We start from the raw sequence: 576,716 nt of genomic DNA on the forward strand, positions 1-576,716 counted from the left end.
GTCACTAAGCACATTCATCATCTTCCACACTGGCCCTTCCCCCTTGAAAACCGCTCATGCCATTCAAACACACGTGCGTGAGACAAAGTTTCATCTCCATAACCCTCGGTTAACATTTGAAATGTTTCCTCCGTGGTTTCAGGTTTCACAAGAAACTTGATGTTGATTCTCTGTTTGGTTTTTCCTTAGAAAATTTTTCAAGCTAGTCTCGTTTGTCGTCACACTACGTATTATGTACACTTTAAAACATGCTACCATATTTAACAAAAAAAATCGTTTCAGAAATTTTAATTTTTACAAAACATTTAATTAATATCTAATGAAAAAATTTCCGTTTAATTTCTTAATATAAGCTATTTGCATATTTTGATATAATTTTGATATTAGAAAATTTATGAAGGGTTTCTTCTGAGGAGTTAAAATTTTTGAATTATGAAAATTTTCAATGACCCCTTCTAGAAATCTTTTTTTAGTTCTGGTAGCATTTGGTACAATCTAACACCTGTATGCATCAGTAATACTTCAATTTTTATCTCACATATAAATGTTGGGTTTCCTTTGCGTTTTTAGCAGGGTCTTAGAATAGAGCACTATAACCCACTTCAGGCAGGGTTTTAGCTAGTGTCACTTTTTTTCCTTTGGAGTTTATGCACTGGCTTTCCTGTTGCTTTGCGCTGGAGATTGAGATAAAGCGCATAAACTTGTAGAGATATTAGGATTTTTTTGAAAGCCAGAGAAATGAAAAATTAGCAAACACCTTCGCGGGGAATCGAACCTCGGGCCTCTGGAATACCGGCCCAGCGTGCAGAACCACTACACCACGAAGGCACACTAGGAGAGCGGGAGGAATACCATATAAACTCATTTTTGCATTTGGAGAACCTTGCTCTGTAGATGAGGGGGCTGAGTTTGAATTGCACCGCTCATATGGCCTCCTCTTTGGCCAGGACTGTTAGCACGTTCTTCGGTCGCGCTCGCGGCGCTTCGTTTGAGGTGGGCTTTAAGAGGTTATCACATATGACTACAGTCCCTACTAGACGGGACTTTTTAAAGAAACGAAATTCTGGTAGCACTGGTTTAAACGGGAGGATTCCTAGAAAAAAGAGCCTTGCTGGAAGCGAAGCCCCGCGTAGCTACGTAATCGATGTTACCGCTACTCGGGATTGTTTCAAACCTCATCGAAAATGTCTCAGCTGGATCTCTATCCCGGATAGAGACAACCAATCGGACGAAAGTTCTGCTTCTGAAGGTTCACGTGATCCCAATCTGAGGGACAATTGATTACAGTTTGGCATTCCAGTCTTTGTAGTAAGTGAAAATGGTAACCTAGCTACGTGAGTCTCCTGGAACTATACGGGTTCTAAGAATTATCCCTTTCGACGTCAAGTCCGGCGTAGCCGAAATATAATGTGACAGCCCACTGGGCGAGATCTTGGCTCCGTTAGACAGAATTTTTCGGAACGGTCGGTGGACTCCCTGCGTTTTTGAAAATTTTTCTCGGTCAAGCTTATTAAAAAACGGTTTGCGGCAATACATTCCTCGAAAACTTTGCTATCATTTAAAAGACATTTTCTGATTTTCAGTGTTGTTTGAAAAGATCTCGCTGCTAATGTTTAAGGGGACTCATACACCTTAAAACCCATAAGATGTTCGAATAGGTGACTGTTGCAAGAATTGGGATAACTTATTTATTTTAAAAGCAATTACTACCAACTTTTTACAGCTGACTACATAATATAGCTGCTTTCTGAAATAGTAATCAGAACGTTTGTGTTGCCACAAATATTTTTATAATTTAATCACCTTTGTGACAACATTTTTCGCCATGTTTCCAACTTGCGCGCACAGTTTAAAACATTCTGTTTCATAATTTAATTCCATATTTAATATATAGCTTTTATAACATTTGGAAACTACTGTGAACCTAAAATTCTAAAAATTTCATGTTAAATTTTTGTTTTATTTTGAGTTAAGTTTATAAAATGTATTTTATTAAAAATGTTTTAATGTTTTCGTCCATAAAATTTTTCAATATTAAAATATTCATTAGATTGTTGGTTCAGTTAGAAAGTAGTGCCCATATAAAGAATTCCATCAAATTTCATGTATGTACCAGTAGCCATTTTTAAGATATCATGCGCGCAAGATGGAAAGATGGCGAAATATTTTGTCACAAAGAGGATTAAATTACAAAAATATTTGTGGCAACACAAACGTTCTGGTTACTATTTTCCAAAGCAGCTATATTATGCAGTCAGATGTAAAAAGTTGGAAGTAATTGCTTTTAAAATAAATAAAATATCCCAATTCTTGCAACAGTCACATATTCGAAGATCATAAGGAGTTTAAGGTGTATGAGTCCCCTTAACACATGTCAACTTTGGTCGAAGTTATCTCCGGATCTACAGACATAATTGAGTAACGCATCTACAAACATAATTGAGTAACCGGAATGTTTTTCACGAGGAGACCTTTCATTTGCCTAAGTACGAGACTCTATCAATAATAGAATAGGAGTATGTTTTTTCGGTTTTTTTCTCAATATTGATTGGCAAGGCTCAATCTCACGGCAGCTGTGATACATATTAAAAGATCAAAATGTACAAAATTTGCGCTTAAGACAAACTATTATTACAAAATTGAATTTTTTTTGACCCTGTGGTTATTTGAACATGAGTTACCCCTCCTCATGTAAAACCCATGTAAATTTTGGTATGAGATATCACAGGGTCTATTGCACCTACGAATATAATTGAAAAACCGAAATTTTCTACTCGAGGATACCTTTAATGTGCCGCAAGAACAATCATTTTATCTTAATTAATTTAGAAGTCAAACAACAAAAATCAGAGTTATGTTTTCAAATTTTCACGGGATTAATTTCGGTGGTTTTACTGAAGCAACATTCTCAACTGCAAAAGCCCAAACGAACGAAATAAGATTCATTTGCGCTTTTGCAGCTGAGGTTGATGATTCGGTAAAACCTTTGAAACTAGTCGTGTGAAAATTTTAAAACATAACGGATTTTTGTTGTTTGACTTCGAAATTAATACTTGTTCAGGCCTGTTATTCTATCTACAATAATCATTCTATCTACAATAGGACGGAAGTTCCTTTCTTTTTTATTCTTGATTAATAATCGAAAATGTCTAGGCAACTGTCATACTTATTAAAAAACGAAAATACGCAAAATATTGTACTTAGACGAACTAGCATTTAACCCTTTCGGTACATAAAATATACCCGGTTTTTTGTCAATTTTTTAACCTCCTCAAAATGCTAATTTTTCTACACTAAAAGCTATAATCGTCAGTTTCTAGTGTTTCCTTTCGATTCTAAATGGCAGCACCACCCTATGAATGCTCAATATTTTGAAGTTATGAAAGTAATATACCTCGTTCCAAGGTATAATGTTTGAAGATTCATAAATTCTATTGGAGGGGAAGAAAAAATTCAAAAGCTGCAACATATGACGTACACATGCTGAATCTTATAGCCTTACTTCATTTCAGTCAGAAGTGATAATTAACAAAAGATTATTTATACGATTTTAAAACCGGCTGGGGGTACCACGCAAGTGGATAGCAGAACCAGTCTTCTCCTTTTCTACTTTGTGAGATGACAGAATTTCTTTAGATTATAACAGTTTATGATGTAATAATTTTTTGTGATTAATTTATTTAATGTTCAAGATTCAACATTATGTTCATAAAAGGACGGAGAGTTTACTGACCCTGCGCTAGGACTGAATACAAGTATATTAGTTTCTTTTTATTCTTTGTTTAATCTATTCGAGTTTCATTCGTCTCTGTTTAGCAAAAATTTTAATTTCAGCACTTCACCCTTTCCAAAGAGAATGACTCATCGATTTCAAAATTGTCCTCTGGGGTCAAAACTTTATACAATTGTAGTTGTTAAATGGGGCATGTTAGCCCCGAAAGACACCCATTGCTTCGTGTTTCCCAAAATCCTAGAATGCAGGGAAAATGAAAAGAGGTGATTGACAACTAATTTCTCATTTTGGGTTCACGCCTTCTTCCCTCTGTGTGATAAGATCACACAAAAGGAAAGCTCACTTAAAAATACGGGAAATTGAAATGCACTTAAGGTCCATCTCTTAATGTAATCACAAAAACTGCTGTTTTGAAAGCATGCTTTTATTCTTTAGGGTATGGTCTTTGTTAATTTCAGATGAAAGACTAGCGAACGCAAGAGAAATTTGCCCTCTGGGTTAGGATACAAACAGGTTGTTTTCGAAATAAATTTTCACAGTTGGTGAAAGGAGCGAAAATATTTCTAAGGCCCGTTTTAGATGCAAACCAAAATTTATCCAAAAGTTGAAAAGGAGCTCCCAGGAGGCCAAAGCGGTTGAAAATCGAAAGAAGAGCTTTGAGCTATGTCAGATAATAAAATTGTTTAACGGCGCTTCTTTCTGAACAAAAAGATACATTATAACTTATATTTACAAAAAATAAAAAGGGACCCTTAAGCTTCGTTCAGACGAGGGCTTAAAGGGAATAAGTAGTTAAAGCCGAGCTCCGTTGCCAAGGCAACCAGTCTGTGCAACGTCAGAAAATCTGGTTTAGGGCTCGTGGCATAGGGTTTAAAGTTTTCAACTTTACGCAGTGTTTGGGATAAGCGTCAACCAATCAGAGCGAAGCTAAAACGAAGCGGCGTTCTACAGAAGATTTCGCTATCACAAAACAAGCAGAGCGAACGCGGGAAATCAATCGAGCAGGAGAACAGCGCGGGAATGTTGTAGACACATCCACGCATGCGCAAATTTAGCTTCTCTCATTGGCCACGGCTTACACCCCGTTCTCGCAAGTGTGAACGGAATTCCCGTATTTTATGCCCTTATGACTACGACTCTATGCCCTTTACGCCGCCGTCTGAACGCAGCCTTACGGTCCTCGATAATCTAAAGTATGTGTGTGTGGGGGGGAAAGGCAATTCTTGGTATCATAGCATGAAGCATGATCTTTTTTACATATTATCTAAAACATAAAATATAACTCCAAAAATGCAAGATACTTTCTCATGTGAGTCATTAGTGTTTCATTTTTAAAATTTTTTTTTTTTTATATTTCAGCTGAGTTACATCTCCCTGTAATATTATACTAGTTCAGTTACAGCATGATACGGTTTAGTACTAGAAACTTTCTACTCGAGAAGACGTTTCATTTGCAGCAAGAACGATCATTCTATCTATAACAGAACGGAAGTTACTTATTTTCTTGTTTTTTCCTCGATTAAGGATCGATAATGTCTCAACAACTGTAATACGTAATAAAAAATGAAAATATACAAAATGCTGGGCTTGCGACGGACTAATTGAAAACAATTTTTTGTCTCTACCTAAAATAGAACCGAAATTCCGTTTGGGTATCACCTTTGGATCGTGCCAAAATCTCCTCCACAATCACCAGCAGACTTAGGCAATCACTAAAGAAGATTCATACTGTGTTGTAGAGTGCATCTTTTCCTTAAAAATATGAGTTTGAAGGTTATTTTCCCTTCCCGATTTGTTGCGTTATAGTGAAAATAATAGCTACGGGAAAAAGGACGAGTTGTTTAATTTTTTTCCTCACTCCATTTCCGTTTAGGTTTTCCCATTCCTCACTAAATCAAAAGTTACATATTTTTCCATTAGTCAATATGCTTCTATATATTACATATGCGTATTCAAATATAACTTTAAAGAATTATTTTTCTTTTCTTTTACACAATAATGAATTAAAAATGACTTGTGTTCTGAGTAATTAAATTTGAAATATAGATTGCCTGATCTAAATCAACTTTCAGGTGCACGTGAAAAAAATCTGACAAAGCATGCAGATGATTTGAGATACAACCTTAAATCACGTGTTCCTTCATGGTCTTAATGAAATTTTGCCAGCAGTTTCTAATCAACAGCTTTTCCTGTTTAATTTTTTCAGAGTACAATATCACAATTTATCATAATTTATCTTTTATTTAAAATACGGTGGCAAACAAAGGGAATTTTGCTGTACAAAAATTTAAATTATAATAGTTCCTTATTTTCCATAATATTTAATTTTACTCATCCAACTGTCTCGCTGACTGATGACTAACAGAAACTGACAGATAGAAGAAGAACGGTTAATTGAGTTTCTACTCGGTTACCGCATAATTCCTGTTACTACAATATTACGTTGCAACATTAGTTTTTAAAAATCAAAATATTATTATTTCTTGCCGTACACATGCGTTGATTACCAGGGATCCGATTACGTAAGTAGATGTAAAGGCTTCCTTTATTTCGCCGTGAACATTTAATCAGACGATTTATTCGATAAGAGTAGTGCTTTCTGCATTGGCAGCCTAGTGCACGGTTCTACCCGAAATCCTAAAAAAAAAAAAAAAAAAAGATGTCACGAGAGCTTTAATTTGTTCATAACAAGGAACAATCTTACATTTATGGGAACCTTTAAATAGACTTAAATATCTCCAATTTCTATGAACATTTATGTAACATTAGATAGAATTTGAAAATTAATGTATATGAATACGGTGATCACACTTTTTCAGAAATAACATATTTTAGTGCTGCCATCTAGTGGACATTATAGAAATTATTTAAAATACCACTGAAAAAATTCTTTCAAAATTGAAATGTTCGTATTTTAATACATCGAAGCGGTTAAGAGTTTCTCTTTGTTTAATTTTAATTCACACGTATTCATAGACATCATAAAAAGTAGGCTGCAATGTTCGCATATCTTTTTTAGTACAGAAAAATAAGTTATTTCTGAAAAAGTGTCATCAACGTATCCCTATATAATAATTTCAAATTCTACCTGATATTCCATAAATCTTCATAGAACTTGCAGACATTTTATTCTGTTTTATACAACGTATTTTAAATTCACGTGAAAGGCAGTCAAAATTATTTATTTGCAAAAGTCACGGTAGATTGTAAGAATATACACTCGGCTTTTGCATTCGAATTGACTCCAAAATTCGCTTACAGTCAGGTTTAGAATTCGGATTGATTTTGACTAACTGAAAATTACAGATTAAATATTGAATTTTCTCTAATAATTAAGACACAATAACACGCCCAATAAATACTAATTCAGAAGTCAAACAACAAAAATCATTTATTTTTGCAAAATTATATTTACAAATGTATTATTATATTTACAAATGTATATTATATGTATTATTATATTTACAAAATTTTCACAGGACTAGTTTCGATGGTTTTACCGAACCAACATCCTCAGCTGCAAAACCGCAAAAATTTAAAAATTCAGCCGCAAACCATTTTTGCGGAATGCAAACCGCATTCTCAGCCGCAAACCGTTTTTGCAGTTGAGGATGGTGGTTCGGTAAAACCATCGAAACTAGTCCTGTGAAAATTTTGTAAATATAACGCTGATTTTTGTTGCTTGACTTCTGAATTAGTTTTCTCTAATAATTAATTATTCTCTAATAATTAAAATTATTTTGTGCCAAATATGTAGAAGTATCAAATCGGTGCAAGGCTAATGATGATTGTTGACACAATTTTGAAAACATTTAAACACACGTTTTAGCACTAACTATTTTTAAATTATAATTTTTTGGTATGGCTAAAAATCTGATGAAAAGGTAAGTGGCAAAGAAGAAAATTAATTAACTATATTTATTACGTTTCTACTTATTTATGCATGTCATGTATGACTTGACATGCTCTGATTCCAGTGCAAAAATTAGTTCAGGGTTTCTAGTGCGAAAATTAATTTAGAAGAGAAGACGTTTTAAACAGATTTAGTTGTATGTAAGAAAATGAAATACAGCTTGTCATGAGGGTAGCTTATGCTATTGTGAAATAATAGCAGACTTGCTGTTCCTGTCTTAGAAGACCTGCATGTTACACGCAAAGTACGTTAAGATTTGAATATATATCTATATGCATATATAGTTAGTATGTTTGCAGAATATCCTAATATGGGCAATGGTAAATGGAGACGGAATGCTCCTAGTTGCTCCATAGAAATATATAATGAAATAAAAAATAATTAAGGTACATTTAAATATAAATAAAATGTTAGCTTTAAATACATGTTAAGCCCATAGATGGCGCCACTATTACGCAGCCTTATAATTATCTGAGAAGTCAAAGAAATGACAATAAATAATCTGTTTTGTTAAATTAGTTTGTTTTTTTAATCCTATGAATAAATTTTAGAATTAATGAAATTACTTTAATCAAAAGGCCACATGGTTATATTTTGGTTAACTAAACCATATAGTTGTGAAAGTTTAACTAGTTAGACTATTATAAATATTTTTTAACTATTAATTTTTTATTTAGGCAAATATTTCTTGAGAATAAAATTAATTCAATAGAATATATATTTGAACTCATCTCAAATAACAATTTTTGGTTTTTGTTGATTAAAGTTAAAAAAAGTCGTGTCAGGAAAAAAAGTTTCTTTTCCATGAATGAAATTTTCCAGTTTTTGTTAAACTAGATTTATAGGCTTACGTAGAGGGTACAAAAGAAGTTCAAGTAAAAGATACCAAAGTTATGTCATATATTCTTGAAGGGGCAAGCGAAATTATTTTCAATGATATAAAAGATTTAACAAATTGATGTAATGTATGCAAGATAAGAGTAATAATGTATGCAAGATATTAAAAGAACCAATGTTTATTTAATTTGATGTAAAAGTAAATATTAAAATTGCAAGTGTTGGTTGATTTGTGCCTCCATATTGTGCTCCTGTGCGAACTAATACCCGCCGAGTGTTGATAACGTAAACAGGGTAATTTACATAATATATGTGAATGGGAAAAGTGAGTTTGTAAATTTTAAGTAGCTATTAGACAACTTTAAATTTGATACTTTTATTACTTATGCCATTTTGTTCCACTTAGAACTTAACTTGGCTGTTTGAAAGGAAATTTATACACAAAATTACTCACGAGAAAAAGCGCGACATCTGAACGACCCGTGTAATGTCCGCACCTTCATTTTAGTAAAAAAAAGTGCGGACATTACGTGAGCGTATATGGTAAGTAAAATTAATGAATTTATAAGGTATTTCTCCCGCCTTCCTAACGTGCTTTCGTGGTGTAGTGATTCTGCACGCTGGGGCAGAGGTCCGTGGTTCGATTCCCGGCGAAGGCGATTGCGCATTTTTCATCTCTCCTCCGGCTTTCTAAAAATACATAATGTCTCTTCAGCTGCGCCCGAACTAAAAGGGTGATTGATGATGACTCTCCACACACAGGATTTGGCGATTGGATCCCTTGAAACCCCAGTCGCTCTTTAAAAAGGGAAGTATATAAGATATTTCTCCCGCCTTCGTGATGTAGTGATTTTGTACTCTGGACCGGTATTCCAGAGGTCCATGGTTCGATTCCCGGCGAAGGCGGTTGCTATTTTTCATCTTTCCTGCTTCCCAAATTATACCTAATGAACTGTACAGTGGCCCCCGAACTAAAAGGGTTGTGGATGATGACTCTCCACACCGAGGGTTTGGCGAATGGGTCCCCTAAAAACCCCCAGTCGCCCTTTAAAAGGGGGAGTATAAGGTATTTCTCCCGCTTTCCTAGCGAGCCTTAGTGGTTTTGCACTCTGGGCCGGTATTCCAGAGGTCTGTGGTTCGATTCCCGACGAAGGATTTTTCATCTCTCGGGCTTCCAAAAATATCCTAATGTCTCTACAAATTATACTTACTATTTAACCATTACTTACGTATGTCTTGTACGACTTGGCATGCTGTGCAAAAATTAATTCAGAAGGAAAGGCATTTTAAGCAGATTTATGTTGCATGTAAGAGAAGTCAAATACATCTGGTCATGACTGCATCTAATGCTAGTGTGAAATAACAGCAGACTTGCTGTTCCTGACTAAATGCATGGGAGGTAGATGAAAAATTGCTCGCATTAGTGAACTATCGTGTAGTTTGCCATAAACGAATGTCGTAGCCTTCCATCCATTGCTTCTTTAAAAACACCATTTTGCATGAAAACAAAATTGTCAAATAATAGACGATAATTTACACTTTCAAAAATAGTTGCAGTTAAAAACAAATTCGAAGCAGGCGATTATTTTTTATAGCAAAGCAAAGTCTTTTAAAAATATGCGAATAGCCTATGTACAATACAGATCAGGATCAGCTCTTAGGTGAAAAGAAGACAAGTAAAAATGAAATCTGTACGAAATTTGAAATATTTCTTGGCCATCATACGTTAAAAATTTAAACTTGCTGAATTCTTCTAGTAATATCTTTGCATATAATTTGCCACTGATCTGCTATGAGTAGATGAGTATGCGTATTTAGAACAAGTTGTTATTTAGAGCTGGCATGTGTATGTTTTTTTAGAGAAATTTCAAAGGTTCAAAAATATATACTTACTATACAGAAGAAAAGTTAGTGTAGAGGAAAAGGATTAACTTCGAAATGGAGGGGGGGGGCGTCTCTTGCAAGAAACTGACATCGGATAGCTGAGAAATGAAATTCATTGGCCCCGGTCAAATAAACATAATAACGTTTTCTTTTAATTTGTGATTTATTCATTCATCCTTTATATGTTGTCATTTAGGTATTTTTGTAAAAATCGCACAAGTAGTTTTTAAAAAATTAGCTCTCAAAATTTTAGCTCCTCCATGTTAATTGAATTTGGTATATATTTATTAATCTCTCTTTTTTAATTAAGCTTATTTGATTTTTCCTTTCACATTTCGAAATTCAGGTTCATTCCAAATAAAATTCACGCATTTTTCATGATTTATTTTAAAAATTTGTATTTTTAAATAATTTTTATAAATTAAAAAAAATTGTATCGTAATCTATAAAATCTGTATCATCTTAAAGTAGACGTATTTCTAAGCATACCTGCAAAATATTGCAGTTTTTTATTCAAAATTTCCGAAGCTATACGTGAATTTATATATTAGCGCGTTTTGAAATTTGGCATATTTGCTGAAAGCGATAAAACATCAAATGTGGTTTAGACACTTTGCTAAAATTATTTGAAAGAAGGAACGATGCAACTTTTTTTTCGGCTCATGCACAATGTAAAAAGGTTGGAACGAGGTGTCTTTTTTCCCCGCTCCGGCATAATGGAAGGGAAAGGAAAATTGGTTGCCATATATTAAGAAATTCGCCAAAAGAATTATTCTTGGCGCAAACTGAAAAAAAAATGCGCCAAGATAAATTTTTGAATTTCTCCGTAAATTTCGCACCAAATTTTACAAAATTTAATATCTAAGCATAATTTGAGTCGTAGAATCGAAATATGGAAAAAAATTGGTATGTTATTTCAGGAAAAGTCCAATTTTGTGTCAAAATACCTATGTTAGAACAGTTTCTATATATATATAAATCTAATATATTCTAAAATCTAATATCCTCAGTCACGCTTTCGAGACATGAAAAACGCAATTTAAATTTTGTCAATCGGCCCAGTAGAACGGGAGATATAAAACTGTCCTTTTTTTTTTTTTTTTTTTTTTTTTTTTTTTTGCGCAGTGTACCTATCCTTATGTATCGATTAAGGGTATAGTGGACGACAAATTTACCAAAAATTGACCAAAAATTGGGAAATAAAAATTTCATATGATAATATTCTACGGTTTTAACTCTATCGTCTACAAAAAACCGCTTGTGTGTAAAATTATTTTAAAAGAAGTTATAAGCATTTGAATACGCTTGTTTACCTTTTTTGTGACATTTAAAGGGACATTTAAATGCCAATAAAAAGGTAAACAAACATTTGAGAAACATTATTTTAATTTCCGCCACAATATCTTTTACTGTTAGTAAGATATAAATGTGTAATATTATGAAGACTGCAATTTATGCGAGTTTGTTTCACGAATGACTTAACCAGACATTACAAATATTCAACAGATGTCATATCATTAAAAAAATTTTTTTATGTAGCATTGCTAAAAATATGAAACCTAAATCTCAGTCAGTGATGACAAATTACTGTTGACAATCTCAGCAAATCAACAGTAAATCAGCCAGGAATCAGCTTTTAGCATGATGCATATCTGGAAAATATAAAACACTAACGAGAGTTCACATAGCGCCATTTGGAAGAACTTGCTCGAAGGAAACATTTGTATTGAAAACAGACTCGAAATAGCTGTTATACAGCAATTAGGGACTTCAGTTTTGAGTGTTTAAATACTTTAGGTATGGAACGGAAAAATATAAATTCATGTTCAATATCTATTGGACAGAGACAAGATAAACGTCGTATGCATCAAAGCAAAAAGCGGGGTTTGACTGGATACGAGAAAAGAAGAATTACAAAACAAAACAAAACAAAAACAAAAACAAAAAAAAAAAAAAAAAAAAAAAAAACTGTGTAAAGTAGGTAAACATAATGAAAATGTAAATAAAGAAATGGGAAACATATGGTGCTGGACTTTTTAAAGTGATTCTAATTTTTTTAAAAAATTACTTAGTTGAATTTTCTGAGAGTCTTCGAGAAAATTTCTAAAATAACATTAAGTATTTCTTATCATTCAACGATTTTATTAGTAGAAAATTATTTATGCATACGTAAAACAGTGTTAAAATATTTTTTTATTAAATAAAATCATATATTAGAACATACTGAGAAGTAAATATTATAGGTAAGCGTAAAAATATTCTTAAAATGTATTTCTCTCATAATGAAATTTTTGCGATTATTACATCTTCAAAATGCTCCATGCGCTGTTCAAAATTGAGTGTAATTTAGATTCCCATTTATACATTTAACAAAACTTTGTATGCATTTTTGAATGCGAATTCATTAAGAGAATAAAAGTCCAATTAAAGTGTATTAAAGTGGGAAGTTATGTCCAAAATTTAAGTATATATGAAAGAAATATTAATTAAAAACTAACATTTTATGCAATTCACTAATTGATACTAAGTTGTGTTTGCAATGCATTTTCAACAAAAATAAAGCAAAATTAACAAGAAAGAGAAAAAAATTAAATCGCATACAACATTTTGAAAAAATTAAAAAAATTCAAAATTTGAAAAAAAAATTAAATTGCAAGATATTTGATATAATTATAGTAAAATATACATGCATGCAAAGTTTCATAACTCTATGACAATAATTAAAAAGTATTTAAACGTCCACTGTCCCCTTAATGAATTAATTTTGCATTAGATTTACATATTGCGTATTAATTATGTATTTTACTTGATGTTTAGGTTAAGTATAAACTTATTCCAACGTTCATGCTAATTACTTAAATCAAATTTTGCAAGTTTTATTTTGTTTATTACGTTATTTTCAGTTTTGTAATATTCAGTCGAATCTTACTTAATTAATCAAATAATCTTACCTTCTTCATTTAATTTTGCTAAAACTTAAGCTTGAGTAATACTTAAATTATTAATGATATATTCACGTGTTCTGTCATTACAATAAATAAATAAATGAACACAAAATATTTGACAAAGGTTTATTTATCCATAATTGAGAATCGTCACAAAGTACATATTTTATAATTACAGATAAGAATAACATACATTTCATTCAGAAGGTACTGATACGAAAAATTAATGAGGTGATTTCTGCTTTTTTTGTTCTAAGACTAGCACTATAATTCACTTTTCATGACTAGTTTCAAAAACGACACTTTTCAATAATACCTACAGAAACTAGAACACAGATTTGTTGCAACTGAATTATGTTTTCGATGACTAGATTCACATCTTAAAATATGAGTTCTATAATACATTCAGAACTTCCTGTCCAGTAGGCTTATTGGACTCTCGTGAGTCAATAATCATATCTGCTTGACATTGTTGAGCAGAAAATAATTATTAGTATACATTATAAAAAATTTGCTTCACTTCTGTTGATTATGGTAAAAATCCAAACAGTGTCCAAATTTCTGAAATGATTTGCAGAAATTTCTCATACTTTATATCAGTATAGATCAGGAAATAAAACTGTGGCATTACATTGAATATTACACAAAATTTATGTATAATAGAATTTGAGAATAAATTAATATAAAATTCTGAAGAATAAAGATGAAGATTGATGATGTCATGAACATGTTCTTAAATCTCAGAACATATTTCTGCCATTGTTCAGGAAGGGAACAGAACGATGACTAGGTAAACAAAAGATCTCAAGACGGTAAATGAATATCGCTATTAATTAAATGATAATCTCAGGTAATTCTTCTCTACATTTCGTAATGATTTACCATTTTGCATGGTTGATGATAATTCCAGTAAGTCGTCAAGCAATATCCATAGCAGCAAGATATATTTATGGAATTATTTGGAAGAAGTTTCTGTTTTAAATTATTAGCAATGGTTTGCGCTTTCTCAAAGAGTTTTGAGTAAGAACCTTTTTTTTTTCTGATTTGCAATGGATTTCGGAGATAAACTGAGAGGAATTATTTAGCAGAGATTCACTTTTAACATTTGTTTGACTTTCTTGTATTATACATTAGATGAAATATAACAAAGGGTTAATCTGTATGAATAATCGTACGATTATATTTGTTCAGAATACAACATTGCATAATCGATATGAAAATTGCAATCGTAAAAAATAAGAGTAATAATTGAAAATACACTTTTTGGGGAAAACAACAAAAGCACTTCTAAATAATGCAGTCTTTCATGTTAATCTTTTCGTAATGTCGAAGTGCTGCATTTTCAAAGATAAAAATTTGAGTCGGTTTTTCCATTTATTATCTTTTAAAAAGAACTACAAAAGAAAAAAAAAATTGAAAACTCATTTTACACTATCAAGAAAGGTAGAATATTTTCACAAACCGGTTGAAGCAATCTTAATCTCAGTGCAACTGCTTCAATCAGTGAATCCCGCCACGTATACATACGGCGGTCTACTACGTGTGTGGTATTGATGCAATCATTCCCACCGAATTCACACACTCTATAGTGATGGAGAAATCCCATGTCTGGTGGAATGTTCATCATAGTTTTCCCAGCGATAAATTCCCAAACAAAATGGTTACCCATTTCCACGACGCGCTCTGGAAGAACGATACATTTAGAGCGCTGCTTATGAGCATGGAACTTGGATTTCCTGATGGTCTTTTGCAATGTAAGCAATTTGTAAGGCAGGCTTGATGATGAAGTATCGTTGGGCCATTGCAGATAGAAGAAAGCATTCTGGAATGAATAAGCGCCAGTCCTTTCCTGGTTTTTCTTATTCAAATGTTCCAGCATTACCGTTAGAGAGGAATTCTTGTGCGGAATAATGTATTCATCTAAATCGATCATTAGAACATAACGGAATCTGTACATAGTTCGATACAGACAGTCATTGAGGGCTGCGAAAAGTCCCTCGGTGCGTATCTCTTTCTGAGATACGATATCAAGTTGCCATGGAAGCACAGTGACGACACCTTCGATCTCATACTTTTTCAAAATGCACTCTACCTCTGCACCTATTGTGTGATTGTAGAGTACGAAATGATTGACTCCTAGAATTCTGTTAAGTTCAATAAATTCGATCAAGTTTTTGACTTTATTGTATTCGTAATGCAATGGTTTAATGCACACTGCTATGCCTTCTGGTTTCGTGTACAGTTTCTTATTGTCATGAACGACAAGCTTGTTGGACACCGTATTGTCTCCTTGTCGGATGATAGATACATGGTTAGGTACGGGAACATTAACTTGTTTGAGAGGACATAAAATAAAATAAGCACTGTACTTCAGATTCCAATTCTCTCTAATGAGCCGATTGATTCCTGCAATTGTGTAAGGTTCTCTGCCATCTTTGTAAGAGAACTGGCAGAGCACCTTATCCGCCAGTCGTGTGCGAGCAGCTGCGATTACACGAACCCATTTAGTTCGTCTTTCGTCATAAAAGGCTGAATATACGAAAAACTTATCTTTAGTGTTCGGTACTAATTGCCAACGATCTTCGCTGATGATTGAGTTCGACAAAGCAAATAACTGGTGCCTCTGACGAGTTTCGTTAGAAGATGAAGCGTCGTCTTCTTTTACTCGCGCTAGTTCTCTGGCCACCCGTGAAGATATGGGGTCCATAAACTCATCCGGCATTTGCGAGGCATCTTTGCCGAAAGAGAACATAGATATGAATTTTTCATCTTGCCAACGCTGTTCTTCCACATAAAAGACTTCAGTCACTAGCATGCAAGCAAAGACGCCGAAAAATATGACCACAATAAAACAGGATTTTGCTCGACGCTCACTCGCTCTTTTCAGAACAGCCATTCTGGCCGATCGACTGGCCGAGCGCTTTTTCTTCATCATCAACCGTTACCACCTCCTCGGTGGACTGTCTTTTGTCCTCCTAGGATCGTCATGTTCATTTCAGCTTTCCATATCTACAAAAGAAAGATACAAAATGAATATTCGAATGACATTATATCTGATATAAAATAAGCTGCTTTGAATAATTAAGAATGGTATAGTTAATTTTTTGATGATTTTTAACTTATAGATTATTTGTGAGACATTAGACATTGTAGAATTTATACTGACATAAAATTCAAGAATGAAATAAGAAATAGTTTTCCATTACATTTATAAAGTATATTATTTATTACTCTGAATTTAAATAAGTCTTTCTCCTTTTTCTTTATTCACATTTTTGAAGATTTGGAGGCAATTTAAGTAGAGATAGAAGTTAGCATATATGCAGTTTTTGTTGCTATTTAATCTCGACAGAGCGAGAAAGGTAGGAAAACAATAAAACTACACAACAAGAAACTATACAATTAGAAGTTGCTACACTAGAATGAAAGCGAATAGAAGAATGTTATTTATTGCAGGTATACAGTATAATGGAAGAAAGACATGATTAAATTTACAGATGATTTGGGATACACAGTGTGCAGAATTCAGACACAGAGCTGCCAACGTCGGCAGCAACAACGGCTGGCCATCGAGTCGAACTGACCTTCGATGACCTTGTGGCTTTATGCCAGAGTTCACTGATCGAAGTGACTGTCGTTTGGTGCCAGTCTCTCGTCAACCCATGGCCAGATGTTCTCAATGCGGAGATATCCGAAGGACGTGCTGGCCAGGGCAACAGACTCTATATCGAGGACGATCAGGACAGCACGGGCAACATGCGGTTGTATTTTGTTGAAAGATGGTGCCTCTCGGACCTCGAAGATAGGACAGAGCCGCTACAATGAACGCCGTGCTGACAGGCCGCAAACATCGTCGCATTACCCTTATGGCCACATCCTACACAAAGCCAAGTTTGACTCATAGTACGTGGAGAAGCTGCATAAGTGATGAGGTTGCACCACCCCTCAAGGCCAAGCAGGCAACATGTCTGTCCTCTGAAATTTCATGCGCTACTTAAAAAGCCGATATGATTAATATTATTTAAATTAACCATGTTTTTATGAGTTGCATCTTTATTATAACATTTCCTTTTCGTTTTATCATTAGAAAACAAATCAGCTAGCTAGTATTTAAATTGAGGTTTTTGGATTGTAAGGCAGAGCGTGCTTCTGGTCTGCGCGCGCACGCTGCATTAATTCCTGATCCGATAATTTGCAATTATTATTTGACTTTGTGTTATCACTGCCGACATTTGAATTTGTTACGCCAACAGCGTTACTAAGCCAGCTTAGATTAAGATTTAATTTGCGTAGACTTTGCTTACTAGGGTACGTTTCAAATTAAATTTGGCTGTCGTTTACTTGCATCACCACAAGCTGTATTGGATTTATTAACACAAGCATGTGCACTTATGTTCTAAGTTCTGTTTTGGTTGAAAACGAACAAGTTGCAATTTTTTTGGAAGGAAAGGAAAAAAGTCGCACATCTTTCTTTCAATAGTAAACCAGGCAGAAAAATTGTCCGAAACAGTTGTACGTGTGAAACAAACGCCGTGTGATATGGGCCTTAGGGATTTGGGCTAATTACCTTTTACCAGATCAACGAAAACCTCATAAGCATATATAAAGGAATATAGAGTTTTTGACTGAGAGTTGGAAAGTGCTCCTCTATGTTGTTGGGTTCTACGGGCACGTGGATTTGGAGAAATTGATGATATCACTTGATGAAAAACCAAAACGCAATTTATTCGTCAGTATTACACAGGACAGTTCCAAAGATACGTTTACAGTCTTCGAAAAACTATGCTGAAGACGCTGGAACAATCAGCAACACAGCCTTCAGGCTGTAACGGTAAAGGCAGCTTCACGGTAAAGCACTTAATTACAGCTCCTGACTTGGTCAATCGTTGTCAAGCTAATTTTTGAACTCAGGACACTACACTCATAGGACAGTAGCGGTGTATATGGCTTTAACCCTTTCCGTCCCTATTTATTTGTTTGTTCCAACTGACTTGACTTTTTATGTAGTCTTGGTAATTATCACAAAGAATGAAAAATATAATTTTAAAATAGGGAGATTACAGGAACCTGGGATAACTACGTCCCACTGGGTGGTAATGGTGGGACATATGTGTTCCATTAGGCATGGACGCTTATAAATGTAAATAACTCTGTGAAGCATGAGGCCACTCCAAATATTTGGGAAGCCGAAAGTCCTCTCAAGAGGTTGGTGGTAGGGGAGGATGGATGGGAGACCCTCGGACCCGTCCTCCTGGGGTATGGTCACTTTACTTAACATGTTCCGCCAAACTAAGTTAATGGCACTAAAGGGTTAGGAAGTCATCGTAGTTATTGATAGCAATCTGACGGTTAGGCCACCTTTCTACATTTTACATTAATCTTTAGTTTCTTGGATATAATCATTTTCATTCACTTGCTTCATTATCTCTAAGATGCCCTTGTTGCAGTAATAGTCCGTGAACAGTCTATTCACAGGATATGTGATGTAGTCGGAAGGAAAGAACTGTTGTCGAAGGTGCTCTGTCAGAGGGCAGGAGAGCAGGTAATAAAGTGCGTCGCGTCTTCCCCGCGAAAACCATAAGGCCAGTTGTCATCCCGTCTGAGGAATCGTCTGTAATACGGTGGGAATTTCGCGTGGTTAGTACATGCCTGGAGGTAAAGTCGTTTGCATTTGAGCCTCTCGAGAGTAGGTATTGGGAAGATGTTGTAAGTAAATCTTCCTGTCTCTTCTTCCTGCCATCGTGATGACCATGTCTCTTGGAATGTTGTCTTGAGGAGCCTTTTTGCAGCTTCTGCGGAAAGCAGAACTTCCTTGACAATTTCCGGTTTAGAGCTGCAGTCTTAGCTAGTTCATCCGCTCGTTCGTTGTCTTTCTGCCCAGTGTGTCCTTTTATCCGGTTGATCTATAAAGGGACGGAGGAGCTTAACGTCAGGAGGATCTCTCTAAGTGCTGCCGTGTGGCTCTCTCTCGAAAATGAGGTGCGAAACTGAGCTAAAGTCGGGCTGTCACCTATACGGTGCTCAAGGCTCTTGCCAGTGACAGTCGCACTTGACTCCTTACCATGATGAATGTCGTGGCTTGTACTGACCATTATTAGACAAGCAAGATTGGTAACAACAACAACATCCCTCTAGATAAAATTATATTAGTAATGATTTGCGTTTGCAGTTTTAATTAAGATGAGGTGGTAATCTAAAACCCGAATCTTAGATATAGTTTTGTATTTAATAATCGGCGCCACCACTAAATGCTGGCACTTCGCTCCGGAATCTATCCCAGACAAACGGGCTGCCTGCATGGATGGTTTTCGTGGCTTTTCCCATGTATAACGTGAATATGAATTAGTTTCCAAGTCCTCCAAGAAGGTATCTTTGCGCGTAAGCCCTTGAATTCACATACTCATGTATTCTGACCGTATTCATGAAACTTAAATCTAATTTAAAATTTAATATTGATAAGATTTGTTTACAGAATTTAGTTCTTCAATCTTCTGTACTAAATAAAACCATAGGCTATCCGAATAATAGAAATGCTCCGATTACTGGGTTCTCACTGCTTTGCAAGTTAAATATGTAAGTACGGTAAGGCTAGTAAAGAAACCACTTTTGCATATACCGTATTTTATTTCAACAAGGATTATATATTAAAAGAATAAAATGCCATTTTATTTACGCAGGAACTTTTTTATGGGGCAAATTAAATGTTTTTATTTATTTATAATTATTTTTATTATTCGTTACTAAAACGCACAACTCCCATTGTGCAGGAGCGAAAAAAAAAGACACTTTGTTCCTACCTTTTCACATTGTTGGATGAGTGGAAGAAAATCGCATCGTTCCTACTTTAAAATAATTTTAACTAAGTGTCTAAACCACATCTGATGTTATTATCTGTTATTTCAATTAAAATGAAAAAAAAAATCATTTTTCATTTGTAAAGGCCCTAAATCTAAACGCATAAATATATGTATGCTAAATTAAAAGTATAAAAATAATTTTTGTTCTAAAACAAAATGCATACTTTATTCCTGTTCATCTACATTTATATTGAAGTATTATATCTTTACTGACATCAAATAACATCCTTACAATAAAATACCTTGTTGTTTTGTAATTAAGTTAAAAAGAATACTGAAAATGCTGATTACGTTAAAAATAAATATTTTTACTTGATTATAAAGAACGATAAGCGATGCGTACACTTAAGAGTTCCAGATAATTGCAGCCGGTATAATTATGTTCTAATTTTTAAAAAGTAATTTTATTTAATATTTATAGATTAAGCGTTTCAAGAATGTACACTGAAATTTCAGTCGTATTTTTTAAAATAAGATTATTTTTTGTTAACTTGTTAGTAAGAACATGTTTTGAAAATTTTAAACATGATATGCTTGCCTTGGAAATTTGCAGACAAATAAAATGAATGTAACAGTATTTGTTACAATTTATTTCAATACTTATACGAAGAATGAAATTTCAATCGCATTTTTTAAAATAAGATTATGTTTTTTTAACTGTTATTATGTTAGTAAGAACATTTTCTGAAGATGTTAAACATGATATGCTTGTCCTGGACGTTTGCAGACAAATATAATGATTATAAGAGTATTTGTTACCATTTATTTCAATACTTACACATAGAATGAAATTTCAATCGTATTTTTTAAAATAAGATTATGTTCTTTTAACTGTTATTATGTTAGTAAGAACATTTTCTGAAGATGTTAAACATGATATGCTTGTCCTGGAAGTTTGCAGACAAATATAATGATTATAAGAGTATTTGTTACCATTTATTTCAATACTTACCCATAGAATGAAATTTCAATCGTATTTTTTAAAATAAGATTATTTTTTGCTAACTGCTTAGTAATAACATTTTCTGAAGACGTTAAACATAATATGCTAGTCCTGTAAAATTGCAGTTAAATATAATGAATGTAACAATATTTATTAAAATGTATTTCAATACGCAGAAGGAAAATTCCGAGAACTTCATCTTTTCTCGTAATATAGATTTATTAATTTAATAGATAAGTTTAAATTGAAAACGATATTTTGAATAACCAAAATCTAAAAAGAGTCATCTGTAAATACTTTGTAAAATATTATCTACGAAATATTGAGTGTATTAATACTAAGAGTATACAAAATAACCTAGGGTTTCATTATAATTAGTTATTGCTAGGGCATATATTTCCAGACAGAATATAGTACATGGCTTCAAGAAAAATTCATAATTTAAGCATCAATTAGTCCTGGGTAGTTTTAATCAGTGCCTGGATCAAACCAGACACTAATTAAAACACAAGTTATTAATAAAAAGCTGGTGTCAAAACTTTATGCATTAATAAGAGGACTTCTTTGCATTAAACACCAAGAGTAAAATCTGAGACCGCGATTAGAAGTTTTATAGTAAATGTTAGGTGAACTACAATACTGACTTAAGGAATATAACAATAACAACCTTAAAGACTCAAGTGACTAATATTTTGGAAACTAAGTTCGGTAATTAATTTAACAGCTTAACTGTTAAATACATCCACAAGCGATGGAAGATTAAACCATTTTAAAATCACCGACCAGTGACCGAGTGGATAAAATTACTGAACACTGATATTTCAACACGTGTTCGCATCCCGACGAACGGGCTGGCTGCATGGGAGTTTTCGTAATTTTCCTTATATGGAACGGGAATAAGAGTTAGTTTCCCTGTAATGATTTATTTATTTTTAACTAGTCAGTTATTTATGATGAGGACCTTTACTGTCATTTTCACTTTCTGTTTTCCTGCCAGAATGCAAATTTTAGTTTGCGCGTATTCAAATGAGGCAGAAAGAGATACTATTTAAAGAAAGGTTTTAGATTGTTTAAATCAGAGCGTGAGCCGCCTTCTGTAAGCGTGGAAATTCTGTCTGCGGCATTGCATTATTCTCGTCATAGGTTTGTCACGTGGGTATTAGGTTTGTGTCAACTTATTCTAGGTTATTCGTTCTATGTAACATTTGGCTACTTAAAATTGAACTTAATTTTAATTCGAATCCGTTACTTTTAAGTTTCGCCATAAATTCTGGCTGGTCTTATAAGCATATAAAGTGCCTTCTGTTTAATTTTGAGTGTAAATAAAAGGGTCTTTTATATTCTTCTTACATCTTCTCTCTTTTTGTACTGAACATAGCAATAAATCGCTTAAATTTCAGCTTGAGTTTCAAATTAGTTTATGTTTCCAAAGAAACCGAGACTCAAAATTCCTTAAAAAGTTCTCTATGAAAGCATCCCTTACCTTAGGGAAACAGATTGTGTTTTGCAGTAATCACGTAATACAATCCATTTTGAAATTAAAGAAGTTTAAATGGATTGAAAACCACGAACTAAGTTTTAATAAATTGAAAAAAAACAGAGTTTGAGAAAGATGAATTGAAATTAATGTTTTTGAAGCCTGGATTCTTCTCTGGATATATTTTATAAAAGAAATGTAAAAGAATATACAACAAAACTTGCAATAACTTTAAAAGCAGCCTCCGTTTGTCTTCTTGAATAATAGCGAAATAATATCAACATCATTCATTTCCTCATTTGTTCTCAGCAAATGGAAAGTACGCAAATTTTGGATTTAAGAATGCAATTTATTTCAGTCTTTTGGCTTTTTTTACTTTCATAAATAGCATTTAAAAGCCATAATTTGAAAAAAATTGTTTTCAGTATTCACTGCTTAGGTAAATTATCGTTTTTTGTTGGCACTCCCTACTTCATCCTGGCAACTGTTAGGCAATGTTTTGGTCGCCCCTCCTCGTCTGAGAGGTTTAAGCATCTTTTTGTTGTCGATATCATTTTTTGTTTCTAAAAACGATAAAAGTTAAATCAACAAAGTTTAAATTCTTTCTGATACACGATGTTTACAATAAAAAATAATTTGACATAATTATAAATTAAATAGTGAGAGAAAATTAAAAAAAAAAAACATTCAAATGAGTGAGTTCTGTAGATGTTACTTAGACTACCACACTTCTTAAATGTATTTCAAAATAAGTAAATTTATAAGATATTTCTCCCGCATTCTTAGCATGCCTTCGTAGTGTAGTGGTCTGAAAGCTGCGTGCGTATTCCAGAGGTCGGTGGTTCGATTCCCGCCGCAGGCGTTACTAATTTTTCATCTCACCTGCTTCCAAAAAATCCCAATGTTTCTACAGTGGCGCCCGAACTAAAAAGGTGGATGATGATGATTCTCCATACTCAGGATTTTGCGACTGGGGTCCCATAAAACACCTTGTCGTCCTTTAAAAGTGGGAGTACACAAGGTATATCTCCCGCCTTCTTAGTATGCCTTCGTAGTGTAGTGGTCTGCACGCTGGGGGCGTATTCTAGAGGTCCGTGGTTCGATTCCCGGTGAGGGCGTTGCTCATTTTTCATCACTCCGGCTTTAAAAATAACCTAATAACTCTACAAGTTCTTTAAAGTAAAGTTCGAAGTTTTTGAAATTTGGAACATTAGAGATACCGTTTTAACTATACACGCTCTTAGCGTTAAAAAATTTAAAGCCACACGCAACATATATCTTCACTGCAAAATTTCTGGGAAGATTCTAACCCTCTCTGCGTTATGGATGTACAGAAGGGTTGCTTTCTTATTCATTACAAATGAACACTTCTGGCAAATTAAATCACAAGATCGATTGGAAGAGAAATAAATGTGTCAATATAAAATTTAAAACTAGGCACTTCTGAATAAAGCTCCATCGATTTTAAAAGGCAATCAGAGAAAGTTTTTTTCCCTTTAAATGCAAATCATACTTAATCCGACAGCAGTTAAAAATGCAGAAAAGAGAAGGTAATTTTACTACAATTAACAGAAAAATAATATTAACAATTTACCTTTATTTGCAAGCAATTTAATCTGACGAATAAGTTCTTTTGGTTACATAAATTAAATCTGAATTCAAAGAGAAAGAATACATTGTAACTGGAATAGAAAGAATACACTGTAAACAGAAGCATAAATATAGCCAGAAAAGGAAAAAAAAAAGTTATAAATGTCATTCTGTTTTATTTAAAGCAACCAAGGTGTTAACTTGGTCCTCACTTTTTGTCCGAATTATTCCTCAAATAAAAATATGTTGCCACCAAATATTATTGCCATGCATTATTGTTAAAGAAATAATGTAATGGATATAAAAAAAAATGTATGACAACAATTAACACTTTGTCAGGAGTTCTAAAGATATACTGTTTGAAAAATATTTTGTGATTTTGTTGTTGAATTTTTTGTGGCTAGTGTGAAGAAAGTAATGTTTAATAAATATTAATAATAAAAAGACAAAAAAGTTCAGTAAGTCATCTTATTTATAAATTGAGCCGCCCAACCCGTATAGTGGTTAGCGCCGCTGACTGCCGGGCCGATGAGCCCGGTTTCGAATCCCGGAAAAGGCATGGAAGTTTGTAAATGTATAGTATCCGTGCGGCATGGGGACACTCTAAATATGCGGCAAGCCGAAAGTAATCTCGAGAGGCAGCGGTAGGGAAAGAGGGGTGGGAGACCCTGGGATCCGCCCCCGGGGTGCTCTCCAACAAAAAATTATCTGTTACCACTGCTGTTATTCCCAGCATTTTTCTTTCTTATAATTTATATAGAGAGCTTTATTTTACTTTGTGATAATATCTTATCACCATTCTGCAATAAATAAACTTAATTTTTTTTAGAAAGGGCCCAAAGTTTATCTGTAGTCTGGTCTGGAGAAAGATGCAATTCGCTAAGCTTATTCAGCTTATTCAAATACATCATGTTACATACACAAAAACTGAAAATATGTAATTGAATGTTGTCTAAAACAGGATCACCAACCAGCGGCCCACGGACCACTGGTGGTCCGTGATAACTTTCTGCAGGGCTGCAGAAAAATTGGGATATTATTTATATTTTTATGAAGAATCAGTTTAAAAAATGACAAGTAACAAAACCTATTATGGAATATGGATTATACTTTTTTTTAAATTTTAGCTACTACTTTTAGCGAAATTCCTTCTAAATTTAGTGACTTTTTAGCTACTTTTGCAGGTGTATCTAGCGAAATTTCAAAGTGAGAGCTGGCATTCATGGATATGCTGCCGTTACCAATATTAGCGCGAACTGGAATCCTTTTTCCTTTTGAATTACAAACATGTGCTATTGCAGTTGGTAATAACACAGTTTTTCTCCATGTCAATAGGCAATTTGATGGATTTTTATGAGAACCATCTGCATTCTTGTTTATAATTGCATCACTGGAATTTTCCGTTTTTGTCTAACTGTTGATCGATGGTGCCATTGCTGAGTAAGCGATGATTATTATGTTTACGATAATTAAAAATTGGCGGCATAAAACTATCAGTTTATTGATATCGCTTTGCTTTTGCCGAATTGTTCTTTCTTTTCGCGAAGTTCATTTTCAGTGATATGGAAATGTGCTTTCTGTACAAGAAGGCAAGAATTTTGTACTTTTTATGTAATTTTTCAACGTGAACGAAATATGTATAGTTTGCTGATTATTATTGTATAAAAAAAACTTCCGTATCGCATGTTAAATTATTGTCAGTATATTGAAAACTTTTCGATTTGTAAATTAAATCGAATAATTTTGAAAATATTTCCTCTAAATTTATACTAGTGGGTGAGTGTGTATATACAAAGACTTGAAATTTTATTTTATACTTTTTGTGTGCTGTATGTGAAAATAATTTTCTTAGTTATAAGTAAAAAAAAAATACACTATCGTTTAATTGCTTTAATTTAAAAATAATAACGCTACACTTGAAAAATGTATCCTAAAACAATTAGCGTATTAGAAAAGATTAAATGAAAAATTATATTATTTATATTTATTGATTATAACGTTTTTCAGGACTTAAAGCTATTAAAAATTTTACGGAAGAAGTAACCAAATTCTTTCTTGATCCCTCAGAATTTTGAAGTTTTCTATGTCAAATTCCGAATATGGCTTCTGAAATTTGTTTAATATTATTACAAAATCAATATATTAAAAAAAGAAAACCTGAACCTTTTAAATTACGTCCAAAGGGGCGTTCTTTTTAACATTTTGTGTGTTACCTTTATTTATTAAATATCACGTTCTTCGCACTTAAACCATAAAATTCAGTTCAAGAGCAATATCGCAAAATAGTTTTAAATTGAGCCCATCTTTAGAATTTCTGACACATAGCCTCACGCGCTGGAGACAAAAATGTTTTTTCTGTACAACGTTGCCGTTGGTTGCTTTGAAATCCCCAAGTTTGTTAATCAAAAATTCGTTACAAATATGAAATCGATAATAAGCAAATTCCAAATTTCAAATTTGGGCTTCCAGATGACCATATTCGCAGTAGGATTACGTCATTCAAAATTGGATGGCTCTAGGTACCGGTCTTTTATCACAATGCGAGAAACATACATACATATATGCAGATTCTTCATTATTTAATTTATTCAAATATAATACAGGGCGAGAATATTGGGTGGCAACAGTATGAAAAGTGAAATGGACATTCAGGGTGATTCGACGCAAAATCGCAAACTAAAACAATATTCCCTCGGGGACAAAGCCCCTTTGGATTAATAAATTCGAAAAATATATAATACTCCAAAAATTATTTTGTATGTCTTTATAAATTCCAGGTCATGATTTGGATAGGGAAGGATTTCATAAGCATTTATCAGATGCTTGTGGATATTTATTCTCTGATAAAAAAGTACCCATAAACAAAATGTGAATGATACATAAATTAAGCTTAGGTATTCTAATGTCAGACGTGTTTGATAACTATTCAAAAGAGTAAAAAATAAATGGGTTACATTTTCCACAGCATTTTAGCCTCGCCCACAGTTTAAGGTCAAAGTTGATGTATATTTTCAAACGTCAGTAGCAACTTCCGTTAGTCGTAAACTTCCTCTTCCGCTGTCAGAAATATTTTACGTGAAAAAGTTGTAGTTTCCTAAAACTTTTATTAGAAAAAAAGAGAACAAATATGGAAGAAAGTTAACAGTTCTTTTTCTTTTTTTTTTTAAGTGACTAGGAGCTGTTAATAAAGGAGGCTCTGCTGCCAAATCTGTTAAGCTAAATTTATTTCTTACTTCACTTGTTCTTTTTTCCTTTAAAATAACCTAGATGCCATCTCGATATTAAAATGGAATATTCTAGATATTAAAAAACTCCTTTGGTTACTGTTCCTTTTTTTGTTACTTCATTATATTTATTATTTCTTTTGCGCATGAATTTTACACATGCAAATAAATTTTATTTATTAAATAAAATAAGCAAGAAATGTAAACAATGTTTCTTTAATTGAAATCAGGCATTTTGTACTGTAAATTCTTATTATGAACGAGAAAGGAAAAAATATATCCGGTTTTTATTTACGGTTTCTGTGATGTGTGAAATCAATGAAACTAACAGATTCGATAATTGATTTGTAAACATTACAGAAGCTTTTTGGACAAAACTCTTACCCGTATCTAGCAGAAGGCTGTGTAAACAGATTGGCGAGAACTTTTGAACACGCACAACATTAACAACATATCGACACCTGCAGCATTTAGTAACTATACTGTCAAAACAAATACCCCAAAACCAAAGCCTCGTCGCAATTTCCCAAAACCAATCACCATGATCTGTTGCTGCTGCTCTTCTCACTTATGCTGACACCACGCCGAAAATACCAAGATAGATCAAAATTAATTTTGTTTTTATTTCATTTTTTATAAAGCAGTATTTACACTTGAAATTTAACATTATTAGTCCAAAAGGGCAATTTGCCCAGAAGGAGTATTAATTTTGTTATTGCATTTTGCATTGATTCACTATAAGCGTTGTTTTACTTTTCAAATTGTTGCCACCAAATATTATCGTCCTGTATTATATTTAAAGAAATTAAATAATGAAGAAACAGCATGAAATTCTCGCATTGTGATAAAACAACGGTGCCTAGAGCCATCCAATTTTGAATAACGTAATCCTCGTGCGAATATGGGCGTCTGGAAGCCCAAATTTGAAATTTGGAATTTGTTTTGTTATATATTTTCTATTTTGTAAAACTTTAACGAATTTTTGATCAACAAACTCAAGGAGTTGAAAGCGAGAAATCGCAAAATCGTACAGAAAAACATTTTTATGTCCAGCGCGCGAGACTGTATCGGAGATTATAAAGATATGCTATGCAAACCACTTATACCACGAAAGTATTCATGGAGGGACACGATAATGCTTTACATTGTCTTGCTTTACATTAGAGAGAAACTAAGGCGAGGCCTAATAGCAGGTGGCTAAATAAAAGGTGATGAAAAATTACCCTCTCATATTTTTACTCTAGCGTAACTGTAGACATTGAAACAGTAAAGAACCATTAGTTTTTGTTAGCAGGCAACATAAAAAATCGTCCTCGCCAAGTGTAAAAGGGTAGCCCTGCTTTTACTACCCTTTTTTATTTAACAGAGTCGGAGTCATGGAATTGGGGAGATTTTGTGGTAAAAGGAGTCGGAGCTGGAGACGCTAAAAAATAGGTCGACTCTAAATCCAGTTTTTGTGGGAAGTTTAAATTATGAATTGAAAAAAATTATGACAAGTCATACTCAGCTTGTCATAATTTTTTTCAATTCATTTAAATTTCCTTTCAGAGTCATTATTTTTATTTATGAATGGTATACATTAATAAATAGTTATTTTCTTTTTTATTGACATATAAATAAATAAATATAAGGTAGGAGGATGGATGTGATATTTGCCATTAGTGGTTAAACTGATTCATTTAGTTACAAATCTCACTGGTAAATTTAGGTAAGCAGCAATAGCAGCAAGAACCCCCAAAATTGTTGCCATTCTTAGGTGTGTATGTGTATGTGTGTATTTAATTATGGCAAAGCACACTAGGGCTATCTGCCTAAGGGGAGGGATGCCTTCGTGGAGGACTTTCTAAGGGAAACTGGCTCGTATATACGTTACACATGGGGAAAACCACGAAAACACTCATGCAGCCAGCCCGTTCGCGGGATTCGAAACTCGGACCGAACTACCAGTGTTCAGCGACTTTACCGCTCGGCCGCTGGTGGGCGCCATTCTTAGGAAGCGAGCAGGAAAAGGAGGAGTTGTACACATTTATCTTATCTACAGTAGATGCTGCTTAATGCAATGGCAGTTAATGTTATTCAGATATTGTTATCGAACTGTTCCTGCCCGTTTTTATAGGAAAACATGGAAAATACATAATTTAATGTGATTAACAAATCGGTTAATATTATCAGAGCATTGTAAAATAATGTTTTTAAACTGAAAAGTCCTAGATAAAAGATAAAATCACTAAATAAGGTCAAAATAAATTATCAAGCAACGCGATGAGGAAGTACATATTTGATGATAAAGAGGTTTTTAGAATTAAGAATTTTTTTAAAAAATTTGGATAGCCCTAATGTTTTACAAACAGAAAGACTGTGGAATGATCTTGCAGAATTGGAAACTGTTCTTTCTACACCGTATATAGCCACAAAAAGGCTGCAATATGAAGAATTGACAGGAGGCAAGAATGGGATGTTTGTTCTTTTTGAAATGGAGGGTTTATTGCCGAAGAAATCATTTCTTCAATGAAGAAAAGAGAAACTAGTTTGCTAGACAGTGAGATCTTGTTGGGTTCAACATATGTAGATCCGAAACACCGAATTTTCTTGAAAGACGAACAAATGAATAAGGCAAAGAAAACCACCTATAATCGTTCATTAAGAATGAAATTATTCTCAGATCAATTGGAGAATTCGAATCAGGAGAGTCAAACTGCAGACATTGCAACTGAATCTCTATCATCCTCTTCCAGTGATGAATTAGATTTTGAGAAATATTTTTGGATAATATTGAAAAGGCTAAGACAAAGCGAATGAAAATAAAGAACCGAGAGCCTTTAGATATAAAAATGAAAAAACACAAACAAGATTTCTACACGGCCTTTGAAGAATTAGAGATATATGATTGCGCTTGCAAGACACCGCTTTTAGAACTTACAAAAATCTATCCCGAGAAGTTAAAAGTAGTTAGCCCTAACAGTAACAGCTCTTCCTCCTACTCAAGTGAGTGTGGAAAGACTCTTCTCGGCTCTGAAGTTTATCAAATCGTATCTATCACCCTCCATCAAAGAAGATCTTGCCGAAGCTATACTGTTTCTTAGAAATAACCAATGCCAGTTTTTCCATTTCATAATAAATGCTAATTAATATCAATAATTTGCTATGCCATCCATTTTTTCCTGTATCATCTATTAGTTCTTTTATATTAAAAAATAAGCCGTAATCCATGTGTATATGCTTACACACACACACAGGTGTATTATATGAGGGAGTAGGAGTCGAGACGGAGTCAGAGTTTTTAAAATTCAGGAGTCTGAGTCGGTCATTTTCCCAACCGACTCCACAGTCCTGAATAAAAGTGTTATCACCAAACTTTAAACCACAAAGCTTGATGACTACTTATGCTCTACTACTTGCTTGTTGTGGCAACTTAAGCATCAACAGCAAGCTGGGGGAATGAGATAATCGTTTCCAACATAAATGCATTTAGATTAATTCACATTTTTTTATTTCCCTGCAAGTCAAGAAAGTATTGTAATCACGAAAAATTTCGGGTATCATATTTTAAGGAAAATATACATTTCAACTGCTCTAGAAACCATTCGAACGATGGTTTTGCACGACGTCTGTTCGTACCGATAGAAATGCAGGACTGTTTTTACCAAAAAAAAAAAAAAAATTGTAAAATGGATTTAAAATGAAGTCAGTAGTGATTTTTCCTTGACGTCTCTATCTCGCATATCTCAATAACGAGTAGCCGTGAAACGTTGAAATTTTGTATATGGGACTGCTGTAACATGTAGTTATGCACCTCCCTTTTCCATCGCAATCGGATAAACAAACAATTCTCCCTCTCTTACTTGGCTCGGTTACTTTTTTACTCTTATATGTTGGTAAACTGTGCACTTTTTGTTTTATGAGTGATTGAATTATGTGGTGTTTATGTTCTGGTTAAGGTGTTTATGTCTTTAGTTAATCTGCATGCAATAGTTATAGAATTGTCAACAATTTAAGTGGTGAGTTAAGCCTAACGAAAGGCCATTTGTTTACATTTGAAACTCAGTAGAATAGTGAATTCAGTTTCTGCACCTTCAGTGTCTTATTGCCTAGTGAGACCAAAAATAAACTTTCAGTTTTGTGCACCGAAAAATGTGCCTTCTTTCCCGCTCGCCGAATTGCTTGGTTTTGCGTAGAAATTCTAATTTTAATTGTAAAATTTTAACTGTATTTTGTGTTTTATATATTTCTGTACTATAATTTTAATGAGGATGTTTTGAGATTTTATGTATTTTTGCCTTGTCGCGATTTAGAACTAAATTAAAATCAAATGAGAAACATATCTCTAATGAAATTCAAGGAAATAAGTTTGAATGAAACGCAGTAAAAATGTGTATAGTTTAATAGGCCGTACAAGGAAGTCATGTGGTGTCCGCATCAGATTTTTATTCTTAAAAGATGTAATTAATGTAAAAAGTTCTAACAACCTTCTAATACTCCAATGTGCAAAGAAATGTGCTGTATAACCACTAGTGCGCATGAGATGTAAACACATCCATCAGTGCCGGCTAAAAAAAAATCGAACTATAATATCCATGAAAAATAATGTGCCGGAAATCCAGTAGCTACGCTCCATATACCTCGACGCTTTGAAAGCCGTTTATTGTCAATCGCACAAATAACGACGGGACGAAATAAGAAACGTGCCCTCTCGAGTAAGGCAACACGAAAAACATTAAATTGTCTGTCATACCTATTTTTTTTCAAAGAAAGAAAAGAAAGTGCTTTTCAAGACGCATCGCATTTCCAATAACTTCCATAATCTCACACGGCTCTCTCTCCCTTTTTTATTTTGTGCGTTTACGTAAAAATATCAATTTCTTCAATTTTGCAGCGACATCAAAATGAATACGTATGAGCACAAAATTATGCTGCTTAGCTACAGAATAGAGCTGTAGCTGGATCTTCAGATTTCTTTATTTATTTGAACGTAGCTTTCGTATTTTGTAGCGAGAAAAAGGAAACAATTTTAAAAAACGACGTTAATTAGTTGTATACGTAACAATAAGGTTACCACATTACGAGATCGTTAAGCTAGGTAGTTTCGAAGCGGGAGAGATGAAAAACCAGCAACGCCTTCGCCGGGAATCGAACCACAGACCTTTGCAATACGCACTCAGCTTGCTAACTACAACACTACGAAGGTATGCTAAGAAGGCGGGAGAAATACCTTATAAAGGGACTTTTATACCCCCTTTTACCCAGTCGCCAAATCCTGAGTGTGGAGAAGCATCATCCACCACCGGTTTTCGGTGGGGAACCAGTGTAGAGACATTAGGTATTTTGTGGAAGCAGGAGTCATGAAAAATGAGCAACGCTTTCGCCGAGATTCGAACCACGGGCCTCTCGAATATGCTCGAATATCTTCGTGGTGTAGTGGTATGCAAACCACTACACCACGAAGGCACTCTAAGAAGGCGTGGAGAAATACCTTATATACTCTCCCTTTTTAAAAAGCGACAGAGTATTAGGGGGCCCAATCGCCACTTATTTCGAAGCAGGAGAGATGAAAAATGAGCAACGCTTTCGCCGGAAATCAAACCACGGACCTCTGGAATACAAGACCAGTGTGCTGACCACTACACTACAAAGGCATGCTAAGAAGGCGGGAGAAATACATTATATACTCTACCCTTTTAAAGGGCGACGGGGGATTAGAAGACCCAATCGCCAAATCCTGCCGCCTTTTTTTTCTCTTTTATATATATATATAGTTCAGGCGCCGCTATATAGATATTACATTATTTTGTTCCACCAGCGGCCGAGCGGTAAAGTCGCTGAACACTGGTAGTTTGGTCCGAGGTTCGAATATCGCGAACGGGCTGGCTGCATGGGTGTTTTCGTGGTTTTCCTCATGTGTAAACTGTATACGAGCCAGTTTTTCTTAGAAAGTCCTCCACGAAGGCATCCCTCCCCTTAGGCAGATAGCCCTAGTGTGCTTTGCCATAATTAAATACACCAACATTATTACATTATTTTGAAGCAGAAGACTTGAAAAATGAGCAGTGCCCTCGCCTGGAATCGAACCATGGACCTCTCGAATACGCGCAGAGCGTGCTAATTACTACACTACGAAGGCATGCTCAGAAGGCGGGAGAAATACCTTATAGTATCATATCAACAATTCATTGCATTTAATTTTGAAGTTTTCTCTGCTTTATCAAATTGACAAAACTATTGACTTTATAAGGTACTTCTCCCGCCTTTTTAGCATGCCTTCGTGGTGTAGAGGTCAGCACGCTCGACGCGTATTCGAGAGGTCCGGGGTTCGAGTCCCGGCGAGGGCACTGCCCATTCTTCATCTCTTCAGCATAAAAAATAACCCGATGTCTCTACAGTGGTACCCGAACTAAAAAAGGGGGTGGGTGATGATTCTCCACCACTCAGATTTGGAGATTGGCTCCCCTAATCCCCAGTCGTCGTTTAAAAGGGGCAGTATATACGGTATTTCTCCCACCTTCTTAGCATGCCTTCGTGGTGTAGCGGTCATCACGCTCGACGCGTATTCGAGAAGTCCTTAGTTCAAGTCTCGGCGAGGGCATTCCTCTGATCGCTTCCGCATCAAAAATAACCTAATGACTTTACAACTTATTTCCTAGAATAAATAATTCCGCCAGACGCCCAGACGGTATAGTGGTGTTAGGAGAGTCTGACTGCGATACCGAAAGGCCCGGGCTGGAATCACGCAGAAGGCAGGGATGTAAAATTGTCCGTCCTTTCATAGGGAGGTAACGGTGGCCGCTTATTAGGTGCCTTTACAATAAAATGGCCACCACTTCTGACCTTAGCAGTGGCCAATGCCGTTATAGGCAAGTGCCCGTCATTGGAAAAAAAAAAAATCTTATTTCTAACTGACTAATAGAAAACAAGCAAAACTAATACGCCAAGCACATAATTTTACAAATTATTTAATAACTATATGGATAACTGTCCGCACCTTTTACAGCACGAACGACGTCGAAATTCTGCAGAAGGTAACATTACCTCTAAACTCGATGCCCTTTTATCTTATTATTTAAACGATAGATGACTACAATTTAATGACATCATCCATATGGCAAACGTTAAACATCCTCTAAGAAAGCAATTACCGAGCGTCCCCAATTGAGTACTAGAAGTTGATGATTTCATATGCAATTTGTTATCTGAGGAATTTTCTTCGATAATCGCGAAGTGACTGGCAATGCATGGTATAGATTTCTGTTTTAATCACAAATAACTGAGCCCAAGGTCTCGAAGTAATTCCATAGCCCGCCAAGGCACTGCGAACGAAACCAATCAATCTTATCCTTACATCGGACTCTCGAGAAATGTTCTTTTTCCTTTAGAGCTGTGATCCTTGAAAGGGAAGAAATATATATATATTAAATTTGGAAATATGTCCTCTTGTATCGATCATTACATAAAGGAAGACAGTGTCACCCAAAATTAATTCGATTATGGAATGAAACTGAAGAACTTTCCTGAAAAAGAATTTGAAGACGTCAGAAAATCGTTAATTGGAAAGCATATTTTTCAGATTCACGTGGCTTACTCCATAATGTAATGAAAGTTTTTATTAATATTCCCAAGAATGGTTAAGAAAAGCACACGCTTCGACTAAATGAGTTTTGCAAACCCTTCTGCAGAGTTAACTGAATACTTCTCGCGAGACGACGAAAATTTTGACGAGATATTTGACTTTGGGAAGTTTAACGGTGGGTTAAACTTACAACGTAATTTCCTTTTTTCATCTTTTTACTGGAAATAACCAAAGATTTCTTTAAATCCTTAATATCCTTAATGACCTTTTATATGTTCCCGAAAGAGCTCGATTTTGTGATTCTTTTGATGTTTAAACATAAACAGCGAAACATTTTCATCAATCCGTGAACTTATTTAAAAAAAATCTGACGTGGACAAAACATTGACTTCCTTATATGGCCTATTAAATTATACATATTTTTTGCTGCATTTCACTTAAACGTATTTCCTCGAATTTCATTAGAGATACATTTCTCATTCAATTAATTCAGTTCTCACTTCACGGCAAAGCAAAAATACATAAAAACTCAAAACATCATCGTTAAAAATTGTAAAATGCAGAAAAGAATAAAGCACCAAATACAGTTAAAACCCTTAAAAAACAATTTTTATGTACAGCTAAAATGAGAGTTTCTACGCAAAAGCAAGCAATTCAACCAGCGGGCAGGAAAACGGATTTTTCGGTGCACAAAACTGAAAGTTTAAGTTTCGTCCAACTCGGCAAAAAGACACTGAAAGTTTAAGTTTCGTCCAACTCGACAAAAAGACACTGAAAGTGCAGAAACTGAATTAACTATTCCCGCTAAGTTTAAAATATATACAAATATGGCTGCTTCATTAGGCTTAGTCGCCCTTAACTCTCCGAGAATTACGGGTTTAGTTCTGAAATTTCGAAGTTCCTCAAAATCTCATAAATAAGTGGTATTTTAAGTGAGTGGTATAAATAAGTGGTATTACCAAGTGATAGAGACATTTTTTAATTAAAAAACTTAAAAAATGACTCTCTCACTTTGCCCCTTGATTCCCTTTCTTCCAATATACATCCAAACCGAAATCGGATGCATTAAAAGCTAGCAGAAATTTCTATCTGTAATGAACAAAGGAGTCAGCCTTCCATACGGAATTTTCCGGCCATAACTCTGACTTTTAAATTGTTGATAATTCTACAACTACTACATGCAGAATAACTAAAGGCATAACATTCTTAATCGGAACATAAGAACAATATAGTTCAATCAGTTTTAAAGCAAAAAGTGCACAATTTACCAGCATATATGAATTAAAAAAATTAGTTCAGCGAGATAAGTAGCAGAGTAGATATATCTATCTCTCTCTATATATACGTTTATATACTTTCAGTGCGACTCATTTTAACCAAAAAGGCAGGTGCACAAGTACATGTTATAGCAGACCTGTATACAAAATTTCAACGTTCTGAGGCTACTCGTTTTTGAGTTATGCGAAATACATACATACGTACGTACAGACGTCACGAAAAAAATCCCCATTTGAAATCCAATTTACAATCCTTTTTGGATAAAACAGTTCTTTAATTTGTTTGTATGTACAGATTGCAAAACATCCTTCAAATGGTTTCGAGAGCGGTTGAAATGGATATTTTCATTGAAATATGATACCCGAACTTTTTCGCGATTACAATACTTTCTTTACTTCCCACAAGGAAGTAAAAAGAACAGCGAAGTTTAGCGTGATGCACTAGAGAGCAATTTTATGTTGAACTACTACAAGACTTGTAACAGAGAATTAAAAGTATTGTACTGTTTAGCTATAGGATGTGCTCATAATCTAACAAATGATAAATATAAAATGAACCTTTATTTTTAAAGCACTGAAATATTAACATCAGTGTTTCTTACAAATCCAGAAAGTAATACGGTAGAGTTTCATTTATAAAAGTCTCTTGCTCTTCCTTCTGGAGCACGGGAATTTAAACTTGTAAACTTATTTACGTAGTTATAAATGTGGACTATAAATTCATTTATCGAGAGCAAAATTCGCGGTTGCGGTAAAAATCTCCAAATCTGGCGAAGGTTTCGCAGCTTGCGATTTACATTATCTATTTCAAGACATTTTAGACGTTCAGAATTAAAATAACATTTTCAAAGTGAAAAAGGCACATCCCATAATCGAAAGTTATGCGGAAAACAAGTACATACCTTTTAAAGTAATACTTAGATGTGCCATAAAGGTTTACTTTTACGTGGATGATGTTTTCATACATTAAAATGCGGACATGCACATTTTCTTCTTTGATGCTCTTTTTATTTTTCCTATAAACAAGTTCTTAAAATTAAGTCGTCATTGACGTTGCTTTTCAAGGTTGCAAAACAACAGAAAAGGATTTCTTGTACTTCAAGAAATCGACCCGCCTAGGTATACCGGAAGTCCAGGAAGCTTTTACGGGCTCGAAATGTTTTTACAGTCACTTTACAGGAACGAAATTAAAATTTTTATTAGCACGACTCTTTTTGCGATTGAAAATTGACATAACATTCGACGGGAAGAAGTCGCCAAATTAGTAATTCATCGATCACAAGGCTCTCAATCACTAAAACCATCTGAATTTTTGGGTGCCTGCGACTGGAAATATTGGATAATTCAAAATTATGGCTTGGATTTTGCAGGAGATTTAATTTGCAGTTTACGTTTTGCAAAAATTCTAATGGCTGGCAGTATTAAAATCTGTTAAATATAAAAATATCTTAATCTATAAAGGACATTTGAAAGAAGGGTTGGGAAGAAATATCAGAAAAATCCTTTAAAATTCACGAAAATATTATTCCACAGGAATTCGAAGCCATGATATCGCAAAGATTCGCGCCATAGTAAAATTATTTTTCTGCTTACTCTTGGCATCTTGCAAGAGAACGTCGTATGTTCTGTTGTTGTTGTTGCTAATGAAGCAGCAGACGCTCTTGCCAAGAAGGCTGCCCAAAATGAGGAAACGGAGCAGATTCAGGTGCCCCTTCCCCGGTCATGCCTAAAGAGGCAAATAGAGGAGTCCGTCATTGGAAACTGGCAAAATGAATGGGACCAAATCCCGCAAGGCCGCAGAGCATATGAGTTCCTGCCCAAGGTAGAAGTGGAACGGCTCATCTCAGCGCCCTACCTCACGCGATATATAACAGGCCACGGCCCCATTCCGACGTACTTTGCAGAAAGGGGTCTAGCAACAACTGATATGTGTGTTTGTGACAACGTGGGCTCACCAGACCATTATGTCACGGAGTGCCCCTTAACAGCAGAATGGCACATCAAATTCCCAACCACCAATGTTCTGCCTTTCAAACGCCTTCTCGTAAAACATCGAGGCACGCGGCAAAAGCTTAAAAGCATAATGGACAAACTAGAAAAAATGGGCATAGACCTCTGCAGGCCGGAATAGGGCACATGCAATAAACACAATTGGCATAAAAGCGTCTTACAACTGTGAAGTCTCTAGATGGTTGCAGGGCCAGGGTAATACCCGAGTAGTCATAGAAAGCCGTCCGGGTGCCCTGTCCTGCTGTCACCTGTCACCTGTTGTTGTTGCTGTTGTGAATAACTATGTGTAATATTTATCAGAATTACTAGAAGTAGTATCGACAGTACTGATCCTGGAATTAGTATTGTAATGCGTCTGAACATGAGTGAAGAGCACTATTAGTATAGTCCCCGAACCGACTATATCCATTTAAGCGCTTGAGAAGACACTGTAAATTACCGTTTAACTTTATGTAATAGTACTGGCAGTACCGATTCTGAAATTAAACGTGTCTCAATATGCATGATTCATAACATAACTCATCATTCATATAACTTTCGAACTGTGTGTGCCATACTGTTGGAACTCTGACTGTGGGCATTCAATTACATATTGAGAGAACACTTGTAAATGAGCGCATATTTTAATGTGTAATATTTTTCAGTATTATTAGTGTTTTTACTGGTGGTGCTATTCTTATTATGTGAGTACGATATTACTAGCTTATAGTTTATTGTACTGAGTAACACTGCGTGCGTAATATCAAGAGTAAGTACTATGTGCACTATCAGGAGCACTATGGAGGATTTCAGCACACAAATGTGTGCACAGCACAGTTAGAATTGTAATATATAGGAATTGCATAATTAGTAGTGTAATGTATTGTATAATTGAGTATCGTAATACTTATTGTAATATTTTGTTAACAGCATTATTGCTGACAAAGAAAATAGACTGCAATGTCTGTAGCGATGCGTGTAAATGGAAATATAAGTTTCCCCCTTTTATTAGTATTACTATTGTTTGCATCTTATAATATTATTAAAGCAATTAGGAGTACTGTTATTGGCAGTGTTACTGGCCTTACATTTATTGTACTGAGCAGTACTGCGTGCACACTTTCAGGAGTACTACGGAGGAGTGTTGCACATATGCGCACTGCAAAATTAGTTTTGTATATATAATTAGTAATGAAATGTTTTGTCTAAATCATTATCGTAATATCTAGTGTAATATATTGTATGCAGCATTATTGCTGACAGTCAAATAGTGTACATGGTAGTATGTATTAATGGAAAAATAAGTGGAAACTGTGTCTTACCTCTTATTAGCATTACTATTGTTTGCATCTTAAAGTATAATTAGAGCCTTTTTATTAGCATTATTATTGGTCATAAAATTGTAGTGAGCTTCACTGCGTGTGCACTTTCAGGAGTACTACGTGCACTATCAGGGATACAATGGGGCAGTGTTGCATAATGGGTGCACTGCATAATTAGTATTGTAATGTATAATAATTGTATAGTTGGTAATGTTTCTATTATTCATCGTAAAGTATATGTGTAAGTCTGTAAAGTCTATGTGTGTATTGCATAATTAGTATTGTAATGTATTGAAACTGCATAATTAGTATTGTAATGTATAATTGGTAATGTATGAATTGTATAAATCAGTATCGTAATACACTCATGTCCATAAATTAAGTATAATTCGGAGTCACGCGGAAATCGAACTCTAAAATAAATATATCACCTGTAAAATCACTACACACACCTTCAAGAATCATATGCAAATTTCAGGAAGTAACCAGATGACACCGATGGTACGTCACAATGACGAGAGTTTAAGAGATATATAAGGAATACAGGCAAATATACGAGGGCCATCCAGGAAGTAGATTACGTTTCCGTCTGTGTCCGCTAGGGGCGGGGCTAGCGCGGCCATCTTGGGGTCAGAGCGTTGCGCAGCTCAGTCTGCATCTAGCCGTGCTAGTGAGAGGTTCGTGCTGTGCTCCGTTCAGATACTGTGACGGTTTGAAATGTCTGCGTTAATTGAAAATCCTGCGAGGTGCGCTCAGTAATAAGGTTTCTGACTGCAAAAAACTGTAAACCGATAGAAATCTATCGGCAGCTTCGTGAAGTGTATGGGGACAACATTATCACTGAAGGTGGAGTGCGTCAGTGGGTCATAAGATTTCAAAATGGCCGAACCAATGTTCACGACGAAGATCGAAGTGGGAGACCCAGCATAGTGACCGCCGAACTTCTCGAAAAAGTCGATGCTAAAGTCCGTGAAAATCGAAATTTCACAATAACGGAATTTTCTTTGAGTTTTCCACAAATTTCGCGAAGTTTGTTGCACGAAATCATCAGCGAAAAGCTTGGTTACCACAAGTTTTGTGCAAGATGGATTCCAAAAATCTTGACAGAGGACCACAAAAATCAGCGAATGGCTGCAGCGTTGAACTTTTTGGACGCTTACCATAAGGATGGTGACTCTTTACTCGATCGCATCGTTACTGGTGACGAAACATGGGTGAAACATGTGAACTGTGAAACGAAATTGCAATCAATGCAGTGGGGGCACACAAGTTCTCCCCAAGAAATGCATGCAAACAATGTCGGCAAGGAAGATGATGGCGACTGTTTTTTGGGACAGAAAAGGTGTAATTTTGGTGGACTTCCTGGAAAGAGGCACTACAATAAACTCTCAAAGGTATTGCCAAACTCTCCAAAAACTCAGAAGAGGAATTCAAAACAAGCGCAGAGGAATGTTGAGCTCTAAGATCTTGTTGATTCACGACAACGCCCGGCCCCACACGGCAAATGTCACTCGTAAAGTTCTTGAATCTTTTAAGTGGGAGTTGTTTCCTCATCCGCCGTACAGTCCCGACCTGGCACCGAGCGACTTCCACCTATTCCCAGCAATGAAGAAGTGGCTGGCTATGCAGCGTTTTGATGACGACGCACAGCTGCAAGAAGAGGTAACGAAGTGGTTGAAGGCGCAGGCGGCCGAATTTTTCGACGAAGGAATTTCCAAGCTCGTACATCGCTACGATAAATGCCTTAATTTGTATGGTGACTATGTAGAAAAGTAGTATTTGAGTGTGGCTTTCATCTGTATATAATAAAATTTGTTTCCTATACTTTGTTTATTTTTTTATTCCAAAACGTAATCTACTTTCTGGATAGCCCTCGTATAAGGAATACAGGCAAAGAAGTAAAATTGTTCGCAGGCGCTTTATAAGCATTTCAGTGCAATAACCGAATAGTTATGACACAAAGGACGCATTTGGATGATTTTTTACGTGGTAGAAGTATCGGCCGTCTGGAAGGTGGGCGTACCCAACTGGAAGTATCAGACGAACTTGGAATTGCCCAGAGTGTCATCTCCAGGCTTTGGTAACGATTCCAAGATGATGGTAATGTGAGTAGACGTTACAGCACAGGTCGCCCCAGAGTTACAACGCCGAATGAGGACCGGTATTTGGCAGTTACTGCCAAAAGAAACAGGCGGAGCCTAGCCTCAGACCTGTCTCGTCAGCTCTCTTCAGCCACTGGTACGACAATTTCAAGGCAGACCGTGTACAGACGCTTAGGGCAGATTGGTCTATATGCTCGTAGACCTGTCAGATGCGTTCCACTTACTGCAACTCACTGTCGCCTGCGGTTAGCCTGGAGTAGAGAGCATGCATTGTGGACAGTGCAACAGTGGAGTTGTGTGATGTTTTCCGACGAGTCCAGGTTTAGCTTGCAGTCTGATTCTCGTCGGACGTTCATATGGAGAGCTCCAGGTACCCGTTACCACCAAGAAAACATCATTGAGCGACACCGTTACGGTGGTGCAGGAGTGCTCGTTTGGAGTGGAATTATTCTGGGTTCCAGAACTGACCTGCATGTTCAAATTGGAACCATGACAAGCCAAATCTATCGGGACGTCATTCTGGAAGAACATGTATGTTTGTTTCGGGGCGCCATGGACGGACAATTTGTGTTTGTGGATGACAACGCCCGTCCTCATCGTGCAAACATTGTAAGCGAATGTCTTCAATCGGAGGATATCACCCGTATGAACTGGCCAGCATTCCGGACTTGAATCCAGTAGAGCACGTGTGGGACATGCTTGGCCGACGAGTTGCAGCCCGTCAACCTCCTCCTACATGTCTACCGGAGCTTCGGAGAGCATTGCTTTTTGAGTGGTGTAATATCCCCCAAGATCAGATCGATAATTTGATACTCAGCATGCCTAGGCGTTGTACGGACTGTATTGCATCGTCTGGGAGACATACAATGTATTAACAATCATACCAACCATGTAATATTGGTTTTTTGTAAATAAGTGTTTTTTGTAATTTGCTCCAGGGAGAAAAATTAGCTAATTTTTTTTAATAATATCAAACATATAGCATCTTTTTTTGCTCTTTACCTTTTGTTTAATAAATAAGCTTTACAAATAAGTCAAATTTGTTTTGCTTCTAACTCTTCCTTTGCCTGATTTGGCATTATCTTTAATTTATGGTTATCAGTGTATATAGTGCACTGTATGTAACGTATTGTAAAAGTAGCATGTTACAAAAGCCCCTGTATGGCCATGTACTTATATTTTTCTCAGATATCAACAAACACTGGGACCCGGGCAGTTGGACGGCAGCGAACCCCATCGGCGGCTCTGGATAATGGCGAACGTTGTGCTGTACTGATTAACCATTAAGGTAAAGGGACAATGCCTACGTCCTCCGTCAGTTATCACTTATCACTTGTCTGATATGCGACCAAACCCATAAAAATCATCGAGGAAAAAGAGGCAAGATTTCGCCTGTCGTTGGAAAAAGTCTTAAGCACTATACAGAAGACAATACGACTTTGATCAGTTCCGCCACCAATTTTAAAGGAGAGCATCCCGGAAACCCCATGCCGCACAGACACTATACATTTACAAACATCGATGCCATTTCTGGGAATCGAGCCGGGCCATTAGGTGCGACAGTCGGATTCACGTACTATGTTCTAAGAATGATAATCTGCATAGATATAGGGTGACTCTATAATATTGTGGTGGCATTAATGTACACTGCGGGAAAAAAAGGGCAGTTCTATATCTCCCGTTCTACTGAGCCGATTGACGAAATTCAAATTGCGTTTATCATGTCTCGAGAGCGAGACTTAAGATATATATTAGATTTATATACAGCATTGTTCCAATATAGGTATTTTGACAAAAAATAGGATGTTTTATGAAATGACATGCCAATTCTTTTTCCATATGTCAATTCTACATTTCAAATTATGCCTATATGTTAAATATTTTAAAATTTAGTGCGAAATTTAAGGAGAAATTGAAAAATTTATCTTGGCGCATTTTTTCCAGTTTGCGCCAAGAATAATTTATTTGGCGAAATTTTTAATTTATAGAGACCTATTTTCCTTTCCTTTTTTTCATTGTATACGAGCGGGAAAAAGTCATCGTTCATACTTTAAAATAATTTTAAAAAACTGCGTAAACCACATTTGACGTTATTATCGCATATAACAAATATGCCAAATTTCAAAATGCACCAATATGTAAATTCACGTATATGCAAAGAAAAATTTGAAGAAAAAACAGATTTTTTTGCAGGTATGCTTTGAAATACATCTACTTTAAGATGACGGTAAAAATTTTATAGGTTATAATTAAAAATGTTTTCGAAAAATTTATAAAAATTATTTAAAAATAGAAATTTAAAAAATAAATTATAAAAAACGTGCCAATTATACTTGGATTAAGCCTAAATTTCGAATTCTGGAAGAAGGAATCAAGTAAATTTAATAAAGAAAGAGATATTAATAAATATATATCAAATTCAATTAACACTGAGGGGCTAAAATTTGGAGAGCTCATATTTTAAAAACTACTGGTGCGATTTTTACAAAACTTAACATTTTGGAATAATTTGATTCATAGAATCGAAATATGTATAAACATTGGCGTGTTATTTCAGAAAAAGTCCGATTTTGGGTCAAAATACCTATATTAGAACAACGCTGTATATAAGTCTAGTACATAACCTAAGTACGAGAGATATGAAAAAAGCAAGTTGAATTTCGTGAATCGGTCCAGTAGAACGGGAGATATAGAACTGTTTCACTTTTTTTAGCAGTGTGCATTCAGCAAAAGTATTTAAAATGTATCAGCTTACCATTTTGTTCTTTATGCTTACATTGTGCACAGTTTATGTAGTCTTGTTGACTACTGTCGACATGTTGTAAGCACTGAATGATCTCCTTTCTTGGTTTTATAGTTAGGTTTAGTAGAGTCTTCTCAAATACTTCACAGATCGTGTTAAATAAATAAAGTTAGTTGATGGATACCTATTATGTACAAATGTTTAAAGAAAATGTTCATAATATTTGTTTAGAAACATTCTTGGCAGGTATACGGAAAAGTTTCACATTAGTAACTGAATAAGCGTTCTCGCATGTTTTAAAAAAGTCTAAAATCAAGAATTTTCAGTGGATGAAAACGCATAAACAAAAACTTTTAAGGCAAATGTTCACATTATTTACTTAATAGAATACTCCATTACAAATTTTGCTCTTGGGCAAGGCTAAAAAGGCAAAAGAAAAAAGAAAATGGTTCGATTTACTTGGTAAATGACACTAGTTAGGGAGAGAACAGTTTCTTCGTCGGCTCCGACAATTAATAGCTTAGAGGGAAAAAAACTTCTTCTTTATTTGGCTCTTTATTTTTTATTTCCCTTCTTTTCTTCCCTCATTATATTACACAGATACTTTAGCAGAGCAGACAACGGATGATGATATGATATGGCGAAATGACCCCCCAAGAGAATTTTCTGTACCTAGGGAGGATGCAATAACTAACATGTGAGGCAATTCTACACGCTTATCCTTCGAAAGAACTGGAAGCCTTAATTAAATGCATTGTTCCATCGCGAGGTTTTGATGTTCTGGAAGGAACAAGTCGCAGTGGGACTCAACCTTAGATTAAAGGGACGTCTGTGGAAAACTTATACATCACGAAGACATTTTTTTCCTTCGTCCTTTGAAGAATTACCTTTGAAGCTGGTAAGTCGTAGATTGAGATGCTGTTTGGCTCCTTGAACCGGATATTAGAAACTGTTTGAAATTTTTTTTTTACGTGTATGTTGTAAAGATTTTGGACTGTGTGCTTCTAAGTTACAGTTGAATGTGAAGAATCTTAAGAACTAGTAAGCGAATAATTGCTTGAGTTCATCAGACAGTAAATTAACTTGGAAAGGGTTAAAAGACCCTTTATCATTCAAATAAGATTTAACAGAACTCCGCCTGGGAGTTGCACAGTAAAGCCGACACTCGGACTTGAACTTAGGAGATTAAGAATTAAAATAAACTAATCCTAACTGAAGAGATATAGCTGAAGCTATCAAACTTCTAACCGAGTTGGCCCCTTAACGCCCATTGACTGCGAAGCTATCGAGGGCCTAAAGTACGGCCGAGCGTAATAATAGCTTAAGAGAAACTAGCCTAAAAAGGCGGACGCGTGCTAATCAGAATTTCTGGTTCTCTCTGACTAAGGCAGTAGAACTTCGCGGTTAAATACCGCTCTTCCTTAATTTACATTCAGACGTGATTCTAAAACTACTTTCTGGCCGGAAGTAGTAAGTTGAAATTAAGAAGCGAAGTTTAACTCGAAATTTAACTGTTAATAAAACTAACATAATCCTTACAATGTATCTTACAATGTATACAGCTAAATCTTATGCAGTATGATATAATATTTGAATGTATTTGTTATGCATAAAGTATGAGGTAGAATTAATTATAGAAACATATTTCTATAGCTTATGAAAAGCTTCCTTAAACGTGTTCAAGAGACACCTCATGCACTGGAAGTTTATGCCCCAATGTATTTTGGATAAATGTCATAACAGTTGCTTTTTGGTCCGTCAAAAGTTAAAAATGCTTACGTATACAGCGACAAATGAAATTCTGATGCACTGAAGACCCAAGAGGCTTAAAATTCAGCTCGAAATCTAATTAAAAAGACTTTCTATAAATTTACAGGTTGCCGAGCTAAAAAAAGTATTTGATCTGCCAGAATTTTATTACATTCAGCCGTTTGACAAACAATACTCTGGCTAAATATTATGCAACTGTGTAGAGACATTAGGTTATTTCGGAACAGGAGAGATGAAAAATGAGCAATGCCCTCTCCGGTACTCAAACCACGGACCTCTTGAATACACGCCGAGTGTGCTGACCACTACACCACGAAGGCATGAAAAGAGGGCGAGAAAATACCTTATAACTTTAACACGAAATGTTTATTTGTATCGAAATAATAACATTTTAATAAATTTTTACACCTTTTGAAAATAGTCCGTTCAAAAAATATTACTTAAAAATACGTGATTCGTATGATGATAATTAAATCGTGCCTTTGTACAACCTTAAATGAAATTAACATGTAATCGCTATGATAGGCATGTGAACGTTTAAAAAGCTTGGTGACGCAGAACTGCTACAGCTTTACAGCTCTTGCGTGACTTTTATGCTGAAATTGGAAACCGAGTTTCACGTCTCCGGTTGCCTGAAGGCTTCATGAGATGAGAAAGGAATGCATGACAGAAAACTCACTGTTTGTGTGCCACTTACTGCAAGACACGAGACTGCAAGACTTCTGTCTCTTGCAGTATTACTGCAAGACAAGAGCGCTTTTAGCAGGTGAAGGCAAGGTGCGCCTTGGACAAGATTTCAGTTGAGTACTGCGTTTTTTACAGATGTGTCGAGAATCATCCTAGACACTGAATCTCGGGGTACCTCTAACCGGAGAGAGGCTGGAACACGATACCATCCCTCCCTCAGCAGGGAAAAGGATCATTTCGGTGATGGAGGTGTGATGGTTTGGGAAGGCATTAAGTTGGACAGTCGTACAGTCCTGCACGTGGTTTGATAAAAGCTCCCTGACTGCTATGAGACACATAAAGGAGATCTCAGAGACACGTGTTATACTTTTAAGGGGTGCACTTGGTGCCTGGGCTTCTGTTAATGGACGACAACGCTCGTCCACACAGTGGCTCAGCTGGTCGATGATTACCTGGAAAGAAGACGTTCGCCGCATGGACTGGCTAGGACTGGACAGCCAGATATCCTGACCTTACCCAATGCAGCATATCTGGGACTCTTTTGGGAGGGAAATTTGATCTCACATATTGCTGAAGCAATATGTGAGATCCGTGAAAACGTTATTGCTCCAGCACTTCACAGAGAAACGTGTTATTAGTCGCTGCTTTCCTAATACATGGCCACCATGTTCGTCGGATCTAACTCCGTATGATTTCTGGTTATGAAGCTGTTTAAAAAGTCTGGTGTATCGTGAAGGTGTTGCGACGTTGAATGACTTAAAGAACTTCATAACGCTTCGTATGCGAAGCTCACAACTGATAAGTTACGATCTTATCAGTTGTGAGCTGTTGTGAGCTGTTGTCAATGTGCTGTTGAGCACACTGTCCATCGACTTGAAAGTTTGCAGGTGAAGGAGGATGGTCACGTGGAGCATCTTTCCCTACATCATCCTGTACACTATTAACAACTGTTTCTCTTGAGCAATTTCGTTCTAATCTGTTCTCGTTTCGGCAAACTAAACTGTGTTTGTTTCTTCCTTACCTTAATGTCGTTCGATGACAAGATGATCAGAAACTAGTCAATAAGCGTTATTATTGTTTCTGTATTCCGTTTTTGTCGATTATTGTGTTAAATTTCATGTTTTTACCGAAACGGTGCCCTCTGGTGGACATTTTGGAATTAAAATGTTTTTCCGATATTCCGTGAGCGCATCTCGTGTATAGCCCACATACAAAATTTCGTTGTATTCCGTTCCCCCGTTTGCGCTGTAGGATGCCGTTTATAGGGTAAGTTTAATTATAACCACCCGGTATTTAAATAATACATTAATAAATCCCATCTTCAAATTCTCGTTATGTAAACGTTTATAAGTCAAAATGTCATGTCAAAATGTTTATGAGAAAAAAATTGCTACAATACAATAAGTCGAACATGGCAATATTCAAAATAAATGACAGTTATTTCATTAGAACAAAGTCAGAGATAAGGAATTTTATCGATTAACGCCGATAAATTCCACAGCTTCCTTTTATTGACATTATGAATATCAAAAGTCACTGAAGCATGAACATACCTATTCAAAACCGACACGCTACAGCAATTTTAAATATGGAGCTAATAAGGTGTAAACATGTTCCGAAATAACTGAATACAAGCTTCATAAAATGTTCTGCCCAGGTTATGCAAAATATGTTATCAATTTTTCTTTTTATTATTTAGTATAAGCACAGAGATAATTTTTATTGGAGTTCATTTCTCTAAAAAGCCAGCTTTAAAAGATTTGAAAATTCATCATTTAAACGGCTTGCCGCTTAAGGAATACATTATTTTTACTTCCTTGCACGAAGTAAAGGACGTATTGTAATCGCTCAAAATTTTGGATATCATATTTTAACGAAAATATCCATTTTGACAGCTCTCGAATCCATCTGAAAGAGCTATTTGCGTGACATCTGTACGAATAGACACCATAGAGAACTCCTTTTTCCAAACGGATTATAAAGTGGAATGAGAAGAGATTTTTCTGTACGTACGTTCGTAAGTACGTGCGTATATATGTATCTCTATAACTCAAAAACGAGTAGCCGTAGAACGCTGAAATTTTGTTTATGGAATTGCTATAACATCTAGTTGTGATAATCACTTTTGCGTTGCAATCGGCGGCGCCAAATGTATATAAATATGTATACATACATTATATATATATAATATATATAAATATGTATACATACATTATATATCTATATATATAATATATATAAATATGTATACATACATTATATATCTATATCTATATCTATATCTATATATATATATATACAATATTCTATTCTGTTACCCAGCTCGGTGAGCTCAGGTTTGTATTCTGATATGTTGGCAAATTATGCAGTTTTTGCTTTAAAAATGATTAAATTATGCTCTTCTAAAGTTCCAGTTAATTGTTTTATGCCTTTAGTTAATCTGCGTGCAATAGCTGCCCGAATTATCAACAATTTAATAGTTTAAGTGGAGCTAGGCGTAACAAAGCAACCATTTGTTTACATTTGAAATTCTTAGAACAGTGAATTAAGCCGATTGGTGCAGCAGTTTCAGTGTCTTTTTGCCCAGTGGGACCAAAAGTTAATTTTCAGTTTTGTGCACCTAAAATTTTGTCTTCCTGCCCGCAGGTCGAACTGCCTGTTTCTGCGTAGAAACTCCAATTTTAATTGTAAAAATTATTTTTTTAACTGTTTTCAACTTATTTAGGGTTTTATGTTATTCTGTGTTTTACAGTTTTTAATGAAGTTATTTTGAGTATGCATTTTTCCATTACTGCAAAGTGAGAACTGAATTGGTTGAAGGAAAAATATATCTCGAATGAAATTCGAGAAAATGGCGTTTCAATGAAATGCAGCAAAAATGTGTATGGTTTAATAGGCCGTACAAGGAAGCCGTGTGATGCCCAAATCAGATGTTTAATTTTTTATACTAGTTTAGCATTTCCAAATTTGCTTCACAATACGTTCACTACCAGAAAATTGATCAATCATATCTATCAGAATATTGTAAATTCTGATAGTTGTCACTTCTATAGTCTTTTAAGACCATAGAATTGACAACAGCTATCTTTCAGTTATTTTTCAAAATATAATAATACATTGATTTATATCATTAAACCAAACTAAGAAATTTAAGAATAATATATGAATTTCTTAATAATTTTGTGTCTAATTTATGTAACTTACAATAAATAAGTATACTTAACTGAAAATATTCATGAGTATAATTTCAGAGTTTTGTCACACATATATACACATAAAAGGGGAAAAAAATAAAATAAATTCAGACTTTGACGCATGTCCTAAAGGCGTTTGTTAAGGTTTTTAGCACTCTTGCTTATATCGCAGTTTACCAGACTGCTGCTGCACTTTCTCCTGCTAACTCACAGTTTTATTATTAAGCATCACACATTTTTTTTTTCTTTTCTCAGTTTATCATACCCATGTTCAGCTTTCTTAGTAAGCAAGCTTTTAAAACGTTTTCTGAATTTTTATTATTAACTTTTTGTGTATTTACTTTATTTATTAAATATCACGTTCTTGGTGCTTACGCCACGGTTCTGTGGTAAAATCACAAAATATTTAAAAACAGCATACCTTTAGAATGTCCGATAGACAGACTCGCGCGGTGGAGATAAAAACGTTCCATTCCGTACAGTGTTGCCACTGCTTGCTTTCAGATCTTTGAGTTTGTTAATAAAAAATTCTTTAAAGTTTTACAAAATATGAAAGAAAAATTTCCAAATTGCAAATTTGGCATTGTAGGTGCACATGTTCGGGTGAGGGACTACGTTATTCAAAATTTGATGACTTTATTTACCTTAGTTTTTCATAATGAAATATACATACCTACATATAGAATCTTCATTATTTAATTTTTAAAAAAATAATCCAAGGCGATAATGTTTGGTGGCAATAATTCGAAAAGTGATACAGCTGTTTATAATGGAAGACGAAAAATTACCTTTGGAGATCAATAGATCATCTGGGGTCCCTTTGCCACTAAAAAGTATCTAAAAGCAAAAAATAATGCGTTCTCAATATTAACAAGTTCTTCGTTTGTTTTGTTTCAGATACAGCCCATATTACTAAAACCCTTATCAAAGTACTTGGCAGCTTATAAAAAACCTTCCAACAACACTCACAAATAAAGCTTTCAACTGAAAGTTTAACCTTATCTCGGATGGTAAAAAGTGGTATAAAAGTGGTATACGGGTTACATGCATCCCATTGACGCTAATGGTCGTCCCTGTTCTACACGATAATCTGCTAATAGCAATTCAGTAACTTCAGAACAAAAGATATTCTTATCTTGTTTTCACGCTCTTCTTCCTCCGAGAAAAATAGACGGCAAATAACAAAATAAACTATGTTTTCTCTAACCAACTTAAGGGGCATTATAGCATTACTGTACCACCATTGGTGTTTTTCTAGTTATTCATGCCTATACTAAATGAAGACACTTTATACACCGAACAAATGTTCTTAGCACCACCGTTAGAATAAAAAAAGGAACGTTTAAGCAAGAAATGATCGTCTTTTCTTTCTTGGATGTTTCGTCCCTTCTCTGAAGACTACCACATTTTAATTTTTTTCGGCTCTAAGACTTTCTTTCTTTTTTTCTAAGATGATCAAACTAAGACAATATATTATTCTGTGGAGCTAGGGGATAGTTATAACAGTTTTTGGATCACTGTTTAAAGGTTGAAGTGTATTTATGATTCTTTCATTAGAAAAGCTATTTTCTGTAGCATACTAATTCTTTCGTCATACGCACAAAACAAACATTCTGGAAATTTGTTGAATTAAGCACAAGAAATATTTTAACAAACCTATAGCCCAGTTACAATTTGCCCAGAACATGGAGGCAAGTAGTAACAATAAAAACGACAATATATATATAAAAAAAACCACAGTAAAAAGTAACAAAAATAAAATCTAAAAAGCTTTAGATTTTAAATTACGTCCAACGGGGCTTTGTCCCTGAAGGACTAGTCTTTTCATTTTGCAATTTTGCGTTGGAAACTTAAAAAGGTGTATCACTTTTCAAACAGTTGCCACCAAGTATTATCACCCTGTATTATATTTGAAGAAATTAAATAATGAAGAATCAGCATAAATGTATGTATGTTTCTCGCACTGCGATAAAACAACGGTACCTAGAGCCATCCAATTTTGAGTGGCGTAATCCTACTAAGAATAATAGGCATCAGGAAGCCCAAATTTGAAATTTGGAATTTCGTTTTTGATCGATTTCATATTTTGTAAAACTTTCACGAATTTTTGATTAACAAACTCCACGATTTAAAAGCGAGCAATGGCAACACTATACGGGGGAAAATAAACCTTTTTATCTCCCGCGCGCTGAACTGTGTATTGGAAATTCTAAAGCTCATTTTAAAATTATTTTGCAATATTCCTGTTGAACTGAATTTTATGGGTTAAGTGCAAAGAACATGATATTTAATAAATAAAGGTAACACACAAAACGTTAAAAAACGCGCTTTTGGACGTAATTTAAAATATGAAACCTTTCAGATTCTTTTAACGTTTTGTGTGTTGCCTTTACTTATTAAATATCATGTTCTACGTACTGAAACCATAAAATTCAGTTCAACAGCAATATCGCAAAATAATTTTAAAATGAGCCTATCTTTAGAATTTAGGATACATAATCTCGCGCGCTGGAGATAAAAATGCTTTATTTTCCGTAAAGTGTTGCCATTGCTCGCTTTGAAATCGTTGAGTTTGTAAATCAAAATTTCGTTATATATTAAATTCGTTATAAATTTTGTTACAAAATATGAAATCGATAACAAAACAAATTTCAAATTCAAATTAGGGTTTCCACATACCCAAAGATTATTCAAATTTTGATGGCTCTAGGTACCGTTGTTTCATCACAGTGCGAGAAACATATATAGATTCATGCCAATTCTTCATTGTTTAATTTCTTTAAATATAACACAAGGCGATCATATTGGGTGGCAACAATTTGAAGGGAAACAACGCTTTTAATGAATCAACCCAAAATGCCCAAACGAAATTAATAGTACATCAGGGCCATATCCCTCTTTGAACTAAAAAATAATTCCTCTTAGTTATCAAGCGCGAATGTTTAAAAAAATGTATTTACAAGAAAGGTAAAATGGAGGGATAGGGAAATCATTCTCTTATCATGTTTTTTTTGCGCGAAGGGGATTTTTTTTACTTCCTTGTACGAAGTAAAAAGGAAGTATTGTAATCGCGAAAAGCTTCAGGCAGCATATTTCAACGAAAATATCCACTTTGACCGCTTTCGAATGCAATTTAACGATGTTTTTGCGTGATATCTGTACGTAACTGCTTTAAAATAAATTCTGAAGAGAATTTTTCGTGGCGTCTATACGAACGTATGTACGTACGTGCGTACGTACGTACGTATCTCGCCTAACTCAAAAACGAGTAGTCTCAGAACGTTGAAATTTTGTATATAGGACTGCTATAACATGTAGATGTGCACCTCGTATTTTGGTTGCAACCAAACGTATATAAATATATTTATATATATATTACTCGGCTCAGTGATCTCAGTTTCTTTACTCTTATATGTTTGTAAATTGTACATTTTTTGCTTTAAAAACGATTAAATTATATTGTTTTTATCTTCCGGTTAAGAGTTTTCTGCCTTTAGTAAATCTGTATGCAATATTTTTAGAATTATCAACAATTTAAATGTTGTTTAAGTGCCGCTAAGCCTATTTTGATGGCGGCCATTGCTTGTTTACATTTGAAACAGCTGAGTAGTGAATTTGTTGCCAATCTAGAGAAACGTAGCTTCGCAACAACAAAGATAAACGCCTTCATTTATTATTGCGATTTAAATCATGGTTAATCCTTTCTGGAATTTTTTCGAGGAAATAAGAGTTTAAGATTTACTTAATTTTTAATAATTTAATTTTTAATAATTAGTAATCTTTAGTAGAGATATTTTGAGTTTTTATGTATTTTTGCTTTGTCGCGAAGTGAGAACTGAATTAATTGAATGAGAAATACTCAATCGTCTGTGAAAAACTGTTTCTTTTTTATTTTATACATCATTCTAGCTTTATTATAGTACTTGAATAGAACAACGATTAGATAATTCTTTAAATGATATAAATTTTGTGGTTTCTGAGTTATAATATGAACCATATATAATACTGTTAAGTGAACCTAGCGCCAGAGTGTCGATATGGTAAACAAATAGAATGAATTTTAAAGAATGCACTTATTCTATCGTGGTTTATGCGCTGTCGGTAGATATAATTAAATCCAATAAGTTTAAACAAAATGCGTATAATTTAATATTCCGTACAAGGAAGTCATGTGGTGTATACATCAGATTTTTTTATTATAGTACTTTTAGCCTCGGGATCTTAAAGATATGAAAAGGCACCTTCGTTAAATTTACAAAATATTAATAGTTCGAATTAATTAAAACAGTTTAAACAAGCAAAAAAAAAAAAAAAAAAAAAAAAAAAAAAAAAAAAAAAATGACTTATCGGGGAATTAGTTAAGTGATATAAATATTTAACTTAGCTTGTAAAGAGAAAGGGCGTTAGAAGACATTTTATTACAAAGGAATTAAGTTAAATACCGTTAAAAAGTAAGGTTTTACTGAAGAAAGTAGAAGTGGACTGATTGTATAATTTACTCGAATAATTTGAACTTAATCCTAGTACAAATAGATAATCAAGTTAATCCATTTACAGAATAAGGGAAACAATTTCAATCTACTGCTTGTCTTGTAAATTTACCATTTTATGTCATTCGGATTTAATTTATAGAAAGGAGAATTGAACAATATTTATCAAATAAGTCTGATACAAAATTACTTAGATTAGCTTAGTGAGAATGAGCAGTGGGAATAATGAGGCCGAATTAAAATAACTCTATCTGCCAAGATAACAATGGAGAATGGAATTACGATTTGTTCCACTCTCTGCACCGAACAGCTGGTTTTGAAAATTTAAATAACCTTACGAAAGAGTTATTTATCAGAGGATGAAATCTTTAGGACGGAAACTTTTCCAATCAAATTATGCGCATTAATTTAAAACAAAGCTTTGTGTCATCTTATTGTTATTAGTTATGTTTCAATTGTAAAGTTTAAAATACGACATTACGATGGATGAAGACATGACGAAGTTAGTAAATATAAATATCTTTTATTGCAATGAATTCTCAATGTACCAAACCAGAAAAGACTTTGTCTAATTTTAAATCTCACTGCAATAAGTATTGTACTTTTCCGGTTCACAAGAAAGTAATTTCGGATTTTTAGTGTGAAATAAAACACATTTTTTTGCCAAATAAATGAATGAATATTAATGCCAAATAAAAGAATGAATATTAATCGATCAAATATCTTCCATTCTGTTCAATGACTTTTTGCCATCTTTCTGGTCACTCCATGATTCCGCGCTTATAGAACTTCTGGTCTTCATCAGCAAAAAACTCAACGAAGTGCGATTTGAGGTCTTCATTGTTACTGTTACTGAAATCCTTACCATTTAAGGAGTATCGTAAACTTTGAAATAAATGATAATCCGATGGTGCAAGGTCAGGGTTATATGAAGGATGCGACATCACTCCAATAATGTCACAGGTGTATAAGATAAGAACTTGGAAGAGCACCGCCCTCCTGACACAACTGTCTTATGGCAAACAGGTGTATAAGGTATTCCTTCCCGCCTTCTTGGCATGCCTTCATGGTGTGGTGATCTGCACACTAGGCGTGTATTCCAGAGGTCCGCGGTTCGATTCCCGGCGAGGGCGTTTGCTCATTTTTCATCTCTCCTGCTTTCAAAAAATACCTAATGTCTCTACAGTGGCGCCCGAACTAAAAGGGTGGTGGATGATGAATCTCTACACCCAGGATTTTGCGATTGGATTCCGTAAAAACCCCAGTCTCCCTTTAACAGGGGGTATATAAGGTAAGCGATAAGTGACGGAGGACGTGGGCACTGTCCCTTTACCATTTGGGTTAATCAGTACAGCACCACGTCCACCTTTATCTTACATTTCATATTACATTGTATATTACGATACATGATTTACACATTGCACTATATACTACATATCAAATTAATACCTTACCCTAGCATTACATTAACTGCACATCAACTCCCTTCTGAACTTCCACCAAATTTGCAACTTCTGAACTCCCACCAAATTTGCAACAAGTTTGCTGATGCAAGTTTGCTTTCGATACGACCTGTGCCTATATATAATGCTTCAACTATGATTCTTTTCGAGTTATGTTATTGTAGACGATCCGTGTTTCAACACCGGTGATAATTTGTTTCAAAAAAGGGTCGATTGTATTACGTTTGAAATGCATATTGCAGTTATCTATTGTGTTAATTGAATTTCTTTCTATTTGTGCGGAACCCAAATATTGAGTCTCTTAACGAGTCAAAACATGTTTAGTGATTTTCAGTTGTTGTGCGTGATATATTTAACCTTTTTGCAAACTCTCGCACACTCATGTGGCGATTCGATTCAATTATGACTTTGATTTTGTCATCATCAACATCAGAAGGTTTGTCAGCTTTAACCCTTTGCGGCACAGTGTGTCCGGTCTGGACACAACTAAAAATTTCCTTCTGTACGCACAAAAAAATTGAATTAAAAAGGATTTATAAGTTATTATAGGTTACTCTGGAACCTTCTTCATTTATAGTAGATGGCAGCTCAACACAAACCACTCCATATATTTTAGTCATGTTCAGTTTTTTAAAACACTCATTTTTCAAATCTTCCAGATTTCTTTAGGGTATAAAAGGAATTGCTTGAAAAGATATCTCTATGTCATTTTTTGGCTGTATGCTAATCTCCTTATTCTATTGATTCTATTTATTATTGAGCATAATTTTAGAATTTCCGATACACAGTTTCGCGTGCTGGAGATAAAAATGTTTTTCCTGTACAACGTTGCCATTGCAGATGCGAGAAACATACATACGTGCATGCAGATTCTTCATTATTTAATTTCTTTAAATATATTACAGGGCTGTAATATTTGGTGGCTACAATTTGAAAAGTGAAACAACTCATATCGTGAACTGACGCAAAATGTCAAAAGACAATTAATTGTCCATCTAGGCAAATTGCCCTTTAGGACTGATGATGAAAATAGCTTATCAGGCTTAATCAAAATAACTTAATTATTCTCAGGCTTTGTCCCATTTGAAGCATTTTCATATTTTGTTCATTGTCAGTTTAAGTAAGTAAATTAATAGTTTATTAAAACATGTAGCGACAATAGGTATTTTTTGGAAGCAGGCAAGATGAAAAATGAGCAATCGCCTTCGTCGGGAGTCGAACCACGGACCTCTGGAATACCGGCCCAGCGTGCAGAACCACTCCACCACGTAGCCACGCTAGAAAGGCAGGAGAAATACCTTATAAACATATAACGTGTTTAATAAATAATTTTTTTGAAATAAATGCCACTTTGAAAAGTTAATATTTAGCTGTCACTACGCTGGAATTAAAAAATCTGATGTGTACACCACATGACTTCCTTGTACGGAATATTAAATTATACGCATATTTTCTTGCATTTCATTTAAACTTATTGGATTGAAGTAAATCTACTTCGCCGACAGCGCATACACTACAATAGAATAAATGCATTCTTTAAAATTCACTCTAGTACTTGTTTATCATAGCGACACTCTGGCGCTAGATTCATTTAACCGTATTATATTTCGTTCATATTATAGCTCATAATGCACAAAATTTATATCATTTAGAGAACAGAATTATCTAATCGTTGACACATGTTCTATTCAAATACTATAATAAATCTACAACGATGTATAAAAGAAATTAAGCAAACAAAACAAAAAAGAAACAGTTTTTCACAGACGATTGTGTATTTCTCATTCAATTAATTCAGTTCTCACTTCGCGACAAGGCAAAAATACATATAAACTCAAAATATCTATATTAAAAATTATGAAGTAAATCTTAAACACTTATTTCCTCGAAAAAATTCCAGAAAGGATTAAGCATGATTTAATTGGCAATAATAAATGAAGGCGTTATCTTTGTTGTTGCGAAGCTAAGTTTCTCTAGATTGGCAACAAATCTACTAGTCTGCTACTTCAAATGTAAACAATCAATGGCCGCCGTCAAAAAAAAAAAAGCTTAGCGGCACTTAAACAACTTTAAAATTGTTGATAATTCTAAAAATATTTCACACAGATTTACTAAAGGCATAAAAACCTTAACCGGAAGATTAAAACAGCATAATTCAATCATTTTTAAAGTGGAAAATATACAATTTAAAAACATATAAGAGTAAAGAAACTGAGATCACTGAGCCGGGTAACAGAGTGGATATATATATATAAATATATTTATATATGTTTGGTGCGACCGATTGCAACCGAAATACGAGTTGCACATCTACATGTTATTGCAGTCCTATGTACAAAATTTCAACGTTCTGAGGCTACTCGTTTTTGAGTTATGCGAGATACGTACGTACGTACATACGTTCGTACAGACGCCACGAAAAATTCTCTTCAGAATTCATTTTAAAGCAGTTTTATAATTTTTTTGGAGGAAACGAGTCTTTTATTCTGTCCCTACGTACAGATATCACGCAAAAACATCGTTAAATTGCATTCGATAGCGGTCAAAATGGATATTTTCGTTGAAATATGCTGCCTGAAACTTTTCGCGATTACAATACTTCCTTTTTACTTCGTACAAGGAAGTGAAAATGTAAGCAACAAAAATTTCCTGCAGGTCTTTAGATTTCAGACAGAAAATAAATAATATTTATCAAATAATTTTGAATTAATAATATCTTTCAAATAAGTAAAATATAAATTCTTCTTTCCCTTTGCTTCATTATTATTAGTGCTTACGTATAGGTTTTGATAAATATTCGGTAAATTTAAAATTTACTGATGTATTCCGTTGTATTAAAACAAATTCTGAAGCTTTCAGATGTTATATTATGCCGGCGTTTAGTTCATGGGAGATTCAAAACGGGATTAGAAAAATGATACAGACATTCAGAATTATACTACGCAAAATACCGTTAGACATTGTATCGTCTCATAAGAAATAGATAATAAAGAAAATTCCAAATTTGGGCTTCCAGGTGTCCATATTCGAGTGGAGGACTACGTTATTCAAAATTCATATCTCTAGGTATCGTTGAGTTTTCACAAAGCGAAAAACATACGTACATTCACGCATATTGTTCATTATTTAATTTCTTTAAATATAATACAGAGCTCTAATATTTGATAGCAGCAATTTGAAAAATGATTCAAACTTTTAGAATGAACCAAGGTAAAATGCCAAAATGAAATTAATAGCCCTTCCCATGCCCATTTGGGATAAAAATTTCATTTTACGAAAAGAAATTTCCGTCCATCAACTGGTTTCAGATCAGGCGTTCCGCCCGCATGCAGTTTGAGATCACTGCTCTAAATGATGTTTCATTCATAAAAGAACACAATATACTTCGTAATAAATTTGAAATATGGAATCCATTATTATCTACTACAGCCTAACAACAAGATAAGATATTACTAAATGACATGAAACCAGATTTCTATAAGGATCACTATTATATACCATCCGCAATATCTTTTAACCAATTTTCGTTTAAATTCACAAAAAAGAATGATAAAAGAATAGAAAATAATATCCATTCGAAGAGACTTTGCTCAGACGAAATAGAGACTTATATAAGAAATTTAATTAACGATGGATTTGTTAAATAGAAAGATATCAAGCTGAATTTTGTATGAAATTTATTTCTGTGATTTTACCTGCGAAATTGATTTAAGAACCTCTCACTTTCTTCATGCCATTCGGGTACTCTCTAAGGAGATAGATAGAACTATTTTATAATAGTAATTCTAGTACACTGTCCTGTTTCCATCGCCAGTGAATCATCCCTTTTCTTCTTAGTCAATCCTGACCATTTCGCCATTTTGAAAAATCTAGTTTTGTTTTATTGTTTTTCGACAAATAGTCAGATTCACAATGTATTACGAGTTCTTCAAAAACAAACGACGATATTCTCAAATCGCGTAGAAAAATAAGGAATACAAAGCAACACGAAGACAAAATAACTGCTGTTAGAGACAGAACATCGACGTCAAAATTATTCTAATTGAAAATAGAGCCATATGAGCCCGGAATTGGTGGCGATATAAAGTGCAGACATGCTAATAAATCGAGCATCTCTAAAAGAATTAATGAGATACTGTTATGTTTTTATAGGAACTTATTTTTATTTCCTGTTAAATACAACATCCATTTGTATTATTCGTTTTAAAACATCATTTATGATAATTGTTTTTATGACTATGGCTAAAAGAATACTTGTAAAAATAGAAGCGGCAATGGACTTTGAACAACGCTCAGATAACATAAATTTACGAAAGTTAGAGAAAAACTTAAACAAGATTTGGGGGTATTTAATATTTTAATTTAATAGCTAAAAATTACTTTGATTCTTTGCATACCACTTATTTTTCACTTGCGTACCACCATTTGAGAATCGCTGCAGTATAGAATTGAGTCGTTGGCCAAAGACTTTTATCAACTGATTTTGCTGTTTATAGATTTAGTTGAAAAATATTCGAAATAGAGATACATATCACAACCCGCATTTAAGTTAGCTCTCATGTTACCAATGCAATGTTGAAAGAGAATTATGCAAATATGACGTAAATGTAAATGGAAAGGAGAAAAAGTGTGGCTTGAAACAAAAAGGAGATCTAATGGACGAAGAAGGTAAAGGCAAAGCCTTTCAAATAATATGTGCGGAGAAATAAATGACAACATCAGGCAGAGTTCTACCAAAAGAAGGAAAGAGTTCTGGAAGATGTGCCAAAAATAAAGAGCGGGTGACGGATGGGCCCGGAAAAATATAACAAATTCAGTGAAATCTGTTGGGAGAAAAGAAGACAACTAAGAATAGGGAAATAATGTTTTAAAAATGAGGCTACTAGCATAGAATAAAAAATAAAATAACATGTTTACGGAGAAAAGAAATTGCTTCCTCAGCCGTCAAAATCCGCGGTGGTGAGAAACAAAATGTTTATTTAAAACGAATTTGAAATCTTGGTATTTCCTCCACCTTGCAGTAAAAAAAAATGGTTTTGAAAAACATTTAATGGTATTTTCAGCAGGCGTAAAATAGCTAAAAATAAACAAAACTAAACAATTATCGATGCAAATTTTCTAAAGTGTAGGAAGTAATGACTGTAATCAAATCCTGGACCATTAATAACTTCTAAAATATTGCTTAAAGTTCTTCTTAAGAAACTTGAAGAAGGTTTACGAGAATAACGAAATATCTTTTGATTTTAATTCGTGTGGTTGGTCATCTATATTACCTATATACCTCGTATTTATTTCATCTCATACACTATTTATAAATTTTCTATTTAATCCATACTTCGTGTATTGATAAATGTTTAACTTTTCAATTTGTTTTTCATGGATTATTTTTCGTACTGCGAATTTTTTAAAAATTAATGCTATAAAAATAGAAATACTAGGTAACTTTTGGTTTTGGAATGTAAAACTATATCCTTGGTATAGAGAATTTTAGTGTTCAAATATGTTTTGGAAATAGCTATTGATTTAAGGTAACCTGCGCATCAAGAGTTGACAAAACAGAAAATTGTTTTAAAAATAGGCTTTTAAATATTTCTTACATATAAATTTCCAGGCCTTTTAAAAACTATTCTTTAAATGGCAGTTAGATAATCCATTAAAATTAATTTCACACATTAAATAATCCGAAAAGTTTTTCCTATATATTAAGGGAAAAAAATAAAATAAAATAATAAAAAAAAGTATTGGGACAGTTCTATATCTCCTGTTCTATTGGGCCAATTGACGAAATTCAAACTGCGGTTTTCATGCCTCGAAAGCTCGACTTAGGATATATATTAGATTTATATATAACATTGTTCTAACATCGGTATTTTCATACAAAATCGGACTTTTTATGAAATGAAGTGCCAATGTTTTCCATATTCCGAATCTACCACTCAAATTATGCCCAAATACTAAATTTTGTAAAATCTAGTGCGACATTTACAGAGAAATTCAAATATTTATCTTGGCGTATTTTTTTTTCAGTTTGCGCCAAAAATAATTTACTTGACGAACTTCTTAATTTATAGCAACCCATTTTCCTTTTCTTTTCTTCACTGTACACGAGCGGGAAAATGTCATCGTTCCTACTTTCAAATAATTTTAACAAAGTGCGTAAACCCCACTTGGCGTTATTATCGCTTATAGAAATATGCCAAATTTCAAAACGTGCTAACATGTAAGTTCACAAATATCCTAGGAAACTCTGAACAAAAACTCTAATCTTTTGCAGATGTTTCTAGAAATACATCTACTTTAGGATGGTGTTAAAATTTTTATAGGTTATAATACTAAAAGTTTTTCGAAAAATTTATAAAAAATATTTAAAAATGCAAATTTTAAAAATAAATCATGAAAAAGGGCGAATGTTATTTGGAATGGCATAATTTGAGTCGTAGACTCGAAATGTGGAAAAAAAATTGGCATATCATTTCAGAAAAAAACCGATTTTGTCTCAAAATACCTTATTAGAACAACGCCTTATATAAATCTAATACATATCACAAGTCGCGCTTTGGAGACACGAAAAACGCAAGTAGAATGGCGCAGTAGAACGGGAGATACAGAACTTTTTTTTCTTTTGCAAAGGGTACATTTGAAAGGCATTTAGTGTACCCATGCTTATCAATAAAGCATATCATGCTTATCAATATCTACGTTGTGATATTGATTGACGTTGTGAAAATGGATTCTAATATGGGGTACGGTTCCTTCTCACAGCCAAAAAGGTCGCGCAGCGCAACGGCATACTGGACAGGAGGCAGTTGAGGAGACCTTCTGGCAATCGATCCTACTCCTGCAGCAGGGCAGTTTTCAATTCCGGGACGGCTCTCGGACAGGATTGGAGAGATGAAATTGCCTTTCCAAGAGAGTCGCAGACATGCTTTATAGGATTAAGGTCAGAAGATCTGGCTGGTTAATCCATGCGGCGAATATCCCTACTTTTCAGGTAATCGTCAACCAACTGAGTCCTATGTGGACGGGCGTTGTCGTCCATTAAGGGATCGTTCCCACTGGGATATACTATATGAGCTAACGGGAACAACTAACGTAGCCGACCCACCTCCAAAACCTGTAGTTTTTCCCACAGAGCAGCAAGTTGAAAAATCTGAAAGCGGAGCTAATCGGCACACGGAACTGACTCTGTTAGCTAAGATAAATCCCAGTGGGAAAGGCCCTTAGCAGAAACTGCGTCACTGAAGTCGTATAGGGCTCCTCTTTAAACCTCATAGCAGTCAGGAAGGCTTTGTTAAACATGTGCAGAGGTGTGCTGCCATCCAACATAATGCCTACCCGAATCATTACACCTCCAGCCCAGTAGTGATTCTTTTCCACGATGAGAGAGGGATGGTATCGCGTTCTAGGCTCTCTCTAGCAACAGGTATGCCGAGAATCAGTGTCCAGGCTGAATTTCGACACATCTGTAAAATGCGTGGTGCTCCACTGAAGTCTGCTTTAAGGCGCATGTTGTTTGCATCACTAAACGCGCCCTATTGTATGCCCTAGCGAGCGGGACACTAACAGCGGGTTTTCTGACATACAGCTCTATTTTATGAAGAATTCGGGCAACTGTAGACCGTGAAGTTGTGAAGCTGTAAAAGTCCTGTGTCGCCGCCCTGAAAATGCCAAAAAACTATCCTCATTCGTCGTTGTGGGTCTCGGTCGACCTTGTCGAGGTCCACTCGATATGAATGCACTGTCCTGAAACTGTTTTCAGAAACTGCACTGGGTGTTACGTTGAGCTCTCAAACCACCTGCGCATCTGATTGGCTATCTCTAATCTGCCGACAATACTCCATATCATTCCGTCATCCATACGATCGTGGCTATTCATTTTGCCTGCTACCTTTTTGAATATCTTCATAATTGTTCGGCTGTATAATTAGTACCTTTGATCCAATAAGCTTCGGAAAAATAGACATAATTTGTAGATTTTCATACATTTGCATACGAGAATAAAATGATAATATTTAATGATAACATACTATTTAAATTTAAACTTTTTTTTAGTTCAAAGGGAAAATTTGGCCAAAAGGAGAAATAATTTCGTTTTGGCATTTTGAATCGATTCACTACAGGCGTTGTTTCACATTTCAAGTTGTTGCCGCCCAATATTATCACCCTGTATTATATTTAAAGAAATTAAACAATGAAGAATCTGTATAAATATATGTATATTTCTCGCATTGCGAAAAAACAACGGTACCTAGTACCATTCAATTTTGAATAACGTAATCCTCCTGCGAATATAGGCATCTGGACGCCAAAATTTGAAATTTATTTTATTATCAATTTCCTATTTTGTAAAACTTTAACGAATTTTTGATTAACAATCTCAAGCATTTCAAAGCGAGCTATGACAACGTTGTACAAGAAAATCATTTTTATCTCCAGCTTGCGAGACTGTGTATCGGAAATTCTAAAGATATGCTCATTTTTAAAATTATTTTGCAATATTGATGTTGAACTGAATTATATGGTTTAAGTGCAAAGAACATGAATTTTAATAAATAAAGGTAACACACTAAATGTTATAAACCGCCCTTTTGAACGTAATTTAAGAATTTTTTATATACTATATAATTAATTTTAACTCATATGAGGAAATTTATTCAAAAAATATATAAGCTGTTTTATAAAGAAAGAAATTTTCTGTGATACATGTTAAGAACCCCATCCATTGTTGGTAATAATAAAAGAACTAGGTTTTTCATTTGTAGCCTACCTTTTTTTATAATTCTATTGCGTTAAGCATTACTTATTACGTTAGCAATACCCATTATTTCCACGCATTTTATCTCAAAAGAAAGAGAAAAGATTTTGTTTCTTGAGTTTCTGCATAATTTGTTTCTCTTACTGGAAAATCTTTTACTACTTTCCCGTAAGATTCTTATTACTAAAGTAAAGTGTTATTCAGTACTTTCTGTTTTCCACTATAACACTTCTCACTCATCATTTGGAGTATATTTTAAACATGTCAAAGGTTAGTATTTTACGCTCTCCACAAGCAACTCATGAATATTACATGTTTATAAAATCAAAGAGCTATGCTAGTTTCTCTTTCTTCCTTATCATTAAACATTTAGATCATATTTTAAGTAGCACTCTTTTGTGAAACTTACTCTATTAAGTTTAATTACTTTATGCTAAGTCTTAATTCGAGTCCAAATACGCTGTCACCAAGAAACAAACACGATATAGAAGGAATCATTAAAAAATAATGCAGAAAACTTCGCAAGTCTTCGGTTGAACAGTTGCTTTTGCCGCTGCTTTCTTAGTTTCATTCTTGTGAAAACACTAAATAGAAGAACTACTGTCTTAAAGCAAATTTAACTTTGAATGACATACAACTGCATTTACTTAAAGTTCTCCTTCAAGGTTCTTGGTTCCAGCAAGTGTCTCTAACTTTGTTGCTTCAATCATCATTTTTAGATTAAGAACAACATTCCATACGACAGCGATCGTAAACCCTTAGAACTTCATGGACCACTAGATATATAATTTTATGTTTGGCGGAACACTAATATGAATTTAAAAAAAGGTAAATATATTTATACTGTAATAATCAGAAAATTACACATATTTTGCTTCCATTGAAAAACTACATGAAAAGTACAAAATCTTACCTTCTTGTACAGAAAGCTTCTCAATGCCATATAACTTAACTTAAAAGGAACTTCACGAAAAGCAAGAACAAACAGACAAAAGCAAAGCAATATCAATAAACTGATAGTGTTATGCCACCAGTATTTAATTATTGTAAACATAATAATCATTGCTTACTCAGTAATGGCGCCATCGATCAACAGTTAGTCAAAACAAAAACGGAAAATTCCAGTGATGCAATTATAAACAAGAATGCAGATGGTTCTCATAAAATCCATCAAGATCCTAATGACAGGGAGAAAAACTGTGTTATTAACGACCCCAATAGCTTATGTTTGTAAATCAAAAGGAAGGAGAATTCCATTTCACGCTATTATTGATAACAGCAGCCTATCTATGGATGCCAACTCTCACTTTCAAATATCGCTCGATACACCTGCAAAAGTAGCTAAAAAGTCGCTAAATTCAGAGGGAATTTCGCTAAAAGTAGTAGCTAAAATTTAAAAAAAAAAAGTATAACATATATTTCACAATAGATTTTGTTACTCGTCATTTTTAAAACTGAATCTTCATATAAATAATGTTACAATTTTTCTGCGGACCATCAAAAAGTTTTACGGACCACCAGTTGGCGACCGCTGCTATAGGACACAACTTTAGAGGTAGTTGCATTCTTAGGATGCTTTTGGAGATGTTGTCTGTCCTAGTCGCAAACCAACGTCACATATGAAATATGAAAATATGTAAAACTATTATTAAATTCAGTGTTTGTAAAAATTTCTATGAGTCTAATTGCATTTAATTTAATTTAACTATCACAGAAATGTTATTGAATAAATTTCAGCTACTTTTTTAATTTAAGTTTGTTAAATATTTTTCCTAATGAAAATTCGCTGATGGACAAGTAGACATGCATATTGCTCTCAAGTTTAATTTACAATCTCAGATAAACGTTCAATATGTGTACAAAGTATGACTCGAGTGTCTAAAATTCAATCTTTTTTGTCAATTTACCAGTGGAAACATATGCCATCAAGTAAAAATCCTGCTGATCTAATATCTCGTGGTGTTGATCCCTCTGACCTCAAGTATCTGAACCTTTCGTGGTCAGGTCCATTGTATTGTTGCTGAAAACACCTCAGATGGTTCCAGTACAAAGTAAATGGACTCGACCGCTAAAGATCTATATTTGACTCGGTGGGTTTTGCGGTAATAAAATGATACAATCTAATTCATATTTATTAAAATCCACTGATGAGTTCAGGACACTCAAGAAGTTTATAGAGAAGCTGCAGGAAATGAGAATAGTTTACAGAGAAGCTGCATACTGTAGGAAAACTTTGAATCTTATTATGATGTTTACCTTTTCTGAACGATTTTCTTAGTTTTAAATGATCACACAGTAAGACGAAGAAAACTCTAATTAAAATTTAATCATTTGAAAAATGTTTAAATTACGAAGGTAGTCATCAAATTTTTCAAATGATACGATCAAAATGATATTCGTACTTTAAAAGATGAAGAAATTTAAATGATTTAAGTTTAATTATTTGAATAATTTTATATAATGTGTAAAAAAAGCGCATTTTAAATATAACGCGTCGCCTTAGAAAATGTCTTCTGCGAAAGCATTCTAGATGGCTTTTCACAGAATGTTTGTTATATTTCTCAAATTATGAGATTTCTCATTGGACTGCACTCACGTTTAAATATAATCCCTATAAAAGTCATTATTTTGTGAAGTTTGAGCAAAAAATGAAACTTTTAGACCGAAATTAACAAAAACATCAACCATCACAGACAAGAAAATAAATGATGATAAAAACATGTTGACTTTCACTACTAATATGTTGTAGAGCCATTAGGTCATTTCGAAGTAGGAAAGATGAGAAATGAGCAAACGCCTTCACCGGGAATCGAACCACGCACGGAACTCTAGACGCGCGCACAGCGTGCAGACCACCACACCAGAAGGCAGAAGAAATACCTTATATACTTCCTCTTTTAAAGGGCGACTAGGGTTTTTAGAGGACCCAATCGCCAAATCCTGGATGTGGAGAGTTTGTAGAGACATTACGTTAATTGGAAGCAGGAATGATGAAAAATATGCAACGCCTTCGCCGGGAATCGAACCACAGACATCTGGAATACGCGGCCAGCGTACAGACCACCACACCACGAAGGCATGCCAAGAAGGCGGGAGAAATACCTTATAATATGGCCAAATATGTAAGTCCACACTCAAAAGTTAAAAAATATACATACACTACTGCAGATAAAACGATATAATTTAAATTCTATAAGGCTAATTTTTTAACTCCTATTCCGCATCATGCATACTAATGTGCAAATCATGTATGCAAAATTTCAAGTGATTGTATACGGAATTTTTAGAGTTATTATGGTTGCTGTGAACATAAATCATAAAAAAAAAAAAAAAAAAAAAAAAAAAAAAATCAGAAAGCGTATTTAACGTTTTCAGATTAACATTACGTCACATATTCACAGCTAGTCACATTGCCAAACGAAAATGAGAAAATGCATAAAAAATACTTTGCCAAAATCTCGAGACACAAAGAAATGCTTAAAATCATTCAGTTAAAAAATAGCATAAGAAAACGTGAAAATTGTATTTTTAATTTACTTTTAAACTTTGATTTCCGGTGTGGCAGACAATAACTTCCGGTTTGTCGTTTCTCAGAAAAAGTGGTGTATTTCTGTTTCTAATCAACATATCAAAGACGAAAAAGTTGTATTCGATTGCTAAGAATGTGGCATTTAAAAATGTCAAATGAAATAAACAAATTGAGAATTTTTTACCCCAAATCGGCCTTTTGAAAGAGGTCGGTCGCCCGAGTCCAGTTTATGGATTTTTTAATAGCTAAAATGAACTTTTTAGTTTACTCAGTAGAAGTGAAAAATTGGACCAGTGATGAAAGTTTAATCAGTTCATTCCAAAATGCTTCAAGTATTTCTGAATTAATTGATTACAATTTAATGATAAGCATGTAAGTAATATATCGATCTATGTAAAAATTGAATGCTTTTTTTGTTTCTCTTTTATATAAATTTAGAGTTTAATTCTGACCTGTATGAAACGTGCCATACTCGACCTTCAAAACAAGAGGATGGTCATTGCCTACATAAGATTTTTTATAAATCAATTTATGGGGTCTGCACTCTTTATACACATATATTTTATACTAATTTAACGAACTTTTGATTGAAAACCCAGAGATTTCAAAGATTTGCGTTGAGTCTGCAAAGCGTAAGATATAGATATATATATATATATTTCGAACTTAATCAGGCCCACCAGCGGCCGAGTGGTAAAGTCGCTGAACACTGGTAGTTCGGTCCGAGGTTCGAATCCCGCGAACGGGCTGGCTGCATGGGCGGTTTCGTGGTTTTCCCCATGTGTAACGTGTATACTAGCCAGTTTTCCTTAGAAAGTCCTCCACGAAGGCATCCCTCCCCTTAGGCAGATAGCCCTAGTGTGCTTTGCCATAATTCAATAAACCAAACCAAATTTTATCAGAAAATTCGGCAATGTAAAAACATTGTGTTGCCACTCGACAAAACGCTATGATATTAATTTGTCTCGAATTTAATAAAGGAACTGGGTTGTTTAAGAGACGTTGTTGCCGCTGCTTAAATTAAAAATATTTTTAAATGCGTTCAGGAAAGCGTAAAATATTTAAGTTTCACGCATTAATACGCATGCATTATCATGCGCGTTACATGCAATTTCTTTGCTTTTTGAAAGTGAATTTGTAACAGTAGTCACAAAGCATTATTTTCGCTGTGAAATCAATTATGTCACCAACACGAATATCGATTGCTCAATCTACACCTCAAGCACAAAAAAAAAAAAAAAAAAAAAAAAAAAAAAAAAAAAAAAAAGAATCATCATGAGCTTTAAACCAACAATGGGAAGCAGGACTGAGTAACGTTCGAGTCCCCACTGATAAAGCCGATTCGTATGAAACAAACGAACAACGAAAAACAAGACTGGAAACCGTTCGAGTATGCACTGCTCGATCCAGAAGAACACTGCACGCTGCTTTAAATCTTAGTGCATTCCATTATGATGTTAATTATGATTACGGTCTTCATTTAAAAGTGCAAAAGCGAAATTGCCAGAATTAAATTCATCACTTGAACAATGATCAACGTTGATTTCAGGTGACACAAGCTAACCGAAACATGCAAAATACGCGCAGAGATAAAATTTTATAACATAATTAAAACACAAACATTTTCTTTCCTTTAAGTAGCATTGCAACGCATGCCAGGTAACAGCTAGTACATTATGTTGTCAGCTAAATGTGTAATACATATTTTATGTATGTCTGTTAAATTAGAATAAAATTCAGCATGATGCGGGTTATGTTAAATGCTAACATATCCTTCATAATAAACACTGATTTGATTGAACCGCAAAATTATCATTGTTACTCCAAAGGAGCTTTGTCCCAGAGGGACTATTGTTTCCTCCTGGCGATTTTGCGTTGAATCACTGAATGTCCGTTTCACTTTTTAAACCGTTGCCACCAAATATTACCGCCCTGTATTATATTTGAAGAAATTAAAAAATGAAGAATCTGCATCAATGTATGCATGTTTCGCGCATTGTGATAAAACAACGGTACCTAGAGCCCTCCAATTTTGAACGACGTAATCCTACTGCTAATATGGGCATCTGGAAGCTCGAATTTAAAATTTGGAATTTGGTTTATTATCGACTTCATATTTTGTAACACTTCAACGAATTTTTGATTAAAAAACTAAACGATTTCAAAGCGAGAGATCGTTACGTTGTGCAGAAAAAAATTTTTTATCTCCAGCGCGTGAGCGTGTATATCGGAAATACTTAAGATAGGCTCAATTAAAAATTTTTTTGCGAGATTGCTCTTGAACTGAATTTTACGGTTTACGTGCGAAGAACATGATATTTAATAAGTAAAGGTAACACACAGAACGTTATAAAACGCCCCTTTAGACTTAATTTAAAATCTGAAATGTTTCAGATTTTCCTTTTTTATTTAATTTAAAAATAGAATAACTAATCGGTATTTCAAATCTTTCTGTCAGAATTAATTAGAAAGCATAGAGAAGAACATATTCTAATTACACATAAACTCAAATTAGATGCTTTATATAATTCCAAAAGCAATATAATTGGACGTAATTTACTTACGTTTGATATTAAACCTCTTTGAAGAAAAGAAAAGCAAAAAGAAACGGCTTTTCGAGTTCGTTTTATAATTTGATTATATTAAATCAATAGCAATAGCGATAAAACGAAATCCTTTTGATACGCTCCCTCCCACACATAAATATCTGAAATGAAAACTTTTTTTTGCAAGCGAAATTCTCAGACGAAACCCAATTTAGACGAATTATAAGAATTGTGAACTATTACAGAATAACTGAATGGCAAGTTTATTTAAAGAAAGGAGCACTGAAAAAAAAATACTTCTTTGAATACTTTGAATGAAAGGAAAATGTATTAGAATAAAAAAAGTTGTTTTAATAAAATCTGAAACTTCGCATTAGACAAACTGTGGAATTTTCTAGTGATGTTTTTCCATTAGATAATCAGATTCAAATGAAACGTCAGACTTGAAGTCCCAGTCTAAAGGGAAATTATGCGAAAGTTATCATTTTAAAAATAAAACTGGATATTTGTAACACATAAATCATTTTCCTTCCAGATTTTTACGCAAAAAATGCTTTTACTTTTTATAAAATGTTGAAAATAATTAATTTCAAGTTGCTGAACGAAAAATCGTTTTTGTTTTATTATGTAGTACTTGCAAGTAAGAAATCTTGGAAAGCAAAAACTAGAAAATGAGCTTCAAAATCAATTTAGACGGTTCTAAAACTAATATACATAAAACATAATTATTAGCCCCAAAGGGAAACATTAGACCAGAATGGGATATTAGTCTTGAAATGGTATTTTGCGTCGAAATACTTAAATACGTTGTATCAATTTTCGGATTGTTGCTACCAAATATTCTGGCCTACATTAATTATTAAATAATGAAGAAACTCTGCATGTTTCTCACACTGTGAAAAAACAACGGTAACTAGAGCTAACGGTAACATCAAATTCCGAATAACATAGTCCTACATCCGAACATGGGCCCTCCATCCGAAGCCCGAATTTTGAATTTATTTTATTATCTGTTTCATATTTTGTAAAACTTTAACGAATTTTTTATTAACAACTTCAACGATTTCAAAGCGAGCAATGGCAACACTGTACGGATTCAAACTTCTTTATCTCCAACGCGAGACTGTCTATAGGAAATTGTAACGATATGCTGTTTTTGAATATTTTGCGATTTTGCCGTTGAAACGAATTTTATGTGGTGTAAGCGCCAAGAGCGGGATATTTAATAAATAAAGTAAACACATAAAACTTTAAAAAGAAGAAAAAAAAAAAAAAAGGTTAGTAGGAATGAGTGTAACAGCAGACTAGTAAACTAAGAGCATAAGAAAACTTAACCAACTCTTTTGGGTGATCGATAAAATCTGAAACCTTACAGAATCTGAGACCCTTTTTTTTGTTACTAATTTGAAATCCATTGTTGTACGAAGACTGTTTCTTAATAATATGATGTCTTATTATGAGTCGCATTAATGTAGTAATAGTGTAAATGCATAAACATATTATAAGGTATCTCTACCGCTTTCCTAGCGTGCCTTTGTGGTGTAGTGGTTCTGCACACTGGGCCGGTATCCAGAGGTCCGTGGTTCGATTCCCGGCGAAGGCGATTAGTCATTTTTCATCTCTTCTGCTTCCAAAAAATCCTAATGTCTCTACAGTGGCGCCCGAACTAAAAGGGTGTTGGATGAGGATTCTCCACACCCAGGATTAGGCGATTGGGTCCCCGAAAAACCCCAGTCGCCGTTTAAAAAGGGGAGTATATAAGCAATCTCTCCCGCTTTCCTAGCGTGCCTTCGTGGTGTAATGGTTCTGCACGCTGGGCCGGTATTCCAGAGGTCCGTGGTTCGATTCCCGGCGAAGGCGGTTGCTAATTTTTCAATTAGCAACTGCAATCGCCGGAAAGAAAATGCACCCGAAAGCGTTTGCAATTTCTCTCCGGCTTTTCCAATTAACCTAATGTCTATTACTTTGGAATATTTTTATTATTAATTAATATTCTTATTATAAGTGACTAAACTTCCGATAAGTTTAGCAAAATTCTCAAATATTCAGCCAAACTCAAAGCGAAATTCTAAACATGGGTATACAAGACTATCATCAGAAACCTAAAGGACTATTAAAACATTTTATTTATTAGAGAAAAGAGTTTGGACATTTTTACTCGATTTATCAGGCGAAATAAATGCAGAAAATAATCTTTAACTTTTAAATAAATATTTAGTTTCAGTCGTAAGAAGCTTAAGAATAAAAAGTCCCTTAAAGTTTTTTTTTTTCAATCGAGTTCTAAGCCCCAAATTAATTATAATAAAAAAAATAAAAGAAAGGAAAGTAAATTAACAAAAGTTTTAAGATGATTAATGGATGCAAACATTAAGCAAAAAAAAAAAAAGGAATTATAGTCGTGATTTTATGTTATTTCGAAATAAAACCTCATGCTGCTTTTATCTGTTCACCGCTTCGTGTTTGATAAAAATTGGTTAATTTTTTGGAAAGCGAATATTTTTTGAAGATAAAGTTCTTTACTTTTCATAGAAATTTTCCAAATGACTTATCTTTTATTCTTTTAAAATTAAAAAATCATCATGGGGATTTTTTTACTACCTACAGCGAGTTAAAGGTAACAGTAAAATGAATGAAAAAGTAAGAAAATGAATTGAGATCAAAGACAGTTTGTGTAAATATTTAAGAAATCGTATCTCGCTGTCACCATTCAAAAATACACATCTACATAACTTTCTTTTATGTCGTTAAAATTAAAATGTCTTTTAAAAGAGAATTTCTACCTATTTCTCTAAACATGGCCTTGTAATATGTAAAATTTAAACAGTATTTTAATTGCACCGAAATGGGAGTAAATATTGATATGGAAAAAGATAGAAAATTTTAAAAGACTAAAAAAATATATAAATAAGAATCGGTATTATAAATAAGAAAAGTGCAAAATTAAAATTTGAACAAATTTATTCAGAAATAATATGAGATATTCGACAGCGATTTTTAGAAAATATAACATTATGCTTTAGGTCATATGACTTTTGAGTCAAATGTGAATTTTTATGTATTGATGAGCATTGGGGGGTCAAATGCACTCCGTTCTATTTCACAGATTAATTTATGTATGGATTTTAAAACAGAATTGATTTGTAACTAAAGATAGAGAAATTGTTATTTTTAAATAAAACAAGTAATATAAATTTTTTATTTAAAGTCAATTCCTATTTAGGTCAACAAAGAAAAATTTTAAAAATAAAATTAAAAAAATTAAAAATGCAAATAAAAATTTTAAAAATTACAAATTTTTAATATGTGAAAGAACTATATTAACATTAAGTGTCATCCATCATAAGTTAAAAAAATGTATTTGAACTTGAGTGGATGAATAAAAAGTATTTTATTAAAGACTTAAAATTAATTAATTAATAGTTAATTAAAATTTTATTTATTTAATAATTAATTAAAATTTTAATTAAAAATTAAGTTTTTTCATTTATTTAATTAATAATTAATAATATTAATGCTGAATTAATAATAATTAATTAATAATATTAATGCTGAATAATTATTAATAATTAATAATTAATAATAATAATTAATTAAAATTTTAATTAAAAATTAAGTTTTTTCATTTATTTAATTAATAATTAATTAAATAATTAATTAATAATTAATTAAATAAAAACATTTTTAAAGTCAATTCCTCCTTAGGTCAACTAAGAAAAATTTTAAAAGTAAAAAAAAAAAAAAAAAAAAAAAAAAAATTTACAAAAAAAAAATTTACAAAAAAAAATTTAAAAAATACATGGCATAGCAGATAAGTGCATCTAACTGAGAGGACAGATACCTTCGTGGAGGTCTTTCTAAAAGAAACTGACTTATGATCGCATTAATATAGGGAATCAACGAAAACAACCATGTAGCCAGTCCGTAAAATACTGGGATCGAACTCCCAGTATTCAGAGGTCTTAACGAAATCGTGCGGATGTTCTTTTCTCGTGGAGGAAAGACGATTCGCACGATAGTTTAAGCGATATGCTTAGCCACACGAAAGCGGCGCTCGTCGATATGCATTTTATGTACAGGGCTATGAACAGAAACGGAGCAACCGCTCAGAGAAGGTCCACTCTTTGGCAGTCATTCTTATGATCAGCTGCTCGAGTTTTAACGAGGCCCCACTAATGACAGAGTGGTTAAGACCTCTGGATACTGGGTGTTCGACCCGGGTGCGATCCCAGGCGGAACGCACTGGCTATATGGTTGTTTTCTTTGCTTCCCCATATTAATGCGATCATAAGCCAGTTTCTTTTAGAAAGACCTCCAAAAGGTTTCTGTCCTATTAGTCGAATGCACTTGTGTGCTATGCCATATTCAAATAATCGTTTAGCGGTATCCACATTAGTAAAATGCATGCCTGAGAGTTCCGTGTTTGTGTAGGGAATAAATTACTGCGGAGATTTCCACGATTATTCTATTGGTGTAAATTTCCACGATTTATACCAATAGAACAATTTTTACCTGTCACTCAGTAGCGCCCATTTTTACTTCCTCGTTCTGTGTTAAGCAAATGGTTTTAAATTAAAAAGGAAGTATTGTAATCACGAAAAATTATGGGTGCCCTGTTTCAATGAAAATATCCATTTTGACCGCTATCGAATGCAATTTAAAAATATTTTTGCGTGACATCTGTACCTAAGAACAGACTCATTTCCCCAAACGAATTATACAACTGATTTAAAATGGTTCAGAAGAGATTTGTTTCGTGGCGTCCGTCCGTCCGTATGTATGTATATTTCTCGCATAACTAAAAAAAAAAAAAAAAAAAAACGAGTACCTCAGAACGTTGAAATTTTGTATATAGGACTGCTATAAAACGTAGTTGCGTACCACCCATTTTGGTTGCAATAGACAGCACCAAAAATATATAGACATATATGTATGTCTATATATTTACTCAGTCTGTTACTCGGCTCAGTGAGCTCAGTTGTTTTAATCTTACAAGTTGGTAAATTGAACATTTTTTGCTTTAAAAATGATTGAATTATGTTGTTCTTATCTTCTGGTTAAGATTTTTATGCCTTTAGTTAATCTGCATTCAATAGCTGTAGAAATATCGACAATTTAAAAGTTGTTAAATTGAGGCTAAGTCTAATACTTTTTTACCGTAGCAGCCATATTTGCTTACATTTGAATCTCAGCAGAATAGTGAATTCAGTTTCTGCACCTTTAGTGTCATTCTGCCGAGTGGGACCAAAATTAAAATTTCATTTTTGTGCACTGAAAAATATGCCTTTTTGCTTGCTGGACGAATTGTTGGTGTTTTCGGTAGAAACTCTTATTTTAATTGTAAAATTGTTTTAACTGTATTTGGTGTTTTATTTTTTTTTCTAACATTTTTCAATTTTTAATGAAGATATTTTGAGATTTTATCTCTTTTTGCTTTGCCGCGAACGAACTGAGAACAAACAGAATTAATTAAATGAGAAATATATCTCTAATGAAATTCAAAGAAATAAGTTTAAATGAAATGCAACAAAAAGTGCGTATAATTTAATATTCCGTACAAGGAAATCATGTGGTGTACACATGAGACTTTTACTCATCATTTCTGCACACACATTCAATTACAAAATCGGCTTTTTCCAATTCTCTCTATCTGCCTTCTTTACAGAAAGGAATATGTTACAGATAAGCAAGAAATATATCAAAAATATTTAAACGAATATTACGAAAGTAAAGAAGATAGGAACATTCTTGATTATGTTATTAAAGTTTGCTAAATATTTTAATGTAATACCTCTTACGTATATGAAAATGAAAAGAAATGCACATAAAAATATACACGAGAAAGGAAAAGGGTCCTTAAATAAAACACTGAATTTGAAATGGAACTTCAGTGACTGAAATATATGACTTTTAAATTTCTCAGCCCCCTTTGTGCGTGTTTTGGCTATTAACAAATAATCTTCAGTGAAAAAAATTCGTGAAAGGCAAATAGAAATGTGCTGAATTTAATTTGAATAATAAGCCGCTCGAATCTAATTTAGAATAATGTTCCGCTGACTAAAATACGACGCTTTATTACAAAGTTTGAAACAAATTTTTTTGACATTTATCGCTTAGTTCTGAATTCTGTTTCATTCTACAGAGCAAGGAAAAATGTTTCGTATAAAAAATTAGATTCTGCAGTGAACAGAATTTTCTAGGTCAGTCTATAGACATGTCCGACGTCGTAGTAACAAAAGTCGAGTCATTAATAAACATGCAGCCTCAACCACTGGTGAAAGAACTAAAATGGCGAATAGCTGCAGTTAGAAAACCGGAATTTATTCCTTTCGCCGGCGTTGGAAAATGTTTTAGGGTTATAAATATGCGCCTGGAAGTAGCAAAAAGAAGTACAAAAAAGGCGAAAATTTCTGACGTAGAACTAAACCTCCGACATGATGGCATTTGGCCAAGCTTCTTCACAATGGACTGATGCCCTTTTCTGTATTGCACAAGATATTTTTCTTGAACACCACATAAAATCTGTCTAAGAAAACTGTCTAGGAAGCATTCATGAAAGCTGAGTAAAAAAGCAAACAAGGAGGTTAATTCACTCCATTAAAGCTTACCATTTTAGACACACTTCGTTACAGGCGCTTGAAAATGTGTTCTGTCATTAGTCATATGAGCCAGAGTTTGCTAATGATAAGCTTGAAGAAGGCGTTCTTTCAGCGTTTGAATATGTGAACGATGCTTTCGCGAAAAGAAAAAAGTAACTTTTGTAATGCTGATAGAAAATGAAAAAAAATTAAACCGCGAATCAAAGCCGGTACATTGTATCGAAATTACTACACGAAATGTCATAAACTGCCAGACAGTAATTACTGATTATTATAAAAATTATTATAAATAAACTTTCTTAAGGACAAAATTAGATTACTGACCCGTGTGACTGTGAAAAAGTTATATTAATTATACAAAAACGTTTTACAAAATATGAAATCGAAAATAAAACAAATTCCAAGTTTCAAATTTGGGCTTTCAGATGCCCATATACGCAGTAGGATTACGTCATTCAAAATTGGATGGCTCTAGGTACCGTTGTTTTATCACAAGGCGAGAAATATGCATACATATATGCAGATCCTTCATTATTTAATTTATTCAAATATAATGCAGGACTCTAACATTTTGTGGCAAGAGTTTGAACTTCCAAAGGGGCTTTTGTTAACATTTTGTGTATTACGTTTATTTATTAAAGATCATGTTCTGTGCTCTCAAACCATAAAGTTCACTTCAACAGCAATATCTAAAATAATTTTAAAATGAGCATATCCTTTAGAATTTCGGATACAAAGTCTCACTCGCGCTGCAGATAAAAATGTTTTTTGTTTTCGTACAGTGTTGCCATTGCTCGTTTTAGAATCCTTAAGTTTGTTAATCAAGAATTCATTCAAGTGTTAAAAATATGAAATTGATAATAAAAAAACTTCAAATTCAAATTAGGTCTTCTATATGTCGATATTCTATGGAAGATTGCGTTATTCAAATTTTGATGGCTCTAGGTACCGTTGTTTTATCCCAGTGCGAGAAACATACATACATGTATACAGATTCTTCATTATTTAATTTCTTCAAATATAAGACAGGGCGATAATATATAGTGGCAACGAATTGAAATGTCATACCGACTTTTAAAGTTTTCGACGCAAAATGCTAAAACGAATTTAATAGTCCTTTAGGGCAAATTGCCCCTTTGGACTAAAAAGACCATCTTGAATGTTTTGCATTTGTTAAATGACGGGACAAAACAGATTATAACTGGCAGAACGTAACATTCTAGATTACAATCGAAACAAATTCTGTCCTAAGCAAATGGTTTTCTCGCGCCAGAAATATAAAGTAATCTTCGGTTGTATCTTAGAGACAGGCATTATTTCGAATTTTTTACTTCAAGGCCATTTTAACGCCTTTAATCGTTTTTCTTAGTAGTCCATTAATTAGCTTCGTTTTGTAAATATCGGTGGAAGAGTTCTGATTGGCGGAAACGTATCTTTTTGTCTTTAGGATTTAATCCATTGCATCATTAGGATACGAAAATACTCTCAGAAGTTTACTTTGCGAAATTGAGTTCAAGGAGGATTCGTAAGATTGGGATACTCTCAATTAATTGCGATATTAGAAAATATTTATTTATATTTATGATAAGAGTAAAAATGTTTGAATTTTCAGAATTTTTGAAAATTTTATATCGTTAAATAAGACAACGCTTTCCTGTCTCATATTGCATGTAAGGTTTTATTTCATAATACGTGCTTTTTCTGGGTGGGAGATGTTGAAATGAACATCAAGAGTGGCCTATAACATTATTTATTTTATCATTGAGGAATAATGCAAGTTCTGATTTGTGTTTAATAATCTCGATTTGAGTCAGATTACTGATAGTGCACTCACAAAAGCACCGCTTTTTTTATATTCACTGTAAGTTTACGCTAGTGAAACCTATGAAAAGAATCTCTTTAAAAAACCGGTTTATTATAAAATACTGTTACGAATTTTGTTCATATGTAAATGATTTTAGTGAAATTACATGTGATATTGCAGTATTTGTTTTGTATAATGTAACATAAATATATAAAGAAGCGAAGCGTTGGCCGGAAAAGTAAGAACAGCAAGGACAAGTCTATTTAACACTGAGTAAATAGCTATGTCGCTAAATTGGCGAGACATCGCCAAGATGGCGCGGTCCAACCTCCTGGCAAGCCCAAGCTCGCCCTATGGCTTTTCTAGACCGGCCACGAAAGAAAACATTGCACAATACAACATGAATAAATCTCCAGCAGCAGCTATATTGGGTGATCTTTGTTATTGGTCTATTACAATTGCGATCAGGGTTTTATTAATTCTCTCCATGATCTCTTTTGCTATGTTTGTTTGCTTCATTTCCAGTGTAAACCAGGTTTTTAAAGTCCATCTTGCTATTTTTAAGGTTCTTTTGTTAATTTACATTCTTCCACATAGTGCCTGTTATTTCACAGCTTTCCGCATAGCAAACAGTTTGCGTTTTCTTGAATTTTAAATCTGTTGAGGTAAGGCGGGAATCTACCGTGACCTGAAAGGATCTGACAAAGGTTTTTATCGGTTACAGTTTTCATTCTTTTGGAGACTTCAATGTTTTCTAAGTAGTCCTTTCTACGGTCTGAATCTCTCCATTTTTTCCCCATTCTTTATATACGTTTAGATCCATTTACCTTATTGCTTTCCGTTGAGATCCCCGATAATCTATTCTTTCTATATCTACGACGGTTTAGGCGACTAATTTGTGTCGCCGAACTTGGCGAGGAATCGTCGCCAGACTTGGCGACCAGTTGGCAACATTTTGGTCCGATCCATGTATAACTGTAATTGGTGTTGTGGTTGAAGAAATGCAATTAATTTAGATATGTAACTGTAACGGTATCTGGCCTTAGATATAACTTTATATGCTTTTTAGTAATTTCAAGAAATGGAGGTTATTAAAGATTTCTATACATAGACTATATAAGACCGGAGACAATATCTGCTCTCAGTTGTTTTTAGTTCAGAATTGAATTCGGAATATCCGTGAATACTTCGTCTTTTAGATGCGTTTCGCATTGCGTTGTGTTTAACGTTCTTACTAATTTGTAGTGTAACTATTGTGCTCTGTGATACTGAGAAGAGCTGTACGAGTATTTTTGTGAAACGTTCCACGACTATACAGGGTTTTTGGTAAAATAAGTGTTTTCAAGCTATCATCGTTTCCGTCTGCATTTAGTCCATAACGAACACCTACGCACGCAACAATACTTTATTTTCAAAACTTTTCTTTGGGGAAAAAACTATTTGTATTTCCATCAGTTCTGTTTAGAATTACGAACAATATTACGAACCGCCATTTTGCAGTTATTCGTGATGGTAATTAACTAAGACAAGGAATTCCCCCTCCTACTCAGTCAAAACAAACACCGTAATTTAATTTCAGTCCTTTTCCACCTACGCTGGTATTTGTGTGAAAAGGTGGCTTTTCAGAAGTCATTCATTTAGCCTCGCATATTTATTCAACCCCGCAGTTTCGGAACGTGTGCAAATGTGATTCCTTATTAAAGCTGATTTCATCTACGTGTAAGCGAAACGTGAAATTAATCATATTTAAGACGTACATTTAAAACCAGGTCTCCACGAATGTAAGTTTAATTCAGATTACAAGTTTAACAAAATGTAAAATAATTATTTTATTAAACGCAGTATGAAATAATTAGTGAATACTCCCTAAGTTAAAAACCAATACGTTTAATTCAAATTGTTTCCACAAAGTACACAGAGTATCTTTTTGGGGTATAGCAAGATACGTATATTTCTGTAATAACTGTTTAAAACATTAATGTTTCGCTTCTGAATGAAATCCAAGTAGAAAATATTTCAAATTATTTAAGAGGTATTTTAAGGAAACCTTCAGGAATTAGGAAAACACGCCATAGTTTTATTGATTGCTGCATATTCTAAGAGATATCCCTGTTCTCAGTAGCGAATCTTAATCACATGTTGACAATGTTTGTTAAAAATCTTACTTTGAGATTTTTTTCCCCCTGTTGTTCGAAATTTTAGCATTATTATCCGTAAGTTTTCGAATTAATACCAATTTTTAATATCCTTCACTTTACAAATATACAGTACAAAATCCGTAATCTGGACTCGTCGGGACTTCGGCGATTACGGATTAGGGTTTTTTCCGGATTATAGATCATAAATTTAAATCTGGTAAGATGGCATGCAGAAATTATACAGTTAAAATATGAAACCGTAATTTATGAAATAAACAGCAATTATGATCTAAAGGATATCAAATTTTACAAAAAAAGCTTAACATTTATTTGTTTACTTTATTAAAAATTTCTTTTAATGCGCGCATGCGTAAAGCATACATTACGCGAGTAATGTAAGGGCATTCGTTACGCGCATGCGTAAAGGTTGTGGCTTCGATTATAGATTGTGGATTATAGATTATTCCGGATAATGGACGTCCGGATTACGGACTTTGTTCTGTATTTTATTTGAAACTGTTAAAAAACAAGCAAAATTATAATTGTTTTCAATAGCAGTTGACAGCAATAAGCGCATTCTTTACGCGTATGCGTAAAGTTTGTGGCTTTGTGGTCCGGATTACAGATTATTCCGGACAATGGACGTCCGGATTACGGACTTTGTACTGTATTTTATTTGAAACTGTTAAAAAACAAGCAAAATTATAATTGTTTTCAACAGCAGTTGACAGCAATAAGCGCATTCTTTACGCGCATGCGTAAAGTTTGTGGCTTTGTGGTCCGGATTACAGATTAATCCGGACGATGGACGTCCGGATTACGGACTTTGTACTGTATTTTATTCGAAACTGTTAAAAAACAAGCAAAATTTTAATTGTTTTTAATAGCAGTTGACAGGAATCAATAAATGAAGATTATGTTTTGAGCCGCCCAGACGGTATAGTGGTTAAGCGAGACGACTGCGATACCGAAGGGCCCGGGTTCGAATCCCGAAGATGTCTTTGCGGCATGCGGGTAGTCCAAATATGTAGAGAGTCGAAAGTCCTCTCGAAAGTTTAGTGGTCGGGCGAGAGGTGTAGGAAACTGTCGAACTCGTCAACCCGGGGTGTTTTCCATCAAAACTGGGGGCGGAACTGAGCGAAGTTGTACTGTGACCTATATGGTGCTTAAGGCTCTTGCCAACGACAGGCGCAGTTTTGCTCTTCTTGCCACAATGAATTTCGGGGCCTTGTTCTGATGTTACCAGGCAAGTGAGATAGGCCACAAACAACAACATTGTTTCTTGATTAATTAATAAGTTTTGTGAAATATCATTATGATGATATAGAGGAATGCAATGTAAACGAACTGTAATAAAAGAAAACAGACTTTTGAACTGGAACAGAATAGAAATTACCATGTTAAACGGAAAAATGGAATAGTCTTGTTGTTTTTCTGTATAACTGTGAAACTCCAAATTACTGCCACGAACGTTTCCGGAGATATTCTTTAGAGTTTATGGAAATATTTGTTCAGTTGACAGCTTTTATGTACACTGCTTAAATGTAATTATTTTAAGCAATATACGTTAATGTTTCAGGTTGACTTCCAAAATGTTTCGGATCCGCTGCAATTTTTCTGATTGATTTTCGAAATATGGCGTTATATTGGCAAAAATGCATGTTTCTAATGCTTTGTGTGTGCTCTCCCGAATTATTGTATTAGAAATACCTCCTTTTACAGTTTTCGTTGTTATAATTTCTGGGCTCTATTTATAGCTTGTTATACTATAAATAAATAGAAATGGAATTTTTTTCCTGAGTAGGAAGTTAATAAGACTTAATACACAAAAAACTTTATTTATTGTTTTTGCAAACAGCAGTAAAATGCATATTTGCATGAAATATATAAGTCTGTTTGTGAATAGGTTCATAAGAATGTAACATGTAAGTAAGCTTGTGTTGCCAAAAAATATATTTATCTTAATTTAAAATATCAAGAAAATAGGATTGACCCTTGTTTTCGGAAAACAGGAATAAATTTTAAAATAGGCTAAATGAAAACGCAGTTAACTACTTTGCTTCCGCTTTTTATATTTTTTGCGGAAAGATCATTGGCTCTCCAAATAACTTAATGAGGCTGTAAACTTTTTTAAAGCAGATTAGCTGAGGCTGAAGAATATTATTTTCAGTTACGCATCTGAAGTATGTTTTGGAGCAATTTTATAACTTTTATTTAATATGCGAGGATGGCTGGAAATATTCGCAAATCTTTTTCTTACAAAAACTGGGATGGTTATTTTTCTTCCACAGTCGATTGAACCACAAGAAGACAGTCAATCAAACTAAATAAAATATACTGGGAATTTTTTTATGTATTTTTCTAAGCATAATACCAATTTAATTAATTGGAGGGGAAAAGGTAATATATCTTACTTAGAAATTTGGTATTAAATATAAATACATTTGATAAAACTCACTGCCATATTAAAAAGCCTTCTCGTTCTTAAAGTACTTTGCCTTGACTAATAGTTCTCAACGTTTTTTGCATCATGCAGTTTTAAAGTGGAAAAAGTACAGATTTATTAAAAGTTATTAAAGTTATTATATAACGTAGGTTAGGTTATTGGAATGTAGCAAAGCATACGCTATCTGTCTAAGGGAAGGGATGCTTCCTTGGAGGACGCTCTTTGAAACTAGTTCTATTTCGTTTTCACATTGCATATAGAGAAAATCACGAGGCAGCTTTTACGTCTGAATTCGAATGAAAGTCAAACTACCAGTATTAGGCGGTCTTAACCACTCGGAAATCGGTGAGGCTATTAAAAATTGCAATATGACTTTCATAATATGTTTGTAAAGTTGCGCGCTTCCAACTTGCACGCAACAAAGTGGTGACTGCAGAAAACTGGAAATTAGACAGAGTCTTGAGAAGGGTTTAAGTCCCTTTTTATTCAACTTTAGAAATTACAATTGCGTGCTCTTGACGCTCACAAACTACGCCGACCCGGCGGTAAAATAAAAATAAGAAACTACAAAGATAATAACGAGTGACTAACTACGAGGCTCTCTAAACGTAACTAACCTCACCGCGTTTTACAATACCGCTGATAATTCAGCAAACTCTGAATATTACGTTGAAAGATTAACAAATTGCCGAGGCAAGCACACAGGCCGAAACGCGTGGTTCTTCAATTTCTGACTAACTACCTCCGCGCTCGTGAAGTAAGAAAAGCACACTTCGAACTCGTTTCCTTTCTATTTAACTCAGAATACTTCTGCTGATAATTTGAATCCTTGCGCGTTCTACTAAAATTTACACACTCTGGCATTGGCAGTTCCAGGGGAAAGTAAGGCTTGACAGGAAAGATAGTTTAAACTTAAAATAAATGTTAGTTAAAATAAATATAAACCCTACATGTTAAACTAAGTTTGAAAACAACCCAAACCCATTATTTGACAAGTCGATTGGTTTGAAAACGGACTAATGGTATACATAAAAACAGTCGTTTGTGTCAAAATTAAACGAGTGAATCTTCACATGAATTTTCACTTGACTGAAAATCCTTCTCGGAATCATTTGGTAAGAAAACAACAATTTTAATACTCAAATTATGATGATAGATTCGGATTTTTTAAGAAATCTAACGAAATTTTAGAAATTAATTAAAAAATGCAAAACCGAATGCAAAAATGAGCTAGAAACTAATTTTTTTTTTAAATCACAGGCTACAGCCAGATTAGGCTTTGGCGACTAGTAAGGCCAGAAGCGGTGGTTATTTTATTATGGAGGCACCTAATAGGTAGCCATCGTTGCCTCCTACGAACGGACAGACAATTTACATCCATGCCTTCTCCGGGATTCAAACTCGAGCCCTTCATTACGGCAGTCAAAGAGTCATTAACCACTTTCACGTCTGGGTGGGAAGATAAGAAATGTGTCTAGTCAGATATTTGGAAGCTGCATAGGAATTGGTGTGGGACATTCTGAATTTAATGGTTATAAAATAAATACATATAAATACATCTATACTATTATCTGCTTCCTGACAAGCAAAATAAACCACTAAAATGTAGAAAGAAATAGTTTAAATCTGGCTGAAATAATGGCAGATAGTGAAAACAACAAAACGAATTAGCTGAATAATAATGCAGGTCATTTCCATCCATTCCCTAAAACTATTTAAAAGTTGTAATGCAAGCCATAATTATACATTACCAGTGCATATTTGGCAAACATTTCCTCTTGAGAATGCGCTGGGGTAATAGCCTCAAAACAATTAAACTTAGCATAATTATTCTTTTGGAACTTAGGTCAAAACCTCATATTTGGAAATGATCCAAACAGTTTTATGCAAATTCTTGAAATCGCTCCAAATAATAATGTACGTTTTTACGTACAAAATTCAAATTATGTTGAGAACGGAATTACGATATCCGTATTATATTTAATTCGTGCGAGATAAATGACAAGCAGCGAGGAAGACAAAAGAGGAATCGATTGACCTAGCTAACGTTTGGATGCGAGTAATTAACCAATTACGTAATAAGCTACATTCTAATTTCAGTCAAGCGGATACATTTTGACAGCTGACAACAGATTTCGCCAAGTTTCGCAACTATGGAGGAAATCAATAAAACAATTACTTCCACGTTGGCTCACAAAGGAGCAACGATTGAATTATCTACAAATAATTTAGTTTTCTTTTAAATATGCTAAACCTCCAGTTTTGGGATTTCTCAGTGGCAAAGAGCTATCTGCAAGTCGCAATTGTAAACTTTATGCAATTTTTTTATCCAATAGCGGACATCTGCCTATTCAGCAATGGCCACGTCTAAGGCCATAAATGGTGGCCATTTCAATTATGGAGGCATCTAATAGGCAGCCACTGTGGCCTCCCATGAAGGGACGGACAGTTACAACCATGCCTTCTCCGGGGATCGAAGCCCAGCTCTTTGATACCACAGTAGGCTTGCCCTAACAACTGTATCATCCGGGCGGCTAGACAAAATTTAAATATTTCAAAGATGTTAATTTAAAAACAGATTTCAAGAATTTTTCTTTACAAGCTCTAATTACAGTCTAATTATAGCTATTATAGTTGAATCATTAGTAATGTAACGTATTGTAAAAGTAGCATGTTACAAAAGCCCAAAGTAGTTACAAAGTAGCATGTTATAAAAACTTTTATCTTTTTTGATGAAATCACATCATTTTGAATAGTTTCATTCTTTTAGAAATGTGGTTTAGACAATAGTTCTCATTCAATGTTTTGTATACTGGACTTCTGACAGTTGAAAATATGGAGATAAAATAATATTAGTTATACATGCAACGCGCACATCGCAATCCTCTTATTCTGACGCGCATGTGTCTCGCGAGGCACACCAAAAACGAATTTCCTCTTTTCCTCCCTCTCTGTCTTTATTAACTAATGGCAAAGAGGTTTGCACATTTTAAATTATGTCATCCACAAAGTACAATTTTGATTGTCTATTGCTTCCTGATGATAGTTTCATTCTTTCGGAAATGTGATTTTGGCACCAGTTCTTCATTGATTGCTTTGGATACTGGACTGCTGACGGTTTTTTCTTGAAAATATGAGATTTATTTCTCATTTAATAGAAATTTGTTTATATTGTGTTTTAATTATATATAATTTTAATTATATAAAACGTTTTGCATGATTTGTTTTAGGAAGCAAAGTTCTTAACTTCCTTTAAACCATTTGAATTCTTAAGATCTTGCAACCGGAAGTTGACTAATTTATTTATTAGGATGATTAATATTTGTGTTAAGAGATATTCATTATTTCACTGCAATGTTTTTATGTATAATACATTTTTATTGAAATTTCTGTTTTTCCTTTTTTGTTATTGTTTGTTTGTTATTCTGCAGAGTAAAATTCTGTCCAGTTTGTAAATTTAATGCTTGGTGTTCTCTTTAAGCATTTTTTGGTACATTTAAAAGCCAGACGAAGGCTGACCGCGTAGCTGCTAGTTTTATATACACTGTATTCGCTAGACACTTCGTCTGGGAATATGTTGACGCTTTAAGGTAAGGTATGTTCTCTCTTCTTTCAGGATGCCTTCCTAGTGTAACGGCAACACACTCGGCGATCACTCGAGATGCCCAGGCTTCGAATCCCGGTGAGGATACTGCTCACATTTCATCTCTCCCGCTTCAAAATAACCTAATGTCTCTACAGTGGTGCCACGAATAAAAAACAAAGGTGGTGGACAATAATTCGTCACCACCAGGTTTTCTTGGTCACGACTGGGTCCATCAAGAAACCTAGTCTTTTTTTTTATCTATTGGGTCCCCTTTTAAAAGGCTACTGGGGATTAGGCGATTGGTCTCCAGTCGCCTTTTAAAAGGGGAAGTATGTAAGGTATTTTATTCCTCCTTCCAGCATGCTTTCGTTACGTAACAGTAGCTTGCTCGGTGCATATTTAAAAGGTCCAGGTTTGAGTTTCGGAGAGGGCATTGCACATTTTTCACGGCTCCTTTATCAACAAAAATTAAACGGCTCTACAACCTACCGTTTGAAGTTTTATTAAGTTATTCGTGAAATCGTTTTAGGTTTATGGAATTCATCTTTCATTTACGCAATTTAGGGGAGAAAAGTCTCCGTAAGCCAAGCAGCAAATTCAAAAGATACCACTATCCAAGTTGTTTCCAAAAATCTCCTAAAATCTGGATTATTTAGCACAGGCTTGAAAGCAGTGTTGCTACATATAATACAGGCTTTTAAAAATTGCTGCTATATGCCTACATGCATTTCAACTGAAATTTAATCCCCTACATCAAAACAACTCTAAACCAGTCATTATAACACTAAACATGTTGGTTTGTAGAAAACCATCAGTGAAGAGATATATGCCATAATATATATCTAATATATGCCATTTAGCACCAGAATGGTATTTGAAGATAAGTGAGAAGCATATAGTGCTGTTTATCCTATATCATTAAAGGGAAAGTCCTATACGTAAAACAAACGCTAGAATGAAATTAAATTTGCTTTTAAGTTAATCAAATGTAAGTACATTGTTTAAAAGACCACTGCTTTAATATTTGTAAATAAAATAAGAATAATGCAAATGCGATATGCACGAAACAATAAATAATATAATTATATGCATGTAAATGTAAAAAAATGCGAAACAAAGCTGAATAATTTAGCACATGATAACGCAAGATGGGAGAACTCCTAAAAAGGAAAATCATACAAATTAGGTAAAGAATAATTGGAAAAAGTCTTTTTTTCTCTTTTTATTAGTGTAGTAACAGAAACAGCTAATTAATTAAAGGTATCAAAGGAAGAAAAATTTTACAAATTGTAAAGTCATGTGGAATCTAGGGAATTAAAATCTACAGAATCATTTAGATTTTTGAAATCAGAAGAACTGAATAAATCCGGAAAACTTTCGCTGGGATTCGAACTCCGGTCCTCCCGAATACGTGTCGAGCGTGCTTCCTGTTAGAACATGCAGCCAAGCGAAAAAGAAATAGAAAATACCTTATGTATCGTCTCTTTTAAAGGACGACCGTGGATTAGGCTACCCAATCTGCAAATCCTGGTGAACCATCGTCACCACCAATTTAGGCGCCACTGGTAGAATCATTTAGAGTTTTCGAAGTCAGGAAGCTGAAGAAATACGAAGTCCCCTTACCCGGGTTTGAACTCTGGATCTCCTGAATATGCGGCAGACGGGCTTCCCGTTACACCATCAAAGCACGTGGAAAGGAGGGGGAGCTTATAAAGTCACACTGTAGAGTCATTAGGACTTTTTTGGTTGAAGGAGATTTGAAAAATGAGCAATGCCCTCTCCAGGTTTCGAACCTGGACTTCTCGAACACGTGGCGAGTGTGCTACCGTTACACCAGAAGGCATGCTGGAAGGAGGGAGAAATTGCGTTATAAATTCCCCCCTTTTAAAGGGTGACTGGGGATTAGGGGACCTAGTTGCCAAATCCTGGTATAGGGCAGTTTCGGCCGCCAGTGTAGTTCGGGCGCCAGTGTAGAGTTATTAGGATTTTTGTTGTTACAGGAGACAGGAAAAATAAGCAATGCTTTCGCCGGAATCGAACCTGGAACTCTCGAAAATGCGCCGAGTGTGCTACTATTACATCACGAAGGCATGCAGAAAGGATGATATACAAAAGAAGAATGTAATATGCATAAAACCTTGCCAGCTCTTCAAAATTGAAGCATAATATAAAACAAAAGAACAAAACATGCGCAAGTATAACTAAAATATTTGACAGTTCTTAGAGTATAGCAAATGAACTTTTTAGATCCACTAAGCCTAGATAACATTTTTAAGAGTTATCAAACTATAATAAATTATTAAAAGGTTATTGTTTTTAGAAGCTATCAGTTACCTAATTCAGCACAATATAAATAAGAACGTATGTTTTCGACAAGCAATTCAAAGCTATCAAAACCTTGGATATTATGAATTTAATGCGAAATTGCAGCAACACGTAATCCACCACCACAGCAGACAGATTATGTAATTATTTGTAATAATTTTTAGTAGCTGGAAGAGTGGGAAAACTAGCCTAGCTTGGCTTTCATATATTATGATCAGGACTAATTTTTAAATTAACTAATTAAACCACACCATCTCTGCATAACTGAAAATTCCTTTGTAGATAATAGTTTCAAAGAACACGAGAAAATTGTGTTCGTTTCTAAAATCACAATTTATTCGCTGCATAGTGAATCATATCCAGGTTCTATTCGCAAACCCTTTCTATTTCCTATTTATTTTACATACGTTTATCTGAGCAAATAAAATGAAAGAAATTGGGAGGAGAATAAAATAAATTAACTAGGGAAATAATAAATGTTTATGAAACAACAAGGTAAGGATAAATAAAGGCAAAAAGATAAAGCACAGAGATATGCTTGTACATTTTTAAACACAAAGCAAAAACTATTCATATAAACATTGAGAAGGAAGTTTTATGAAGCAAGAATATAATAAATGAAGGCTAATAAATTAGAAATAAGTTTAAGGTATAAACATAAATATGTGACAAATAACTGAACTGGTTACTTTAACTCGCTCAACGTTTTAGTGACTGACAGACAGAGAAATACAGATGATGTAAGAAATATATTAAAAAGGTAAGTAGAAGGTTTCGAAACAACTAGCTGTATCTGCATTTAAAAGGAAAATAATCACGAACGCTATTTTATTTTTTTATTCTCTGAGGAAAACGAAATTTAGATAAAAATCAAAATCTGTTTAACACTTTCCGGGAAAGAATTCAAATTTTCAGTTAAATAGCTGTAAGCGGAACGAAAGCTTCAAGGCAGTCGGTCCCTTTTGCTAATAAAAAACGCATACACAAACACGCAAATAGAAACACACACGCATATAGGGAAAAATATTATTTATAATATTTAGCTGTCATAATCAATATGTAAATTATGTGTTTAATATAAAATTAGTGAATAATTTTATCTAACATTAAAAATTAGACAAATATCTTGCAAATTCATTCAAAAATCCTGAGAAATATAATGGAGAACTTGAACGCTAATATAACACAAAAGACCTCTTAGATTTGGAATGTGTTACATGCTCTAACTTTAAAATATTCTTTGTTTTATAACTGTAGTGAGTTGTTCTTTTGTTTATGTTGCGCTTTTGTTCCGTGACACTGAAAGAACTAAACACACGTGGGTGAAAATGTATCCAGAACACCAAAGAGGGCACAATTTGCCCGTAATTGAGGACTGTAAAGTTTGTTTCTTTGCAAGGATGGTATACGTGCAGCGAAACTAACATTCCCAACCTTAAAGCGTTAATGTGAGTATTAAAAATTGCTAATAATATTTTAATATGCTCTTTTTCTACCCAGAATCTTTAAGAACTTCAAGCTAATATTTGTAAGTTACGAAAAAAATTAAAAATATTTAAGGCCTAAATATGTTTTTTTATCTAAAAACTCGGGCTTCAACAACTGAGAAATACTTTAGAATAGTGAGAAATACTTAAACCCCAAAACTGTGTTTCCGGATTTTCAGAGAATTTGGATGAATTTACGACATCAACTTCTTGTAGAATTTTTGAGATTTTTGAAACTCTACCTCGCTTATGAATGTTATATACTTACGAATAGCGTACTTATGAATGATATTCTGCATGCCTTCGTGGTGTAACAGTAGCAAATTCAGCGCGTATTCGAGAGGTTCAGATTCGAGTCCAGGCGAGAGCATTGTACATTTTTCTTGTCTTCTGCTTGAAGATAACAGTGGCGCCTGAACTAAAAGGTGGAGGATGATGACTTTTCACCGCCAGGATTGGGACTCCTAATCCCCAATCGCCCTTTAAAAGAGGGAGTATTTAAGGTATTCCCTCCTTTCTGCACGCCTTCGTGGTGTAACGAACGGTAGCAAACTCGGCGTGCATTCGAGAGGTCCAGATTCGAGTTCCAGCGAGGGCACTGTACATTGTTCACGTATTTACCGCGGTGAAAAAAACCACTAACTGCTCAACACACTTTAACGAACAAGAATATACTAAAAGTATAGAAGAACAGAAAAGAGGTATTCTTCCTTTGATTAACATATTAGCTATTTTTTTACTTCCTTCTACAAAGTAAACGAAGTATTGTAATCGCGAAGAATTTTGGGTATAGTATTTCAACGAAAATATCCATTTTGATCGCTCTCAATTCCATTTGAACGAAGGTTTAACGTTACATCTGTACGTACGGACAGAGTAATGGACTTTCGTTTCCAAAGCGGATTGTGAAATGGATTCAAAATAGATTCAGAAGGGTTTTTTGCTTCGTGACGTCTGTACGTACGTGCGTATGTATTTACTATGTATCTGGCGTAACTCAAAAGCGAGTAGTTTCAGAACATTGAAATTTTGCTTATGGAGCTGCTGTAACATGTAGATGGGCATCTACCGTTTTGGTTGTAATCGGCTGCACCAAAGTTATATAAATATATGTATATTCATATATATGTAATAATAAAATTCCATAGTCAAGAATAAACTTAAAATTCTAACTGTATGTTCTTTTCATTTTGAATGGCGACGTTCTCTTATTTGAAATTACGTGGAATTAAACCCACAGCCCCGTAGTCAAGTTGTTTTTCCCGCCTTTTCTACACGTACAGTTATTCTGGAAATATTTAAAGCGAACTGGAATGGCTGACGAGGCTGACGTCATTTCTTGGAAGCTCCGCCTTTCCAGAGGCTATAAAAGGACTCGCAAAGGAATATCGGGGTCTTTTCTTTAATGTAACGATGCAGTAAACGTAATACAAAACGTTATTAGTAGTTCTTTTTTATTTACTCCGGAGATCTTAATTTTTGTAACTGCTATTTACTCCTGAAATATAATAAATGGATCCTGTTTTTTAAACAAACTTATCGTCTGATAATTTTTACTACTACATCTATGATTCTTCACCAATCTATTTTTTCGGACAAAAGCTGGTACATCATATATATATATATATATATATATATATATCAGACGATAAGTTTAAAAAAAACAGGATCCATTTATTATTATTCAGGAGAAATAGCAGTTACAAATCAGATATCCGGAGTAAATAAAAATAATTACTAATAACTTTTTGTATGAAGTTTACTGCATCGTGACATTTAAGAAAAAAGCCCCGATATTCTTTTGCGAGTCCTTTCATAGCCTCTGGAAAGGCGGAGCTTCCAAGAAATGACGTCAGCCTCGTCAGCCAATCTAGTTCGCTTTAAATATTTCCAGAACATTCTATAACTGTACGTGTAGAAAAGGCGGGAAAAACAACTTGACTACGGGGCTGTGGATTTAATTCCACGTACTTTCAAATAAGAGAACGTCGCCATTAAAAAATAAAAAGAACATATAGTTAGAATTTTAAGTGTATTCTTGACTATGGAATTTTATTATTACATATATATATATATAATCCCTCGGTTACCCGGCTAGGTAAATTAAGTTTTTGAACTCTTATATCTTAGTAAACTCTGTATTTTTTGCTTTAAAAGTGATTGTATTATTATTCTTATGTTACAGTTAAGGATTTTATACCTTTAGTTAATTTGCATGCAATAGTTGTAGTATTATAAACAATTAAGTTTCACTAAGCCTAAAGACGTCGCCATTTGTTTACCTTTGAAACTTAGCAGCATAATGAATTAAATCAGTTTATGCACCAACTTCAGTGTCTTTTTGCCGAGTGGGGCCAAAAGTTTTGTACACCGAAAAATCTGTCTTTCGGCCTAATTTTAATTAATATGAACTCTAATTTTAATTGTTTTTTTAACGGTTTTACCTCTGTTTGATGTTTTTTGTATTTTACAATTTTTAATGAAGATGTTTTGAGTTTTTATGTATTATTTCTTGCCGCGAAGTGTGAACGGAATTGATTGAATTAGAAGTATATCTCGAATGAAATTCGGGTAAATAAGTTTAAATGAATTGCGGCAAAAAATGTGCATAGTTTAATAGGCCGTGCAAGGAAGTCATGTGGTCATCATCATCAGGTTTTGTTTCTTGCAAGACTGAAATATCATCTTTTTGAGAACAATAATTGTGCTTAACACAGATTTAAGAAAATAAATTGCTTTGAGTACTTTCTTTCATGAAATCTTTTCTAAGTTATGATAGTTATGGTATGATATTTTTACATAATGTTTTAAATTTTTTCATTATAATTAAATTACACAATTTTAGAATTAAATATATTTAGCATAAGCTTACAAATTTAAGCATATTTGATGCTGAAAAATAATTATTGAATGATTTTCCCAAATAATTTCTCCTCAGACTGTTTGTTAGTTTGTTATTATTTAAGTTCCAAAAGTAAGCCTTCATTTGATTTAGGTTTTATACAAAGCGGCGATAAAATTTCCATCCTTTTATGCAAAGAAACATCTGTGCGCATCTAAAGATCCCAACATGGTTACAGAGTAAATTTCTTAATTTTCGCACTGAAGAATATTTCAAAACACTTTGCCTATATCTGTTAAAATTGGTTTCATATATTACAAAGAAGACATCAATTTAAAAATATATTAAGAATTTTCGCATTTTTTCGCAAATAACTCTCATATCTAATAAAATATGATAATCAAAGGAATTACGACATTTACAAAGTTTTCGGAACAATATTATTATTCCGCTCGCAGAAGATACCAACATGTGCTGCGTCATATAATTCTAGTATGTGAAAAATGATCGTCAGTTACGAGTTATCAAAATATCCAGCTTCCTGAAAGGAATATCTGTTTCGACATTAAGCAAAAGTCTGCTGCGTAATCATTGGACAATTACCAGACAAAATTGAAAAGTCAAAAGCAGTTTAAGGTTATAAAAGCTGGCTGAAATAATCAGTCAGCATAGAATTTCATTTCAGGACGAGTCGTTAGTTCCTTTAGCTTTCTAATGAAAGAGTCATTCATTCTTTTAAAATATTACTAGATGTCTGATATCTTCGAAATTCTACGAGACACATTTACAAGCACATACATCATAGCGCAAGTTAACAATGAAACGAATAAAGTTACTTTTGGACAATGTAAATATCATTTATATTGCTATTTAAAGCTTTGTATTGAATATTAGGCCTTTTTAAGTGACGCATCAATATGGAATAGATATTTTGCAAGTACGATAATTTTTAACTGTTTATTCGTCAATCTAATTTTCCCTAGCTACTCTGATTTTGGCTGCGGCTTTACTCTATTCGTATAACATATGGTGGCAGCTTTACATACTAACGTTTTAGATACATTACGTTATTTTGAAGCAGGAAACGTGAAAAATGTGCAGTGTCCTCGCCGGGACTCGAACCACGAACCTCTCGAAAATGCGCCGAGTGTGCTCACCAGTACACCACGAAGGCATGCTAAGAAGGCGGGAGAAATACCTTATACAGAGGCTGTTCACAAATTTTTTAGACGAAGTATATTGTATTCACAAAACTAAATTACATAAAATTCTTGCGTTTTAAATGTTCTGTTTTACATCCCTTATTCTGAACTATCTTTCGACACTGCAATTTCCAGGATAATAATGCCTTACGACATTTACAGTGTGTGAAGTGGCAGAACAGGTATTCTATCCCATTCCTCCCGAACAGCTTTCCAGAGTCCCGTTAGGGTTTTGGGACAACGTTTGGATAATGCAGTTTTTAAAAGTCCGAAAGCACAAAAAGCCATAGGTGACACATCGGGAGATTTAGTAGGTATATCAGTGAATGGCCTTGATACCAGTTTTTTGTTCCATTTCTTTTAGGAAATTTACAGTGGATTGCGATGTGTGACTGCTAGCTTTGTCATCGCTTTACCCACAGATGGTGAGACACCATCTATGTGTAAAGCGATGGTATTTCATTCCGAACAATTGACGATAAAATATGTTCCTGATAATATTTGGAGTTAATCTTGACACTTTTTTTGCACTCTCTTTATTTTTAACTTGCCATTATAAGAAAAACCGGCAACAATCATGAATCCCTTAGAAAACTTTCTTTCGATTCTTTGAAGCGTGTAATTAATTTTTTCTCCCCTTTTATTATAATAAATGGCTCTTTTTTGGTTACAATCATTTAAATACACCCATGCTTGATCTATTGTGACAATTGGTTTCCATTTTTCTTTGGATAAGTGTTTCTCATATAGAATTCTGCAGCGTGTCCCGCGTTGAGCGATATGCTTTGGAAGAAGACGATGTACGTTGCATTTTTTCGCTTTCTTAAGATTTAAATCAACGTTTATCATTTTGTTTACAGTGGCCACCGAGCATTTTAATTATTTTGAAACTGTTCTTTGACTAGGGGGATTTTCTTTTAACATTAAACAACGTACCTTTGCAATAGTCGAAGATGTCCGTTTTTTCCTTGGATACTTGTTTGGAATTTTTGTCCCACTTGAGGCTCCAATTTGACGTTTTGTTTCCTGTCTTGTTGATGATATTACCTATCGACGGTTTTGATATCACAAAACCGTGACTCTTGCATAGTTTTTGGATAGCGGAGTATGCACATTTCTCTTCGGAAAGAGCGTAAATGTAGACTTCGAATCACTGCTTTGTTAAATTCGGCCTTTTGAATAAAAACAAAACTTTCAAGCCACAGAAGATAATTTTAACTTTTAAAAACATAGTACAATTGCAATTACTTCTTTTGAAGCAAACGAAGTTTTATTACCGCTTACCAAAATCGTCTAAAAAATAGGCGAACAGCTTCTATATACTTCCCCGCTTTAAAAGGACGACTGGAGATTAGAGGACCCAATTGCCATATCCCGGTGGTGGAGAATTATCCTCCACCACATGTGTTAGTTCGGGCGCCACTGTAGAGACATTAGATTATTTTGAAGCATGAGACGTGAAAAATGCGCAATGCCCTCTCTGGGACTCATACCACGGACCTCTCGACGAGTGTGCTCACCATTACACCACGAAGGAGGAATACTTTACAATGTTACACTATATGTATAATGAGTACGTACGGAGATTGTACACCATATATTATACATGCGAATAAAATTCACACATTCGCGCGTACACAACGTACTCTTTATGTATGATGCATATGCACGAATATGATGAAGTTATAAGTTATTTCTCGCTATCTTTCTTTCTCGCTTTTCTTCGTAGTGTAGTGGTCAGCACGTTCGCTGCGTATTCGAGAGGTCCGTGGTTCTAGTCCTGGAGAAGGCATTGCTCATTTTTCATCTCTCCTGCTTTAAAAAAATACCTCATGTCTCTACAGTGGCGCCCGAACTAAAAAGGTGCTGGATGATGATTCTCCCCACCAGGATTTGGCGATTGGGCTCCCTAATCCCCAGTCGCCCTTTAAAATGGGGAGTAAATAAGGTATTTTTCCAGCCTTCTTAGCATGCCTTCGTAGTGTAGTGGTCAGCACGCTCGGCGCGTATTCGAGAGCCCCCGTGGTTCGTTCGGGTCCCGATGAAAGCGTTGTTAATTTTTCATCTCTCCTGCTTCGAAATAACGTAACGTCTCTACAAAGTAAAAAACTTTGAAATGTTGTTAGTGTAAACTTTCTTTTTACATAATGATTGTAAGGTTACATAATAATTTAACATAAAAATTGTAAGGTTACATAATTTACATAATAATTTAACATAACGATTTTAAGCTTCTTATGTTAATCAACCAGTTATTAGAATAAAGAGGCGTTAGCCAAGAAAGGCTATTAGTTTCGAAATTGGACTTTGCGTCGAAACACGAAAAAGCGTTGAATCACTTTCCAGATTGTTGCCACCCAATATATGATCACGAAACAATGATGTCCCAAATATATTATGCAATAGGATTTTATGATTTATAACAGAAAAAAAAATTATAGAGGACAGACATACAAATCTTATAACATTTTGTTGTCCTCTTCCTTTTATTGTGATGTTTCTTCAACATTTGATGTTTTCAGTTTGCGGTGCATTTAATCTTTTTTGCTGTCAAAATGTGCCTTCTTTTCGTTTTTTGAATTGGCCTTAAGCCAGAGACGATAGGTCACGCAAGTCTGGGTGGTCACATCAATTTATTTATAGCAGTTATTTTAATATTTATTTAGTATATATCAATGCAAAAGGAAAATTTGGTGCAGGGTCTCATCTTATAAATAATTCTATTTGATTTGGTCATATTAGACGATTTATTTGAGTTTACTTGCCATATAATCTGATATCCAAATACCCTTGTATAGAACAGATTTCTAGGTGAAAAATACTATATCAGGCAATATATTTACTTATAACAGAACTCAGATGAAACCAGGAATTCTAAGGAATGACAATTTAAAATATTCAATTATTATAAGACTTATTAAAACTTCTCCATTTATTTTTCTGCAAAATAAATCTTTCTGCATGAATCAACTAAAAAAAGAGCGAAGACGTGATTTTCAGTACGAATTCCAGTGAAGATGGGAAAATATTACTGTTAGATAGCGTGGTAAACGATACCAATGTATATAATATATTCTAATATACCAATGTTTCTAATATTCAATTCTCACTTTGCGTCATTATATAAAAAAGTATCCCCATTATAGTAAAAATGTTTATGAAAATTACAATTAAACATATTAATATGATATAAATAAAATATATAGCATATTACATTAGTTAAAGATGCCAGTGAGATAATATAAATATGTACTATTAAGGAATACATATTTTGTTTATACAATTCAGTCAATTAAGCAATGCACAGTTTTAACTTCGGAGATAAATGAAAGAATTAAAGAAATATGGAGATAAATTAAAGAATTAAAGAAATATGGAGATAAATTAAAGAATTAAAGAAATATGGAGATAAATTGAAGAATTAAAGAAATATGGAGATAAATTAAAGAATTAAAGAAATATGGAATGGCAATGTTCAAAGCAAAGAAGATGATAAAGAAAGGATGCTATTCTAAAATTTGACAGCTTTCATTAGTGAATGCGAAAGAGAAACGCTCTGGTAGTTTAATATAACATGATGATTCAGAAATACAGTCAGAACCATAGACTTTCCTATAATTAAAAATTTGATGCAGATATCACATGACTTCATTGTACGGCCTATTAAATTGTATATATTGTTTTCTTAACTTTTCTTCTATTCGTTTAAATTTCTTTTCTATTCATTTAAACTTACTTCCTCGAATTTTATTAAAGATATATTTCTCACTCAATTAATTCAGTTCTCACTTTTCGGTAAAATCAAGGTAATGCAAAGTGCGCAAAAACAAGCAATTCGTTTAGAAGGAAGAAGAAGGCAGATTCGGTGCACAAAACTAGAAAGTTTACTTTCGGACCCAGTCGGCAGAAAGACACTGAAGTTCGTGGAAAATCTGACTTAATTCAGTATTCTACTAAGAGCTTCAAATGTAAGCAAATGGTGGTTTAGTTAGGCATAGTAGCCCTTAAACAATTTTTAAATTGTTGATAATTCTACAACTATTGCATGCAGATTAACTAAAGGCATAAAAACCTTATCCTGAACATAAGAACAACATAATTCAATCACTTGTAAAGCAAAAAATGCCGAAGTTACCAATATATACAAAACACTGACCTCACCGAGCCAGGTAACAGAGTGGGTATACATATATAAATATATGTGATGTATCAGTTTTTGTCCAGAATATATAGATCGTTGAAGAAATATAGATGTAGTCGTAGCTTAAATTATCAGACGATAAGTTTAAAAAACAGGATCCATTTATTATTATTCAGGAGAAATAGCAGTTACAAAATCAGATATCCGGAGTAAATAAAAAGAATTACTAATAACTTTTTGTATGAAGTTTACTGCATCGTTGCATTAAAAAAAAGCCCCCGATATTCTTTTGCGAGTTCTTTTATAGTCTCTGGAAAGGCGGAGCTTCCAAGAAATGACGTCAGCCTCGTCAGCCAATCCAGTTCGCTTTAAATATTTCGAGAACATTCTATAACTGTACGTGTAGAAAAGGCGGGAAAAACAACTTGACTAAGGGGCTGTGGATTTAATTCCACGTACTTTCAAATAAGAGAACATCGCCATTAAAAATGAAAAGAACATACAGTTAGAATTTTAAGTGCATTCTTGACTATGGAATTTTATTATTACATATATATATATATATATATATATATACTTCTGGTGCAGTCGATTGCAGTCAAAAACGGAGGTGAATAACTACATGTATAAGGTATGTATCCCACCTTCTTAGCGAGGCTTTGTGGTGTAGTGGTCTGCACGCTCAGCGTGTAATTGAAAGGTTCGCGGTTCGATTCCCGGCGAAGGCATTGCATATTTTTCATCTTGCTTGCTTACAAGATACCTTAAACGTTCTGAGGCTACCCCTTTTTGAGTTATGCGAGATAAATAGTACATACGTACCACTATACGTACCTAAACACTAGTTACGTTAGTAGTACGTTAGGAAATTACGAAAAAATCTCTTCTGAATCTATTTTAAATCCATTTTGTAATCCGTTTTGGGCAAAAGCATTCATTATTCTGTTCGTACGTACAGATGTCACTCAAACACATTGTTGAAATGGAATGGAGAGCGGTGATATTTCCGTTAAATTATGATACCCGAAATTTTTGCGGTTACAATAGCTTCATTACTTCGTACAAGGAAGTAAAAAAGATACTTCTTTAAACAAACGCATTAAATAAGTCTTACTCGCTATTTATCTCTGTTAGATCTTTAATAACCAGGTGGGCTTGCCTGAATGAAACGTTCCAGAGAATGTTAAGAATCAAAAAGAAAGAGTGTTGAGAACACGCTTGTGTAAACTGCGTTTTCAGAATTTGGTACTTAGAAATATATTACACAAATTAAATCTTTCTGAATAATGCCGTTTCAGAATCTGCCCAGATTAAGATGCATGCTGTAATCAGCACTTAAAAGGAAAAAACGCGTTATTTTATAATGCAATTACTGAAACTTTTACATTCTTTACAATCTTAGTCAAAATGAAGTAAACGCAGACGACCATAAGCAGAAACGTTCTGAATTTTTAAAATCTTTTAATTATATCTCTAAACAAAATTCCACGCTAGTTAAGAAACTAATTACAAAGAAAATAAAGTCTTAGAGTCTTCAGAAAATTTTCGTTTCGTTTTTGTGTAACCAGCGACTATGGGAAGGAAAAGAATTTATTTAGTGCATTTTTCCTACATCCTCTCTTCGTAATTACTCATTAACTATTAGTTGGCATTGACGACATGGAACACCTGTTCTTAACTTCAGATTTTTTAATATTTTAATTGCATGACATTAGACTTTTTTGTCGATTTCATGATTTTTTTAAAATCCGTACAAAATTACAGAAGATTTTCTTCATAATGAGATAAAACACTTTTTTAAAATTTTAATTTAAATAATTTATTTTTTAATGTTCTAATAACATGCTAATTTATACCCAATAGTTTCAAAAGCTGTGAAGGTAAAAATTTCGGGAACTGTGAAAATTCTAAAATAGATATTAATGGCAGATTGTTTCAGTCTATAACCCATTACCAATATACCGTTACCAGCAAAAAATCACAAAAAGATTAATTTGCAGTTTATGCTGCTAGCTTTAAAAAAACCTAGTCTTTTTAGATCCAGGATGGAGATGCGTTTTCCGTATCAGAAAGAATTCTTGTGATTGAACATTACTTCGCAAGGTATTCTTATGAAAAAAGGTGTAAGGATTTTATTTTAATTAATAAATCATTACGATTTAAATCTTTATTATAACTGCTTTTTTCTGTAGTGCCCCCAACATTCAGATTTGTTTGTTGCTTATGCTCACTTGTCTGACGTAGTCAGCCCAAGCCGACAAAATTTCTCGTGGCAAGGAGCATAAGATTACGCCTGTCGTTGGCAACAGCTTTGAGCACCTAACAGGTGACAGTGCGATTTGGCTCAGTTCCGCCCCCCCCCAATTTTGATGAAGAGCACTCCGGGGAAGACGGGTCCGAAGGTCTTCCACCAAACCACATGTGACATGTGAGAACTTTCGGCTCGCAGCATACTTAGAGTGCCGCCATGCTGTCCCGACACTATAGATTTACAAACATCCATGACTTCGCCGGTATTCGAACCCGAGGCCCGCAGTCAGCGACGTTACCCACTATATCATTTGGGCGGAAAGTATATAAGTTGAGGGTTTTGGATGTTTTAGTATCAGAGCTTATGGCAACCCTCATGCCTCAAGGCACTTCATTATTATATGCCTTCTCCGAGAAACCTGGTCCTTCTCTACCGCCGTACATCTCCCCTAACTACTACACCAACTGGGCGGCCCCACCAAGCATTGGTATTATTATTACATATCGAGTTGACTTTAATGGAAAAATCCTTTAAAGCTTTAGGGGTGTTGGAACCCCAAAATCTTCAAAAAATTGTGATTTCGAATTTTTGCATTTTCAAATTCTGTACACTTTTATCTTTCTAAAAATACCATTCTTTATTCTCTATAAATATTAGAACTGTAAAAAAATCTAGTTTTAATTTGTCGTCTGCTGCTTTGATGAATGAGGATTTTTACATAAAAACGCGTTTTTCTCCAAACGTGATTTTTTTATACTCGATGTACCTTTTCTCAGGAACTACTGCTCACAGGTATCTAAACTTTTTATGGCTTATTTATTAGGCTCCCTAATATTTACTGAAATAAGTTTTTTGTAATAAACTTAGAAAAAAAAATTTAAAAAATTTTTTGTGTGAGAAAAGTGCTAAATTATGCCTAACAAAATATTCTATAATTTACTCTAAAATTCAAAATGTTTCAAAAGCTCGTTTCAGTATAATCAGATAAGTATACTTTAATTGCAGAAAAAATTTCAAGCTTGTATCTACAGCAGATTTTGAAGAAAGGTACATCGAAAATGGCGAATTTAACATTGTCGGTATAGGGATTTCTGATACCCCTTTAGGCACTGAGTTGGCTGCTTTTTTAGTACTTCCAGAACTCCTTACTTAAACTACCTGTAGCAAAGATCAAAGTAGGAGTTATTGCAAGACTTCTAGATAGTGTTCTCAAACGCTGATCATAGAGTAGAAGTTGTAGAGGCATTAGGTTAATTGGAAAAGTCGGAGAGATGAAAAATGAGCAACCGCCTTCGCCGGGAATCGAACCACGGACCTCTGGAATACCGGCCCAGCGTGTAGAACCATTACACCACGAAGGCACGCTAGGAAAGTGGGAGAAATACCTTATAAAATAATTCCTCAAAAACTAAGACAACAAAGAGGCTTGGAATAATTTTAGTCCTATGATTAAGGAACTCTCAGTGGGGTTCGCTAGATCAAAAACCGAAGTGTAAAAGCTAGGCAGGAATTGCTGGAAATTACGATAAATGTTCACATTCTTTATTATGTTCATTTGATAACTTTTAAGATATCTGTTTATTTTAATTAACCAGTTTACTATCAGTTATCTTTACTATCAGTTCTTTCTTTCCGTTTCCCTGCCAAAATGTAAATTTTAACATACGCGTATTAAAATGATGTAGAAAGTGATAGTATTTAAAGGGAGGATTTAGATTGCTTAGACAGAGCGTGTTCCGCCTGCTGAAGGTCTCGTTACTATTGGCATTCTACGACAACAGTCTCCTTTCGGCTTTGCTTTATTTTTGCCAATAGAGTTAGTCACGGCGGTATAGGTTTGAACCAAGTTGCGCGTTTATCATTTCTATGTAGCCTTCAGCTATGTTAAGATTTATCTTAGTTTAATTTGAGATTCCTTATTTTTGAGTTACGGTGCTGGCTGGTTTTGTGAGAATGAGAAGTTGAGCTATTTGAGATCTGAATGAAAGGGTTTTTATACCCCTTCTTACATTCTGCTGTTTATCTTGACGCAGCGATAAATTCCTTATGTCTTCACAAGAGTCTTGATTTAGTGGATGGTATCCAACAGAATGAGTCTACAATTTTAAGAAAACGTAGAAGGGTATTAAGAAGAGTAAGATGAGAATTACTACTAAAAGGCTTTTTCTTTGATAAGTAATCCTGTAATGTACGAATATAACTGAAGGCTAATACTCGTACTTGAAAGAATAAGAGTAAAATTTCAAAACATTCTACGAAAACCTACCCATTTAAAACCAAAGAACACTCTTAATCAGAAAATCTTCCAGAGAATCTTATTTGTGCTACGTGACTCACATTAAGTGTTAATTGTATACATAATCTTTCGTAGAAATATTATATTTTATTGTGGCAAAAAAAATAAGGAAATACCCAAAAAACTACGAGTATTTGCAGCATTGCTCTGGGTACAAGGGCAAAACTTTGGCGGAATAATAATCGTTTAGTCTAATTTCGGGATTAACTTAGAAATTACGGTGTCGGCCTCAAACTAAGAAAAGTGTAACTTATTACGTATTGCATTTAACAGAGATTTTCAATAATTGAATAGTCTGGTATCTAGTTTAAATATAGAAATACAAAACAAAGAAATAGAAATATAAAATAAAGAAAACAGAAGTAAAAAAATAAAGAAACAGAAAATAGAAAATAAAGAAATAGAAATATAAAATAAAAAACAGAAGTAAAAAAATAAAGAAACAGAAAATAGAAAATAAAGAAATAGAAATAGAAAAAAGGAATAGAAGTAAAAAAAAATAAAGACATAGAAATACTCGTATAAAATAAAGTAATAAAACAACGAAACAGACGTAAAAAATAAAGAAATGGAAATAGAAAACAAAGAAATAGAAATAGAAAATAAAGAAACAGAAGGTAAAATAATAAAGGAATAGAAATAGAAAATAAAGAAACAGAAGAAAAAAATAAAGAAACAGAAAATAGAAAATAAAGAAATAGAAATAGAAAAAAAGGAATAGAAGTAAAAAAAATAAAGTCATAAAAATATAAAGTAAAGACGTAAAAACAACGAAAACATCAACGAAAAAACAACTAAATAGAAAATAAAGAAATAGAAATATAAAACAACGAAACAGACGTAAAAAATAAAGAAATGGAAATAGAAAACAAAGAAATAGAAATAGAAAATAAAGAAACAGAAGTAAAATAATAAAGGAATAGAAATAGAAAATAAAGAAAGAGAAGAAAAAAATAAAGAAACAGAAAATAGAAAACAAAGAAATAGAAATAGAAAATAAAGAAAACAGAAGTAGAAAATAAAGAAATAGAAATATAAAATAAAGAAACAGAAGTAAAAAAATAAAGAAACAGAAAATAGAAAATAAAGAAATGGAAATAGAAAACAAAGAAATAGAAATAGAAAACAAAGAAACAGAAGGTAAAACAATAAAAGAATAGAAATAGAAAATAAAGAAACAGAAGAAAAAAATAAACAGAAATAAAGGCATAGAAATATAAAGAAGCAAAAAACAACGAAATAGAAAATAAAGAAATATAAATATAAAATAACGAAACAGACGTAAAAAAATAAAGAAATAGAAATACAAAATAAAGAAATAGAAATTTAAAATAAACAAGCAGAAATAAAAAATAAAGAAATAGAAATATAAAATAACGAAACAGACGTAAAAAATAAAGAAATAGAAATATAAAATAAAGAAATAGAAATGTAAAATAAACAAGCAGAAATAAAAAATAAAGAAATAGAAATACAAAATAAAGAAGAGGAAAGAAAGTAATAGAAATAGAAAATAAAGAAATAGAAATAAGGAAAACAGGAAATAAATAAATAGAATTTGAAAATCGGAAAAGTATTATAAATATCGAAAATATAGAAATAAAAATCTTGCCACGAAAAGAGGCTTTGCTCGAAAATCTATATTCTAAGGGACTGAATTTGAGTTTCGGTACTTCGAAATTTAGAATTTGACTGGTTTGTAATGAAGAATTCAGCTATATACAATTAAAGTTTACTAAGTTTATAATAAAGATTTTAATACATATACAATGGCAAATTCAGTTTCCTAGGAAATATCCTGTGAGAAAGTAGATAAGAAAATGTTTGGTCAAGATCTTATTACTCTATTCTACCTCAAAAACAAACTGAATGAAATCAACAGATATATATATATATATATATATATATATATATATATATATCTGTTACTTCGATTCTTATATTCTTATCTTCGATTCTTATCTACTTCGATTCTTATATATATATATATATATATATATATATATATATATAAGAATCGAAATAGTAGCCAGATTGAGGGGCTTTTAATTTAATAGGAGAAGGGCTCCCAAAAATAGGAAGGCCAGTCTTAGATAATGATTAATCGAGCTCTCAAGACACAGCGCGGAAACAAAGATTACGGGAATTATTTGTTTGGCAAGATGAGTGATTGTTTCCAATAACTAATTCTGCGTAAATACTACCATAATGTTAGAAAATTTATATTAATCTGAGCTGCATACGCGTCCTATCTTATTACGGAAGTATATCAACTTAACCATTATACTCTTGAATACTTTGGGGTTTCATTATCGAAAAAGTTGGATAATAGATACTGCAAGGAATATTGAACGATCTATCTATATGAAGCTCCTTCTTTTATAATAAAGGTGGAAGATTTCTGGACTGAGGAAAAATATCTAATGTGATCAATACGTACCTTTGAGTAATTAGTAAGTAGTACTAGCAAATGGAAAAGTTTTACCTGACCCGAATTCGAAAGTATTGTTATCTATGGGATAAATTTTAATCTTAATCCAAATGAAAACTTATTCCTTTCAATTTATATATTTCTGCGAAGACCGAAAAAGCACGCAATTATGTTAAGAAAATTTAATTTCATACGAATATCTTCAATGTGAGAATCGAAGCCGTAGAAATGCGTATGCACTAAACAACTTTTTTTTTATTTTAAAAATTCTATTGAATTATTTTCCTATTTTATTTCATAATATGTTCATTTCATTAAATTTGATATTACAGCATTAATCTTCTATGTGGCCTCACAAACTTCCATGTCTCGTAGTAGTCTTTGGAGAAATCAATAAGTTACCTTTCCCAACAAATTGTAAATTTTGACATTGCTGCCAGTATTCGAAGAGAAGTTTTTTAATTGTTTTTGAAAATGACACGCTAGATTTATTAACAACACTAATCTCTAGTTCGTTTTTTTGTTAGTATATGCATTTGATGTAATTTATAATGAATTAACTAATCATTTTTTATCAATATTTATACCTATAGTGTAGTTCATAATAGAGTTCCTAATACTCAGTTTTCTGCGGAATGATTAAATTTTCAGTTTACGATATCTAGAGTTCGTTTAACGCAATTCAGAGTACAGAATGTGACTAATGTTAATAGATTGTCTACAAGAAGAGGAAGTTACAGGTTTCGCTAGTATGAAAATAAAAGCAATATTAACAGCATTATTTAAAAAAAACATTTTTATCTCCAGTGAGATTATCTGTCGGAAATTCTAAAGATACTCTCCTTTTAAATTATTTTGTGATATTTCTGTTGAATTGAAATTTATGGTTTAGGTGCGAAGGACATGATGTTTAATAAAAGAAAAAGTATGAAAGCTTTTCATATTTTATATTGCGACAAAAGGGACGTTTTCTTAACGTTTTGTGTGTCACCTTTATTTATTAAATATCATGTTCTTCTCACTTAAACCATAAAATTAAATTCAAAAGTAATATCACAGAATATTTAAAAGAGCATATCTTTAGAATTTCCGATACATAGTGTCGCGCGCTGGAGATAAAAATGGTTTCTTTCCGCACAGTGTTGCTATTGCTCGCTTTGAAATTGTTGAGTTCCTTAATCAGAAACTTATAAATGCTTTATAAAATATGAAATAGATAAGAAAACAAATTCCAAATTTAGGCTTTCAGATGCTCATATTCAGGCGGAGACTTACGTTACATACCGTTGTTTTTTTCACACTGCGAGAAATACACATGCATTTATGCAGATTCTTAATTATTTAATTTCTTTAAATATAATATAGGGCTGTAATATTTGGTGACAACAATTTCAAAAGAGCCATTTATACTGAATCAACGCAGAATACCAAAACAAAATTAGTAGCCGTTAAAATAAATAAAATAATAATTTAATAGGCCTTTGGGCTAACAATGTTTTCTAATTTAGATCAAAATTAAGTCAGGCACATACTCATTGAGAATTCCTGGGCGGAACCCAAGAAAGTTATGCATGATGATCATCTGATAACTCAGAAGTAGCCCTAGATACACAAGACCAGTGTTACACATTCAATGAAAAGATAGTGAAATAGCCAAATAGCCAAGGCTCTTATACGAATTGATTTCGAACACATCGGAGGTGTATTCAGCTATTTTTCTCATGTAAGTAGTTCTAATTTCATTGTTTCATTGTTACTTCAGTAACAAATAAACTAAATATTTCTAATCCGCAAAAATAATTTCAAATTTTACACTAATTCCTTCATAATTAAGAATATTTATTATCTTCATCATCTTCACACATATGCAAAAAGTTATATTCATGACAGAATGTTCACTGGATCTAATTTATAAAGAAAAGAATAGACTGATGTCATTTTCTATAGTGTCGGTGTGGCATCGGGGTAGTCTAAATTTGCGGGGAGCCGAAAGTCCTCTCGAGAGGTTAGAGGTAGGAGAAGAGGTGTGGGAGACCTTCAGATCCGTCCAACTTGGGTGCAGTCTCTCCAAATTGGGGGCGGAACTGAAGTAAAGTCTGGTTGTCTGCTATATGGTGTTCAAGACTCTTGCTTTTTATTCTTTGCCACGATGAATGTCGTGGGCTTAAGTTGACCATTATCAGATAAGTGAGACTGATAACAACATGAACTTCTCTCGGGTATCCTCTTATCATCATAGTCAATATGGCATACAGATAAATTTTCAGATCTTCGTTCCTTTCCGTTTCCCCCGTTAAATAATACAGATTCATACAAGATAAGTCATACAAGATGTGTTTGTCTTGTATGACAAGTTAAGTACTTTAAGGTTGATATCACACGTCAGTTTGTTTCGAAAGAACGGCCAATCACCATAGATCGCTTTGGGGTTAACACGAGGAAAGTGGTTCCTCATTACAAACAAGCTGATAGCTGATTGGTTGAAAACGAACAATTTGCAATTTTTTTCGAAAGGAAGGAAAAAGTCGCACGTCTTTCTTTCAATAGTAAACCAGGCAGAAAAATTGTCTGAAACAGTTGTTGGCTAATCTTTGGAATATGGTAACAGGTAGTTTGGCGACATTTTGGTAAGGCGATGAAGGTTACTAGCTAGGACTTTAGCAGTGTACATGGATAAAGTCAAAAATGTGCGCAATGTCATTTTTGTGCAATTCTGAGATTTTTTTTTTAAGTGAAAATAGGTCGACGTGTACATGGATACCGTGTATGTGCAATTCTTAAAAACGCGGCAAGCAGTTTGCGATTCTGCACTTTCTCCCAATTTCGCACCTAATCTTCGTTATGATTAAGCACTTTTGTTCCATAAAAGTTCTAGCATAAGCGTAATTCGGCTAGCACATTGTTGGAAAAAAAAATGTTGAGTAAAAAAAAAAAAAAAAAGAAGCCTTTACTTCGTGAAAACAAAATGGCGTCCAAACAAAAACTAGCAGGTTGCTGTAGCAGGGTTGGTCGCTAAATTTTCGCCAAAAAATCGCCAAGTTACCATAATCCAAAGATTAACCCAGTTGTTCGTGTGAAACAAACGCTGTGTGATATGGGCCCGCACAAGTTTCCACTGTTATTCTGACTTCAAACTCAGCCTTTTTCTATTAACAAACATCATATTAAATATATATATTATATAGAAGATAGGAAACCCTTTTGCCATGGCATAAAAATCATAAATACTGGCATAAAAATCTCAACTTCCAACTTTGGAAAGGGAAAAAGCTTATTAAGAGCACCTATTCCACATTTAATTTGATTTTCAGACCCTTTCGAAATTTTTCTTATGAGTAACTTCCTCAATGGGTTAGCTTCTAATCCTTTTCCATTAAAGACGATAAAAAACCTGTTTTAAGACCTATTTCCATTCTTCCAATCGAGCACTACGACTTCAGAAGTTGCATAATAACTTCTGCCATAATAATATTCTGATAAAGAAGAAATGAGTTTTAATAAAACTGTGATGAGCAATAAAATTTACATTTATTGTGCTAAAATTTATATTGAATTTCTTCCCTTCTTCAGTATTCATATTATTGCATTACCGCTAGAATATTCTATTGCGGGAAAAATACCGTGGATCATTTCAACTTGCAGACATTATGCCTTTTCATGACAAAATAACGTTACAATTCTAATCTAAAAGATTTTAGTTTTTATTTATTCTATTTTATATTCTCTCTTATTCTATTTTATTATGCTGCCTCCAAAAAGTTAATCTAATCTCCAGTTTTCTATTTGAATACGTTTTTTTCCAAAGATGTGGGGCAAGTAAACCATCTGTTTTCATCCAGTTTAATCACATTCAGCCTTGTCATTTTGAGAAAATTGTCAGCCAGTTGCATTTCGATTATTTTATACGACCACTGTTTTCTTTCATCACATTTCCATATAGTGTTGATTTGTTTTTGTAGGCTAATTTAGACATGACATTCCGAATGTTTAAGTAACACTAAGCCTAAGAGGCCGTCATTTATTTACATTTAAAAGTCTTAGTAGTAGTATAGCGAATTCAGTCCGTTGGTGCATCAACGTCAACGTCTTTTTACACAATGGTACCAAAATTTAACTTTTCAGTTTTTGCGCATTGAAAATTTAATTTTTCTGCCCGTTGAACGAATTGGTTGTTTTAGCGTAGAAACATTAATTTAAAAATTTTTTTCAACTGTTTTTAACTGTATTTGATGTTTTAGATTTTTCTGTGTGTAACAATTTTTAACGAAGAACGAAGGATGCTAGGAGTTTTTATATATTTTTACCTTGACGCGAAATGAGAACTGAATTTATTTATGAGAAATGTATCTTTAAAGAAATTCGAGGAAATAAGTTGAAACGAAGTGAAAAACATTTATATAATTTAATAGGCCGTACAAGAAAGTCATGTGGTATCTACGTCAGACTTTTTATTTCTATCTTAATTTAAACGAAAACTCACGTTACAGAAAAGCAGAAATTATAACATTAAAATATGCTTTACATATTGTCAATCAGTCGCATTTTGATCATTCTATGCAACCAATGTTTCCATTCATCACATTTTCATATAATGTAGATTTGTTTTTGTAGGATTTGTTATCCTATGTTTTACATTACTTATAATAAGTTGATTGTAAAGATGTTCAAGCCATAGCCACCGATTAACAAAAATTCTCTTCGAAATATTCTTATTTTTTTAAAAAAGTGCATTTATCGGTAGACAGATAAATACCTTTTTATCTGCTGAATGTAAAATTCCCAGGTGGTATGACACGTATAAACAAATGAATTTGCTTCTTCAAATGGCTTCCAAGCAATATATTGAGTCTTAATACAGGAAATATTAAGTAAGTATACGGACTTATAAACTTTATACACATAATGTTTCTTTTTAAGACCCAAATTAAAATGAATGCATTTGTTTTTACTTTATTTAGTAAAGTATTATTAAGTGCGATCAAAACTTTATACCTTCTTGCAGATACTATTATAATTTCAATTACAAATTTCAAATGTTTATTCTCGTTTATTTAAAGTAAATAAAACCTGTTCACGCCTGAGAGGATTTCTAACTGCATTTTGAAATTTTGCTTGCGACTTTTGATATTTAAAGTCTAGTTATAGTCTGACAGCGTTTGTTCAATTACTGAAGAAATATTTAGAAGGAAATCTCTCCACAGATGGTTACATGTTATACTTACAAAGAAAGTTATCAAACTCAGAAAGAGTGTGATAATATGTCATTTTTATTTAGAAAATCCGCGTGCAGCGGAAAGATAATTTTCAAATTTAAAATGCTTTGTAATGTTTAATTAATTTTAAAGTACCAATCTGCTATTTAAATTACTTTTCCTCTGTTATTCTTCTTCGCAGATCACAGCTTTTTCTTCCAGACAATTTTCGCATTTTAATATTTGGTATCTAGATTATGCAATGCTACTTATATTTGATTATTTAGCTTTAGAAAGATGTTCTAAAGCTGGCTAATAAAATATTAATTTCCTCTTTTTATTAATTACGGAAAAGATTTTCTCTGAATTATTGTGACAAATACTCAGTCTTGCAGAAATTTAAAGATTTTTTCCTTAACAGCGCAAAATTCAATTAAGAAGTTTGGCTTCAAAATGATAAAGTATGACAAATATTATGAAAAATTAGAATATGAAGCTTGAAACAATTTGAGAACTTCTCTGATTTTTAAAAATACAACTATAAATTGAATTTACAGTTCAAATTGAATTTACAGTTAAGCTTTATTTTATAAATAAAACATACATTTTAGAAAATTTTTCTTGAGAGTATTTAAAAGTTTTGACATTAGAACATCTTCAGGATAACCTTTCCAAAGGTTTTAGCTCGTCACGTTATGTTACGTTATATTACCCCGGATACATCGTGATGAGATTTGCCACTGCGCGAAACATAAGCTTTTCTTTTATACTACGCACACGGTATGACGTCACGACTTATCATGGCCGCTGCCATTGGCGAACTTCTTTTTGGTTTTGTTTATATTCTAATTTGTGCCGTCCATATGTTAGCTATATATCATTGTTCGTTTATAAGTCTCTCGTTTTAATTTTAATACTTAACACAAACTCATTAAAAAAATTCCGAAAGGTTTCAGATTTTAAATTACGTCCAAAGGAGCGTTTCTTTAACGTTTTGTGCGTTAATTTTATGTATTAAATATCATGTTCTTTGCACTTAAACCATAAAATTCAGTTCAACAGCAATGTCGCAAAAGAATTTTAAAATGAGCATATCTTTAGAATTTTCGATACACAGCTCCGGCCGCAGGAGATAAAAAGGTTTTCCCCCCATAGAGTGTTGCCATTGCTCGCTTTGAAATCCTTGAGTTTGTTAATCAAAAATCCGTTAAAGTTTTACAAAATATAAAATCGATAATAAAACAAACTCCAAATTTCAAATTTGGTCTTGCACATGCCCATATTCGTAGGAGGAATAATACGTCATTCAAAATTCGCTGGTTCTATGTACCGTTGTTTTACCACAATGCGAGAAATATACATACATTTATACAGATTTTTCATATTTTCAGACATTATCAGACATATTTTGCCAGAAATTAAAGAATTTTTGATTAAGAAACTAGGGAGCAATAAAAGAAAACTTTTATCTGCAGTGCGCGAGACTGTGTATCGGAAATTCTAAAGATAGGCTCATTTTAAAATTATTTTGCGACACTACTGTTGAACTGAATTTTATGGTTTAGGCGCGAAGAACATGATATTTTATAAATGAATGTAACACACAAAACGTTAAAAAAACGCCCCTTTGGAAGTAACTTAAAATCTGAAATCTTTCAGATTTTTTCTTTTAATCTCTTTTTTTTTAAAATTTTATTTCATACTCACAAAAGCAGTTCAAACTGACTTTCATTCTTTCAGCAAACAATTTACAGAAAAGAGTATTTATCGATATCAAAATGAGATTTTGCTGTCAGCTATTAATCTTTAATTAAAAATTTCTCGAATTTGTTCACTGTAGTACCAAAATGAAACAAATGCATATTGGTATTAATTCAAAATTAATGAATGTGTCCTTTATGAATTATTAGTAAAATTTTTTTGAAACTTTTAAAATATTCTTTTGGTAACATTCATTTCTGCTTAGCTTAATATATAAAGAATTTAACTGAACAAAAGAGTGCATTTAACAATAAAGTATTGAATCAAAACCATCAGAAACAGATGTTACAGCATTCGCTTGTGCATATGACAGATACCGAGTTGGTGAAACGCTTAACAGATAAAGCAAATATATTTTTTGAAGCAGGAATGAATACAAAGCAAATATTAGAAAACGCGGCACACATTAATAAAGGCTAATGCAATAACCAAAAGCACAATGTTTAAAGAAAATGCATAGAATTAAATGTTCCATGTGTAGAAAGAATATAATCTCCCATTTCCATAAGAGTAAAATAGAAATGCTAATCGAGTTCTTCCTCATTAGAGGTTTAAAATAGTAATTCAAGTAATTTCTTAAACTACTATTATGCGTTATATTTACTTCATTATGAGCTTGTAAAATAAACGTTCAAAAATTTAGAAAGAAGATTTAGAAAGAGGGCATAGGTACACCTTGCACAACAAAAAACAAACAAACAAACAACAACAACAACAACAAAAAAAAAAAAAAAAAATTCTGAAATGTTTCAGATTTTAAATTACGTCCAAAGGGGCGTTTTTTAACATTTTGTGTGTTACCTTTCTTTATTAAATATCATGTTCCTCGCACTTAAACCATAAGATCCAGTGCAACAGCAATATCGCAAAATAGTTTTAAAACGAGCATATCTTTAGAATTTCCGATACAGAGACTCACGCGCTGGAGATAAAAATGTTTTTTCTGCACAACGTTGCCATTGATCGCTTTGAAATCCTTGAGTTTGTTAATCAAAAATTCGTCAAAGTTTTAAAAAATAGGAAATCGATCATAAAACAAATTTCAAATTTCAAATTTGGTCTTCCACATGCTCATATTCGTTCGAGGATTACGTTATTCAAAATTCGATGACTCTATGTACCGTTGTTTTATCACAATACGAGAAATATACATACATTTATGCAGATTTTTCATTATTTAATTTCTTCAAATATAATGCAGGACTCTAACATTTTGTGGCAACAGTTTGAAAAGTGAACCGACATTTATGAGTCCGACGCAAAATGCCAAAACGAAACTAATAGTCCTTCGGGATTCAAATCCCTTTGGACTAAAAAAAAAAAAAAAAAAAAAAAAAAAAAAAGAGGGGTGGGGTGGGGTGGGGGCTAGTTTTATATCTCCAATTCAACTGGGCTGATTAACGAAATTTAACTTGCGTTTTTCATGTTTTGAAAGTGCAGCTTAGGACTTAGGATATGCATCAATTATATATATAGCTTTGTTTTAACATAGGTATTTTAACACAAAAATCGGGCTTTTTCTCAAATGACATACCTATGTTTTTCCATATTTCGATTCTAAGATTCAAATTATGCTTAAATATTAAATTTTATAAAATTGGTGAGAAATTTATCCAGAAATTTAAAATATATCTTGGCGAACTGTTTTTCAGTTTGTGCCAAGAATAATTCAATTGGCGAAATTTTTAATTTATGGTAACCTATTTTTCTCTCCCTTTCATTGCGCACGGATGGAAAAAATGGACTCCGTTCGTATTTTCAAATAATTCTAACAATGTGCGTAAAGCGCATTTGGCGTTATTATCTCTTATAAGAAATATGTGAAATTTTAAAACGCACCAATATATAAATTAAGGTTTATCTTTGGAACTTTTGAATAAAAAACTCTTAAGCTTTTGCAAGTATGCCAAGAAATACATCTACTTTAATATGATGGCAGAATGCAATTCAAAAATGTTTTCGAAAAATTAAAAAAAATAATAAAAAATACAAATTAAGAGAACAAAATAGAAAATAGCTGCGAATTTTATTTGGATTGAATCTAAATTTCGAAATTTTAAAGAAGGAACCAAGTATACTTGATAAAAAAAAGAGAGATTAATAAATATATATCATATTCAATTAACACTGAGAAACTAAAATTTTAACAGCTAATTTTTGAAAAAAATTTATAAAACTTTACATGTGAGTTTTATAAAACTTGGCACACTCTGAGTCGTAGAATCAAAATACGGAAAAAATCGGTATTGGCAAATCGGTAAAATATCCGATTTTGTGTCAGAATCCCTATATTAGAACAATGTGTGTGTGTGTGATTATGGCAAAGCCTCGAGGGCTATCTGCCTAAGGGGAGGGATGCCTTCGTGGAGGACTTTCTAAGGGAAACTGGCTCGTATACACGTTACACATGAGGAAAACCACGAAAACGCCCATGCAGCCAGCCCGTTCGCGGGATTCGAACCTCGGACCGAACTACCAGTGTTCAGCGACTTTACCGCTCGGCCGCTGGTGGGCTATTAGAGCAATGCTACATATAAGTAAAAATATATATCCTAAGTAGCGCTTTGGGGACATTAAAAATGGAAGCTAAATTTTTTTTGAATCGGCCTAGTAGAAAGGGAGATATAGAACTGTCTCTTTTTTTGTTGTAAGGTGTACCTGTAAATGCTTCTGCATAAGAGGGACCTATGGTCGAACCACCTCAGCATCCATAATTTTTATTTGAGATATACGCAAACATAAGTCTGCATATTTTACCTAATTAATTTCTAATTGTAGTATTCCAATTTTAGTATAGATGAGCACCCATGATAATATTTAGCTGCTTAAATATGTACAGACATAACATTATGTTGGGACCGGGATTCAAACTACGCCATTTGCTTATTAGGTGTTCTAACACTTACACTACGAGAGACAAGAAGAAAAATGTCATGATTCTTTATAAGTAAACAAGGGAAATGTAAATTAAATCATTCGATTTTGCTGAAATTTTCCTCTACTGCAGCTTTTGTCAGGTATAGCTACAGTGCAAAATATTTTTTCCAGATTACAGTTTACATTATAAAACATTTTGCCAATTTACGTGGAAGAACGTTTTGTAAATGAATATTCAGTCTTGTTATTAGTCCAAAGGGGCTTTGTTTCTGAAGGACTATTGTTTTCGTTTTGCGATTTTCCGTTGAATCACTATAAATGTCCGTTTTACTTTTCAAACTGTTGCCACCCAATGTTAGAGTCCTGCATTATATTTGAAGAAATTAAATAATGAAAAGTCTACATAAATGTATGCATATTTCTCGCATTGTGATAAAACAGCGGTACATAGAGCCATCGAATTTTGAATGACGTATTCCTCCTACGAATATGGGCATGTGGAAGACCAAATTTGAAATTCGGAATTTGTTTTGTGATCGATTTCATATTTTGTAAACCTTTAACGAATTTTTGAGTAACAAACTCAACGATTTAAAAGCGAGCCATGGCAACACTCTGCGGAGGGGAGGAAACCTTTTCATCTCCAGCGCGTCGAACTGTGTATCGGAAATTCTAAAGATACGCTCATTTTAAAATTATTTTGCGACATTGTTATTGAACTGAATTTTATCGTTTAAGTGCAAAGAACATGATATTTAATAAATAAAGGTAATACAAAAAATGCCCCTTTGGACGTATTTTAAAATCTGAAACCTTTCAGTTTTTTTGTTATTATTTTATTAGATAATATAGTTTTGCGATTAATTAATATAATAACTGAAAGATAGGGAGACGTAGAATTAAGATTACTTAGTGAATGGTATCAACTAGACTTAAAAAAAGAGAATGTAGCTTTAAGGAGTTTGCTCGAAAAATTCCGAAAAGTTGAAGCTTGCAGAGTGGAAGCAAAAACAAATCTTTTTATTGAGTTTTGGTTGAAGCAAGAAGGAATGTCTATTCCTTAGACACTTTTATTAAATTTTCATGGATAATGTTGGTGCTTTTTGTGCGGCTCAGAAGCCAATACAGTTGTTCAGATTTCAGCTTAAATTTCTGATACTTCAGAGTGGTACATGTGAGCTAAGTTAAGGTACGCTGAAGAGTGCATAGGTAAGTTTTTGTTACTTGTGGAATATATTACTTAGAATACTATGGCGTTTTAACGTTGTTACGTTATGAAGTAGAGAACAGAATTAAGTCCGTGTCAATTTGAAGCAATTTGTTTTTATTAATTAAATATAAGATATATAAGTGGCGCCATCTATCGATGTATATTGCTTCGCACTTACACGACGAGACATCTATCGTTGTTTACTCTTATACATCTGTCGATGCATACTGCCGGGGGGGGGAGATAGTTCTATATCTCCCGTTCTACTGGGTCGATTGACGAAATTCAACTTGCGTTTTCATGTTTCGAAAGCGCGACTTAGGATATGTATTAGATTTATATATAGCATTTTTCTAATATATGTATTTTGGACACAAATTAGGGCTTTTTTTCTGAAATGATATACCACTTTTTTTCCATATTTCGATTCTATGAGTCAAAGTATGCCTAAAAAGCCCACCAGCGGCCGAGCGGTAAAGTCGCTGAACACTGGCAGTTCGGTCCGAGGTTCGAATCCCGCGAACGGGCTGGCTGCATGGGCGTTTTCGTGGTTTTCCCCATGTGTAACGTGTATACGAGCCAGTTTCCCTTAGAAAGTCCTCCACGAAGGCATCCCTCCTATTAGGCAGATAGCCCTCGAGGCTTTGCCATAATTACACACACACACACAAAGTATGCCTAAATAATAAATTTTGCAATATTTGAATCAAAATTTACAGAGAAATTAAAAAAAAAAAATTATCTTGGCGTATTTTTTAAGTTTTTGCGCCAAGAATATTTCACTTGGTGAACTTCTTAATTTATAGCAACCTATTTTCCTTCCCTTTTTTTAATTTTAACAAAGTTCGTAAACCACATTTGGCATCATTATCGCTCATAAGAAATATGCCAAATTTCAAAACGCGGCAATATATAAAGTCACGTACATTCTAGTAAAGTTTGAATAAAAAAACTCTAATTTTTTGCAAGTATACTTTGAAATACATCTACTTTAAGATGATGGTAAAAATTTTGTAGGTTATAATTCAAATTGTTTCTAAAAAAATTATAAAAATTATAAAAATTATTTCAAAATAAAAGTTTTTAAAATAAATCATAAAAAATGGGAGAATTTTATTTAGAATGAAACTAAATTTCGAATTCTGGAAGAAGGAATCAAGTAAGTTTAATAAAAAAAGAAATATTAATGAATTTATATCAATTTCAATTAACATTGAGGAACTAAAACACTAAAGAACTAAAATCGAGTCAGCGGATTGTTTGTTTGACTGAATAAACAAATAAACCTAATAAAATTATGTTTGAGGATAAGGAATCATTAATTCCTGTAACTGGTGCTTCGTTCCAAAATTTTGCAATTTAAGTGGACTTTAGTAAATATAACATACATTGTTCCGTTGTATGTATACTTGAAACCTCTATCATAGAACATAAATATAACAGAAAACGCTGTTATGTTGAAAATCAGCTAGGAAAATGCTCATCTGGGGAAGAATATCGAATAAAGTAAGAAAATGTGTCGAAAGACAATAAGTGAAGGAAGCTGACAATCCAATAAAGACTAAGAGGCACTAACAAGGTATTTCGAGGGAATGCTTTAGTGGATATGATGACTATTAAATAAATGACAACATTACACTGCAGTTGATTGGAAAGAAGAACAACTAAGGAAAAGATAAAATACCTAATATGAAACAACGTAGAAAATGTCTTAATATAAATTTTCGAAATTCTCACATAGCCGTATATTGCAGAAGAAAGAACATTCAGCTCTCGAAAAGGGATTACGGCTTTTTAGAATACCCATAGTTTTTTAGTATTTGCTAATCATAAAAACAATGAGAATTATCGAGTTAAATGTTTATTTCAAAATTACAACCCCCCCTTATTAAGCTCCTGACGCCACGCTTCTGGAGCGGGACGTTACCTGAAATAGTCCTGTTAAGCCAACCGGATATCCGGATCCCCTCTCGTCTGTCACCTTCTATACCACCTTTTAAAGGGCGACTGGGGATGAGGGGATCCAATCGCCAAATCCTGGTGGTGACGAATTATTGTCCACCACCTCTTAGTTCGGGTGCCACTGTAGAGTAACTGAGTTTTTTTTTAAAACAGGAGACGTGAGAAATATGCACTGCCCCCGCCGGGACTGTAACCCTGGACCTCTTGAATACACGCCGAGTATGCAACAGTTACCACTACGAAAGCATGATAGAAGGAGGGAGAAAATACCTTATACAATTTACCATCTTAGATTTTACTGTTCCATTGTTTTCTGTAATTTAATTTAAAAGTAGGACGCGCACAAAATCTGCTGCAACGTGAGAACATCGATTCTGCAAAATGACTAGATTTCAGAGATTTGTGAAGTTTGACAGAGAGTAGCTTTTCATTACAGCATCTTAGCTAATAGGATAAATACAGGGCACAGAGATAGCATCTCATTTTCGAAAAACATATTGTAAACGTACAGTGATTTGTTGCTGGCCTGAAGGACAACGACATTGCTGATCTCATTTTCGAACATAATATTGTAAACGTACAGTGATTTGTTGCTCGCCTGAAGGGCAACGACATTGCTGATCTCATTTTCGAAAAACATATTGTAAACGTACAGTGATTTGTTGCTGGCCTGAAGGACAACGACATTGCTGATCTCATTTTCGAACATAATATTGTAAACGTACAGTGATTTGTTGCTCGCCTGAAGGGCAACGACATTGCTGATCTCATTTTCGAAAAACATATTGTAAACGTACAGTGATTTGTTGCTGGCCTGAAGGACAACGACATTGCTGATCTCATTTTCGAACATAATATTGTAAACGTACAGTGATTTGTTGCTCGCCTGAAGGGCAACGACATTGCTGATCTCATTTTCGAAAAACATATTGTAAACGTACAGTGATTTGTTGCTGGCCTGAAGGACAACGACATTGCTGATCTCATTTTCGAACATAATATTGTAAACGTACAGTGATTTGTTGCTCGCCTGAAGGGCAACGACATTGCTGATCTCATTTTCGAATATCATATTGTAAACCTACAGTAATTTGTTGCTGGGCTGAAGGGCAACGACATTGCTGATCTCATTTTCGAACATCATATTGTAAACGTACATTGATTTGTTGCTGGCCTGAAGGGCAACGACATTGCTGATCTCATTTTCGAATATCATATTGTAAACCTACAGTAATTTGTTGCTGGGCTGAAGGGCAAAGACATTGCTGATCTCATTTTCGAACATCATATTGTAAACGTACATTGATTTGTTGCTGGGCCGAAGGGCAACGACATTGCTGATCTCTTTTTCGAACATCATATTGTAAACGTACATTGATTTGTTGCTGGCCTGAAGGGCAACGACATTGCTGATCTCATTTTCGAACATCATATTGTAAACGTACATTGATTTGTTGCTGGCCTGAAGGGCAACGACATTGCTGATCTCATTTTCGAATATCATATTGTAAACCTACAGTAATTTGTTGCTGGGCTGAAGGGCAAAGACATTGCTGATCTCATTTTCGAACATCATATTGTAAACGTACATTGATTTGTTGCTGGGCCGAAGGGCAACGACATTGCTGATCTCTTTTTCGAACATCATATTGTAAACGTACATTGATTTGTTGCTGGCCTGAAGGGCAACGACATTGCTGATCTCATTTTCGAACATCATATTGTAAACGTACATTGATTTGTTGCTGGCCTGAAGGGCAAAGACATTGCTGATCATATTTTCGAACATCATATTGTAAACGTAGATTGATTTATTGCTGGTCTGAAGGGCAACGACATTGCTTATCTCATTTTCGAACATCATATTGTAAACGTACATTGATTTGTTGCTGGTCTGAAGGGCAACGACATTGCTGATCTCATTTTCGAACATCATATTGTAAACGTACAGTGATATGTTGCTGGTCTGAAGAGCAATGAAATTATTGATCTGATTTTCGAAAATCATATTGTAAACGTAAAGTGATTTGTTGCTGGCCTGAAGGGCAACGACATTGCTGATCATATTTTCGAACATCATATTGTAAACGTAGATTGATTTATCGCTGGTCTGAAGGGCAACGACATTGCTGATCTCATTTTCGAACATGATATTGTAAACGTACAGTGATTTGTTGCTGGCCTGAAGGGCAAAGACATTGCTGATCATATTTTCGAACATCATATTGTAAACGTAGATTGATTTATTGCTGGTCTGAAGGGCAACGACATTGCTTATCTCATTTTCGAACATCATATTGTAAACGTACATTGATTTGTTGCTGGTCTGAAGGGCAACGACATTGCTGATCTCATTTTCGAACATTATATTGTAAACGTACAGTGATATGTTGCTGGTCTGAAGAGCAATGAAATTATTGATCTCATTTTCGAAAATCATATTGTAAATGTACAGTGATTTGTTGCTGGCCTGAAGGGCAACGACATTGCTGATCTCATTTTCGAATATCATATTGTAAACGTACAGTGATATGTTGCCGGTCTGAAGAGCAACGAAATTATTGATCTCATTTTCGAACATGATATTGTAAACGTACAGTGATTTGTTGCTGGCCTGAAAGGCAAAGACATTGCTGATCATATTTTCGAACATCATATTGTAAACGTAGATTGATTTATCGCTGGTCTGAAGGGCAACGACATTGCTGATCTCATTTTCGAACATCATATTGTAAACGTACAGTGATTAGTTTCTGGTCTGAAGAGCAACGAAATTTTTTATCTCACTTTCGAACATCATATTGTAAACGTACAGTGATTTGTTGCTAGCCTGAAGGGCAACGACAATGCTGATATCTTGGCTAATGCTGCTTCTGCTGGAAAACAACTTTCCAATTGTTACTTAATATATAAAGAAATCACACCTCTTAACAGGATTCAGGACCACAAATAGTGGACTATTTATTAGCAAATAATTTTGGTGCTTTAGAAAATTTTAAATCATTGCTCAAGGGCAAAAAGATTTAGATTGCAGTCAAAATTCTCTCGCTTTGTCAATAGGCGTATAGAACGTTTGAACAAAGTCAGAAGATTTTTCGAACTTTCACCAAGACGAACAGGCAGGCCACTCCTGCACATCTTCGCTCTTGTTTGGAATTTTACATTATAGAGTCTCACCCTGTTTGGTAACGTAAACTGAACGGGAATTTTGGAAGACTTAAATGACTTCTCGTTACGTCTTGGAAATTACAACAGAGACTTGGGAAGGACGTTAAGAAATGGGATAGTTTTATATATCCCGTTCTACTGGGCCGATTAACGAAATTTAACTTGCGCTTTTCATGCCTTGAAAGTGCGGCTTAGGCTATGTATCAGATTTATATATAGCATTGTTTTAACATAGGTAGTTTGACACAAAATTCGGACTTTTTCTCAAACAACATACCGATATTTTCTCCATATTTCGATTCTAAGATTCAATTTATGCCTAAATATTAAATTTTGTGAAATTGGTGAGAAACTTATCGAAAAATTAAAAACATTATCTTGTACATTTTTTCAGTTGTGCCAACTGAAATACCTTAGCGAAATTCTTAATTTATGGTAACCTATTTTCCTCCCCTTTTATTGCACGCGAGCGAGAAAAAAGTGAATCGTTCATAGTTTCAAATAATTTTAACAATGTGCGTAAAGCTCGTTTGGCGTTATTATCGCTTATAAGAAATATGCCAAATTTCAAAACGCGCCAATATATAAATTCAGTTTTATATTTGGAGCTTTTGAATAAAAACTCTTAATGTTTTGCAGGTATGTCTAGAATTACATCTACTGTAATGGCAAAATTTGACAGGTTATAATTCAAAATGTTTTTCGAAAAATTTAAAAAAATTACTGAAAAATACAAATTAAGAAAACAAATATTATTAAAATAAAAATATTAAAATCAATCGATTAACAGAAGGCACTGCTCGTACATGCAGAACTAGCCAGCATTTATAGCATAAATCAAAAGTAACGAATTTATCTTAACTAAGTAAATTGTAAGTTAGCCCAACGGCTACACAGAGAGAATGAGTACAAGTTGTTTCAAACCTAACACCGGCGTAACAAACTGAATGTTGAGAATAACCTAACACCGTAGATAACTTCTAAGCAGAGATTCAACTAATAATGTCGCCTTCAGCAGCTGGAACATGCTCTGATTTTGCAATCGAAAACCTTCCTTTAAATACTACCTTTTTCTACCTCATTTGAATACACGCGAACTAGAAATTAGCACTCTCGCAGGAAAACGGAAAGCGAGAAAGACAGTAAAGAACATTAACATAAAATAAATGGTTAATAAAAGTAAATGCGTACTCTGAAACCCTAACCAACGTTACGGTATATCGTATGCTGTATTTTGAGGTTTTAGAAGTTTGTAGACCATAAATTCCATCTAACCGTGCTAGATCGTCTAAGATTAGAAATAATGACAAAAATATGTTCAAGTCTTATTCGAGTTTCATATTTCTTCCGCATGCCTTCGTGGTGTAGCAGTCAGCATGTTCGATGCATATTCGAGAGGTCCGTGATTCGAATCCCGGCGAAGGCATTGCTCATTTTTCATCTCTCCTGATTCGGAAAAAAAACCCTAATGTCTCTACAGGGGTGCCCGAACTGAAAAAAGGTGGTGGATGATGACTCTGCACCACCAGGATTTGGCGTCTGGGTCCTCTAATACCCAGCTGCCCTTTAAAAGTGGAAGTATATAAAGTATTTCTTCCGCCGTCAAAGCATGCCTTCGTTGTGTAGTAGTCGGCACGCTTGGCGCGTATTCGAAAGGTCCGTGGTTCGAATCTCGGCTTGGGCATGTTCTATTTTTCATCTCTTCTACTTCAAAAATTTCCTAATATTTCAACACGGGTATTTGGGATTTACGATAACGCTGGTTTCAATCAATCTGAAGTTTAGATGTTTTATTCTATAGTTGTATTTTTTGAGATAAACAAGCTGAGAAAACCAAGAGGAAGTATAGAAATATAAAGAAGTTTGTTAAAAAAAGAGCAAAATATTTGTTGCCGTTTTTTATCCTTCTTATTTTCAAAAATGCAAAATAAAATTACTGCGAAATGATCTAGGTTCTAAATAACCTGAGACTGAAAACCATTGTGATAAAAAACTAATTTAAACCATCAATTTCAGACATTACTTTCAAATGTAAAAGTAAATTAATGTAAGTAATAATAATAATAATAACTGTTCATCTCATGTTTCATTGCGAATCTAGCACTTCAACATCACATATACTTTCTTTGAGGCTGTTAAGAAAACTATATTTACGTAAGATCTGTTGTAACCATAAAATTTACGTAAAAGCTACTTAAAAATTCCCAGACAGCCATTATTTTATTATCACTAAACATTTCCTATCGCTATATAATAAAAGCTACATTTTCCTGAATTGAGGTTTCTGAATATGTAAAATATATCTTTTGGAATTTATTTCTAGCACCATTTTGGCAACATCAGCTCGTTATTTACTAAAATATTACATTAAAAAATTTCAAAACGAACTGTTCTGTTAAACATTATAAACTTACTCACGTATAATAATAATAGGTATTACATTTATGTTTCATTGCTTCATACAATAGTTGAGCGATACTTTAATGTTTCTTTAGTTCATAAAGTTTATGCGGTACTTTGAGATCTTTTACGATCATAAAATTCACGCAAAACTCTATTTAAATTTCCGAATATTCCTAACATTATTGCCATTCAGCATGTACTATTTTTATACAAAGAAACTATTTTTTTTTCGAAAGGAAATGTCTTGAACATTATCAAAGATGTCTATGTACTCGTAGTTTATGTTTTTCATCGAACTTACATGTTGCCTCTGTTTGTAATCGAAAAGCATTGCTTCGATATTTCCTGCGCGGAGCAATTTTCTAGAGTTGAGCTTTATGGAAAAAGCTTCTGAAACATTTACTTTTACGTTTTTTTCCACTTACTTCGATCACAGAGCGTCTAAATTCAAGATGGAAGTTCACGGAAACGCTGTTTTAGCTTGCGTTTGAAGCTCGACAAATTATTATTTTTTCAGCAAAATGGTATTTTTTACGACCTACTTCTCTACCATTTCCCATAACAGAGTGAAGCGAATAATAGCATCATAGTGAATATGTATGCTTTTGGACTTTTTTCTCAACAACGATTTTCGCAACGCCAGTTCAGCGTTTACAAGAGTATCAAAAACAGACTGAAAAATGCGCATGCGCGTTAATCGGACTAGCCCTCTTTGGGGAAAAAAGTTCACTTCGCGAAAATGGGAACAGTTGTTGTTGCCAAAAGTACTTTGCTTCGGGAGCGAGGAGAATGTTTTTCTCCGTAGAATTTACGGGCCATTTGCCATATAGCTCTTACACGAATATCAGATTCGATTGATCGGTGGACAAAAATTCAAAATTGTCGGCATTATATTTTCATTCATCTGATGATGTAGAGGGTTGTTCGCACACTTTTTAGACGAATTTTATTGTAATTCATAAGTATTTTACCTAAAATATTTACGTTTTAAATGTTCTGTTTGATAACGCTTGTTCTTCACCGTTTTCATACACCGTAATTTGCAAGACAATAAAGCCTTTTCTAGGAGCGGAAGAGGTATTTTATCCCATTGCTCTCCAACAGATTTCCAAAGTCTAAGGAGGTGGCAGGTCGACGTTTTGACAACCCGCTCTTTAAAAGAGCGAAAGCGCAAAAATATATTCCTTATAGATCAGGAGATTTAGTAGGGATCTGAGTGAAGGATATGGCTTTGATACTCGTTTCTTGTTCCCTTTTTTCCTAGAAAAAATAACAGTAGATTTTGATGTGTCACTGCTTGCTTTGTCTTGATGTAATTCTGCTGATTTGATCACACCGTGTGTAAAGAGAGGGTATTCCGTATTTGAAAATTGGGTATAAAATACGTTTCTTTATTATATGCGGCTTAAGTGTCTGTTGGTTGCTTGCGTAACTGTGCTATCCAATGGGCTGAAGTTGCCACGGCATTCAAATAGTCCATATACACTGATACATACATGCAGTTATCATTGTTTTAATTAAATTATCATGGTATTTAAGAACATTTAAATATTTTTAATTCATAAAATTGTTGCTTATTATGCATTTAACTATATTTAAATATGAATTACCTAGAAACTTGCAAACTTTGATAAATTAAAGGAGACTAAACCAACTAACGAGTTGTGCGTAGTACACCTCATCAGGTAGGTTTACCCAAACTCATATGCTAAATATCCTTTTTATTCCGACATCCTATTTTAAACTGAATTTTCAGATGAACGCAAATTGAGCGTGTCAGGGGGAACGTGAACATTTGTTTGCATTAGCAATCATCTGTTTTTGAAATGGTTTACAACTGAACGCAAGAAATCGTGAATGAACGGACGTAAAATAAAAAATAATAGATGGTCCTCTGCAAGGCGAGCTTAAAAATGATGGAAAGATCTACGCAAGAAATGTTGAGTAGAAAGAGATTTTTGACATGTGAATGAACATTTTATTATTTAAATCAGCTTTATTTATTGAGCTAGCGGTGGCTCTTAAGAAATGTACCGCCAGTGCTTTCCTTCATTGCAGTCTACTTTAAGCAATTAAGCAAGTAGAAGGGGGAAAGCCCGTGGGGCAGTAAGTGAAGGGGCGTCCTCGCCGCCTGCCCTGGGTAATTCAGTTTGAAATAGCAGACACCTTTGCACAAATCATTTTAGTTACAATTTAGAATATATAGAACAGCGGTCATTTCGTATCCGGGCTTTCTAATTTGATAATATGTAGAGCTGATCTTAACATTTTTTAATAAAGAGTGGCTAAATTCTGAAGCTGAATGAGAACTATAAGAATAATCTCTAAAAACATATTTATGTCCTATTTTTAAATTACATTGGCAGTTCAAACTTCCTATGAAAACAACTGCATAAGGAAATGATATAAATAAATTTATGCTGATCGTTTATTTTTCATATCATTTTAAAATAAAAGTGCAAAAATTCTTTTTCCTATAGAATTAAGTATGGCTGCGGTATAGGTAAATTAAATTTTACATCATTTATGCTTTAAGGAATTTTATTTTAATATATGGAAATAAAAACGACTTTTTTATGAAATGTTATAAAATGAATACATACACACATAAAAACACACAAAAAGGTAAAAAATGAAAGATTAAAAAAATATAAAAATTTTGGAAGATTTCAGATTTTACATATATATTACTCCCAAAGGGGCGTTTCTTTTTACTTACACACACATACACGTTTCAAGAGTATTTGGTGGTGTGTGTTGGTGTGTATTTAATTATGGCAAAGCACACTAGGGCTATCTGCCTAAGAGGAGGGATGCCTTCGTGGAGGACTTTCTAAGGGAAACTGGCTCGTATACACGTTACACATGGGGAAAACCACGAAAACGCCCATGCAGCCAGCCCGTTCGCGGGATTCGAACCTCGGACCGAACTACCAGTGTTCAGCGACTTTACCGCTCGGCCGCTGGTGGGCCCAAGAGTATTTGGAATAATGTCTCTTTGGGGTAAAAGTATTTAAAAAAAACAGTATATCTTTAGAATTTCAGATAGAAAATCTCGCGCGCTGGAGATAAAATGTTTTTTTTTTTTTCGTACAGTGTTGCCATTGCTCACTTCTAAATCGCTGCGTTTCTTAGTCAAACATTCGTTAAAGTTTCACAAAATAGGGAATATACAATAAAAGAAATTCCAAATTTGGGCTTCCGGACGCCCATATTCGAGGGGAGGACTACGTTATTCAAAATTGGATGGCTCTAGGTACCGTTGTTTTATCACAATGCGAGAAACATATATATGTTCATGGAGATTATTCATTATTTAATTTCTTTAAATATAATACAAGGTAAAAATACTTTGTGACCAGAATTTGAAAAGTGATACAGCCTTAATTCCCGAAAACACCCATTTCGAGAATAATGGTCGAGAATAATGCCAAATTTCGAGAATAATGCCAAATAAATTCCCATATATTTTATAAAATTATTTGTTAATACAGTATGGTGAGATAGCCACCATTTTTATTAGGAAATCCTATTTCTAAAGCCTGGAAGATACACATAGAGATTTTCGGTAAAGCATTTTGATTTAAGAAATTAAACGTATGATTTAGCCTAGAAAAAAATATCAAACTATCTTTTATATTTTATTTAAAATAAATAGAGAATCGAGAAGAAAATGCGGGGAAATAAGGGCAGATTTTTAAAGCTTAGAAAAATTTTAAATCTTTACTTCGTAAAGCATTAAATATTCTGAATGATAAGATAATTATACTTTTGCGGCTTTTCCGGAGGAAGTAATTTAGAAATATGAAAATGCACTAATACATCACGCACAGCACGGTAAGACTTATTTCCTTCAAATCCACTGGTCGCTTTGGTTTTTGTGCAAGAATACAATGTGGATTACGTTTTAAAAGCTGCTCGGAATATTCAAAATACGCTGAACACGCCGCATGCGAGATTTAGTTCTGAGATGAGTTCATTTGGGATCGAAATTCCAAATGTACATGGAAATTAAAGTTGAAAATATACCTTTGAATGCGTTTAGAATATTTTCTTTAAGACATCTTCTGTTTTATAGGTTTAAATACATTGTGTAGTAGGATATGTTTGTAAAATATAGTCATGTCTTATAACTATAGTAGTGTCTACATTAGAAGGAATTACAATGCGGCTGTCAATTAACAGTTATACATTACATAATTAAAGGATAATTCATGATGCACTTAAATTTACATAAAAAATGTATTTAAATATAAAAAAATTGCTTATATAAATTGAAAATAACCAAATTACTTGAAAAAGTTTTAAACTCCTTTAAGCAGTTCAAATTACACAGCATGCGACATGCAATCAAAATAACTTTATTGGATAATGACATTCATTAAGTGGATATGTAACCAAATAAACGCAGCAGAAGCAATCAAACAGTTGATTTATTTACGACCGGAGAAAAGAAGAGGCACAAAATAACAACTACAACCACATTTGGAAATGATTGGGCCTTGTTAAGTTCGAAACCTATGACATTTCTTTTGCAAACTCTATTGTGAATCTTAGCAGTATTTTTCTCACTTGAAAACTAATAGTTGTAAAATTTTATTACATAAATGTTCAACCATTTGAATATATATACGTATACAGGTGTACATAAACATTTATTTCACGTAAAAATGTTTTTTAAAAATAATATATCTCAATACCTCTTAATTAGGAATGTTATTCTTAATAATGTTTGGTTTGCTTTAGTTAATTATAGCAAAGCATACTAGGGCTTTTCGCCTAAGAGGAGGTATGCCTTCGTGGAGGACGTTCTAAGGAAAACTGGCTCGTATACACGTTATGCATGGGAAAAACAACGAAACCGCCCATGCACCAACAACCTGGAACCAAACCCAGGTCCGAACCACCAGTGTTCAGCGATTTTACCGCTAGGCCGCTGGCTGGAATTATTCTTAATAACGAAATTCTTTTTTTTAACTTAAATCTAATTTTATCGCACACCAGGTTTCGTTTTATTTGAGCAAATATTTTAGGTGAAGTTATTAAATAGAGGCTTCTTCAGAAAAATGCTCAAGTAAATGAAACAGTCATGTTTGCAGAATAATATTATTGGTTTTTGGCTTCTCTTGCATGAGAAATATCTGAAAACTCTTGGCAGCAGTACAGCAAAGGTCTAGGGTACATCTAATCCCATACAGACCGACATCATTCATAGCCAGTAATGCACTCGTATGCAAAATTATGAAAATTTACAAATTATGGGTAGTTTTTACGAAACGAATTGAAACAAAGGTACTTATTATGTAAATTTTCAGAGTGTGCTACGTAAGCGTACACGTGCGTGTACGCGGAGCTGTGATTGTGGACGGAATGTAAGCGCTCGAGGGATTTTCTGAAATTTGTGTGCTCGTACCAGTTCAAGACACTCGGTGTGTTTCTTGGTAGACTTGGGTGAATTGCATAATGCATCAGCTAAAATGAGTAGTCAGGAATGTATGGACGACGAAATGAGTTGGGGAATCGTCGGTAAATTGGAAGCAAACCAATCCCAAGCATAGATGCCTACAGAGCTCAATATAACACCCTATGTCATCTACAATTTATGGAAACCGCTTCAAGGCACTTGATCCATATAGAGAGCACCTAGACAAGTTCGAAGAAGATCCACAAAGACGCATGAGGATTGATATTTGACACTTTCTGCGTGGTGACACAGGACTGCTACAGGTTCACAGCTCTCACGTAAGCTGTAAACTATCACTGGAATCTGAGTTTCAAGGTCTACAGCTGACCGAAAGGGGTTCATTAACTACAGTTGTATGCCAGAAGACCTAGTATTTGTAACTAGCTCATTGCAGTGCACAAGACAGCGCATTTAGCACGGTGCAGACAACATGCGCCTTGGATCAGACTTCAGTGGAGTACGAAGTTTCTTACAGAGGTGTCAAGATTCAACATGGATGCTGATTCTCGGCATATGCGTTTCTGGAGCGAGCCTGGAACACGATACCAACCTCTCTCTTATCGAGAAAAGGGATCATTACGTTGGTGGAGGTGTAATGGTTTGGGCAGGCATTATATTGGATGACCGAACACTCCTGCATGTGTTTGACAATGGCTCTATGACTGCTATGAGGTATAGAGAGGCGATCCTAGAGTCTTATGTTATGTCCTGGGCTCCTATAAATGGATGAGAACGCTCGTCCACATAGAGCTCAGCTGGTCGACGATTAACTAGAAAGTGAGAATATTCATCGCATAGATTGGCCAGGCAAAACTCACCTTAACACTATAGAACATACATGGGACGCTCTTCTGAGGGCAATTAAACCACAGCATGCCTCTTCGGGAACGAATCGGGAGATGGAAAATGTTTTGCTGCAGAGATCGACTGTTGTAGAGACTCCTCAACTGTCTACTGTCCAGCATGCCAGTGTGACAAGTCTGGCTGTTAGAGGGGACTAACCCCATCTTAGACTCAATTTCAGTTGGATATTACAAAGCGGATTTTGGACATCTGATGTTACATTAGATTAACTGGATATGTGAAGTACACGAGGCTATCTGCCTAAGGAAAGATTTGCCTTCGTAGAAAACTTCCTGAAGAAAGCTGGGGCATATTCACATTACATCAAGGGGAAACCACGAAAAGCACCCATGAAGCTAGCCTGTTTGAGTTCGTATTCAGGCAAACTACCATTAGTCTTATCAACTCGATCATTGGTGGGGCCATTCTTAAACGGAAATATAGGAACGAGTAACTGGTGGCCGTCATTTCTAAGTTGGCTAAGGACACCTATCCGCATCTTTTAAGCATAAGAATTAGAAATAATCATAGTTGCCTAAGAAATATTTTTGAAATGATCAAACATTAATCAATATCACAAATACAGTATTTCCACTAAACAAATACGAAAAAAGTGCATTTCAAGATTCTTGCCTTGCACCGATATCGCAAAATATTACTGCGGATTCTGCTTTATAATTCGAATTTAAAGAAGGTGCAATATTTCCAGCTTATGTTGTTAACTTAATTGCTCACTGTATCTGGTAGAAATAGAATTGAAATTAAAGATGAAACTAAGGTGACTCTGAGAAATTAATGATTGGAAATGTTTACATAAGACTGAATATGGTATCTCTATGCCTCAGTTGGTAGTGTCCCTAAAAATCCTAGATTAAATGCACACCAGCAGAATCATAAGATTTTATTGAAGTATGAAACAAATGAGCAGTGCCCTCGCCGGAACTCGAACCTGGAACTCTCAAATTTCGCCGAATGTGCTACTGTTACACCACGAAAGCATGCTGGAAAAAGGGAGAAAATACCTTACATAATCTTCCTTCTAAAGGATGACTGGTGATTGAGGTACCCAATCGCCAAATCCTGGTGATGATGTTTTATTGTCCAGCACCTTTTAGTTCGAGCGCCTGTGTAGAACTATCAGGTTTTACTGAAGCAGGAGACATGAAAAATGAACAACGCTGTAACCAAGAGTCGAAACTGGACCTCTGGAAGATGCCCAAATAAAAATATTTTAGAGTGTGTTATCTATTGTCCAGCAAAGGGTAATATATTTAATTTTTCACGCAATAACATGTTATGGGTTATTGCATCACAAGCACTGAACGTGTATTAGTCCTCTCAAAGCATTACTTTCTCTGTGAAATCAACTTTATTACCAAAATGAAAATCGATTGCTCGAGCTACACCTCAAGCACGAAAGAAAAATGTATCACAAGCTTCAGAAAGAAACGAACAACGGAAAGCAAGACACATAAACTTTCCAATATGCACTGCTCCATCTCCGTTCATCTGAAACAGACGAACAACGGCAAGCAAAAACTGCAAAACGTTCGAGTACGGACTACTCAAGCTTGTTCGTCTGCAACAGACGAGCAACGGTAAGCAAAACTGGGAAAATTTCAAATACGCACAGCTCAATTCGGACAGCATTGTACACTGATTTAGATATCGGTGCATTCCATTACGATATTAATTACGATACTATTCTTCAACCAAGTGTGGTCGTTAGAAAGATGGATAAATTATGCATGCATTGCAGAGCCCTCAAATTTAAGAATGAAGCATCAAGAAGGTGTTGCACGAGGAGAAAAGTTAAATTGCTATTCCTTTAAGTAGCATTGCAAGGCATGTCGGGTAACAGCACATTTTATAAAAATTTAAGTACTAAATACAGTAATGATTAATTCAAAATTCCAATTAATTTACTGAAATTAGTTTTCAGTGAGCCTTAGAAGATCGTCCAAAAAGGTAGCTTTCCCCTTACGCAGGTAACCTACCCGTGCTTTGCCACAATCAATTAAATAAAATAATAAGCAAATTAATAATCATCATTAATAATCACCATTAAAATAATTGTAGTAAAATTACGGTTAGAATAATTAAAACTATCCCTAAATTATTTAAATGCGAAGTATTTAAATAATTTAAGTATATTTGTTTGAAATTGCAAACAATTAAAAGACCGAAACAAGACTAATATGCTGAGTAAGGGAGTTATGTAAAGTATTTTAAAAGTCAAAAATTTAATCTTAAAGCCTTAAATAGCAAAACTGCTTTTATACTTATTTAAAGCTCGAGTTTTAAATTACAAAATTTCTTTCCTTGCAAAAGTTTTTAATTAAAGTATGAAGTCAACGCGAGAGGTTTCCTTTAATTTTGCACATTTCAGATTCCTGCATTAGAAATGAAATAATTAAATCCTAATATCCAATATTTTTTCTACGGTAGAAAGATTTTATTAAAGTTAACTGCTTTTTTTTTAATCAATTTTCAATTAGTTTTCGTTCATTAGAATGTTGAGTTTTTGAACCGAAATATATCGAGCGTTTGTTAACAAAATAGAAGAAAATTAATTAGAGTTGGAGTTTAATTAAAATAACGTAATCTTCTAGCAATTACCTTTTCCTTAGAATTGCTGGATTCAGAACTTTAGTTACTGCTCCCCTAATTAATGATTTTGGTTTTTGTACTAAGCACATAATTTGAAACAGGACGAAATTGAAAGAAACGAATAAAAACTTTAGCTTAAAGTAATAAAATAACAAGAAGTTGCACGTGCAACAGGAATTTTAAATCGGAAACAAAACGGCCAGTTCTAGTAATCCAGAAAAACTTAAAACCGATGCTTAAATTCAACATAGAACGTTTTAGTGTTTGAGTGATTTAATTGCTGTCCAATTAAATATGATATAGATATATGATATGTTCAATTTAAAAGTGGACCTAAACAGAAAGGGTTAGTGTTTATATTTATGAAGTATATGATGCTCATAGTGTAGTTGGAAGAGACATCTCTAATTCAGTTAAACTTTACCATGTTCGAACATTTCCCTGACCGAATAGCAATAGGAATGGCCAATTGCAGGTCATTTACAGAAGGAGCTTTTTTATGTTACCTTTCCCTTAAATGTAGACTACACTGGGGAAAGATAAAAGGTCTCAGTGGTCATAGTAATAATTAGATCTGATTCTGCCGCTAAAATATTTCTGCAGTATACTTCTTGTCAGCATACAAGACTGCAGAATGCATTTCTCTCCAGCATACAAGACTGCAGTATGCATTCCTGTCCAGCATTCAGCATACAAGGTTGCAGTACGCATTCCGTCCAGCATCCAGCATACAAGACTGCAGTAAGCATTCCTGTCCAGCATCCATCATACAAGACTGCAGTATGCATTCCTGTCCAGTATCCAGCATACAAGACTGCATTATGCATTCCTGTCCAGCATCCAGCATACAAGGTTGCAGTACGCATTCCGTCCAGCATCCAGCATACAAGACTGCAGTAAGCATTCCTGTCCAGCATCCAGCATACAAGACTGCAGTATGCATTCCTGTCCAGCATTCAGCATACAAGGTTGCAGTACGCATTCCGTCCAGCATCCAGCATACAAGACTGCAGTAAGCATTCCTGTCCAGCATCCAGCATACAAGACTGCAGTATGCATTCCTGTCCAGTATCCAGCATACAAGACTGCAGTATGCATTCCTGTCCAGCATTCAGCATACAAGGTTGCAGTACGCATTCCTGTCCAGCATCCAGCATACAAGACTGCAGTATGCATTCCTGTCCAGCATCCAGCATACAAGACTGCATTATGCATTCCTGTCCAGCATCCAACATACAAGACTGCAGTATGCATTCCTGTCCAGTATCCAGCATACAAGACTGCAGTATGCATTCCTGTCCAGCATCCAGCATACAAGACTGCAGTATGCATTCTTGTTCAGCATCCAGCAGAATATATATTCCGGTATTTTCAACCATTTTACTCTAACCATGAATCTTGTTCAAACTTTTACAATAAAGCAAAGCTCAGCATCCATTTTTGCTGAAGGAACACGGGCCCATACCTTGACATCTCTCACAACACATTAACTCTTGCAAAGTACGAACAGGTAAACAGCTAAAGGTGCATGGGTCACCAGGAACATTCTTACAGAATCGAACAGGTATTACCCCAATACACTAACCAGTTAGAGTATGATAAACTTGAGCTGACTACATGCTATTTTTAAGTAAAACTGGAGTTATACGTCGGAGTTGTTACATTTAAACTTAAGAGGATAATAACATAAAATTAGGCGAAGTTACATAAATAACACAAAGTGTTTAGCATATTCATTTAAATATGGATTACGTAAATACAGTAGAGTTGACATTTTGGAGATCGTTGCGCTGGAAAGTTTGCATTTTTATCTAAGTAGATAAACATATGAGACTGGATTTTGCTAATATACCGGGAGTCTGAGTCTCGAGTCTCGTTATGTGAGGATATTTTTTACAGGTAAGACTGTACTTAACTCTGATCTTTCAGTCCAAAGTTCATAGATAAAGTTCATGATCCTCAAGCTCAGTAAGTTGGATGTTTTGAGGCATTATGGAAATTGCTAATGTTGCTCGGAGTCAATTATTGGGGTGTAGCTAGACTTTCCGCTTTTTCATTTTCGGTCGTAAGATGTGGCTTGCCATAGGTCCAGTCCTAGAGCACTGGAGCGTTTGGTGTACTTTCATGATTTTTGGATATAGGTTGGCGTTGAGATAGCACCAGTCTTTAAGTTGTCTAGATTGGTGGGTTTCCGAATGTGTAGGCCACTTGTAAGAGGGCAAGAGAATAGGTAATGGTCTGCAGCTCCTTTGACGCCACAGATGCAGTTGCCGCTATTTGAGAGGTTCCTTTTGGGAAAATAATCTGAATATGGGCCATGACCGTTGAAGAAACAAGATAGGAAGGGCTTGGAGCTTTTGATTTCTGTGCCGATTTTCGGGAAGAACTGGTGAGGACACCGGCCTGTTGTAGCATTATTCCACTCTTCTTCCCGCTGTTGCTTAAATTTTTGTACAAAGAAAACGAAGCACACGTTTGTGCAAAGTACAAATTAGACTCAATAAACCAATGAAGGCTTTCAGAATTTTTTGTTCAAGCAAAACCATATTCATCTTATAAGGTATTTCTCCCGCCTTCCTAGCGTGCCTTCGTGGTGTAATGGTCAGCATACTGAGCCGGTATGCCAGAGGTCCGTGGTTCGATTCCCGGCGAAGGCATTTGCTATTTTTCATCTTTCCGACTTCCAAAAATTCTAATGCCTCTACAGTGGCGCCCGAACTAAAAGAGTGATGGATGATGATTCTCCACACCCAGGGTTTGGCGACTGGGTCCCCTAGAAACCCCAGTCGCCCTTTAGAAGGGGGAGTATATAAGGTATTTCTCCCGCCTTCCTAGCGTGCCTTCGTGGTGTAGTGGTCAGCACACTGAGCCGGCATTTCAGAGGTCAGTGGTTCGATTTCCAACGAAGGCGATTGCTAATTTTTCATTTTCTCTGCTTCCAAAAATAACCTAATGCCTCTACAATCTATAAAGAATATTAAAAATATTGTCACCAACTGAGGTCTTGCACAACAGCAGTCAAAGAAGTGACATACAGTATGAGAGTATTCTAAGCCTGCTTCCGACAAAAAATCAACAAACATTTTTATTCCTGAAGAATTTGCATTTTTCTCAAACTAGGTTCTCAGCGTTTTAGATTTATAATGAAACAACACCAAAATTAGAAAACAACTGAAAAAAATATGCACAAAATTATTTACCATGCGGTACATTTTTAAAATGAGCCCCCTGATAAAATTAAATCTAGTAAAACATTTACAACAGTATTTATTACTTCAATAAAATATTAAAACAGAAATAGCAGGTTGTAAAATTAAAACAGAATTAAATTAATATTAATTATATTCAAATTTCTTTTCTTTTACTTTTTATAATCCCATCTGAAATTAATCTTACTGTCTAGAATTTCAAATTTCTGGGATTTTATTTCCTGGCATTTCTTTGTATTCATCGACTGCCTTTGTTTATAAATACTCCAAACGCAAATACTTTTCTTTCACTGAAATAAATTCATAACAAAAATATTTTCTGCATTAAGAATGCAAATTGCTATTTTTTCAGATGGAGTATATTTCTGGATCGATAGACAGCTCATCTTTCAAAATTTTGCATTAATAAGCTCGTTATTCACATGGAATATTATACCCTTCCATCTTGGAAAAGGAAAAGTGTTTTCGAACGGCCAGAACGAATAGGGTTTAACAGATGTTATTTTGAATAAACTTTATACGACTTCTATCTTGGGAATGAAAATTTCAGTTTCTTTTGTTGATATGTCACACTCTGGAATTTCAAAGATAAATGTATTCATTTTTTTTTATCTTAGAATCATTACAAAGATTTCTGATTTTTTTTATTATTTGTCATTTATATTTATGAGGAGAAAAACTGCCCGGAAGATAAAAAATTCTGATGAGCATTAGAATTTCTGATGTGTAATATATACTAATGTATGCAACTTTCTTTACATTAAATATTCCCTATTTTAGGGGCAGAAATATCTCACATTTAATATTTATTTTGAATTTATATCTTTTTGCCCTCATTACTTAAAAAATGTTATAAGATAGTTCAAAACAGTATTCATTGAGCGCTAAGAATAATTTATTATACAAAACAATAAATATATGTAGTATAAATAATGCTATAAGTTCAAACAAAGAGATTCCTTATTTTTTGTGTATTGCCAAAAAACCTGCATAAATTTAGCTGTAAACAACATACTGATAATAATAATAATAATAAAAATTCTGAAAGGGTTCAGATTTTTAATGATCGCCAAAAGGGATTTGTTAAGGTTTTTTTTTTTTTTTTTTTTTTTTTTTTTTTTTTTTTTTTTTTTTTTTTTTTTTTACGCTCTTGTTGAGCTCGCAGTTTACCACTCTGCTGCAGAACTCTTTCCTATTTAACCCATTTCTTTTAAACTTTTTAGCTTTATTACTGAGCATCAATTTCTTCGCACTTACCCTAAATACAATTTCGACAGCAAAATTACAAAACTTTTAAAAGCAGCATAGCAGCATATTTTAGAATTAATGACGCAGTGTTAACTGTTGGCACATATTTTTTTATTTTTTAAGTCTTTTCTCAGTTCATTATATGAGTGATTTGTTTTCTGGAATACCGGCCCAGCGTGCAGAACCACTACACCACGAAGGCACGCTAGGAAAGTGGGAGAAATACCTTATATACTCCCCTTTTTAAGGAGCTACTAGGGTTTTCAGAGGACCCAATCGTCAAATCCTAGGTGTGGAGTAACTTCATCCAACACTGTTTTAGTTCGGTCGCCACTGTAGAGACATTAGGATTTTTTTTGGAAGCAGGCAAGATGAAAAATGAGCAATCACTTTCACCGGGAATCTAACCACGGACCCATGGAATACTGGCCCAGCGTGCAGAACCACTACACCACGAAGGCAAGCTAGGAAAGTTGAAGAAATACTTTATAAGCAAAATCACAAAATAATTCAAAACAATTTCTCTTTATAATTCTGGATATACAGGTTCGCGCGCTGGAGATAAAAATGTTTTACTCTGCAGAGCGTTGCCACTGCTCGCTTTGAAATCGTTGAGTTTGATAATAAAAAATTTGTTAGCATTTTATAAAATGTGAAATAGATAATAAAACAAATTCTAAATTCTAAATTCGGGCTTCCAGGTTCCTATGTCCAGGTCCAGGACTACGTTATTCAGAACTGAAAGACTCTAGGTCTCGTAGGGTTTTCACAATGAAACATATATACATGAAAATTATTCATTATTTAATTTCTTTAAAAATAATGCAAGGCAAAGTTTGGTGGCATTAATTTGTAAAGTGATGCAGTCATTTACAGTGAGCGACGCCAAATCCCGTTTCAAGACTAATAGCCCATTCGGGCTAATGCCATTTTCGGCTAATAATAAAGATTTAGAGAAGGTTATTTCAAATCTACGTTAGAACTTCAGATCAAAAACAAACAGACAAACAAGAAATATAGTACGTAATTATAGGGCATTAGAAGCAATATTTTTAATAACAATAGCAGTACAATTGGTCTAAAAAAGAGTATGTCCAAAACTATAAATTAAATGTACTTAAATTTATATCAATCAATTGTATTATAAAAATAAAGTATATAAGGTATTTCTCCCACTTCTCTAGCGTGCCTTTGTGGTGTAACGGTAGCACGCTGGGCCGGTATTCCAGAAGTCCGTGGATCGATTCCCGGCGAAGGCGGTTGCATATTTTTCATCTTTTGTGCTTCCAATTAACCTAATGACTCTACAAGCAAACATTTAAATTCTTGAGAAAGACATTTAATTGTTTAAATTGCTTACCTTACTAAACAAATTGTTTACCTTACTAAATTGGTTACCTAACTAAATTCATTAAATTGAAAAGCAAATTTAGTATCTTAACGTTTTGTCGAATAGCAAGGATTTGAGAAAAACATTTTACGTGAAACTATGAGCAAGATAAATAATGGCTAGTCTAGGTTTTATATCACTCGGTGGCAACATTTATCAACGAGAGTGGATGATATAAACACGATAGTTGTAACACAGTATGTTTAAATCTAACTAGTATTATAAATGCCCATACCTTCTTTCTTTCGATGAATTATTTTATTCACAACTAAACAGAAGTTTAACTACAGTACAACATTCAAGACGTAAAATTTAACTGGGAACTTTATTAAATCTTAAGCGGAAAACCCAATTTATAATTTAAAATTAACAAATAATTTGTATTTTACTGAATGGCAACACTTTGAGGTTATGCATGAAGCATGCGGGGAATAAACTAAGTATCTTATATTTCACTCAGTTGTAATATTTACCAAGGCTAGTAAATGACATATATACAGGGTGTCCAGAATTAAAGAACCCTATTTCAAAGCTGCCTACAGGCAAAATCAACCATTAGAAAATTTTGAAATTTCGTGGCGAACTTAACGAAGGGATTGGAACGTCTTTCTGTGAAGAAAACGTTAGTTATAAACATCATCACCAGAAGACATTGTATTAATGATGCAATACTTCTAGATTTTAAATTAGCTGCTGCTTGACATCGACAGAGTTTTACATTCTAATACAGGTTCAAAGTTAAAAGCCCTCTGGTGACGCTATTAAAGACTAAATTATTTTCTTCGCTGAAAGACGTTCCCATTCCTTCGTTAAGTCCGCCACAAAATTTAAAGATTTTATGCAGCTTTGAAATAGGGTTCTTTAATTCTGAACATGAATAACATAACGTGATATAACATAAGAGACCAAAACTGTCAAGTATTCTGCTGAAGATGTTTTTAATATCAATAACTTTTAGAGTCCAGTACATAAACTTCTTTATGAAAACTGGAGTAGCAGGAAACTATACAATAGAAGGGTTAAAGTACCCTTTATTAAATCTTTGAAAATTTACAATGTGTCAACTCGATGCTAACAAACTTCGCCTCTGATTGGGCGGTAATTGAAAGTCAGATAATTGAAACTACAATTTGAGATATTAAGAACTAACATACAGGGCTCAACGAGATCCCGTAGTTTAAACCCACTTCGAAGCTAGTGGCAACAGATGAATGCAATTAAACCACTTGAACCAGCAATAAGCAAACGTATCAACGGCAGAGGCGGGGGCTAGAGCCTAACTCTTTCTTTGCTCCTACCGAAACTCGGCTTTTAATTACTTCCTGCAAAATGGAAATTTGCATTCCTTCACGCGCGCTACAACATTTAACTATTCTGGCACTGACAGTTAGGAAAATGAAGGCTTACAGGAAGTTTCAACTTAAACTTTCACTTGTTATTTAAAATAAATATAAATCCCTACAAACTTATCATTGAGACATTGCTCTACTTTCCATTCAAGAATATCATAAGCTATACGAAAACACAACCTAACACTCATTAATAGCTCCGACTGTGACCATTTAGTAAATGTTATGATGAAGCACTAAGTTCAACGCCAGCATAAATTGATATAATATTTGTATTTTAAGCCCTATCAGTTCACCAAAAATTATAAGAGCTATTTTTATGAATATTCAGATAAATATACATATGTAACTCAAGTGTAATTTAGATTATATATAAATTACAATTTTAGAACATTATATAACAAGAAAAATTTTATATGGGTAGGATCGCACAAAAGTCTTCCACAGATTATCTTACATATTATCAGACCGTAATGAAATATTTAATCTAAATTCTTGAAACTGATTAGGGTAGGGAAAAAGACCTTGAATATTTTCTCAACTGTCTTACAATTGAACACCAGACACTTGTTAACAGATGGATTTTGTTAACAGAAGGATCGGAAGAAACGAAAATTCCTGTTATTGAACATTAATCGTTCAGGAAAGAGAATTTGGCATTAGTATCTATTTGAATAATCTGAAACACTTACTTAAGAGGATTTCTTGCGTCAGATCCAAGTACAGGCAGTGGATTACATCTAAACAACAGTTGATGCTCACTTAGCCGTAGTTGCTTAAAATGGCTTGCCCAGAAAATAGCTGAGTGAATTCAAGCATCCATCTCATTCTCTGAATCTGTTTCCCTGTAACAATACAAATTTTCTAAATTAAAAGGCATTTTTTATAAATCCATATATATAAAGAAGAAAGTCTTTGTGTTTGGTTGTCCCCTAATAACTCAGTCACTACTACAGCTATCGTCACCAAGCTTTCTGCAGTTCTTATGGGTCCTGGAAAAGGTCGACGTCCATTTTTTTCCACAAAAATATAGCTAAAATCAGAGCTATTAATTAAAAACTCGGAAAAACGATAACTTTCGCCCTCATTTTTTCGAGTGGCAACAGTCTCGAATGCTGGAGATGAAATTCTGCTTTATTTCAAAAATTGTTGCCACTGCTCGCTTTGAAAGAGCATTGCCAAACATTAAATAAATTATTCCCGATTCAAAAAATTCGTGGGAAGCCATTTCGTTTATTCCCATCTTCGTACGACTTTAATCAGCCGAATATTAATTAAAAACTCGGAATCGCTCATTTTCACACTCATTTCTCCGAGTGGCAACAGTCTTGCGCGTTGGAGATAAATATGCTTTATTTCGAAAAGTGTTGCCACTGCTCGCTTTCATATCGTAGAGTTTGTGAATCAAAAATTTGTTAGTTTTACAAAATCTATACATATAAAGAAGAATATCTGTTTCTGTGTTTGCTTGCTTGTTCGCGTTATTGATTTCTGATCAATTATAATAATTTTTTTGGTACATTTAATCGACTAAAATTGAATATAGGTGAAATATTGGATGGAACTTAAGCTTTTACGCCCATTTGATTAGAAACATGAAAATCATTCAAGAATGCATGCCATTGTTGCTGGTATAGTGAGGAAGAATTAGCTTATTTTTTATCGAAATTTTTCGGTTCCATATCGCATCAGACTGAAAAATGTATGACTATGAATTATATTTTTTGCATCGTTATTAAAGAAGGATTACAATGGTATCGTTCTATCTCTGTTGTTAGATGCATTACTCTTAATCTAACTTAACCGGCATCGGTGTACTTCCGCTAGTTTAATATAAAGTTTATAAAATCTATATAAATGGGATACAGGTGTCTCGGGACAACGAAGATCTACAGCGTTCTGTCAGCTTAATCTTTGACTTAGTCTTACTACTTATCCCACACCACTCACAATAGGATGCCAAAGACGCATCCATCCAATAAATACAGATAATATTCCATTGTTTTTTTCTACTTTACGCTACGACATGTGTATTTTTACATAATTGTCGAAGTGTGTATGCGATCCCAAATTCTTAGAAAAAAAATATTTTGAAGAAAATTCACAAAAGTGGAGCAGAATGCTTTTTAAATGCCCTACTGTTGGTTTGAATCACAATTCAGTGTTTCGTATAAAAACTTTACTTCGTCGGCATCTAATAAAAGCAAGAATTTAATATTTAATTAAAAATGTATAGATGACTGTATTCATTGACACAAAATTTCAGTATTATTATTTCTTATTATCATCTCGGAGCTGAGCTAGTATTGTCGCTTTGAGGTTTTTTTTCGTCTTAAAAAAGATAACAAATTATTATCAATCGATGAAGTTTAAAATCTTGCTTTTATTTTTTTATGTTATATGCACTAGTCATCAGCGTAAAGAAATGAATCATTTGGAAAAATAATTTTATCCGTACTTAATAAGATCTGAAAACTAATATCCTCTTATTCTTTTAATGCAGCAAATAAAATATGTAAGAAATAAAATGCATACTAGATATCACATTAGAAAATTTCTAACTCTAATTCTTGTGTACTTTTATTGTTTGGATCGAAAATAAAATCTAATGATAATGAAGAAATTTGATAGTAATAAACATGCTGTAAATATTCTCCATACTACTCTTCCTTTCTTTTTTAAAATTTGAATAATAGCAAAAGGAACTTTGTTTTGGTCAATAAAATACAGGCTTCTCAGTAAATTTGATCAAATAAAATTCTTGGGCTTCTCCATAACCTCATATAAAGTATATATGTTAGGGTGAAACACCGAAATCTGGAGAATGTCGACTTTCACCGGTGAATGTCAACATTCACATAGTCTCTTGGTGTATGTCCGAAATATTTTCCAAATACTCTTATTTCTGACTTTCACCGGTGAATGTCGACATTCACCATGTACTCATGGTGAATGTTAAACATATAACAATATTATATTTTCTTCTCCGTCATTCAGTCGCGAATAAACGCACTCGAAACTTGAAATAAGAACTTAAGAACACGAGAACCTAAAACACACAATACATTTAAAATGAGAAAGGAAAATAATAGAAGTTAAAAACTTACTTAATTATACAGTACGTTCTAAATGAGAAAATAAAATAACAGTCATAAAAAACTTACTCAATTATGTGATGCAAATCTTATTTATTGCAACAACTTAAACTAATATGGCACTTTATGACCTGTCTTTTCGACTTTCACCAGAGCATATCTGTGATTGTCGAGATACACCGGTGAGGGTCCGAATATACAAGAATGTAGTGAAATATTCGGTCTTTCACCGACGTATTTGGTGAATGTTGATATTCTCCGGTGAAAGTCGACATTCTCCAATTTCGGTCTTTCACGGTAACATATACAAAGAATTTTATATTTTAATCCAAACACTTCCCTTCTCTGATCGATACCATTTCGATACCAAGATGCCGCTCTAATTCAAAATGTAATTTATGTATTCAAATACGAGTATAATTAGGAAACATCTTGTCTGAAAAAGGATGATTTGATATGCGTGGAAAAATGAAGATTGTGATTTTTCAAGATACGTTGTACTAAATTGGGTCATCATGCTTTACACTCTGCCACTAAATCATTACATATATATATATATTTATATACTTTTGGTGCGGCCGATTGTAACCAAAAAGGGAGGTGCCCAACTACATTTTATAGCAGTCCTATGTACAGAATTTCAACGTTTACCAACACATAAGAGTAAAAATAACATAGCTTACTAAGCCGCTTAAGAGGATGGGTATACATATATATGCATACAATTTGGTGTTAGCGGTTGCAGTAGAAAAGGGAGGTTACAACTAGATGTTATAGCAGTTCCATGTCCAAAATGTAAACACATTACGGCTACTCGTGTTTAGTTATGCGAGATACATGCATACGTACGTACGTACACATGAAAAAGGTTCCTCCTGAATCCCTTTTAAATCCATTTTACAATCCGTTTTGGAAAAATAATCCTCTATTCTGTTCGTACGTAAAAATGTGCTTCAAAAACATCGTTTAAACGGCTGCGGAAGGTGTCAAAATCAGTATTTTCATTTAAATATGATACCCTCAATTTTTCGCGATTACGATACTTCCTTTACTTCGTACAAGGAAGTAAAAAAAAAGGAATTTGGCTTATAAAATATGTTAGGAATTTTAATTAAATTACACATTAAAATATATGAAAAGTCAGAACATAAAGCATGTTAACAATTAGAATGAAAAAAAAGCAGGCACTTGTGACAACCTTACCGACAGAATAAAAATTGTTAAAAACCGAACGAATATGCCGCGTTTACAAAACCTTAAGATTAATTTTGTTTTAAAAAAGCTGGAATAAAACAACGGTTTTATTCTTTAGGACTGCATATACATTCTAGAGCAGAAGATACTAAGAGCGGAAGACGTTCTTTACGTACTTTTCTAGATTCATGGAACTTCTGAAAGCTTTTGTAGAAGCCGAACGTTAGAAGATTTATTCTAATGTTGAATTTTACAAAAGTTCGAAGATTTATTCTAATGTTGAATTTGCGAATTCTTGAAATGCTATCAAAATGGTATTCTGTAACCTACAATATAATTTTGCTTTAGAAAATAGGTACCAAATATGGCAAGCAAGGCGAGATGGTTAAAAAAATATATTTTCTTTTGCAATCCGAATTTTTGATAACTGTACTGTGTGAAGAGGTAATAAAATAAATTCTTTCACTGAGCCTTTTATGACCTAGAGCAGGGATGGTCAAACTCCGGCTCAGCTCATGGATTGAATTTTAATTTGCCGGTCCGTAGCAAATTAAAAGAAAATATATATTTATGTGTTATGTATCCATCTCTTTGTCATTCAGTAGGGTCTATTCGTGACCTGAAATAATATCTGTGATGATAAAAGACGATGATTTCTTATGAATTAAATCGCGCGGTCTTTCATCTCCTTTTCTAACTTTGTTTAAATATTATTTTTTTCCCCTTTTTTTTAAAGGATTGAGGATCTTTTTACTTTCTCTATTTTTGTTCTACAAAACATGAATCGACGGAAATAGCAAGCACAGATAGCTTTCAACCCCTAAAGTGTTAAAAGCGGCACCCACAATTTCGAGAATTTCTTCAGTTCGTGCAATCTGAATACTCTGATGTACTGTGTTACACAAAAGTGCTTAGTGTGGCTTAGTGCAGGATGTTTTGTAGAGACATTAGGATTTTTTTTTTTGGAAGCTAGAGAGATGAAAAATTAGCAACCACCTTCGCCGGGAATCGAACCGCGAACCTCTGAATACCGGTTCACTGTGCTGACCACTACACCACGAAGGCACGCTAGGAAAGCGGGAGAAATACCTTATATACTCCCCTTTTTAAAGGGCGACTGGGACCCAATCGTCACATCCTGGGTGGGGAGAAATCACCATCCACCACCCTTTTAGTTCAGGCGCCATTGTAGAGACATTAAGATATTTTTAGAAGCAGGCATGATGAAAAATTAGCAAACGCCTTCGCCGGGAATCAAACCGCAGACCTCTGGAATACCGGCCCAGCGCGCAGAACCACTACACCACGAAGGCACGCTAGGAAAGCGGGAGTAGTATCTTACAGTGTTTTCGAGCGAGTGTGGCAGCTGAAAGACAACAGTGTGTCGTTTTTCCATGAGAAAGAGTGTTCTGCGGAGCGCGAAATGTTAGAAGATACAGAATGGCTTTTGGACTTTTCACAGATCTCCTTTGTCATATGAGCAACTTGAATGTCAAGATGCAAGAAAAAATTATCGACGATATCTGGGCCCATTTCAAAGCTTTTAAACTAAAATTTAATCTGTTTGCTGGGCAGCTAGCTAAGAACGACTTGTCTCATTTCCCGATGTTAAATTCCATACTTCAGTATATGAAGAGAAGTTCAAGAATTATGAAGATGGCTTGAAAAAATAACTGCATTTTGTATTAGAACACAGATTTCAAGATTTCAGTGCCATTCAAATAGAATTGGATATTTTTACCATGCCTTTCAACGTAAATTGTGAAGCAGGGAGGTCAGATTTGCAGCTTGAATTAATTGAGTTACAATCTAGCAATCATCTGAAGCAGTTGTTTCTAAAAATTCCAAAGTTAGCGTTTTATAAATCATTATGGAAAGTAAGTTTCCCAAATTTAATATCTCACGCCCAGAAAATCACTGCTATGTTTGTTTCATCTTGTATATATGAACAAGTGTTTTCAACTATGAACCTTAGAAAGATTTATTTCAGAAGTGTGCTGACAGATGAGCATTTAGCCTCGTTCCTTAGAATCAGTACATCTCTCTTCGAACCTCAATATAAGGAAATTTTAAAAATAAAATATCAAGTTCATTCAGTTCATTATTTAAATTATAATACTTGCATATTGTTTGTAAATTTTAGAAAAATTTATCTTGGCCCCCCAAACGTTTACTTTTCGATTTTTGGTCCGCGACCGAAAACGTTTGTCCATCCCTGACCTACAGGTATGAAAATTTTAACAGAAGTTGGTTTCATTAGATTTTTACGAAAGGAATTCACTGCCTTAAAACGTGACGCAAATTTCCTGACAAATTACTCCTCGTAATTCACCTCCTTCCTCCCTTTTACGAAGAGTTACCAACCAAACGCCGAGACGAATTTTCTCTTCGCCCTGTAGATAGTAATCGATTTGCTTCCGGCATATTAGCAAAATTCTATTTTCGGTCCTTAGTAATGAGTTCTTTAAAATATTCGGAATTATTGTTTGCCACTTCTAGCAAATACTTGCTGCTTTTTATTTTTCAGGCTTTAAATATTTAACAGCATATATCGACTTACTAACTCAAACCAACATTCCCAAGCAGTCATCACTAATTGTCAATTAGCGAGTCCACTAGGACTGATTAAAAGAGTTTCAATTTTAGAAACTTCGGTGGACGACGTATTTTGAAATATATTTAATTTGATGAAATCGAAATTTTGAAAAATAGAAGAATCTACCTTAGGCTGGTACAGAAAACCATTGAAACTGGAAGATATTCAAACAATACAAATGACTACAAAAGTAAATATTCAAAACTGCTGATTAAGAAAGCCGGAATAATCGTGTCACCCAACATCAGATTCAAATATCAAAACGGACATCAAAGCAAGAAATTAATGCCGCAATTGAATTCTCAATGGCCTATACAGACGGGTCGAAAATTAACAGCAAAGACGGGCGTGTGCATGTTATTTATAATTTCCGAACGTTAAGAAATCTGGAAAGCCACCTGCGTGAATCTGACAGCGTATCCCAAGCCGAGCTGACAGCTATAAAACGAGTAGTTATTTGGGCAATACATCGGAACGACAATTTAATTAGCATTTTTTCGGATAGTCAGCGGCGATTCAGGCAATTGCAAATTACAGAAATAGATCTCCGATTGTACAAAGAGATTCACGATTTAACACTGGAAAACGCCAGATCTAAAATAGTAATTAAATGGGCAAAGGTCCATGCTTTTCAAGTGGATAATGGAAACGCAGATACTCTTTAACAAGAAAGTGGCACAGAATGAATCATTGCTTACAATAGAAATGCTACTCCCAAGGACTCATATCAAGAATGGTCGCTGAACACTGGTAGTTCGGTCCGAGGTTCAAATCCCGCGAACGGGCTGGCTGCATGGGTGTTTTCGTGGTTTTCCCCATGTGTAACGCGTATACGAGACAGTTTCCCTTAAAACGTCCTCCACGAAGGCATCCCTCCCTTAAGGCAGATAGCCCTCGAGTGCTTTGCCGTAATTTAATAAACCAAAAAAAAAAAAAAAAAAAAAAAAAAAAAAAAACATATCAAGAACACGTGTTAAGAGCATTTTAAATCCGTGAAAACGAATGGAATGAAGTATGTTATGTTATGTTATGTTATGTAGAAGTGAGAGGGGCCACCTAATATTTACCCTAAGTAAGCAGGTATTAGCCCCACACGCTAACTAGAAAATTAACAACATTCTGGCGTCATTCCTCGAGTCGTGATGGGAATATTGTGACTCCAGTGAGCACTACAAGTACTACCACCGGCGGCGGCATCAACGGTACTCTTAACCTTTCAGCGTTAAATTAGCTCAAGTAAAATGGATTAAATTACATGATATACATTGTGATATACATAGTTGTGCAGGTGCATATTTCAAGATGTTATCTATTGTAGTGGGTACAGGCAACATGTTTCAGGACATTATATATTGCATTAGAAACAGGCATGTTGTTCCCACGTTACAAATCGTTTTGGTAAACATGATCTGTTTACTATCAGAATTAATTAAGAACTATAAAATTGTTTACAAAGCTTACATATAAGTACTGTTGTAAAGTTGTGCTGAAACTTTAACACCTCAATTTTGACGATTCATTATTTGTTTTAACGTACGTTTTTATGTTAATTGATTTTCAGAAATTATATTATTGTCTAGCAGTACATGTTGTCTGCATGTAAAAATTGATCATGACATTATAAATTGTGGTGGCTAGAAGCAACTTATTTCTAGTGTATTGATCATGCCTACAATCATGACTTGTTTACATATTTTTTTTTTTTTACAAACAGCTGTCAAAGTTTGAGAAGAATATAAAATAATAAAAAAGACATGAATAAATAAGTCTGAAAATAAAATAAAAAAAAGAGCTTCATCTGCATACTTATGCGCACTACGTACTTTTAGATATATCTGCACACATATGCTGATACATTGCCAACTTATATTTGTCAGTTCAATGTATGCAAGTACATGTGTTTTTACAATAATTAATTTACATGAGTTACATTCTATGATACATTACATTGTTGATACTCAATGTTCGCTATTCTCAACACTACTAATATACGTGTTCACTTATCAGGTAATTGGTGATCTTATGTTACATAGAAATGTAGGGGTCATCTATTACCATTTACCTGAAGTAAACAGATAGGAACCCCTTACCCTACTTGCGAGTGACCTATTTTGTGCTTCATATGGTTTGCGATGGAATGAAGTAGAAGAAGAGTATACAAAATGTATGTCTCCTTCGTATGACCCTATATCGCATAATTTCTTGATGAATCTACTTATAACGGGACATGGCCTTCCTTGCACAAGCTATTTTGCTTGAAATTTAAGCGAAACAGATTTACGCTCGAAATTTAAATAGCGTATATGGGCAAAGGGGTGACTCTGAGCATTTGATATTTCGCTGCCAATTTACAAAAGAAAACCATCGAAGTCCTCCACGAAGGCATCCATCCCCTTAGGTAGCTAGCCCTCGTGCACTTTGCCGTAATTAAATAAACCAAACCATGCCATACGATAGGACAGAAATATGCCTAAACTTGTAGAGACTTTAGGTATTTTTTGGAAGCATGAAAAAGGAAAAATGAGCAACGCCTTCGAACCATGGGCCTCTGGAATACACGCCCAGCGTGTTGACCACTACACTACGAAAGCATGCTAAGAAGGCGGGAGAAATACCTTATAAACTAATGAAATATCTGTACATGCATTCAATAAGATCCTCCGTGAAACGAATAAAAAAGTGTATTTATAAACAACGAAATATAAATACACAACAAAGCATTGTGAAAGTGGCAGTTCACATTTCAAAATGAAATAATTATATAAAGAAAGCTCAGGATGCATGACTGAGACCGGCATCATGGAGGCGAACGCCCAGTAGGAGAAAGGTGAAAACGTTGCTGACCGGTGTGGTGGATTTGGTGGATTCTATGCTGGGCAGTTTCTCGAGATAGAGTGCTATATGCACCATGATGGATGTTGCCATTTTCCTTGTCATTGTTCCATTCATTTGGTTCATGTGGTTATTGTTCCATTCATTTGGCATATGTGGTTATCTAAGCAGAAGAGCGTATCCTTCTGTTCCACGTTAAATTTGAATAAAAATGTTCTTATAAACTTCTTAAGACTCTTTTTTTTTGTTTATTTCAGACAGAACACTACTTCGCTTCATGTCTTTTAGGCTTATAGACTAAAATTATCATTACCAGTACAATCCTATAAAGCGGTTAATTAACGTAACATACAGTTTTAACAGACGATGATACTTTTGCGGCGTACATGGTTTTGGCTGCGAAATTCTGAGTCGATACGTTTGTTATTCTCCGTTATTTCGTTATAACTGGCCTACGAGGGGCCGAGTGGTAAAACTGCTGAACAATGGAGTTCCAAACTGGATTCGAATCCAAGGGAACGGGATGCTGCATGGGTGGTTTCCTACTTTTCCTCATCTGTAACGTATACCAACGGTGGCGAACCTACGACCCGTGGGTCAGACATTGACCCACGAGGGCTTTTTAAATGACCCTTGCGTTCTTATTTTTTAACATAAAAAAAGCAAACAGACAATTGAAAAAATTAAAAAATTGAAGTATAAATGTCTAATGTCGAATTTATTTAAAAGAAAAGTATTTTCAAATGGACGTTGCCTAACTGATTCACTCAACACTCGCATCTTTCGTTTATTCCGATGATTCATTACAGGTCACGTGACTAAAATTTTAAATCCGCCAGGTGCCTGAGTCTGATGCGGCGCACCTCGTACGAATGAAATGCTAAAAAAGCATAAATTTCAACGAAAACGATAGGAGGGCTTATCTATACATGTAGGTGCATATGATATTCTTTACCGAACAAATTTATTTCAATGAAGAAATGATCTTTTAATGTGTTTGGGGCCATATATAGTATTCGTGTGAAAAATCGTTTTCTTCGACGAATTTTGAAAAATCTAAGCACAGAAATAAATTGGCAAATGAAATGAGCACGAAATTAATGAAATGAGCACGCATTAATGAATACGGGAATCATTCATTAATGCATTAATGAATACGGGAATCCTATTCCCGTATTCATTAATGCATAACCTAATATTCAGAAACTGTTTTAAAATAAGCAACAACAGATTTATCATTGAATATACTTTTATCAACTTTAATACATAGATATGTATATCTGCATTTATGTTTATTAATGAGGAATATTTCATAATGTGCATTTCTTTATTCCTTGTACATTCAAATAGTCAGAGCAGAGACATCACTGGGCATGGTGTCTCCTGGTGCGGGAGTTCAAAGTACGACTCATTGACATAAATGTTTTGACGTTGACTTTTGTTTATTGCTGTTTACTTGGAAAAGTTGTGGAAACAAAAAACAAAATAAATCATTGTTAGATTTTAGGATTTTAAAAGTGAGAGCAGAAGAAAAAAGGGTCAGCTGTCAAATTTTTTGTTAACAAATTTTCGGTGCTTTCAAATTATTAGTACTCTTTTTATCCCCCTTCCAAGTGGCGCCACTGACTTAGTGAGTAAGGGTTTATTTAAAAAAATTTTTAAAAAAAATGTTGAACAAAATTTGACCCACTTCACAAAAAAGTTTCCTTTTTTCCGAGCCAGTTTCCCTTAGAAAGGCCTCCATGAAGGCATCGCTCCCCTTAGGTCGATAGCCCTATTGTGCTTTGCCATAATAAATTAAGCCAAATCAAACCAATCGTTATAGCTATCACCAGTGTTGGTAGTATTCAGTTGGAATAATAGTATATCATAAATTTTGTTACTCGTAAAATCATCAACACCCCCCTGGGAAAAAAGTCTGAAAACTTTCAAATTTTACATTACGTCCCAAAGGGGCTTCTTCCTAACGTTTTGCGTGTTTTTTTTTTTTTTTTTCCTTACAGTGTTGCCATTGCTCGCATTGAAATCGTTGAGTTTGTTAACATTTGCCGTCATTTTGTTTCCCTGAGAAAGGACCATTACCAATGCTGTTTTAAATCGATGGTTCTTTTTACTTCCTTGTACGAATTAAAAAGGAAGTATTGTAATCGCGAAAAGATTCAGGCAGCATATTTCAACGAAAATATCCACTTTGACCGCTTTCGAATGCAATTTAACGATGTTTTTGCGTGATATCTGTACGTAAGGACAGACTCTTTTCCTCAAAAAAAAAAAAAAAAAAAAAAAAAAAAAAAAAAAAACTGCTTTAAAATGAATTCTGAAGAGAATTTTTCGTGGCGACTGTACGAACGTATGTACGTACGTACCTATCTCGTATAACTCAAAAAAGGGTAGCCTTAGAACGTTGAAATTTTGTATATAAGACTACTATAAAATGTAGATGTGCACTTCGTATTTTGGTTTCAACCGGCCGCGCCAAACGTATATAAATATATTTATAAATATGTCCACTCTGTTACCCAGCTCAGTGATCTCAGTTTCTTTACTCTTATATGTTTGTAAATTGTACTTTTTTTGCTTTAAAAATGATTGAATTATGTTGTTTTTATCTTCCGGTTAAGGGTTTTATGTATTTAGTAAATCTGTATGCAATATTTTTAGAATTATCAACAATTTTAAAATTGTTTAAGTGCCGCTAAGCCTAATTTGATGGCGGCCATTGCTCTTGTTTACATTTGAAACAGCTGAGTAGCGGATTTGTTGCCAATCTAGAGAAACTTAGCTTCGCAACAACAAAGATAACGCCTTCATTTATTATTTTAATCATGCTTAATCCTTTTTGAAATTTTTTCGAGGAAATAAGCGTTTAAGATTTACTTCGTAATTTTTAATACGGATATTTTGAGTTTCTATGTATTTTTGCCTTGTCGCGAAGTGAAAACTGAATTAATTGAAACAGAAATACTCAATCGTCTGTGAAAAATTGTTTCTTTTTTGTTTTGTTTGCTTAATTTCTTTTATACATCGTTCTAGCTTTATTATAGTATTTGTATAGAACATGTGGCAACGATTAGATAATTTTTTAAATGATATAAATTTTGTGCATTCTGAGTTATAATATGAACGAAATATAATACTGTTAAGTAACCCTAGCGCCAGAGTGTCGCTATGGTTGTAAGGATCTTAAGTTTTACTAACGTTTATTTTATTTTAAATCTTTACTATCACTTCTTATTTTCTACTTCCGGCCAGAATTATAAGCGTGAAGGAGTTTATGCAAAGTTGTCTGGCGAACGCCAAGTATTTAAGTGTGGCCTTTTTGCCAAGCAGAAGAGAGGAAGCCGTGAGTTCGAAGCAGGCCGCTTACCTTAGAAGTTACGCAGTTGCTACTTTGCCTTCCAGGCCAGAGGTTTTAATCCTCTTGATAAATTAAACGTATTGTAGTGTTCACAGTCTCTGTGCTACATACGCTTTCTGTTATTATAAGGCCAATCTTATTCTAAAGTTAAATTAGAGTTTAGTTTTATTTTGATATCTTTTAAGTTAGACCCCGAGTGGAGGGTCATTGTATTCCGAAGTACGGAAGTCATTGTATATAAAGAAAAAAATAAAGGGTTTTGTATACCCTTCGTCTGTATCCTGTCTACTTACTACAATTAGTGAACATAGCTTTAGTAAGCTCTCTGTTCTAGTCAGGTCATTGTATGTTTCCGAAGAAGGTTAGAAGAAACATTGAACCTGATAGTGGCGCCCAACGAAGAATAACCATGGCCGAGTTTCAAGAAGAACCTGTGCTGCCTGCAGAAACGGCTCAGAATCCAGAAATGCCAGCTGCCGCCCTGGAAGGATTTGGGTATATTGTCCAGACCATGCGCGCTTCGATGAAACCAGAAGCAACGTTTAATGGACACTCACAGGTAACCAGTTTTTTGGAAAAATTGGATGACCACTTCATGCTCTACCCCGTGCACGAGTTTCAAAAAGTTACCTTAGCTACCAGCGCTTTGAGGGGCCAAGCGCTTAACTGGTTCAAATGTATCGGCAGAAGTCTCTTGGGTCAAGCAGGAAGTCCCACCTATACCTACGAAAATTTCAAGACTGCCCTACTAAAAGCCTTCCCTGTTGTAAGGGATCGTGCGAAATTAGAAACAGAACTTTTCAGTATATATCAACAAAGAATGGAAAACATCTCCAGTGAATTTATTTTAAGAAAAATTCACGTTTTCAAGCTCTTGTATGGAAACCGTCCGGATCCTGAAATAATTCAAGTGATTTTGCCGAGGTTACTACCCCAAGTGCAAGACTTTATTGAATTGAGAAATCCGACTACACTGGAAAAATTATTTGAGCTAGCAATCCAGTTTGAAAGTAGAAGAACGGCGGACGTCGAAAGAAGACGCCAATATCAACAGCGAAACCAATTTGGTACGCCAAGACTACAGCAAACTCAAGCACATGGCTACGGAGAAAAAGCGAATCAGTGGGCAAGGAAACCCGAGCATTCAAAAACAGCCGGCGAACGTCGACAGTTCAATAGCAACCCAGGAAAAAAGTCTCAAGGCCAGTGGAGAAAGAAGGAAAGCACCGAAAGAAAAAATAATTTAAACTAAAACGGATTTCTGCTGACGAGAGGGTGCGGAAATCCGAAGGCCACGAAAACCCCTCTTCCTACAAGTTAAATACAGTAATGGTGAAAAATTTAACTCTTCCGAAGATTGAAGTCTTGGTAAATAATATCCCGGCCACCGCACTCCTGGATACCGGCGCGCAGTGTTCCTGTGTGGCAGAAGTCTTTTTTAGAAAGTATTTTCGCAAATACCGCATATATAATGCGGATAATACAACAGTATTAGCGGCGCAAGGAGAACAATGTAAGTGCGTAGGTAAAGTACCTTTGTACATCCGTATCAAGGACGAACAAGTAAAGGTGATGTTTTTTATAGTAAAGAATTTGCAAGCACACTTAATACTAGGAATAGACTTTCTTTCAGACGCACAAGCTACACTGGATTTTAATGAAGCGTCTCTTAAGCTGACGATGAAACCAGTGCGTGTAGAAAAGGTTGAACCGCCAAGGGTAAATCTCGACCACCTGCCTAATGACGAGCAAGATAGAATCCGACAAGTGGTAAGTGAATTTGCTTCCTTATTTAGTGATATTCCAGGATTTACCCAGGTTACTAACCATAGTATTGACACCGGAGATGCATTGCCGGTTCGTCAAAAACCATACCGGTATGATAAGAATAAGGAAAAAATTATAGAATGGCATATTACCGATATGCTACGTAAAAAGATCGTAACGCCTATCTCAAGTAGTTATGCTAGTCCGGTGGTTTTATGTAAGAAAAATAATGATTATCCTTTGGAGCATCCAAAAAGGTGGAGATTCGCTATTGATTACCGTAAATTAAATTCCATAACGAAATATCCGGTATATCCCTTACCGATTATAGAAGAAATTTTAAGGAACATAAAATCAACCAAATTTATGACAACTTTAGACTTAACGAATGGTTATTTTCAAATAGGGATCAGGCCTGAGGACGTGCCTAAGACTGCTTTTATAACCAAGTCTGGCACTTATGCATTTTTGCGAATGCCGTTTGGCCTTTCAGGCGCCCCAGCAACATTTCAGCGATGCATGGACATTGTGTTAAGACCTGTTCTCGGAAAGTCCACATTTATCTATTTAGACGATATCATTATTACTAGTGATAATCTAGACCAACATGTACAGGATTTAAGACAGGTGTTTTCTTTATTAAATGAGGCCGGTCTAAAAGTTAATGTCGAAAAATGCAAATTTGCAGCCCCTGAATTAAAATATTTAGGTTACAAAATATCGCAAAAAGGGATCGAGACAGATGAATCAAAAATAATCGCTGTACAAAAGTATCCGACTCCAAACACGGCAAAGAAGCTCTCTTCTTTTCTAGGACTTTGTTCATATTATAGGTCCTTTATAAAAGATTTTGCGGCTATCGCTGAGCCATTGTTAAAATTAAAAAGGAAAAAGGCAAGATTCTCGTGGACGGCCGAAGCCAATAGTGCTTTCGAAAAATTAAAACAAGCATTAACGCAAGCCCCTGTGTTGAAATTTCCTGAAAAGGATGAAAATTTAGAAATTTCAGCGGATGCTTCGGATTATGCGGTAGGAGCGGTACTTTCGCAAAATCAGCAGCCAGTAGCATTTTTTAGCCGAACTTTAAATCAAACACAAAGAAACTATTCCGCGACCGAGAGAGAGGCACTTGCAGTTCTGTTAGCCGTGCAAAAGTTCCGAGTCTATTTTGGAAAGGCGCCGATAACAGTATATTCTGATCATGCGGCGGTAACTAGATTGTACTCTGGGAAAAATTTATCCCCAAGGTTAATAAGATGGGCACTCAAGCTGCAAGAATATAATCTGGTAATCAAGCATACCCCCGGAAAGGAAAATATCGTAGCAGATGCCCTGTCACGAATTAAATTAGACGAACAGGGTAATACCGTAAAAGTTGCAATGCTGACAGCGTGTACAATAAATTCCCGAGAAACTGTAATAACCGAACTGGGTAAGGATCCTGAGTTTGGAAGTATTTATGAGTATTTGAAGGATCCTGAAAATTTTGGCCACCAAGATATTGTGGCGATAAGAAATAGGGCGGCCCATTACGAACTAATAGATGGTCTATTATTTTATACAAAAACTACGAATTCCAACAACGAATTTCGACCTGTTATCCCAGCTAGTCTTAGATTAAATATCCTGCAAGAGCTCCATGACAGCCCTTTAGCTTCTCATGCTGGTATTCGAAAAACTACTCAACGCGTACGCGAGGCAGTCTACTTTCCTGAACTGCAAAAGTTAACAAGGGCGTATGTCCAGTCCTGCCCAACATGTCAAGCCGTTAATTATATTAATTTCCGCCCGGCCGGGTTTCTAAATAGTATTAAATCCGAATTTCCAAATGAAATAATCGGCATCGATTTATTGGGCCCTTTCCCAAAAAGTCAGTTAAACAAAAGTCGCTATCTCCTTGTTATAGTTGATCATTTTAGTAAATGGACCGAAATTGTTCCCTTAAAACGAGCCTCCGCGAAATTAGTTACCGATTCTATTTTAAATAAATATATTTTAAAATACGGGGCGCCCCTAAAAGTTATATCGGATAATGGTCCTCAATTTGTAAGTAATATATTTGAAGACATGTGCCAAAAACTGGGCATACGTCATTTAAAAATGGTCCCGTATCGGCCGCAATCAAATATAGCGGAACGGGTCAACAGAAATATAGTGAAAATTATCCGTAGTTATGTTAAAAATTTTCATAAAAGCTGGGATAACTATGTCAATGAATTTGCTTTCGCCCTTAGGACCGCAAAACATGATACAACGGGCAAAACTCCTGCTGAGTTATTTCTAGGCAGAAAGGTTATAACACCGTTAGATAAACTATTTTATGTGCAACAAAGAGCCCCAGAATTTAAAATGGGTGATATAGAAAAACTAATAAAAGAAGCAAAAAAGAATACGGAAGTAGCACAAAGAAAACAAAAATTGTATTATGACTTGAAACGACGGGGAGTAACTTATAAAGTAGGGGATGAAGTACTAAAAATTAAGCATTCACTTTCTTCAGCACCAGAAGATAAAACTGCCAAATTTTTTCCACGCTTTGAAGGACCATATGTTATAGAAAAAATAACTCACGCTGTTGTAGTGTTAAAGGCAAGAAATGGTGAAACCTGTTCCGCAAACATTGACCAGATAAAACCATTCTATGACCGTAATAAAATGCAAATCTTTTCAGATCTTTTGCAGGATCCGGTACGGCAGACACCGCAGGTACAAGTTCCAGAGGTGGGAAAACGACAAGTACAAGGGCAAGCCAATGAGAGACAGAAGCAAGTGAAAAGAAAATTGCCCCGCGGAAAAATTGAAGGTACAAAGAAAAAGAAGCCGTTCCACCGTCCAAAAAACAGAGTTCACGAACACCCCCAGAATGAAGAAGGGAGAAGGACGACGTATGTGGAAAAGACCGGGAGAAAGGACGGCAACTATAACCCGGCTGTGAAACGGAAGATTGACTCATCCGACAGAACTCTCCGCAGCAAAAGTCGCCGAACTGCGGAAGGGCCATCAGCGGCGGAGGAAAAAGTACAAGAAAAATTTGAACGGCCAACAACGAGGTCCAAGCAGGATCACGACAGAAGTTTCCCGGTTCCACCAAGACCAGCTGCCTTCAAACGGCCAAGACCACAAGCAGAGGACAGAACGAAGATGTTCAAGGGTGGCCGTAGTGGTGAAAAACGGAAGCTTCCAGAGGAAAGCACTGAAGGGCGAGCCCGTACAAGAAGGAGGATCAACCAAGCTACGGTCTGCAGCACCTTTAAAGACTGGGCCCAGAAAAGGATGTCTGAATATTACAAAGATAAGTAAAATTTTATGTTACTTTACAAACTTAAGTTAATCTTTCATTCTTACTGCAAGTGGCAGATTTCAAGAAGTTTTACCTCATGCGAGGTCTACCTTTATCGCCAAAAGGGCGAGAAATGAGTTGTGACAGATTTTCTTATTATGTTTTTCAATTACTCGCGCGTAAAACTAAAGTTGATGTATAATAGCGTTGTATAAAGACTTAAATATTGTAAAAAGTTATTGTATAAATTTTATTTAAAACATTCTAACAAGAAAGAAGTTTTAGTCTGAAAGACTTTTTGAAATGTAGTATTATTTCAATGTAGAAAGAATTGGCACTTGCTTTGAAAAGAATAGAAGTTAACAATGTACTACTAATGTATGTTTTCAAATGTGTAAAATTAACGGCATCTTGATATGTTCTTGTATACATGTGAACTGTTATTTTGAATGTTTAGAAATAACGTGATATGGTAAAAGTGAAAGTAATGTTAAAAAATTTGTTATTCGTGTGACTGTAAAGATTAAATCATGGTGAATATGTGTTAAAGGTTGAATGATGTAGTTAGGCTCTCTGACGCTACACTTTAGAGTTAGCCACTTTCAGAATAGTACCTCAGGGTCTAGAGTTGAAATTAGGGTGTGTTAAGAGGTCTCGTATGTTGAATTTTAACGCATTAGTGTTTTGATTGTAGGAGGAAGTGTTGAACACATAGACAGAAACACATTCGTGTTTGGTGTTTTTACAACACATGTCAGAGAGCACGGGGAGAGATAATTAAAATAGTCATGAATGAAATAAGAATGTTAAGAAAAGTATATTCTATATGTTATTTGCAATGTCATTCTGTAACATTTCATTAAACTAGTTTTCCTTCCAGATCTCTGGAAGGAACCAGAATTGAATAAAGCTCCTGTTTTGATGCAGTACAGATGAAAAAGAAAAAAAGATTGTTGTATATTCCGGGAGCTGCTATTGTAACAAATTTCTTTCTTTTAAAATTTTCTAGTTTCTAGCTAAGTTATGTTTGTAAAAGGTTGGTCTCGCGTTAGTTTCTAGAGCTAAAAGTTTTCAACAAGGTCGTTTTAGACCTCAGTTTCAAACTAATTAACTCTGGCGGGAAGTATGTAAGGATCTTAAGTTTTACTAACGTTTATTTTATTTTAAATCTTTACTATCACTTCTTATTTTCTACTTCCGGCCAGAATTATAAGCGTGAAGGAGTTTATGCAAAGTTGTCTGGCGAACGCCAAGTATTTAAGTGTGGCCTTTTTGCCAAGCAGAAGAGAGGAAGCCGTGAGTTCGAAGCAGGCCGCTTACCTTAGAAGTTACGCAGTTGCTACTTTGCCTTCCAGGCCAGAGGTTTTAATCCTCTTGATAAATTAAACGTATTGTAGTGTTCACAGTCTCTGTGCTACATACGCTTTCTGTTATTATAAGGCCAATCTTATTCTAAAGTTAAATTAGAGTTTAGTTTTATTTTGATATCTTTTAAGTTAGACCCCGAGTGGAGGGTCATTGTATTCCGAAGTACGGAAGTCATTGTATATAAAGAAAAAAATAAAGGGTTTTGTATACCCTTCGTCTGTATCCTGTCTACTTACTACAATTAGTGAACATAGCTTTAGTAAGCTCTCTGTTCTAGTCAGGTCATTGTATGTTTCCGAAGAAGGTTAGAAGAAACATTGAACCTGATATGGTAAACAAAGTTAATTTTAAAGAATGCATTAATTCTATTGTGGTTTATGCGCTGACGGCGAAGTAGGTTTAATTCAATCCAATAAGTTTAAATGAAATGCAAGAAAAAATGCGTATAATTTAATATTCCGTACAAGGAAGTCATGTGGTGTACACATAAGATTTTTTAAAAATCGATTTCAGTTTCAGATAGTTCCTTTTTGGAATTTTGGTTTTGGCATTTGCATGTTTCTCTTTCATTCAAGTTGTGATTTTTATCAGTTCGAGCCAATATATAATACTGACACTCTTTGTATAAGTCCTCATCTTTGTACAAGTTCGTCTCATGTATAACGAGAATACATGCCAGATTTGTTTGAAATATGCTTCCCAAAGGCATTCTCTACCTTAGGCAGATAGCCCACCAGCGCAACTTCATAGTCTAGATAATTCAATAGTTCTATTTAGGAATGGCAATTGGTTCCTTTAACACAAAACCGCCCATAAAGAGGATTTAAATAACACAATGTCTTACAATAGCCTATTATTAATTACTGTATATTATTACATTAGGTATTTGTTTTTGGAAGCAGAAGAAGTGAAAAATGAGCAACGCCTTCACCGGGCATCGAACCATGGACTTCTAAAATACACGCGCAGCGTGCAGACCACCGCACCCAAAGGCCTGCTAAGAAGGCGGGAGAAATACCTGATATACTTTCCCTTTTAAAGGGCGACTGGGGTTTTAGGGGTCCCAATCGCCGAATTCTGGGTGTAGAGAATCACCCCTTTAATCCGGGCGCCACTGTAGAGACATTAGGTATTTTTTGGGGAAGCAGGACAAGTGAAAAAGCAGCTCCTTCGCCGAGAATCGAACCATGGACCTCTGGAATACGCGTCCAGCGTGCAGACCACCACACAACGAAGGCATGATAAGAAGGCGGGAGAAGTACCTTATAACTGCTTCAACTAGTTCTAAGATTACTTGACTCATATATGGTTAATTAATGCTGAATATTTATGCACATACGTTAATTCAGATGTTACGTGCTCTTAGAATATTTTGTTTAAATGTATCTATATTGCAAAATTATATAGGAATCATATACAGATAAAGGCACTATGTATTCCAAGCATATTTATATTTCGAAATTATATACGAATCATGTAAAGAGAAGTAACAGAAAGTACTATATACAATTACATTTAAAATATCACTCATGGAAAATGATAGGTAAAATAAATTTTCGCATCTTCGTTGCAAAAATTCCAAAACTCGGAGCTGAGGATTAGGGAGGCGTTTTCAGTGCAATCCTAGTTTCTTCGCTTAGCTGCGAATTGAGTTTACCCCAAAAGCGGACAGATAAAAGGGATTTGGTATCCGAAATACCGAGACTGGAAACACTTTTATTCGATTTTAAAAGCTTGTTGAAGAATAGGCAGGAGACAGCTTTCTATTCCTTACGTCTCTCTTACTGAGCAACTGAAAGCAGTCGTTGTTGTCTCCCTCAGGACCTGAACGCGTATATATTCATAAAAGAGTTATACTCATTTTTATTCACTGCAGAGATGTTGATATATGACACATGGAAACTTTCACCGCTTAGATATACATTTATATAAATATGCATTTCCTTTCGCAAAGAGCTCCGGTAAGATCTGTGTGCATCAAAATTCATTAAGAGGAAATGCTTTGTTAAATGAATCCTGAGACTGTTCAATTCCCAAGCACACTCTAATAACCACCGCTCCTGGAAACGCATTTTATGGAATTATGATACTGAAACCTTACTTTAAACATACTGTGAACGTCTTAAGAATGAATATATGTTGCACAAGCAAAACAAGATGAATCGTTATGATATGTGAGCTGAATAACATGCACGAAAATGTACTGGAAGGACTGAAAGAGTACATACTTTGGGATTTGCTGTAAGTTAAATGTATTCTTGTAACCTGCTGTTTAAGAGTTTAAGTAAGAACTCATAAACAGAGCTGCCCTGTGACCTGCTGTTTTATTCCAAGTATTGAAATATGCTTTCATTTTCGTGGAAAATTAATAATAGCATAAAATGTTTCATTTCTAATTGCACTAATGACAACAAGACAAGTATGTATGTCTACAGTGACCGCTTTGAATTATTTTCAAAATTAATTACATTATACAGGGTGTTCCCAAAGCACTGAACTGGGCTTTTATTCCTTAAATCTGATCGTAGACATATGTAACTGGAATGTAAAGAAGTTTCCTGGGTATATACTGAGATGTGACATTAAGCAGTTGAGAGTATGTATTTAAGAGGTTAAAAGGATATTATAATTAGTATTTCAAATCCTGATAGCATCCTATACACTCCCGGTGTGACCTAGATAGGATGTCTTAAGCACATACTGGGATGTGACATTAAGCACTCGGGAAGATGAGTTTAGGAGGAAACTGGGATATTACGGGATGCCCTAAGGATGTAGTAAGTAGGACTTTAAATCCTAATAACATTCCATACGCTGTCGATGGGACATAGTTAGGATGTTCTGAGGATATAATGGGATGTGTTTAGGAGGTGAGTGGGATATCCCGGGATGTCCTGAGGGTGTAGTAAGTAGGAGTTCAGATCCGAATAACATCTTGTACGCTGTCGATGGGATTTAGTTAGGATGTCCTGAGGATATTCTGGGATGCGACATTAAGCACTTGGGAGGATCCCTCGAACAGAAACATTCTCAGTTAACAAAATGTGTCCTATACAATAAACAAGGTCATTTGCAAAATTTCTGCGTTTTATCACAAAATGTCGCAAAGATGTGAAATTACATAAATGCCGACTTAAACAACTTTTCTATGCCTGGATATGATTTCGGGAAGCAGAGTTTTGTAAATTTGTAAATAAAATTGGAGATACGAGCCATATTTTACATGCTTATAATGTATTTCTGTAAGTTATCATCTGCAATCTATTTGTACATTTTACACTCATGTCCATAAATTAAGGATAATTCGGAGTCACGCGGAAATCGAACTCTAAAATAAATATATCACCTGTAAAATCACTACACACATCTTCAAGAATCATATGCAAATTTCAGGAAATAACCAGATGACACCGATGGTACGTCACAATGCCGAGAGTGTAGGAGAGTGATATATAAGGAATACAGGCAAAGAAGTAAAATTGTTCGCAGGCGCTTTATAAGCATTTCAGTGCAATAGCCGAATGGTTATGACACAAGAAACGCATTTGGATGATTTTTTACGTAGTAGAATTATCGGCCGTCTGGAATGTGGGCGTACCGAACTGGAAATATCAGACGAACTTGGAATTGCCCAGAGTGTCATCTTCAGGCTTTGGCAACGATTCCAAGATGATGGTAATGTGAGTAGACGTTACAGCACAGGTCGCCCCAGAGTTACAACGCCGAATGAGGACCGGTATTTGGCAGTTACTGCCAAAAGAAACACTGGCGGAGCACAGCCTCAGACCTGTCTCGTCAGCTCTCTTCAGCCACTGGTACGACAACATCAACAAAGGCATATCAGGGCAGACCGTGTAGCACGCATTGTGGACACCGCAACAGTGGGCTTGTGTGATGTTTTCCGACGAGTCCAGGTTTAGCTTGCAGTCTGATTCTCGCCGGACTTTCATATAGAGAGCTCCAGATACCCATTACCACCAAGAAAACATCATTGAACGACACCGTTACGGTGGTACAGGTGTGCTCGTTTGGGGTAAAATTATTCTGGGTTCCAGAACTGACCTGCATGTTCAAACTGGAAACATGACAAGCCAAATTATCGGGACGTCATTCTGGAACAACATGTACGTTTGTTTCGGGGCGCCATGGGCGCAAATTTGTGTTTATGGATAACAACGCCCGTCCTCACCGTGCAAACTTCGCAAGCAAATGACTTCAATCGGAGCATATCACCCGTATGGACTGGCCAGTATTCTCACCGAACTTGAATCCAGTAGAGCACGTGTGGGACATGCTTGGCCAACGAGTTGCAGCCCGTCAATCTCCTCCTACATGTCTACTGGAACTTCGGAGAGTATTGCTTTTTGAGTGGTGTAATATCCCCCAAGATCAGATAGATAATTTGATACTCAGCATGCCTAGGCGATGTACAGACTGTATTGCATCGTCTGGGAGACATACAATGTATTAACAATCATACCAACCATGTAATATTGGTTTTTTGTAAATAGGTTAATTTTTGTAATTTGCTCCAGGGAGAAAATATCGCTAATTTTTTTAATAATATCGAACATGTAGCATCTTTTTTTGCTCTTTACCTTTTGTTTAATAAATAAACTTTACAAATAAGTCAAATTAATTTTGCTTCTAACTCTTCCTTTGCCTGATTTTGCATTATCCTTAATTTATGGACATGAGTGTAGTTTATATCAACCCCTTCCCAACATTTTAAAATATAACTCTGCGCATTTTTAGGATAAAATGCTGAGATTTTGTACATGACCTCATTGGTGTATGGCGCCCATTTTGCTAACTGAGAAGTTTTCTGTACAGAGGCCATATAAAAATATAAATTTTGTATTTCTTTAAATTTCATTCCTAGAAAATGTGAATTGATTTCATAAAATTCTTTACCTTATTTCTAACGAAACTTTGTAATTTATATTATATGTCTACAATCATATTTAAGGAATAAAAGCCGAGGTCAATGTTTTTGCGACACCCTGCACCTTTGATTACTGTAAAAAATTTCATAATTATTAGAGCTACATATAACTATTAAACAGTTTTATGGTGTAATGAAAACCCATCAAACATCAAGTGCTCATATGTTCTAACTATTATTACAATTTTGAACTTTAAATAATTTAACCCATCAAACATCAAGTAAAACATGAAAACTAATATGAAAAAATATCAAACATTAACTGCTCATGTGTTCTAACTATTATTACAATTTTAAACTTTAAATAATTTAATTACATTAATATTAACTAAGAATTTAACATAAGTATATTGTCACATTATTTTCTTTCTTCACGTTCGTATGAGGTTCGTAGATTTGGACTGAATAATGATGACACTTGATGAAGTATCGAAACACACTTTATTTAGCCGATATTAATCAGGACAGCTCCAAAGTCGCGTTTTACAGTCGTCGAGCCTCCAGGCTATCAGGCAATAACGGTGGAGACAGCTTCACTGCAAAGCACCAGAGCACAGCTCCCGACTCTGCTCGGTCGTTTTCGGAACTCAACGTACTCTCGAGACTTTCCACGCTACAACTCGCGATGCATTCGACGACACACAGAGCACAGCTCCCGACTCTTCGGTTCAGCCGTTCCCGGAGCTCAACACATTCTCTCGACGATGCACTAACCGCGATCCACTAAGAGACTCTTCGATGCACTCGACGACCCACTTAGCAGTCGCTGCCCGGCTGTCAACTCGATCGACTCCGCACGGACTGACTCACTCGAGACTAACTATCTCGCACTGACTCTCCAAGTGCCAGCAGGGTTTATATAGTTTTTGGCTTGTGTTCCAAAACATTCTGGGCTAAACCGGTAAGAATTCGTTCCAGAAGGTTCTCCATCCATCCATGACACATCGCCAATTCTGTCGCCAAATGGGCGATTTCTCGCCAATATGGCAACCTTCCCTTCCCTTGACATTTTATGGCAACCCTAAACCTGCTTTGCGGGGAAGCTATCTTACCGCGCCTGGACGGTTATTCTACGCTACGAGAGTCGACAGCAAGTTGTGGGCCGCCAGATGTCGCTGCTAGTAAAAAACAGGTCTGCCCGACATCCTATATTCTCTGAGTACGGAAGTTGTCGAAAGCGCGTGAAAAAGTGTTGCCGCGCCGTCAATCAGGGTTGTGCAGTTGACGTACTAAGTAGACAATGGCTTTGTATGTGTTTTCGCTGCTGATTTTTTCATATTTAAACGAAGAATACGGTCGTAGATCTCTGAATCGGTGGCGAATTTATAGAAAATATATTGATGCTTTTGCTCTGCCAAAAGATGTTTTCATTGCGTATTTCAGATTGCCAAAATTTATAGTTATTTTAATTTGCGATGAACTAAGAGAGTATTTGGAGCCACATTCAGAAAACAAGAACGCAATTTCTACTGAAAGAAAAGTTATACTTTTCCAGAAATTATAGATATAAATTGTAATTGTATGCTTTAAAAATGTAGATGATAAGTTTATTAAGCACATAAACTTTCTTTATTTAACACAAATATAGACATCCGATAAGCTTCTACTCGATTTATGTACAGCAAGAATTACGTTTACTTTAAAATCTAACAGTTGAATACCTTACCAATAATACTGTGAACACAAAAAGGAATGACGTTCATTATTACGCGAAATTCACACTACTGTAAAATAAAAATAAAAAATAAATAAATAAATAAATAAAACTATAAAATAGCTTTATAATATCTTTTTCAGTAGCTGTACTACTACTAATGTGATACTTTCAAAAATAAGTTTTAGCTCAGAGGGGCTATTAATTATTAATTTCGTTTTGCCATTTTGTGGCGTTTCACTTTTCAAATCGTTGCCACCAAGTATTATCGCACTCTATTATATTTAAAGAAATTAAATAATGAGGAATCTGCAGAATGTATGAATGTTTCTCGCACAGTGATAAAACAACGCTACCTAGAGCCATGAAATTCTGAATAACGTAATCCTCCATCCTAATATAGGCATCTGGAAGCCCAAATTTGGAACTGAATTTGTTTTATTATCTATTTCATATTTTGTAAAGCATTTATGAGTTTTTGATTAAGAAACCCAACGATTTCAAAGCGAGCAATAGCAACATTGTACAGAAAAAAACATTTTCATCTCTAGCGCGGGAGATTATGTATTGGAAATTCTAAAGATATGCTTTTTTTAAATTATATGATATTGCTGTTGAATTGAATTTTATGGTTTAAGTGCGAAAAACATGATATTTAATAAATAAAGATAACACGCAAAACGTTAAATAATGGCCCTTTGGAAGTAATATAAAATCTGAAGGCTTTCAGATTTATTTACTTATTTATTTATTATTATTATTATTTTGTGTGTAATTTTATTACGTTTTAAAACTGGTTTCTAAGTGAGGACTTTCTAAGGGAAACTGGCTCGTATACAAGTTACACATATGGAAAGCCACAAAAACGCCGGCTAACTCGTTCCCGGGATTCAAACCTCGGACCAAACTACCTGCGTTCAGCGACTCTACCGCTCGGTAGCTGGTGGGCTTGTTAGTAGAATTATACTGCATTATTATTGTATTATGCTATAAAGTAACAATGTTATAAGACCGAGGGTTTATTCATGGAATAGTACTTTTGTAACCTATTATAGTATTAAAAAATCATTGTTTCTTTGCAAATTTAAAAAAAAAAAAAAAAAAAAAAAAAAAAAAAAAAAAATACTGTTCATAGCATTCTCATTTTTATATTGTAAAAGAGATATTGATTATTATTAGTTTTCTATTTAAAATGTGTCGAAACGCTTGTTTGACAAGGACTTCAACTGCAAGAGACCTACACTGATTATTTTTACTTTAGTACTTACACTGTGAAAACATTACTATATTTTAATTATTTTCACAGAATAAAATCTTTTGAGAAGGAAGAATATTTAAACTGAGCAGTTCTTATATATATAAAAAATTCAAGTAACAGCAATGTAATATTAAAAAAAAAGGTGTTAGTTATTGTGTGACAAAAATTGCAAAACGAATTAATCACACATACAGGATAGATTAGTTTAATTTTGGTTATATATTTTATATTGAAAAAAATATTTTCTTTCATGTTAATTATAGAATAAATTATTTAAAATAAAGCATTTTGATGCGTGTGTGATAGTTGAATGCAGCAGCAATTGGCCATACTGTAATAGCGAATGAATTTTATTTCTTTTCCTGAAAGAAATAATTTTCATAGTAAAAGAAAATAAAAAAAAGGGAAGAAATATTAAGAAAGAAATATTTTCTTTCTAATTTATTATGTAAAGAAATATTTTTCTAATAGTAACTGTAAAATAAATTGCGGGAAAACAGTTTTAATGTAAGCATGGAAAAAAAAAAAAAAAAAAAAAAGAACTTAGTTTGCTATTAGATTGTAATGCAAATTAATCATATTATAAATTTAAATGATTAAAATTGTTTATTTCTAAAAGGATTTGAAGTAAGCTTAATTCATTTACTTTTATCTATTTACCATTGCTTTCGTGGTATCCCATATCACTCTTTATTTCTTAGCTCTAAATTCCTGAGTTAAGTTTCCCCTTAAAAAACAGAATTTTCTTTCACATAACACAGCAGCATATTCCGCTGCGTGTTGGTCATAATACTGTTTTGTGCAATTTTTTTCGAACTACCAATGCAGCGTGTGAGTTAGTGAAATAATAGGAGAATATTCCTAGAACTTCAGCCAGCGCGCGCTATAAATTTCGTCACTCGTCTGTACTGCGATTGGTCTAAAGCTCCTTGAAGCCTTGTCCCCTTTCAGTAAAGTTAAATGGACCCACCCGCCCACCAACTGAGGACCACAGAATGGCTTTCTCCGATAAGTTGTTGATAGCTGTCCATACCGGTTTCTTTGAGTCAATATTGTTCGCTTAAGTTGTAGACAGATCCAGTGATCATAGAATAGGCGTCCTGGACATTTCGTAACAATATGGTATACATTATAAGTATTACTATTTGGTATCATTTATAGTCTGGAAAAAATCATCGAATGATGGAGCTAGGAAAGAAATATTTGAGTTAGAGAAGAAATCTTAACATTAATATTAATTAAAAAATTAACATAAATGTGTAGTATATATTATAAGTATGCTATATGCTGTCATTTATAAGTCTGGAGAAAAATCTTCGAATGATGGAGCTAGGGAAGAAATCTTTTAGAGTTATGACTTCCATTAAAAATGAAACAAAAACCCTTAAAATAATTCAAAAGAAAGTATCCTAATTTCAGAATAGGTAAATTCAGAACACGTACTCTGTAACTGCACAGCACTTTATAGAAAAAATAATACATAATTGTTTATATGAAAGTGATGGTGCTCAGATTACAGAAACAAGGCAAAAACAACTAAGTCCGCATCATGACCGGCGGTCCTGAACTAGATGAAGGTAAATTTTTATGGAAATAACATATCAATATGATCTTTTGCAGGAAAAGAAAGAAAATACAAAATGGAAAAAGCAGTGGGAGGATGCGTCAGTATCATAATGCGCCCATGCAAATGCAGCATGTTCCGTTACTGGAAATTCTATCATCTAAGAATTTTAAGATAAAAACAACGTGAAAATAAAATGCTCCCTAACCATCTGATGTTTCCAACAAGATCAATAGTTTTCTCGAAGGAACAGAACGACAATTTGCAAAGTGAAAACAACTAAGCGTGGAAATTTATTGATAGTAATGAAAGGAATCATATTAACTTCAGGATTCACAGAAATCTCATTAAATGTTAAATATTTTTAATTCTTTTGAAATTAAAGGGAAAGATATCATTTAGGGAACAAAAGTTTGGTACAGAAAATTAGGCTATGTTGTCTTTCTCTATCTTAAGTGAAATTTAGTAAAATAAAATTTAATTTAAATTCGATTAAAGTTTACTTTTCAAAGTTGAATGAAATATTCAGATGATTAGTAAGTTCCCAGTCGAATATAATATCTGAAGACATTAATGTGTAATAAATATATGATAAACAGGGATTAAGAGACATGGAGCGGTTGTAATACGACGAGTTGGTGTAGGAAGCCACTCTTTTATTCTCCATCCAACGGGTTTAATCTATTTGCCTAACTTGTCTCACGAGGTCATTCAGTTTTCTTCCTTCTTCAAATTAGTTTCAATTTGCCACAAACGTTGTTTCCATTGGGTATCCATCACACTGCCACCAAGAATGGACCTCCAGAGAAAGACGATTCTCTAGTGTTCCGTGGATGGCTTCTTAGAATGTTTTATCCAGGTTTTATTTTTTATACTGTAGTTCTTGCTTTTGGTTTCGGATATAACTCAACCTTGAAAACAATGTAGGCCAAGAAGCTCTTTAAAATTAACGAGTTTATATTGTCTGTGAAGAATTTAATAAACCTGACAGATTTCCTCTAGTCTTTGGTTTATACTAACGCTGATTTGAGATATCTTGTTTACATAGAAGTTAGTAAATTTGATTTCGTTTTGTAAAGTTTATACAGTCTCGTATTTTTAAGAAGCATAAACTAACCAGCTCTCAAAAGACCGTATGAGGAATTATCCCTAACTCTTGACAACAACAGACAAGGTCAGAAAAAAGTTGTAAAGAGCCCTTTATTCAATACTATATAGCTGATGGGCTTACATAAAGCCAACACTTCCGGCTTAACTTAAACAGATAATGTTGAACTAAAATTAAAATGTAATTAAACTAGCCTAACGGCTTGCAGGATAACTTAAACGTGCAGGAAGGCTCTGACTAGTAGAAGCCGGTGGAAACAAGCCTTGTGGCTAGAATCACTTAGCGCCACAGAACCAAATCGCTAGAAACTCAAAGTAACAACGTGACCTTCAAGTAGGCAAAAAGCGCTCTATAATCATCTTCCAAAAGCTTCGCTTAAATAGCACTTCTTTCTATTTTAAGTAGAATACATGCGCGCTGTTTGATTAGTATTCTGGCAAGAAAGCGTGGGTGAAAATGAGAATGAAAGTTTGGTTTAAATAAAAATTAACTATTAGTCATATAGAGTCATTAGGTTATCTGGAAGCAGGAGGTGTGAAAAATGAGCAATGCCCTCGCCGAAAATCGAACAACGGACCTCTCGAATACGCGCCAAGCGTGCTGACCACTACATTACGAAGGCATGCTAAGAAGGTATACCTTATAGTCAAAATAAATTATTCTTCACAAGTTTCTGGTTTGTATTAATGCTGATTTTACATTTAATTTGGAAAGTTTAACTTAACAGCGGGCATATTTAGCTACTTACATAACATTCTGAACGCGGTTGGAGCATTTTTTATTACGAAGATGCATTTTAGTTAGTTCTTTTAATACTGATTATGCTATCTCTTTTAGTTGAAAGAAATGATATTCTTAGGTTATTCGCAATAAAAACGATCTATCAGACAACTGGTAATTAAATTAATATTAAGTATCCCATCAGGTCTTTCATTTGTTGCATGTACGATAATTTTCATCTAAAAAACTAAACTAAGAAGAAAACGTTTTCAATATTAAAAAGCCTTTGAAGTATACAGATTTCAAGTCTTGAAATAAAGAGCTTTGCTATTTTTATAAAATACGTTGAAAAAGGATATGCGACACTCGCCAATGACAGGAGCTGAAATCTTCTGGCATCAAATTATAAGAAACTTCCTAATATCATGCCTTTTTCTAAAAAGCACAAATTTTTTAACTGAATAGTTAACCTTGTTGGGCGATCAACTTTTTGATTTAAGTATTGCTCTAAAAGGAAAGTTTTTTTAAAAACCCAACAGCTGCAAATTGTTGGGAAAGGAAAAAGAAAATTTGACGATACCCACACAAAAAGTACAAAAAGTACCTATTTGTCGCTCTAGGCGATCAAGTGCCATTTGTCACAAATGTAACAGCGGCACAGTGACGGAGACAGGACTCTGACTTCTCCCGTCTTTAGTTTCGTGCCATTTTGGAGAAAAGGACTGGGAGAAAAAAATGTGTGTTTGGGTCTGAAACGAAAAAAGTAAGTTTCGTTCCTGCTTGATGGTTCTACGATTGGTGCCTTTTTTTTAAGATTTCAGCTGTTGGCTCACGGGCAAGCAATTTTCCCTCGGTAAATTCTGATGTTTTACCTTAGTTTTTTTTCTGTCTGCCAGCTACAGAACAACGAAAGAAAAGACAGTTGATCATTCCGTGAAGTTGTATACAGAAGAATCGTGGTAGTTGCTTCAGTTAGGAGTAGTTGTTTCCGATTAGAAGACTTTTACTCGAAGTTAAGTTTAAGAAATGTGTGAAATGTCTCAGCACAGAAATAATGCAAGCGAGCCTCGGGAAAATATTCACTGTAGGTGAAACTTGGTTAACAGAAACACATTTTTAATTGTTTAGTAATGAAAATAATAAGTTCTATTGCCATTAAGGAGAGAATATCCACGGATAATCTCAGAAATACTGTGGGTTTCTTTCTTTTTAGTCCAAAGGGCCAATTTGTCTAGAAGGACTCTTATGGCATTTGGCGTCGATTAACGATAAGCGTTGTTTCATTTTCAAATTGTTGCCACCGAAAATTATCGCTCGGTATTGTATTTAAAGCAATTAAATAATGAAGAATCTGCATAAATGTATGCATGTTTCTGGGATTGTGATAAAAAATGTTACCTAGAGGCATCCGATTTTGAATCTCGTAATCATCCTGAGAATATGGGCATCTAGAAGCACAAATTTGAAATTTGGAATTTGTTTTATTATCGATTTCATATTTTGTAAATCTTTAAAGAATATTTGATTAACAAACTCAACGATTTAAAACCGAGCAATGGCAACAACCTAGGGGTGGAACCTCTTTATCTCCAGCGCGCGGAACTCTGTATCGGAAATTCTAAAGATATGCTCAATTTAAAACTATTTTGCGATATTGCTGTTGAACTGAATTTTATGGTTTAAGTGCGAAGAATATGCACTTAAACCATAAAATTCCACCATGCATTCAATAAATAAAGGCACTTAACCATAAAATAAATAAACGCATGGCACCATAAATAAGGCACGTAAACCATGCATTCAATAAATAAAGGTAACACACAAAACGTTAAAAAATGTCTCTTTGGACGTAATTTAAAATTTGAAACCTATCAGATATATATATATATAAATTTTAATAAGACGTATATAAATTCCAGCTGTAACAGTACGAAAAATTTTATGATTTAATTTTAAAATATATTTTTGTAAAAATTTAACGTGCTTTTGAAACACAGGTTTCTTTTAAGATATTTATAAAACATCATGTTTCTCAAATAGATTGCCTTTTAAAATACTTAAAATTGATTATTTTGGAAAATATTAAATACATCATGGTACACCCACTAAATTATGATAGGATACCATTTAACATTTGTTTTAAACGACTAATCACATAATTCCTTTTCCTATTGACCAATCATTCATATTGTGCTTTAGAAAAAAGGTACACAGTATGGGAAGGCACAGGCCTTGTAGCAGCTTGTTGATTTCGTCCATTTCAACGTATCAGTGACATGATAGAATAATTTATCCTATTAAAATATCTGCGCATATGTCTGTTTGTTACTTTGCTTTTGGCATTATCTCCTCCGGAACCGCGGTGAGTTGAGTTTTGAGAGAGAAACCCCTCCGGATTCCATTTCCTTACTTGTTCTATTTAAACGTCTTCTCCTTTATATATTTTGGTGGATGGAGACGAAATAGTACAAATATTAGACATAATTTAACATAAGCAAAATTTTATTTAAACCCTATGTGTGTTTTAAATGAATCAAATAGTGACTGTAGGCATAACTGAAATTAAAAAAAAATATTACATCATAATCAAAATACTACTAACGAGAAAGCGCTTGATCCTTCATGAGTCAGTCGTTCCAGGATTTGAAATTTACTACACTAGGCTACAGGGGTTACTTACGGAGATTAGTCAATGAATTTTAGAAAGTCCTTTATGAAACCAGCATCTTCAAAATTTAAACTAACCTGTACTATACCTAATCTGAATGGCGGATTAATACTTATTCAACATAACTTCCTTACGATACTTACTTTCTTTCATTAATAAACATTTTAATAAGATTAAGACAAAATAAAATTTCTTCTCGAAATCACTATAAATTTGACGTTATGTTCCCTTCAAGAATTCATTACGAAATGCGATAACTGCTTAATAAAAAGAATAAGAATTTTCTTTTCCCAGAAATTAATTTTCTAATAAAATAACTATGTAAGGTTCTTACTTCAAACTAACCAGTTATTATTCTGTACTCCTCACTATTATGCAAATTAGTTTGGTTGTATATACAAGCTGAGGTTTCGGGATCTTGAGACAGAGAGTGTTTCTTGCATTATAGCTAGTTGTAACTATCTCAGCTTTGAATTCTTTCGCTGCCGATACTTAAGCGCCATTAAATCATTGAGACAGCTTTCAGTTTATTATTTAATTCTGTAGCCTTACGGATCAACATTTAAACAGTTCTATGTCTTTTGTTCTACTGGGCCGATTGACAAAATTCAACTTGCCTTTTTCATGTCTTGAAATTTATACATAGCATTGTTCTAATATAAGTATTTTGACATAAAATCGGATTTTTCCTGAAATGACCTGCCAGGTTTTTTCCATATTTCAATTCTACGACTGAAATTATGCCAAACTACCAAGCGTTTTTTAAAATCTCACTAGTTTTTAAAAATATTAGCTGTCAAAATCTTAGCTAATTAATGTTAATTCAATTTGATATATATTTACTAATATCTCTTTTTTATCAATCTTACTTAATTCCTTCTTCCAGAATTCGGAATTTAGGCTTAATCCAAATATAATTCGCACATTTTTTATGATTTATTTAAAAATATTTTTATAAATTTTTCGAAAACATTTTTGTTTATAACTTATAAAACTTTTAACATCATCTTAAAGTAAATGTATTTCTAGGCCAACCTGCAAAAAATTAGAGCTTTTTATTCAAAATTTTCTAAGATATACATGAATTTACATATGAGCGTTTTGAAATTTGGCATTTTTTTGAGCGATAATAACGCCAAATGTGGTTTATGACTTTGTTAATATAAATTTAAAGTATGAACGATGATTTTTTTTCCGCTCGCCTGCAATAAAAAAAAAAGGAATAGAAAATAGGTTGCTATAAATTAAGAAGTTCGCCAAGTAAATTGTTCCTGGCTCAAACTGAAAAAAATCCACCAAGATAAATTTTTGAATTTCTTCGTAAATTTCGCACCGTAAATTTTAATATTTAGTATAATTTGAGTAGTAGAATCGAAATATGGAAACGAATTAGCATTTCAGAAAAGTTCCGATTTTGTGTGAAAATACCTACGTATTAGAAGTGTTAGTATTTTTGTGTCAAAATACCTCGTATATTAGAAGAGTTCTGCATATATAAATCTAATATATATATATCCTAAGTACCGCTTTCGAGACACGAAAAATGCAATTTGAATTTCGTCAATCAGCAATGTAGAACGAGAGATATAGAATAGTCCCTTTTTTATTACATTTATTTATTTATTTATTTATTATTATTATTATTATTTTTCCGCACAATGTACTTGCATCACCACAAGCTGTGGTTATTCGTGGCACAAAGTCGTGCTCTTATGTTCAAAATTCTGTTTAAATAAAAGGATTATTTTAAAGATTTGAGTTCTATATCAGACATGCCAATAATTTCCTACATAGGGTTATAGGACTGAAGTAGCAGTACTAGACAGAGTATCAAATTATACATACTATTAGTTAAATTTTGATTATTAACAGGGATTTGACACAACTGTATTAAGTGTTTAAACTTCAAAAAGGATTAAATTTAAAAACCTTTAAAAATGCAGAAATAAAAACAAAGAAACATAATTTACAGTTACCTAACGCGTAATTATCTTTCGCACAAACTTCTCTATATTTACTCCATTTTTCTTAATTTTGAATATCCAGGCAATTAAGACGATTCAAAGTTTCATTTTCTAGTGCGTGAAAAAGTAATTCCAAACTCCGGCTTTCAAGACTCTTTCATTATTAAGTCAAACGAAAGCACTTCTGACTCATAATGAAAGGCTGGAAAAGCATTTCCCTAGATCCGCCGTAATTTTAACTTTCGTATCTTAAGCAGATTAACAAAAGACGAGCTTCAGTTTCGTAAAGCATATTTTAGGGCACAGTAAAAAAAAAAAAAAAAAAAAAAAAAAAAAAAAAAAAAAAAAAACCGTCAGCAACTTAGATTGCTTACTTCTGCGTAAAATGCAGCTAATATTGGTTTATTACACCGATGCACAAAGCTAAAGGATAACTATTTGCACAGACGTTTTATGGAAACTTTATTTATATACAGCAAGTATAGTATAGTAAAGATTTGGAGAAGAAATGAGAAATTTAGAAGAAAATGGTTTAAGCTACAAAATAGTGAGTCCTCAAAAATAAGGTCATTCAGCAGAAAGTTATCTGTTCTAAATATACTTCATATATTATGGCAATCGATTTTTAAATTCAGTTAAAAAAGAGTCTAAATTTAAACTCACTTGACGTTATAGGTAATATAAAGTTAAGCGCTTGCTTCTAATTAAGTTGCTTTTATTTCGTTTGGTTAATTCATGACAGCAAAGCCCCGAAAGCCTAAGATGAGTGATACATTTCGGAAGGGATTTTTTAGGGAAAGTATGAACGATGATTTTTTTTCCGCTCGTCTGCAATAAAAAAAAGGAATAGAAAATAGGTTGCTATAAATTAAGAAGTTCCCCAAGTAAATTGTTCCTGGCTCAAACTGAAAAAAAATCCACCAAGATAAATTTTTGAATTTCTTCGTAAATTTCGCACCAAACTTTACAAAATTTAATATTTAGTATAATTTAATTATACTAAATATTAATTTAGTAAAATTTAATATTTAGTATAATTTAATATTAATACTAGTAAAACGAAGCGAAAACAAAAGCCTTCGATGAATCTGGTTTCGATCTTACTGGTTTTTTTGCTTTAACATTTTAAAACGTGTTTCTGCTCATGTAAGTTAATTCTCGGTAATATCTTCAGTCATATTTGAGCTGTTCATGACTTTTAGCCCAAACAGACTAGTTGTCCAGAGGGGCTATTGATTTCGTTTTGGCATTTTACGTCGTCCACTTAAAGCGGCGTTTTTCTTTTCGAATTGTTGCCACCAAAAATTAGATCACTGTATTATATTTAAAGAAATTAAATAATGAAGAATCTGCTTAAATGTATGTATGGTTCTCGCATTGTGGTAAAATAACGGTACCTACAGCAGTCAAATTTTGAATAACGTACGTCTCCACCCGAATATGGACATCTGGAATGGATGGACATCTTTCAGATTTGGAATTTGTTTCATTATCTATTTCATATTTTGTAAAACTTAACAGATTTTTGATTGAGAAACCCAACAATTTAAAAGCGAGCCATTGCAAAACTATATATATAAAAAAATCTGCAGTGCGCGAGATTGTGTATCGGAAATTTTAAAGATATGCTGTTTTAAAATATTTTTTGTGATATTTCAAATGAATTGAATATTTATGGTTTAAGTTGTATAGACATTATGTATTTTTTATAACATCAAAGATGTGAAAAAGGAGCAATGCTTTCGCCGGGACTCGAACCACGGACCTCTCGAATACGCGCCAAGCGTGCTGACCACTACACCACGAAGGCATGGTAAGAAGACGGGAGAAATACCTTATATACTCTTTCCTTTAAAGGACGACTGGGGATTATGGGACCCAATCGCCAAATCCTGGGGGTGGAGAATCATCATCCACCATTTTTTTTAGTTCGGGCGCCACGGTAGAGACATTAGGTATTTTTTTAAACAAGACAGATGCCTTCGCCGGGACTCGAAACACAGACCTCTCGAATACGCGTCGAGCATGCTGACCACTACACCACAAAGGCAGGAGAAATATCTTATAAAGCGAAAAAAGCATGATATTTAATAAATAATGTAACATACAAAACGTTAAAAAAACGCCTCTTTGGGCGTGATATAAAATGTGAAAGCTTTCAGGCTATTTTTTTCAGCAATTGTTTTGAATATAATAATATCGGAATTATTATGAATGTCCCTCTTTTTTTTAACCATCGGTTTATTTAAGCAGAAGATTATGCACGGATTGATATACACGACGCTTTACTGAAACATCCACCTTTCGACTAAGATAAATTCATATTTAATTACATTATTCTATTTATGTTTACTCAGATGCAACGAATGGCTACTTTCTCAACAAAATAACTCATTGAAGTTTTGTATCAGAAACCATTTTTCAGTTTCAATCGACACAAAGAGAAATCTTCCAAAGAAGTTTCCCAGCAAAACGATTCCAATTGGACTCCTTTTGTTACAAGATTGTTTTCCAACTGCGCAGACAATTTGTCAGTGGTCGCTTGATTCAAGAAACGACAGCAGCGGTAAATGAAAGGATCCTCTTTGACCTAAAAAAAGCTGTTCAATAGGAAGAAGCTAGAAATAAAATGGCGACTTCTCTGAAATTACAGCGATTTGTCACGTCATCGAAAAGAACTTGATTTCACGACTTCAAACAATGAAAATATACTTTTGAAGATCATATATATTCAGTCTCCTGTTATCTGAAGATTTCTAACAATATCTTTGGTTTGATTTTTTATTAATAATGTAAAACCTTATGAGAATTAGAAAAATATAGATTTATGGTGCACCAGCATATTAAAAAACAATTTTGATATCAGAAAGATAGAGCCATCATAAATCTCGGAAAGTTATTTATAAACAGTACTATCTATCTTAACTATGAATAAGGAGGGTAACAAGAAGAAGATGCGTAGGTAGCCGACAATCCTTCTGGTACGCTGGAAGGGATTACTACTGACTATCGATTACTTACAACGATCAATTCTAATCAGAGATATAAATTGCGAGACATGTTCGTTATATTAACCAATAGACGAGAAAGAAGTTATACACCAGGGAATAATGCATCATTAGGGAAGTTAGAGCTATGTAAGTTAATCTTAAGCAAACAAGTAAACATTTCGCAACTTTTTTCAAGAAAGGAAAAATTAAATTTAGATCTAGCGCAAGTTAAGAATAAAGTGTTCACAGCATAACACTAGCCATGATTAAAATAAAAAGTTGTCAAAACTGATTGGTAAAATAATAATAAAAAGAAAAAAAAATTAAAAATTAAAGGTTTCAATTTAATTACGTCCAATGGGGCGTTTTTTTATGTGTTATCTTTAATTCTTAAATATCACGTTCTTCGCACTTGAACCATAAAATTCAGTTCAAGAGCAGTTATAGCAAAATAATTTTAAATTGAGCCTATGTTTAGAATTTCCGATACACCCTCCCGCGCGCTGGGGATAAAAATGTTTTTTCTGTACAAGGTTGCCATGGCTCACTTTGAAATTCTTGAGTTTATTAATCAAAAATTCGTTAAAGGTTTACAAAATATGAATTAGACAATAAAACAAATTCCAAATTTCAAATTTGGTTTTCCACATGCCCATATTCGTAGTAGGATACGTCATTCAAAATTCAATAGCTCTAGGTAACGTTGTTTTATCACAGTTCGAGAAACATACATACATTTATGCAGATTCTTCATTATTTAATTTCTATAAATATAATACAGGGCGATAATATTTGGTGGCACCTATTTGAAAAGTGAAACAACGCTTGTAGTGAATCAATGCAAAATCCCGAAACGAAATTAATATTCCTTCTGGGCAAATTGCCCCTTTGAACTAATAATAATAATAAGACAAAACAAAAATATGAAAGGTTTCAGATTTTAATGGTCGCTTAAAAGTGTTTGAGATCGCTAAGCTCGCATTCTAGCAGTGTGCTACAATACTCACTACTACTAACCTCCTTTGTTTTGTCTTTTTATCTTTATTCTTAGACTTCATTTTCTTCACACTTATGCCATATGCAATTCAACAGCAAAATTAGAAAAAAACTTTAAAAGCAGCACAGCAATATGCATTTAGAGTTTCTGATGCAGTGTTAAGTTATTGGCATATATTTGTCTCTTCCCCCCCCAGTCTTTTCTCATTTCAGCATACCAATGTTCCATTTTCTTATTGAAATAGGTTTACAAAACTTACTTTTCTTCTTTTTCTTATGAACGTTGTGCGTCACATAAATTCAATTCAAAGGCAAAGTCACAAAATATTTAAAAACAGCATATATTTAGTTAGCACATAATTTAGTAGTTATTTAAATGACAGATTGGCATTTTATTTGGATACGAATGAGCAACACTCAATTAGTGGACAACAACTCAGGAATGGGCAAAACTCAGTGCATTTTCTAAATGGACTATCTACGAGTAGTACGCCATGAGGTTGCGTTATGGCTATTGAAGTAACAACCCACAAGGACCACCTCCCTAATAGAAGGGGTGTCTTCGTGAAGGACTAAAGTAATATGGCCCGTATTCACTTTACACATGGGGAAAATCATGAAATCTAACCAATCATACAACCAGCCAGTTCGCATAGGTTCGAACCCAGGATAAAATACCAGCATTCAACAGTGTTAACCTCTCGGTCACAGATGGAAACCCATCTGGTTGTCTAACGTAATATCATGTGAAGCAAAAAATTAGGAATGAAAGTTATAGATGCAACTAATGTAAAAATTAATGGGCAAAAAGAAAAAAAAAAATTGATATGTTTCAAATTACGTCCAAAGGGTCGTTTTTTTAACGTTTTTTGTGCTACCTTTATTTATTAAATATCATGTTCTTTACACTTAAACTATAAAATTCAGTTAATATAGCAATGTCCCAAAATAATTTTAAAATGACCATATTTTTAGTATTTCCGATACACAGTTTCGAGCGCTGGAGATAAAAAGGTTTTTTTTCCCTCCCTAGAGTGTTGGCATTGCTCGCTTTTATATAGTTGAGTTTGTTACTCAAAAATTCGTTAAAGTTTCAGAAATAGGAAATCGAAAATAAAACAAATTCCAAATTTCAAATTTGGTCTTCCACATGCCCATATTCGTAGGAGGATGACTTTATTCAAAATTCGATGGCTCTATGGACCGTTGTTTTATCACAATGCGAGAAATAGACATACATTTATGCAGATTTTTCATTATTAGAATATATATTATATTTATATATAACAATGTTATAACATATGTATTTTGACACAAAATCGGACTTTTTTTGAAATAGCATACCGATTTTTTCCATATTTCGATTCAACGACTTAAATTACGCCTAATAGATACTAAATTTTCTAAAATTTGGTGCGAAATTTACGGAGAAAATCAAAAAATTATCTTGGCGCAATTTTTTCAGTTTGAGCCAAGAATAATTCACTTGGCGAACTTCTTAATATATGACAACATATTTTCCTTTCCCTTCCATTATGCCGGAGCGGGAAAAAAGACACCTCGTACCTACCTTTTTACATTGTGCATGAGCGGAAAAAAGTCATATCGTTCCTATTTTAAACAAATTTTAACAAAGTGTCTACACCACATTTGATATTTTATGGATTTCAACAAATATGCCGAATTTCAAAACGTGCCAGTTTATAAATTCAGGTATATTTTCGGAAATTTTGAATAAAAAATTGTAATTTTTTGCAGGTATGCTTAGAGAAATGCGTCTATTTTAAGATGATGGTAAAAATGTTATAAATTATAATTCAAAAATATTTTTTGAAAAATTAATAAAAATTATTTAAAAATACAAATTAAAAAAATTAATCATAAAACAATGGGTGAATTTTATTTGGAAGGAACCTGAATTTCGAAATGTGAAAGGAAGAATTAAATAAGTTTAACGAAAAAAGAGCGAATTATAAATATACCAAACTCAATTAACATAGAGGAGCTAAAATTTTGAGAGCTCATTTTTGAAAAACTACGCTTGCGATTTTTACAAAACTTGGCAGTTTGGCATAATTTGAGTCATAGAATGGAAATATGGAAAACAATTGGCATGTCATTTCAGAAAAAGTCCGATTTTGTGGCAAAATACCTGTATTAGAATAATGCTATATATAAATCTAATACATATCCTAAGTCGCGCTTTCGAGACATGAAAAACGCAAGTTGAATTTCGTCAATCGGCCCAGTACAACGGGAGATATAGAACTGTCACCCCCTTTATTAATTAATTTATTTTTTGTGCAATGTATATCAATAATAAACTTTCCCTATAATGATAATGTTTGCTAGAAAGCTATCTACAAATGACATGTTCGTATATTAAATTTTGTACAATTTACTCTTGTTAAATTTCATACATAAATTACTGGATACTTTTCAACATATTTATCACAATAATGCGTAGTTTAGATAACACTTCGATTAATTTTTCCAAGAGGCAAGTAAGAGGCAAATTTTTCTAAGAGTAAATTTTTAATGAATTTCTACAAGGAATGCTTATGCCTATCGTAAAACTTCTGGGCTTTCACTAGTAAAAGTCTAAAAGCCAAAATTCTGTCATCTAGATTAATCTTTTTCGATTCTGAAAGTGTATATATATATATATGTACGTGGTAGTTATATACATATATTTAACTTTCCCCAAAGGTATAATGTATTGTGATATCGATTTCACATTCATATAACTTGCTGCAGATATTTTAAGAAGTAAGACTTCAGGAGCTCCTGTCTTAAGGAATCTTGCCTCGACATTCGCTTTTTTATGAGTTCTTTTTAACAATTCATCTTTGTCCTGAAGTTTTTTCGCCTTTGCCGGCGCTGGGGGAAATGACGTTTTTTCGATTATTCTTTTCTTTTGTAAAAATAACGGAAGAAAGTATGTCAAATTTCTCTTCTCCCTTTTTTTTATATGTTTTTGACATATTAGTAATTTGTCTGCAGTTGAAACAGGAGAATAAGTTTCTGGAACTGTCAAGTTTTATTTTTTTCGAAAGTCTTAATGCGACTCTAATGTCATCCAACAGTTAAACATCTGCCTAAAGAATGCCTCTCCCTAAATTCGTCGTTTTGGTGAAACCTTTTCGATTTTTTTTATTTATTCATTCTATAGGCCACATATTTATGTTTTCAAAAATGCTTTATTTTTGTTTTTACGATAACTAGAAGCAAAGTTATAGTATAAAAAATAAACAGGAAGTGAACTTTTGGATACCGGAAGCTGGCATTTAAATGGTAGGAGAAATGTAAACAATAAGTTTAAACAACTATTTTATAATTATTAAACGATATAAAAGCAACATAACTTTCCCTATGTGACACTTTGCTGATAAAATGCCTACATGGGAAGACTCAAAACAATAATGAGTGTTTCAATAATCTTTTATGAACTATTTTACCTAAAGAAACTTTTGTCCAACTGAAAACATAGCTTTTAGGTGCACATATTGCTGTATTTTTATTAAATTCAGGATATTTAGGACATGGGAATACACAAACAGCGAATTCAGAAATCGAAATGCCAATCCCTACAAGCAACAAAAATATCCAGAAAAAAGCTAAAAGGAAGTCAAAATTAGTTAAGAATGAAGCAAAAGAGGGCCTACCATACAAATACGGCGAATTTTAAAGGTGTAAAGCGGCTACAAAACGTTTTGCTCAGTATTAAAATATTTAAATGCATTTTCTGAGAAACTGTGTTTTTCGTTACTTTTGATTGCGATTACGTTTTTCAAAACGTATTTAGAATATTGAAATGAAATTCCACCAAAATGTTTCCTTTATCTTTAGCTGTATTTTGTAGCAAAATCTGACCTCTTTGTATTGTAGTTATTGATTTTATTGACAGTATTTTGAAGAAAAAAGAATTTTTTTTTGTTTTAATTTTGAGTTTTTGTAAGAAGTTTGGAATTAAAAAAAAAAAAAAATTATAAGTACAGCAAATCGTTTGCTACAGAACACAGGTAAGTATGTTATTTATATACTGTGTAAAGATTATTGAAGTATATTCACTAGAATCTATTATAGGAGATGCGGTGTAAATGAAAATTTTACTAAATATTGCCTATATTTAAAACATTAATGAAAATATCTGCAAAATCCCAATTAAATTCATAAATTTATATTCCATCTTACTCAAAAACACGTGTGTTTAATTAAAATTTTATGTATTTTAAAAAAAGTTCTTCGTATGTAGGTACATACCTTAACTACATAATTCAAGTGACACAGTACATTGCATGATTTATAACATTTCTGCAATATTTATCAATATGTTCTTTTTACTCATATGGTAACAATTATAAAAGCGTTTTCATACGTAACTAAAAAATGTAGTAAAAATTCGAAATGCCTCTTTTTATATATGAAATACTGCTTTTTTAATAGTTCAGCTAAGTTATTGATAATATGTATACTGCGGAATAAAAAGGAACACTTGCATATCTTCCGTTCTATACTGGGCCGATTGTACGAAATTGAACTTGCGTTTTTCATGGCTCGAAAGCGCGACTTAGGATATGTATTAGATTTATATATAGCATTGTTCTAATATAGGTATTTTGACACAAAATCGGACTTTTTTCTGAATTGACATGTCAATTGTTTTCCATATTTCCATTCTATGATTCAAATTATGGTAAACTGTCAAGTTTTGTAAAAATCGCACCAGTAGTTTTTCAAAAATGAGCTCTCAAAATGTTAGCTCCTCCATGTTAATTGAGTTTGTTATATACTTATTAATATCTCTTTTTTTATTAAACTTATTTGATTTATTCTTTCCTATTTCCAAATTTAGGTTTATTCCAAATAAACTTCGTCCATTTTTTATGATTTATTTTTTAAATTTGTATTTTTAAATAATTTATGAATTTTTTGAAAAAAATTTGAATTATAACCTATAAAATTTTTAACAGCATCTTAAAGTAGATGTATTTCTAAGCATATCTGCAAAAAATTAGAATTTTTTATTCAAAATGTTTTAAGATATAAGTGAATTGACATAGCGGCCAATTTTGAAATTTGGAGCATTTGTTATATGCGGATAATATCAAATATGGTTTACGCACTTTGTAAGGAAAAGGAACGTAAATAGGTTGCTAAAAATTAAGTTCAAACTGAAAAATGCGCCAAGATAAATTTTTGAATTTCTCCATAAATTTCGCACTACATTTTACAAAATTTAATATTTAGGCATATTTTGAGTCGCAGAATCGAAATATGGAAAAAAATTGTCGTGTTATTACAGAAAAAGTCCGCTATTGTATCAAAATATCTATAGTAGAACAAAGCTGTATATAAATCTAATATATATATATCCTACGTCACGCTTTTGAGACAGAAAAACGCAATTTGAATTTCGTCAATTGGCCCAGTAGAACGGGATATATAGAACTGTTTCCCCCTTTTTTTGCACAATGTACTTATACACGCTGGTGTTTTAGTAGATATAAACTAGATTATTGATACAGGGAATGCATTGTTTCTACCATATTCCAAAATCGAGGACACCAAATAGTTGATACCCCAGGCTATGACTGAGCGGTTAGAACCTCCGAATACTGGTAGTTTCGTCGGGTTTAACCCAGGTGAACAAGCTGGATGCATTAGTTGGATTTCATGATTTTTGCCATGTGTTAAAGGGAATACCATCTAGTTTTTTTTTTCTGAAAGTCTTTCATAAAGGTATCCCTATCTGCAGCCATCGTGAGCTGATACCCATTGTGTGTTTTGCCACATTCGAATAACCTAACCTAAATAATTGACAAAACATTTAGAATTCGCACCGTATTAAAACTTATATTTATTTGTAAATCATTTATTCCCTTCCCTTTTGTAGTGTATGTAGTGTTCTGATGTATATTTTCTTTGTATCTTGTGGCTTGTTAATAAATACTTTTAGAGCTAGTTGTCGTTTGCGTTTATAAGAAGAATAGTTACAAAATTTCTATAGCTCCCGTTCTACAGGACCGATAGACGAAATTTAGCTAGGAAATATAGCTTTTCATGTCTGGAAAGCGCAACTTACGTTATATACTGTTGCAAACTCAGCCGATAGGGAGCGATAGTGAGCCCTTGAATTTCAAACTGATTTATTTACTTTTATCTTTACAATGTAGTTAAATGTGTAAGATGTGTCTTGTGAATTGAATTGTCTCAAATAATAATAATTATACGTTATAATGTGTCAATAAAGGATTAAAAGCTAATTCTCTTTAGAATCTCAGAAGATCAAGAACCCGTCAAGAGCTATTATTTATATCTGATATGTTTTATACATTAGATTTATATATAGCTTTGCTATAACATAAGTATTTGGACACAAAACTGACTTTTTGTCAAATGACGTACCAAATTATACCTATGTTTGAATAACACTATATATAAATCTAATTACGAAATGTACAGAGGAGGTGAGATAGCTTCCCCGCAAAGCAATTTTAGGGTTGCCATAAAATGGCAAGGGAAAAGAGGGTTGCCACATTTGGCAAGAAATCGCCCATTTGGGGACACTTGGCGATATGCCATGGACGGATGGAGAACCTTCTGGAACGAGTTCTTACCGGTTTAGCCCAGAATGTTCTCGAACACAAGCCGAAAGCTACATAAACCCTGCTGGTTCGCAGTCAGTTAGTGTGTGTGCCTTGTCTAGCGAGCCTATACTCAGTCATTGAGCGAGTGTCTGGAAGTCTGGTGCCGAGTTAGTCGCCGAGTGCATCGAAAGAGTGTCTTCGAGTACCGCGGCTTGTGCATCGCCGAGAGAGCGTGTTGAGCTCCGGGAACGACTGAACCGAAGAGTCGGGAGCCGTGCTCGGTGTCGTCGAGTGCATCGCGAGTTGTAGCGTGAAGAATCTCGAGAGTACGTGGAGTTCCGAGAATGACCGAGCAGAGTCGGGAGCTGTACTCTAGTGCTTTGCAGTGAAGCTGTCTCCACAGTTACAGCGTGATAACCTGAAAGCTGTGTCGCTGATTGTTCCAGCGAGTGCATATGGTACATCTTCGACGACTGTAAAACGTGACTTTGGGGCTGTCGCGATTAAAGTGTGTTTCGATACTTCATCAAGTGTCGTCGTTATTCACTCCAAATCTACTAACCCCGTACGAACGTGAAGGAAGAAAATAACGTAACAACTGGTGTTCAGAAAAGGAAAGCGCAACAATATATTCTAAGTTGCAGTTTCGGAACATGAAAAACGCAAGTTAAATTCCATGAATCGGTCCGATACAACGGGAGATATGGAACTATCCTTTTGTTTCCCTTTGTGCAGTGTGTATGTTACCGTGAAAGACCGAAATTGGAGAATGTCGACTTTCACCGGAGAATGTCAACATTCACCAAATACGTCGGTGAAAGATCGGATATTGCATTACATTCTTGTACATTCGGACCCTCACCGGTGTATGTCGACAATCACAGATATGCTCTGGTGTAGGTCGAAAAGAGAGGAGTATATGTACACGCTGTCATTGGCAAAAGGAAGTGTTCCACAAATAAATCCAGTCGTAAAAGCAAGAGCTTCTTTTGCAATTCAAAGTGTCATAATAGTTCAAGTTGCTGCCATAAGTAAGATTTGAATCACATAGTTTAGTAAGTTTTTAACTTCTATTATTTTCCTTTCTCATTTTAAATGTACTGTGTGTTTTAAGTTCTTATATTTTTAAGTTCTTATTTTAGGTCTCAAGTACGTTTTTTCGCGACTGGATTACGGAGAAGAAAATATAATAGTCTTATATGTTCAACATTCACCATCAGTACATGGTGAATGTCGACATTTACCGGTGTAAGTCAGAAATAAGGGTATTTGGAAAATATTTCGGTCATACACCAAGCGCGACTATGTGAATGTTGACATTCACCGGTGAAAGTAGACATTCTCTAGATTTCGGTGTTTCACCGTAACATGTACATCGAAATGAAATATTAGAAGAACTGATTATTTACCAGATTATAACAGAAAAATTTATGATGTTATGTTTCATGCAAAGCAGCATATGACTGAGTAGACAACAGAAGCCCTGGTAACCGATCTCACGGAAAAAGAAGTTACTTACAAATCTTACGAACTTAAAATATTATGTCTGAGCAAAGCTTTGATTTAAGTTTTATAGTAAACTTAACAAGATCTAAATACGTGATCAGTACGTAACCATATAAGAAAACAAATTAATTACGTTAATTAGCTAGAATACTGGCAGACTGACAGCTTCTATTCTCCAGAGAAAGAAACCTTTTAATCTACAAATTTTACATTGAGAAAAACAGTTTGTTAATCCTTTGGATTCTATCATTTTGTTGTAAAATTCATTTCCGAAGAGAAATTGCAGAAAAGTTTTCTTTACGGGAGCCAATACCCTCTGCACTGGCTTTTATATTTTTCTGATTTTTTTTTCCTCTGGTAATGCTACTTACTTTATTCTTCGCCTTTAAAAAAATTGAGGATTTAAGAGAAGCAGCAAATTAAACTGGCTTCGCAGATCAAATCCTAACTTTTTTTCCTGACAGAGTTTATTGTTTCAAACACCAGTGCATCCAAGCAATTTGCGTCATGCTGCACATGGTAATAATAAGTAATTTATACTGATGCCATTAATATACAATATTTAACAATAACTGATATGATTCATTGCTTTACTATATACCTTATGGCGATGCGAAAAGTAATCTTTAAAGCATAATGTTTTTCGGTTAGATTTTAGAATCTCGTTGTTTATTTAATACTAAAAAGCCCGGCGGTCATACGAAATGACCTCTTTTCTAGATATTATAAATTTTAATTAAAATTGTAGGGTTTATATTTATTTTAACTAACATTTATTTTAAGTTTAAACTATCTTTCCTGGCAAGCCTTACTTTCCCCTGGAACTGCCAATGCCAGAATATGTAAATTTGAGTAGAACGCGCAAGGATTCAAATTATCAGCGGAAGTATTATGATTTAAATAGGAAGGAAACGAGTTCGGTGTGATATTCTTACTTCACGAGCGCGGAGGTAGTTTGCGTGAAATTGAAGAACCCCGCATTTCGGCCTATGTGCTTGGCGGGAAGTAGTGTTAATCGTTCAAGTGAGCTTCAAGTCTGCTGAATTAGCAGCGGTGTTGTAAAACGCGGTGAGTTAGTTATTTTAGAGAGCCTCGTAGTTAGAGTCTTGTCTTTAAGTTCTTTTCAGGTTATTATTTTTATTTGACCGCCGAGTTGGCGCCGTCTGTATGCGTCAAGAGCACGCAATTGTAATTTATTACGTTGAATAAAAAGGGACTTAAACCCTTTACAAGATTCTGTGTTTTATCCTGTTTTCACAGTCACCCCTTGGTTGCGTGCAAGTTGGAGGCGCGCAACGTTACATTGGCGCCCGAACAATTATCGAACTGAAATGGCCGAAAATTGGATGGAAGCCGCTGGACAACACCAAGAAATGACAAGCCAGTTAGAAGGATTTGGATACCTGGTCCAGACTTTGAGAGCGTCAATCAAGCCAAACGTCCATTTCGACGGAAAAATTCGGTGGCGGTATTTCTAGAAGGTCTAGAAAACCACTTTCAGCTCTACCCTGTCCCTGAAAGACAAAAGGTTGCCATCGCCACATCAGCACTAAGAGGACAGGCTGCGCTATGGTGGAAAAACATAGGCAAATTTTTATTAGGGGAATTTGGAAGCCAGACGTATACATTTGAAAATTTCAAAAAATCGTTAGTAAAGGCCTTCCCCATAGTGAAAGATCGCGCACGGCTGGAAGCCGAGCTATATAGTTTCTATCAACGGGATATAGCAGAATTGACGGACTTTATTCTACGAAAAATCAAGCTAACGGATATGCTGTATGGGAAGAAACCCGATGCGGAGATTATTGAAATAATATTACCAAGATTGTTACCCGCTGTTCAAGACTACTTTGAAATTAGAAACCCAAGAACATTGCAGGAACTCTTCGAATTGGCGGTGAAGTTTCAAAATCGCAGAATAGCGGAAAAAGCGAGAGGGGAAACATATTCTCAAAGTACCCGAAGGAAATCTTCAAAGGAGGAAACTAGAAATGGAAATCGCTCTTATGGGGGAAAGAACTATCAAGCTAACGCATCGAAACTCGAAGGTCAAGGCCCAAAAAGAAAATTTGAAAATAAGCATCCGCGTACCCAGAAGACACAGATTGAAAGGAAAGCTTTAAACGACTAGAGGGGCCTGTGAAAGGGAGGGTCCAGACCCCGGAAGTTTTAAAAAAACCCTCAAATAGACATTTAAATACGGTCATCGTAAAAAACTCACAGCTACCAATTATACAAGTCCTGGTTGGCGATGTACCAGTAGAAGCCCTCATCGATACAGGAGCAGAAGGAAATTTTATGAGTGAAAATTTCTTCAAAAAGAATTTTTATAGGATACGATTATTTAAAACCAGAAATACGGAAATTATAGCGGCGCAAGGAAAAACCTGTCACTGCATCGGGAAATTATCATTAAACTTACAGGTAAAAGAGGAAAGTCTCAAAGTATTAATTTTTGTGGTGAAAGATCTGCAACACTCTCTTATTTTAGGTATGGACTTTTTAAGGGCCGCGAGGGCCAAATTAAATTTTCAAGATAGTTCCGTGGTGTTGGAGATGGACCAGAGGGTGGTGGAACCTGTGGAGACACCTCAAGTGGACCTTAGACATCTGAATGACCATGAAAGGAAAGCAATACAGCAAGTGGTGAGTAAATTTTCTCATTCGCTTTCAGAAAAACCAGGAAACTGCCAAATAGTGACGCACAAGATTCAATTAAATGCCGAAAAACCTTGTAGGACTAAACCATACCGTTATGACAAACAAAAAGACTTAATCATCGAAGAACATATTCAGGAGATGTTAAAGAATAAAATAATAACGCCCATAAATAGTGAATACGCGAGTCCAGTCGTACTATGTAGGAAAAAGAACGAGTTTCCTCCTTCGGATAAAAGGGCTTGGAGGTTTGCTATTGATTACAGAAAACTAAATAGTATTACCAAATTTCCAGTTTACCCTTTGCCGGTTATAGACGAGATCATTAGACAGATCAAATCGACAAGATATATGTCTACTTTGGACTTAACGTCTGGCTTTTATCAAATAGCTATGAGACCCGAAGATATACATAAAACCGCGTTTATAACAAAATCGGGCACTTATGCATTTTTACGCATGCCTTTTGGGTTGTGTGGGGCCCCATCAACATTCCAGAGAGCTATGGACATTGTTCTAAAGCCTGTCCTAGGAAAATCAACTTTAATTTATCTAGATGATATAATTATAACGAGTAGTACGTTGGAACAACATATTAATGATCTAGAAGAAGTTTTTAAATTATTAAAAGAGGCCGGTCTTACAATTAACGCCTCAAAATGCAAGTTCGCAACTAAGGAACTTAAATATCTCGGTTATAAAATTTCGCAAAAGGGTATAGAAACGCAAGATTCAAAAATAAAAGCTATTAAGAATTTCCCACCGCCCAACACCGCCAAGAAACTTTCTTCCTTCCTTAGGTTATGTTCTTACTATCGATCTTTCATAAAAGATTTCGCTAATATTGTTGAACCACTCTTAGTAATCAAACGAAAAAGGGGTAAATTTACGTGGACAGCGGAAGCTAACACAGCTTTTGAAAGATTAAAAGAAGCGCTTATTAATGCCCCTGTTTTAAAATTCCCTGAGGGGGACGAAAACCTGGAAATTGCGGCAGATGCGTCAGACTATGCGGTGGGCGCGGTTCTTATGCAAAATAACCATCCGCTGGCATTTTTTAGTAAAACGTTGAATCAGACACAAAGGAATTATACAGCTACCGAAAGAGAAACATTAGCCGTATTAATGGCTGTACACAAATTTCGAGTTTATTTCGGCAAATCGCCAGTAACAGTCTTTTCGGATCATGCGGCTGTTGGTAGACATTACTCGGGGAAAAACCTAACGCCCAGATTAATAAGATGGGCTTTAAAACTCCAAGAATATAATATCACAATAAAATATAAACCGGGTAAGGAAAACAATGTAGCTGACGCACTTTCTCGTATAAAACTGGACGATGAAGGAAATGAACTTAAATGCGCTGTGTTGACTTCAAAAATTTTAGATTCTAGAGATACGGTTATTACTGAACTGAAAGCTGATCCTGAATTTGGAAATATCTATGCTTATTTGAAAGACCCCGAAAGCTTTGAGCACACAGATATCGATGCGATAAGAAATAGAGCAAAAAACTATGAAATAATAGATAATTTATTATTCTATACGAAAACAACAAACGAAAATCTTGAGTATAAGCCAGTCATCCCAGCCTCGCTTCGATTAAGCATTTTGAAGGAGTTGCACGAAGCAAAATTAGCCGGCCACCTAGGGGTCAGAAAGACTTTAAAAAGGGTACGCGAGGCGGTATATTTCCCGCAATTATACAAAATAGTAACGGCGTATGTCAGGTCCTGCAATCAATGTCAGTTAATAAATGATATTAATTACAGCCCGGCCGGGTACTTAAATAGCATTCGCGCTACATTTCCGAATGAAATTTTAGGCATAGATCTCCTTGGTCCCTTCCCCCAGAGCGAGTTAAATAAAAATCGTTTTCTTTTAGTAATAGTAGATCATTTTTCAAAATGGACAGAAATTGTTCCACTTAAACGCGCGTCAGCCAAAACAGTCGCAGATGCATTCTTACACAGATAAATTTTAAAATACGGTGCACCGATAAAAGTCATTAGCGATAACGGAAAACAATTCATTAGTCAAATATTTGAAAACATATGCAATGGACTTGGCATACGCCATATCAAAATGGTTCCGTATAGACCACAGGCTAACATAGCAGAAAGAGTTAATAAAAATATAGTAAAAATAATTCGCAGTTACGTGAGCACACATCACAAGCGCTGGGATGGCTACATAAATGAATTAGCTTATGCTTTAAGAACGCCACATCATGATACTACGGAAAAAACTAAAGCAGAATTATTCTTAGGCCGAAAATTAATTACGCCTTTAGATAAATTATTCTTTGTGCAACAAAGAGAGCAGGAGTTTAAACAAAAAGATGTGCAAAAGTTGATTGATCAGGCGCTTAAAAGCTCGGATACGGCAAGAAATAGGCAGAAACTATATTACGATAGAAAACGCCGTGAAGCAGATTTTAAAGTTGGGGATAAAGTATTGAAGCGGAAATTTTCTTTATCAAGTGCCCCAGACAATTTTATGGCAAAGCTAGCTCCAAAGTTTGAAGGCCCCTATGTAATTCAGGAAATCAAAGGAGTAGTCTTATATCTTAAGAACGAGAGAGGGGAAATCTGTAAAGCAAGTCCCGACCAGGTGAAAAAATACTATAATCCAAATGATTTTGAAATCCTTAAAAGTTTCTTGCAGGACTCAAGTCTAAACGAAGTAGAAGGTCCAGAGACTACAACAACTATTCCACCACCCAAGAAACAGAGAACTGAAGAGAGACCTAGCACTTCTACAACCCGGACGTCGGTATCAAAAAGAAAAAATAATTTTCAAACTCCAGCGTTTAAGAAAAACAAAAATACAGATGCACCGGTTAAAGAAACTGTGGTAAAGAGAAAAACACCACCTACAAAGGATGGCAGGAGAAATTTCACATCGAGGAGAACGCGCACACGGCCACAGAGTCAGGTGCCAGCAAGGCCGCCGTTCCGGAAACTGAAACGGCAACAGGAGGCACAAAAATACGAGGAACACAAAATTTCAAGAAGGACTCCAGACCGGAGGACGTCAAGACCAGCCGTCCCAGGGATAAACAGAAATGCCAACAACCAGACGATTACTCCACCAAGAGGCCAGCATGTAGAGGACGCAAAAGAAAAAGTCAGGTGGACGACACTCGGAGGGCAGTAAGGAGAAGATTAACATCCATGAAACCTCTAACTTGGGACCAATTCTGCCAAAAACGAATGACGGAGTTTCAAGCATCGAAAACTCAAAGATAAGTTAAAACCTTCTATAAATTTTTTTTCTCTTTTGTTCCGAAATGTTATGCATAAGTACGAAGTTCTATGTTTTGACGAAAGTCAATATGTCTCGGTTGAGACTTAGTTTTGTTTTACTTTATTTAGCTAAGGCAAAAGTATTATTTTCTTTAAGTGTAAAAGCTAAAAACAAGCATTTTCTGTTGGTCGAAAGACTAATTCTGTTATGTTAAAGCCAAAATTTGGAAGAAGATAAAAATAACTTCGTATTCTTGTACTAATAAGAATTTTAGTTTCAGTGCCGCCAGCTTGGCGAAGAATGAGTAAAGTAAAAATTTATTTTCTCTTATTCATTTTATGGTAAATTGTAAAAAGCATATGTATTAAAATTTTGTAAATGTACGTAAATACTTGAATGTTATGTAAAAGTAGAATTTAGTCTAGAAGCATAAAATTGTAGATGCTAAAAGTGAATGCTTAAAAGCAATGAAGTCAAAATTTAAGTAGTAAATTGTAGATAAAGTCATGCTTTAGAGCGAAAGCCTGCATGTTTAAAGATGAATGAGGGGGAAATTAGAATGAATGTGTTTTGTAGGGTTCTCCACCTACATTTGAATTTTTAAGAATATTAAAGTAGCTCATTGAGTTGTAGAATGTCGAGTAAGGTGTGTCTATTTGGTCGTTGAATTCTAACAAATCATGGTGGTTAGGGAAAGTGTTGTAAGACTAAAACACGAATATTCCCGTTTGACACCACACACGTTGGAGAGCCAGGGTAAAGTTAAATTAATGCTTGAAAAATTGAATGAATGTGAAGTAAGCAATAACTAAGAAAAACGAATCGTTTAAAAACAAAAATTTATTGTGTCAAGAAAGTGTAAATTATAATGTATGTAGAAAGATACTGATACTTATTCCTTCCAGATGCTGGAAGGAAAGACCAAGATTGATTGATGAAGTCCAGGAAAAGTTGTTGTAAGAAGAGAGAGTTAAAACGAGCAACAGAATACAATTTGTTACATAAGATTTTTTTGTGTAAACGAGGTTCTCGCCAGTTAGTTCAGAATTAGAGAAACTTACAACAGGTCGTTTGTAGGACCTGCTTCCAAGTTTTCCAAATTCTGGCAGCGGCAAATGTAGGGTTTATATTTATTTTAACTAACATTTATTTTAAGTTTAAACTATCTTTCCTGGCAAGCCTTACTTTCCCCTGGAACTGCCAATGCCAGAATATGTAAATTTGAGTAGAACGCGCAAGGATTCAAATTATCAGCGGAAGTATTATGATTTAAATAGGAAGGAAACGAGTTCGGTGTGATATTCTTACTTCACGAGCGCGGAGGTAGTTTGCGAGAAACTGAAGAACCCCGCATTTCGGCCTATGTGCTTGGCGGGAAGTAGTGTTAATCGTTCAAGTGAGCTTCAAGTCTGCTGAATTAGCAGCGGTGTTGTAAAACGCGGTGAGTTAGTTATTTTAGAGAGCCTCGTAGTTAGAGTCTTGTCTTTAAGTTCTTTTCAGGTTATTATTTTTATTTGACCGCCGAGTTGGCGCCGTCTGTAAGCGTCAAGAGCACGCAATTGTAATTTATTACGTTGAATAAAAAGGGACTTAAACCCTTTACAAGACTCTGTGTTTTATCCTGTTTTCACAGTCACACCTTGGTTGCGTGCAAGTTGGAGGCGCGCAACGTTACAAAATGATTTGAGCAAAGGTGTCTGCTAATTCAAACTGAATTGACCAGGACAGGCGGTTAAGACGCCCCATTGCTTACTGCCCCACGGGGTTTCCCCCTTCTACTTGCATAATTGCTTAAGGTAGAGTGAAGTGAAGGAAATCAGTGGCGGTACATTTCTTAAGAGCCACCGCTAGCTCAATAAATAAAGGTGATTTAAATAATAAAATGTTAATTCACATGTCAAAGATCTCTTTGTACACAACATTTCTTGTGTAGATCTTTCCATCATTTTTAAGCTCGCCTTGCAGAGGACCATCCGTTATTTTTTAATTTTACGTCCGTTCTTTCACGAACTCTTGAACAGGCAACATAAAGTTGACCGTGTCCGAATGCAGGCTCAGGTAAAAAAATGCCAACACGCTTAAGCGTTGGGTCCTGAGACTTATGGATGGTCAAAGGCAAGTTTTACAGGAAATTCCCTACGGCTCAATTGAAACGGCAGCCCTGTGCCGTGGCAACTTCACCCCATTGGCTAGTACAGTTACGCAAGCAACCCATAAATTATCGGCGACAAACAGACACTTAAGCCGCATATAAAACTGATATTTATTTATTTCATTTTATTTGTTTTTTCATCGTTTGCGGATTTGGCCGGTTGCATATTTTCGAATTATATTATATACAGATGTTAAATTTATTTATTAAATGTTAAATGTTAAATGCACGTGCTCTTGTATTTTTAATTTTTCCGGCTTAGCTTTCTCATAATATTCGTCACGCTCTGAACTGCACGGGGGATAAAACAATTTACAGTTACTCAAGCAACCCATAAACTATCGTCGACAAACACCTTAAGCAGCATATATATAAGATTATTGCATCACCAGGGAAAATGAAAGTATATTTTATCCTAGACATATACTTACGGAAAAAAATGTGCAGACTTCTGATTTTTGACATGTATATATTTTTAATTGCATTGATAAAAATCTGAAATTTGGTACCACATTTGTGATCCCAATAAATAAGAGTACAACTTAATTCTTTTTTGAAAAGAATATTTCTCACGCGATTGATAAATTTTCTTTTCTGTCTGATTGTAAATTTTCATATTGCGTTCTTTTAGTTGGTCAACTTTATTCACTGTTCTAGAACATTATAAGCAGTGTCTTTTTTTTTATTCTTCTTATTTTTAATCCAAAAAGGCTATTAATCTCAAAACGGCATTTTGTGGCGTAATCAAAAACATTGTTATATCATATATTTATATCCGTTGCTTAGGTATAGGTTGCTAAGCGAAGTCTGGTCGAGAATACTCACACGTGTACAGCTGAAAATGTGATGGAACATTTTCAGAAACGTACGCAAAATATTCTTGAGAACAATCTAATAACAGCAGTTTTAGTTCTAACATTATTATCAATGTATGCATTATATAACTTACTTTGCAGCTATTGCGCAAGTAGTAGAATAACTTGATTTCGCACTAAGTGAATTAAGATCATAGAACATTATATATATATCCACAAAAGAATAAGGAAGCATAGGGAAAAAATGAAACACGTTTCATAAGAAACCTTTTTCATCTTTATGACAATTAATTACGCATCGTGAAGAATCTCAATTACGATTAGCAAGAAGTTTTGCTGAGGGATTACATTTTACGGATGTCTTAGCAGCGGAATATTTCTTCTTTTCGTCCTTTTTGTTTTAATCAGTTCGTTACGCTGTTATAATATGTTCGGTAAAGTACTTAGCAGGAAATTATTCAAACCTCTTAGTTTATCTATTAATCGATAAATTAAAAACATGTTCTTGAGTGCATTTTTCGAGAGTCCCAGAGCTGACTGCTGATCAAACCAGAACTCGGATTTTTTTAAGAGCGAAATTTTTAATAAAATTGATTCTTTAAAAAAGACTAATGTTGATTAGAAAGTATCTGTAACTAAATGACAATGGTGTATGAAAAATGTTAGGCACAGTTACAGTTTCCGTAGCAATGCATACAGGCTATAAAATAAACGACTGAAACTGCTTACGTTGCTAAAAATTATAGTAAATCTTTTTTTATTTTGTGGAATAAAGGAAAATGAATTTCAGAATTGCACTGAATGTTGCAATACTTCAGCGTTTTAAATTTTATGAATGCTTTTTAAAACCTTATTTCGCGGGAAAGCGGCAAAACTTGCAATGAGTATAAAAATTATACATGGAACAAAGATAAAGATTTTGCCGCAATGCTATGAAAAATGAAAAAAATCTGATGTGTACACCACATGACCTTTTACGGAATATTAAATTATACGCATTTTTCCTGCATTTCATTTAAACGTATTGGATTGAAATAAACCTACTTCGTCCACAGCGCATAAACCACAATAGAATAAATGTACACTTTAAAATTCACTATATTTATTTACCATACCATAGCGACACTCTGGCGCTAGGTTTACTTAACAGCGTTATATTTCATTCGTATTATAACTAAGAATGCACAAAATTTATATCATTTAAAGAATTATCTAATCGTTGCCACATGTTCCATTCAAATACTACAATAAAGCTATTACAATGCATAAAAGAAATTAAGCGAACAAAACAAAAAGAAACAGTTTTTCACAGACGATTCAGTATTTCGCATTCAATTAATTCAGTTCTCACTTCGCGACGAGGCAAAAATACACAAAAACTCAAAATATCTATATCAAAAATTTTGAAGTAAATCTTAAACACTTATTTCCTCGAAAAATTCCAGAAAGGATTACGCATGATTTATTTCTCAATAATAAATGAAGGCGTTATCTTTGTTATTGCGAAGCTTAGTCTCTCTAGATTGGCAACAAATCTACTATTTTGTTGTTTTAAATGTAGAAAAATATGTCCGCCATGTTATTTAAAAATTAGGCTTAACCGCACATAAACAGCTTTTAAATTGTTGATAATTCTACAAATATTGTTTGCAGATTTCCTAAAGGCATAGAAACCTTAACTGGAAGATAAGAACAACATAATTTAATCATTTTCAAAGCAAAAAATGCACCATTTATAAACATATAAGAATAAAGAAACTGAGATCACTGAGTCGAGTAACAGAGTGGATATGTTTATATACTTTTGGTGTTGCGGATTGCAACTAAAATACGAGGTGTACATCTACATATTATAGCGGTCCTATATACAAAATTTCAACGTTTTGAGGCTACTCGTTTTTGAGGTATGCGAGATACATACGTACGTATGTACGTATGAACAGACACCATAAAATTCTCTTCGGATTTCATTTTAAAGCAGTTTTATAATTTTTTTTGAGGAAAACGGTCTTTTATTATGTCTTTACGTACAGATGTCACGCAAAAATATCGTCAAATTGTATTCGATAGCCGTCAAAATGGATATTTTCGCTGAAATATGCTGCCTGAAACTTTTCGCGATTATAATACTTCCTTTTTAACTTCGTACAAGGAAGTAAAAATCAATTTAAGGGGACTCATACACCTTAAAACCCATAAGATGTTCGAATAGGTGACCGTTGCAAGAATTGGGATAACTTATTAATTTTAAAAGAAATTACTACCAACTTTTTACAGCTGTATACATAATATAGCTGCTTTCTGAAATAGTAATCAGAAGATTTGTGTTGCCACAAATATTTTTATAATGTAATCCGCTTTGTGACAACATTTTTCGTCATGTTTCCAACTTGCGCACACAGTTTCAAACATTCTGTTTCATAATTTAATTTCATATTTAATATATAGCTTTTATAACATTTAGAAACTACTGTGAACCTAAAATTCTAAAAATTTCATGTTAAATGTTTATTTTATTTGGAGTTGAGTTTATAAAATGTATTTTATTAACAAAATTTGTAATGTTTTCGTCCATAAAATTTTTCAGTATTAAAATATTCATCAGATTGTTGGTTCAGTTAGCGAATAGTGCCCATATAAAGAATTCCATCCAATTTCAAGTATGTACCGTTAGCCATTTTAAAATATCATGCGCGCAAGGTGGAAACATGGCGAAATGTTTTGTCACAAAGAGGATTAAATTACAAAAATATTTGTGGCAACACAAACTTTCTGGTTACTATTTCAGAAAGTAGCTATATTATGTAGTCAGCTGTAAAACGTTGGAAGTAATTGCTTTTAAAATAAATAAAATATTCCAATTCTTGCAACAGTCACATATTCGAAGATCATAAGGGGTTTAAGGTGTATGAGTCTCCTTAAAATCTATCAAATGATGAAAAAGGAAAACATAATTCTACTGGTAAACTAACATCTTGCTGGTTTTTCTTAAATTATGAATAATCGGAATAAAAAAAAATTTTTTTTGAAATAAACAGATGACTTATATAGCACTAAAGTACTGTTTGTTTTAGGATAGAAATTTTTGCTGAATATCTATAAAGAATCTTTCTCGAACTTACATTGAATACATGAAAATACCCCGCAGAGATCCCGTGAGCAAGAATCAAGACATTGTAATGAAATACAAGTTTCTAGATATCTGTTATATACAGCTTCTAGTGATATCCGATGAAAGAATGTTTCAGCTATACGAAATATATAGAGAAAATATAAAAATTCTAATGAGAATTTATCAATTATAAATGATAAGTAGTTATTTCCAAACTTTGCTTCAATTATGAAATGCTTTGGAGTCTCAATGCATTTGCTCGGCGAAACGTGTTTGCAAGCTCTTTGTTAATCAGCTTGGTTAAAGGCTTCAAGCTCTTTTCGCTTGATAAGTTCTGTTTGAGGCTTTGAGCAAAGAGGTTTTTCATCTTTATGTAGATTTGTTAGGAAATATCGCATTTTTAAATATGATTTGTCACTATTTTACATGATTTTCCTGGAATTTGATAGGATACACAAATGTTTTTACGACCTCTGCTAGGTTTCAAACTACCTCTCCTATTAAAATCAATTTTTAAAAGTCAGCAGATATGAGCGCTATTTTTTACATATTAGGCCACTCGAATTTTAATACCTTTTTCTACTTTTAACTAATTTTACCTATATCTTTATTATATGCGGCTTAAGTGTCTGTTCGTCGCCTATGGTTTATTAGTTGCTTGCGAACTTTATTATATGCGGCTTAAGTGTCTGTTTGTCGCCGATAGTTTATTGGTTGCTTGCGTAACTGTACTAGCCAATGGGGTGAAGTTGCCACGGCATTCAAATAGTCCATATACACTGATACCATACATGCAGTTTTCATTGTTTTAAGTAAATTTTCATGGTATTTAAGGACATTTAAATATTTTTAATTCATACAATTGTTGCTTATTATGCATTTAACTATACTTACATATGAATTACCTAGAAACTTTCAAACTTTGAGAAATTAAAGGAGACGAAACCAACTAACGAGTTGTCCGTAGTACATCGCATCAGGTAGGTTCACCCAAATTCCTATGTAAATATCCTTTCGCCAATGGAGTTTAAAATTTTGCCCGATTTTTTTCCGACATTATATTTAAACTTAATTTTGAGCTGAACGCAAATTGAGCGTGTCAGGGGGAACGTGAACATTTGTTTGCATTAGCAATCATCTGTTTTTGATATGGTTTAGAACTGAACGCAAATTGAGCTTCTCAGGGGGAAGTTGAACATTTGTTTGCATTAGCAATTATCTGTTTTTGAATTAGCAGACACCTTTGCACAAATCATTTTAATTAAAATTTATAATATCTAGAACAGCGGTCATTTCATATGAACGCCGGGCTTTCTAGTATATATATATATATATATATATATAGAATCACTATATTGAAAGAAACATATCAAAATATCTGCATGTATATATATATATATATATATATATATAGTTATTAAGGAAGCCGTATGTTTCTCTTTTCAAATTAATTATGATCTTCTAACATAGCTTAGCTTTAATTAGCTTTATTTCGTCGAACTGGCATGTGTACTCATGTCAAGAAAGTAGTTATGTTTGCTTAGTCGATTACTGCAAAGTACTTAACGGCTATCCATTTAAGAGGAAGGATAACTTCGTCGATAGGTTTCTGAGACAAATAGTGCTCATCTTCATGTTACATATAAGAAATGGATTGGATTGTTTGGTTTATGGCAAAACATACGGGGTCTATCTGTCTAAGAGAAAGAATTTTTTCGTGGACAGGTTAAAGAAACTGGCCAATATTCTCGTTGCACATGGGAAAAGTCACTAAACCTTCCCTTGATTACCTACGGAAAAACCATGAAAAATAACGGAAATGAACGAATACATAATTTACCCAGCCTTTAACATGTGCAATAATTTAAAGTTTCTTGTAAAAAGTACTTTCATGATAAAAATATTTAATCCATTGCCATTTAGCCTGTATTTGATTACCTTCGAAACAAAACAGCAGTTGTATTACAAAAGAGCGCCCAACATCGACTTCCAAAGGCTTTTATTGTGAAAGATCAAGCAAAGCAGACAATGTTATGGGCTAAAGATACTGACGACTTTCTTCAGGATAAAATATCTCCTGTACTCTTTCTTTTAGAAGCTACTTTCATCTCTTAGAAAAGAAGTTGAAGTTTCACTGTTTGTTATGCAAACAATAAGAGTTCGCGGAGGTAACAGCTCATATATTCAAATTCACAATTTTACCATTACGTTTACAATTTTATTCAGGTTTGCAATTTTACAATTACACGTTTACAATTTCAATACTAACGTTAAACCAATTTAGCCATTTGTGGTCTTAGGGGTTTACGAGAGGAAGAACCTGTTTTTGAATTTTTGTGGGTTATTCCTTTTTAACTGATGACTGATATAAAGTTATCAAGCCTTTGACATGTGCAATAATTTTTAATTATTTCTAGAAAGTATTTTGAGTATAAAATATTTACCTCATTGCAATTTAGCCGATATTTGTTTATCTTCGAAACAAAACAGCACTTACATTACAAGAGAACAGCCAGCATCTAATTGCATTACCAGACATTCTTTAGGTTCCGCATTTTAAATACAGTCATCTGCAGAAGTCTGCAAATTTATGTAATATCAAAGTAAAAGAAATAGGAGCTGATTATGATTTAACAATTAGCAGCAGAATGAGTCTTCATGAAGAAGTTCACCCAATATTTAACGTGTCTAATTGAAGGATAATCAGAGTTTGGATCTGCAAATTAGTTTATTTTATTAACTCTAGACAAACGTTCGTTAGAAAGTTAAGTGGACATAAGTTCTGACATATATTCTAGACATAGTTCGTTGAAAGTTCAATTCAGATATGAAGGCAATGTTTAGAAATGCTTTTCTTTGCTTTAAATTATGTACCTTGATTAGATTGTGCAGGTCTTTAATCATTAACACAAAGCAGGTTTCAGAGGGAAATTATTTTTAGTTCCGCTGCCAGTAATAAATAATTGTTTTAATTTCATATCGCTTCTCATTGTGATTCTTGAAATGATATCAGAGCAATGAATTAAACTATTCAACCGATAAGTTAGAAAACAACTTAATTATAAATCTATAAAAAAGGAAAACATGTCAATAAAAGATGAAAAATTACGCCAAAAATCAATCTTACACTGAAGCAGATTTTATATCCATAACGATTTTACTCCATAGCGTATGAAGGAAATTAAAGGAAACGGTCATTTGTCAGTCGTCTTCCAGAACGACGTAGTTTTATATATTGGGTTAAAACATAAGTAATCGACTTTTTTAAATTAAATTATTTTTTTCATAACAAAACAAAAAACAATAAATTAGTCATTTATATTTCAGTTTTGGACTTTCCCCATAGACCCACGATGTCGAACTATAGTCGTTTGGCTACAACTCATTCGTTCGGCTAATTCTCGAGAGGTTTGACGCGCGTCTTAGTGCAGAAGTTGATTCAAACGTTCTTCATCAAACTCATTGGGTCGTCCGGAACGAGCAGCGCCTTCGAGGTCGAAATTTCCATTTCTGAATTTGGAAAACCAATTTCTTGCAGTTCGTCCAGGCATTGCACCCTCGCCATACACTTCACCAATCTCTCGGGCACCTTCTGCAGCATTGGTGCCTCGATGGAAAACAAGAAGGTGTCGAAAATGCTTATTTTTGTCGAAACTCCATTTTAATGATCTGAAAAATAACAAAAATTAGCTCAGACAAAAAAATCAAATACGTTATCTTGTAGAGGGAAATATTCTCTTTCGAATAACGCAAAATATTATGCCAATACATTTTATTTTTACCGCGTACTTTTAACCTCTTGGTCGTCCGTAACGCATCTAGCGCGTTTAAGTGAAACTTCCGCAGGGCGGCAGTAACGCGCTACAAGCGTTCTTCTACATTTTAAAACGCTTTCTAAATGTTTACTTGTTTGAGTTTTAATTTTTGTTTGTTCGAATACCTCCTAGAGGGCAGCATTAATCAGGCATTCTATTTCTAATTGAATTTGCCCCGGGTTTTATGAATATTCGCGCCATTTTACATAAGATACAAGACAGTGAGAGATGGCTTCAACGTCTGCTCAGCAGAAAAAGAGAAAAAATGAGGTTGTGAATTGGAAAGACAAGGAGATATACGTTTGATGAGTATAGCCCATAATAACTCGATGATTGATGTTGGAACACGGAAAAGAACTGTAAAAAAACAATCATTGTAAAAGACTACAACAACAAAATAGGAGGAGTGGACGGCCTGGAACAGATGTTATCAAATTATCCTGCTCTTAGAAATAAGCAGATATATTATTTTTCCATTACGCTTTATTTCTTATAATTTTAGTTATCATTCATTGACATTCATCCACTACAAAAGTTATGTATGGAAAATCATGATGTACAGAGAAAACAACATTACACGCTACGAAGAACAGACGGCCGCTGTGGAGAAATTTTCGCTGACAGGAGAGGAGGGCGAAAGGGTTAAACACGACATAAACGGCCATTACTTATATGTCAATCCAATATAACCTATAACAGTCAAAACGTACTTCATTTTGCCCAATTTTAACAGGCAAAAAATAGGTCTGTACATTTTACGTAAATTATGGAAATCTTAGTCTTACACAATCACCTTATAACAATCTTTTACGGCAGAGAAATTACGTATAGAATTTACAGTCAAAAGATTATCAAGTATAATTCTATTACAAAAGAAGAATTCTAACTTAAAAATTTCAAAGAAGAATACTATAATTTAAGTTAAATGCAATTAATATCATGACTGAAATGAATATAGTAATCTTCAAACTTTATTATGATTGGGAATGTAAAACTTTTGTATATAGATGTCCTACAGATATTACGCTATATTTCCTCTTTCGTCATAAAGGAAATAATCCTCCGTCACAAGGAAGCGAATCTTTTTTTTTTCTTTTCTTTTCAACTTTATCTATTCGCCGTCACAGATTCAGCCGAGTGGAAAGCTATTAAATTTGAGGGATGGGGCGAAAAGAAGTACTTCTTCCACCTGTTGATGAAGAGAAGCCAATTCGCAGATAGAATCTATAAATTTTGAACAGAAAAGACAGGAGGGATACATATGAAGAATTCCATATAGAAAAGATGACGAGGGTAGTATCTTTGATATATAGGTACGTGCTACTGAAGCATGTACTTAAAGAGATTTGCACTCATAGCACTGAATTCTAAAATATAGTCTACGATTGAAGTAATTCAGTCTATAAATCAATTTTATAGGTTCAAATGCATGTATGAAATTCTGAAATATGTTAAAAGATAAAATTTGGAAATAAAATTAAGATAGATATGGCTATCTGAATTACCGCAAAACATACTAGAGCTATTTGCTTAAAGGATGCTTTCGTGGAAAACATTATAAGAGAAATTGGCTCGTGACGCTTGGGAAAATCCTGAAAATGCTATGCAGCCAGACAAGGCGCCAAGTTTAAACTCGTGTCGATCTGGTAGTGTTCCATGACCAAAATACCTCGGCCAGCCATGATCAAAATTAAGATAAAACAGTAAAAGTTATAGTGTCTGGCTTTCTTAGTTAACGTAAAATTAGCACAGAAATCTAAAAGGCAATTGGTGAATTCTCACTATATCTTCTAAGGACCACAGAGACAGGGAAAGGGTGTAATGGACCTTCTATTTAACTTGAACAAAGTTTAACAGTAGGCACAAACTCATGCTTAGAGAAGCCAACAGTTTTCGCTTAAATCAATGACTGAACTAAAACTAAAATAAAGTATGCCCTCATGGCTTCACAGTATAACTAACGCGCAAGCTGGCTGTGACCGAAGTCGGCGTGAGCAAGCCTAATGGCAAGAATAACTCCCCGCCGCAGAATACTAATCGCTAAAGAATCAAATTTAGCAACGTGGTCTTCAATCAGGCAGAACATGCTCTGATTCTACCGTCTAAAATCTTCCTTTAAATACTCTCTGCTTCTACCTCATTTCAAAATCGCGCTAGCTAAAAATTTATATTTCGGCAGGGAAATGCAAATTAGGCTGATAGGACAGCAAATTAACATAAAATAATTGGTTAGAAATTTAAATGATACTTTATAAACTAATCAAATGAAATGAATAGTAATTAAATACTAATAAATATGATGAGATGAATAGTAATAGCATACTACGCATAATAAAGGACAGTTATTTAACATAAAAAATTTTGTAAAATTAAATTGAAAGTTTTTATATTAGAAATGTCAGTTTGATGTGTTAAAAATGGATATATATATATATATATATGTCATAATTCCGGGAAGTATAGAAGAGAAATCACCTTGCAGTCGTCGTGTCTGAGTGTGAAGGCTTACGGATGAAGACAACGAAACATGGAACCTGACGAATTTCCTGTCTTCATTTCCACGCATAAAAGATCATCTTTATAGATGTTTACCCAACATTCGATTCTAGAGAGATGCGATTCCAAAGAGAAGCTATGATTGGTTAAAATTACATTGGTTGCCCTTTTTCAAGCAGCGTTATGTAACGTCGACTTTGGGAAAACAGATGAATTTAGGGGAAGATTACCAAATTTAAAATGTTAAATTTGATTATTTTCGAAAGCAGCTATAGTATTTTGTTACATCTTACATATATATAAGCTAGCTGTATATAAGTAGCTAGATATATGGGGAAAATATTAAAGAAGAAAAACGTTTTGTAAATGCAAACTACAAGGTATTTGGTGTTAGATGCATATTTTATCAATTACAACAACCGTGTAATAATAAAAAATAAACTATTAAGCAATTAATGCTAAAAATATTGTTGCGAAATACACAGCTGCAGTAAGATAGCTTTCCCGCAAAGTTGTTTTAGAGTTGCAAGGAAAGGCACGGCTGCCAAATTTTTTTTGGGAGCAAATAGCCAATTTGGCTACAAAATTGGCGATATGGCATAGATGGAGCGAGAACATTCTAGAACGAATTCTTACCGGTTTTCCTGAGAATGTTCTCGAAGCCAGGTCAAAGGCTATAAATACTCTGCCTGTACGTGGAGTAGCAGTTTACCGTAAAGTTTTATGGTGAAGAGTATCTTGAGTATATTGAGTAGTGCTTTGAGTTCAGAAATTAGCTCGAGAGCAATCGACCGAGTCGAGAGCTGTACTCTAGTGCTTTGCCGTGGAGCTGACTTCAAAGTAATAGCCTGATACCTCGAAGGCTGTGTTGCTGATTCTTTCAGCGTTTTTATCGTAGTTTCTCGACGACTGTAACGCGTCTTTGGAATTGTCCTGTGTAATATACGAATAAATTGTATTTTGATTCTTCATCAGGGGTTGCCATCAATCACTCCAAACCCACGAATCCGTAGAACGCAACAATACGTACACTGCATTTAATTCTTTTGCCTAAGCAGTACATCTTGTTCTTCGACTGGAGAATTAAAAGTTTAGGAATGACAAACTGTGATATGTGTGAAAACTAGAAACAACAAAAAATGGGAAGATGAAGCTGTGGATTTTTTAAATTTTAAAATATAAACCAAATCCAACTAAGAGACCTAATAAAGTTAGCAAATAGAATGTTCTGCGCTGTATAATAAACGCGAAATTCTAGTTTATCATGGAAGACATCTTTTTTGCAAAAGATAGGTGTGAAGATTTTTTTTACCGCTTTTTGTGACAAAAGTAGAGCTATTTGCTTTAACATTCTATTGCCCACACGTTGTTCAGGTATGCACATATACTTATGCAATGTGTCATGGATGACTCATTCTTTACTTCGCTCATTTGCAAGTATACTTCCTGTTTTATTTTTATAATTCAGAAATCAATATTTTGCTAAAATTCATACGGTGTATTATTTTTATATCGCAGAGCACACGGTAAATTATTATGACAATCATTCATCACATAACAAAAGTAATGGAAATTTCTGTATTCAAGAATATTTAAATATCAACTCTGCTTGAGAACTTAAATGAATTTGCAAGCAATGATGTATTAAAAATGTTTTCAACGGTTTTTCTTCAAGAGAAATATGTAAATCAAAACACCACTAGTGGCTGAACGGTAAAACTGCTGGACACACTAGTAGCATAACCCGGTTTATACTAATAGTATAACCATGGAACACACTAGTAAATAAATAACTGGGGTGTTTTCGTGGTTTTTACAATACACAATATGAATACGAGGCAATTCCCTTTAGAAGTCTTCCTCGAACGCATTCCTCTTCTTTGACAAATAGCCCTCGCGTGCTTTGCCGTAATCCAGTCCGATTTCTGATGAACATAAGAATATATATATATTCTTAAGTATCATAAAAGAGAATACAAAAGGAGAAAACTACTCTCTGTCTACGACAACAGCAGCTCCCGCCACAGTGTCTGGCGGGTTGCGGTCGCTATAGCAACAGGGCTAGTATATTTCAAATAGGGGAGAACCAAGAGTTGCTTTATCGTTATTTTGTCTTTGGCAACTGTTGGTTTACGGGAAAAGAGTCATCATTCGTCTTCAAGGCACCCCTACGGAAAATGGGTCAAAGCTCTATTCTGCGGCAACAGACAGCTGCAGACTAATTGACGAGAGCTTATCTGATGATAGACAGACTGTAAATAAAACTGCATAGAAAGCAAGAGCCTGATTTAATGGAAGAGGTTTAGAAATACAATATAGATAAGAAATTAAAAAGAGTTATTTAAAAAATGAAGATTAGATCATGAAGGTTTTTAATATTTAAGATACCGATTTATCATTACAACAGTCACGGAAAGATAAATCTTTTCGTAAAATTTAAAGAAAGTGTTATACAGTCTGACTTTCTTTGCTAACATACAAAGTGTTTAACTCTATGTAGACCTTAAGCGACTTCTACCTGCAAAGTCTCCAACTCAACAATCTCAGAACCTCCCTTTAAACACACAAGAACTCATTTGCATTCAATTACAAAGGTAAACAAATATAATTGCTATGAAAATGGAAGCATTTTTTACTGAAGGGAAAAAACAAGTAAAGAAAAACGAAAACAAACAAACAAAAATCTGAAAGGTTTTTAGATTTTAAATTGCGTACAAAGGGGCGTTTTTTAAACATTTCGTGTGTTAACTTTATTTATTAAATACTATGTTCTTTACACTTAAACCATAAAATTCAGTTCAAGAGCAATACCGCAAATAATTTAAATTGAGCATATCTTTAGAATTTTCGATACACGGTCTCGCGCGCTGGAGATAAGAATGTTTTTTCTGTACAACGTTGCCATGGCTCGCTTTGAAATCCTTGAGTTTGTTAATAAAAAATTCGTTAAAGTTTTACAAAATATGAAATCGATAATAAAACAAATTCCAAATTTCAAATTTGGGCTTCATCTGGAAGCAGGAGGTTTGCGTTCCATATTCGCAGGAGGATTACGTTATTCAAAATTGATGGCTCTAGGTACCGTTGTTTTATCACAATGCGAGAAACATACATACATTTACGCAGATTCTTCATTATTTAATTTCTTTAAATATAATACAGGGTGATAATCCTTGGTGGAAACAATTTCAAACGTGAAACAGCGCTTGTAGTGAATTAACGCAACATGCCAACACCTTTTTGGGGAAATTGCCATTTTGGACAAAAAAAAAAAAAAAAAAAAAAAAAAGTAATTATATAAAGCTTTAAAAGTTTTTCAATTAAGTGAAAAACGTGCAATTAATTCCTCACAAAGATATAGAAAAATAACAGATATAGCGTAAAATAGCAGAAAATAGTAAAGAAAATACAAAGATAAGAGATACAGCAATGTGAACAAATAGGATAAAATTTCGAATTCAAACAGCAATATTCGGATCTCCTCAAAAATCAATTTAGAATCGCACAAATCTTTAAAACATTCAAACACTTAAACAAAAAATTTTAATTCTGTATAATTTTAACATAATTTATAAAAAGAAGACATATCTTAAATTACACTAATGAACCTGGTAAATGCAAACGGTAAAAAAAAAAAAAAAAAAAAAAAAAAAAAAAGTTGTTTTACATTATTTTATTGTTTATAAATATTAATTCTAATTTTATTTTTTTATAAATACTTAATTCTGCTAATTAAAGCTTTTGTTTCATAAAGATTAAGAATTATAATTATTCCAAAATGAAATTTTTATTTCCATAAGGATCTTTCTTACTCCAGATTTTAATTCTTAAAAGATTCTAATAACATTTTTTCCCACTGGGGTTGGATTACAATAACTTGAAAAGTTCTTCTAAAAATGACGAATCATGAGACAGAAAAGGGAATATCTCAAACAATAATTACTACCTTTCTCTAAAACTATTCTTTTAGCTACAGTGCCAATGAAATGATTCGATAGACAATTTCTGTTTGTATGTCAGTTAGGATTTTTTGAAGCTTCCACATTTATAAAAATCAGTGCATTTTAAGTCATTATTTAAACTTATTTTTGGTCAAAAGAGTCCTATTCGTCTCCAAACGGGGGCCCAGCAGCGGCCGAGCGGTAAAGTCGCTGAACACTGGTAGTTCGGTCCGAGGTTCGAATCCCGCGAACGGGCTGGCTGCATGGGCGTTTTTGTGGTTTTCCCCATGTGTAACGTGTATATGAGCCAGTTTCCCTTAGAAAGTCCTCCACGAAGGCATCCCTCCCCTTAGGCAGATAGCCCTCGAGGCTTTGCCATAATCACACACACACGTCTCCAAACGGCATTTTGTGTCGGTTCACTATAAACGGCGTATCCCTTTTTAAACTGTTGCCACTCTCGAATTTGGAATTTTGAGGTTTGCTTTATTGTCTGTTTCATATTTTGTGAAACTTTAACGAATTTTTGATTAACAAACACGACAATTTCAAAGCTTGCAAAGGCAATATTGTACGGGGGAAAAAAAAACTATTTTCAGCACGCGTGATTGTTTATTCTAAAGATATGCTGTTTTTAAATATTTTTAGCCCAAATACTCTCGAAACGTATGTGCTTGTAAATAGTTTTTTTAAAAAAATTACTTCGAAAGTTTTTTTTTATCCTTCTATAGTTAAACTTACAGTTTTATTTTTCTATTCACCGGAAAATGTGTTACTCGAATTTCGAATTTCGAATTCGGACTCGAATTTCGAATTCATACTCGAATTTCGGTCTTTCACGATAACATATATATTTGTTTTAAAATATTCAAGGTGTAATGTTTAGCCTAACCTTTTAGCACTTACTTTTAGTTAAAGCTACTTTTCTGTCCATTCTAATTTCAGCCTACAATTTCCTACCAGAATGTGTTTTTAGAATCGCGTTTAATGCAAATGAATAAAAGTAGTATTTAAGTCGAAGTTCAACTGACTTCGAGAGAGAGCCTCAGAGTTTCTGACTAGCGCGCGTTTGCCTTTTGGCTACGTCTCTGTTAGATAAAAGGGTGGTACCCCACAACTGTTTAAAGGAAAGCGATGAAAAAGATTTCGAAGATCTGCGTATAAACACCTCATCTCATTTTCAAAGTTTCAGCCATTTTTGTTACCGTTGTTACACTTTTGTGAGCAAATACACTTTCCTTTTCACTTTTTCTTTTCCTTTGTTTTTAAATGAAGCTCTTGTTTTATAAGGATCTTTGAAATTATTCACAAAGAGTTCTTCTTTTTCTTCAAAAGCAAAATATCGATTTGAAAAGTCCCCCCCTCATCGAAAAAAAAAAGAATGTGTCGCTAATAAAACAAAACTTGGAAGCTTCCGAACAAATCAAACTTCTTTTTCCGCAAGTTTCCGAGTTAAACATGCCTGATATAACTTGGATATTTTCTTAAAGTTTCGGAGTCGATCACGGTGGAAGATAAATCTCTAAATTTGTACAGGGCTTTGCTTGAAATCTCCTGTCGTTCCCTTCTCTAGTCGATCTTAGTTTTTAATTTGTTTTACTTTTCTTCCTATTTCTTGTTTTTCAAGTTCTGGGATTAACCGTATGTGCGTTTTTCGCATTCGATTGATAGGTTTAAGAATCCCCTTCCACTTCAGAGATTTGCTTTATTTCTTTTCGAATAGTTTGTTTCGGAAACTGCTGCGGATTCTCAAGAACGGTCAGCTTAGTTTAATTCAAAGTTCGACGACTCCTGTTTTCGCTGCCAGTTTGCTTTTTACTATGTTTATTGTTATTCACAAAAAATATATTTAAATTTAATTTTTGTAACGAATATTAACTAAAAATATATTAAAAGATTTATAATGAAAATATATTTTTTCTGACTTCTAGATTGGTTTCTAAAGAATAAAGCACTATTTTCTAAAGCACAGACCTTAAGAAAAATATAATGCATCATAAAAATATTCCATTACAAAGGCTGTTCACACACAGTTTAGACCACTTTCATTATATTTACAGAAATATTTTGTAGAGACATTAGGTACTTTTTGGAAGCAGTGTTCATGACAAATAAGTAACTCCTTCGCCGGAAATCGAACCACGGATCTCTGGAATGCGTGCCTAGCGTGCTGACTGCTATACTACGAAGGCATGCTAAGAAGGTGGGGAAATATCTTATATACTCTCTCTTTTAAAGTGTGACTGTGGTCCAGGGGACCCAATCGCCTAATCCTGGGTATGGAGAATCATCCTCCACCATCCTTTTAGTTCGGGCGCCCCTAAGAGGCATTAGGTATTTTTTGGAAGCAGGAGTCGTAAAAAATGAGCAACTCCTTCGCCGGAAATCGAACCACGGACCTCTGGAATACGCGTCCAGCATGCTGACCACTACACTACAAAGGCATGCTAAGAAGGCGGTAGAAATACCTTATAATTTTACCTAAAAACATTTTTCTGTTTTAAATATTCTATATCACATCCCTCATTCTTTGCTATATTTCTACACCATAATTACCAAGGCAGTAAAGTCTTCTGTAGTATTGGAAGAGCTATTTTAACCCATTCCTCTTGAACAGCTTTTTTAAGTCCAAAGAGGATTGTAGGTCGACGTTTGGACAATCCACTCTTTAAAATTGGAAAAGGGCAAAAATCCACTTGGTGGTAAAGATTCAAGTGTATTACTCAGCCGTATGCATGATTTTTTGTAACAAGTTCTTTTTTTAAGGAAACCCGGTTAAGGTTTTTCTCATTAATATTGAATTACCGCAATAAGAATATTATTGTGGCTTCAAATAGACGAATACTTCCAACTTAATGCATTAAATCTCATTATTCATTTAGCCGTTCCATGACCAAGAATGTTTCCCAGGGTGCAACACAGCGGCAACCGATATATATAACCAATAATAGAAAGGAGAAGCTCCGTCCCAGTTTTGATGCAAAACCCCCGGGGAACGGATCCGAGAGTATTTTATTCCTCTTCTCCTACTACCAAACATTTTGGCAGAATTTTCGGCACAACACGATTTTAAGAAGCCTCTATGAAACAAACATACAAGCTTTTGCAAAAACAATCGAAGCACCAAGAAGGACTTTTGCGATCGTGACGAAATTTGGTATGCAAAGAAATTTTGATCGAACATGCAAATGATTAAAGTCTCAAGGCCAATGAACAGGAATTGCGATCACAGAGCGCTTTTATAATGCGTAATTCGCAAAGTATAAAACCAGTAACATAAGCGGAAAATTTATCTCTTTTTGTTGCTGCTATTGTAATTCTATAAAGATGCCATTACGACGATATCCAAGACCGTAAAGACAACTGAACGACTTCGAACGTGGTGGCAGTGTAGGATTGCGTGAAGCTGGGTGGACATACCGAGCAATAGGCGTCCACATGCAGCATACAGACACTGCTGTGCAAAGATGTTGGCAGCAATGGTTGCTACAAAGAAATTGCCGACGAAATGAAAGCTCTGGGAGACCAAGGAGCACAAACGCGAGGCAAGATAGGATGATTGTTTGCTAGGCCCAAATCTCCCCAAATGGTATCATTGTCGACTATTCAACGCACTACAGGCGCGTTTATACCTCCCGTGATACCGTCCACTATCTCAAGACGCTTGTCTGAGGCGGGGTTATGCTCAGAGAGGCCTTAAAAATTTGCCTTTCACCCCACAACATCAGTGGAGTCGTCTGGAGTGGAATCGCAGCCGATCATCATGGTTGTTATCAGATTGCCATCGTATAGTGTTCAGAGATGAATCCCGCTTCACTCTTGAAGCAGATGACCACCGTGTTCGTGTCTGGAAGGAACAGGGCCAGCGGTCCCGATCAGCCTTTGTTTTATAAAGGCATACAGACATAACCCCTGGTGTGATGGCGTGGAGCGTTATGACAGCAAGTCATCTTTAGTCATCCTCCGCACATCTTTAACAGCTCAACGATATATTGATACCCTTCTGCGGCCAGTTGCATTACCCTTCATGGCACGCCATCTTGGGACCATTTTACAACAAGATAATGCCAGGCCACATACCCCTCGTATATCTCTGGACTATCTCCGTGCGGTTGATACTCTTTCTTGGCCAGCAAGGTCACCAGACCTTTCACCAATCGAGTATGTGTCGGGCATAGTAGGCCACCAGATTCGGGCACCACAAAATATCGCAGATCTGGAGGGACAACTGATGAATGCCTGGTAGAATGTGTCGAAGATGACATTTAGAACCTCTACCACTCCTTGCATCTACGAAGGTTCCACCAACTAGTAATTTGAACACTCGGTGATTGTGAACCGGGAACAGGTACTATGACCTTAATTTTTTAATCATTTGATTATCTGTGTATGAGCTATACATGTATTTAATTTCGTCAAAAACAACCACTTCCATAATGGTGCTTCGAATGTTTTTGCAAAAGAGTATATTATATATTTAGAATTATCAGTGCCTTTGTTCGAGATTTGAGCCGGAGCAAAAGTCTACGGCAGACGACGTGACACAAGTTTACGACAGCCGAGAACACGCACAAATTACGTCCTGTATGAAAAGGCAACCATTCTAAAAGTCACGAGTTAAGAATTTCATCATAATTCTATCAGTCTGAAATTTTTAATTATGAATGCATTAAGAATCTTTTAACTAATGAGTGATTAAGCTATGACATCAATAATTGTTAAGATTAATCATAAAATCAGGTCAATTCATGATCTTAACTACTAAGAAAACTGTGTCTCTTAATAATAATATTTTTTTTTCAAAAGGGCAATTTGCCCAGAAGGACTATTGATTTCGTTTTGGCATTTTGCATCGATTCACTATCAGCGTTGTTTCACTTTTCAAATTGTTGCCACCCAATATTATCACCCTGTATTATATTTAAAACAATTAAAAAATGAAGAATCTGCGTAAATGTATGCATGTTTTTCGCATTGTCATAAAAAAAAAAAAATTTACCTAGAGCCATCCAATTTTGAATGAACGTAATCTTCCTGCGAATATGGGCATCTAGAAGCCTAAATGTCAAATTTCGAATTTGGTTTATTATCTAATTCATATTGTGTAAAACTTTAATGAATTTTTGATTAACAAATTCAAGGATTTTAAAGCGAGCATGGCAACATTGTATAGAAAAACATTTTTATCTCCATCTCGCGAGAGTGTATCGGAAATTCTAAAGATGTGCTCATTTTAAAATTATTTTGCGATATTGCTGTTGAACTGAGTTTTATGCTTTAAGTGCGAAGAACATAATATTTAATAAATAAAGGTAACACATAAAATGTTAAAAAAACGCCCCTAGGACGTAATTTAAGATTTGAAAGCTTTCAGATTTTTTTTTCTAGTATCGTATTTTGTATTTCATTCATTTCTTGCATGGTATAAGTTTATATTTAAAAAAATAATTTGATAATTTCTTATTTCTTTAAATACACAAATTATAAACATTCTCTAATAAATCGGCACATGCAGACAACTTTTTTAAAATACTGCCAAAAACCTACGAGTTTTTACTTCACTGAATCCAAGACGTCATTATTTCGAAATTTCCGAATAAAAGGACACCGAGAACAAGCCTCATGATATTAAGGCACACATGCGGGTAGATGTTTTTCTTCGGAATCAAGGTACATTTATTTCTCCTTAAGTGCTTTCTGTCTGTGGCTGTTACTTGCTTGAGTGTTCTAATGCGCCATTAATTGCCTGACTGAGTTGTGTTCTTTTTCTTTGCAAACGTGACATGAAAGTCAATTCAAATGTTCTCGAGGACTGAACATGAGGTCTATTTCATACTCTTCTTAATTGTTGATAAAGTCGCTTTGATTAATCAGAGAACATTATTTTACGGAAATAATCTACATAAATGCGTAACTGTAACTGCAGTCGTAACCCTTCTTTTTAGTGTTAAAGCACTTTCAGGTGAAGAAGTATAGAAACATGTATGAATAGGTTTTTGTTTTCACGAGGAGGATAATATTCAGTTTCATGATAATCTATTTAACGCTTCGTCATATCTCATTGGTATAACTTATTCTTTTGAACTGCGTTACGGCTACAAAATTTATGAGAACAAATTAGCATCATTTTGTATAATGAAACTCGGCGACGTCAAAAACAGACGAGCGCCAAATGATATACTGGCGAGAGAGGATTCTACTTAGATGCAAGACAAGGTCTTAAAAAGATTTTATACTTGCGCTGTAGTTGTGCTTCATTCTTTTCTGCATGTTACCTCCTATTAAGGGATATACTCCTAATATTATAGCCTAATAGGCACGCTTGAAGATATTTAAAAACTTATAAATGAGTATCTTGTAAGTTCTTTATTTCAACCTTTCAATTTAAATGTTTGTAAAGACTGTTAACATCGATTTATATTGTGCTTGTGTTAAGCTAAGCAAGCTATCTAACATGTTAAACAAAGGTTTCATAGTTGTTTTAACTTACGATCCTTTAATAAAACTCTGATAAATAGAGAACAGCGTACTCAAACGCCTTAACTGTGTTAAATGCGCTACATATCAAATACTCATAGAGTTTTGACAAAATAATTTGTGCTTTCAGAATTGTTATTTAACAAAATTTGCTGTGTTCGTGTTAAATGATATTGTTTATTTCACTTATTAAATTTTACAAATGAAAAAATATTCTGTTTAAATTTGTCTCAAAGAAATGATGATTATGGATAAATTTTTACAAATGAATAATAACAATTTACTTCCTTTGTGGCATACAGCAATTTTACTAATCTTTATATTTACGGTATGTGTACGTAAAAATGGTGGAAAAAGATCTTTACGTCAGCAAATTCGCAAGCAGAATATTATTTTGCAGTGCGTAAAAATACTAACGTGTTTACTGAAAATATGATAGTTTTCCCTTGCAGTGAGAAAGATAAGTTTTCAGCGATGTCGTGTTTCTTGTACTCATGAACACCAACCAAAACTTCATGACCTTTTTTTTTGACGTTCAAAAAGAACTCAATCCATATCAAAGGCTTTCGATGCTTTTTTAGATTTTATTAGATGCTTAGGACATTAAAAATAAAAGTCGAATGATTAAAAAAAAAAAAAGGTGTATCTATGCAATGAAAAAGACGTAGCAATGTTGATAGCATAGACGTCGATCCATACTGAACAGCAAACTTGGCAACCGAGTAAGATTAAATACTCAACTTTATTACATTTCCCGTTTTGGCACTTTAGCTGCGCCTAATCAAGAACATTGACATTTTTGATACTGTTGCGACAGGAAGAGAGCGGAGCGAAATAGCATCTTAACAGGAAGAGAGGTAGAAGGTAAAGTACGCAATTATCCAATATGGAGTCTCTCCAAGAGAAGATTTTTGGTTTAGGTTGCTTATTAAGAGAAAAGTTTCTGTTCCCGAAATTTGAGTTTAGCTGCCTGAATTAACTACGTCATCAGTGTGACGCATGCCATGTGACATAGACTGATCTGAAATGATGCATTCCAGAAAAATTACTATTTGTAGAAAACATAAACGGGGAATTAAGGGCTATTGCTAGTTTAGCTTGTAATTTTGAGATTTACATGTTTTTTATCTTACATATCCCCCCTTCAAAGATAAAAAGGGTGACACAAAAGCCTTTTTAACAAAAGGTTAGAGCAGCGGCAAAGAAAGTTTATACAATAATATTTCCGTAAAATATTGCAACAATTATGACTAAAATTATTCTAACATATTTTTAAACACGTATGCTTCATGATGCATTAAATTAACATGTATGATTAACATGCCTGTGGTTACTGAAATCTTCCTTTGATAATCGCTGGAAAATTTTCTAGAACATTGACACAAGGTCATCAGGCCGGCAGATTATTGTGAAACTGACAGAGAAATTCGTTCTACTCTTGAAGAACTTAATAAAATAAATGTTATCTCAGAATTCCTCTTCAACATTTTAAACTTCCTCTGAAACGATTTAAAATCACAATCAGCTGCTGATAACGTGCTCATCTCTGTTTTCATTAGTGAGACAGACAAAACGCGGGTTTGGCTTTCTGCAAAAGATTTTTCCGGATTAATTTGTTTCCGAGATAAATGCGTCCAAGCTCTGATTTTTAAAGTGTTCGTTTTCAAGACAGTCTAACCATTTGAGTTCGGGTTCGTTTTTCATTCGGGTAACAGTTTTAAATTGGCTGAAAAGAAACTTTTAGTATCGTTAGTATCACTTTTAGTATCCGCTTAGTAGAATCTTTATATAGACTTTCATTTCTGTTACTTAGGTATGGTTCATTTTATTCTTCGAAGTTTCTTCTTTTAATTTAACCTTACTAGACATAGCTCACCTTAAATTTGATCGCCTTTTGACATATGCCATATACCTGTACTTTACCGAAGACATTTCTAAATATTTTTCTTTGAAAGACTTCAAGGAATATTCATCTCTTTGAGATAGTGTCTATATTTTATAAATGTGCACCTAAACCTGTTTTCATTGTTATTAAATGCTAAGTTTTTTTTTCTCTCATCGTCTCATTCCATATCAAATGTCTGATTTTTATTTATTTTCTTCTAGCACGAAAGAAGCCCAGGCTAAATAGACTATTGGTCTATTTTGCGTTGAATCACTATAAATGGTGTGTCACGTTTCAAATTGTTGCCATCAAATATTATCGCCCTGGATTATTTTTAAAGCAATTATATTATGAAGAATCTACATGAATGTGTGCATGTTTCTCCCATAGCAAAAAAACGACGTTATCTAAAGCCATTATTCATTATCTAAAGATTATGAATAATGTAGTCTTCCAGCCGAATATGGGCACATGGAAAAAAGAATTTTGAATTTTAAATTCGTTTTATTATCTAATTTCATGTTTTGTAAAACTTTAATGAATTTTTGGTTAACAAACTCAACGATTTGAATGCGAGCAGTGGCAAAAGTGAACGGAATAAAACGTTTTTATCTTTTTATCTTCAGCGCGTGAGACTTTCTGTCGGAAATTTAACAGATATGCTGATTTTTAAATATTTTGTGATTTTTGCCGCTGAACCGAATTTTATGTGGTTTAAGTGCGAAGAACGTGACTGACAGTTATTGGATAAAGTTAGCCCATAAAACGTTAATAATAAAAAGATAAAATAACGCTTTGCAAGCTATCTTACTAAAGAAAACTGAACATGGATATTATGAACGGACAAAGACAAAAAATATGGAAAACTATATGACAATACTTAATTATTATGCTGCTTTTAAAATTCTTCCTAAGAATTTTAAAAGTTTTCTGTTGAATTTTATATAGCATAAGTGTGAAGAAAATGATGCTTAAAATAAAGCTGAAAAGATTTAAATAAAAAAAAATTAAATGACTTACAAATCAAAGCTACGGCCCTTTTTGTAAATAAGAAACACACCAAAACAAAAAAATCTGAAACCTTTCAGATTTTACATTACACCCAAAGGGGCTTTTTCTTAACGTTTTGTGTGCCACCTTTATTTATTAAATATCATGTTCTTCGCACTTAAACCATAAAATTCAGTTCAACAGCAATATAGCAGAATAATTTTGAAATGAGCATATCTTTAGAATTTCCGATACACAGTATCGCGGACTGGAAATAATTTTTTTTTCTGCACAATGTTCGCTTTGAAATTGTTGAGTTTGTTAATCGAAAATTCGTTAAAGTGTTACAAAACATGAAATCGTTAATAAAACAAATTCCAAATTACGGCTTCCAGATGCTCATATTCGGGTGGAAACCTACGTTATTCAAAATTTGATGGCTTTAGTTACCGTTGTTTTATCACAATGCGAGAAACATACTTACATTTATGCAGATTCTTCATTATTTAATTTCTTTAAATATAACACAGGGCGATAATATTTGGTGACTGTAATTTGAAAAATGATTCGCCGTTTATAGTGAATCGACGTAAAATGCCGAAACGAAATTAATAGCCCTTGTGGGCTAACTTCCTTTGGGCTAAAACTGCTTAGCAGACTTGTAGACACCAGCAGTTTTGCAGACTGCGAACTCTTCTTAAGATGAGCACATACGCTGCTTTTAAAATTCTGTAATTTTGCTTTTGAATTGTATATGACGTAAGTGGGAAAAAACGATAATTAAAAATAAAGCTAAAAATACGAAAAAAAAAAAAAAAAAAAAAAAAAAAACCGGGAATGATAATAGTGAGTGCAAACAGCAGATTGATAGAGTGCAAGTTTAGGAAGCGCGTAGAAAACCTCAACAAACCCTTTTTTGGCGACCGTTAAAATGTGTTGATGTTAGTTTTAATATACTATGAGAACCATGTTTTTTAAGACGTGAGTTACCTTGTTTAGGTGTTGTTTATTTTGGTTATTTTGTGGGGTTCCAACTTTTTATCTAACAGGTAAGTGTGTAGGAACCTCGTGAATAGGTAAGCAAATATTCGCTTTAGTTCAGAAACAGCTATGTAAAACTCAAGAAGGGTTAATTACCCTTTATTTCTTAAAAAAAAATAAGAATTTCACAGGCGGTCCCTTTCTCAGAGCGTACAGAAATGCCTCTACTTGGGCTTGAAATCAAAGCAATAAGAAATAAAACTTAACTATGGCTTAAGGGGTGTTGGAACCCAAACATCTTCAAAAAATAGTGATTTCGAATTTTTGCATTTTCAAATTCCCTACACTTTTATCTTTCTAAATATACCATTCTTTAATCTGTATGGAAATTAGAACTGCAAAAAATCTAGTTTTTAATATGTCATCCAATGCTTTGATAGATAAGGATTTTTACATAAAAACGCGTTTTTCTCCAAACGCGATTTTTTTATACTCGATGTACCTTTTTTTTAGGAACTACTGCTCACAGGTATCTAAATTTTTATGGCTTATTTATTAGGCTTCCTGATATTTACTGAAATGAGCTATTTGTGACAAACTAAGAAAAAAAATTAAAAATTTTTTTGTGTGAGAAAAGTGCTAAATTTTACTATGCCTGAAAAATATTATGTAAGTTACGCTAAGATTCAATATGTTTCAAAAGCTCATTTCAGTATAATCAGATAGGTATATTTTAATGACACAAAAACTTCAAGCGTGTATCTACACCAGATTTCTAAGTAGTTGGCCCGTAAATATCAATTATGCTGGCGAAGCTATGAAGGGTCTGAGAATTGGCCGAGTTTAGAAATAGCTTAGAGAACGTTAGGCCAAGGGCAAATCGCGCGCTAGTCAGAATCTCTGGCTCTCTAACAAGTCTGTGGAACTTAAATACCGCTCTTACACATTTGCATTCAACCGTGATTCTAAAAACACATTCTGGTAGGAAATTGTTAGCTGAAATTAAGAAAGATAGGAAAGTATCCTTAACTGAAGATAAACCTTACAATTTATTTCATTTTTTACAATAAACCGCCATATCTACATATTCTTATCATCCAGTCTTCTGTCGTCTGTTTAAAGGATACTCAAACGATGATGGCGATGAAAGAGGATTTCAGCTTTTTTTGATGGAGAATTTAACCATTTTAAGTTTAAGAATAGCAGAAAACTGGATAGGCTATACAATTCATAACAAATTTACGTGTAACTTTCACTATGCACGCAACAAAGGTTTAAGATTTATCAACTATTGCATGGCAACGCACTCTCGCCTCGCAGTGTCTGCTTTAATCCTTCAGGACAATATTATGTGAGGGAGCTTAACACATCAAGTGACTTGTCGGGACCATTGCTATAATTACGTCCAAACCTCCTGCTCGTCACGTTTATGTGAAGCACAAAGATGTTATTCCGAAATCTCGCCAAATTACGGGATGAGATTGGTTACCGCGAAAGCCTGTTTGTGCGGAATAGCTAAGGAGAGAATTTCAGGCGAAATTAATTGATGCGTCGGTGGACTGCAAGCAATTAAAGTGGGGCTCACAACAACTACGGCTGCATGAAACGGTGCGTGAAAACACGTAATCCGTGTTCTTAGGTGACGTGTTTGTGAGTCTAAAGCGACTCTGCTCAAACAGCGTCTATTATGGCAAATAGGTTTGGTTTTAATTGCAGTTTAATTAAATGAAAGCGAAATACTGAAGTAATGCTTACCTAGGATTTAACAGTGATATAAAGTATTAGCAAATGAGCAACTGAAGTAGCGGAAATGGTTGTAATTCGTTGAAATTTCACATTCAGGAACGATCATCTCCTCCGGAACGGCGAGAAGCTGTTTTTCGAGAGAGGTTACCCCCTCCCCCCCCCGGATTCCAAAAATTCGTGGGAAGCCATTGCGACCATTCTCATCTTCGTACGAGTTTAATCAGACGACGTAATTAAAATTTCTGAAAACGCTAATTTTCGCACTGATTTTTCCAAGAGGCAACAGTGTCTCTCGCTGGAGATAAAAAATCCGCTTTATTTCCAGAAGTGTTGTTGAGTATGAAATATGTCTGAAGGATTTGAGATTTTGAATATGGAGGATTTTGAAGGATTTTGAATATGGAGGATTTTGAACGATTTTGAGTTAATAGTCTAAATGATTCTTAGTTTCGATGTCTGAAGGGTTTTAAATTTTGAGTTTAAGGCACACGGTATTGAAGGAGAAAAGTGTTTTTTTATCAAGTTCTACGGAGTTGTGGAGTTTTATTTTATTTTCTTAACAGGTAATCTTATTTTAAGAAACTGACTCTCTTTTACGCCGTCAATTTCCTATTTACGCATTCCTTCCAGAAACTATATTATACCAATTATATTTATATTATTTTTACAATACATTTATGTTATTTGGGAACAGCCTTTCCTTTACATTCTTATCTTCATACCCATGCTGTCCTGCCAGAATGAGTTTCCAGTTTCACGCTTTATGCAAAGTAAGGTAGAAACTACTAATTAAGCTAAGGTGTAAGCTACTACTACTACTCAGACAGAGCGTGGTCTGTCTTTCGGCCACGTTGTTTTGATACTACTTGCTATTTTACGACCGTGACTATTAATTGCCTAATTAATACACAATAACACGCCGAATAAATACTAATTCAGAAGTCAAACAACAAAAATCAGCGTTATACCCACAAAACTTTCACAGGACTAGTTTCGATGGTTTTACCGAACCATCATCTTCAGCCGCAAAACCGCAAATGAACAAGATAGGAAATAATGATTAGATAAGATCACAAAACTTTCACAGGACTAGTTTCGATGGTTTTACCAAACCATCATCTTCAGCTGCAAAACCGCAAATGAACAAGATAGGAAATAATGATTAGATAAGATCACAAAACTTTCACAGGACTAGTTTCGATGGTTTTACCGAACCATCATCTTCAGCTGCAAAACCGCAAATGAACAAGATAGGAAATAATGATTAGATAAGATCTTATCTAATCATTATTTCCTATCTCATTTGCGGTTTTGCAGCTGAAGATGATGGTTCGGTAAAACCATCGAAACTAGTCCTGTGAAAGTTTTGTGGGTATAACGCTGATTTTTGTTGTTTGACTTCTGAATTAGTATTAATTGCCTGTTAATCTACGCCGGTGATATTAACCAAAGAGCCGACTACACGTTAAATCTCTCTGTGCAGCTTCGGCTGACAATTCAGTTTAGCTTCGTTTTGCGTTTCAAGTTAAACCCGCAAGTGCTGGCTATTTGTGTGCCCAAGCGGGGCTGTCTGTGAACATATTTGAGTTAAAGTAAAAGTGTATTTTAACTCTTTTTCTGTTGCTGTTACTAACCTAGCAGAACTTAGCGAATACTCGCTCTACAGTTCCAAAAGGTTCTAGCAATCAAATAACTTTAACTTATCTAAACCATTAGAAAGTATCCAATTGGTAATTTTCTGAAATGAAATGAAATTATTTTGTGTAGGTAATCATGTTACTAATCATAACACGTTAAGATTTATGTAATAGAAAGCACATCTACTGTTGGGCATCGTAAGAATGATCATTTTTATCGGAAATTTCTACTAAACTATTTCAACCACATTCAATGATTGACACATATTCAATTATGTTATTAAAACTATGTTAAATATTTGAATTATGACTAACAATTTTGATTTTCACATACAAAAGATTAGTTTCCAATTTATGAACATCGTTCATGATTAAACAGTAAATCAATCGCGATGCAAAGCACATTTCTGAGTGTCTGATCTGTTTGATAGTCTAGATTTAAGCGTTTTAAAAGAAAATACGTTATAAACTTCTTTTTCTAACAATTTTGAAAGGCAGGGAGGCACAAACTTTCCATCATATGTTGTACAAACGATTTATATTTCATTTATAAATAACCTGAGAGAATCTAGTTATTTTTGATTACATTTTCAGTTTTTAACTTCGTTGAATTTAACACATGCATGGCAAACTATTTCACTATGATAATTTAGGGGGAAAAGTTTAGAAGTTATTTCATCTGGCGATTAGGTCCTCCAGTACCCAGTTGCCTTTTGAAAGGGGGAGTATATAAGGTATTTCTTCCGCCTTCTTAGCATGCCTTCGTGGTGTAGTGGGCAGCACGCTCGGCGCATATTCGAGAGGTTCGTGGTTCTAGTCCCGGCGAGGGCATTGCATATCTCTTCAGCTTCCTGACACCGAAAATAACCTCTATCAGTTACTCTACAAGTTAATAATTAGAACATACATAACACACATAACAGCTACATAACTCTACAAGTTAATAATTAGAAATTAAATTTTAACGAAACAAAAATACAATATGATACTGGCTGCTAGTATCGGTTAATCTAAAATTCTAATAATTTTTAAACATTATGAAACTATGCTAGTATAAAACAAAATATATTCTCTCATTTGACATCCTAGAAATTATCCACGTTTAATACTGATGCTTGGAAAACTCACAGTATTGACAGAACCTCGAACGGAATTGCCGGAAATACGACAGTTCCCTTACATTTGTCGGTAAATGTGGCAGGAGAAAGCTATGAAATACTAGAAAAGAGATCCAATAAATTTTGCTACCGCAGGTGAGAAGAGTTACACCATTAAATGGAACAGAAGCCTGTATCCGACTCCGACGAACTTTCAAAGAGATCATATGACACATCACTTACCGAAATCTTCTGAAATATTCCAGATGTTTTAGAAATAGTTTTCCGCGCCAGAATCAGCTTTATGCCATTAGGTTAAGAGAAGTTTAGATTCTTTGAGTGAAATAATATATTCTGAATTTAACACAGTTTCTTTGCCTTCAAACTGCCTGTTTAGCAATATAAATTATCATTTACTCAATCTGCATTACTTTTTTAATCGGCGTTCAAGGTTTGTACTTTTATAATTGAAACCAGGTAAGAGTCGATTATTTTCACGTATAACGATGAATAAATAAGACATTTAAGAAATACATTTCTAGACACATTAGGTATTTTTTTGGAAGCAGGAAAATGGCAAATTAACCAAGCCTTGGTCGGGAATCGAACCGCAACCTCTGGAATACTCGCCCAGTGTGTAAACCACCACACCACCAAGGCACGCCAAGTAAGTGGGAGAAATACCTTATATGCTCCCCCTTTTAAAGGGCGATTGGGGTTTTTAGGTGACCCAAACGCCAAATCCTAGGTGGGGAGAAATCATCATCCACCACTCTTTTAGTTCGGGCGCCACTGTAGAGACATTAGGTAATTTTTGGAAGCAGGATAGATGAAAAATTAACAACGCCTTCGCCGGAAATCGAACCGTGGACTTCTGAAATACCGGCCTAGTGTGCAGACCACCACACCCCGAAGGCACGCTAAAAAGCTGGGAGAAATACCTTATACATTTTATGATAACAATATGATACTTTATGATAAATGATTTTTATAATAATCCTTGTTTAATTATTTATTTAAATTCTAGATTTATATTTTTGACTGCAAGTTAGAATAACTATATTGTTACGAATTTGGTATTTAAAAAGCTAATGTTAGTTCAATTATAAATTAAATGGTTTTATTTCTCGCGCAGTGCACCGCGTGACGAATATTAAAAGAAAGCTAAGCCGGAAAATTGAAAATACAAGAGTGCGTGCATTAAATAAATAAATATCTCTTTTTGATTTCGAGAAAGAACTGGAAAATTCTAGCGCGTGATTTTAAAATCTTATAAAAGGAGGAAAACATCTTAGTTTGTAGTAGTTGCTTAGTTTGTTGTTGTTTAGAAAAACTGCTCTTGTTGATTGTAGCGAATTCGCGGATTAGCGTTCTTTAGCTGTTTTGAATTACGTTCTATTAGACATTTGAGTAGTTAAAAGATAACTACTGTGAGATATTGTAATACTGCATGATAATTTGAGAAAATTTAAGCATTTTTTGTTGTGATAATAATAAATTTTTGTTCATTTTTCATCGGACTTGTGCATTCATTTCATAACGAACCCGTACGCACGCAACAATATACATGGTTATTTCAGTTCTATAAAAATATTTATGCGATTTGACAAGAGTAATAATGGTAATAGTTTAACATTTTTAAATCTGAGCTGTATTTACTTCGGTTGATCAGAAATAAAGGTAAGTTTTGAAAATTGAAATTGCGATTTACGAAGAGGGGGTGGTAATGTATTTTTATTCAGTTACAATTTGGAAAGATGACCTTCCGTACCACCGAGCACACTTCCTTATTGACAATGATGCCTTTATTTAATTTCTCGAATATTCAGCCTTTATTTAATTTCTCGGAATAAATCTGCATTTGAACATGATTATCATGATATGCATAATACACAAAAATTTAAACTTATGTATAATGTGACATCAAACAATTTTTCTATGAAACACAATAGCAAATTAATTTTCTGATATTCATAAATTATCATAAATGATATACACATAAAAATTAGGAAAATTTAAAGGTAGTGGGTAAACGGATAGTAAAATATCAGAAAATGGCAACATAAACAGCATCATGTGAAAAGTGATTTTTCTAATCGATTAAATAAATAAGAAAAAGTGTGTATTACATGGAGGTGATTTTTCTCTTTCTTAACAAGTTAAAAATCAATAAAAAAATATTTAAAAAATGTGAAGCTTTCAGATTTTACATTACGCCTAAAGGGACGTTTTGTGTGTTAACTTTATTTTTTCAGTATCATGTTCTTTGCACTTAAACCATACAATTCACTTCAACAGCAGTATCGCAAAATATTTAAAAAGACCATATCTTTAGAATTTCCGATACACAGTCCCGCGAGCTGAAGATAAATATGTTTTTTCCCGTACAATGTTGCCACTGCTCGTTTTGAAATCCTTGAGTTTGTTAATCAAAAATTCGTTAAAGTTTTACAAAATATGAAATAGGATAATAAAACAAATTCCAAATTTGGGCTTCCAAATGTCCATATTCGAGTCGAGGACTACGTTATTCAAATTTGATGTCTTTAGGTACCGCTGTGTTTTCACAGTGCGAGAAACATACTTGCATTCATGCAGCTCCTTCATTATTTGATTGCTTTAAATGTACTGAAGGGCTGTAATATTTGGTAGTAACAATTTGAAAAGTGAAACGCCGTTTTATAGTGGGCGACGAAAAATGCAAAAACGAAATTAATAGGCCTTCTGCGTAAATTGCAAATTAGCACTGCCCTTCATTTATTAATTTTTCGTAATTTAGACGGCAGAATTATGGTCCGGTACTTAATCATTCAGCAAAATGTGCTTTGAATAAACCGACGTCAGTAATTTTGATTTTATGATATTCGCTATTAAAAATTAAAAGTCGACCAAATAAGCGAAATACAAAAAAGGATTTTATACAGTCCACTGCTTTTTAAATAATAATAAAAAAAGAACTTATACCTGTCAATAAAACATTAGAAGTTCTTAATGTTTACAAAGAATTTTTGGCATCATGTTAATTTTAATTCAATTAACTCTTTTGATAATCTGAGAGAATAAAAGCGAAATGAATGGCTAATTTTTGCATTCATTAAAAATATGTGCAAGTAAAGAGTTTTCCTTCGTATTTACGCTATAAATATTTATTTTAAACAATATTGATCGAAATCCTTTCATCAAAACTAAAAGAATAATCAACATGAATCGCCTCTGACTTTGTTTCTATTAAATTGAATAACCTGTTGATGAATTTTTAAAGTAATGTTTGCATGAGTCTTTTTTTAATGCACTTGTTTCCATATTTAGAACTTTCATGAAGTTACTAACAGCAAGCCTTTTGCTTTTATATTATGTGTTACACTTAGTCACTCTTAGTAATTGAGAAGTTAAATGTAAAATGTATAGCTAAAATAAATAAGAAAAAGTGTGTATTACATGGAGGTGATTTTTCTCTTTCTTAACAAGTTAAAAATCAATAAAAAAATATTAAAAAAATGTGAAGCTTTCAGATTTTACATTACGCCTAAAGGGACGTTTTGTGTGTTAACTTTATTTTTTCAGTATCATGTTCTTTGCACTTAAACCATACAATTCACTTCAACAGCAGTATCGCAAAATATTTAAAAAGACCATATCTTTAGAATTTCCGATACACAGTCCCGCGAGCTGAAGATAAATATGTTTTTTCCCGTACAATGTTGCCACTGCTCGTTTTGAAATCCTTGAGTTTGTTAATCAAAAATTCGTTAAAGTTTTACAAAATATGAAATAGGATAATAAAACAAATTCCAAATTTGGGCTTCCAAATGTCCATATTCGAGTCGAGGACTACGTTATTCAAATTTGATGTCTTTAGGTACCGCTGTGTTTTCACAGTGCGAGAAACATACTTGCATTCATGCAGCTCCTTCATTAGTTGATTGCTTTAAATGTACTGAAGGGCTGTAATATTTGGTAGTAACAATTTGAAAAGTGAAACGCCGTTTTATAGTGGGCGACGAAAAATGCAAAAACGAAATTAATAGGCCTTCTGCGTAAATTGCAAATTAGCACTACCCTTCATTTATTAATTTTTCGTAATTTAGACGGCAGAATTATGGTCCGGTACTTAATCATTCAGCAAAATGTGCTTTGAATAAACCGACGTCAGTAATTTTGATTTTATGATATTCGCTATTAAAAATTAAAAGTCGACCAAATAAGCGAAATACAAAAAAGGATTTTATACAGTCCACTGCTTTTTAAATAATAATAAAAAAAGAACTTATACCTGTCAATAAAACATTAGAAGTTCTTAATGTTTACAAAGAATTTTTGGCATGTATTTGGAAGTTATGATGACTGAATGAAATATAATAAGAATATGCATTGTAATGATTTTAAGTTTTACTAATGTTTATTTTATTTTAAAACTTTGCTATCCTCTCTTATTTTCCACTTCCGGACAGAATAAACGCAAACAGATTTGGTTATGCTAATCAGCTTGCAAACTGTTAAGTACACTGCTGGCCACCCAAATTGCAACACCAAGAAAGATAAGAGATATCACGAAATTTATTTAGTAGATAACATGTTGACCAAGTATCAAATGATTAAATTTATAGACTTCCTCGAAGTGTGGTTCCTTCCAGAATCAGTAGCCAGAGTAGCAGGCCCCCATTGTTAGAGATCACCGCTGCCTCGGCATTGATTCAAAGAGACTTTGGATGTGTTCTTGGGGTACAGCAGACCAAGCAGCTTCCACAAAGTTGATCCGGTGTGGCAGCTTGGGATGTAATCTGGGTCAATCGTTCAGCAACTATGAACATGTTTTCTATCGGCGAAAGCTCAGGAGAGCGAGCCGGCCAGGGAAGCAATTCGATCTGGCGATTGACGAAGAACCCTTGGACAATGCGTGAAACGTGTGGTCGCCCCTTATCCTGTGTAAATATGGGTGTGCGCAAGCCCTGGAGGTAAGGAAGGACAACTGGCTCCAACACCTCGGAAATGTAGCGCTGGCTGTTTAAAGTACCGGCAATGCGTATTAGAGAAGTGCGAGAGTGATATCCAATACCGCCCCATACCATAATACCCGGGCAGGACCAGTGCGGACCCGGTGCAGGACTCTATTTTAATTGTATTATGAATCTGAAAGCAAAAATTTGCATGTATGTCTACTCATTGTATAGAATTTCACTCTCTTAGATTAAGAGTTAGTTAAGACTCTATGCGTAAGTTAAGATTTATGTGTAGGCTTAAGTGAATTATAACTGTGTCTAGATAAACAACAGAATCGTAAGAAGGGTGTAAAAGACCGTTTTATTAAGTGTTGAATATAGTTGAACAGAAGGCACTTTTTGTGTTTACAAAACCACTTAGCATTTATGGCGTAACTCAAAAACAAGGAATTTCAAGTTAAACTAAGTTAAATCTTGATATACCAAAGGCTGCATATAAATGTTTAACGTGCAAGTTGGCTCAACGTCATTGAACATTTTAAATCTATGTGCTAATGATAAGATTTAAAAAGCATAAATGGAAATAACTTGCCAGCAGATATAGAGCTTGGGTAATAGTTAACATCACAATCGCGTGTAAAAGGAAGTGTACAGACATTACGTAAATGATGTGTTATAGTTTATTAACAGAAAATTTAATTTATTCAGCATTTGTATTCAAGTAATTTCCGATTTTTACGCAGCTATATTTAGGTACTTTGAATTCAACCCACAGCATGTATATCAAATATTCAACATTTTGTCAGTTTTGTAGTTCAACAAAATCAGCCCAATAAACTGAATTTAGTTTAGCCAGTTTCAGGTTACAATTCTGAGTCAGCTATCGTATCAATTATTAAATGACGCAGCAAATAATATGCTATATTCATCAGTTCATTACGTTTTTACAAGAATCATTCCTTAAAATAATATTCGAGACATTTAAAGCAAAATACTTCATTAAATTCAAATTACATTTTGGAATATAATCAAATGTATTTTGAATAAAAATCAAATATTTACAAAATGCACGAGATAAATGCCGAAATTATATTAATACGAAATTTTTTATGTTGGACGATTAATAACGCAAATGATTATTTCACTCTTTAGTTTCCAAACGATTTGCTTGTTTCATTCAACAACTGAATTAGCAAACATATAATTTACAAACAGAAGCACAGAAGTCATTTATATCGCATAGCAAAACTGTCAAAACATTTTACTCATATAATAAGCACATTCATTGAAACGCAACAACGTTAACATCCGAATACGATGTCCTTACATTAAATCGGAAATAATTAACCATTCTCCTCATGTATCGAAATTACAGTCTGAAACATAACAGAAACAACACGAAACAGCAGCAAAATCCGACACAGTAATCATCTAACAGGTTTACAGTAATCTCCACCCCAACGGTGCTGTCAAACAACTTCAGCACATTTGCAACGAGATTATTTTACCCACTTAAATTATTACTGAAGCAAACGAACAAACTAGAGTATCAAGAGAACAATGCACCAGTATTTCTGATGGATGCATCGCATGGAATCTAACATTTATTGGAAACAGATGGAAAATTACATTGTTATCCATTGCATACATTATAACAGCGCTGTGTTATGTTACTCGAGACAGGAAAAGTGTATAATTTCCGCTGATGACGCGTATGATAAATGTATCTTTATGCCTAGTTTAGCTGCTTGAATAAAAGAAGATAATCTGTGAGGCAAAACTCAATGTGTGTCTCATATTTGTGAATAATTTTGCAACTATAAATGAATTTTACTTACGGTACTTCTCTAGCTATTAATGCTTTTAAAAGAAAATAAATCTGTAAACAAAAAACAAGTAATAAAAAAGAAAATCTGAAGGGTTTCAGATTTTAAATTACGTCCGAAGCGGCGTTTTTTTAACATTTTGTGTGTTACCTTTATTTATTAAATAACATGTTCTTCGAACTTAAACCATTATATTCAGTTCAAGAGCAATATCTCAAAATAATTTTAAATTGAGAATATCTTTAGAATTTCCGATACATAGTCTCATGAGCAGGAGATAAAAATGTATTTTCTGTACAACGTTGCCATTGCTCGCTTTGAAATCTTCGAGTTTGTTAATTAAAAATTCGTTAAAGTTTTACAAAATATGAAATAGATAATAAAACTATTTCCAAATTTCAAATTTGGTCTTCCAGATGCCCATATTCGCAGGAAGATTACGTCATTCAAAATTGGATGGCTCTAAGTACACGCTGTTTTATCACAATGCGAGAAACAAACATACATTTATGGAGATTCTTAATTATTTAATTTCTTGAAATATAATACAAGGCGATAATATTTGGTGGCAACAGTTTGGAAAGTGAAGCGGACATTCAGAGTTCTTCGACGCAAAATCGCAAAACGAACACAGTAGTCCATCAGAGACAAAGGTCAAAAAAGAAAAAATTTATTTTAGTTACTTTTTAAAAACATATATTTAATTTCGATAAACAGGAATAAATAAGTAGGAATTGACTTTAATATGTAAAAAAACTGTATTAACATCAAGCGTCATCCACTACAAGTTTTAAAAAAATGTATTTGAACTTGAGTGGATGAATAAAAAGTATTTTCTTAACGATTGAAAATTTGAACACGATATAGTGAGAGCTAATAGTAGGAATTTAATATTAACTAGGTGGCTAATAACATATTTTGACATTTTCAGAAGTGTTTAAAAATGACTGCATAAATCTTAGGAACACTCTTTCTTTTGATAACTGCATGAAAACATTAGAAATAAAGATATGGGATTTCTCATAGAAAGAACATTTAAAATAATGAAGAATGGATGATTGAATGCGATGCCGGAGCTTGGTGTGCAGAAATGTGAATGCAGAAAGAAGACAAAGAGATAAGTCTCTTTCTGTAACAAGTGAGGTTTAACACACCACTTACTTCAAATCTTTATTTACATGTTTTGATTATTTTGTTAAAAATAAGATAGTCATTAAATTAAATGCTGTCAAATCCTGGTACTGTAGCATATTTATCTATGGATATATGCTGTGGTTTATAATCTATATGCACTTGTGAGTTTCTTTTTTATTTTGAGCTCGAAGTATTTCATTCTTTGACAGCTGCCATATTCAAAGAGAAAATAAAAAATGCATCTCCGGCAGTTGCTTTGGATCGAATCGGAAGAGGCATGTATTCGCATAAATCACTTGAATTTCCCTTCAGAATCGAAACAAAATGTACCACTTCAAAAGTTTTTATATCCAAAAATCACGGCCACGACGAAAGTTTCCAGAAACTATTGCCGGGCAGAAAGGCAAAAGAAAGCAAACACAGAGCAGAAGTTTCTCCCTTTCTAGACAGAACAGCACAAAGAAAAACGGAAAACACAGTAACTTGAGGAGAGAGAGAGAGAGAGAGAGCGAACGTCAGAAATATCATGTGATGTTATTTGCATCGATTTTGATTGCTACATCTCTGCATATTCCTGATTTCTTCAGCAAGCGCCTTCTGGCGAGAAAAAATGTAGATAGCTTTAGTAATCTTTTTATTCTCCTTTTTTGCGTCTAGTTGCATTTCTTTCTTTAAGCTCCTCATACTTACATAGATTATGGATTATCTCGAAATAATGATGAAACAATGATTCGGAGTCCTCGAGGTTTCGATATGGTATAAAATATTATATAAATGATTTATAATTATGCGCAAAAGATGCTATATAAAAAAGATATATGAAATAGGATAATTTTGAAAAAAAAAGTAAACACATAAATACAAATAAACAAAGATTTTATGATAATACATGTAATCAAAATATTTAGGCATTTTGAAATTTAACAATTTAGCATATCTAGTAGTCAGAGATCGTAGACATGAAACTGTGTGACGTAATTTATGCGTAAAATATACTGATTTAGACAAAAGAGAAGAAGTTGTAGTGTGTTGGTTTGTACCTTGTATGCTGTTTAATTAACCCTTTGTAAATTTTATTCTACTTCTGAGTGCGGTTAATTATTCTTAGCCTCAATAATATTCTTATTTCCAACGGGAGGAATTTTATTTAAATGAGAAGTTCAACTGTTTCTCAGTATTGTTGCCTAAATAGATGTTCAGTGAAATCATTATTTAATAACACATTTAATGAAACATTAATACATATATAACATTGCTCATCCACAAACTTTTTAATATATAAAATATATATACTTCTTACATATAAAACTTCTTAATATGCCATCGTTCATCTATTAACACAACATCGTTCATCTATTAGCACAATATCGTTCATCTATTAACAGAACACCGTTCATCTATTAACACATATATAACATTGTTCACCTATCAACACATCTATAATATCGTCCATCTCATTTTCATAAAACAAAGTGGCGAGAATTCTATCAATTTCACTCGCGCAGTAGACAACTATAAATTAGACAGCGCGCGAGGAAAAATACTAGGCCATGGAGTTAAAACTCCCACATTCATATACATACAGGGTGTATCAGTACAGCGTTGATAAAACTTTCAGGAGAGATAGAGTTGACCTAGACGACACAAAAAGCACAAAAGGAAGGTCACAAAGTAAGAAAAAACATGTTTTATTTATGTTTAGCACAGCAGAAACCTACAAATAAGAATAAAAACAAGCAACGATCGTCATTAAAGAAGGTGTTCGAAATTAAGACCCCGGATCGTGACGCAGGCCTCACTTCTTGGGCGCATCACGAATGGAAGTTTGGTCCACAAAACGTTTGGCCCCACTCGGCAAAAAGACACTGAAGTTGGTGTAGAAACTGACTTAATTCACTTTGTTACTAAGTTTCGCTTAATCAATCGTCATTAAACTTAATGGAACTTAAACAACTTTTAAAGTGTTGATAATTCTATATGCATATTAAATAAGACCTATAAACCTTAATCAGGACATAAGAACGATATAATGCACAATTTACCAAAATAAAAACTTATATATATATATATGATATAATAAAAGCAAGGAAAAGACGGATCACTGTTGATGCGTAGTTATGCTATACTGAAGAAGAGGTATTATGATTGCGTCGTAAGCTAATGTGTTGACTTCGTAAATAAAACCTGGCAGTCGAGTCGATTTTAATTCCATTTTTATTTACAGTTGACATTATGTGGCCACAGATCACTTGGTACCCTATTCGTGCTTATTCAAGAACATTTACATAATTAATATTTTTGCAATAGGAAGCAGCGTAGCAAAATTGCTTCCAAGCACATCACAGACGGAAGCTGAAGTGCGTAGTTATGAAAGATGGAAGGGCGCGAAGAGAAAAGTTTTGGTTTACAATGGCAGTTTCAGTTCCCAATTATTACGTCATAAGAGCTGCGAAGGCCATAGAAGGATCTAGAATTGACGCAATCCACAGACGTTATTGCGATTTTTAGAATAGAGAAGAAGAATGAATGTTTTACCGTTAGTTTAAATTATAATTTTGATTCGCAGATTTTTTATCTTACATATCATATATACATATCAGGGTGTATGAGAACAGCGGTGACAAACTTTCAGGAGAGATAGAATACACCCAGACGATAAGAGATCACATAGAAATGCACTGTCGGAAAGGATTTCTTGGCGCGATAGTGACGACGCAAGAAAGGACACGAACGGGGTGAGAAGACATGTTTTATTATTTGGAGTACAACAAATACAACATAAAGAGACAACGATCATCATCAAAGAAGGTGTTTGAAATTAAGACTCGAACCATGATGTGGAAACTGTTCATCATGCATCTTCCATTCGTGATGCAGATCTTCTATGCGCCAGAGAAAAGAGTCCTGCATCACGGTCCGAGGTCGTACTTTCGAACACCTTCTTTAATGACGATCGTTGTTTATTTTTGTTCTTATTTGTTGGTATCTGCTGCACTAAACATAATAAAACACGTTTGGCTTTACTGTTTGTGTCTTTTCTTTTTTGCGTTTTGTGTCGCCACTACCGAGATAGGAAAGCGTTTCCGACCATGCATTGCTATGTGATTTCCCATCGTCTAGGTGTACTGTATCTCTCCAGAAAGTTTGTCACCGCTGTACTGATACACCAGTGTTCTATTATGAAATTAATAAGCACCCATTACTAGTTTTAACATTATTTTATGGATCTAGAGTTTATGTAAGTATATGAAGTAAGTACCAAATGTTTATGTTACCAATGTTTATGTACCAAATTATAAGCGTATATACGCTTTTGTCTATATGTAATTGTGTCTGTACGTATGTCCTTATTTATATGTAATTGTATCCATGTATCTACTAGTATTGTTGTATAGTTAATATACATCTATTACGCACTCAATAATCATGTACCTAATGTGTCTGTACTCAAAATGTCTGTATATATGTATATGAATTTATGTTCTGTATATATGATAATGTAACTATGCATCTGCACATTTTATCCTGTAACACGGCACCGTTTTGCAAAAATCAAACTAGAGTCCCACTCTAAAATTAATTGCATCAATTATCTCTTCAGCATTGTATTAAGTATCTATTGTTAATGTATGTTAAAGTAGCACTTACCTAACGCTTGGGTACCCACTGATTACTGTGTACCTAATACAAGTGTTTTAAAATATTTGTACATAGATTAATATACTAAGGAAACAGCACAAATAATCCAGCAGCAAGACACTGTACCACACAGTACTAATCTAGGGTCTAACATTTAATTCACTGTACTAATTACTTATTCTAGCATAACATTGCGTACCTAATATTTCAGTATGTACATGTTTTGTGTATCTAATGATAATGCTTCAAAAGATCATAGTGTACTCAACATATGAGTACACACGTTATGTATATATGCTATCGTATCCATACACCTTGTAACATGGCAATGCATTATCTAGTGTCTAATATTAATTAGCTTTAACGCCACTGTATTTAAGTACCAAATTTGTGTGTATGTTTATGTATTAGAGTATTACCACAATGACTACGTATGGTTATCTAGATAAAGGTGGACGTGGCGCTGTACCGATTAACCGTATTGGTAGAGGGGTGGTGCACACGTCCTCCGTCGCATGTACTGATACACCCTGTACATATGTACAAAATACGTATTTTGGAATAACCTCGGAATCCTTTCCGACTTTTACTCCAGCTAGTCCATGACAAATCATATTAAAGTTTGACAAAAATGATTTTAAATTTGTTGCCTTTAAGTTTGATTTAGGGTAGTATATACTGTTTTTGAGGATTTAGCTATGGATTTTTGATTCCTTGAATACCAATTTTTGATACTTTTTTTCAGATACGTGGTATCCCAGAATTCTTTCACTGATTGCAAATATTCATAGGGCACAAAATACAGGGTGTTTACAGTCCCGGACCCATTTTGATGTTTAATAACTCATAAAATAATGAAGATATAAGCAAACTTATGGCATTTATTGATGGAATAACTTATATATTTTCCTTTTCAGGTTTGAATATCTTTACTTTTGTAAATATCGTCTGCTTATTAATTGCATTTTTCTCTCTTTTAACGTTCCATAATGTGCGCATATGAGGATCTGAAAACCCCCATGAATACCGTGAGGCACAAAGGGATTCCCCAAAGGTTAATGTGTGGTGTGAACTAATGCACGACCGAGTCATTGGGCATTTCTTTTTTACAGAAAAGACGGTATCATCAGTCGTATACTTAGACATGTTAGTATTTCCACAACTAGAAGAGCTTCAGCCACATGTCTTTTTGCAACAAGATGGTGCATCACCTCATTGGGGTACCATCGTTCGTAGTTCTTTGAATGACCATTTTACAGGAAGATGGATTGGGCGAGGAGGTCCAATTCCTTGGCCCACCCATATCACCTGATACAACGCCGCTGGACTTTTTCCTTTGGGAATTTATAAAGAACAACTTTTACAGGAGGAGAGTGTTGAACATGGATGACCTAAAAGCCAGAATTACAACCGCAATAGCCTCTGTGGATGCCGACATGCTTGCCGGTACCTGGCGTGAAATTGAATATCGACTTGATATTCTCCGTGCGACGAAGACACTTGGAAGTTCATTGACAAGGATAATGAAACTTTTTGAGTCTATCTAACCATTTATGTTATTACCTTTAACCTATCTTTATTATTTTATGAGTTATTAAACATCGAAATGGGTCAGGGACTTTATAAACACCCTGTATGACACATAGACAAATATTTTTTATCTTGAATTGCATATTTATGTAAGATAAATAAAGAAAAATGTAAAAGATTAAATTAGCAGCGTAAATTCATTTCTCTTCTCAATTCTAAAAATAGTAATCCCTCTCTGCACTGTGTCATTTTAAGATTATTCTATGTCATATGATTCTTACATTATTCTGGTGATGTAAACTGAACTAAAACTCAAGCAGCCAATAATAATTTTGGAGCAATACTAACTGTCCAATCAAAATGCTCTGAGAACCAAAACTAACTCAGTCTGACTTGAGATTTCATTCTGAACATGACGCACTTGCTTTCTATGTTTTGCCCTGGCCGCACTGCAGTCTCTGCTCTTTCGTATTGCAAATTTATCTAAAATGTAAAATCTCTAGGAATAGTCACAATTAATGTGCCAACTTGATTGTCGCCGCAACATGTTTACTAAAATAAAAAATGAAGATTTAAATCTGCCTTCGCCTCCAATTTCCTGGTCATCGCTTCTGAGTTTGAATTTATTACATCTATTTATTTTTATCTATATAGTCTATATATTTCTATATATTTTTTATATATTTTTATCTTGAACATACATATGTCTTGTTGGATTACGGTGACTTTGCTGTTGCCATGCTGTCTGAGACTGAGAAAGATGATGACTGTCTGAAAGGTGTCCTTTTCTCAGATGAGGCCACATTTTATTTGAATGGTGGCGTCAACCGATACAGTTCTATAAAATGGGGATCAGAGAATCGCCACACTAAGTTCGAGACTGTCAGAGACAGCATTATGTTGAAAGTGTGGTGTGGTTTTATGCACTATAAAATCAGAGGAACTTTTTTCTTCAGTGAAAAGACGATCACAGTCAATACCTGTCTTGATATGTTGCAGTTACTTGTTGTGCCACAGGTTCAGGACATTCCGGACTTAATTTTCCAACAAGATGGTGCTTCACCTCATTGGGTTAGATGATCCTATTTGGATACATTTCCGGGAAGATGAATCGGGCGTGATGGTCCCATAAATCAGCCTCCACGATCACCGGACATAACACCACTAAATTTCTTCCATTTGGGTTGTGCAAGAACCAAGTTTAACAGACACCGGAGAATTACTGAAGTCATAACATCCATCCCTCGTGTAATGTGACCAACATATGGATGGAATTGGGTCATTACCTGGATATCCTTTGGACAGCGAAAGAATCATACGTAGAAATTTATGAATTGTGTGAACAAAAACTTGAATATGTTACATGCAAATCAAGATGAAAAATCTAAGTGTGATCAATGTGAGGAAAAATCTGTGTATGATCTATGTGTCATGTTTTATGCCTTATGAATATTTGTAATCAGGGATAGAATTCTTGGACACCTTGTACATTATTCTGAATTTAACATACGTACATTTAAGAAAAGAGTCTCAATATAGTGGATATAAAAGATTCTGGAAAATAAAGTACGATTTATTATTTGGTTCTACTTAAGTAAAAAGCGCTAATAGTAAAATATTGATTACGCTTTGTAGAGGCATTAGGTTATTTCGAAGCAGGAGAGATGAGAAATGAGAAACGCCTTCGCCGGGAATCGAACCACAGACCTCTGGAATACGCGCCCAGCATGCAGACCACCACACCATGAAGGCATGCTAGGAAGGCGGGAGAAATACATTATAGCTTTAATTAAGTTAAGAAATAATCGGTTAAAAACGAAACGCTTCAGATCCTTATGGGGAAAAATCAACAAGACCCGTTTTGTAAACGCTTTCAAGATTCCAGGTAGAAATTTATAAATAAATCTTGCTTTACCCAAGTGGGAACATTCATCATCAAACAGAAACTTTGTTTCATAGTTGCTTCAGAGATAATTACCTAAAATACCTGTATTAGATCATGCATGAAAGCGTGACCTATGTCAGTATATTTTCTCTTGAAAGTTTTCCCCCAAAATTTCTCATCGATACGTGTTTTATTAACTTGAATTTTATCTCTACAAGAAATACAAGAAAGCAGCATTTTTAGTTTACAGTATTTCCACCATAACATAAATTATGCTTCAATACAATTTTGCACTTTATTTTCAAAAGTTCTGTATAGCTGAAAACGTAGAATGAATGAATGAAACTCTTAACCAATGATTTCGATTACATTATTAGATTAAACAATTAATGAACACAAACTCAGTTACAGAATCTCATTCAAAATTTAAATCAGCTCCACGCATATACAGATTAAAAGATTTTTTATGCTACAATCTTTTTTTTTTTCTTTTTGTGCATGGAAGTACCTCAAAAACGAATACTTTAGAGAACATTAATAAGAAATGACTACTCTTGACAGAGGGTTAAAAAATTGTAACGTTAAATTAAAACTCCCAAAACATGGCAAAGAAAGCAATCTCATGCCGACAGAGTGGCAAAAAATGTCCCATGCTATTAAAAGAATTCTGAACAAAAACTGATTACATTCGCTGATATGATCCCATTACACTTCAATTTAAAAGCAAGAAACGCCCGAGGCGCAACATTGGATTTCGATTCTTACTTTCTTCTTTATTTATTTAGCCGAGTTTTACCTTTCAATTTACCTTTGCTTATTGTTTTTGGGTGCAATTACTCTATTCGTTCCTTGCGTAATCTCGGTGAAGGGAAGGAGAAAATTTTGAGAGTAAGAAGGTAAAGAAAGCAAACAGCAAGAATGGGGGAACAGGGCTGAATTTTTCTTTTATGTACAATGTTCGTTCTTTTATGAGATTTCGGATTATGCTGTAGATTCCACAAAGGAGTTCCTGAAACGATTATTTGAGATGCCTCAAAGTATTTCTTGAGAAATAATAAAGCCATTTTTCGAGCAGAAATATTAGTTAAAAAATAGCAACTAACCATAGTTAATAGTTACTGAAACGTAATATTTTTTATAAAAAAAATCTGATGTGTACGCCACATGACTTCCTTGCACGGAATACTAAATTATACGCATTTTCCCTGCATTTCAGTTAAACTTATTGATTTGAATTAATTTGCGCTTTTGCAGGTGAGGATGATGGTTCGGTAAAAACCATCGAAACTAGTCCTGTGAAAATCTGAAAATATAATGCCGGTTTTTGTTGTTTAACTTCTAAATTAATGCATCTCTGATGCTTAAGGTTTTAATGTCGTCATAATTTTAATTGTCTAAATCAGTCGTGCTTCAAAGCACAGTCAGGACACAGTTTTGATGAGTTGCGAAAAGTTAATATTTTTTTTAATACATTGAAATACAGTGGAACCTCGAGATAAGAGTTTAATTCGTTCCAGCATTGAGCCCGTATAGCGAATTTCTCGCATCTAGAAACAAACTTCCCCATTGAAAATAATGGAAATACAGTTAATTTGTTTCGAACCTCCAAAAATATAACCATAAAAATCAATTTTTCTAATAAATAACACTGGTAAATAATATACCCTTAGTTTACCTTTATATCATAGCTTCCGAAACCGAATCGACTTTTAGCTGCTTCTCCTTAATCCACACCAACAATAGCTTCTCAACATCTCAAACTTTGTTTCATAGTTGCTTCAGAGATAAGTTTTGAACGTTGCTTGGAAGTAACGGTAACTGCTTTGGCCACATCAAATTTCTGAATTTCTTCCTTCTTCTTCAGTATAATTCTGATCGTCGATGTTGAACCAAAGTCTTCGCCAATTCCATGACTCTTACACCACGCTCATGTTTATCTATGATTTCTTTCTTAATTTCAACGGCCATGGCTTCCTTCTTTTTATTTTCATCACTATCTGAGGCAAGAGTCTTCTTGGAAGACATCGCGAAATAATTATTTTCACGTTAAATGAAAGAAAAAAAAAAACCCATAAACCCACAAACACGTAGATCAAAGAACACCGAGTGATTTGACGAGGGGATACCCCGAGTCGAGACGGATCGGGAAATGGCGCGACGCATATTAACAGCCTGGCTCATTGCTCGTTACTAGAGTTAATGCTCGTATTTAGATACGAATGTTTCGCTCATACTTTCCTCGTATCTCGAATTTCTCGTATATAGAGGTGTTCGTATTTCGAGGTTCCACTGTGCACACTTTTTTGTAAATGCCAGTTATTTATTAATTATCAGATCTTTATTATATTATGTTCTTCTAGAAATTTTCTTTTCTCCTCTTTAATTTCGGAGTAATTTTATATGTGAGTGAATTCCGAGAAATTGAAATTATATGTTCGAAGTTAAAGTTTCAAAAAAGATCATTAAAAATTCGTTTTTGTTTTTCCTCCTATTTCCAGAAATAAATAGGAATGTCGAGAGCGTTTGATTTCGATAAAACACTTACTCTTCTTCATAAATCTTTTGATTTTCTAAAAGTTCCAGGATTTCCTCAGACTTTTATGTCGAAGAAAGTGATATCAGAAAAACATAGCATGGCCCAGGCCACAATATAAGCGATTAGTTCAGACTCATTATTACTAGTTTCGCCTGAAGAGGCATCTGAAAAGTCCGCGAGAGTTTCGCAGACTATATTTATTGCATATATATATTATTCTGTGGCAATCTTTTCTTATCAATTCTATCAAAGAACTAGTTTCTCTCGCCTCAATCTAAGCAGATTTCTTTCCAACTTATTAGACAAGTTTTGGAAACAGCCGTTGTTTCGTATTTAGCTAAGACTACAGTTTTTTGTTTTCCTTATAGTCTGGTGCAAGAAAAGAACATTGACTAGATTAAAGCAGCAGCGATCTTGCAACACAGCGGAAAAAAAGTGCTCCAGAGAAAGAAGAAAAAGTGCTTATATGTAATTTCCTTCTCTACGCCTTCTAATTTTCTTCACCAGCAAAAGAAAAAAGTGTACAAAAGTATTGAAATTGAGCTTCTTTTGTTTCTTTGCGCTGCTTTAAATTGCTCGTTGATCACTCGAAAGGAATGCTTTAATTTTTTTCCCATTTCATGTCAGCATTTTTAAAGTGCTTTGCCGAAACTACGCAATTTGTCAAGTGATTGTTCGAGTGATTTTTCTTTTACTGTACGCATGACTGAGACTTAACTTTGAAAAGAGAAAATAGCAGTATTTCTACAAAAATACTACCGAAAGGTTTCTTTTTAGGATAGGAAGTTCATATATTTTTAATTTATTTATAAAGCTGTTTTGCAGGAAATGGAATAACTTGCACAATTTTCTTGGATTGATCTTGTTTTTGGGTAATAGGCTTTTACGAATTAGTAAAAATGTCTTCAAAAGTATTTTGTAAGTTGCAAAAAGATTTTTCCCCTTTTTAATTAGTTTGCTTCACATTGAGTAATTAATTGTGTTTAACACAGAAATGGAAGTTTTTCAACCATTGCCTAATTTACATTTTAAGAAAGATGGCGTTCGTATATAAAAAGTGCGTTCGTATTATTTCTGAAAAAAGGATAAGTGGCTTAGAAATCTCAGTGAAAAGGAAAAACATGTCTCAATGGAGTAGATAAGAATCAGCGAAGCATACACCTTATATCACTCAAGAACACGTGTCTCATGTAAAACTCATACTGTGTAATAAGAATAACAAGCAATAATTTTTGCCTGCATCATAAAATTTACGTAAACGCTCTGATATTATTTTAACCCTTTGCGGCACAGTATGTCCGGTCTGGACACACCTAAAAATTTCCTTCTGTACGCACAGAAAAATTGAACGAAAAAGGATTTATAGGTTACTCTGAACCTTCTTTATTTATAGTAGATGGCAGCTCAACACAACCAGTCCATATATTTTAACCATGTTTAGTTTTTTAAGACCCTCCTTTTTCAGAGATACCTTCCAGATTTTTTTAGGGTATAAAAAAAATTGTTTGAAAAGAAATTTCTATGTTATTTTTTTGGCTGTAGGCTAATTTCCTTATTCTATATTAGTTTTAACTTTTTACCTTGAAATCTTGCCTAAAATCAAACAGCGAACCCTAGGTGTGCCCAGACCGGGCTCACCGATAATCTAGGACAACTGAGAGTCGGTGTTCTTTCTTTCTCTGCATCTCATCGGTCAGTTCATTGACAACAACGCTCGTTTCAGCACTCTTTTCAAGCTCTATTCAATAACTGTGCCCGCTTTGGGCACATCCACAGAATTAAAACGATAAGTGCTTTCTTCACAAAATTTTACTTGTGTTCTTCTCTAGGCCTAATTAGACTGCCTACTTTTTCTAATCAAAACTCCGACTTTAAAAGGTAGCGTGCCGAAAAGGGTTAACGCGTTTAAATGAAATTAATCTCTTGGATTTACAAGTAACAAATTACTAACAAGAATGCTTTTGCTATGGATATATTTGTGAACGTACATACATATATGAAATCGTCAAGGACAATCGTAAAATAAAAAGAAAAAATTTTACTTTACTAGATGTTTCATATGTAAAGCATGAAGAAAATATTGTCTCTGAAATGTTTACTTCGTTAATGTTTAAAATACTATAAAGGTTATACATCTCATATGTACATGAAAATTAAAAATCATATGCAATGCAGAAGAGCGACGTTAAAATACTGATATATAGGTATATTAAAAAGTTGCTAGCTTCATTTTTTACTTCCTTGTACAAGGCAAAATGGAAGTATTGTAATCGCGAAAAGTTACACGCATCATATTTAACGAAAATATCCCTTTTCACCGCTATCGAATGCAATTTAACGATGATTTTGGGTGATATCTGTACGTAAGGCCAGAATAAAGGACTCTTTTCCCTCCAAAAAATTATAAAACTGATTCAAAATGAATTCTGAAGAGAACGTTTCGCGGCGGCTTTTCTTTCGTACGTACGTATCTCGCATAACTCAAAAACTAACTTGTAGATGTGCACCTCGTATCGTGGATGCAATCGGCAGCACCAAAAGTATATAAATATGTATATATATATCCATTCTGTTACTCGGCTCAGTGATCTCAGTTTCTTTATTCTTATATGTTTGTAAATTGTGCATTTTTTGCATTATGTTGTTCTTATCTTCCGGTTAAGGTTTTTATGCTTTTAGTAAATCTGCAAGCAATATTTGTAGAACTATCAACAATTTAAAAGTTGTTTAAGTGCGGTTAAATCTAATTATTTTTACCATAGCAGCCATATTTGTTTACATTGGAAACTTAGCAGAACATTGGATTTCTTGCCAAAGTAGAGAAACTATGCTTCGCAACAATAAACATAACGCCTTCTTTTATTATTGCGAATTAAATCATGTTTAATCAATTCTGGAATTTATTTTATGAAATAAGTTTTTAAGATTTAGTTCGTAATTTTTATTATAGATATTTTGAGTTTGTATGGATTTTTGCCTTGTCGCGAAGTGAGAACTGAATTAACTGAATGAGAAATACTGAATTGTTTTTGAAAAGCTGTTTTTTTTTTCCTTTGTTTGTTTAATTTCTTTTATGCATCGTGTTAGATTTATTATAGTATTTGAATAGAATATGTGGCAACGATTTGATAATTATTCAGATGATATAAATTTTGTGCATTCTGAGTTATAAAATGAATGAAATGTAACGCTGTTAAGTGAATCTAGGACCAGAGTGTCGCTATGGTAAACAAATATAGTGAATTTTAAAGAGTCCATTTATTCTACTGTGGTTTATGCGCTATCGACGAAGCAAATTTAATTCAATCCGATAAGTTTAAATGAAATGCAAGAAAATGCGTGTAATTTGATATTCCGTACAAGGAAGTCATGTGGTGTACACATCAGATTTTTTTTTAAAAGAAATAGGGAAATTTTAATGTAATTTAATTTTTACCTTGATACGCGTTTCATAATGTTTACATAACAACTCTATGCCCCTGGAAAGGTACTCTGGAGGTTTAATTCTCAAGATGTTGAAATATCTGTTCTTTTATGCCATCATCGTAATTAAATCTTGTTCCACGAAAGCCAAATTTCAGTTTGAAGAACAGACAATAGTGATTAGAAGTTAAACCTGGACTGTAAAAATTGGGGTCAAGCTCCGAAAACCTCATTTGAAGTGAAGATGTTCATTTAGAATGCGGAAAACAGTGTTTTAGATAGGTCTAATCTTGGCGATATCTCTTTGAATTTTAATCACTCTCTTTCAATTTTTTTAGGCCCACAAGCCGACTAGGGCTAAAGTCGCTCAACAATGGTAGTTCGGTCCGAGGTACCCACAAACAGGCTGGCTGCATGGGTGTTTTCGTGGTTTTCCTCATGTGCAACGTGTATACGAGCCACTTTTACTTAAATCATCTACAAAAGCATGCCTTCTGTTAGGCTGGTAACCATAGAGTGTGTTGCCATAATCAAATAAACAAAAACGCTCTCTCTTGGAGAGTAGCAATATTATCTTATGCGAATGCCTTCAATATTCGTTTTTTACGAGAATCATAGCGGAATCTTTGCGCATGCGAAATTATTTTATCCATTCCTTCATTGTAGGAGACAAATCACCACGCACATATTTTGTAAGTTTTATTTCTTTGGTATCTGTTGTTTTTGAAACTTTTGTTCTTTAAAATACCTTGAGAGTTAAGCGAAGTAGTATGTGTAGAACAGACGTTCTCTGGTGCAGAAGTACAAATTGCACTAAGTTGAAAACATAAGATTTAATTGGTTACTTTTCCTAAGATTTAACAACATAGATGAACATATCATGTCAGACTATGATACATTAGTGAATTTTTACGATGGATAACATACGAATGTACTTGACTACATGGTACAACATGATTTGAGCCTGCTTAGCAGTTCATTCAGAAAAGCAGGTACTGGGCGATGTAAAAAGATTATCCGTTCCTATTTCTATGTAGTCTTTCAGTGCGTTGTTCCATGTTAAGACCCTACGCATCACATTGCTGCACCACGCTTGAGAGGATCACGGCTGCCACGTCGACAAACACCTCGGATAGGTCAGTCTTCAGCACCATCAGAACCGGGAAGACACACAACCCTTTCTCTCCGTCAGGAGGATTGTTCTGCGTAATTATATAGTTCACCTTTTCTGCCCAGCGTAGACGTAGGAATATAAATTCCATCAGTATCAAAGCTTTTATGGTCAAATATTTAATCATAAAATGATACTTAGTTTTAAGAATTCTAGAACGAATCATCCCATCATTTTATTTTTTTAACAGTCAAGAAAGAAGGCATATGATTTTCTGTAACGAAATTTTGAAACTGTTTCTTTATCAATTCTTATTCACGTGCATCGTCACGTAACAATATTTGTTCACTAGAAAAGTGCAGAAGAAAGTTAGTTTAGTTTAGAAGAAAAGTTGAAATTAGTTTACGTAATATTCTTTCAGAAAAATGAAGAATTCAAGATAATTAAACTCTAATTAACCTCCTTTTCTTTACAAATTAACAATTAAAATATATTTACGATAAAGAGCGATGAAAGAAGAAGCAAAAAGTATTTACTACAAACTACAAGTAACTTTAAAAATATTAGAGGGTGAATTTTGTGCGAAGACCCCCGTCCCCCTAGCAAACGTAAGATGATTGATCTGTTGAAGGGACTGCCATGATGTTGCAGAAGTTATTATGGTACAGAATTCAAGGGAAAAATGGATACTTATAAAAAGATTGATAGTTTGCAGATAATTCTGGGTTAAGTGATTTATTATTTTAGAATGTGCGCTTTCTACTTTTCTGCCTGTAGGTGATATTGAAATTGAGTTAGCGATTACCTACATGAGTTGCAAAGAAACCAAAACAAACATGAAAACAGAGTGTATTCAAAATCTCATTGTAACACTCTTTCCCCCTCTTTCTCCTATTTTGTTTGAATTAGTTCAATCTCATTCATTGGAAAACATCTACAGTACAATTCCAATTATCCGAACCTCGAATATCCGAAACGCTGATTATCCGAATCGCTTTGAGGAATCTCATGAATTGGAAACATCTACAATTCCAATTATCCGAACTCCGACTATCCGAATCGCTGATTATCCAAATTGCTTTGAGGATTTCAGAATCAACTGAAGAAGAGAAGGAAAAGGAGCAAAAGGAAAAAGAAGCTCAAGAAAAGGAAGAGACAGGAGAAGATGAGAATAACGTGTCATTTGAGGAATTAAGAAACATTCCTTTGAAAATTCCTGAATGTTTAGAAGTTAGTTCTGAGAATACAGCAGAACGGATGGTGTGTGATTCGTCAGACTCTGGGTTTCAAATTCTAAATGATGATGAAATTATTGAAAGTGTGAGAGAAGAAAGTGTCGAGGAAGATATTGACCTCAATGTCGAAGTTGAAGGAGACACGGGAACATCAGCTAGTGAAGAGTTTGACGGCCTTGGAACGGGTGAACATAGTCAAACAGCTTACTTTGACCGATATTTTCGGTAAACAATGACTTCTAGCACTTCTAAGTACACACTTTAACGCTATATAATACGTACGTAAAAATGTTGCCTTTTCATTTTAATTAATTAAACCGCTTTTTCTTAAAAAAATAGTTTTTTTCTCCCATTTTCAACATACAGTAATTAATTACTGTATGTAGAACTTTCTTCGGAAAATATCCAGTTATCCGAATTTTTGATTATCCGAACAGGGTCCAATCTCAGTCGATTCGGATAGCTGGAGTGTTTCTTAAGCTCTTTTTTTACATGTAACATTTTATTTTGAGACGAATAAACGAATAAAATGTTAATTTTATTTATATTTCAAGTTCACCAAAGTGCACATAAGAATTTCTAAAAAGTTTTCAGTTTTCATTTCATCATTTTAAGCGCGAATTAAGGCATTCACACAATGTTAACCCTTGAAGGTAATATCAGGACACTATATATTTGCTACGCTGAGATAGTGTGTATTTGTCATATTCAAGAGACACAGATAGTAAACATAAAACTAATGAGTAATGGCATGAATTTTAATAAACTGGGACTGTTATTAAACTGCATGTTTTAAAGGGATAAATAAATTCGTTTCATTTAAAGGACAGGCACAATTTTGCTCTACTTGCCACGATGAAGTTCGTGCAATTGTTCTAATGTTACTGTCAGACAAATCAGATAATTCTCTTTCTCTCTCTCTCTTTCACACACACAGAGATACCAAATGATGGATTACCTCATAATGGGAACTTCAAATAAAATATGACTTTCTGTTTATCATTTTATACAAAATGTTGTTCTTATTGATATTGCGTAGTTGATTTAAAGTCTTAAACAGTAAAATACGGAAAACAGAAATACTTGGAAGTTCCATATACGTCATCGCGGGTGAAAAAATTGTCACAGACGTACAGATACACAGATAAGTAGATAGATATCTGTAAAAATAGTAAAAAAGTATTGCGGGGTCCCTGATTTATGCTTATTCACTGAAACTCATTAAAGGTATAGAAGAAATACAGAGGAAAAACCCTCGCTGAATCAAACTTCGCTTAACTGACGCCCGTTTCGATTAAAATAGCGAAAGGAAAAATAAAACGTGCGCTTTTTATTTTCTTTTTCAAAAATCTTGGTTAAGCGATAAATAACGCCAATTAAAATTCGTTTTATGTTCAAGAAATTTCCCCCGAGAGCAAATAAACTACCAAAATTAAAAGTATCAGGGATTTCAATAAATTAACGAAAATATTTCACACTCCATTCCATAGGAATTTCGCCATTCTGTAGGAAAACTAATCAATAGAACATTACTCTGCCATTACTGCAAGACAGGATTTCTGAAACTGTGATATTAGGCTAACTACATTCTTATAAGTTGCTCTTTTTTGATACGCTTATGCTAGTCTCTATTCTGTATTTTTACACATGCATTACGAATCATGTTTGTGAAAAACAAAACAAAAATGTAACGTTTTAAATTTAGAAATGCATATTATTTAATTTGTGCGATTTAAATGACCGTATGGAATAAAAGTGAGACTTTGAAGTTTATTTTGTGAAATATATATTTAGCCCCTTAAATCTGGATAACGGTGAAGCTATCAAGGTCCTAATGTGCGGCCGAGCGTAATAATAGCTTAAGAGAGAGTAGCCTAAAAAAAGGCAAACGCGCGCTAGTCAGAATCATTGGTTCTCTCTAACGAAGTCAGTAGAACTTCGCAATTAAATACTTCTCCTCCTTTGCATTCAAACGCGATTCTAAAAATACGTTCTGTCCGGAAGTTGTAAGCTGAAATTAAGAAAAGATAGGATAAATAAATTAAGATAATCCTTACAAAGAAATTGTAAAGCAGTATAAAAGCCGTGGAGATCGGCTTTCGAAGAAAAATGTTTTTAATATATTAAATTTGAAAGTGAAAAAGCATCTAACTGATAGTAAAAATGAAAAAAATGTCCCCAAAATCGCATTCTTAGACTCTTCAAACGAGAATAAGTATAAAGAAAATGAAGTCTCGGATCCTGAAAGAAAAATCTACACATTCAAATATCCGTTGCATCAGAATCGATAATGTCTTCTAGCATTGTAAGTTAAATCATTCATGAAGAAAAAAATATTGTATAAAATTATATGAAAAGCATACTGCTAGCTACTGATAAAGGAAATTTGTGATAACCCTAGATGACGCATAGTTATATGTAATAAAAACATAAATTTTCTATTTTTCAATTGATGAAAATGGCCGCAAGAAATGGCTTCGTCAATGTACCAAAAAATTTTCCAACGGCATTCATGATAGTTGCAGGATTATGTTACAACGGTAAATTAAATTTAAAAAAGCCTCAAGTAAGGCTAAATTTAATTTACTGTACTATCAGCAGAATGTTATAAAACAAGTTTCTTAAGAAGATATTGCAACTTTATATGAAAATATATAAATAATTTGAGCTCCATATGAGCAAAGCTTGTAATCACGCGTCTAAATCAACTGCCTCTTATTTAGCAAAGAGAACCAGAAACTGGAAGAGCATGTATCCCATTTAAGGAAATAGTTGTAAAATGACCTGACGCCTTTCCTACGAACTTTTGCTCTTTCGGTTTCTTAAAATGAGCGTTAGGCAAACGACATCCAAGAACACTGAAAGGACTTTGGAAGACGACCCAAGAGGAGTGGAATGAAATTGACATTATGGGTACTAAGAAAATCTTTACTTTGCGAAAACTTCGAGTAGAGGTATAGCAAAGAAACTAGAATATCAGATAGAAGCAAATCTCATCAAAAACTATCTGCTTTATGCATAAGAATTAATTATCAAAATCGCTTTCATAAATTGCGAACGACCTTCTCTACATTTAATTGCTTCACAACGAGAGATGGTCTTCATAATGACTTTATTCTTGTTGCATTTCCCATAATTCCAAGAATACATTGTAGGGTTTAATTTATCTTATTTTATTCCCCTCACGTTTAGTCGCCAGGATACAAATTAATTAGGGTCAATGAGTGTATTTAAACTGATGTAGCGAAAGGTTCAGTCAAAGCGGGGTTTCGCTATTGTGAGAGTTCGTTCTTATTTTTTTCAGCTGTTAACCTTGAATTAGCGGCTTCGCATTCTCGCCATCGAATTATTATCCTGCCGGTATAGGTACTGAGTCAACATGTTAGATTAAACTGAACTGTTTAGTCTTCCGTGCCGAATGTAAACTATATCATGTTCAATAAAAAGGCTTTTATGCCCTTGCCCTGTCTGTGTTCCTCTTCAAGCCTTTGCGAGAAGTCGCCAAGAGTAATACACTGCTGGCCACCGCAAATGCAACACCCTGAAGGAAGCATGCAAATAACATGAAATTTACAACATGAATTAGCAGAGATGAGATATGCAAATGATTAGAATTTCAGCGCAGACGCACATCACGCGCGCCTGTGGCGCCTCTTCAAAGCGCTATTTAACGCTTAGAGTTTTCGACGATTTCAAGATTGGGAATTGTGTTTTTCATGCGGTTTAAAAAAAAGAAAAAAGATCAATTATGCCTTGTAGTAAACAGCGACCATCGTTTGATCAAGTATCCGAGTTTGACAGAGGAAGGATAGTGGCCTAACGAGAGTGTGGATTATATTTCAGGAAAATCGGTAGTCGTGTTGGACGAAACCAAACAAACTGGAATGCGGATATGTGACCGTTGGATGCAGGAGGGTACGACGGACCGACGTGTTCGATCGCATCCACCTCAGTGCACCACTTCACGTGATGACAGGAACATTGTGCGCATGGCAGTGACGGATCGCTCAGTCACATTACGAACCATAGCACAGCATCATCCAGTGTCTGCGCGTACCATTCGACGCCGTTTACAACAGAGTGGTCTGTCCGCAAGACGTCCATTGCTTCGTCTACAATTGACGCAGAACGACAGACGTTTCCCCCGCCAATGGTGCGATGAAAGAAGGATATGGACGGCAGAATAAAATGAAATTGCCTTTACTGACGAGTCACGCTTTTGTCTGCAACACCACGATGGTCGGATTTGAGTCTGGAGACACCGTGGAGAAAGGATGCTGGAACAGCTGCGTTATGCACCACCACACTGGTCCTGCAGCGGGTATATGGTATGGGGCGATATTGGATATCACTTTCGCACTCCTCTAATACGCATTATCGGTACTTTAAACAGCCAGCGCTGCGTCTGAAGTGTTGGAGCCAGTTGTCCTTCCTTACCTTCAGGGCTTGCCCACAGCCATATTTCAACAGGATAATGCGCGACCACACGTGGCACGCATTGTCCAAGGGTTCTTCGTCAATCGCCAGATTGAATTGCTTTCCTGGCCGGCTCGTTGTCCTGATCTTTCGCCGATAGAAAACATGTGGTCCGTGGTTGCTGAACGATTGACCCAGATTACATCTCCAGCTGCCACACCAGATCAACTTTGGCAACGTGTGGAAGCTGCTTGGTCTGCTGTACCCCAAGAACACATCCAAAGTCTCTTTGAATCAATGCCGAGGCTTGTGTCAGCGGTGATCTCTAACAGTGGGGGGGGCGGCTACTTTGGCTACTGATTCTGAAAGGAACCACACTTCACAGAAGTCTATAAATTTAATCATTCGATACTTGGGCAACATGTTATCTACTAAGTAAATTTTGTTGTGATATCTTTTGCCTTTCTTGGTGCTGCAATTTGGATGGCTAGCAGTGTACTTAGGTAGATCTAGACATATTTTTTGATAGCGAAGTGAACTAGATCGCACAACATTTCATGCTTATAAATGTAACAGTTTGTTCTCAATCAAACACCTATTTTAAACACCAAATCTGTCACCCAGACGGTATAGCGGTTAGGGCAGCCTACTGCCTATACCGGAGGGCCAGGGTTCGAATCCCGAAGAAGGCATGGGTTTTTGTAAACGCATAGTGTTTGTTAGGCATGGAAGCACTCTAAATACACGGGTAGTCGAAAGTCCTCTCGAGAGGTAAGTGGTGTGAGAGGCTCTGTGTCAAAATTGGGGGCGGAACTGAGGAAAGTCACATTGCCACCTGCGTAGTGTTAAAAGCTTTTGCCAAAGACAGGCGCAATCTTGCTCTCCTTGCCACGATGAAGTTCGTGCGATTGTTCTGATGTTACTGTCAGACAAATCAGATAATTCTCTCTCTCTTTCACACACACAGAAACACCAAAATTTGGATTATCTTATAATAGGAACTTCAAATAAAATATGACTTTCTGTTTATCATTTTATCCAAAATGTTGTTCTTATCGATATTGCGTAGTTGATTTAAAGTCTTAAACAGTAAAATACGGAAAACAGAAATATTTGGAAGTTCCATATACGTCATCGCGGATGAAATAATTGTCACACAGATAAGTAGATAGATATCTGTAAAAATAGTAAAAACGTATTGTGGGGTCCCTGATTCGTGCTTATTCACTGAAACTCATTATCATATTTTTGGGCCGAAAAAATGACGTCCCTTATTTATGTATATGGGTTGTCAGGAGATAAAAAAGCGTGAAAAATTCTTTACATCAGTTAATGCATAGAAATGAGTTCGTGACGGCCAATTAGCGTTGTTTGTAAGGTAAAAGAGCAAGTAACATGAAATTAAATTCACTATAAAAGAATTCGCTTGTTATTTACGAAAGTCAATACACGATTTTCTTCACCTTTTGAACTGATGCCACAAATTCGCAGTCAAAACCAGAGAAGATAAATGTATGCTTAATATAATACTTGTTATCACAGATATTATAACTTAATTTTAAAAATAAGTTGCTTGAACTCTAAAGATAAGTGAGCAGAATTATTTGAAAGCTATACGATGGCTAAGTTTCAAACGTAAAAGCTTTTGTGTGTGTTTCCAAAGCACAAACCCATTATAGATATAATAACATCAGCTATTCAAAATAGCACGTTTCAGTTTCATAGGAAATTATTCGTATGCCAAAATAGTTGAAATATCTGCATTTTAGAGCATAAAGTGAAAGGCTAATGGGCCCATAATATTGAGGAAGTGAATTTCAACAAATGCGTTCTGAAACTGGCACAAAATCTATTTATGTGAGCAGCAAGAATTCGCGATAATGGAACAGAGCAAGTTAAATTTGGGCTGCCTTCAAAGGCAATTTGAATGAACGCATTTCGTTACCAAACATATTTAGATATCTTTAGCATGCCTTTTAAGACCGAACTTCATTCATTTATTTGAGAACGTACAATAGATTAAACGTTATAGTCTCCAAAAATATTTACATATCGTAGAAACTGAATTCTATTTTAATGCAAGTTATCAGATAGTTGAGACATGCAATTTTAGTAGCAAATTCCAGTTATCTCTCTTCCGATTAAAAATTTAGAAGAGTCTCAAATTTTTAGTAAAAATACTTAGTACAAAATCACATCATTTATCATGCCATTTATAATTCACAAGGCCTGTCATGTGATGACGTTACATAAAACAAAACATCTTTAATTGATGTTCCGTGAAATTTTAAAATTATAGAATTAAATTAAAATGCATAGAAACATCAAATCGTGACATTTCAAAGAAAAACCATTAAAAGAAATGAAATAGTAAACTATTTGTCTTAATACAATTCATCATCAGTTTATAGATAAAATAATTTAATAGATAACAATTAAATTAAATATAATTTAGATAATTTTCAAACATTGAATGAAAAACTTCTATCTGTTAAATATTCTTTAATAAATTACATTTATTAATATAATCAAATGATCTATAAGTAAAATAAAGCAATTTAATGAGAAGAGGTTGCATAAAAATTAGTTTAGTTTTAATTAGACATGCCATATCTTTTTTCCCCTTTACATTTTTGGCTGCGTAACTGGGATGGTCAGTCTTCCTAATTGTGATTCGTCATCACAAACTTTAATCACGTTATACACTAATTTCTTAAAATCGCTGCGGAAAGGTTTATTTCTAGAGCTTTCTGGAACACTAGAACTCATCGTAAAAATGACGATTTGAAATTAAAAGAATGTCAATAACAGCGACTATCATTGAGATTATTAGGAGAGATTTTAAATGAATTTTTAAAAAGAAACCTTTTCTATACAGCTTTATCATATACCGAAAGAACCACAAATTTTACGCGGTATGAATATTAAAACAAATAAATAAATATCATAAATGTTAAGAAAAAGACTAGAATTTAATATAAGTAACTTCATTTATTCAAAATTTCGTACCTTTTACAGGAATAGAATCACTTTTAGATGTTTCATGTAAAGACGATTCTCCTTATTGTTCCTACTTTCTCAGATGTATTTATTTCTAAAATTACAAAGAAATCCATGATCGGAGTATTTCCATGCATAATAATTGAAAGTAATGTTTTCCTTATCAAGTAAAAGCAAAGCTAATGTAAGATACTCGTATGTCACCTTTTCCATAAATGGTTTCATGAAAGATAGTGAATGTAATGTATCAGGATGCAGAAACACGGTATTGAATAAATAATTTCTCTGATAAAATTCGTTTCTTGTCATCTGAAATGACAAAATAAAATGATATTCGCTTATCATTTTGGCGCTTCGGTAAAAGCAAAAATTGGGCAGTACATAGTGCGGAGATGAGTTGCCTTATGGAGTTCTCTGATTATCATTTTAGGTAGTATTTCTGTGATTATAATTTTTATTTCTTTATTTGTTATTAAAAAATAAGATTTGACTTGTCTGTGTTGCCAAGGTGACAGAAACGACAGTTTTAAAAGAGTTTAACACTGTAGCCTAAATTTCTACGCTTTATTCGTGGTATTTTATATGTAACGAAACATGCTCAAACATGCCTTCTCAATTTTCGCCGTTCATGAATATTTTAGCAGAATTATAGATAAAAAGAGTTTTGTTTATTCACATGTTATAGGACTTTTGTTATCAGTCATATACAATTTGAAAATGAATACCATCTATAAATGCTATCTACACCACCCAAAACCCAAGCTGTTAAAAAATAAATCATATTCCGTGGCGTAAAGGGGAGCATTTGCTCCAGCTGCAGTGAAATATAAAAATACGTTTACATTTCTTTATTACGCTACATTCATCGTCAAAATACATTTGCACCTAGAAGGAAGTATCAGACGGAAATGCTACTTAAAAGGAAGTGACCGAAAATAAAATGTTTGTTTTTAAACTAGTGATGTGATAAGAAATTATCACGGAATTTACTGACACATTACAGCTCTTGATAGGACGTCGGACGCCATTATTTTTCTAATGCAATCTGTCACACATCAGTGTATTAAATTGTAGAGGTCCATAATCGTAGTTCCATGTTCACTGTTGGACTATTGCTAAGGACGGACATCATTATCACGCATACAAACTAGAAAATGAAGGCAAAATGTAGAAAATTAGAATACGTGCAGGAGGAAATTAAAAAATGTGTGCGCAGTGTGTATGAAATTTTGCATTTCCTCGCCTGCTCATGACGTAATAACGCTGAAAATGATTAAAGGATTTGACGCGAGCGGGCAGTTGTTGCACCAAGTTTAATGGGATAGATTTAATTGACGAGCTTGAGAAAGTTTCGTTATGTCTTCCCATCGTCAATTAAGATGTTTTTACGCGTGGCATATCATTGGGAAGATGGAAAACGGTGAAAAAATAACAGATGTTGAGATGTTGCTAGGTGGTTCACCACAGCTCACAGCGTTGTTTTCCGGCTGTGGAAAAAATCTAAAACAATTAGAAGGTATACCAGCGTCATGGGATAGGTCGTATTAAATGTACGATGTCTGTAGGTGATTTGATATACATTATTTCATTGACAAAAGGGAAATGGCGCACCGCAGCTAAGCAGATGACGAATGAGTTTCTTGCACAGTACGGATCGTCCAAAAAACTGCAACCAGACGTTTGCAAGAAGGATCAATGTACGCCAGAACACTTACTGTGTATGTCTTATCGTCCATACATCCATCAGGATGACTGTACATCGTGTGCAATGATGTCACGAGCATCGCAATTGGACTAACAGGATTGAACTTATATACGATTCTTAGATGACAGAAGGCTCAAACTGTCATAGGATTGCAGAATCCAACTGATCTAGCGAGAAAGTGGTATTGCTTATTGTCCAGAAAATGTCCAGGAATGGGAACAATATCCGAGATACAGTATCACGATCTGCTACATATGTGGTTGCAGTGGAGACTATGATCGGCCAACAACACAGTGATGAAGTTCTACTGCATCAATGTAGCGATAAAATTTCTTTCATGGACGACAACGCACGATGTGATCCTCAAACACTTGCTGTTCAGAATTGTCTAGACAGTAAGAATATCTAGTGCCTCGTATGGTCAGAACATTTTCTAGATCTAAACCGCACTGAAGATGTTTGGAATGCTGTGGGAAGGTGACATGCTGGTTAAGAATATCCTCCACCGAACAAGAAAACCCTCATCAGTGCACTAACAGAAGAATGGGATCAAGCTGCTGGATGATGCTGTGCAAAGCATGACATTATGTGTAGAAATATGCATCGCACTCCACGATGGACATGCTCGGTACTGACACCTTTCTCAATGGTGTCTTTCGTACGCATTTTCCATTTTTCTGTACACAGCATCAAAAAACAACATTTTATTTTGATTAGCCTGTACATCTGCTTAATGTTATGCTGCACTGCAGGTTGAGATCCATCCTTAGTAACTGTTCAGCAGCGTAGACTGGGATCTGGTTTGTTGTTCTTTTGTGGCAGTGGCCTATAGCATCCTTCACAGAGCAGCCTAGATTATCCTAGGGATTTTACAGTGGTTTGGTGATACGCCTGGCTATGGTGGAACATTAACTGCTTCAAGGTGAGGCCTTGAGATGCCAGAAATAGGAGGACGAGCTCTCTCATGTTGGAATAGAGCAATGGGGAAAACATTCACAAATTGCACGATATTAATCAATGAACCCTCATCAACCATTGGGCTGTCAAAACGTCCGTGATGAAAGGTTATTGTGATCGGCAATTGTATGAAATTGTAGTCTCATCCATCCTGACATGTAACGATTGATAGGACATGAATAAATGTGCAGGGCATCATTAAAGCGCGGTAGGAAAATTGTTACATCCCTTGCACACTAACTATCTAGAGTAACTCTTCCGTCGGGAGTTTTTCGAGTTTTAACAAGAAAAGAAAGAAAGAAAAAGGGTAAAAAAGGAGAAAAAAGTGGGAGTTACAGTGCTTTTTATACATACATCCTGAAAGGTTAATCATTGGTTTACACTTTGACAGAGATACATATGGAGGTTTACAAGAAATATTTGAATGACCAGTTTCAAAGCAGTGTTTACCGTAAAATTTTGCTGTGACTTTGCAGTTACATGTCCGATATACTTACGCCCATATAAGTGGAAAAATTGCGACACTTACACGTTTTCATCGCGCAGTTCACGTATGCTCACCTCTGCCACTTTGGTAAATAAATTTCAAATTTGGAAAGGTAATGTTGTTTCGCCATCCTTTTGTCACACAGAAACCGATTATTAGAAACTCTCTAGATCTTCATCATCTTTAACATTAAACCTTGAGTGTAAATTAACCCATTTCATTTCTTTCTTTTGTCTACCATTTATTTACCTAAACTCTACCTTTGACTTGCCTAATGTTTCAAACAGTATCATTTTTTGGCTTATTTTAAGCCAATTAATAAAATCAAGTCCTCAGTTCTAACCGGCTCTCTATGCTGAAACCTACACTTTCATTCAAAATGCATTTATGAAATTGATTGTGACTGCGTATTTGCGTACATAGAACAAATCTGCAGATACATAAAATTCACGATAAGGAAATGCATACAATGTGTAGAACAAATCAATGCGAAAACCTCTCCAGAAATTTCCTCTTACTGGAATAAAAATTACAAGTTTCACTTTTCGGAGATCAAAGTTATCACTTTCACAACTCCATTTCTCAGAGGAGAATGGTTAGAAGCTTCTTAAATTTTCCTGCAAAATAGTCTAATTAAAACGTTAGCATTGTTAACATTGTTCTTGTCGAGTTTGTGGAAAATTAGGTTCCGAGAGCCTTATCTCTTTATTTTCGCGAGTATTATAATTTCCACGTTAAACAATACAATTATATCGCGTTTCTCAGCCTAACTACAAAGCTTTACTAATGATTGAGTTAATTCAAACGAAACTGCAGTCAGCGATACCCTTTTACTTATTTGGGCTAATTTATAGTTGAAATTCTTCAACTTTTTATACCATTAAGCTGCAAACAAACAGTTTTATCTTTGCAAGTCAAATGAAACGTTCATCGTCGCTCGGAACGTGTTACATCTGAACGCGGTTATATTGGTCATCTGTACAAGATAAAAGTGAAACTCTGAAATTTCGCGTTATTCCTGAATGCGGTTATATTGGTCATCTGTACAAGATAAAAGTGAAACTCTGAACTTACGCGTTATTTCTGAACGCGGTTATATTGGTCATATGTACAAGATAAAAGCAAAACTCCGAACTTACGTGTTACTTCTGAACGCGTTTATATTGGTCATCTGTACAAGATAAAAGCGGAACTCTGAACTTACGCGTTATTTCCGAACCTGGTTATATTGGTCATCTGTACAAGATAAAAGCGAAACTCTGAACTTACGCGTTATTTCTGAACGCGGTTATATTGGTCATCTGTACAAGATAAAAGCGGAACTCTGAACTTACGCGTTATTTCTGACCCTGGCTATATTGGTCATCTGTACAAGATAAAAGCGAAACTCTGAACTTACGCGTTAGTTCTGAATGCGGTTATATTGGTCATCTGTACAAGATAAAAGTGAAACTCTGAAATTTCGCGTTATTTCTGATTGCGGTTATATTGGTCATCTGTACAAGATAAAAGCGAAAGTCATTACTGAAGCTCAGCGGCTGCCATTTATCACGATATCATTGCAGTCTGTGGTGATGTTATTGTGGTGTCAGGAGAAGTCATAGTAATAACTTGTCTTTAATTTTTCAGATTGTAGCTGTTTTCTAATAGTACTGGTATCTATATGGATGCTGCAGGAAAGGAATGGCTGCTCGCAGTCTCTTGCACAGTGGCAGATAAAATGGCTCCCTTATTATTTTAGTTTTCAGTCTTCCTCCATTGTTATTGTTAATTTAAATGACCGGAAACTTGTAACTTAACTGTTTAAATGACCGGAAACTTGTACCTCAACTTGTAACTAACTCGAATGGCCGATGGGCATTCATTCATTTCATCACTAATATCGTTGCCCACGATACACTGATGGAGGTCATAGAATTGCAACCTTGAGAAAGGAGAAGTTCCGTCACATGTTTGATAGATGATATCCAAAATAACGAATCCGAGGTTTTCCATCCTTCTTTCCCTACCACCAACTTTCTCATGAAGAATTTCAGCTCGACGGTAATTTAAATGCTCCTATGCTGCAAAGACACTATACACTTATAGACTTCCATCCGGGATTCAAAACTGGGACTAAGGCTATGGTAGCCGCCTCCGCTGCTATAACAGTAAGGCGATTACTCTGAAATTGGTGTTTCTGCAGGATTGCATGTTGTGAGTGCATACTTTCCTCAATCTAGTGTCGCCAACAGGATGCGACAGTAACATTGATGAGACCGTTATGGCATGCAGTGCAACGAAATGACTACCAGCTTTCATGCAGTACTACGAAGCGATCTTTTTCAAACACATCCAACTGTTCAAACTGATGTCAAAATTCCCACAATGGCTCATCTAACTCTTTCTAACACTTTATTCTTATTTCAACGCAATGACACATTAATGACAAATAAGAATAATATAGTAATGACAAATAAATATAATAATGACAGTAATAATATAATAATGAAACATTTAAGACTTATTGACAGGACTTTAAGATCCCCTTATTAGAGTTTTTTCTTCTCTGTCTTGTTTATGTAGTGTACAAAACATAACACACATGTTTCTTTTTTTTTCGAGTATTAATTTGTTAATTAAAAAGTATTGGTTTATTCTCAAAATTTGGGTACCGTTGTAATACGCTAAAGAAAACTAACAGTAAAATAAAGTAACACTAAACAGTATTAAACAGTAAAGTAAATACTTATGTCAGTGATGGTAAAATTGCTATCGATTCTAAAATTTGGAAGTTATACAAAGTAGACGCTTGAAGTAAGTGATTGTAAAACGGCAATCGACTCTAAATTTTGGAAGATGTATAACACAATGAAGAAAGCACAAATATTCAGCTATAGAGAGCAGTTATAGATTTTACCACAGCAGATTTATATAGTATTTAAATTAGAAAAAGAAGTTAAATTGGAAATGATTTACATATGTCAAAATAACGCTTTGGCAAGATATTATGCTGAGAAAGATATTCTCTTTAGGATTTCTGACAAAATGACCTTTTTCAATTAGAATAACTGTTTTTATTATTCGTTGCATATTGTTCAGTATAAGAAACATAGTTATTCACCATTCTGTACGCATCTTTTCAAAGAAATCCCGACTTTCAACTCCTAAAAGAACTATGCACTGAGGCAAACGTGAAAGTTACAGCGAGACATTTTGCAGCTTCGGAAATTATTCGATAGGAAAAGTTTCTCGTGATCGTAACCAAAGTTAATTTATCCACCAAAGTAGATTACTTATGGTTGACGGGTGGTCCACTTGACGCGTGGTAGTAAATTTACATCTGATAAATGGTCAACATGACGGCGCTACCCAATAATCCATCATTACATGGATCATGTGACACGTCACGGATAGCGATATACTAATGACAACGAGTCATCTATCACGTCACAGTAAGTAATTTGGAATAATAGTGAACCGATAAAGCGCTGTCGTGGCATTTAGATAGTCGCCATAGCTCCCAAATGATACCCAGAACATTAACTATTCGACGAGATTAAAATCTGATAAGCGGGCATGAAAGATTGGCTGGATTTCCTTCAGGATAAATTTTTCCCAACAGAAGCAGCAATAAATAAGAAACGATAAGACTCATATTTAGCCAGTGCAATCTATTACCTACTCAGTTGCTAATATTTTGCTTTGGTCGACTCATTCTTTCATCTTCTTTTTCTTTTCAGTTGTCCTATCTCAGTGAAACTGGTATGTTTTTATATATAGACCATTATTTTATTGCAGGGTTAATCTGACTTGGTATGATTTTAAAACAAACAAAAATATTGGTGTTTGAAAACTTTTAGATTTTAAACCGAACATAAATTACTGCATATATAATTTCTAATCATAGAATTTGTTGTCTACCAAAGTAGAACCAAAGTATCTACCAATGTAGAACTGCTTTGTTGCCATTCTATGAAACAAATTATTTTTGCCAAAATAAGTCTAACTAATAAAGCCGTACAGGTTATTTTAATTTTCTAATCTCTACATATAATAAAAGAAAGACTCTGTCTGTGTGTGTGTGTTTTTTTCGTTCGCGCTGCGCTTAAGCTAATAGACCCACGGCTACGCAGTTTAGTACATAAGTGCATCTAGACAAGAGTCAGTGCACCTCGAAGCGATATTTTAAAAATTCGAATTTTTTTTATTTTATGTTTTGTGACGAAATCTCGTCATTTGAGACATAATGGGCTATAGGAAAGCGAGATTTTACTCTACACATACCATTTTCACATCGTCAGGAAACGTAGGCACTTAGCTATTCTACGAACTTAAAATAAATTTTGCGTTTCAATAAATCGATTCAATACGAATTTATTTAACAAAGGGAACTTAACACCTTTTCTAAGGGATTTTTTCTACAAAAGTTTATTTTTAAAAATGAACAGTTTATTTTTCTTTGATTTTTGGATACGTTAAACTTTCATCCTTGCGACTGCTTTTACAAAAAGAATTTTGGAAAAATGATAACATTTTGTATTTTTAAAGAATTTTTTAAATGAAGCTTACGAGTACACTTCTCCCATCTCACATCTTTAAAAATGTGATTTTGGCAACAATTTTCCCGTCTTATTGTTGTTGATAGATTTTTAATGAAATCGCATCATTTTGAATAGTTTCATTCTTTTAGAAATATGGGTTTGGCAACAATTTATCATCGCATTTCTTATGTCACTGTTTTTAAGAGATTGGCATATTTCACTGTCATTTTTTATATATATAATACATTTTTATTGATGTTTTTTATAAAGTTGTTCCGCAGAGTAAAATTGTGCGCGGAATTTTTTGTTTTTTTGAGTTTCTTTCATATTAGTTTTTGCTTATTTCCCTGTTTGTAAGATATTGAAAAGTTATGCATGATTTTTTTTTTCTTCAACGGAAAGTTGGTTAATTTTTTTATTAGAATAATTAATATTTGTATTAAGGGATATTGCTTATTTCATTGCAATTTTGTTATACGTAATAACTTTTTTTTATGAAGTTTTTCTGCAAAGTAAAATTCTACGTAGTTTTTAAATTTAACGTTTCGTGTTCCCTTCAGCCATTTTTCCGGTATATTTAAAAGCCAGACGAAAACTGGCAGCAAAGCTGCTAGTAGTTTAATAAAATTTTTAATTTTGAAACCCTTTCCTTTAAATTTTTGATTTCCACCTACAAATCCCTACCAGAATAAGATTTCAGTATCGCGTTTTATGTAAACGTACTAGAACCAGTATTTAATGGGAAGTTCAGCCACTTCCGTAGAAGAGCTTGGGAGTTCTCAGAGCGTGTTCTACCTTTGGGCTACGTTGTTGCTTTAAGCCTATCTTAGTACTTACGGCCGTAGTCTTATGTGTCTGTTAGCATTCGGCCTTGCGGTTGAATTAGCGGCCAATTCGGTTAGTTATCTTTGTGCAGCTTCGGCTAAAGCTTACCTAGTTAGTTTATTTCTTATTTTCTATCTTAAACCCAAACGGAGGCTTTCCCGTAGGCCCGAGAAGCGCCGTCTGTTAGTATTTCTTTTAGTGAATGAAAGAGTATTTTAATCCTTGTTTCGACTTATATTTTATTATTGTAAGAAAACCAGCGAATAGTCGCTGGACACTTTCCTAAAGTTTTAGTAGCCAAAGACCCGTAAATTAACTAGAACGTTAGAAATAAAATCATTAGAAATAAAAACATTAGAAATAAAAACATTAGAAATAAAAACATTAGAAATAAAAACATTAGAAATAAAATCACAATAATAAATATCTGTGAAATTTACCTGCCGGGCGGATGTTTTTATAACCAAAACATCTCGACAAAACTAATTGTAAATTTTTTTACTTATTTATTTCTGAATGGACGGATTGATTTTCGATCAAAAATTAATTAAATCAGACACCTGTGAAGGTGATAAATAAAAACTAGTGTTATTATTTATCACATTCTGCAAAGAAATTGAAAAAGTATTCTTAAACTATTAAAAGCATTCTTGCAGTATCTTTGATAAAATTCTTAGCAATGAAAGATACTTTTTAAATTAAAAAACAGTAAACGGAATAAGCTATCGAAACTAAGAGATCTAGAACATTTAAGGCTGAACTTATTCTTCATTTTTCAAATTTCCAGTGCTTGAATGAGACTCCTTGCCAATTTTTTAATCTGAAGTACTTCTCATTATTAAACATACAGTTAAAAATATCCTATAAAAGGTTTAAGAGTGATATTGGGATTCTTTATACGTATTGTTATTATATATACAAAAATCCGTCATTTTAAAAACTCAGTATAGTACTTATAATTTTAAAGTATGATTTCAGACATTCTAAAAATGCATTAAATTAAGCTAGATTACGCATACACAGATTTAGTTTTGCAGTGGTTCCAACCAGTACTTTCAGTATTTAAAAAAAGTACTTAAAATTTTAAAGTATGATTTCAGACATTCTAAAAATGCATTAAATTAAGCTAGATTACGCATACACAAATTTAGTTTTGCAGTGATTCCAACCAGTACTTTCAGTATTTAAAAAGAGATCTTTAATTATATATATATATATATAATGCGTAATAAACTAAAAAATTAATACGTAAAGAACTTACTTATATGTTATTTTTATATTGTATCATATTTTATTTTATATTTTCTAAATCAAATTTTAATTTTTCTTTTACTTTTGCATATGCTAGGTTATATCTCTTTTACATGTTTTTGGACTCGGTTCACTAAACCAAAACATTTTATTAGATTTTTTAAGCTTTTTTTGCTTCTTTGTGAATTTTGTTCTTATATTTTAACTCGGAACGTATGTTTTCAAAATTTGCACTTAGTTTTATTTTTCTAGTTCTGAATTAAAAAAACATTGCACGTTTTTTTTTTTTTTTTGAAATGTTTTTTTTTTTTTTTTTTGAAATTTTGTTGTTTGTTTTGTTTGAAATGTTGGATTATTCTTGCAAGTTTTGTTTTAGGAATCCATCCACACATTTGTTTTCTTAATTGCCTATCATTTCTCAAACGTTTAGAACTTTTCTCTAATTTATGCTACAATTTTTGCACTGCTTATTCGGCAACGCTTGGATTAATAAAGACACATATTATTTTGATTAATTTTCTAAGGATATTTCTTAATTTTGAATTTTAATTTGTGTTCTTGTGATTTCAGAGAAAAGCTATTTTATTAATTTACTTCTTTCGTTGTACCAACCCCCTGAAAATGATGTAGGGAAAGATATAAATATCATATGTCATTTTCGGTTTCGGCGTATTTTGCCCCCTATTTCTTGAGGTTTGCCACTGTGCTTCTGTTTTTAGGTTTCTTTTTTTTCATGTAGTTTATTTCGAACTTAACCCTTTGTTGCATCAAGTCCACTCTAGTAGACAAAAGTTTAAACTTGTTTATTCTTCTGTAAATGCCTTAACAGATTCCATTCCTGTGTTTATTCATTCTATATTATTAGAATTTTCAACTGTCGATCATAGATGGCTGCATCACTAAGGAAAGCATTGCTATTTGGAAAATGGCTGCTACTTCTGTTTCCAAGTTAGTACAATTTCTCATAGTAAACATTATATAATATTGCTTACATTTTCTTATCCTGACAATTTTTATTCATAATTAGTAATGTTAGACATTTTATTTTAAATGTCAGTTTGAGAAAATTGTGGAGTGGGAACCCAAATGTACTGCTTATCAACCCAAATGTATCACTGAAAATGTTTATGTTTGTCAAGGAATTTCTAGAACATTTGACATTTGAATCCAATAGGTACAGGTAACAAAATCGTAGCAGAATGAATTCAATCACAATCGACGAAATGCAGGTATTTTGGGGGGATCTGTACGTACATGTCAGTTGTAGATTTACCATTTAGAAGATGGTAATGATCACTACAAACAAGGCAGAAAATGATTTCAAATGCAATGACCGTAAATCGTTGTGAAGAGATTTATATGCATGTACGTATATGCATGCTGTCTACTGTAGTGAACAAACTGTAGCCATTATTTAAAACGAAATTTGAATAAAATTAATTTTTTTTATTATTACTAAGGTTATTTTAAGTAGGAAAAATACAAACATTTTCGTTTTAACTTCTCTAGATTATTTGTATGCAACAAAGGGTTAATATGGGATGGATTTTAAAGGAGTTTAATTTTTATTTTATTTGACATTATTACTGCCATACGTCGCTGATATCAGAGACGTAGAAAAGCAGAAATACCGATACTTGATACGTAGAACGCAGAAGTCGTAATGACTAAGAAGCTTGGAAGTCGAGGCGGTTTTAATTCGATTTTTATTTAAATTCAGATTTATAGCCCACAGTTCATTTGGCACTCTAATCATGCCTATTTCCACAACATTTACATTTTTGAATAACTGTTGCGATAGAAAGAGAGCACAGCGAAATGAAATGGAATCAATGCAGCAACAAAGATACAAGCGAGGTAAATATTTATCCAATATGGCAGCTCACCAAAGAGGAAGGCTTTGGTTTACGTTAGAAAGGTTTTAGTTCTCAGAGTTTAGGTTCCGAAATAACTACGTCATCAGCATTACGCAAGCTTCGTGCCATAGATTAATATAGAAATGACGCAGTCCAGAAGTGTTATTATTATTTTTAGATTAAAGAGGAAATAACCTAATTAAAAAAGAAAATTCAAAGCCTATTACTAAATTAAATTCTCCCTATCCCCAGTCGCCCTTTAAAAGTATTTTCTACCTTCTTTCTGCATGTCTTGGTGGTGTAATTGGAAGCACACTCGACGCGTATTCGAGAGATCCAGGGTTCGAATCTCGGCGAAAGCATTGCACATTTTTCACTTGTCGTGCGTCAAAAAACCCTAATGACTCTACAAGTAAAAATAATAAACTTTTAAACTTCGAGGCGTGTATTACGTTAGAATCCACTTGTTATAGAAATTTCTGCGATACATCACGTAAAGGCACACTTTGAATTACGTGTCTTATATTATTTCTCTATCTTAACTACCTCAAATTATCTCTCTGAATCATCCCTCATTCAGTCATTCCAAACTTTAGCTTCCTTTGTTAACACATTTTGTTTTATAACGTGATTTACGTGCAGCTTTACATTAGTAAACTTTCTAAAATTAATTTTACCGTACACAAATGACCGTGCATGATAAAGCTGCATATAAAAAGTAACCTAGTAGTAAAGCCGCACTTAAGTGGCGTAAAATTAAAAATAGCATAGGGCTATAATATTAATTTAAGGGGACTCATACACCTTAAAACCCATAAGATCTTCGAATATGTGACTGTTGCAAGAATTGGGATAACTTATTTATTTTAAAAGCAATTACTTCGAACTTTTTACAGATAGCTGCTTTCTGAAAAAGTAATCAGAAAGTTTGTGTTGCCACAAATATTTTTATAATTTAATCCGCTTTGTGACAAAATCTTTCGTCATGTTTCTATATTGCGCACACAGTTTAAAACATTCTGTAGCATAATTTAATTCCATATTTAATATATAGCTTTTATAACATTTGGAAACTACTGTGAACCTAAAATCCTAAGAATTTCATGTTAAATTTTTATTTTATTTAAAGTTGAGTTTATAAAATGTATTTTTAAAATAAATCTGTAATTCTTTCGTGCATAAAAGTTTTTAATACTAAAATATTTTTAATACTAAATATTTTATTGGTTTAGTTAGAAAATAGTGCCCATATAAAGAATTCTATTAAATTTCAAGTATGTACCATTAGCCATTTTTAAAATATCATGCGCGCAAGATGGAAACATGGCGAAAACGTTTGTCACAAAGCGGATTAAATTACAAAAATATTTGTGGCAACACAAACTTTCTGGTTATTAGCTTCTAAAGCAGCTATATTATGTAGTCAGCTGTAAAAGTTTGGAAGTAATTGCTTTTAAAATAAATAAAATATTCCAATTCTTGTAACAGTGACATATTCGAAGATCATAAGGGGTTTAAGGTTTTGAATCCGCTTAAGAGATGAAATTTTCTTCTGTTGCGTTGGAAATTAAGAAAGAAAGTTTATCTTAATAAGTGATTTATGTGTGTACTGTAGCGAAATAAAAAAATAACCAGTCGTTAAAGTATACATGTAATAAATAACCTCTAACGTAATTCGCATGAACAATGATTAGAGAAATTAAGGTCTTGTTATCAATATCAGTTAGGCGTTATGAATTTAACCAGTGCTATTAGCAGTTACTTTTTTGCTGCATTTATCACTGCTGCAATCAGTTCAGTTCTTGTTTTTGCATTTAACCTCTACTACCAGTTATTAAAGTAACTGATAATAGCAGATGTAATAACTGATTTTATTTTACATTTAAAAACTGATACTTGCCGTTACTTTTTAATTTCGTCTTACACGCTGGAGGGATGTTTAGCGTTGTGTAAAATCAGGGTTGTTTTCTGTTTCTATCAATTAGAATTCATTTACATCTCTGAAATCTGAAGAACGGCATGAGGAAAGAGTAAAATAATTGCCGTTTGATCGGTGAAATCTGCTTGAGTGGTAATTATTGTTCTGCAAAGAGGAAGTCGTGCGTTAATGTTTGCTATCGATGTATTAAATTTTTTTCCCGTTATATTTCTAGAGTGTATTGTTTAATTTTAATTATACTGCTGCTATTCAAAAGAAGCTAATGTGCAATACAATGTGCTGCTGCTCAAAGAAAAACCAGTGGGACGTGGAGGTGGTAAAATTCTACGTTATAAGTCTACTTTCAATATCAACAATGTTCTGCCACTTTATTCTTTCTCTCCCGGTATATAATAAACTATCATTTTCAGAAACAATTTTCAAATCATTTTCTTTTCTTGATAGCTGCAATGAATTTTATGTTTTTAAGGACAAAAGAGTGTACAGAATGATGCTGCATTTCATTGTCCAAATGTAGAGGTTAGTATTATAGAATTATAAGAAAAGTTTTTTTTTTTTTTTTTTTTTTTTTTTTTTCCGTCCTCGTGTAGAATTTCAATAGTGCAAGGCTAATATCCTATTCTTAAAATAGCAAACAGGATATACTTAAATATTAACAATAGGGATAAAATATAGTAAACAAGTTAGGCCTAGTTTATTTTTAGTCCAAAAGTCACGTTAGCACTGAAACAGCATTTTGCGTTGAATCATTGTAACCGACGTATCGCATTTCATTTCAAATTGTTGCCACCAAATATAATCGCATGTATTATATTTAAAGAAATTAAATAATCAGGAATCTGCACGAATGTATGCATGTTTCTCCACTGTGGAAACTTAACGGTACTTAGAGCTATCCAATTTTTAATAACGCAGTCCTCCACCCAAACATGGGCACCTGGAAGCTCGAATTTTGAATTTTGAATTTTTTTCTATTATCTATTTCATAATTTGTAAACCTTTAACGAATTTTTGATTAACAAAATCCCATATTTCATAAATCAACCTTTACCATACGTTTATCTTGTTTAATTCACAATTCTTTGTTAAAATCAGATTTCCCCTTACTTCTGTTATTTACGTTCCAACTCATTACAATCTTATCTACTGCTGACGCGTCCGATCTTTCAAAATCCGAGTATTTTGTCTCCTTTCTCTTCCGCTCCTCCGTTGTCCGTCTTGGAATCTGCGATCAAGACCCATTCATGTGATATGTTCCTGGGTTGTTACAACGTAGTTGAGCCGAACACGTCGCGCAGGCTCAGCTACTATCAGATCTCAGCTCAAACACATTAAAAATCACATTAAAAACAAAACACATTAAAAATCTAAATTTAAATAAATGTATATGTATTTTTTCGTGTTTTAGAAAGGGGAGGGTATGATCGCCTAGCAGTAGTGAAAGGGGTGTATGGGGTAAAAAAGATTGAAAACCACTGCGTTGTACTTATGCTGTAAACTACAAAGCATCAAACAGTTTTTCTGAAAAATGAAACCAGATGCGAGGAATTACATTTAATACAATTTCCTTTAATGCTTAATCCATAAGTCTGCAACTGCCGACTTCCTGAAATCTCAACCAAGCGCTGATTTTGCTTCTCTTCGAATTTCTTTCTCTTTTATCCAGTAAAACGCCTAATGCCATAGCCATCATTTGTCAAATGCTACATACAGTTAGCGTAATTATGATCCCAAGTACAGTCATCTATCATAAAAGCGAGCATGCGCACTCGTTCATGAAGAAAGGATCACATTTATTTCTGACGCAATCTCACTGACTGACTGTATAATCGAGAAGCTATATTTGCATAATAAATAGAGTGCACATAAGATTTTGACAATATTATGTTAACCCTTTGTTTATTATGCACATAATTGTTTCCTTTTATTCTTTATGTTTAAAAGAATAAAAATGCATTTGCTGCTATAACATACATACGGATAACTGCTATAATTATACATACGGATAACTGCTATAATAATATCCTATTCGCTGCTCCTGTGCTTAGTCTATATTCATATTCATATTTTTTGTAGCTTATTAATGTATTAATTATTAAACAAATAGTGATTTTAATTTGAATGCACTTTTTAGCATATTAACTATTAAATGCATTGTTTTTACTGTCCCTATTAATATACAGTATTTCTCCTCCACGCTTTCAAGCTGTAGCTTCTGAAAGTTTTAAAAACATTCGACCTACCTCTATTGTATACAGTTTTTCACTGCAAGGTTTCACTAGTTAATTGGTAAGCCGTATTCCATCGAATATTTTTATTTTTATTCAGTGTATTCAGTTTGCATTCGTATTTTGGTATTAGCATTTTATCCGTTTTATTTTCTCTTTTATTTATTATTTGAAACATACTTTATGCAGATTTTTCGCTAAGCTACCCAGGCGTGGCAGGTCATCTCACACTTCAGAAATGTTCCAAACATCAGATTTCACCTTACTTCTGTTATTTACGTTCCAACTCATTACAACTTTATCTACTGCTGATGCGTCCGATCTTTCAAAATTCGAGTATTTTGTCTCCTTTCTCTTCCGCTCCTCCGTTGTCCGTCTTGGAATCTGCGATCAAGACCCATTCATGTGAGATGCCCCTGGGTTGTTACAAAGTAGTTGAGCCGAACACGTCGCGCAGACTCAGTTACTATCAGATCTCAGCTCAATATGCGTTCGGTATTTTAATGTTAATATTGCTATGTATTTTAATCGAAATGTAGATTTCTTTGAAAGAAATAATATTGTGATCGTTACTAGTAGTTTATCCATGACTAGTTTTCATTTGTTTGTTCTAACTGTAACCGCATTCTTAGGAAATTAAATTACTCGCATAATTTTTTTCTATCGATTTTTGGGCCATAAAATTAGTTAAAAAAGAGGGAACAATACTCAAAGATAAGCGGTATTAAAATAGTAAATGTACCAGTTAGCTGTGAATGTCTTCTGTCCTTCCAGCTTGATGGCTTTGATCAGTCTTGTACTTCTTAAGAAAATGGCATACATTACGTTTTGTATGGCAAATTTTCTCTATTCCACTGCCGGCGGGGATCATCTTCAAACATATATATGTTACTTTTCTGACGTGTTGGAATATCAAAAATGCTATGTACGTTACATCATCAATTACGATTCTAGGAATAATGCAGTGGCCTCTATCAAGCAATTTAAAGGTTTCTGAACTAATTCTGACAAGCTCCTCTTTCTGGTGCTCAGTTAAACTATGGCAAAACCAACGGAAAAACTAGTTTTTTATATGCAGTTCTTCAAGAACAATTTTATGTATGGCGGCGGATCCAATGGTAAGTTCCTTCGGTATCATTTGGTAGGAGCAGGGATTATCGTGGGTTAACATTTTTCGCTTGGCAGATATATCATCCGGGATGACTGCTGCCCACGACCTTCCGGTGTGTGAAGAGAGTTGCTACCTGTAAACCATCTGAATACAGCAGTACGAGATTGTCTTCATTTCCAAATGCTAGTTGTAGACATTGAACGCATTTTTCTTGACTCCGTCCTTTTTTTTAAATCATAGAAAATCATAGCACGATAATGTTTTCACATCAACCATTTTTCCTTCTGCCTAAAATTTATTCTACACTTAACTAATTGCAGTCGGCCAATAAAAATCGTCTGCTAAGCAAAAATAGTTAATATTTTCAAATCTGAGGGTTAATTGTTTTCTGCTACTTATAATCTGCCCGTATCTTAAAAATTTCAGAGTGACCTCCGTAAAAGCATTCCTGCCAAGCATGCTTTTATGTTATAACTTTTAGCAATTCTAAGACAGTAAATGTAAGATGCGTAGTTCGATTTAAGAACAGGAGACGGTTCTTTAAGTTACTGTTTATGAAGAAACGTAATGGTCTGCATAGTGGTATCGAAACTAAAATATGGTCGATGGTAACTCGTCATTAATCGGATATGATTGTCTGAGTATTGCTCGTTCTCAGTCTTCCTGTTATGTGCAACGAAAAAGATGAAAATGAGGAAATTAAGACATTCTACTGATTGCGTTTACCCCACGGTCAGCACTTTTAAGAAAAATTTTAAGATCTGAGGTTCGATTTCTTCCAAAAGCATAGTATTCATATTCGTTCTCCAATAAAAACGTATTCCATCTCGAGAAAACAGATTTATTTGGGAAAACGTATAAGGTATTTCTCCCGTCTTCTTAGCATGCCTTCGTAGTATAGTGGTCAGCAAGCTGGGCGCGTATTTCAGAGGTCCGTGGTTCGATTCCTGGTGAGGGCGTTGCTCGTTTTTCATCTGTCTTGCGTTAAAAAAATATCTAATGTCTCTACAGTGGCGCCCGAACTAAAAGGCTGATGGATGATGTTTCTTCACCCCCAAAATTCGGCGATTGGGTTCCTTAATGCCCAGTCGCCCTTTAAAAGAGGTAGTATATAAGGTATCTTTCCCGCCTTCTTAGCATGCCTTAGTAGTGTAGTGGTCAGCACGTTGGATGCGTATTCCAGAGGTCCGTGGTTCGATTCCCGGTGAAGGCGTTGTTCATTTTTTATCTTTCCTGCTTTCAAAAAATACCTAACGTCTATGCAAACTAAAAACACAGTTTTTTACTATTGCATTATACTGTAGGTAAGTACTCCCGGATCTTTACGTACTCAGAAACGAACATGATAAAAACACTACGATTTAGTAAGCAAGCAATACAAAACAAATGTTAATTTACTAAAGAGATACTACACAGAACAGAACTATAAAATCTGGTAAAGCTCATTATTGATTATTTAATGGCGCTAAGAAAAGAAAAAGAAACTATTTTCCTTAGTAACGTTTTCCCAAGTCCATTACCTTTACGTTCCAAGAGAAAAACAAAGTGAGAACCTAGATAATCCCGTTAAATTACGAGATAGCAGATTAACCCGCTTAATTACGTATCATGACAAAATGCATATTTTATCCCATAAACCATAGATAAGAAGCGCAAATCGCCAATTAGCTTTCTCTGTAGGGCAAAATAACAAACAAAAAAAAAAAAAAAAAAAAAAAAAAAAAAAAACATAAAGCAAAAGGGAAAAAATACTCCCCCAATAAAAATATAAATACAGAGATACTGTACAAAGATTATTTAAAAAGAACTAGATTCAGAGAAATATTAGTAAGAATAAAACAGTTGATACTTCTCCTTTGAATCAAGGTAAACTGAAAAGATAAAGAAAAGAAAAAGAAAAGAAGCTTACAGAAAAATAGCTGCTTTGGCTTGCTAGGAGAATAAAAGAACTACTGGTGAAAATGAGAGAAACCTCAAAATTTCCATATAGTGGGGAATCAAACAAGACGTTATTAATCCATGCTTATGACGAAGGAAAACGTACGAATTCTACAGATAAATAACGTTAAAACGAAGTTTTACACAAACATGTTTTTCGCGCGTGAAATTCTTCACCAAGAAAGAGAAGAAAAGTTAGTCAAAATCAAATAAAAGAAAGTAAGCTACAGGGTTTACAAACTTCATTTCGATAAAAACGTGTAAAACAAGGAAATATATATCACTTGGTACCTCGACGCTTAGTTTAACAGAATAAAAGTGAGGAACTCTCTAAGTTGGCCGAACTACACTAAGAGGAGTACATTGCGCAAAAAAAAGAACGAGACAGTTCTATATCTCCCGTTCAACTGGGCCGATTGACGAAATTCAACTTGCGTTTTTCATCACTTGAAAGCACGACTTAGGATATGTATTAGAGTTATATATATCATTGTTCTAATATAGGGATTTTGACACAAAATCGGACTTTTTCTGAAATAACATACCAAGTTTTTTCCATATTTCCGTTCTATGACTCAAATCACGCCAAACCACCAAGTGTTGTAAAAATCGCACAAGTAATTCTTAAAAAATAAGGTACCAAAATTTTAGCTCCTCGATGTTAATTGAGTTTGATATATATTAATTAATCTTTCTTTTTTTTATTAAACTTACTTGATTCTTCATTTCACATTTCGAAATTCCGGTTCATTCCAAATAAAATTCGCCCATTTTTTACGATTTATTTTTAAAATTTGTATTTTTAAATAACTTTTATAAATTTTACAAAACAAATTTTGAGTTATAATCTGTAAAATTTTTACCATCATCTTAAAGTAGAAGTATTTCTAAGCATACCTGCAAAAAATTACAGTATTTGATTCAAAATTTCCGAAGATATACGTGATTTTATACATTGGCGCGTTTTGAAATTTGGCATATTTGTTGAAAGCGATAAGACATCAGATGTGGTTTAAACACTTACTTAGTAAATTATTTAAAAGTAAGAACGAGGCGACTTTTTTTTCCACTCATGCACAATGTAAAAAAGTAGGAACGAGGTGCTTTTTTTCCCGTTCCGGCAAAATGAAAGGGAAAGGAAAATTGGTTGCTACATATTAAGAAGTTCGCCAAGTGAACTCTTCTTGGCGCAAGCTGAAAAAATTTGCGCTAAGATAAATTTTTTAATTTCTCCGTAAATTTTCCACCAAATTAAAAAAAAAAAAATAATACCTAGGCGTAATTTGAGTCGTAGAATCGAAATCTAAAAAAAAAAAAAAAAAATAATACCTAGGCGTAATTTGAGTCGTAGAATCGAAATCTAAAAAAAAAAAAAAAAAAAAAAAAAAAAAAAAAAATGGTATGTTACTTCAGAAAAGTCCGATTTTGTGCCAAAATACCTATGTTGGAAAAATGTTGTATATAAATCTATATATCTTAAGTCGCGCTTTTGAGACAAAATTGCAATTTGAATTTTGTGAATCGGCCCAGTAGAACGGGAGATATAGAAATGTCCTTTTTTTCGCAGTGTACACCAAAGGAAATAAAGTATAACTTATAATCATTTGGTAAACTTTCTAAATATTGCGACAAAAGTACTTTTATTAGATTTTATAGCGTAGCTAACGAGAAACAGTGAATTGTATCGCATAAGTTATCTTTATGCTGGTGATCAAGGAAATAAAGCAGAAATATTAAATGTAGGTGATTGTAAGGTAAAAAGAAGGCAAATCGATGTATTTAAATTTTCCCCCAAAACGTCCTTTAAAACATGGCTAAGACGATTAAATTCTTGCTGGCATAAACAGAATTGTAAACATATATTTTAACATCTCTGCGCAAGCAATAAGTTTAATATCTACCAGCCTCTTGCGCGGGCAGCCGCTTAAAATAATTATTCTAAAACGGATAAAAAAGTAATGATTTTAATAACTTCATTGGATCTAGAAAATGTAATTTGAAAAAACATTTTCACGATTTTAATAATAAACCAAGAGCATTACTTTTTTTGGTTACGCTAATTTTATCAATCGTTCCAGTCCAGGGAGTTTAGATGCAATAGAAATTACTTAGTAAGCTGTATTAATATCACACCTTTAATTTCTTGAATATGATCACTACTTTTAATTATGTTCCAAAATGAACTGGAATGAAAGAAAGTACTTTCGAGTATTTTATGTGTCAGTGCATAAAAGCATCTTATTCCTTAACAATTAAATAAGGAATATGAAATATGGAATAGTTTTTTCCTTTCAGACGTCCTTAATTGCTATATTTAATATTAGTGTCGATTTGATACATACAAAAACTTTCTTCATTATTTATAATAATAAAGATGATAACTACTAAGCGATTATACTTTTTTGTCAACGAACACTGCAAAAGAAAAGAATATAAGCTAAAGTTGTTTTTTAAAATTGAGCCTATTATTATTAGTGCAAAGAGGCTTTGTCCCTGAAGGACTACCGTTTCCGTTTTGCGATTTTGCTTTGGTTCACTATAAATGTCCGGTTCACTTTTCAAGCTGTTGCCACGGAATGTTGTCCTGCATTATATTTGAAGAAATTAAATAATGAAAAATCTGCATAAATGTATGTCTATTTCTCGCATCGCGATAAAACAACGGTACATAGAGCCATCGAATTTTGAATGACGTAATCCTGTTATGAATATGGCCATGTGGAAGACCAAATTTGAAATTTAGAATTTGTTTTATTATCGATTTTATATTTTGCAAACCTTTGAGGAATTTTTGATTAACAAACTCGGGGATTTCAAAGCGAGCCATGGCAACGTTGTACAGAAGAAAACATTTTTATCTCCAGAGCGTGAGCCTCAGTGTCGGAAATTCTAAAGATATGCTCAATTTAAAACTGTTTTGCGATATTGCTTTTGAACTGAATTTTATGGTTTAAGTGCGAAGAACGTGATATCTAATAAATAAAGGTAACAGGCAAAATGTTAAAAAAAGTCCCTTTGAACGTAATTTAAAATCTGAATCCTTTCAAATTTTTATCTTTCATTCTTTTAGATAGTTTTTAAATTCTAAATTAATAAATAATGTGAGTGATGTTTATATTGGATAGATTTAATATTTCTCATTGAAAAAGAAAAGTACCTCTCAAACGTGGTAATTTTTCAGGTACCGTGACAATGTATGGTTAGAGTCTGGTAGTTATTTACAAGCAGAAATGCTAAACTCTTTATTAAGTTGTTTTCTTAACGTCTGTTCCACTGACATAATTATAAAAGCCGCCCAAAGGACTCAGTGGTTAGTCACTGTGACTACCATACCGAAGGTCCCGGGTTCGAATCGCGCGGAAAGCATGAATGTTTGTATATGTATCGTGATTGTGCAGCATGGGGACATTGTAAATATGCGACTAGCCGGAAGTCCTCTCGAGAGCTTGGTGTTAGGAAAAGAGGGATGGGAGGCCTTTGAATTCCCTCCGCAGGAAGCTCTCGTTCAAAATTGGGGGCAGAACTGAGCGAAGTACTACTGTCACCTGCATAGTGGCCAAGGCCAACGGCAGTCGTAATATTATCCCCTTCCCACGATGCATTTCGTGGGCTAGCGTGATATCAGAGAAGCGAGATTAGTCGCAATAATAGCAACAACAACAAAAGTTTTCCGATTTTGTATTATGCCCAAACGGGCGTTTTCTCATTTACAGATGCATATACGTTTCGAAAGCGTTTTGGTTAACGACACATTGGGCTAAAAATATTTAAAAGCAGCATATCTTTAGAATTTCCCATAGACAGTCGTGAGCTGGAGATAAAAGTGTTCTCTAACATTTTTACAAGTGCAGTAACACTATTTTAAAATAATACAATTAAAAAAAAATACTTTTCTAAGCGTTTTTATTTAAAACGTTTTGGGTACACGAAGCTATACTAAGAATTAAAGGTTATAAAGTCAATATTTGTATACATTGGTATTCAGCCATATAATTTAACAATACAAGCGTACAAATAGTTGTATATTTTATAATTTATTATGAGCGTATAACACAAATATACAAACAAAAGTATAAAAATATGCGAACAATATTTCTCTGTTATGGATATCTGTCCTTTTTTACATTAACTGACGCATATTTTTGAAGTAATATATACCCGTATTACTCGGATTACATAAAACTTTGAAAATTTTCGATCCAACAGTTACCAATAATATCCTCGTTAGAATATCTTAAATATGGCATAACTAGCGGAAGTACCGGATATCAGTTAAGTCATATTGAGAGTAATGCATTTAACGACAGAGAGAACGATACCGCTGTAATTCTTCTCTAATAACGATGCAAAAAATACGATTCATAGTTATACATTTTTCAGTCTGATGCAATATGGAACCCACATAAAAAATTTCGATAGAAAATTAAGCTAATTCTCTCTCATTATATCAGCAACAATGGCACGCAGTTTTTAATGATTTTCGTTTTTTTGACCAAATGGTCGTAAAAGCTCAAGTTACATCCAATATTTCACCTATATTCAATTTTAGTCGATTCAATATGGCAAAAATTCATCATAATTGATCAGAAATCAATAATGCGAACTAACAAACAGATATTCTTTGTTATATGTATGGATTTTGTAAAATTTACAAATTTTTGTTTATTAAACTCTACGATTTGAAAGCGAGCAGTAGAAACATTTTTCGAAATAAAGCATTTTTATCTCCAACGCGCGAGACTGTTGCCACTCGGAGAAATGAATGCAAAAATTAATGTTTTGCGAGTTTTTAATTAATATTTCGTCTGATTAAAGTCGTACGCAGTAGAAATGGCTTCCCAAGAATTTTTGGAATCGAGATGTAATGATAATAAATGTATTTAATGTTTGGCAATTCTACTTTTATTTCATTGTAAAACTTGAAATTTTTTATTAACAAACTCTACGATTTGAAAGCGAGCAGTGGCAACAACTTTCGAAATAAAACAGATTTTCATCTCCAGCTTGCGAGACTGTTGCCACTCGGAAGAAATGAGGGCGAAAATTATAGTTTTTACAAGTTTTTAATTAATAGCTCTGATTTAGCTACTTTTTTCGAAAAACGTGGACGTCGACATTTTCCAAAACCCAGAGAAGAATTGTAGAAAGTTTGGTGACGATAATTATAGTAGTGACTGAGTCATTAGAGGACAAACAGACTTTCTTCTTTATATATATAGATTATAATATTAAAGCCTTTCTTTACAATGGTATATTTATAATTCTTTATTGCATTGCAATAATAATGCTCAAACCTTTTTGCTCTGTTTTAGGAATTATTATTACAATTTCCTACATTTTGTTGAATAATGACAACAGTAAGAAAACTGTAATCAAGCACGTATAAACAACTAACCACTTATACGTGGTTTAAGCATCCATATATTTCCCCTGAGTTGATGGGAAGCATGATTAAGAAGATGAGGAAGCGAAATGTTTCCATTATGCATATCGGAACTCAATTTATTCCGTTCGTTTTCAAAATTTCGTTAATCATCGTCGCGAATCATTAATCATCAGCTGGGGGTAATGGAAAACCTGACGATCATCAGCTGGGGGTAATGGAAAACCTACTTTTCCTCATGTTTCTGGACTGTTTCTCAGACGAGACTCATTACTTAGCATTCTGAAAATAAAAAAATACCTACAAATTTACATTTTAATCAAGAACATATTTGGGAAGTAACTGCAAAAAGAGCGTAAGTTTTAAACAGGTAGAGAAATATTCAGATGCATCTCTCAAGTAAATTAAATTTAAAAAGCCAGATGCTTCGCTGTGTATCTGTCATAACGCCTCATAAAATTTCATTTAAAGATTTAGTTATAGTAAGGAAGTTAAGGAGATTGCTCGAGATTTTTTAAAAAGTTCAATCTGGCTGAAAGAATGTCTTATTCCATAAAACGAATTTCGTGGGTAAACAGTCACAGATCTGTATGAAACAACTGTACCTGTGAGGCATAATACTGGATCATAATGATTTGTATTCTCGAAACGGTATTTTGCGACGAAACACTTAAATGCGTTGTATCATTCTTCAAATTCTTGGCACAAAATATTAACACTCTGTACTATATTTAAAAAATTAAATTATGAAGATTTTGCATTAATATATGCACGTTTTTTGCACTGTATTAAAAAAAGGTACCCGGAAGCATCAAGGTTTGAATAACATAGTTCTCCACTCGAATACGAGCACCTGGAAGCCTGAATTTCGAATTTGTTTATTACCTATTTCATATACTGTAAAACTTCAATGAATTTTCGATTAACGAATTCAACGATTTCAAAGCGAGTAGTGGCAACACTTTACGGAGAAGAAGCTTTTATCTGCAAAGCGTGAGACTGTCTTCAGAAATTTTGAAGATATGTTGTTTTTAAATATTTTGTGATTTTGCTTTTTAGACGAATTTTACGTGTCGTAAGCTCCAAGAATGTAACATTTAATAAGTAAGCACGCAAAACTTTAGTAGTAAAAAGACAGAATAAAATTTTGTAAAATCATCTTAGTAAAAAAAAATGAACATTGATATGATAAAAGAAGAAAAGGTTAAAAAAACAAACACATGTATGACAATACTTAATGCTGCATCGTGAATTCTAAATGTATACTGTTATTCTGCTTTTCAAATATTTGCAATTCTGCTGTTGAATTGGATATGTTGTAAGTGTGACGAAAATTACGCTTAATAAAGATAAAAAGACAAAAAAAAAAAAAAAAAAAGAAGGTGGTAGTAGGAGGTAGTATAACAGCAGACTGGTAGACTGCGAGCTCAGCGAGAGAATAAAAAACCTTAACAAAACTTTTTGGGTGACCCTTAAAATCTGAAACCTTTCCTATATTTTTTATTTTATTTAGGATATGAAATTGATAACTCGGTACCGTTTTTTATTTACGATGAGAGAAAATATTACAATTTGATGTACATAGAGCAATTTTATCATACAGTCAACTACACTACACGACTGGAATTTGTTTTTTTTTTTTTTTAAGTATTGAACTGTAAAATGTTCATAAGCATAATCTCTGTTTCTGAATAAGCATGCAAAGAAGAAGGAAACTTTATTGTATACTGAAAGTTTGTACTGAATAAAAAAACTCAGAGGTATGAGTAAAATAATATCGAACAATTGTATTGTAAGGTTTCAAACACCATTAACGAGTTAAATATTTATTTCACGTTATGCTTTTGCTTGCTTCTCTTCACTTCAAAACTATGAAACTTTTATTAACATTTCAGACGGTATAACCCTTCTGAGAGACATAAAACTTGATATTTAACACTGGCAGCTAAGGGTTCAGAAGTGAACACAAATTAGAATTCGGTGTATCAACTTCTTACATGTATACCACAAACTAAAAAACATTTCCCAAGAACAACTGTTTATTGCAGTTTTTCTGCTTTTTCATGTGATGCAAGCAGTCATCTCCACAGATTACTTTGGAATTCCCAATGTAAAAGGAAACTTGGTTCTTCATTACAAACACAAACACAGAGACTGTCAACAAGGAACTCCTACGCAAGGTCTTTAACCTGACGCTGAAAGCTGAGTGAATGAAAATGTAAAATCTGCGTTCTTTTCCGCCGACAAGAACAAAACAATTGCTCTCCTTTCTTCAATCATAAAGCCTACAGCAAAATTGTTTAAAAGAATTGCTCGCCTGAATCGGATGCAAGTTTTAACCCTCTTAGAGTCCAGTACTTTGAGTGAATACTTGATATTATCGTTGCAAAATGGTGTAATAAATAAAATTTCATTTATTACTTAAATTACTCAGAGCCATAAAAGTGAAGAAAATTTTAGCTACAGCTTAAAGGGCGTCTTTTACTAAATTCTGCAGGCACGTCCTTCGAACAAAAAAGAAATACAAAATCTGAAAGGTTTCAGATTTTAAATTATGCCCAGAGGGGTGTTTTTTTTAAACATTTGTGTGTTACTTTTATTTATTAAATATCATGGTTTCCGTACTTCTATAAAATTCAGTTCAATAGCAATATCGCAAAATAATTTTAAATTGAGCATGTCTTTAGAATTTCCGATACACAGTCTCCCGCGGTGGAGATAAAAATGTTTTTTCTGTACAACGTTGCCATGGCTCGCTATTGAAATCCTTGAGTTTGTTAATCAAAAATTCGTTAAAGTTTTACAAAATATGAAATCGATAATAAAACAAATTTCAAATTTTGGCTTCCAGATGCTCATATTCGCAGTAGGATTACGTCATTCAAAATTGGATGGTTGTAGGTACCGCTGTTTTATCCCAATGCGAGAAACATACATACATTTATGCAGATTTTTCATTATTTAATTTCTTCAAATAGAATGCAGGGCGATAATATTCGGTGGCAACAGTTTGAAAAGTGAATCGGACATTCAGAATGATTCGACGCAAAATCGCAAAACAAAAACAATAGTCCCTCCAGGGATAAAGTCCCTTTGGACTAATAATTCAGTGGAGTTCCTACTGGCATGAATGCAAAAGCTTAACTACGTTCAGATAAATGGAGTAACCTTTGCTGATTGCTACTGCCGAAAAATTCTCATGAACTTATTTAAATAATTTTTTAATGTTTTTATAAAATAAACAAGAAAAGTAACAGAAAATATTCATAAATATCGGGTTGTCCGGAAAATAATGCAGGTTTTTGCAATTGTTTATCTTTCCTGTACATTTTTAGCAACAAAAGTATTTTGAATTACATAGATTTATATATCATTTTGAAGCTCTATTTTCTCTCTATGCGTCTATAATAATCATTTTGTTCCAAAATAATTTTAAAAAATATTTACTAGGTGTTTTTTTTTAGATGTCAAAAAGGGATTTTCGGCAAATTTACTTTTATGAGTAGAAGTTAGGCCACAGAGCAGCACAAACGGCTGGAAATGTCAATAAAATATGGGGCAAGAAAAGTGTTAATGAATCTACAGTTCAACGGTGGTACCAAAAGTTGCGCAGTGGAGAATTTGACTTGGAAGATCAAGAACATCGTGGAAGCTCTTCAGCTGTTGATGACGACGATTTGAAGACTTTAGTTGAAACAAACCCGTGCACAGCTGTTCCAGAGCTTGCGGAGGAGCTTGGTGTAAGTAAAAAAACGATTTCTGATCACTTGAATCGTATAGGAAAGTCAAAAAAGCTCGATAAGTGGGTGCCTCACGAATTGAAGCGAAAATAAAAAAAATCGCCGTTATGAAGTGTCGTTTGCTCTTCTTCTCCGCAACAAAAACGATCCTTTTCTTGATCGAATTGTTCCGTGCGATGGAAAGTGGATTAACAACCGGCGACATTCGGCTCAATGGTTGGATCGCGGTCAGACACCGCAACACTTTCCAAAGCCAAATTTGCACCAAAAGAAACTTATGGTGGTCTGCGGCCGGTCTCATCCACCACAGCTTCCTAAATCTGGACGAAACGATTACGGCAGATAAGTACTGTAAGCAAATCGAGGAAATGCACTAAAAATTGGAACGCATGTGCCCGGCATTGGCCAAACGAAAAGGGCCAGTCTCCACGACAATGCTCGGCCGCACGTCGTGCAACCGACACTACAGAGATTAAACGAATTGGGATACGAGACACTCTCTCTTCCTCCATATTCGCCTGACCTCTCGCCTACCGATTACCCTATTTTCAATCATTCTGCAGAAAAAATGCTTCAGAAACCAAGACGAGGTCAAAAGCGCCTTTAACGATTTTATGGCGTTAAGAACTCCAGAATTTTATTCCACCGGCATAAATAAACTTATATTTCGTTGGCAAGAATGCATTGATTCAGCTGGTGCTTATTTTGATTAAAAAAATTATTTTTGAGTTGAATTATGATACTTTAAAAATATAGGTTAAAAACCTGCATTATTTTCTGGACAACCTAATACTAAAACTTCAATAAAAGGAGTTTTTATATTCATAAACTATAACTATATATGCAACAGGTAAATAAAATCTGAATGCAGTTTTCTTTGAAATCATGAACTTCCCTCCCATCTCCCCCGGCTGAGAACTTCTCTTCTAGAAGAAGTGCTGCAAAACAAGTGATATGCCTCCCCCATACATATCAGTTTGGGCTCAGTCTCTTCCCGATTTGTGTTTTTACAATAGGTCCTTGCAAATATAGACGATGCAACATAATCACTTCTATTAATTATTGTTATTTGAACGGGGATTAGTTTATTCCCCTTAATAAGTCAATTAATTTCCTTTTAATGACAATAATTGATTTTATGATTTTTCTTAAAAACATTCATTCGTCTTTCCAGTTTAATTTGATTTTTAATATTTTTATCATGTTCTATAATTATTGCTCTTTTGTATTCTCTAGCATGCACTTTCAATAATTTTACCTCACCAGCATTCAAGATTACGATTTTCTTTCTCTTTATTGAAGAAAATTTAATTATTATTTTTATTAATAAAATTTTATTTCTTGCTACGCAGCTTCAGCGTACTAAAAATACCTTTTTATTAGTTCTTTGAATATGTGTATCTGTAATGCAAACAGAGGAAGAGACGTAGCAACATTGCTATGTAAGATAAAAAATACAGTCGATGGACAAAAATATGGAAACACCTTGTGAAATGCATGTTTGAAAAGAAAGATTGATTTTAATGAAATATGTAGGTGGCGCTGGCGTTTTTGACTACTGACGCCACCTATACAACTTCGTAAATGTGCTAAACAGTTCAGTTGTTGTCGGAGTACTGTTATGTGAGGCTGTCATTGCATTATGTCAGAGTTAACAGACTTCGAACGTGGGCAAATTGTTGGAGCACGTATGGTAGGTGCTTCCGTAAGCAAGGTAGCCGAGGTGTTCAGTGTTTCAAGAGGTACTGTATCGAAGATTTATTCCGCATATTTGAAAAGCGGAAAAACATCATCTGCTAAATCACAGCGCGGACGAAAGTGTGTCCTGAGTGATCGTGACAGACGATCATTAAGGGCAATTGTGACGAAAAATAAGAAGATCACAGCTGCAAAAGTTACTGCTGAAATGAATATTGTGTTACCGAACCCTGCGAGTACCAAAACAATTAGAAGGGAGCTTCATAAACAGGGAACTGCTGGCCGTGCTGCAATTGAGAAGACATTCATCAGTGATGCTAATGCCCGTAACAAGAAAAGGTGGTGTTTAAGTCATAAAGCCTGACTATAGAGCAGTGGAAGCGAGTAATATGGTCTGACGAGTCTTCTTTCAGATTGTTTCCCACTTCTGGCCGAGTTTACGTCTGGAGAACGTCATCTCAAGCCTATAGTACAGACTGCTTGTTGCCAAGAGTGAAACATGGCGGGGGTTCTGTTATGGTTTGGGCAGCCATATCGTGGTTCTCTGCTAGCCCCATGATAACTGTGTCAGGGCACATGACTGCCAAGACTTATGTGAACATTTTGGACGATCAAGTTCATCCCATGATACAAACTTTGTTCCCCGATGGTGATGGTGTCTTCCAAGACGACAAAGCCCCTGTTCACACAGCTCACATTGTCCAGGACTGGTTTTCTGAGTACGAGGATGAGTTGTCCCATCTCCCCTGGCCACCACAGTCACCAGACCTGAATATTATCGAACCTTTGTGGTCTACATTCGAACGGAAAGTGCGTTCTCGTTATCCACATCCAACATCGTTATCTGAACTTGCCACCGTTTTGCAGGAAGAATAGTATAATATTCCCTTGGCAAACATGCAGGAACTTTATTTATCCATTCCGAGAAGACTGCAAGCTGTTTTGGATGCCAACGGGTTTCCTACACCATATTAAGCAAAGAAACATGTTTTTTTAAAGGTGTTTCCATATTTTTGTCCAACCCCTGTAGGCCTAACACACTTACGTACTATACATTCCAGACAGTGCTCTTGTTCCTAATCCTTCGCCCTGTCGCAATATATAAACTGCGATGTTTAACTAGCTATCAAATATTCTTACTTCTACTTCGAAGTCACATTTTAATATTTCTATTTTTACTTTTTACTGTTTTCGGAAACTTTCGAGGGATTACAGATGCTGTGCTTTTGTATCAGCTTAGAAAGACTTAAAGTTTAACTGCATAAACAATTTCAATTTTTTTACACATTTTAATAATTAAAAGAAATGAATGAGCAACGGTCCCTTGATTACTTTTCTGGATAAATACATAATTCCATCTCTGAAAAAAAAAACCCACTAGAATTTAGCCTTTTTTTTTAGTCCAAAGAGGCAATTTGCCCAGAAGGACTATTAATTTCGTTTTGGCATTTTGAGTTGATTCACTACAAGCGTTATTCCACTTTTCAAATTGTTGTCACCTAATATTATCGCCCTGTATTATATTTAAAGAAATTAAATAATGAAGAATCTGCATAAATGTAGGCATGTTTCTTGCATTATGATGAAACAACGGTACCTAGAGCTATCCAATTTTGAATAACGTAATCCTTCTCCGAATATGGGCATCTGGAAGCCCAAATTTGAAATTTGGAATTTTTTTATTATCTAGTTCATATTTTGTAAAACTTTAACGAATTTTTTATTAAAAAACTCAAAAGATTTCAAAACGAGCAATGGCAACGTTGTACAGGAAAAACATTTTTGCCTCCAGCGCGCAATACTATGTATCGGAAATTCGAAAGATATGCTCATTTTAAAATTATTTAGCAATTAGAACCGAACCACGAACCTCTGGAATACGTGCCAACCGTGCTGACCACTACACCATGAAGGCACGCTAAGAAGGCGGGAGAAATACCTTATATACTCCCCCTTTTAAAGAGCGACGGGGGTTTTAGGGGCCCAATCACCAAATCCTGCTGGTGAAGAGTCATCATCCACCACCTTTTAGTTTGGGCGGCACTGTAGAGACATTGGGTTCTTTCGAAGCACGAGACGTGAAAAATAATCAATGCCCTCGCCGGGACCTGAACCACGGACCTCTCGAATACGCGCCGAGCATACTGACCACTACACCACGAAGGCATGCTAAGAAGACGGGAGAAATACCTTATAAAGTAAATATAAAAATTGTTTATTTGTATACATATTTAATGCTTAGTTCAAAAATTCGCTTGTCTTCCAAAATTATTTGATGTCATGTCAAATAAGTATAGGAATGAAATTCTCGGAAAGCGCAATTATTGAATAATACATAGAAACAACACTTACGTGTTTAAATATGTTCCCCTTTTCTTAGCTCTTTAATTATTCTGACAAATCCTTCCATGATCAAATTTTTATCATGACCATATACAAATTTTGCTTAAGAGGTAATATTTAATTTAATGCTGAATTCTAGTTTAAGTACTCTTATGAGCTTTATTCCTCCAATTATGCATGCAAAGAGTACTTAAAAATTCTTAGCAGAGTATTAGTCAGCAGAGACTAGCCATTGTATGTTTATCTATAAACAAATGGCGTTTGAGAACATCCATTGGATTTTTATAAACACATGACAGAAAGAGTAAACAGTACTTTTCCATTTTTAATGAAAGCTTAAAACGCTTTATGTTAACTGTAGGGAATTTACTCAAACTTCGAAGAGTGTAATTAAAATGATCTTACTGGTTTTTAATTTTCATCTATGTAGTCGTAACGAATAATTTATTCCCTTGAATTATTTTCGAACATTACAAAAGTTGATACCAAAATATTTTAAAGGAAATAATCAATTTCTTACAGCAAATCCTAACGGCGACGTGGATTTTGAAACAATGTAACCCACTATCTCAAAATTTTTACGATACAAAATAATAAATTCAAAATTCAACAATTATGAGCAATAAAACATTTTAAGAAGAATGTAAATTAAAAGCACATTTGATTAATTAATTAAATTAGGTATTCAAAAAATTTTCTCTCAAAAAGGAACTCAAATACTCAGGTAACATAACTTGAGAACGTAAATTTCTGAAACTGTAGCAAAATTTTAATTATTTATTTCGCAATTAATCTGAATGAACATCTTCTATTAAGCAGAAAAAAACATAACATCATATTTAATCTAAATAAAATAATTCAATTAAAAAAATGTAATGACAATTTTCGGAATGTCGACTTTTACCGGTGAATTTCAATATTCACATAGGTGTATGTCCGAAATATTTTCCAAATACTCATATTTCTGACCTACACCGGTAAATGTCGACATTCACCAGGTACTAATGGGGAATGTTGAACATATAAAACTATCATATTTTCTTCTCCGTCATTCAGTCTCGAAAAAACGCACTTAAGACTGAAAATAAGAACTTAAGAATATAAGAACTTACACAAGGTACATTCAAAATGAGAAAAGAAAATAATAGAAGTCAAAAACTTACTTAATTATACAGTACGTTCTAAATGAGAAAATAAAATAATACTAATAAAAAAACTTACTAAATTAAGTGATTCAAATCTTATTTATTGACTATGACACTTTATGACTATGACACTTTATGACCTCTCTTTTCTACCTACACCACAGCATATCTGTGATTGTCGACATACACGGGTGAGGGTCCGAATGTACAAGAATGTAATGCAATACTCGATCTTTCACCGACGTATTTGGTGAATGTTGATATTCTCCGGTGAATGTCGACATTCTCTAATTTCGGTCTTTCGCGGTAGCATGTGTATAAACGGGAGATAGAATATCGTATTTATTATTATTTAATAGCGAATCAAAATAATAAATTTAAATGTTCGCGCAAAGCAAAATGAAAAAATACAAAAACGTGAACACATAATCCTTAAGTTATAATTAACTTTGCCCATGTTAGTTCAAAAATCGCCTGTTTTGCCCAGCATGTCTGTTTTTTTTTTTTTTTTTTTTTTTTTTTTTTTCTCAGAAGTTACTTCATTCAGAAAAAAATCGTCAGAAATAATTTGTCGTCAAAACGCATTGTTTTTATTACGCTCTTGTACGAAGTAAGTATTGCAATCACGAAAAATTTCGAGAATCACATTTCAATGAAAATATCCATTTTCACCACTCTCAATCCATTTGAATGATTTTTCTGGATAGCACCTATACGTGCGGATAGAATAAAGGGCTCTTTCTTCCGTCTTGGATTGTAAACTGCATTTAAGATGGGCTCGGACGAGACCTTTTTCTTGACGCCTGTACGTACGTGCGTATTTATCTCGCATAACTCAAAAATGAGTTTTATATATGAGACTGCTATATCATCTAGTTGTGCATCTCCCTTTTTCATTGCAATCGGCCGCATTAAACAAATACAAAAATACATATTTTCATATCCTGATACCTAGCTCTCTGAGCTTGTCAGGACTTGCATGTCTTTTTATTTGCTTTGGAAGCATGATGTGTCCTGAATGGGAACAGGGAGCTTACTCAAGCTATGTTCAGATATGTGTGGAATGGACAATACCACCAGGAAGGGTTGACTTTTCCCTTTATTCTCTATAAGATTACAGATGCTCCCGCACTTCGGGATACAGAGACCAACCACTTGTGGTCTGAACGCAAAAATACAAAACTACTAACTCAACTTCTAAATAAGAGCTAACTTTGAATTAGTTTACGAATGTCTAACACTAAGACTGGTCTTTTAAAAGGTTACGTACGTAGTACGCAAACTGCCGAAACTACAATACGTTTTCAAATATCAAGAGGACTAAACCTCTGGCCTTAAAGGCTAACAGCAGCTGATTGAAAACTCGCGTGTCATGCAGTGGCAAGGAGGCTCACTTCCTCTCTCTCTCTCTCTTGGCAAAAAGCACACTGCTTAAATACTTGGGCGTTAGCAAGTACATTTTGCATAAACAAGTTAACACATTTAATTCTGGACGGAAGTAGAAAATAAGAAAAGATAGTAAAGTTTTAAAATAAAATAAATGTTAGTAAAACTTAAGATCCTCACATGCTCAGTATTTTATTCTTGCAAATTGTGCATTTTTTGCTTTAAAAGTGATTGAATTATGTTGCTGTTATGTTTCGCTTAAAGTTTTAATGGCTTAATTAATCTGCACGCAATAGCTGTAGAATTATCAACAATCTATAACTGGCATTAGGCCTAACGAGCCTCCATTTGTTTACATTTGAAGCTCTTGGTAGAACAGTGAATCAAATCGGTTGGCGCACCAACTTTAGTGTCTTTTTGCTCAGTGGGCCAAAGGATAACATTTAGTTTTGTGCAACGAAAAATCTGTCTTCCTGCCCGGAAACCGAATTCTTGTTTTTGCGTAGTAATTATAATTTTTTTACTGGAAAAAATTGGCATGTCATTTCCGACAAAGTACGCTTTTGTGAGTAGAAAAATGCTATATATAAATTTAACATATATCTCAAGTCTCGCTTTTAAGGAGACATGAAAAAAGCAAGTTTAATTTCGTCATTTGGCCCAGAAGAACGGGAGATGTAGAGCTGTCGACGTTTTTCCCCGCAGTACAGATATAGAAATCAAATATTTTTATGCTCCTCTCTTCCCTATTTTTAAATCTATCATTTTTATATCCAACGTATAACACCAACCCGTAAATTTCGATCGCACGGTCATTACTTTGATGATATCCTCCATTCCGAAAGCATACTATACACTTACAAACATTCATGTCCTCTCTGGGAATCGAATCTGGCTCCACGGTTATGGCAGACAACTCCCTTATAACCACATCAACAGGAATGTTATCAACAAATTGGCAGTCTTTTTAAAGAAAAGCCAATGGACCATTATTTCACGATTTCCTAGCACTACCAAATACTACTGGCGTATTTTTACCAATTCACTAAGTAAAGTGTTTCGTAATTTTGCTTTAGTTTCTTAATCGTAAAAATTAGATTACCCCAAGTTAGTAAATTTCTTTGAGTTGCATGCTTAGATTAATCCTTGAGGACAGAGTAAAGGCAATATCTCGAGAGAAAAAAATGTGATAGAAAAATTCCCGAATTAATTCTGCGGAAATTGTATTTACGTAATTTCTTTACCTAACGAATTCCGGAGACTTGCTTAAAAAGAAAGTGGCTCAATGTAATTTTTGATGTAAGTGTAAATGAAAAAAAATGTTAATTACAGAGCTCGTGCGAATGAACCTTTCATCCAAAAGATACCTCATACGCCCTAAGAACTACCTTCATAATAAATATACGTAAATAATCTCATCAGATAACATGTTGTTACGGATTTGGTATTTAAATAGATAATGTTAGTAGAATTATAAATACAATTGTTTTATTCCCCGTGCAGTGCAGCGCGTGACGAATATTTAAAAGAAACCTAAGCCGGAAAACTAAAAGTACAAGAGCACGTGCACATAACATTTAATAAATAAATATCTCTTTTTGATTTCGAAAAATTGCTAGAACAATCTCGAGCGTGATTTAAAAAGCTTATAAAAAGGAAGAAAACCTCTCAATTCAGTTAGCAAAAAGAATTCCATCAAAAATTCAGAACTCGAAATCATAGATGAGTAAAATCGAAGTAGGCATAGCCGCTTTCGATTATTTTACGAGTATTGACTTAAAATTCTAGTTTAATTTACTACAATTCCACAACTGCAACTTATTATTTCAACTCATTCTGTATATACCATTCTTCAACTTGTAGTCTGTAAATAGTTTTATTTACCTGTTCTGGACTTAGTTTAACCCCTTAACTGCCACGGGCGTATATATACGCCTTGCTCAGCCGATGCGTTAACTGCCACGGGCGTATATATACGCCTTGCTCAGCCGATGCGTTAACTGCCCCGGGGATATATATACGCACTTCCAAAATACTATCACTTGCTTTGCGCTGCTATCCGTAAAATTATTTACAAAGCTTTGGAATGCAACACCACAATGGCCTTGACAAAGTATGCGAAGGAGGATACTATTTCAGAGAAGTGTGGGGGAGAAATTGCAGAGAGGGGTGTGTTTAAAGCGGTGAAAGTAATGACTGCGCGGTATTGGCTGGTTTTATTTGAGTAAAACGTATTTTTTTAAAATTTTATTCTGCGTCCTCCGTTTTCGTTTACTTTTTGTAGTAGTTTCCAGGAATAAAGAAAGATATAACGGATATTTCAAACCCATTTATCTTTTTTGAATTATTTTTTTTGATGAACAGCTCGTGCTTCATATTGTTACTGAAACTAACCGTTTTGTAGATAGTTTATGAACCAACATTTTGCAAACGAAAAACCAAGAACGAAATCGTGGCATTCAACCAGTTCAGAAGAAATATATGTTTTTTTAGGCGTACTGATTTCACAAGGTATAACACTGAAACCTGATATTACACTTTACTGGTCATAAAATGAATTGATTGAAACTTCATTTTAAGAATCTTTTTTTATTATAAAAACATCATTTTTATTACTTTTAATACGTATATCCTTTTATTATACTTTTACACAAAACATTAAATTTTGTGCATTCATTTTTTTTATTCTTTATTTTGTGCAAGTAAACCGTTTTTAGAAAGTAAAACTTGCACTTGTTTTCCCCCTAATAAATTGCATAACTACGCGCGCATGTGGGAAAAACAGTGGCACTGGGAAATGAATCTTGTACGTTTTCCGCGGCAGTTAAGGGATTAAGTTTATTTTATGATTTTATGCTTCGAGCTCTAACTTCAATGCATTGGTTCTCATAAGCCATTTTTCCTATGTACTATGTTTTAAAGCAAAATACAAAACGTTATATCAAATTCAGCAATTTTCTAGCTTAATTAAGAACTTTTAACGAACTTTGCTTACTTCGAAGCTGACCAACCAGATGCCTTCTCGAGATCACTTGACTCTCCTCTGACTGCCTTCACGCCAGCATAGCGCAAGACGCAGAACATCCTTCGTACAGATTTTCAACCTCATGAACGTTCATTTTGTTTGACTTTCGCCCCTGCCTGCTGATGTACTAATGTACATCTTTATTAATGTAAACCTAGCAAATGTATAATGGTTGTAATCTTCATGATACCGGTTAAAACCCTTGGAGGTTGAGGCCAGAAATAAAGATACGACCAAAGATCAATTCAGTTAGTTAGGTACATGGTTTTGAACCATAGGCACTCCGTAACTTTTAATCATTAGCGTTGGCATTCAGTTAGTTTTTGTTTTAAGAGTTTGTTTAGAAAACTGCTCTTGTTGACTGTAGCGAATTCGCGGATTAGCTTTCTCTAGCTGTTTTGAATTAATTTCTGTTGAACGTTTGAGTAGTTAAAAGATAATTACTGTGAGATATTGTAATACTGTACGAATATCTGATGGAATTTAAGGATTTTGTTTTATTTGTTGCGATAATAATAAAATTTTGTTCATTTTTCATCGGACTTGTGCATTCAGTTCATAACGAACACGTACGCACGCATCAACATCACCTTAATATCAGCTCTGCCACATTCTTATAATGTTCAGAACTTAACTTTTGCAATGCAGTTTTTATCTATCAGAACATATAAGAACTTTATCGCGAAGTACACATCTCTAATAAAGATTTTATTTCAGCGTTCGAATGCTTTTATTCGAAGAATCTCTGTTTTCATTGAATTAATGCAACTTTCAACATTCCTTTCGCATTTCTCTTTCAAGTTTCTGTGAGTTCTTTGTTGGTACTTCTTTCTGAATCAAACCTTCGATTTCTAAGCTTGGAGATACTGGGAATTCTTAAACAAGAAGAAAACGTGGTAAGCCTCTTATCAAAGTGAAATATTTTGCATTCGAGATTCGCGCAACCGGAAAACAAATTCCAAGTCCAGAATAGAACGAATATCTTGGTGCGACGTACTTAAAATGTATGGATTGCACCTTTTGAAATAATTCAAAAGTTTTGTCTGTGACGATGGCATTCGAAAGGATAAATTCGCAAAGCGTTCTTAAGTACCGTTAGGAATATTTAGTAGGCTAGTTTATTTGAAGAAAATAAGCTTTGAAGGTCCATTTTCTTAGCTTAAAATGTATTTTTGCAGAACATAAAAACGTCTATTTCATAATGATGTTTATAGTGCATTACAGTGCAAATATTAAATTGAAAATAATGGTTTCAGTTTCCCACTTACATTTAAGAAATCTAAATTCTATTATTTATATATCAGATTATTTATATAATAGATTATTATTATTTATTATAATTATTATTTATATAATTATTATATTATATAAATAATTATCTACCATTTTTATAATAGATTATGTAATAGAAAGTAACTTATATATTATTTATATAATAGATTATTATTATTTATTATAATTATTATTTATATAATTATTATATTATATAAATAATTATCTACCATTTTTATAATAGATTATGTAATAGAAAGTAACTTATATATTATTTATATAATAGAAAGTAACTTTTTTTGGGAGGGAAAAGCAGAAAAGGTAATCCTAAATATTTACAATGTAACGACATATCACTAGGTAATTACAGAAATAGTTTATCTAAAATTTTTATGTTTTAAATGTTCTATTTGTTAGCCCTTCAAAAGCCCGTATAAAGAGAATTTTGGTTAATTTCATATTAACTTCTGAAATCATTCAAGAGTTTCGCATACAAGAATTAGTATGATGAAAGATAGTAGTATAAATGGAAGTCAATAGTTTTAACGTGAAGTCTTGAACTTCATGCTTACAGAATTCTGATCCATAGAATTTGTAAACGCTCTCAAAACTGAATTTCGTTACCTAAGTTCTGGGATAGGAGAAACATGCTAAAAAAAAAAAAACCTGATCCTTACATCTCATATAAAGATATTCTCTACTGAGGTAAATGTAACAGGACTGCGTTTGGCTGAAATCACTCCTGGTAACATTTACAAAATATAACTGAAGAAAATTCGTCCCCATAACTCACGAAAGGGAAGCAACAAAGAAGGACATAAGCCCAACAAAATAATTCAAAAGCAGAAGTAACTACATTCATTGGGAAGAAGCCTATAGATGAAAAGAATAAAAAATTAAATTCACGGTGAAATGAAACGAATAAAAAATGAAATTGGTGATGAACTGAAAAGAATAATTCATTATGAAACAATGAAATGAACATATAAATTGTTAGAGATTACGTGTCTACAAATGAAGTTTTGTACAGATTTCTGGATAAATAATAACGAATCACGAATAACGCATTCAAAGAATTACGAATTAAGTTCTGTACAGAGTTCTGCATAAAAATAACGAATCACGAATAAAGCACTCAAAGAATAACTAATTAAGTTTTGTGCAGAATTTTGCATAAAGAATAGCGAATCACGAATAACGCACTTAAGGAATAACGAATTAAGTTTTGCACATAGTTCTCCATAATTACTCAAAGAATATCAACCTTATTCGCAGAGCTACGAAGTATAACTACCGTTTTTAGAACTTAAATTTTGTTGAAGTTTTATCATTATTTATGACGTTTTTATTGTTTCTAAAAAATTACGTTGGATGGTGTAGGCGCCATTTTTTATTATCCATGTTTTTATATTATCTGTTCGCATTCGTCTATCAATTAACATGGATAATCGATATTAGCGTAACAATGCAATTTACGTTTTAGTGTGTTGCATTATTATTCCTTAAGTGCGATCCTTAAAAAAGAAACAAATGGCCAGATTCTTAAAATTTGTGCCTTCGGAAACCATTTTATATTCTGAAAGTGAATGGTTGCATGGTGTACGGATGGCTGTGTTGTTGGCTCACAGTATTAATGCAGACGCTGGCGTCTTTTGCAAGCTTTTTTCATTTTATAATCTTGTTAGAAAGAATAGGACTGGTTTAGGTGCTGAGATCACGACAGTATGCATAACCTTATCCCAACACCAATGCCAATTTGAGCATTTTTATGAAGTTGTCATACTGTCTGATTCTAAAGCTGTTCTTCTAGCCATTTTGTTTTGAATCACCAATGTCTGCTGATATTTCAATTCAGCAGTTTCTAAACAACTTAGTTCAGGAGATCAAGGAAGTTGCCATGCTCACAGTATTAAAGCAGACGCTGGCGTCTTTTGCAAGCGTTTTTCATTTTATAATCTTGTTAGAAAGAATAAGACTGGTTTAGGTGCTGAGATCACGGCCGTAAGCATAACCTTATCCCAACACCAATGCCAATTTGAGCATTTTTATGAAGATGCCATACTGTCTGATTCTAAAGCTGCTCTTCTAGCCATTTTGTTTTGAATCACTTCAATTCAGCAGTTTCTAAACAACTTAGTTCAGGAGATCAAGGAAGTTGCCATGCTCACAGTATTAAAGCAGACGCAGGCGTCTTTTGCAAGCGTTTTTCATTTTATAATCTTGTTAGAAAGAATAAGACTGGTTTAGGTGCTAAGATCACGGCCGTAAGCATAACCTTATCCCAACACCAATGCCAATTTGAGCATTTTTATGAAGATGCCATACTGTCTGATTCTAAAGCTGCTCTTCTAGCCATTTTGTTTTGAATCACTTCAATTCAGCAGTTTCTAAACAACTTAGTTCAGGAGATCAAGGAAGTTGCCATGCTCACAGTATTAAAGCAGACGCTGGCGTCTTTTGCAAGCGTTTTTCATTTTATAATCTTGTTAGAAAGAATAAGACTGGTTTAGGTGCTGAGATCACGGCAGTACGCATAACCTTATCCCAACACCAATGCCAATTTGAGCATTTTTATGAAGTTGTCATACTGTCTGATTCTAAAGCTGCTCTTCTAGCCATTTTGTTTTGAATCACTTCAATTCAGCAGTTTCTAAACAACTTAGTTCAGGAGATCAAGGAAGTTGCCATGCTCACAGTATTAATGCAGACGCTGGCGTCTTTTGCAAGCATTTTTTATTTTATAATCTTGTTAGAAAGAATAAGACTGGTTTAGGTGCTGAGATCACGGCAGTACGCATAACCTTATCCCAACACCAATGCCTATTTGAGCATTTTAATGAAGTTGTCATACTGTCTGATTCTAAAGCTGCTCTTCTAGCCATTTTGTTTTGAATCACCGATGTCTGCTGATATTTCAAGTCAGCAGTTTCTAAACAAATTAGTTCAGGAGATCAAGAAAGTTGCCATGCCATCACACTGTGGCCTTCTTGGAAATGCTAAGGCAGATTTGTTAGCAAAGAAAGAGGCTTATATTCTCCAAATAATTGACAACCACATCCTTTTTCATACTGCTAAAAGAGTAATACAAAACTACTACAGAGGAAGGTTTTGGAAAGATGTTACCGATAGCAATAGTTATAAGTATGGATTAACAGAGTTTTTGACACTTCTTTATTGCTCAGAAAGCTGTTGCTATCTTTCGTCTTGTTACTGGCCACTATTGCCTTTTAAAATATCCGCATCCAATAAACATTAATCCCAAACCCAATTTGTAAAATGTGCAACCTGCATGAGGAAATGAAGGCCACACATCTGAGTGTGGCCCTGCACGTAATGCTAGATCACTCCAGTTGAGATATTGGGAGGCGAAACATAAAATAGATTTATAGATTATACTGTGGACTCTTTCTTAGTTTTGCTTTACACTTTCATGTTTGCTTGTTCTGTCTACAGTTGTTCTTGCAAAACTGGCTAGGATCTGTACCTAGGCAGTCTCGGCCACGGGGGTATAAAATTTATGAACTTGGTGGTTCTGAAGGCTCTGGGAAAGGTCACTTATTGGCCGGCCTCGGAGTCTGGCACGTCCTAGCGCGGCGTGGTGCTAGTAACCCGTGGGGATTTCCCCCGGGGTCGCTGGGTAATGTCCCGCTGCGACGGGCTCGCCCGAGCGACTGGCAGGAGCAATTGACGACCGGTGCCGCCTGGTGACGTATCCAGGCGGTGCGCGGCTCTGCTGGAGGGTAATAGTGGAGGGTGAACCTCCACGACGTGCCCGAAGGCAGAGTCGACCTGTAGTGAGCTAGTTCTCGGAACAGGGAAGCCCAAACCTATAGTTGTTCTTGCAATCTGTTCAATTCCTTAAATGTACAATAAATTTCTGGAAACACTGCAAGAAAGGTTGCAATGTGGCTAGAAACCCTTTCATTAACCGCAAAATGAGAATAGAGATTTAAAACGTTCAGAAATCTATCTAAGTTTCATCATTTGACAAGTTTGTTTCTTCACTAAGTTTAAAATATCTCACGAAAGAAACGAAAATTAAACAAATTTATTTTGAGAAAATGTGAAAAAATTATCTCACGAAATCATAATACAATTACAGGAAAATCATTTGAATATGGTTAGAGCGTAAACCCATGAAAGATAACCAAAGGTATGCATGCTCTTAACTCAGTCTTAAACATTCAAGTCCAACAATGAAATCAATGAAAGTAGAAGATTCTATGCTAAATTCGTTTCTTTTATTAAATCGATTTTAAGATATTAAATAATACTTAGGAAATATGCGTCGTTGATATCATCCCTCTTATGTCAGAGGATTGATTGCATATAGAGATGAGAGGCTCGACCTCATAGGGATAATGATATCGGCCATTGTCATTGGAATCGTAATCTTTTGATGAAGGTTTCTATAGCAGCACGTGTATTTGCCTCTTGAACTCAATTATTTGCATATGCAGCGAACTCGAATTTATGTTAGGTCTGGTAATATTCTCATAAGGTTTGCTTAATGGAGCATTAAGGAAAGTGATATATTATCCGGTCAAGAAGGTCGTAATTTAATCGAAATTGAACATTTACGTCCTGCAATAAGATACGAAATCATCTCTCTGGTCTGTGCCCAAAAATCTGAGGGACTTGGAGGTCTCTTGTGAAAGGGTAAGACTAGCTCTTATTGAAATTCCTTAAGTGTGCTCGAAACAGTATTAGGCAATGCTATTTTCGCATTTAAAGTTTCTATTTAGTAGTTTTATGCTTTTTCTCAACTCATTTTCGGACTTTTTAATTTAAAACTTGGATTTTTTTTATGGAAAGCCTCATTAATTAAAAAAATATTTATGAAATTAATAAGCGTTTGAAACAAGTTTATGTAATTTACTTAATTAGATCTGCATTTCGAAAACAATTATTACCATAAAAACTTTTAAAAATTTGATGGCATATATATATGAAAAGATTCGAATGATTTTTCTGTTATCTCAAGTTTTGAGACATCTTTCGATTAAGGCATACATTGAGAGCTTGCTTTCATGTAGATGCTATATACTTTTTTGTTCGGTATTTAATTAATATAAAATAATTCATCAGACGAATATATAATTTAGCTCGCATTTATTTCTGTATATGTTCTTACGTCTTTAATGAGTTTGTAGGGTTTATATTTATTTTAACTAACATTTAAGTTTAAACTATCTTTCCTGTCAAGCCTTACTTTCCCCTGGAACTGCCAATGCCAGAGTATGTAAATTTTAGTAGAACGCGCAAGGATTCAAATTATCAGCGGAAGTATTCTGAGTTAAATAGAAAGGAAACGAGTTCGAAGGTGTGCTTTTCGTACTTCACGAGCGCGGAGGTAGTAAGCTAGAAATTGAAGAACCACGCGTTTCGGCCTGTGTGCTTGCCTCGGCCAACTGTTAATCTTTCAACGTGATATTCAGAGTTTGCTGAATTATCAGCGGTATTATAAAACGCGGTGAGGTTAGTTACGTTTAGAGAGCCTCGTAGTTAGTCTCTTGTTATTATTTCTTTTCAGGTTCTTACTTTTATTTTACCTCCGGATCGGCGTAGTTTGTGAGCGTCAAGAGCACGCATTTGTAATTTCTAAAGTTGAATAAAAAGGGACTTAAACCCTTCTCAAGACTCTGTCTAATTTCCAGTTTTCTGCAGTCACCACTTTGTTGCGTGCAGGTTGGAGGCGCGCAACTCTACAAGTTTATTGTTTTCAATATTTGTACCTTTTTACTTCTTAAATATGTTTACATTTACGTTATTTAATTTCTGCATTTTTTACACGGATTTGCATGTCTTCAGTGCAGTATTTGACAATGAATTCGGATTAACACAAAAAACTCGATAAATCCATCAATCCAATGATTTATTCCTTACGGTGAGTTTAAGAAGAACAAATAGGATAGCCATTAGATTTGCAAAAACATTTAGAGGCCAGAATTGGCGCTTTGCCATTTAAGTGTCTAAATAAGAACACAACCTTTAATTTAGCTTTTAAGTAATTAATGATACCAGGAGAAACGAAGTTCGGTGTAGTCGGTGTCACAGACAAAACAGTTGAGATCTAACGGATGGCAAGTTCCATAGCAATTCTTTTAATCATATCTGTAGAAAGTACAAAGTCCTTCATATTCAGTAAAGAAACAACTTATTGCTCACTATAAATATCCGTTTCACTTTTCAAACTGTTGCCACCCAATGTTAGAGTCCTGCATTATATTTGAAGAAATTAAATAATGAAAAATCTGCAAAAATGTATGTATGTTTCTCGCATCGTGATAAAACAACGGTACCTAGAGCCATACAATTTTGAATGACGTAATCCTTCTGCGAATTATGGGTATTTGGAAGCCCAAATTTTAAATTTGGAATTTGTTTTATTATCAATTTCATATTTTATAAAACCTTAACGAATTTTTGATTACCAAACTCGAGGATTTCAAAGCGAGCAATGGCAACGTTGTACAGAAAAAGGATTTTTATCTCCAGCGCGCGAGACTCTGTATCGGAAATTCTAAAGATATGCTCAATTTAAAATTATTTTGCGATATTGTTCTTGAACTGAATTTTATGGTTTAAGTGCGAAGAACGTGACATTTAATAAATAAAGGTAACAGACAAAATGTTAAAAAAACGCCCCTTTGGACGTTATTTAAAATCTGAAACCTTTCTGAAAACTCCTGTGTCTGAAATATCTGGAAACCTCCTGTGTATTGCCGTGATCTCTAATAGTTTTAGGGTATATTTACTAACTATTTATTGACAATGTGAATTTTATTTTCCAGTGAGCGCTACTAGAATGCCGATCCCCATTTGGGGCTCATGGCAGATTCCATCTATATTCTATTTATATTCCAATTTCCAATCTCTATGTCAATCTAATGTCAATTTCACCCAGAGATAAATGTAAATTGAGATAAAAAAATTTGACAGTTAATGGGTTAACTCAATCGGTCTGCGAAAGAGAATTGCTACGGATAGCTGAGCAATTACAATGTAACGAACACGAAAATTAATTAAATTATTTAAATTGCATCTAAAGAAAAAGAGCATTGCTTTATAAAATATATTACTCAACAGTTAAAAAAATGTCATGTCTACTTTCTACTTTTGAGAAGTAAATTATTTTCTCATACAATTTGTAATCCACTTTAGTAAAAAAGAAACAAGGGAAAAAACTGAAATATCTAAATGCACTTTCTAATCAATGTAAGCAAAAACAAACTGCTTCGCTTATAAAAACATTGATTTAATTTGAATCGTGTATCAAAGTATTAAAATTTCTAATTTATGTTCAAACACAAAGCTTAAGAAAATAAATGAGAAGCAATTACACTTTTTTTTTCCCGGCCAGAATTAAAACGGGTAATTACTTAAGCTGTGTTTAGTTGTTCGAAATTTGATTTTTCCCAATGCAAGATTATTAATTTCATACTTCGGGAAAAATTACTTAATTTGTGAACTTCGAAATAATTATAAAATAAATGCAAATTTGACAAAATGCTAAAATTAAGGAGAAAAAAGTTGTCATTTAATATATAAATAATATTTTATCTCAATACTATTACAAGCTGGTAAAAATTATATTTTAATGAACGTTTCACTGTAATGATTCCTTGTATTCTGCAAAAATTTGGAAGATACATAAATTAAAAAAAAATGTTAGAATCTTGAGAAGGATTACGAAGAATGATTTTTAAGAGTTTGTCTTTAAAGAGATGTAATTAAAATAAACGGATGGAAATATTTCTTTTTATTTCTTATTTCAATGCAAATTGCAAATATCAAAGGTTACTTCATTTTTAAACGTAATTCCACGAATTGCTTTCTGATAGAAAATGTAATTTTATATTGCAATAATATCAGACTGATAGAATATCTTCTGAATTTCTCTTAAATTAAAATTTCATTTTATTCTCTTATGAAAAAAACCCTTGCATTGATAATTGATTTCAGTATAAACAGTATGGGTTGTTCTCCTTCGCAGGCATATTTAATACATTAAAATACAATTCAAAATATTTTATTTTATGCGTCAAAAACTTTAAAATATTAAATTATTTTTTTTGTCCAGAATCTTAAGAGACCTAAACAATTAAGATTAAATTACTCTGGTAATTAATATAAATACGGAAATGTAATTAAATGTCATAATTGTTGAAAGTGTTGCTAAGTCAAAATGAGTTATCGCTTTCATATATTATTAATCATTTATTGAAGCAGAAAATTCTATATACTGGATTAATAAATGCGGTAGATAACAGCGAAATATATTAATAGAATCAGATGTCAAAGAATAGGAAGCATAAACTAAAAAGGTTTTTTTTAACGTTTTGCGCATTACCTTTATTTATTAAATATCATTTTTTTACACTTAAACCATAAAATTCAGTTCAACCACAATATCCCAAAATATTTAAAAAGAACATATCTTTAGAATTTCCGATGCGCAGTCACTGGCGCAGGCGATAATTTTTTTTTTTTTTTTTTTTTTTTTGCATAGTGTTGCCATTGCTCGCTTTGAAATCAATAATAAAAAATTCGAAAAGTTCTATAAAATATGAAATAAATAATAAAAGAAATTCCAAATTCCAAATATGGGTTTCCAGATGCCTATATTCGAGTGGATGACTTATTATTATTCAAACTATATTTATATCTTTAGGTACCGTTGTTTATTCACAGTCGGAGAAACATACATACATTCATGCAGTTTTTGCATTATTTAATTTCTTTAAATATAATGCAGGGGTCTAATATTTGGTGGCAACAATTCCGAAAGTTTGCTAGAAGGCGAAGCAAAATGCTAAAACGAAATTAATAGCCCTTCTGGGTAAATTGTCTCTTTAGGCTAAAAATAAAGAAGACTCTCTCTTATCAATTAGTTCCATAATAGTTAGTTTTACCAAATATTAAAATACTGTTGCATATTACCTGTACCCTTTTTAAATGTCTGGCTGTCTATTAAGAACCACAATGTAGAACTGAATTTGAAAGACAGTCAAATGTATCAAAAATCTAAAAATAAACATAAACTTAATAAGAATTTAAAAAAGTAATGAGATGGTTGAGGCTGATGGAGTTTCAATAATTGTTTTAAATCACATCAGTCGCAAATTGCCGCATTTAAGTGATGCTCTCTTTCCACATTTAGTGCACTCTTTCCTTTTCTTAGACAGTAAATTAGCTACTGCCCTGAATCCACGCTCTGCCAAATACGATGAAGGAAAAGCAACTAAAAATTTTATTCTACAATTCAGAGTATTGATTCTTTACGCCAGAACTCTTGATATTAATTTCTCATAGTCCTGAGATGTGAGTTCTACTAGTTAATCTTCTAAATTTCATGATTCTTCTATATATGCATTTGTGAAAGTATCTAAAACCCAACTCGGTACATTAGTGTTTACAATATCCTGGAATCTCTCCATAAAATCAGCGTAAGAATGTCCGTAAAATCAGCGTGATAAAAATATCACGCATTCTTACAACACTTAGATGTGATAAAAATTTTAGTTTACACGTGATAAAAATTTTAGTATATTCTTACAAATTTTGTATTTAGTTTTTTTTTTTTTTTTTTTTTTTTTTTTTTTATTAGGATTGTAATTAAAATTGTTTTATTTTTTCCGTGCAATGAGCGTGAAGAGTTTTAAGAGAAAGCTACACCGAAAAAGTATAAATACAGGAGCATATCCCATAATTTATATTTAAATTGAATAAATGTAATTGTGTGTTAGCTGTAACTGTAATTCTACTCTTTTGCTTTCAACTCAATTTAGTTGTTTTGCTAAGTTGTTGTTGTTTACTTAGCTGTTGTAATTTTGAGATCGGATTAGCTTTCTCTTCGCTTTGAATTGTGATCTATTTAACGTTTTAGCAGTATAAGGTATTTCTACCGCTTTCCTAGCGTGCCTTCGTGGTGTAGTGGTCAGCACACTGAGCCAGTATTTCAGAGGTCCGTGGTTCGACTCCCGGCGAAGGCGTTGCTAATTTTTCAATCTCTCTTGTTCAAAAAAATCCTAAAGTCTCTACAGTAGTTTAAAATATAACTAGTGTGTGATATTGTACGAATATCTGTGAGGAAAAGGTTCAGAATTTTATTTCTTGCGATAAGAACAAATTTTATTAACTTTTCATCAGACTTGTGCATTCAATCTATTACGAACCCGTACGCACGCAACAATATTAATTTCCTAAATAGGTAGGTACGCCATGACAGCACCTCTTAATTGTCTCCCATTTACCTCTGCACCCACTATGAAAGGCCCACATGGAAGGCTTCAGCCTCGACTGGGGGGTGGGGCCCTGGGAACCTACGACTTATTATTATTATTTTCTAATAAACGAACTGCTGGCACTTGCTTTTCTAGCACTGGCCACTCCTCAGCCGGAAGTAGTGGCCATTTTGTTGTGGAGGCACCTAATAGGCGGCCATCATTATCTTCTATGAGAGAACAGACAGGTGACAGGTGACAGCAGGGCCGGACACCCGGACGGCTTTCAAAGACTAATCGGGTATAGTCCGGGACCCGCTCCATCTAGAGCATAATATGTTTACAACATAAAATACCTAGATACCCACCTGCCATGCACTACACGACAGGCGGGCATTGCATGGCGATATAACATAGCTCAGCATAGACATGACATGGCATAGCATTCGACGTGACATAGTATAGAATATAGTCATTGCATAGCGACGTAACATATTTACAGCATTAAATACTCAATGTAATGTAACTTACACGACAGGTGGACATAACATAGTTAAGCATAGATAAGACATAGCGACATAACATACTGAGATTACATATTTACAACACACAATTCGCAGTGTGGCATGACCTATGCGACAGGTGGATTTTACATGATGACACATCATAGCGTAGCGTAGACATAACATGACACAGCATTGCAACATGATATGACATAGCATTGAAACATGATATGACATAGCATAGCATAAGGATTACAACTTTACAACATTAAATACGCAACGTAACTTAACTACATGAAAGGTGGATATAGCGTAGCGACATCCCATAGCATCTCATAGACATAACATACATAATATTGCGACATAACATATTGATGTCACAGATTTATAACATAAAATACACAGCCTCATATAGCCTACACGCCATACAGAATATATATATAAACAACATAACATGATCTGTACAGCAGGTGGGCATAGCATAGCGTATACAAATGTGATTGAACATAGCATAGCATATTGTCATAGCATACATGACCTACACAACACTGCATACAGAGACATGACTTTTTGTGAATTAGCACGAAAAGACAAAAACAGGACGTAAAGCAGTACATATGTAGCGTTACCAGGCATATAAAAATAGACTTACTAAGCGAATATTTAGCTGCACATAACTTAGCTCACTACTTGGAGCTTCTTAGACATTATTCTGCTTGACACAACTATTGTCCAAGCGCTTCGAGTTAATCCGAAAGCGCTTGAATGGGACCTCAGAAGCACCGAAGCTAATGTGCAATCTACAAGATAATGATAGGGCGTCCCTGCATTGCCGCAGACACAGATATTGGTGTTAGATATGCTTCTGTCTTTGAAATAAGACGGGAAAGGCCCATGACCCGTTTGAGGGGACAGACAGTTTACATCCATGCCTGCTCCGGGACTCGAATCCGGGCACTTTGGTTATCGCAGTTGCCTCCCCTAACCACTATACCATCTGAGCGGCCGTACGTTTTAAATGGCCATTTTTCTCGTTTAAACTGTGGTTTGGTTTGGTTTATTAGATTACGGCAAAGCACTCGAGGGCTATCTGCACTATGAGTTGTCTCATTAAAATATTACTACACACATACTATCATATGTTCTAACACCAACTGTTTACCCTAATATTTATTTGTATCATATGCTCCTATTTGTATTATATCTGCTTTGCATCATGAGTTTCTATTAGTATAACATATGTCCTGTACCATGTGTATCATATTCATGCTTGCATCATGTGTTTCTCATTAGTATTATCTCTGTCCTGCATCATGTGCTTTTAAATAGCATCATCTCTGCCCAAAGTCATGTGTTTTTATCAGTATTATAGTTGCCCTGAATCATGTCTTTTATTTAGCTCTATATTTGCTCTGTATAATGTGTATATACTATTAACATATTTGCTTTGCATCATGTACTCCTATCATGTGATAGCCTAGGTTCATGCACTATGAATTGTCTCCCCATAAGTATTATTACTCATATACTACCATCTGTTTCATATGTAAACCAAAAGTTCATCGCTAATAATTATTTGCAACTTATGTTATTATCTGTCTTAAAACTGCCCTGCATCATGTGTTTTAATTAGTATACACGCGTGCTTTATATCTGGCAATGTTACACGCGTGCTTTATATCTGGCAATGTTACACGCGTGCTTTATATCTGGCATGCACCATGTGTTTTCTCTAGTATCACAGCTTTATCTCTGCTCTGCATCCTGTGATCTTACTAGTTTTATTACACGTTTTTATATGTCACATAGTATTACATCTGCCCAGCATTATATGTTCTAACAGCATCACATGAATGCATTATTAGTACTCTACTTAGTAGTCTGTGAGTATGTTCTGTGTATTTTAAGTGTTTTTATGTGTACTGTATGGTCTAAATGTTATTCAGTGTTGTTATGTGTATTATGTCTTACATTATTATGCCACCTCCCCCCCTTTTTTTTAAGATTTCCTGTAACCACTGTAATCCTAAAACTTTCAAATGTCATACACATCACTCGTAACTATGTCAACCGCCCTTGTATGGCCATGTAACTTTCTCATCAAGATTCAAATATACTCCCGAGGCAGCCTGAAGAGGCTCCAGGGAGTTGTTGCCACTAGATAGTGGAGGACGAGAGGCATATGCCTGTTTACCTATGTTAAACATCAGGCGCCCTCGTCCTCCGTCACCTGCCACCTGCCTTAAGGGAGGGATACCTTCGTGGAGGACTTTTTAAGAGGAACTGGCTCGTATACACGTTACACATGGGGAAAACCACGAAAACACCCATGCAGTCAGCCCGTTCGCGGAATTCGAACCTCGGACCGAACTACCAGTGTTCAGCGACGTTACCGCTCGGCCGCTGGTGGGCCCTGTTTAAATTGTGTGTAATTATTTAAAGTTGGTCTTGGGTTTACTCTGATATCAGAGACTTGATCTGATATCAGAGCAATGATTGGGGGGGGGTAAGCCACAAACAAGAACGAAAACACAGTGCATTCAGTAGGAGACATAATTACAACGTATTTTTGATCTTTTAAATGTCTCTTCCAAAAAAGAAAAGAAAAAACACCTAATCATTTATTTAAATTTAATATACTAAATTAAATTTACTCCAAGACTGGGCTAAACATATTATTTTTCTACCACTGTATAATTACTTATACTTCAAATATTAAATAGCATTAAATTTTGAGCTACTTTTGCAAAAATGTTAAAGACAAATTAAGTGCAAATACCCCCATTTACTGAGTTAATGTATTTTTCCATTACACATATGGATTAAACCTCATTAATTTAAACTACACAGGATTTTGAATAACATTACATACGCTTAAGTTATAGACTGACAAAAGATTATTACTGAAATAAAGTATTAACCACTTTTATTTTAAGAAAACCTTTCTCCTCCATAATCGGCAGAAAAATGTGCTTGATCTGTTTTGTCATTTTTAACACTCACTAAATGTGGGATTACAAACTTTCAAAATTAATCCTCTGTTCTAATAGTTCCAAGTTTTCTACTTAGTTACTTTTTATTGAGTGATTTTTTTGTCTTATACTATTATTAAGCGATAAAATAAAAATGCAAAAATTAAAGAACTTTATTTATCATATCTGGTTATAGCTCTCGAAATTTTAGCTCATCCATGTTAATTGGATTTGGTATATATTTATTAACATCTCTTTTTTTTATTAAACTTATTTGATTCTTCCTTTCACCTTTCGAATTTGTGGTTCATCCAAATAAAATTCGTCCTTTTTTATTGTTTATTTATATAATTTGTATTTTTAAATAAATTTTATAAATTTTTCGAAAAATATTTTGAGTTATAATCTATAAAATTTTTACTATCATCTTAAAATAGATGTATTTCTAAAAATAGCTGCAAAACATTAGAATTTTTTATTCAAAATTTCCGAAGATATACGTTAATTTATATATTGGTGCATTTCAAAATTTGGCATATTTGTTGAAAGTGATAAAACATCAGATGTGGTTTAGGCACTTTGTTAACATTATTTGAAAGTAGGAACGAAGTAACATTTTTTCCCCCTCCTGCACAATGTTAAAAAGGGAAAGGAAAATAGGTTGCCATATATTAAGAAGTTTGCCAAGTGAATTATTTTTGGCGCAAACTGAAAAAAATGCGCCAAGATAAATTTTCGAATTTTTCTGTAAATTTAGCTCTACATTTTACAAAATTTAACATTAGGCATAATTTGAGTTGTAGAATCTTAATATGGAAAAAAATTGGCATATCATTTTAGAAAAGTCCGACTTTGTGTCAAAATACATACATTAGAAAAGCTATATGCAAATATAATATATATCCTAAGTCGCGCTTTCGAGACATGAAATTTGAATTTCGTAAATCGGTTCAGTAGAGCAGAAGATATAAAAGTCTTTCTCTCTCTCTTCCCCCCCCCCCCCCCCGCAGTGTACAATTAACTTAGTGAAACGATATAAAAGAAATTCTCGGTATATTCACATTGCAAGTTTGATAAGAAATGTTTCACTTGAAAATATTATTTACAAATCCATTACTTATTTTAGTTAACAAATTCAAGAGATTTAATGATTTATCGTGTATCTCAGAATCGTTACAAAGAACGTGGACTGACAAAAATAGCCAATTAAGGAAACTCATTCAACGTACTTCTCTAATGAAACCAGGACAGAAATTTATTTTGCTCCAGTAACTTCTGATAAAATTTTTCTTTATAGCTTTGTTTGCCTCATCTCTTTACTCTAGTACATTTTGACGTGATCATGACCGGCAATAAATGCAGCCATTGCCAGAATCGCAGAAACGTCATTTCTTGAGACGGCGCCATTAATTTCCTAAGTACACATTACATTATTCCTTAGCAAACACACACATCTTCCGTTTTATTTCCGCCTTAGATCTAGTTATGATACATTTTGACATTCTTCTATTGTAGCTTGTCTCACATTACTACCGCTGTAATGTTGAACTCAGAATAATACACAACCATTCTCATTTTGGCATTTTTTACAAAAAGATAAAGATGAAAACATAGAAGGGCGTTAATGCCAAGAGAAAAAGCTAATTCACGGTATTAGAAAATGGCTAATTATCGGGTCAGTCCATAAGTTCGTGTGCATTAACAGTATGCGTAGAATGCGTCGAATTCACCATGACGCATTTACTAAAACAATACAATTTTAAACCTGTTGAAACGTGTTATCGTTTGACTAACATATTATTCAGTTTACCACCAACTTTCGTAATACAAAGCATTTTAGTACCCATAGAAGATGAATATAGATAATCAGTACAAACGTGCTGTACTACATTTTTTATTTTCGTGAGGTGAATCTGCCAGGTTTGCAGCGATAAAAATTAATAATGTAGTACATGGTGAACACACTATTAGTGTAAGAACTGCCCAAAAATGGTTTAAAACATTTAAAGTTGGAAAAAGCAGCATGGATGATGAACCCCGTTCAGGACGTTTTGAACTGTTAGAACCAAATCAAACGATTCATTCGGAAGTTTAAAGTGAACAACTTTGCCGTTTAAACTCAAAATGAATCAAAAAACGCCCACGATTGGTGAATATCAAGAAAGTGTTGTTTCATCCTGATAACGCTAGACCGCATACGGCTCGAACAACGCCGCAAAAAATGAGTGAATTTAATTGGGAGCTTTTGCGACATCCAGCTTACTCCCCAGATATTGCCCCGAGTGATTTTCACTTATTTCGTGCCTTACAAAATTTTTTACTGGGAAAAAAGTTAAATTCTAAACAGGATGTACACAATGAAATTTCAAGTTTTTTGCATCAAAACTAGAGTCTTTCTACAGCAATGGCATAAAAAGCTGCTTGTAAGATGGCGAGACATTGTAGATAACGGAGGAAAATGTATAGTTGATTAAAATGCTAAATTGTGTTTTTTGGTATTATTTAAACATTTACCATAAAATGCTCACGAACTTATGGACTCACCCAATATATAAGACAAATTGTTCAGTCTGTAACACCTCCCACTTTTGAATGAATTATTCGAAAAAAAAAAAAAAAAAAAAAAAACTTTAAGACAATTCATTTATAGCTAGAGGGCTTACCCACCACTAAAATCTTCAAAATAATATTTAAAATACTTATGAAACGTAAGCATCACTAAATATTTTATAAGCTAAGCAATGATTATATGACGAATGATCAAAAGATATCTTTTTGATAGCTTTGAAATTTTATGTAGAACGTAATAGTAGTGAGCAAATCTTATATATGAGGTGTTAGTTGAAATTAAACTGGTAGGCTTTATAAATGTATTTTTTAACAAATGATAAACAAGAAAATTAAATATATAAATTTGTTTAATGTGCACTGCGGAAAAAAAGGGGAGGACAGTTCTATAGCTCCCGTTCTACTACACTGATTGACGAAATCCAAATTGCGTTTTCCATATATCGAAAGCGCGAATATATTAAAGTATATATTAAGACTCAAGTATATATTAGATTTATACGTAGCATTGTTCGAACGTAGGTATTTTGACAGGAAATAGGACTTTTTCTACAAAAACATACCAAGTGTTTTCCATATTTCAATTATACGACTCAAATTAACGCCTAGATATTAAATTTTGTAATTTTTGTTGAGAAATTAAAAAATTTATCTTGGCGAATTTTTTCCAGTTTGCGCCAAGGATAATTCACTTGGCTGAGTTCTTAATTTATAGCAACCTATTTTCCTTTACCTTTTTCCTATGCGAACGAGCGGGGAAAAAGTGATCGTTCAAAGTTTCAAATAATTTTAACAAAGTACGTACACCACAATTTCCTTATTATCGCTTATCATAAATATGCCAAATTTCAAAACGCGCCAAAATGTAAAATCAGGTATATCTTAGGAAATTTTGAATATAAAAACTCTAATTTTTTGCAGATATGCTTAGAAATACATCTACTTTAAGACGATGTCAAAAATTTTATAGGTTTCAAACGTTTCAAAATGTTTTTCGAAAAATTAAAGAAATTACTTAAAAATACAAATTTTAAAAGTAAATCATAAAAAAAGGCGAATTTTATTTGGAATGAACCTAAATTTCGAAATATGAAAGGAAGAATCAAGTAAGTTTAACAAAAAAGGAGAGAATTATAAATATACATCGAATTCAATTAACATGGAGGAGCTAAACCTTTGAGAGCTAATTTTTTCAAAACTACTCGTGCGATTCTTACTAACCTTCGCAGTTTGGCGTAATTTGAGTAGTAGAATCGAAATATGGAAAAAAATTAGCATGTCATTTCAGAAAAAGTCCGATTTTGTGTCAAATTACATGTAGTAGAACAATGCTCGAGATATATCTGTTACCGTAAAAGACCGAAATCGGAGAATGTCAACTTTTATCGGAGAATATCAACATTCACCAAATACGTCGGTGAAAGACCGAATATTTCACTACATTCTTGTATATTCGGACCCTCACCGGTGTATGTCGACAATCATAGATATGCTCTGTTGAAAGTCGAAAAGAGAGGTCATAAAGTGCCATAATAGTTTAAGTTGTTGCAATAAATAAGATTTGAATCACATAACTTAGTAAGTTTTTTTATTACTGTTATTTTATTTTCTCATTTAGAACGTACTGTATAATTAAGTAAGTTTTTAACTTCTATTATTTTCCTTTCTCATTTTGAATGTATTGTGTGTTTTAGGTTTTCATGTTCTTAAGTTCTTATTTCAAGTTTCGAGTGCGTTTATTCGCGACTGAATTACGGAGAAGAAAATATAATATTGTTATATGTTCAACATTCACCATTAGTACATGGTGAATGTCGACATTGACCGGTGTAAGTCAGAAATAAGAGTATTTGGAAAATATTTCGGACATACACCAAGAGACTATGTGAATGTTGACATTCACAGGTGAAAGTCGACATTCTCCAGATTTCGGTGTTACAACGTAACATATACATATATACGTACGTACAGACGTCACGAAAAACATCTCTTCTGAACCCATTTTTAAATGCATTTTTTAAATCCGTTTTGGGTAAAAGAGACCTTTATTCCATCCGTACATATAGATGTTAAACAAAAACATACTTCACGTGTATTGTCGTTGAAATATGATACCCGAAGCTTTTCGTGATTACAATACTTCCTTTACTTCATACAAGGAAGTAAAAATTTAAAATGCATATTGATTTTTCGAAAATGTAAAGCTTATGAACACAAACCATAACGTAAGGAGTGTGTACTGGTATGAGGCATCAAGCTGCTAACCCCATTTTGGCGTCAGAAAAAGCTATTTCTGAGTTTCTAAGCAAACTATCAGCTTTAAATGACATCCTCGAATATCCTGACGCCTAGCCACTTTAAAACTATGTCCGAAATATGTAAATGAAAGCGAAAACCGAAAGATCAAAGATTACTCTTTCCTGTAACTAGAAACTGGCAAGTTACTTTCATTTTCTACGCAAACGTTTATGGAAGAACGATCTTACTTTGAACCGTTATTAGTTAACACTTCATTACTTTAGTTATAAACAATACTAAAACTTTCTAAATAAAATGCTCACGCTCTTATGGCTATAAAAAGCGAACGCAGAAAATCGTGATTGGCATTTTGTGCAACTGAGAGGAAATTAGGTTGTAAATAAAAGATGTCCGTCTTACAAGCACCATCGAAGAACAGCTTCATGTTCTTAACAGCTTAATTTGAATGTGAAAGTAGACGATAAAAGAGAATTTGTCGGAGAAATAAGCGTTGGAATATAAATTGCTGCTGTAGTTATTTGAGAGAAAAGTTTAAATGTGCCATGTTCGAAAAGGGAAGGTTAATAAAAGTTCGCTGGAATAGAAATCGACTTAAAGAATTATCGATTTTAAATGAAGCTCTTCAAATTCATTTCGGCAACCGTGTTAAAAGTGTAGAAATAAAAGTCGTAAACCTGCATAGAATTCGTAGATTTCAAAAGAAAGATTTAAAGAATTTCTTGCTGCTTTTGATGCAAAAGAAAACTGTAATTTATGCATATTGATATTGAACAAATTCTTTTTGATAACTGATCTGAACATGAAAATAAATAACAACTTTTGACTATTGAATTTTGAAAAGCAAAAATAATTTACATTTGGGTTTCTTGTTTTAGGCTATTTTGAAGAGGAAAGAAACTATGTTATGTAGTTGGTATACATGTAAGAAATTTCGATGATGTTTCAATCGAAAGGTATAAAAATTAGCGGCTTAATATAACGCAGGCAACCCTATATTTTTTTATTTCTTTAATCTATATCCTTTCTATGAAATATATTTACATTTGTGCATTCTTCATGCAAGAAATAAATTTGAAGAGGATTTTCACCACTGAAAAATGTCCTTCAGGGCTTGATTTATCATCAATCAACATATCGATTTCGTTAATGTCAGCATTTTATATAAATAGTTGCTGTTGACAACATTTTTTTTCATGTCAGGATAATTGACACGATATGTTATTGCCACGTTAAATCTTTTATTGATATTGAGAAAAAGTTGTTATATTACATTAAATTTAAATCACGATGTCATACGAATACGTATTAACCCGAAGTGTCAAAAGTTTTTGTTTCCTGGTTTGGCAACAAAAAATTGTATTTACAAGTTGATTGTTGCTTGGAAATAATGAACTAATTTTATTCATACTGAAATGCTTTTATGCATTTTCTTTTCAGGTGTACATAGAACTTAAAAATTTTGCTTTCGCCGCAGCAGTCTTGCCCATTAGTACGATAAATAAACTCAGTATTAGTAGCCAAATAACAAACATTAAATTTCGACATTTTTGTATCGGACTGAGAGACACAGAAACCGAAACTTGACGGGCACAGACGATAATGCTACTAAAACAAGTCGTCTTTTCTGTTTCCCAAGTAATTCATGATTCTTAGTGTTCTTTACTGATAAAGACTCAGCTTAAAGCACCGTTGCCATCCAGCACTCAGCTTAAAACACTGTTGCCATCCAGTTACGTCAAACGTTTCCATACTGCTCTCTGTCTTCTAATTCTGGAAGATATATATGGATGGTATTACGTAGAAGGAACAAATTTGAATGATTATATGACTTTTAAATTCTAAAATTCTTGTTCCTGATTCTACTGTTTATAAGAATTCTTAAATAATATATATAAAGAGAATGTGGGCATAAATGTTCGCACTTTGGGGAACTTAAAAACAAAATTGAGGCTGAATTGTCTTGCGGGGGTTTATTTGACAGTATAAGCATACTTAGGAATTTACTTTTAAAAATAACATCGTCGAAATGTTCAATTTTACTTCCTTGTATGAAGTAAAGAGGAAGTGTTGTAATCGCGAAAATTTTCAGGCAGCATATTTCAACGAAAATATCCATTTTGACCGATATCGAATGCAATTTAACGATGTTTTTGCGTGACATCTGTACGTAAGGACAGAATAAATCACTCTTTCCCCCAAAAAAAATTATAAAACGGATTTAAAATACGTACGTACCTATGTACGTACGTACGTATCTCGCATAACTCAAAAACGAGTAGCCTCAGAACGTTGAAATTTTGTATATAGAACTGCTATAAAATGTAAATGTGCACCTCGATTTTGGTTGCAATCGGCCGCACCAGACATATATAAATATATGTATATATATATATAAATCCAGTTCGTTAACCGGCTCAATGATCTCAGTTTCTTTTATATGTTTGTATGTTGTGCATTTTTTCTTTTAAAAATGATTGAATTGCGTTGTTCTTATCTTCCGGTTAAGGGTTTTTCTTTAGTAAATCTGAATGCAATATTTGTGGGGGTTATGAATAATTTAAAAGTTGTTTAAGTGCACCTAAGCCGAGAATCGAATTTTGCGATGGCGGACATGTTTGTTTATATATGAAACTTGGCAAAATAGCAGATTTGTTGGCAATCTAGAGACACTAAGCTTCGCAACAGCAAAGGTAACGCCTTCTTTTATTATTGCGAATTAAGTCATGTTTAATATTCTGGAATTTATTCGAGGAAATAAGTGTTTAAGATTTACTTCGTAATTTTTAATATAGATATTTTGAGTTTTTATGTATTTTTGTTTTGTCGGGAAGTAAGAACGGAATTAATTGAATAAGAAATACTGAATCATGAAATCTAACGCTATTAAGTGAAGCTAGGGTCAGAGTGTCGCTGTGGTAAACAAATATAGTGAATTTTAAAGAGTGCATTTATTCTATCGGGGTTTATGCGCTATCGACGAAGTAGATTTAATTCAATCCAATACGTTTAAATGGAATACAAGGAAAAAATGCGTATAATTTTATATTCCGTGCAAGAAAGTCATGTGGTGTACCCATCAGATTTTTATGTCTTAGGAATTCTTAAAAAAACGAACATGGAGGCTTTCGTAAGCATATCGACGTACAGAGCACGAAATTACGGCTGACTTATCACGAATATTTTACTTCAATTGGGTAATTACTTTCGATTTATTTTTAAACACACGACCTTTAAGATACTCTCATAGAAAAATTGGCAGGAGAAAGATCAAGAGTCTCTTGAGGCTATGGAATGTCATCTCTTCTAGAAATCAATTATTGGGGAATGCTCCTTTAAGAACGTGTATAGACACATTTGAGGAATACAACATAACGCTATTCTCTTTGGATCCAGATTCTTTTGTCATATGCTTATGTCATAGATTCCTGCACCTTTAATGTCAAAAGTAGTAGTGGTGCCTTATGCAGAGTCTAATATCTTGCACATTTTCTTCGCCGACAGAGTGGTCAGCCTGCTTATTTCAGATCATCTTCATTAGTAATTATATTAATAATTATAGTCAAATTAATTTGTTCTAAATAACGGAATGTGATTAAATCAAATTCTGGAGCACTGACTAGTATCGTGTAAATCGTACTGTAACTGATACAAGTGTCTTACAGCTACTGGATAATATTATTTTTGCGAAAGGCAAAGGTTTGTCCAAAACTTGTGTTGTTGACTTCTGAAACATTGTTCAGATGACTAAACTGGTTATTTTGTAGAATTCATAGTGGCTCTGAAGAAGCCGAAGATGGTAGTAGTTCTTGGACAAAGTATGCTATAAGGTTCACTATTGGACACTTTGAACGTTATCGCATACTTACGGAGAAATTCAAAAATTTATCTCGGATTATTTTTTTCAAGTTGCGCCAGGAACTTGCGAGTGCGCACTTGGCGAACTTCTTAATTTATGGCAACCCATTTTCTTTTCCCTTTTTACATTGTGCGTGAGCGGAAAAAAGTCACTTCGTTCCTATTATCAAATAATTTTAACAAAGTGCCCAAACCACATTAGATATTATTATCGCTTTCAACAAATATGCCAAATTTCAAAACGCGCCAATACATAAATTCATGTATATCTTCGGAAAGTTTCAATAAAAAGCTCTAACGTTTTGCAGGTGTGCTTAGAAATACATCTAGTTTAAGGTGCTGGTAAAAATTTTATAGGTTGTACTTAAAAGTGTTTTCGAAAAATTTATAAAAATTATTTATGAACACAAAGTCTAAAAATAAATCATAAAAAACGAGGGAATTTTATTTGAAATGAACCTAAATTTCGAACTATGAAAGAAGTAATCAAGTAAATGTAATAAAAAAAGAGACATTAATAAATACATACCAAATTGAATTAACACTGAGGAGCTAAAATTTTGAGAACTATTCTTTTGAAAACTACTCCTGCGATTTTTACAAAACTTGACAGTTTGGCATAATTTGAGATGTAGATTCAAAATGTGGAAATACATTACCATGTCGTTTCAGAAAAAGTCCAATTTTGTGTCAAAATAACTATATTAGAACAATGCTATATATAAATCTAATACATATACTAAGTCGTATTTTCGAGATATGAAAAACACAGTTTGAATTTCGTCAATCGCCCCAGTAGAATGGGAGATATAGAACTGTCCCCTCCCTTTTTTTTATTTATTTTTTTTTGCGCAATGGACATACGCACGTACAGGTGTTTTGAAAAAATTCCTTCTGAATCCATTATAAAATCCGTTTGGGAAAAAAATAGTCCTTTATTCTGTTCGTACGTACAGCTGAAACACAAAAATATCGATTAAATGGATTCCGGCTCAAAATGAATGTTTTTGTTGAAATATGATACCCGAAATTTTTCACTATTGCAATACTTCGTACGGAGAAGTAAAACGTACTCGCTGTTAAAATTCATCTGACACATTAATGTACTTTTACGGTATTTTATTACTAAACATTCGTTCGCTCTATCCAGCTGCATCTTCTTTACTCAGGATGTACAAATTTTGCAGCTTCTGTAATTAAATCTGAAATATTTCAGTCGCCTATGAATGCAAAGGGTGCTGGGAAGAGTCTATTTCGGGGATTTCCGCCCTAACAACATTTATGTAACCAACAACTTCACTGCGCTTTAAATGGTTAAGGGATGTAGAAGCGTCTGCAGCTTTTCTGCCATAAAATGATGATGGCATATTTATCACCGTGCTTTGATAGAAATTTTAATTTTCAACTTCTGTTGTCAATTTATAATCTGCCAAAAGTTTACGAAATGTCATTTGCCTCATCTGACTTCATTCATTTCTAAGTACAGGAAACAAAATTAAATTTGTTTTCTCGAAACAGTTTTACTAAAGATCTTAGCAGAATAACTACAAATAGCTATTCCTTATAATTGTCCTAGTCAATATTTGCATAAACATCATTTTAATACTAATACATAATCATTAAATATAATTTAATTTTGATGTTTAATAGTGATACTTTTACTAATTTCATTTTTTTTATATCATAAATTATAAAAATGTTTTCATAATACATAAAGACGCATGTAGTAGAACCCTACTTAATCTAATTTTACTCAAACTAAACCGCTATAGCTTTGGCTATACCGCTATAGCCAAAGCTATAGCTTTGCAGCTTATACGTAAATCCGGCACTGGCTATCTCCTTTGAAAGCATGGCTGTCTTCGTGAAGGACCTTTTAAAGGGAACTGTCTCTATTCAAATTATACATGGGAAAAACAATGCAAACCAACCATACAGCCAATTCGTTCGCCAGGATTAGAACTACCAGTGTTCAGAGATCTTGCTGCTTTGTCACTGGTAGCGAAGTGAATTTTGTATTCTGCCAAGACTTGGAGTTTGTGAAATGAAAACAACAATACCTGATTTCAGGTGTTAAAATTTTATATTAAATAAATTTTTCTCAAAATTTTTATGATTGAAGTAAATTTCTATAAAAGTCACCTATAAAATACAGAATTATTTTTTCTTTTGTAGAAGTATAAATACATTTATTCAATATTCTGTATTTCAAGTATTTTATTTACTGTACTTACATTTGGAATTTAGGTACTTTCAAAATCTTTTCTGCAAAACTTTTACATAGATTTGGGGAAAAAAAAAACTTAAGCTAGGTCAAATACTTAATAATGATAGCTCTTGAAATACCAAATACACTTTTCAAGTCGTTTTATGTATAAAATATATAAGGGCTAAGAATTTTACCTATTGATAAAAGTATTGGTATATAAAGGATAAAAGTATATCCTTTCTATAAAACATTTACATTACTGCATCCTTCATGAAAGAAATAAATTTGAAGAGGACTTTCGCCACTGAAAAATGTCCTTCAGTCCTTGATTTATCATCAATCAATATGTCAATTTCGTTAATGTCAGCATTTTATATAAATAGATGCTATTGGCATCTATTTATATAATATTATATAAAAATTTATCCTCACCTGAATATAAAAAAAATATCCTCACCTGAAACAAATATATATATATATATATATATATATATATATATATATATTCTTTTTGTTTCAGGTGAGGATAATTTTTTTTGAAAGAATTTATAAATCAACTTACGCAAAAAATGAACTCTGATTGTAAATGTTAAAAGTTTTGAACAAAATGCTTCTTTCCTTAACAGTAAAAAATATTTGATATTTTCTCACACATAAATTTATTTTAATTATCAAAGTGAAAATGGTATTCAATCATTATTTTCCATAACTTTTTTAATTCTTAAATACGTGATAATTTATAGACAGTTTTCAGAATTCATAGAATTATCCCATCAATTCCTGAAACAATTAAATTTCTTAGAAAGAAAAATTCTGTACATCTATGAAACCCAAGTTTCGACAGCAAATAAGAAAATTTGAAGAATTAAGTTTCAGAAATTTACCTGATTTTGTTCCACGCTTCTTCTTGTTTGAATGATAAAAAAGAGATGGAGCCATGAATAATAAAAATAAACTTATTTGATTTAACAAGATGTCTAAACGGATAGCAGAAAAACGTTTTCTGGCGTTGAAATTTCATTTATTTCAGTTTAAAAGCTAAGTTTTATTTAATTAAATTAACATCATTATAGTTTCTTTCTCATAACACATTAGAAAATCCAGTTTAGTTAACAATTCATTGATTTTCAAAATTATTTTCCTAATTGAATTAAAAGATGATGAGTGAATAAAATTAGCAGAGTTTAGAAAATCGATTTCTTCTCGACTTGCGAAATAATTATTAAGAAAGTGTATTTAGATTGTAGAGTCTTTAGGTTAATTGGAAGCAGAAAGAGGAAAATATGCAACCGCCTCCGCCGGGAATCGAACCACGGACCTCTGGAATACCGGCCCAGCGTGCTACCGTTACACCACGAAGTCACGCTAGGGAAGTGGGAGATGCTCTAAAGAATACATTTCTTTTATATATGGTTATCTGCAATAGTTGAAAAGTTCGGTATTTGGCATTTTCGCTGAAACATAACATAATTAAAATGTAAGTTTTCTAATAAAAATATTTCTATTAAAATAGAATAATACTAAAAAACGTGACTGGAATTTAATGAAAACCTGAAATTATTTTTACTAGTATATGTATGTCTTATAAATTCAAGCTGACTTAGTAATTAAAATTAACTTAACATTACGACATTTTTTAGCTCGAAATAATTTTTTCAGGAAAAAGGCAAGGCTTATTGAGTAAGTTTTATTTAAATCTCATCAATCATTAAATTATAAATTATTTTAAAGTAACTCGTGTGTGAATACGGGTAGAAGAATACAAGCGCTATTCATTATGACGACAATTTTGACAAGCGTAGAAGTAAAGCAAACGTTTACTCAGCATAATTGCAATGAATTAAACTTTTTATAGCAATGAGCTGATGTAGTGCTTTCCTACTAGTGGACGATGAACAAAAACAAGGGAATTGATGAAAGGATTTAATTACGCGTTTCTAGAACCTCCAAAATGGTAATTCACACTCAAAATAGGGCCCACCAGCGGCCGAGCGGTAAAGTCGCTGAACACTGGTAGTTCGGTCCGAGGTTCGAATCCCGCGAACGGGCTGGCTGCATGGGCGTTTTCGTGATTTTCCCCATGTGTAACGTGTATACGAGCCAGTTTCCCTTAGAAAGTCCTCCACGAAGGCATCCCTCCTCTTAGGCAGATAGCCCTCGAGGCTTTGCCATACTCACACACACACACACACTCAAAATAGCAGTTGTAAAAACAAGACCGAAATTTCAGATGATTAAAATTAAGGACCTTCTGAAGATTTTGGCCGAAATTAAGGACCAAAAATCGATTTAAAAAATTTAAGGACTTTTAAGGACTCTTAAGGACCGTACGAACCCTGTAACCAGAGGTCAATTAACGGCAATTAAAATTCTAATAACTCAAACGACGGTCCAGTTTCAAAATATGAGATTTGTAGTACATGATACAAGTACTGCAAACAAACTGTTCACAAACCAAATCTCGGTTACTAAACTAAGAAGTTTCAATGGATTAAATCTTTAAAAAAAAAAAAAAAAACATGGCTGCCAAATTACTAGGGAAACAGAATCTATTCTGGGTTACTAGAAAACCGTTAGCATCGTCGATATTTGGCGCTAAATCAAAGAGCACCCTTTTCTACAGTATAACCAGGTTTCCGGAATTTTCTACGGAATTTCATAAAATTTTGCTTATTTTCTTCTGTTTTAGGTGGGAGTGTTGGCTTCTGAATTCTTCGAAAGTTCGGGAAGTTTTCCTCGGTCTACAGGATTTGATTTACTGTTTTTTCTCAGTCTTTCCTGGAGTATTTGGCAAATTATTTTTATATTCTAAACAATCACGACAGTTGTTGATATGAGATCCGCTTAAGAAAATACAAACATGGGTTTCTTCTTTTAGCTTAAATCATTCAGCACGTCGGTGGTTTTTAAAGCAAATCGCACAGCATGTAATATTGAGACTCAGATGCTGGTCACTCTCTTCGGTTTCTCTCGTAAACTGCTTCACTTTTAGAACTGGAAAATTCCGTAATGCTAAATCACCTTTGATCACCGTTTGTTCTGGAGGTGTGTTTCAAGAATGCTTTAACAGTGCTTTAATTCTTCAACTGGTACGTGTGAAAATGTGTTCTCAACATTCATAGCTTTTCCTCAAGTCATATATGGAAGATCTTCCTTCTTGCAGGTAGCTAGAAGCTCTAATACAAGTAAAGGCCAGTCGACAGCAAAGTGTGTAATCAGATTCGAGATAATGTTTTCCCTTGCTGGCTCAGGAGTTTCGCTTCTCCTAACTTTCGTCTCCTCATCGCTGCACGGCCAAAATCTGTCTTGCTGTGAAATCTATTTCCTTAAACCCTCTTCGGTTTCTCTCGTAAACTGCTTCACTTTTAGAACAGGAAACTCCCGTTATGCTAAATCACTTTTGATATTAGGGGTTATTCTGGAGATGTTTTCCAGGATTTTTTTAATAGTGCTTTGACTCTTCATCTGATACGTCTGGAAAGGTATTCTCAACATTCTTAGCTTTTCCTGAATTAGGAGTAAGTCTTCATGACTCTGTGCAAAATCATATATGGAAGGTCGTTTTACTTTTGTTTCATATTCCTTCTTGCACACAGCTAAAAGCTCTAATCCAAGCGAAGGCCAGTCGACAAAAAAGTGTGTAATCAAATTCGGCGGAATGTTTTCCCTTTCTGGTCTCAGGAGCTTCGCTTCTCTTAACTTTCGCCTCCTCATCGCTTCATGGCCAAAAGCTATTTTGTTGTGAAACTCCCGTCTGTTTTTCGTGACTGGAAATTCTTGCGGGTTTTCAAGGAGAGTTCCATTTTGCCCGTTCTTCGCAATTTCATATTGGTCTTCATCCTGTTATTCGTTATTTTCTTTTCTACTTCCTCCCAGTTGGGAGGAAGTGTTACTGAAGGAAGCATTTTGCATTTTTTTTCCAAACATTGCTTTGATTTCTTCTTGTTTCAATACTATTTTTTGAGACATCAGCTGTCTTCTGTTTGATTTCATCAAGTCACTGGATGATGGAGTTATACTTAACAGGAGCGCTTGTAGAGTAGTAATTTCCTGACCGAATTTCATTTCGTTTGAGTAATGTTCGTTCAGCAACTGCTTCAGTTCTTAAAATTCAGCTTTTATGTTTTTTGGTATGTAAGAATACGTTGTCTTTTGCTCTCTTTCACTGGGAGAAATCTTTCTAATCTCTTTCTTCGCAGTTTTAAAAACCGTTTCATTCTTCATAGGAATCATTTCATCTTAATTTAAAGCTCAATAGATTAGATTTAATCATATTTTAGACTTATTCTGTGCAGTTTTAAAGTTTAATCTCTCGTGGTCGAGGTCCTTTGATATCATGAATCTTTTTTTTTAAATTTAAAATATAATGGAAATAAATTTTTTTAAAAACTGAAATTTAAAATTCGCATCTGCAGATGCACATGATGGGGTGCAAGACTGAATGTTCAAACCTTAACGTTGTTAGATGCCACCACCTTACTACAGCACGAAGAAATTCCATTTTCGTCATTTTTACTTCCTTGTACGAAGTAATGGAAGTATTGTAATCGCAAAAAATTTCGGGTATCGTATTTCAACGAAAATATCCATTTTTACCGCTCTCGATTCCACCTGAACGATGTTTTTGCGTTACATCTGTACGTACGGAGAGAATTAATGGCTCTTCCCAAACGGATTGTGAAATGGATTCAGAAGATATTTTTTCGTGTCGTCTGTACATATGTCTGAGATTTTTTTTTTTTTTTTTTTTTTCGTGGCATCTATATGTATGTATCTCAACTCAAAATGGGGTAGCCTCAGAACGTTGAAATTTTCTACATAGGATTCCTATAACATGTAGATGTGCATCCTCCTTTCTGGTTGCAATCGGTCGCACCGAAAGTATATAAATATATGTCTATATATGTATATATACACCCTCTGTTACCTGTCTTGGTGAGCTAAGTTTTTATTCTTATATGTTGGTAAATTATGCATTTTTTTGCTTTAAAAGTGATTGAATAATGTTGTTCTTATGTTCCGGTTAAGAATTTTATGCCTTTAGTTAATTTTCATGCAATAGTTGTAGAATTATCAAGAATTTAAAAGTTGTTTACGTTCCACTAAGCTTAACGACGCCACCAACTGATTACATTTGAAACTTAGCAGCATAGTGAATTAAGTCAATTTCTACAGCAACTTCAACGTCTTTTTCGCGTTGGGGGCCAAAAGTTTTGCACACCGAAAAATCTGATTTTCTGCCTAATTTCTAATTTTAATTTTAGAAATTGTGGTTTTTAACTCTATTTGGTGTTTCAAGCTTTTCAGGTTAACAGTTTTTTAGAAAGATGCTTTGAGTTTTTATGTAATTTTTCCTTGTCGCGAAGTGAGAACTGATTTCATTTTATGAGATATCTAAAGAAATTCGGGGAACTAAGTTTAAATGAAATTCATCAAAGATGCGTATAATTTAATATTCCGTACAAGGAAGTCATGTGGTGTCCGCATCAAATTTTTTAAAATAGGATAATAATGGGATTTCTGTTTCAATGGTAGGTATTTTTTTAGTATTGGTTTTGATAATGAGAATTAACAAAATACTATTAAAAAGTATACTGAATCAATCTCGATTAGGTATTAAGAACTGCATACTATTATGTTTTGAATGATTATACTGAAGATGTTGCTTGGTTGACGGTGGCTGCTAAATTTCAGAAGCCCTCATTGTGTGTGATCGAAATGAATGTCGCAATGATTTTAAGCTAGGCATTTTATAGAGAAAATAAATAATTTTCTCTTTAATCTTGCGACATATTCTGTTTTGAAATGCTTTGAATCTTGAAGTACCAAATGCTTTTAAGTATAACAAGGAAAGAAAATGTATAAAAGCCCCCCCCCAAAAAAAAGACTTTCAGTCGTTAAATTAATTATTAATTAATAAAGAAAATTTAACTTATTTTTAAATTGTGGGATGAAAAATTATCTTTGCAATTCTTCCCAAAATTTCAACTAAATAAAATTGATTATCCTTGCATTCGTAATTTTAAATTTCGTATTTTTGTTTCGATTATCAAAAGGTATTACCAGAAAAATCATTAAAAAGACAATCGTTGGAAATATTTATGGAGAAAACGGAGAAAAATAAATGGAGAAACTACTGCAGTTTTGAACTTAAAGAACTACTTTTTCAAGCAGCAGGCACAGAATGATTATTAGGATGAACATTTGCTCAGAAATGAGTAATTTATCGATAACGTCTGAACTTCCTTTGTAGATTAAAACTTATTTTTCTTGAAAAAATCCTTTTGCTGTTTCCTCAGCATCAAGAGTAGACAATAGAGAATATTAATTATAAAAAACTCATTTCTCCCAATCCTTCCTATAATGCAGTTAATTAAAAGCGGGATTCTATTCGTCGCTTCTACGAAAATGTTTTACACTTTCAGATAACTGAAAAATTAAAATGAAATAATGGAAACTGAAAATTATGGAGATAAAAACGAAGGCAGATGAATATTATATTATATACTGCTTGCAATAGTTAGCATTACTTTAATTATATAAATAAATTTTTCATGGGAAATTATATTAATCAGGAAACAGGGATACATTTCTCTAATAAGGTATGATACAGCAATTTTTTTTATTTCGGAATTATGTTTATACTTATAAATGAAATGAGAGTAGATGATAAGTTGTTTAATGAAATTCGCGTTTCATGCATTTCTTAATTGATTTTGTCCTTCATAAATAATTATTTAACGGAAATAATTAAGAAGTCATGCTTTCTGAAGTATACATTGAACTAATTTGGAATTCTACTTCCTTCCCAATATAATTAACCACAACAGGACAGAAAAGATCCTACGTTAAATTGAACAGTTACCAATTTCGATTAAAATAAAATATGCACTGTACAAGTGTTGCCAGCATTCTTGAAATTTAGCTTTCGCGGAAGAAGTAATTAATACGACCGTCATATGTTCTGAAAATTCTCTTCTCTTAATTGATATTGTTTTCAACCAAAATAGATCAAAAATCTCGAAACAAATCATCGGTGAATCAAACTGGAAAAAGTATCATTAGCATTTAAAATTACAAAAGTAGTCAACAGATTATGTCTTTCTTCACCAAAAAGTATTTAATTTTATCATCTTCAGCGTACGTAGTAAAGGAAGTATTTTAATCGCAAAATATTTTGGATTTTCAGATTTCAACGGAAATATCCATTTTGACAAATTCGAAGTCTATTTTGAATACTTTTTAAGTGACGTCGCTACGTACAGGTAGAATAAAGGACTCTTTATTCCGAATCGGATTGTAAAATGGATTTTTTCGGAACTCATGTACGTACACATTTGCTTATGTATCTTGCATAACTCAAAAACGATTGGTAGTAGAGCACTGAATTTTTGTATTTAACACTAATATAACATTCTTTCCAGCACGCGCGTATGCGCAAATTTTACGACAAATTCAGTTTTTGATGCACATTTTTCGCATATCGAAGCTGAGACGTCTAAATGTCATTTCTATTCCTCCTTTCTACCCTTCCCCACATCATGGAATGTGCCAATAGGAAGTCATTTTTTTTTACTGGGCATTTGTGCTATTAAGCGGACTTTTCGTAAAAGTTACGACACACCCGTGTTCGTGGGTGAAAATTCGGAAAATATTTTTTTCTCAAATATTTTGTAATTTTGTGTTATTAATTGCCGTATATTATTTGAATTTGAATACATTTGGCTCTGTAAATTTTATATCTGTTTTCATGGCAAAAAATATGTGCAACCAGCTGATTTTGCTCGCATTCTTCAAGAATTATCTGATGAAGAAAAGGAAAACAAGGAAATCTTTGGATGGGAGAAAATAAGGATTTCCATTCCTTATTTTCGTTCCATTCCTTATTTTCTTTTATTTCTAATTTTTAGAAATAAATAAAAATATTAAAGTTAGTTTAAAGTGCGTTTTTGTAACCAGTAAGAAGTAAATTTTCTTGCAAAAGTAAGTAATGCTAAACTTACTTTTTTTCCTACCAAGGTGTTTTCCTTTTTATTTGTGTATACTTACCTTTGATAAATATTAAAATTAGTTTCGATTTTAAAATATAAATATTAAATAATAAATTTAAAATGTTCTATAATGAAATACATCATCGCATTTCCATCTCACTAACACAAGAACTTGAAAATAATTTACTTATATTTGAATGTAATATTATTTGTATTTCGAAATAATAAGATTAATATTTTATTTCCTAACAAATTTATTATCAATATTCACTCATTTCTGCCGTTTTTCGTGCCAAAAAAGGTAGAATTACGGATGTCGTAAAAAATACGACGCGCACGTGCTTAGGATTTTTTACCTAGAAATATTTGGCTGAGATGAAAAAATTTTTCAGTTCTATTAATAAGAAAGGAATTAGATTGTGTTGAATAGTTTTAAACAATTCTTTCAAGATTAACTTTCTTATGTCTCAGAAAACTCTATTTGACGTATTACGAAACAGTAAAAATGCTTTTCTCTTAACAAGTTAAACTCCATATCCATCAGCAATGATCGATTGTATGTTTTCTGTTTAAATTGCATATATTATCGTTGGCAATGGTCTTTTGTTCTCCTCGTTTGACAACAGTGATCGACAATATAAAATTTCGTAAATAACAATCTTATGTTACATATGTGATGAAAAAAACATTAAATTAGTCGTCTGCCAATAAGCGGGAATTCTGTACATTTTATAAAGGAAGCCTTTTTGAAATTGGCAATTCCAGAATTCTAAAGACGTTGAATTCTTGTGTATTGATCTAAATTAAGGATTTTGTCCAAGATTTTAAGCGTACTATTTGCGCAAACTTTCATTCATCATATTAGCTGAAATAGACATCGAACCCACATAAAATGATCCTAGATAATAGAACGCAAATGATAAAATAAACACTAAAGAAAATACCTTTGAAAATTTCCTCCGATATTACGTAATTAGGCTTAGCTAAAAGAATGATAAGTGTAAAACTAGCTTCAGATTACAAGGAGCAATTTTTATTTATGTTTTCAAAATGGCTTGTTTAGGGTAAGCTTATAAAACATATTTATTGCATTGACAAAATGAGTTGGGTTTTAATATTCCGTCAAATTTTAACGGCTGCTCAGTTATACAGCGGTAGCTGCTGAAGCGGAAAGCTGTAATGAAGAATTTAGAAGGACTTATTTAATGTAATTATCACTGAGCAGGAAAAGAAAATTAAACTGGAAAAAGCAAAGCGGAAGGTGGAAATTAATTTGGAAATTGCACAACGTAAATCTGAAATGAGAAACTAAAATTAAGCAAAATGCTGATTCTTCTGAAATTCTCAAAAAAATATAAATAATGATTTACTAAAGCTATGATGGAAATAGCGATATTAGTATTTTAGCTATTTGAAAGGTAGATCAGTGATTTCTCAAATGGGTCAAATTCCTATTGGGGATACTCTCACTTTATGATATAGAACTCGAAGTGCTTCAACCTGAGTGAAGAGATAAAATTTTACAGTTCAAACGAAACAAAATTTAAGAAAGAAGCCTCCGCATCATGGTATGATTTCGTTTTTCAGCTAACAACTTCTTCGAAGAATGGATACAAGGTTAAGAAGCATGAGTATCCAAAAGGACTTATAGTTACTGATCAGTTAATTGCCGAAGGAGTACGTGAACATTTGGAACATATTTAACTCCAAACAAAAAGGTAGATAAATATGGTAATATGCTACAGAAGAACATAAAGCAGCGATGAATATGAAGCTGTAAATTTTATACTGAAACTGGATCTCGTTCACTAGATTCTTAAAAATGTAATATTAGTAGGCGTTGATGAAAATCAATTTACTTATTGATTGATAAATGTACACCGCGCAAAAGCATTGTTCTAATATAGGTATTTTGACACAAAATAGGACTATTTCTGAAATGACATGCCAGTTTTTTTTCCTTATTCTGATTCCACGACTTAAATTATGCGTATATATTACATTAAATTTTTGAAAATTAGTGAGAAATTTACGGAAAAATTGAAATATTTATCTTGGTGGAAATTTTTTTCAGTTTGCGCCAAATATAATTTACTCCACGAAGTTTTTATTATATGGCAACCTATTTTCCTCTCCCTTTTTACAGTGTGCATAAGCGGGGAAAAACGTCACACCTTTCCTACTTTCAAATAATTTTAACAAAGTGCCTAAACCACATTTCATGTTATTATCGCATTAGACAAATACGCCAAATTTCAAAACGCGCAAATACATAAATTCTATATATAGCGCAATATATAAATATCTTCGAAAATTTTGAATTAGAAACTCTAATTTTTTCCAGGCGTGTTTAGAAATACATCTACTTCAAAATGATGGTAAGATTTTATAGATCATAATTCAAAATGGTTTTCGAGAAATTTATAAAAATTATTTTAAAATACAATCATAAAAAATGGGGGAATTTTATTCGGAATGTACCCAAATTTCAAATTCTGGAAGACAGAAATCAAGTAAGTTTAATAATAATAATAATAAAAAAAAAAAAAAAAAAAAAAAAAAAAAAGAGATATTAACAAATATATATACCAAAGTCAATTAACACTGAGGAGCTAAAATTTTGATAGCTAATTTTTTAAAAACAACTCGCGCGAGTTTTACAAAACTCGGCACTTTAGCATAATCTGAGTCGTAGAATCGAAATATGGAAAAACATTGGCATACCATTTCAGAAAAAATGTCATTTCCGACTTTGTGTCAAAATACCTATGTTAGAGTAATGTTATATATAAATCTAATACATATCCTAAGTCGTGCTTAGGTGACATGGAAAATGCAAGTTGAATTTCATCAATCGGCCTAGTAGAACAGGAGATACAGAACTGTCGTTCTTTCTTTTTTTAGTCCAAAGGGATTTGAATCCCGAAGGACTATTAGTTTCGTTTTGGCATTTTGCGTCGGACTCATAAATGTCGGTTCACTTTTCAAACTGTTGCCACAAAATGTTAGAGTCCTGCATTATATTTGAAGAAATTAAATAATGAAAAATCTGCATAAATGTATGTATATTTCTCGTATTGTGATAAAACAACGGTACATAGAGTCATCGAATTTTGAATAACGTAATCCTCCAACGAATATGAGCATGTGGAAGACCAAATTTGAAATTTGAAATTTGTTTTATGATCTATTTCCTATTTTTTAAAACTTTGACGAATTTTTGATTAACAAACTCAAGGATTTCAAAGCGAGCAATGGCAACGTTGTGCAGAAAAACATTTTTATCTCCAGCTCGTGAGTCTCTGTATCGGAAATTCTAAAGATATGCTCGTTTTAAAACTATTTTGCGATATTGCTGTTGCACTGGATCTTATGGTTTAAGTGCGAGGAACATGATATTTAATAAAGAAAGGTAACACACAAAATGTTAAAAAACGCCCCTTTGGACGTAATTTAAAATCTGAAACATTTCAGATTTTTTTTTTTTTTTTGCATTGAATAAGTTCGTCTGAGTATAGTGTTTCATTTCAGAAATGCGGCAATTGACAAGTATTGTAACGTAAAGTACTGTCTGTACAAGTAAGTCAGTTACTTCAGTAAAAAGCATCAAGATACTGATCGTATTTCATTCATCTCATGCCGCAGATGAGCAATGCGGCAAATTTGGACTATCTTTTCATCTATATGCTTTTTCCTCTAGATCATTTTGCTATAAAAGTTTTATATGAATCCTACTAGAAAAATGCCTAACTTTAATAAAGTTCTTGAAACAATAATGCTGATTTTATATTAAAGTTGTTTATATTAAATTTTATATTAAAGTTGTATCTTTCTAGTTGAGCTCCTGAGCAGTGGCATCTTACCAAACTGAATAAGGATAGACCAATTGCATTACTTGTCAAAACCAGCATCTTGTAATATTTACAGCCTAAGGGATTGCAGTTTGTGACAGCATAAATATCAATAGTAAAAATTAATTAATTTCTTTCTATGTTTTTCTAAGAAGGTACCAGAAATTTTAAAGAAACTTAAGACACTAAATTTTTAATAAAATTGCGTAGTGCAAAAGACAATCAGAAGTGAAGATAAAGCCCTTAAATTAAAACTTTCATTAATCTGATATGCAGCTGTACCGGTTAATTAATTATTTCATATTTTGAGATGAGACTGCAAAAAACGTAATGTACAAAATCTTTTTTAATAAAAAATGTCAAGTGTTGGCTTAATTTAATATCCATCGTAAGCAAACGAATTTTCATAGTTTTTATTAGTTTTTTCCTTTAAAAAAACGTGAAGGTGAGATAAATTGCATTTTCTTTTCTTTTTTCCTTCTTGCATTTAATTATTTTTTTCTTTGGATGTTGGCATGTTTGGGAAATAAGTCAGTTGTGCATTTTTCGAAAAATGCACAAATAACTTTTGCGTAAGTGCATCATCGCTACTAATGAGTATCGATCAAAATATTTGAAATGACAAAAGAGGTATTCATTACATGATAAGGGATAAAAACTCTATCGAAAGGGGTTACATACAATAAATGAATCTTTTCCGAAATTAAATTACAATTTCTTTTAACTTAAAACTAATTCATTAAGTGGAATTCCGTCGGTTACTTAAAGTGGGTATAGAAGTGTTCGCATAAAGAACTGTATAAAATTGTTTATAATGATGAATAAACTGTGAAAGGTTACAGGCGAAAATATCCCTTCTAAAACATCGCGGACGAAAACGTCGCAGAGAAAACAACGCAGGGCGAAAATGTCGTCGCACAAAACGTCTTAGGAGATAATAACGCATCAGAAAACTTCGCAGTTCTAAAGCATTGTAACACAAACATCATTGTCGAAAATAATACTATTAATAATGCTTCACATTTTAAAAAACATCATCGTAGAAAATATACTGATAAATAAAGCACCTACAAATCATCGCATGATGATTTGTAGGTGCTTTATTGCATCGCAGTGCATCGCAGACATGCATTTTCCAGGTTTTTAAATTGTAAAAGCATATTTGCATATTAATTTGTGAAAGCAAAAAGGACTGAGGAATACTTTTGTTTTTATATTTTTCAATAAATTAATAAATTTTTGCTGAAAAATTAAGAAGGAAACTTACTATTCAAAAACTGAAAAAGAGTACAAAACTAACGATACTTATAACAATTGACAAAATTTTATAATTTGCATAAGAGATTAATTAATTAATTAATTATCTTTATCAGGGCAACTATATAAGTTTAAGATTCTATTAACTACTATACGAATATTATTTTTCTACTCGTTTTCAGTTTTTGAACTTGCTTGTCATTTTTTTAAGCAAAAATTTATTCATCAATTCAAAAACATGAAATACAAAAGTAAAAATATTCCTCATTCCTTATTCAACTCATAAATCATTATGCGAATATGCATTGATGATTTTTAAAGCCCAAACAAACGCATGTTTGCGATGTTATCATCGTGCGATGATTTGTCGGTGCTTTATTTTTTTACCACAATATTTTCGACGACAGTGGTTTTAAACTGCAAAATTTTTGAACCGCTTTATTTTCGATGAAGATGTTTTGTATCACAGTGTTTTAGAACTGCGAAGTTTTCTCCTTGTTTTGTTTTCTACCACGATGATCCGTATGACGACGTTTTCTCCTCGTCTTGTTTTCTCCGCGACGTTTTCGTCCGCGATGTATTTGCCGTGATGTTTTCGGTGGATTTCCTGTAATTATATTGTAAAGCATCTCAAAAATTATTTGTTAAATGGGTACGTACATTTGTTAAATGTGCACGTGCAAAATAACATGCAATCCCACTCGATGGGATTGCATGTTATTTTGTAACAACTCGCTTTTCATCTACAGGAGAATATACAGTGGATGGACAAAAATATGGAAACACCCTGTGAAATGCATGTTTGAAAAGAAAGATTGATTTTAATGAAATATGTAGGTGGCGCTGGCGTTTTTGACTACTGACGCCACCTATACAACTTCGTAAATGTGCTAAACAGTTCAGTTGTTGTCGGAGTACTGTTATGTGAGGTTGTCATTGCATTATGTCAGAGTTAACAGACTTCGAACGTGGGCAAATTGTTGGAGCACGTATGGTAGGTGCTTCCGTAAGCAAGGTAGCCGAGGTGTTTAGTGTTTCAAGAGGTACTGTATCGAAGATTTATTCCGCATATTTAAAAAACGGAAAAGCATCATCTGCCAGCGCGGACGAAAGTGTGTCCTGAGTGATCGTGACAGACGATCATTAAGGGCAATTGTGACGAAAAATAAGAAGACCACAGCTGCAAACGTTACTGCTGAAATGAATGTTGTGTTACCGAACCCTGTGATTACCAAAACAATTAGAAGGGAGCTTCACAAACAGGGGCCGTGCTGCAATTGAGAAGCCACTCATCAGTGATGCTAATGCCCGTAACAGGAAAAGGTGGTGTTTAAGTCATAAAGCCTGGACTATAAAGCAGTGGAAGCGAGTAATATGGTCTGACGAGTCTTCTTTCACATTGTTTCCCACTTCTGGCCGAGTTTACGTCTGGAGAACGCCATCTCAAGCCTATAATACAGACTGCTTGTTGCCAAGAGTGAAACATGGCGGGGGTTCTGTTATGGTTTGGGCAGCCATATCGTGGTTCTCTGCTAGCCCCATGATAACTGTGTCAGGGCACATGACTGCCAAGACTTATGTGAACATTTTGGCCGATCAAGTTCATCCCATGGTACAAACTTTGTTCCCCGATGGTGATGGTGTCTTCCAAGACAACAAAGCCCCTGTTCACACAGCTCACATTGTCCAGGACTGGTTTTCTGAGCACGAGGATGAGTTGTCCCATCTCCCCTGGCCACCACAGTCACCAAACCTGAATATTATCGAACCTTTGTGGTCTACATTGGAACGGAAAGTGCGTTCTCGTTATCCACCGCCAACATCGTTATCTGAACTTGCCACCGTTTTGCAGGAAGAATGGTATAATATTCCTTTGGCAAACATACAGGAACTGTATTTATCCATTCCGAGAAGACTGCAAGCTGTTTTGGATGCCAACGGGTTTCCTACACCATATTAAGCAAAGAAACATATTTTTGTCCAACCGCTGTATCTCGTGTGCAGGAAACAGGCAATATTTGATGGAACTCAAGAAGTTCTGTCAAATTCGCTCAATCATATAACAAGCTGAAAGTACTCATTTTAAAAACATTTAGTCAGAAATTTATTTATGGTACGTAAAGCGAAGTTTATCTGTCTGCGGAGAAAGTCCTTCGTAGATTATTTTCTAAATGATTAGCTGGAATTTAAATTTTTTATAATTGCGTAAAAACAATGAAATCGCTTTCGCAGAGTTATGTAAATTACTAATAATTTTACATAGAAAAAAACTGAGTGTTATCATTACTTTTAATGATTATTAATCAGTGAAGAAGTAGCATACTAAGGACAATACATGTATTATCGCATATTTCGTTAAAGGTTTTCACCATTTTCCTGGTGACACTATGTGACAAATCTTCAGAAAGCGTAAGTCCTATGGCTTGCACATCAAACATTTTTTGCTTCCTTTTCTATCCCTAAATCTAAACATTAGTGATCCCACATATGGGATCCATTACAGTAGGAAAAATATCTTTATTCCATTCCTATGTATATATTCCATTTGCTTCGTCGGCGAAGATTCATTAACTTTCGTAGTATTTTCGTGGACGAATGTTTATTACCATTAGGGAATACTAATATAGGTAACGCATTCCATCGACGAATTTCTCTGCAAGATGAATAATGGTGATAATGATGGTAATCAAGACTGGTGCATTGATTTTTTTTCTTTCCGTTTGAGCTTATTATTTAGATTACAGGTATTACGAATATTATCTATATACAAAATAAATTTAACACACTAAGTTTCTCTTTTATGTTATGCTTCTATATTTTCTTCCATATGTAACGTGCTGGGATATGAAATAGTAAAAAGCCCGGAGGTTGTAGTTAAAATGATTTGTGCAGAGGTATCTGCTAATTCAAACTGAATTAATCTGAATTAGTTTATTTACTGCACAAATAAATTTTTGTTTCAAATGCAAAGTGTAAAAACTTGATCCCACTCTGGCAAGAATACTAAATAACAAATATCCTCGTGAACAGACTCCGTGGAATAAAGATATAATTACAGTTGTAAACCATTTCAAAAACAGATGATTGCCAATGCAAACAAATGCTCACGTTCCCCCTGACATGCTCAATTTGCGTTCAGCTGAAAATTCCGTTTAAAATACAAAAATAATCTTAATAATTTTAAAGGAAACTTTATTTATTGGCAACATTGTATTTCATATCTAGTTTTGGCAACAATAAAAGAAAATTCTGAACTTGGATTTGGAAACTAAATATATGGGAAACCATTGGCTAGTACAGTTACGCAAGCAACCAATAAACTATCGGCGACAAACACTTAAGCCGCATATATATAAGTTATGCCTAGTATCAGACTGTTGACTGAGAAACTTAGAGTTTTCATTACAACTCTAAATGCCTAAGCAATTTATTATAACATTTAGTAAATAAGCTTCAAAAAATGTAAAAGGCATTTTAACTAAACCACAATTTAAATACAAAAGCTTCATAAGGAATATAATTAACAACAAACGTTTAATTACTATATGAAGACGTCATCACCAAAAAACCATAACTGTGAGCTATGAAAATTTACACTGAAAATAAATTATTTTTCACAATTAATGTTTAATTTTTCAATCTACATAAAATCATATGATTAAACTGGGAGTTATTAACTGCTATTCCGAACTGTTTCATTAAAGTTTTGTAATATTAACGTACATTAAAATATGGAAAAATTATTTCAATTTTACTTCCTTGTACAAAGTAAAAAGGAAGTAATGTAATCGCGAAAAGTTTCAGGCAGCATATTTCAACAAAAATATCCATTTTGACCGCTATCGAATGCAATTTAACGATGTTTTTGCGTAATATCTGTACGTAAGGAAGAATAAGATACTCTTTTCCTCCAAAAAAACTATAAAACTGCTTTAAAATTAATTCTGAAGAGAATTTTTCGTGGCGTGTGTACGAACGTATGTACGTACGTATCTCGCATAACTCAAAAACGAGTAGCCTCAGAACGTTGAAATTTGTATATAGGACTGCTATAACATGTAGATGTGCCCCTCGTATTTTGGTTGCAATCGACCGCACTAAACGTATATAAATATATTTATATATATATCCACTCTGTTACCCGGCTCGGTGATCTCAGTTTCTTTACTCTTATATGTTTGTAAATTGTACATTTTTTGCTTTAAAAATGATTGAATTATGTTGTTCTTATCTTCCAGTTAAGGTTTTTATGCCTTTAGTAAATCTGTATGCAATATTTTTAGAATTAGCAACAATTTAATAGTTGTTTAAGTGCCGCTAAGGCTTTTTTTGATGGCGGCCATTGATTGTTTACATTTGAAACAGCAGACTAGTGGATTTGCTGCCAATCTAGAGAAACTTAGCTTCGCAACAACAAAGATAACGCATTAATTTATTATTGCCAATTAAATCATGCTTAATCCTTTCTTGAATTTTTTCGGGGAATTAAGCGTTTAAGATTTACTTCGTAATTTTTAATACAGATATTTTGAGTTTTTACGTATTTTTGCCTTGTCGCGAAGTGAGAACTGAATTAATTGAATGAGAAATACTCAATAGTCTGTGAAAAACTGTTTCTTTTTTGATTTGTTTGCTTAATTTCTTTTATACATAGTTCTAGCTTTATTATACTATTTGAATACAACATGTGGCAACGATTCGATAATTCTTTAAATGATATAAATTTGGTGCATTCTGAGTTATAATATGAACAAAATATAATAACGCTGTTAAGTGAACCTAGCGCCAGAGTGTCGCTATGGTAAACAAATAGAGTGACTTTTAAAGAATGCATTTATTTTATTGTGAATTATGCGCTGTCGGCGAAGTAGATTTAATTCAATCCAATAAGATTAAACGAAATGCAAGAAAAAATGCGTATAATTTAATATTCCGTACAAGGAAGTAATGTGGTGTACACATCAGATTTTTTATTTTAAAATGAACAGCGCTTATTAGTCAGTACGCTGACAAGATGACATCCGATGTCCAGCCAGTTGTTTCAGACTTTACTATTCCATTACAAACTATATTTAATATTTTACTAATTTGTCTATGAACTTTTCCAGAATTCATCATATTAATAAAACGTATTCCTAAAACCATTTATGTCATATCTGGTGTAAAATATTTTGTTTTTTTAAAATGCTTTACTCTGAAAACACTGATAACAGAAAGATAAGATTAATAAGTTTAGTAGCAAAAATTTCTTTTCTGTAACAAACTAGTTAGAAGTTCCTAACAAATTTTCTTTCTTCTCAGATCAATATTTTCATACGAAAAGAGAAAAAAATAAGAAGGTTTGCTTCTGGGTAATAATGCACGTCATTCAGCTAGTTCGAGAGACTGTTTTTTTAACCCAGCTTGTCACAGCATTAATTAACATAATATAGCTGATGGGAAAATATTCAAGATCCTTCAATTTTTTTAAAGAAGGATTTTAATTGAGGTAAATGTGACAATGCATTTCATAAAATATGGAAAAGGAATATCGCATAAAAGCTTCCTGTCAGTTTAGAAGAATAATTAAATTGAACTTAAGATAATACGTTAAAGAAGGCAACTTTCTGATATTAATTTTACGACTTTGATTATTAAAATTATTATCATTTTTATTTGATTATTAGTCCAAAGGGGCAATTTGCCCAAAAGGACTAATAATTTCGTTGTGGCATTTTGCGTCGATTCACGATAAGGGTTGTTTCATTTTTCAAATTGTAGCCACCAAATATTATCGCACTATATTATATTTAAAAAAATTTAATAATGAAGAATATGAAAATTTGAATAACATAATCTTCCATAGACTATGGGCATGTGGAAGCCATAATTTGAATTTGAAATTTGATTTGTTATCGATTTCATATTTTGTAACCCTTCAACGAATTTTTTATTCAGAAATTAAACGATTTCAAAGCGAGCAATGGCAACACTGTACCCCCCCCTCCCCCCAAAAAAAAATTATCTCCAACGAGCGAGACTCTGTATCAGAAATTCTAAAGATATGCCCTTTTTAAAATTATTTTGTGATATTGCTGTTGAACTAAATTTTATGGTTTGAGTACGTAGAACATGATCAATAAAGTTAACACACCAAACGTTAAAAAAACGCCCATTTGGACGGAATTTAAAATCTGAAAACAATCAGATTTTTTTTGTTTCTAAAATTATTATTATTTATATATTATTATTTTGATTTCTAAATGTGTGGATTTTGTTTATATTGTTCTTTTAAACAGCTATCACGTGATGTATAAAGTTGATTTTTAATCATACTTGATGTGAATATTTTATTCCAAAACTAATTTTTTTTCTGATGCAACGTTGGCAAAACTAATTTTCTTTAGTTATTTGCTACAAGAAAGGCATGATTATTAATATTTAATACGCAATATTTTAGAAACACATTCAATTATCCTGTACTTTATACTTTCATAATCGATTGATAAATAAATTCAGAATTTTAAAAAGTTATCTTTTGTATGAGCTGAGCTTTGTTATGAAATATTCCAAACATTATTCTATAAAATAAAGTGGAAGTTGTATAATAATTAAAGGATAATGGTTTAGAAATGATGTTTAGTGTTGCATTAAAAATATCCAAGTATTTCAACCCAACAATTATATTTCATTTCAAAAAGCGTTATGGTGTCATTTGGCATGATTGTAGAGGAGCCGATTATCATAGCTTTGAACCTAAGTTCAAACCCTGCCAGACATTTAAGGGGGTACTTATAATATTAAGGAGCTGAAAATTCACTGGAGATATCGTTGGGCGTGCAGAAGAGTGGTAGAAGACCATCAGATTAATCTTCCTGTGTATTTTCCATCATAGGTGGGAAGGATCTGGAAAATTTGCACTGTTTACCTACAAATGGCGAAAGATAGATGCAATCTTCTGCTTCTTGGCTGCGATAAAATTAGTGGGCATAATCTGGCTTAAGTTTTGATCAGATTATTGTCAACAGAAAAATTATTGCATATATATACGGGGTTATTTCAAAGCGAAACTAAACGTTGAAATTAGACAGCTAACAGGTGAACTTAACAAACCCGTTGTAATGACGTGTCGTAACGTTAATCTTGGATCTTATATTTGCTCTGCTCTCGAGAATACTCAATTTTGCCACTTCTTTTATAAGCTGCAGAGTGAACCAATATTTTATGCGTTCGGCGATTAGTTACATTTCTAAAATCGAAAATCTTTAGTAGCAGTGAGTTTGTGTTCAGTTTGTGAAAAAATGGTAAAAACTTTATTGAAACATTTCAGATGTTGCAACAAGCTCCTGAGCCTTTCCCAATTGCAGAAACGGCACCGATGTTTCAAATAAAGCAGAATATGTAGCAAAGATGATTAGAAAGCTGAACGCACCATACGTGCAACCGGTGAGCTTCACCTTGAGGTAGTGTGTTTGCTGATTCTTGCAGTCATCGTTTAATTGTCCGTGAGACCTATGCATCAGCAATGGTTTAGGTACACAATTTTGTCTTAGAATGTGCACATGCATTGTATTGCAGCAAATTTTGTCCTCCGTCTCTCTACCGGTGGGGAGGGGACGGGTGGAGAAAGAAAAGAGAAGAAGGAAATAGAAAAAAAAAGAATCACCATTGCTGGTTAATCGAGAATTATCAAATCATTTAGTTGCGGATCAAAACTTTCTAAAATATGTCACAACAGTTGAGGCTACATCGATTTACATATATGGCGCTGAAATAAAAAGGCAGTCATTGCAATAGTTAGACATATCGTCACGAAAAATGAATGCCAGTGTCGACTGAATGTCAAGTGTTGTTAATCGTACTTTGATTGGCAATAAAATTTTTATGGTGAATTCGTTTAACAAGATCAAATAAACAACGTACGCTTTTACTTAGCTATTACGAGACGTTAAGAGAAACAGTGCGACGGAAGAGGCCGTTTGGAGTTTGGGAAGTTTGCAGAAGGATATCTGGATGCTTCACTGTGCCATCACTCGCACATTTATCACATAGGTAAAATTTCGTCAATGTTTGGTCAAACAGGAGGTAGCTGTCATCCCTGCTTTTGAAACAGCTTTCCTGCTTTGCTTTTGAAATCCAATTTGAAAGGTCGATGATTTAAACTAATAAAGCATATCGAAGAAAATCCTTACGAGGCTTTATATGTGAGGAGTTTTAGCAATGGAAGACACATTGAGAGCAGTTTATAGAGAGAAAAGGAAATTATTTTATGGAAACAAATAATGATTAATTTCTCAGATCATTGATTTATTTTGAAAGTTCGGTGTCTTTTCGAACAGACTATGTACACACATTCGAACATACATATACTATATAATGAAAATTTTGATGTTGTCGATGTCATTCTTTTTTTGACATTCTTCGTTTGATATTTTTAATTTTTTTTCTTTGAAAACATACAGACTTCCCATGCACTACATATGTACAACACGAGGCTTACAGAAGTAAGTTAACTAAAACGTTAAAAGTTACATGCATAAATCAAATGAGCAAAAGCCGAGAACAGCAGTCTGGACTTCACGAAAACAGATTAAGTTCACTGGTTAAGTCACTCACTCCGAACATTTTCAAATCGTTCCGTAAGCATAATCTAGGGCCATCAAATGTAGGGCATAAGAAAATCAAATGTTCCACATCTTGAGGCACTTTTTGAAATTCACATAAATTGTTTGATCTTAGATTAAAACGAAACAGGTAACTTGAAAATTTACCGTGACCAGATAAAACTGAGACACTTTAAAATTTATAGAGAGGAAAGACTCGGAATGCAGTCTATGGCAAATAGAAGGAAAGAACGTTTTGGTGACTTCAGCATTACAAGATGAAATAAATTCCTCATTCCACATAGCTAAAAGCTTCTTATAATGAAAGGACCTCCAATAGCTCTTTGGAATGCTAATGTTGATATCAAGAAATCAGCTCTTTCATTTCCATAGAAACCATAATGAGCCCGCACATAAGCAAAGCGGATATAAATTCCTCTATTTCTAAGTGAACTAACAGTTACTAGGGTTTCGATAACTAATTTGTCGCAGCTGGTAATACTGTTCAAAAGTTCACTCTTTAGTCAAACATAATTCACAAACTAAAGCGATATAAGCGCTGAGAAGACTACACCACTGTTCGATAATTTCAAACCTATGTTTTACATTTTACAGCGTTCAAGTAATAACCGAAAGGAAAGCTGCAGACAACATGTTCACGAAACTAATGGAAGGAAGAGTATAGATTACGACATGACATTTGATCAGGAACAATTAAATTACAGTTCTGCTTTATTTATATTGGTTAAGTTATCAGGTTCGCCTTACTTGCTTTGGGAACATTCAAGAACCTGACTCGGAACAAGGAGCTTACTAAAGCTATGTTCAATAAATGTGGGAAGTAGACAAGATACACAGGAAGGGTATACGAAACCCTTTATTTTTCACTCTTTACAATGATTTCCGGACTTCCGAATACAGAGATCAACCACTTGTGGTCTGAACGTAAGAATATAAAAATATTAACTAAACTCTAACTTAACTTTGGAATAATAAACAAGGGCCTACGTGGAAGATTGGCCGTATAGTAACAGGAAGCCGTATGTAGTACAGAGCACTGTTAACACTACAATATGTTTAAAATTATTAAGAGGATTAAACCTCTGGCCTGGAAGGCAACCAGCAACCGAGTAAAAACTGCTAAGGCAAGCCGCCTGCTTCTACTAACTCCTTCCTCTCTCTTGCTTGGCAAAAAGCCACAACTTAAGTACTTGGCGTTCGCCAGACAAATTTGCATAAATAAGTTAAAGCTTTTAATTCTGGCCGGAAGTAGAAAATAAGAAGTGATAGTAAAGATTTAAAATAAAATAAACGTTAGTAAAACTTAAGATCCTTACAAAGTAGCTTAAATGTATTATTGGCTAAAAAACCTTTTGTTTTGTTCTTGGGAGTAAAATGAAATATGAACCTTATATAAGAATCACATGACAAGGAATAATTATGAAAGGACTTTATTCAGAAAATGTTATTATAAGTATGTAACGAATTTTAGAATAGAAAAAGGAAACAAAAGAATCAAAAATCTTACGGGGCTATTTGATTTATAATTTTATTTTGCATAATATTTACCTCAGTTAAAGATTTATCAACTAACTCCAACTTCCGCTGTATGCCGAGATTAAAATGAAACGTCCGTGCTATGTTCCGACTGTCAGAACTTCGTGTGCCACAGAAGGACCCTTTGAGTAGAATGAGCGCAGTACAGGAAGTCCAGGAGGACAGGCTAGAAGACGGCGAAGGGGTTAAAAAACTGCTACCTTGATAGTATCAAACCTATCTTGAGTTGGAGTTAGTTGATAATATTCAGCCCTTGATTAGATAATTCACTTGTTGCAATCGTTTGCGAGGTTGAGACCTTGCGAACCAAAGATATGCGTTTGAGTGTTTGCCATCAAAGTCTGAGCTCGAATTAACACTCGAACGCCAAGTTTTCGGTTTTATCCGTTTTGTGCACTCTCTGTGAGTTTTTCACTAAACTGATTGCGCAACTTTTGGTTTCGTTCATTCGCTCTCCCAACACTGTTGTAAGTTGAGGTTGAAATTCCAGTTTTCCTCTTTTCTGTCTCTCAGAGTGGAATGCGACCCTATGTTCTATGGTAATTATTGCTCATCTGGATGAGTACTATCACCCCTCTTAATTTGTAAAAACAATTTAGAATCACCCTGTATATATATTATTAGAAAAGATTTTCTTACATCATCTTCAAGGAGGAAAATTCTTATATACAGTATCTCCGCTTATTAAACTCGTGGTTAATAAAATTATTACTTATTACTTTCGAATTTCGGAGAACCGAAACATATATATCTATAGAAAATGGCCGTTTATTAAGTTCATCTGCGCCGCTTGTTAATCTCAGATTCGCAGAAGACTGATTCTTTAGTTAGTGCCAGAATAACCTACTAAAGCTGTTTGTAGATCAGGGTTTCTTGTACCGGTAAAACGCTGTTTTCAGAGCTATTTGTTCGAACTGGAACTCCGAGACACAGAATTTCCTTACCTGAAGTTAACAAAAACAGTCTTCTAGAGGCATTATGAATGAGTGAATATTCATTCTGGAATGCTAGCTGATAGAAAGAGGAAATGCAACTTATGCGTCCCATCTATTAAGGTTTATACATTTAAAATATTTACAAGGTATTTGTCCCGCCTTCTTGGAATGAAGGCTTCGTGGTGCGGTGATCTGCACGCTGAGCGCGTATTCCAGGTGTCCGTGGATCGATTCCTGGTGAAGGCGTTGCTAATTTTTCAATCTCTTTTGCTTCCAAAAAATCCTAATGTCTCTACTTATTCTCTTTGGAATATGCACATTATGTTTTCAGAATTCTCGAAAGTGTTTATGAAATCTTTCATAGGATTTCATGAATCGTTTTTAGATTAATAGGCTTTGAAAGAAAAGGGAGTGGTAGCTGTAAGTTGAAGAACAAGCAAAGGGTCGATTGGTTATACCTGTAATCATGAAAAGGTAGACCTAACAGAGGTAGACAAAGTGCAATCTTTCTGGCGGCTGGAAACCTGAGTATGAATAAATCAATGGAAAAAGTATTTTTTAAATTTTCTTGTGTGCTTAGCTTGCAACGTGTCGAAAATCCCTAAAGGGAGAGATTCAAGCCTGAAAGAAAAAGACAAACTGTTAAAAAATAAAATTTTGATATTTCTGGCAAGTGCAGCTAGAGAAAAGCTGAATTTAAACTAAGATCTTCTCAAAGAACTTTGTGTAGTTTACTTAAACAAAGAATTATAACTGATGAAAAAATAATAGAAAATTGGAAGTGTCTCATGGAAATGCGGAAAACAAGAAAAGGAAAAAATTCGAAGGACGCTGAATCTGTTTTTATAGAATAGTTTCGAACTACAAAACTAAAAAAATATTTCTGTTTCCAGCCCTTTTTTCACCAATTCGCTAAATACTAGGATAGAGTTTTGTATCAACTGGCAGATGCTTTAGAAGTTGGAGAAAGAAAAATCCAGGATATTTCTTGAGAAAATGCATGGTTAGAAGAGGCAGATCACCATGCAACTGACAACTAGATAAAAGACGTTTTACTTGGACTGTTAAATGAACATAAGGTACACGAAATTTATAACTCAGACGAAACTGCACTGCTTCGTAGAACATTACTGGATATTATCATCAATCATCAGCATTAACATTAAAATTGAAACAGAAGCTAGATTAATGAACTGAAGGAACGAATTATTGTATTGTTAACTGTATTATGGACCCAATAAATTTAAAAGAGAATACTGATTATGTGAAAATCAGAAAGCCTCGATATTTGAAGTCAAGAATTTACCTTTAATTTATCATAGTTAGTAAGAACTCATAGATAACAAGTATTATTTTTAATGATTTTCTTTGAATTTGGGCATCGAAGTGAAAATGAAAACATATCTTTTACTAATTGAATATCTAAGCAGCATATCTAAGCAGTCTTTGATTTCGTTTTGGAAAACATAAGTGTTTCTTCCTGAAAATATAACTTTTAGCATTTTAGACATTAGATCAGGGTATTAAATATTCAGATCACCGAAAAGATGTTCAAATAATGTTAAATAGGGTTAAATACTGTGAAAATGAAAGTATTTTAAAGGAAATAAGAACGTCGATAATCTTTGCTTAAGGCCATCAGAGGGTCATATATCTTAGAACAGTTAAAAACTGTTTACCAAAATGTGGCTTTTACGCAAAGGAAACCTCAGAGGAATTGAAAGCTATAGCTAGTTTCAAACATTAGTATGGATGATATGAAGATTCATATTTAGAATTTATGTAATTACGACAGTATTGAGAAAATGAATGTAAAAATGGATTATTGTATTACCTCTAGAGTTAAAATAATTGCAGTAACTGACTGTTAAAGTGCCATAAAAAATGATGATATGCCAACATCAACGCGTCTAAAATCTGAGGTTTACGAAATGGATAACTGAGTTGTACTATTGACTGTACTGTACAGACGAACTGTATGAAGCAAGCAGGGATAGAAAGAACAATATTGTTTGTAGGAGTTAAAAATCTTAAGTATAAATGTATTTCGTAAGAAATAAATTTTAAAATTTATTAATCAGTTTAATTATATTATTAATTTTTAGTCCAAATGGGAGTTTGCCAAGAAAGGCTATTAGTTTCAAAACTGCATTTTGCGTCGAATCAGTTTAGATGCCCGAATAACTTTTCAAATTGTTCGCTCCAAATATTACCGCCCTGTACTATATTTAAAGAAACTGAATAATGAAGCCTGTACGTGAATTTGTGTATATTTTTCGCACCGTGAAAAAACAACGGTACCGAGAGTCATCCAAATTTGAATAGCATAGTCCTCTACCCAAGCATGCGCACCTGGAAGCCCGAATTTGCAATTTGGAATTTGTTTTATTGTCTATTTCATATTTTGTAAAGCTTTAACGAATTTTTTTATTAAGAAACTCAACAATTTCAAAGCGAGCTGTGGCAATATTGTAAGGAATGAAACATTTTAATCTCCAGTGCGCGAGGCTGTCTATCGAAAATTCTAAAAATGAGCTGTTTTTTAATATTTTTAGCCCAATGTGGCGTTAGCCTAAATGCTCTTGAAATGTGTATGTATCCGCAAATGAAAAAAAAATCGTTTGGGCGTGAAAAAAAAATAAAATCTGAAAGCTTTCCGATTTTAAATCTTTCTTTTTAATTATTAGTATTAGATTCTTTGGCTCTAGTGTAGAATTGGGTGCCCCTTCGATAAGCAACAACTGTTTTTTTAATTTTGGCGATGAAACCTCATTTCTGGTTGCCATGATAGTTTTAACTTTGTTTTAGCTTCCTGATTTTATTTAAATAAAAATAGATTGATGTGTACATAGACAAATTTAAGGCAGTGCGCAATGCCTAGTTTGTGCAATTCTAGGATTTTTTTTAAGTGAAAACAGGTCTATGTGTACACAGACACAGAGTTTGTGCAATTCTTTGGCTTCTTATTTTGGTTTTGTGTAGCTGTCATCTTGAAATTGTGCCTTCCTGGAGCTGATTTTGGCGTCAAAAAAAAGATATGCTTCTCTGCATGCAAATTTATCAACACAGAGGGAGCTATCGCATGTATCAATGATACGATGATATAGATTAGGGAGTCTAATAGATTTGTTCCGTAGACTTCATCTTATATATTCGTGTAATCGTACGTATTTGTACTTCGATTTAGAAAGGTTGTATTTCTATCAGCTTAATATAAATAAATAAATAAAATTTCCATTTTGCCTTTGGAGAAACTAGCGTTTTGCGTAAACAAAACATTGAGCATCAGTTTCTGATATTTTTGGCTGTACACAATACAGCTTCCCATATTTTTAATGATATTGTACAACTTCGACTTTTTTCAGTAGCGTCTCCTTTTAGAATATGTTTAAAACTTAGCTAAAGTCCGTTATACATTATTGGGTGATGTATTATGAGAGTGACGATTTGTTCCACTAAAATTTTTTGTGCCTCTATTGCGCGTTGAATTATGTTAATGTTATAATAAAATGTTGTGGTACCTAGTGTTATAATATAAATATCTTATTGTATCAGATGTTACAGAGTTATCCAAAATGAATTAATGATGCGTGTGTGCGTTTTTTTTTTTCTTTCTGAGTTGCTGTGACTCTGTCAAGTCTTTGCTGAATGATTTTTTTTTTTTTAGATTGCTTTTAGATTTTCGTAGTTCATTGCCAGTTATTCTATGAGCTAAAAATACGAAACCAAACAATACAGAAAAAAAGCACTGGAGTTATGATATCTATTTCTTTTCTTCTGTCTACAGGACATGATTGCCTTGCCGCATAGGCATTTTAACTGTTCCTATTTCCGCACTTTGTGATTCTGGAAATGAAATGGACAGGGACCACCTGCTCTGATGTAGAACTCTACGTTATCCCACAGAAGTGTCGAGATATTGGGATGTAAGAATGCTCTTTAGTCAATGACTTCTTTAGGGTCTTTTTGTTCTTAGTTCTATTTCTTGTAACCTCTGTTTATAAGATGTTAGTTCTTTGTAACCTATTGCCTAGCCTTTGGAAATAAAAATTATGTCAATTTGTTTCCTCCAGGGAAACAGTTACCCCCAAAATATATTGATCATAATTTTGGTTTCTGAACTACAGTCTCTAATTCTGTTTTAAGTTAGAAAACAACGTTTGAAACAGAGGAAAACCATTTGAAACAAAGATCTGAAGAGCATTATTTAAAAATGCACAAAACAATTCACTATAAAAATGCATTATTTAAAAATGCACAAAACAATTCACTATAAAAAGCATTATTTAAAAATGCACAAAACAATTCACTATAAAAATGCAGAGTAGGAACAGAAGTCAGTACTCAAAGCAGTATATTTCAAAGCAGTATCAAACAATAATTTAATTTAGATACACATTTTCTTTCTCTTTAGCATTTAAATGTTTTTCCTAAAATTTCTCTTTGATCAATTTTTTTTTCCTTGATATGAAATTTTATTTGCATTTTAATATTTCCCTTAATACGGAATGCACTTAATACGGAATGCAGCATTTTGCGAATGAGAAATAATACTTGCTTTACATTTTTTACATTTCTTCATTTGCTTATACATTACTCAAGATATAATGAAATTTATAACTACTGAAGAAAATGCTGCATATCTTCGCTTGACAGTCGAGTTTATAACTATCGGACAAAACCAACGCTGTAACTGAAGACCTGCTCTCTGCAAAGCAGAATAAATAATTTTAGAAAGTAAGCGTGGTAATTAAAATCGATTATTTGATAACAGCAATTAACTAAATGCAATAAAAACTGTCAGTTTTAAAGATCGTTAGGCATCAAAATTTTAATTAGAGTTAAATTTACAGCTGTTCGATCCTCCTACAGTCTGTGAGAAGGAAGTTTTAATGACCGAAAATTTTGTTTGGAAATGCCAAACTTTCGTATTAGCGTAAACCTTTTTATCAGCTTAACGTTCTACTATCATAAAACCATTAATGGTGGCCTAGTTATGCTTTTAAGAGGCGCTTTTTTAATCCTTTCCGGCACGCTACCTTTTAAAGTCGGAGTTTTGATGAAAAAAAAGGTAGGCAGTCTAATTAGGCCTAGAGGAGTACACAAGTAAAATTTTGTGAAGATAGCACTTATCGTTTTAATTCTGTGGGTGTGCCCAAAGTGGACCACTGGTTGCATAGATCTGCGAAAAGAGTACTGAAACGAGCCTTGTTGTCAATGAACTGACCGATGAGATGCGGAGAAATAAAGAATACAGACTCTCAGTTGTCCTAGATGATCGGTGAGCCCCGTCTGGGCACACCTAGGGTTCGCCGTTTGATTTTAAGCAAGATTTCAAGGTAAAGATTTAAAACTAATATATAATAAGGAGATTAGCTTACAGCCAAAAAAATAACATAGAAGTTTCTTTTCAAACAATTACTTTTATACCTTAAAAAAATCTGGAAGATTTCTTTGAAATATGAGGGTCTTAAAAAACTAAACATGGCTAAAATATAGGGACTGGTTTGTGTCGAGCTGGCATCTACTATCAATAAAGAAGGTTCATAACTTAAATGATAATCCCAGAATGGATTAAGCGTAATTTAATTCGCAATAATAAAAGAAGACGTTGCTTTGTTCTTGCGAAGCATAATTTCTGTAGATTGGCAGCAAATCCACTACTCTGCTAAGTTTCAAATGTAAACAAATATTTCTGCTATGGTAAAAAAGATAAGGCTTAGCCGCCTTAAGCAACTTTAAAATTTAAATTGTTGAAAATTTTACAAATATTGGGTCAGTACATAAATTCGTGTGCATTTTGGTAAATTTTTAAATAATATAAAAAACACAATTTGACATTTTAATCAATTATGTATTTTCCTCCATTATCTACAATGTCTCGCCATCTTACAGGCAGCTTTTTTATGCCATTGCTGTAGAACGACTCTGGTTTGGATGGGAAAAAAAAAAAAAAAAAAAAAAATCTTGAAACTTTATTGTGTACATCCTGTTTAGAATTTAATTTTCTTCCCCAGTAAAGCATTTTGTAAGGCACGAAATAAATGAAAATCATTCGGGGCAATATCTGGGGAGTAAGCAGGATGTGGCAAAAGCTCACAATTAAATTCACTCATCTTTTGCAGCGTTGTTCGAGCCATATGTGGTCTAGCGTTATCATGATGAAACAATACTTTCTTGATATTCACCAATCGTGGACGTTTTTCGATCCATTCTAAGTTTAGACGGCAAAGTTGTTCACTATAAACTTCTGAATGAATCGTTTGATTTGGTTCTAACAGTTCAAAACGTCCTGAAATATGGTCATCATCAATGCTACTTTTTCCAAGTTAAAATTTTTTAAACCATTTCTGGGCAGTCCTTACTCTAATAGTGTGTTCATCATGGACACTATTAATTTTTATCGCTGCAAACCTGGCAGATTCACCACACGAAAATAAAAAATGTAGCACAGCACGTTTGTGCTGATTATCTATATTCATCTTCTATGGGTACTAAAATGCGTTCGATATTTACGAAAGTTGGTGATGAACTGAATAATTTGTTAGTCAAACGATGACAAGTTTCAACAGGTTCAAAATTGTATTGTTTTAGTAAAATGCGTCATAGTGAATTCCACACATACTCTTAATGCGCACGAACATATGGACTGACCCGGTATAACATGCAGGTTAACTAAAGTAATAAAAACCTAAACATAAACTCGGAGCATCTTAAAGTTAAAAGTAATTTGGATTCAAAGATATATACATATATTTGAATTTAACAAATATTCTCTATTCGTATTTATAATAAATACTGACACATTATTTTTAACAATTGCTGTGCTATTTTGTATTGCCATAGATGTCTTACACTTAAATAACTATATTATATAAAATTACTTTATTATGAAGTGTTTCAATTCGATTAATAGCTTAATCTTTTTAAACGTTGGCGCGATGATTTTAAAGCGGTATTTTTATTCTATTTCTTTAGTATAAATGTAATAATGTAGCCTTGCTTTAATATTTTATATTCGAAGTTAATGTATTTATTTACAGTCGCCTGCCATCTTGAAAAACGGCGTTTTCAACTAAAAATTGATATATTATTTTCAACGATATCGCATAAGTTTAGACTAATCTGCTATGCTTAATTAGGCGTTTTTCAAGATGGCAGGCGATTGTAAAAAACCGTACCAACATCCTGCCAACAATAGTGCCAAAACAAAAATTACCCAAAACTCGTGTGTCCGTCTGCCAACGCAGCACCCGATGTCCTAACCGCTGCAATACAACAGTAGATAGGAGAATTGCCTTATTTTTATATTTAATTCATTAAAATCAGCTACATTACAAAAATATTGTATCCCTTGCACGCGAGGTAGCTAATATGCTAGCTTCAGTATAAGTAGCCCGAATTGTTAAGTTATTTATGATTTCTGGTGTCTATGAAACAAAAACACAGAATGGTACCAAGCTATAAACGAATGTTTGCAGTAGGCTAATATTTATATTTCTACACGAAAAGAAAGGTATTTTCACATATGAAGCTTTACTTTAAGAAAAAAAAAAACAGTTACATTAAGTATAATTTTTTAGGTCATCTATTAATCAATAATTACTAGATACCAGTATTATCACAGTCTTCGTACCATAAAGCATTTTGGTTTATAAATAGTATATAGACTTTTCTGTAAACTGCCATTTAAAAACAAGAGTAAAGAAAATATTTTAGCTTCTAGAAATGATTACGAATGCAGTAATGGATTTTACCTCGGATATGAATATACAAGTAAATAGTTTGCACGCAAGTGTTCGGCGGAGATCACGAATACTAAAGCACGCGTCTGAAAGTTTAGGCTCTCAAACTATGTACCTATATCTTGCTTTTGCGCGGTAAACTAGTAATTAAAGTACTTCAGTTACTAATTTGGTATTATTTAAATCCTTTAAGAGTTGTAAAGAACAGTTAAATACAGCTGATTCAGCTGTCGACATTTCGCTAACTACAACTTCAATTTATTTAATTGTTTTTCTCCAAAAATAAAATTTAAAAAGAAACGTTTTAGTAGTAACGTCTCTGAATAATAATCCTACTACTATTCTGATATAATTTATCAATTCGAAGATACCAAATTTCCTAACTGTCTATAGTCGTTCACTAATTCAAAGAAATCGTTTCCGATTCAGTCCCCCCCCCCTTTTTTTTTTTTTTTTTAAAGTCCGAAAGGGCTTTGTCCCTGAAGGACTATTGTTTTCGTTTTGCGATTTTGCATCGATTCACTACAAACGGTGAATCACTTTTCAAACTGTTGCCACAAATTATTGCCCTGAATGGCTAAATTTCTCTTATTTCCTTTATGTAGCATGGACGACTCACGATACGATCGTAAATGATGTCAGTGTCGTTGTCGCTTATTTTAATGTAATTAAGTGTGAAATAATTCAACTATATGGCTAATAAAAGACTCAAACTATAACTTTGCAAGTTTTAATTATTTTAAAAGAATTAATGCTCTTGTATATTACTAAAATTATTATTTAGGTCACACAAATAAATATAGTAATTGTCACAAGTAAAAATCTCATTTTAATGAAACTTAGAACAGAAAACTGGATTTGTAAACTTCCCTAGTGTCTAAACATTGATGCAGATTCGGAAGAAATGAAATAGCCGTAATAAAAGGAATTAAATTGCTTGGTTAAAATATATTGATTGCCGGGGTTCGGTTTTTCTTCATATGCTGGGATAAACTGAAAAATAAAACCAACTTCATCAGAAAACATGATTTCACGTGATGCTATTTTCAGTTTCTTTTCGTCGAAAATTTGAATTATAAATAAGAATCTTCGAGAAAGGAAGTTAACAGAGGCGATTTACGTAACAAAATTTAATCGTCGCTGATATTGAATTAAAATGCTCAGAAACTCGCTAACGTTAAAAAGTTGTTAATAAAACAATTTTATAATTAACAATCCCTTAATTTCAGTAAAGTGCTTTCTGAAGTTTCTGTACACATCAACATTTATTATTTTGCTTAAAGCATTTATTCCGCAGTGCAAGAATACTGCTCGCAATGAAAAATAATCTTGTTTAAATACTTGCGGAACATTATTTAAGTCATAAGGAAAACACTATTAACTCAGATTTCTTAGATATAACATTATGTTAATGAAGCACATTTTGCAGTTTCGTTTGATGGAAATCATTACATTTCTTAATCAACATAATTACCATGTCCACGTTCTCAATTCAAAGCATTAATAGTTTAAGAATCTTTATCCATCGCTAATACCAAGTGTTTAGTTTCTCGCCTCTCTTAATTAATTTACATCTATTTGTAACCTTGCGTTGGCAACACGCTTTCGACCTGACGTCCGTGGAATTCGGTCTCTAAAATGCAACTGACCCATAACTGTTTTAATACTTACTTTTAATCGACTTACGTTTTCAGTTTATTATCAGATGTTTATGTACGGGTATTTAATTATTATATGTCTTCAGCTCGGTTTGTATAACTAGGAGTAGCTGAATTTGTTAAAGTTATATCAAAAACGAAATGTTCATATTTCGGCGCCATTTGATTAACAGCCAGTAATCACCAAGTCCGTAATAACCTCACTTAACTCACCGCTATATATTTATCACATTTTGGTGTATTAAAACTGATAATAATAGATAATTTATTTTATTTATTAAACTTTGAAATGAAGGCTCTAAATTAATGGCTTACTTTTAATGATATCTCACAAAAATTCTTTAAAAATTTGAAGACATAAATCCTTCATAAAATTCACTAATAAATACTAAAATCCTAGCATCACATTTCCATGTAACTTGTGAGTCCAGTTTACATAATTTCTAATATCTCAAAATATTTAATAAATTATCTGTTTAAATTATCTGTAAAATTATCTGTAAAATTATCTGTAAAAATAATCTGTAAAATCATCTGTAAAAATAATCTGTAAAATTATCTGTTTAATGATTCATTTACTATAGTCGTATAAAATGCATCTAAGACATACTGATTTTGGCATGCATAAAAAATCTGATATGGTCACCACATGACTTCCTTTGTACGGCCTATGTATGCACATTTTTTCTGCATTTCATTTAAACTTATTTCCTCGACTTTCATTAGAGATATATTTTCTCATTCAATTAATTCAGTTCGCGGCAAAGCAAAATTATATAAAAACGCAAAACATCTTCGTTAACAATTTTATAAAACACCAAATATAGTTCAAACAGTTAAAATTTTTTTACGATTAAAATTAGAGTTTCTATGCAAAAACAAGCAATTGGGCCAGTGGGTTAGTAGGCAAAGTTTTAGGTTTACGAAATTGAAAGTTTCCTTTTGGTCCCACTCCACAAAAAGAGACTGAAGATGAAGAAACTGACTTAATTCACTATTCTACTGAGTTTCAAACCTAACCAAATGGCGGTTCACTAGGCTTAACTAACCACTTTAACATCATTCATAATTTTGCAACTATTTCATGCATATTAACTAAGCGCATAAAAACTATACAATTCAATCACCTTTTACGTTAAAAAAAATTTCAAAAATCTGAAAGGTTTCAGATTTTAAATTTACATCTAAAAGGGGCGTTTTGTTAACGTCTTGTGTGTTACCTTTATTTATAAAATATCATGTTCTTTGCACTTAAACCATAAAATTCAGTCCAGTAGCAATGTCGAAAAATAATTTTAAAATGAGCATGTCTTTAGAATTTCCGATACACAGTCTCACGCAGTAGAGATAAAAATACTTTTTCTGTGCAATGTTGCCATGGCTCGCTTTGAAATCCTTGAGCTTAAATCAAAAATTCGTTAAAGTTTTACAAAATATGAAATCGATAATAAAACAAATTTCAAATTTTGGCTTCCAGATGCTCATATTCGCAGTAGGATTACGTCATTCAAAATTGGATGGCTGTAGGTACCGCTGTTTTATCACAATGCGAGAATAATACATACATTTATGCAGATTCTTCATTATTTAATTTCTTCAAATATAATGCAGGGAGATAATATTTGGTGGCAACAGTATGAAAAGTGAAACTGACATTCATAATGATTAAACGCAAAATAGCAAAACGAAAACAATAGTCCTTAGGGACAAAGCCACTTTGGACTAAAAATGCACAGTTAACCAGCATATGCATATTTTTATATACGACTGGTGCAGCCCATTGCAACGAAACGGGAGGTGCCCAACTAGATGATATAGCAGTCCCGTATACAAAATTTCAACGTTTCTACGGCTACTCGTTCTTGAGTTATACGAGATACATACATACGTACAGGCGTCAAGTACAAATATGTTCTGAATCCGTTTTAAATCCATTTAACAATCCTTTTTGGCAAAAACAGTCCTTTATTCGGTCCCTACATACATATGTCACGGAAAAACGTCGTTGAAATGGTTTCGAGAGCGGTCGAAATGGATATTTTCGTTGAAATATGACACCCAAAATTTTTCACGATTACAATACTTCGTTTACTTCGCACAAGAAATTAAAAACGATATATATTATCAGACGAGTATCTTGAATTTCTTTAACGTAACTTCGGCATTTATAATAAGAATCAAATCGTTCTCAAAATGTTAGTATCAGAACCAAAAACATCTATATAATAAGAATGACATCCCTACAAAAAGTCCCATCTCACTTAATATTTCAACACAAACAGGAAACTATTAATTCTTCCCTAAGCGTTTTCATTTGTAACTAAATTTTGAATCGGGAAATAGCGTTAAAACGAAATTCCATTTCCTTTATTACCATAGCATAAAAACAGGGGGAAACTCAACTCGACGAAAGCTTTATTCACCGGATAATCAGGTCACTAATGATTTACATTCAAGTTCAACACTCAGTAAAATAAAATTGTGTGTTAAGCGGGAGATCTATTTTAATGATTGGGAATTTACTTTATGTCTGAAGGAAAATCTCTGTAAAATAATGAAGCAGACAGATTCGCCACAATTCTTCTAACAGCACTTACTCGGTGTAATCACTGCCCATCATATCAGCAATTTTCGTAACTTTCATCATTACATAATCATCATGTAATTTCATTAAGCATCACTGGATATTCCGTTTTAATAAAAATGTGTTACACATTAAAACATTAATAATCATACCAATAAATTATAATAAATTAATCATAATAAAATCCAATCATAATTAAATTAATAATTAAGTTAATTAAATTACTCTTAGGCACATTTTACTTCAGTTACAATTCTGACTATTCTTAATTATTTTCGTTAATAATAGCATGTTAACATAATTAATGTTCTGAAGACTTCATATCTTTTTTAAAAGTACGAGCAATTTTGACGAAGCTGCTTTTGGATATATTAATCGACATACAAGTCAAACATCTCCCTTGCGTCTAAAGACTAATGTTAGTAGTAAACGGAGGTCCAGGAAAGACGCCTGTGCCATCTTGGATCACGTGACATCCGGAAGTGACGTACACGTATTTGAATCATTGAATGACGTAATGTTTTTAAGGTTCTTTTTTAAAACAATATTTTTCCAAGCGTAACATACCATTGCATTTGTGATCTTTAGGATATTTGTTTGTAAATTAAAAATTTTGTTTATAAATATATGGCTTTTGTTTTTAAATTTGAGATGTCTGATTCATGGCACAAAGTATAGTTCGATTTCTTAATATCTATAAACTTTCAGTCTCCCACATCTACGAAATTAACTTATCTCAGTAAGAGAAGTGTTTCTTTTTCTTCTATATAATTGCTATAATGTTCGAAATTTGAGTATAGTTATGTATCTGAGTTTTAACTTCTAAAACTCATTTGGAAAACTTGACACAACTTTATACTCTGAATATATTGATGATTTTTTTTCTACTTTTATACTTTCGATAGATCAATATTTTTTATTTATTTACAACATATTCTAAATTTAACTGAGCAGTGTCTGATACTGAAAATACAAAGTCTTTTTGACTGAGGCACAGGGAAAAAATCTGAAAGTTTTCAGATTTTAAATTACGTCCAAAGGGGCTTTTCTTTTAACGTTTTGTGTGTCATCTTTATTTATTAAATATCATGTTCTTTGCACTTAAACCATAAAATTCAGTTCAATAGCAATTTCGCAAAATAATTTTAAAATGAGCCTATCTTTAGAATTTCCGATACACAGTTCCGCGCGCTGGAGATAAAAAGGTCCCCCCTCCCCCGTAGAGTGTTATCATTCCTCGCTTTTAAATCGTTGAGTTTGTTACGCAAAAATTCGTTTAAGTTTTACAAAGTATGAAATCGATCATAAAACAAATTCCAAATTTTTAATTTGGTCTTCCACATGCCCATATTCGTAGGAGGATTACGTCATTCAAAATTCGATGGTTCTATGTACCGTTGTTTCATCACAATGCGAGAAATATACATACATTTATACAGATTTTTCATTATTTAATTTCTTCAAATATAATGCAGGACTCTAACATTTGGTGGCCACAGTTTGAAAAGTGAAACGGACATTCATAGAGATTCAACCCAAAATCGCAAAAGGAAAACAGGGGCAAAGCCCCTTTGGACTCGCACATTTTTTAAAAGATTCTTTTCAGTTTGTGATCGTTCTGAAATACTTATTCTATTTTTTCATTGAAGGTTTCCACCATAACACTCCCAAACTGTGAAGAAGTTATTATAGTTCAATGTAGCATTTGATTACTTATCATAGTTATTCATTAAATCAAACTTGTTTCATTTGCATCACTGCTTAGTGTGCAAGAGAATTTGTAATTAATGAGAATCTTTAATGATTTCTTTTTAGTTTTCGTGCAAATCATGCTTAACGTTTGACAAGAACTGCATAATTCATCTTCCAGAGAGTTTTTAATTAATTTTGTAACATTTTTAAGCTCGTTTCCATTCAGTTAGTCATGTTGAATGAAGAAAACACGCTTTTAAAGAACGACAGAATTATCATATTAAGAGAGAAAACTTAGTTTTGCAGCTTATTATGCACCTATCGACTTTTACAGCAGTATGCAAAGCACAGAGATCCTTTTAATTGTTGCGTATATGACCTTTACGCAGATTTAAGAGTCACATAAATGAAAAACATTTTAACATGCAATCCTCCCTCCTAAAAGTATTTCGTGAATACCGTTCAACAGACAAATGGCGCGGCGTATCCAACATAAATCTAAATGCCGCATCTAAATTTCTATATGTGTGGTTCAGCTGTATTTCTATTTAAATCGACATTCAGTCTAGTTTAAAAGAGACTTTTAAATTAATCCAATCTAGAATCTATTTAACATCTCTCATGAGCAGCATTAGAACTGCATCACATAAGTCGAAAGCAAGTTCTAAAGTTCAGACTGTTGCCACTTACGGTTCTCTAAATCAATGTGCTTCTGCTCATTTTCATGTTGCCATTTAGAGGCAGAGAAAAAGTATCTATTCGAACCGAAACAAATAATAAAAAGCTCTTAAATTAATTGCGCGTTCATATCCTTTGATGAATTTCACAGATTTTGAATAGAGTGAAACAATTTCTATATTTCTTTTTTATATATGGATCAAGCATTTTTATCTTTATTTATATTAGCACCACAGATTCCTTAGCCAGCCAAGCGCTTGACATAATATACTAACAAATAGGTTTGGTGGACCAGCGGTAGAATGAAACAATTTCTATGTTTCTTTTTTATATATGGATTAAAAATTTTTATCTTTATTTATATTCGCACTACAGATTCCTTAGCCAGCCAAGTGCTTGGTACTAACAAATAGGTTTGGTGGACCACCGGTGGTCTAAAAGATAAAATAAATACACACCATTTTTGGCATAGGTTTAACTCTATGCGTTTTCTTCAGTGTGTATCATACTGTTGCGTGCGAACGGGTTCGTAATAAATTGAATGCACAATTCCAATGAAAAGTGAATGAAATTTATTATTATCACAACAAGTAAAACAAAATGCTTGCAATATCTCACATTAGTTAAACTAATAAGACGTTCAACAGAACTTAATTCAAAACAAAGAAAACTAATCCGATGTCACCGCGAATTCGCTACAGTAAACAAAACAGTTTTCTAAACAAAACTGAATTGAGGTATTTTGATCCCACTTTTATAAGCTTTCTAAATGTGCACGAGAATATTCTAGTAGTTTCTCGATTTTTCCTCCGAAAAGCGTACAATTACGAGATATCTATTTATTAAATGCGTGTGATCCTCTATTTTTAAGTTTTTGGCGTAGCTTTCGCTTCCAAAAAGTCTCGTGCTGCATTGAAACGGGAATATAAATTTAATTAATTCTATTTAAAAATAGCTAAATCAATACAAAAATCGTAATAATACAATCAATGAAAGTTTCCTTTAGACAGTCTTACTAATTAGCCATAGATATTTAACTATTTCATTAACAAAAGGTGTCATTTCATAAACAAAAATAACTTTGCGCATTTAGTTTTAATAAATGTGATAAAATTAGATTTATTTAAAAGTTTATTTGCTGTTTGGAAACTTAACCATTTGCCCTCCGGCAAAATATTCTTAGTAATATATCTTTGAGTAAAATTAGGTTAATGCCCATTACAAAAAATAACACTGATGGATAAACTTAATCGTTACAAAACCTGAAGTCACCAAATTATTTAACAATTGAATAAAACAAATAGTTATTTAATTCTTACTTCTAAAAATAAGACATATTTATATAACATAATACAATAGAATGAATTTTATGCGTTTATTGACTACAGGAATCATATTCACTAAATATAATTTTTATGCCCGCTGTTTTGCATTATAATGTAAACAAATTGCCATGGAAACAAATAGTGGCATCATAAACATGGTTTTTGTATTAAAAAGCAATGATTTTTTTTAATTTTGTATTTTTACAACACATTTATCGTAAGGTTGGCTTACGTTGCTCCAGACCAAAGCACATTTTAAAGATTTACTTCATGTATTTTTACTTACTGTATAATAAATGACGCAATTTCAGCTTGAAAAAGTCGTCTATTCAAGAACTGCTTCTTGATAAAGGTGTCTTATCTGAATTTCACTGTATTTACTCAGAAGTTAAATACTACTTTTTCCCTATCGTTCCTTTCAACTGATAAGTCTGTGTGATTTGAATGCGAAACTGGAAATAAAACATTCTTTTGTGCCTCAGTATGTTAAATTTTTGTTGTTTTCTTGAGGAAATGTTATTCAAAGTTAGACAAATAACATTTTAGAAGTTTATGTGATTCTTTTTTTTTTTTTTTTTTTTTTCGGAAAAGGGGATAAAAACATGAATATTCGAAATGATATAACTTCTGATGGGACTCGAAACTCTAAATTCAGCGGCCAACAAAAATTGTATTTTTGATATCGTTGGAATAATAAGAATTTAGGAAGATGACCTTCTTTACAATACACCATATTCATAATTTTCCAATCTTTTATTTTCGAAACCGGTAGCCATACACCTATACTTACAAAAATATTTTAAATGGCATTAATACACATTTTCTGACATTTTTAAATTAAAAAAATAATTTTGTAAAATTGCTAAATGAAAATTTTTATGTTTTTCTTCCTGCACATTTACTTATATTTGGGAAATTTTTACGCTTATTATAAAAAATAAAACTTTGGGTTGGCAAGAAAGTAATTTCAGTTTGTACAAACAGATAGCGTTATGTTCGTCTTCCCTCAATCTTGTACATTTTTTTTAGTCCAGAAGGGCTATTAATTTCATTTTGGAATTTTACGTTGATTCCCTATAAACGACGAATCACTTTTTAAATTATTGCCACCAAATATTAGAGGCCTGTATTATATTTGAAGAAATTAAATAATGAAGAATTTGCATAAAAGAATGTATATTTCTCGCATTGTGATAAAACAACGGACAAAAGGATAATGGACGAAAGTTATAAATAAAGGTTAAACAAGATCAAGTCTGCAATTTCTTTAAAAAGTCTCTAGCCTCCCAGTATCTGCGGAAAAAAAACTGTTCTGAGTGAGAGGATCGTCGATTAGAACCTTCGCCATTTTTTACGATATAATCTCTAGCAACTTACATTCATGGATGTACCATTGTGAGAGTCATCACCTTTAAGTCTTTTACTAGGCTTACCTTTTTAATCGTTTCGGAATGTGATTTATATATGTTGTTTCTATTTATTTGTGACTTTCGAAACATCATTTTTATAGTTAATGTTTTGTGCTTTAAAGTTTGTTTATTTTTTTAAAAAAAAACTGCTCACGGATTCGAGTGCCATATAAATGCAATGGCGTTTCTTTAAGCTGGTTCGATAGGTGACACGGAAGATTTTCCACACATCAGGATAAACCTGTACTTACGTTTCTAAAGATCAAAAGACCAAAATACTTCAAAAAACCTTTTTTTTTTTAAAAAAAAGAACTTGCAACTTTATCTTTCAAATAAGATTGAATTCTAAGGGAAAATAAAATAACTGCTTACAGAGATATCCGTTTCTGAGCTATTTTATTCTGTTTAGATCAAAAATTCATGCTTTTTAAACATTAAAGATTTATGCGAAATTTCATGAGCTTAAACAATCTAGTTAGACATGAGTATTTAAAATTAAAGTGTTTCAGAAAAACGTCGTCATTTTGTTGAAATGAAGGTATAAAATTTGTAAGCTGCATCACAAATTTTATACCTTTCTATCTCAATTTACTAATATTCATTGGAATAGATTTATTCGTAAATGCATAGGAATAGAAACTCTAAGGAACTAATAAAGTAACTATGATTTTTAATTAATGCGTAGTAAACAGGTACCATTTTTATTTCAAAAGAATTAATTATCAAATATTTTTATGGGGATCATATTCCTGTAACTGCTTATTCCAACATAAAATAGATTTTTTCTTTTCGAATATGAAGAAAAAATAAATATTTTGATGATTCAACAGTTCAGATAATTAGAAAAAGAATTACATTAAAATTTTAAAATATGGTAGAATTCAACCATTGGTCAAGATTGGTTTTCTAGAAAACCAATACGAATATCGGCAGACTATGACACACTCTATTTAAATGAGCAAACGTATTTTGCGCCAATTTTCCGGATTTAAATAAGTTAAAAAAATCTTAAACAAAAATGTTAAAATAAGCTTGTAGAGATTGTTTTAAGATAAATGGTGCTATATAATGTTTGATTATGTTTTGATTAGTGGGAAAAAGAATACGGTGGGCTGTAAAAACAGGAACATGAACTGCTCGTGTTAAATAAATGTTTTTTTAAGATAGATGGCGCTATATAATGTTTGATTGTGTTTTGACTAATGGGAAAAAGGATACGGTGGGCTGTAAAAACAGGAACATGAACTTCTCGTGTTAAATAAATGTTCTTTTAAGATATATGGCGCTATATAATGTTTGATTGTGTTTTGATTAATGAGAAAAAGAATACGGTGGGCTGTAAAAACAGGAACATGAACTGCTCGTGCTAAATAAATGTTTTTTTAAAGATAGATGGCGCTATATAATGTTTGATTGTGTTTTGATTAATGAGAAAAAGAATACGGTGGGCTGTAAAAACAGGAACATGAATTGCTCGTGTTAAATAAATGTTTTTTTAAGATAGATGGCGCTATATAATGTTGATTGTGTTTTGATTAATGGGAAAAAGAATACGGTGGGCATATAAACAGGAATATGAACTGCTCGAGTTAAATAAATGTTTTATTGTTTGTGCGTGTGAATCAAGCTTCATAATCGCAGTCATTGCACTTTTCTCAAATACTATTTGCCTAGAACCCTCTAGGAGAGGATTTGGGAAAAGAATCTTAACATTTTTCGCGGCCAACGCGGAGCGTGAAGTAAGACACAGTAAGCTTTCATTTTGAGGGTAAGTGATATTTATTTATAGTTATGGAGCTTGAAATAGCACCTCTTAAAAAGAAAGAATTGCAGTATGTCTTCTGACAACTAAACTGTTTAAAAGCATTGAAAATGCTATACAAGGTCTTCTATCAGTTTTCGAATCGTCAGATAAATTTCTTGAACAATTAATATCTAAGAGAGATTTACTTAGTCAGTTATGTATAGTAATATTAAAAAATTATTAAGTGAAGAAGAATTTGAATTAGAAACTGAAGCTTCACAGGATTATCAAGATAAGATAATAATATAGAAATGCAGGACTTCTAAATAATTAAAAGAGCTTGCCGGAAATTCAGATTCAATTATAAGTTTGAATTCTAATAAGATTAATGAATCTATCGTTATCCACGCAAGAAATACAGCTAAACTGCTGAAACTTATAATACATTGCTTGGTGACATAACTTGATTTTAAGAGTCATTTTGAAAGTTCCATTTACGAAAACGAAAGTTTATCTGATGCTGAAAAATTTTCATACCCGAAATGTTTCTTAGGGGGAATTGCGCTGAATGCAATTAAAGGATTTACTCTAACGAGCCAAAATGCCAATAAAGGTATCACCTTCCTAAAAGAATGTTTTAGAAGAAAAGACATCGTAATTAGTAGTCATATGACGAAGCTAGTAAGCTTAGATCCAGTGAAGCGCGCGTGTGATATCGTACCTCTTCGGAAATTATACGATGAAGTAGAAACAGTTATTCTATCCCTGGAAACTTTAAATGTAGTTACGGGAAGTGAAGACTCATTTATTGAGTCCGATTTTAATTAAACTGATTCCGGAGGAGACAGCTTTAGAATACAATAGGAAAAGGGAATTAAAACAAAATTTGATGTTTTAGAATTAATTGAAGTCTTAAAATCTTCTGTAAAATTTAACTGTGTATTCTGTGACGCAAACCAAGATTCATTTCAATGCCAAGTTCTTTCTCCTACTGGAAAAGGAAACAAGTGAACGGTCAAAAGCTGTTGTTTTAAATGCTTAAAAAATCACATTTGAGTGTTTATTGCAGATAAAAATAAAACCCACGTAGAAAATTTAATTCTAATAACCATTAAGACCGTTTTTCCTGCAAAAAAATGTATTTCCAAACGGAAAGTTCACCGAATGAAATTGTCAATTAAAAAATAAGACAGTAAATCCCAAAATACAGTTCCTCTGTATAATATTCCAAGCAAGTATTCACTTTATCACACATTATGTTATAAGTTATTTATTCAAATTCAATTTTATCACAAGCATGCCAAATGCCCAGTAAGGTGTTACTTGATATTGCTTCAATGCGTTCATTTATCGTGAAATCGCTATCGGAGGAGTTAAAACTTCCAATTATGAGATAAAAGAATTTAATTGTTTACATATTTGGAAATTGCAACCCAGAGAAAAATTATTAGGTGTAACAAGAATCCAATTACAAGTGTCCTGAGAAGATAATAGAACTTGAAGAGTTAATCACAGAGAAAACTGCAGATGCACATGCTTTGCACCTTTGGTGGATCAGTACAGAAAATGTTAAAATGGCGCTGCAATGAATTTGACTTATATTTTGTTGACAGTACAAAAGCACTTGAAATTTTGATAGACGATGAATACGTCTGGGAAATAAATTCGGGTGTATGGTGAAAAGATAAGGAATAATTTAACCGTAACTTTCTTCGAATACGTGTTCAACTTCGAGCATCTAATATTCACCTTAATGAAATGTTGGGAAATGTTTGCGTAGCATTGACGCCAACAGCAGTCGTGCATGGCTCCGGAAATAAACAAGAGAGTATTAATGAATTGTTTAATTACTAATAATTCAATTTAAAATAACACACCGAATAAATATTAATTTAGAAGTCAAACAACAAAAATCAGCGTTATATTTGCAAATTTTCATAGAATTAGTTTCGATAATTTTACGGAACTCATTTGCTCTCTGGTAGCTGAGGATGATGGTTCAAAACCATCGAAACTAGTCCTGTGAAAATTTGCAAATATAATGCTGATTTTTGTTGTTTGACTTCTAAATTAATGTTCACTTACTGTTAAATAAATAAAGAATTAAAGGAATTTGTGGCATATTGAGAGCTTGGATGTTGAATCTCAGTTTAAACATAATTCATTGAATTACTCTGATGCTATGAAGTTATTCGAAACAGAAATAAAATTTAATGGTAAAAGATATGAAGTTAGATTACCATTTAAAGCGGAACCAAAATTAGACTATAATTTTAATGCTGCGAAATGAATATTGCTCAGTTTAAAGAACAGATTTCTGAATAGCTTATCTCTTTATGAAGAATAAAAAAGGTTTGCAAGTTAGTTGAAGGTACTGCAGAGAAAATACATCCTGAAACAGTATTATTTCAAAACGAAACGTATTAAATGCCCCATCATCCTGTCATTAAGAAAACAGTGGAACAACAAAATTAAGATTAGTATACGTTGCTCCCTCCAAAGAGCTAAACAGCTTGTATTTGAATAATAAGCTATCAAAGAGACCAAATTTGTATTGAAAAACTTTGGCACTATTTCTAAATTTCAGAAAAAAATAAAATTGCCTTCGCGGCTGATATTGAAAGGATTTAATTACAAATTTCCCTAGCGGAAGCCGATCAGGATTATCAGAGATTTTTACCGTTTGATGGGTTGACGTCTGGGGAACAGAAAGTTTACAAATCACGAGACTCACATTTGGAGTTATAGTCCTTTCCTCTTAGCAGCGAAAATAAGAAACACTACAAAAATACATACAAGGGCTCAAATAAAGAAACATATATGATCTTGAATGAATGCTTATATGATCTTGTTGATGATCTATTGTAGGGGCAGATTCTGTATCTGAAGCTCAAAACTGCTCTACAGATGCAAAATTCGTCGTATCAGAGGTAGTTATGAATCTGAGAAAATGACGAACTAATTCAAAGGAATATTTCAAAATCTGCATTGATAGAGGATTTGAGAATCATTCAATCTCTAAAAATCGTATAGTACCACTGAATATATTAGGTATTGATTGGAACACCGAAACAGACGAATTTGGTTTTGATGTTTCTTCGATTTTTCCACTGCTAGAGGATAGACAGACAAAAAAAGATGCGTTTTAATTTGTAAAATTTATGACACTGTGGGATTAATTAGATCATTTGTAATTAGAATGAAGCTTCTATTTCAAGAATTACGGAAGAGAGGTGTAGGATGTGATGAAGAGATAAGTAAAAACTTGAAAGTTAAATGGAAGATTTGGTCTCGGGACATTTCTAAATTAGAAACTTTACCAATAGTATTTCAAAATAGATATTATCGAATTCCAATTGCATAATTTCGCTGACGCTAGTGAATTAGCATATGGATTCGTCGCATATGTACGCTACAAAACTTCAAATGAAAAGTTTCAAGTTATCTTTGCAACATCTAAATATGTAGCACCAGTGAAGAACTTAACTTTGCCACGGTCAGAGGCGATGGAACATTGATTGCAGCAAGAATACTCAACTTCTTAAAACCCATTTTTCACAAGATGGATAATTGCTTCTCGCACATCGATTTCACAGTAGCTTTCTTCTGGAAATACCAAACAGAATAAACCTTTCGTCTAGAATAGATTTTATTAAAATCCAAGAAAAATGCGATCATCAGTATTTGTTATAATACCTTTAATCCACCAAATATCATTTACTATTCTAATCCTTTTATTCTACTAGTTCTGCATATGTTAGCAATCAGTTAGCTACATGTTACAAGCAATACCTTAGCAAGGAGGAGAAAAATGTTTGAGAAATATGCGTAGTTACTTCTAAAGCAAGAATGAAAGTAAGTTTTAAAGTAACATTTTTGCGTACTCCCGAAAATTCTGAATTTGGAGTAACGAAAAATGTTAAAAGAGAAAAGTTTCTTTCTTTCATAGCTAAATGCACTGTTGTTGAAATATAAAGAAATCAGTAGAACTCGGAAAAATAATTTTTGAGAAAAAAGTACGAACGATGGCATAGCAGCTGGATTTGACGTGCTGCTCTCTCAAATAGAAAAGGTGAAGGGTTGTATGAAGTTTATCATAGCGCTTTTCTTAAATAGCGGAATAAAAGAGAGAATTAATTTTCTCGCAACACTTTTTATTCGGAAATAATGTCAGGTTGTTTGATTGGAGAACTTCGACTTAAAATTAAGAAAAAAGTCTTATTCTATTCTTTGAGAAATCAACATCGCGGGCTGAAAGTATTAAATTCTGTTCTAATGCTTCTACGTAATTGTGTGCCACGTTTGGGTATTAAAATATGTTTGGGTATTAAAATATTTTTAAATTTTAAATATTAAGGCATAGTCGAGATATTCCAGCGAATGTAATATCAAGATGGTGTAGAGTATCAGATTTGATAAACAATGACGAATGGTTTAGCGGGTCCATTTGGTTAAAACAATTTGAAGAAAAATGGCCTCACAGTAAAGTTGAAATTGATCCTTTGAGTATGAAAGAAAGTACATCAAAGTTTAAAATAATAGTGATTGCGAAAATAAGAAAAGCAAAATTATCTTCTAAATTTGAACAAATATTGTTTATTGCAAAGCTATAACAAAATAACAGCCTGTGTTAAGAGATTCGTGTTTAACGCGAGAAGCAAAAAGAAGGAAAGAAGTATTCAAGCTGAATTAAAAGCCGGTTAAATGCCGATACAGAAATCTTCTGGATCAAGAAAGAACAATTTCTGCAAGATATATAAAAGGAAGAATCAAAGTTTCGAGATTTGAGACCAGCTTAGATGCGAAAGAAATTTTTGTAGTAGGTGGGAGATGACAAAAATAAAAGATGACGTTTTATGAAAAACATTCATATCGCCAGCGCAGAGCACACATTCACTGCTTGCATACTTATAGATGCTCATGAGAAGGTACACCGCGCAGGAATTTCTGATACGCTGGTCCAAATTCGAGAAAGATTTGGGGTTCTAAGAAGAAGACCGCACATGCACCGTATAATACTCGTCCAGGAACGCAGATTACAGCCAACTAACAGAATTGCAAAATCACCACCTTTTACAATACAGGGGATAGATTTTGCTGATACGCTCTACGCGGAGAACAATGATAGTAAATCCAATATGATTTTGTTTACCTGTTCTGCTATGCAAGCAATCCTCCTAAAATTATATTTCCAAATATGACAGAAGAAGAATTCATCCTCGCTTGGAGAAGATTTATATCTAAAAGAGGTTTGTGTTCCGTCTTCTGCACGGATAATGCTAAAGCATTTAAACGAGCTGAAGTGGATTTACGCCAAATATAGAGATTGATTAATCACCGTGATATAAGGGTGTATTTTTTATCCCACCAAATAAAGTGGAAATACATCCTTGAAAGACGAGCATGGTTGGGTGGATTTTATGCGAGGATTTTCATATCAGTATAAACAAGTTTGAAGAAAGCAATTGGAAGATCATCAATGACTGTGAAAGAATTAGAGGCAGTTTTGATCAAATTTGAAGGAGTCATAAATTCAAGACATTTAACGAATACGTGTTCACGAAGAACCCTTTGCCTTAAAACCTGCATAAGTTTGACTTGGCAGAAGAATTGTGAGTTTATCTTACGTAAAACTGAGCAATTCAAATTTTTCAAACAATGATATTTTATTGAAACATTTTAGATATAGAGAAAACTTACTAAATTTATTCTAGAAGAGCTGGAAAAGGGAATATTTTACGTACCTACGATCAATGCATAAGAAGCAGAACTCAGAAGAAGTCCAAAATTTCAAAATTAATGATCTGCTGTTGATAGACGACGAAAACTTTCCATGAAATACCTTTAAAAATGAGTATGATCATTGAAGATTTCCTAGGCCGCAACGTATAGGTAAGAGCTTATAGTATTAAAACTAAGGATGGGACAATTCGGAGACTAGTCCAGCTCTAGTACCCATTTGAAAAACGGAACTAAAGTGCTTTGTGATTGACTTTAAAAGGACTGCGATTAAATTATTACCTGAATTTATTATTGCCACTGTTTTATTACTACCACTGTTACGTTTATCTGTGTGTAAATTTGTTATTAAATATTTGAATATTTTAATTTAGCTTATGCTTTATGCTCATAATATTATTTTGCAAAACTTAAAGATATTTAACAAGGATTTGTATAATTTTGATATTCAATAGATTAAGCTTTAAAATTTATTAGATTTGTATAATAATTAGAACATTATTCGTGTGATAATATAATGCATGAAAATTTGACTTAACCTAGTTCATGCCGGGGGGGGGGGAATCTACAGAGAATGTTTTAAATAGATGGCGCTATGCGCATTTCGAAGCAGGAGAGATTAAAAATGAGAAATGCCCTCGCCGGGACTCGAACCTCGGACCTCTTGAATAAGGGTCGAGCAGCGTGCTGACCACTATACCACGAAGGCATGCAAAGAAGGCGGGAGAAATACCTTATATAATCCCCCTTTTAAAGAGCGACTGGGGATTAGGGGACCCAATCGCCAAATCCTGGTGGTGGAGTATCCTCATCCACCACCTTTTTTAGTTCGGGCGCCATTATAGAGTCACTAGGTTATTTCGAAGAAGGAGAGATGAAAAATGAGCAATGTTCTCGCCGGGACTCGAACCACGGACCTCTCGAATACGCGTCGAGCGTGCTGACCACTACACAACGAAGGCGAGAAAAATGCCTTATACGTTTAATTATAGTTTATCAGTAGGAAGGAATACGCTGGGATTTAAAGACAGGAACATGAACTGTTCGTCTTTCATAAGCGTTTTATTATTGTGCATGTGATTCAAGCTTCATCATAGTAATCTTTGCACTTATTCACGAATACTGTGGGTTACTATTAGACTAGAATCCATTCCGAGAATCTTGTGAAACAAATTATCCTTAGAGAAAAGAATTTGTAACGGACTTTTCGAAACATATAAACTCTCTGTTTTCTAAATTAAAACTCGTTTGTTAAAATATGATTATTTATTAAAATTAAAAAATAATTCTCCCTCATATTCTTATTTCCATAATTTGTATACATCATTATTATACACTTGTTTTATCAGTATTTGTTATAATACCTTTAATCCACCAAATATCATTTACTATTCTAATCCTTTTATTCTACTAGTTCTGCATATGTTACCCATCCGTTAGCTACATGTTACAAGCAATACCTTAGCAAGGAGGAGAAAAAATGTTTGAGAAATATGCATAGTTACTTCTAAAGCAAGAATGAAAGTAAGTTTTAAAGTAACATTTTTGCGTACTCCCGAAAATTCTGAATTTGGAGTAACGAAAAATGTTAAAAGAGAAAAGTTTCTTTCTTTCATAGCTAAATGCACTGTTGTTGAAATATAAAGAAATCAGTAGAACTCGGAAAAATAATTTTTGAGAAAAAAGTACGAACGATGGCATAGCAGCTGGATTTGACGTGCTGCTCTCTCAAATAGAAAAGGTGAAGGGTTGTATGAAGTTTATCATAGCGCTTTTCTTAAATAGCGGAATAAAAGAGAGAATTAATTTTCTCGCAACACGTTTTATTCGGAAATAATGTCAGGTTGTTTGATTGGAGAACTTCAACTTAAAATTAAGAAAAAAGTCTTATTCTATTCTTTAAGAAATCAACATCGCGGGCTGAAAGTATTAAATTCTGTTCTAATGCTTCTACGTAATTTTGTGCCACGTTTGGGTATTAAAATATGTTTGGGTATTAAAATATTTTAAAATTTTAAATCAGAAATTTTAGAAGGATTTTTGTTCGTTTGATTTAGGAGAACTCCTTTGAACTGCGCATAGTCCGAATGCATTACTGGGCTTTCAAATAACAAATAATGATATTTTAATTCAACAATTACGTGCCATATTAAAGAAACCCCCCAAAAAAATAATCATTTTCATTTTCATGTAATTATTTCAGATTACATGAATGATAGTATGTAAACCATTCAGGAATTTGAATTTTATACAAAATGTTTAATTTCATACTAGCATCTTTCTCTTCCAATAAGAGAAAACGTTTCCTTGGAAAATTCTTCATGAATGCATCCCTTTCATTAGATAAGTAGCCCTTGTGGACTTGAAATAATGGATTAAATGAACAAACCATTAAAGAGCATCGAACATTTGAAATTACATTGTAAGCTGTAATGTCATACCAAAGTGGCAAATGTTTCTGATGCTGCGACTGTATACTGCAGAGAAGTTCTGTATTTTTAATCTATTGTTTTTAACTTCCTGATTTGAAAGGATCTCCGTCAGGTTTGTGAACTCATCGTGGCCACCAAGTGGATCAGTGGGTTCTTCATGGGTGGGTTTACGAACCAATCGTGACCAATTTTGTTACAGAACACTTTCAAGAACGGATCTGACGATCTCGTACTCCTGTTGCCCTATCATGAACCTCTAATAAGGACTTCTTGGTAACATTTTAAGTGCTCCCATGCCGTAAGAAACCTCACGCTTACTAGCACGCATGCTTTTTGGGGATTTGAACCTGAGCCCAAGGTATTAGCAGACAGCTTCTCTACCAGCATGCCGAGAGGGCAGTATATCTTAATCCGCGAGCGCGCGCGCTCATATGAGTTACACGAGCACGCGCACTGGGTCCAAAAGACCCAGTTTTGGTTTTTTGAAGAAAATGTTGTGAATATTCAGAAAAAAAATGTGACATTTATGTCAGTAATAAATATTATGATGAAATTTTTAAAAAAAATATGCAAGTTAAAATTTTTAATTTCTCCAAATGCTTTTATGAAGTAAAATTTTTTAAACGAATAGAAAATCTAATTATTTATTAGCACAGGGAAAAGAATAGTACTGTATCGATACTCTTTACTCTGTGTCGATTCTTATTTTCTTTATTAGCATTATAGACACAGATTAAAATGCAACAACAAATGTGAGCAGCACATTGAAGGAAGTGTTTTCGCGTGTTCCAAATACAAATATTTTTCACATTCGGCGAAACAATGCATTTTTCCTTTTCTTTTTCGCTTCCGATAATTTTTTCCCTCCAAAAAATTTATGTCATTCTCACTCTCGTTTTCAGAATCTATGTCACTGTCTGAATTAGAATCATGAGAATTAAAAATTCATGATCACTTCCATCCTCATTTTCTTCAATACATTCAATAATTCAATTTTCTTTAATAACTTTTGCAACCTTTCTTCTTTGTATAACAAATAACGTAACTTTTTTGCCTCTTTCTATACTTTCACAAATCAGCTATAAAATAGTAACACGAATAGGCGCGCTGGGTCTAAAAGACTCGATCGCATCAAAATCAGGACTCCGAATAAAGTCCGAACCAAAAAACTTTGGAAACATAAAGAGGTCGATCTAAGACAAGAATACACTGGATCTCAACAACTTGCGTGAAATATGTGTGCTTTTAGAAAGATTTGTTTAATCGCCCCGGTCCTTTGGACCTAGTGCGCGCGCTTGCGGGTTAAATCTATGGTTCCCAACATTTTTCTACACATTTTCATAACATTTTTCTACATACACAAATACAATACATTTAAGTACACAATGGAATATTTAATTTAAACAATGATTTGTGTTTAGAATTAATGATCTAATGTTTCTCCCTTTTATTCTATTAACTAAGTGTTGAGGAACATAGTGAACTACTAATCGCTCAGGTACAAGAACAGAAACATAAACTCATGAAGGGTTAATTACTCTTTATTGCTCAAAATAAAGATTAACAGATGACCCCTTTCTCAGGACGTACAACAAAGCCTCCATTTGGACTTAAAAATGTAAGGGCTAATCTTTGGAATATGGTAACAGGTAGTTTGGCGACATTTTGATAAGACGATAAGGGTTATTAGGTAGGATTTTAGCAATAATCTGAGAAGTACACGAATCACAGATTATTTTGTCTGAGAAAAATGAGAGACAATGAGAAATGCCATGTGAAATTTTCCGGAAAATTCCGAACGTAATTTTACCTAATAAGCACTTAGAAACAATTTCCCTGCTAAAGTGCAGAATCGCCCACTTATTTGTTTGGCGCTTTTTACAAGAGTAAGAAAAATTGGATTTTTGTCAATTTTCTTTGACTTTTTAAGTGTAAATAGGTCGATGTGTACATGGCTAAATTCACATGGAGTGTGCGCAATGCCATTTTGTGCAATTCTGGGATTTTTTTTTAAGGAAAATAGGTCGACGTGCACATGGATACCGCGTATGTGCAATTCTTAAAAACGCGCGAAGCAGTTGGCGATTCTGCACGTTCTCCCAATTTCGCACCTAATCTTCGTCATGATTAAGCACTTTTGTTCTATAAAAGTTCTAGCATAAGCGTCATTCGGCTAGCAGATTGTTGGAAAAAATGTTGAGAGAAAAAAAAAAAAAAACCTTTACTTTGTGAAAACAAAATGACGTCCGAGAAAAAAAAAACCAGCAGGTTGCTGTAGCAGGGTTAGTCGCCAAATTTTCGCCAAAAAATCGCCAAGTTACCATAATCCGAAGATTCACCAATGTAAGAAATAAGAACTAATTTATGACTAACTAAAGAGATTTAGCCGAAGCTAACATAAATCTTAAACTAGTTAGCCTTTAATATTAAATTAACTATCAGAAGGCACGTAATACGGCCAAGCGCAGTAACAGTTAGAGAGACGTAGTTAAAAGGCGAACGCGCGCTATTCAGGAATCCTAACTCTATCATCCGAATTCACTGGATCTTAAATACTACTCTGCTTCTCATTTGCATTTAACGCGATTCTCAAAATTCATTCTGGTAAGGAATTGTAAGCTGAAGTTAGAAGTGCTAGGAAAGTGTGATAAACTTAAAATAACAGTTATGAAATTAGGATATACCTAATACACTGAAGTGACAAAAGTCATGGGATAGCAATATGCAAATATACAGATGGCAGTAGTATCGCGTAGAAAATGTATAAATGCGAAGTGCTTTGGCAGGGCTTTCATTTGTGTTCAAGTTATTCATGTGAAGAGGCTTTGACGTGATTATGGCCGCACGACGAGAATTAACAGACTTTGAACGCGGAATGGTAGTTGGAGCTAGACGCATGGGTCATTCATTCCATTTCAGATATCGTTAGGGGATTCAACATTCCGAGATCCACAGTCTCAAGAATGTGCCGAGAGTATCTAATTTCAGGCATAACATCCCACCATGGACAGCGCAGTGGCCGACCACCTGCACTTAACGATCGAGACCAGCGACGTCTGTGTAGAGTTGTCAATGTTCACAGACAAGCAACACTGCGTCAAATAACCGCAGAAATCAACGTGGGACGTGTCCGATAAGACAGTGCGGCGAAATGTGTCTTCCTTGGGCTATGCCAGCAGAAGACCGACTCGAGTGCCTTTACTGACAGCACGACATCGCCTGCAGCGACTCTCGTGGGCTCGTGAGCATATCGGTTGGTCCCTAAACGAATGGAAAACCGTGGCTTGGTCGGATGAGTCACGATTTCAGTTGGTAAGACCTGATGGTAGGGTTCGAGTGTGGCGCCCCACGAAGCCATGGACCCAAGTTGTCAACAAGGCACTGTTCAAGCTGGTGGTGGTTCCATAATGGTCTGGGCTGTTTTTACATGGCATGGACTCGGTCCTCTGGTGCAACTGAACCGATCATTTACTGGAAATGGATACCTTCAGCTACTTGGAGATCACTTACAGCCATTCATGGACTTCAAGTACTCAAACAACGATGGGATTTTTATGGATGACAATGCGCCATGTCACCGGGCCACAATTGTTCGCGATTGGTTAGAAGAACATTCTGGACAATTCCAGCGAATGATCTGGCCACCTAGATCGCCCGACATGAATCCCATCGAACATTTATGGTACATCACCGAGAAGTCAATTCGTGCCCAAAACCCTACACCGTCAACACTTTCACAATTATGGACGTCTATAGAGGCAGCATGGCTCAATATTCCTGCATCGGACTTCCAACGACTTGTTGAGTCCATGCCACGTCGAGTTGCTGCACTTCGCCGGGCAAAAGGAGGACCGACAAAATATTAGGAGGTATCCCATGACTTTTGTCACATCAGTGTAATGTTAGTAACGTAAATATTACGTTAATACTTAGTTTTTTTTTATGTAAAATCTATAGTCGATATCCTTTATAGCTTTTGAAAACAAGTCGTCGTATTTAAAAAAAAAAAAAAAAAAAAAAAAAAAAATCAACATGACAATGCTAAGTCTGATTTCTGTTAAGATAATACCTATTTTCCTTGGCTACGAAATACCAATTCACAGAAATATGAAGTTTCAAAACAGAAGCTGAATTTTAAAGCATATATTTAAATAAGAAAATTTTACGGTACAACCTTTAGAACTTCACGGCATACTAGTGCATCGACACGTACCATGCGGAATTATTGTCTTAAATATAAGAAGAAATGCTTTTAGGTTTTTTACGGATAATTTATGATATTTTAGCAGTAACATTGTGCGCACTACGCCCAGAATGAAAAACTTACTATTGGTAAAAAATAAAAAGAGAGGCAAAATAAAGCTCTTAAATTAAAAACCATTACGAATGTTATCATAAAAATATTTAAGGGTTTTATTCTGAGATTTACTCTAAGCTTTAAACTTCTTTCGATATGGTTCTGACTTCACATAAAGAATACATTTATTGCCAATTCAGTATTCCGACGCATCTTAAAGTTCTATAATTCAATCTATAACAGGATGATTTGGGGTCTCTTGACGGCACATTAAAAGTCTTCCTAAAAATATCTTAAAATGGCAAAATTTCACAAAGCCTCTCATTAACACTCTTGAAAACACCTTCCCCGCTTAAGTGATAATAATGCATCAAAGATCATCAAGGAATGAAAATAATAATAAAACTACAGACGTATGAAAAAGGGTAACATTTTATATAACAATAGGGTGTACAACTCTGTAATTGTTTAACATTTAGTGAATGTCATTCCTGATTCATACTTTCAATAAGCAACGGCAAAGGCTTTCCTTTAATTTTCAAGGTTCTTTATCAAATGTATACTCCTACTTTATAACCCTAGAACTGAATCAGTTTATGTAAGTAGTTTAATTCCAGTTTGCAGCAAAAAAAGCAAAAAAATAAATTGTCGTTGTATCAACCAGGAATGCTACTGTTGCCAACCTGTTGACCGCATCTAACCTATGTTTTTCTTAATATCATCTTTTATATTCTTCTATTACTTAAATAAAACTAATAATTGAAACTTTTGACTTGCATCACTTAATAAGTACAAGAAAGTTATCTAATATATTTCTATTATTCTTTAGAATAATTGAGTACATCAGCTACACTAATAACGAGGCATTCGAATATTTTAATACGTTGTTTTTCTTCCAAACATGGCATTATTTGCAAAAATGTTGAAGATTGAAAAAGACTTTACTTTCCAAAACAACACAAATTATACTCATTTAACTGATGTAATTAAACAAATATTGAATTTTAAAACATTAATTTGTTTCATACTCAAGAACATAAGTGGGTTGTTCAAGTTAAAAGTTCTTCCTTGCACAGGAAAAGCATAAAAATTTGCAACAAAATCCTTCCATGTTATGCATTGCTAAATCATCCATTGCTTCCTGGTGAAACTTGCTGTCATATTATTTACCCCAAGAAAATGTGGAATTGATTTTTATGCATTAAATTACATCCTTTTTGCTTAATAGCAAACTGAAATTTAACACAAGATTTATATCGGAAGTTCAAAATATACAATTTGTTATTTATATAAATCACAAACATCTTCGCATAAAATTTAATAAATATATTAAACATTATAAATCATAAAATCAAATCTTAAATGAATGAAAATAAAAACATTTGTGATATGTTCCATCTATGCATTTGATATTTATTTATTTTATTAAACATAATAAATTACACCGTAAAGGCATAATATCTATATCGAATATTTCAGAAGTACAGAAATCATACTTTAATATGCATGTAAATTACAATACTACTTTTAAAAACACTAGCTTTAACACAGTTTTCAAATCGCAATATGTATATCGAATATTTCAAAATTTCAGAAATCATGCTTTAATACAGTATATGAAAATTATAACACTATTTTAACAACACTAGCTTTAACATAATTTAAAATTTTTTTAAACTGATCAAATTAATTTAAGAAAACATATATAAATTTTTCTTTGGAAGTAAACTACACTTCGCAAACTTAGCATTTTATCGTCTGCTTGCAAGAAAATATTTCTACTGTTTAGCACGAGTTCTTTGAATGTTTCAAAGAATTAAACTGATAAATGGAATTTTCGTTAAATCGCAATATGTATATCGAATATTTATAAATTTCAGAAATCATGCTTTAATATAGTATATGTAAATTATAACACTATCTTAACAACACTAGCTTTAACATAATTTTCAATTTTTATAAAAAAGTGACCAAATTAATTTAAGAAAACATATATTATTTTTTCTTTGGAAGTAAACTACATTTCACAAGCTTAACATTTTATCGTCTGCTTGCAAGAAAATATTTCTACTGTTTAGCAGGAGTTCTTTGAATGTTTCAAAGAATTAAACTGATAAATGGAATTTTAGTTTCAATTTTAATATTATTAAGAGAAAAAAATCTTATTATGTAATGTTATTAATGGGTTTATTTTTTTAAAAACAATTATTTACATGTTTCTTTACTTTATTATATGAACTTTATGTTTAATTTAATTTTATAATTTGACCAGCTTTCTTTAAATGACATCCAAGAACTTGAACGATAGCAGCATGGGGAAAAAAACTTATAAAAGAGAAGTTTACCAAACTATAATAACTAGTGATATGGACTACCACCATACAAACTATATCTACATATTAAAAGAGCATAACATCTCACCTCTTCATCTCTACTTCAGCTGCGATGCCATTTTCGCATCCAATCTTCGTTCAGAATGCTTTACAGTTTGCTATACGGTTTGCAAAACTTCATTTTGAGCTTTGCCCGCCTGACTGTTTAGAGCGAGCTGTCCAGCATAGCTCTGACAATGGCGGAAGGTTGCAGACGAAAAATCTCTCGGTGTCTGTGTCTCCTCATAAAGTGGAGCACAGCGCAACGATCCGTCTGCGCATGCGCATATTTCTCCGCTCAATGAAAAGGGGGATTTTGAGCTGACCTGGCAGATCACAATTTATAGTCGTTTCGAAGCTTTTTCTCTCTTTTTTTCCGTTATTTGTTATTGGTCTTTGGGCACTTTTTTTTATTTCGTTCTGATCGACATATTATTTACCTTTTTATTTCCACAAATGTCACCAAAAATATTATTTATATTTTACACTTAATATTACATTTCCTGTCCAGCGTATTAAAAAGAATGAGTAGAAAAATGGAATGTCATTTTTACGTGAGGAGCACCTGAATGTGATACAAAAATAAGGTATTTCAAAATAAACAAGTATTTTATGCTTGTTCGTCCTTCATGATAGCAGAGATTTTACTCTTTAAAATATTGTACGAGTTATTTATATTTTACAGAACTTCTTGTCAATTTATTACTACAGTTAAAATAGTTGCATCGAAGTGGATTAAAAGGTGATGTTATAAATATTTGTGTTGTTTTATGTTTTGTAACAAAATTTACATCGACACTGACAATGTAATATCAATATATTTGATAAACATCCCACTGACAGTGACATGACATACATGAATTTCAATAAATATGGCACAAAGAAGCGTAACATCTCGCACCTCCACACCAGCTGGCCTTCTAACAAAATATGCGAGCTATGATCACTCACTCATTGCTTTGGAACCCTCTGTTAAGGAACTAGAAAAGAAGAGACGTGCTTTACTTAACACTTAAGAGCAGGTGTCATTGTTTTCACAAGACGAATTCTCTTTTGATGGCAACAGTTAAAATTGTTACAGTTTTATTGTGAAAGGTGCTTCGCTTATTTTTTTAATGGCTGCCGTCTGAACGTAAACCATGTATAAGGTACAAAGGGAAATCAAATTTAAAAAATACAAAAGCGAACATCTATAGCTTAGTTCCTAATCAGTTAGAATTAAAATTTAGCTTCTCTCTAAGAGATGTATAATTTGTTCTTAATTCACGTTTTCCGGCTTTTCTTCTATCACTGATTTCCGCAGCAATTTTGAAAAAAAAAAAAAAAAAAAATCTAGATCCATCAGAAACAAATACGATTATTACAATCTGGAACTGTCATCAAATTTAAAACGAGAAAGCTAAAGAAGTCATAACAACTTGTAAGAATTATGTTAATTTATTAACAGTTAAGTTTTAAGTTAAAGTTCCTTTTCTGCCAAATTCTTAACTTTAACTTACTACTTCTGTGCCTTTTGGCTACTCTCTCTCTCAAAGCTGTTATTACGCTCGGCCGTACTCAGGCCCTTGATAAGCTTCGTAGTCAAATAGAGTTAAAGGACCAACTCGATTAGAATCTTGATAGCTTCCGCTATACTTCTTTAGTTAATTTTAGTTTTAGTTTAATTTTTAGTCTCTTAAGTTCAAGCCCAAGTCTCGGCTTTGATTGTACACTCCAAGACGGAGTTTTGTTAAATCTTATTGGAATAACAAAGGGTTAGTTATCCTTCCGTCTTGTTGTTTCTTGTTACACGAACTTAAGCGATTATTCGCTAACTATTTCTAAAGATTCGTCACTTTCTACAGTAACTGAGAAATACACTAGTGAGAATCTTACAAACCTAAGAAGAAACAACAGCAAACCAACTTAAGGAAAAAACAAAATTTCACAAGTTTATCAAACTATGACAACTAGTCAGAGAGACTGCCTCCATGTCATGTCCACAAATAAGACATGCATTTAAAGGTCATAACAACTCCTCTCTTTTTCTCCCTAGCTGCGATGTCATTTTCACATCGACTGAAATTATGGTCAAACAATTTTTAATCGTTGCATAAAGTGTATAGAAATTAGAATTGTATTTTTATATCTACCACGTAATACTTATAGTAATACACCCTGCTGTTATTATTTTTTTTTCAGAAGCATTTAAAAGTATGGCAGCCTTACGGAGAAGGCCGTCTATTTTGTCCTCTCTTCCAGCATGCCTTTGTGTTGTAACGGTTAGCACACTCGGCACGTATTCGAGAGCTCCAGGTTCGAGTTTCGGGTAGAGCATTGCACATTTTTCATGTGTCCTGCTTTAAAAATAACCTAATGACACTACAGTGACGTCCGAACTAAAAGGTGGTGAATGATGATTCTTCACTATCAGGATTTGCCGATTGGGTCTCCTAATCCCCAGTCGCCCTTTGAAAGGGGGAGTATATAGCGTATTTTCTCCCTCCTTTTTGCATGCCTTCGTGCTGTTCGGTTTGCTCACTCCGGGTATTCGAGAGTTCCAGGTTCGATTGCCGGTGAAGGCATAGCTTATGGTAAAAAACCTTTTCTGCTTCAGAAAAACTTAATCTCTCTGCAAGGTTTCAATGTGTTTGTTTAAGAAATAGGAGAAAGTCATAAAAATTAGTAGTATTTCTATCTATCTAAGTAAGGTATCACAAATCAGGTAATGTCAAAGAACATATAATAAAGAAAATGTTTGAAAGGTATTATATAAATGCAAAACGGTTAATTCTCTCTTAGGAAAGTCAGAAAACATGACAGCTGTCATACGTTTAATTATAAATTTTTGCCAAGAAGTCAACATGATAATTTTAATTTAAAAACAACTCTATGATGTCTTTTTCATCACTAAAAAAATATATTTTTCTTTTAATTTTGATGACTTTATACCAATGTATAAGTCAGGGATGGCCAAGCTCCTTGATAGTCCGAGTCATTTTTCAAAATTTGAAATTTTTTGCGAGCCGCAATTAAATGCGTATTTAAAAGGTATTAAAAACTTTTTTACAGAAATTATATTTATTGAAAACATATAGATAAAAGTGCAAAATATGTGTATTGAATTTAAATATTAAAAATTAAACACATTTATTTTACTTTTATTGATAATTCTTTAAAATTTGGTGAATAATTGGTGACAGCACTTCTCAGTAATTCTTTGAGATGCTGGTTAGTTAATATTGATCGGTGTTTGGATTTCACGAATTTTAAAGTGAAATAAAATGATTCACATAAGTACGTTGTTCCGAATATTGAAATAATTTGACAAGCAGCCTTTTTTAACTCAGGATACTTCAATTCTGGAACAAATTTCCAAAATTCAGTAATCGACGTCGATTTATATTTTAATTGTAGAGCTTGATCTTCTTGCATCTCTATTAATTCTAATTCTCCAGATGCTTTTTGGGTCACAATTATATCGAAAATGGAAAACTCACCTTGAATTATGTTAATTTCAAATGAATTCAGAAAAAATCAAGAGACGACGGACGGAAATGAAATTCGTTACAACGTTGCACTTAGTCTTTCATATTCGTTGTCTGTTATTTAAAAGACATTTTGAAACACATACGAAACGATAATAATTTTTTAAATATAATAACACAGAGATGAAAAGGGAATTGGGGTACATTTATCCAGAGCCGCAAGTAATCCTTCTAAGAGCCGCAGGTTGATCATCCCTGGTATAAGTGTTATTTAACAGATAAATGCACTGAGATTTCGTAGAAACAAGGAATTGAAAGTGTACAAAGGAACTGCGTAGAAACAAGGAACCCGATTGTGTATAAACAAGGAAAAACAAAACTGTGTTAATTGATACACTTGACTACAGCGCAAGTAGTACTACCCCATGTTTAGTTCGATTTGCAGGCTTCAAATATGAATGAGTATAAGAAGGGATTTCAAAACTGCCCCGCAACTCTATCTTAAGTATCTCGGAAAGTTCCGTTGTTCCTTTCCTTTGATCATCATCGATATATCCTCCTCATTCGCTGCTAGTCGAAACGAAGCCTGAGGACATTTGAGACGGAATGTTTCACCAAGACATTTTCTCTTTTTCTTCCAACAGAATGCAAAATCGTATACAGCATTCCTGTGATTTTCAAGGTGTCCATCTCAAAAAAGAAGATACAACAAGGACAAATTCTTTTCTTTGGAGGTCAAAATACAAAATGCATTTTCTTCCTAGCATTACAGCCAGCTCGAAAGTTCCACTGAAAGTAAATTAACTGGCTAGTGTATCCACGAGAGAGCTGCCTCAACAATTGTGAAAAAACTGTCGAATGAAGGCCATTCCTGGAGTCACAGTCAGAAGTCCGCTAATTTAAACGAATACACACCCATCCTCATTTAAATACTCGTCCACACTATTTGTTCACTCCATTGTCATCAACCGGAGAGTCACTGGCATAGTACCAAAGAGTACTTTCCCTTTTTACTTCCTTGTACGAAGTAAAAAGGAAGTATTGTAATTACGAAAAGTTTCAGGCAGCATATTTAAACAAAATTATCCATTTTGACCACTATCGAATGCAGTTTAACGACGTTTTTGCGTGATATCTGTATGTAAGGACAGAATAAAAGACTCGTTTCCTCCAAAAAAATTATAAAATTGCTTTAAAATTAATTCTGAAGATAATTTTTCGTGGCGTCTGTACGAACGTATGTACGTACGTATCTCGCATAACTCAAAAACGAGTAGCCTCAGAACGTTGAAATTTTGTATATAGGACTGCTATAACATGCAGATGTGCACCTCGTATTTTTGTTGCAATCGGTCGCACCAAACGTATATAAATATATTTATATATATATCACTCTGTTACCCGGCTCAGTGATCTCAGTTTCTTTACTTGTATATGTTTGTAAATCGTACATTTTTTGCTTTAAAAATGATTGAATTATGTTGTTTTTATCTTCCGGTTAAGGTTTTTATGCCTTTAGCAAATCTGTATGCAATATTTTTAGAATTATCAACAATTTTAAAGTTGTTTAAGTGCTGCTAAGAGTTTTTTATGGCGGCCATTGATTGTTTACATTTGAAACAGCAGACACGAAAAGTTTCGCTTCGCAACAACAAAGATAACGCCTTCATTTATTATTGCCAATTAAGTCATGCTTAGTCCTTTCTGGAATTTTTTCGAGGAAATAAGTGTTTAAGATTTACTTCGTAATTTTTAATATAGATATTTTGAGTTTTTATGTATTTTTGCCTTCTCGCGAAGTGAGAACTGAATTAATTGAATGAGAAATACTGAATCGTCTGTGAAAAACTGTTTCTTTTTTGTTTTGTTTGCTTATTTTCTTTTATATATCATTCTAGCTTTATTATAGTATTTGAATATAACATGTGGCAACGATTAGATAATTCTATTCTTTAAATGTTTTAAATTTTGTGCATTCTGAGTTACACTATGAACGAAATATAATACTGTTAAGTGAATCTAGCGCCAGAGTCTCGCTATGCTAAACAAATACTAGAGTGAATTTTAATGAATGCATTTATTCTATTGTGGTTTATGTGCTGTCGGCGATGTAGACTTAATTCAATCCAATAAGTTTAAATGAAATGCAAGAAAAATGCGTATAATTTAATATTCCGTACAAGGAAGTCATGTGGTGTACACATCAGATTTTTTATTTAACGAAAACGATGAGTACTTTAGTAGATTATGAATATACACTCTGAATTTTTTACAGTATGATTTTCAAGAGAAGAACATTGATACTTGAGAACTTTGGAACAGCTTTTATGTGCTACAGCTAATCCGAAAAATTATAATACATTTTAACACCTCTGAATTCCTCTGAATTTTATCACCTCTAAAAATCTGAACATGCTATGGTACTCGAACTTGAGACTTCACATTACCAGGTAGGTGAGCTGACAATTAACTCCAGCAGCCCACGAGAATCAATCTTGGATTATTTGCTTTTTATCAAACAACTTGTAGTGTAGACTAGAAGAGAAACACGCTAATGTGACAATCAAAATCGTAAAAAACAACCTTATATTTAGCGTAGGTATAATGAAACACTCAATCGATTTCGAGGGCAGCTAAAGGTCCCTCCTCATCAGGAGAAAGAAATACATAGAAAGAAGAAAATAGGAATCACAGAAACACGTGGTGCTTATCAGCACTGCACGTGGTTATAACTAGATTTTTAATCAGAGTTGCACTGGCCGCCTACTTTTACTGAGCCAGGCTGTCTGATCAAGCATAAAGAAATATTAGCGAAGTTAAAATAAGGAGCGAGGGGCAAATGCACATTACGCTCAAAATCTGAACTTCAAATAATGGAAAGCAACCACTGAACGGATTTTTATACCCTCTGGTAGTACCAAGTGCGAGGAGGTAACGCCATCTATCGGCAAAAATAATTGAATTAAGATAGTAGAATTTTAAAGGCAGTAGGAAGGACTGGATTGGACTTCAAATCATTAACTAAACTTTCTAAATCTTTATGAATGTGAAAAGCCTCAAGAAAATCCAATTCGCCTATGGAAGAAGCCTTTTGGATGATTTTTGCAGACCCAAAATCAAAATTATGGTTAAAAGTCCAGCTATGATACGCTATTGAAGACTTGTTAATTTCCCCTTTTTTGACATAAGATTCATGTTCCTTGATACGAAACTTCAACGCTCTTTTTGTTTGGCCAATATATCTTAAACCACACTGACATGATATACTATAAATTCCCCAAGAATTCAAGACAGAAACGCAATCTTTTAGAATCGAAGGGTGAATTTTAATAATAGGGGAGAAACCGACTTGAAAATTGAATTTCTGGAGAATCCGTGCAATTTTATAGCTAACAGAAGGATAAAATGGAAGCACGACAAGGTCATTGATATTATTCCTAACAGTGGAATGTCTTCTTTGATGGGAATCTGAAAATTGTTTGACGGCTTTATCAATAATCACGGGAGAAAATCCACGGTCAATCGCAACTGCCCTCAAATAATTAAGTTCATTGGTAAGCAAAGATTCAGAGGAACAAACTTTTAACGCGCGGAAAACATAATAGTAAAAAGAAGCCATTTTTTGCTTAACAGGGTGGCATGACTTGGCATGGGGTGGTAAACAAATTGCAAAGGGTTTACGGTACACAGTGGTGCTAAAATCGGTTTCATTGCGGATTATAAGAATATCGAGGAAGGGGAGGGAATTGTTGGATTCAATTTCAAGAGTGAATTGGATGGCTGGATCAATTGAATTCATAATAGATAGAATCTCGGATAAATCCTCTTTATAACCGTCAAAAAGTGCGAAAGTGCCGTCAACATACCGAATCCAAAGACGAAAAGATAATTTATCAAATAATTTCATCTCAAAATAGTGCATATAAATGTCAGCAAGTACCGGACTGAGAGGATTACCCATAGCCAATCCTTCAACTTGACGAAAATATGCATTTTGGAAAACAAAGTGGGTTTGACTTAGAGAAACTTTAGTAAGCGAAACCAACTCATTAATTTCAGTATGTGTGAAGTGAAATTCCCGAAGCCTAGTTTCAAGACAATTTAGTGCTCCTTCGACCGGAACATTAGTAAACAATGATTTGACATCAAATGAAACCATAATGGAACGAAGTGGGGAAATATTTTTAAGTTTATCAATGACTTCAACAGAATTTTTTACAGTGTGAATATTGTTATCAAGTAGAGGAGAAAATCTGGAAACTAAATATTTGGCCAAAGGATATGAAGCAGTACCTATGTTGGAAACAATTGGTCGAAAAGGAATACCGGTTTTGTGGACTTTTGGAAGAGCATAAAGTCTAGCGCAATTAGTAATAGGCGGAATAAGTGATTTCTTCAACTGAGTTGGCAGAATGTGGGAAGATTTAATAGCACTTTTTACTTTCATGAGGTCCGAAGTTGAAGGATCTTTAGGGATCGAGCAGTATGGGCCTTCATTTATCAATTTAGAGACTCCAGTAATATATGTGTGTTTGTCCATAACAACGATCTGGCCGCCCTTATCAGCTTTAGAGATAATGATATTAGTATCAGAATGAATTTCACGTAAGATCTCATTTTCCTTTTTGCTAAGATTAGAACCCAAAGATTTATTGTTAAAATTAACGTTATGAGTAATTAGGTGGCGGATTGTATCCTTCTGCGTTTCCGAAATTTTGGAGAATTTAAAGGCTTTCTCTATAGGGGCGATGATTTGAGGAATTGAAGGTTTAGATGTCTTTGAAAAGTTGAAATTATATTTTAATACTTTTAACTGATCCTCCGAAAGATTCCTATTGGAGATATTAACGATGGAGTTAACGTTTACAGTGGGAAGATCAAAAGATCAGCTAGATAATTGGGACTATCCGACTGGTGTGTGAGTTTTTGGAATTTAGAAATGAGCACATTTTTATGCCGTTGACAAACGGTATCGGTTCTAGACCAGGATGTATGTTCAAATGAGGAAAATGTTTCAGTGGAATTAGCAATTTTTAAATGGAGGTAATATAATTCAAATTCAATTTTAGATAAACGTTTGCGTGTGTCCCTTATAATGTGACGAAGAAGTGCCAATTTGAATTTATGCAAAATTTTGAAACGTGAACGGAAGCTTTAAGGCTACATTTCACATGTATAAATTTGGGAATGAAATTTTCATGTTTGCATTTAAGTAGAAACTGTAGATGATTCAAGAATTTCGTACGCTTAAGGCGTAACTTACAAAATCGGTTCCTGTCAGTGGACATATTGTGAAAAGGGCACAAGCAAGAAACAAGTGAACAAAAGAAATGTAATTCCGAAAGTCCAAACAAGTAATTACTTATAACATGAAAAAAACACCAATAAATAATGAAGAAAATTTTCATCAACAAATGACAAAAACATTCCAAAAGGAGAGAAACATCCAATACTGAAAACCAATAGCCACGTGGAAAGAAGCAACGAAAGTCAAAATCGTGCACGTGGTAAACCAAAAAAATATTTTTTTCTAAATTGTCTTGAAACTAGGCTTCGGGAATTTCACTTCACACATACTGAAATTAATGAGTTGGTTTCGCTTACTAAAGTTTCTCTAAGTCAAACCCACTTTGTTTTCCAAAATGCATATTTTCGTCAAGTTGAAGGATTGGCTATGGGTAATCCTCTCAGTCCGGTACTTGCTGACATTTATATGCACTGTTTTGAGATGAAATTATTTGATAAATTATCTTTTCGTCTTTGGATTCGGTATGTTGACGACACTTTCGCACTTTTTGACGGTTATAAAGAGGATTTATCCGAGATTCTATCTATTATGAATTCAATTGATCCAGCCATCCAATTCACTCTTGAAATTGAATCCAACAATTCCCTCTCCTTCCTCGATATTCTTATAATCCGCAATGAAACCGATTTTAGGACCACTGTGTACCGTAAACCCTTTGCAGTTTGTTTACCACCCCATGCCAAGTCATGCCACCCTGTTAAGCAAAAAATGGCTTCTTTTTACTATTATGTTTTCCGCGCGCTAAAAGTTTGTTCCTCTGAATCTTTGCTTAGCAATGAACTTAATTATTTGAGAGCAGTTGCGATTGACTGTGGATTTTCTCCCGTGATTACTGATAAAGCCGTCAAACAATTTTCAGATTCCCATCAAAGAAGACATTCCACTGTTAGGAATAATATCAATGACCTTGTCATGCTTCCATTTTATCCTTCTGTTAGCTATAAAATTGCACGGATTCTCCAGAAATTCAATTTTCAAGTCGGTTTCTCCCCTATTAATAAAATTCACCCTCCGATTCTAAAAGATTGCGTTTCTGTCTTGAATTCTTGGGGAATTTATAGTATATCATGTCAGTGTGGTTTAAGATATATTGGCCAAACAAAAAGAGCGTTGAAGTTTCGTATCAAGGAACATGAATCTTATGTCAAAAAAGGGGAAATTAACAAGTCTTCAATAGCGTATCATAGCTGGACTTTTAACCATAATTTTGATTTTGGGTCTGCAAAAATCATCCAAAAGGCTTCTTCCATAGGCGAATTGGATTTTCTTGAGGCTTTTCACATTCATAAAGATTTAGAAAGTTTAGTTAATGATTTGAAGTCCAATCCAGTCCTTCCTACTGCCTTTAAAATTCTACTATCTTAATTCAATTATTTTTGCCGATAGATGGCGTTACCTCCTCGCACTTGGTACTACCAGAGGGTATAAAAATCCGTTCAGTGGTTGCTTTCCATTATTTGAAGTTCAGATTTTGAGCGTAATGTGCATTTGCCCCTCGCTCCTTATTTTAACTTCGCTAATATTTCTTTATGCTTGATCAGACAGCCTGGCTCAGTAAAAGTAGGCGGCCAGTGCAACTCTGATTAAAAATCTAGTTATAACCACGTGCAGTGCTGATAAGCACCACGTGTTTCTGTGATTCCTATTTTCTTCTTTCTATGTATTTCTTTCTCCTGATGAGGAGGGACCTTTAGCTGCCCTCGAAATCGATTGAGTGTTTCATTATACCTACGCTAAATATAAGGTTGTTTTTTACGATTTTGAACTGGTAGTGTCTTTTTTTTTTTTTAATTTTTTGATGTCAGGAAACTGAAGAAACCCGCAGTGCCCACGCCGGGATTCGAACTCCGGAAATTCCGACTTCCAGCCGGACGTGCTATCCAATTACACCACAAAGATAGGAGAAAATACCTTGCACAGTCCCTCTTTTAAATGGCGACTAGGAATGATGGACCCTCAAACGAGAAATCCTGGTGGTGATGAATTATCATACGTCAATGTTTTTTGTTCTGTGGCCAGTTGTAGAAACATTTATAATTTTTCAACGTTATGAAACTGACGAAAGCCATAACGTACTCGCCGGTGTTCAAACCCAGCACCTTCCGATGCTAGCCGGATATGCTACTCATTACACCACGAAGGCACAAGGAAGAGCTGAAGAAAATACTTTATAAACTTTTATACAGAAAGCAAAGCATTTAAGTACATCATTGTACTACGAGCTGTAGTAAGACTTAAGGATGAAGATCTAAAACCCTGTTTTGGATTGAAGAGGAAAAACGATGTTCTCAATATTTTACCCACTCCGTTCAAAAGACACCTGTCTCGGTTCAAGATTAGGTATCCCTTGTTTAAGACATTGGGCCTGCGTTATTGTACAATTATTAAAACAAAAGCCAGAAAATTTAATTAAATATAAGTAAAATATCTTAATAGTATAACTCGTAAATCGGAAGACAAATTGTAATGATCTTGAAAACTGTGTCCATGAATCTGTATTAATTTAAACGGCCCAAAGGGAAGATGAAGTTATTGAGATTAAGTCAGACTTCTGGGAGTGTGTATGTGTGTGATTATGGTAAAGCCTCGAGGGCTATCTGCCTAAGGGGAGCGATGCCTTCCTGGAGGACTTTCTAAGGGAAACTGGCTAGTATACACGTTACACATGAGGAATGCAGCCAGCCCGTTCGCGGGATTCGAACCTCGGACCGAACTACCAGTGTTCAGCGACTTTACCGCTCGGCCGCTGGTGGGCTGGACTTCTGGGAGACAGCCAGGTAATATAATCAAAGAGCAAAAGGTTAAAAATTCTTGCCAACAAAATTACAATTTTATACGATTGAATAATTCCTTCTAAGAACAGTTAGAAAATAAAAATGATTCTCATTACACCGACATCACATTGTGGACTTTGGTTTTAGCGGTGACTATACCTATTGTCATAATCTTTGTTTAAAATGCATATTAGTCATTTTACCAGCACAACCAGCCTTCTTTGAGCAGGATCTTTTGAGATGATTCCTTATTGCTTGACCAGAAATATTTTATGTCGCTTTATTTGAGCAACCCAATCATTATTATATTTCATTTTTAGTATATTTCATTCTTTTTAACATTTTTTTTTTTTTTTTTCATTTTAACTTTTTGATGTCTGTACTTTATGTAGTTGATTCAATTACTCTAAACCGCTATTCTGCTTAATGGAATAAAAACTTAAAGCAGTTTTCACCTTTAAAAAAAATCTGAAATGTCTCAGATTTTAAATTACATCCAAAAATTCGTTTTTTTAACATTTTGTATGTTACATTTATTTATTAAATATTACGTTCTTCGCACTTAAACCATAAAATTCAGTTCAAGAGCAATATCGCAAAATAGTTTTAAAAGGAGCATATCTTTAGACTTTCCAATACAGAGACTCACGCGCTGGTGATAATTTTTTTTTTTTGAGTTCAAAGGGGCTTTGTCCCTGAAGGACTATTGTTTTCGTTTTGCGATTTTGCGTCGGACTCATAAACGTCGGTTCACTTTTCAAACTGTTGCCACAAAATGTTAGAGTTCTGCATTATATTTGAAGAAATTAAATAATGAAAAATCTGCATAAATGATTGTCTATTTCTCGCATTGTGATAAAACAATGGTACATAGAGCCATCGAATTTTGAATGACGAAATCCTACTGCGAATATGGGCATCTGAAATCCCAAATTTGGAATTTGTTTTATTATATATTTTATATTTTGTAAAACTTTAACGAATTTTTGATTTACAAACTCAATGCTTTAAAAGCGAGAAATGGCAACGTTATATAGAAAAAAAAAATACTTTTATCTCCAGCTCGCGAGACTGTGTATATCGGAAATTCTAAAGATATGTTTAATTTAACATTATTTTGCGATATTGCTCTTGAATTGAATTTTATGGTTTAAGTGCAAAGAACATGATATTTAATAAATAAAGGTAACACTCAAAACGTTAAAAAAACGCCCCTTTGGACGTAATTTAAAATCTGAAACATTTCAGATTTTTTTTTTTTTTTTTTCTGTACAACGTCACCATTGTTCGCTTTGAAAATCCTTGAGTTTGTAAATCAAAAATTCGTTAAAGTTTTACAAAATATGAAATCTATAATAAAACAAAGTCCAAATTTCAAATTTGGAATTTCAGATGCCCATATTCGCAGTAGGATTACGTCATTCAAAATTGGACGGCTCTAGATACCGTTGTTTTATCACAGTGCGAGAAATATACATAGACTTATGCAGATTTTTCGTTATTTAATTTCTTCGAATATAATGCAGGACTCTAACATTTGGTGGCAACAGTTTAAAACGTGAACCGACATTTATAGGAGTCCGACGCAAAACGCCTAAACGAAAGTAATAGTCCTTCGGGACTGAATCCCTTTGGACTAACTACTCATTTCTTTTGATAATTAAACGTTCTGCTAAAGTATCTTAACGTGAGATGTTTAAAAGTGAAACTTATAAAATTGTTTTTAAACATAATTAAATGTAAACGAAGAGAGCCGCGCAAAAAATAAGCAAAGTTGATTTTGCTAATCCCGCCATGTTCTTGAGGGATCTGATAAAACACCCATCAATAAAAATTGCTTTGTTTTTGAGTGTTAAGGAACAGTTCTCTAGAGAGGCTTTTAGAAATCAAGGTGTTCCTTGTGGTATCGATTACCGAAAACAGGTAATTGGTCAACTGTAACATCACTTCTCTAGATTGCTAGTACTTTTATTGAGGAAGAAGAAGTAGGAAATGAAGATGCAGTTAAACCTATTTTTAAAGCTCACCTCGGAACAATCTTCAATTTCTACCCGCCACCATAAACCAAAAATATTTAAAAAAAGTATATAAAAAAATCTGAAATTTTTCAGATTTTACATTCCACCCAAAGGCACGTTTTGTGTGTTACCTTTATTTATTCATTAGCGTGTTCTTTGCACTTAAAATTCAACTTAACTACAATATTTCAAAATAATTTTAAAATGAATTTTAGAGTTTCCGATACACAGCCTCGCGCGCTGGAGACAAAAATGTTTTTTCCTGTACAATGTTGCCATTGTTCGTTTTGAAATCTTTGAGTTTTTTATTAAAAAATTCGTTAAAATGTTACAAAATCTGAAATCGATAATAAAACAAATTTCAAATTCCAAATTAGGGCTTCCATATTTCCCATATTCGGTAAAATATTACGTTATTCAAAATTCGATGGCTTTAAGTATCATTGTTTTATCGCAATGCGAGAAACATGCACACATTTAGGCAGATTCTTCATTATTTAATTTATTTAAATATAACACAGGGCAATAATGTTTGGTGGCAACAATTTCAAAAGTGAACCGAAATTCATAGTGAACCAACGCAAAATGCCAAAACGAAACTAATAGCCCTTCTGGCTAACATCCTTTGAGCTAAAAATAAACCGTTGTTATGTCCATAAACAGCTCTTTTGTTTAAATGTTATTTGAATAATTTCAATTGAACATCGAAAGGATACATAATAGCATCTGGTTTGAGTGTAAAGTGTAATATGATTAGTTTGTAAGGTTCGAGCAAAATGTGAAGAAGAAGCTTTCCAAGGGAGCCACGTGGCAAATACTTCCTTCAGCCTTCCTTGAAGTCTTCGCACAATTTTTGAACAATTTTAATACGGGTGACAGGTGACGGAGGACGGGGACGCCTGGTGTTTAACAGAGGTAAACAGGCATATGTTCCGCGCCCTCCCCTATTACCGGGAGTTTATTGAGATCTTAAAAGAATTATTACATTGCCATACAGGGGCAGTTGAGAGATTCATTGGCTATTTATGTTGTATTACAGATTTTAGGCTTGCAAGGAATGCATTACATAACATACTGGTTACACATAAAAAACATGAACATAACACATACATGACACATAAACACTATTAATAAAGAAAGTACATGCGCTTAGCAGAAGGAACATACACATAACTAGCACATTACGCACACATTTGTGTATAATTTAGGTACTTATGCTGAAGATCAATTTTGAATATGCATTGGATATACAGAATACATAATGCCAAGAACACTTAATGTAGATATGTTACTCATAATACTGAAAACACTGATAATACTGCTTACACCCGCTGCAGATACCTGACTCATATTACACTGCTATGCATTTAAATATACATGTTCCAGATACAGATCATTTACGATATGCTCGAGGTTGCTATGCACACGCTTGAGACTGCTATATAAACAATACATATACAGAATACCATATACAGAATAGACTTAACCGAACAATTAATTACAGCAGTTATTATGTAATTTTAATGCAACTAAGAAATTAATTATATCAGGAAACAATTACTTTTTAGTGCTCATGTTAATAAACCCTTTCTTTTGATTACGAATCATCCAAATGATTTCCATGACAAAATAACTTACCCAGATTTCATTTTGAAATGTGGAAATCAAAGCATTGTTTTGACAACGCAGAGCTTATTTTTACATTTCTTTCAAATCTTCTCATTTTGAATTTTCCGTTGAATTAGAAAGCTAATATAATTATAAAACCTTTACTGAAATCTTCTCTTGAAACGAAGAGTGGACTCTTGATATCAAGTGTGCTTTCAGGTCTTTCTTTCTGTTCGTAACAGAAAGTGTTACGGTAGTTTTCTGTTACGGTCATTCAAATAAGCCATATTTTATCTACAACTAAAACACGTTTTCATTTCTTACGAAGTAGGTTTCATAAATATATAAATATCTCCTTGCATCTGGTGTTAAGGATTTGCCACATGTCTGCGCAGAAGACGATAAAATTTTATTCATTTGCTTTCCTAAAAACATTAAATGTATGTTTATCGTATTACTCATAGTAAAGACATACATTTTATAAGTGATGATTTGGTCGCTGAGGAATTGAGTTTCCTTCTAGAAACCCAGATTTAATTTTTGAAATGGCCTTTCAAATACATACATACATTTTTCGATTAATATTTCAAGTTTTATTTCGCCCAGAAAGATGTAATCGTCGATATTTTCCGTTGTTATAAGTAATATTTTTATTGTGTCCTTAGATATGGGTTCCAAGATTACCATTAAATTTTTATATTGAGAAATGAAAATACTTTTGTTTGAATGATGGGGGAAAAAATAGAGTGTCTTATAAAAATGACCTTAGTGGATCATAATGTTTTTACAAAGCTATTTTATCCTTCATTTCGTGTTTATTCTTGGTTAACAATTTCGTTTATGCTCATTTTAGGTAAGTGACGCAAGCGTTACAGGAGAAAAAATACAAAAAAGATCTCGAGTGTTTTGTTTTTGTGGTAAGTTGTATCTTATTGTTGGATATTGTCTTGTTTCGTTTGGCTATGTATCTTATCGTTGGATATTGTCTCTGTTCGTTCGTTTGTTCGTTGGATATTGTCTTTGTTCGTTTGGCTATCGTTGGATATTGTTAGTCAAAGGTTGGCTATGATAAAGTCAAAGGTAAGTCAAAGGTTATCTGTATAACAGAGGATGTGTTTGGGGATAGTATCAAACATGAAGTTGAAGATTCTAAGTGAATTTGAACAAGAGCAAAAGTCTACTGTCTACATCCAGTCAGTTTCTTATTATCTGGTTATTTATAATTTGTTATTTTTTGTAATTTTTAGCCCAAAAACAAGTGAGCCGAGATCGGTACATTTTACTATAGATTAATTTTAAAATTTAATCGTAATTTAGTTATAATTTTAAATTACAGATTAAATTCAAAACTTATTACATATTTAAGTAAAAACTTAGATTTTAAATTATAACATTATTTTAAACTTATTCAAATTTAATTTATTTTAAACTTCAATTAAATTTCAAATTATGTAAATTTATTATTTTGAATTAAAAATAAAATTTTAAACTTAAATTATATATTAATTTTAAAACTTAACACGTAATCATCATATATCACTGCCTTATAAAACTTAATAGTTTTCTGATGGGAAATTAATTGAATTTAGATGACAGTCTTAAAAATTATATCTTTATTTTCGCCAATGGCAGATTGCGAACAGTTTACAGTGTAATACAGTCCATTTTTTATACAAGGCCAGATGTGGTGGTCTCGTTATTATGAAGGCACCTATAATAGGTGGGCCACCATCGCCTTCTATGAAGGGTGGTGTGGTGTGTGGTGGTGTATTTAATTATGGCAAAGCACACTAGGGCTATCTGCCTAAAGGGAGAGATGCCTTCGTGGAGGACTTTCTAAGGGAAACTGGCTCGTATACACGTTACACATGGGGAAAACCACGAAAACACCCATGCAGCCAGCCCGTTCGCGGGATTCGACCTCGGACCGAACTACCAGTGTTCAGCGACTTTACCGCTCGGCCGCTGGTGGGCCTCTATAACACCTTCTATGAAGGGACGGACAGTTACAACTTCTCCGGGATTCGAACCCAGGCCCTTCGGTATCGCAATCAGGCTTCCTTAACTACTATTCCGTCTGGGCGGCGTTAAAAATTATATTAATGAAGACACATTTTTGAATTCAGGAAAATTATAAGAAACAATTTCCCAGATGAAAAGAACTAAGTATGTCGGGACGAAAAAGTCCGTTTGAGTACTACGATAAGTCACTAAGCTTGCCAAAGAAGGAAAGGGGACAATTTATCTGTTTATCTCCAGTTTCGATGCTAAAATCTAAATTTAAGATTTAAGCAAGAACAGCTCCTAAATTTTCGATCGTAGATTTATGCAGAATTATTAAATGTTTCCGACACACCTATAAACATTTTAATGAAATTCGGAACAGCGCATTTTAGTGAAAATCTTTTTCAACATACATAGCAACAAAAACAAAATACAGAAACAAATTAAATGTAGAATATGAAATGTGGTATATAACATCAATACAGCTGGACTGAACACTTTTTGTAAAAAACTAGAAGCACCACCTGTCATCAAACATAATGCAAGAATAGGTAACAGATGGAGCACGAGTTAATGCCATTAAAGACTGGATTGCATTTATATGTTTAATTTTTTTTTTTAAAAATGCAGTACTTTTCTTTAATTGTCTTTCCATAAAGTACCTATAATATTAATTGTCTTCCCTTAAAGTACCTATAACATTAATTGTCTTTCCATAAAGTACCTATAACAAAGTACCTATAGATTAGTTCGCAGCCATAATTAATCATTTATTTATATGAAATTAAAATTTCATAATTTAAAATTTAAATTTTAATTAACTTTAAATTTGCTTTTTACGAATAGAGAATGTCTTATATAGCATATATATGATCGCTAATATATATAGATATATATATATAGATATATATAGAGAGAGAACTTATATATATACATACATATATATATATATTCTAAAAGTGGGATGGGGCTCCCCGAATAACCCTTATAGTCTAAGGGCTCCGTGATTTGACAAAGTTTGAAGACCATTGTGTTAAAACCAACTGCGTGTACAAAAATGGCGTCTTTTGGAATTTTGATTCAGCTCATCTTTTCATCTCTTTTAAATTAATCCAAAAGCCTCACTTGGAAAGAACTAGTACACTACATTTCGAAACAAGGTATAAAAGATACAAATAAATAAAACAACTATTCTCTTTTTTGACCCAATGTTTTTGGAAAGTATTTTTAATTGGGGCTTAAATAAATAAAAAAAATTTCCTCTTTAAAATGAAGGCTTATTTAACTCACATTAAAACTTTTCGAAATCTCTTTTGGAAATACTATTTTAATATTTTAGTCGCATTCCACAAAATACATCATTGAAAGAATATTTTATGAAATTACATTTAGATTACATTAGTTTCTGTAAAAGTTTCAATTTATTTATCTAATACTTATCCATAAAAGGTAATTCAAAAGGAGCTAAACATTCCCCCCCCTTTTTATATAAAGAAACTGTTCATGTTGGATGAACAAGTAAATTATCTCTGGAGCAGAAGAAATATTATTATTATTATTATTATTTGCGTATGGGTTTTCAACAAATCGAATGCGCACGGAACCGATGATAGATAGATAAAATTCATTTTTGCAAAAGAACGATTTTACAGGTCTGTCATTTTCCCCAGAAGTACTCGTACAGCTCTTCTCGGTACGAGAAAATACCATCAGTAGCTACCACTTCGAACTACTGAGAAAGTTAAACACAACACAATGGAAATTTAAAGAGCGGAGCTCGCACGGAGATCTCTTCAAACTCCGAAATCAAATTTCAACTAAAAACTGAGAACTGATGTTCTCTCCTGTCTTATATAGCTTCCTCCCGACCGCTGAGAAATCTTTAGTATCATCGACTTCTGGAAATTATTGAAAGGCATGTAGATTAAAGTTACATGTAAAGCTCGGATATGGGTATAGTTACATATAAAGATCAATTACATTGATACTAAGACCGAACCAAAATGTCGCCAGCTTAGCAATATCTCGCCAATTTAGCAAGATAAACACTTAGGTCATTGTTAAATAGACATGTCAATGTAACCTTACTTTTCCAGCAAAGCTTCAGTCTCTTCAGACTTTTCATGTTACATTATACAAAATTCGTGACAATATTTTACTTAATACAAACTTAATATGTGTGAACAGACAATCATGCAGTATATGTTCAAATAAAAATCCAGTTTTCTTTTTTTTTTCTTTTTTTCTTTTTTTTTTTAATGTTAGCGCAATGCCATATACGTAGGCGCAAGTCCATAAAGATGGCTTCGAGAATTAATTTTGTATCCTACTTTCACGGTTTGATTCACCTGCACTGCATTTTTGACATGCCATTACAGAGGAAATCTCCAGGTATAACTTACGTGATCTTGGCATTGCAAATGTATTGACATTTTATGTTTGCCTCGAAGGTCATTTGCTATGACGGCCTACGATTTTAGAGCAAAAATATATGGCAGAGTTGCTAAGTTTGTGTGGTTACCCTTGCCTCAATATCTCTCAAAGTTACAGATTTAAGATAGTGTATCTAGACATCCAAGAAAACCATTATGTCCTTAGTTTTAATTAGTTTTAAAACAAAACTACCAAATACTACTTTGATTTACACTGAGAACCAACGCATTGTTAAGCTGTAATAGAGTGCATGGCAATATGGATAAGAAAATGTATTGTTACAAATTTTGTGTATATATCGATAATTTGAGAAAAATTATGTGTGAAATTGCAGTTTCTTTTATATAATGAAACAAGAAAAGAAGAAAGAGACGAAGCTCCTCACGAAAAATAACGTTATAGCGGCAAGTCTGTTTAACATTGAGTTATAAATAAATATCTCGCTCAGTTGGCGAGATATCGCCAAGATGGCGACATATTTCTGTCGCCAAATCTGGCAATAATTCGCCAAAAGTATTTATTTAATTTACAGTATCAATAATAGTTATACAGAGACTGCATGAAAATGTCGCCAAACTTTGCAACTATTTGGCAACATTTTTACTTCCTTGTACCAGGTAAAAAGGAAGTATTGTAATCGCGAAAAGTTTCAGTCAGCATATTTCAACGAAAATATCCATTTTGACCGCTATCGAATGCAATTTAACGATGTTTTTGCGTGATATCTGTACGTAAGGACAGAATAAAAGCCTCGTTTCCTCCAAAAAAATTATAAAACTGCTTTAAAATGAATTCTGAAGAGAATTTTTCGTAGCGTCTGTACGAACGTACGTATCTCGCATAACTCAAAAACGAGTAGCCTCAGAACGTTGAAATTTTGTATATAGGACTGTTATAACATGTAGATGAGCATCTCGTATTTTGGTTGCGTATTTTGGTCGTATTTTGCATTTTTTGCTTTAAAAATGATTGAATTATGTTGTTTTTATCTTCCGGTTAAAGTTTTTTATGCCTTTAGTAAATCTCTATGTAATAATTTTAGAATTATCAACAATTTTAGAGTTGTCTGAGTGCCGCTAAGCTTAATACTCGTACTTTTCCTGATGGCGGCCATTGTTTGTTTACATTTGAAACACCAGGATAGTGGATTTGTTGCCAATATAGAGAAACTTAGCTTCGCAACCACAAAGATAACGCCTTTCTTTATTATTGCGAATTAAATCATACTTAATCCTTTCTGTAAACTTTTTCCAGGAAATAAGTGTTTAAGATTGACTTCGTAATTTTTAAAACATATATTTTGAGTTTTTATGTATTTATGCCTTGTCGCGAAGTGAGAACTGAATTAATTGAATGAGAAATACTCAATCGTCTGTGAAAAACTGTTTCTTTTTTTATTTGTTTGCTTAATTTCTTTATACATAGTTCTAGCTTTATTATACTATTTGAATACAACATGTGGCAACGATTAGATAATTCTTTAAATAATATAAATTTTGTGCATTCTGAGTTATAATATGAACGAAATATAATACTGTTAAGTGAATCTAGCGCCAGAGTGTCGCTATGGTAAACACATACTAGAGCGAATTTTAAAGATTGCATTTATTCTATTGTGGTTTATGCGCTGTCGGCGAAGTAGATTTAATTTAATCCAATAACTTTAAATGAAATGAAGAAAAAATGCGTATAATTTAATATTCCGTACAAGGAAGTCATGTGGTGTACACATCAGATTTTTTGTCTAGTCTTTGTATAACTATAATTGGTACTGAATAACTGTAATTGATCCCTTTGTGCAACTGTAATCACATCCAGTCCTTATACTATGTAACTTTAATCTTATATGCCTCTACTGAATGTGCTTTGTGATACTGAGAAGAGGTGTACAAGTATTTTTGTGGAACATTCCAGAACTGTAACAGAAATATATGATACAAAGTGATCCTTTTGGTAAAATAGATGTCATCAAACGATCATCAATTCTATGTACATTCAATGTACTGCGAACCCGTACGCAAGCTACAATATTAAGAAACAGCTATACACATGTTAATTTTAATATTTTCAAAACTGGAGTACAGTTTCTTAAATTTATCAATTAATTAGCTTTGTAATAATACCATAAATTTAAATTATTTCATTTAATTAATGTTCAGATGAATTTCAAAGTATTTAAAAGATTTATATATCTAATTCCAACCTTAATTCGAGAAAAACATTTCGTTTGTAAAGTCAGTAGCAGTTACAATAACAAATAATACCAGTGTTGTAGTAAATAAGTAATAGATAAAAACTTAAATGAAAATATAAAAATCTGACAGCCATTCCAGACGATAGGATGTCTAACGAAGCTTAAATACTAAGCTTATGGATCCGGAATCGAATAAGATAGGACAGGAGATGCGAGAAGGCGAGAGGGCATGTGGGATTTTTAACAATGAGGTACTTAAAATCTGTCGATGCAGAAGTGCTCTGAATAGGTTAGTGGTAAGGAAAAAGGAATACAACACTTTCGGTTTGTATCTTAACACACTCAAAAAGCTATCGATAAGAACTGAGTTTCAATTTAGTCTGTGCACTTTGCTCTACTTGAATAATCCAATCTAAGGAATTTCATCGATATGAAACAAGACTTCTGCCTGAAGAATACAGTTTATTTAGTCAGTGTACCTACTTTCTGCCAGAATCTATTTAAGCAGCTTATTGACTGTCAGTTTACCTGTTGAGGATATTATTTTATTTCACAGTTAAGCAGTTAAAAGTAATTCTTCCTTAAGATAAGTACTTCTCAGCGAACACTTAAGGAAGTTATTTCGTTTCACAGTAAAAATCCTTCGAACGTCTATAACAGAAAAAGAAATATCTGACTAAGAATAAAAATAACATATAGTCTATTTGGAATATTAAAAGATTTTGGACCTAAATCTTTACGAAACAAATGTTTTGAAAATGGAACAAAGGGATTGGGTTTGGAATGGATTTTGAGATACGAAATGGAGAAAAATGACGGAGCTGAAACAGCAAAGTAACGGAGAATGCTAGAATTTAAAGCCGACTGGCAACTATATATCAAGTTAGGATTTACTGAAGGGACTACCAGAGGCTATCTCTGACATAATAAATGCATCTACAAATTTTATAGCCCTTCATACAAAACAGATTCTAGGGCTCAGAATTTGTAGGTCAATAATGCTGCTTTGTAAAATCTAATATGAATTTAACTCAGATCTTTTTTACTGCCTGTAAAAGTTTACGCTTTAATCATGTGAAGAAACATATAAAAATACAACATTCCTTTCAAAATATGTTTTTAAAACGATTGCAAGGCTAAGAGTTTATTGAATAAATAGACTTAGATCTATGATTTGAGTTCAATTAATTAATTGAAGTTAGGAGTTAAGCTCTCAGACTACGATAATTACGATCAAAAAACATATTTTAAGTAAAAATATGCGAAACTTAAATTTTTGTATGAGCTCGTAAGTAATAAAATATCAATGAGAAAGGTAATTTCCACACAGTTAATATTTTCATATATTGTATATAAATACTGACAAAGAAGCATGTTAATATTTTGAATTAAGGTGGCTCATACACCTTAAATCCTTTATGATTTTTGAATATGTGACTGTTGCAGGAATTCGGATATTTTATTCATTTTAAAAGCAATTACTTCCAACGTTTTACAGCTGACTACATAATATAGCTGCTTTAGGAACTGCTAACCATAAAGTTTGTGTTGCCACAAATACTTTTGTAATTTAATCCGCTTTGTGATAAAATATTTCGCCATCTTTCCACCTTGCCCGCATGATATTTTAAAAATGGTCAATGGTACATACTTCAGATTTGATAGAATTCTTTATATGGGCACTATCTTCTAACTGAACCAAAAATATGACGAATATTTTAAGAGAGAAAAATTTTATGCACGAAAACATTACAGATTTTTTTAATACAATACATTTTATGACCTCGACTTCAAATAAAATAAAATTTTAACATGATATTCTTAGAACTTTTGATTCACACTAGTTTCCAAATGTTATAAAGGCGGCATATTAAATATGGAATTAAATTATGCGACAGAATGTTTTAAACTGTGCGCGCAAGGTAAAAACATAACGAAAAAATTTGTCACAAAACGGATTAAATTATAAAAATATTTTGGCAACACAAACTTTCTGATTACTATTTCAGAAAGCAGCTATATTATGTAGTCATCTGTAAAACGTTGGAAGTCATTGCTTTTAAAATAAATAAGTTATCCCAATTTTTGCAACAGTCACGTATTCGAAGATCATAAGGGGTTTAAGGTGTACGAATCCCCTAAAGTTTTCATAAAATTCCTTTTACATCAGAAAAAGAAAAATGTAGTAGTGTTAGTTTTGAATTTGCATTGCAAAAGTAATAAAATGTGACATTTTTTTTTCAATTAAAAAAATTCCTCTTTTATGTGGTACCTAAAACAGATACTTTAGGCACTTTCTCTCCTTTTTAAGTTTACCGAAAATTATTTTTTAAGTTTGCTGATTTACGTTTACTAAAAATTACGTTCACGGAATGTTTGGTCAAGTTAGCTTTATTATTAATCATCATTTTCTTCGTTCTTACGCAATATTCAGTTCAAAAGCAAAATGACATAAATCTTAAAAGCAGTATAACAATATACGTTTAAAATATCCGATGCAGCATTACGTGTTGGCATAACAGTTTTCTGTTCTTTTCATCCTTTCTCAATACATCATATCAATGTTCAGTTTTCTTAGTAAGATGACTTCACAATTGTTTTGTCATTTTATTATTTACGTTTTGTACGTTTACTTTATTTATTAAATATCACCTTCTTGGCACTTGCGAAACATAAAATTCGATTCAACAGCAAAATCCCAAAATATTTGAAAACAGTATATTTTTAGAATTTCCGACAGACAGTTCCGCGCACAGAAGATAAAAACTTTTCTGTTCCGCACAGTGTTGCCACTGCTTGCTTGGAAATAGTTTAGTTTGTTAATCAAAAATTCGTTACATTTCACAATATATGAAACAGATAAAAAAATAAATTCGAAATTCAAAGTTCGGGCTTCCAAGGGCCCATGTTCGGGTGGAGAACTACCTTATTCAAGATTTGGTGGCTCCAATTACCGTTGTGTTTCACAGTGTGAGAAACATGCATACATTCATGCAGATGCTTCATTATTTGATTTCTTTAAATATAATCAGGGCAATAATATTTGGTGGCAACAATCTGAAAAATAATACAACACATTTAAATGATTCCACGCAAAATACCGTTTGGAGACTAATATGCCATTCAGGATTAACTTGCTTTTTGTGCTTTAAAAAAATTAAATGGATATCAATATTTTTTCATGATTCTCCCCCGGGGGTCAACGTGGAGTACTCTGCGCAGTACTGGCTAGGATCTGTACCTAGGCAGTCTCGGCCACGGGGGTATAAAATTCATGAACTTGGCGGTTCCCGATGGTCCATGGAATAGGTTCATACTTGCTCTTGTTTGACCGGGAGGTGTTAGTTCCCTCCACCAGGGTATTGGTAGCCAAATAGCAAACTGGACCATTGAGAGTCTGGTCACTGCTGTCCTTGGTATTCCATGTAAAGCCTAAGGAGAGGGGCATCCCGTGTAGGTCTGGCAGGTATCCCAAATCAACGGCCAGTCATCGACCCTAAGTTGTCATCGCCCACCCCACCGTCGTCTCGGTCCAGCCAGGACGGTGGTCTTGACTGGTCCGTGTTTAGCGGTGGGCTAGCTGATTGTTGAGCGATCAGCGGAGGAATTTATAAATTTGTTGGTGTCTCGGGGATGTGGGACCCCGTGCCCAGCAGGAGTGTTTAAGTCATCTTTGGGTGACGCTTTCTGGTTTTACCAGTTCCCGGAATGTGATTGAGTTCACGACCCGGGGTATAAAACTCAGCTAGTTACCTTCATGATGTTCAGGAAACAGATGTGACACCACAGGCATATTCAACATCTCGTACAGAAAAATCGAGAACAGCATTTACAGACTGTAAGCGGGCTTCGTCCTTCATAAACCACTGAGTGTGTAAAGCGAAATCGGTTGTCATTTTCAGCAGTGACTGCAGTTGACTGGTCCCTTTGATTCCTCTCTGATACAACTGTTGACATAATCTGAGAATGAGCTGTTTGCAAGAAGCCTAACTTGCACCAAAGTCTGCACGAAAACGTCTTTGTGTCGCCACCAAACCCTTCATTGTTTCAACAATCATTACAAGCTTCACCTTCTATTCTATACTCAATCGCTCGTTATCCGCAGTCTTGCAAATTAGAGTTTCGCCGCCCGTTAGAATCCGATACTAGTATATCACTCTGTTACCGTGAAAGACCGAAATTGGAGAATGTCCACTTTCACCGGAGAATGTCAACATTCACCAAATACGTCGGTGAAAGATCGAATATTGCATTACATTCTTGTACATTCGGACCCTCACCGGTGTATGTCGACAATCACAGATATGCTCTGGTGTAGGTCGAAAAGAGAGGAGTATATTTACACGCTGTCATTGCAAAAGAAACTATTCCACAAATAAATACAGTTGTAAAAGCAAAGGGCCTCTTGTGCAATTCAAAGTGTCATAATAGTTTGAGTTGTTGCAATAATAAATAAGATTTGAATCACATAATTTAGTGAGTTTTTAACTTCTATTATTTTCCTTTCTCATTTTGAATGTACTGTGTGTTTTAAGTTCTTATATTCTTAAGTTCTTATTTTCAGTTTCAAGTGCGTTTTTTCGCGGCTGAATTACGGAGAAGAAAATATAATAATATACTTATATGTTCAACATTCACCATGTACTAATGGTGAATGTCGACATTGACCATTGTAAGTCAGAAATAAGAGTATTTGTAAAATATTTCGGACATACACCAAGCGACTATGTGAATGTTGACATTCACCGGTGAAAGTTGACATTCTCCAAATTTCGGTGTTTCACCGTAGCAACTCACCGTAGCATTTCATTCTTGATGATAGATAGAGGAAGAATGGTTAGAAACTTCTAAATTATATTGCGTGAAAAACGTTTTTTGTGTTATAACTAAAGGTATAAACTTTAATTGTACTTTTTAAAAGATCATTTGAAGAGGATCAGATTTTCAGCCGAAAACATCGCGACAAAAACATCCCGGACGAAAACGTCGCGGAAAAAACAACGCAAAGTGAAAATGTCTTTTTCGAACATATAACATTAAAGAAGATGTGTCAAATAACAAAAATGTTACTGCTGTGAGACATACAAAAACCACCTCGAATTTATGCAATATGTCCACATCAGATCAATATAAAAAATAGTTCGTATCCTAACAAGTTCACTAAACAAAATGATACCAGTTCCTTTTATTTTGGGTAAAACTATCTTCCTGTATGCATTTTTAAAGTACTCAGAAAAGCTTAAAGAACTAATTTATATCTGATGAGACAAATAATAGGCTCTGACATTAAAGAGGAACAAAATTAATTAATTTGGGATTTAAATCCCAAACTAATCAATTTTTTCTTATTTGGATGTTAATAAATTTTAATTCCAAAAATTAAAATCTTTAGAGATTGCGGCTATGTAGTTTAGGTACCTCATCAGTAGCGCATTAAGTTCAATTTTGCAAGTCATTATCATTATCAGTGTTGTCCGCATGAAAAAATATTCAGGCATGTTTAAACTGAGACTCGCGAACTGTATGCAGCTGTTTGCCTCCTTAAATGTGGCTCACTTTTGCATTAGTTTTATTATGCAAATATAATTATAATTTAAAAAATATACAATTTCATTACAACGCGTACTTATATTTCCCGCTTTCTTAGCATGCCTTTGAGGTGTAAAGGGTCAGCACGCTCAACGCATATTCGAGAAGTACGTGGTTCGAGTCCCGACGAGGGCATTGCTCATTTTTCACATCCCCTGCTTTCCAAAAGTACCTGATGTCCCTACAGTGGCGCCCAGACTAAAAGGTGGTGGATGATGATTCTCCACCACCAGCAGTTGGCGATTGGGTCTCCTAATCCCCAAACGCCTTTTAAAAAGAGGAGTACATAAGGCATTTTCTCCCGCCTTCTTAGCATGCCCTCGAGGTGTAGTGGTCAGCACACTTGGCGCATATTCGAGAGGTTCGTCGTTCGAGTCCCGGCGAGAGCATTGCTCATTTTTCATCCTTCCTTTTTTTATAACAAATTGCCTAATGACTCTAGAGTGGCGCCCGAACTAAACCAAACTTAGTGGATGATGATTGTCTACCACCAGAATCTGGCGGTAGGGTTCCCTAAACCCCAGTCGACTTTAAAAGCAGAGTATATAAGGTATAATTCCCGGCTTCTTAGGATGCCTTCGTGGTGTAGTGGTCAGCAAGCTCGACGCGTATTCGAGAGGTCCATAGTTCGAGTCCTCGCAAGGGCATTGCTCATTTTTCATCTTTCCTGCTTTTAAATAACCTAATGGCTCTACAATATTAGCTTCATTTCAAAACTACATTAAGTGCATCATAATTTCAATTGATAATTGTCAAATTAATAAAGGCAAATATTCGATTTTTACGATTTAATAATCTTAGTGATGTTATTTCTAGAACAAGTTAAAGGTATTAAGGGCTGTTTGAACCCAAAAATCTTCAAAAAAGAGGTGATTTCGGATTTTTGCATTTTCAAATTCTCTACACTTTTATCTTTCTAAAAATACCATTCTTTAATCTCTATGAAAATTAGAACTGTAAAAAATCTAGTTTTAATTTGTCATCGACTGCTTTGATCAATGAGGATTTTTACATCAAAACGCGTTTCGCTCCAAACGTGATTTTTTTATACTCGATGTTCCTTTTCTCAAGAACTACTGCTCACAGGTATCTAAAATTTTATGGCTTATTTATTAGGTTTCCTAATATTTACTGAAATGAGCTTTTTGTGATAAACCAAGGGAAAAAAAAATTTGTGTGAAAAGTGCTAAACTTTATTATGCCTAACAAAATATTCTGTAAATTACTCTAAAATTCAAAATGTTTCAAAAGCTCATCTCAGTATAATCAGATAGGTATACTTTAATTACAAAAAAATTTTTAAGCGTGTATCTACAGCAGATTTTGAGTAAGGGTACATCTAAAATGAACAATTTAACATAGTCGTTATAGGGGTTGCTGATACCCGTTAAGACAGCATAAAAGGCATATGCATTAATTAGTAATACATATGCAATAATTAATAATACTAGGGTAACATCTCGGGTAGGGCCTGAAATATTCCATATCGTACTGAATGACATCACGGATGAGGTTAGTTACAGCCTACGGAGAAAATCAAAACTTATTTGTTGTTGTTGTTACTGATCCTAAGTGGTTAGTCATCAGGCTAGATCAAATCCACGAGTCCAAGAACCATCCATAAATCAAAAATGAAGGTAGGTCTTTTCAATCGATCCTCTTTTTCCAATCCCAAACGGGAGAGACGATGTCCAGGAGTGAAATGATCAGTACTACGTAGATCTTCCTTGTCCAATTTAAGGCATTCAGGTAAGCACTTAGGAGCCTCGTCAAAGTAGTCTGTTGCGAATGATTGTCACCAAAAGTGACAATCGTGCGCAACAGACGAGGCACAGACTCCTGGCTCCTGGCACAGACTCCTGGCTGTCTGCAACTCCTGGCTCCTGGCAACAGACTCCTGGCTGCCTGCTAAAGTACCAGTCATGAGCCAGGGGACATTGCCAAGAAGAGGCAACAGTAGATTTAACTCTCGAGCAAATCTCCAAAAAGGTCGGTGTAACAGTGGTCAGAGTCATTGAAATATCTTTCTCAACTAGGCAACAGCTATTTCATTACCAACCGCTCTTATAATTTTTAAATAAATTGTTTCCTCGAATTATAAGCTGTTTACACTATTATAAAAATCTTTTTCAAATTTAGTTTACTCCTCTTAAATTCAATCAGAAATTATAATTAGAAAAAGAAATAAAAACCATAGCGAAATTTTTGATTTTTTGTCCAAAAATCAATTTTTCCACTGCATTTTCGAAACGGTTAAATCTGTATATTGTAGAAAGATACATTTCGTTAATACAGAGAAACAAAAAAAAAATCTTTATGTTTGTAAAAAGCAATATAATTAAAATCTACAATTGTTAATTTATTTGAAATGCTTCTTTCTATTCAGAAGTACTTTTACTTTTTTAAAAATTATATAAATATTTAGTTGCGGTTTCTAAAACTGCTAAATTATAATATGCTGTTCTTATTAGCAGGAAGTTCGATCACGTTTTTTCCATATAAAAAAAAGAAGATAACGTTCTGATAAATAAACTCTCTGAACTCAAGTGACAAACTTCAAAATGAAAATATCTCAAAAATGTGACCGCAGTTAAAGGAATGAAATAATGCTGACATCAAATAGTGTTTCTATTTGTATAGTTGTATTATTTTCCCTTTTCCCAAATGGATATTGTTTGTTTGATTTTTCGGCACATTTTAGATTATTTTTACTTTTATTATCGTTAATTTAATTATCATACTGTGCACGCGAAAAACATTTCATTTAATATAAAAGTAAAGTCAGAGAACAAAAGAGTTGCTTCGAAACTAAGGAGAAAATAAAAATGTAGAAATTCAGTTAAAGGAGTAAAAGTATAAACGCGATAAACCTGAAATCAATATTTAAGAAAATGTAGACAAAAGTATGTTTTTAAAAGCAAACATTCTAATGCCTAATAACAAGAAACAAATCCAAAGAGACGTAAGAGGAAAATTTTTGCCCATTCTGTTTTTGATCTTTTACGTGCTCAGATTTGAGCCTTTATTTTCTCCCTTATGGGCTCAGGTTTTCTTCTGTATTGATTTGCAGTATTTTTATTCACTTTTAGTTTGATTTATATTTCCTTTTAGTGTCACCTTATGTTTGTTTTATCATTGCCATTTCTTTTTATGTAGTTTCATTTGCTTGAAATCATTAAAGACTCTTTTCACAACTTGCTTACCTATTTTCAAATTAGAACGGGATACAAAATAAGTAATTTGCAACAACACAGGGTTGTAGATTTACGTACCTTCGCATTGAAGTCATTCCATATAGTTAAAAACAATATCAGTTTAAAGTAATACATGTGACAAGTGATAAAAGCTTTAAGGATTTCAAATAACTAATTTTTTAGCCCAAAGGAGCATTAATCCAGAAGGGCTATTAGACGCCTAAAGGCATTTTGCGTCGAATTACCATAAACGGCTGTATCATTTTTCAAATTGCTGCCACCAAATTTTATCGCCCTTTATTATATTTAAAGAAATTAAATAATAAAGAATCTGCATGAATGTACATGAATGTTTCTCGGATTGGGAAAAATCAACGTTATCAAATTTTGAATAAAGTAAATCTCCACCCAAACAAGGGCCGCCTGAAAGCAATGTTGAATTTGTTTTATTATTTATTTCATATTTTTTAAACTTTAACGAATTTTTGATTAATAAACTCAACGATTTTAAAGCCAGCAGTGGCAACACACTGTACGGAATAAAATATTTTTATTTCCAGCGCGAAAGAGTGTCAAACGGAAATTCTAAACGTAGCTGTTTTTAAATATTTTTTAGCCCAAATGCTCTCGAAACGTGTATGTATGCGTAAATGAAAACAAAATGCCCCTTTAGATGTAATATAAAATATTAAAGCTTTCAGATTTTAATTTTGTTTTATAATTCTTTATCCTTTCCTTCTCCTTTCGAGTTCAAAACCTACTCCAGAACTCAGTGACTGGTAAGCTTCATTGGTACTTAAAACGGTGGTGAAATAGCAGTCAGATGATGCAACGCGGAATGTGACTGTAATCTAGCATGTTGGAAAATTATCTACTCGTGAAACAGATTTTCAATAAATGAATTCATTTACGGTTTTCAGATCTGCAAGACAACTAATAACTGCAGTGCATTTAGATTTAAACTTACATTCAGATTTAATCAATTACTTGTGGTCCTATGTGTCGATACAGGAAAATATGTAGTACAAACATAAAGTTTTTCCATTATTTAAAATTAAAATAAATACTTTAAACTGACCTATATATCTTTTCACTTTTGTAAATGATGGCGCCTGGGGTTTAACTATTAGCTACCAGTCTTCCCCGGCAGACGAATTCATTTTGTTGTTTGCGCAGATTAAGGTTGTAACCATTTCAGTCGCACTGTACACTGATTCTGATGACCTGCTGAGAATTTGTGTCATTTTTCTTATTAGTGTTTTATTAATGTACATTAGAGTTTTGACTTCAACTGCAGCCATCATATAAGAATTTATCTCTTGAACCTGGTGTTATATTTAGTTAATTCCATTAATTTACTGGTTATAACACCGAGTTGTTGTGACGTGTCGTTTTAGTTATAAATAATAAGTTTTATTAATAAATTTAGTTATAATAATTAGTTATAACAGTACATAAACGTATTCTCATTTTAAAATTATTTTTCGATATTGCCGTTGAACTGAATTTTAGGGTTTAAGTGTGAAGAACATGATGTTTAATAAATAAAGGCAACATACAAAACGTTATAAAAAACGCCCCTTTGGACGCAATTTAAAATCTGAAACCTCTCTGTTTTTTAATTAATATTTGTTGGGGGTAAGTTCTTTTTTATTATTCTTGATTCCAGAACATATAGAATCTGGGCTCAGATCCTAAGAAATACAGGATTCGTATCATCTTTAAAGATGCCAAAAAAATAATGTAAAAGTCGTTTACAAGTAAACAAAAAATCGGGGATCGCGTTCAATGGATCAGTATAAGCAATATTAGTTTTTACCTTTTGCAAAATTGATGTTACTAATTCACTGATACAGATACTTAAGAAGTGAAAACTAAAATAAAATGTTAACATCGGACTTTGGTTCAGATTATTCAAATTCTGAGAACAGAATCTATATAGAAAAATAAAATGAAATTTCTTATTCATCTGGTTTCCACTGACATAAGCATATTTGGGAAGGATAGGATTCAGCAATATTTTGCTATAAGCCTTTCTAACAAATGAAGTACTTCCGATGCACAGAAGATTCCAGAAGGTTTGTCTCATAAAAGTAGAATTTCTTTCTTCAGATTTCCGGTACTTGCGATCGATATCTGAATTGCCTACAGGGACAAAGACAGTAACATAAAATCCCTTCCTTGAAAGGTAACGAATTTTTTTGTTCCCGCATACACTAAAGTTTAAGATGCACCATAAAACAGGTGAGCATATGTTGAATTTGTCAGCTAGTTAAATATTTACCCATAAAACGGAAAAAAAGTAATGAAAAATATCAGGTGACTCATGTTTACTGAATAAATGCATTCCTTCTTTGTTGGAAACTAAAAAAACGAATGTTATTGTAAATTTTTTATAAAAACTCTCATTTTAATATATATTTAACACAAGAACGAAAGCTTTTAAAATTTATCCTGAAGTCTCTTTAAATTCATGAGTGTGAGTAAGAAACTCTGACAAAGGTTGCGGGAAATGATTTGAACTGAATAACAATGTGCTTTACTAAAACTAATTCATGCATAATATATTTTTATGTGAATGATAAAGAAACCAAAAACTTGTTCAGTAAGAATGAAACATAATTAAGCTGCTCTAAATATAGAAACTTTTGCTCTTGTTTTACATATAAATATGCAAAGGCTTTAATTTTTTCTTTTAATTGAATGCTATAGTTTGTAGGTGATTATTTTAATTTTCTAATAGTTACATTTATTTTTGAATAAGCTGGCCTTTACTTCCTTTTTTTCCACCTACAGTTCCCTGCCAGAATGGTTTTTCAGGATCGCTTTTTATGTCAATTGTGTAGAACCAGTATTTAAATTGAAGTCTCGGTCACTTCAGTAGAAGAGCCTAGAGGTTCTTAGTAGAGCGCGTTCTGCCCCTTGCCCACGTCGTTGCTTTCGTTACTTACGTTCGGCCGTATTGTTGCTACGTTTGTATTGTTACTACGTATATCTTACTACGGTCGGCCGTATAGTTACGTGCCTGTTATTATTCGCCGGTGATATTCAATAAGGGAAAACTCTGTTAGCTATTTCTGTTCATCTGGTGTTAGTTTAGTTAGGACTAGATCGCCTTCTCATTTTCTATCTTAAGTTTAAGCAAGTGAAGGCTTCCTCTAAGCCCGAGAGAGGCCATCTCTGAATCATACTTGAGTTGAATAAAAAGATAAATTTAATCTTTAAAAGTTAATTTACGTTAGTGAACTCTGTAATACTTCGCTACGCAGTTCACAAGTATTCTAGCTTCGAAGGACCACAAAATTAGCTAGAACATTATATTGAACAAGAACTCAGACTTGGACCTCTCGAATACTCACCGAGCGTGCTACCGTTGCACCACGAAGGCATGCGGAAAGAAGGGAGAAAATACCTTATATACTCCCCCTTTCGAAGGGCGACTAGGGATTAAAGAACCCAATCGCCAAATCCTGGTGGGGACGAACTACTGTCCACCATCTTTTAGGTTGTGTACCACTGTATTTTGAAGCATTAGGTATGAAAAAAGGGGAAAGACTTTGTAAGATTTATCCTAAGGTGCTAACAGTTATTTTTAGTTAAAGCTACTATCCTACTTCTCTTGGTTTCAGCTTACAATTTTCTGCCAGAGCGTGTTTTCAGAATCGCGATTAAATGCAAATGAAGAAGGAGAAAGTATTTAACACTGAAGTTTTCCTGAAATCCGCTGAGTTGGCTTCTGTCCCAGAGTATTACATAATCCACACAGAATTGGTTACCAACTCAGCAGTTTAAGATCTTTGAAGATATTAAAGCACTGTGTTTCTTAGGAAGTCGAATCTCTTACTTATCGTGCATAATACATGCATACTTTGTAATACATAATACAAATATAAAATATAGATTCAAATATGTGAAGCAATTACATAATACAAATACACAGCACATTCTTGAGTAAATGGTAATGCATTCTTAAATAAGTACTAAAACATAACTGAGTTAAAAACATTATACAAAAATTATTACATCTTATGAAACTACTGTTATGCTTCCAATACCTGCCTTTTATACACTATACATTTACCAATATTTGATTGACCAATAACTTGTACCATATTATTACAAAAATGCATTATACAGCAAGTACAAGTATAATGTATTATCAATCTACTTATTTATAAGTATTTTTACATAGAAATGCATTATACAGCAGATACAAGTACAATGTTTTATCAATCTAGTTCTTAACGAGTATTTTTTTTTCATTCTTAGGTAAATACTAAAACCTGTTTCAAGTACTGATACATTACACACATGCAAATTTACCTTACAGTATATAGTACTTTATCCAATCTCCTATACTTTATAATATTACTGGGTATAATACAAAACAAAAACAAACTTCCAAGTACATTTATAATACAGTACACTATACAAATACGTTGTACCTGTGCATTACATAGTTACCAATATTTAATACAATTGCAAATATATTACAACTGGTACATTTACGGATAAATGACAAAAGTGCATTAATTACAAATACAATTATGATATTTATTATCAATTTATTGATTAAATACTCATACATTACCAGATAATTGCATCTTGTAATATCTAGTATATATTATAATCGCTATTACATTATACAATTACTATGCACAATATTTCATCAGCATATAAGTTAAATAGAGACGATCCTGATTATATACTAATATTTTGTTCAGTTACCCCCTTCTTTTTTGAAGTTCTACTGACTTCGTTAGAGAGCCAGAGATGCTGACCAGCGCGCTTTCGCCTTTTAGGCTACTCTCTCTCTCTGAAGTTATTTCTACACTCGGCCGTCCCTTAGGCTTGATAGCTTCGACGTTTAGTTAGCGTTAAGGGGCCAACTCTTGTAGAATCTTGATAGCCTCGGCTATATCTTTCTAGTTAAGTTTTATTTCTCAGGATTCCTGAGTTCACGCCCAGTGGAGGCTTTGCTGTAAACTCCGAGAAGTAGTCAACTGTTAAATTCGTATTGTGCGAAATAAAGGATATTTAACCCTTCCTGAGTTCTGTTCTCTGTCTCCTGAACTAAAGCGATTATTCGCTTACCAGTTCTCAAGGTTTCACGCATTTGGCTGCATATTATAGGTTGGAAGATTACACCTTCTCTGGGATTCGGACTTCGACTTCTCGAATACGCGCCGAGTGTGCTACGGCTACATTACGAAGGCATGCTGCAAAGAGGGAGAAAACGCCTTATAGAGTAATGGTTAGATAAATATTTTCATTCGTAACGGTTATGTACCAGTCAAATTGAAATTCGTCAATGTGTGATATGACATTTAGAAACAAGTTAACTTTTTTCTGAAATAAATCTCGCCTATTGCTAATACGTTTAAAATATAATGTTTTTATATTTTAATACATTTACGACAAGTAATAGCTTTACTGCTGAAAACCTTTTATAGTTATTACTTTCCGGTAATAACAATTAAAAACTACATGAGAAAATTGCAAATGAATTTCATGTTGTCATCAATATCTTCCTCATCTTCTCTACAGCAGAAGATAGTATAGAACAAGACAAACTAGTTTGAACTGCTGAACAAAATCACTAAATAAAACATGAGTTCTCTTCTTAGCATTATTTTTATTAAAATCAGTAAATCTAAATTTAGATCACTAAAGCAATAGATATCGTTTTCTCCGTCTAATTTCATCAGCAGGAGGTAAAATGAAACTGTTAATGAAATATTTTCTGAAATCCTTTCTACACTTCAAATAACACCAATTGAAAAGTTGAATCCAACCAAAAATGCTCCTTTTTTAGGCAGGAAAAATATATATCTGGAGGCAAAACTAGGATTGGCTCCAAGCCGGATCAAACACTGCAGAATTTAAGGGCGAAACATTTTAACGGCAGCGAGAGATAGGATTTAGGAGCGGCAAAGATTTCACTAGCTGTGAAAAGCGTAGCACCAGCCTCGGTAAGAAAGAATTTTCAGAAAGTTACTCTAAAGATTTTAAAGTAAAATAGTTATCCATTTATACTGAGCTCGAAATCAAGTTTCCGAACGAATAAACTTCGAATATCCTGCTTCAAAAATTTTAAATTGCTGAACTCCGAAATGTGCAAATGAGACTGTTTTTATATTTAAATGTCACTTGCTTTCGATTTTTCTGTTTGTGGGTTTCCACCCTTTTATCTAACAGTTAAATGTGTAGAAACCTCGTGAACAGTTAAGCAAATGCTTTAGTTCAGAAATAGAGACGTAAACTCAAGAAGGGTTTAATTACTGTTACGTTTTTTCTTCCTCTTGACGTTCGTACGTACGGGTTCGTATGGATTTGGAGTGCATAATGACAACAGTACTGGATGAAGTATCAAAACACAATTTATCGGCCAGTATTCTCAGGATAGCTCCAAAACACTTTTACAGTCGTCGAGGAACTACAATAAACACGCAGAATCAATCAACGACACAGCCTTCACAATATCAGGCTATAACGGTGGAGACAGCTTCACTGCAAAGCACCAAAGTACAGCTCCCGACTATGCTCTATTGTTCCCGGAACTTCACGTACTCTCGAGACTCTCCACGCTACAACTCGCGATGCACTCGACGATACACCAGAGTACAGCTCCCGACTTCTCGGTTCCGTCATTCTCGGAGCTCAACACACTCTCTCGACGATACACTAAGAGACTATTTCGGTGCACTCGACGACCAACTCGGCACTCACTGACTGACTATCAACTCGATGGACTCAGCGCGGACTAATTCGATCGACTGTGCACGTACCAGCAGGGTTTATATAGCTTTTGGCTTGTATTCGAGAACATTCTGGGCTAAATCAGTAAGAATTCGTTCCAGAAGGTTCTCCATCCGTCTATGGCATATCACCAAATTTGTCGCCAAATGGGCGAGTTCTCGCCAAATGTGGCAACCTTGCTTTCCCTTGCTCTTTTCTGGCACCCTTAAACATGCTTTGCGGGGAAGCTGTCTTACCGTACCTGTACATTTCGTAACATTACCCTTTATTTCTGAAATTAAGAGTTTAACAATTGGCTTCTCAAAGCGGACAGGAAAGCCTCTACTTGGGTTTGAACTCAAAGTAATCAGGTCCCACCATTGGCCGAGCGGTAACGTCGCTGAACACTGTTAGTTCCGTCCGAGGTTCGAATTCCGCGAACGGGCTGTTTGCATGGGCGTTTTCGTGGTTTTTCCCATGTGTGGTGTGTATATGAGCCAGTTTCTCTTAGAAAATCCTCCACGGAAGCTTCCTTCCCTTAAGGCAGATAGCCCTCGAGTGCTTTGCCATAATCTAATAAAACCAAAACCCAAAGTAATCAGAAATAAAACTGAACTAATGCTTATACCCGAAGATATACCTACTGCTTAGAATTTTGATAGCTTAAGATATACCCGAAGCTATCAAAATTCTAAGGAGTTGGCACCTAAATGTTAACTAACTGGCGAAGCTATCAAGGGCCTGGTATACGACCGAGCGTAGTAATAGCTTAGAGGGAGACGTAGCCAAAAGGCAAACGCGCGCTAGGGAGAAACTGTCAGGTTCTCTCTCAAAGTTGATGGAACTTCGACTTAAATATCACTCTTACTCATTTGCATTAAACGCGATTCTAAAAACTACATTCTGTTAGGAAATTGTAATCTGAAATTAGGAAGGACAGGAAAGTAGCTTTAACTGTTAAAAACTTAGGATAAACTTTAGATGTTATGTTTTTGAAGAAAATGACTATGGAGATTTTGATAGAGAAAGCTGGCAATGAAAAATCGTAGAAATATTGACATGAATAACACTTGTGAAATGGAAAATGCTACATGACAGCACATGTTTCATAATTCAACAATATTTATTAATGTTGGATTTTGTGGCAACCGTATTTATTAGCAGTAACTGAAAGAATATTTACGATTGTGGCATTAATGAACTCTTATCACTCAAGTGTAAACTAAAAAATCATCTCAAACGTCTTCGAAGATAGATTTCTTGGCAAAGGAAAAATTTAAACAGTGATCGCCGACAAATTTGATTGTTTTGAGGCAATTAATTAGTTTAGCATAAAAGGTTTAATTGCTTGAGATGTTCTATGATAATAAAACTGTAATAACATAAAATGTTCCATAGAGAGCGAAATAAAAGCAAACATATAAATAGTATATGTTTTTTATATCTAGCATATTTTTCTTGCCTAATGTAGCGTAAAATATGTTTGATAATGGTTGAATTCTGCACGAGCCCTACAACTTTAAGTATGTACGGAATCGAATTCTCATTTCCGCAGCACTGCTTTCGCAAATAAAATTCAATTAAAATAACTAATTCTTTTAAAATGAAAAAAGGAAACGTTAGTTCACAGATCAAACAACAAGCAGCTTTATGTTCTCTTTTCAATGAATTGCTAATTAGCTATGGCTTTATAATGAAATTCCCCAGAGCTCATGAAATCGAAAGGGATTTAAAACAATTTTATCATCTGAGTACGGCATTTGTAGAACTATTCAGCTATTTATCTTCCTTCTTCTTTTTCTTAACATTATTTCCATTTTCATTTATATTCCCTTATTTTTATTTAACTTAGTATATTATATAGTCTTCCGTTAAAGCATTGATTAATATCTTATAAGCTTGATATTATCTAATAAGAATTCATTTTCTGGTAAACACAGCAACCGTATTTTCTAGATACAACACAACTAGACATCTTCTTTCCAAATACATTAAAAAATGAGCCAAAAATTAGGCTCTTGACAAGAATCTAATTTTTGGCTCGTCCTTGACGTACATTTAAATGAATGTAAAAGGGAATTAATATACTTAAAAATAAGCTTTCCTCTTTTTTTTTCAGTCGCCCTAGCTGCGCTTTTTGCTCGGATCCGCAATATTGATTAGGAAGAAAACTCGTTGTTCTCCTAAAGTGTAATTTAATTAAATTACTCGAGGTGTTAATTATGTTATTTTAATCTAGCTCGTTGGCAACCGTTATTTAGGTTGGATCATCTGTAAGATTATTGAAGCACGGTATGAATGTAATGACTACTAGATATTTGTGTTTTACCTGCTCATTATTTCAATATGTTATTTATGGAAATTTAGTAATTAGTTTCAATCTTAGGATGCAATTTTTCAATCTGATTTATTCCTACTCAGGCGCAAAAATGTCAATGAAATTATAATAAGTAAACAAAACACCTTCCTTTCATTGAAAGTTTTATATAGAGGATACTGTAATATTGCTGTATGTATAGATTTGATATTCACTCATGCTGTTTTTTTTTTTTTTTTTTTTTTTTCTACGAAATGCTCACATTTAGAATTATTCATTTTTATCCTCAAACTGCAGTAACATAAAAAAGGGTTTTCTTGTTTTTAATCTCTTATTGCAATTTAATTTTGTTTTGATCTAATGAATTAATTTTACCGCGTAAATAATATCACTTCCCTAGCGTGCCTTCGTGGTGTAATGGTAGCACGCTGGGCCGGTATTCCAGAGGTCCGTGGTTCGATTCCCGGCGAAGGTGGTTGCTAATTTTTCATCTCTCTGGCTTCCAAAGAAACCTAATGACTCTACAACTTGAGCTGCAATATTTAAGTTTATCGAATGCTTCTGGGGTTACATTGCAAGAGAAATGACATCACTTGTCTTCCTCCAGAAACTTATACTAATACGCCATTAAAAAATCTGTTGCGGACACCACATGACTTCCTAGTACGTCCTATTAAATTATAGACATATTTTGCTGCGCTTTATTTAAGCATATTTCCTCCATTTTCATGGTGGATATATTTCTCATTCAACGTATTCAGTTCTCATTTCGCGGTAAGGCAGAAGAAACACATAAAAACTCAAAACATCTTCATTAAAAATTGAAAAATATAGAAAAGCATAAACACCTAATACAGTTAAAACAGTTTAAAAAAACATTTTTGACAATTAGAATATCTGATAAAAAACAAGCAATTCGGCCATCGAGCAAAAGGCAGATTTTTCGGTGCACCATATTGAAAGTTTACTTTTAGTCCCACTCCGCAAAAATAAACTAATGGTGCAGAAACTGGCTTAATCCACTATTTTGCTGAGTTTGAAGTGTGAACAAATATGGCTGCTCTATTATGCTTATTCGCACTTAAACAACTTTTAAATTGTTAATAATTCTACAACTACTGCATGCAGATAAAGTAAAGGTATAAAACTCTTAACCAGAATATAAGACAAACATAATTTAATTTTTTTAAAGCAGAAAAGTACAATTTACCAACATATAAAAATAAAAAGAGTTCACTGAGCTGGGTAACAGAGTGGGTATATGTATATATATATGTATATATATATACGCACTTGAGACTTGAAATAAGATCTTAAGAACATAAGAACTTAAAACACACAGTACATTTAAAATGAGAAAGGAAAATAATAGAAGTTAAAAACTTACTAAATTATGTGATTCAAATCTTATTTGTTGCAATAACTTAAACTATTATGACACTTTGAATTGCACAAGAGGCCCTTGCTCATAAATAACAACAGAGTGGGTATATATATGTATATATATATATACCCACTCTGTTGTTATTATATATGTATATATATATACCCACTCTGTTGTTATTTATGGCCCCTCCCTAAAAATTTTCTTTAGGGAGGAGCCAAAATTTTCGACGGAACTATTATAATTAAAATACATTAGAATGGTTCATCAGCTAATCCTGGATACAGAAAACAAGAGTTTCTTAATGAAAGAGAGGTTTTGATTGATTTCAATGTTCCTCCTCCTGACTAAGTGGCATTGAAGTTCATTGAATTTCTTTAAGGTTGTTTACTCTTAACATTTATCAAATTCTTTTACACATTTTTTGAAATTTATTATTTATGAATTTAAATTTTTGGTCTTTGTGTAAAATCGGTTCTAAATTTCTGACTTTATGTCTTTAATGTTAATTTTTCAGCAGCTTAAATGCGCGAAAATATTAAGCATGATTATATTATTTTAAAAAATGGTTTTGTAATTATATATATGTATTTATATATTATATATATATTTATTTATATACTTTTTGGTGTGCGGCCGATTTGAACCAAAAGTTGAGGTGCACAACTATATGTTGTAAAAATTCCATATACAAAATTCCAACCTTCAGAGTCTACTCGTTTTTGAGGTATACGAGATGCATGTATACGTAGGTACAGACGTTAGGGAAAAAATCCTTTTCTGAATCCATTTTAAATCTATTTTATAATGCGGTTTTTGAAAAAGAGTCCTTTATTCTGTCCTTATGTACAGGTGTCACGCAAAAACATCGTTAAATTGCATTCGATAGCGGTCAAAAAGCCATGTTTTATGTTTTAGTTTAAATATGATACCTGAAATTTTTCGTGATTACAATAATTTCTTTAGTTCGTACAAGGAAGTAAAAAGCGTGTGTGAACACCACATGACTTCCTTGTACGGAGATAAGTTTAAACGAAATGCAGTAAAAAGTGCATATGTTACAGTGAAAGACCGAAATTGGAGAATGTCGACTTTCACCGGAGAATGTCAACATTCACCAAATACGTCGGTGAAAGATCGAATATTTCTTTACATTCTTGTACATTCGGACCCTCACCGGTGTATGTCGACAATCACAGATATGCTCTGGTGTAGGTCGAAAAGAGAGGAGTATATGTACACGCTGCCATTCCAAAAGGAAGTGGTGTGTGGTGTGCATTTAATTATGGCAAAGCACACGAGGGCTATCTGCCTAAGGGAAGGGATGCCTTCGTGGAGGACTTTCTAAGGGAAACTGGCTCGTATACACGTTAAACATGGGGAAAACCACGAAAACGCCCATGCAGCCAGCCCGTTCGCGGGATTCGAACCACGGACCGAACTACCAGTGTTCAGCGACTTTACCGCTCGGCCGCTGGTGGGCACCCAAAAGGAAGTGTTCCACAAATAAATGCAGTTATAAAAGCAAGGGCCTCTTGTGCAATTCAAAGTGTCATAATAGTTTAAGTTATTGCAACAAATAAGATTTGAATCACATAATTTAGTAAGTTTTTAACTTCTATTATTTTCCTTTCTCATTTTAAATGTACTGTGTGTTTTAAGTTCTTATGTTCTTAAGATCTTATTTCAAGTCTCAAGTGCGTTTTTTCGCGGCTGAATTACGGAGAAGAAAGTATAATAATATTCTTATATGTTCAACATTCACCATTAGTACATGGTGAATGTCGACAATGACCGGTGTAAGTCAGAAATAAGAGTATTTGGAAAATATTTCGGACATACACCAAGCGACTATGTGAATGTTGACATTCACCGGTGAAAGTCGACATTCTCCAGATTTCGGTGTTTCACTGTAACATATACACAATAAACACATTTTTTGCTGCACTTCATTTAAGCTTTCATTTCTTTCTTTTAGTATTTTAATCTTAAATTCTTTTTCTAGCTTTTCTGTAACCGAAAGTTTCCAGAATGGAAATTATTTTCTTGAAGAAGATGTGATAACAAATGAAACGCTTTTCAACATGACGTGTATTATTTATATCTTACTTACTTGCCAATGAAAAAAGTTATATTGCATTTAGGCAACATTTTCATTTACAACTGTTCCACTACTTTGACATTAAGATTAATTCCATTCTTCATAAATCAGTGCGCCTTCTTAAAATGGCTCTTTTATAAATGCATCATTCTTTTCTTGACACCACAAGCTCTAACTAAATATTATGTTCTAAATAAAAAACCCGAAAATTTCGCTTTCAAAATGAGTTAGAAGCTCATAGCTAAGAAGACACTTAAAGGCATCAAACATTAAAATATAAGATGCAAATTTTATGCAGACATAGCGAATCATAATGCTTACATATTTTACTTTATTTTATGGACCTGCTTTCTTTCGTTCTCAACAAAGATGTTATGCCCTATTTTTGTTTTTTACTTTCTTCAGCTTATAAATTGAATATTTTTTTCCTCTCCGGATGAAATGAAAATTTACTTCCATCGCCTTTAGAAAAAAATAAGAAGGTTAATAAAAGTTTTCCATTATGTAATATCGAGTAATTCTTTTTTGCTAAATCATAAGCAAAACGTTCATTCGGTAGAATTTGCTCAAAATATTTCCTATGCTTTCTGCGCAAATAGGTAGACAGATAGGTAAAGAATAACTAACTATACCTTATCAACCAAAGAAAATTTATGAAAATGAATTGATATCGAAATATTTCAAATTCATAAAGGCAAAACAAAAAATTATCTAAACTGATAGAAAACATATAATTTTGGATCAAAAATATAACGTAGCTAATTTTATTTAATAAATAATAAGAAACTGTAAACTGTAAGAAATACAAAATTATGTTTTCTTAAATATATTAGCGGGCTGGAGCCAAAACAAAATTCATAAATTCTGAGTAAAGAAAATGCACAAATCTATTTCAATATGAATGAAGTTAGTTCATTCTTTCCAGGCAACAGCCAATTTGTTAATAATTTTTTGTTGCCAAACCAGGAAACAAAAACGTTTCACACTTCAGTTTAATTTAAATCATCATGTCATACGTATACGTATGACGTCATGATTTACAATTTATGTAATATAACAACTTTTTCTCAATATCAATAAAAGAATTAATGTGGTAATAACATACCATGTCAATTATCTTAACCTGAAACAAACAAGTTGCCAACAGCAGCTATTTATTTAAAATGCTGATATTAATGAAAGATTTTCGACATACAATGATGTCACATGCAATCACTTACTTTCTTCAACGTCAGAATGTGGCCTTATATAATAATAATATGTCTAATGTTTGGCAATGCTATTTTTATTTGATATTTTGTAAAACTTACAAACTCTACGATTTGAAAGCGAGTAGTGGCAACACTTTTCAAAATAAAGCATTTTTATCTCCAGAGACTTCTGAGACTGTTGCCATTCGAAACAATGTGAGTGAAATTTACCATTTTCAGGGTTTCTAATTAATATCTTGGCTGATTAAAAACGTACGAAGATGAGAATTGTCGGAATGGCTTCCTACGAAGTTTTGGAACCCGGAGGTTGTAAATTCAGCTCCTCGCCGTTCACGGAGGATATGATGCTACAAACAAACAAACAGACAGACAAACGCGTACAAATTTTAATGTAATAGAGTGTTCAATTGATTTACATGTGAAATTCCCCTTTTTACCTCGCTTAGCTAATGTATGCTCCTTTAACAAACGTTTTGCACAAGGACAAGTGAAATTTTATAATTTTTACATGAAGTTTGTTATAGATAAGCAAAAACGTAAATTAAATTTTTTTTAAATTTAAAATTTTAAATCCCTGTGCACCACACAAGAGCTAAGTAAAAAAACTAACAAATACAACAACACAACACAAAATAAAATAAACTTACAAATTTACAGATGACAAGTAAGAGATAAATTTACAGAAGAAAGAGAAAGCCATTTTATGTTGGACAAATACGTGAAGAGGGGGAGGAAACGTAATATTCACAGAGTTTAACATAGAAATGAATTCCTTTCGTCCTTCCTTGAGCTTTGAACAATAGAACAACAAATGTTCGAAAAAAATTGAGTAACTTCAAAATTGCAGAAAAAGTGTTTATTATTCAGTCTGTGAGGAATGGAAGGAAAATATAGTTTAGTCAAAGAGGCAGTAGTAGAATTCCTGTATAGTTCATTCCACTTGAGTATTGTATCATCCCTACTTTTGTTCTTGTAAAATGATTTGGGAAGTATCATCGGAGTAATTACTTGAAGATGTGTAGCTTGTTTTGTCAACCAATCAGCCCTTTCATTTCCTAGATTGCCAGTGTGGCCATGTACATGAGAAATGATAACATCAACACCTTTATTATTAAGGTCTTTAAGAAGAGCATGAGAAGTGACAATTAATTTATTATATGAGAAGATAATCCTAAGAGGATATAAGGATGAAAGAGAATCAGTGCGAATAAGAAATTTAGCACTTAGCGAGCAGTTGTTAGATATCCACTTAATTGACTCACTAATGCACAGTAATTCGGCTTGGAAAACACTGCATTCATTGGGAATTCTAAAGAGTTTGTATTCCAGTTCAGAACCATGATGGAAAACGACATAAGCTAATCCAACTCGATTATTAATTTTACTGCCATCTGTATAACACACAACAGGGAAATTATCATCAACAGAATTGTCATAAATGATAGTTTGAATTGGCAAACGATTGGCAGGATGAGGAAGATCTTCAAACAACACCTTGGTATCGAACATAAATTTGCTGATGGTATCTTTAAACTTTTTGTCATTTAAGACATGAAGGTCAATCGGAGGAAATCCTAAAATTACGAAACAGGCTTCATAGCTAATTATTCTGTAGCCACGCACAACTCTTAGTAAAATTCTTCTTTGAATTCTGCGAAGTATACTGGAATTAATCTTCTTTTCTAAAGCTGCTCCCCCACTCTAGAAGCATAGCAAATAAAGGGGACAATACATTGTTATAAATCATATCAATAACATTAGATTTTAAACCAAAAGTATTGCAAGAGACACGATTAAGTCCTCTAAGTATATTTTCACACTTATTAGATAAATACATAATATGATTTTTCCAACAAAACTTATGATCAAGAATAACGCCTAATTGTTTGGGATCTCATTTAGACTCGCATAGAATTAATTTCAGAATTATTTCTTATATTACTATTTATTAGACAGGTTAACAATTTATCACTTGAGTGGCGGTAATAATACTTTACTGCTTAGCTTGGAGTTAGTTATCTCCAGCGCGCGAGACTCTGTATCCGAAATTCTAAAGATATGCTCATTTTAAAGTTATTTTGCGATCTTGCTGTTGAAATGAATTTTATGGTTTGAGTGCGTAGAATATGATATTTATTATAATATATAAAGGTAGCACACAAAACGTTAAAGAAACGTAACGGACGTAACTGGCGTTAAAGATGTTAAAGAAACGTATTGGACGTAACTGGCGTTAAAGACGTTAAAGAAACGTATTGGACGTAACTGGAGTTAAAGACGTTAAAGAAACGTATCGGATGTTACGTCCTCTGGACGTAATTTATAATCTGAAACATTTCATATTTTCTTTTTAATTTCTTTTGTGTATTTATTTGTGTCAAAGTCAAGTGATTCCAAGTAGCTAGAAATCTATAATTCAGTTTATATTCAAGGTAGCCTTTTAATAATTATTAATTATTGAACTTACCACCAAACACGAGGACTACGCCATTAATAAATTACGCGTACGACAAAATTGGGTCCCATGAGAACTTCCTATGGAAAAAGTGTGTTATGTTTAGTTCAAATTTCGAAAGTATTTATATTTTAAACAAAATAAATATATTTAAAATTAAAAGGGAAAAAAATGAAACAAATATTAATAGACGGGATTTTTATTACTGATTAAAACGTATGTGATACAATTATAAAGCATTTCATTTCTCCTTTCTGCATACGTTCTTGATGTAACTAGAAATACGCGCGACGGGTATACGGGAAGTCCAGAATTCGAATCTTGGCAAAAGCACTTGCGGATTTCTTCAGTTTTCTGACATCGAAAAATTCTAAAAAAGAGTCTATAATTGGCCCCCGAACTAAAAACGATGGTGGACGATAATTCGTAACCACCAGGATTTTGTAATTAGGAGGATTATATACAACTTTTTTCTCCCTCCTTTCCACGTGCCTTCGTGGTGTAACTGGAAGTACGTTGCACGCATGTATTCGAGAAATCCGGAGCTCGAAGCACTCGAGGGTATTGCACATTTTTCATGTTCTTCCATCTATATAACCTAATGACTCTATATAATTAGTCCAAAGGGGCTTTGTCCGTGAGGGACTATTGTTATCGTTTTGCGATTTTGCGTCGAATCGCTCTGAATGTCCGTTTCACTTTACAAACTGTTGCCACTAAATATTATCGCCCTGTATTATATTTGAAGAAATTAAATAATGAGGAATTGGAATAAATGTATGTATGTTTCTCGCATTGTGATAAAACAACGGTTCCTAGAGCCATCCAATTTTGAATGGCGTAATTCTACAGTGAATATGGGCACCTGAAAGTCCAAATTTGAAATTTGGAATTTGTTTTATTATCAATTTCATATTTTCTAAAATTTTAACGAATTTTTGATTAACAAACTGAAGGATTTCAAAGCGAGCAGTGGCAACGTTGTACAGAAAAAATCTTTTTTATCTCCAGCGCGTGAGACTGTGTATCAGAAATTCTAAAGATATGCTCAGTTTAAAATTATTTTGCGATATTGCTGTTGAACTGAATTTTATGATTTAAGTGCGAAGAACATGATATTTAATAAATAAAAGTAGCACACATAACGTTAAAAAAACGCCTTTTTGGACGTAATTTAAAATCTGAAGCGTTTCAGATTTTTTTTCAATTTTAAGTTGGTGATTTTTTGCTTGCGAGAATGACTTATGCAACACTGTAAAGCTTTGGAGTTAAGAACTTGGTTTGATTTGGTTTATTTGGTTACAGCAAAGCACACAAGGAAAAGAAAGAAAAAAAATCTCAGTTGAAAACAGCAATGATAAAAAAAATAAATTTAGAGAAGCGATGCGTGTAAATTAAAATTCTGAATTTATATAGATCTGTTTGTGTAAAATACAGAGGTACGGCCGCCTCCTAATGATTCGGTTTTAGTTTATTATATCAAAGCCCACTAGGGTTATCTAAGGGATGCCTTCGTGGAAGACATTCTAAGACAACTGGTTCGTATACACGTTACACTAGGGAAAACCCACAAAAACGCTCAAGCAACCAGCCAGTTCGCAGAGATTTTATTCTCGCACCGAAATACCACTTTTCAGAGGCTTTACCGCTCGGCCGCTTTTTGGTTTGGAGTAAAGAGCGCGAGTTTTTCGATACCTCTTATATATTATTTTTTTCCTTTTTGGGGAGAAATTAATCTTTATTGCAAAATTGTTTATTTCAAGTACCTTTTTAATAATTAGTTTAACTTCTTACAAGATAAATGCGCCTTTTTTTCCCCCAGTATCATTGGTTTCATTGTCGCAGGTAACATAAAATCACCCAATTATTCCTCTAATTCTAATTTACCTAATTCTTTGACTTCTTTTTTCCATATCTGAACAGTTTTCTCCGCCAATTACTTTTGCATTTGTTGCAAAAGTTTACGTTTGTTTGTATTCCTTTGGCGTCATTTTTAACGCATAAAAATCCATTAAAATAGTTGATAACTTCTCCTAAAATATGATAACAGTAAACACTCAGTGTTGGTAGATAAATGCTGAACTACGTATGAATAAAATTCATAAAATTCTAGCAAAATAATTGAAAACAACATAACAAGAATTGTTTTCGTCAAATAAACTCTCGGCAATGATTTACTGCACCATACAATAATTGGTTTAACACAGTATTGATATTGTTACGAAATGTACAGGCGTGGTAAGACGGCTTCCCCGCAAAGCAGTTTTAGGGTTGCCATAAAATGGCAAGGAAAGGCAGGGTTGCCACATTTGGCGAGAAATCGCCCATTTGGTGACAAAGCTGGCGATATGCCATGGACGGGTGGAGAACCTTCTGGAACGAATTCTTACCGGTTCAGCCCAGAATGATCTCGAACACAAGCCGAAAGCTATATAAACCCGCAGTCACAGTGTGAGTGACTCGTCGAGTCGAGAGGGCGAGAGAGTGTGTCTCGAGTTAGTCTGTACGGAGTCGGTCCAGTTGACAGCCGGGCAGCGAGTGCCGAGTGGGTGGTCGAGTGCACCGAAGGAGTCTCTTAGTGTATCACGGTTAGTGCATCGTCGAGAGAGCGTGTTGAGCTCCGGAAACGACTGAACCGAAGAGTCGGGAGCTGTGCTCTGTGTGTCGTCGAGAGCATCTCGAGTTGTAGCGTAGAGAATCTCGAGAGTGGAGTTCCGAGAACGACCGAACAGAGTCGGGAGCTGTACTCTGGTGCTTTGCAGTGACGCTGTCTCCACCGTTATTGCCTGACAGAGTGAAGGCTGTATCGCTGATTGTTCCAGCGTGTTTATAGTAGATCTTCGACCACTGTAAAAATGTTTTGGAGTTGTCCTGTGAATACTGGCCAATAAAGTGTGTTTCGATACTTCATCAAGTGTCGTCGTTATTCACTCCAAATCTACCAACCCCGTACGAACGTGAAGGAAGAAAATAACGTAACAATATTTTAGTTATAATAGGTGTAATTATAAAAAATAAGCCACCTTATATTGATTGATTACGGAAAGTAAGACCGAATTACCCTTCCAAAATTCGATTTTCCAATTTCTTTTAAAGAGTAAGAAGAGTATTTTTTTTTTTTTTTTTTCGACATTTTGAGATATAAACTAAGAGAGCTATGTTCTTTTCTTAAAAATATTTTTTTAGATTTTATTTAAGCAGGTTTTAACTGAGACCTATGCTCGATTTATGAGAAAAGTATTAATTTTCAAAATCACGACTATTAGTAAACGTTCAAAATAATGTCTATTGACAAACTATTTTCATAATTTTGATTTTTGTCGAAAACGAGAAAGATTTTTGGAAACTGAAGAGTTGCAAAACTTCAGAGTAGATTTTTATATGCAGAAAGTAATATTTCTACATGCAACTATCTGATTTAAAAGCCAGTCATTTATTTAATGCTAAAATTAGCATGTGAATTTGACGTAGATATTTTACCATGTAGTAAGGCCATAAAAAACTAAAAAGCAAACTGATCTGTGGAGCCACGCAAACTTAAAAGAAAAGCCAAATTTCTGTACATGGAATTCTCCATCAGAATTAGGGCCAAAGTGCACAATCAGTGCTGATGGAACCTGCATGACTAATGTTGTAATTATAGTGTCTCGCCCAATTCTACCTGTATCTGTAAAAATGCAAATCTGTCAGTGCTGGTACTTATCCCATCACACCCAGATGACGATATGTAATACAAAATACGCGAATATTTCATGTGATCTGTCTAATATTTTTTGTAAAATATGCGCGAATCTCAGAAAATAAAAATAGTGAAATATAAATTTTGGGTTTAACGAAATTTTGGGTATAATATTAAAGTAAATTTAATTTTATATTATTTCCTTTTATATCTTTATGCAAAACGTATACCTTTTATTAAAAATCTGATGTAGACAAAACATGACTTTCTTTATGGCCCTTAGAAAGTCCTCCACGAAGGCATCCCTTCCCTTAGGCAGATAGACCTAGTGTGCTTTGCCATACTTAAATAAACCAAACCAAACCAAACTTATACGGCCTATTAAATTATATCGGCCATATTTTGCGGCATTTCATTTAAACTTATTTCCACGAATTTTATTAGAGATATACTTCTCATTCAATCAATTCAGTTTTCAGTTCCGACAAGACAAAAATGCTTAAAATCTCAAAATATCTTCATTAAAAATTGCAAAATACAGAAAAACGTAAAACGCCAAATATAGTTAAAAACAGTTTTAAAAAAAATTCAATTGAAATTAAAGTTTCTACGGAAAGAAGAGCAATTCGGACAACGGACAGAAAGACCAAATTTTCGGTGCACAGTATTGAAACTAAACTTCTTGTCTCGCTGGGCAAAACGACACTGAAGTTGGTGCACCGACTGACACTACTCACTGTTCTGCAAGAGTTTCTAATGTGAACAAATGGCTGCCTCGTTAGGCTTACCGCCACTCAAATTTTTATATTGTTGATAATTCTATAACTATTGCATGCAGATTAATTAAAGGCGTAAAACATTAACCGGACATAAGAACAACATAATTCAACCACTTTTAAAGCATTCAATCACATAAAACCAACATATAAGAACAAAAATATTGAGCTCACCGAGTTATATGACAGGGTGGGAGTGTATATACATATATAAGACCCATGACAAAATACGAATTGAATAATTGAAGAGTTAGGTTTGGAGACAACTTCAAGTCTGTCTCCTGCCTGATCAACAATTATTCATTTATGCATTTTTATAATTTTTTAGGATTTAAATATTTATTGGAATTATATATTATACATTTATTATATATTCATAGATTTTGATACTTGCACTTTACATATGCTATCAGAAATTAAATGATATTGTAGATTAGTTCGCAGCAATAATTAACCATTTATGTGTAATTCAATTTCATTTCAATTTTTGTTGAATTCAAATTATGTATATATATTTGTAATAATAAAATTCCATAGTCAAGAATACACTTAAAATTCTAACTGTATGTTCTTTTCCTTTTTAATGGCGTTGGTTCAAAGTACGTGGAATTAAATCCACAGCCCAGTAGTCAAGTTATTTTTCCCGTACAGTTATAGAATATTTTTCCTTTTTCTACACGTACAGTTATAGAATGTTCTGGAAATATTTAAAGCGAACTGGATTGGCTGACGAGGCTGACGTCATTTCTTGGAAGCTCCGCCTTTCCAGAGGCTATAAAAGGACTCGCAAAAGAATATCGGGGCTTTTTCTTAAATGTCACGATGCATTAAACTTCATACAAAAAGTGATTAGTAATTCTTTTTATTTACTCCGAATATCTGATCTTGTAACTGCTATTTCTCCTGAATAATAATAAATGGATCCTGTTTTTTAAACTTATCGTACGTCTGCATGTGTGTATACAGACGTACATATACATACTTCCGTACATACGAATGTATCTGTACGCATCACAGGTCACGAAAAATTCTCTTCTAAATCCATTTTACAATCTGTTTTGGAAAAAAGAGTTTTTTATTGTGTCCATACGGATAGATGTTAAGCAAAAAAATAATTCTAATGGATTTGAGAGCGAACGAAATGGATATTTTTGCTGAAATATGAAATACTATATTTCAACTTCATAACCATAAGTTTTTCGGGTATCAAATCACATTTCGCATATCGACTAAAATACTTCGTACAAGATTTACTTCGTACAAAAAAGTAAAAGGGGGGTTTTTCATTATCAAACTATAGTATCGAATACTGTAAATTACTAGGTCTCAAATTATTTTTAATACTCTCAAACTATTCAAGAGAACAATGTACGTTAGATTTCAGTTTCCACCTTTTTAAAGGCAACATTTAACCAGGTATTAGTCAGAAAAGAATTAACACAGCCTTTTTTTTTTAAGTATTAAATTAAAAATCATTTCAGCTATTTATAGGTGAAAGATTTATTTAGTTAAATGGAATAAAATTTAAAAAATCGTCTGACATAATTGAATTTCCAATTTTAAGGTTAGTTATTGATGCGACTGCCGGTAGGTTCGATAATTGCGAAATTTATGCTTTTCAATTTTAGTTAAAGCTTGAATAATTTCACTTTTTATTTCAGCAAAACTCTTTCCATCTTTTAATTAATTTAAGAACAACCTCTGCTTTTCATTACATTACATTTCTATTAACGCATTTTAATTAAAACAAATGCGAGTAATAAATTATCCGAAGCAAAATCTAGTTATTCAGAGAGAAAATCTTAATTTAATTCTTTATTTTTATCCAAATTTCCTAGCATATAGTTTTGGCGAAATAAATTCACTTTCCCTCAGGAACTCATTTAATATTTTTATGTTGGAAATAGTTGCACGAATTCATTGCACACTTTTTATATGATTTATTATTTGATTTATCATACTTAGGTTACCATGAAGTTCTCGGAGTATGTTTATAGGAATTTAATATTCTTAACATCTTCTTAATTATTATAGAAAATGTGAGTCTTAACACTGTTAGATATTTGATTGAAATCGTTTTAAAATTAATTGCAATATTTGATAGACAGTTACTTTTAAATTATGAAATTTCAATGTTTGTTAGTTAGTTTAAAAATTATTAAATTTAGATACCGCTCTTGTGTTACGCGCTTAACTATTAATGCCTGGGAGAATTTTATAGATTTTATTCGGATTACATTCGAAATCAGAAGTTCAGTTAGAAGCTAAAAATAAAGCTTTCCTCACTCTGGGATTCATAACATCTTTTATTTATCTTTCATATGAAAAAGCCATTTTGCTTATCAGTGTTAAGTGAATTATTCGAACGCAGTTATAAGGTATTTCTCCTTCCTTCTTGGCGTCCCTTGGTGGTGTAGTGGTTCTGCACGCTGGGCCGGTATATAAAAGATTCGTGGTTCGATTCGCGGCGAAGGCGGTTGCTAATTTTTCATCTCTCCGGCCTCCAAAAAGAATCCTAATGTCTCTACACATTTTAATTCTTATTCATATTTTGATGCTTTAAAATTAATTAATATCGTTAGAATAATTAATAAAGAAGGTTTTAAATGTTATGGATTTTGTTCTACAGCCATAGAATGTCTTTTGAGATTGTTTATTTATATGTTACCGTGAAAGACCGAAATTGGAGAATGTCGACTTTCACAGGAGAATGTCAATATTCATTAAATACGTCGGTGAAAGATCGAATATTGCATTACATTCTTGTACATTGGGACCCTCACCGGTGTATGTCGACAATCACAGATATGCTCTGGTGTACATCGAAAAGAGAGGCGTATATGTACACGCTTGTCATTGCAAAAGGAAGTGTTCCACAAATAAATGCAGTCGTAAAAGCAAGGGGCTCTCGTGCAATTCAAAATGTCATAATAGTTTAAGCTGTTGCAATAAATAAGATTAGAATCACATAATTTAGTAAGTTTTAAACTTTTATTATTTTCCTTTCTCATTTTGAATGTACTGTGTTTTTCAGTTCTTACTTTAAGTCTCAAGTGCGTTTTTTCGCGACTGAATTATGGAGAAGAAAATATGATATTCTTATATGTTCAACATTCACCATTAGTACATGGTAAATGTCGACATTGACCGGTGTAGTCAAAAATAAGAGTATTTGGGAAAATATTTCGGACATACACCAAGCGACTATGTGAATGTTGACCTTCACCGGTAAAAGTCCACATTCTCCAGATTTCGGTGTTTCACCGTAACATATAATATAACTTGAACAGTTTCACCTTCTTTGGAAGCACACACTAAATGGAAACTCTTGACGGGTCTAAGTGAGTTATCGCTATGTCCAGCAAGAAAATAGAGAAAGGTAAGAAGACTGTAAAAGACCCTTGATTAAGAACTCAAATAGTTAAAAGAAGGCAATCCTTGTGCTTACAAACCAGCCAGTATTTATGGTGTAACACAGAGGTAATGAATTTAAATAAAACCTAAGTTAAGCCGTAAATTACGCAGAAGTGGGAAGCACTATTGGGAAGAATGAAGCAAAGTCGAAGACAGACTGCTATCATAGAACTGCAACGTGATCTCCAGCAGGCGGATTATACTTTGATTAAACAGTGTAAAAGCTTCCTTTAAAAACTATCTCAATTAAAAAATCTGATACGGACACCAAATGATTTTTTTTAAGAATATTAAATTATACGCAATTTTTCCTGCATTTCATTTAAACTTATTTCCTAGAATTTCACTAGAGACAGATTTTCTCATTCAATTAAATCGAAAGGCAAAAAAGTACATAAAACCTCAAAATATCTTCATTAAATGTTGAAATATCTAGAGAAACGTGAAACACGAAATGCAGTTAAAACAATAAAACAATTGATATTAAAATTACAATTTTTACTCAAAAACATGCAATTCGGTCAGCAATTTCTTGTGGACACTATGCTGAGTCAATATATGAGATAATTTAATAACTTAAATGATAATTACAGAATGTATTAAGCATGATTTAATTCTCAATAATAAAAGAAGACGTTACTTTGCTGTTGCAAAGCTTAGTTTCTCTAGATTGGCAACAAATCCACAATTCTGTTAAGTTTCAAATGTAAACAAATAGGGCTGCTATGGCCAAAAAAAAAAAAAAAAATAAGGCTTAGGCGCAAATGGGAGGTGTATATCTACATGTTATACAAAATTGCAATGTTCTGAAGCTCATCGTTTGTGAGTTATGCTAGATATATACATACGTACAGACGCCACGAAGAAATGTCTTCAGAATTCATTTTAAATTAGTTTTATAATTTTTTTAGTGAAAGGAGTCCTTTATGTCCTTACGTGCAAATGTCACACAAAAACATCGTTAAATTGCATTCGATAGCGGTCAATATGGATATTTTCTTTGAAATATAATACCCGAATTTTTTCGCGATTACAATACTTCCTTTCTGCTTCGTACAAGGAAGTAAAAATTATGTTCCATCAGGCAGAGGTTTTAAGAAATAGCAGCTATTTCTTAGAATGGTTTTGTTGCCACCGAACATAAGAATCTTAATAACTTTTGAACTACTGAAGATAACAGCTTTGAAATTTTCCCTACGTATTTCAGTTGCAAGTTTTGAATTTAGCCAACAAAACACTGAACAGCCAACAAAAAATTCGGTAGTTTGACTATACCTTTGCCTCTGTCACCTTAATCTTAATGGTTTTATAATTTTTATTTTATTTTTTATAATTTTTGAAGCTTTAATAGTAAATTCTTTTGACTGTATTCTGAAAATTTCAAAGAGCAATATTTTATATATAATAAATTAGTTTTCGCAATTCTTTAAATTTTTTTATAGCTGTTGATAACTACTGCAGAACCAAATAAATCTTCTCTTGAAACCTGTCATAATTAATGATATGCTAGGAAATATCGTAGCTTCATAGATATCGTCTATCTTTTCATATTATACGAAGTCTTGATTAATGTTTTAAAATTTTTAATATTTCCAGACAGATTAAAAATATTTTTATACGACGACGGTGCAGAATACCAAAACTAATGACTCTTAAATAAATTCTAGTCCGAAGATTAGGTAGATTTAACATTAATATGGCATGATTACATGCGTTAATTTAAAAAAAAAGTCATTTTGCTCCAATGTTTAAAATCTAAAAAAAATTCATTTTTATGAAGTAAAACAAATTTTTATGGCGTTCATTCATTCAAGTTAATCAGATTAAATCATAAACTGTTAGCCTATCCTTAAATCAATTTAATTGTTGTTAAATTTATTTGATGCCATTAAAATTTTATTAAGATCATCATATGCTTCCAAAACCATTACAAAATGTATTCTTAGCATTAATTATTAAATCTCTGCAGTAATTAAATACTACCAAGATTAATGAGAGTTAAACTAACATTATAACCCATTCCTGAGGCCAACGTATTGTCATATCATGTACAATTATTGAATACACTAATCTTCTTTTATTCAAACATAACTATTGAATACATTAATATTCTTTAATTGCCATAATTATAGCGGTACATTTACTTACGACAAATATTTTATAGAGAACAAAAAAGAAAAAAATCTCAAAGCTTTCATATTTTATATTACATCCAAAGAGGCGTGTTTTCATTTATACATATATACACGCTTCGGGAATATTTGAGCTAACGACCCTTTGGCCTAAAAATATTTAAAAACAGCATATCATTAGAATTTCCGATGGAGAGTCTTGCCGCGCTGGAGATAAAAATATTTTATTCTCTTCAGTGTTGCCACTGCTCGCTTTGTTGAGTTTTTAATAAAAAATTCATTAAAGGTTTATCAGATATAAAATAGATAATAAATCAAATTCGAAATTAAAAAGTCTGGCTTCCAGTTGCCCATATTGAGGTGGAGGACTGCGTTATTCAAAACTGGATGGCTGTAGGTATCGTTGTTTTTTCGCAATGGGAGAAACATACATACATTCGTGCAAACTCTTCATTATTTAATATCTTTAAATATAATCTCTTGTAACGAAAATTTAGAATAACGTTTAGAATAAAGTTCAAAAGAATAACGTCTGCGCAAAAAGTTCGCGTTGGCGTGTTTAATCATAGTTTGTCAAAACACTTTTGGCATTTGAAAGAAAGAGACATGCTTTAGAACACTGTGTTGTGAATTTGAATGAAGATATCATTAGCATTAAGGTGTCTGAAATGAAATTATCATGGTACAAGATTAGAACTTTGATTTACTTCCGGTTGATGATTTCGAATTGAGTGGCATTCGTTATTTTTCTACTCGGAGTAATGAAGCGTGTACAGAGAAAGTGTGACACGTTTAGTTACTTATTTTTCAAAAGACTGAGCACATTTTTCTAAAGCATTCATAGGCAATGGTCAAACTCATAGATCATTTAAGGTAGTGATTCTCAAAATTTGGCACCACACTACGAAAAAAGAGAAGTTTAAAAGTTGTTTGCTTACCACTGTGTAAAATAGTTTATGATAATAGTTTTGAATGTAAAATAAAATAATATGTACTACAAAAACAACAGTGTGTTTATGAAGGGATTCATTACAAGTTAATAATAAGAATACTTTTAATGAGAAATTTAAGTATTCTTACTTAAAGGAAAACTGGTTGCCATATATTAAGAAGTTCGCTAAAAGAATTATTCTTGGCGCAAACTGAAAAAAAAATACAATAAGATAAATTTTTGAATTTCTCCGTAACTTTCGCACCAAATTTTGCAAAATTTAATATCTAAGCATAATTTGAGTCGTAGAATCGGAAGATGGAAAAAACGTGGTATGTTATTTTAGAAAAAGATGTATTTTGTGGCACAATCCCTGTGTTAGAACAATACTATATATAAATCTAATATATATCCTAAGCCGCGCTTTCGAGACATGTAAAACGCACTTTCAATTTCGTCAATCGGCCCTGTAGAACGAGAGATATCAAACTGTCCCCTCCCCCCCTCTGTTTTTTTTCACTGTGCATATCATGATATTCTTGAATAATAAAGGGAAAATATCAAAACCTTAAATTCCTGCTTGTTCTTTAACGTCAATGCAAATTTTGCGAAATTTAATCAGTATTTTTGCAACTAGCTTCTGATTGAAAAGTAGTTCAAATTTTCTTATTTTTCATTTAAAGGAGGGATTATTTAATTTAAATTATTTTTCTTGAATATTAGTAATTAAAATAATCTGAGATTCTTTTCGACAATCCTCGTATACTTCGTAGCAATTTATACGTTCCTTTCAAAATTCTGTTACTGTCAAAAGAGAATTTTCAGCTGTGAAATTACCCTAATCATCTCCTTTGACAATATATCAAATCTTCTATCTTCGAAAACAAAACTGTAAAAAAAATCATCAAAAAATAAAATTTAGCTTAAAATTCGAAAGAGAAAAATTAATGGCATCTACAATAAAAGAAATCGAAACGAAAAGAATATTTTTTAATCCAATAAACTAAGTTATATGGATTAAAGAAAAGGCAAAAAAAATCTGATTATTCTTATGGTAGGGAGGAAAAAATCAAAGTTTCAATAAAAAAAATTCACTGTCGTCTCCTCTTTCTGATCGTTTATCTATTTTTCACATTAATAATCTCTCATCTAAAGAAACTTAGAACGAAATGTACCATTCTTTTCAAAATTTTTTGTGTATGAAAGACATCTCCATTTCGAACGTCATTACAGAACATTTGCATTCTCAATCGAATTTCATCCTTTTTCTTTATAAAAAGAAACAACGCATCCTAATGAGTACATCAATGCAGAAATGAATTAATGCAAAACTGCGCCAGTTCTGAACTATATCAAATATGTAATATATTAGCTGTCATAATTACCTTAAACTCTGATCTCATTTTAAGAAGTATAGAACTTCTTTTGCATCGCGCTGTGCCTCCCGAAAGTTGTAATTTTAGATTTTACAAAGAGGAATCAAAATTGCTTAATTTATTTGAGGAGATAATTTTAAAAAATTATCTTGATTTAAACGCACTACAATTGACATTGCAAATGCATTAAAGTAACACCAAATTTTTGGTAAAGCTACGTATATCAAACGTTACATTTACTGCAGAATTCTTTACGATATTCGTGTCACACTCGCGGCTCTTAGCTCAATTCCGTCTCGAGAAAATAACAAAAAATATATGATTATAATATATAGACACATTAGGCCATTTTGAAGCAGGAGAGATGAAAAATGAGCAATGCCCTCGCTATGACTCGAACCACGGACCTCTCGAAAATGCGCCGATTGTGCCGACCACTACACCTCGAGGGCATGCTAAGAAAGCGGGAGAAAATACCTTATATACTCCCCTTTTTAAAAGGCGTTTGGGGATTAGGGAACCCAATCACCAACTCCTGATGGTGGAGAATCATCATCCACCACCTTTTAGCTCGGCCGCTACTGTAGGGACTTTAGGTACTTTTGGAAAGCAGGAGAGATGAAAAATGAGCAATGTCCTCGCTGGGACTCGAACCACGGACCTATCGAATATGCGTCGAACGTGCTGACCACTACACCCCAAAAGCATAGTAAGAAGACGGGAGTAATACTTTATAAATATAAAAATTGGAATTTTATTGACTATCGAAGCATATGTGCAACCTCGAGTGCTGAAAAAACGCACTTGAGAAAGTGTATTTACAAAAACATTTCCTCATCTGATGGTTTAGAAAATGCCAGCCCACTTACAGATGAAATGAAGTTAATAGATATTTCGACTCTAGTCTAAAGCAAAAATTGAGGGAACTGAGTATCCCCGAATTTTAAAAATGCTTTCTTTCTCGTTACCCGAAATACTGTAAATTTCCATCGTACCTGATTTCCATCTTCCATGTTTCAGTATTGAAAACTTTTGTTACTCGCAAAAAGGAACACATTCCCAGAGAGATTCAGAGTAACATCATCTGACCTCTGTTCCGAAAATGTGTAGTGCGAGTGGCATGCCTCCGGATAACCTAAAGCTTGCTACAGGAAAAGATGCAAGTGTCGATAACGAAGAGATAAGTATCCATCCATTATTCGTACTTCTTTATATTCCTCCTTATATTTTCAAAGAACAACTACCATAATAGATACTATTGTACGTATTTACTCATGTTTCCATTTGGTACTTCATTAAAAATGAAAATTACTTTTTGATTCATTCCCTCCGCAGTACTGTGTACTGATGACTATTTCTTCCAACTGAGAAACTAAGTTTGACATGTCTGCTGTACCATCACGATAAATATATACAACTTCATTAAGCAATCATTAAAGTATATAAGTAAAGGTAAACCACTTTTACTTATATACCTCAATAAACGGAATAAATCTCAACTTACCCAGGACATTACCATGCTCATGAACAAAACTACTGCAGCCCAGAGGACCTGCACTTTACAGTGGATACCAGCGAATGTTGATATTTACGGAAATGAGCAAGCTGAGGGCCTCGCCAAAGACGCCCGAAATAGCTCTCAACTTTCCAATAGCTTAACTACCGATGCTGACGCAATAGCCAGCCAAAAACTTACCTCCCAATCAATGAAGAATTCCATTCCTGAACTAAACTGTAACCGTGCCATTTCCACTACCATAGCCAAACTGAGGACAAAACACTTGAAAGAAGATATCCTTTGATGGTCAACGAAATTATAATAGCTGTCCTGTATTGATATCAAACATTCTCCAAAACATCACCTCGACTGTCCTGCTATTTTGGACAAGCTCTTCAGTATGAATATGGCTTTCTCGCACTAACTTCGAAGATTATTGATGTTGCTGCAGCTGTTCTAGATACTTTTGGTCCTATTTGACTCCTCTGCACTAACGCATAGCATAAGACAACAACAACAACGGAATAAATAATAAACCTCAATAAACGGAATAATTTGAATAACTGAAAGGTGTGAAATAAAAAGGAAACTGTCCTATTAAATGGCTTTATATTGTCAAGAGAGACAATCGGCGTAAGCAGCTAGGCAGCTGTTATGTGAGATTGATCTCTACCGCGAAAGTTACTTTGGATCACCTTGGTCAGTTGTAAAGCCCAAGGAATAGAGCATATACTAAGTTAAAGGACAAAAGTATTTCCCTCATTATCAAATAACAACTAATCGGGGCATTATCCTGTAATTCCTGCATACTTAAATGAATGCAAAATTATAATTCATGTGAAATTATTACAAATAATATACAAATAATTACACACTACACTGTTACTAGTAGTATCGTATATAAAATGACCCACGTGACCAGATTTATGTAGTTGCTTATGATCATTGACGTTTACGTGGATTGAAAAATTTGAAAACCTTGAAGAAAACAGACTAATTACGTAACCTTTTAAAGCTTTCGAAAGTTACTTTTTTGTAACTGAGATCTTTCCTTTCCTAGCCACCCAGACGGGAATGTGGTTAGCAACTCTGACCGACTACCGAAGCGCCCGGATTCGAATCCTGGAAAAGGCATAGATGTAAATCATCTATCCATCCATAGGAGGCAACGGTACTCCACCTATTAAGATCCCTTCAAAATAAAGGGACCACTAATTCCGGCCTTAGTAGTGGCCACCGCCTATAATGGCTAGTGCCAGCCATTGGAAGAAAACATCAAGAACTTCCTTTAGAAGTAAAATACTTTAACTTCTGGGGACGTGTTGATGCTGTAAATAGAATCAAATAGTTTTACGGGCAACAAAGGTCTTAAATAATTTCAGACGTAAATATTAAATAAATATGATATCAATTATTGCAGGTAAGTTTATAAGGTATTCCTACCGCCTCCTTAGTATGCCTTCGGGGTGCGCGCGTATTCGAGAGATCCGTGGTTCGAGTCCCGGTGAAGGCGTTGCTCATTTTTCATGTCTTCTACTTCCAAATAATCTAATGACTCTACAGTGGCGACCGAACTAAAAACGGTAGTGGATGATAATTCTCCACCACCAGGATTTGGCGATTGAGTCCCCTAATCCCCAGTCGCCCTTTAAAAGTGAGAGTGTATAAGGTATTTCTCTCTCCTTCTTAGCATGCCTTCGTGGTGTAGTGGTCAGCACGCTGGACACGTATCCGTTGTCCGTGGTTTGAGTCGCGGCGAAGGCGTTGCTCATTTTTCGCATCTCCAGTTTCAAAAATACCTTACGTCTCTACAAGTTAAAGAATATTTAAACAGCTTCAACGAAATTAGAAGTCACATTTCTTAATCCTTACATAAAAATGGTTCAGTTTTCTATTTGGGATTATAAACAGAAATAACACGCGAAATAACTAATATTGTCTTTTGCAATATGTAACAGGAAATTAAGCATCATAGCACTCAGCACACTGCAGAACAAAATGGTGCATAACTTCACAATTAAGAAATGAAAAGTAACCGGAACTCAAGAAGGGTACACGGTTACGTAATGTACTTATAACCACAGCCGACATCTAACAGAGGACCGTAGTCTAGTCTCAGAACTCATCAGTACAGTCCGCATCTCCGTCGCTATATTCTCTCCCTTTAAATTTTCCACAATCATTCATAATTCCTCATGTTTCGTTTATAAGCCTGTATGTATGTATATAATGTTCCAGTGGTATGCTATAACTGTGGTTAAGTGCATTAAATCGTAAAACGGATGAGGTGATCCAATATTTGTGCATACCGAAAACATTCCCACTTCAATGAATTACCAATCTGTGATAAAGTAATTACCACAGAAAATTCTCAAAGGCTGTTTAAAATTACTCAAGATTATATTAAACATCTTTTTTATATGCGGCTTAAGTGTTTGTCGCCGATAGTTTATTGGTTGCTTGCGTAACTGGAAATTGTTTTATTCCTCGAGAAGTGCAGCGCCTGACGAGAAAGCTAAGCCGGAAAAATTAAAAATACAAGGGCACGTGCATTTAGCATTTGATAAATAAATTTAATATCTATATATAATATAATTCGGAAATATGCAACCGGCCAAAAACGGCAACGATGAAAAAACAAATAAAATGAAATAAGTAAATACCTTTATTATATGCGGCTTAAGTGTCTGTTTGTCGCCGATAGTTTATGGGTTGCTTGCGTAACTGTACAAGCCAATGGGGTCAAGTTGCCACGGCACAGGGCTGCCGTTTCAATTGAGACGTAGATAATTTACTGTAAAACTTGCCTTTGTTATGACCATCCATAAGTCTCAGGGCCAAACGCGTGTTGGCATTTTGTTACCTGAGCCTGCATGCGGACACATCAACTTTTTGCTGCCTGTTCAAGAGTTCGTGAAAGAACGAGCGTAAAATTAAAAATAATGGATGGCCCTCTGCAAGGCGAGCTTAAAGATGATGGAAAGATCTACACAAGAAATGTTGTGTACAAAGAGATCTTTGACATGTGAATTAACATTGCATTATTTAAATCACCTTTATTTATTGAGCTAGCTGTGGCTCTTAAGTAATGTACCAACAGTGGTTTCCTTCAGTGCACTCTACTTTAAGCAATTAAGCAAGTAGAAGAGGGAAAGCTCGTGGGGAAGTAAGCAAAGAGGCGTCCTTGCCGCCTACCCTGGGTAATTCAGTTTGAATGAGCAGACACCTTTGCACAAATCATTTTAATCACAATTTATAATATCTAGAACAGCGCTCATTTCGTATGACCGCCGGGCTTTCTAGTATTTTATTATCTCACATTTATTTCTTTAAAGCGTAATATCACTACGACTGTGTGGTATCTTAGAATTTTGAATTGATGGTTCTCCTTCTGAACTATCCTTCCTTCAAGCCAGCAATATGCTGACGTGTTGAGGGACATCAGTTTCACTAATGTCGAAGAGATAAAAACCTTAGTTGTTTTTTTTTTTTTTTTTTTTTTTTTTTTTTTTTTTTTTTTGAATAATGTAGGGTGGATCACCAATTTGTGTTGCATTTTTCGCAAACACAAACCTTGTTTTTAACTTTTCTGAAGAAATTGATAATAATCCACTGATTTCAACAACAATTCAGATCTCTCAAACTGAAACTTTGAGATAGTTAAACATTAAAGAAACACCTAATAATACCAATAATGTTAAAATACGGCTATTCGGTGCCATGCACTAATAATCGCTACAGAATATCTATGTCTCATTATGCCTTAGCTAGTTTTCTCGATAATAATTTCTTCGCATTAAGATTTAGTATGAGAAAATTTGTTTTATACCACAGATAAAAAACAGGCTGCAAATCTAGAAATAGGAAACATCGCAGAATAAAATTTCTTAAACTCTGTAATGTTTTATAGTCAGGACACTATTTGTTTTGTAGTGGTTTTTGAAACGTTTCAAAACACATTAGCTCAAACTAAAATTTCCAAATTAAATTATTCCGTTGTGTTCTGTAAAACTCAATTACATGCACACGAGGGTAACAACTCTGGTTATCAATAGTGTAGGTGGTAGGAAAACCAATAATAACAACTAATTTACATCAATGTATTTATTTTATTGCAAGTTATTTGTTTTATTATGGCTTTTCAATTAAAACTAAAACATGCCAAATTTAATTACCCTCGAGAGATAAAGTAGTTTATATTGACATTTAGTATTTCTTAAAGAATTAAGTACCATTATATGGTCAAAAAATTTTTAATAATCAGTAGTGTGGCAGTGGATACTTATGATGCAAGATATAAAGAAGACATTACTTATCTAACTGAGAAATTCATCTCACTAGAAGTAAGTAAAAAAGATGGTGCTATGGATGAGACATTGCGGTAGGTTGAGTCGGGAAGAGCTAGCGTCTTTTACGAAGGAACGGTTAGACGTCTTTTGGAAACTCACGATAAGGGAGTTGGGGACTGGTTAGATGGTACTAGGTCGGCAGGTTTCTGAGTCGGAATGGTGCAGAGACGAAGACACGCAGGAGGATATCTTTTGTAAGTCGAAAGTTTTCAGTTACCACCAAAGAACTAGCAGAAGAGGAAGGTTTATTACATATCATATCTCCATCATTCTATTATCATCAGTTGCTGAATTTACCTTAACATTGTTTTATTCTTTTCCTTATTTAAAACAAAGCGACCGTTGAGGGTGGAGTAGAGAAGACAGGAAATCGAACCAGCAGAAAAAGGTAAGTTATCTTCCACCCGCATCTCGTTTTAAAGAGTGCAAGTTGCCACATTTCAGGAATGTCCCAAAGGTAAGGAGAAGAAGATTCAGCACTTAGTCAAGAACAAAACAATACAAAAACTTCTACTCTGACGTGATTTTTATTCAACCTCTTTCATCCTTGACGTTACTCAAGCCCCTCCCCCCAAAAAAGTAACCCTTTCGCCCTTTCAAACCCCTTAATAACCGGATGTCAGAAGCAGATTAAACAGCTTAAGTTACTAATCTTGCTTAAAACAAAGTTAAAAAGTAGCTTTTGAAAGCCAGAAAAATCCTCGCCATTTATAATAAAAATATATACTCGCAAATAATTTATCAACTAATTAACTTATGTTAGCAAGAATAAAGTCACCAGAAAGGATAATTTTTACTTCATACTATGTATAAATTTGAAACAGGCAAACCAATAATTTATATTACTTCCTTGGGGTACGATGTAAAAAGGAAGTATTGTAATCGCGAAAAATTTCAGGTATCATACTTCAACGAAAATATCCATCTTGACGGATATCGAATGCAATTTAACGATGTACCGTACCAAAAGTATATAAATATATGTATATATATATATATATATATCCACTCTGTTACTCAGCTCAAAAGCTCAGTTTCTTCATTCTTATATGTTTGTAAATTGGGCATTTTTTGTTTTAAAGATGATTGACTTATGTTGTTTTTATCTTCCGGTTAAAGTTTTTATGCCTTTAGAAAATCTGCATGCAACATTTGTAGAACTATCAACAATTTAAAAGTTGTTTAAGTGAGGCTAAGTATTTTACCATGGCGGCCATGTTTGTTTATATATGAAACTTAGCAGAATAGTAGATTTGTTGTGAATCTAGAGAAACCAAGCTTCGCAACAATAAAGATAACGCCTTCATTTACTATTGCGAATTAAATCACGCTTGCTTAATACAATCTGGAATTCATTCGAAGGAAATAAGTGTTTAAGTTTTACTTAGTAATTTTTAATATAGATATTTCGAGTTTTTATATATTTTTGCCTTATCCCCAAATTGAGAAGTGAATTAATTGAATGAGAATTACTCAATTGTCCGAGAAAAACTTATTCTTTTTTGTTTGTTTAATTTTTTATATATATCGTTTTAGATTTATTATAGTACTTGAATAGAACATGTGGCAAGGACTAGAAAATTCATCATATGATATAAATTTTGTGCATTCTTAGTTATAAAATGAAGGAAATGTAACGCTGTTAAGTGAACCTAGCGCCAGAGTGTCGCTATGGTAAACAAAAAATATAGTGAATTTTAAAAAGTGCATTCATTCTATTGTGGTTTATGCGCTATCGACGAAGTCGATTGAATTCAATCCAATACGTTTAAATTAACTGCAAAAAAAAATATGTATATAATTTAATATTCCGTACAAGGAAGTCATGTGGTGTACACATTAGATTTTTTTTAAATTGCTATAATACTCAATAATGACTAAGACGCTACTCTCTTAACCGAGTTAAGCTACAAATAAAAGCCGAATAACTGACATTTCAAAATAAAGAATCTAACTTGAACAAATTAATGATTAATAACCCTAGATAAAAGTTTATTAAAAAAATCAAGTTCTGTAGCTGAATGTGGAATGAGATTTAAATGACTTAAATTAATTTGGGTAAACAACAGCAATTTTATACATTACTGAGGTTTTCTCAACAATTAGTGAGGCAAGTTTCTCAACAACGCAAATTCGCTAAACTGTAACTGGAAATTTTTGAATACTTACTGACTTATGAATTACCTTGGTTATTAATTAAGGCTCTTACTTGACCCCAATCAATTGCACTGCATAATTAATACAATTTTCATGTTCGTAGCTTCCCTATGGAGATGGTGAATCTCTTGGAACGTCTGCTTAAGAGAATGATAGAGAACGATGACAGGACCATGCCAACGTTTAACGACATGTAACTAATTTTCCTTATACAGAAACTTTTATTTATTAATCACTGAATAGGACTGTCTTGTTCATAGAGAAATAGCTTTCTTCAGTAACTAACAAGTTTCATTTATTTTATTCGTTAATGTTTTTGTTTTATTCGAAATCAATTAATGAATTATTCAGCATTATAACGAGAACAAGCATAAAAATTAATTTGCTTTCATCGTGAAGTTTTCGCAACATGAAGCGATGCAAAAATGTTGTTTAAATTTCAATTTAATATCTTTAATACAAAATTTTCATATTATTAAGTATTAAAAATATTAAAATTTTGTTCAATTTAAATTATTTTTTTTTCTGAAATAAAGCGTTTTGAGCATCATTATAGAAACATTTACACTTTAGCAAATTTAGTAACGCTGTAATGTATTCGTATTTAGATGTGTTTGCCAGATTTATATTTCGATGTAATACTGTTATGTACACTGCGCCAAAAAAAAAAAAAAAAAAAAAAAAAAAAAAAAAAAAATAGAGACGGTTCTGTAGCTCCCGTTCTACTGGGTAACGCTGTAATGTATTCGTATTTAGATGTGTTTGCCAGATTTATATTTCGATGTACTACTGTTATGTACACTGCGCCAAAAAAAAAAAAAAAAAAAAAAAAAAAGAGACGGTTCTGTAGCTCCCGTTCTACTGGGTAACGCTGTAATGTATTCGTATTTAGATGAGTTTGCCAGATTTATATTTCGATGTACTACTGTTATATACACTGCGCCAAAAAAAAAAAAAAAAAGAGACGGTTCTGTAGCTCCCGTTCTACTGGGTAACGCTGTAATGTATTCGTATTTAGATGTGTTTGCCAGATTTATATTTCGATGTACTACTGTTATGTACACTGCGCCAAAAAAAAAAAAAAAAAAAAAAAAAAAGAGACGGTTCTGTAGCTCCCGTTCTACTGGGTAACGCTGTAATGTATTCGTATTTAGATGAGTTTGCCAGATTTATATTTCGATGTACTACTGTTATATACACTGCGCCAAAAAAAAAAAAAAAAAGAGACGGTTCTGTAGCTCCCGTTCTACTGGGTAACGCTGTAATGTATTCGTATTTAGATGTGTTTGCCAGATTTATATTTCGATGTACTACTGTTATGTACACTGCGCCAAAAAAAAAAAAAAAAAAAAAGAGACGGTTCTGTAGCTCCCGTTCTACTGGGTAACGCTGTAATGTATTCGTATTTAGATGAGTTTGCCAGATTTATATTTCGATGTACTACTGTTATATACACTGCGCCAAAAAAAAAAAAAAAAAAAGAGACGGTTCTGTAGCTCCCGTTCTACTGGGTAACGCTGTAATGTATTCGTATTTAGATGTGTTTGCCAGATTTATATTTCGATGTACTACTGTTATGTACACTGCGCCAAAAAAAAAAAAAAAAAAAAAGAGACGGTTCTGTAGCTCCCGTTCTACTGGGTAACGCTGTAATGTATTCGTATTTAGATGAGTTTGCCAGATTTATATTTCGATGTACTACTGTTATATACACTGCGCCAAAAAAAAAAAAAAAAAAGAGACGGTTCTGTAGCTCCCGTTCTACTGGGTAACGCTGTAATGTATTCGTATTTAGATGTGTTTGCCAGATTTATATTTCGATGTACTACTGTTATGTACACTGCGCCAAAAAAAAAAAAAAAAAAAAAAAAAAAAGAGACGGTTCTGTAGCTCCCGTTCTACTGGGTAACGCTGTAATGTATTCGTATTTAGATGAGTTTGCCAGATTTATATTTCGATGTACTACTGTTATATACACTGCGCCAAAAAAAAAAAAAAAAAGAGACGGTTCTGTAGCTCCCGTTCTACTGGGTAACGCTGTAATGTATTCGTATTTAGATGTGTTTGCCAGATTTATATTTCGATGTACTACTGTTATGTACACTGCGCCAAAAAAAAAAAAAAAAAAAAAAAAAAAAAGAGACGGTTCTGTAGCTCCCGTTCTACTGGGTAACGCTGTAATGTATTCGTATTTAGATGAGTTTGCCAGATTTATATTTCGATGTACTACTGTTATATACACTGCGCCAAAAAAAAAAAAAAAAAAGAGACGGTTCTGTAGCTCCCGTTCTACTGGGTAACGCTGTAATGTATTCGTATTTAGATGTGTTTGCCAGATTTATATTTCGATGTACTACTGTTATGTACACTGCGCCAAAAAAAAAAAAAAAAAAAAAAGAGACGGTTCTGTAGCTCCCGTTCTACTGGGTAACGCTGTAATGTATTCGTATTTAGATGAGTTTGCCAGATTTATATTTCGATGTACTACTGTTATATACACTGCGCCAAAAAAAAAAAAAAAAAAGAGACGGTTCTGTAGCTCCCGTTCTACTGGGTAACGCTGTAATGTATTCGTATTTAGATGTGTTTGCCAGATTTATATTTCGATGTACTACTGTTATGTACACTGCGCCAAAAAAAAAAAAAAAAAAAAAAAAAAAAGAGACGGTTCTGTAGCTCCCGTTCTACTGGGTAACGCTGTAATGTATTCGTATTTAGATGAGTTTGCCAGATTTATATTTCGATGTACTACTGTTATATACACTGCGCCAAAAAAAAAAAAAAAAAAGAGACGGTTCTGTAGCTCCCGTTCTACTGGGTAACGCTGTAATGTATTCGTATTTAGATGTGTTTGCCAGATTTATATTTCGATGTACTACTGTTATGTACACTGCGCCAAAAAAAAAAAAAAAAAAAAAAAAAAGAGACGGTTCTGTAGCTCCCGTTCTACTGGGTAACGCTGTAATGTATTCGTATTTAGATGAGTTTGCCAGATTTATATTTCGATGTACTACTGTTATATACACTGCGCCAAAAAAAAAAAAAAAAAAAGAGACGGTTCTGTAGCTCCCGTTCTACTGGGTAACGCTGTAATGTATTCGTATTTAGATGTGTTTGCCAGATTTATATTTCGATGTACTACTGTTATGTACACTGCGCCAAAAAAAAAAAAAAAAAAAAAAGAGACGGTTCTGTAGCTCCCGTTCTACTGGGTAACGCTGTAATGTATTCGTATTTAGATGAGTTTGCCAGATTTATATTTCGATGTACTACTGTTATATACACTGCGCCAAAAAAAAAAAAAAAAAAGAGACGGTTCTGTAGCTCCCGTTCTACTGGGTAACGCTGTAATGTATTCGTATTTAGATGTGTTTGCCAGATTTATATTTCGATGTACTACTGTTATGTACACTGCGCCAAAAAAAAAAAAAAAAAAAAAGAGACGGTTCTGTAGCTCCCGTTCTACTGGGTAACGCTGTAATGTATTCGTATTTAGATGAGTTTGCCAGATTTATATTTCGATGTACTACTGTTATATACACTGCGCCAAAAAAAAAAAAAAAAAAGAGACGGTTCTGTAGCTCCCGTTCTACTGGGTAACGCTGTAATGTATTCGTATTTAGATGTGTTTGCCAGATTTATATTTCGATGTACTACTGTTATGTACACTGCGCCAAAAAAAAAAAAAAAAAAAAAAAAAAAAAGAGACGGTTCTGTAGCTCCCGTTCTACTGGGTAACGCTGTAATGTATTCGTATTTAGATGAGTTTGCCAGATTTATATTTCGATGTACTACTGTTATATACACTGCGCCAAAAAAAAAAAAAAAAAGAGACGGTTCTGTAGCTCCCGTTCTACTGGGTAACGCTGTAATGTATTCGTATTTAGATGTGTTTGCCAGATTTATATTTCGATGTACTACTGTTATGTACACTGCGCCAAAAAAAAAAAAAAAAAAAAAAAAAAAAGAGACGGTTCTGTAGCTCCCGTTCTACTGGGTAACGCTGTAATGTATTCGTATTTAGATGAGTTTGCCAGATTTATATTTCGATGTACTACTGTTATATACACTGCGCCAAAAAAAAAAAAAAAAAGAGACGGTTCTGTAGCTCCCGTTCTACTGGGTAACGCTGTAATGTATTCGTATTTAGATGTGTTTGCCAGATTTATATTTCGATGTACTACTGTTATGTACACTGCGCCAAAAAAAAAAAAAAAAAAAAAAAGAGACGGTTCTGTAGCTCCCGTTCTACTGGGTAACGCTGTAATGTATTCGTATTTAGATGAGTTTGCCAGATTTATATTTCGATGTACTACTGTTATATACACTGCGCCAAAAAAAAAAAAAAAAAAAAAGAGACGGTTCTGTAGCTCCTGTTCTACTGGGTAACGCTGTAATGTATTCGTATTTAGATGTGTTTGCCAGATTTATATTTCGATGTACTACTGTTATCTATTATTAATTTGGTGTTTCTTCTGTATTCTAAAAATAGCAATCTCTTACTGCACTGCGTCATTTCGAGACTAATCTACGTTATAAGACTCTTACTTAACACTGATGATATAAATGGAACTAAAACAACCTATAAAAATTTTACAGTAGTGTTAGTTATCCAATTAAAAGGCATTGAGAACCAAAACTAACTCAGTATCGATTAAGATTTCATTCTCAAAACAATGCGTTTGCTTTCTACCCATCGGCCCAGCTGAACTGCTGCCTGCTACTCTTTTCTTACTGCCTGTTTCAAATATTATTACTGTAAATATTTTGAAACAGGTACAAGAAATATGTCAAGTTGTTTGAGCCCGCGTCATGTTTACTGAAATAAAAGAGATTTAATTTTCCTTTTCTGGCAGTTTTCCATTCATTATGGATCAACCTTCTACGCAATCAAAATTCTTGCTGTTCATTGTTCATAAACGCACTCAACATTCAACGCTTCTGTACACCTTCAGTATTTCTACATATCTGTGCAATTAGTTTACCTACAACATCACTACTTGCTAAACTTGTTTTTATTGAACACACATAGACACACATATATATATTTCCTGATTAGGAAAGCATTTCATTTCCCTTAGAAAATGTTTCCTGCTATTCCAAAAATTAATAATTATAAAGTAAGTTCCTATTTCATATTACGATTGTAATATTTTCAGTTACATATAAAAATTTACAAAGTTTTCCCGTGTTTGCGACGTTATTTAAAGAAGCAGCCTGCGAATCTTCAATACATTCTGAAACTTAAAAAACAAAAAAAAGGAAACTGCAAATATATGAAAAACGAAATCACAGTAGAAAAGGCACAATAGAAAAATGGAACATATTTTACAATATTAAGTCAGAGAAAGTTGGCAAATAAGTTTTCAATTTAAATTTTAAGCGAAAAGCCAACTGTAAACATTCAAGAATGAAACAAGTAGCTCTTAAATACGTTATTGTTAATTAAAAACGGGAAATAAATTAGCAGCTTTTATTTTCGTTATTCAGTTTCATTTTTTTAACCTAATGATGTAGGAAGACAACGTTTCTTGATTAAGCTACGAACACTTGTAAAGAATCGGGTTATTTAAAAGCAGACTTTAGAAATGAATGCTTACTAATTAGCTGAATACATTTCCATTAATAAAACGTTAATTAGTTTGCGCATTTCTTTTCCGATTATTCAGGAAATTTTTTGTACAGGAAGTAGTAATTACCTATTTTCATGAACTTCATTATAATTTCACTTGACAAAATGCTGCATTTTTCGTTTTAAAACTATAAAAATTTTGAAAATCAAAAAACTATGTCCACATTATTTATAAATAAGCTGAATTTGTGTAATTATAATCCAAAATATCATTTTGTAATTTTTATTTTTTTCTTTTATCGCACTAGTAATAAAAAAGATCTGCTGAAGTATAATAAATATAATGCATAATTTTATTTAGATGATGACTCTATGATTTACTGTCATTTAATAATGCGTTTTCTATTATACGGATATAAATACTGAGGGGTAAACGTAAAAGTTGTTTTTAAAATGCTTAAATGGAATTTGTAAATAAACATAATACGTATTTTGATGTGATCTTATATTGCGGTATTTTTTATTTTAATTTCCTTTAACTTGTTTTGCTGTTTACAAGAAAACAAATTTAGTACCTAATGTATACAAATGTAGTATCTGTATGTTTAACAATAATTCAAATACAAATTGATGGATCGCCTGGACTTACGAATTTAACTTTAACTTTTACGAATTTACCTAACTTTGCCAGGCACATTTTTTAGAAGGACGATAATTCTAATTAATTTTAGACGTGTTCCTGTGTAATAACTTACTTAATCTTCTATTATCGGTGGTTCTTGTGTTCTATTGGCCAAACAAAGACACTTTCCTTTAACTAAATCTATTTAATGAAGAGAACACTATGTACAAATATTATATACAGATTACAGGATAACTGGTTTATACCTCTCTCAACCACTCTCATCAACCTCTCAACCCTCTCTGCTGAAAACTCTTAATTAGTTAAACATACGGGCGGCGCAGCGCCCTCTATCTCTTTTTTTTTACAGCCTGAGTATAGTTGGGAAAACTGTTCACACGAAACTACTTCAAACGTCAATAAATTTTTAGTAATAATGGCAAGTTTGTTTTTTACTTTTACTGTAGTGCGAGTTATATATATATATATATATATAAACTAATTAAAGTAAAAAGAACAAACGATAAAAGACCTATGTGGTCATATTGCTTACAATTAGTATTGAATTTTATTTGTAAATATTCAAGTGTTTGTATTGTTTATTTTATCTTTATTACACATTTCATTGCACCTTATTTTACATATGTTAATATTTTCACGGAACCACAATATCTAAGCAAGTTTTTAGCTTACGAACTAGGAATTTTCTTTTAACTATATATATATACATATATAATAATTACAAAACAGTTCTTTTGAAAACCAAATTTAAACATACCTAGTATTTTCGCGCATAAAGCTATAGGAAAAATTATCATTAAAGACATAAAGAAAGATATTTAGAACTGATATTTCACAAAGACCAGAAATTGAAATTCATAATTAATAAATTTATTAATTATAAAAAATTTAAAAATAATAAATAATATAATTAATTATATTAATAAATATATTAAAATAATTAAATGATAAAACATATTAATAAATAGATATATTAATTAAAATAATAAAACAATAAAAAACATTAATAAGTAATATATTTAAAAATAATAATAAATAATTATAAATTTAATAATAATATTTTATTAATTATGAATTTCAATTTTTCGTCTTTGGGAAATATTATTTCTAAATTTCTTACTTTATGTCTTTAATGATATATATATATATATATATATATATATATATGTGTGTGTGTGTGTGCATCGAACTTGTGAATATACATGAACTCATTATTTCATTATTCAGCTATTTCAGGTGGCTTTAATAATTTATTATTACTTTTACAATTATTATAATAAGAACCAGAAAGTCTTATTTACCGCAACCGAAAACCTGACAAAGGCTTATCGCTTCTGTATTTACTCAGGAGGAGTCTAATTACACAGCTGATATAAAATACATAGCGATACGAAGGAATACGATACGATGGAGTACGATGCGATGAATACGATGATGAAATACGATGAAATCCCTTAAGAGACAGTTAACCTTGGAAGATTATTGTAAGCAAACATGAATAGGTTTCATAAATTAAAAATACTGAGCATTCTAAAATCCGGAAATTTTAAAAAGGGTTTCGCAAAGTTTTATAGCTATCGAGTAAACTGTTTACTTGATTTAAAAGAATAAAATATTAGCGAGCATTAAATCAAAATTATGCTTCGTGCTAATCCCGCCAAAAAGATCGAAAAAAATTTATCGTCAATAATTATGAAAGTAACTTTTATTAAGCTCTAAGCTCTGGAAGTAGAATTAAAATATAGTATGATAATAACTTCAGACTTTAATTAGAAGGATTTGTGTCCAAGGAAATCCTAAATTTGATATTTTCCAGAAAGGTTTTTAATTCCGCACAAAGGAGCTGCTATTTTACTATCTCAAAACTTCGTCTACAAGTATCAAATGACTTCTAAACTGAACACTCAGAGAATTATAAGTATTTCTATTAAGCCATTAAAATTCTAATTGGGAAAAGAAAAGAAACTTCATTTGCTTCATTTGAGCGACTTCGGCTTTGAGTAAATTACCGTTAGATTCTTAAAAAGAAAATTTTATTTATCTAATGGAGAAGAGAAAAATTATTAATCACTTTATATCAATAACTTAAGTAGTTATTAAAGTGAAGTTTCTTAAATTACAAGTGTAGGCGGTTCAAAGAACGCGTTAGGGTTAAAAAAAATTTATAAGAAAAAAATCACTAAAGAAAACTTTTAATAAAACTACAGACTAAAGCGTATTTTTGTAATATTCTTTTATATTTTTCAGTTTTTAATAAAGATGTTTTGAGGTTTTATTTTCGCCTGTTTAGAGAGTGAAAAGTGGATTAATTGAATCAGAAATGTATCTCTAACGAAATTACAGAAAATGAGTTTAAGTGAGATGCAGCAAAAAAATGTGCATAATTTAATAAGCGTACAAGGAAGTCAATGTGCTGTTCACATCAGACTTTTTTTAGTAGAAAATGAGGTCAGTCAGCGTCATATGAGTTTGATAAATTATTGTTTCTTTAATGCCAGTGCATGGCATCTGATATCTCCACAGGGTACAACTTCTAACGGCCAGCTCTGAATAGAAATAATGAAGTGAATATCGTTTCTTCCAACAGATTGCTGCATAGTTTTTATACAATAAACGTTTCACATAATTGATAATTATTGTTCAGTTTTTTTTAATATTCATAATACTGAGAAGGAAAGTTATATTTTTAAGGTAATGCTAATAAATCAATTCTACTTGGAATTTGCAAAATTCCAAAACACGATTTAGAGTATATAAAGATTTCTCTTCAAGTAACATAAACATAGTTCGTATATTCTGTCAAACAGGGAAGAAAAATACAGAAACAAACGATATCTTTCATCACTCATTTAAGCATTTAATTCCATGATTTAATGTTGCTTCGGTCTGTAAATGGTAAGTTTTTCTCATTTAGGGGCCGACGAAAAACCATAATACCCCTGAAAAATGAAGGAAGCACAGAGGTATGAATTTTTGTATTAGGGCTTTGGATTCTTGATGGATGAATCCTGATAGTACCAAATACAGGCGTCTGAGCAATTGTGTTCACAAATGCTTCGGAAAAATGCAGAGATCTATACATAGGGATATATCTACACTTATATTTATATACGCCATGAATCCTAGGATCCTACATGTCAGAAGATGACTATATAGACTGTTGTGTTTCCGTAAGAGTATGGTTTCTGTTTAGAGTGTTCTCAAAGGAAACGGCACGTCTAAAAAATATCTCTGACTTGTGAACGTTTTAAATGGGTAACTTCCTGATTAATTTCACCTTGTGAAGATTTATTTAATTTCAATAACAGTTCATTTTTAGCTAAAAGAACTTTCCTTTCAGTCTCGTTTCCACCCACGCTTTGTTCCCAGAATGCTAATAAGTTAGCCCGCGTATATTCAAAACCGGTAGAAAGAACTGCAATTTAAGAGAAGGTTTTGGAAGGTGATTTTAGAGTAACTTTTCTTGATTAGTTTCCTTCTCTTACTTGCTTTATTACAAAAAGGCCCAGTCTTATAAATTTTTGAAATAATTTTATGCAAACCGTTTGCAGATACTAGAGCAGAATTTAATATTTCCAACGTTCTATGCTTCCTAAGTAGTTTTAAGCAGAATTGCCGTTTCGATGGAATTACATGTAGAGCGAGTATGTTCACGATGGAGTTAATATGGCAGAATAATTCAGAGTTCTGACTAATGAAAAGCACGTTTAGTGGTTCATGTTTATATCGCAAATAAGTGGGCATTACAGTGATAGCTAATAGTAAATTTTTTAATAATTACTTTTACTTTCAACTGTAGAGTTGTGCGCCTCCAACCTGCACGCAACCAAGAGGTGACTGTTGAAACTGGAAAATAGAAGTCTTGCTAAGGGTTTAAGTCCCTTTTTATTCAACTTAAGAAATTACAATTGCGTGCTCTTGACGCTCACAAACTACGCCGACCCGGCGGTAAAATAAAAATAAGAACCTGAAAAGAAAATAATAACAAGACTCTAACTACGAGGCTCTCTAAACGTGGTGGTGGAACAAAAGAAAAAATTTTATAGAAGATTTTAACTTATCTTTGAGTTTTCGATGATTGAAACTCCGTCATTCTTTTCTGGCAAAATTGTTCCCACGTTATAGGTTTCATGGACGTCAATCTTCTCCTTACTGACCTCCGAGTGTCGTCCACATTAGTTTTTCTTTTGCGTCCTCTGCATGCTGGCCTCTTGGCGTAGCAATCGTCGGGTTGTTGTCGTTTTCGTTTTTCCATTGGACGGCTGGTCTTGACGTCCTCCGGTCTGGAGTCCTTCTTGAATTTCTTCTGTTGTTCCTGGTATTTTCGTTCCTCCTGCTGTCGTTTTAGTTTCCGGAACGGCGGCCTTGTTTGCACCTGACTCTCTGGCCCTGGGAGCGTTCTCCTTGATGTATAATTTCTACTGCGATACGTTGTAAATGGTGTTTTCCTCTTTACCAAGGTTTCTTTACGCGGTGGCTTTGCATTCTTGTTTTTCTTAAATGCTGGAGTCTGAAAGTTTTCACTTTTTCCTTTTGGTACCGTCGTCCGGGTTGTAGAAGGGCTAGGTCTCTCTTCAGTTCTCTGCTTCTTGGGTGGTGGAACAGTTGTTGTTATTTCTGGACCTTCTACTTCGTTTAGACTTGCAAGAAACTGCAAGAAACTTTTAAGGATTTCAAAATCATTTGGATTACAGTATTTTTTCACCTGGTTCTTAAGGTACTCTCTCGTTCTTAAGGTACAATACGACTCCTTTCATTTCCTGAATTACATAGGGGCCTTCAAATTTTGGAGCTAACTTTGCAGTAAAATTGTCTGGCGCACTTGATAAAGAAAATTTCCGCTTCAATACTTTATCCCCAACTTTAAAATCTGCTTCACGGCGTTTTCTATCGTAATACACGTTTTGCTTATTTCTTGCCGTATCCGAGCTTTTAAGCGCCTGATCAATAAGTTTTTGCACATCTTTCTGTTTAAACTCTTGCTCTCTTTGTTGCACAAAGAATAATTTATCTAAAGGCGTAATTAACTTTCGGCCTAAAAATAATTCTGCTGGAGTTTTTCCCGTAGTATCGTGATTTGCCCGTTCTTAAAGCATAAGCTAACTCATTTATGTAGCCATCCCAGCGCTTGTGATGTGTGCTAACGTAACTGCGAATTATTTTTACAATGTTTTTGTTCACTCTTTCTGCTATGTTTGCCTGTGGTCTATACGGAACCATTTTGATATGGCGTATGCCAAGTCCAGTGCATATGTTTTCAAATATTTGACTAATGAATTGTTTTCCGTTATCGCTAATGACTTTTATCGGTGCACCATATTTTAAAATGTATCTGTGTAAGAATGCATCTGCGACTGTTTTGGCTGACGCGCGTTTAAGTGGAACAATTTCTGTCCATTTTGAAAAATGATCTACTATTACTAAAAGAAAACGATTTTTATTTAACTCACTCTGGGGGAAGGGACCAAGAAGATCTATGCCTAAAATTTCATTCGGAAATGTAGCGCGAATGCTATTTAAGTACCCGGCCGGGCTGTAATTAATATCATTTATTAACTGACACTGATTGCAGGAACTGACATACGCAGTTACTATTTTGTATAATTGCGGGAAATATACCGCCTCGCGTACCCTTTTTAAAGTCTTTCTGACCCCTAAATGACCCGCTGTTTTCGCGTCGTGTAATTCCTTCAAAATGCTTAATCGAAGCGAGGCTGGAATGACTGGTTTGTACTCGAGATTATCGTTTGTTGTTTTCGTATAAAATAATAAATTATCTATTATTTTATAGTTTTCTGCTCTATTTCTTATCGCATCGATATCTGTGTGCTCAAAGCTTTCGGGGTCTTTCAAATATGCATAAATATTTCCAAATTCAGGATCAGCTTTCAGTTCAGTGATAATCGTATCTCTAGAATCTAAAATTTTTGAAGTCAACACAGCGCATTTAAGTTCATTACCTTCATCGTCCAGTTTTATACGAGAAAGTGCGTCAGCTACATTGTTTTCCTTACCCGGTTTATATTTTATTTTTAGATTATATTCTTGGATTTTTAAAGCCCATCTTATTAACCTGGGCGTTAGGTTTTTCCTCGAGTAAAGTCTACCAACAGCCGCATGATCCGAAAAGACTGTTACTGGCGCTTTGCCGAAATAAACTCGAAATTTGTGTACAGCCATTAATACGGCTAATGTTTCTCTCTCTGTAGCTGTATAATTCTCTATTCAAGTTAGAAAAATTACTCACCACTTGCTGGATGGCTTGACTTTCATGGTCATTCAGATGGCTAAGGTCACCTTGCGGTTGCTCCACAGGTTCCACCACCCTCTGGTCCATCTCCAGCACCACAGAACTGTCTTGAAAATTCAATTTGGCCCTCGCGGCCCTTAAAAACTCCATACCTAAAATAAGAGGGTTTTGCAGATTCTTCACTGCAAAAATTAATACTTTGAGGCTTTCCTCTTTTACCTGTATGTTTAATGATAATTTCCCGATGCAGTGACAGGTTTTTCCTTGCGCCGCTATAATTTCCGTATTTTTGGTTTTAAATAATCTTAAGCTAAAAAAATTCTTTTTGAAGAATGTTTCACTCATAAAATTCCCTTCTGCTCCTGTATCGATGAGGGCTTCTACTGGTACATCGCCAACCAGGACTTGTATAATTGGTAGATGTGAGTTCTTTACGATGACCGTATTTAAATGTCTTTTTGAGGGTTTTTTTTAAACTTCCGGGGTCTGGACCCTCGCTTTCACAGGCCCCTCTACTCGTTTAAAGCTTTCCTTTCAAGTTCTGCCTTCTGAGTACGCGGATGTTTATTTTCGAATTTTCATTTTGGGCCTTGACCTTCGAGGTTCGATAAGTTAGCTTGATAGCTCTTTTCCCCATAAAAGCGGTTTGCATTTCTGGTTTGCTCATTTGAAGATTGCCTTCGGGTTCTCTGAGAATACGATGCCCCTCTAGCTTTTTCCGCTATTCTGCGATTTTGAAACTTCACCGCCAATTCGAAGAGCTCCTGCAATGTGCTTGGGTTTCTAATTTCGAAGTAGTCTTGAACAGCAGGTAACAATCTTGGTAAAATTATTTCAATAATCTCCGCGTCGGGTTTCTTCCCATACAGCATATCCGTCAGCTTAATTTTTAGCAGAATAAAGTCCGTCAACTCTTCTATATCCCGTTGATAGAAACTATATAGTTCGGCTTCCAGCCTTGCTCGATCTTTCACTATGGGGAAGGCCTTTACTAACGATTTTTTGAAATTTTCAAATGTATATGTCTGGCTTCCAAATTCCCCTAATAAAAATTTGCCTATATTCTTCCACCATAGCGCGGCCTGTCCTCTTAGTGCAGATGTGGCGATGGCAACTTTTTGTCTTTCAGGTACAGGGTAGAGCTGAAAGTGATTTTCTAGGCCTTCTAGAAATATCGCCACCGAATTTTTGCCGTCGAAATTGACGTTTGGTCGTCGAAATTGACGCTCTCAAAGTCTGGACCAGGTATCCAAATCCTTCCAATTGGCTTGCCATTTCTTGGTGTTGTCCCGCGGCTTCCATCCGATTTTCGGCCATTTCAGTTCGATAAGAGTTCGGGCGCCAATGTAGAGTTGCGCGCCTCCAACCTGCACGCAACCAAGAGGTGACTGTTGAAACTGGAAAATAGACAAAGTCTTGCTAAGGGTTTAAGTCCCTTTTTATTCAACTTAAGAAATTACAATTGCGTGCTCTTGACGCTCACAAACTACGCCGACCCGGCGGTAAAATAAAAATAAGAACCTGAAAAGAAAATAATAACAAGACTCTAACTACGATGCTCTCTAAACGTAACTAACCTCACCGCGTTTTACAATCCCGCTGCTAATTCAGCAAACTTTGAATATCACGGCGAACGATTAACAATTCTCCGAGGCAAGCACACAGGCCGAAACGCGCGGTTCTTCAATTTCTGGCTAACTACCTCCGCGCTCGTGAAGTACGAACAGCACACCTCGAACTCGTTTCCTTTCTATTTAACTCAGAATACTTCCGCTGATAATTTGAATCCTTGCGCGTTCTACTAAAATTTACATACTCTGGCATTGGCAGTTCCAGGGGAAAGTAAGGCTTGACAGGAAAGATAGTTTTAACTTAAAATCTAGTTAAAATAAATATAAACCCTACACAACAATTAAAACTGAATTGATTCATTAATATTTAAGCAAACTTTCAAATTACTCTGAGCAGTGGTTCTTATTTTGAGCCAATTTGGAAAGAGAACGTTTATTATAATCACCCTGGACATTAAATACTTATGGAAATGTATTTACCTTTACCTGGTTTTTAAGTCTTTCACTATTGTAAACTGTGACCAAAATCTTTGGCAGATGTAAGTGACTGTGTCTGAAATTACAGCAAAGCTATGCCCTTCTATTAGTACAAATAAAGTTTAGTAATGAAATCAACTCGTGCTTACAGAAGTCAACAGTTTTGGCCTAAATCCAAATGGTTAAATTTAAGTTTGAGGAAGTTAAGCATAGCCTAAGGTGGCTCTGACAGAAATCGGGGTAAATAAGCCCAATGGCAAAGATTAATTTAAACCGCAGAACTGTAATTGCTAAAGAATCAAATAAGCAACGTGGTCTTCAAACAGACAAAACACGCTCTGATTTCTCTCCAAAACGTTCCTTTAAGCACATCCTTCTTTCTAACTAATTTGATCATCACGAGCTCTGAAAATTTGCATTCTGGCTTAAATCCTAAGGTAACTTAACACCGCAGAACTCTAATTGCTAGAGAATCAAGTAAGCAACGTGGTCTTCAAACAGGCAGAACACGCTCTGATTTCACTCTCCAAAACGTTCCTTTAAGTACTTCCTTCTTTCTAACTAACTTGAATATTGCGCGGTCTGAAAATTTGCATTCTGGCTTAAATCCAAAGGTAATTTAACACCGCAGAACTCTAATTGCTGGAGAATCAAGTAAGCAACGTGGTCTTCAAACAGGCAGAACACGCTCTGATTTCACTGTCCGAAACATTCCTTCAAGTACTTCCTTCTTTCTAACTAATTTGAATATCACGCGCTCTCAAAATTTGCATTCTGGCAGGGAAATGAAACAAGACTTGATAAGAAAGGAAGTTCACATGAAATAACGGGTTATAAGATTAAAATGAACTTTACACCTTATATATAAGTTGAAAAATATCAAAATATTACGCTAAAGCTGAGTTATGCGTAAAATTTAAAAAATAGAAAACTATGACCATTTTCGCGATTTCTTCTCTAACATAAATGCCCATTTTTTGAAGTTTCTCTATACTATAAACCAACGTTTTAACTTAATTCTGTGCAGTTAAACGCTGATTTTTCTAAGGAAGCAGGCTGGCTCGAATTTCTGGAGATCCGAGGATGAACATTGTGCTATATAATTAACAGACCGGAGCTATAAGATCGAATTCAGAGAGTGTAGCGACCGTCCATTGTGACACAGTCATTAAGGCGATGTTGTTGTCTGAATACCATCGATGCAATGGTCCATATGCTTCGTGTTGCTATAGGAAAAGACACAGAATGGATAGTACTTGCACGACATAATAACGGTTTGCTCACAATAAATGTATTACATACAATGCAGCATGCGTTTGTCCCTGATCGAACAAAAGTACGTACCAGTTAGGGGATCATATAGTTCTCGATACGAATTAAAATGTCCAGAACCTTTTGGCGCAAACACTCAGGCAGCTTAGACTGAGATTTAATTTACTGATAAAAATCAACGTATGCTGATATTTTATCCAATTTTACATTTAACTGTTATTTGCATCTTTCTAAAACTGATTAAAGTAGATTTCACTTGAAATTCAATGCATTTAAAGCCACGCTCCAATAAGCAAACGGTCCCTTAAATATGTTTCGTATGTAATGTAGTTATTAAATCCCATCATTTACATGAAAAGATCGCTTCGTATGTAATATTAGCTTAGTTTGCTTAAGATCTTTAAATTCAACCGCATTTGTCGGTTTCCCATCTCATTAACACATTAAATTTTTTGTGTAATTTTAGGTAATGTAGAATACTTAATGCTCTCAAGAAAAAGATATTTAAACAAGATTGAGCTCGTTTAAGTGCAAGATGTAAGGAATTATCTTAATTTATGATGCTCATTACATGATGCAGATTTGGTTTAAGGAAATTTTTGTGTCCTTATAGATTAATATTATGAGTTTATTCTTAGCATATCGGTTGAGCTTATAAACTATCAAGCACATCAGCAAGCTCATTTCACCTTAATAACATTAAAACTAATCTAGAACACATAAAGTTAGTTCGCATGGGGTAAGAGTTTAAGTAAAATAAATTCTTCTCTCAGTTATTCACTTTATTATACACAAGTAGATAGATCTGAATACATTCTCATCATTTTCCCACTTTTTTTACTTCCTTGTACGAAGTAAAAAGGAAGCATTGTAATTGCCAAAACGTTCCAGGCATAATATTTCAACGCAAATATCCATTTTCACCGCTATCGAATGCAATTTAACGATATTTTTGCGTGACGTCTGTACGTAAGGAAAGGATAAAGCACTCTTTTCCCCCAAAAAAATTGTAAAACTGATTTAAAATGAATTCTGAAGAGAATTTTTCGTGGCGTCTGTGCGTACGTACGTATGTATCTCGCATAACTCAAAAACGAGTAGCCTCAGAACTTTGGCACTTTATATAATAGGACTAAGGGCCTCCTACGAGAGCAAGGAATGCACGAATGGCAACATGAGTGGACCGAATGCGAGACAGGCAGACGGACTTTCACCTACCTCCCGAAAGTTTCCTCCGATCGACTCTTTGCCGTAGCACCTCTCACCTACTTCATCACGGGTCACGGCCCGTTTCCCAGCTATTACAATCGCCACGGCATCTTAAATACAGATATCTGTGTCTGTGGATCAGAAGGGTCACCAGACCATTATGTATTTGAATGTCCTTTGACGGCTGCACACCATCTTCCGCTACCTACAAATAATAGGAACGCCTATCACCGGCTCCTTATAACGCATAAAGGAGCGGTTGATTCAATCTCCAGCATCATGAATACCATCGCGGCATTGGGCACAGACCTTTGCCTACCTTGCTAAAATGACGCTAAGGTGTACTGACGATAAGCTCTAAGACTAGTCCAGTGAATTTTACAATATTTGGGCTTCACCACAACTGTGTGTTTAAGCTCCCCTGCCCACAATCTAAAGTGGCAATACTAACAATTCGCAAATATGTGGCATCTCCTTAGAGAGATGTGTTATGCCTCCATAATGATACGTGAGTAATCCCTTCAACAGCATGTGAACAACATCTTCTTACGCAGTGTTAGTGAACGCTTGTGTGCCTCACGGTGCACACATTGCTGGGACACTGCTCAATAATTAGTGCTACAACATCCTCGTGCCTTTTATCAGTGTTTTTATCTATGTTCTTAGCGATGCTACAATAATCAACGCCTTAGCAATCTAACCGCACTCTTCTTCTGCACACATGAATATTCATGAACTCATCATTCATCATTCAAGATGTACCTGTATTTATATCCAACAGAACTGCCTTACACTAACATTGTGCTACAGCTTTCATGTGACTTCATGTACTCCATTTATCTTTTTGTGCCTTAAGTGACTATGTGTATGTACCTGTTTTTTTTTTTTTGTGCTCTCTGTTTATGCATTTTACGCATTGTGCTTTGTGTATTAAATACGCCTATGCATTTTCATGTTTTTTTTTTTTTTTTTTTTTTTTTTTTTTTTTATGCGTACGTCTTATTATCCAAGTATTTTTAGTTTAACTACCTACTATCTGTAACACCACAGCTTGCCTCTTCAAACTGTAATACAACCCTACTAATGACCTTGTAAGGCCATGTACTTCCCTTTGACAACCTCAATAATCTCCTGGTGCAGCCTCGTGTGGTTCCAGGAAGCTTTTGCCGTAGTTAGAGGAGGGTTTGGAACACATGCCTGTTTACCTCTATTAGACACCAGGCGTTCCAGTCCTCCGTAACCTACCTACCTATAACATGTAGATGTGCACCTCGTATTTCGGTTGCAATCGGCCGTACCAAAAAAGTATATAAATATATGTATATATATTCACTCTCTTACTCGGCTCAGTGATCTCAGTTTCTTTATTCTTATATGTTTGTAAATTGTGAATTTTTTGCTTTAAAAATGATTGAATTATGTTGTTCTTATCTTCCGGTTAAGGGTTTTATACCTTTGGTAAATCTGTCTGCAATATTTTTAGAATTCGCAACAATTTAAAAGTTGTTTAAATGCCGCTAAGCCTAATGATTTTTTTCCATGGCGGCCATTGCTTGTTTATATTTGAAACAGCAGAATAGTAGATTTGTTGCCAATCTAGAGAAAGTAAGCTTCACAATAACAAAGATAACGCCTTTTTTATTATTGCGAATTAAATCATGCTTAAGCCATTCTGGAATTTATTCGAGGAAATAATTGTTTAAGATTTACCTCATAATTTTCAATACAGACATCTTGAGTTTTAATATATTTTTGCCTTGTCGCGAAGTGAGAGCTGAATTAATTGAAAGAGAAATACTGAATCGTGTGTGAAAAACTGTTTGTTTTTGTTATTGTTGTTGTCGTTCTTTGCTTAATTTCTTTTATACATCGTTTTAGATTTATTAGAGTATTTGAATAGGACATGTGGCAACGATTAGATAATTCTTAAGATGATATAAATTTTGTGCCTTCTGAGTTAAACAATGAACGAAATGTAACGCTGTTAAGTAAACTTATGGCCGGAGTGTCGCTATGGTAAACAAATAAAGTGAATTTTAAAGAGTGCATTTATTCTATTGTGGTTTATGCGCTATCGACGTAGTTGATTTAGTTCAATCCAATAAGTTTAAATGAAATGCAAGAAAAATGCGTATAATTTAATATTCCGTATAAGGAAGTCATGTGATGCACATATCAGATTTTTTTCTATTTATGCTGAATAACAGAAGATACAGCAGCTGATAAAAAAAAAACATTAAGAACTGCTCTTTTAAATAATATATATGTTACCTACAAACTGTATAGAAATGAAAAATAAAATATATATATATGGGTAACTATAAAAGATATCAGCGATTATGCTGATATCTTTTATAGTTACGTATTTTTATGCGATTAGATACTACAACGTACTACAATAAAAATATTTTTTGGGGTTTTTATTTTTACTCAAAAGCAATTAGCAATAATTTTATGACAAATTTATTATATGACAAATTTATGAGGGCTAGCTACCTTAAGGGACACCTTTGTGAAGGATAGTTTGTTGAGAAACCTAGGTTTCTCAACAAACTATCCTTCACAAAGGTGTCCCTTAAGGTGTTCTAGAAACCTAGGTTGAAAGAAACCTAGGTTTCTTTCACATTATAGCGGAGAAAAATCGATAAAATTCTATACAGTCTTATCAGGCACTGAGATCCAAAGCGGAGTGGAACAACCAATATGTAATGCTCTTATTCACTTGCCATATGTATGTACTTTTCTGTAATTTATGCATTTTCCATTCACGATTTAGGTCGGCACAAAGGGGACACATACACATTAAAACCCATAAAATCTTCGAATATGTGACTGTTGCAAGTATTGGGATATTTTATTTATTTCAAAAGCAATTACTTCCAACTTTTTACAGCTGACTATACAAAATGGCTGCTTTCTGAAATAGTAATCAGAAAGTTTTTGTTGCCACAAATATTTTTATTATTTAATCCGCTTTGTGAAAAAGTTTTCGTCATGTTTCCACCTTACGCGCACAGTTTTAAAACATTCTGTCGCATAATTTAATTCCATATTTAATATATAGCATTTATAACATTTGGAAACTACTATGAAATCAAAAATTCTAAAAATTTCGTATTACATTTTTATTTTATTTGGAGTTGAGTTTATAAAATGTATTTTATTAAAAAAGTTTGTAATATTTTCGAGCATAATTTTTTTAATATTAAAATATTCATCATATTTTTGGTTCAGTTAGGAATTAGTGCACATATAAAGAATTCCTTCCAGTTTCAAGTATGTACCATTAGCCATTTTTAAAATATCATGCGCGCAAGGTGGAAACATGACGAAGAGGTTTGTTACAAAGTGGATTAAATTACAAAACTATTTGTGGCAACACAATCTTTCTGGTCACTAGTTCCCAAAGCAGCTATATTATATAAAAAGTTGGAAGTAATTGCTTTTAAAATAAATAAAATATACCAATTCTTGCAACAGTCACATAGTCACATATTCGAAGATCATAATGGGTTTAAGATGAATGAGCCCCCTTAACGAAACTATCCATTTTGACCGCTCTCAAATTCTTTAAACCATGTTTTTGCGTAACATGTACAGGTAGAACAAAGGACTTTTTTTTTCCAAAATGGATTGTAAAATGGATTTAAGAGAGGATATTTTGTGACGTCTGTAGGTACGTACGCATATATGAATCTCGCATAACTCAAAAACGATTAACCATACAACATTGAAATTTTGTATATGGGAACGTTTAACACCTAGTTGTGTACCTCCTTTTCTTGTTGCAATCCACCGCACCATACATACATAAATATAAATATAAATATATGTAAAATATAAAAATATAAAAATCTGATGTGTACATCACATGACTTCCTTGTACGGAATATTAAATTATGCGCATTTTTTCTTGCATTTCACTTAAACTTATTGGACTGAATTAAATATACTTCGCCAACAAAGCATAAACCACAGTAGAATAAATGCATTCTTTAAAATTCACACTATTTGTTTACCATAGCGACACTCTGGCGCTAGCTTCACTTAACAGTATTATATTTTGTTCATATTATAACTCAGAATGCACAAAATTTATATCATTTAAAGAATTACCTAATCGTTGCCACATGTTCTATTCAAACACTATAATAAAGCTAAAACGATGTATAAAAGAAATTAAGCAAACGAAACAAAAAAGAAACAGTTTTTCACAAACTACTGAGTATTTCTCATTCAATTAATTCAGTTCTCACTTCGCGACAAAGCAAAAATACATAAAAACTCAAAATATCTGCATTAAAAAATTACGAAGTAAATTTTAAACACTTATTTCCTCGAAAAAATTCCAGAAAGGATTAAGCATGATTTAATTGACAATAATAAATGAAGGCGTTATCTTTGTTGTGGCGAAGATAACTTTCTCTAGATTGGCAACAAATCTACTAGTCTGTTGTTTCAAATGTAAACAATCAATGGCCGCCATAAAAAACTCTTAGCAGCACTTAAAAAAACTTTAAAATTGTTGATAATTCTAAAAATATTGCATACAGATTTACTAAAGGCATAAAAACCTTAACCGGAAGATAAGAACAAAATAATTCAATCATTTTTAAGGCAAAAAATGTACAATTTCAAAACATATAAGAGTAAAGAAACTGAGATCACTGAGCCGTGTAACAGAGTGGATATATTTATATACGTTTGGTGCGGCCGATTGCAACCAAAATACGAGGTGCACATCTACATGTTATAGCAGACCTATATACAAAATTTCAACGTTCTGAGGCTACCTTCATAAAAGGGTGTATAAGACCTTTTTTTAACACAGATTTTACTAGACATAAAAGGAATTATTTATGTCTTCCTTTTATGTCTTAACATAAATCCCTCAAACTTACAGCTTTTCAAATCTCAGCTGTAACACAATCTGGATCATAAATAAGCAATTTTATCTGAGTAATGAAAAGGTTGAAAGTTTAATACAATGCCCACACATCATCTGCGTAAAATATGCAAGGTTTTTCAAAACGACTGCAGACTTAAACAATTTGTTCACAGTTTCTCAATGTTGTTTTTTTTATTGTTATTTGTTTCTTGCTATTCTAATATAAGAAATGAATCGCATATGGTCTCATATGGTTTATTCAACTTTTAGTAAAAATAAACGAAATTTTTATTTTATCCGCGTCCCTTAAAACAGATAAGTCATTGCGTGAAATCTTCCCCTTTGTCATATTAGGGAGATCAATCTACGCACATGTAATCAAAATTTCTCGTAGTGACGATTATTTAAACTTCAGGGTTCTATTAAGCTATAAGATATTTCTCCTTCCTAGCATGCCTTCGTGGTGTAGTGGTTCTGCACGTTGGGCCGGTATTCCAGAGGTCTATGGTTCGATTCCCGGCGAAGGCATTCGCTAATTTTTCATCTTCCCTGCTTTAAAAAAATACCTAACGTGTCTACAAAGCATGTAGTTGTACAAGTGACCTCAGATATAAATTTATGAAAAATGCATTTTACCTCAAATAAGTATAAATTCACAAGCATTAATTTCAGGTTTCCATTTATAGCAATAGTAAGATACGAAAATTCTATCTTATTTGATTCAAATTTCATGTGCTTTCTAATATAGATGGTTCTCGCTGTTTGTTTCTATTTTTTATCAGAATTTCTGATTTAAGTCGCATAATTTGAAAGATTTAAGTGACAGTTTTTCCTGTCCGAAACCTGGATTTATTTTTTTAAATGACCTTCAATTGGAAAATTATCCACTCACTCAGTGAGCATTTAAATTACTGTCATATAAGGCCTCCTTCTGTATGGTAACATAAACTATGACAACTGTACAAAGTCTTAAGTGACTTGTGAAGGGTGTAAAAGACCTTTTTTTAACACAGATAAAATTAACAGAACCATGCAGCACTTATGGCTTACATAAAAAAGTAAGAGAATGGAATTAAACTAAGTTAATGTATAGCCGAAAAGGTTGCACAGACAAAATACTCGTAAGTTGGTTCCAAAAATCTAAATTCGGCGTGACAAGCCTAACGGCGAGAATAACGCAGCACCGCAAATAACCTGCTGTCAAGAGAATTAAATAGCAACGTGGCCTTCAGCAGGCAGAACACTCTCTGATTCTACCATCTGAAACTGTCTTTTAAATACTATCTCTTTTCTACCGCATTTGAATAAATGAGAGCTAGAAATTAGCATTCTAGCAGGAAAACAGAAATCGAGAAAGACAGAAAAGGTAATTAACATAAAATATCTAGTTAATAAAACTAAATGTATACTTTGTAGTGAATTCCATAGTGTATTCTCATTATAGATAATCTCTTATTCTGTAAAGCACATATATCATTGTAGAGACATTAGGTACTTTGGAAGCAGAAGAGATGAAAAATTAGCAACGCCTTCGCCGAGAATCGAACCGCGGACCTCTGTAATATGCGCCCAGGGTGCAGACCACTACACCACGAAGGTATGCCAAGAAGGTGGAAGAAATACCTTATATCATTATGAATTACACCCAGAATTATCCTTTATAGTGAAAGTGTTGGATGTATGCTAATACTATCTGTCTATAGATAAAAGTTGCGGTCATATGATTTACGTCACAGATGACAAGGCAATTACTCAAATATTTGTCTGGGTAAAGGGGGAAACAATAATGCGTCTAATGGCACTAAGTTTGTCAGTCACTGAAATGTCTTTGTCAGTCGTTAAAAAATTTTATCTTGATAATAAAGAAACAATTCCGTTGACAGAAATAACATTATTAACTTCGCCTTCATTCAGTTTAACATTTGATCAAGAATTTTTAATATCCTAATTTTTTTCCAGTGCGGGGATGGGAGGGCCTCAAGCCGTCTGGCCATTACAGAGGCCAGAAGCGGTGGTCGCTTTATTATGGAGGCACATAATAGGTGAGACATCATTGCCTTTTATGAAGAAGAATACATAGGACAAAGTACATCCATGACTTATCCAAGATTCGAAACTGTTCCATTCGGTACGGCAGTCAAGGTCACGAACAACTTTAATGTCTGGGCGGATAATAGCCTAATTTATTCTGGAAAATTTTAACTTAAAAAAAAACTTTTTTTTTAAATTTAACTAATTAGTTTCTCTTGCATAGATACTAAAGGATCAAAAGCAGCAAACTATTTCATTTTTGTCAGAATTCAAGTTTAGATGATTAGTTCTAGGAAGGTTAGCGGGTAGAACACTGGAGAAAAATCGTAACTGACTGAAGATTTTAAGAAAGTATGTGTGTTGTGTACGACACATATCATCAGAAAATTCCTCTCAGTTCAAACATGAATAGATAAAATAGATAAAGACGTTGAAATAATATTATTATGCGAATACTTGCAAATTTTCCATTCAACTCGATGAATTAACTCTATCAAACAATGAAGTAGTAGTCTTATCATTCGTTTGATTGATACAAGAAGAAAAAACGTCGTTATCTGTTAATCATTTGGAAACGGATACAAGGAGAGAATCGATATTTAATACTATGTTTTCAAAAGAAAAAAAATTCCTATTCGTAGTACTTTGTCATCTGCTACTGAGGGTGCTTCAGCAATCACGGGGCGTCATAAAGTTTCCAAATCCCATACGTATTCGCTGTATGTGTTCGACTGCATGCCAGATATTGTTGGCCACTTTGAAACAGGACATTGGCTTCTTGGCCGCGCACCTGTTTCGAATTGGTATCAAACCAAGACTAATTTGCCAACTATGCAGTGGTGGTATTATGGATAGAGACCATCTTATACGGCGCATTACAATTCGTCGAAAATCTGATACTGAAGATATTGGTTTGCGCGACTGAGCATGGTTCAGTGACATTCATTCCTGTATTCTTTTGTTTATGTATCTTATTTACACATTTTATTATGTTTTCTTATTTATGTCAAGTACCTTGCCGTTGGAAATTTAAAAAAAAATAAACATTGCATTGTTCATCGTCAGCATTTGGTTGTAAAAACTCCGAATAACTGCTTGCATACTTTGCTTTGTTTCGTCAATAAGATTAGAAGCAAATCATTGCATGACTTTATTTGGCCAACTTTGTAGTGAAATAAATGAAGATTACAATCGCTTGTTGCGACAGGCAGAAGTTTGTTGGCTGTCAGAAAACATTTGTCTGAATCCTTTTTTTAATCTATTTGACTCATCGGACTTACCTTGAAACTAGAGATGAGAACCTGCGGAAAGACCTAATTACATCCAAAAATGACATCTTTTATTCGACACATCGGTTTAAAATATTTAATAAAGTCAGTTTACAATTGCAAAGAGAAGTTAATTGAAATAAAAATGTCACAATGGGTTTTGAGTCAAAACTTGTCTTGTTCAAACGAAATATAGGTAGAGACGTATATCAGCAATCTCTGCAAAAGGGAAAGATTTACAAACTTACTGCCAACACTTGGACGTTCTTTTTGCCGTTTTTACGGAGCAGTTCTAAGATTGTTTAATCATGAATATGCTGAAATGGGTTTTAGATTCCTTCGCAAATGCAGAAACAGCAGATTCATCAAATATAGAAGAGGAAATAGCAGAACTCATAACTAACGAAGAACTAAATTGAAATTCAGAAATGGATACCAAGAGTTCTGATTTCAAAATTTAGTACCAGCTCTCTACTCTGTATTTTAAGGAAGAGTATAGAAATTTTCCTTTCCTTTGCTTTCATCGTATTTATCTGAGTGTGCAGCATCTAATTTAAGAAATTAGATGCTGCACATTCAGACAAATCTAAGAAAGTCTAAGAAAGTAACAGACTGCACATCAATAACGTGGCAATTTGTGACGGATGTTCACAAAACTGGAATCCGATGTTAACAAATTGTTAAAAATTTCCACCCTCCTCAGCCATGTCGTTAATTTTTAGCTTTCTTATTAGCCCAGAGGGGCTTTGTCCCTGAAGAACTATTGTTTTCGTTTTGCGATTTTGCGTTGAATCACTATAAATGTTCGTTTTATTTTTTTCAAACTGTTGCCACCAAATGTTAGAGTCCAGCATTATATTTGAAGAAATGAAATAATGAAAAATCTGCATCAATGTATGTCTAGTTCTTGCAGTGTGATAAAATAACGGTACATACAGCCATCGAAATTTGAATGACGTAATACTCCTACGAATATGGGCATGTGGAAGAACCAATTTGGCTTCATATTTTGTAAAACTATAATGAATTTTTAAGTAATAAACTCAACGATTTAAAAGCGAGCGATGGCAACACTCTACGGGGAAAAATAAAAACCTTTTTATCTCCAGCTTGCGGAAATGTGTATCGGAAATTCTAAAGATATGCTTATTTTAAAATTATTTTGTGGCATTGCCATTGAATTGAATTTTATAGTTTAAGTGCAAACATGATATTTAATAAACAAAGGTAACACACAAAATGTTAAAAAACCGTCCCTTTGGACTTCATTTAAAATCTGAAACCTTTCAGACTTTTTTTGAAAGTTTTCATTTTGTGTTTATTTTAAAATTTTTAATGAAAAATGTTTTACTACTTTTGATGATCTTTTTAATGAATTTCTACTATTGGATTCTTCATAAATAGAGAAACAGATAAAATAAGAATAGATAATATACAACAATATTTTAATATTTGGCAAAATTAACTACTATTGAAGAGGGGGCTCTCGAATTTTCTTTTCTTTATAAAGGGATAGATGGTTCGTAAAAAGTTAGAAGCCTCTGCCCTATTTAGTCTTTATTTTCAACTCTGTGTTAAATCGCATGATTTATTGTTTACTCAATAGGAAGTGTTAAATAACAAAACATGAAATGATCCATTCTTATCCCATACAACTTATATCTGGTATCGCCGCAAGGAATGTTGATATGTTAATCTCTGTCTTAGTTTTAAATAAAATTTAAATAGTTTAATCAACAGCTTACACCGGAATGGGTGAAGCACAAATGCTGGTTTAATGGATAATAGATAGCTAATTTAAGATAAAAGGAGCTGACGACACAGTTGAATTAAAAAAAACACTTAAAATAAAAAAATAATAGAACGCCCTAAACGAAATGAAATGCGAATACCATTATTAAAAAAATTTCCTGAGCTCGTATAATGTACTTAAGTTGTAGATTTACATAAAAAAAATCTTCTGATTTTGCGATGTATACTTAATTATTTGATTTTGTTCATCCTTGTAAACATTCTTTTCCACCCAGCGGTGAAAAATGCAAAAAGAAAAAAACTTAGTTATAAGTCTCTTTTATCAATTAAAGCTTTGTTTGCCTTTGAGTTTAATGCGACGCTTAGAAGGCGCCTGCACTTGATCCTATTAAAATGTAACGCAAGGAGATTTTAATCATCAGTCATTATTCATTGTGTGTTCAAAAAAATTCTTATGCTAAAAAAATGGAAAGTAATTTAGTTATAATGTTTGATTACATAATTTACATGCACTAGACTTTCATGGTGGAACCGGCGTGTTAATTTTTAAAATAAGCATTTTAAATTATTCGATCGTTAACAGCATTCTTTTGGTGATATATTGAATAATGTATTTTTATTACTCGAAGCTTGGTTAAACATAAAACGTTGTAAATGGCAAAGAAAGTCAAAATGCAAAATGGAAAAGCAAACTGACGATTAATAGCATTTTTTGTAGATGGAGCAGAATTCTTTCATGAAATTAGTTTGTTTTGAATATTTTAAAATATCTGATGGGGACACAACATGGTTTATTTCCTATTCCTGACTATTCCACGTGACTTATTCGCATATACTTATTTCCTTGAATTCCTTCGCATGTACGTTTCTCTCACGGCAAAGGAAAAATGCATAAAAACTCAAAACACACGTCACTAAAAATTATAAAATACTAAAAAACCTAAAACAAAAAATGCAGTAAAATCATTAAAAAAAACAATGTGTACAATTAAAATTAGAGTTTTAACGCCAACCCGAGCAATTCGGCCAACAGTCAGAAAGACAATATATCCGGTTCACAAAAATTTAAATTATTCGGTGCACAAAAATTAAATAATTTTTGGCCCCAGTGTGTAAAAAGACACTAAAGTTGGTGCACCAGCTGACTTAAATCACTACTCTTTTAAGAGTTTAAAGTGCAAACAAATTGCGGCTTCGTTAGGGCTAACGCCACTTAAACATTTAAATTGTTAATAATTCTACAACGCATATTAACTAAAGGCATAAAATCTTAACCGGAACGTAAGAACTATATAATTTAATTACTCTGAAAGCAAAAAATGCACAATTTACCAAAACATAAGAATAAAAAAAAACAGAGCTCACCGAGCCGGGTAAGAGAAGGAAGATGCGCAACCAGATGTTATAGCACTCCCATATAGAAAATTTCAATGTTGGCTAATCGTTTTTGAGTATGTGTGTGAGATACACACATACATATGTACAGACGTCTTGAAAAAATCTCTTCTGACTCTGCGTTTCCAATATTGCAGCTGACAGGTCGATACCTCTCGTCATATCGGCGTTTGTCTGCGGCTTGCGCTTTGAGAATGTGGAGTTTTGTGGTTTGTCTAGCTTCCTCAGCTCTGGTCAGATGTTGCACATAATTAATTGTCCTCGGGATCTTCGATAATGGACTGGAAAATGACCTCAAGAGGAGTTTGGACATCTTTACGATGAACGAGAAAGAATGGGTTGAATTCCGTTGTGCTTCGTTTTGCTGAATTATCGGAGAAAAAGTCACAAATGATATCCCAGTTTCTCTACTCTGTGTCTACGTACATGGACAACATGTCTGCGGGTGTCTTGTTGAATCTTTCTGTTAAAAAATTGTGCTGTGGATGGTAGGCAGTCGTCAGAAGATGAAACCTTTGGCATAACTCATTGATACCTTTAGCAACATTGGAAAAGAAGTTACGTCTTCCATAACTTATCATTAATGTAGGACACCGTGCTCCAGTAAAATTTCTTCAACTATAAATTTGGAAATTTCAGTGGCTGCAGATGCTGACACTGCCTTTGTGACTATAAATCTGGTAAGGTAATCTGTGGAAACAATAATCCAACGGTTCCCATTTCGGGTAACAAATAAGCAATCAAGTCGATCTATTCCAGTTTTGGCAATCGAAATGCCAGAGGGTTTTATCAGATGAAGCTGTTCTAGTGGAAATTGCGATGGTGATATCAGAGTATGGTATTCTCGACAGTGTGATACATACCTCCGTGTCCTGCGACATAGCGACGGCCAATAGTACTTTCTCTGTATTGGGCCGTAAGTTTTGGCAAATCCGAGTTGAGCGGTGGACATAGCGTCGTGAAGACTTCTTAGAACATTGCTACGAAATTGTCTTGGTACTACCAAGAACCACTGCTTCCTTTGTACAGTATACTTTTCGTTATTTGATATTTTGTTGCATGTCATCTCTTTTGAGAGTTCGAATCATGGACTTATATTGCTTATACTTTTGTTGCTCTTTCTGGCAATCTGCGATGGCTGCAAGGAAGGAATGTCGTCATTGCTCTCACTTACTGGTTCGACAAGGGGCTTCCTTGATAGTCAATTCGCATCCGAGTGTTTCTGACCACTGTAGTAGCGACATTTATGTCGTACTCCTGCAACAGTAGAGCCTACCGGGCAAATCTTCAAGATACAGCCTTAACATTGACTACCTAGCATAAAGAATGATGATCCATGACTACCATAAAGGGTTTTCCATAGAGATAAAGCCTGAATTTTCCCAGATGACCGCAAGGCTTTCCTCCTCGGTTGTAGAATAGTTCTTTTGGCTGGAGTAAGGGCCCTACATGCATAGGGTATTGGTGTTTCTTTTCCATCCTGGATCTTAACAAGTAACCTTAGATCTTAACCAATGCCACAGCGGCTAGCGTCAGAATGTACCCTCATTTCTGGGTCCAAAATAAAATTTCCCCAAACAAGGCCACAGTTCAGTAACTTTTTGAGTGTTGCAGAAGATTCCCTCTGTAATATATTCCAAGAAAATTTCCCATCTTTAACAAGTCATGCAGGTGTTTCTGATAAATCGTCGGTAGTAGGAGCACAAGCCCAGAAAACTTTGGATATCGGCGATATTTCCTGAACAGGAACTTTCTTACAGCCTTTATGTTTTGTGGATCGGGATAAATCCTAGGTCGCCTAGGTGTCCCGGTTCCTGGTCTTAAGGGATTCAAGGCGTTGAAGTCGTTGTCCTTCTGGCCAAGCAGGCAGCTAATGGCACGGAATTACTAGAACGACAAACTAGAACTTCCTTGGTCTCACAGTAAACGAACAACTTTGACAAGTTTACTACAAAATTGGCAAAGTAGATGGTCAGAGGCAAGGACATTTCGTTTTTTGGCAAAAGTTACAATAGAAATCAAGACCCATCTTGTTAGCCTATCACAATTCTTGACAAGTCGTGGGTCATTCCCAGTATATTTCAACAGATTCAGACTTAGCGATACTTCCTTTTTCGAATGCCAAGAGGAAGGTGACGTAGACCATTATTACTTTCACAATACAAGAACCTGGTACTTAAAGAAACTAGTGCACTGTGACTGGGTAATGTGGACATTCAAAAACAGAGTAGTCCTTGGTTAAATAGAGAAAATCTCAAAACATAGCGCAAGTGGAAACCATTATGAATAATCTGGGTGTCTGCAGGTATCAAGCTAAATAATCCCCAAACTATTGGTAGGCTTATCATAGTAAGGCTTGATTTCATTCAGCAAGACGTGGAAATCTGAGCGATTGTTTCAGTTACTCAGTAAGATTATTAATATGAACTCAATTTGGACACGAAAGACTTCGTAAAACATAGAAACTGCTATTAGTACATAATATTCAACATTGTAACTTTGGAGGTTTTTCCGCTGTGATGGTATTTAATTCCGTTTGGTTCATATCTGGGGTCGGAAGCATCATAGTGGTTCACTCACTTACTCCATGTATGGACAGAATAAAAGGAGACCTAATCGGAAAATGGGATCTGAAATGGATTTAAAATGGATTCAAAAGGGACGTTTTCGTGACGTCAGTACGTATGCATGTAGGTAGGTAAGTATTGTTGCGTGCGTTCGGGTCCGTAACAAACATGAATGCACAAGTTTGATGAAAAGTGAATAAAATTTATTCTTATCACAACGAATAAAAACAAAATGTTGAAATTTCTTCAGAGATATTAGTTCAATATCCGAATAAAAGAAAGCAGTTGTATTTTAAACTACTAAAACGTTTTACAAAACACAATTCAAAGCAGTGAAAGCTAATCGGATCTCACCGCGAATTCGCTACAATAAACAATAACAGTTTTCTAAACAACTGAATTGAGATGTTTTCCTCCAGTTTTTACGAGCTTTTTAAATGCACGAGAACATTCTCGTATTTTCTTGATTTTTCTGGATAGCAAGAATACAATTACGAGACATCTATTTATTAAAATGTTAATAGCGCATGCTCCTGTATTTTAAATTTCCGGCGTAGCTTTCTTTTCAAATAAATCTCGTGCTGCGTTGCACGCGAATATGAAACGATTTTAATTAAAAATTCTACTAAAAATAACGAAATAAATACAAAAATTCGTAACAGTATGTATCTAGCATAACACAAAAATGATTAGCTGTAGAATATTCAAATTATGTATATGAGACTATTGTAACATCTAGCTGTGATCTTAATTTAAATGAATTTTTCTTTTCCATTTATAAAATATCAAAATCTTTACAGTTAGTTACACTTTTGTTATTAAATCTCCTCGTCTCGTATGTTTAGCGAATGTAAGAAAATCGTCTGCGAAACGCACTGATGATATTTTGTGAAAGATTGTATTCTTGAGCATTTTGAGATTTCGATATAACTAAAATTTTAGAGGAAGGGAACAAACATCCAGACTTGAATTTATAGAAAAATATTTTAAAATGTTGCATGACATTTTAAACCGGATTGCTAGAAGTAAAATTTGAAAAATTGATATTTGGAATGTCTGGCGTTTAATCTTTTAAAAATATATCGAATGACGAAAATATTTTCCTTCAATAATCGCATTTAAAAATATCCCACGAGCCAAGATCAAAATGAATTTGAACTTCACCAGAGGAAATATTTCTAGTACAACTCGAAAGAAATATTGCAGAGGAGCTAGAAGTAAGATTGAAAATATCTCGGGGCTAATACTTTGCACATTAGAAGTTACGCTCGAATGAATGTAATTTAGTAATTTTGGAAAGTAGTTTTCCAAGTTTGCATATTCGTGCATTAAGTGGTTGCATCCCTAGATATTTCCTTATTTATTTATCTAGAAGGAAAGTTTTAATTCCGTTGGAAATTCGTGGACATGACTACATGCAAAGTGATGCAATCGAAGAATTGTACTTAAGAATATGTCATATTCATTTTTATAATGAATCTCAATTTCTTAAAGTTGCCTAAATTTGTGTAATGCTTTAAAAGTTACCTAATCTATGCATGCCTTAATAACCTCCCTGATACCTAATCGTTAATTTATTTAGAAAAATCCAAATACTTTTCTTCTGTTTCTATGCTATATTTACGTTGAATGTAAAAAATATTTAAATCAAAGCTGGATTAAATGAGATGCAATCCGCAAGAGAAGAAGAGCTTGAATGACCTTGTTTATCTACATTAACAGCACATAAGTCAAGTTATCACTGACGTCATGAAAATGTATCTCATTTTTTAAAAAAATGAAAAAGGTTTCATGAAATAAGCTTTTATCTTAAACCCGTAAAATAATTAATGTGCTAATAAAAAAAATCTGAAAAAAATATTTCAGATTTTACGCCCAAAGGGGCGTTTTTTTAACGTTTTTTGTGTTACCTTTCATGTTCTTCGCACTTAACCCATAAAATTCAATTCAACAGCAAATTCGCAAAATAATTTTAAAATGAGCATATTTTTAGAATTTCCGATAAACAGTCTCACGCGTTGGAGATAATTTTTTTTTTTTTTTTTTTTTTGTAGTGTTGCCATTGCTCGCTTTGAAATCGTTGAGTTTGTTAATCAAAAATTCGTTCAAATGTTACAAAATATGAAATCGATAATAAAATAAACTTCAAATTCAAATTACGGCTTCCACATGCCCATATTCTATGGAAGATTATGTTATTCAAATTTTGATGGCTCTAAGTACCGTTGTTTTATCACAATGCGAAAAAACATACATACATTTATGCAGATTTTTCATTATTTAATTTCTTCAAATATAATGTATGATTCTAGCATTTGGTGGCAACAGTTTGAAAAGTGAAACGGACATTTATAGTGAACCAACGCAAAATCGCAAAACGAAAACAATAGTCCACTACCCAATAACTTTATATTATAACTCTTCAGTTCATATTGTTTCAGTTTCTAGTTTTGATTGCGAATTCTGTAATAATCTCATTCAGATTTTTCTATTCTATTGTTCAAGTTCACCATAAAAAAAATGCAATATAGCTCTCGTTAAAACAAAATAATAAATCTATTTTGCCCCAAAACGTTTTATTCTTTTATGTTCTGAAAAGTAAGCAGTGTTGCTAAGTGATAATGCGTCTTACATGTTATTTGCTATAAGCATTTTTAAAGGAGTTCAAAATATTTTAAAGCAATCACTACTTCCTATTTTCTATTAAACACATACACAAAAATTTATTTTATCTCTGAACATGCAATGTCACTATATCGTCATCGTTCGGAGTTCATTTTCTGAAGCGTTGTTTTAAAATGCGAGTACTTGAGCTTTTTCCAGAGTATCCTTTTAGAATTTCAAGAATACTTTTAATCTTTTACTTAATTCCTTTTGTATTCTAAACGGAAGTCCGGTCTCAAGTATCTATCTTAAAGTATTTGTGTGCTTTGACAAAAGAAAATATTTATCTTATATACTAGGTTGCTTCCAGACACTTATCCTCACAAGACATACTTTCCTTATCGCTAGCTATTGATAGGGTAATATACATTAAAAGATAGAATTTCCTTGTAGAATTTATTGAAAGCCATTCTCAAAAATCATACTGACACGAAATATCCAATAGCTCGTCAAAATGTAATACTTAAAATGAAGAGTGGTATAATGTAATGGAAATGGATGAAACAAATGTAATTTTTCCTTTTCCCCTTGAAAAGAACATTCGTAATTTGATTAAGCAAATTCGTGAGATTTTTTATATGCAGTATTTTCTCTCTTCAATAAAGACGAAGTGGTGAAAACTGTAGCTTCATCACGCAAAATAGTATATTTTTTAAACGTAACTGAGAACACTGTTGCTTTCAATAAAGTGCTTAAAGTGCTTTCGTAAAGTGTTGAAACTAATTAAAGTTGGAACAGGAACTCCTTCCACAAACTCCTTTTTTTATCGTAATAAACAACTGCAAGATTAGCAAATCAGTACGCATTCGGCACTGCATAAAATCCATTAAAATTGAAACGAATGTAATAAAAAATGAAGCCATTTGGTTCTTTAAAACCGAGTTTGTAATCTGAAATAAATCTTTCTTGTATATTTGAGATAATGTCGAGTAAAACTGTATCATGCAATCGTAACTGGAAAGGAAAGTAAAATAAGCCAGACTCATTGAATTAAGGCAAATTAGAATATAACTGAATTGAATTTAAGTATTTACGAATATTTTTATTTCGAATCTTTCTTTAGTAGCAAAACAGTCTATGTTCTAAATTAATTTTTTTTGAAAGATTGATTTAATTTAGCATCAATCAATGCTAAATTAAAAAAAATATCTTTTACATTTTTAGTAATACTTAGGGCCATAAACCATGCAACGTATTTCAAATGAACAGTTTGTAGAGAGACATTAGGATTTTTTGAAATCAAGAGATCCTAAAAAATGAGCAAAGCCCTCGCCGGGACTCGAACCACGGGTCTCTCGAATACGTGTCGAGCGTGCTGACCACTACACCACGAAGGCTTGCTAAGAAAGCGGGAGAAATACCTTATATACCCCCTTTTAAAGGGCGACTGCGGATTAGGAGGCCTAATCGCCAAACCCTGTTGGTGGAGAATCATTATCCACCACCTTTTTTAGTTCGAGCACCACTGCAGAAACATTAGATTATTTCGAAGCAGCAGAAATGAAAAATGAGCAATGCTCCGGCTGGGACTCGAACCACGGTGCTCTCGAATACTCGTCGAGCGTGCTGACCACTACACCACGAATGCTCGCTGAGAAATACCTTAAGTTTATTTCGAATTAATATGAGTTTATTATTTTATTCAACTGATATTTATTTAAAATGCAAAGAAAGTTATTGTTATAATATATAGTTATAAAACATTTAATCGAAATCCGAAGTTATGTAATAAAAACTCAAGTATGCAATGAGAATATTTTTAAACATCAAATATAACTAAGATAAGAACGTTTACGTTAAGTTCCTTAGTTTAGTAATGATGTAATGATGCAGAATTGTTTTTCTTAGCTATTTTCTTAGAAATTCTTAGAATCTTATATATTTTCTTAGAAACATACATAAATTCAACCAGATTCTTCATTATCTAGGTTCTTTAAATAATATACAGGGCATAATATCTAATGGCAACAATTTTAAAAGTGGTATAGCTGTTTTCAGTGATTCGATTCAAAATGCCGTTAATAGCCCTTCTGGGCTAACGCTCAATTGGACTAAAATTTCGCTAAAAAAAAAAGAAAGAAAAAAAAAAGATTCGGATTTTCTGAAAACATTTTATGACATAATAACTGCTTAATTATACAATATTAATGCACGTGTTTACACATATTTAGTATTATTATACTTATTAATGCAAATTATGGTAATAATATATTTTGGAAATGTTTGTGTTTATCATACTGTTTTATCCCAAAATCAAAAAGGAAGGGTAAAATTAATCCACTTTCGAATAATCTTTTAAATAATCAATTTAATAGGAAGTGGATTATTTTTACAGCCTGTCATACGTTCAAATGGCAGGTTTCTTCTGCGAAAACACAGGACTGTGCGCATAGGGCCTTTTAATACAAGTGGCCATTGTATGCCTTGCTGTAACCAGCTCAAATTCATATTCATGTACCACGGAGAGTAAATTAAACATAGATACTGAGAATTACAACACAGATTATTAATGACAGGATCAAGATTACCTGCCTGTAGATCTCTACCTGGAAGCGAGAATCCATGCAGCCGTAGACAGAAAATCATGTAATTAATACCCCTAATAGGTGCATATAGCTCTCGACTGACCTTCGGTATTTCACATCAGTTTTATATGAAATACCAGAATATTATTCCATAATAGTTTATTTTTCTTTCTTATCTAACCTATTCTCTCAAATGTTAGTTAATGTATTATTAGATGGAGCATTGGAAAAGTAAATAAAATATCTAAGAAATATAAGAGTTTAAATCGTCTCTACGGACTAAAGTTAGGCCACGTTCTACTCTTCTTCTTAATTAATATTTCAAAGTGCCAGTCCAACAAAAGTAAAATCGTCGAATTCTTTATTTTACCCTGATTCACTTGGGATTGTTGAATCATCGTGAGCTGAAAACTGTAAATGAGAAAACTATTATTTGAGGAATGAAGTAAATCTAAAAGTTATGATAAGATTATAAGGCCATAGATTGGCAAGTTGAAAAAGGTCACTGTTATCTGCCACTGAATTCGAACTATTTTAAAAGTATTTAAAATGATTATTTTCAGACATTATCTAATTATTCCTTCGTCATTATTAGGAATGGAATTAATTTTTGAAATAACTGTGTTATTTATCAAAAACGCAATACACTGAATCCGAGTGCGGATTATCTGTGCGTGGTGGTGCTACGGACGGATAATCCGCAAACATCAACGTTATGCACGAGTTGGTGTAAAAACAAATAGATTTAACTCTACCTTGGAGAAAGATTATTCCTTCTATAGAAGCCTGAGATTCACTTATCTAGTGGTGAAAAGGTCAAGGCAATAAGGGAAAGAATATGCCAAAAAAAAAGTGAAAAAGTTAAATATCGAGGAATGGACTGTTAAGGGTTCGAGAAAGGTTAATTTTTTGGTTTAATTGATTACAGAAAAGTACTCGAGGGTCATCTGCCAAGGGGAAGGGATGCCTTCGTGGAGGACTTTCTAAGGAAACTGACTCGTATACTCTTGACTTATGAGAAGCCACAAAAACACTAATGAAACCAACCCATTCGTAAGATTAGAACCTCCGACCGAATTACCAGTGTTCAGCGACTTTACCGCTCCGCCGCAAGAGCCTGAAAAGAGCAGCTAAATTTTTATGGCTTTTTATATTGCCGCACGGTTTGAGCAATATAAAAAGCCATAAAAATTTAACTGCTCTTTTCAGGCTCTTGGTGTATATACTGCTTTATTTCTAACCAATGTTAATAGGAACAATAGTAAGCTGAGTATTAGAAGGAAGATTTTACAGCCTTGAACTCGAAATTTGTGTTAAAAAATTATGAGAATCTTCTAAGCAAGAAATGCATTATAGTAAAAATGATAACTTCTAATATTCTGAAGACAATTGAAAAAGATGTTACTAAGTGGAGTTTTTGTTCGAAAACGGCGAACTCCTGATAAATCTGACCCTTTATAACGAACTTTTTGAAGAAATTTTGAAATTTTATGAAAACTTCTGAATAGCTCTACAAATACACTTAGATTTCGGTATTTTCAATTTCCTAATTGCAACTTGCTTTAGCAATTAAAGTTTTTAACATTATGTATTTCTAATCGAGTAAAAGCTTTTGTAGTTTCTTGTTCATTGTTTTATTTTCAAGAATTTTTGTCGAGAAGCTTCCTCAAATTTTCAAACAAAATGCAATCTGTGGAGTTGCCTTGAACTAAAAAGCATCAGCTTTGTATAAAACCTTTATTGATATTCTAAAACATGAAATTTTTAAGAGAAAAATTGCCTGCAGTATAGTGCAGTTAAAAACGCTATTCTACCAAAAAATATAAACTTAAGCAACTGAACATTCACACAAACTCAATAGTAAAATAAAACATGTTGCCAGTAGCAAGATTATTGTAAAAATCATCACATAAAATTAAACAGTGAGAAAATAAATAAGGCAAAAGGAAAAAGAAATGCAAATACTAAATATACATTCTGCTTACATGGATTTACCTTTAAATGTAATTGAAAGAACAATACAGTTTATTCTACACCCTCAAACCGATAAAATAATAAAGTTCTTTAGATACACTTAACTGCTAAAATGCTAGCAGACATCTGAAATTAACATACTTTGCCGAAAAAGATATTAAACTAAAAAAATCTGATTTCGGAGATTAAAAAATAGAATATTCTAAGCAACTGATGAAAGCTTGGCTGAACGAAGTAATATAAGGAATCCTTGCTCATCAGCAGAAGATTGACTCTGAAAATGATTTAGACAATACATCTGTAAGTGAATTCACAGAGATTTCGTCCAACAGTAAAACCGAAAAAACAAACTAAAGCTTCAATTAAAAGACAAACACTGTAAACTTCTGGTGTAGTATAAAACGATATACGGTACTTATGCATTAAGGCAACCATCTTGGCGCACTTTGACTCTACCTATGAAATGGTAAAAATTACTTATCAGGTATAAGTTTGTGTTTCTCGTGATTTTTTTAACAGATTCTGAAACTATAGATATTTATCGTAAGTTAACAAACGTTATCAGCATATGAAATGTTAATATACTTGAGTAATTTAAAATATGCAAATTTTAATTTTTAAATAAAAAAATACGTGGTATATTAAAAAAAATAAAACACATTCATCTCAAACTTTTTCTGTACTTTTTTCTGCTATTCTCTTCCCCAGCGATCTCGGGTAAACTGGCGTATACAAAATGCATATCTGCTTTGTTTCCTTTAGAAATTTTGAGGCAAAATTCTTTATTCCTGCAGAAATTCTACCGGAGTTTCTTTTATTGCTGGCAAATTTCTCAAACGTATATTTTAAAACTAAGTTTAAGGCAGAATATATTACGATTTGTTTATAAAAATGGCTGGAACTTGGAATACAGTATAAGGAACGCATATGAAATGGTGACGCTGCTTGACTGATGGACTGTTATGAGGACGGTTGCATGAGAAATGGTTAATGCCAGAGTTTGGCACATTCTGAAAATTTGGCGACATCTACAGCGGTGGCTGCGATAACAGGTAAGTACCCAATATACACACATATATTATATAAAAAAGGAAATGTAGCTTTCACCGCGATTGGAATCCACCTCGAACTCATTGTATTCAGTGGCTTTTCTGTTCAGCCTACCGGGACCTTGTATTTCTCAATCTTTTTTATTCAGTTCGCTAAATGCAACTGTGTAAACGAGATTACTGCTTTGGGCATTTTTACTGTACTTCTGTTGTGTTAACTTATTTATTAATTCGAGATAAAGTATGCACTATCAGTGTCACATCAAAATGATTTCAATATGAGACATTTTCCCACATTAAAATGATTTCCAGAGTTTCTTCTTTTCTAACATAATTATTCAAGATTCAATTTCTATTACTTATATTTAATCTTTCATTTAATTTACTGCGCATTGGCATTAAAAATCGTTTCTGCTTTGTATCTCTTCATTCGCCATTTTATATCTTCATTGCGTGAATTGATTAGCTTGACGATTTTTCAAATTTAGAAACTTGCAACTATTTTGAAATTTTTTAATGTTACCAAATAATGCTATATTGCCAAATCTATTAATTTTTTTCCAATTTTTAAACTGTCTGCTTGTAGAAAATTAGCTGCTAATTCTTTTTTTATCACGTATATCTAGATGAGTAGACATGTTTTCAATCAAACTGAGAGTCTGAGATCGAAAGTTAGTGTACTGATCAATGCAGTTAATATGTCTTTAAATATACTTATTTAGATGAAGCTTATTTCTTTTACTAGTCGGAACTGTGTATCAGATATTTAGTTCTGCGTGAGTTCGGAGTATTGAGATATCTCTTTGTTAGCTTCGTTCTTTAGATGCGCTATGCACTGCGTTGTGTTTAGCGTTCTTAATACGTTGAAATGTAACTATTGATTTAAAAAACGCAAAATGATATTCTTACAAAAAATATCATTTTACTGTACCAGAACAATGTTTACTTAGTAACAGTATTCAGGTTTTTTTTTAAATCGATAATTGGGAAAATCTATATTTTTGCAACCTCTCATTTCAGTCACGTTAGAATTAACCGGAGTAACTTTTCTTAATTCTTCTACAATAAAATTCAGAACTTATAAACCATTTTTCATATTTATTTGATACCAAGCAATTCAAGAGCAACTTGGAAAAAGTAGAGTCTTTCCTTACGATATTTCTCTTTATGCTATTAGAGTGTTAGCATCGTTGGCATAAAATTAAGTTAAAGCACTGATTTTCTAAATCTGTAAATTATTCTATAAATAACCACAAATGAAGCCCACTATTCAGTAACAAAATATAGATATAACAGGACAAAACAATAAATGTTGTTCAATGGCAAACTTCATAATAAAAAATGAAAATTCAAACTTTATAGAAAATATGGAGCAATAAACTAATAATATCGGAGTATTTCATTTTCAGATATCTGTGCTTAATCGTTTGATGATATTTCAATGGATTTTTGTGAGTTAGATTTATTGAAGCAAAGTCTAAACAGTCATCTCGCCTTCCATATTCAGTTTGAATACTTTTTGATATTTTTCCACATCGTAAGAATTTAAAAATAATACAACAGATTTGCAATATCTTAAATATTCGACGCTGAAATTTCTCGGCGAATCATGATAATGTATCATTAGGATTTCCTTATCTGATAATTGCTTCTTTAAGTTTGCTATTAATTTTCAATTGCATTGTATTCTGAAGGAAACCGATGAATGATTGTGATTTTTGCATAGCAAATTTAGTATTGGAGTCACCACTAACAACCACAGGAATTCTCTCTAAATCCTCGAACAAGATCATAACGCCACCATAACAATATTCAGCAGAGGAAGCATACTAAAAATTGAAATACTAGGAATATTATTCACATATAACTTTTAACAATACATTCCATAGAGGATATTTCAGCGAGTGGTATCTTATTAAGCGATAAATATTCTGCTTGTTTCAATGCTAGTAATAAATTAGATCTGATTATATTTATCAATATCGTTTAATTTTGATAAATAGCTACTCCAGCGGTTCTGATTCCCTACCATTTAAACTGAGCAATTCAATTACAATTTGAACCTTTTGCGTTATCTACATTATTCAGCGCTGATTGTGGAATCCCCAACTACACATGAATACCAATTTCATGCATGTTGTTCAGTCTAGATTAGTTTTCAAATGCCTTTTCAACCCGTTCATTGGAAACATTAATATTAGATTTTATGAGGTAATATTTATCAAACCTAACGTTATTTAATATGGTAAACTAACAGTAGAACGTTTATGGTGAACAAATGCTTCCTGTTCTGCATTGTTGTAGCACGCGTAACTCTATCTAACTGAATTCCCCTGAATATAAAAGATTCAACAGATTAGAGGCAAATGGTAGTTATGGTATACTTAAATCTACAACTGATACTAGTTGTAATCTACCTTGTTTCGCTTCGACGAGTTACAGATTTCGTAATTATCTAAAAGAGTTACACTCTAGACGTTTCATTTTAAATGATCTGAAGATCAAGATCTAATCAAGGTAAAAAGATCTAATCGCAAAAGAAAATAATAAAATAAATCAGTTAATTCATATTTCAGTAACTTCCTGTTCCATATTTGATTTCTGCTTATTATTACAGATTGTACTGAGACTGATACTTCCAGTCTCAGCAGTACCATCAGTACCTCAATAGTACCAATAACGCAGTACCATCTTGTGCCAAACATAAACTCATAGTCGCCATCTCGCTAGAAAAGATCGTTACAGAAGATTATTAATGGAAGTCAGACAGACAGTCATACAGCACTAAAACTAAAAGCAGTAACTATAAGAGATGAATATTTTAAATTACGGTAAGTAGCGCTGAAAATTCTGTTAGTTTGTAGAGTCCTCCACTTTGTAAAGGCTAAGTTACTGTTGAAAGTGAAGAATCTTAAGAACTGATAAGCGAATAATCGCTTGCGTTCGTGTGACAAAAAACAATAACATGGAAGAGAAAATAACTCTTTATTATTCAGATAAGATTTAACAGAACTCCGTCTTGGAGTGTACAATAAAAACCGACACGTGGGCTTGAACTTAAGAGGCTAAGAAGTAAACTAAACTAGTCTAAACTAAAGAGATATAGCTGAAGCTATCAACATTCTAACCGAGTTGGCCCCTTAACGCTAATTGACTGCAAAACTATCCACGGCCGAGCGTAATAATAACTTACGAGAGAGAATCCTAAAAAGGCGGACGCGTGCAGACAGAATACCTGGTAACTCTCTTGCTAAGACCGAAGAACTTCGCGGTTTAAATACCGCTCCTCCTCATTATGTAGTCAGACGTGAATCTACAACTACGTTCTAGCCGGAAGTAGTAAGCTGAAGTTAAAAATTTAACAGGAAAGAAGTTTAACTCAAAATTTAACTGTTAATAAAATTAACATAATCCTCACAAGTTTAAATAGGATATTACAAAATTTTGCTTCTTAAATGTGTTTCAAATGATTGCTGAAAGTAAATATTGATTGTAGTGAGTCTGCATTGTATTCCTAACAGATGTGATCTTTTTATAAATTTGATTTTTACTTTTGAACGTCTCATAGATTTATCACCACAGCACTGTTTGTTAGATCTACGTCTAAACAACAGTGCTTGTTAGATCTACAATATTTTAAAACTCATCCAAATACTCTGCATCATGTATAACAAATATTTGAACTTGGTATTCAACTGGTATCAATCTAACATTCTGCTGCCATTGAATAAAGCAAATAATACATAAACGTACAATGGAACTCTATACATTACATTAACGTTCTTATCTATTCCTTTATTAACTGGAATGTCGATAATACATAAAATAACGTGTAATAAAACATGTGCTTAAATCCAAAATAATTCTCCCGAGAAGCTAGCATGGTCTTCGTAATAAAGCTTTTCGAAGACAGAAACATATTCCTTTCCCTTTGATAAGTTTGCCCAATTCACAGAGGCGAGATAATTTACACTTCGAGTTCCTATCGCGGAAGACTTCATGTCGTGTGGAATTCCTTTCAACAAATGGCTGCATAATCTAAGAATGCATTTAATCACAGACATCCGGCTTTTCTCGCAGAGATTGGAATTAAATAGCAGAAGTAGTGTGAGTGTTTCAGACAATAAATCTTTGGATTTCCAAGGCTTAGTACATTTAGCGACAGAAACGGAGAATTTGCTGTATTGTAATTTCTGCTACAAGAAATTTTAGTTCTCCCAGTTCTATAAATTTAAACTAGCTGGTGAACATTTAAAGAGAAACCTATTTTACAACTTTGTTTGTTTTATGACTGGAAGTAAATTTTCTAAAGTAGTTGGGTAATTTCCTCAGACAAATTGTGGCTTTGCAACTCCGTTGTTTACATTATTGTTATCCGTTTTCTTGCACGCTAGGAATGTTACATTACTAACACTTCAGTGGTTCTAAAACTGTTTATTTTGTGATTCAATACCTCATAACTTTAATGTATAATATTCCAACAGCATTATTTTGTCCTTAAGTCCTTTCTATGCTGCCAACCGGGGTATTGGTTAGCGACGTTGACTACTGTGCTGAAGAACCCGTATTCGAATTCCGGAGAAACAATGAATGGTTAAAAATGTATAGTGTCTGTGCAGCATAGGGGCACTTTAAATAGGCAACTAGCCAAAAGTCCTATCTTGAGAGGTTGATAAATCTAAATGCCGCATCTAATTTTCTACATGTGTGGTTCGGCGGTATTTCTGTCTAAATCAACATTCGATCTAGTTTAAAAGAGAATTTACTAGAGCACCAAAAAATTAATCTAATCTGGAATCTATTTAATATTTGTATCTGTTAATGTATTTAATAATCTATCTCATAATCTATTATAATTTAATAATAGAATCTATTTAATAATTTAATAATACAATCAGCGGCATCTGAGCTGCATAAAACAAATCAAAAGCAAATTTCAAAGTTCACACTGTTGCCACTTAGTGTTCTCTAAATCAATGAGCTTCTCCTGATTTTCGTGTTGCCGTTCGGAGGCAGAGAAAAGTGTCTATTCAAACGGGAATATACTTATTACATGTATTCATTAAACAAACTCGTTCTCAAAGGTTACAGCTGAAAACATCGCGGCAAAAACATTGCGGACGAAAACGTCGCGAAGAAAACAACGCAAAGCGAAAACGTCGTGCTACAAAATATCGTTGGAGAAAACATCGCAAAGAGAAAACATCGCAGTCCTAAAACATCGTAGTACAAAACATCGTCGTCGAAAATAAAGCGATTAAAAAACTTCGCAGTTTAAAAACATCGTCGTCGAAAATAAAGCGGTTCAAAAACTTCGCAGTTTAAAAACATCGTCGTCGAAAATATCGTATAAAAAATAAAGTATCTACAAATCATCGCATAACGATAACATCGCAGACATTCTTTTTTCAGACATACTTTAATAACTGTAAATGGATATTCCTGTAATGATTTGTGAGTACAAGAAAGAAGGATGTTTTTTACTTTCATATTTTTTATTAACTAATAAATTTTTGCTGAGAAAATAAGAAGGAAACTTAATCATAGAAAATGAATGCAACTTAAAGCACTTAATAGAATTTTAAACCGACATAGTTAACCAACAAAGGCCATTAATAAATCATTTTTTGTAAAGTTTTTACTGGTAATTTTTCATGAAAAGTATAATCTATAAGCTGCATTTAATTTTCTATGCTTAAGTTTCTTTCTGACTTTTTCAGCAAAAATTTATTAGTTAATAAAAAAATGTGAACGTAAAAATTATCCTTCTTTACATCTTGCGCTCACAAATCATTATCGGGGAATATCCATTTGCAATTACTAAAAGCCTGAAAAAAAAGCATGTCTGCGATGTTATCGTCATGCGATGATTTGTAGATATTTTATTTTTTACTACGATATTTTCGACGACGATGTTTTTAAACTGCGAAGAAGTTTTTGAACCGCTTTATTTTCGACGATGATGTTTTGTACCACGATGTTTTAGGACTGCGATGTTTTTTCTTTGCGATGTTTTCTCCCACGATGTTTTGTAGCACAACGTTTTCCTTGCGTTGTTTTCTCTGCGACTTTTTCGTCCGCGACGTTTTTGCCGCGATGTTATCGGCTGACACCGTTTTTAAAATATACCTGCATTTGATATTATGATCTATATTGTATCTGTTAAAACATATATAGTATAATGAAATGTATAAATTATGTACCCATTATCCTAAAAAAGAAATATTATGAATGTAGGAATTGACCAAAAATTAAATACTCGGTTTAACAATAAATAAGCGAAATATATAGTTTGAATAATGTAATGGAAGGCTTTCTTAGTGTAGGCAACAAAAATTTAAATTCGAAACTAGATATAAGACGTAGCCGTTTTTCTATTAGTATTTACTGTTTCGTGCTTCGTATGTGTATTTGCTGTGTTTTCAGTTCCATTAAAATGTTTTTGTAATCAAGAAGCCACATAGATTTAACTTCTGCCACACACATGGACTCTACAAATTTATATCAGAAGTGGGATATAAAAGTCTACATAAATTATTAGCTAACAAAAATGAACTTCTGAGAGGATTAGGAACATTTTACCTTTCCTTTCATATCCAGTCAAACGTAATACTTAAAATAAAGATTTAAAGGTATCTATGAAGCAAATAGTTTTCGAAAGATCTAATGCAAGCAAACTATTTAAAAGCCAAATTAAGAGAAAAATATCATACGTATTAAACTGATTTATATACCAAGCAAACTTCAAAATTCAAATTAAGGACATAGTTATAAAATGTTTCCTCGCCATTGATAAACATTAGTTACTGCTGTAAAATTCCCTAGATGTTCCAGATGAAATAAAGATGAAGATTCTACTTCATCTGTCACTTTTTTTATCAATGATAAAAAGAATATTTACCTTCTCTGATGTAAATTGCATTCCGAATAGCAATTTTAATGTAGAATACTTTTTACAAAGATAACGTTACCTGAGAACATTTCAAACACAAATAGAAATGGAAACGAATATTGCCTGGAGCTTTTCGATTTCTCTTTACATAAGTTTTACGAAAAATACATTTTCGATGCGTTGCTAGGAAACTACAAAACTATTTCGAGGAAAGAATTTTGATAATTTATTCAGCCGTTGCTAAATAAATGTTTACATTTTACTCCAAAAGGAGTGTATAAACTCTAGACGTATTATTAACAAATGTGTGTAGAACAAATCTGCAAGTCTTGGTTAAAAACATGAGCAATGTATATGTGAAAATATAAAATATACTGTTATAAAATGAGTTATCAGTAGCTATACTATCCGTTTATAAAATACATTCAAAAATGTATTCGTTAACATGTATTCAGTCATATAAAATTGGAAGTAAAATTTGTAAATGTTTAGGTATTATTCACTTATTTGTAAGAAATTAGAATTTTAATATATATAAACTATTTCATATGTATAAAATAGTTTACATATAATCCTCATAATTACATATAAGAAATGATTTACTTAAAATTTACTTAAAAAAGTCATTTCTGTTTGACAACTTTGCACATATATATATTTATATATATTTATATATAAATATATTTGTAATAATAAAATTCCATAGTCAAGAATACACTTAAAATTCTAACTGTATGTTCTTTTCATTTTTAATTGCGACGTTCTCTTATTTGAAAGTACGTGGAATTAAATCCACAGCCCCGTAGTCAAGTTGTTTTCCCCCCTTTTCTACACGTACAGTTATAGAATTTTCTGGAAATATTTAAAGCGAACTGGAATGGCTTACGAGGCTGACGTCATTTCTTGGAAGCTCCGCCTTTCCAGAAATCCAAAGGAATATCGGGGTCTTTTCTTTAATGTAACGATGCAGTAAACTTCCTACAAAAAGTTATTAGTAATTCTTTTTATTTACTCCGAATATCTGATTTTTGTAACTGCTATTTCTCCTGACCAATAACAAATGGATTCTGTTTTTTAAACTTATCGTCTGATAATTTAAGCTACGATGACATCTATGATTCTTCACCAATCTATTTATTCCGCACAAAAGCTGGTACATCACAAGGAGTCGGCAGGATAAGTGTACCCAACGAGGAAAGTAATTAAAAAAAATGAAAGAACTTTTTAAGTGCAAGTTGTGTCTGTTATTGCAATTGAAGAATTGTGATACAGCTTTGTCTTCGCATTTTGAGCGCGTCTCATAGTTAGAACCGCATGATTTGGATATCGTCTGCTGGAAAGAAGCTGAAGAATTTCAATCATTTATGCTGTTTTTTTTAACAGCACACAAACGAGCAGGAATAAATAGTGTACTCAACAGACAAGTAAGAACAGATTTTAAGAAATTATGTTTTCTCAGTGTGTGAACTAAGTTGCTACGACAATAGTTTGGTTTAAATATATTATGTTAAAGTAATTACGAGTTTATTTTAATTTCAAGTCTTATTCTAAATAATAGTATTCTAAGTAAGATTTGATATTATCCTGAAATGTGTAGTGATAAACATAAAATTTGAGAATACAAAATTTTTATTTTATTTAAGTCTATTATTCTATGAAGTGTTGATAATACTCTAAAGAGTTTTTGGTTTTAAAAAAAAATTTAACTATTGTAAAAATATTTTGAGAAAAGTGCACATTTTTATTCTCAAGAAAGTCTTAAAGTTTCAGTTACAATGTTGACAAATCAGGAACCCGTTAATCTTGACGATTCACTGAACGTGAATCAAGATACAATAGATTAAATATTATTCCATTTGAAGATTCTAAGGACAGTGACATAATTTCTTGGTTAGGTTATTTTAACAAGGTCTGCCAAAATAAGGACGAAAATTGGCTAGATATTAAATTTTTGTAGAATTTGGTGCAAAATTTATGTAGAAATTTAAAAATTTATCTTGGATGAATTTTTTCAGTTTGAGCCAATAATAATTCACCACTTAGCGAACTTCTTAATATGAAGCAACCTCTTTTACTTTCCCTTCTATGATGCCGGAGCGGAAAAAAGGCACCTCGTTCCTACCTTTTTACATTGTGCATGAGCGGGATAAAAGTCACTTCGTTTCTACTTCCAAATAATTTTAGCAAAGTGTCTAAGCCACATTTGATGTTTTATCGTTTTCAACAAATATGCCAAATTTCAAAATGGGCCAATATATACAGTGTCTCAAAAAAGTGATGGAACACTTGTGCTTTACAAAAGGAAACTGTAGTAAAATTAATTAAAAAACATTTAAAAATTTTTGTGCGTTTCATGCTTAAATTTAGTAACAATTATTACATAACATAAATTTTCTCAAAATATTAAAATATGAATTTAATAAAAATACAATTGTTTAGAACGGAGCAAAAAATGGCTCACATAAGTGATGGGACACTTACTTTTTCATCAAATATTTATCCAAAAATTTTACTTTTTAAAAGGTTTTAATATTTTGTTGGATTTCCTTTACTTTTAAAACATGATTTAATCTTCTTGGGATGGTTTCGACTAATTTTTTGTGATTTCTGGAGTGATTTTACCCTATTCTTCTTGAAGCACCGATTTTAATTGTTGTTTCGAAGAAATGGTGTGTTTGCGAATTCTTGATTCCAATTCTTACCAAATATTCTCTATGGGATTTAAGTCTGGAGACTGTGGTGGTGTTTTTATTATTTCAGGATAGTTATACAGCAGCCAGAGTCTAACGTTCAAAGCAGTGTGCTTGGGGTCATTGTCCTGGTAGAATTTAAAATCGTTATGAAGGTTCAGTTTCCTTGCTGAAGATTTCACATTTTGATTTAAAATGTCAATATACTTGTACTGATCCATTATACTGTCAATAAAAACAAAATTTCCAACTCCAGCGGACGACATACACCCCCCATACCATAACTCCTCCTCCACCATGTTTTACTGTTGGCACCAAGTTCTGTTTGCAAAATTCTTCCCTGGGTTTTCTCCACACCAGGATTCTACCGTCAGAACCAAATATATTAAATTTACTCTCATCAGCAAATATAACTTCATTCCAGTAATCAGGATTCTTATTTATATTGGATTTTGCGAAAGCCAGGCTGAGTTTTCTATTCTTTTCACTTACGAAGAATTTTTTCATGGCTGCTCTACCGTGATATACAGCAGATCGAATTACTCTTTTAATAGTCTCAGGATTAACAATTACTCCATGTAATGCTTGTAAATAAGCAGCAACTTTAGGAGCACTGATTCTTGGAATTTTTTTAATATTTCGAACGATAATTCGCTTTATTCCATTGGATAGCTTTGATGGTCGGCCAAGTCTTCTTTTATGCTGAATGATTTTATGATTATTTTTATATCGTTTAATTATATTGAAAACTGTTGAATGACTCAAGTTAACTGTTTCAGCAGTTTCTCTAATAGATTTTCCAAGTTCAATTTGCAAATTAATAACTAATTTTCGAATTTCAGGCAAAGTTTCTTTTCGTTTAGCATTCATGGCTGCACAGAGCTAAAAAACACAAAAATTCCAAAACAAACTGGAGAAAAATACTGCAGACGATTTTATAAATTATTGCCAATTGCTTTTGAGTAAAAATAAAAACTCCAAAAAATATTTTTATTGTAGTACGTAGTACTATCTAATGTGTCCCATCACTTATGTGAGCCATTTTTTGTTCTGTTCTAAACAATGGTATTTTTATTAAATTAATATTTTGTGAAAATGTATGTTGTGTAATAATTGTTACTAAATTTAAGTATGAAACATACCCACAAAAAATTTTTACATGTTTTTCTAATTTATTTTATTACAGTTTCCTTTTGTAAAGCACAAGTGTCCCATCACTTTTGTGAGACACTGTAAATTCACGTGTATCTTCAGAAATTTTGAATGAAAATTCTAATTTTTTGCAGGTCTGCTTAGATATACGTCTATTTTAAGACGATGGTAAAATTTTTATAGATTATAATTCAAAATTCTTTTAAAATTTACAAAATTATTTAAAAATATATCATAAGAAATGGGTGAATTTTATTGGAATAATCAAATAAGTTTAATAAAAAACGAGAGATTAATAAATGTATACCAAACTCAATTAACATTGAGGAGTTAAAATTTTGAGAATTAATTTTTACAAAACTTAGTAGTTTGGCGTAATTTGAGTCGTAGAATCGAAATATGGAAAAATATGGTATGTTATTTCAGAAAAAGTCCAATTTTGTGTCAAAATATCTATATTAGAACAATGCTATATATAAATCTAATACATATCCTAAGTCGCGCTTTCGAGGCATGAAAAACGCAAGTTGAATTTCGTCAATCGTGCCAGTAGAACGGGAGATACAGAACTGTCCTCCCCCTTTTTTTCGCAGTATACAATATTTAAAAATTCATATGCATGCAAACATGAATTTTATATATATATAAAAGGGAGAACAAATTTGATTTTTGATCTCCTAGCCCGTAGTTAGCTGACAGCATACAGAAAGCAAATATTATAAGGCCCAAACTTCGAAATTAATCCTAAAATTAAATGCAAAATTAAAGCATAAGCAAAGAAAATTAATTAGTTAGATAATCCCCTTGGGCTTTTTCTATGCCTAGCGAAGAGAAGTATTCACACGAATGCGTTTCTGGATTACATATGAATGCATTAATAATATAAACGAAATAAAAACGAAATTTATAAACCCAAGTTATTTTTTATCCGAAAATGGAATTAAAATTTTAATTAATGTTTACATTAAGGATAAAAGCAAATTAAAATCAATTATAAAAATATTTAAAAAATTTAAAGCAAAGCATTCATCAAAATAATTCTTGTGTCGATGCGGTAGACAAACAAATATGCTATTATCCATGTTATATACAGTTAAGTGTATAATATATTATTAATATATTATTAATATATTATTATGTACAGTTAAGTACAATTACCGAAAACTTTAAAATGAAGGCAAAAGTGTGCGAAATATATTTTCCCTACTGCTCTCTAAATTTAGACAGAGAGATAAGTAAGCTTTTTTTATCTAAATGGTGCATAAGAATATAAATAAAATTACGCGGTATTTTAGTTTTGATACAATTATACCAATGCTTTAGTATGTTTTCAGTCAGTCCTCATGCAATCCGATAGCAGTGAGACCTTGCCGACGAATTTCCTCAATGAAACTGTAAATGTGTTTTCTCCTTTATAACAGTTTTTCTCTTAGGAAAGTAACTTTCAGGGGTACAGCATTTTTGAATTGAAATTTTATTGTTATTCGACGTAGAAATGTACTTTATGATTAACCAAAAGTTGCTCCAAAGCGGTTGGTTTCATTTATATATTCATTTCAACTATCTGCTGCTATTCAACAACCAGGATGATGAGTAAATTATTTTAACTTTACTTGGTAGTATAAATTTTGCTTATCTGATAATTCCCAAATGTCGAAAAAAATTACAAATCTGTTTTTTGAAGATTATTTAATTGGAAGAATGTAAGGGTGTAAGATAATTTTCACAAAATTTATTTTCAGAGATCATAGAATGTATACAGCTCATTTTAGAGATGTTGCATTGTAATGTATCAAGTTTGTTGCAAGACTCATACAAACACATAGCCAAGATCAAATCATGTTTATTAATTATATGTATGGTACAAATGTAGACACACGTTATTAATTAGGTCTACCGTAAGCTTTAGTGATTGATTCATAGCATAAATATTTACCAAAAGTATCAGTTAAGCGCACCTACGGTGGTGGTAGTGGATTTCATGGCTCATAACCTAAAAGATTATATGTGCCACTTTACATGTTAGAAATGTCTAAATTTGGATTCACCCTAAACCCCCGACACCCATAAGCTTGAGAGTCACAACTTTCAATGATCCAAAATCTCGATATGCGAAAATTCAGACTTTATTTTAATATTTTATTAACCTTTTTAATATTTAAAAAAACGAACTGAATTTGGAAATTCAAGAATAATTTATTTCTAAAAGAATGCAGTATATATTTAACATAATTAACTGAATTAATACAAAAACTGCATAACCAAAATACCAAAATAATACCATAGTTTTAAAATCTGTGTGCAATACAACGCAAGTAATCCATGACAGTTCTATTTTTGGGATTGTTAACAGAGGTCATTATTCTTCTTTCTCGACCAACTGTTGCTTTTCTATGTTTGGGCACATGATGGCCATGAATTATGGACTTTTCCTTATTTTCTATTTCCCACTGTTCTATTCGAAATTCTCCAATTGTTGCATAAGGGCTTTTATATGCTTGCACATTCCGATCTTCTGTGCCAAGACTCTACTCTCTCTGATGTTTTGTGTAAGAGGAATTCAGGAATGAACCGAATCGTATACCAACCGTACTATTATGTTCATGTTCTAAGGTGATAAAAGTAACTATGGAATTAATTTAGGTAAAGATTTCTTTGTAATTATATATCAGCATTATGTATTCAAGTGTTTGGAATCAGATATCAGTTTTACTGAGTATGGTGCTGTACTTTTCTGTTTATGTTCACTTTAACGTACTCAAGTCTGTATTTATTACTTCTCTGCATGTACTATGAATGTCAATTTGTACTTGGCTAGGATTTATATTACATAGCATTACTTAATGATCAGTTTTATGTATTATGTTCATTAGTTTTAGTTTTCATGTATTACGTATGTATTTTTAAGTGTTATGTATTCAGGTATTAGGGATCAGCTTTCTGTATTTCTGTACTCAGTATCATGTTATATTTTCACTTTAATATTCATTTTTGTACTTATTTATGTATAATCCTTTCTGAAAATACTACGAACGAAAATGTAGATGCATGGATCAACTTATAAAACAACTCCAGTTTAAGTTTCCGCAAAGACTAATTATGCAGGAATTTGTTATCTTAGTGATAACAGGTACGCAATCTTTTAAATGTTTTTACATAAGAGTCAGGCACATGGAAAGTAATCTGCGTTAAATAACGTTTGGGCACTAGATTTTTTTATCTTTTTTTATCTTAATTTTTACTTCCTTGTACGAAGTAAAAAAAAAGTATTGTAATCGCGAAAAGTTTCAGGCAGCATATTTCAACGAAAATATCCATTTTGACCGCTATCGAATGCAATTTAACGATGTTTTTGCGTGATATCTGTACGTAAGAACAGAATAAAAAACTCGTTTCCTCCACAAAAACATATAAAACTGCTTTAAAATTAATTCTGAAGAGAATTTTTCGTGGCGTCTGTACGAACGTATGTACGTAGATGCGTACGTACGTACGTACGTACGTATCTCGCATAACTCAAAAACGAGTAGCCTCAGAACGTTGAAATTTTGTATATAGAACTGCTATAATATGTAGACGTGCACCTCGTATTTTGGTTGCAATCGGCCGCACCAAACGTATATAAATATATTATATATATATCCCCTCTGTTACCCGGCTCAGTGATCTCAGTTTCTTTACTCTTATATGTTTGTAAATTGTACATTTTTTGCTTTAAAAATGATTGAATTATGTTGTTTTTATCTTCCGGTTAAGGTTTTTATGCCTTTAGTAAATTTCTATGCAATATTTTTAGAATTATCAACAATTTAAAAGTTGTTTAAGTGCCGCTAAGCCCTTTTTTATGGCGGCAATTGATTGTTTACATTTGAAACAGCAAACTAGCGGATTTGTTGCCAATCTAGAGAAACTTAGCTTAGCAACAACAAAGATAACGCCTTCATTTATTATTGCGAATTAAATCATGCTTAATCCCTTCTGGAATTTTTTCGAGGAAATGTTTAAGATTTAATTCGTAATTTTTAATATAGATATTTTGAGTTTTTATGTATTTTTGCATTCTCGCGAAGTGAGAACTGAATTAATTGAATGAGAAATACTGAATCGTCTGTGAAAAACTGTTTCTTTTTTGCTTTGTTTGCTTAATTTCTTTTATACATCATTCTAGCTTTATTATAGTATTTGAATAGAACATGTGGCAACGATTAGATAATTCTATTCTTTAAATGATATAAATTTTGTTCATTATGAGTTATAATATGAACGAATTATAATACTGTTAAGTGAATATAGCGCCAGAGTGTCGTTAAGGTAAACAAATACTACAGTGAATTTTAAAGAATGCATTTATTCTATTGTGGTTTATGCGCTGCCGGCGAAGTAGATTTACTTCAATCCAATAAGTTTAAATGAAATGCAAGAAAAAATGCGTATAATTTAATATTCCGTACAAGGAAGTCATGTGGTGTACACATCAGATTTTTTTTAGTTAGAATATTTTGCTTGCTAATGAACTTAAATGACGAAGAGGATAAACTAAATTCCTCATCCGCTACTTTACCGAGATGCCATTGCAGTGTTTTGAACGTTTTTGCCCGCACATTGTCAGAAATCAAAAAAGTACTTTATTGCTTGTGGCAGGAAATTCACTTTTCATTGCATTTATTGCTGCTTATTGCAATTCGTTAAATTGGTACGTAATCTCAGCTCAACTGAATTTCTTATAAAATTTGCAAGTTTTAAAATATCTCATACAATTCATAAAAACTACGACAAAATAGACATAATTAAACTCAGTTCTATAACAAGGGAATTGTATAAAATGATATTTGAAACAAGTATTCATTATCAACTAATAACTATTTTGACAATGTCTAGAATTCAACAATTTATTTTTTGTTAATTGCCTTTTATAACCTTTTATTATGAGGATTTATCTATTTGTATGTGACAAATAATTAATAATTTTGAGTTAAAATGCTTTTCTGTCGCTCTCTTTTCATCCACGCGTTTCATGCCAGAATAGATTGAGGGAGAAAGAAGTGCTATTTAAGCGAAGGTTTCGCGAGTTGATTTTACGCAGCGTGTTCTGTCTACTTGAGACCGCGTTATTACCGTGACTTAATAGCGATCTGATTCTGCGGCGTTGAGTGCTTCTAGTCATAAGGTTTGAATCTCCGGTTTTCTAAAGCCAGAGCCTTCCTGCGCGTTACTTTATACTGTGAGCCGTTAGGCTAATCTAACTATATTTGAATTTAGTTCAACATTAATTATTTAAGTTAAGACAGACGTGTTGGCTTATTTAAGCCCAAGTTGGCTCATTGTTACTGCTTTGTATTCAAATAAAATGATTTTATACACCCTTTTCCTGACTTTTGTTTTATCATAAGAATTGAAGATAATTCTTCTACAGGCTTTTTAGTGCTTGTTAGTCTATGCTTCTTAAGAGTACTAGACTCTACAGAGGCTGTTCACACATTCTTAGACGATGTATATTGTATTCACAAAACTAAATTACATAAAATGTTTTAAATGTTTTATTTGACATCCCTTATTCTGAACTATCTTTCGACACCGCAATTTCTAGGATAATAATGCCTTTTGAAGTGGCAGAAGAGGTATTTTATCCCATTCCTCCCGAACAGCTTTCCAGAGTCCTGTTAGGGTTTTGGGACAACGTTTGGATAATGCAGTTTTTAAAAGTCCGAAAGCACAAAACTCCACAGATGACACATCGGTAGATTTAGTAGGGATATCAGTGAAGGGTATGGCCTTGATACCAGATTTTTGTTCCATTTCTTTTAGGAAATTTACAGTGGATTTTGATGTGTAACTGCAAGCTTTGTCTTGATGGTGTCTCACAGATTGTGAGACACCATCTGTGTGTAAAGCGATGGTATTTCATTCCGAACAATTGACTATAAAATATGTTCCTGATAATATTTGGAGTTAATCTTGACATTTTTTTGCACTCTCTTTATTTTTCACTTGCCATTATAAGTAAAACCAGCAACAATCCTGAATCCCTTAAAAAAACTTTCTTTCGATTCTTTGAACCATGTACTTAGATTTTTTCTCCCCTTTTATGATAATAAATGGCTCTTTTTTGTTATAATCATTTAAATACACCCATGCTTCATCTAATGTGACAAGTTTTCCATTTTTCTTTGGATAAGTGTGTAGAGTCATTAGGATATTTTTTGGAGGCCGGAGAGATGAAAAATTAACAACGCCTTCGCCGGGAATCGAACCACGGACTTCTGGAATACCGGCCCAGCGTGCAGAACCACTACACCACGAAGAATGCTAGGAAAGTGAAATAAATGCCTTATAAGTGTTTCTCATATAGAATTCTGCAGCGTGTCCTGCGTCGAGCGATATGCTTTGGAAGAAGACGATGCACATTGCGTTTTTCCGCTTTCTTAAAATTTAAATCAACGTTTATCATTTTGTTTACAGTGGACACCGAGCATTTTAATGATTTTGCAATTGTCCTTTGACTAGGGGGATTTTCGTTTAACATTAAACAACGTACCCTTGCAATAGTCGAAGATGTCCGTCTTTTCCTTGGATACTTGTTTGGAATTTTTGTCCCACTTGAGGCTCCAATTCGATGTTTTTTTCCTTTCTTGTTGATGATATTACCTATCGACGCTTTAGATATCACAAACCTATGATTCTCACATCGTATTAGGATAACGGAGTATGCATATTTCTCTCCGGAAAGAGCGTAAATGTAGCCTTCGAACCACTGCTTTGTTAAATTCGCCATTTTGAAAAAAAAAAAAAAACTTTTAAACCACAGACGATAATTTTGACTTTTAAAAACATAGTACAATGCAATTACTTCTTTTGCAGCAAACGAAGTTTTATTACCGCTTACCAAAATCGTCTAAAAAATATGCGAACAGCCTCTGTATAACATGTTGTATTACGAATGTCATTGATTTTGAATACTATTTCCAAAATTAAAATTCAATGCTTTACTTTTTAGTATGTCAAAAGAAGGTCTCGTAAATTTTCCATTGGAAATTAAAAATAGTAATCAGAAATAATTAACATAAATTATTTCTTCTTTTAATGCTTTAAAATAAGAAAACATTTCATGATAAGTGCTTTCCGGATGTATGCCTGCTGTTTTATTTAATTTTTATTCTAACATATTTTAGATTCGCAAAGAAAGTTAAAAAGAAAGAGTTTTAATTTGAAAGTGATTTTTACTGAAATTTACAAAACACAGCGAAAGCTCCAGAGTCGATCCAATAAATTTAAACAAAAGAAATCTCTTAAGAAATACGGCTCTTTTTTCCCGATGTTATGCATACCCCATACAGCGTATTCACTACGTTTTCAGTCAGGAGAATTCTATTATGACACAAAATATCGAACGTACCTTCCACTGATTATTTATACTCGAAATATGAAAATGAAGTTTATCTCAATAGAGTTAATTTATGAGGTCCATTATCTTTATTTACATAATAACTAATAAATGTTTAATTTATTGCTGCTAAGAGAAAAGCTTTCTTTTTACACGGACGTATTTCTACGCAACCTTCATAAATATTTTTGATTTTTAAACTCGTGATTCGCCTCAAAGAATATTACTTTCGTTCATTATTTAGAAATCCTATCCTATATTAACTTTTAAGTAAATATTTAGTTTAAAAAGCAATTTCCGCATATGTGCTTAAGTTTCAGATATCGTAAACGAGATATTTTCACGGTAATCAGTCACACACACACATATTATATATATATATACTCCATTAACCTTCTAAATTAAATAACTTTATGGAGATTTATTCATGCACATTTTTAACAGAATGTAAATAATATGTATTCATATCCTATATAAGATAATTTGAAGCTGTAGCTTTGTTTTACCGGCTAGTGGAAAATTATAAGTAACTGATAAATTAATTTTAAAATAAACTTCATACTTAAATGTATGAAAAAAAAATTAGTTAAAACATAAGCACTACATAGAAGAATTTCATGACAAAATTAATGAAAGCAACGTTAAAAAAATTTACTCTTGGACAAGAGGAAATGTTAAGTCCATGCAAAAATCCACCGATCTCAGACTAACTGTTGAGTTATGAGTTTTTTTAAACTCATACGTAAGGACAGAATAAAGGACTCTTTTCCACCAAAAAAAATTATAAAACTGATTTAAAATGAATTCTGAAAAGAAATTTTCCTGGCGTCTGTGCGTACGTACGTACGTACCTCGCATAACTCAAAAACGAGTAGCCTCAAAACGTTGAAATTTTGTATATAGGACTACTATAACGTGTAGATGTGCACCTCGTATTTTGGCTGCAATCGGCCGCACCAAACGTATATAAATATACTTATACATATATATACTCTGTTTCCCGGCTTAGTGATCTCAGTTTCTTTCCTCTTATATGTTTGTAAATTGTACATTTTTTTCTTTAAAAATGATTGATTCTTAATTTCAACTTACCACTTCCGGCCAGAACGTAGCTTTAGAATCATGTTTGAATGCAAACTTGAGCGTAGTATTTAACTGCGAAGTTCTACTGTCTTAGTCAGAGAGAACCAGTGATTCTGGCTAGCACGCGTCCGCCTTTTTAGGTTACTCTCTCTTAAGCTATTATTGCGCTCGGCCGTGCTTTAGGCCTTTGATAGCTTCGCAGCCAATTAGCGTTAAGGGGCCAACCCTGTTAGAATTTTGATAGCTTCGGCTGTATCTTTTTAGTTGAGATTAGTTTAGTTTAGTTCTTAGTCTCTCAAGTTCAAGCCCGAGTGTCGGCTTTATTGTACAACTCTAAGACGGAGTTCTGTTATACCTTATTGGTATAATAAAGGGATATTTTAGCCTTCTTACTTGTTGTTTTCTATACCACGAACTCAAGCGATTATTCGCTTAGGGTCTTCAAATTCAACTGTAACTTAAAACAAAATCTTACAAAGTAATTGCTTTGTAGAAACTTATTATTTATTTTAATTTTCTGATTCCAAAAATTTCATATATTCCGAAACATAATTTTTGTTTTATGTTTTATTAATACGAAGTATTTTCTTCCAGTGAATGCACAGGCACAGATGTTAAAAAATTTCTTCTCGGACCCCATATGAACTGAAATGAAGTGATACTGCTGAACAATTAGAACAGAGCAATTAGAACGTAAATTTAAAAGATATCATTACAAACAGTTTCTTTCCGGACCTTGTATAATTTTTAAATCATTCTTCCATGCTTATTTCAATTATTTTCTCCAAACTAAAGTCATGAAGTTTTTCGCCAATTCCATACCCACTTATACATGTTCTGTAAATCCCAATATCTCTAGAAATTCTGTCAATGGAATTTTCTTCTTCTTGATATCTTCCGAATAAAACTTGCAGATGAGTGATTTTTTAGTTATTCCTTAACAAACCAGGATTGTGTTATATCATGAAATTATGATGAATTGCCTTGAACAGTATTCCATATCCTTCAGATTACAAATCTGCAGAGAGGCGACAATGTGTGCCTTTGAGCATACCTCATTTGTATGCAGCTTGGATTCATTAATAATCAGTATCGATAATGACTTGTGACTGTGCGTTAATTCAATAATACGAGGATAAATACGTTATCAGAGAACTGGTTGGAACATATATTACAGTACTGTTTTAATAATATAATCGCTGTTGGCGAGGCGTTGTCGCAAACATGTTTCCTGCAATTTATTGCCCTATGGAGTACTAGAACTTGATTTGAGAAGTTATGAATATATGTTTCGATAAATCGTTATGTGGAGTAAAAATAACAAAAATAATAAAAACGTTATCGTAAACGATTCAAGTCAATTTTAAAACGATTCAATTTTAAAACTTTGGTTTGATTTTTGGACAAGAAATCTTAAGATCTTTTCATAAAAATATATCTCGAACTATTATTGTTATCAATGCGGAATGAATAATCAATGCCATATATCACTTTTAAGAAACAACTTATAGATTTTAGAAGGATTTCAAAACATTTAATTAATTATTTAAAAAAGAGAAAATCTGAAAGGTTTCAGATTTTAAATTACGTCCAAAGAGGCGTTTTTTTAACATTTTGTGCGTTACCTTTATTTATTAACTATCACGTATTTCGCACTTAAACCACAAATTAAAATTCAAAAGCAATATCGCAAAATAATTTTAAAATGAGCACATCTTTAGAATTTCGAATACACAGTCTCGCGCACTGGAGATAAAAATGTTTTTTCTGTACAACGTTGCCATTCAGGTTTTGAAATCGTCGAGTTTGTTTATAAGGTATTTCTCCAGGCTTTTTAGCTTGTTTCGTAGTGCAGTGGTCAGCACACTCGGCGCGTATTCGAGAGGTCCGTGGTTCGATTCCCAATGAGGACATTGCTCATTTTTCATCTCTCCTGCTTCGAAATAACCTAATGTCTCTACACGTTAATCAAAAATTCGCTTACGATTTAAAAAATATGAAATCGATGATATAACAAATTCCAAATTAGGGTTACCAGATGCCCATATTCGGTGAATGGTTACGTTATTCAAAATTTGATCGCTCTAGGTACCGTTCTTTTTATCATAATGCGAGAAACATACATGCATTTAAGCAGATTCTTCATTATTTAATTTCTTTAAATATAAAACAGGACGATAATATTTGCTGGCAACAATTGGAAAAGTAAAACAACGCAGAAAGTGAATCAACACAAAATGCCAAACTGGTGAGCCCAACTCGTGAGCTTGAGACGACCAGCTGTCGCTACTAAAATCTACCTACCTATGCTAAATTAAAAAACACTTTTCTTATATGCATTAGTTAATTTACATCCTGTTGAGATTCGACGAACAGAAGAGTGTTAGTACAGGCAAAGTGATAAGATAGTTGGTTAATAAATATAAAACTTTACAAACATATAACAAAACTGTATGGAAATAGAAAATTCTTGTAGATGTACGTAAGCAGCAAGAAAGGAAACTCAAATTTAATTTTTTGCAGTTTTCTGCTTTTTGACTGAATTAAAAAGTTAGTAGACACGTAAAATTTACTTCTGAGGTTAGTGTAACTTTAATAAAAAAATATTGAAATGTTCTTTAAATTATTCAAGAGTCCTTTGTTTTAATTGATGGTGAAGAAGATGCTAAAGTGAGTCTCAAAGTAAAAAAGAAATAAAATCTAAAAGGTTTCATATTTTAAACTACGTTCAAAGGGGCGTTTATTTAACGTTTTGTGTCTTACCTTTATTTATTAAATATCATGTTCTACGTACTCAAACCATAACATTCAGTTCAACAGCAATACCGCAAAATAATTTTTAAATGAGCATATCTTTAGAATTTCTGATACAGAGAGTCTTGCGCGTGGCAGATAAAAATGTTTTTTTGTTTTCTTAGTGTTGCCATTGGTCGTTTTGAAATCGTTAAGTTTGTTAATGAAAAATTCGTTGAAGTTTTAAAAAATATGAAATTGATAATACAATAAATTTTAAATTCAAATTAGGGATTCCATAAGCTCACATTCTACGGAACATTACGTTATTCAAATTTTGATGGCTCTAGGTACCGTTGTTTTATCACAATGCGAGAAATATACATACATTTAAGCAGATTCTTCATTATTTAATTTCTTTAAATATAATACAGGGCAAAACTATTTGGTGGCAACAATTTGAAAAGTGATTCGCCGTTTATAGTTTTCAACGCAAAATGATAAAACGAAATTAATAGTCCTTCAAGGCAAATTGCCACTTTGTACTAATAAGAAATCTAGAATCAACAATGTAAACAAACTGAAAGAGAGAGATTCCAATGCAGAGTATAAAACTAGACAAAACTGCTTACCAAATTAGCATATTTTTCTCTTGTAAAAACAAAGGCCACCTACATCTGATCACTGTCGAAATCCATAGACTTTTATTCATAATTTACGCCAAAATAAAATTCTCTGCTTTATCTAACTATAACGGAAAACAAATGCAATCTAAAAAGCGAGCTTTTCAATAAAAAACTGATATATAGGAAATACATATAAAACAGTCTGTTCAAAATATTATTATATGTATTACTTCCACACTTGTTAGAAAACATTTCCAGTTAGCTAAAATAAAATAAAATCATTAAATTTTTATGGCCGAAACGAAGCGTACAGAAAATTTTTATTTGTATTTATCTGTTTAATTATAAAACCGTCTGCAGGCAGGCGAATAAATATTCTTTAACTACAGTTGCTCTTAAATTTCTAAACCCATATAAAGTAAAAAGAACTTCAAATATTAGCTTTCAAATTATGATAATGGTCCCTATTTCTTTTGCAGTTCTGTTAGAAGCTTCATAATTGAAAGGATTCTTTTATTACTTCGTAAGATGGTTCTTGTAACTCTTCTTGTAAAATGCAATCAAATCATATTCATTTGTCGTGTATTTAAATACGAAGTTTCTAAGAATATTTTATTCGATTTAAAAGATGCCTTTGTTTATTCTGGAAGCTACGCAATAGCTTTATTTGATTCTCGTCTAATATTTATTTAAGGAAGTTCTTTTCATATATACCTTTTCTAAATTAATACTTGATATGAATTCAGTACCTTTATTAAATTAAGGTAAATATTCAAATTTTGAATTTGGACATACTCTATTTAATCAAACTGCAGTTGCATACGAATAAAATTGCAAATACAAGAACTGATGAATGGGAGAAAATGCAATTATACGGATATCCATGGATTTCTTTCAGAAATATGTTTAAAAATTTATATTGTTATATCTAAGCGCTTAGATGTTTTTGAGAAAAGTAGAAATCTGATGAAAAATGAGAACTAGTAATTTAAAATAGTTTTAAACTGTTGTAAAGAAATGAGTTTGTTCACAACCTGTTTTAGAAGCACAGACAAATGAAAACGTTTCCTGTAGTATTATTAAAGCAAAATATTTAAATATTTACTTTAGTACCGGATGTCCATAAAAATGTTCTTCGAATACATTATAAGGTATTTCTCCCGCCTTCTTAGTGTAGTGGTCAGCACGTTGGGCGTGTATTCCAGAGGTCCGTGGTTGGAGTCCCGCCGAAGGCGTTGCTCATTTTTCATCTTTCCTCTTTTCACAAAATACCTAATGTCTCTACAGTGGCTCTCGACCTAAAAGATGGTGGATGATGATTCTCCACACCCAGGATTTTGCGTTTGGGTCCCCTAAAACCCCCGGTCGCCCTTTAAAAGATGAGTATATAAGGTATTTCTTCCACCTTATTCGCATGTCTTCGTTGTGTAGTGGTCAGCACGCTGGACGCGTATTTTGAGAGGTCCGTGGCTCGAGTTCCCGCGAGGGCATTGCTCATTGTTCACGTCTCCTGCTTCAGAAATACCTAATGTCTCTACAGTAGAGCCCGAACTACAAAAAGGGGGGGGATGATTCTCCGCACCCAGTATTTGACGAGTGGGTCGCCTAAAAACCCCAGTCACCCTTTAAAAGGGGGAGTATATAAGGTATTTCTTCCGCCTTCTCAGCATGCCTTCGTAGGGTAGTGGTCAGTACGCTGGATGCGTATTCCAGAGGTGCGTGGTTCGATTCCGGCGAAGGTGTTGCTCATTTTTCATCTCTCTTGTTTTGAAAATAACCCAATGTCTCTACAAAGTAACACTTTACTCTTGTTACTAACTAGATACAACTTTTATAAACTCAACAGCAGGTTTAATCAGTACAATTGTACGAAATTTCGCTATTCCTCCTGTGCATGCCTCTGCGGTATAATGTTCATGTAATTACGGGCAAGCCTCGAGGATATCTGAATAAGAGGAGGGATGCCTTCGTGGAGGACTTTATAAGGGAAACTGGCTCGTATACACGTTACACATCGGGAAAACTACGAAAACGTCCAAGCAGCCAGCCCAGTCATCACCGGGATTCGAAACTCGGACCGAACTACCAGTGCTCAGCGACTCTACCGCTCGTGAAAGCACGGCTGATTTTCGTGTTTCGTTTTCCTAAAATAACCTAAACATTTCAAAGTTTTGAGTGATTTTTTTTAAGAAACAATGTTCTTAACCTCCTTTATACCATTTGAGTTCTTAAGATTTGGCAAAGGGAAGTTGGTTAATTTATTTATTAGGATAATTAATATTTGTATTAAGGAATATTGCTTATTTCATTGTAATTTTGTTATACGTAATAACTTTTTTTTATGAAGTTGTTCTGCAGAGTAAAATTCTACGCAGTTTTTAAATTTAACGTTTGGTGCTCCTTTCAGGCATTTTCCGGTACATTTAAAAGCCAGACGACAGCGAAACTGCTAGCTCAATAATAAATGAAGGCGTTATCTTTGTTACTGCGAAGCTTATTTTCTCTAGATTGGCAACAAATCTACTATTCTGCTGTTTCAAATGTAAGCAAGCAATGGCCGCCATGGAAAAAAATTATTAGGCTTAGCGGTACTTAAACAACTTTTAAATTGTTGATAATTCTAAAAATATTGCAGACAGATTTATTAAAGGCATAAAACCCTTAACCGGAAGGTAAGAACAACATAATTCAATCAATTTTAAACCAAAAAATGCACAATTTACAAACATATAAGAATAAAGAAACTGAGATCACTGAGCAGAGTAACAGAGTGGATATATTTATATACGTTTGGTGAGGCCGATTGCAACCGAAATACGAGGTGCACATCTACATGTTATAGCAGTCCTATATGTGAAATTTCAACGTTTTTGAGGGTACTCGTTTTAGAATTATGCGAGATACGTACGTACATACGTTCGTACAGACGCCACGAAAAATTCTCTTCAGAATTCATCTTAAAGCAGTTTTATAATTTTTTTTGGAGGAAACGAGTCTTTTATTCTGTCCTTACGTACAGATATCACGCAAAATCATCGCTAAATTGCATTCGATAGCGGTCAAAATGGATATTTTCGTTGAAATATGCTATCTGAAACCTTTCGCGATTACAATACTTCCTTTTTAGTTCGTACAAGGAAGTAAAAATGAAGTTTAAAAGCAAGCCACTAAGTTGAAAAATATTATATTTGGTCTTTCTATGGAAATTAATCTGAATGGTAATAAATTTACACTACTGTATAAACTTCTTAATCAAGTTGTTCCAAAACATAATTTTTGAACATTACAGTAGTGAGAGAAATCAGTCTTCGATGACTGTTTTATTTGTCACAAAACGTCCACTCCTCGAGTAAGTGTTGGTGGTCGCTGTAGTACTGGATTTATATTTTCCGATCAAAATGAGCCGGGAATACTTTTTCCTTGCTTCGAGTACTGGGCACATTGTCGTGTCCTCTCTACAATTTTCATTGCTTTTAATTACTTTTGATCCAGTTACCTCCTTCAAGTTTACTAAATTCAATTAGTTTTTCCCTTTACTTTTGTTCAATTAGGATGGCTCGGAATTTTCAAAGCTGCCCTTTAATTAGTTTAGCAAAGGACATTAAAATTTCAAGTAAATCAAAACCGTGTACAATGTTTCGCAGTTTTGCTCTTCAGAAGCGATAATAGAAGTTTTGATATCTCCTATTTTGCACTCATTAAAATAAGTGTCTCACGAAACAACAGTACTAAGTTACCAGTTAGAAATATCAGAAATAAAGCTTTGCTGTATGACAGCTTTTGATAACACCTATAAAAAACAAGTGACCGAAACTGAGAAACATATGATTTTGATCCTAAGGTACAACTAAGTAAGACTTTAGAATCAGAGTAAAAGCAATGTTATTCCTTAAAAAATGACTGCCTCTTTTTAAATAGATGATAACCTTATTAGGTATTTCTCCCGCCTTCTTAGCGTGCCTTCGTGGTGTAGTGGTCAGCACGCTAGGCGCGTACTCGAGAGATCCGTGGTTCGAGTCCCGACAAAGGCATTGTTCATTTTTCATCTCTCCTGCTTTCACAAAATACCTAATGTATCTACAGAGGCGCCCGAATTAAAAATGGTGGTGGATAATGATTGTCCACCACCGGGATCTGGCGATTGGGTCCCCTAATCCCCAGGCACCCTCATAAAAGGTAGAGTATATAAGGTATTTCTTCCGCCTTCTTAGCATGTATTTGTGGTAGTGGTCAGCAAGCTCGACGTGTATTCGACACGTCCATGGTTCGAGTCCCGGCGGAGGCATTGCTCGTTTTTCCTCTCTCCTGTTCAGAAAAAAACTAGTACCTCTACAGTGACGCCCGAACTAAAAACGTTTGTGGATGATACATTCCTTAGAAAATCTTTATGAGACCTAATCCATCCATGGAAGAAAACCTCTGAGGAATTTATCATTAATTTAATACAGCCACTGCTATGCAAAATGTAGCTATATTGCATAAGATTTCCCTTTCAGCGGTGAGTAATGCTACTTTTAAAGACTTCAATTTGTAGTCATAAGTACTATAAAAAGTTTCAAATACCCAAAACTTTCCTAAAGTTAGAATAAAGAATACTGTCACACGTTTGCTCCCTTTCATAGAACTATCTGAATTTCTATAATGATAGCACAAATCAAAATGGCTTTACACCTGTGAAGGGCCGTTCTGAACCTCCATTCGAGAATTCATTCAATTTTATGAAATAAATTAAAAAAAAAAAAAAAAATTCGGAACCATTAAGACATTCTACAAAGAAATGGATCGCTATATATGTTACTTTACACCTCATAAAATATCGCTAAAATAAATCTTCATTTCTTCCTTTATGTCTGTGTGATTCCGTGGAATATGAGAAGCCCATTACTAGGAAAAGGAAATATGTCCTTTTCAACCCATTTCTACTCATCGTAACTATATCTTTATTTAAAATCTCAATGCATAAAAATGAAACGTGGTCGTTTTTTTTCAACAGCCCGCAGCTAGATTCATAAATTGGACATATGAATAAATCGCCCTTTTATTTTACGTTTCAAGAAAAACTACCATAAAAACACTAAAAGAAATAACTCAGATGTGATACTTCTCTCGAAAAATGTATTCGTTTAATAGTCGTAAAGGATAATTGCAGAAGAGATTTTCTCTTACAAAAACTTCAGTCTTTCTACGGGTGATCATAAAGTAGCAGCCGAATCTAGTCTCAGAATATGCTCAGTTGCACATAAGATCTTCATGCACTGAGAGAATTGGTTTTAGATGGAGAAATTTAAGACTCATAATTCTTTCCACCAAAGCGACCATAGCTGTGAAATTTCTTAGAAATTATTTTGGGTATGAATATGTTTTTTTAGACGAAGTATTTTACATTTTATTTATCGCAAGTTACATTTCGTTTTCAGGTTGCTATTGTGACGTTATTTTTCTTCTTTTTTTACGTTACGTACGTACGGCTTCCGTGCGGATTTGGAGTGAATAAAGACGACACTTCTTGATGAAGTATCGAAGCACACTTTATTGGCCGGTATTCTAAGGACAGCTCCAAACCACGTTTACAATCGTCGAAGAACTACTATACACCCGCTGCAACAATCAGCGACACAACCTTCAGACAATCAAGCTATGCAGGAAGACAGCTTCACTGCAAAGCACCAGAGAACAGCTCTCGACTCTGCTCCGTCGTTCTCGGAACTCCACGTACTTTCGAGACTCTCCACGCTACAACTCGCGATGCACTCGATGGTACACTAGAGTACAGCTCCCGAGTCCTAGGTTTAGTTGTTTCCGGAGCTCAACACACTCAACGATACACTAAGAGACTCCTTCGGTGCACTCGACGACCCACACGGAACTCACTGACTACCCATCAACTCGATAGACTCCGCACGGTCTAACTGACTTTCCGTGTACCAGCAGGGTTTTATATAGCTTTTGGCTTGTGTTCGAGAACATTCTGGGCTAAGTCGGTAAGAATTCGTTCCAGAAGTTTCTCCATCCGTCTATGGCATGTCGCCAATTTTGTCGCCAAATGGGCGATTTCTCTCCAAATGTGGCAACCCTAAACCTGCTTTGCGGAGAAGCTATCTTACCGCGCCTGGACATTTCGTAACACTATTGTAATTATTTCTAGAACTCAGCATTTAATCATATTGAAGAATTAATACAGGAAAGGAATTTCTTTATTATTTGTTGGTATTAGTTCAATTTCGAAGAAGTAAAATGAAATTGCATTGCGTAGTAATAGTTTGTTTGCGGTTTCGTTCGGCAGTATATAATTGTCTTGTAGCACTGTTATTATTAATGGCTAAAGTTTTATATAAACTTAGGAAGCAACGTACGTACCACAGAGGAGAGGTCACAAAATTAATATCAAAAATAGAAAATCGTATGTTTGAACCACATATAGAAATACGTGAATTAGAAAGCCTTTTAGTTCAATTACAAATCAAAAATGAAAATGGATGTTCTGAAGATTTGAAGTTGTGTATTAATTGTTTATTCGGGCATTATTAAAACAATAAACACAACGAGAAAGTTGCATGGATCTGAGATTTTGAACAATGTCACATTCCAATAACCAATTTTGTCTTGTAAGCACCTTTCTAAAAAATCTCGAGGAAACTTTAACGCGTTTTTTTTTTTTTTTTTTTTTTTTTTTTTTTTTTTTGTCTAACAAAGCTATGCTCATATGTACTGTTCAGTAAAATTAATATTTTAAGGAACTGAATATACCTCATAAGTAAATTCACAGCAATACAGTGTAGGGTTTCAACGCATTATTCAACTTTTTGTTATCTTTTTTGAACTCCTCAACTTCCCCTCGCATTACCTCGCCAGAGTGTTGATCTTATCGTTATGCTGATACGCCTTTTGGCCATTTGAATAATTATCACACCTGTTAGATCTTCAAGTCAACCTAGTTTAGCCGTAACTTAAAGTGCTAGTCCAGAACTACTCTTTTTAAACTTGGAGTTATTGTGTTACAAATTCTTAGTTTCTACCGCAAATTGTCATTGTTATTGTAAAGCACAAAGTACTTGCCTTTTCTGTTCATAATTGGAAATAATAAAGGGTTATTTTCACCCTTCTTCTGTGCTGGTATTATTTCACGCCTGTGAGAGAAGTCGCCAAGTTCATTAATAGGATCTAGATTAGTTTATAGGACCAAAAAGAGTTAGATCCCATTTTTGTCCTTGCCTGTACTATTACTTGCAGTGTACCCCATATTCTCCAAATTACACAGGAAAGGACAAAAGAATCCTGTTATAGGATCTAACTCTCTTCGGCCATATAAACTAATCTAGATCTTATTAATGAACCAGACCATTCTGTTTTTGGAACTTATTTGTGTCCTGATTAGACCTAGCATTCTGATATTTGTTTCAATTCCAGTTAGCTTTCGCCTATACCTTTGGTGGTGTCATCTTCAAATTTCTATCCTGAAATTTGTTATTTAGACCTATCACCGAGCACCTCTCTCCTGTCACCTATTATTTTTACATGTGTCACCTCTCGGGTTGGCAAGAACGTAATTTCGTTTTTTTTTTAATGTGAAATACAAAAATTAAATTTTAATTATTAAATACCTTCCATTCTGTTCGACTACCTACTGCCATATTTCTGGTAATTTCAGGATTACTCACTCATAGAACTTCTTGCCTTTATCGGCAAAAAATCATCGTTATTACTGAACTTTTTACCATTTAAGAGGCTTTGTAAACTTCGAAATAAACGATAATCCGATGATAGAAAGTCAGAGCTATATGGGAGGTGCGACATCGCTTCCGAATTATGCTCCAATCTTTTCGTACATGTTGCTAAATATGTGTGAGGAACACGACTCCTTTGCCATTTACTAATTCTGGCCTTGTCTCTTTGATTGCTTCTTCCAATTTCATAAGTTGTTGACAATTGATCTGAGTTGATCTTTGGTTGCTTGGAAGCAACCCAGAATAGACAACACGTTTACAATCCCACCTAATTGACAGCATGACCCTTTTCTGAAGCAATTTAGCTTTCGATATGATTTGAGCTGATCCATCATGCTTGGACCATGATCCTTTTCGATTAATGGTTATTTTAAACTATCCATTTTCCATTACCAGTGATAATACGTTTGAAAAAAGGTTGCTTGCATTACGTTTGAAATGCTTATCCCAAATATTTATTTGTGGTGTTATATAAAGCAGAACCCCAATATCGAGATTCTCAAAGATCTTAAGACATCTCATATGGTTTTCAATTGCTTTATGTGATGTATGTAAAACTTTTTGCAATCTCTCAGACAGTCAAATGACGATTCTTTTCAATTATGGCTCTAATTTTGTCATCATCGTTTACAGAAGATCGGCCAGAACGTTTGTCACCTTCAAGTGAAAAATCTCCAGAATGAGCACTTTTAAACCAGTTCTGACACATGGGTTCTGTTAAGCAATTAACATAAAAAACTTCACATATCTCTTTATGAGAGTCAGCCGCTTTCTTGCTTGTAAAAATAAAGAAGTAAATATGTCGAAAATGTTTTCTTTTTGTAAGCCATGTTAAAATTGACCGCAAACTAACAATTGTAAACAAAACTATACGGAATCTGTTTCTATATTAAAGTGTCAGCGCCAATTCTCAAAAGAAGAAAGACATTATAAGATCTACAAGGTCTTTCTCCCACCTTCTTAGCATGCCTTCGGGGTGTAATGATCAGCACGCTCGGCGCGTAATCGAGAGGTCCGTGGTTCGAGTCTCGGCGAGGGCATTGTTCATTTTTCATTTCTCCTGCTTTACGCGCCGAGCATGCTGACCGAGCCGAGCGTGCAGTACGAAGGCATGCTAAGAAGGCAGCAGGAGAAATACCTTATAGAGTGACAGAAGAAGTATAAAACGAGCATAACACTATTTATGCAAACCGAAATTGCTTTCTTGCCTACCCAATAAATAATACAGCTCCTTCACTGGTTTCAGGTTAAGTTCGATTATGACAAAAGTTCGGTAATTATTTGGACGAGGTTTGGCGTTCTGCTGCATGCATTAACCCTAGACTGCCAGAGTTGTCTAAGTAGTAAAGTACGTCCAAGAAACCATAACTGATTTAATGCCCTATTCGCGGTTTCACCTTAATACGGCAAGCACTTTTGTACTTAGTTGACCTAACTGTACCTTGTACTTTGGCGTGTTTCTCGTCTGCATTAAAGCAAAGGTAGTTCCACACTGGCTGTATTATTCGAAAATCTTATATCACTGCTTATTCTATACACAATTCATTAACTTGTTTAAAATGTACCCGTTTTCTGACATTTGCATTCCATTCTTTAAATTTATCATTTATGATGAATGAAATATTTCTATTGAATTAAACCGCAAATCCTTCTCATTAGATATTCAGTTTTCAAAAATTGTATCTAGTTATAGAATTGGGTGCCCCTTTGATCAGAGAAACATTTTGTTCAGTTTTGGCGATAAAACCCCATTTCTGATTACCATGGTAGTTTTAACTATATTTTAGCTTCCTGATATTTTTTTAATGAAAATAGATCGATGTGTACATGGTCAAAGCTAAGGCAGTACGCAATGCCAATTTGTGCAATTCTGTGATGTTTTTTTAAGTGAAAATAGATCGATGCGTACTTGGATACCGAGTTTGTGCAAATCTTATTTGGGTTTTGTTATTTGGGTTATAGGGGTCATCTTGAAATTATGCCTTCCTGGCCCCGATCTTGGCTTCAAAAAAGAATCGCCAAAAAAAGGGGGGTACATAATTGTAAACTTTTACCCAAAACATTTCGTAAAGGATTTCTTTGATAATTACCTGCTTTGAAATCCAAATTTAGTTTTAATATATTTTTTATCTGCGTCAATAACGGACTGCTCAAAATACCATAATCTCAAGAAGCTTACTCCTCAAAATAATGTGCAGACAAAGACAGTAATAATACTACTGCCCCGAGACAAATTCGACTAGCTTTATAAAACTTCCACCGACTGAAGATTTCATATGGATTTCCATGTCTCGTTTATTGACCATAAAGAAACCGGGAATCCTTGCCAATATCTCATTGCAGTTTTATCTCTAGTCTCAGATTTTCCAGTTTCAAAATCAAGAAGAATGAGTAGCTTCTTCGAAAGCTGTGAGTAAAATCGCTAAACATATTATCAATATTTTATCCTTGACAAAATTTTCTTGACATAGTTGAAATTCTTTAGACTGATAACATGTTATCAGCGATGATAGCTCAAAATGAAAATCGATATTTAGTGATTTTATTTACAGATGATTCAATTAATTTCGTAAATTGCTTAACAGTTACTAGCGACGTAATAATGTATTTATGGTTTTTATCGCCATACTAGCATTACCTGCTAATGCTGCATGTGTTTTAATATAACAACAAATATTTGTTGTTATATTAAAAAACTGCCGTCCAAACGGGAAAGTGGTAAATGACAGCGACTACAATACCGATGGGCCAGGGCTCAAACATGGCATGGGTGTAAATTGTCTGTTCCTTCATAGGAGGTAACGGTGGTCGTCTGTTAGGAACAACAAACAATGCTCTGGTTTCTGTTCATCATACGAGCTGATATTTCGCCTTTTACGCTGAGCAAAAAAAAAAAGAGGGGCAGCTCTATATCTCCTGTTCTAGTGAGCAGATTGACGAAATTCAACTTGCATCTTTTATGTCTCGAGGGTTGGGGTTGGGTTATTCAATTATGGCAAAGCGCACTAGGGCTATCTTCCTGAAGGGAGGGATGCCTTCGTGGAGGACTTTCTAAGCTTTTATGTCTCGAAAGCGCGACTTAGGATATGTATTAGATTTATATATAACATTGTTCTAATACAGGTATTTTGACATAAAATAGAACTTTTTCTGAAATGACATGTAACTTTTTTTTCCGCATTTCCATTCTACGACTCAAATGTTGCCAAACTGCCATGTTTTGTAAAAACCGCGCGCGTAGTTTTTAAAATATTACCTCTCAAAATTTTAGCTCCTCAGTGTTGATTGAATTTGATATATATTTATTAATATCTCATTTTTCATTAAACTTATTTGATTCTTCCTTTCATATTTCAAAATTTAGGTTCATTCCAAATAAAATTCGCCATTTTATGATTTATTTTTTAAATTTTCATTTTAAAAAAAAATTTTGTAAATTTTTCAAACACAAAATTGAATTATAATCTATAAAAACGTTTGTCGTCATCTTAAAGTAGATATACTTCTAAACATACCTGCAAAAAAGGTTTTTCATTCAAAATTTCCTAAGATATACGTGAATTTACATTTCGACGCATTTTGAAATTTGGCGTATTTGTTATAAGCGATAATAATGAAAATAGTTTACGAATGTTTTGTTAAAACTATTTGAAAGTGTTAACGATTTGTATTCCTCGCACCAATTATATTTGTATAACAGTTTCCGCACATCTATGCGACAAGCTGACAGCGTACAGATAAGCATGTCGGAAATAAGGAACAAACAGGATGTGATACTGATTCAGAAGTCAAACAACAAAAATCAGCGTTAATTCGCAAAATTTTCACAGGAAATTTTGGGAATTAACGCTGATTTTTGTTGTTTGACTTCTGAATCAGTATTTATTCGGCGTGTTATTGTGTCTTACTTAAGGATGTGATACTGTTAAAATGGTTACAGCCAAAAACATCGCGGACGGAAACGTCGTGGAGAAAACTACTCAAAGCGAAAACGTTGTGATACAAAACATCGTCGGAGAATATAAAGCAAAGAGAAAACATTGCAGTTCTAAAACATCGTGGTAAAAAATATCGTCGTCGAAAATGAAGCGGTTCAAAAACTTCGCAGTTTAAAAACATCATCGTCGAAAATGTCGTGGTATAAAATAAAGTACCTGCAAAATCATCGCATGACGATAACATCGCAGACGTGCGTTTTTCAGGCTTTAATAAGTGTAAATGGATATTCGCATAAGGATTTGTGAGCGCAAGATGGAAAGAAAGATAATTTTTCCTTTCATATTTTTCCTTAGCTAATAGCCCACCAGCGGCCGAGCGGTAAAGTCGCTGAACACTGGTAGTTCGGTCCGAGGTTCGAATCCCGGGAACGGGCTGGTTGCATGGGCGTTTTCGTGGTTTTACTCATGCGTAACGTATATACGAGCCAGTTTCCCTTAGAAAGCCCTCCACGAAGGCATCCCTCCCATTAGGCAGATAGCCCTAGTGTGCTTTGCCATAATTAAAATACACAAATACACATACCTTAACTAATATTTTAAAAAAAAACAGAACAAATTTAAACAAAACAAGAAATAATTTTTGCTATAAGAGTATTAGAATAACAAAAGGGAAGAAAATAATCTCACAATTAACTTTTCTATAGATAAGGTCATGCGGTTACTTATCTTTTTTTTTTTTCCTATTATTTTTTTAGATTATACTTTTCATGAAAAATCTACCAGCAAAACTCTATAAAAAATAATTCATTAATGACCTTTGTTAGTTAACTATGTCAGTTTGTAATTCTATTAAGTGCTATAAATTGCATTAATTTTCATTGCTTGTGTTTCCATTTTACATTTTTAGCAAATATTTATTCGTTAATAAAAAACATGAAAGTAAAAATTGTCCTTCTTTCCCTCTTGTGCTCACAAATTATTATGCGAATATATCTATTTACAGTTATTCAAGCCTGAAAAACGTACTTCTGCGATGTTATCGTCATGCGATGATTTGTAGGCACATTTTTTACCACGATATTTTCGACAACGATGTTTTAAATTGCAAAGTTTTTGAACCGCTTTATTTTCGACGACGTTACTCTATACCACGAAGCTTTAGAACTGCGATGTTTTCTCCTTGCTTTATTTTTTCCCACGATGTTTTCTACCACGACATTTTCGCCTTGCGTTGTTTTCTCCGTGACGTCTTCGTCCGCGTTGTTTTTCCACGATGTTTTCGGCGGACACCGTCAAAATATCTCAAGATTGCATCATGAGAAATGACCTTCAGATATTTTTATTCAAAGAATTTTGAAAATCATTCTGCTACACATTTAGTAAAAATTCAAAACATTTTAAAACATAAGCTGTGATTTTTGCGAATTGTAAAACAATTTATTCAGTCATACCCGTATAACATTATAATGAAGTGATATCATATGTATTTTAGCACTGAATTAAATACCTATAAAATTTATCAATGTAAGCTTCCGAGATGATTTCTCGGCTTCTATAATTTGCCGACCTTCGATTCATTTTAATTGATCATTCCTGAAATACGAAGCATTGATTTAGTAAGATTTACTGTCTCAATAAATAATAGTTTATGAAAGAAACTGCTTTTTAGATATGATCCTAAGTTATATTTATTGTGAAGAACTTGTCCAAAACTGAAGAAAGAGTTTCATGGAATTTTGTGTTAATTAACCAGTTATTTATGTTTTCAAAATTTAATTCTATGTTAATTAATCAGTTATTAATGTTTTCAATATTTACTATAACTTCTTCCCTCTGTATTCCTCACCAGAATGCAAAGGATTAACTAGTACAGAGGTTTTTGTATTTTAAGGCAGAAGTTTCGTATTTTAAGACAGAGCATGTTTCTCGCATTGCTTGCACGCTATGGTTACTTTCCTGCCACTCTGATAGTAGCAATTTTTCGACTTTGCATTTTCTCGCTGCCGACACTTAAATTCTAGAATAGTGAGTCAGCTGTTAGTATAATAATTAATTGCATAGTCTCTGACTACTGTTCTAGATTTAAATTAAATTTGAGTGTTATATTTATTTGCATCATCACGAGTTGTGGTTATATTGTAGTACAAGACAGTCCTTTGTGTTCTAAATGCAGTTTAGATAAAAAGGTTATTTTTAACCTCCTGTCGACCTGTCGTTTTTTCAGACAGAACGATAATTCGCTTTACGTCTTTTAGAGTTATTGGGCTACTCAACTTTACCAGATCAAGTGAAAACCAACGCAGTCATTTAACGCATGTAGTGCAGTATCACTTTCATTAAATTTAAGCAACATTACTTAAATCAGTGGTGGCTAATTAGCTAATTATCATTAGCAGAGTTATTGGGCCAATTAGCATTACAAGATCAAGTGAAACCCTACGCAGTCATTTAACAAATGGAGAGCATTATTACCTTCATTACAATGAACAACATTACTTATATCAGTGTTGGCTAATTAGCTGATTAGGATTAGAAGAGTTAATGGGCTAATTAACATTACCAGATCAAGTGACACCCTACGCAGGTATTTAACAAATGGAGAGCAATACAGCTCTCATTAAAATGAGCAACATTATTAACAACGCATGCGTAAAGGCTTATGCGCATGCGTGAATGCATTATGCGTTGACGCATGCGCAGAAAGTTTGTAGCTTTGAGGTCCGGATTATAGATTATTTCGTATTATGTGTGTCCGGATTAACGACGTTTGACTGTATAATACATTTTATCCAAAAATCAACTTCATTTTACTATATTTCAAATATCTGAATATTATAAATCAACACGCACATTTTTCACAAGCATCTAAAGGATATTTTATATAGCATATAAATATACGAGTATATCAGACATCTTTTGCGTAATTTTATTGAAAATAACGTAATGTGCATTTACATAATTTTACTCTCAAAACTTATTCCCCGTCTCTCATTCCCCTTAAAAACAAAATCGTATGCAATCTCCTGAATAACGAGTCTTCAGAGTAATTTTTATTTTTACAAAATACTTGCCTACAATGACGTGAAAAGGCAGCAAAATATTATGCACACTCGTTTGAAAATTTTCTTTGCTTTCTTTTTAAAATTCTTAGACATTTTCGAGCGTTGATGACATCAAAACCTTTTTTCATAAATCTAAAGTTTTACGTAGGACTCTTTTTTGATATATTAATATTCAATGAAATTTCTCGGGCGAAAAATAACTTTTATAATGCATTTTTCCTCTTTAAATCCCTCACACTTCCTAACAAGTAGTTAAAACTTTCGTCACAGTAAAAAGTACGTTCTTCTTCTCCTCCTGTTACTTCAAACGTTGTCACTGCCAAAAAGAACTTATTTTTTTAATCTTATGAAAATTAATTAAATTCGTGGTAATCATGTACTTTTATGCATTTGAGCGAAAACCAATTTCACGTTGCAAATAGGATCACAAATCCATATTACACTGAATAGTGTCTGAAAACTTTTTTCCAAAGGCGTCGTTTTAATTAAATGTTTCAAAGGCTTCGTCCAATTTTCAAATGCCATTGTTTCTATCAAATGCTTTCGATATTTTCATATTTATTATTATTATTGGTATTTTACTACGAACTAGCACATTCTTTTATATTTAACTCTATTTTAAGCTTATGTACATTTCTATGCGTTTCTTTCCTATTGCCTATCATTTCAAATTTGTGTTTTATATTTTATGACTATGATTATTTTATTACGGTGGTCTTTGCAATATTTGGTTTCATTACCATGTTGTATATGTACTTACATCCATTACAAATATAAATAGTGTTTATTAATATCTTCCAAGTGTTTGAATTTATGCTCGGGCCAAAAGGGCGATAGTGGGGTCTCAGGTCGATGAAAGCTAGCAAAATATTGTTAACCTTTGTAATGTTAATTTATTTGCTTTTTTAAGTATAAATCAAGTGAGGTCTATCTACCTAAGGTCAATGATATCTTGCAAAAAGGCTTGTGTAAGTGAAACTGGATTTATCTAAGCGAACTTGCAACTGAGCTCGTATTTATGCAGCGCATATAAATCCCCTACAAACTCCATACAACCGCAAACAACCAACTCTATTGCCAAGAAACAATGCCTGGTAGAACTATCAGCACTCGGTAGTTTTCCACTTTAGCAGTCTTTCATTTGTGTTCCCTTAATAGTCCTTTAAAATGTAGGCTTAAAATTTGACATCCGGCCACTGGTACACCTTGCAATGTTATGAATAGAGCACTCATTTTTAAACTGTAAGGATAGGGAAGAAGCTAAGCTATGGGAAACTGAAAATACTTTTAGCTATCAATGTACACAGCGGGGGGGGGGGAAAGGACAGCTCTATATCTTCCGCCCCACTACGTAAGATTAGGGAAGGGAACTATTCGCCGTAACCATTGCGCCGTGGCCGTTTCGCCGTCTCGCCGTCAAGACATAATTTTCTTTACACGACTGTATTATGTCTTGCCGTATTATATTAAGTAGGTTTAAATTAATAAATCTGTTTAGTTTAATAATTTAATTTAATTTAATAAACATTTTATATAAAATAATACATAAAATGTTTTTTTGTACAGTTTTATACAAATACACTATTACACATGACATACGAGGGCATATCGAAAAGTAAAGATACACCGTACGCCAGAGGAAAAGAAAAGTTTTAGTGAGCAAGTTAGCAACACAGGTGTTAACCTTGAACCGCTAGCTTTTTAGCTTTCTCCTCGCTGTGGTTCGGCATTTCAACGTACATTCTAGTTGGAGTAGGTCGTGTTTAAAATATCTGCGCCGATTCAGAATCCCGCCAAATACGAAGTGCGTTTCGTCATACGTTTTCTTCATGCAAAAGGTCAGCGACCAGCGGATATTCACAAAGAAATTATTTCTGTGGGAACATTATGAATCGACAAAATGTAACGAAATGGTGTCGTCATTTCTCTGACGGTAGGACCGATGTTCATGACGAACAAAGAACAGGTCGGCCATCTGTGATCTCTGATGCTCTTCTTCAGAGAACAGAGGATGCAATTCGGGCGAATAGACGTCTCAAATTGAAAGAATTGCATCAGATCATACCGGAAGTGTCAATGACAACTCTTTATGAAGTTGTGACTGTCAAGTTAGGGTACAGGAAATTGTGTGCTCGCTGGGTTCCAAAAGGCGGCAACCTTCGATGACTGTGGGATACAAAAGCTTGTGCACCGACTTAACAAATGTTTGGATAACGGGGGTGATTATGTCGAAAAATAATAAATAATCCAGTTAATAAGATATAACTGACGTTTTCTAAATAAATGTTTTTTAAGGAATGGGAGCCATTGTATCTTTACTTTTCGAAATGCCCTCGTATTAATTTTAAGAGAGTAAGGTGTAATGTACACCACAAAGGTATGCTGGAAGGCGGGAGAAAATATCTTATCAGCTAATCTAACTCGCAACGAAGGAAGAAACCGATAATCGCTGCTTTCTATAGGAAATAGGGTGCTAAATGTTTATCCAATAAAAGTGTTTAATTTAAAGTTTATTCAAAATTTGTAGATATTATTTTTAAAGAGGATCCGTCTTCTCAACGGGAAATATTAACTGCTTTAAATATAATTTCCCTTACTGTAAATAAAATAATAAACAATTTAAATAAAAAGAAAAGAAAAAAAAAAGAAAATCTGAAAGGTTTCAGTTTTTAAATTACGTTCAAAGGGGCGTTTTTTTTTTTTTTTTTATAACATTTTGCGTGTTACCTTTATTTATTAAATATCCTGTTCTTCGCACTTAAACACTAAAATTCACTTATATCGCAAGAGTAATATCCCAAAATAATTTTAAATTGAGCATATCTTTAGAATTTCCGATACACAGTCTCACCGTGCTGGAGATAAAAATGTTTTTTTTTTTTTCCATACAGTGTTGCCATTGCTCGCTTTGAAATCGTTGAGTTTGTTAATCAAAATGCGTTAAAGTGTTACAAAGTATGAAATCGATAATAAAGCAAATTTTAAATTAGGGCTTCCAGATGCCCATATTTGGTGGAGGATTACGTGATTCAAAATTGGATGGCTCTAGGTACCGTTGCTTTATCACAATGCGAGAAACATACATGCATATTCTTCATTATTTAATTTCTTTAAAGATAACACAGAGGGATAATATTTGGTGGCAACAATTTTAAAAATCAACCGACATTTATGGTGAACCAACGGAAAATACCAAGACAAAGAGTAAGACCGATATGCCAATTAAATTTTTCCAATAAAAAGAGAAATCTTTTGTAACCTTAGATGAATTATTACTATCATTAAATTATTACAGCAAGAAGTCAATTTATTACAATAAAACTGTACAGAACGAACTCAATTTCGAGAATCTAAAAAAAGTTTTTTAATTGTTTTTCATTACAGTTGGCATCGAGGCAGTAGAAAATTTAAATTAAGAAAGAGGTTAACTACGGGTTACCAGAGTAGTATTTTGACGGTTTGACTATTTCATATACAATATAAAAAAATTTAAATCCACATAAAATGTTAACTCTGGCAGGATAAAGCCAGGGACCATATGTCTATTTCTAGAATTAAGTTTCTAGAAAACATTGAAAGGGACGCCGATAGAATGATGTGTATATACGTTATGTTATCGTGATAGACCGAAATCTGGAGAATGTCGATTTTCTCCTGTGAATGTCAACATTCACGTAGTCCCTTGGAGTATGTCCGAAATATCTGCTAAATATCCTTATTTCTAGCACTTGCACCTGTAAATGTCGATATTCATCGTGAATTGACGCTAAATTTTGAATAAAAAAAATTTTTCATCTTTTTAAATCATAATTTATTATTATATGTAAAAATAGGAGAAAGCGTAAATAACGGTCTAAGGTATTTCTTCCACTTCCCTAGCGTGCCTTCGTGGTGTAACGGTAGCACGCTGGGCCGGTATTCCTGAGGTCCGTAGTTCGATTCCCGGCGAAGGCGGTTGCATATTTTTCATCTTTTCTGCTTCCAATTAACCTAATGACTCTACAAGTGGCGCCCGAACTAAAAGAGTTGCGTATGATGATTCTCCGCACCCAGGATTTGGCGACTAAGTCCCCTGAAACCCTAGTCGCCCTTTAAAAAGGGGAGTATATAAGGTATTTCTCTCACTTCCCTAGCGTGCCTTCGTGGTGTAACGGTAGCACGCTGGACCGGTATTACAGAGGTCCGTGGTTCGATTCCAGGCGAAAGAGATTGCTAGTTTTTTATCTCTCTCCTCCAAAAAATCCTGATGTCTCTATAGTGGCGCCCGAACTAAAAGGGTGGTGAATGACGATTTCTCCCCACCTAGGATTTGGCAATTGGATCCCCTAAAAACCCTAGTTGCCCTTTAAAAGGGGGAGTATGTAAGGTATTTCTCCCGCCTTCCTAGTGTGCCTTCGTGGTGTAGTGGTCAGCACACTGAGCTGGTATTTTAGAGGTCCGTGGTTCGATTCGCGGCGAAGGCGATTGCTAATTTTTCATCTCTCTTGCTTCCAAAAAAAATCCTAATGTCTCTACAAACTTACTTAATTATGAGACTGACGTTGTGTAATCGTATTTATTGCAATAATTTAAACTGTTATCACACTTTGAATTGTGTAAGTCTCTTGTTTTTACAATACCTCTCTGTCTTTTCGGCTTCTCATTTCGCCTTCCACCGTAGCAAATCTGTGCTTGTCGACTTACACCACTGATGGTCCAAATGCATAAGAATATAACCAAATATTTGACCGATGTATTTGGAATGTACTGAAGTTCACCGAAGAATGTCGACATTCTCCAGTTTCGGTCTTTCTCGATAACATATATATCTGTTTCAAAATATTCAAGGTGTAAGTTTTAGCCTAAGTTTTTAGCAGTTACTTTTAGTTAAAGCTGCTTTCCTGTCCATCCTAATTTCAGCTTACAGTTTCCTACCAAAATGTGTTTTTAAAATCGCTTTTAATGCAAAGGACTAAGAGTAATATTTAAGTCAAAGTTCCACTGATTTCGAGTGAGAGCCTCGGAGTTTCTGACTAGCGCGCGTTTGCCTTTTGGCTGCGTCTCTGTAAGCTATTACTGCACTCAGCCGTATATTACAGGCTCTTGATAGCTTCGCTAGCTTAGAATTTTGATAGCTTCGGCTATATCTATTTAGTTAAGCGTTAATTAAGTCTTATTTCTTATTATTTTGAATTCAAGCCCAAGTGGAGGCTTTGCTGCACGCCCTGAGAAAGGGGCCATCTGTTAATTCTTATTTTTGAGCAATAAAGGGTCTCGAGTTTACGTTTCTGTTACTAAAGGGATTATTCACTTATGTGTTCATTAGGTTCCTCCACATTTAGTTGTTAGATAAAAGAGTGGAACCCCACAAAGGAAAGTCTTTTATTTTAACACAGTGTAATTACTGTGAATTCGAAGCAATCAAAAAAGCACACTGTACACGTTAAACAAAGACAAATGAAAGTTTAAATAAGGCTATTTATGTAAAGCATCAAAATAATATAAAAAATATTCCTATGGTGAAATTAAAAAAAGGCCTTTTGTCATAGAAGCAAAGACAAAACTAATTTTTAAAACAAAGAATTCAAAGCTACAATTCTAAATATAAAATAACACTTGTGTTGCAATTAATTATTTTGGTATATTAAATTCTCTCAAAATATTTGTTATCATTCTGTGTGTAGTGTGAAAAAATTATACTTTTGTTATAATATACAAAGAATAAAAGTCCGTGAAAATGTGTCGTTTAGGATTATGTATCGGAGATGACGTCAGTAATGAATGCGTTACGTAACGTTAGTGATGACGATCCGCCCACTGGTGGAAGTAAAATGAGTTTCTCTCTCAAAATGTGAAATGGTGTGGTATGATTTCTATCTGATTCCTGTTTAAATTATTCCGCAGAAGTTTACACAAATGTATTATTGTAACGACATAATTAATTATACGTAATGAGTTTTGCGAAATTACCATCTATCAGCACAGAGAACAATGAATTTGTATATCCTGGGGTTTAACTTTGGACGCATTAATTACTCCCGTATCCGGCAGTCTTACTGAAACTGCGTCTGATTTATAGGTCAATAAATTTTAACACTTTAAAGTATATTTTATGCGCAGCTGTAGCTTTTGAAAGTCATATCTGAATAGTATGAGTGATAATGTCGACAGAAATGAAAAATTTCCAGGTGAGCTTTAACCGAAACGCTGTAACAAATAGCAAAGCAAAACGTTTTTAGTCCAAAGGGCATTAGCCCAGAAGGGCTATTAATTTCGTTTCGCATTTTGCTTTGATTAACTATAAATGCCGGTTCACTTCTCAAATTGTTAAATTATTAGAATGTTAAATTATTAGAATATTAGAATCCGGTGTTACATTTAAAGAAATTAAATATTGAAGAATGTGCATAAATGTATGTATGTTTCTCGCATTGTGATAAAAACAACGGTACCTAGAGCCATCCAATTTTGAATAACGTAATCTTTCACTGAATATGGACATCTGGAAGCCCAAATTTGGAATTTGAAATTTGTTTTATGGTCGCTTTCATATTTTGTAACATTTAACAAACTTTTTATTAACAAACTCAACGATTTCAAAGCGAGCAATGGCAGATACGCTTTACAAAAATTATTTTGAGTGTGTATGTGTTTTATAAAACTTACTGGATTTAATTAAAATTTTAATTTATATTCAGTTATAAGAAAACATTCTGCTGGAATAATTATTCTTATTAATTTTAACTAAGAAAGAGGCAGAAAGGTTTTTAAAGCAACATATTATTCAAAGCTATGAAATATTATTTTTATCATAACAGGGTTTTTTGGTAAGTCTAAAATTCCTTAAAATTGGTCATTGTAGTAGAAATTAAAGCCGCAACATTATAATATATATATAAAGAAAAACATTTGTCTGTTTGTCCTCTGATGCCTCAGTCACTATTATAGCTATCGTCGCCAAATTTCTACGAATCTTTTCTGTGTCCTGGAAAAGGTCGATGGCCATTTTTTTCCAAAAACAATTAGCTAAAATCAGAGATATTAAGTAAAACCTCGGAAAAACGATCATGTTAAATAGCTTAAGTTCACGCCGGGAAATAATGTTATGAATCTTACTTCACGGCACCAATGTTATATCTTAAATTCATATAAAAATGTTAAATATGAAACTACTTGCCGTTAAAGGGAGTGATCGTATAGTGAAACGTGTACAGCATTTTTTGCGTTGTGAAAAAAAATGCATTCCGGGACCGCGCCGTGAGAGGATCGAAAACATAAAACATATACAAGATATAAAGGAAAAGTTCATATTAAATATATAAAGAAAACATACTGTAAGAGGTTACAGATTAAATATCAGTTTATTCAATTACAACACAATAAGAAAAATCTTAACCTCATCTGAGAGTCTGTTCATTTAAATTCATAAAAAAACTTAAGGTTTGTCTGGTGATTTAAAAGAAAGGAAAGGGAAACAATTTATGGCCTGAGAGTTAAATTTTAGATTCGACGTTGTTTTTACTGCTAAGGACGTTTTTGGAGAAACTTGCCTAAAGTTCCAACACACCAAAAAAAATAATACTTATCTTGAGTGGACATCTTGAAGTGGAGGAGAGCTCATATCTTAGCTCTATCCTTACGTCACTTGGCAAATCCGCAAGACAGAGACTCGAACGGCACGACAATAAATTACATCAGCTATACCGTCAAATCTTACGCCTGCTACTGTTTTCCATAGAAGAAAATTATTCCCACTGGAAGCAAGAGAACAGCTTACACCGCACGGCTGTCTGCCCAGACTCTAAGCTCCACCAAGGAAAACGTAGACAATTAAGCTCGGCATTTTAGAGAACGGCTAACGCAGGCTTCCAGTTGACTAAGGTGACATAATTCCTTCTGTTTTCAAGTCGGAGTTCAGAGGACATCGTCCTGACTTTTGCCGATACAGATAGAGACCCAAGTCTCTGTTAATTTTTTTGTTATTCGCTCAACAGTTTTTTTTTTCTTCGCATTTTGAGAAAACCCGCGGCCGGGGAGCATAATTGCCGCTCCCCGCCGGAAGCACTGCTCGATGCCGACTAAATCTTTTCCTTTCTCCGGTCAAGAGTAAGTGTGTCTCGCCTCTTAACCAAACGCGGCCGGGGAGCATATTTGCCGCTCCCCGCCGGAAAACACCTCTCGGAGTCACTTACATTTTGTCCAGCAAGCCCAAAAATCAGCGAGTCAGTCCGAGAGTCAGCCAAAAGTGAGTGTGTATCCAACTCGAATTTCCTTCGTCTCCTTCACAAAACGGGCTCCCACTATGGCTTCACTTATCGCCCCCTTAATTATGGCAAAATCTTCGTTTTCAACTCCAGAATGCGGAAATAAGGGTGATCGCGCATGCGCGCCCTGCTTCACTTAGCCAACAACCGGACCCTCAATCGCCAAAAACCTGAACGACTTACATTGAAAGACAAGTAGCAACCTTTGACCTTTCCGTCACGTACTTTCCTCTCTTAAGGTCAACTAACAATGAAAATTCTTTCTCGAACATTCTAAAGCGCGCGAAATCATGACTTGGCGAAAATTGCCTCCCTTTCCCTGCTTCTTTCACAATGAATAAAAGTTTGTACAAGATTTGCAAATAAAAGAAAATAAATAATATTCATTTATACTAAATAATATTTCCCGAAGCATCTGTTTCTCCCCAAAATTAAAGCCTTAAATTAAATAATTCAGAATCAAAATAAAATTTAAATTTCCATAAATCATAAAATCATTCACCTAATTTTTATAACGCTATCCGGTAATTTCTCTACATAACAATCATTTTCGCCCTCATTTTTCCCACTGGCAACAGTGTCGCAAGTTGGAGATTAAAATCTGCTTTTTTTCGAAAGTTGTTGCCACTGCTCGCTTTCAAATCGTAGAGTTCGTTAATAAAAAATTTCTGAGTTTGAAGATGAAATAAAAATTACATTGCCAAACATTAAATGTATTACTCCGATTCCGAAAATTTGTGGAAGCCATTTCGACTGCGTGCGACTTTAATCAGCCAAAATATTAATTTAATATTCTAAAAGCGCTAATTTTCGCATTCATTTTACCATGTGGCAACAGTCTCGCGCGTTGGAGATAAAAAATGCTTAATTTCGAAAGTGTTTCTACTGCTCGCTTTCAAATCGTAGAGTTTGTTAATCAAAAATTTGTAAATTTTACAAAATCTATACATACAAAGAAGAATGTCTGTTATGATAAATGTTTTTCCACAGATTTCATCCACTAAAACTGAATATAGGTGAAATATTGGATGGAACTTGAGCTTTTACGACTATTCGATTAGAAAGACGAAAATCATTAAAAACTGCGTGCCATTGTTGTTGATATAGTGAGAGTGAATTAGTTTATTTTCCTATGAATTTTTTATGTGTGTTCCATATCGTATCATACTGAAAATGTATGACTACGAATCGTATTTTTTGCATCGTTATTAGACAGAGATTACATCGGTATCGTTCTCTCTGTTGTTAGATACATTACTCTTATGATAAGGTCACATAAAAGAAGAAGAGACTGATATGGACAAGGATGTCTCGTGAGAATAAGCTGAAAATTATTATTTTTTAACTTACAAACACGTTTTCAGTAGTTGTTAAAATAGTCTTTATTAAAATAATTAAATCTTTGGCAATGTTAAAAACGCAAGCTCGAGAGCCACGAATTGCTCTCGCACGTAAAATGTATAGAATTTGATTTTTGAAAAAAGATAGGGTTTTCTCTTCAGAATTGTATGTAGCCATTTTTTTAGCATTCAATAAATTTTATTGTGCTGTGTTTCGTTTTCAACCTGATGTCACAAGCCAGGGTTTGCATAGCGGTTTCGGCCACTACACCACAGCAGTAAATATTAAAAGTTGGTGGCAGCGGTGGGATTGTTCCTGAGAGTAAATTTAGGAACGGACTTTTTCGCCTGTGAACAGTCAAGACTTTCTTCTCTTCAAGAAATCTAATTTTGCGTGCAAGGACAGTTCGTGTGGTGAAACCTCTTCAGTGACAAGTGACAGTGTGTCAGAAGGGAACGCCGGAGGAAGCGTAATCTAGTGCCGCAAAATAGTGAAATTTCCCGGAAGAGTATCCAAGTAGTGCCAGGAGAGTCAATCGAAGGCGTCTTCAAAATTGGTGAGTACCATTTTTGTGATTTTGGAGAGGTTATGCCAGTTATTCGAGACTAGGTTTATTTTGGATATAAAGCAGGAAAAGTTTGCCTCTTAATTAGCATTTTTTATATACGCTTTGTTTGTAGGCATAGATATTATCATTAAGTGTTGTAAGGCAATTTGTGTTCAGAATTGTTAGGGAATTATTCAGATGGAGAGATAGACCTGTTGTTGCTTTTGTGTTATTGTATTTCGGGATAAGTTATTTTTCTTTAATTTTCCATAATGGGTGAGTTTATGAGGAAATTAACTAAAGCTCTGCTATTGGAGTTAGCGGAGGAGTTTGAAACAAATATGTCTCAAGCAAATAGAGTAAGCAAATAGAGAGAGGCAGGCTATTCTAAATGCCGAGGACTATGAAGAAGAAGCTGCGAAAGAATACGTGGCAAGAATTTGGGCTGCGGCTGAGCAGAGAAAAGCAGAAGAAATAGCCGAGCAAGAGAGAGCAGAGCGCGAACGTGAACAAGAGAGAGCAGAACGGGAACATAAACAAGAGAGAGCAGAACGGGAACAAGAGAGAGCAGAACGGGAACAAGAGAGAGCAGAACGGGAACAAGAGAGAGCAGAACGGGAACGGGAACAAGAGAGAGCGGAACGGGAACGGGAGCGAGTTTTTGAATTGGAAAGGTTAAACCTGATGAATGTGGTTCAGACTAATAGCCTAGCTTCCACGGTTTCGAAAGTTGAACAATCTAGAGAAAAAAAAGTTAATTTGAAAGATCTAGCACCGCGTTTTGAACCGAGTAATATAGATATTTTATTATTCTTTATGCTATTTGAGAAATAAGCTCAAAAAGAGAACGTTAATGAGATTGATTGGGTCTCGCAATTAATTCCTTTATTACCTTACGATGTAGCCCAGTTAATAGTGAAAGAACCAGCGGATAAAGGGGATGATTATCAGCATGTTAAGAAATTACTCATGCAGAGATTCAAGCTTAGTTCTTGGGCACTAAAAACAAAATTTGAAGAACATTCTAGAAAAAACGGAATGTTATGGGTGGATTTAGTGTATGAATTGAGAGTGTATTTACAGAATTGGTTGGATTCAGTAGAAGTTCAAGATTTTGAAAGTCTTAAGGAACTTATGCTCACTGAGCAAATTAAGCGGCGAATCCCTCTAGAAATAAGAGAGCACTACTTAGACGATTGGGAAGAATTTAAAACAGCTTCCATTTTAGCAGAGAAATGCGACAAGTATGAGACTTTGCGAAGAGATACGAAGAAGTTAGAACAGAGAGCGGGGTTAAAGAAAACATTTGAGAAAGATAGAGAGCGGTATGTAAATTCTAATTCTAGTTATAATCAGAAAAGTAGTGGTCATCAAAGAATTAAATCAGAGGAGCATAGAAAAGTGGAGGCTCCTAAAAAAAAGCAAGTTTTCAATGAAGCAGGTTTCGAGAAACAACGGAAAATAAGGTGTTACCAATATGGAAAGGACGGACATATCCGACCTAACTGTCCATCGCTGGAAAAGAATAAGGCTAATCTGGTGAATAATCTAGGAACGGAGAGTTTAGGAAAATGTTTTGAGCCGTATTTCAAGAAAGCAATAATTAATGGGATAGAGAGAGAATATCTGAGAGATACTGGAGCTGGTATAGATCTGTGTAATAGTACTTGGATTAATACTAGTGACTTATTAGGGGAAACTGTATGGGTGAAACAGCCTTTGGACACAGAATGTAGATGTTTACTTTTGGCGAAAGTCACCATTGAAGGTGATTTTGGTGTGGTCACCACAAAGGCAGCGGTTACTCCGGTAGAGTTAGATAAAGAAGGAGGAGGAATAAAACTGCACAGTTGATTGAGGAAATTAGGGAACGACCGGTTCTCTTGAATGCTGTGGAGACTCGTAGTCAGGCGCATGCGCGCAGGAGTTTAAAGAGAGAGAAAGCAGAAGACTTAGATTCCAGATCGGAAGAAGAGAAAGAGATAGAAATTGAAAGGGTTGTTAAAAATGAGCATTCGGAAGAAAGGAGGTTAACCAGTAATACGGAGAAGGCAATTAAAATTCCAGACATCAGTTTAGAGGAAAGGGCTATCCTCGCGGATGTTTCGCCAGCAGAATTCTCGGAAGCACAAGCAATAGAAACTCATGATAATGTGCAACACCAAACAAAATTTATTATATCGCATACTGAAGGAACACAAGATCTGCAGAATTCGATATTCGAAAAACCCACTTCTATCAAGACGTTTTCTTCTGAGAAATTGCTTCCAAATAACCTTGCTGTAAAAATGATGTTCAATTATAATGCTGAATCAAATGCATATGCTATATGGCGTGCAATGTATAAGGAAACATTACCAGCCATTGGCGAGTTTTCTTTGGATGAACTGACAAATCATAAAGTCAGGAAAAAGAAATTAGGACCTCATCCAAATATAGTTGTAAATGTTGAAGAGTGTCCTATCTCAGTAATTGATTATTCGAGATCAGATCTACGGAACTTTAGCAGGAACTTTAGCATATGAAGTATATGGAGGAGCCAATCCTTTTTGTTCTGTAAACTGTTGTTTGAAAAATGATTTTTGTAGCGTTTTGGAATTATATTTTTGTAGATTTAAATTTGTTTGCATAGTGTGTTTCATTTTCAAAATGGTTAGAATCAAATGTTTAAGCATTAGCATTTTGTAAACTGAAAAGGTACTTTGTGTAGATTCAAAATTTAAATCTTTTTGTTGTATTTTTGCATTTTCTGTTATCTAGAAATAAGTGCAGGGTAATGTAACTGGCTTCTCTATTATCACTTAAATGGTTACCACTTGTGTTTTGAAAGCAGTGAAATGTATTTAGAATTTTTCCTTCCATGTCAAGAAGAATTTCTTTATGAGGAGAGGAGTTGTGATAAGGTCACATAAAAGAAGAAGAGACTGAAGATTAATATGGACAAGGATGTCTCGTGAGAATAAGCTGAAAATTATTATTTTTTAACTTACAAACACGTTTTCAGTAGTTGTTAAAATAGTCTTTATTAAAATAATTAAATCTTTGGCAATGTTAAAAACGCAAGCTCGAGAGCCACGAGTTGCTCTCGCACGTAAAATGTATAGAATTTGATTTTTGAAAAAAGATAGGTTTTTCTCTGCAGAATTGTATGTAGCCATTTTTTTTAGCATTCAATAAATTTTATTGTGCTGTGTTTTGTTTTCAACCTGATGTCACCACCCAGGGTTTGCATAGCGGTTTCGGCCACTACACCACACTCTCAATCTTTCTTAATTTCCATCGGGTACTTTCCCTACTAAGAAATAAAATACCCTATAGTTTAATAGGTATCTCTTACGTAGTAGCCAAGAACTACTTGCATCAGTTTGTTTGCAAAAAAGAAATTTAATAGACTTAACGAAAAATATTGTTACTAATTTGGTATTTAAAAAGCTAATGTTAGTTCAATTATAAATTAAATGGTTTTATTTCCCGCGCAGTGCAGCGCGTGACAAATATTAAAAGAAAGCTAAGCCGGAAAATCGAAAATACAAGAGCGCGTGCATTTAACATTTAATAAATATCTCTTTTTGATTTCCATAAAGTACTAGAAAATTCTCGCGCGCGATTTTAAAATCTTATAAAAGGAGGAAAACCTCTCATTCCGTTGTAGTTACTTTTATTATTGGTATTTATTTTAGTATTTCGTTTGTTGTTCTTTAGAAAACTGCTCTTCTTGATTGTAGCGAATTCGCGGATTAGCTTTCTTTAGCTGTTTGTGGAATTAAGTTCTATTGAACGTTTGAGTAGTTAAAAGATAACTACTGTGAGATATTGTAATACTGCACGATAATTAAAGGAAATTTAAGCATTTTTTTTTTTTTTTGTGATAATAATAAAATTTTGTTCATTTTTCATCGGACTTGTGCATTCATTACAAACGACCCCGTACGCACGGAACAATATATTTGAGTACTTTTCTTTTAAAAGAATACTGATTGTCAAAATAATGCTTCTCAAATAAGATCATTCTTCTTAAAAACCAAAAGAAGAAAACGGAAACTTTACTAAAAACAAAATTTTCTAAAAGATTTTTTACGCGAAGTATTAACTGTGTTCAAACTCTCTTGTAAATATTGTTCTTTAATTCCATAAAAGCCCACCAGCGGCCGAGCGGTAAAGTCGCTGAACACTAGTAGTTCGGTTCGAGGTTCGAATACCGCGAACGGGCTGGCTGCATGGGTGTTTTCGTGGTTTTCCCCATGTGTAACGTGCATACGAGCCAGTTTTCCTTAGAAAGTCCTCCACGAAGGCATCTCTTCCCTTAGGCAGATAGTCCTAGTGTGCTTTGCCATAATTAAATACACACACACATCTTTTAGGTTACGTAGGACATTAATCGGATATCATAAGCTATGTTGACTTCTAAATACGGTAACTAATTTTAGTAATTAGAAAGCAGAACATTAATCTAAGTAATTCAATATCTACTCCAATAATAATAATTATTTATTTGAAGAATTAGTATAAGAAGGCATAAGGCTCAGCCAATTAACGGTATCTGTTATCTTGAAGTTAGCTAACGTTCTAATATGACACTGCATACATTACCTCAGGGCTTCTCGCTGCAACGTTCGAACAAGTCAGTAGTTCTAAAACTAATTATATTAAGCAGAATTTACCCCCAACACCATTCACCCATCCGTATTTAACGATCCTCTGGGCAATATACGCACCCAGATAAAGCACCTGTCCTGAACTGACAGAAGATAGTAAATGAGTCAAGACTGTATTATTTGTTTAATATAAGCAGAAAACCCTGAAATATTAAGAAATAAATGCTACTTTATTTTCCTTTTGTAATCATACCTGTCTGCTTCCAGCGATTTAATATTGCGATTTCTAAGTAGGTTTCTTTATTTGTTAAAGTTCTCTTATAGCTAATAAATCAACTAAATAATTAGCCCAAAGGGAGTTAACCCAGAAGGGCTATTAATTTCGTTTTGGCCTTTTGCGTTGGTTCACTATAAACGTCGGTTCACTTTTCATATTGTTGCCACCAAATATTATATTTAAAGAAATTAAATAATGAAGAATCTGCATAAATGCATGTATGTCTCTCGCATTGTGATAAAACAACAGTACCTAGAGCCATCAAATTTTGAATCACGTAATCGTCCACCGAATAAGGAATCTGGAAGCCCTAATTCGGAATTTTTAATTTGTTTTATTATCTATTTCATGTTTTGTAAAAGTTTAACGAACTTTTCATTAACAAGCTCAATGATATCAATGCGAGCAATGGCAATACTGTACGGGGGGTAAATGTATCTTCAGCGCGTGAGACTGTGTATCAAAAATTCTAAAGATATGCTCATTTTAAACTTATTTGGCGGTATTGCTGTTGAATTGAATTTTATGGTTTAAGTGCGAAGAACATGATATTAAATAAATAAATAAAGGCAAGACACAAAACGTTAAAAAAACGCCTTTTTGGGTATTTTTATTTTTATTAATTAGATAAATTTAAAACAAATTTAATAATATTATAAAGTTAAAAACTAAATAAATAAGGTAAATTTAATGTATGGAGTCAAAAAATAAATTAATAATTTTCAAGTTAACAAAATTAATATTATAAAGTTAAAAACTAAATAAATAAGATAAATTTAATGTAAGAAGTTAAAAAATAAATAAATAATTTTTAACTTATTTTTAAACACCTCGAAGGGAACATTTTTGAATTCTTTATTATTTTCATTTCCCGAATTTTTCCTTCCTTTAGAACAAGAAATATTGATAATTGCAGGAAATACTTATCGCAAGCCTATTGCAAAAGCAATCCATTGAAAGAAACGCACAGTTACATCTTGTATAATTAAATTTTTTCTTCCTTAAATAAAAGCACAAGTTCATAGGCGGCGGTAATTTACGACAGAAGAATAATATCATAACAAATGTTTTATCCATCACATGGCTTTCGCATTTTAAAAAACTCGTTAAGTCCAAATTTGTTTTGCTTTTTCTGTATTTTTAATTTTTGGACGATTAGTCTTAAACTGCTAGCCCTAAGTGCTTCCTTCAGATTTTTTCCGACGTTACACTAAATACTAATACCAAGATCAGTCTATAAGTTCATTTCCATTTCATGGCTTTTAATGTTTTTAATTACTTTAAATATTTTTAGTCCAAAGGGGCTTTGTTTCTGAGGGACTATTGTTTTCATTTTGCGTCGTATCACTCTGAATGTCCTTTTCACTTTTCAAACTGTTGCCACCAAATGTTAGAGTATTGCATTATATTTGAAGAAATTAAATAATGAAGAATCTGCATAAATGTATGTATATTTCTCGAATTGTGATAAAACAATGATACCTATAGCCATCCAATTTTGAATGACGTAATTCTACTGCGAATATGGGCATCTGGAAGCTCAAATCTGAAACCTGAAATTTTTTTATTATCGATTTCCTATTTTGTAAAACTTTAACGAATTTTTTATTAACAAACTCCAGGATTTCAAAGCGAGCAATGGCAACGTTGTACAGAAAAATAATTTTTATCTCCAGCGGCCAAACTGTGTATCGGAAATTCTAAAGATATGCTCAATTTAAAATTATTTCAATTAATTTAATTTATTATTATTTATTAAAATTATTAAAATTATTTCAATTAATTTAATTTTTATTCTAAAGATATGCTCAATTAATTTTAAATTATTATTATTTATTATGTTCTTGAACTGAATTTTATGGTTTAAGCTCGAAGAATATGATATTTAATAAATAAAGGTAACACACAAAGTGTTAAAAAGAAACGCCCCTTTGGACATAATTTAAAATTTGAAACCTTTCAGATTTTCTGTTTTATTTCTTTTAATTTTTTTAAACAATAGACTCGTTGAAGTGTAAAATGTAGCTTCATATTTTATAACTGCTGACGATTTTAAAATGTAGTCCAGGAACGAAACTTGTCTTTCCTGCGGTAGTAATAATTGGGAAAAATTTTTACTGTTATTTTGATAGTTCGCAAATGAAAATAGCGGAGAACCGATTCCAAGTTCTATACATTTTGAATAATTCTGTTATCATTCTGTTGTACAACATTTAATACACAGTTTTCCTTGTAGAAACATTAGATATTTTTTTAAACAAGAGAGGGTGAAAAATGAGAAACTCCTTCGCCGGGAATCGAACCACGGACCTCTGGAATACGCGTCCAGTATGCTGACCACTACTCTACGAAGGCATGCTAAGAAGGCGGGAGAAATACCTTATATCCTCACTTGAGTAAAACATTATAAGAACTGCACCAGCAACAGTTTTCTTGAAGTTTTCTGAGCAGCTTCAGGCACCTAAAGCATTTCACATTTCTTGGTTCTGAGAACAAATATCTCCCATAAAACAGATTTTATTTCCAATAACTTCACGTATAATTTTTCAGATCTTTTCTTAAGTGTTTTCTTCTCTCAGTATCTGAAATATGTCCTTCGATTACCTATCGTTCAATACATTTTTTTTTTCTTTTCCAAATCCAAAAATCAATTTGAAAGTTTCTTGCCTTAAAGAAACAAAAATGAAAAATTCACAAAAATGTAAGAAAAAAGTGTTCTATCTCAAGCCATGGACTTGTGCTCTTTAGGTCGAAGTAACTATACCATGATAATGTTTGCTTAAAAAAATGAACATAGTCTGACTTTCAATATATTGGGTATACTCCATCTTTTAACATTTTAAAATCTCAAGATGAAATTTTATGTAACAAAATCTTGAAAAACTGGCAAAGCATACTACTTTGTCAGTTTTTTCAGACGAAACCCTTTAAATATCTCTAGTAAACTTCGCATTCAAAACTGCTTTGTATTTCTCGCCATTTTCGAAGATACAGAATTTACAATTTGTATTACCATGCTGTGTAAATCTTAACCTACATAAATCTAAAATCACAATATATTTTCGGAAATGGAATTTACTCTAGAATAAATCTCCATTTTCTGATTGGACGTTTCAGCAATTTACCACTGAGTGAAAAAATATAAATTTGAAAAATGTTTAAAACTTTTCTAATTAATTTTTTGACTTATAGCCCCAAGTAACAAATTTAAACCAATTTTAATTTGATCCATTTCACCAACTGTGCCACTGAAATCACATTATTACTAGTCCAAAGGGGCAATTTGCCCTGAAGGACTATTAATTTCGTTTTGGCATTTCGCATCGAAAACTTTAAAAAACTGTATCACTTTTCAAATCGTTGCCACCATATATCAACGGTCTGTCTTATATTTAAAGTAATTAAATAATGAAGAATATGCATAAATGTATGTATGTTTCTCGCATTGGGATAAAACAACGGTACCTAGAGCCATCAAAATTTGAATAACGCAATCTTCCATAGAATATGGACATGTGGAAGACGTAATTTGAATTTGAAGTTTGTTTTAGTGTCGATTTCATATTTTTAACACTTCAACGAATTCCTGATTAACAAACTTGACAATTTCAAAACGAGCAATAGCAACACTACGAAAACACAAAACATTTTTATCTGCAGCGGGCGAGACTCTGTATCGGCAGTTCTAAAGATATGCTCATTTTAAAATTATTTTACGATATTGCTCTTGAACTGAATTTTATGGTTTGAGTGCGCAGAACATTATATTTAATAAATAAAGGTAGCACACAAAACGTTAAAAAACGCCCCTTTGGACGTAATTTAAAATCTGAAACCTTTCAGATTTTATTTAATGTTTTAATTTTTAAAATATGTCAACTTTAAGGTTACCCAAGCTGTAAATTGAACAAAACTTGTCTGATTTTCAAGTGAACAAACAGTTTTTACAATTTTAAAGCCTAGTTTAAACTCTGGCTTCCTCTGAGTATAAGTATGAGAAACAATAGTGACAAAAAGAGATATTTCCTCGCAAGCTCATTTCCAATGGCGCAAAATCTGTGGTATATAAGGGCCAGAATACTCTGTTAAACACTCTCTCGCAAATTTTCAAAGTGGGACCTGGTACTGAGAATAAAAAGAATATATTTTGAATAGTAGTCTATGCTATCAGATAAGATAGCAATTTTATTTTGGCTTCTAAACCATTCAACCCTTTTTGACAAAATGGATACAGCCATAAGAGCTCCTCTTCTTGATGGAATCGCATTTTCGACATGGAGATTTTCTGTCTCAGTTACTCAAATTTTCCGGCACTTTTTTGTTCTTCCTTAGGAAAATGAGATATACATCTAGATAAAATCAATATGAGTTTTATTGATTATTAAATAAAATATTGCATTTATAGCGCATTGCTATTCAATTGTACGCAAGATATGGGAGCTTGTCTTATTTAAGGATTCTGTTTTATTGATTGGAAGTTTGATTTTACTCAAAAACTGAGAAATACCGGAGCCGGACTCAGGAGGATCCCGGCTAAATTTAAGCTCCGCTTCCAATCACAGAGTTTCTGTATGTGATGTGAAGAATTTTATGAAAATATTTGCATCACTGAAGGCAAACCATTTTGAAAAAGCGAAATTCAGTTTTTACTGCAGTAGACAATAACCCAGGCATAGCAAAAACGGAAACTAAATTCATCATGTTTGATTATTTTTAGTAAAGTAAAAATACAAATATTTCGTACTTTTACGTGCAGAATTTATAAAGATATAATTGAATTTATAAAGATATAATTGAATTTATAAAGATATAATTGATAATATGCTAACTTATATCATTTTATAAAGCATAATTTCGTTCTAAATATTTAAATATTTTCTAACATTTTCCTTAAATTTCTCGATGTGATTACTAAACTGTGGTCATCCTCAGTTTATGCACTCGACGAAGCCCTAAAAGAAAATTTGCTTTTGTGGATCCTCTAAAGGTTATTTTGTTTTTGATTGTTGTTGAAATCCTTATTATCTTCAGGAAATACATGTTAAAAAAGTATTAATAATGCATTAACATTGCTTTTCCTTAGTTTGAAAAAATCAACATAAAATCATTAATGTAAAATCCTTATTATCTTCAAGAAATACATGCTAAAAAAGCATTAAAAATGCATTAGCATTGCTTTTCCTTCGTTTGAAAAAATCAATATAAAATCATTATTTTATTAAAATTTAACTCACAAAAACTCCACTAAACTGATCTATATCAGCAAAACCATATATACAAATAAAAAGTATTACTTATATAATAATTTTAAATGTGGCATTCAAAAGTTCCTTCAAACTAACATTTTTGGATTTTCAGAAATTGTAGAGGGTTTATTTGCTTAGATTCCAAGAAATTCAGTTTGGAGATCACTGTAATAAATCGTAATTTTGATAATTATTATAACACATGTTACGAAACTAATGTGAATTAATGAAATCGTAGTAGATAAAACGCACTTTTGCAGATTAAAAATTATTAATTGCTGTTACACGCAAATGTACAAAATGTTTCGTATTTAACTTACTAAAACACAATAGGCACTTTTAACTGAGCTATTTGCATTACGGGTGCCTCATGTGTTGTGTGTTATGTCTTATTTCACTTTTCTTACAGTAACACCAGAACAAGCCCACAAAATTCAACGTGGCAAGGAATACAAGATTGCGCCTGTCGTTGGCAACAGCCTTGAGCTCCATACAGGTGACAGCACGACTTCGCTCAGTTCCGCCCCCCCCCCAATTTTGGTACAGAGCACCCAGGGGGACGGCTCCGAAGGTTTCCCAACCCTCTCTCCTTCCACCAAACCACACGAGAGGACTTTCGGCTCGCCGCATGTTTAAAGTGCCTTCATACCGCACGGGCTCTATACATTACAAACATCCATGCCTTCTCCAAGATTCGAACCCGGGTCCTTCGATACCACAGTGGGCTCCCTTAACCCATTTACCATTTGGGCGCCACGAGTGCCACATAAAAACACAGTGCTGAAACAATTTAACTATCATAAAATTTTATACCTTTCAACTTAGTAACTGGAATAACATGCGTAAAATCAATAGTTAAGAAATACCTTCTAAAAGCATTTTTTTTTTAAGTTTAATTTATAATTTTATTAAAAATATACGTTTGGTTAGTCAAAGTCAAATAAAGCTTATAAAAGTAAGAGGAACAATTAAAGCAGAGCGAGAAAACGAAGGACGTGGACACTATTCCTTATCAAACGGTTAATTAGTATAGCACCACGTCCACCACTATCTATAGCACCCCTTCAAAATGCATAATGCCACCTGAAGGGTAGTCAACGTGCACGACAAGACATACAAAATAATATGTTACAGAGTTACAGATTAATATTCAAGATACATTACTGGTACATTACTGATACAAACATGACAGATGCAGAACTGATAAAAGGCTGATATGATACTGATATTAACACTAATTAATACTGCTACAGTACTGATTCATTGATATAACACTGAATATTATTACTGATTAAATGGGAATGATTTTGTACAAGTCGGTCAATAAATCCACGAAATAATACGTTACAGAGACTCAAAATATTGCGAAACATAATGCCACCTGATTTAATTAAAGGAGAATTCCAGATAATTTAAATGTTATGATTCAAATGATTCTAAAGCTGGTTTTACAATATGATTAAAATATTTTTTTAAAAAAGAACGGCTATGCATTCATGAGAAAGTAAAATGAGTATATTGCTCTCAACAAGTACAAGCAATTTATGAGAATTTAATATATTATTATGCAATTTTATACATTATATTATTACATATACATATAGCTTTCTGAATTAAAACTTTTATGTGTTTAATAAAATTATATTCTTTTTATTTAGATATTCATTTATATTATTCATTTGCCTTAAATAATTTCGGTCGTGACTGCGATGCCCCCTTCTCATACACCACGCGTATAAAATTATTTCCATCCTAATTTTTCTTTGGCAACGTCTGGACTTTTCCTTTTAGAACTTACTTTACATATATTGATATAGTTTTTTTCTGTATCAGAACTACGTCTTTTTTCACCCAAACGAGCGCTAGCCCGAACAAACTAGTAGTATAGAAACGGGATTTTGTGTCATACGCTATAAATGGCTGTATACTTTTCAAATTTTTGCCACAAAATATTATCGCTCTGTATTATTTTTAAAGAAATTAAAGAAGGAAGAATCTGCATGTATGTATTTCATTTGCATTTTAGAAAAACAACTGTTCCTGTAGAATTCCGTTGTAAAGAAACCATGATTTCTATATATGTCCGTTAAATTTTGAATAACGTAGTCCTCCACCCGAACATGTACACCTTTTTAAGTTTCGAACTTTCGAATTTTATATTTCATATTTTGTAAAATTTTAATGAATTTCTTATTAACAAACTCAACGGTCTAAAAGCAAACACTGTATGAAATAAAGCATTTTTATGTCGATTGCGCGAGGCTGTCTATTGGAAATTCTAAAGATACGCAGTTTTTAAATACGCAGTTTTTAAATTGCGATTTTGCTGTTGAATCGAATTTTCTGTCGCGTAAGTGCGAAGAACGTGATATTTAATAAATAAATTTAACGAGCAAAAAGTTAATAATAAAAATATAAAAAAATTTTTGCAAGCCATCCTAGTAAGAAAACTGAGCATTGATATGACGATTTGAGGAAAGACTGAAAAAAAATGCAAAATTATATGCCAATACTTAACACTGTATTGGGAATTCTAACAAATGCTGCTATTCTGCCATTCTACATATGCTCAATAATAAAGCTAAAAATACAAAAAGAAATGGTTAGCAAGAATGAGTACAGCAGCAGACGCCGATTTAGCTGTGTTTGCATAAAGAAAAGGATGAAATAATGAAACGAAAGCATTTATCCAGCAACTACGAATGCTGTCAGCTTTATACACGAAGTTCCTTCAGTTCGTAACCATGCATCTGCGTCTTGCACAATCAAAAGTAATTTTTAAAAGTGAAAAGTAATAAAAGTAATATTACATGCATGTATCATGAAACTATCATCTATCCCCTATGGTGCTTTTGTTACTTTATTTTGCGAAACGGATGACAATGTAAAAATTAGGTTATGTATTGATTACAGGAACCTTAATCAAAAATTCAGAACCCATACCTAGAACTGACGCAGTGCTAGACCAATTAACAAATGCAAAAGTACGTTTTACCTTAGATTTAACATCTCATTATGAGCATATAAAATTTAACGAAAAGATTACTGCAAAATTAACTTTCTCAGAAAATTTTGGTTTTTGCAAATTCAACACATTACTTTTAAGTTTCAAAAATTCCCCAGTTTCCTCTGAAGAACTTTTAAACAAATTTTAAATCACTATTAAATTAAAGAAACTTTAAATTAAGTTTTCTTGATGACACCATAGTATTTTCCAAAACTTTTAAGAACGTTTAGGGAATCTTAAAATAATAATTTACTATCTTAAAATAATATTTCATACATGTGGCTAAGCTATTCAAAATATTACTTTGCTAAAGAAAAGACAAATTTTGTAGGATATGAAGTTCAAATTGGAAAATATGAACCCCAGTAAAGCAAATAGTGAAGCTATGAAAACGTTACACTACTCCTTTAATGCTAAAATGCTACAGAGGCTTCTTGGAAGTATGAATGTATATTACACTGGAAGTATGAATGTATATGTCATTTAGTTCTGAAGTGTTTGATCTTTACGCCAATTCTTACTGCAAACAAAAAAACATTACACGTTATAGCAGTCCTACATACAAAGTTTCAACGTTCCGAGGCTACTCATTTTTGAGTTATGCAAGATATGTACGTACGTACGCACAGACGCCACGAAAAATTATCTTCAGAATTCATTTTAAATCAGTTTTATAACTTTTTTGAAGGAAAAGAGTCCTTTATTCTCTCCTTATGTACAGATGTCACACAAAAACATCGTTAAATTGCATTCGATAGCGGTCAAAATCGATATTTTCGTTGAAATATGATACCCGAAATTTTTCGTGGTTACAATACTTCCTTTTTACTTCGTACAAGGAAGTAAAAAGAGTCCTTTATTCTGTCCTTGCGAGCAGATGTCACGCAAAAACATCGTTAAATTTCATTTGAAATCGGTCAAAATGGATATTTCCGTTAAAATATGATACCCGGAATTTTTCGTGATTACAGTACTTCCTTTACTTCGTACAAGGAAGTAAAAATGAATCTTTGGCAAATGCGACACACATTTCACTGAAATAATTTTGCGTGTTTTTCATTTGTTTATATTTCAAAATGTTTAAATTAACGAATAACTTTTATGTACTAAGTTTTAGGAAATAACTCAGTTTTATTTTATAAAACTGAGTATTTCCTAAAATTCAAGGTTCAGAAAATCTCTTCCTCTACACAATACCATTTATACCCAGCTATTAAAATACAGAACCTTCTTGAAATGGACTTAGTTTATTATAAATTTTTGCTAGAGTTGCCTTCTATTTATACCTTAAAATTTTTTGCAATTTTATTGTTTGCGTTTCATTGTCTCAGTGTGAAACTGTTTCTACCAGCTATCTTTTTCCAGTAAAAAATATTTTATTTTCATTTATTTGATAAGAAATGTTTTCCTTGATCCATTTTACGTTGCCATGTCTATATTTTTGCACTGCGGATACTCCAGTCGAATTTTTCCTCTATAAATTATTCTTTCTTAAACCGGCTTACTGAACAAGTCTAATTTCTGACTGGTTCTTGAAATTTAAAGTATAGTAAAAATGTAAAAATACATCATCCTATAGATTTAAGTTGTTTATATTTGAAACTTTATTTAAAAAATAATTCAAGATAAGCATTATTTTATACAGGAATAAAAATAACGAACCATTTAACTCTAATACCATTATGTAGTATTGTACCCAATTTGTGCTGTTATAACCACGCAGACGATGGCTATATAAATAATTCGAAAGAGCTCTGACAAAAAAATGTTTTCATGCATGGCAACTAAATAAACATTGAAGAAGTAGTATTTTATGAGGCTTTGAAAAACAAAAAGTATTTGTAAAGCGATGCCATTTGCAAGCTGAATAAATAAATGATTTAAAAGAAGCACATCAAGATACATTTGAGCAAATCATCATAAGAATTTTAATTTTGCTTGTTTCCATAAATATCATTTAAAATTGCATTCGCATTTTCTATTAACAATGTAAAACTGAAAAAATATGTTGCATTCTTCTACCTTTTTGAAAAGAGTGACTTTCATTACACACGCATCAGGTAAAAGAGACAGAGAAGAGGAAAGTTATGTAATTTTAATAATTGGTTAGATAAGTTAAATTAATTATTGGTTAGATAAGTCTTGTTCTTCTTTCACGTGATAATAATAAATGGTGTTTCTTTGCGAGTTTAAGAATATCAACATACTCATTAAATTCTTACTTCGTGTTAACGCTCAACAAAGCTCTTCCAGCTTTACAGTAAAATCTTTTAAGTTATAAACTTTACGCAACCATCAAAATTGTCGTAAGAAAAGATAGGAAGATCCAGCATTTCACGAAAATGCCGTTTTAAATGCATATTCATGCATTCGTTAATTTTGTTAGACATTTGAATGAAGTACTGTTTAGTGCCTTGCAGAGAAATGAAAACTGATTTGATTGGATTAGAAGTACATATATCTCTACTGAAATTTAAGGAAATAAGTTTAAATAAAGCGCAACAAAAAAGTGTATAATTTAACAGACAATGCAAGGAAGGCATGCGGCGTCCATATCGGATATTTTATTTTATAATTTCATTTGTGGCTTACTTAGTACTTCAAAAGCGATCCGCACAGGATTTTATCTGAAAATTAAAAATATTTCCATTAGTTTTAGAAGTCAAATAAACGAGAAATGTTCACAACTAATCTAAATTTAATACACAAATTAACTGCAACAAAATGCTGATCAAACTGCAAAAGTCGTAATGCGCATGATGCCAATAACGGCCAGCATAAAAAAACTTATTATGACAATACTTATGAAACAGATGATTCTCTCGTGAATATTATATGAAGAAAGAGTCTTCATTATCATTATCTATGCTAAAATGACTACCGAAATATACATTATGAGCAAATGATAATTACTAATCTTTGGCCTAAGATTCCAATCGGTAAAAATATGTAAGTTCTTCGAAAGCATTCTGGCACATGCCTTAAAGAATAAATAATGAGTTCCCACGTCAACATCCGCTTATTTAATTTTCGTAGATAAGTCTTACTCTTGTTCAGAAATAACTTTCTTATGCTTTATCTCTTTTGTTCAGTTTGAAAGTATGGCCTTTGTTGACAAGCAGTTGTGGTTCAGGGAACTTTAAGTCATAAATAATACTTTGCTACAACAGATCGAACAAACGCAAATATTTATCTTTATTAAGAATCTTTTTAATCTTAACAGCAAATGAACACCTAAGCTCGTTTCTAATCAGATAATGAGCCAAAGTGTTATCCATCATGTTAATTAATGAGCAGACATTGAGCACCACTCCACTATTTTTAATTCTAGGCGGCGAAAACTGGTTCTCTTTTTCACTTCGTGAATAAGGATGAAAAACGATCAATGTAATAGTTATCGTTTGGCGCTGGCATTATTGCCTCATGCGGCAGAAAATGTTATTAAAAAATTTAAAATTACACTAAGCAACAAATAATTTTAAAAGGCTGTGTTGCTAGATCGATGCTAAATTTACTTTTCTTCTCGAAAATAATGCACTATTTCATCGAAACTATTAGAGAAGGAAGTATGCGTGATAAGTGATTCATAGATTTCAATTGTTTACAAACAAATTGTCCCTCAATTATTCAGCAAAGTATGTTTGTAATAAATTACAGTCACGAAAATACTTAAAGAAAAATTATTTTGTTTAACGAATTGATATAAATAGAAGCAACAGCTTTTCAGAACCTATTATGTAATTATTTAGCAACGCAGTTTCTTTTTTTTTTTTATATTCATACCATTTCAAAATCAAATAAATTAACGATGCGTTTATTATAAAGTTATAACCTCCCTGTTAAATTAATTTTAATTCAGCTTTTCAATGGCAAAGTTTCCTTGTATTCATCATTCCATCTATTCTGCATTTGTATTAGGTGATTACGCCTTTGGATTATTGTTCTTTTTAATGTTCTCAGTTGTTACGTTATTTTCTTCCTTCACGTTCGTACGGGGTTCGTGTGGATTTGGAGTGAATAACGACGACACTTGATGAAGTATCGAAACACACTTTATTTGCCAGTATTGTCAGGACACCTCCAAAACACGTTTTACAGTCGTCGATGAACTACTATAAATACGCTGGAACAATCAGCGACACAGCCTTCACACTGTCAGGCAATAACAGTGGAGACAGCTTCCTGCAAAGCACCCGACTCTGCTTTCCGGAGTACAGCTCCCGACTCTGCTTGGTCGTTCTCGGAACTCCACGTACTCTCGAGACTCTCCACGCTGCAGCTCGCGACGCACTCGACGACACACGAGCACAGCTCCCAACTCTTCGGTTCTGTCGTTACCGGAGCTCAACACGCTCTCTCGACGATGCACTAACCACGATACACTAAGAGACTCCTTCGGTGAACTCTGCGACCCACTCGGCACTCGCTGCCCGGCTGTCAACTCGAGCGATTCTTCAGGGATTGACTCGCTAAACCAGACACCAACTCGATACTGACTATCTCGCACTGCAGACGAGGCACTCTCACTGATTGACTGCGGACCAGCAGGTTTTATATAGCTTTCGGCTTGTGTTCGAGAACATTCTGGGCTAAATCGGTCAGAATTCGTTCCAGAAGGTTCTCCATCCGTCCATGGTATATCGCCAATTTTGTCGCCAAATGTGGCAACCCTGCCTTCCCTTGCCGTTTTATGGCAACCCTAAAACTGCTTTGCGGGGAAGCCATCCCACCGCGCCTGTACATTTCGTAACAATATATAAATCCTATGAAGAAGAAAAGACTGCTCGTATTCATATTTCGTATGCAACAATGGCTTCATATGATGATTAAAACAGCATTGTATTTTCACAAAAGTAGTAAATAACTTAATCCAAGTTCAGGAGTAGTAGCATATCATGCTTAAAAGAAAGTTGATAATGGTAAATATTGTATATAAAATAACTTCAATTTAAAACAGCAATCATTAAAAATAATTTTAGAGGAGCAATAATGCGACTAAAGAAATTAAAATTTTGAATTTAGATAGATTTGTCGATAATACGACAACATTTTATGTAAAACATAGTTGAAAAGCCGTCTCTTAATGGCTTAGTTTTTGTTTAGTTTATAATGGCAAAGTACACTAGATCTATCTGCCTAAGCGGAGGAATGCCTTCGTGGAGAACTTTCTAAGATAAACTTGCTCGTATACACGTTACGACATGTCTCCTAATGTTTGCAGCTCTTCGCAAAATACGTACACATATTCCTACACATGTACTCAAACGTATCTTTTTTCACTAATAGAAATGCACTTTTTGTGTCATTTAATAAAACTTTTGTAGTCCTTGCATTTAATTTTAAAAATATTTAGCTCAATTATTACTCTTATAATTGCCAAGGGGTTATTAATCTCATAATTGCAAAAACTATACGTCTTAGTATTAAACAGCGCATTTTAATTGGGCGAATTTGAAGACAAACTAAAAATACAAAATAAATGAAAATTGAAAAAAAAAAATGCTTAAGTTTTGCTTTATATTCAACAAATAAATGTAAAAACTTTTACAATATAAAATGAGTGAAGAGGCATTACTCACAGATAGCCGATTTTTATGACTGATGAAAAATTTCTGTTAAAACTAGAGAAAAAAAGTATGATTAATTTAATTCTAGTTTTATTTTAAATTCAATGTATGTATCGTCGATCAAAAGGTTTTTGTTTCCCATTTACATTAGAACTATTCAAATATGAAAGATGCATTCTAACATTGTGTAAAAGGATTTGCATCGATCAGTTTGCCTCTCATAAACCAGACAGATGAATTGTTTCGCAATAAAAGTATTTAAAATAAATTGCACAAAAAAATCTAAACATACTCTAAACGTGCTTAGAAGACTGGCTACATGCACATTGCGCAAAAGAAAAATGAAACAGTTCTATATTCCAATTCTACTGGGCCGATAATAAAATTCAACTTGCGTTTTTCATACCGCGAAAGCGCGACTTAGGATATGCGTAAGATTTGTATATAGTATTGTTCTAATATAAGTATTTTGACACAAAATCCGACTTTTTTTAAAATGCGTGCCATTTTTTTCATATTTCGATTCTACGACTTAAATTACACCAAACTGGAAAATTTTGTAAAAATTGCACGAGTAGTTTTTAAAAAATTAGCTTTCAAAAGTTTAGCTCCTCAATGTTAATTGAATTTGGTATATATTTATTATTCTCTCTTTTTTCATTAAACTTATTTGATTCTTCCCTTCACGTTGCGAAATTTAGGTTCATTTCAATTAACATTCGCACATTTTTTATGATTTATTTTTAAAATTTGTATTTTTAAATAATTTTTATAAATTTTTGGAAAACAATTTTCAATTATAAACTATAAATTTTTTACCATCATCTTAAAGTAGATGTATTTCTAAGCATACCTGCAAAAGATGAGATTTTTTTATTCAAAATTTCCAAAGATATGAGTGAATTTATATATTGGCGAGTTTTGAAATTTGGCATATTTGTTGAAAGCGCTAATAACGTCAAATGTGGTTTAGGCACTTTGTTAAAATTATCTGAAAGTAGGAACGGTGTCACTTTTTTTCCGCTCGTGCACAGTGTAAAAAGGTATTAACGATGTGACTTGTTTTCCGCTCCTGCACAATGGAAGGGAAAGAAAAATAATTTGCCATATATTAAGAAGTTCGACAAGTAAATTATTCTTGGCGCACACTGAAAAAACGCGAATTTTTGAATTTCTGCGTAAATTTCTCACCAAATTTTACAAAATTAAATTTGGGAATAATTTGAGTCGTAAAAATTGGTATGTTATTTCAGGAAAAATCCTTTTTTTGTCAAAATACCTATGTTAGAACAATGCTATATATAAATCTAATATATATCCTAAGTCGCGCTTTAAAGACATGAAAAACGCAATTTGAATTTCGTCAATCGGCTGAGTAGAACGAGAGATATAGAACTGCCCCCCCTTTTTTTTCCTCGCGGTATACCTGTCATTAATTTATTAAATTCCTTAATAGACAAAGACTCTTTTAAGTTAAGTGATAGTAAAAAAGATTAAAAGTATTTCAAGCTGCATATTTTTGATATTTCATCTCTACCTCCCCCTGTGAACTAAAACGTTCACAATTATTATAAATACACACCATTGCCTTTATATGTCCTTAATTTTATAATGGAGAGGCTAATTCCGGTAAACATCAAAGACAGACTTAACGCTAAGAAACGGAGAAATTCGATTCAAGTTATTAGAATTCAATAATCAGTTCAAAAACGTAACGCAAAGCTTGCTTACTTCAGCTGGGAAATAAATTCTTTTTATCTGCCTAGGGTCGGGCTTTCACTATGCTTTTGATCATTCCCGCTTAACATCTGCCTGAATTTGGTAGCCAGGTGCGTAGACAAAGCCAACCTTCTATTTGAATAGCCTCTATCCTTCCCGCCAGTTATGTAACCTTACGAGGCCCCTGTTTAAACCTTTACAAATCCAAGCCTGTATGTTGAGATGGTAATAGTGTAATCGGCTGGAGAAAAAACTGCGATTTCTTTGGTTACAAAGGAGTGATTTATTGATAATTAATTGTTATCTTCTACTTCCTATTCTCACTACTAATGAATCAGATCAATAAATTCACTAAAACCTGCACATACTTAAGAATTTAATCAAATTTTAAAATTAATACATGTCTCATATTGGATATCTACTTCTAGGTTATATTAGATCTTTGAATTTCTGATTTTCCTGGCCGAGATCTAAGATGTAAAAAGGTGATTTATTAGAACTTAAAAGAACTTTAATGCATTGTGGAGAAGAAGAAAACTTATTCAACAGAATACAAATCAATGAAATATTACGTTTAAAAATATCAAAAACTTCAGTCCAAAGGGACTTTGCCCCTGAAGGCCTATTGTTATGGCGAATCACTTTTGAAACTGTTGCCACCAAATGTTACAGTCCTGCATTATTTTTGAAGAAATTAAATAATGAAAAATCTGCATTAAATGTAGGTATATTTCTCACATTGGGATAAAACAACGGTACATTGAGCTATCGAATTTTGAATGACGTAATCCTCCTACGAATATGGGCATGTGGAAGACCAAATTTGCGAGCAATGGCTTTACGGGGAGGGAATACTTTTTTTTATCTCTAGCGCGTGGAACTGTGTATCGGAAATTCTAAAGATAGGCTCATTTTAAAATTATTTTGCGACATTGTTGTTAATTTTATGGTTAAAGTGCAAAGAACGTGATATTAATAAATAAAGGTAACCCACAAAACGTTAAAAAAACGCCTCTTTGGACGTCATTTAAAAACTGAAACCTTTCAGATTTTTTTTTTTTTTTTTTTTTTTTTTTTTGCTGTAAAATATAATTTAATGCCAAAATAAGATATTTTATTTTTGTTTTTGAATAAATAATTTATTTAAAAACATCTTTTTAAAAACATTAAATTTAAAGGAACATGATATCATCAAACTTCAGACCCAGGCCTAATCTCCTTCAATTCAGATTATCAAAGTTGTACATAGTACCATATTGCAATGGTCTGAAACACGCTCTTGCGGATCGCCTGCTACGTCCGAAACAATTTTATACGGCCCAGAAATACATTTTAATCGTGTATTTATTGCAAATATGGTACTTTATTAGGTTATTTACTACTTTTTAGAGACAAAGAAACGTACTGCGCTTATGTGCATGACTGCTGTTAAAAAGGAAAAAAGATAGAATAAATAGATTAGATCTTTGTCTATATATGCTTGTATATCATGTCATGTGATTAGGGTATCTAGCAGAATTTTCCACGTTGGTACAATCAATAAATTTAGTTTGCCAGCTGTCGGCCAGCGATATTTCAGTTTTCTGAAATTTCTCTTTCCCGGTTAAGGTTAAAAGTAAGTTATTAGTCCAAAGGGACAATTTGACCAGAAGGACTATTAATTTCGTTTTTGCATTTTGCGTCGATTTACTACAAGCGTTGTTTCGCTTTTCAGATTGTTGCCACCAATATTATCGCCCTGTATTATATTTAAAGAAATTAAATAATGAAGAATCTGCATAAATGTATGTATGTTTCTCGTATTGATGAAACAACGGTACCTAGAGCCATCCAATTTTGAATAATGTAATCCTCCTGCGAATATGGACATCTGGAAACCCAAATTTGGAATTTGTTTTATTATTTATTTCATATTTTGTAAAGTATTTATGAGTTTTTGATTAAGAAACTCAACGATTTCAAAGCGAGCAATGGCAACACTAAAAAAAAACATTTCACGTCTGATATTTGTTTATTGTGTACATCTACAAGAACCTCAAAAATTGAAGAATTTAAAAGTTATCTACGAAGAACAAATGATTATTTTTTCAACAAATCTTTCACTAGTGACTACGTAAACTACTCACTAATTTTCATCTACGAAATTCTGTAGGAAGACAGGCTTACTAGAGCTCTGCCGGTTCGCCTTTACACTGACAGTGATCACAATTTTATTACTTAAACATTGCTTCATGGACTGAATTTTGTATATATTGTACACAGTGTACATAGTTTTACACTGTTTCTGCATTTTTGTTTTATTGTATAACTTGCATTATTAATTGCAACATCAGCCGTGCTATAATAATTTGATTCTTCTCGTCTTCTTCAACAGTCCAATCAGATCCTAGCTTATTCATCAGCCAGACCGCTTCTCTGATTTCAGGCTTCATAGCTTCTCTTCTTTCTTCTCGTTTCCTCCCTTTCTCCTTAGAGAGATTACCATGCCAGGAAACTAATGCGCCTTTTAGGCTTCATTCTCACTGAGCCAGCAAAAATTACACTTTTGTGTAATGGTTCTGGCGATATGTTTATAAGTTGAAGTTGTAGTGTTCAGTAGTGAAAATTCTTTCCCGCAAAGTCTTCTTAACTGAAGTAGAATTTTACTTTCCGTAAGATCACGATCTTCTTTTACGATCTTTAGATCACGATCTTTTTTATATTTTTCCCTCCTTCAAATATTTCCGAAAAGTATGTGTGTGGAATTCAATCAAGTATATATTTGTAGGTATTTTTACTTCCTCTATTTGTGGAAGAAAGTTTACTACACATAAAAAACTGAAATTTATCCTTCGTAAAAAAGCCCATTTTGAATAACCCTGGGCTTTGTGTTTAAAGTCGTTATATTTCTACATGTATGCATTTAGTTAAAGACTGAAAATCTATATTTAAATAAACGCAAAGGAGAATATAAATTTTCATATGTAAATTTCTACCGTAAGGAAGTGATATTTTAGTAAAGTGATATTTTAGTAAAATCAATTTTACTAAAATATCACTTAAAGCATTAGAGAGTTTCCTTTCCTCTTTAAATTATTAAACAGAAGATACATAAAAAGTGAAAGAAATAAAAGAATTTACATGTGATATATTAAATTATAAACTAACGAGGGAAACGTGTCTGTACTTATATTTTGTCTTTCATAAAAATTCTCATTTATGAACTTCCATTATTTACATGACATAAAATATTTTAGTTAATTAATTAAAGGACAATGATGCCATTTTAAGAATTTCGGAACTTAGGATCAAGATCAGGACCTTGTACGAAGGTTTTGAGCCACAAATTAAAAGCAGAAGACATAGTGAATGAGTAATGTGCTGTTATTCTCAGTATTAATTTCGTTGGAATTATAAACAACACAATTAATTTTCTAATTTAAAACGAGTAGTCTTCAGAAAATCGGTGTCATTAAAATATTGGGATATTACTATAAAATGAACATGAAAATTGTGCCTGTTTATTTCCACAAACATAACTCTAATAAGGAAATGCGAAATGGCACCTAGTATATTTAGAAGATAATTCGTACTATGCATTTGGAATTAGTCTACAGCAGTTATTAGTTAAACTTATGACTAGTTTGGAGCAATAATGAGCTCAAATTAGATTGTGAGAACAGTAAGCATAATTAAAATTAATAAAATTTTCTAACAGTAAACTGAACAGTACTTAAGAAGATGGAAGTTTTAGATTCATATTTCTGTTTCGTCAAAGGACTGGTAACGAAATGGTTTGTCCGAATCAAGGTCTTGTTGAGCATAAATCTGACCAGAAAATGAAAATCTTTATTATCGAAAAACCGAAGAAGCGACCATGACATCTGAAGAACGAGATGCGGTAGTGTCATTCCCTCCGTGCACATGAAATTTTTATATTCTATCTCCAAATCGAATTCAGCGCTTGCGAAGGAAATATAGTGTAAATAAATTCTAATCCGATCATAACCCCAAAAGCTCAAGAAATAACCATCGTCGAAATGCTAAAGAATGAGTATATTGTATTGTATTAATTATAGTATTGTACCTGGCATGGTAGTATTGTATTAATTATAAAGTTTTAGTTAACTAATCAGTTTCATTTTGTTTCTTTCGTGCTTCCTCTTCATCCTGTCCAGAAGATGCAAGTTAGTCGAAACCTGGGAAAGTTTAAAAGCAGAGTTTAGATTAAGTGCGTAAGATTAAGTGCGTAAATCCTCTATCACGTGGTTAAAGACTTGCAAATGGTTGTTTTGTTCAGCTGCATCCATTTTGCAGGAAATGTAATTCAATTAATGCCGTTATTTCAATAAATCAAATTTAAACATTTTTATTGCTTTTGGAGAATTTGATGCCAGCCTTGAGTGCAGTGATCAGTTCTGCTCCACAAACTTGATATCCGGCTATTACAAAGCTTTCTAATTAAAGATAAACATCAGTATCCAAAGTTTCAAAATGGTATGCAACGATTCTCTTCCAACGGTTTATATCTTTGCCAAGTATAAGTTCCTCGTGCTACATAAATTTAATGAACTTTTACATCTTTGAACTTGTAGAGGCATTACGTGTTTTGAAGCAGGAGACGTGGCAAATGTAAAATACTCATGCCGGGGATCGAAACCTGGACCCCTTGACCCGTCGAATATGCTTCCAATTACACCACGAAGGAATGCGGAAATGAAGGGAAAAAATATCTTACTAACTTTATAAACTGTAATAAACTGTTCCAGCAGACCATTTTAAGTACCGTTTATAAACTGTGTTGTTTTCTTGTCAAAATTATTTTCTGTATTCCCAGTTTTTGCATTCTCAAATCCGTAAGCTTTCGGATTCTTACTCACAATGTTCTCTGATGTTATTCTTAAACGATTTGACCCCGTGAACATCTCTTCAGCATTATTAATACAGTTAGTTCATTATAATATTGTATTTTCAGTACTTATTATAGTTTTCTCATTGTGTTTACGTTATTTTCTATGTTTAACTGTTATTTTTGTTACTTCAAAACAGATGTTCTGAATTTAATTTGTGAATTCCAAATTGTATTTAAATTATATTGGAATCCCTTTATGTCCTAAATCATTATTTTTAATAAATTACTTTTAATAAATACTAATGGGATTGCACATTGAACCATAACAGAAAAGCTCTACATCCGTGGGAAAGCTTCAGTTGCTCGTATCCTCAACCGTTCTATCGCAAAGCTTTCAAAAAAAATTAGGGTTATTTAGTATGGGAAGGCGTTACCAATTGACCTAAGGTACATCACTGAGTTCTCCATACTTTTACCTCTACCTCTATTTCTGGCTGGTTCCAGCATTTATAACGCTTGAACTAAATTAAATTGTAAGTTGGCTTTAAAATCGAAGTGCTGCGAGAATTATTAATTTGTCTTTATTTGTAAATTTACCAGTAGTAAACCTAAAAGAATACTTTGGTTTTTCAATTTAACCTTGTGTTACTTCCCTGTTAATAAACTTAACGGCGCGAAAGAAACTCGTGAACAACCGTACTTGTATAGCCGAAAGGAATGCCTATTATGAGCACATATTAGAGATCTATATTGTTACGAATTTGGTATTTAAAAAGCTAATATTAGTTCAATTATAAATTAATTGGTTTTATTTCTCGTGCAGTGCAGCGCGTGACGAATATTAAAAGAAAGCTAAGCCGGAAAATTGAAAATACAAGAGCGCGTGCATTAAATAAATAAATATCTCTTTTTGATTTCGAGAAAGTACTGGAAAATTCTAGCGCGTGATTTTAAAATCTTATAAAAGGAGGAAAACATCTCAGTTTGTAGTAGTTGCTTAGCTTGTTGTTGTCTAAAAAAACTACTGTTGTTGATTGTAGCGAATTCGTGGATTAGCGTTCTTTAGCTGTTTTGAATTACGTTCTATTGGACATTTGAGTAGTTAAAAGAAAACTACTGTGAGATATTGTAATACTGCGTGATAATTTGAGAAAATTTAAGCATTTTTGTTGTGATAATAATAAATTTTTGTTCATTTTTTTTCATCGGACTTGTGCATTCATTTCATAACGAACCCGTACGCACGCAACAATTTTTGGTGTCAGGAGTGGGGTTTGAATGCCAATAACAAGAGCGATGGAAGAACAATTCAGGCAAATGATGACTGCATTTGCTGCTTTCCAAGAAAAGATGGAAGGGGCCGTCAAATCCGTTAAGGAAGAAATGAAATTGGGCCAGGAATCCATTAAGGAAGAAATGAAATTGGGCCAGGAATCCGTTAAGGACGAAATGAAAGCCGTTCAAGCTGGTCAAGAAAAGATTGAAGCATGTCAAGAAGAAATGAAAAGAGAAATTACCTGCATAATAGAAAATAAATTTGAAGCTATGGAAGGCAGAATTGACACAGTTGAAAATAAAGTTGGACAAATTGAAGAAAAAGTTTCTTTCGTAAAAGATCAAATTGAAGAAAGAGTTTCTTCGGTGAAAGAAGAAATAGAAAAAAAAGTTTCTTCTGTAAAAGAACATATAGAAGGGAGAGTTTCGGCTGTGGAGGAACGAATTGAAGGAAGAGTTTGTGCCGTCCAACACCAAGTCGAACAACAAATTGATGAGAGAGTTTCTGCAGTTGCCAAAGAAATGGAAACGTTAAAGAAATTCGTAGCGACGGCAGGGAGCAAGAATGATGATTTTAAATTCTTACCGATGTCTGCTCGTCCATTTCTGAAGCTATCCACATATGATGCGAAGACATCCTGGCAAGTGTACAAGACCCAGTTTTCTATCGTTGCGGATGCGAATGGATGGGATTCCCAAGCTAAGGCCTGTCATCTCGCCGCTTCTTTAAGAGCCGACGCAGCGGATATCCTTCAGACTCTTCCCGAAAACAAAAGGTTAGATTTCGAAGCTCTGTCCGGCGCTTTGGAGCTGCACTTTGGCGAGAAATGTTTAAAAGACTACAGCAGGCTTCAATTAAAATCCCGTCAACAGAAGCCCACTGAATCACTTCAGGAGCTCGCCACGGATGTTGAAAGGCTGTCACATCACGCCTTTTCGGAGTGCCCAACAGAAACAAGGGAAATCCTGTCCCTGCAATATTTCATCGATGGCATCCGGGATACTGAAATACAAAAAGCTCTACGAATGGCGGATGTAAAAGATTTAAAAAGCGCTCTAGTGTACGCCATGAAATTCGAGGCAGCCCAGCAAGCCACTTGTCGAGACCGCCACCCAGTCAGAGCTGCTCAAGTCCAGGAGCCAGGGGATCAAGTCACCGCTCGTCTAGACGATTTAACTAGACAACTGAACGCCTTGAGACGGAATATTGGTGAGAAGAAACCGACCGTTAAGTGCTGGAACTGCGGTGCTGAAGGACACATACGACGAAACTGCAGAATACCCCAGGGTACGGATGTTAAGACCGCTTCTAACAAGCAGCAGCAAACTAATTAGTGGCCATCTCGCGGGGCGGAGGTTGCCAGATAATGAAAAGCCCCAGTTTAAAGCGCTTCAGATTTCTGCAGTGAGAGGCGGCAGTAATGGACTTTTCATAATAGGACATATTAACGGAGTCCCCTGCAATATGACGATAGACACAGGAGCCAACGTTACCATCATCCGAAAAGATTTGGCTCAACAACTGGAAAGCAAACTTATCTGGACGCCGCCCTGCGTTACCCTACAGACTGTGTCCGGTGAGAAGATCGACATCAATGGGAAAATAAATGTTAACATCACGTTTGGAAGTGCCGCTTACCATCACACGGCATATGTAGCAGAGATCACTGATTCTTGCATACTCGGATTGGACTTTCTAAGGAAATACAATTTTTCCTTGGACTTTAAAAATAACGAATTGCATTCTGCGTCTGAGGACATAACGTTATTTGGAATTAATAATGAAGAAGTTAAATCTGTCCACAGAATCATAGCACAAGACAATATCACAATACCGGCAAGAACAGAAATTTTACTCCCTGGATCTATAGCCGAAAACAGAGATTTCCGCTACGGCATCATAGAATATCCCAATAACTGTAATAACCCGAAAGGAGTACTAGTAGCCTCAACACTCGTCGACCTATCGAGAATGGTTATCCCGGTGAGAGTTGCCAATGTAACTGAGAAGGCGAGAGTTATTAAGAAAGGCGACGTGGTTGCAGCATGTACTCCAGTAACCAGCGTTGAAAGAAAGAGCAATATCCAAGAATCCGTGTCCTCATCAGAGAGCATTACATCGGAGTTATTGCAGAATGCGCAATTGAACGATGAAGAGAAGAATGCTGCCGATCGCGTCATCAAAGATCTTCAAGTTGTTTTCTCCTGCTCGTCTTCTGACGTGGGTCGAACTAGTTTGACACAACATAGAATAGATACCGGCGATCATCCCCCGATCAAGCAACATCCAAGACGTCTACCGTTTTCTAAACAGGAAGAGGTGCGAACACTGTTAAAAGATATGGAAGAAGGCGATGTCATCGAGCCTTCAGCGAGTCCATGGGCATCTCCCATCGTTCTCGTCAGAAAGAAAGACGGCTCAACAAGATTTTTCGTTGACTATCGCCGGTTGAATGAGGTTACGAAGAAAGACTGTTACCCTTTTCCTAGAATTGACGACATTCTAAACACTCTTTCTGGAAGCAAGTGGTTCTCAACACTTGATTTAAAGAGTGGGTATTGGCAGGTAGAAATACAGCCTGAAGACCGAGAAAAGACGGCATTTACTACGGGACAAGGGCTTTGGCAATTCAAGGTGATGCCGTTTGGATTGTGTAATGCGCCGGCAACATTCGAACGTCTTATGGAGACTGTTTTGAAAGGTCTTTCCTACGAAGCCTGCCTGATATACCTGGACGACATCATCATCGTCGGAAAGAGTTTTGAAGAACATTTAGAAAATCTTAGGAAGGTGCTTCAGAAACTGAAAGAAGCCAATCTGAAGCTGAGTCCCGCTAAATGCAAATTGTTCCGAAAGGAAGTGACTTACCTGGGACATGTCATCTCTGCAGAAGGTGTGCGCACGGATCCTGAAAAGGTATCAGCGGTTAAATCCTGGAAACGTCCTGAAAATGTCCATCAGCTGAGAAGCTTCCTAGGGCTTTGCACCTACTATAGGAGATTCGTGAAAGACTTTTCTTCCATCGCAAGACCCCTTCACAAGCTGACAGAGAGAAAGCAAAGATTCTTGTGGACAAAAGAATGCGAGGATGCATTTAACAACTTAAAGAAGGCTTTAACATCTGCTCCAATCCTGACGTATCCTCCAGCTCGACCGACCATTTATTCTTGACACCGACGCGAGCAATGAAAGTGTCGGTGCTGTTTTGTCCCAAGAAATAGACGGCCAAGAACGTGTAGTGGCGTACTGGAGCAAGTGCCTGTCTAAACCGGAGAGGAATTATTGTGTCACCAGGAAAGAGTTGCTCGCCATAGTCAAAGCCGTAGAACAGTTCCATCACTATCTATATGGCAGAAAATTCCTGCTCCGCACCGATCATGCATCATTGACCTGGCTTTTAAATTTCAAGAATCCTGAGGGTCAAATAGCCAGGTGGATACAGAGACTCCAAGAATATGACATCACTATCCGTCATCGTAAGGGATCATCACACGGAAACGCCGACGCCCTGTCTAGAAGATCTTGCCAAGAAAGCTGCCGATATTGTTCCAGGGTGGAAGCGAAATACGAGCTGCTGACTCCGGTCGCAAGACAAATTACAACATCAACATCGGCTGATCGAGAACCGTGGAGTGATGATAAAGTCAGGAAAGACCAGCTGGAAGACCGCGACATTAAACCGATAATTGATTTAATGGAGTCATCAACCAGAAAACCTACCTGGCAGGACATTTCTATCTGTAGTCCTACAACCAAGCAGTATTGGGCACTCTGGGATTCACTTCACATTCGAAACGGCGTCTTATACCGGAAATTTGAATCGGATGATGGGAAGACGTTCCGATGGCAGCTGATACTTCCAAGATCCCGCATTCCTGATGTCCTTAAAGAACTACATAACAGCCCTACGGGAGGTCACTTTGGAATAATGAAGACCTTACAGAGAGTTCGTGAGCGCTTTTACTGGAATAATGCAAAGGATGACGTGCAAAAGTGGTGCCGATCCTGCGATGCCTGTGCAGGTCGGAAAGGACCGAAGAGACGCAGCCGAGGCAAGCTGCAACGTTACAACGTAGGGGCGCCTTTTGAACGTATCGCCTTTGACATCTTAGGACCTCTGCCACGAACTGCTGATGGCAACAAATACATACTCGTTGTCATTGATTACTTCAACAAGTGGCCTGAAGCGTACCCTGTTCCTGATCAAGAGGCTGTCACAGTAGCTGAGGTAATGATACAGCACTGGATTTCCAGGTTCGGAGTGCCTCTTCAGTTACATTCCGATCAGGGAAGGAATTTTACCTCGGCAGTAATCAAAGAACTATGCAAACTACTCGGCATTGACAAAACTCAAACGACGCCATTGCATCCCCAGTCGGACGGCATGGTAGAGAGGTTCAATCGAACCATCCTTAATAACCTCTCATTAGTGGTTTCCAGAAACCAACAGGACTGGGACAAGAAATTACCACTCTTTTTACTGGCTTACCGCAGTGCTGTCCACGACACTACCGGCTATTCTCCATCACAAATGCTCTTCGGTCGTGATCTTCGTCTGCCTTGTGATCTATTGTTTGGCCGCCCTCCGGATGCTCCTTCATCGTCTGAGGAATATATTTAAGATCTCCAGGCCCGGTTTGAAGTGATGCACAACTTTGCACGAGAGCGAGTCAACTTGGCGACGGAGAAGATGAAGACCCGATACGACACAAGAGCTACTGAACATCAATTCCACGAAGGAGACAAGGTGTGGCTGTGGAATCCGACTCGACGGAAAGGACTTTGTCCGAAATTACAGTCACCTTGGGATGGCCCGTACACAGTCCTAAACAGGCTGAATGACGTCGTGGTTCGGATTCGTAAGTCTTCGAACTCTAAACCTAAAGTCGTTCATTACGACAGGTTAGCACATTACTATGGCCATAGTACATAATGTAAATAATTGTAAATAGTATAAGACCATGGTCCTTTTTGTTTATAAATGTGTATTTGATTTGCATTTAGTATTTGATTTGTATTTAGTATTTGATTTGTATTTAGTATTTGTTTTGTATTTAGTATTTGATAGCATTTGATTTGTTCAAGTTAGTTATTGCATTTATTGTTTATATTGTTTGATATTGTAATGTAATGTTTATGCCTCAGTTGCATTTATGCCACAGTTGTAAATTTAGCTTCCTGTCCAGGGATTGTACTGCCCGGGACGTGCAGTCCTTGGGAAGGGGGCAATGTTACGAATTTGGTATTTAAAAAGCTAATATTAGTTCAATTATAAATTAATTGGTTTTATTTCTCGCGCAGTGCAGCGCGTGACGAATATTAAAAGAAAGCTAAGCCGGAAAATTGAAAATACAAGAGCGCGTGCATTAAATAAATAAATATCTCTTTTTGATTTCGAGAAAGTACTGGAAAATTCTAGCGCGTGATTTTAAAATCTTATAAAAGGAGGAAAACATCTCAGTTTGTAGTAGTTGCTTAGTTTGTTGTTGTCTAAAAAAACTACTGTTGTTGATTGTAGCGAATTCGTGGATTAGCGTTCTTTAGCTGTTTTGAATTACGTTCTATTGGACATTTGAGTAGTTAAAAGAAAACTACTGTGAGATATTGTAATACTGCGTGATAATTTGAGAAAATTTAAGCATTTTTGTTGTGATAATAATAAATTTTTGTTCATTTTTTTTCATCGGACTTGTGCATTCATTTCATAACGAACCCGTACGCACGCAACAATATATTTGTATATTATTGGTTTCCATTCCGGCGAAGTTTGTAGAATCATAAACATCATCGTCAGTCAGAGAGATACTTTTAAACAGTTATATATTATACTTCTACTTAACACAGTTTTGTGAAGCTGAAATCCGGTCCCAGTAACGGAAGAGTACCAAAAAAACTATTGCTACTGAAATAGTATACATGATGGCTACTATATAACTTTTATTGCATCCGTATTACAGAATTCTTCCATAAAAACAAGAAAAAACAAATCATATTGGCGATAATATTAGTACTTTTTATATATGCTAAAATACAGAATAATACCAAAATTAACGTAAATAATTGAGAAAATCTGAATGAAATAAATTAGCTAATCTGCATTCCATTCTCTGTATTATTTAATTAGTAAACAATAATACTGTATTTTTATAAAATGTTTAACAAGATACTTTTGTGAATTGAAAACAAAATAACGTGTCTAAAATAACGTCAGGAAATTGATGAAAATAAATATTTATAGACAAAGTCTCGATTTTACATGCTGAATGATAACTAAACAAATTTCTGTTAAAACCAATTTATGTTGGTTCGTAGGAATCAACATAAATTACTCTCAGCAATTTTCAAGTTAAAATCTCTTGTGCTTTAGATCACAGGAGACACGTGCACCATTATAACAATGTGAGGGCAAAAATAATAGTTACATTGATTTCTTGAATCATTTTAAATAATGAGCACTACCCCATCAGTTCATGCTGTCATGTTCAATGTGTCCCCGCAAAAGCTTCAAAACAGAAATACGATACTTATCATTAACAGCAAAATGTGGAAGTAGGTTAGAGAGGGGGGGAACATCATTTTCAGTTTTTCAGCAGGCTTCACTTCGCAAACACTTCTGGAGGAAGGAGGCTGATGCTTTTCAAAACACTTATTAATCGTTTCGGGACGAGATCTGTGCAGAGAATACATGTTTCATCCCTAATCACTATCGTTTCATCATGAGTTACTCGGATTTTGTGCGAATGCTCGTTTCCATTCATTAAGCGAACTCACTAGTAACCCAGCGGTAAAGCCGTGGAAAACTGATAGTTCCATCCGGGGTTCTAATCAAGGCGAACGGGCTAATGCATGGGCGTGTTCGTGGACTTCCCCATCTGTAACATGTATGCGAGCCATTTTCCCTTGGAAAGTCTTCCACGAAGGCGTCCTTCACCTTAGACAGATAGCTCTTGATTGCTTTGCCATACTCAAATAAACCAAACCAACCACTCATTAAGCACTTGAATTCTCTTTAAGGGTGGTGCTTCCGTCACGTGACAAAGCACAGGTTGACATAATAATAGGTACAAATGCACAAAATAATTGATTGATTATAAAAGCTACTTTAACCAACTTATGGCAACTTGCTTTTTAGTGCAGCAGATTCTAAGAATAAATATGCCGCAAACATCTTACCTAATGGTTTCTTACCAACTAAGCTCTTATAGTTATTTACAACTCACGTGGCAACCGGGCTAGTATGGCATCTAACTAATATAAACTATATATTATTATTGCATTATAACTATTTATTGTTATATTAATATAAAATAATATTATCGTTTCTTGTCTACTAGTGTACCGGTTACAAGACAGCAATTCGCTTTGATCTGTCGAGAGACACAGTGTCCACAGTCGTGTTCGGATACCTAGGAAAGCAAAAAACTTCATCCATTCAAAGCATTTATCCAGTTAAAAGAAAGTTAACTGAAAAGATTTTGGAGTATTATAAACGTTGTTGTGACTTATCTTGTTGTGGCATCAAAACATGCTCACGAAATTCATCGTGGCAAGGAGTGAAGATTACGCCTGCCGTTGGCAACAGCCTTGAGCATCATGCAGGTGACAGCACGATTTTTCTCAGTTCCGCCCCCGATTCCACCCCAGAGAGGTCCAGTAGAGGTAAAGTAGAGCAACCCGGGGGTGGGGAAGAGTACGAGGGTCTCCTAGTCCAGGACTTTCGGCACGCTGCATATTAAGCGCGTCCCCGTGTCGCACAAACACTATACATTTACAAACATCCATGCCTTCTCCGGGATTCAAACTCGGGCCCTTCGGTATAGCAGTCAGTGTCGCTAACCACTATTCCGGTTGAGAGCCTCAGAGTATTAAAAATAATTATCGTGTTTGCTGGCGTACAAGATGCACTTTTTTCTTTGAATATAGGTCTGAAAAACGGGGGGCGTCTTGTACGTCGATACTCAGTTTTTGATTATATTCATACCTGGAAATTCCGTCTGTTCGGAGTTATGAGATTTTTTTCTTGTTTCCTTGCGGAGTGTGGGAATATTACAGCTACGTAGAGTTCAGTGAATATTACAGCTACGTAGCGTTCAATGAATGCGCATGCGCTGTCATCGACGATCACAAAATTAGTTTAAACTTTCCAATTTTTGCGAACGACTTTTAAATGCGTGAAATTTCTACTTTTCAATTTTCTTAAATTTGTTGCCAAGTTATGGCTCAAAAGTCGGCATTGCTATAACATAGCATAAAAGCTACGTGTGGTTGCGTATACTAAAGAATGTGGAAACGGGGCTGCAGAGGGCATTTCGAGCCTTCCCCAACTGAGAAAATTGGTAGAATCAGGAAGTGGATCTAAAAAACGCAATTCATAGATTGGGTATTTGCAGAAAGAATTACTTTGTATTTGTATTGCTTTCCATTTAAAATACTGTAAATTCATTATAATGATCAGTAATAAAGTTTTATCCTTCAAAAATATGCATGAAAAAGGGGGTGCGTTTTATAGGCCGGTGCGTCTTGTAAGCCGGCAAATACGGTATATCTAAAACAAATTCATCAACAGACGTTATATTAGAACTGAACATTCTGTAGAACTGACCGACTTCTACGAAAACTGCCTGTTGGGAGATTCATAGGGTTAATATTAGCGGTCAGACAGCTACCACTACTATAAGGTCCTTGCTAATCATTGCTCCTATTAAATGTTTCTTCCAACGGTATGAAGAACGGAAGACTTTGAAGAAACACAACTGGTGCATTGTTCAGCGATTAGTCAAATTCCATTGTCTTTTCTAATTCTAGTAATTAATGTTTGATTATAGACAATTCCTTCATAGGTATATGATCCAGACTGCCTCATACCCAGAAGGAAGTATGAGAGGAAACTGGTTGCAGTTCTAGCAGCAATATGGTAGAAGTATCTGAAAATGCTGATAATTCAAAACCTAACCATGTATTAAAAAAGACTAATTCTACGCTTTTACTCAATTATTGTTTCTCAAAGGGAACGCCGTGCATCATAATGACAATGCAACAATGCGCATTGCAAAACTGAATAGCTTGGAGAACTCGAACATCTACCATGTGCTACATACAGGGGTTGGACAAAAATATGGAAACACCTTTAGAAAAACATGTTTCTTTGCTTAATATGGTGTAGGAAACCCGTTGGCATCCAAAACAGCTTGCAGTCTTCTCGGAATGGATAAATACAGTTCCTGTATGTTTACCAAGGGAATATTTTACCATTCTTCTTGCAAAACGGTGGCAAGTTCAGATAACGATGTTGGCGGTGGATAACGAGAACGCACTTTCCGTTCCAATGTAGACCACAAAGGTTCGATAATATTCAGGTCTGCTGACTGTGGTGGCCAGGGGAGATGGGACAACTCATCCTCGTGCTCAGAAAACCAGTCCTGGACAATGTGAGCTGTGTGAACAGGGGCTTTGTCGTCTTGGAAGACACCATCGCTATCGGGGAACAAAGTTTGTACCATGGGATGAAGTTGATCGGCCAAAATGTTCACATAAATCTTGGCAGTCATGTGCCCTGACACAGTTATCATGGGGCTAGCAGAGAACCACGATATGGCTGCCCAAACCATAACAGAACCCCGCCATGGTTCACTCTTGGCAACAAGCAGTCTGTATTATAGGCTTGAGATGGCGTTCTCCAGACGTAAACTCGGCCAGAAGTGGGAAACAATGTGAAAGAAGACTCGTCAGACCATATTACTCGCTTCCACTGCTCTATAGTCCAGGTTTTATGACTTAAACACCACCTTTTCCTGTTATGGGCATTAGCATCACTGATGAGTGGCTTCTCGATTGCAGCACGGCCAGCAATTCCCTGTTTATGAAGCTCCCTTCTAATTGTTTTGGTACTCACAGGGTTCGGTAACACAACATTCATTTCAGCAGGAACTTTTGCAGCTGTGGTCTTCTTATTTTTCGTCACAATTGCCCTTAATGATCGTCTGTCACGATCACTCAGGACACACTTTCGTCCGCGCTGTGATTTAGCAGATGATGTTTTTCCGCTTTTCAAATATGCCGAATAAATCTTCGATACAGTACCTCTTGAAACACTAAACACCTCGGCTACCTTGCTTACGGAAGCACCTACCATACGTGCTCCAACAATTTGCCCACGTTCGAAGTCTGTTAACTCTGACATGATGCAATGACAACCTCACATAACAGTACTCCGACAACAATTGAACTGTTTAGAACATTTACGAAGTTGTATAGGTGGCGTCAGTAGTCAAAAACGCCAGCGCCACCTACATATTTCATTAAAATAAATCTTTCTTTTCAGACATGCATTTCACAAGGTGTTTCCATATTTTTGTTCATCCACTGTAATCCCTCGATCTTCGTGCCATTGAATTTTTCCGCAATATGTTTGTGGTCAGAGTTGGATAACGCTTTCTTTATTCACCGTTATAAGGTAAAATGGCACTGTTTTGCAAGAAGAATGTCTAGAGTTATTTTTAATGATTATTCAAGACTTGGGTCAGTTCAAGAAGAACTTTTGCAGAAGTGATCTTCAACAGAGGACTTAACACTACCATGTAAATTATCACATAGCAGAGCCAGATCTTTCACTTTCTTTGTTCATCTTCTGTAATTAAATGGCTATATAGATATTTTTTCCTTTGAAATTTTGTTACATCAAAAATACTTACTTTCAGCTTTCATATCACTGTCTTTATATTTTACTTATTTTTGTCAGAAATTAGTAAAACTTACTTTAACGCTGTGATTTAAATCTAGATGCAAAGAATAAACTACCAACAAGGTGTACTAAATTGATCTCTGACATTTTAAACTCCTCTTTGTAGCCTACGATAAAAAAAAGTCATATAATATTCAAATAAACAAGACATTGAAAAACTGAACAGACAGAAGCCATTAGCCTCCAATTCTCCCATGTGATGCTACACTTGTTATTCAGTACAAGAAGCTATAGTGTTTTCTTATTCCTACTTTAGTTTTAATCCTACAGATAAAAATTTACTTAATAAATCTGGGATAAAAAATTTTCGAAATTACAAAGAAAGGATTTTAAATGCTATTTCAAATTGTTTTATAAAGGTAATTCTTTTTCTCTTATTACAGCTAAAATTCGAAACACAGTAAACACAGTAATTAAGAAACAGTAATTTCACAAATTTTTCTAAGAATTCTTTCCCTGATGACATAAATATTTTCCGCTAAAAATCACTTGTAATTACTTTAAATCTTAATATTTTTAATAAATATGGAATTAAAAATATAAACTAATATCTAATCTACTTTCTTCGGCATTTCTCTGTTTAAAAATATTTAACAAAATTCCTTTTGTTTTTCGTCGTATATGCTTTCCTTTCATACTGTTGTTAAAATCCTGCTTAACAAAAAAAGACATAAATAATGTGCATTTTTACGTCAATATTATTAATTTTAAATGTTTAAATTTATCTACAGCTTTCTTTTAAAATTTTTGAATTGGCAGATATACACAAAATTGTTTCCTAACGAATAATGACACTATAGACTTTCTACCTATTTATTTATTTTGTAGCTAAATCTTGCATGCATTCATAATTTATCTATCTAATCTTTTGCTAAAAAAATTTTTTTCTCATACATTTATTTTGTTTTATTTTATTTTCTCTTCTCAATTTACATTCGTCTTTGCATTTTCTATCTACTAAAATGATTTTGGATGAAAAATTTTTCTTTTCATTGACTGCAATTTTGCTGTAAAGTTATTTTAATATTTGCTTCTTAGGGTAAAATATTATTCAACACTTTTTAGTTTCGCTTCACTTCTTTTTAGTTTATTTACTGATTTTGTACTTTACGATAAACATGAATCTGTTTGCATTTTTCTTTCAATTTCTACAGTTAATGATTTCAACCCGTGAAAGCTAGTGTTTTTGTTTCCAATAAACACAAAATCTGCACCTTATCAAAATGGAAAGTTGTTACTCTTCTCTTTCATAAGAATTTGTATTTCTTTTCCAAATTTCCAGTCTATAAAACATAACACTGCATTTTTCAGGATACGATTTAACATTCCTTATTTTTGTTACTGCACTTACTGTTTAAGGGTTAAAATATATCATCAGTCTGGGGCTCCATGGAAGCATATTGTTACGTTTTTTTCTGACACCAGTTGTTACGTTATTTTCTTCCTTCACGTTCGTACGCGTTTCGTAGATTTGGGGTGAATAACGACGACACTTGATGAAGTATGGAAACGCACTTTATTTACCAATATTTTCAGGACAGCTTCAAATTCACTTTTACAGTCGTCGAAGATCTTACTATAAACACGCTGGAACAATCAGCCACACAGCCTTCACACTGTCAGGCAATAACGGTGGAGACAGCTTCACTGAAAAGCCCCAGAGTACAGCTCCCGACTCTGCTCGGTCGTCCTCGGAACTCCACGTACTTTCGAGACTCTCCACGCTACAACTCGCGATGCATTCGACGACACACAGAGCACAGCTCCCGACTCTTCGGTTCAGTCGTTCCCGGAGCTTAACACACTCACTCGACGATGCACTAGCCGCGATACACTAAGAGACTCTTCGATGCACTCGACTACCAACTCGGCGCTAGACTTCAAGGCATTCGCTCAGTGACTGACCATCAGCTCGCTAGACGATGCACACTAACTGACTGCGGACCATCAGGGTTTATATAGCTTTCGGCTTGTGTTCTTGAACATTCTGGTCTAAACCGGTAAGAATTCGTTCCAGAAGTTTCTCCATCCGTCCATGGCATATCGCCAATTTTATCGCCAAATGGGCTTTTTCTCGCCAAATGTGGCAATCCCGCCTTCCTTTGCTATTTTATGGCAACCCTAAACCTGCTTTGCGTGGAAGCTCTCTCACCGCGCCTGTACATTTCGTAACAATATTTTGAAAAATTCGTACGTAATCGATCGAACAAAAACATGTTCACGAGCCTGGAGACTAACTCAATGATGTATGTCTTATGAAATATATTGCTGTCACGTATTTCATTTATCTTCGAAATTATGAAATGCATTTTTGATCAGTATATTTTTAAAAAGCGTGCAGTTCTTAAAAATGCTATGGTATGTGACAAAAAATGTTCTTTTTAGAACAAAAAAGGACGTTAGTCCCGAATGAGATATCAGTCTCGAAACTGCATTTTGCGTCGTTCCCTATAAACAGCGAATCACTTTTCAAATTGTTGCCACCAGATACTATCGTATTATCTTTTGTTACGCTGTATTAAAGAAATTAAATGATGCAGAATCTGCATGTATGTATGTTCCTCGCATTGTGAAAAAACAGCAATACCTAGAGCCATGAAATTTTGTAGTCATCCGTCCGAACATGGGCACCTGGGAGTCAAAATTTCGAATTTTTTTATTATCTATTTCATATTTTGTACTTTACGAATTTTCGATTAACAAACTCTACGATTTCAAAGGGAGCAGTCGCAACACTCTTCGAAATAAAGTATTTTTTTCCTCCAGCGCGCGAGTCTGTTTATCGCCAATTCTAAAACTTTAGTGTTTAAAATATTTTGCGATTTTGTTGTTGAATTGAGTTCTATGTGGCGCAAGCACCAAGAACGTGATATTTAATAAAGTAAACACGCGAAATGTTAGTTATAAAAAGACAAAACAAAATTGTTAAGGCGTTGATATGATAAACTGAGAAAAGACTAAAAAAACAGAAAAAAAATTTATGTCAACACTTAATGCTGCATCGGGAATTCTAAACGCATACTGCTACCCCGCTTTTAAAAATTTTGTAATTTTGCTGTTGAATTGTGTATGGCATAAGGGTAGGATTGGATTATTCAATTATGGCAAAGCACACAACGGCTATCTGCCTAAAGGGAGAGATGCCTTCGTGGAGGACCTTCTAAGAAAACTGGTTCGTATATACGTTACACATGGTGAAAATCACGAAAACGCTCATGCAGCCAGCCCGTTCGCGGGATTCGAACCTCAGACCGAACTACCAGTTTTCAGCGTCTTTACCGCTCGGCCGCTGGTGGGCCCTGGCGTAAGGGAGAAGAAAATTATGCTTAATAATAAAGTAAAAAGGCAAAAAATGGGCTAGTGTGAGTAATTGTGCAGACTGGTAATCTATGAGCTAAACGAGAGCGTAGAAAATCTTATTGGTTTGGTTTATTAGATTACGTCACTCGAGGGCTATCTACCTTAAGGGAGGGAAAGATGCCTTTGTGGAGGATTTTTTAAGGGAAACTGGCTCGTATACACGTTACACATGGGGAAAACCACGAAAACACCCATGCAGCCAGCCCTTTTGCAGGATTCGAACCTCGGACCGAACTACCAGTGTTCAGCGACGTTACCGCTCGGCCGCTGGTGGGCCGTAGAAAAATCTTAAAAAATCCTTTTGGGCGACCGTTAAAATCTGAAACCTGTCAGATTTTTCCTTTTGGTGTGTATGTCTGTGCGTATCGATAGCAATTTTATTGTAAATTGCAAAATTGTGTGTAAAAAAAAAAATCTCCCGTTAGTAACCGGATAGACAATCCTAAGGCAAGAAGAACACATCAACGCCGCTAACCCAAATCGCGAATAAGCACTGCACAACGTGACTCCTAGACTAGGCAAATGCGCTCTGAAAATTAACTTCCGAAACTCTTGCTTAAACATTACTTCATTCTACCTTACTCTGAATAAACTCTCGCTGTCTCATTTACGTTCTGGCATGAGAAGCGTGGGTGAAAAGAGAGTGATAGATAAGGCTTTTCAACTTCAAATTAATTATTAGTTAAAAATAAACAGATAAATCTTACAGCTTAATACTCAGATTTCATACATATAAGAAGTATAATAATTTATATAAAAAGTGTTGCATACAATGAGTGTATGACCATGTTTACATTTTCGTCTAAATGAATTGCATTTCCACACGGTTTAGTTTACTTTTGCTTACAAATAGTTATACTGTCCGGGCCCATTGACGAAATTCAAATTGCGCTTTTCATATCTCGAAAGCGCGACTTAAGATATACATTGGATTTATATACAGCATTGTTCTAAGATAGGCATTTTGACACAAAATCGGACTTTTTTCTAAAGTAACATCCCATTTTTTTTTTCATATTTCGATTCTACGATTCAAATTATGCCCAGATATTAAATTTTATATTTTTGGTGACAAATTTATGGAGAAATTTAAAAATTTATCTTGGCGCATTTTTTTCAAATAATCATTTTAATAAGTACGCCAAGAATAATTCATTTGGCGAACTTATTAATTTACAGCAGTGGTCGCCAAACTTAGGAAGCTTCTTAGCTACCGTATCGCTTTTAAATCGTAGTGTGAGCTATCTTAAATTTCTCGTAAATATGAAATCAATTTTTATTAAACTGTATATAACAAAAAGAAACTGAAATTGAGTTGTACATAATAAAGAAATTGAAGTGTAGTTAGTAATAAGTAACAAATGTAATGAGATATTTTTATCAGAATTATTAAATTTAATGAAAAGGATGGACCCCTTTTTTTGCTATCAACAAGTTTTTTAATATTCAGAGAGTAGGTAGTGACTCCCATTCGAATACAGTTGTCCAAGTGTTCATCAAGGAGTCTGTTTCTGTATTATTTTTAATAAATTTTGTACTGGAAAACGAAATTTCACAAAGATATGTAGAGCTGAACATTCCCTTCACTTTGAGAAAAACCTGAACCAAAATTGAGTATTTTTTTCATTAGGAACTAGAGGCCAAATGTCTTCAGAGGTTGAAGAAAACGATTTTACAGATAAATCATTTTGAAAATCAGTCAGTTCCAACTCAACTGCAGCATTATCTTATCGAAAATAAAAGTGCTCCATGACACAAGTAGAGAACGTTTCAGCATCAATCTCTATAAAAGACAATTTAACATACTGAACAACAATTGAAATCGTTTTGAATTCTTAGAAGCATTTGTAAACTTCTCAAATCTGAAATAATTTCAACGTATTGTTTGCTATTTTAAGGAGGCTTTGAAGACATTTTTTTTTCAAGGGTTTTTTTCAAACAGGTAATGTGTTTGCATTCACTTTGGATGATATTTTTATTCCAGCATTCCATTATGAAGAGTTATTGCATAATATGCTACAAACATAATAACATAGGGTCTGTAAATAAAGTTTCTTTCGTTGCCGAAATAATTACTCGTATTTTTCTAACCTTTATTCTGTTTTAATTTCCTGCCCCGTTCTGATTGATTTGGTTTATTCTGTTTCAACGTTTAATAATTTTTATTCTGTGATATAGATACCCATATGAATGATATGCATAAAAAATATTTTGCATATAATAAGCAGAATTATATACAGGGTGTCTCAAAAGGTCGTTGCCAAACTTAACATGCTGACCTGTTATACCAGATTGATACAGAAACTTGCGTCCGAAAATGCGAACGAAGACTGCAAGAGGACATTGTTCGCAGGATTATGGGAGAGTGGAAAGTGTGATCATTTCAAGCGAGGATGTTGCAACGGAAGGTGAATCAGTTTACAATTCAGTTCTTTATGAACATTTAGGGTGACATTTTGTGGAGAGAATGTTGCTGGATCTGATGTTAATGATTCAGTAGCTGCACGTCAAAACATCTGGTTTCAGGAGCGCCTGCACATTTTAGCAAGAAGACCTCGATAGGGCATATCCTTAATCGCTGAAGTCGCAGAGGTGGACGAGTGGCGCGATCATTGCAATTCCCTGAGCTGGCTGCCCTGTATTTCTACCTGTGGGGTTACATGAAGCCCATGGTAATATTAGGCGATCGTAACATAGGACATGGATCTTGTCTCCAGGATCATGGAAGGGGTGGCATGTGTCCGTGACACACTTACCAATTTTGAAGGTGTCGAATCCATGCGTTGCCGTTCTAAAGCATCCATTGTGGTGAATGGAAAGAATTTTTAACAGCTTCTGAGGTTTAACCATGTTCTTTAATAAAAGTCATATTAACACCTCTTTCGACATCCTTTCTTTCTTCCCTTCTACGCTTGCGAGCGTTGCCCTCTAGCGGTCGCCGTTCACATTTTCGAACACAAGTTCCTATATAAATCATGCTTGGCATGATGTGAGAAACCAGCATATTAAGTTTGACAAAGACCTTTTGAGACACCCTGTATACAGGGTGACTCGGAATTCTTCATCAATATTTGGTGGAGAGGTAGGGAATAGGAAAAGAAGGAGATTTCACATAGGAATGCATGGGAGCATATGCCATGTAGTAGGGCAAAATGACCCCAGTTCAATGATGGAAATAACACATAAGAAGGAAGTAGTAAGGAAAAAATTGATTATCTTACATGTAACATTTCTTTGCATCGGTTTTACAGACTTACAAGAGGTGCTCGAACTACTGACCATGTGCTAGAATGCATGACTCACAACGGCGTTGCATGGACAACCGGACCTTCTGGAATATGCCTGGCATTTACATGCATATCTGAAAGTTCATTTCACGTATATCGGTTAATGTTACTTCTGCGAAGTCACCTAGTCGAATGACGACTGACTGCACACATCAAACAGCTGTGCTTATGTATGGAAGTTGTGTGCACACAGCTCCCTCTACACCACCATGCGTTCGTCTGCGCCCATACTTTCCTATGTGAAATCTCTTTCTTTTCCTATTCCCTACCTCCCCACCAACTATTGTTGATGAATTCTGAATCACTCTGTATAGCTTAATTGAATACAGAGAAGTACAAGAGAGTTATCTGCGTAAAGGGGAGTATGCTTTTCCGAAGGACCTTTTGAGGATAACTCGCTCGCATATAATGTGTTACATAACAGGGAAACCGCGGAAATAACAAAGCAGACAGATCGTTCGTTGTAATTCGAAGTCAGGTCGAACTACCATTATTCAGGAATCATAACACACTTGATCATTTAGTGAGCTAGTTAAACATATTAATTTTACAATTGTGAATAAAGGATCTATAACCATAAATTATCGATAGTTAATATAAAATTTGAAATTGTTCATACGTGTATAAAAATTCCGATGCATGTAGTATATTCAAATATATTATGCATCAAATAATAATTTCACATGTTTAGATGGGCTTATTTATTCCTAAAGGAATAGGCTGAGAAGTTTTAATTTATGAAAACTTCTTTGAAATTTAAACTGTAATCATAATTTTCGGATTTTTCCTATTATGTGCAGTTTTGCTATAATTTGCTTTAATGACTTCTTGATTGGTGTATACACATATGTAGCATGTTAAGCCAAATAATGACAAAGCAAACAAATAGAACAACGTAAGTTAAAAAGCAAATGCTTTATTTATTTACTAAATTCATTAAAAATTCAGATATCAGATACCTTTACACAATAAAATTTCTTAATTTATGACAATGGTCGTGCCTGTTTCATTTAAAACCAAAAGACACTATCTTTTTCATTTATTAATGAGATGCGTAAATTTCTGCTTTTTATCTTACATGAAGCCTTCAGAATTTTTCATTTCAACATCCAACAGTAATCTGCAAACATATTAATATTTCAGCGACACTGGATATCTTATTTCCATTTCTTTAATGTTTCGTCGAAGCTCTCTCCTTCTCTTCATTTAATACGTCTAGGTATTTTGGAAAGAATCTAAGTGAAAATTTAAAAAGTGAAGTTTCGTATTCATTTAGCAGCATAAAGATTTAAACTTTTGCATATCTTCAACTTTGAGCACACAGTCGGAGACTCTATTCTTATCCGTGAGCTTAATAACAACCTTCTTTACATTAATCCAAGTTTTCTTTTCCTTCAATCATGACAAGTTCAAAGTTTTAAACTAACTTTATAATCTCTGGTTTGTCGAAAAACCTTCCTTCAACTTGACTTCCGATAGCAGATGAAAACTTTTTACTGAGGTATTTAATATAAATTTCCTTTTTGAAATCTTCCATAAAACTCGGTTTAAATGTAGTAAAAAAGGAATTTTCTATCGTCTTGCAACACCTTGGCATGAACTGTAATTGCTGCCAAGTTGGAAAGATTTCCTTAGGAACTTTTTTTTTTTTTTTTTTTTTTTTTTTTTTTTTTTTATTATTCGTCATGCTC

General features: G+C 33.7%; 1 protein-coding gene, 1 non-coding gene and 1 pseudogene across 2 annotated transcripts; 1 reads left to right on the forward strand and 2 right to left on the reverse strand.

Moving 5' to 3' along the window:
* Positions 1-13,424: 13,424 nt before the first annotated feature.
* Positions 13,425-377,712, reverse strand: LOC118204773 (beta-1,4-galactosyltransferase galt-1-like). Its single transcript, XM_085814506.1, has 3 exons — positions 377,543-377,712; positions 141,755-141,907; positions 13,425-16,321 (listed from the first exon to the last, which is right to left on the reverse strand). The coding sequence occupies exon 3, from the start codon at positions 16,245-16,247 to the stop codon at positions 14,739-14,741; it is 1,509 nt and encodes a 502-aa protein (XP_085670632.1). The 5' UTR covers positions 16,248-16,321; positions 141,755-141,907; positions 377,543-377,712; the 3' UTR covers positions 13,425-14,738.
* On the forward strand, positions 283,909-284,530 carry LOC118187680 (histone-lysine N-methyltransferase SETMAR pseudogene; annotated as a pseudogene).
* A 101,711-nt stretch (positions 377,713-479,423) lies between the features above and the next one.
* On the reverse strand, positions 479,424-479,496 carry TRNAT-CGU (transfer RNA threonine (anticodon CGU)). Its single transcript has one exon. It is a non-coding gene; the product is annotated as a tRNA-Thr (tRNA).
* Between the last annotated feature and the right edge of the window lie 97,220 nt (positions 479,497-576,716).

This window comes from Stegodyphus dumicola, chromosome 4, assembly GCF_044657685.1.
Source record: "Stegodyphus dumicola isolate Sdum_Otavi_A_Nest chromosome 4, ASM4465768v1".
Classification (NCBI taxonomy): domain Eukaryota; kingdom Metazoa; phylum Arthropoda; class Arachnida; order Araneae; family Eresidae; genus Stegodyphus; species Stegodyphus dumicola.

What these genes read in the sequence shown, in the direction of transcription:
- LOC118204773 (XM_085814506.1), bottom strand. Translation starts at nt 16,247, where the DNA reads ATGATGAAGAAAAAGCGCTCGGCCAGTCGATCGGCCAGAATGGCTGTT.